The sequence below is a fragment of the Mytilus trossulus genome, chromosome 6 (genome assembly GCF_036588685.1).
Source record: "Mytilus trossulus isolate FHL-02 chromosome 6, PNRI_Mtr1.1.1.hap1, whole genome shotgun sequence".
Lineage (NCBI taxonomy): Eukaryota > Metazoa > Mollusca > Bivalvia > Mytilida > Mytilidae > Mytilus > Mytilus trossulus.
Genome location: NC_086378.1, coordinates 86,319,510 through 86,832,812, shown reverse-complemented (window position 1 = coordinate 86,832,812; position 513,303 = coordinate 86,319,510). Strand labels below are relative to the sequence as shown.

Here is a 513,303-nt window from a genome sequence, read left to right as displayed (position 1 = left end):
ATGTCTAAGCAGCCATTATATATGCCTTATGTTAGGAACCAAGATTTTCAGGCAACATAATCCAATAGAGAATTGAGTAAATGCTAAAATTATAGTTTTTTGAAGACCTACAAAACTTATAAACAGAATAAAATACCATCCTTGTCAAACTACAAAGAAGTTTATGAAAGTTGGAGGATATTTCATTATCCTCTTGAACAATGTTATCCAGCTGAATATTTAGTTTAGGATCTTTTATCAGGACACGCACCATTGAATCGTCACCACTCTCGTCTTTGGCATTGCTGGTTTTCCTGAACTTTTCGTTGGCAAAGAAACTGGTTGTGTGCATGTTCTCTGCCTCAAACTCTGATTTATGAGTTTTGAACAGCGGTATACTACTGTTCCTTTATTTGTTGAAGTCAGTTGTTTTATATGAGGCATTTCATTTCACCACCAATCTCTTTTTTCACTACAATGGCCAGTTGTTCTGTAATTAGTTTCTTTTCATTAGTCTTGTAATTTGTAGTTTATTTTTGTCGAATTGTCAGCGTGAATAATAAGACCAATGAAAAAACTTCTTCTGCTTTTATATCTTTCACAATATTTCCAAGGTTTTTTCTTTCTCTCGAAATGGCTGTTACCTTACACAAGGTATGGCATTGTTTATGAGTTCTTGAAGCCAGCAGATTAATGTAAGCTGCAAATGGTAAAAACAGCCACCTCTTAGATGTTATCTGGTTTGGTATCATTAAAAGGAAGATGCAAAAGTCTGTTCGGATCTGCCTTGATTTGTCCTGGTCCACAATGCTAAAATACAAGAATGCGTAACTATGCTTCAACCTTACGATGTTCTTCGGCATTTTCGTGGTGGGTTAGTGTATATGAAGGAAGTTTATCTGTGTACACGGTGAGCTTAAGGTAAAACAAGTAGTCATTAGACTTCTCTTTGACAGTCCATTTAAATGTCATAAATTCTTGTTTTTGAACTTGATAGTTTGGACCCTGACAAGCATGAGCTGGCATTAGTAATAACTCGCTTTTTCCATTACTGCATCTGACAAGGACAGCATTATGCATGTCTTTTAAACTGGCAGTAAAAACTGTTCACTGCTTGTGTTCCTCATCATCTCAACCCCATGATAATAGTTATCAAAGGTACCAGGATTATAATTTAGTAAGTTTCGTCTACATAAGACTCATCAGTGACGCTCGAATCAAAATATTTATAAAACCAAACAAGTTGAAGAGCATTGTGGATCCGAAATTCCAAAAAGTTGTGCCAAATACGGCTAAGGTAATCTATGCCTGGGATATGAAAATCCTTAGTTTTTTAAAAAAAAATCAAAGTTTTGTAAACAGGAAATTTATGAAAATGACCACATTATTGATATTCATGTCAACACCGAAGTGTTGACTACTGGGCTGGTGATACCCTCGGGGACGAAACGTCCACCAGCAGAGGCATCGACCCAGTGGTGTTAATAGTTATCAAAGATACCAGGATTATAATTTAGTACGCAAGACGCGCGTTTCGTCTACATAAGACTCATCAGTGACTTTATGATGAACATGAAGTTTCACTATAAGGAAATGTCTATACCAAGCCAGAAATTTGACAGCTGCTTTCCATTTGTTTGATGTGTTTCAGCTTTTGATATTACTATTTGATAAATAACTTTCCGTTTTGGATTTACATTGGAGGTCATTATTTTTGATATTTTACTTTTTATTGCTAAGAAAATCATTATTTTCAGGAACATATCCGATATCATCTGTGAAACGGTTATTCCATTACGGTCAACCAACTCGTGATGGCTACCGTAAAATTTTCGAATGGATGATTTCAACTTCGCCATTTGGAACTCTTAATTTAATAGCTTCATTGTGAGCAGCAACGCTCTATCAAGGAAATCATGCTATCGTATCAATTGGGAGATAAATACACCTTTTGCAGGCGCTGCTGTAATTTTGCGTCTTAGAAATGGGAAGTTCATAATTGTGAAGCTGAAATCATCTCTTTAGTCGCTAAGTTTTGTTTTCAATCGATCCTCATTGTCAATTTCTAGATGTTTGTAAAGATATGAGGCCGACATAAATGTTTCTGTTGTATTCTTTATCTCTAGTTCGATAGGATAGATGCGTTCAACATAGTCACCAAATTGTGAATTATTTGTTGAGAGAACATCATCTATATAGCAAAAAGTAAAGTTAAAGGATATATCTAACTTCTTATCTTTCTTCCGTCTTGTATGAAGTCAGCCTCATAATAATAAAGAAACAAGTCGACAAGAAGAGGTGCACAATCGGTTCCCATTGGAATGACGACAGTCTGTCGAAAAACACGCCCTCAGAGTAATCATTTACAAAGTAGGATTTGTCCCTCTCTAAGGCAAGATACTTGCATCTACGCTGGCCATTCTTTTTCGTGAAACATAGCAATATCAACTCTTTTAATTTGTCTTTTAGTTTGGTACGCGGAATACTTGTGAAAAGTGTAGAAAAGTCAAATGTTTTAATATTATTATAAGATGAAAGAGTCTTTGATTGTATGTACTCTTAAAGATCTTTGGATTTTTTAGTATCCATATCTGATTCATGCCACCTCTAGAATAGACAGTTACATAGTAAATTTGAAACCCGGCTTTGATTGCTGATAAAATAGATGTTTATTATTTAGAAAGAGGTTTCGTGGAACACTTGGAAGACCCAGCAATATACCGTTGTGTGTAAGGATACTTATGTAGTTTAGGTTTCTAATACAGTGATGGAAGATCCAGTTCTCCATCTTCAAATTCAAAAGAATATATAACTGTTACAGATCTATGCTTATCCAGGATTTTTTCTTTAGTAAGCGTCGTGAGGGTATATGTTGAGTTTCCAAGTGAATTGTCAATACCTTATTCATTTATCAACCAGTTCATGTAATGAGGTTTACACACAAAAACAATGTTGTTAGGGGCTTTATCTGCGTGGACAACAACATTTTTTGTCATGGAGGTAGGACAAGTGTTTTGCAACATTTTGTTCAACCCAATTTTTTCCTTTAAAATGGCCTGTACCAAGTCAGGAATATGGCCATTGTTATATTACAGTTCGTTTCTGTGTGTATTCCATTTTAATGTTGTGTCGTTTGTTTCTCTTATTTTTTAGTGTAAATTCACATTGCGATAAGAGGTGTCACGGTAATTGTCTATCTAATTCATGTATTTGGTTTTGATGTTATATTTGTTATTCTCTTGGGATTTTGTCTGATGCTCTGTCCGTTTCTGTGTGTGTAAAATTTTAGTGTTATGTCGTTGTTCTCCTCTGATATTTAAAGCGTTCCCCTCGGTTTTAGTTTGTTACCCCGATTTTGTTTTTTGTCCATGGATTTATGAGTTTTGAACATCGGTATACTACTGTTGCCTTTATTGGGTCTTTTAAGATTGACGTTGAATGTGTATTGATAGACACATCCAGATTCTTAATTATGATTTGTATTAACGACCTCACAGACCTAATCTACTAGGAAAGAGTATCTACGTCTACCTCCTCGCGCTTAGCTCGTTGCCTGGCACAATCCTTGACTGTATCCATCAGTATTTTGAAGTTGTTTTTCCAGTTGAAAGATTTGTGACTAAGTGAGCAAAGCATTTCTTCATTTTGTGTAAGTGCTTGCAAAGGAGTCATTGGCAGATGATAAGCTGTACCGACGATAATTAACGCAAATCAGATTTGATCGTATTTTCAAGACTAGTACGGTGTTTGACGACCGTAGCGAATGTGATGCCTGATTAGAATAAAATAAATGGTCTCTGATTACTTCTAAAATTGACAGGAAATGCGCCAATGTCGCTATTTGTATCGAATCTTTGTAAGATCTAAATGCTACTTCACAAACGACTTACAACAAATATCAATATTGCAAAGCGCAGAATATCTTTGTAAAGGTTTATTATAAAAGAAGAGTTCTTTCCGTTGAAATTCATCTCGTTTAATATTATAATATAAGCACCCAAATCATTCAATATATCTCCCAGTTGATACAATATTTTATAGCTTTTATTTTCGATCACAATGTGCTTGAAATGCGGTTGCTGCTTCCAATGAATCAATTTAACCAATATCATTTCCCAGTGGTGAAGTTTAGATTATCCCATCGAAAAATTGTATGGCCGTAATTACGGGACAGTTAAATTTTACAGAATATCTGTTTCAAAAATTGTCGTACATGATTTATTTACACGAGTAACATGACCGGTGCCACGTGTGGATCAGGATCAACTTATGAAAAAATAAGTCAATTCGTGAGTACAGACGTCTCATATAAGACAACGTTTTTCATAAATTCATGTGTACATTCATACTTTCATCCAGATTTGTAGCGGGGATCGTGCTGCTGTCTTTAGTTTTCTTTTCAGTGTTTTATGTACTTTTTTTTATTTGTTCGTCGTTTTGAAACGAAGTCAGTATTTGATTAAATAGTTTTATAATGTAATTACAAAGTCAATAATGTTTCTAAAATTCAAATGTTCGAATGTTCACCAAACTGTCTGTAAGGTTGAATTGCTCTAATACTAGTATTCAATAATTCGTCACACGGACACGTGATCGTATAGAAGTATAACTGTTCAGTCCTGATGGAGTACATTCTGATCTTAAGTGCATGAGTTCCAGCCTACCTACGAGGGGAGAAGATACCTTGGCGGAATTTTCTCCTATCGGAATCTATCTATCAGAATATATCTGCTGTTCGAGTCCAAATCTGAATCGTATATAGTTCAGAGGGGTCATCCATCAGCTTTCAACAATAGCCATAAATGCCAACAGTTGATAGAGTAGTCAAGCTATTAAATAATACATGTGCTAGTTTTGGCAGATTAACGTCAGCACAATACATGTACAATAAATGTCTTCAAGACACATGTTCTTGGTATCAATAATGTTAAATTAAAATACACCTTGTTTAATATTGTTCTGTAACAAATATGTTACAGTTTTCGTCTTTTCTGCTATGACATTGTCAGTTTGTTTTCGATATATATGAGTTCGGATATCGATTCGGGATAATTCGCCTCTAATTAACTGATTTAAAACGTTAAAGGCTGAAATTTAGAATAAAGAGGAACAAAGCAATTATATCTACTAGCAAATAAACTCATCATAGATACCAGGACCAACATTTTATAATTAACGCCAGACGCGCGTTTCGTCTACAAAAGACCCAATAGTGACGCTCGAATCAAAAAATATTTAAGGGTCAAATCAAGTACGAAGTTGAAACGGTCGTCCACGCCTTATAATTTGTCTTTGAATAACATTTACCATGCCACATCTGTTGGAGGTTTCCTCTCTAGAGTATCATCAGCTCAGTGGAAATCATTTCTGTGTTGACATGAGTGAATGACATGAATTAGCTATTGACAACACTTTTTTGACATTTTCAAAATATAATGAATTTGGCATAAATAATGGCAACAGTAGTTTAATGCTGCTCAAAAGTCATAAATTGACCGAGAGAAAACACAACCGGATTCAAAACTTAAACCGAGGGAAACATATTAACATTAACTATAAGAGGAAACCTACGAAATAACAAAACACTGAATTGCAACAACAACAAAAAACTAAAACATTGTAAAATGTCATGTAGCAAGTCAGAAAAATTGTAGTTGCTGTCAAATAGTTAATTTCTATGTATGTTGGTGTTTGTTTTTGTTGTTGCAGTTCCGTGGTCTTGGTTCTTTTGTTTTCCTTTCTATAGTTGATCATGTGTTTCCCTCGGTTTAAGTTTGTAATAAGGATTTGTTTTTACAAAAGTATCACATGCATCATGCAATTGTAATAAGTGCTTTGATATGATTCAATGAGATATTTCTCGAATTGAACCAAAAATAAATATCAATCTAAATAAGTAAAAATACCCCTTACATAATATCACAATGAATGGTCAAATACTGAAGAAAAATTAAGTCAAGTAGTGAGCCCGGATACCTCTTATAATTAGACAACGCATTTCATAAATAAATGGTTGGGTCATGTTTTTAAACAACTTCCGATAGATAGAGGAAATTGCATATAGTCGCACAGTCATAAATACTTGTTCTTTATATTTTTTAGATCTGAATGTCTATTTCAAACCTTAATAGAAATTACATAACCTAAGTTTCAAGTACCACTATTTATACTATTTATATGTTCCGCGCGTTCAATTGATATTTACTTGATTTTCTGGTTCAAATCCGTTTACAAATCGTCATGTGAATCTTATAATGATGTATTTCCCTTTTGGTAATAGTGTTAAAATTTTTAATTAAGTCTTAAAAGCGCAATATCATAGATATTTGACAGAGATACAAATTAAGTATGGGATAGAAATCATATTTTAGTATATGAGGAGTAATTCGTTGTTAATTTATTTTATTAGACAAGCACTCATACCAAATCTTCTTATATCTATGTAATATTAGATATGCCGTATTCATGTTTAAGATTATTTCAAAATATGTTCTAGCATTGTTTTATCTTGATTTTGCTTATTTTAAAAATAGATAACATCCATCCTGTTCATACCTATATTTTGACATTAAAAAAGTCATGCGTTGTCAACTTGAATTTAAACCAATTATTCTTTAAGAAAATGAATTGATCTTTTTCGTCAACGTGAAAAATGGAAATCACCCAGTGCATTTGTGTGTAATGTTATTTTCAAACATTTCAGAACTTCTGAAAATGGCAGGGTTTCCAATTGTGAACTTACCATTTCTAAGTAGCAACATTCCAGCAGCACCTGCATACGGGGTATATATCTCCCAATTGATACCATATTCCCGTGCTTGCTTTTCCTATCATGATTTTCTTAATAGAGGGTTGCTGCTCACAAGGAAGCTATTAAACCAAGAGTTTCAAATGGTGAAGTTGAAATCATCCCTTCGTAAATTTGACGGACACCATCACGAGTTGGTTAACCGTTATGGAATAACCGTTTCACAAATAATATCGGATATGTCGTAACTACAACTAGTGTCTGGGGTACAAAATTTTGATTTTAACATCTGTTATGAGATTTTATAGGACAAACACTGTTAAATTACAGATAAGACGACTGTACTTGTGTCGACAGCGAACTATGAACTCTTGTTTTAAAAACTTCCGTGAAAGCAGCAAAGCTTTTAAAATAAAATCATTAAAGAGAATAAAACCTGCAATATTCTATCATTTTTGTATGAAGGGCTGTTGTAATATAGAAATCCAAGCTGAAATCATATCTTTTGTTGTAAAATTTTGTTGTCAAACGCCCCTCATTAATTTCTAGATGTAAGTCAATCATATGTGGCAGATCACTCATCAGGCATAGATATGTAACCTTAGCCGTATTTGGCACATTTTTTTAGAATTTTGGGATCACAATGCTCTTGAACTTTATACTTGTTTGGCTTTCTAACTATTTTTCTGAGCGACACTGGTGAGTCTTATGAAGACGAAACGCGTTTCTAGCGAATAAGCCTTGTACCTTTGATAATTATTTAAACCACTGGGAAGATGTCACTACTGGTGGACGTTTCGTCCCCGAAGGTATCACCAGTCCAGTAGTCAATGCTCTTCAACTTTATACTTGTTTGGCTTCCTAACTATGTAGCTTTGATTTTGTGTAGACGAAACGCGCGTCTGATGTATCAAATTGCAAACCTGGTACCTTTGATAACTATTTATTGTATTAGCTGTATCCTTTCAAGCTTGTTACTCATTCACACCCGCCATGGTATATTGCACGTTTTATACTAGTATGCTGGAAAATATCAAGTTCAATGGTACATATGCGTTCAACTTATAGATTAATCACTAAATTTGATTTCTTTTTGATTTATGACTATTGAACAGCGGTAAACTACTGTTGCCTTTGTTTATACATTTCAAGATAGTCGGCAAGAGGAAGAGAACACACACACTCAGTTGGTTCGCATGGGAAAATCGATTGTTTATCGAAATCACGTTCTCTAAACGTAACAAACAGGTTGTCAGTCAAGAAATCAAGCATCTTGATAATGTCTGTTTCAGAGAACTGTTTGTTTAGATAAGAGGGTTTTTTTTAAGAGTAGGATTTGTCCCTCTCTAAGATATGTATACCTTCGTTGGCAAATCTTTTTTATGACATAAAGCAGGACTAACTCTCTCAATATGCTTTAACTTTGAATAGGAAATACTTGTTTAAAGTGTAGAAAAATAAAATGATTTAATACTATTGCAAGATAAAAGAATCTTGGAATATGTGTACGTATTTGAAATGATTATTATTCTCTCCGTCTGTCAGACTCACGATGGAAACAGTTGAGAAATATCATACTGTTTTTTCCAAGATGCAATATACGCTTATATCAAATATTGAAAATCAAATATATAAGATACATATATATGTATATATATAATGTACAAAATAAAAAAAAGAATGAAATAGTTTTCTCTTGAATCTTTAAAATCAAACATCTTTTTTAAAACAAGATCAACTAATATATATATCTGTGACTGTATCTTACATTAATTTGTAGGATCCTTTACTATAGATAATTTAGCTGATCTGTAACAATAACATCTTCATGCCTTATATATCATGTACTGTAGTACGCCGCTAGATTAAAACTGACGTGGAAAGGTAACATATGGCCACCGAAAGCTCTTTTTTTGAGAGCCCAGGTGGTCGTGTGGAATAGCGGGACGGCTGCAGTGCAGGCGATTTGGTGTCACGATATCACAGTAGCATGGGTTCGAATCCCGGCGAGGGAAGAACCAAAAATTTGCGAAAGCAAATTTACAGATCTAACATTGTTGGGTTGATGTTTAGACGAGTTGTATATATATATATATATATAGAAGGTTGAATATAGAATTGAGAGCCCTTTGGTAACCTACTGTAGTTGCAGGGTTTTAGTTGTTATATTAGATCACCAGAACGATATCTACATGAGGAAATAATTTCAGTAAATTGAATTATTGAATTTTCTAAAAAAAAAAACATAGGTGAAATTACACAATCTTTCGACCAATCGAAAAACTAGATACTTATGTAAGGTTTTATAAAATCTCGAAATCAAAGTATCCGCTTTAGTTGTTTACCTTACAATCTTCATTCATGTTGAGATTGGTCTTATTAGATAATAAGCATTGATAACTTTTCATCTTTAAGTAAGTACTTTTATAATTTATACTTAAATTTAACAGAAATTATATCTTAGACAATAACAGTAAATGCGCTAAGGGTTCTTTGTGATAATGGTCAGATTGAGATAAGTTCCAGTTTCATTTCATGATCTTACAAGCTTTATCCGGTGGAAAATATGTTTTAGACTGGATATTTCAAAAGAAACTTTTAAAACTCAAGTCTGAATTTTAACTCCTCTCTTTTAAAGGCTAGTGTTATTTTGTATTACTTCTTGTTAGTTGTTTTTTTATCTTCAGTCTTTCTATTCCGCAAGTTTTTCACACATAGCTCGTTTGTAACGTAAATATACAAATTATTTAAAAGAGGGGTGGAAGATACCAGAGGGACAGTCAACCTCATGGATCGAAATTAAACTGACGCCACCATGGCTAAAAATTAAAAAGACAAACAGGCAAAGATAGTAGTACAAGGAAATAAATATCAACATTTTCCTTCATCAATCAAAAGATTTTTGTATGAAATCGAATAAAATCGTAATAATGAAGACTGTTTTTATCATAAATATGATTGGGATGAAGAGTAACAATATTATCAGTATGAATTAACAAATACTTATTTTCCGCAGGAGTAGCTGTAGACGCTGTAAAAGACACAGAATGGAATCAGCAAAGATATTCAAAACAGGTATTATTATTATACTTTATTTAAAGCTACTATTAAACATTTTCATGCGCATGAAAATCAGGTATTGTCTTATTTAACACAGACAAGTATGGTGAAGGTAGAGGGTATAAGTGCTATAGCATAAAAAAAATATAAGATTTCTGCAAACCTATTTCTGATTTATAAACTGAAAGTCTAATTAATGTACAATAAGAACATGCACACTTTTTATATTGTCTTAGGTTGAAAACCGGGTTCTGAATATTTTATTGCATAAATATTAACTTAAAAAACAATACGGCTGATCATAATTTCATAATCTCAAAAGACAATTAATGCCATAAAAAATACATCTTTGTATCGTGTTGTGACTTCATATCGTTTGTGTAAAGGGAGATTTACAGAAAAACTAAATGTATATAATAGTCGAAAGCTTATATGACACAGAGAATTGAGAGATGCACAACATACCAATAGTTAGAATCTATTGAGAATAGCCTTGCATTTGCCAAAAACAAACTTTCTCACAATTGAAGTCAGAATTTTGTAATTAATGGAAATATACCTACCTGAAAACTCAACCCAAATGAATTATATTGAATTGACTCTATGGACTGTACTGAGCCAATCTATTTGCTGACTGCCATTATATGATGTGTGTATGAGTATGATTCAGAGTAAGAAATAATTAATAGCCAGCAACATTATTTCCAATCCTTTTTTTCAGTTGATACTAAAGTGGTTGTCGAAGAAGCCCTAAAAGTATTGAAAGATAACAACTTAATAGAAGATTTCCCAAAGTATGAGGCCAAGATAATGGATTTATTAGAGGAGGGAGCAAAAACAGAAGAAAGACTAACGAAAGAAATGCTGGATATGGTTGGTAAAAAATCAGCCGATGATGTCGAAAAAGAAATGTCAACCATTATTGGTCAGGATAGGGTAGACGTGATCAAGAAGGCGTTCAGCATTGAAACATACCGAATGAAACTGGTCAAAAAGTCAAATGGCCAGACGGTTGTAGAGGTACATCGAGGTGGAGCAAAATTCATACCAGAAATAAATCTTGCAACAATTCAAGATGTTGAAATTGCAGATGTTTTACAGTGGGCGAGCATAGCAGTTGAAATATTTATGTTGGTCTTAAGCTGTGTGGATATTGCTGTGGATTTAAGCGAAGCTGCGATTAGAGAAATCACTAAAGAAGTAGAAGATATTGTCCGACAACCGGCATTTCAACAGGCGCTCAATAAATTTAAAGATGAATGGAACCGAGGTGGTACTTGGAGAAGAGCTGAGGCTATTTTCGTTTTTCTCAAAGAAACATTCGAACTTACTTCTTTCTGGCGGATCATCAAACTTCTTTTGAACAAGAATATTTCTACATGGGAAAAGATAAAAGATGTTGCCGAGGTTGCACTTATGATTGTTTATGCACTTGCAACTGAAGGGATAGCATTGATATCAAAAATAGCCGTTGTTGTTGACCATGCATTAAAATTGGCAGAGAAACTAGCCAATATCGCCGAATTTGCCGAATTCAAGAAGACTCTCGAATGACATTGATCAGACAAGATTTTTTTAAATTCTAGCCTAACTTCATAATTACCATAAAAGATGTTCTATACTAATGTTAACGAGGCCGGAATAAGGTACTGGTATTTGATGTATATATTAACAAATGTAAATATGTTAATAAAACTTAGTTTTAATGAAAAAAAAGTATCATTTTGTTCTTTAAAAGAATAAAATTTTAAATTCATCTTCATTGAAGTCCAAGCTCCACAGAAAGTCATATAATAAAAAAATATTGCATAACCACATTACAACTTAAGGATTCTCAGTCTGAACATTTGAAGTTCCCTACTATGTATTGGTTAAACTACACAAAACCCAGTAATCTATCATTTCATCTCGGCCTCTAGTAAGTGTTCGGCAATTATTTTTGCACTGCTTTCAAAAGGTTCCTTAATGAATGTTTTAGACAAATCAAGAATTTGTATAGTTAGAACAAGGATTTGTAAAGTTGTCTAACTATACAAATCCTTGGGATATGCAAGTACTCGGCCACGTCCAATCTGTGTAGTATTTCTATTTGTATCCATCTGATAAGTAACGCCTTTTTCAACTCAATTGTAGCTCACCTGGCCTAAAAGGCCAAGTGAGCTTTTCCCATCACTTGGCGTCCGTCGTCCGTCGTCGTCGTCGTCGTCGTCCATCGTCGTTAACTTTTACAAAAATCTTCTCCTCTGAAACTACTAGGCCAAATTGAACCAAACTTGGTCACAATCATCATTGATGTATCTAGTTTAAAGTTTTTTTTTTGACCCGGCCAACCATCCAAGATGGCCGCCATGGCTAAAAATAGAACATAGGGGTAAAATGCAGTTTTTGGGTTATAACTCAAAAACCAAAGCATTTAGAGCAAATCTGACATGGGGTAAATTTGTGTATCAGGTCAAGATCTATCTGCCCTGAAATTTTCAGATGAATCAGACAACCCATTGTTGGGTTGCTGCCCCTAAATTGGTAATTTTAAGGAAATGATACTGTTTTTGGTTATTATCTTGAATATTATTATAGATGGAGATAAACTGTAAACAGCAATAATGTTCAGTAAAGTAAGATTTACAAATAAGTCAACATAATCAAAATGTTCAGTTGACCCCTATAGGAGTTATTGCCCTTTATAGTCAATTTTTAACCATTTTTCGTAAATATCCATGATCTTTTACAAAAATCTTCTCCTTTGAAACAACTTGGCCAAATTAATCCAAACTTGGCCACAATCATCATTAATGTATCTAGTTTAAAAATTGTGCTTTATGACCCGGCCAACCAACCAAGATGGCCACCATGGCTAAAAATAGAACATGGAGGTTAAATGCAGTTTTTGGTTATTACTAAAAAAACCAAAGCATTTAGAGCAAATCTGACAAGGGGTAAAATTGTTTATCTGGTCAAGATCTACCTGCCCTAAAATTTTAAGATGAATAAGACAACTCGTTGTTAGGGTGCTGCCCCTAAATTGGTAATTTTAAGGAAATTTTGCTGTTTTGGTTATTATCTTGAAAATTATTATAGATAGAGATAAACTGTAAACAGCAATAATGTACAGCAATTTAAGACTCAAAAATAAGTCAAAATGACCAAAATGGTCAATTGACCCCCTAAGAAGTTATTGTCCTTTATAATCAATTTTTAACAATTTTCATAAAATTTGTAAATTTTTACTAACATTTTCCACTGATAGAGATAATTGTAAGCAGCAAGAATGTTCAGTAAAGTAAGATGTACAAACACATCACAATCACCTAAACACAATTTTGTCATGAACTGTCTGCTTCCTTTGATTTAATTCACATATACCAAGGTGAGCGACACATGCTCTTTAGAGCCTCTAGTTTTTAAGTTCGTTCTTATGTTATACAGTTACACCATTGTCCCAGGTTAGAGGATAATTGGGATCCCGCTAACATGTTTAACCCACAACGTTCTGTATGTAAGTGTCTGTCCCAAGTTGCAACCGTTAGCAGAGACATATAAATACATTTAGTATACATGTCTCTGCCGTTAGTAAACTTGAGATCTGTTGTCAGACTATAACAAAATAAAGTTCAATTAATTCTCAATGTCATATTATAAATTTATATAAAAAAAACTGAGCTTACATCAATAGATATAAACAATTCATCAAAGTTTCATGAGAATTGCTGAGAGAAGTTTTGAGTTATTGTCCGAAAACTGGTAAATTCTCCCTTTTGAATGAATAAAACCCCCAGTAACTCATACATGTAAAATGTAAAATATATCAAATTATAAAGGATGCTTAAATCAATAGTTATAAACAATTCACCATAGTTTTACCAAGACTGCTGAAAGCATTTTTGAAGGTTTTTTTTCTTTCGAAAACTGGAAAATCACCCTTTTTATGAATAAAACCCTGTAACTTGGAAACGTACACTCAAACATTTATAACTTGAAAATCAAAAGGGATCTCATGTCAATAGATTTAAACAATTCACCACAATTTCTTGAAAGGTTGTGAAAGCGTTCTTGAGTTAATTTCCAAAAACTGGAAAATCATTCGGGTTTTTTTAAAGAATAAAACCCAACAACTCAAAAACGTAAAATCTAAAATTTATAAAAACGAAAGGGAGCTCACGTAAATAGATATAAATATGGTGACCTTCTGCTGTTGTTTTTTTATTTGGTCGGGTTGTTGTCTCTTTGACACATTCCCCATTTCCATTCTCAATTTTATAAACAATTCATGAAAGTTTTATGCAAATTTGTTTAAGTGTTTTTGAGTTTACCGGTAAATAAGAAATATCTGAGTTTAGGAGCTAGTTACATAAATAAAATATAAATATTTTATTGGCACAAACACAATTACAATAATTGGCAATGGCCCATACAACTGTTATACAAATAGTAATAATGCATAGAATATCAATAGGCATATTTCGAACAATATCATCGAACGATATCAATATCATCAACAGTAAATGATTAAAAAAAGATATATCAATATATGTTACATTAAATGGGAGATAACTCTCCTCTTTTTCGCGGGAATTTAAGATGAAAAGTGAAAGTAGATTTTTTTCATTTTCTGGAAACTATATTGAACTTTGCACTTTTTGAGAAATATGGAAAAGAAGAAGCAAAGGACAAAGATACAAGTATTTTAGTTCCTGTTGCAGTATATTTATCAAATGAAAATCTAACATTCCGTTGGTCTTTGAAATTGAGACAGGTAAGCCATGCCAAGTCAGTATATCTAAATTCTAGGGATATCATTTGTATCCTAAACATCCTTTGTATTTTCGGTTTACACTTTTCTTCAATCACCAATGTGATTCCAACCAGGGAGGTGAATCAAGTAAAATGTATTTAGCTACTTGTGTAATACAGACCTTGTAGCATTTATGACCCCATTTAGCAATACTGATCAATATAATTGTTTGAACAATAGATAAATTATGATAGACAAAATATATCTGTATGTCAAATATCTCAAATTACACTTTATACACAGGCACTTGTTTATGTCAATATGAAGGGAGGGTAGGAGGGTTCCTGATCCCTAAATCCCGAGCTTAAAAACACAAAATCCCGAAATCCCAGGCTTAAAGAACGAAATCCTGATGTCCTGAAATTCAAAAAAAGAAATCCTGCATACCAGACAGCTTTATTTATCCAAAAATGCTGCGCTGGAACAGACAGTTACGATCATCTTAAATAAAAGTTACCATCATATTGTTGATAAACATAAATAAAAGTTACGATCATCATCATGATGTTTTGTATCTCGATTTTCATTCTTCTTGTTGCTTTTTCATCATAAACGAAAAAAATATTTCAATGGTCATGCTTATAAAAATGTTTTCTGACATAAAAAAATCTGAAAATAAGCAATTAAAGTGGAGAAATCAGCCTTCTAAAATTTCTCTAAATTTGTGTCTGCCATATTGGGATGATGGTAATTGCAGTTACGATCATCACATTGACACCAGTGAAATATTGACTCATGATTTAAATATGTAATTCATTGTGGGTGCATTCTAAATTGAAAGCAGCACTTGATAGTTGTGAATATAAATTGTATGTATTTATAGCTTTTTTTATAAAATTTAAAGGAGTATATATATAGGATATTCGATTATCGCCCCTGATTAATGGCGGTTGGTGGAAAAATTCACTGGTAAAATATTCTGAGAATCCTGGGTTTTTTAACAGTTTCCATCATTTAAAATACACCAAACATTGATATCAGAGAGGAAGAAACACTAAGATAACTTCCGATCGATCAATTATATTTACAAACATTTATTTACGCTGATTTACGTGTGTGCACATATAACTATATAAACACGTGTTGACTACAAGCCGGTCATCATGGTAGATTTAGGCAAATTGAAAATTGACCTATCGATGGACAAAACCATTAATGACTATCCTCTTTCATCTCTCCCATCAAAGCAAAACAAGAGGACTGGTAAAGCAAAATTAAGCCTTTTCGAGCAAATTGACCCAAACTTGTATGATGAACATGCTAAAATCATCACATTCTACACAAACCTTGACAGAATCCAACCATGGATAAAAACACTAGATATTTACTATTATGACAATCTTGGAAAGGAACCTGATTATGATATTGAATGGTATGACGAACCCAAAACATGGGAAAACCGAAACAACAGTGGAAATTCTGTGATGATTGAAGTATTAAAAAAGGGGGAACTTCAATTTAATATTACATTTTTTGTCACAACAGGAACAATAAGAGTACAAGGCAGTCATTATTATGAGTTTGTGGATATTCATTTTCCAATTCTGAAAGATATTCTTGATAAAGTTCTTACAAACATATCACAAACCAGTCCTACTAATACATGTATTTCACACGAATGTCATGATGACAATAACAATACACACATTTATGAATTATGCCCTGTTGACAAGGACACTTGTGTATTACCTGACTCCCAGACTGGGTTAAAATCAGTACTAGTACAAGAAGATCAACCTCAAAAAGATGATTTTCAAAGGCTTGAATTAAATTTAGTTGACACGCTGGCTAAAATAGAACACAGTCACAATGAAAACTTCAGCAAAGTATTAACTGCTGTTAAACAATGCAATGATGATGTTCTAGTCTTGGGAAAAGGTAGAAAAGACGACAATGAGATATCAACATTACAATTAAAATATAAAACCGTACAAACAGAAAAACAGACTTTGGAAGTTAAATTAAAACACGAGCAAAGCAATATTATGTTAATTAAAGCTCAACATGAAGATCAAATGAAATATCACAATCAAATACTGGAGGAGACTAGAGCAGAAATGAAAAAGGTATTAACTACTTCAAACTCTGAGATCGACTTTCTATCGGTAAGCCTACAAACCAAAAATGAAGAAATTGACAAACTAACTGATACTCTAAAACGACATACTCAACACTTGGAGAAATTACAAGAAGAAAATATCTCTCTCCGCTCCCAAATGATTTCTCGATTTGAAGATTTTCATCTTGTTAATGCAGACACGAAATATACTGACAAATCTAAACTTGACATTGATAACAAACCAACAATTATTTTAATTGGTACATCCAATACGTTTGGTATCAATGCAGAGAAGCTATCGCCATCATTTACAACCAATAAGGTTACTGCTTTCAATTTAGAAGAAACTAAACAAGCTATTTTGGAGATATCGGTATCGGATATAATTCCAAATCTAGTAGTGTTTCATTCCCTGACGAATGATTTGAAAATAAAATCACCACAGCAATGTGTAGAAGAAATACAAGATATTGTCAAGCTTGCACTTCAAAAATGGCAAAATAGTGGTTGCATCATCTCTCTTACTACTCCTCGACTCGACAGTGTAATTTTCAACACAAATGGACAAATCATAAATGCCTTGTTGAAACAAATATATGATGACAATAAAGATGTTCTACTTGTTGATCATGGCAATATGTTGCGAAATGGAAACCCAATTGCAGAGCTACTAAGTGAAGATAAATTTCATCTCTCTGACTCTGGCGTGTCTCAGCTATCGGCAAACTTAAAGCGTGGAATACACACTGCCTTAAACATTCCCATGCCAAATTCAAGAGGTAGATCCAAATCGCGCAACACAAGAGGACGTGGACGTGGACGTGGACGTGGCAGAGGTCATCATGAATAACTTGCTTTTTAATATTATACATATTACCATATCATTATGTTGACTTCCTTTAACATGTTTAAAGTCATTTACATATAATTTATATATACATGTACAACTTTATATATTTCTTCTTTTTTTTTTTTTGGGCTGATAAATTCATATTCTCATTGAATAGATTTTTCAAATGAAACAGCCATTATGTGAAGAAGTCACACTATTACATGGTCATATATATGTAACCTCTGCTAGGTATAAAAGTTGGCCTTTTTTATTTTATTTCATTCATTTTTATTTTTAGTTTTCACATTTGAATCATACTTTTGATCTTGAATTAACCCAGGATATCAGGTTATTCAACCCAAATCAGTTTAATAGTTATTCAGTTAAAAGAGGATACATAGAAAAGAAATTATCTGTCATTATATCATAGACTATTTGTATTTAGAAAACCATTGTAAAAACTATCCTCTAAATAAATCTACTTATTTCAAATATTTACATTTCTGAATATTTTCCTTGTTGTCTCTTCCTTTTATTTAGAGACAAATTTTTATTATTTTTTTTTATAGATAGAAAATCTATTCTATTATTTATACCAGATTTAATTGTATCAACCAAAATGCCAAAATCAAACCAATCATCTGTAAAATTTGGTTATTGGAATATAGGTGGCTTATTTTCAAAGGGCATGAATAAAGCAGAGGATCCCCTTTTTCTGAAACATATAGAGAATTACGACATTGTTTTTTTAGTCGAAACTCATGTGGGATATAATTCCGAAATACACAATATTGGTAAATTTCATTATCATCCAATATGTAGAAAATTATCAAATAATAACCGTCATTTTGGGGGTATAGCAATTCTACAGAAAAGTCACGTTAAACCTCATGTCAAAATATTGATTAACAGTAATCCAGATTATCAATGGATTAAATTAGAAAAATCCTTTTTTGGATTTAAAAGTGACCTATTTATTTGTGTACTGTACAACCCCCCTGTTACGTCTAAATATACCCAAGAACTCTCTTCTGATGTTTTTGAATGCATAGAAAAAGATATCTTTCAGTATAAAAAAATGGGTGAAATTTTGTTATGTGGAGATTTTAATGCCAGAATAGGCTCTGAAAATGACTTTATAGTAAACGATGATTCAAAATTTACTCCAATTTTTGATACATACCCTACTGACAAAAACATTATGACAAGAAAAAGTCGAGACCAAAAAATTGATCAAAGAGGCAAAGAAGTTTTGGATTTTTGCATTAGTAAACAAATAAGAATTTTAAATGGCAGAGTTCTTGGTGATACATTTGGTAATTTTACTTGCTATACCCCCAACGGTGCAAGTGTGGTTGATTATGTTGCTGTGTCGGAAGAAATTCTTGAAAATGTACTGTATTTTAAAGTATCCAGATTTATTCCCACATTATCTGATTGTCATTGTAAACTTGAGTGGGAATTATCTGCAAAATATTGTGTTCCTGGAGAAAATGATATTCCAATCCAGTTGAAAAATATGACACCTAATTATATCTGGACTGACTGTTCAGCAATAAAATTTCAAGAAACACTTTCTTCAGATACACTACAAAACTACATACTAGAATTCAACAACAGCACAATTCAATTTACTCAGACATCAGTAGATGAAGCATCATCAAAACTTTCAAACATCTTTTTATCAGCAGCAAATCTATCACTTAAACGACCTTTAAAAAAACACACAAACAAACAAAAAAACAAAAAGTGGTTTGATGCAAGTTTACAACAAGCTCGAACTAACTTGCTTAATTATGGAAAAATTTATTCAAGATTTCCATATGATCCAATTATCAAAAATCACTTTTATAAACTGAATCGTGAATACTCCAAACTAAGGAAATATAAATACAAACAATACAAACAATCATTGATTAGTCAGCTGGACTCCTTGCACGAAGAGAATCCAAAACTGTATTGGAACTTAATTAATGAACTACAGGAAAAAAATGAAACTAAAAAAAAATGTGGAGTACAACCATCAACTTTGATATCACATTTCCAAAAGTTGTCACAACTGAAAGGTGAATTTCAAAGTAGATATACAGAGCTATGTGAAAAACTGAAACAGTTAGAAAACTCAAAATGTTTCAACGAGTTGGACTCCGTTATCACTGAGTCCGAAATATCCAAAGCCATTTCACACTTAAAATGCAATAAATCATCAGGCTTGGATAACATTAGTAATAATATGATAAAGAATGGACAGACTTTCCTTTTAAAAAGTTTTCAACAGATGTTTAATACTTGTCTGTCTTCAGGTATATACCCAACATCTTGGGCTGAAGGTTATATTACACCAATTTTTAAAAGCAACGATACAAGTGACCCTAACAATTATAGAGGAATAACAATAACAAGTGCAATTGGAAAGCTTTTTAATAGAATATTAAGTCTAAGACTGGACAAATTTCTTCAGGAACATAATATTATACATGATAGTCAAATTGGATTCACAAGGAAAGCCAGAACTGCAGATCATATGTTTATTTTAAACTGTCTTATTAACAAATACTGTAATTCAAAAGAAGGTAGACTGTTTGCCTGTTTTGTTGATTTTCAGAAGGCTTTTGATACTGTTATACATACAGGGATCAAGATTAAATTACTAGATATTGGGGCTGGGTCTTATTTTTATAACATTATTAAAAGTATGTATGAAATTAGCAAATCATGTGTCAAAATTCAAAATCAAGTAAGTGATTTTTTCCCATTAGATATTGGAGTCAAACAAGGTGACAACCTCAGTCCGAATTTATTCAAGATATTCATAAATGATTTGCCCAGATATTTGTCAGATACTAGAGACCCAGTTAATGTCAATGACAAAAATCTACATTGTTTAATGTATGCTGATGATATTGTTTTATTATCTACATCAGCTGAAGGACTACGAGAAAAGCTGGGAATGCTTGATAAATTTTGCAAAGATTGGTGTCTCAATGTGAATACTAATAAGACAAAGGTGCTGATTTTCAACAAGGCAGGCAGACATGTAAAACAGATATTCACATTTCAGAATATAAATCTGGAATGTGTTTCAAAATACAAATACCTAGGTTTATATTTAAGCTCATCTGGTTCATTCAGTTATGCTCAAAATGAACTATACAAAAAATCCCTGAAAGCTCATTTCAAATTAAGGAAAGATCTTTTATCACTAAATCCTGATGTAAAAACAAGTATTCATGTTTTTGACCACACTGTAAAACCTATTTTATTATATGGTAGCGAAATATGGGGGATGTTTAATTCTCTTTCCTCTAAATGTAAGAAGGAAGATATATCTTTTGAAAAATTATATTCAGGTTTACCCTGTGAGAAACTTCATATAAAATTTTGTAAATTTATACTTGGGGTACACAAGAAAACAACAAATGCTGCAGTGTTATCTGAACTTGGAAGATTTCCAATATATTTTAATATTATAAAAGGAATGTTATTGTACTGGTATAGATTAGAGAATTTAGGTGATAATTTTCCTCTATTAAAAGAGGCATATACACAATCAAAGACACTACATCACATGAATATAACATCATGGTATGGTTCAATAAATGTTGTTTTTAAAATACTTGGTATTGACTATACAAATGCCATAAATGCTCCATTTTGTGAATCCTTATACAAATTTAAGAAATATATACAAACCAAGCTATCAATATTGTTTATTAGCTGTTGGAAAAAACAAATAGATAAATTTTCAGACAGTAAACTGAAAACCTACCTTTTATTTAAAACAAATTTTGGTTTTGAAAAATATCTAACATTGATCAAGAATTTTGAACTTAGAAGAAGTTTTACTAAATTACGTGTATCTTCTCATAGATTACAAATAGAATTAGGTAGATATCAGGGTATTCCCCGAATTAACAGAATATGTAATAAATGTTCTTCCAATACTGTCGAAGATGAGGCTCATTTTCTATTTGATTGTAACAAATTTGAGGATGATAGAAATTGTATGTTAGCTAATATTGCACAATATAATTCTTATTTTAATCATATGAACAGTCAAAGCAAAATTATCTGGTTATTTAGTGTAGAAAATGTTGAGTTACTTAAAATAATATGTAATTTTATATACAAACATCTTCCTTAGTGAAGATTAGTTAAAGGAGATCTATGTGTGTATATACATTTGATTGGAGATAGAAAATTATATTCATCTGAATATCACAGACATACTAGCCGATTAAGAAAAAAAAAATTTGTTAAGATATATTATTTATTCAAATGTTCTCTTATATCCTTGAGGCATCGTCCCCTGGTATCAACTGCATTCAAGTTACCTATGATGCTTCCTTGTTTGCTTTTGATACAGGTAGGAAAGAGACATTTACACACATTTTACATGCCTATGGCCCATAAGGTATCGCCCCCTGGTGTCAGCTGCCTTTAGGAAACCACAATGCTTTCCTATTTGCTGCTGACACAGGATGAGTCATGGACATGTTCAATTTCTACTTTCTTTTTGGCTAATTATTATATATTTAATTGATCCAACTTTTTGTGTACTATACATATGTGGATATCTATTTTTCTTTTTTTCTTTTTGGGCTACTTGTTTGTTATCTATATCAACCACACTTGCAATAATATGCATTAGTATTAAAAAAAAAAAACATACTATAGATTCTTTATCTACGTATTCTTTAAGAACTTAAATAGTTCTTGTTTAACTTTTTTTTTTTTTTTTATCTCATTGTTTGTATTGTATTATGAAAAAAAATTATTGATGTTGTAATGTTTATGCCCTTTGGGGCCCATAATTGGAAAATAAAATATCTTATCTTATAGGTCTTGTAAGGACCAATTTTGGCCTCAAATTTCAGGTTAATCTGACTAAAGATTTTGACCTTTTTTTAAACACTTAAGTGCCTATTTCAATTGAATCAATTAGTTAATTTGAAAGATTTTAACTGATTTAGTGATTAAAAATGATCAGATTCAAGCTCAAATATGAAAAATCTACCAAATATGTCGATAAATGTCACTTTTAAGATGGTTTTCGTCAAAAATGAAAGTGGCCGCATTTGTGTTCATCCAAAACTTTTATATATGTTATGTATTATCATAAAATACAACACACATTTCAATATTAAGGATGAACACAAATGCGGCCACTTTGTTTTACACGAAAACGGTCTCAAATTTAACTTAAATGAAAGAATTGTGAAGATTTCAGTAATTTAGCATGACGTAATGGTGCTAGTACTAAATATGTGCATTTTATTGTCAAAAACAACCCATATTTATGTAGCAGAAGCATTCTACTGTCCAATAAATAACTAAAAGTTTACATTTAAACAATTTTGTGAAACTGCTATATTTTGGGGCCAAAAAGGGGTTTCACCGGACCTACTCCTTTGAGGTTTGGCTTTTTAGCTCACCTTGCCCGAAGGACCAAGTGAGCTTTTCTCATGGCTTGTCGTCCGTCGTCTGGTGTCTGTCATCTGTCGTCGTTAACTTTTACAAAAATCTTCTCCTCTGAAACTACTGGGCCAAATAAAATCAAACTTGGCCACAATCATCAGTAGGGTATCTAGTTTAAAAAATGTGTCTGGTGACCGTCCAACCAACCAAGATGGCCGCCATGGCTAAAAATAGAACATAGGGGTAAAATGCAGTTTTTGGCTTATAACTAAAAAACCAAAGCATTTAGAGCAAATCTGACATGCGTAAAATTGTCAATCAGGTCAAGATCTATCTGTCCTGAAATTTTCAGATGAATCGAACAACTGATTGTTGGGTTGCTGCCCCTGAATTGGTAATTTTAAGGAAAATTTGCTGTTTTTGGTTATTATCTTGAATATTATTATAGGTATGGATAAACTGAAAACTGCAAAAATGTTAAGCAAAGTCAGATTTACAAATAAGTCAACAGAACCAAAATGGTCAGTTGACCCCTTTAGGAGTTATTGCCCTTTATAGTCCATTTTTAACCATTTTTCGTAAATCTTAGTTATCTTTTACAAAAATCTTCTCCTCTGAAACTACTGGGCCAAATGCAATCAAACTTGGCCACAATCATCATTGGGGTATCTAGTTTGAAAATTGAGTCTGGTGACTCGGCCAACCAACAAAGATGGCTGCCATGGTTTAAAATAGAACAAAAGGGTAAAATGCAGTTTTTGACTTATAACTCAAAACCAAAGCATTTAGAGCAAATCTGATTGGGGTTGATATTGTTCATCAGGTCCAAATCTATCTGCTCTTAAATATTCAGATGAATTGGACAACTGGTTGTTAGGTTGCTGCCCCTAAATTGGTAATTTTAAGGAAATTTTGCTGTTTTTTTTATTATCATGAATATTATTATAGATAGAGATAAACTGTAAACAGCAATAATTTACAGCAAAGTAAGACCTAAAAATAAGTCAACATGACCAAAATAGTCAATTGACCTCCTAAGGAGTTATTGCCCTTTACAGTCAATTGTTAACAATTTTCATAAAATTTGTAAATTTTTACTAACATTTTCCACTGAAACTACTGGGCCAATCATTATAGATAGTGATAATTGTACGCAGCATGAATGTTCAGTAAAGTAAGATCTACAAACACATCACCATCACCAAACACAATTTTGTCATGAATCCATCTGTGTCCTTTGTTGAATATTCACATAGACCAAGGTGAGCGACACAGGCTCTTAAGAGCCTCTAGTTTATTTTTTCTGGGAAGTGTACATCATTATATAAATCTTTAAGCAAAGAGCAGCACAAGGCCACAATGCTCATCTCAGAATCATGAATCGTCATTATAATTGTTGACATTTTATGCCAAACTAATACTTGAAGTAAAAATATTTTCAAATATAATGTCATAGGCTGTAAAACAGTAGCTAGCTAGAACATACCATGCAAGATATATTTCTAAACTGTAAATTCAGATCGTGATTTTGTCATTTTAAACTTTAACTCAAATTTTATTTTTACGATTTTGAGAAAAATCCTGTTTAATTCATAATTAATAAAATGTTTCACAAAATTGCAGTTTAAATTATTGGATTTCCAACTCTGTTGCATTTTTCGCAATAATAAAAACCTCGCAATGATTTCTGAATTAATAGTATATAAAATTTATTGTTTGAAAAAAATAAGATATAAATGCTAATTTTTTGCCTATATTGATTTTCCTATTATGCAATACATTTACTGACCACTGTTTTCATGTTTTGTCAGCCTTTATAGTTTAATTTTTTTTTTGAATTGTAGTTGAAAAAATCAAGCAGAAAAATTACGAAGACATATATTTGAATTTTGAAATCCCTTAATGTAGTGATGAAGAACACAAATAAATGTGAAAAAAAAGAATAAAGGAAGTTGCATTATCATTAATAAATATATTTCTGTTTTCTAGGATCCTTTAAAAAGGAAGTAGTTGACTCTTAACATTCTTTCAATAATGTTTACCTGTCCAAGTTCAAGTTGTGGAAGTGAAGTCAGTCAAGGACAGAAATACTGTGGAGAATGTGGTTCAAAAATAGATCTCAGTATTTATTTAAAGACTGCAGTTAGTATTTGTCAAGGACAAAAGAGTGATGGAACACAGTGTGGGACAGAGTTAACAACAGCATTGAAATTCTGTCCAAAATGTTCCCCACAAGTACAAAAAGGTACTAGACTTAAGTTTTCCTGCTTCATTTACCTTCATTTCTGAGTTTAACCTTGTCCTTTTGTGAGTTTTGTAGCCCTGTTCAAGAGGTTTATTTAGATAATGGCCTGATGTTTAATTTGAATTTGCATTATGCTTAGTGTAAAAGAAGGAGAAGATATCAAGCTTGCAATGAGAGAAAGAGTGAAGAAAAACATGACATCAAAACGTGATGAAATATAACAAAAAGACAAAAAACAGTCTGTAAAACACTACACAAAAAATAAATTGTCAGCAACACTCAGTTACCAAAGGGTGCTGGTGAACTCATATGCTCCCAAAGGGTCAGCAGGTCCTGCTGCAATAGTGGCACACCTGTTTATGTTATAAAATCTGTAAACTAAATAAATTCAGTTATAGGAGAAGGCTATTGTCTAACACTAAGACATCATCAATATATAAACCATTGGTATATGTAATCACTTTATCCCCAGAACAAGTACTGTGTGTTTAGAAAGAAATTAACAACTTGTTTTGACAGTGGAGAGTCTTAACTGATACATGATTTAGATGATATAAAAAATAAGATGTGGTATGATGGCCAATGAGACAAAGTTCTCTTCACAAGAGATTGTTCCTCTGAATGTGCCTTTTACCATTTTCTTTTAGTTATCATTGTTAGAATCATTTACCAAAAAATGTTCCATTAAGAAGTAATGTATCATTTCAGATATAAATGAACAAGCTGATAATGTTGATCCTGATGGATCAGGCCAAGGACAAGTTTACAATGCTTCTCTCCAGGGGAGTATTAATATTACTAAAGAGGCTGTCAGTAAATCAGATACTTATGATGCTCAGACAACACTGAACAGTTCACAATCAAATCCAAAAAATATGGCTGGAGGACTTGCATCAGGTGACATTTCACAACCAAATCCAGCAAGTATGCCACAAGGACAAGTAACAACTGACAGTTCACAGCCAAATTCAGCAAGTATGCCACAAGATCAAGTAACAACTGACAGTTCACAACCAAATCCAGCAAGTATGTTACAAGGACAAGCAACAACTGACAGTTCACAACCAAATTCAGCAAGTATGCCAGGAGGACAAGTAACATCTGACAGTTCACAACCAAATTCAGCAAGTATGCCAGGAGGACAAGTAACAACTGACAGTTCACAACCAAATCCAGCAAGTATGCCACAAGGACAAGTAACAACTAACAGTTCACAACCAAATTCAGCAAGTATGCCACAAGGACAAGTAACATCTGACAGTTCACAACCAAATTCAGCAAGTATGCCAGGAGGACAAGTAACAACTGACAGTTCACAACCAAACCCAGCAAGTATGCCACAAGGACAAGTAACAACTAACAGTTCACAACCAAATTCAGCAAGTATAACACAAGGACAAGTAATAACTGACAGTTCACAGCCAAATTCAGCAAGTATGCCACAAGGACAAGTAACAACTGACAGTTCACAGCCAAATTCGGCAAGTATGCCACAAGGACAAGTAACAACTCACAGTTCACAACCACATTCAGCAAGTATGCTAGGAGGACAAGTAACAACTGACAGTTCACAACCACATTCAGCAAGTATGCCAGGAGGACAAGTAACAACTGACAGTTCACAACCACATTCAGCAAGTATGCCAGGAGGACAAGTAACAACTGACAGTTCACAACCACATTCAGCAAGTATGCCAGGAGAACAAGTAACAACTGACAGTTCACAGCCAAATTCAGCAAGTATGGCACAAGGACAAGTAACAACTGACAGTTCACAACCACATTCAGCAAGTATGCCAGGAGGACAAGTAACAACTGACAGTTCACAACCACATTCAGCAAGTATGCCAGGAGGACAAGTAACAACTGACAGTTCACAACCACATTCAGCAAGTATGCCAGGAGGACAAGTAACAACTGACAGTTCACAGCCAAATTCAGCAAGTATGCCACAAGGACAAGTAACAACTAACAGTTTACAACCAAATTCAGCAAGTATGCCAGGAGGACAAGTAACATCTAACAGTTCACAACCACTTTCAGCAAAAATGGCTGGTGGACAAGAATCAGCAAACAGTTCACAACCAAAACCAAGAAATATGCCAGAAGGACAAGCATCAACTGACAATAACACAGCCACTCCTAATCAACAAAATGAAGCAAAGTTGATGGAGAAGACCATACCAGATCAAAGCTTGACAGGCAACCAGTCTATGTCTGGTAAATCATGTTAACTATAAGAATAAGGAAATGTGGTATGATTGCCAATGACACAATGTATGCAGCAAAGTTTAAATGAAGTGAATATCAGTAATTAAAGACAAATGAACAGCCTTCAACATTTGAAAAAATCAACTGTATAGTCAGCATTGAAAGGCCCTGTTAAAAATATGAAACTATATCATTGAGAAAACTAACAGCCTAATCCATTACAAAACAATTTACGAAAAAAACAAATATGACAGTCATAAACCAAAAACAAAAACTGAACAACAGGCTGCTGACTGGGACAGGCACATATAGAATGTGACGGACTGACGGACGGACGGACAGGTAAAAAACATTATACCCTCCACAACCGGTTGCATGGGGTATCCAAATATTTTGGGTTGAAAAAATCTATATGCAAAGTATGAAACTTTCAAAAATCAAGTTGATGTAAGAATTTTACCCTACAAAACAGACCATAATTGAACCTTCATCACATATTTGAATGTTCCAAAATCAATCAAAGTTTATAAATTTACATGTTTATGTATACTAACTTACGGTAGATTTCCTTCTGACGCAATTCACTTATTTTTAAATAACAACAAACATATACATCATGGCAATATGCACACAAATTAAGAATAAACAGCAGATAGAAATGAAGTTTATCTTGAAAGCTGATTCAAAGGATTTGGAAATGTATTAACCTAATGAGTTAAGCCCTTTATCACTAATTTTTATACTTTGCTCTTATGTTGTACTGTTACGCTACTGTCCTAGGTTAGGAGGGAAAGTTTGGTTCATAAGCAAACTAGTAAGTCCATCCGTCTGTCCGTCCGTCAGTCCAACTGTCAGTCCTGTTTCTTGTCATCCCAACTCCTCTCAAACCACACAACAGAATTTCATGAAACCTTTTCAGATAATAAGGACATACTATGTAGTTGTGCATTTCGACAGGAAATTGTGATTCAATTTTTTTTCTAGGAGTTACGCCCCTTTAAAATTATTTACTTTAATGTACTACTGCAACAGTTTGTCATTGCAACTCCTCTCAAACCACATAACAGAATTTCACGAAACCTTTTCGATAACAAGGACATACTATGTAGTTGTGCATAGTGACTGACGGGAAATTGCGATTCAATTTTTTTTCTAGGAGTTATGCCTCTTTGAACTTATTTACTTTAATGTACTACTTCAAGAGTTTGTCATCGCAACTCCTCTGAAACCAAAAAACAGAATTTCACGAAACCTTTTCAGATAATAGGGACATACTATGTAGTTGTGCATATCGACGGGAAATTGTGTTTATTTTACTTGCGAAGTGAGATTTTGTTTCTCCAGTGACAATATGAAGACGTGGGGTATGTGAGCCTGCTCACAAAGGTTCTTTAATAACAGATGTATTAATATTCAATGCATAAGGTAGATTTATAGCTAAAAGTATTGATAAGTAGTCCTGTGTATTTTTTTAAATAATGGTTCCCAAATATAAAACTTTTTTCTACAAATTATTTAATTGCTTTACAGAATCATCCGAAACATTTCAGCCCGCTAACATCAGTACACATGTTAATGTCAATGAACAACAACAGCCTGTATTCGGTGGAGCAATAAAGGAATGTACAAAAGAAGGCAATCAAGAGGAAGCAAAATCTGAGTTACCTTTAAAGAGGTTTCAGGATTCTTTTATTTTTAAGGGAAGTAAAACTGTTGAAATAGGAGAAATAAAAATAAATAAGTCAATGGTTGAAAAGCTAGCAACAGGAAATGATGGACACCAAGAAGATAACAAAGGAGGACAGTTACAACGTAGTGATGCACAACAGAATAGGCAACTCACAGAGACTAGTGACAATCCAAATAATGATACATCAGGACTAACAAATGATGATCAAAATAATGGTACAACAACGCAACAAAATAATGCAGGAAAACAACAGAGTGAAACGCCAAAAAAGGTAGAGACTGATGGACAAGGACATGGTGCAGATGGGCAGCAAACTTTAAAGGTAGATGAAAAACAAGACAATTTAGAGAATTTGAATAAAGGAAATGATGCAATTGGTAATGAAGGCAGTAATACAAAAACACCATCAGATAATGAAAGTTCAGATAGTTCAGAGAGTGGAAATTCAGAGGAAGAAAGTAAAAGTGTTCCTACAAGCAGAAAAAGAAAAAACAAACCAAAGAACAAAAAAATTAAAGAGAGCAAGAAGAAGGAAAGAAAAGAAGAAAGTAAAAAAAGAAAACAACAAACAAAAGAAGAATTCCAGCAGCAAAACTCTGATATGGCAAATGCTGCTTGTCCTAAAGAGACGACTGGTACTGCTGATACGATAGTTGACACTCATACAAATCAGACTGGAAATCAGGTAAATAAACTAGCTAATTGGCAAGAGATATAACATCTTTTAAGCTGTGAAACTTTACAATGTATAGAAAATAAGGTTGGTCAAGTGATAACAAAGCAATTTGGTAAAATAGTCATGAAAAGAAAATGTAATGAGCCAGTTATATCTGTAATGAATCCAACAGGAGCAATTTTGTTGCCAGTGAGGTTAGTTTTAAAACAATGAAAATGCCTTTATTTCTTTGATTTAAAGGATACAGAGTGGTTATTATCATAAAATTGAAAGGAGAAGGTATGGTAAGGGCCGATGTTGGTCTCAAATTTCAGGTTCATCTGACATTAGATTTTGGACACTTTTTGTCTCGCCTTGAGGGAGTCAAAAAGCGAGACATAGGTATGCTGTTTCCGGTGTCAGCAGCGTTGGCGTCAACGGCGGCGTCAACAATGTATTAGTTTGTGATTAGGTCTAGTTTATGGTGAACCACAAGTGGTGAGGTCAATCATATTTAGTATGCAGTTGTATAAGCATTGGCACATCTCATTTCCATGGAGATTATTTGGTGCTGCCCCCTCAGTCATGGTCTATTGACTTCTTAACTTTTGCTTATTTAACATGTTTTAGTTTGTGATTAGGTCAGTTTATGGGGAACCACAAGTAGTAGGTCAATGATATTTGGTATGTAGTTGTGTAAGCATCGTCATATCTCATTTCCATGGAGATAACTTGGCTCCGCCCCCTTAGTCATGGTCTATTTGCTTTGAAAATTTTTCTGAGTTATCATGTATTAGTTTGTGATTAAGTCAATTCAAGGGGAACCATTAGTGGTAGGCCAATGTTAACTGGTACTCAGTTGTATAAGCATTGGCACATCTCATTTCCTTGGAGAATATTTGGCCTCACCCCTCAGTCACAGTCTATAATGACTTTGAAACTTATCTTTGTTTTCATGTATTAGTTTGTGATTAGATCAGTTAAAGATAAACTGCTGTCAATGTTATTTGGTATGCAAATTTATTGGCATTTGCAAGTTTCGTTTCCATTGAGATTATATAGCCCCACCCCCTCTTATTTACTTTGAAACTTTTCTATAGTTTACTAGTTAATGTTATATTTAGATTTGAGAACGTCTTATAATAAGTCAATGGTCATGATGGTATTTGGTATGCAGTTATATATATATAAGCATTGGCACAACTCATTTACATGGAGATTGTTCAGCCATGTGTAACTCAGTCATGGTTCATTGACTTTGAATATTCTCATAACTTGTGCAAGATGTTAAAGTATTGCTATTTTGATTTCAACATTTGCATAATCAAAATTACAAAAAGGCGAGACATATCTCTGTGATAACAGTTTATCAAACACTTAAGTGTCTATTTCAGTTGATTCAATTAGTATATGTGAAAGATTTGAACTGATTAACTCATTAAAAATGCTCCGATTCAAGCTTAAATATGAAAAATCTATCAAATCTGACAAAAATGTCACTTTTCAGATGATTTTTGTCAAAAATAAAAGTGGCCTCATCCGTGTTCATCCTCAATCTTTATATATGTTATGTATTACCATCAAATGCAACTTTTATTTCAATATTACAAATGAACACAAATGCGGCCACTTTCTTTTAAGACGGAAACCGTCTAATTTTACTAAAATGCTAAATTTGTGAAGATTTCAGTACTTTAGCATTACTCTATGATATATGTGTATTCTATTGTCAAAAACAGCCCATATTTATGTAGCAGAAGCATTCTTCTTTCAAATAAATAACTAAAAGTTTAAATTTTAACAATTTTGTAAAATTGCAACATTTTGGGGCCAAAAAGGGGTCTTACTTGACCTACTCCTTTCATTGTCAAACAAATTAAGTGTTTTCTATAGATATGTATTATGCACATAAGAATAGAAAAATAGAGGCAAGTGACACCCAGAGACCACAACCCAACAACAGCAAAAAAAATAATTCAGAGTATAAATGATTCATTCTTATTTTCTTCAAACCATTCATGAACACTGAATCCAACTTGCTATCTTTTTTTAAGGGACAACCTACACCAAAAAAGATTTTTGCTGAAGTAACTGCACCAAGGTAACTACTTAATTTAATAATATACATCATGGTATCTATACTTCAGAATGTGAAAATAGGGATCTTGGTGGCTGAGTAATCATTTGCAACAGTTTTTTTACGCTGTTGAAGAAAAGTGTGACTGATTGAAAAATTCAGCGAATGGGATATCACATGGCTTTTGCAAAGTCTGAATATATATGTTGCATCATCAGAAGTTATTCATAACTCAGAACATTTAACTGTCAGTAATCTTGTGTAATCTCTTCATAAGAGTTGTTGCAATTTTTCATTATGTACAGCAGAGGCGTAGCAGGCGGTACGGCAGGTACGGCACCTGCCGTACCAATAATTTTCGTTGGTACGGCTTGGTGTACCTAAAATTTTTATAATTTATTTTTAAAAAACTAAGTTTTTTGCAGGGGAATAAATGAAACAAGGTTTTTACAGGAAAAAACAAGATAGAAAATCCCATTTATGAGTCAATATATACATTGTGTACGGTATACATTTATTAATACTGGTTCAATAGATATAAGGAGATATGGTAGACTAGTAGATAATTTGTGAGTCAAATTAAAATCTCAATCCAGGTCTTACAATGTGTAAAAAGTAAACAATTTTTATAGGTCAAACTGAGTATGGCCTTCATCAAGGAGCCTAGGCTCACACAAATCTGCAAGCTAAGAAAAAGGGAACCGACAATAAAAAAATAAATTATTTAAATGCCTAACTTGAAAAGGTGCAAGCTAATGGCAGACCGTGCAACAGCTGTATAGCCATTCAAGGTCTCCAAGTTAAAAACTTCCATCGGCTTGTGTAGAACAATTCAAAAGGGAATTATAATAAATATGTGCTTAAAATTTTCAACCTTTGTTTAATGACAAAAATTCGTTAATTCTCAATCAAAAGAGTGTTATATATTACAAGAGAAATTTTATTCACATTCTGTTTTAGTATGTTTAGTTCAAATTTGCAAAAGTTTTGTGAGGCACTTTGTTCAGTGTATATTATTTCCTGTAATATTAGAGTTTCACTCTCTACAAATTCACAATCTACTGTGCAATGTAGAATAAAAGGCTGAAAGTAAACATTCGATGGTGCTAAAATCTAAAAGCAAGCGTTATGAATATACGCCGTAGATGTCACGATAAGTCCAGTAATCACATAGTCAAATTTGCACCCTTACCCTGATCCTTAGAATGGTAAATAAAGCTAGACTAGCCCTAGTCTCTGTGGCTCATTTTAATTTAATTTTTAATTTTTTGTTTGTCTATTTCAAAAATAAAAAAAAAGGATTATCGAATCTTTTGTTTTTTTATCTTTTTTTTTTATGTAAACAAGTGTGGATTATTTATTATTATTATTTACAATATTTATATAGCGCATCATCTAATTAAATTACTCTAAGCGCTTAACATAAAACAATCAATACAATTAAAAGAGGTGTTCAACATTAAAACAATCAATGCATTAAGAATGAAATAAAATTTTGAAGCACATATAAAAAAAACATGATAAACAGTAAAGTTAAAAATAAAAATAAAATAAGAAAACAAATAATCATTATTAAAAGGCATGTTGTACTACAACGAAAAGAACACAGTTAAAAAGTCATTGTCAGTATAAAAAGTTAAATGTAATCACTGAAAGTGAGTCTAAAATAATGGGTTTTCAAATTTTTCTTAAAAAGTTCGATTGAGTGTTCATGTCTTAGATGGCTAGGAAGATTGTTCCAGAGGCTCGCAGTAGCTTTGTCGAAACGTCTTTCTCCATAGATTTTGGTGCGTACACAAGGTTGTATAAGCCGCATAGCATTTTCCGATCTAAGAGATCTTGACGGTTGATAGGCGCTAATGAGTTCTTCAAGATAGATGGGCGCTAGGTTTTTTGTATACATGTAGGAGATGGTATCTGAGAACATGCATGCATGTACTATCTATGTTGCTTTGTGGTTTTAAAATCTTTCCATCATTATTTAAAGCAAATTTGCAATATAAATACCTTGATGAATAACATATATAAATATCCTGATGGAGAGCAAAGTCGATTCTGAAATTGAGGGGTGCAACAGGTGACAGAAAACTCCCAAATGTTAACCTAGTTGGTCAAATAAAAATATCTTTTGTTACTATTGTTGATGAATTATAATGCAACCTTAGCCTGCTAATACAATATTTTGGTGTAGCTGAACTTTATGTGAATGTATTTTTTTTTATTCTTATCATGATATCTTTAGAAATAATGTCCCTGTCAGAATCGGCTGAAAATGTTCCATTTTACTTTTATTTATATACATTGTCACACAAATGTCAGTATTCACCTCAAAAGCTCACAAAACCTTTAAACAGAGTTATTAAGACATGATATAGTTACAATACTGTGTCGGGTCATTAATGATTGCATATTTTGGCTTTTTAATATTGATTCACTTATAGGGTCTTTGCATAGGAATTAAACACATAAATTTTATTCTAAAACCAGTTGTTGTCATGATACCGGTTATGTTCTTCTCATATATTTTATGATGGCATAATACTAAACCCCTAACAGGAGGGATTTTGCTTGATATTCATATGATGAATACGACTGAGGATGACAAGCATGACACCTTCAAAGCTACAAAAGATAGACAAGAACGTTTTGACTCCTATTCCACAATTCCACACAACAGAAGGTAATACTCTATTACACTCATATGATGAAAACGTTCCACAGCTAAAACATTTATAACCTACAAAAACATGTTTAACCTCACACAGCCCAGCCCATTAATAACATTGCTAAATAATGATCCTCCAGTCAGTAAACTCTAGATAGATGCGGACCATTTGATTTTCGGGGGCGGGGGGTCATAGATATTTACGAGATAAAAAAATTCTAGCCCTGATTTTTGCCGTCGTACCTAGTTAAAATAATAATCTTGACTATTTTTTTGTTATTAGAAAAAAAACTTCTCACAAAATTATTTAGCATCAAATGCATTAAAAACGCTTGAATACCATTTTACTTTGAACATTGAACTTGACTATGGCAGAATCATTGACGATTTTCTCGACGAAATTAGATTGGAAGATGCTTCTGGTGAAGTTGAACCCTATGGCGTTGATTAAATATTTGTACAGAAGTCATCACTAGAAAACTCTCAATAAATGTTAATAAGAAATTAGCAATGCATTCTTCAGTTACTAGTTATGACCTCTATTTTAGTGGGTGACTTTAAGCTTGGGCGAATTTTTCCATGTCTAGTTTTTACTGACAAATCCTACCGTGATAATATATTGGTACATAGCTTTAGATCCAACCAATCAATTTAGAATAGAAATTTACTATGATGGGCCCGGTGAGAATACGGCATCACAAATGTTTAACCCTTAGACTTTAACTAATAATGTATACACGCCCCACGTCAGGAACTGTTTTAAATTAGTGCATTTTAAAACTATTTTTTTGTTTTTGAGCACAAAAAAGGTCCCCAAAAAAATTTCCTCACTACTCTCTGTCTAAAAAATTGATTCGATGGCACAACTATGAAAAATCCTTAATCCGCTTATATATGCCAATACCCCTAGCATGGCATCCGACACAAATTGAATGTATTAAATTTAGCCAATAAATTCCACTCTTTTATTTTGAATTTGAAGTCAAATTGTTGCTAAAAAATGTTTTCATGAGCAACATTTTTAGCTCACCTGGCCAAAAGGGCCAAGTGAGCTTTTCTCATCACTTGGCATCTGTTGTCCGTCATCATCGTCGACCTCCCTCGTAGTCGTCCGTCGTCATTAGCTTTTACAAAAATCTTCTCCTCTGAAACTACTGGGCCAAATTAAACCAAACTTGGCCACAATCATCATTGGGGTATCTAGTTTAAAAAATGTGTGGCGTGACCCTGTCAACCAACCAAGATGGCCACCACGGCTAAAAATAGAACATAGGGGTAAAATGCAGTTTTTGGCTTAAAACTCAAAAACCAAAGCATTGAGAGCAAATCTCAATTGAGTAAAATTGTTTATCAGGTCAAGATCTATCTGCCCTGAAATTTTAAGATTGATCGGACAACCCGTTGTTAGGTTGCTACCCCTGAATTGGTAATTTTAAGGAAATTTTGCCGTTTTTTTGTTATTATTTTGAATATTATTATAGATAGAGATAAACCGTAAACAGCAATAATGTTCAGTAAAGTAAGACCTTAAAATAAGTCAACATGACCAAAATGGTCTATTGACCCCCTAAGGAGTTATTGTCCGTTATAGTCTATTTTAAACAATTTTCATAAAATTTGTAAATTTTTACTAACATTTTCCACTGAAACTGCTGGGCCAAGTTCATTATAGATAGAGATAATTGTAAGCAGCAAGAATGTTCAGTAAAGTAAGATGTACAAACACATCACCATCACCAAAGCACAATTTTGTCATGAATCCATATGCGCCTTTTGTTTAATATTCACATAGACCAAGGTGAGCGACACAGGCTCTTTAGAGCCTCTAGTTAAAAGTGTCATGAGAGAGTCAGAATGCAGGATTTTGCACCATTTGTCCCAAAAATTTTCAGGGCCTTCGGCAAACCCCTGTCGAATATCTGCCTTGTTGAGGCGGGATGAGTCGCTTCGCGACCCATAATATTTCCTGCTGTACCAATAAAAATTTGAGTGCTACGCCTTTGTACAGAAAACATGGAACTCTCTACACAAGGCATTGTATATGACATCCCAAATCTGACCAGCTGCAAATTAACACATCGGAGGCAGCAAAACTGACTGCTCATTTTGATAAGCATTTCACTGCCAATTAAAAAAAGAACAAGTATGATATTTTTTACTATTTTACAGACAATCACTTGTGTATAAGTGTATGGATCTATCTAAATTGTTCTACAAGGTTCCATTCCACATAGGGAATGATGGGATTGACTTAAGGGTTATTTACTGATATCTGAAGTAGAGTTGCATTCTATCAATTGTAGTGCCAGTAAAATTCCTAAGCCAGAAAATAAGAATCCTTTGTCAAGAAGCCATATAGATGTATGTTTCCATGTAATTGTTGCACCAACAATACTAGCAAATCCAGAAAAAGATGTTGTAGTTGTAGCATTTGAGAAACTAACAGATGGATGGGATAGTAAAAAGTATAAATTAAAATTGGAAAGGTAATGTATATTTAATATGCATAGAATTAAACAAATAATTTTATCTTACCTTCAGATTTTCTTCTGTTGATGATATATTGTTACCCATAATATGTATTAAATATTTGATTTTTAAGTTTGGTTGTACAATTTTTGGGGAAAGACGGCTTCCAAGGTTTATCCCTACCTTTTAGAATCACAAAATATAGCGCATTGATAATAACATTCTATACATATTTCCAGAAAATTATCAATGAAATAAACGCTTCTATATTCAAATCACAAAATGATGGTATACTTGTCAAGAAAATTACATAACTTTTTCAAGGTGTAGGAATCTCATATCAATGATGTCATTGTTAAACTCATCTGAAAAAAATGGAGTTATCTTCTTTTTACCAGAATTAGGGCCCAAATAAGCATTTTTGGAAAATGACGCAGTCATTGTTCCATAACTGCCAACCTGAACTTCATTACATTGCTCTGCCTACCGCGCTTGGTTTCGTATTTCCTATTTTCCAAACAAACTGGAATCTGCTTGTGTTATCATTATGCATCATTGTGTAGTATTAAACCAGCCAGGACCCAGTTTACACTGGTTTTTGCTTGTATTCCACTACACTCGAACAAAGTGTTGTAGTTTGACGGGAACCAGTTTTAGAATTTGTAAACTACAAAACGTAATCGGTTATTGTTCATTCCGTTTTGGTGTTTCATACCCACTTATATGGTTTGAATAAGCTTAAGACCATTCAAACATTAATGTGATAGGTATATTAAAGATTGTTTTACAAAAGGATTGAACTGTTTTACTTTCAAAGTCGTACTATAGGGATATCTGTCATATACGGATTTCCACTCTCACCGGTTAATTAGGAGATAACTGTATTGTATTTAAAGCTCCGACGGCATCAATTGGGGATTTGATGGTCGCAAATTAAGTTTACTGGCGACGCGTTAGCGGAGACAGTAAACGGGTATTTGCGACCATCAAATCCCAAATTGATGCCGTCGGAGCTTAAAATACAATATTGTTATCTCCATTCTAATGAAACTGACAGAAAACAACGTTAAAACATGTATTTAAAATCTGTCATATGCCGTCTGCGCTTGCGCGTACGTCCCATAGCATCAATTGTCAATTGATGCCATGTAAGAAAGTGACGTTATCCAATCAAAATGAACGTTACAAACGTTGTTGCATTAGAATTTCTGATTTTACACGTGCTTTGGAAACTTCCTGTTTAATCGCAAGTTTTAAAATTGTTTTTGAGTGAATAAAACTTATTTTAACAATCATGAAGCGTTCCAGAATCATTTTAAAGCAGTTTCTTCTTCTCTTTGATGATGGAAAATAGGTTTTCTCAAGAAAATACCGCAAACGATCGCAGAGGAATTGAAACGTACAAGTCAAGTCGGCACCTGGTTAAATTGGCATCTAGTCAAATTGGCACCTATTCAACGTCAATTCGGCATCCAATAATATTTGATATAATATTTTCTATTCAATTAATTAATTACTGTTACCAAGTACATAGTGAATATGTTGTTGTGTATTTTGGTAAACCACGAAACGAAAGTGAATATGTAGTGTATAAAGGTAAACAACGAAGCCCTTACCAAAGCTGTTGTTTTAACAATTAGACAATTTGTGTAATTGTAAAAACAAGTCAATTATTAAAATAAAATGGAAAACTATGAGTCCCTTTCAATAAATCAAACTTTCATGCCAAATAATTAGCAAATTTAAGGTGTTTGTTTTTCAGTAAAGTTTAAACAGCATTAAACCAACAATCCTGTAAAATGCTCAACTGGTTAAAATAATGCAGAAAAATACACAATATCTCATGTATTAGTCCAAATAATTATGACGTCTGGCAAGGCTATTTTATTATTTTTCTGGGACGCCTTCCTACGACGTTCAGGTGCCAATTTAACTAGGTGCCAGTTTGACTAGAATTATTTGACAAATGTTTGAAACTATCTGAGTTTCATTAGACCTTTGATAGCAGTAACAAAAAGATTATTTACTTAATATTTTGTGGGAGAAGGGGGTTCAGACTGTGTGGCATCAGTTCTGTTTGTGCCCAATACATTTTCGCACCCTACACGTTCGCACAATCATTCACACTCTACTCATTCACGCCCAATTTTAATTCAAATTCAAGTTGAATAATTGGAAAATTATGGTTGTTGTTTTAAATTGCTTTGGTGTAAATACTGAATGTATTTATAGCTTGGTATGAGTAAAACATTGAAGATTTTAAAGGAAAAAACACAAAAGATAATTGTTTTTAACAGCTTGGTCCCATTGATCTGAAACAACGAAACAATAAAACATAGAAACCAAAATATAGCAATCCACTAATATAACCAAAACATGATAAAATTTATTCAACACGCAGAAACAAACATAGTCAGAATCTCACTTCATTTTGAAACAAGTCAATGAAACAAGTTATAGCAATACACTAACCAAAACATGATTAAGAGTTATTCAACACAAAATAAAACGTTGACAAAATACCACTTTATTTAGAAAGGATTATTATCATTTTTAGCAATACCTTATCCAAAACATAATTAAGATTTATTCAACACAAAAAAAAAATTGCTGTCTCACTTTATTTTGAGACAATGACAACAATTATACTTATAAGAAAACACTTGCTTACATAGTTATTAAACACAAAACCAATTAAGATTGGGTGCGAACATGTAGGGTGTGAAAGTGAAAGGGGTGAAAATGAGTGGGCGCAAACGTGAATGGAAGCGAACGGACTCAGATTCAGACTATGTACCAGTGAGAAATATACCTTTCTACGGTATTTATTTGTACAATTCAGCTAGTCTTGACCTATTCATTTGTCTTAAAAAAACAGCCAGTTGTCACCTTCACTTCACACACACACACATATAGGAATATCAATTATATGCTTACGATACATGTTGCATTGTTAAACTAATTACGGTATGTGAAAATCAAGACTTGCATAAAAACTATCCCAATATTAGAGACAGTGGCGTCATTTTTCTTCAGAGCTTTCAGCTCTTTGATTCTAGTTTCCAGACAAGAACTTGTGGAACGTTGTATGGTTCTCTCTGAAATTATACCACAAGTTTCCATACCGCAATGGGATGGTTTGGATTGGCTTTTTTTTTTGTTGCTCAAACTGTTTTGGAATTGGGGGCAAAAAAGGGGGAAAAAACAAGGTTTCCTGGTGATTGGACAATTACTTTAGTACAATGTTTTGTTTGAATTACCTCCCTTACACTGCTTTTAAATTATGTGTAAAAAAATATTGTATTGTCTTGAGGTGATTAGTTAGCAATTTATATTTAGAACTTACATTTAAATTTTAAAATATTTTTCGTCGCATTTTCCTCAGGAACTACAATACAAGGATTTCTGAAATTTGGTTTTAGGGTTTATCTTAGTCAGCTATACCGTGTGATGCGTTTTCAGATTGATCACTTGACAACTTCCTGTTTACCGAACACTTGTATGATTTTACACATAATAGCAAGTTGAAAATTTTCGTCACACCTTTCTCAGGAACTACAATACAAGGATTTCTGAAATTTGGTTTCAGGATTTATATAAGTCAGCTATACCATGTGATGCGTTTTCAGATTCATCACTCGACAACTTCCTGTTTACCGAATACTTGCATATTTTTACACTATTTATTTTTTCGTCGCATTTTTCTTGGGAACTACAATACAAGGATTTCTGAAATTTGGTTTCAGGATTTATATAAGTCAGCTATACCGTGTGATGCGTTTTCATATTCATCACTCGACAACTTCCTGTTTAACCAAACACTTGCATATTTTTACACTATTTATTTTTTCGTCGCATTTTTCTCAGGAACTACAATACAAGGATTTCTGAAATTTGGTTTCAGGGTTTATCTAAGTAGCTCTATACTGTGTGATGTGTTTTCAGATTGATCACTTGACAACTTCCTGTTTAACAAACACTTGTATGATTTTACCCATGATAGCCTAGTTGAAAATTTTCAACACATTTTTCTCAGGAACTACAATACAAGGAATTCTGAAATTTGGTTTCAGGATTTATATAAGTCAGCTATACCGTGTGATGCGTTTTCAGATTCATAACTCGACAACTTCCTGTTGACTGAACACTTGCATATTTTTACACTATTTATATTATCCACTTGCGGCGGGGGTATCATCAGTGAGCAGTAGCTCGCAGTTTCACTTGTTTTGCTTGCAAACTCCATTGGAAATTTGAATTGAGATTATGACCATACCTTGAGGGAAACAATTTATTTTTGGAAAGGGGGGGGGGGGGGGGGGGGGGGGGTAAAAAAAGAAATTGTGGGGAGGACAAATTTTATAAGGATTCAGAAATTGAAAAGAAAATTTCTTCTATTGTTTTTATAAAAAAAATATAATTTTGGAGTGGGGGTTAAAAATTATTTTTTTATTCTATTTTATTTTGTTTCATTTTTTTCGGGGGGAGATTGTTTCAATAAGATTAGACAAATAATTTACACTTTACATTTATTTTGCAGGCCCAGATCTGATGGATATGTAAAAGGTACTGTGACAGTTCCTATACCAAAATATTTAGTTTTAGCACCCCTTGATTACCTTTATCGGGTGTATCATGGTGATTCCAAGAACAGTTCAACATGTGAATACTTCCATGTTTCAGGACATCTGACTGAGAATGGATATTACAGAGCTTTGAATGTGCCCACAGACTATGTCAATAAAGGTAAATTGGGGACTTTCATACAGGTCAATTAAGTAATGAAGTCAAAGTAGAAGAGGAATGTTTTCCATAACACATTTTTACAACTGTGAACCTATGCATCTTTTATTTTAAAAGTCAAAATTGCAAGCTTAGACATAATAATGCAGTGCCATTAAAACCAAAGGACCTCATTCTGCAATGTTAATGCAATAAACAATTAAACAATATATATAAGCACAAACTTGTTAATGGCTCAATACAAAGTACATGTATATTGTATTCAAATACTTGAATTATTTGACTGGCAACTATAAAATCAATAGGTTGTATACAAGTTATGTGAATATATTGCAGCATTAGAGCATTTCTGTTACTTTCTTTGTTGTTTCTTAAGCTCACCTAGCCCTATGAGCCATCTTTGTCTTTAAAACTGTGGTTTATTTCATCTTTGTTGTCTGAAACTTTAGAGAAAATATCTTTTGAAACTACTAGACAAAGGAGTATGTTCGATAAGGTCCTAAAATGGCCCCCTTTTTTAGCGTAAATTTCAAACACGGATTTATCGACCAACATCACGAGAAATTATAGCTAATACATTGACTAGCTAGGATATAAACCATTTTGTTGAAAATTTTACGTTTCTGCGTTTCATTATGACGTCACAAGTTGTTCTCATGTTGATTTTTAACGAAAAAATGAATGAAAATGGGAAAATTACCATAGATTATTGGACAGGAAACATAGAGCGCATACGTCGACAACAAAGATCTTTTAAAATAATGTTTGTGAAGACGTTTCACATGTCTTATTTGAATTTTAAGCTTGTCGACGCCTGCGCTCTATGTTTCCTGGTCCTTTATTTGGTTGAAATCTAGCTGATTTTGTCTAATTTCACCGAAATCCCTTAAATTGACCTTTTATGGATGTAAAAATCAACGTGTTAGAAATTAAACTTTGACAAAAATTGTTCTGTTTAACTTTCTAACATGTCTTTAAGGCAACTTAAAGCATGTATTGTCATGCATTTATAAACTTTATAATTGGGGCCAAATATGGCCCTTACCGAACTTACTCCTTTGATCCAAACTTTAAATGACCCTTTATGTGTCAGAGCACCAATTCCCTCTCTCCAATTTAGAATGAATGTAAAAGTAGCCTTTCCCTGACAAAAATAATGCTTTTGATGTAATTGTTTACTTTAACTAATCAACAAATTTTACAGAAATGAAGCTTTTGTTAAAAGAAAAATATATGTAGACCATTTTGAGCTAAAATTTACTTGTCCTGAGTTTGCATTAAAAATTTAGGATCAAGGCTCTCTATAGTATACTTATTTAAGATTTCCAGCAAGCCAGGGGATTTATTAAGCATTACTTGTCTTCCAAAAACTTAGTATTTCCTTACAAGACTTTAAACATAGGTTGAAAATTGACATGTAGAAAGGCAATACATGTAAAAATCAGGATATACCAGGTTTTTATGAAGGTAAACTTACGGGAAAATATTTAGAAAGCAAAATTTGAATGAATGAATAGATTTAGATTTTGAATTGGTGACACCTCTAGTTTGTGATTTTTTTCCTGCCAATCAACCAACATAGTAGCTAATGCTAAAAGTTGATCATAAGAGTGTCTTGATATTATGAAAACCACAATATTTCGAGAAAATTTGACTGGGCAAAAATATGTACAGCATGATGAGTTCTGTGTGTTTTCATCAAAATTTTTAGATGACTCCTAAAAGAAATTGTTGCTTGTAACCTTTCCCTTCATAATGAAGTTCTTGTTGACAACCAAGTTTCAGAAAACTGACAGTGTCATATTTACCGTATTTATTGCTAGTTATATATATTGATACCAACTGGTTATTCCATTCCTAATCTTCATTTTGTATGCAGATTAATCATTTTATACTAAAATGCGATTGTTATACAACTGCAAAAATTGAAAATTTTTTGGTTGTATATTGGTATCACGTCAGCAGGGGCAGCGGCAGCTGCGTCAGCGTAGTCAGCGTTGTCCGAGGACAGATGGTTTCCATATAATAACTTAAGTATAAGTCAATAGAAATCAATGAAATTTCAACACAAGGTTTATAACCACTAAAGAAAGGTTAAGATTGATTTTGGGGGTTATGGTCCTAACAGTTTAGAAATTAAGGGGCCCAAAAAGGCATATTTCTAGTTTTTAGACAATAACTTGTGTTTAAGTGTATGGATCTCTCTGAAATTATACCACAAGTTTCCTTACCACAAAGGGATGATTAGGAATGTTTGGGAATTAGGGGCAAAAAAAGAGGAAAAACAAGGTTTTCTTGGTTAATGGACAATTAAGACAATTTTAATGCAATGTACCGGTAAGTGAGGTAATCAAAAAGTAATCCAAACATAATATGTTGGAATACCTCCCTACCACTGCTTTAAAATTATGTATTAAGATATAGTGTATTTTCTTGAGGTGGTAAGCTGTCAATTTATTTCAAGAAGTTACCATTAAAGTTATGCTGATGCATTAATTTTCTATCAAAAGACTTAACCCTTTCCTCCATGGATTTATTATTCTACATACTTGATTTGCATAGGATTTTTTCACTAAAAAAAAATCATCAGGTTTAAAGTATTTGGATTGCAAAAACAAATATTTCATCAATGAAATTCCAGTCAGATCTTCTCGTGAATATCCTTTTTATATTAGATACAAATTTTATTAAGTCTGCTAAAGTTTTTTTTTAGGTAAGCCAATTTGAAACAGCATAGTGTATTAGACAAAAGCAAAAAATTGAGCATATTACCAATTCAAAGTTCTTTGACACCTATTATGGGTCAAATATTTATTGGGCCCTGTTATCAAATTGGTCCACATTAAGGTCAAAAGGGTCCATAATTAAACTGTTTGATTTCATCAAAAAATGAATTCTTGGGATTCTTTGATATGCAAATCAATCCATGGCCATGTATTTAGATTTTGGATATTGGACCATAATAGGTAAATTGATTTTTTTTAAGTTCATTAAACCACATTCATTCTGTGTCAGAAACCTATGCTGTGTCAACTATTTAATCACAATTCAAATTCAAAGCTGCATCAAGCTTGAATGTTGTGTCCATACTTGCCCCAACTGTTCAGGGTTGGACCTCTGCGGTCGTATAAGGCTGCACCCTGCAGAGTATCTGGTTATCTTTGCGATATTGAGAAAAATCCTGTTTAATTCATTTGAAAATTTCAAATTAGGAGTTTAAATTATTGTAATTATAACCCTGTTTACAATCTTAAATTAGTGTATACCGGTAATTATTTTAATTTCTTTTGATATATATACCAAACATTTTATAACTGTTTGTAGACAGTATTTTTCATTGTTATGATGGTGTTGTAAGAGAAGATCCAAGAACAGAGAGAAGCTTTTGGGATGCTGTAAAAAATTCTTTGAAAAAAAAGATTTTAGGAATTGATGAGTACATGAAACAATTAAAGGTTGATGTTGAGCTAGCAGTATTGGCATTTCAACCAGCATGGCAACTAAAATGTTTTAGCGGTGAAGGAGTCAATGGTGAGGAAATGATTTCAAAAGTTGCAGAAATTGATAGTGGGCTTAGAAAATTGTATGTTCAGACTACATATTTGATGGATGGACAGTTATTTAATTCTGTATTTTCAAAGGTAATTGTACATTAGTGTAAAGATTGTTCTCAATCTTGATTTTAAAAGATATCTTTAGTCTATAGATATTCAATAGTCTCAGGTTTTGTAAGTTAAAATAATAACTAAACTACTAATTAATAATCATGAATACAAAGAAATAAAGTACAATATTTTTAAATGGTATATAGTATTTAATTTTGTGTATGTATTATTTTCCTCTTAGATTCTATGAAGATCAGTTCAAATTCAATCATAATCATGTTTTTAATGGGAAAACCCCTTTTTATAAGCCAAATCACTCAATAACTATGTGTGCACTAAAATAGATCGTTACAGTTCAAGGTTAATCATATAAATCACTGTCAATACGTACATAAATATTGGATTAAAAAGAAAGCAAGCACAATGTCATAAGTTTTGACACCGATTCATCAATATAAAGCATGTAAATACAATTATCTAAAAAAATGTAAGATTCATAACATGCTAGAAAACAAAGATGTTGTAACGTCACATGTTGGCGGAATTTTGTAACACTAAATCGGCAACTGTCAATTTTGCCGGCAACGATGTTATGTTTTATTTTTAAAATTCCTTTATTTCCATCAGTTGCTTGTTACATTGTCTTCAACAAGTCCAAGCTCCTTGTGAAGAATACATATAAATTTCAATTCTATTATATATTAATAAATAAAACATCAATCTAACAAATGTTTCTTAACATTAACTAAAAAAATGTCTTCTTTTAACTTCTTTGAATAATACATTCGTTTTGTAAATTCTCTAAGGAATAGACAAAAAACATCAAGTCTTTTCATTTTCTGATCAGATCCATAGTAGGATTTATAAATTCAAAACCCAATAATAGTAATAAGAAAGTTAAAGCCAAAGTAATATTTATCAGATTATTTTATAGCCAAAAACAAAATCTTTCAATGTGAAATCTTTTTCTATATTTACTTTTTGCAATGAATTATGAATTTTTCTCCAAAAATCGTGCAAAAAAGAACATGACATAAAGTAATGTTGATAATCTTCTTCAGTAAAGCATTTATTACATAAATCATTGTCTGTTACCTTCCATCTAAATAATAACTTTTTGGTTGGTAAAATGCTTTGTAAAAGTTTCCATCGATACATCTTTAATTTATTTTCTTCTAAATAGTAAAAAATAAAGTTGTACAATGGTTTCAAATGAAATTCTATCTGTAATGGTAATACATTTAACCATACATTTATACCAATAGGTTTCACAATTTTTTTCTTTACTAATCTGTTATATAATAACTTATTTGTCAAAAAAGAAATGTCAATATATTTACCATTTATTGACAAACATTGTCTTTTTACATTGACTATACTTCTTGTTGAATTCTCTGATCTAAGACATTATAACCAATCTTTTGGAATTGCTTTTTTTAGGGATGTCAACTCAGCTATCCAGTTGGATTTATTTTCAATTTTTTGCAAAATTACATCTTGTGAAATTTCGCCATCTTCATTTAAAATATCATTTATATAAATTAAATTACCTTTTATCCAATTTTTGAAAAAAAGACATATTTAATGTATTTATTCCCCCAAATAATTTGTTTTCTGATTTCGTAAAAGGTTTTTGGTATATCTGTCTGTCCTCCTAATTTCATCCAGCTTTTTAACACATTTTTATAAAATATTGGAATATTAGGAAGATATTGATTAACTTTATTATAATCCATATTCAAATAAACTGCTAGACAATTATTTCCTGAGCATTGTAAATAATTTAAAGGTATTGGTTGCCATCTGGCCATATCTGTATGTAAAATTCTACCTATCCATGATGCTTTTAGTGATTCAAAGTGACTTTCAATGTCAATCATATTCAAACCCCTGATTTCATAACTACCTATCATCGTATTTCTTTTAACTTTATCTGGTTTGTCATTCCAGATAAATTTGAAACATTTTCTTTCTATTTCTTTTTTATATTTTTCTTGACATACGCATGAGCTAGCTAAAAAGGTAAAGAGTGGTATAATCAAAGATTTAATTATCAAGATTTTACCTAAAATAGTGAGATTTCTCTTTTTCCAAAGAATAAATAATTTATCCATTTTATCTATTTTAGTTTCAAAATTTAATTTCTCACATTCTTCATTATTATGTCCAAAATGAATCCCTAAAGCTTTTACAGGTTTATCTGTCCAGTTAATATTTGCTATTTTGTATTTACTATTTTTGAGTTTTCCTATCCATATCCCTTCTGTTTTATTTTTATTTATAATTAATCCGGAATAAGATCCGAAGACTTCAATTTCATTCAATGCTTGTTCGATATCATTTTTATCATTAAAAAATAAAGTTGTGTCATCAGCTAATTGGCTTATTTTAATACAATGTGTTTTTCTATCAAATTTTATCTGAAATCCTTTTATATCTTCGTTATTTCGAAGTCTTAGTGCCAATATTTCAAGGGATATGACAAAAAGTAAAGCAGATAAAGGACACCCTTGTCTAATCCCTCTTGAATTCTTAAACATTTCTGAAATCCACCCATTATTAATTATACATGTTTGAATATCAGTATACAAAGTTTTAACCCAATTTTTGAATGATTCATTGAATCCAAAGTGATCTAAAGTGTCTAACATAAATTTCCATTCAAGCGTGTCAAATGCTTTTTTAAAATCGACAAAAACAATAGCCCCTTCTATATTATATATATCTGCATAATCTATAATGTCCTGTATTTGCCTTAAATTAAACCCAATAAATCTATTTTTTATGTATCCAGACTGATCAGTGTTTATGACTTTTGGTAAATCTTTTTTTTTTTTAACGATGTTATGTTAACACAAAAAGGTTTTGCCGCGTTATTCAATGTTCACAACAATTAGATTCATTATTATTTGTTATTGAGGTAAAGATTGCATGAATTTCCATATATTATCTATTTTTCTTGATTTTATGGCAAAATTGATAGGTTATATTTTCACTGTGTACAATTTTTAACCGGATTTTTGTGACAAAAATGTCGGTTATTGATTTGGGGATGTACGGCGGGCAGGTGGTTGGGCGGGCGGCAACCAAATGTTGTCCGTGCATTAACTCATGACCCGTTCAACCAAAGGTTTTAAAATTTTTATATGTTGTTACTAGTGTTGTCAAATCGTACACGTTTGTCTAACCGGTTACTCGGATAATCGTTCGACCGATTAACCGGTTAACCGGTAGTTTAAGTTGGTGTTTGAAAGTCTTCTCAATAGAATCCTCCACATAGCTATAAGATGTGGTATGAGTGTCATTTGACAACCTTTAATCCGACACATAAATACGCTTTTAGAATTTAAGTTTTTCCTTTAACATTATAAGGCTTGTCCGTGAGGATTCCTGGCGTAGTTTGACTTTTAATAATCAAATATACCGTATCAAATATAGCGTTTGTAACAACTTCAGATTGAAAAATAAAATCTTAATATCGTAGAATTGAATATTTCATATGTCTGAAACCGATTATTCTTTACTTTTCTCTTGTTGTAACCGAAAATAATGCGGTGTGTTTCAATTTGAAATGATTAATTATAAAAAGAGAAGATGTGGTATGATTGCAAATAAGACAATTCTCCAAAAGAGACCAAAATGACTCAGAAAATAACAACTATAGGTCTTCGTACGACCTGTTTCTTTACTGTGCTTGCTTTTTTCTTAAACCGTGTTACTCGTACTAACACGTATACATTGAGTACATTCACATTGGTTTGCATTTCACAATTTTTTAAATTTAAAGTAAGACTAACCCTTGCACTACGGAGGTTGCACATCTGATGTAGGTTTACACAATATTAGATCAAAAACGAAATAATGAAGTAATTAGTAAAATTTAATCTCATTACTGATTCAAAGTTACTGTTAAGAAAACATGTATACTAATTATGTTTCTTTAAGATCCTGCCCTGAAGTCTTATCAATTTAATTTGTTTAGGATGAACAATAGCAATCAATTTACTTGACAATTGATCTGTCAAATTAATTAACACGACGAAATTTTTTATGATTTTTTATGAATACAGATTTATATCAAATTTATCAAAATTGAAAAAAGTCCGGTTAACCGGTTAGCGTTTTTGGTATTCGGTATTCGGTCTTTCGACCGATTAACCGGTTAACCGGTTAACCGTTGACAACACTAGTTGTTACTGATAACAAAATGGAGGTCAATTTAAATAATGACGATTTTGACTTTTACGGTCCTGGAGTTATGGTTCTTGAAAGATTGAAAAATTTTGTTACCAGTCATGTTGTTGCATTTACTCATGAACCATTCAACCAAAGCTTTTCAAATTTCAATATGTTGTTACTGATGACAAAATGGAGGTCAAGTTTGATATTGATGATTTTCACCTTAACCGTGCATCAGTTACGGTTCTTGTGATATTGAAAAATGCCAGGACATGAATAAGTATTTATAAATCTGGTAGTGTCGCTCTGACAGCCTCTTGTTGAGTTTTTTAGCTAACTTGATTAAAGCAAAATTTAACACACATGAAAAAATCATGATATACCCCATATACTCGATCAGTTATTAACAAGTCGAGTGTGACCATACAAGTATTTTTACCATATAAAGGTAATTTTCAAATAAATTCTAATTTCCTTTGCAAAAGCACACACCTTGTTCTCCAAACCCCAAATCACAAGTTACGAATTGAAATCCTTAAATTATGCCATATTTTTAAAATTTTGATGTATCAGTTATCTTGCCTTCATAGAGTCAAGTTAAATAGCCTTCATGTCAACTTTTTTTTGTCTATCAGTGAAACCACATGTATTTGAGGCATAGACCCTTCCCGGAGTGTTAAGATAAGGAGCAAGAACACATCAATTAGATAAAAAAGCAGAATGAGAAATAATATTTCTTATAATTTCTGCTTAAATTTATCGAATTGGTTTGTTCTTGCTTATATTCATGCAATCTTACATTAGCAGTAGAGAAAATGTGCAGTCCCTTTTTTTTTTTAATTTTCCACATAAGAATAAAGAGTTCAACACTTATAAACTACTGCAGTTGTAAGAAATATTATTAGGAGCAAAATAACTTAACAAAAATGAAATATTTTAGCAATTTTGATTTGTGACAAATATATTTAAACATCTAACGAAAAAAGGAAAAATACCTAAAGAAAAAAGGAGAAATGGATCAATGTTCTAAGTGCCTGTATATAAATAGAGAATAATACATGGCAAAATCCGTATCATATGCTGTATCATCCCGAGATACCAATATCAGCCAGAGGGCCTTTAGGCCCGAGGGATGATATTGGTCGAGGGTGATACAGCATGTGATACTGATTTTGCCATGTTTTATACCCTTTATCATATATTTCAAAAGGAGAGTATATATATCAAATATTCAGAACTACTGTATTTACTACTAAATATATGATAAATAGTTTACTTGTTTAACAATTCATTTAGATATTTATTTTTTCCTAAGTCAACATAATGTGTTTTGTAAGTAATAAAGGGAAGATTTGACTTGTGTTTCAGATTTTGGTACATCATTTAAAACAGCAGATGGTTGAAATAGAGAAGTTAGATACAAGACAACTTGATGCTGAAGCAAGGAGTCTTTGCTTATTAGCAGCTGTCACAATAACACACATTGTTGTTGAATATCAAATCAATTTGCAACCAATGGAAAAAAGATCGCTTTGTGAGCTTCTTTTGCCAAGACCAGATTTTGAAAGCAAAGTGTCACAAGATGTTGAAAATTTAGATAGCTTGCTTCCAAAGAAAAAAGGGTATGCCACAAAATATTAGTGTATTATTTTTAACATATGAATTTCAATTACACAATGTTAACTTAAGTGAAACTATTGGAGTTCCATTGACATTCTTTCTTTGTGATCTTTGTTTGCATATCAAGATCTCAGGAATTGATAACAATATAACATTTCACTAAATTTAAATTTTAAAATGGACATAATATTTAATTTATAAAATAAAAATTCTTGGCCACAATCATCATTGGGCTTTCTAGTTTAAAAAAATGTGTCTGTTGACCTGGCCAACAAACCAAAATGGCCACCTTGGCCAAAAATAGAACATAGGGGTAAAATGTAGATTTTGGCTTAAATCTCTGAAACCAAAGCATTTAGAGAAAATCTGACATGGGTTAAAATTGTTTATCAGGTCAAGATCTATTTGCCCTGAAATTTTCAGATGATTGGGACAACCTGTTGTTGGGTTGCTGCCCATAAATTGTTAATTTCAAGGACATTTTGTCATTTGGTTATTATCTTGAATATTATTATAGATAGAGATAAACTTTAAACAGCAGTAATGTTCGGCAAGGTAAGATCTACAAATAAGTCGACATTAGCAAAACTATCAGTCAACCCCTTAAGGAGTTATTGCCCTTTACAGTCAATTTTAAACAATCTTTTCGTAAATTTGGGTCATCTTTTACAAAAATCTTCTCCTCTGAAACTACTAAGACAAATTTAAACAAACTTGTCCACAATCATCATTGGTGTGCTATGACCCTGCCTCAGTGCCTGCGAACCAAGATGGCCGACTTGGCTAAAAATAGTACATAGGGTAAAATGCAGTTTTTGGCTCATATATATGAAACCAAAGCATTTAGAGCAAATCTGACACCAATGAAATAGATTATTAGGTCAAGATCTATCTGCCCCGAAATTTTCAGACCAATCAGGAAACGTGTTATTGGGTTGCTGCCCCTGAATTGGTAATTTTAAGAAAATTTTGCAGCTTTTGGTTATTATCTTGTATATTATTATAGAAAGAGATCAACTGTAAACAGCAATAATGTACAGCAAATTAAGACCTACAAATAAGTCAACATGATCAAAATGGTCAATTGACCCATCAAGGAGTTATTGCCCATTATAGTAAATTTTTTACAGTTTTCATAAATGTTGTAAAATTTTGTAAATTTTTACACAATATTTTCCACTGTAACTACTGGGCCAAGTTAATTATAGATAGAGATAATTGTAAGCAGCATGAATGTTCAGTAAAGTAAGATCTACAAACACATCACCATCACCAAAACACAATTTTGTCATGAATCCATCTGTGTCCTTTGTTTAATATGCACATAGACCAAGGTGAGCGACACAGGGTCTTTAGAGCCTCTAGTTTACTTTTACAAAATTATTCTTCTCTAAAACAACTGCACCAAATTTAACCAAACTTGGATTCAATCATCATTTGGGGGTAACTAGTTTAAAGAATTAAACAAATACCCCCATGCCTGCCAACCACGATGGCAGACATGGCTAAATATAGATCATAAGGGTAAAATGCAAGTTTTGTCTTTTATTTTTGAAAACCTTAATAAATAGAGAAAATCTGACAGGGCAGAAATGCTCAGAATGTTGAGCTCCACTTAATTTCCATCTAGTTCAAATCTGTCAGCAGATTTCTTACAGGAGTTATTGCCCTTAAATGACAAATTTATTGAATATGTGTAAAATTATTTTACAGAAAGATAACAGAATCTGTATTACGGTTCACAAGGGACATAGCAAGGTATACCTCTGATCCAAGCTGGATGTGTTGTGTTCCAATAATACATTTTATGGGCAAGTATAGCAAACCATTTGAGGATGGACCTACGAAGATAAACCATGATGATGACAATCCTGTTTGGTGGGGTATTAGTAAATATGCAGATGATGTTGATTATTTCAAAGGAAAAACACAATGGGACAGGTACAGTATAAAATATCTATGCATCTTATACAAAAACTGTTTTATAGTTTCTTGTTTTTTTTTCATAAAAAGTACCAGTTAAAAAACTTTTTGGCATATGGTTTTTATTCTTGTATATTATGTTTTGACAACAAGTATGGCGTCTTCAGGAATTTCAAGTAATGATTCATTACAGGGAAGTATGAATTATACATTTGTGTGGTTTGCAGAAATACATTTTGTAATAAATGTAGTCATAACAATGTTATTGTAAATTGAAAGTGAAATCAAAAATGTAAATAAAAAGTTATATATAGAAATGTTAGCATTTTCTTGTCTTATAACAGTGGATTGTGTGGTTGGTTTCTATGCTGTAGTCTTCAATTTAATGCTGGGATATACTCCTGGAAGGTGCCAATATGCTTCCAGTTCTTGATAGCTAGAATATATGTATCTGTGTATTCTGGTGATTTAGTTGTTTCTTGTGGTTTAATTTGGTCTTTCTCTCCATCACTACTGCTGATATATAATTTTTTTGATAAATGTACTACGTGTATGTTGTTATTGAGATCTGCTTTGGGTTTAAACCTAATTGACCTGGAGACGTAGCACTTGACCAGAATAACATTTTACCATGTGGTCATTGATGGGTGTTGTTGTTATCCTTTTGTCTAGTTTTAAAAGAAAATGGTCATTTGTCTCCTTTTTTAGCTCACCTGGCCCGAAGGGCCAAGTGAGCTTTTCTCATCACTTGGCGTCCGGCGTCCAGCGTCGTCCGGCGTCGTCTGTCGTCCTGCGTCCGTCGTCGTTAACTTTTACAAAAATCTTCTCCTCTGAAACTGCTGGGCCAAATTAATCCAAACTTGGCCATAATCATCATTGGGGTATCTAGTTTAAAAATTGTGTCCGGTGACCCCGCCAACCAACCAAGATGGCCGCCACGGCTAAAAATAGAACATAGGGGTAAAATGCAGTTTTTGGCTTATAACTAAAATAACAAAGCATTTAGAGCAAATCTGACGTGGGGTAAAAATGTTCATCAGGTCAAGATCTAACTGCCCTGAAATTTTCAGATGAATCGGACAACCTGTTGTTGGGTTGCTGCCCCTGAATTGGTAATTTTAGGGAAATTTTGCTGTTTTTTGTTATTATCTTGAATATTATTATAGATAGAGATAAACTGTAAACAGCAATAATGTTCAGCAAAGTAAAATCTACAAATAAGTCAACATAACCAAAATGGTCAGTTGACCACTTTAGGAGTTATTGTCCTTTATAGTCAATTTTTAACCATTTTTCGTAAATCTTGGTAATCTTTTACAAAAATCTTCTCCTCTGAAACTACCAGGCCAAATTTAAACAAACTTGGCCGCAATCATCATTGGGGTATCTAGTTTAAAAATTGTGTGGCGTGACCCGGCCAACCAACAAAGATGGCCGCCATGGCTAAAAATAGAACATAGGGGTAAAATGCAGTTTTTTGCTTATAACTCAAAAACCAAAGCATTTAGAGCAAATCTAACAGGTAGTAACATTGTTAATCAGGTCAAGATCTATTTGCCATGAAATTTTCAGATGGATTGGACAAACTGCTGTTAGGTTGCTGCCCCTGAATTAGTCATTTTAAAGGGAAACTTCGCAAAAAAATCAAAAATTGATATTATGTCAATTCTGTATAAAAATGCTCAAATTTATAGATATTAAAGTTTTATTCCGCTAAATAAGAGATCACCATCGATTTTAAATTTTGAGTATCAGTTATCAGCGCTCCGCCATCTTGTCACCTTCTCCGATGAAAAATCCCGATATGTCTATAAACCACAAAGGAACAAAACTACAGTAAACGATGTAGTCATAATTGCGTGTCGATATCTTGTCAATCGTACGGTTGTTTTATCTGACTGACTAACTTGATACGGAAAATGGTCTTATTTTTTTAAATAACCATATAGTCTGTTATTTTTAAACAGATAATATTGTAATTAGTCAAAAAGTCAAAGTTCAAATCATAAATAAGTGTTCCGTGGAAATTGTTTTCGAAAATCGAATTCGTTCATAATTCTTTAAAGTAATAAACTTTATTTAAATAAATTTGGATCTTCCCTCATCTGATCACCAGCATGGCTAAAGGTATTACTCCCAAAGGTATTGGAAGGGGTGTAAGGTGACACGTGCAGGTATTCAATCGATTTCCTGTCCGGCGGGCTTGCAAGTTCATGCATCGTTTCACTTCTGTAGGTATTGATGAGTGTACACGACCGTAACTTATAACTTTCCATTTTGAACTATCAGGTGCATGTATAATATACATTTTTGTCTTGCGTGTCCGAAAGTGATATAATATACTAGTCATTACTGAACTCATACACTTGTTTATAAATAACATTTCTGGTGGAAAGAATATTATTTATAAAAAAAAATAATACAAAAAAAAATATTTGAAGAAATACATTTCTATTTACATATTTTTCCAAGGATTAATTTGGGAAAATGTAATATATACTCGTTGTCAATAGTTTAGGACAGATTGGAACATACCAGAATTATTGATTTAAAAAAATGTGCGCACTTGTCGATAGATAGATAGATAGATAGATAGATATTTTATTCTCTAAAAACTATAGATACAAGTTTACAGAACTCGATTCGTGTATACATACGCCTGGGTAGAAAGTTACGGAACTATAGTCAGTAGCGCAATTTAAAATATGTATACATGTATACATTGAACATAAGAAAGAAACATACATTTTGTGTAAATTGTTGTAAAAGTTTTGTAAATAGACTAGTCCATGTATGCCAACAGTATGTAATCAACGAATTCGATAGACTATTGTATACCAAAAGAAGAAGAAGAAAAAAAAAGAAACAATTTGATTTAAATACAGGTCAATTTATAACTTGCTTTGGTTCATCGAAGTTAAGAACATAGTAAACTCACAGATGTATATATCAATTAGATTGTTCTCGAATAAAGGACTAAATTCGTCATCACAATTGTTCCAACATTCATGTAAAATATATGCAACTGGACGTACACTAATAATCCCCAAGGGATGTGAATATTTTCTAGGAAAACTATTGAGTATCAATTTCGGGATTTATTTTCTTTCTTGATATTCAATGACAGCAATTTAAAGAATAAACTGCTTGTCGGATATTTGTCCGCTTTAGGGGTATTCTTGCAAGTTGAACAGACTTATAATAACATTCAAAAATAGGGAAAGATAACATTAAATTCGTTGTCTTTTAATTTTAAACATCGTTGGTCAAATAGTTATTTAAGTATATATATACGTTGGGAGACGACGATTATTATAGTAGTCTCAGATTTTAATAAGGACGTTCCCGATTATGAATAAATTTGGTTGACGTTTTTTACACTTGAAAAGAATATCTATTCGTAATTTTTCGATTCCATTCCATGAAGATCCTTAAATTTCCTGTCAACTTTTTAAACCTCTTAAGTACAAAAGTATTTTTTCTTTATTCGTACATATTATATTCCGCTTCGGTAGAGTTATCTTCAGATAGTTTCAGATATTAATTAATTCATGGCTTTCAAAAGTCTAAATGTAAGTGTTCTCGTACATTTTTTCGCCTAATAAAGACAAATAAAAATGATTTGGTAATTTCTAAGTAAATTAACTTATTTGAATTCAAATAAATAATAGCACCAAATATAATTAAATAATTCCACGGCGACCAATTTTTATTTGTCACCAACTTGAATATGTATTTTTAATGTGTGTATTAAATGCTCCCACTTTTCCGAATAGACAGTCACACCTGGCAAGGTGTGCCCTAGAGGCGTGGTTAAATACCGAAGTGCAAATAACAATTTACCTTTCAACAAGCCATCTATGAGTATTGCCACAGAACCGTGAATACACACATCGTATAAACCTAGTCATAGCAGAGATAGTAAAAGGTCAATAAGAGTACACCAACATATTGTCTTTACAGATTATTGTACTTTAATTTGTTCACCTTATCAGTCCGAAAATGCATTTATTAAAAATAAATTTATAACTTTTTGTGTTGTCTACAAAAACAATTCGAATATATACGTTTAACATAGATAATTTATCTCACGAATGAGTACAATTGAACGTCTGTGCGTTTTATCTTCTTATTATCGGATGGTTATTAGATAAAGCATAAGTCATCGGCGCGCTTACGATTACGTTAAAATATGATTAAAAACCAAGACTTTTAATGATTGTATTTTAAATCCCGGCATGCAAAAATCAGGAGAAAACGTCACGACCTACAGGAAGTAGTTGATATTTTTTCATTAATTATTGAATTTCTCCTTTATTAATGCACATATAGCGATAAAACTTTGTGAATATATATATTATGTCATAATGAACATATTTAAACCATAAGTTAAAAATCGTGAATTTTCCCTTTAAGGAAATTTTGCCGTTTTTTGTTATTATCTTGAATATTATTATAGATAGAGATAAACTGTAAAGGGAAACAATGTACAGCAAAGTAACACCTAAAAATAAGTCAACATGACCTAAATGGTCAATTGACCCCATAAGGAGTTATTGCCCTTTATAGTCAATTTTTAACAATTTTCATAAAATTTGTAAATTTTAACTAACATTTTCCACTGAAGCTCTTAGGCCAAGTTCAATATAGATAGAATGATTGTAAGCAGCAATAATGTTCAGTAAAGTAAGATATACAAACACATCACCATCACCAAAACACAATTTTGTCATGAATTCAAATGCGTCCTTTGTTTAATATTCACATAGACCAAGGTGAGCGACACAGGCTCTTTGGAGCCTCTAGTTCTTTTAATGAAAGAAATCCTTGTATTGTAGTTCCTGAGAAAAATGTGACGAAAATTTTCAACTTGGCTATCATGTGTAAAATCATACAAGTGTTTGGTAAACAGGAAGTTGTCAAGTGATCAATCTGAAAACGCATCACACGGAAAAGCTGACTTAGATAAACCCTGAAACCAAATTTCAGAAATCCTTGTATTGTAGTTCCTGAGAAAAATGCGACGAAAAATATTCATGGGACGGAGGGACTGACGGACGGACTGACAGACAGAGGTAAAACAGTCTACCCCCCTTTTAAAAAAAATATTCATGGGACGGACGGACTGACAGACAGAGGTAAAACAGTATACCCCCCCCCTTTTTTAAAGCGGGGGTATAACTATATAGTTGTATTCTACAGGCAAGACACTTGTTGATCTCATGTAAAATTGATTTATTTATATAATCATATTCATACAGACATCCTGATGACATAGTGAAAAAGCTAACCCCATACTTTGAAGTAGATTACCTATTACCAAGGACTATGTTGGCCTCACTGAAGCTTGAGGTGTTACATGCTGTTGTAACAACCCACAATATTCCACCAGATATTTCATTGGCATCAACTATCTTTTACTTGAAGAAATATTTTGCAGATAAGGTAAACATTTCTTCTGTTTAAGTTCTACACTAAACAAGCACATTCTAGTTCATCATCTTTAACTTGTTATATGTCTGTTATAATATATATATGACAGGGTTTCTTTTTTAAACAATTGTCTTCAAAATCAATCAAGAGTTCAGTGTTGGTACATTTTTATTTTTTAATTATTTTCCCTTTTTTGTTTAAACGTTCAATTATAAATATTAAGCATTTTATTCACATGTCGTGAATAACTCATTTCCTTAAGGGCATACAATACAGTTTTGACCCCAAATTGAAATTTTGCTGACAATTTGCATAAAGGCTATTGTTTGCTTGATTTTAAAAATCAAATATGTAATAAAAATATACCTTCATGTGCTACTTTTTGAGTAAAATGAGGTTCAAATTATTTGCTCAAAATTCCGATTTGTGGACATATTTGTACTTTCGACAGAAATACATTATTTTTTTGTTTTAAAAGCTGTTTTTGTCGAGCCTTCGACTTTAGTCGAAAAAGCAAGACTAAGTGATCCTACATTCTGTCGTCGTTGGCGGCGTCAACAAATATTCACTCTTTGAAATTTTAATAACTTTCTTAAACTATACTGAATTTCTACCAAACTTGGATAGAAGCTTGTTTATGATCATATGATAGTATCCAGAAGTAAATTTTGTAAAAATGAAATTCCATTTTTGTCGAGCCTTCGACTTTAGTCGAAAAAGCGAGACTAAGTGATCCTACATTCCGTCGGCGTCAGCGTCGGCGGCGTCAACAAATATTCAAGCTTGTTTGTGATCATAAGATAGTATCCAGAAGTAAAATTTGTAAAAATAAAATTCCATTTTTTCCGTATTTTACTATAAATGGACTTAGTTTTTTCTGCGGGGAAACAAAACATTCACTCTGTGGTTAAAGTTTTTAGAATTTTAATAACTTTCTCCAACTATCCTGGGTTTGTACCAAACTTGGACAGAAGCTTGTTTATTATCATAAGATAATATCCAGAAGTAAATTTTGTAAAAGTAAAATTCCATTTTATCCGTATTTTACTATAAATGGACTTAGTTTTTTTCTGCGGGGAAACAAAACATTCACTCTGTGGTTAAAGTTTTTAGAATTTTAATAACTTTCTCCAACTATCCTGGGTTTGTACCAAACTTGGACAGAAGCTTGTTTATGATCAAAAGATAGTATCCAGAAGTAAATTTTGTAAAAATTAAATTCCATTTTTTCTGTTTTTTACTATAAATGGACTTAGTTTTTTCTGCAGGGAAACAAAACATTCACTCTGTGGGAAAAGTTTTTAGAATTCTAATAACTTTCTTAAACTATCCTGGGTTTGTACCAAACATGGACAGAAGCTTATTTATGATCATAAGATTGTATCCAGAAGTAAAGTTTGTAAAAAGATTACTCATTTTTTTCTGTAATTTACTTTTAAATGGACTTAGATTTTCTTACAATCATAAAACAGTAACAAAGAGAATATTTTTATTGATTTTTTCCTCATTGTTGTTGAGCCTGCGATTTACAGCAAAAATAGGCGAGACACTGGGTTCCGCGGAACCCTACACATTTTTTACGTATTTTACTTATAAATGGACTTAAATGTTTTTCTGCAGGGAAACATTACATTCACTCTGGTTAAAGTTTTTAAAATTTTAATAACTTTCTTAAACTATCCTGGGTTTGTACCAAACTTGGACAGAAGCTTAATTATGATCATAAGATAGTATCCAGAAGTAAATTTTGTAAAAAAATAAATCCATTTTTTCCGTATTTTACTTTTAAATGGACTGAGTTTTTCTGCAGGGAAACATTACATTCACTCTGTCGTTAAAGTTTTTGAAATTTTAATAACTTTCTTAAACTATCCTGGGTTTGTACCAAACTTGGACAAAGATTATTTATGATCATAAGATAGTTTCCAGAAGTAAATTTTGTAAAAAGATGACTCCATTTTTTCTGTATTTTACTTTTAAATGGACTTAGCTTTTCTTCCAGTTACATACAGTCTGCAGTTAAAGTTTTCAAAACATTTATTAGATTCATTAACTATCCTAGATTTTTACCAAACTTGGACAGAAGCTTCTTACAATCATAAGATAGTATCAAGAGGAATATTTTTATTGATTTTTACCTCATTTTTGTTGCGCCTGCGATTTACAGCAAAAGAAGGCGAGACACTGGGTTCCGCGGAACCCTTACAAATTTTTTATTAAATTATTTGTAATTTCTGTTATATATTAATGTCCTTAATATTGTGAAATTTATTTTTCTAATAACTCATATTTATCAAATGTTCACGAATGTAGTAAAACAACATTATTTTTGCTGCATATTCATCAAATTTAAAAAAAATGCACTATTTACGTTTTCATGAAAATTGACACACATAATCTTCTTACGTAATCAAACCAAATGGCATTTTGAAACAGAGGGGTCCATGAACTTGTTTTCAAGTTAGATAAGATTGAATGATAAAAATCAGTTGAAAACTGAATCTTTTCTCAATAAGTCATAGTTTGACGTTGCGAAAATAACAATTTATGTTAGCAACGTCATTACCTCCCCTGTAACTGTATTGTATACCCTTAAGTTGGTGATAAACTCAATTTAAGTAGGAAAATCTATGAAATATTCAAGTATGCAGTTTTGTTAGCATTGAGAGACATCTCATTTCCATGGAAAATTATTTAGCTTATCCCCTCAGTCATGGTCTATTGACTTTGTGACGTATGTATTGTTTAGCAAGTATATGATTTCATTTTAGAATGAACAACTCATCATAAGTCAATTATTGAAAAAAAAGATTTTGGGGGATTATATGAATTATAGAAAGTATTTCAAATTATTTTTCATATTTACATTTACTATTGGTATTATATTCTCTTAACTGGGGAAAATGTTTTAAGTCCCAAACATTTGACACTTAATCTGTTAATATGGCAGAGTTTTATGATGTGCAATGAATAATAAAAAAAAGTATAATTGGTCTATTGAAATAATAACCAAACCACAACAAAAATATTATCTTGTTAGCTGGTCTTGAAATTCAAGTGAAATAAATTAGCAGCAAAAACATGGTCAACTGATAAGTTTTTTGTTGATCGTTATTATGACATGCCCATATTTCCTTTTTATTAGCTCACCTGACCTGAAAGGTCAAGTGAGCTTTACTCATCACTTGGCATCCGGCTTCGACTTCGGTCGTCGTTAACTTTTACAAAAATCTTCTCCTCTGGAACTACTTAGACAAATTAAACCAAAGTTGTACACAATAATCATTAGGGTATCTAGTTTTAAAAATGTGTCTGATGACCCAGTCCGCAAACCAAGATGGCAGACATGGCTAAAAATATTACATAGGGTAAAATGCAGTCTTTGGTTTATATCTGTGAAACTAAAGCATTTAGAGCAAATCTGACAGGTGGCAAAAATGTTCATCAAATTTAGATATATCTGCCCTAAAAAATTTAGACAAATCTGACAAACAATTGTTGGGTACCTGCCCCTGAGTTAGTAATGTTACAGAAATTTTACAGTTTTTTGCTGTATCTTAGATTTCATCATAGTATCTAATAAATAATATCTAATACTATAAATTATGATTTCAACCTTATTTTACATGATTTCCAAAGCATCAGTAAATACAGGTAATTGGCACAGGCTCTTGAGAGCCTCTAGTTTAATTGAATGATGATCATTTAGAGTAAAATTCATTGACCTTAAAAAAGCCCATTAAAGATTTGAAATTGTATCTTCCTTTATGAACACATATATCAAACAGTTGTTTATTCAATTTTCTTTTGTAGGGACTGGTAAAAAAGTTAATTTTATATGTGTCCAATCAATGCTTTTCTGACAGATTAGATATGTAAGTCATTAATAATTTAATTTTGTACTGAGAAAGAAATTTTGATAGACTGTTACATTTGCTAATTATTATTATCAAAATCTTTTGCCATCACTTGGCGTCCGTCTTCGTCGTCCATCTGGTGTATACTATTTCAAACATCTTCTCCTCTGAAACTATAGAACCTTCCAACCAAACTTTTGCTGAATGATCCTTAGGGTATCTAGAATAAAGTTTGTGTTTTATTTTCGTTTCATCTAAAAACATGACCACCAGGCTAAAAATAGAACATAGGGGTCAAATGCAGTTTTTGGCTTCTATCTCAAAAAACCAAAGCATTTAGAACAAATTTGACATGGGGGTTAAAGTGTCCATTAGGTAAAGTTCTATCAGCCCTGAAATTTTCAGATGAATCTAACAACCCATTGTTTTGGTTGCTGCTACTAAATTGGTAATTTTAAGGAAATTTTGCAGTTTTTAGTTATTATTTTGAATATTGTTAATGATAAAGATAAACTGTAAACAACAAAAATGTTCAGCAAAGTAAGATCTACAAAAGATGTATGACCAGAGTTGTCAATTGACTCCTTAAAGAGTTACTGCATTTTAAGGACAATTTTACACAATTTGTTTATCATGTTATCTAACTTTAAAAAATCTTCTCTGAAACTACTAAACCAATTCGAACCAAACTTAAGATGAATGATCCTTAGGGTATCTATAATAAAGAGTGTTTTATTTTCTGTTTTGTAAAAAAACAATGGCTGCATTGCTAAAATAAGACATAGGGGTAAAATGAAGTTTTTGGCTTATATCTCAAACACTAAAAAGTGAAAACACAAAAATACTGAACTCAGAGGAAAATTCAAAAAGGAAAGTCCAAAATCAAAAGGCAAAATCAAAATTCCAAACACATCAAACGAATGGATAACTACTGTCATATTCCTGACTTGGTACAGGCATTTTCTAATGTAGAAAATGGTGGATTGAACCTGGTTTTATAGCTAGCTAAACCTCTCACTTATATGACAGTCGCATTAAATTCCATTACATTGTCAATGATGCGTGAACAAAACAAACATACTCAAAGAGTAAAAATGTCAAAAATAGGGGTACAGCAGTCAACATTGTGTTATCATCTTAATCACTATAAAAACAACAAATGTAACGAAGAAGCACAAAAAGGCATACATCAAATTTAACATCCTCATTTGCTTATTGTATACGATTTTATTAAACTATTTAAAGTCTACCCGTAAAGGATGGAAGGTTTTCAGTACTGGTGTAAAATTGCGTGTTTGAAATTCGCACAGGTAGACATAAAATAATTTTGTAGTTCAAAGTATGGTATGACGGCATACATAATGCAGAGTCATGTAAAGTAGATATAACAAAAAACAGACTTTAACAGTAAAAGTAATAATAATAAATGAAGTAATTGTGTGGTTGAAAGTATGACGGGATACATAATTACAGAGTCACGTCAAATGTATATCATAAAAAACAGACTTAACAGAAAAAGTAGTATTAATGAATAAAATAGTTTTGTCATTCAAAGTATGACAAGATCCATAAGTAAAAGTAATATTAATATATGAAATAATTTTGTTGTTTCAACTTCAAAGTATGATGTTTTACATAAGCACAGAGTCACGTCAAATGAATATCTCAAAAAACTGACTTAACAGTAAAAGTAATATTAATAAAGACAAATTAAAGAATACTATAACATTTTGAGCAAATGGGATATGAAGTAAACTTGTTCATAAGGTCAAAATCTATCAGCCATGAAATTTTCAGATGAATCTAACAACCCATTGTTGTGTTGCTGCCACTAAATTGGTAACTTTAAGGAAATTTTAAAGTTCCTAGTTATTATTTTGAATATTATTAACAATAAATCTAAACTGTAAACGTCAAAATTGTTCAGCAAAGTAAGATCTACAAAAAAGTTTATATGACCTAAATTGTCAATCGACCCCTTAAAGAGTTACTGCCCTTTAAAGACAGTTTTCTGAATTTGTTCATCTAGTTTGCTTGCTGCTGAATCAATTTCAGCAAAACGTATGCTGGAAAACTTTTAGAATATCTAGTACAAATTTATAAATTTTATATTTTATTTTTTTTGTATGTCAAGAAACATAGCCACTATGACTAAAATGTTACATTTGGGTCTCTTAAAGGACAACAAAAAAGTTTGATAAGATCACAAAGGACCTGAAAATTCCCTTTAAAGCATAAAAAATATTATAGTTCCAGAAGAAAAATGTAAAAATTTAAGAGTAGACTAGTCTGACAGATAACCAATCTACCAGTACTTCGAAACGAGGGAAGTATACCTTACCTAATAATAACTTCAGGGTTCAGCTAACAAGCAAGCTAACCAAAGATTCTACTTTTCCGTACATACTTAATGCAATCACCTGTAATCATAAAATGCATAGTGATTTTTTGCAAGTTAACTATTATCTGTAATATTCAAACACATTAAAAGTTAATAAAATAAAAAATTTGCTGATTACCTGTTTAATGAACAGAATAAATCTACTTTAGAACCATAGCAAAACTTTTGGTTTTAGTTCAGTCTTCAAAATTTGAAAGAAACGTTAGAAATGACTGAGAAATTTACCATTTGAGTCATTAATTCATTTCAATTTTACACAGATGCATTCCAATACCCTTTTTTGAAAGTCTTTAGATATAAACAATAAGAAAATTCATGAAGTGAATGTGATGAAACAGTCAATACAAGTGATTTGATGCAATGAATCTAGTGTGATTTCAACAATTTGAAGAAAAAAAGGTCTCAACTTTGAAGTCATCATATCTCTAAATAAATAAATTTGGTGTTTTTACTGTCTTCTGATTGGTTAAAATTATTAGTTTTATTTTCAATGTTGTCAATTTTGATGGCGACACGCCCACTCTGACGTTGTGTATTCATACGCCAACATGTGTGTACGTTGTCATTGATAATATAAATAATATAAAAAGCTATTTGAGCCTTATTTTTGATAGAAATTTATTTATATTGAATGGCAATGATTTATTTTGATTTTATTGAACCATAAAACTAATTTTCGACTATTCACATTTTACATAATCCGCTTCGCGGATTATTCAATGTGAAGAGTCAAAAATTAGTTTTATGGTTCAATAAAATCAAAATAGATAATAGCCATTCATTAAATGTCCTAAAATTCCAGATCCTTGATCCATGGTTTAGAATTTAATTGAAAATCAGATGATCATCTTATCCACCCCATAAACTGATAGTCCAGAAAATATGGTAATTATCATTTTACTCATACGCTTTACATTTTACTTTAAATTCTTTTATACAGATCCATAGCTGGACTAGTGAAAGCTTACAGAACATACAGAATTGCAGCTGACCTTCTCACACAAAGCTTAAGCCTAACAATTACAAATAAAGCATTTCATCTTCCTGCAACAGAGACGTTTCTGACAACATTGGATACCTTTGATAAAATACAGGAAAAGCTTGAACCAAAAAGAAATGAGTACACAACCCTTAATATGGTCAAAGATGGACATTTAACTACATTCGATAAGATGCGAAATATATTAGTTGACTGGCTTGTGAAAGAACCATTTAAAGGTCATGAACTGAAGTTTTTGGAGGTCAGTATGATAAGCAGAAAGATCGATAAATCTAGTACAGTACTGTATGTTATATTATTTTGTAACACTCATAACTTAAATTCAATTATGATGTATTTACACCAGTTTGTAATGGATGTGTTGTTTAACAATAGAAAAAGAAATTTGGCAAATATCTACAAATCCTAATTCATTCACACCTGCTAATTGTCCCTTACAGAAGAAAAGATCATCACTGAACAATCTTAAGTGTTAACTGAACTGAACCCTTTTGATTAAGGTTATATTATATTGGTATTGTTCTCCCATTATGTCATATTTTGAGGGGATGTCTGTTTCTCAGATAATTTAACCTTAAGCTCAGCTATATATTGTATATGAAATTATTACAAGGTGTACATGTCTGTGTGACAGGGTTCATCTGACATTGACCTCATTTTCATAGATATAGGAAGATGTGGTGTGAGTGCCAATGAGACAACTCTCCATCCAAATAACAATTTAAAAATTAAACCATTATAGGTTAAAGTACGGCCTTCAACACGGAGCCTTGGCTCACACCGAACAACAAGCTATAAAGGGCCCCAAAATTACTAGTGTAAAACCATTCAAACAGGAAAACCAACGGTCTAATCTATATAAACAAAACGAGAAACGAGAAACACGTATATATTACATAAACAAACGACAACTACTGTACATCAGATTCCTGACTTAGGACAGGTGCAAACATTTGCAGCGGGATTAAACGTTTTAATGGTTCATTGAACAATCCTAAGTTTTATGTGATTTGGTCTCAGTTTTGGATACTATACAAGTAATATGGCTGCAGTTGGTTAACTTTATTTGTTTTTTAGAATGGTTATAAGGTGATCATATCTGTCTTGCAGGTTTTATCTTACCTTTGACCTCGTTTTCAGTGTTCATTGGTCATTTTAAAATTTCATAGTTTAGTCTGTTTCTCAAATAATTTAACCAAACCTCAACTATGATTATTTGTAAAATGTTTATTTTTCATGGTGGATTCCAACTGTAATATATCTGGTGAATGAAAAGAATGGTAGAATTTGTCTGAACTTGACATCTTTTCATTATTCATTGGTCATGTTAACCCCTTCAAAGCTATACATGGCATTTGCCACGATGACATATACCACCCGCCACTGCTGTTCGCTGCAAATGTCTAGAGGATGATGATTTTTTATCCAGATTCGTGACCATTTGGTTTTCATTCAGATCCTCATTAAATTTTTCTTCGTATGATTCTAAGATATACAAGGTCATGTTTGCAGTTGAAATCACAGGAAATTTAATGGTAAAAGCAAGCAGTAGAAGAAAAATTAAAAAAAATATTTTGACAAATGCAAATGTAGGAAATTGAAAATGAAGCTGTACATATGGAAATACTTCAGCATTGCTATTGTAAAACTGACAACGAGGAATAGTTAAAAGGGTTCTCGTTATCTCAATGTGTAAATTACATTCAATTCGTGTGGGAAATATGATTTAGTCAATCTTTATGAGATGTATACGGATGCAAAAGATTGATAGCTATAATGCTTACATTTTAAGAAATCAAAGAATGTAGTAAAATATGAAAATCATGAAATGTGATTCTGCAATTGATTGAAATACCTTAAACAAAATATTATTTTTCAGCTTTGGAATGAGGCATTGAAAGTAAAAATTCCATCTGGAAGGATCAAAGATGTTTACATAAAACACCTAGCAGACAGTTTACGAACTATTTTGCAGAAAATGGTAATAAAATGATTGCAATCATTATGCTAATTAGTCATTTTATTCTTAATAAATAATTTCTTTATAGTGACCTTTACTGTAAATAAAATGTTTTTATGAAATTGGCTTATTACCCTAACTGGCTGCCAAACTAAATCCAAGAGTGTCAACTATTGATGAACCTACTAGTCATCCTACATGATGATTATCCCTTTATTAAAATTTAGAAATAGTAAAAAGCATGAAAGGGACCATATTACAAAACTTGAGGCAAATGATACATTTAAGATTATTTAGAAACTTTTGGTCAGTTGCCCAACCATTAACAGTAAGAAAGATTTTGACTTAAAAAACTCAAATTGATTCTATTCACAAAAGATTTTATATTACAGTGACTTGCCTATAGGTGTTACTGTAAAAGTTTACCTATAGCTCAACCTGTTTTTTAAATTGTCAACACAATGGGGACATTTAAATTGACCAGTTGGTATTGTTAGATTTAAATCTACCTTGATTCTACCTGTAAAAAAATTTACTCACCAAACCCAAAGTTTCAGCATGCTTTTTTCCTGAACTTTTTCTTACTTAGGATTATTCTATTGAGAGATTTTTATTTTACTGTTATTCAAAATATTAGGAGTGATCAAGCCAAACAAGAATGACTATATCATATATGATATTTTCTTGCAGTTGGTTTAAAATTGCATGGACTTAAATGCACTACATTTCATCTTAATGTTTGTATAGCCACTACTAGCAGTGTCTATACCCTAAATAATCCAGTCGTAATATTTCACTCATTTTATGAAACATCAAAATCATATTTGAATAAACAATTTTATTTACTTTTTAACACTAATATTTGACATCTCATCCAGAATTCCAAACATTTTAAATAATTCCCAATTTCATTCATTTTTCACTACTTCACTAGATTTTTTTCTAAATCCATAGTATAAATTCTGATTAACTTCCCATGATATACAACCTAATTTAACAGGTGCAGAATCTTGTTATTTTTTTATCAATTCCATTACTATATTCCAAATAGATGTCCTCACTTTACAAATATTTTGTAATATTGTATTTATATTTTTACTATATATCACTTGATTTTACTATATCCACAGTAAACATTTTATTTCTTTTCCTATGATAAATTTCCAAATCAACCAATATTTGATCCAGAATTTTATAATTACTGTTTCCAATTTCATATGAATCACTTAAAACATTTCCTCACGTTAGGAATATTATATTTTACTTTCATTTTTCACTTTATCACTAGATTAGACTATATCCACTGCATTAATTCAACATTTTATTTTATTTCAAAGATCCCATTTAAATGGTATATCATTTTAAGTTTGTAATAGATCCCAAAACTAATAATGAATGTTTTTAAAATCACGTTTAAAGTCACAGAAACATGTTGGATGAACTCGCACTATATTTCTTACTTGAATTCCAGTTTTGAATTTGTTTAATCTTTAACATAACTAAATCCCATCTATGAAAATTTGAATTTCCTTGATTGAACACAGCATTTTATGCACAAAAGTCCCACTGATATTATAATAGATTTCAAAGAAAATACACAGCAAGGTATACTCCAAAATTATTTTCGAATTTTACATGTACAACATCATATGTAAGCCCCACAGAACAGTTTGAATGAATTATTTCCTCCTTGATGTCCTTCATGACAATAACATCTTGAAAAAAAACACATCACATTTTAAGAAGCAAAATTGCCATAAAAAATCTAAGTAATGAATTCAAATGAAATAAATCCAATATTGTATGCACAATGACACCAAAAGATTTCAAACATTGCAAATAATAATCCAAAATGAGAATCTTGAAGGGTCATGTGAAGAAATGAACAACATATCCCTCTGAAAATTTAAACTGTAAACACCTGAACAGCTATTTCTTGTTTCACTGGCAGCTGGACAATACTATGTATAAGGGTTAGAATTTTAAAGAAGCATTTAGTGTGTAAATAAAGTTTAAATTTTCAAACATAGTAATACATATTTTATTTAATCTTTTACTGATTTAGAATTTTAGGTAAAAATTTGATAAATCATAAATGTCAGGGATTTAAAACAATAAAAACCAAAAACTATTTTCTTCCCTATCAATTTTTAATAGAATAATCCTAGGTAAGAAAGAGTTCTGGAAAAAAGCATGCTGAAACTTTGGGTTAGGTGAATAAAAATCTTTACAGGTAGCATCAAGGTAGATTTAAATCTAACAATACCAACTGGTCAATTTAAATGTCCCTAGTGTGTTGATAATTTTAAAAACTGGTTGAGCTATAGGTAAACTTTTACAGTAACACCTATAGGCAAGTCACTGTAATAAATATGTTTTGCATACTTTATAAAGCAGAGAGAGTCAATTTTTTTTAAAGCATCAAATGACAATAACTATAATCCAAGAGTTCAATATTCAAATTGTGTCTTAATTAATATAATTAATATAATTGGTATAAAGTACTATAAACACTGAGTTATGGTCATATGTAAATTAGTGTGTTGTGTTGTCATTTCTAGAATAATTTTCTTGAATTAGTATTTAATTTTTTTTTTCAGGGTTCAGAAGAAGAACTGATTGAAATTTACTGTGATCACTCAGATTCATTTGTGGGAGTAGTGCAAGAAATTCTCAGTAAAGTTGCTTTAAATGTAAGTAAGGCTGAGCATATACAAATATATTTCTAAATTATATTTGATAATTTGTTTACACTGGGTTTAAAAAAAAAAAAAGTGGACATATAATGGAGGGTCAGAAAGTATGAAAAATAAAGAATTAATTTTTAAATTAGAGTAAACAATATCAGCTTTGACTTGTTTCATTGGCCAACTTTGCACAGGTATCTATAATTAGCACCACAAACTGACCAGAGTAAAAAAGGAGAAAGACAACAGCTTGGTTAATAATCCAAATAATAAAAGAGAAACTAATAGGAAAACACTAGCAAACGAAAAAGCATTGCCTAACCAGCATTTCCAGTACACCGTCATAGTTTATTATGAACATTGCATTTTGGAGTACCATTACTCTTTAAAGTCCAACATATGTAAAAGGTTCCTACAAGTCAAAACCAAATGTCTAAATAAATGTACAAAATAATAAATGAAAAAGATCAAACTGTAAACAGCCACTGAATTGTAGGATCCTTACTTGAGGCAACGCAGGTACTGAAAGAATGTACCTGGGTTATACATTTTTGTAAGTGCTAAACTCTCCCCTTGAGTAACCTGGGTAAGTGCATGGTTTAACAGCACAAGTTAAGAGCAAATCAGTATGAAAGCTTTGACTCATTAGAAGGCAATCATACACAACACACATTTTTTTTTTCTGAATAGAAAAGTACTGACCTATGAGGACTTGCAGTTTAATAAACTGAAAGCTACTTTAAAAAGTCAATTACAGTAAATAACTCAACCATCTCATTTCAGGTTTAAGTATTTAAAAATTTGGTACAGGCATATTCATTATTTTATTTCATTTTGAAATTATACCAAATTGGGGTGTTGGCCCAGATCTCATGGTTTACTGATAATGGAAATGTGATAGAATGGGTGCAGCATATTCTTGTTCATATTTATTTGTGCATTTAGGCTGTTGGCAAGTGTAAAAACTTCAAGTTCAGAAAAATCAAGGATGAAAGATGTAACATGCGTTTAGGAGAGCTTTTGTCTTGTGTGTTTGAGATGAGCTGGGATGTAAAAAATCTGGAAAATTATCAACAAGCACTTAATCATGCTGTTACCTGGGGACCATTTCCTACATATATGGAGCTTTACTGTGAGTAATTGTAATGGAGACATGAAATGCACAACATTCCTATCAAGGTGTAAATAATGGACCAAAATAATGGTTAGAACTGTTATCTGAAAATGCAGTGGTTTTGAAATACATTCCTACCTTTCATGAAATTCATTTTTATACGCCTGTTTGCTCATTACAAAAAAAAAACAGATCAAGTTTGAATTTTGGTGGTGTCGCTTTTACCATTCTAGAGTTATGCCCCTTTATTAATGGAAGAATTGCTGGGTGTTTTTTTCGTTTTCGTTCCCTGACTTTAGTTTGCCTCAACTACATGTTATGAGACTTAAACACAATTGTTATTACCACAAATCTCAGATCAAGTAATAATTTTGATAATTTCACTTTTACAGTTCTTCAGTTATATCAATTTATAATTTTACATGATATGCAAGAGGGGGAATAATCTGTACCCCATGGACACATTCCCCATTTATTTTTAATGTTTTTAATTGATGGATAATGGTCTGCCAATTTGGCTATTAATTTAATTTATTTGAAGTTTCACCATTAACTCTTCAACATAAAAAAAAATAATTTGTTGAAAAGAGACAGTCATTCTTCTTTGTGAAAATGGTCTTGAAATTAAGACAATCTTGGAGAATTGGCACACACCTCTACTGATTAGTTGCAACAACAAAAGTTGGTTCAAACTAGTACTTTTTTGTTGTTTATTAAATTTGAGCTCTAATTTCCAGTTTCATTGTCTGTTTTCTTTGCAAAATGATTGATAAATAGAGATTGTTAATTGTTGTATTGAGATTTATTTTGACATTTTAGGTAAAACTCCAGATGCTTTGAGTGGTTACTGTCAAGAATTACTGAAAAAGTTTGTAGATATCATCCAAGATTACATTCAGCAGTTATTGACAGGAAACATTGTTATTCAAGACTTAATAAACTTGTCTAACAAACACGACAATTTTCAAAAGGTGTTAACTGCCATGAAAATAGAAAATGCAGAAAACATCATGATGACAATAAAAGTACGAATAAAGGAGTTTGATGCATTTAAAATAGCAGTTCAAATTATTCAACAATTTGTGTATTACAGTAAGCAGTGTAAAGGTTAGTTGCATTTAATGTACCCTAATCCATATAGGAGGGGGTTTTACTTGTTTACCTGTTTTATCATTTGTCAGTTAATTCAATGAAACTTTTGTTGTCTTTTTCAAAGGAACTACAAATCAAATCTTTGTTAAATTAGGTAGCTTCATATAAGCATGCTAAACTGTGGGATAAAATTTAGAATGGAAATGGGAAATGTGTCAAAAAGACAACAACTCGACCAAAGAGCAGAAAACAGTCGAAGGCCATCATGGGATTTTCAACACAGCAAGAAAAAACCTGCACCCGAAGACGTGCTTCATCTGGCCCCTAGATAATGTGTACTAGATCAGTAATAATGGACGTCATTAACTTAACTCCAAAATATATAAATGAACTAAAATTAAAAATCATACAAGACTAATAAAGGCCAGAGGCTTCTGACTTGAAACAGGTGCAAAAATATGACAGGGTTAAACTGTTTTGTGAGATCTAAACCCTATACCTAGCTCATTCAGAAAAAAAACCAAACATACAGCAATATGCACAGTAAAACTCAGTTTAAAAGAGGTCTGAGTCTGATGTATGAGTAGGTAAGTAAAGAAACTGAGCAAAATGACAATGATACATACATTAACAAAGGACTACTAGTAGTTACTGACATGCTAGCCCTTGACCTCAATTAAAAGGATTGAAAGATTATGTTTATTTCTGATGCAAAGAACCACAAGTAAATCAATATTCAAGCCATAATATGCAATCTTTAATGACCTGACAACAGTTTACTGTAAACCAACTTATTTTGGCAGATACTTTATTTCACGTTTTACCCTTTCTTGACCACTTCCCAGCTATTTAGTTACGCTATTTTCTGATTTACTTGATGAAGTTTAATAAGGAAAGGTCCAAAGTTTACATATTCACCATGATTTATATTCACATTATTTTTCTACTCTCGAAAGTCGCAAAAATAAATTGCTCACGAAAATAAGTTGGTTTACAGTAGTAGCTATATCTCTTCTTAAAAATTCTGTTTAAAGGTTTGTTTAGTTTTTGAGGATAATTCTGACATTTTTTAGACTTGGTCAAGAATATTACCATAAAAGATTGGATGCCTTTTTTTCACATTCATAATTTAACAACCATCAGTGTATGGAAAACTTGACTCTAACCCAGAATAGCCCTATACAAATTTGGTAGAATTATCTAAGGAACAAGAGTCAGAGCTCCCTGATATTGGTATCAGGCTTGATGGGAGCATGTTTCTGTGTTTCAGTACTCTATAGTTCATTCAAGATGAGAATGTAGAATAAGTAAAGTCATTTCTTTAAAGATTTTCCCAAATTTTTATAAAAGTCATTTTGATATTCTCATGTATGCTACACTCCATATTTTGCAGCCGATACTTCCATCATGGAAACAAAACTGAGAGTCTTTAGCAATCCAGCTATGGTCCCTCTGAGCCAACTTGTGAAGACTGTGATGTTAGAAGATTTAAAAAATGATATAGAACATTATCATCCAATTGTAACTGTATTTGAACTTAGTTCTGAAGACTTAGCAATACTACCAAAAATTCCAGCTTACTGTAAAGGGTTTCTTTTTTTGAAAATATGGGAAAAGAAAGGAATAGAGTTAGAAAGAAAGAATGGAAAATTGCTACCTTTGAATGAAGTTTTTTTTAAAGTTTGGCAACCATCACTTGAACTATGGCAGAATTTGTGTATCCAATTAAAATCAGGGGACATGTTGTTCTCAGAATTTGAAAAGTGGTTTAGAGAAATTGGAGGAAATAATGCTGATTTGAAAAAAGAATTTTTACATATTGAAAGCTTTGAAAATGTAGCAAATGCAAATTGGATCAAGGAGAGACTGTTTCAGATAGAAAAGCACAGGGATTTGAAAAGCTGTTTGTACGGAGCAGAAGCTATTATGGAGGTAGTGAATGTATATGAACTGAAAGGGAATTTTACTCAGATTCAGGATATTATTGGATTGGTAAGTTGAGTTTAAAAGATCAAAATCAAAACAGATAGTTTAAAAATACTTTGAATATTTCTGGGATATGTTGTGTGTTTGCTTGAACTAGTAAAATATACCTGCAAACTGCAAAAATAATTCACATTTGTAATTCTCAGGCTTTTTCATTACTTTCATTAGAAATAAACAAACAAATGGAGATCATTTGAAAACTTTGACCAGTAGTTTTTATGTTCTATATAGTAATCAAAACTCAATTCTGCTATGTCAACTCCAACAAGATAGAGGTCTTTGTCTGGACCAAACAGCAGTGTAACAAGAAGAAATAGACAACTGAATCAAAATGTCAAGCAGATTTGAAATTTTCAACCCAGTTCACTTGGCAATGAATCTTTTGGCATATCATGTTCAATCAACTTTTTGATTGCTTCTGGTTATCTGTTAGAAGTTTGAAAGCATGCTTAGTGTGAGACTCACAACAAAATCAAAATATGGAATGTTATGAGTTATAACTTACCGTATAGCGGGTTATTTTCGCGGGGTGTAAATTTTCGCTTATTTTCGCGGATAGAACAAAATCGCCAAAATAAATTCCGCCAATTTAAAAGTGTACATGCAAAGGTAATGTTAAAAATGTTGAATCCGCCAAAAATAATAACCGCCAAAATTTTTCGTATACCTTATTCAATGAAAATCGCGAAATTTTACACCCGCGAAAATAACCCGCTATACGGTATATGAGACTCAGAGGTATTGCAAAAGACTTAAAAACACATCTTGTATAGATTTATAATAACCATGCATTGAAGAAATAAAGTATATTTATTAACTCTTATTGGTGTTTTGTAGAAGAATGTGTGAACAGGTCATATATTTAATTTGAAAATGTCGTTCAAACAATTTTTTCCCTGAACAGTCATAGCTGAGGGGAAACACACTTTAAAGGTTTCAGAGGTAACTATGGTGGCCGGTTAAGGCCATTTCGCGTTTTCGCGTTTTCGCGTTTTCGCCCATCATATTATATAGGGCGAAAACGCGAAAACGCGAAATCGCGAAGTCGAAAACGCGAAAACGCGAAGTCGAAAACGCGAAAACGCGAAGTCGAAAACGCGAAAACGCGAAGTCGAAAACGCGAAAACGCGAAATATTTTTTCTTTCCGATTTCGCGTTTTCGCGTTTTCGACTTCGCGTTTTCGCGTTTTCGACTTCGCGATTTCGCCTTTTCGCCTTTTCGCGATTACGCCTTTTCGCGTTTTCGCGATTTCGCGATTTCGCCTTTTCGCGATTTCGCGTTTTCGCCTTTTCGCCTTAAATTATAGGTATATTGATCCAATATCCACCCGTTTATAGTATGGATCACATTTCCGACCTTACATTGATTACGTGCTACGTGTACAATGTTTCGAGTTCTTTCGGAATTATATTCCAGGTAACTCTCTTCAGAGGTCGTCCGTTTTATTTTTATTTTATATAGCTATATACCAACATATAAATAAAATTCTAAACATCTTTCCACACAAAAACAAAATATTATTTCATAAACGTATGAAGGATGATGGATATATTTTATTTCAAGGTACTACGGAAGAAGTTAAACTTCTTTTCGAAATAGCAAACACAAACCACAACCTACTGCAATTTACTTATGAAATTGACAGACAAAGTTTGAAATTTCTAGACTTAGAAACGTATAAAGGACAGAGATTTCAAAAAGAAAATATCTTAGATATTAGATGTTTCACAAAACCAACTGAAAAATTCCAATATCTACACCAAAATTCTAACCACGCTAAAAGTTGTTTTAAATCCTTTATTAAAGGTGAAGGAATACGAATTCTTAGAAATACCTCTGATCCTGACAATTTTAATGAAAGAATAAACTTATTTACAGAAAAATTAATACAAAGAGGTTACAAAATCGCTTTTGTAAATAAAATATTAAGAAATATTTCCCATACAGAAAGATTAAACAAATTAACAAACAAAGAAACAAGAATAAACAAAAACACAGATAACTATTATATATCTTTCATAACACAATACCACGCTAATGCGGAAAATTTACAAACCATTATAAGAAAACATTGGCATTTAATTCAAGACAACCCACAGTTCAAAAATCTCTTTGATAAAAAACCCACAATAGCATTCAAAAGAAACAGGAACATTGGGGAAATCGTTAAGAAACACTTGAAATAAATCAATGTCTCCCAATAGAAATTAATTAGACAGTTATACTAAAACCAAAGGAAGGTGCGTTGACAATGAAAAATGCATATTGAAACGTATCTTAAACAATAACCAAAACCAGTTATCCATACGTTGATAAAACGAACAATAATAAATAAAAGGTACAATAATAAATAAAATGTACAAAATAATAAACAAACAAACATTTAAAAATAAAAATAAAAATAAAAATAAAAAATAAAAAATAAAAATAATAATAATAATAAAAATAAAAAATAAAAATAAAACGGACGACCTCTGAAGAGAGTTACCTGGAATATAATTTCGAAAGAACTCGAAACATTGTACACGTAGCACGTAATCAATGTAAGGTCGGAAATGTGATCCATACTATAAACGGGTGGATATTGGATCAATATACCTATAATTTAAGGCGAAAAGGCGAAAACGCGAAATCGCGAAAACGCGAAAAGGCGAAATCGCGAAATCGCGAAAACGCGAAAAGGCGAAATCGCGAAAACGCGAAAACGCGAAAACGCGAAAACGCGAAAAGGCGAAAACGCGAAAAGGCGAAAACGCGAAATCGCGAAGTCGAAAACGCGAAAACGCGAAAACGCGAAGTCGAAAACGCGAAATCGGAAAGAAAAAATATTTCGCGTTTTCGCGTTTTCGACTTCGCGTTTTCGACTTCGCGTTTTCGCGTTTTCGCCCTATATAATATGATGGGCGAAAACGCGAAAACGCGAAATGGCCTTAACCGGCCACCATAGGTAACGGCAAGTATGTATATAGTAAAATGAGTCACCATATCGCAGTTACCATTTAGAGAAAAGACTGGTCAAAGTTATGATTATGTGTTTAGGTAAGATGACATATGTTCATTTAGACTGTTACTTTGTGGCAAAACATCCCATTAGTGAAACCAATACATATATATATCCATACAAAAAAGTTAAACTGACCTTTTGATAAGAAGAGAGTAATTATGCTTTCTAATTGAATTTTAAATTTATTGTAATTTTCAATTAATATAGACGGGAGGTGCTGATACTAGCATGAGGAAACTGGATAACAATCTACTAGCTACTTGCTCCATACTTGGAAAAGTTACTAAGGAAAGGGCTGAATGTCTTAAGGCATTTATCAAATGTAAACCACTTGTTGATTGGCTAACGGAATCTATGCCAGGTAATAGTAGTTTGATAGTGACATTCTCATGTACGTTGATAATAACAAGTTTAAAACATAAAAATTCAGTGCATCCCATCAATGTTGATTTCACATGGATAAAACTTAGAACACAGACCTTGAAATCTGTGTACTTTTTTTGGCAATCAACCAGACATGCCAACCTTCATGATTTATGGGAATTCCCCCATAAGAGGTTTTTAACTTAATTGGAAGTTATTTGCTGCCGTCTCAAAATATAACAATTCTTTGCACTTTTCTTTAGAAATTTTGTCATATAATTATCCAAAAAAAAGCAGCCGAAAAGATTATTATGATAGACAGCAACAAACAAGACCACTGAATAACAGGCTCCTGTTTTGGAACAGCCACATACAGAATGTTGCAGGGTTTAACAGTTTTCGAGGCATGCCAACCCTCCTCATACCTGGGACAGTAGTTGAACATTCACAACACAAGAACAAACTATAAAAACTAGGATTATATAATATATTTTGGTCAGATATGTTTAACTGAAAATCACTTAATCGTATAAATAACTAGCTGTAATATTTGTTTTTATTTCGTAGCTGGCTTGAAGGAGTTAAAAGTATTTGTAGACTTAGCCAGTATATCAGCTGGGGAATTACCCTATGAGATTGCCAAGGTCAACTGTTTACATTCTGCTACAACTGGATATGCTCCACTCATCTTCAATTTAGAAAAAAAATGTGACACAGAATTATTCCTAAAAAAATGTGAAGAAGTGTGGAAGGAACTGGAATCAAACTGTACACTTCCTGAAAAACTGGTATGTTATGAAAAGTAGAATAACAATAAATTTGAACTCCAAGGAAAGTTCAAATCCTAAAGTCCCTTATCAATTGGCAAAATTAAAAGCTCAAATGCTTTAAACAACTCGCATTTTCCTGACTGGTTTTTAATTCATCTCATCCAAAAATATGCAATTTCTCATATTTTATGCCCTCAGTGAAACATGTATGCAGGGAAGTCAGTCAGATTACTGCATTTGCATGCAAAAAGTTTAGTCAGATAAAAAAAGAGGCGAAAGATACCAGAGGGACTTTCAAACTCATATGTTAAAAATAAACTGATGAAAAAATAAAATACAAACAGACAAATAAAAGTACACAAAACACAACATAGAAACTAAAGAATGAGCACCAAAAAAACTGACAGTGATCTCATGTGCTCCAGAAGGACAAGGAAATCCTGCTCCACTTGAGGGACCTGTTTTGTAATAGGTTTTAATTTGGTAGGTCACATTCTGGAAAAGGGGACGTCATGCTTGTCATTAAGACATTAGGAACAAACTGCCAATGCATAAAATTTATTGAGGCAAATTTAAAATACAGCAAAAGTAGGCGAGACACTGAGTTCCGCGGAACCCTTACAAATTTTATTTTAATGCAATGATATATGCCTGTTGCCATTTTTCTAATTGTGGAATCAAACAGGGAAATTGTGCATCTTTTTAAAATCACAGCAAAGGTAATACATGTATTATATTAATGTTATCTGTTATAAACCGATACACCACAGTATCTTTATTTTAAAGGAAATAACTTTTCACTTTTCAGGTTCGCACCACACAACAACTTGAATGGTTACAATCAGTGAAAAAATCTCATGGATCAGTAGAGGTTACCTCCCTTGCTCAGACAGAAGCTATTAATGGAAAGGGCATCTTCCAAATAGGGAACTTGATGAAAACAGGCACTCTCAAAAGCCCAGTGAGTATTGTAAAACTAAGCTTCCCCAGCACAAATAAGAATAGAATCTGAATTTTCTAGTGTTGTAATAATATCTTAAGGGAAATAGTTTAGGAGCATATGGTTAAGGCTTTATCCTTCTATCATTCTAATTCATACATTGCCTAAAAGCATCATCTGTTTATCCTTTTCTCATAATTATTCCAAACAACAATGGTAAAACCTTACTGTTAAATTTTTTTTTTTAGGAATTATCAGATGTAATAGAGTTATTTGTTCCCAAAGAGGAAGGAAGTGAGGGTGAGAAGAAACACTACAGATATGATCAGTTACATGACCTTAAGTCACGACTTATGTTAGTCGCTGGCAAAGCTGAGAGAGGCAAAGATGATGTTGACAGATTCATGTGGGTAGGTTTGATATATATACATAAGAAACTCATCATAGATACCAGGATTGAAATTTTGTATTTGTACCAAACGCAGTCTTTGTTTAAAAAAAGACTCATCAGTGTTAAAAGATGAAATTGGTGGTCGTTTGAATCATTAGAAAGTATTGTATATGCCGACAAATTCATTTAAAACTGAAATTATGGGAAAACGAGAATGCTTTTTTCAACAACAACTAATCCTGTATAATTACCTGATGTTTTATACATATTTATATATTTAAAATGTTCTTCATAACTGCAAGGGTAGGGTTGATATCTATACTAAAAGTAATCATCTTTTTAGATTCTGGATTCAGTGGAGAGACTTGGTAGATTTTATTCCAAGCTTGTCACAGAGGGATGTGTACTGTTTTCACATTGGAATGTGAAGTTCTTATGTGATCAAGAATGTATAGCATGTGCTTTTATAAACTTTGGTGCCGAAGGAGACAGACAGACATTGAAAGGGAGAGTAGATGATGCAAATAAAGATGTCAGTGATATTATTCCTCAACTGGCTAGATTTCTGGAGCAGTGTCATAACAAATGGCTGGAGTATATTGACCAAACAAGGGACAAATATTACTGCTTGAACAACTTCACAATTGACCAAATGGTGATTTTACAACAAGAACTTGTGAAAGTAGGTTCTGACAAAGAGCCATCAGCTCTGATTTATCCATTGTTGTCTGCTGTAAAGCAAGGGTGTAAGAAAGAAGACTTGGTGAAAGCCATGACTGCAGCCAAGGCTGATATTGATAATGCCAAGGAAGAGAGAAAAGCAGAAATGGAGACCACAGATAGTGATGAGATTTTGGTTGAAGAACAACCAGAAGATTTGAAAGTACAGAAATTTATAGAAGAAATGGCAAGTGCTGGATATTCTCCTCTAATTGCAAGGGAAGCCTTGAAACATGTTGAGTCTGACAATGTTGATGAGGGTAAGTTAAGGTTATATATTATTTGTTTTTAGATACACATGATTTATATTGTAAAGCATAAAATTTGTTACAGTTTCATTTTTATAGCATCTTACACAAAGCACATAAGATATTATGGACAAAAGAAAATTGAAAAATGCATGATAAAGATCTACAGTCTGATAAAACAAAACATTGAATCGACAGGAAAAAGAGACCCGATAAGAACCTTTTTTCCAAAGAATCTAACAGACATATTTGAGCTGGGGTATCATCATTGAGCAGTAGCTTGCAGCTTCACTTGTTTTCCTAGTTTTTAAAATCTTTCATGTCATTATATTATATCATGATTGTAAATATCTATATAGGATTAGTTTGGTGTATGACCAATGAAGATGATTTCAAGCCAGAAGAACAAAATGAAGATCATGCTGAGAGAGAGGAAGTGTTTACAGGATGGATAAAGACAGACCAATCCTTAGCTTCTGTTACAAAAGGTCTTGTTCATGACCTGGGAAGTGCCACTAGGTATTAAACTATATATGTTTGCCATACCTGCATACCTCTGAAACCTTCAAGGAGGTAGATTTCCCCCCTCAGCTATGACCTGGGTGGTGCCACTAGGTATTTAATTATATCTGTTCCAACGGAACCATTTGCAGAATAAAAAATCTCTGAAAATATATTAATATTTTCCCTGTAAGCAAATTTTGGGCGTTCACAGGAATCATTTTAATAGATCTAAGACCTACTTTTTAATCCTCGTATTTGCTCTAAACTTGAAAAATATATTTATTTTGATATGCACAAACATCTACATGAGAGGATTAAGTTTATTCAGAATTATGTCCTTTTTATCTAAGTCTTTTTTATCCTGTCCAACACTGACGTTGTCATCGCAATTCTTTTATTTATGTTTCAATCATTTCTGTGTAAAGCTCTATACACTATTATATCAGTTATGTGCAAATGTAAATAAGGTTTCCATTGACCTTTTCCAACACACAACTCTTTCAGCACACAATAATATAAAGTATTAAAAATATGTTCCTATTAGCTGTTGGCTCATTTATGACAGAAAACCAGTAATACATAGTCAATACATATATATTAATAAAGTTGATGATTTCTTTACAGAGAAAATGCTGTAGAGAAATTAATCAAAACTCTGGAGGAACTATGGAAGAATTTTCTGATGTCCGTGTCATCTAGTGTTTCTGACTATCTTAGTGTGGAACATCTAGGCATGATTTTAAATAGACTTGCTGAGCAAGGTATACTTTACATATTTTAAAAGGGAGTTGATAATCAATTCAAAAATGATTACTGTTAAATTGGTAATGATGATGATGTGAATGTACCACAAATACAATAATGAGTAATATCACGTAACAATTTGTTTTAAATAATCAGACTCTTTATAATTTCATGCTAAAACATTTATACATTATGTTTAAAGAAACTAAGGTTAAATGTCCCTTGTGCAAAGTTAACAGTACATTGTTTTCATGGGGTATCATTTTGTGAGCTTCACCGGCACTTATAATTCTAGTTTGATGATTACATGTTTTATTCTTTAAGATAACCAACAGTGTTTTAAAACCTGTTATTGTTTATTTTCCAGAAACATTCACTGTAGAAAGAACATTGTTGCCATGTTTTGCTTCTTCAGAACCTAACCTTATAATTTGTCCACAAAGTAAGTGTTTCAATTTTTCAGATTGCAGAATATGAACACTCTTAGATATATTTTAGGTGCAATTTGTCGACTTAATATATTGTTTTGGCATTTAATCCAAAGTATTATCAAGTTTTGAAATGAGATGATAGGTTGTTCATGTAATTTTAGTTTCCTAATATTTTTCGTGTATCAGAGTTTTGTAAAACAAAACACATTAGATTTTAAATCAATGCCAATTATTTAAAATTGTCAAATGCATTTACAATTTTTACGCACCATTTATGGGCATTATGTTCTGTTGTCTTTGCTTCGTTTTGTCTCTTCGTCTGTCCGCTTGTCTGTTCATTTTGGCTGAGGCAGTTTTTTTGATGAAGTTGAAGTTCAATCAACTTGAAACTAAGTAAACATGTTCCCTGTGATTTGATGTTTCTTATTTTAATGCCAAATTAGAGTTTTTACCCCATTTTAATGGTCCACTGAACATAGAAGATGATAGTTGGGATGGGGCATCCATGTACTATGGACACATTCTTGTTTTAGATATAGGAAGTGCAGATCCTATCAAATACATGACATTGTATTTTAGGTGAAATCTACAACACAGTATTGTCAATATACAGCCAAGAAGTGGACAGACCTTTACCACAATCAGATGAGGTTCTCTTGTGTACACCGCACACTACATTGGATATGGTATGTAGACATCTATTTCAATTGAGTTTATGTCCTTGTGTTATTGAAAAAACTACTGGGCCAAGTTCATTACAGATAGAGATAATTGTAAGCAGCAAGAATGTTCAGTAAAGTAAGATGTACAAACGCATCACCATCATCAAAACACAATTTTGTTATGAATCAGTCTGTGTCCTTTGTTTATGATATTCACATAGACCAAGGTGAGCAACACAGGCTCATTAGAGCCTTTAGTTTGTTTGAATTAGTAATGATGGAAAACAATAGACATGTAGTGACATTTATTTTTACTTCAAATACAAAACATAAAATTTGCATCTTTTTCAGCTTGAAACATTCTGGAGAAGAGCATTATATGCTGACAATAGTAAAATCTACTGCCTTGTCAATGCTGATCTGCTGGATTATGATGTCAGTGATAAGGGAGAGAAATCTTTGGAAAGACACATGCAAAATGCTAAAAAAAGAGGTAATTTCTTCATTTACCTTATATTATTATTTGTACATTTTGGTAAGTGAATGTAAGTGATTATAATTAAAAAATACTGTAAAAAAAATAATTTTATTGTTGGCAGGGTATTATATTTTCTTGTCTGTACATCTATCTGTCAGTCATTCTGTTCTGTTTCAAGTTAAAATGTTTTCTTAGTTGTCAGGTTAAGGTTGATTGACTAGAAGTCAAAAGCAAATATTTACATATATATTAACTTGGGTTCCTTTCATATATCTTGGATTGATTTCATAGTAAAGGAAAGCATATTACAGAAATTCAGTTTAAACACAAAAACATATTATTGCGTACGTTGATAAAAAAGTTGATAAAAAAGTCCCCAGTATGAGGACAAAACTCCAGCTGAAAATTTCCAAATCTCCAGTTGTGGCTTGACAACTGTGTCACATGTCTGCAGAATCAAATCAAAAGAGAGGAAACTGTCATTCAATGAAAGATCAATATATGAATGAATTTAAAACATACTGTAATATTATGTGTTAAAGATGAACTTGATTTCTTACAAAATATATAGGGTATATTCTTTATTATTTTTTCAAGACATACAGTACCGACTTGTAGTTATTTGTAGTAGTGAAAATGAATACAAATCTAGAATAGTAGCAGCTCTTGACAAATACCACAAGAGCCCTTTAAACACAGAGGTGTCCACTATAAGGAAGTACCTGCTGGCAAAATTAAAGTTTGATGAGGAGAACATCACAAGATCAGCATCTGTCGTAGATTATGAACGGTAATGTCAAATCTTAAATGAAGAGATGTGAAATTGGTTTTTAATCCAGCAGTACCAGAATATTGAGTATAAACTTCTTGTGTTTTCTATCAAGATTTCCTTGTTTGGAAGTGTTTCATTTTTGATAAAATTATTTAACCAAGTGCTATTTAGGTAGAGTTGAAATCACTTTTTAGCTCACCTGGTCCGAAGGGCCTTGGGCTTTTCTCATGACTTTGTGTCCGTTGTCGTCATTAATTTTTTCAAAAATCTACTCCTCTGCAACAACTGGGCCATATTAATCCAAACTTGGCCACAATCATCCTTGGGGTATCTAGTTTGATAAAGATGGCTGCCATCGCTTAAAATAGAACAATGGGGTAAAATGTAGACTTTGGCTTATATCTCTGAAACCAAAGCATTTTGAGCAAATCTGACATGGGGGTAAATTTGTTTGTCAGGTCAAGATCTATCTGCTTTTGGAATTATCAAATGAATCGGACAAACCCTTGTTGGTGTGGGGACGATATCTTATAATATAACTCTGATAAAATACACAACAGCTTTGTAGTTTGACGTTTACTAGTTACTAACCAAATATAAGGAGACGTCGCCCTTAGATACAATGTGACTTCCGATACGTTGCCGGTCCCGCGGTCTTCTCGACATTCTCGGGGCCTAAAAAAAAATACTTTACGTAGAAAAGAAAATTGAAATACAATATATAAATTACATTAAATTAAGATTAAAGTCTTTCAAAATAAAAAAATCACTGTTCTTTGAATTTCACAGATGAACTAATGTAGTTCATAAAAAAAATCGCATAACTTTAATAGTTCATTATCATGGCGCAACGCATATCTAAACAAATATGCTCGATCACTTTACTTCGAAAGTCCATAAAATGTTTTAATGTTCTCTTTCGCACGTTTAGATGCTTCTCTGGTGGATAACTGTCGTTCTGTGACATCGTCTTTCTTCGTCGGGTGTGTTGATTTTTGTTCCGTGTCCGTGTTTTCACTCTATATGGATTTCGAGCGGATATAACTTTACAATTGGTCTATTTGTAATTCCGTTCTTAGTTCTTACAACTGCTGAACGAACATGTCCATCATTTCCTTTAACTAAATCCTCAACAATTGCGGTTTTCCATCCAATTCTAGGTTTCTCATCGTGAATTTGTACTAAGTCTCCAATTTCAATCCTTCTTTTATTATTCCCGGTTTTTTTGGTGAAATTCTCTGAGAGAAGTCAGGTACTCTGATTTCCATCGATTCCAAAATTGTTGAATTATTAACAATTGTCTCTTTGCACGTTTGTCTAAATTCGTAATGTTCATGAACTCATAATTTTCAATATCAATATCTTCTCCACGAGGATATGGCAGTTTATTAATGCGTCGTCCGTATAAAAGATGAGCTGGAGTAAGAGGTTCCGAATCCACTACATCTGAAGAAATGTAAGTTAAGGGTCGATCATTGAGAATAGATTCAACCTCCGTTGTTACTGTTTGAAGTGTTTCTAAATCAATTAGCAATTTTCCAAGTACCTTTCGTATGCTAGTTTTTGTTAAACCAATGAGACGTTCCCACCAGCCTCCAAACCATGGTGCGCGTTTCGGTATAAATCGCCATTCAATTCCTTGTAAAGAAAATGCTTCCTGTAATTTCTCAGATTTACATAGTCGTGTTATTTCATCTGAAGCAGAAACAAAAGTAGATGCATTGTCTGATAGAATCAATCGCGGTAAAGATTTTCTGCTAACAAAACGCCTAAACGCTTGTAAAAACGTAATCCACTGTTAAGTTTGTTACCACTTCCAAATGTATTGCTCTAGTTGAAGCGCACGTAAATAAGCAAATGTATGCTTTAACTAACGTCTAACGACTTGTCTGTTTGTCTTATATGTAGTGCTCCTGTAAAATCTATTCCTGTAGCCGTAAACGGTGGCGCTTCTTGTAGTCTTATCTTCTGTAATGGAGGAGGGTCGGGTGCTGAATATGGCTTTCCTATTATTTTTCGGCATGTAACACATCTTCTCAGCATTTTTCTAACAACTTGTCGAATTGCAGGTATCCAAAATGTCTGTCTTATGTGAGTTATTGTCATATTACAGCCTGAATGTAAAACTTGTCTATGCGCGTCCATTATGATGAGTTCAGCCAATGCGTGATTTGATGGTAGTATATACGGGAATTTTGCGAATTCCGATATTGGTGCGTTGTGTATTCGTCCTTGACATCTCATAAGATTGTTGTCGTCTAAGAATAAACGTAGTTGTCTTATTCTAGGTAAATTTGTTGTCGTTTTCGATTTCAGCGCCTTATATTCTTGTGGAAAACTTGTCTCCTGACAGTGCTTTATCCATAATTCCGCGGATTTCTGTATTTCTGGTGGTTTCAATTGTCCTGTTTGTATTGAATTGCATTGCTTACGACACTTACTAACGAAACGTTGTACATAAGCAGTTATACGTAACAGTCTCCTATACGATCCATATCGGTTTATCTCCATAATAACGTGAAGTCCTGGTTGATTTTCTTTTTTATCAATTGAAATGTCTCTTGTCGCTTGACTGTTTTCTTGGTCATTGATTAAAACAGATAATGAGGCGTCGCTTACAATTGTGGTATTTGGAAATTTAGAAGTGTCTGTAAGCCAACTGGGTCCTTTTTTCCATAATGTACTTTCCTTATACCTCTCGCTTGTTATACCACAGGTTAACAAATCGGCTGGATTACAGTCAGTTGGGCAATATTTCCACATATGAGAATACGTCAAATCATTTATCTCGTTCACTCGATTTGTAATAAAACGTTTTAACGTTTTTGTTGATTTTAACCAATGTAGGACTATCTGGCTGTCGGACCATAGAGTTATGCTTGAACATTCTAATGTTGATTTAAGGTGATTTACTAAACGTGCCCCAATAACGGCGGCCATTAATTCAAGTTGCGGTAACGTAAGTTCTTTAAGCGGGGCTACTCTTGACTTTGGCATCACGAGTGTACTACCACTTCCGTTACACAAGTATGCTACTGCACCATACGCCTTTGTACTAGCATCAACAAATACATGTAAATTATTTTCTGTTGAGTTACAACTAGTTTTAGAAAATAAGTATCTATCAAATACCTCATGTGTAACTTGTTCCACGTCTTTGGCAAGATCCATCAATGAAATACGTATGTCTTCATCAACTTTTTGGTCCCAGTCAAATCCTCTTTTCCATATGTCTTGTAAAAGTATTTTATTTCTAATTGTAACTGGACTTAAGAGTCCGAGAGGGTCATAAATTCGTGACGAATGTTTCAAAATTTCACGCTTAGTTACTATTTGTGAAGAATTAAGAATTTTTCGCTTTGGGTAAAACAGTTCATCGGTTACGCTGTTCCATCGCATTCCTAAAATCTTTGTTTCTTCATCTGTATCGAGTACATTTTCTGTTGCTGCTAATGTACGAACCTTTTCGCTGTTTGAAGTCCAAGATCTCAGATTAAAACCGGCTTTGTTCATTAATGTACGAGCTTCTTTGAAATAAACAATGGCGTCATCTTCTGTATTTAAGCTAGACAATATGTTGTCAACATACAGGTCCCTTTCTAATAAATTCGTTGTTGTATTGTTGATTTGTTGTAAATGTTTTAATAACGTGGCATTCAGAATGAAAGGTGAGCAAGTTGCTCCAAATAGTACAGCTTTAAATCTGTATTCAATCAAATGGCTATCAGGATCTGATGGATTGCTTAGCCATAGAAACCGTGTGACATCCCTGTCGTCTTCGTGTAGTCCAACATGTAGAAAGGCTTTTTCAATGTCCGTTGATATGGCATTACGGTTGAGTCGAAATCGAATTAAAATTTTCGTTAAATCATTAAGTATCGGCGGAGTGTTCATGAGACAGTCATTTAAATTGGGATGGTTTGATGAAATCCGGCAACTACAATCGTACACTATTCTTATTGGCGTCGTGCTTGAGTCCTTTTTTACTGGATGATGTGGAATGTAGTGAATTTTGTTCGGAATCGGTTCAGTTCCATATACTCTTTCAATGAATCCGCGGTTTTCTTGATCCGTTATGATATCGCTGTACTTCTTTAACATATTTGGTTCTTGGCGCAGTCTTCTTATTACGCTTTCTGTTCTTTTCTTTGTTACAGCATAGTTTAATGGTAACTCATCGTGGTCAGTTTTCCAGGGTAACTTTGCGAAATATATTTGTGGTCTCGAAACTCAATTGAAGATTCTTGGTAATTTCGTATGTAATCATTCTCTTTTTCGTGAACTTCCGGAGATTCAATTCCTATAGCTTCGAGCTTCCAAAACGCTTCTAAGTCGTGTTCCTCAGTTTTACATGAAATAAGCACATTGAAAAAACTAGATGCTGTTGAGTACTGAGATTTTCCTGAGTGTAACGGTCCTGAAAGTAAGTATCCTAGTTTCGATTTGACTGCGATAGGTCCGTTTCCGCGTACAACTTTATCTTCAATTATTTCCCAATAAAAATCGGCTCCAATTAATAACGAAATTTCAAAAGTATCTTGTTGCGTAACAGGATGTGCGAGCTTTAGTCCTTTCAAATAGTTATTGTTCCTGTCAATGTAACGAATGTGGTTCTGTAACGGCGTAGCTATCATGGGAACGATTAAAACCTGTATTGGGATTTTATGTCCAGTTTCAGTTTCAACATAAACTGTGGCTTTATCAAGTCGCCTAGCATTTGCGTTGGTTTCTCAGAATGATGAGAGTTGAATATTGTCGGCTCCTTCTCTCTGTAGATTCAATTTACGCGCAAGACTCTCCCTTACAAAAGATCTTTGAGCGCCTTCATCAAACAAAATATTAGTATCAGTGCAATGACGATCTGACCAAACGGGGGCCACGGCAGTTTTCAACAATACATTTGAGTGAAATTGTGCTGACGAGTGTAAAATCGTGGAATCTTCTTGTATCCCGGTGTCCTTCACAAGATTTACTATAGTTGATGTAGATGACGTAGTTTCGTTCTTATTACAACTGTTTAAAGAATTTCTAGTGTCAGCGTTACTTCTTTTTTCAGGGTCTACAGTGTGTTTAACTTCGCTACATAAACTAGTGTGGTGTCTTTTACTGCAGTTACGACATGAGCCTTTTGATTTGCATTCCTTTATGTGATGTTTACCGAGGAAGTTGAAACATAAATGGTTTTGTTTAACGATAGCGAGGCGTTTATCTAAATCGCGTATTTTCCGGCAATTGGCAGGCGAATGAATATCTTTGCAGAAAATGCACGGCTTAGCTGTTAAATGGTGATTTACATTTCTAGTACTTGCGTTGTGTTTTCTTTGTGATTTAGCACCGGCGAAAAAGGTTGAAGTCGAAATATCAGTTTCCGTCTGTGAAACTTGTCCGGCTTCCATAATTTGTATTCCTTAAGTATACTTTTTCTAAGATCTCGTAGTAACCAATTTGTCGTACCATGCTCCCGCGCGAGATGCTTTCTGATTTTCCGGGCAGTTTGCTGATTATAATCGGGACTAATAAATTACTGTATGAGTCCTGTGTCTGTCCAAGCGATTCAAGTCCTCTAACTAAACTCTCCATTTTGTCATAAAACATTCTCAGGCTTATGAGGTCATCTCGGGGTGGCGTTATATCAAGCAGTGCTTGTAGGTGTGCTTGTGTGATTTTATGAGTCTGTCCAAATCTCTCTATCAGAACATTAACGGCTTCGGCATAATTAGCGTTAGTTAGAGAAAATCCGGCAATTGTCTGAGCGGCTTCGTTTTCTAATTGGGCCTTCAAATAATTAAACTTTTGAACATCTGTCAATGTTGGGTTGTAATGAACTGCTGATTCGTACGAATCCCAAAAGCTTGGCCATTCTAATATATTGCCATTAAATGTAGGTAAAGTTAATTTTGGCAAACGGTGATTGCTGGATATAGCGGACGGGATAGCATAGCTTGACGTGGGAATTGATGTGGCAATTTGGCTTGTCTCTGTTAAAATTCGCACGGCATCATTTGACTGTGGCAATGACGGGGCGACATAACTTGTCTGTACTATTTCAGGTGAACTAGTAGGGATGAACGGTGGACTGTCTACATTTAAAACTTGATAAGACGAATGTGATGGTTGATTGGAAATGGGTTGTAATGTCTTATCTATGAATATCTTAAAATGTCTCAGTTTAGTAACAAAATTTGTAGTATACTCATCTGTGTCTACGATTTCCGTCTCTATATCCTCTGTTTCCAATGCGTTCTCAATTTGTTCATTCAGTGTGTCGAGTAACTTCTTCTTCTGTTGTAGATTTTCGTATGTGGCTAACAGCTCCTCTCGGTCGAATTCAGAACTTTCTTTTGCGTCGGCAAATTTTCGTAAAAGTCTGGTAACGGCACTACGATTGCCCGTTCTTCTTGATTTCAGCTTTGCTAGCTCCATTAGTCACAGCACCATAAATGTGGGGACGATATCTTATAATATAACTCTGATAAAATACACAACAGCTTTGTAGTTTGACGTTTACTAGTTACTAACCAAATATAAGGAGACGTCGCCCTTAGATACAATGTGACTTCCGATACGTTGCCGGTCCCGCGGTCTTCTCGACAGTTGGGTTGCTGCCCCTAAATTGGTAATTTTAAGAAAATTTTGCGGCTTTTGGTTATTATCTTGAATATTATTAAAGATAGAGATAAACTGTAACAAGCAATAATGTACAACAACGTAAGAGCTAAAAATAAGTCAACCTGACCAAACTTGTCAATTGACCCCTTAAGGAGTTATTGTCCTTTCTAGTAAATTTTTAACAATTTTTGTAAATTTAAAAAAAATATTTTCCACTGTCACTTCTGGGCCAATTTCATTATTGATAGAGATAATTGTAAGCAGCAAGATTGTTCAATGAAGTTAGATCTACAAAGACATCACCATCACCAAAACACAATTTTGTCATGAATCCATCTGTGTCCCATGTTTAATATGCACATAGGCAAAGGTGAGCGGAGTTTCTAGGTTTTTTTTTTTTAATTTTGTACAGTTACTATCATAACTTGAATTATAATCATTGAATATCTGTGTCATAGGTACAGTAGATTTTTTTTGGGATAAAGTCATATAGATTTTAATGTGTAACTCTGCAATGTTGAATAATTTTTAAATGCTATAATGTTAAGGCACATATATACTGCATTTTCTTTATAGGCTGTTTAAATATTTTTCTTCAATTGAACAGACACCAAACTACATAAATAACCAAATAAAATAGATCTTCAATACATATTTCTTATGTTTCATTTAGATGTAGTGTCCGTGTTGTAAAGTCATGGAGAGCTGGTATTGGGAAGACATTATACAAGACAAGAATGGTAGAGAATTTACAGCAACAAGTTCCAAACATGGAAAACAGTATCACTATTCCACTTCATGAAAAGACATTGAATAATGATGAAATTATGGACATCTTCAAAGACGAAATTTCACCCCCACAAAATTATAGACCAAGGATATTTCATATAGATATTTCACATGAGGTAATATCTCTATTTTGCTCAGGCGTAAAAATAAGAAGATGTGGAATGATAACTATTGAGACAACTTGCAAATGACATAGAAGTTAAGAACTATAGGTGACTGTCACCTTACAGCCTTAAACTATAATAGGCCCTTAGAAATATTAAATTTGTGGAAAATGGCCCCGTAAGTGCTCTCACAGGTACAATTCTTTCAAAATTTTATTAAACTTATACTATAGGTTAATATCAGTAATATTCCAAACAAATTCTAAAATAATCGAAGATATATATTGTTTTTAAAGAGTTATGTCCCTTGGAAATATTAAATTTATGGAAAAAGGCCTTGTTAGCCCTCTCAAAGGAACAGTTCTTGCCAAATTTTTATAAAACTAATACTATAACTTGCTATCAGTTATATTTCAGACATGTTTTATAATCGTGGACAATCAACTTTTTTAAAATGGAAATATAAAATAAATGCAAAGCAGGGTACATGGGAACTCTGTTCTATTACTTAATTTGTAAACGGCCTATTTATACTTGTTACATACATTTTCCTTGATTTATTTGCAGGTCCAGGAGGGAGTAGATGCTTTTCTGTTTCAATTGTTGATACTCGGCTGTTTAGGCCATAGTTCTGGATATGTGTGGAGAAGATCTGAGTTGGACTACTACATCATCGAGTCTATGCCACTGTTGGCTAGGGACACAGATGCAAAAGTCAAAGAGGTGCTAATTTATTAAGATTTGAAAATATGTTACAATAAATAATCATTCTTATGCAACATTGTTTGTAATGTTCATTTTGATTGGATAATGTTCTTAATTTCCATGGCATCAATTCCCAAATGATGCTTTGAAAAGGTAGGTGCAAGCGCAGAAAATGTATGGCATATTTTAAATGTATGATTTGACATAGTTTCTGTCAGTTTCATTAGAACAGAGATTACAATATTGTCTGTAAAGCTCTGATGGCATCAATTGCTGATTTAACGGTTGCAAATACATTTTGTTCCCGTTTACTGGCTTCGCTTACGTGTGACAAGTAAACTTAAATTGTTACCATCAAGTCACCAATTCAAGATGTCAGAGCTTAAAATACAGTACAGTTATCTCCTAATTTTTGTACATGATTTTTTTTATTTTTACGATTTCACAAATTTTAAACTGACTGCAGTTCAGATTCTACTATAAAAACGATGTATGATAACGATTCATTTAAATTTCATACAGATAGGAAAGCTGAAATGTTTACATCATTGCTTGGACATTCTACCATATGTAACCTGTAGATCTCCTCAGGATAGTCTGGATATACTCAATAATACTAGAATACCAAAAGACCATACCACTCATGATAGACTTTTTGATCACATTGAATTTCAAAGTGCCACATTCCAAAGACCATACCAGTATCTAAAGAGACTAGATAACAACCAGAAACTTGATGGTGTGGACCCTGACAAGGTTGAAGGAGATGAGAGAAACTGCTTGACAATATTAATCAGGTACAATATAGTACTTGAGTTCATATAGAGCATGCACAAATTTATTGTACACTTTTTGTTTTGGTCTGATGATTTTGTGCCTTGGACTATGAAAATTCACTTAAATAATCAGAGATTTTAAATTTTTTGTGTCGCTTTTAAAAGATATTGACTTGATGTTTGTTACAAAGATTACACCATTACAAATTATAGATCAAGTTAGCATTTTGTTCCAGTACAATTAATGTTTAACAGTTAGTGGAATTATGTATTGCCATATATATAAGAATAGCTGATTCACCATAGATAAAGTGGCTGTGTTCATTTGACTTTATGTTTTATTTTGCTGTCATTGCTCTAAAATAGTAATTGGAGTGTAGCAAAATTTTATTAATATCATTGTTTTACATTATTTTCAAGAAAGCAGATATTGTTATGAACAACAGATAATGAAGGGTTTGGGTCAATTTGATCTCAACCCAACTACACAAAAAGTAAATAGACAGACTTTATTATACATTTTAAGTCAAATCAATTTATGATAAGCGTTTTACATAATTTTGTAATGAAATAGATATATTACTTTCTTTCAGTCACTGTGGTATACAAGATCCATCTTGGTCTGAGTTGTATCATTTTGTCAGCTTCCTAAACAAACAGTTACAAGACTTTGAGGTGTCAGCTTTCTGCGGTCTAGCAGCAATGGAGGATTTACCAGGATTTTCCAAGTTTGTTCTCAGATTTTTGATACAGATGTCTAGGGTGAGCCAGCTGTTGGACAGCAGATCTAGAAATAAAAAAAAAATGAGCACAATCCAAAATCAAATAGTATCAAACTTGAATATTGCATTTGTGTCCAAACTGTTCACAGTTTGAACTCTGCGGCCATATCAGGCTGAGCTTGGGGAAGCATTTTATTTAAAGAATTGAATTCCTTTATTTGTTTATTTATTGTGAATTGACAGATATGATTGATATACAAATGAATTTAATGGCTTCAATATATTTTCAATTTATTTATTTATTACCAATTTAAAATGCAGGTCATGTTTTTGTTAGTTTAGAATGTTTCATTTTAATTGTCTTAATTTTGAAGGATTTTTCCACAAGATCATTAGAAGTAAGTGAGGAGTCACCAATACAGATGTTAAAGAGAGAAATAAGTCCTGAGGAGGGGGATGATGATGTCGTTCAACAATACAAGATGAGGCGAACTTGGGAAACTAGGTATTTAAAAAGCTGTGAAATATCATTGTAAAAATGATCATCAGTCTGGTTTTCTGTTCCTCTTAAAGCAAGAGTGCTTTAGCCAATTTTGTAAGACCAAAAAATCAACCAATCAGTATTGAGAACATATTTGAAAATAGCCTAACTCTGACAAACATAGTTGTTTGGTGATGTTTACTTAAAGAAGCAATTATTCATTTTTTTCCATACAAAAAAGAAGACATTCTATGTTTTGTTAATAAAAAATTCCTTCATTGAGTCTTATTTTCTTATTTTTATCTAGTCCACATCCATACTTGTTCTTCAACCCAGACCATCACAGTATGACATTCCTTGGATTTAACATAGAAAAAAGAACAGGAAACTTAGTTGATTTACAGACAGGGACAGTCTTAGAAAAAGCAATTATGCAAAAAAACTTATTTGATGCACTTCAAAGAAACAAGGTCAACCTGGCAGAAAACTTTGATGCTCTTAAAAGGTGGAGTAAAATATTTTTGGTGTTGTTTTTTTTTAAATGTGATGTTTTATTGGGAATTAGAATTAAGAAATAAGTAGTTTTGATTTGTTTAAATGAGCACTTTAAATATAGCTTAATTGACATGATTTGATGAATGGTTGAAATCTTACTTGTAGGTTCTTTCCTCTTTTTTCAGAAATTTACAAGAAATAAATATTTCATGTAGAGGAAAACAAGTAAATATGTTCGTAAAAATTAGTTGGGTTACTGTCTTAATGAGAGATTTCCCACATCTCTTTAAAATTTAATTAAAGATAAGTTTGAACTCAATATTTTTCTGTTTTTGTAGATCTGAACAAATTACTAAGCTATGTAATGTTATGGGATTAGATACACCACATGACCCTGATGAGACGTATGAACTGACCACAGATAATGTGAAAAAAATACTGGCTATTTATATGAGATTCAAGTAAATATTAAGTTAAAATCATAAGTTCATAATGTTGTTATCATTTAAATAGATTCCTAGATTTCATATATCCTAGAAGTATATATATAAAAAAGGAGATGTGGTATGATTGCCAATGAGACAGCTCTCCCTAAAGAAACCAAAATGACACACAAATTAACAACTACAGGTCACTGTTTGGCCTTCAACAATGAGCAAAACCCATACCGCATAGTTAGCTATAAAAGGTCCTGAAATGACATTGTATAACAATTCAAATGAGAAAACTAACGGTCATATTTATATAAGAAAATAAAAAAAACAAACAAATATGTCACACTTAACCAAACAACAACCACTGAATTACAGGCTCCTGACTTAGGACAGAAACATACATAAATAATGTGACGGGGTTAAACATGTTAGCAGGATCCCAACCATCCCATTACAGACATAGTACACATTTTGTCCGGGTTTAAGATTTTTGTGCAGAGTTATAGAGCTTCCACACTATTTTTATGGCCCTGCAAAGAAGTTGTCGGTGCCATATAGTTTTACCCTTGTCTGAAATTCTGTCATTCAGCAACAAACTTTTCCTAAACTCTGTCAGATATTGGGCTGATTTTTGGTATGTGAGTTAATTAACCATGATGAGTTACAGATCAAGAATAAGTTTTGTTCTGCTCGGCTAATTTTTGCTGAAATTACAGACTATCGACTTTGTTAAAACTTAGCCATGATGAGTTACAGATCAAGTTTAAGTTTTGTTCCGCTCCACTAATTTTGGCCAAAATGAAGGGTTTACAACTTTGAAAGTTATACAGACTTTTTTTCTAAATGCCTCAAGATTTTGAGCTGATGTTTGATATGTGAGACTACCATCATGTTTGTGTCCACATGTGTAATTGAAATTGCAGATTTTTCAACCTTTTGAGATGGGGCCATTTGTTTCGCTTTGACACATCTAGTTCTTCACGCTTGAAGATATTGATTTGTCATTTGTTATATAATTTACACTATGACAATTAAGTTAAAGATCAAGTTAGTGTTTTGTATCAGAAAAATTAATTTTCAACCCGTAAGGGACTATGTAATGCCATGCAATACTCAGAATGCTTGTTCTGTTTTACGGTTTATTGTTACTGTCACTGAATTATTTAATATATTATAGATGCCATATACCAGTTATCATTATGGGAGAAACAGGATGTGGTAAAACTCGTCTTATCAAGTTTATGTGTGCACTACAGCAACCTCCTGGGATTAAAGTGGAAAATATGATTCTTATGAAGGTACGAGTTATCTCCCTTGACCAGTTGAAGCAAAATCTCTAAGTTCATGTGCTTAGTTAGCATTTAAGTGGTCACTACAAAAAAAACTTGAGTTGTTATGGAAATTATAATTGTTGTGAAGGTAAGGGTAAGTTTTCCTTGAAAGTCATGGTGAAAAGAGTACACCTATTTTCTACATACATATTCATCAATAAACTTCGCAATGTCTTTATGTTAATGGGATATGTGTAATACTGATTTTAATTTTTTTTTGACTTTATAATTTCCTCATTCATTTAAATTTATTGATAATTAAAGGTACATGGTGGTACAAAACCTTCTGACATTGTTAAAAAGGTCCAGTTAGCTGAAGTAGTTGCCATGGATAATGCACAGAAGTATAAAAACATGGACACTGTAATCTTCTTTGATGAAGCTAATACAACTGAAGCCATTGGTGTTATCAAGGAAATCATGTGTGACAAATCACTTGGAGGGAAACCAATTAATCTTCACGAGAGATTGAAAATAGTGGCGGCTTGTAATCCATATAGAAAGTAAGTTTTATACTGAAGATATCATGTGTGATAAATCTGTCGGAGGGAAACCAATTAATCTTCACAAGAGACTCAAAATAGTGGCAGCTTTTAATTCATACAGAAAGTAAGCTTTATATCAAAATATTTCATTATTTTAACCACTTTTTTCCTTGTTAATTAGGCTTATTACTTTCAACTACCAAATGAGACAAGAAAATTGAATATGTTTTATTTTTTTGCTTCATGCCAATGGAGATGTATGATAAGAAGATATGATCTGACCTCTGCATGTTTAATTGTTATTTTTAGTATGCCCAACCTAGAATAGTAGAGGAGCATTATTTTTTCTGGTCTGTGTGTCAGGTCAGTCCTTCGTCCCTTTATCAGTTCATTTGTCCGTTTGTCTGGTTGTCCTGCTTCAGGTTGAAATCCAATCAACTTGAACTTTCCTACACATGTTCCCTTTGATACGATCCTTCTAATTTAAATACCAAATTAGATTTTTGACCCCAGTTTCAGGTAGACTAAACATAGAAAATGACAGTGTGAGTGGTGCATTTGTGTAATATGGACACATTCTTGTTTTTGTTATTTTTGTTGTTGGCTTGCTGTCTCCTTTCTCTTTGTCAAACATATCTTTTTGAAGTTCATGTTCATATAAACCCTTAAACTTATATATATGTATATGTTAATTTACTTATATTTTTGTAGACATTCTGATGAGTTGATAAAGAGATTAGAACAGGCTGGACTTGGTTATCATGTTGATGCTGACAAAACAACAGATAAACTTGGTAAAATGTGAAAAATAATTATTGTTATTTATTACATTGGTTGCAATGAATTACATTGATTTCCCAGTTAGATAAATCCGATAATTTCACATGTGAAATAAAAGTGGTTATTTCACTCTCTGACGTCATACAACAATAGGCGTTGTCAAGACATCGATAACGTCGAAACAAAACATGCGTAGGAAAACCATATATATAGTTCCTTACATTTTCTACATTAATTTCATAAAAAAAAAAGCAATTAGACAATGTAATAAAAAGTATAACTAATCGCCGTATTTGAATATCAAAAATAAGACAACTTGTGACCGAACGCCGCTATGGATTAAACTCGTGCTGTCGTTCGGTCACACGTTGTCTTATTTTTTATATTCAAATACGGCGATTAGTTATACTATAAATATCAGCTTGTCTAACAACATCAGTTGCAGCATTTTAACCAGTTAATAAGACACAAGATTAGATGAGATTTTTTAATTTTGAAAATGAATTGCATTGCTATTAAAGAGGCAGTATGTGATGCTGTAAAACTTACAACTTTGTTTGTCTGATACACTTTTGAAAATTAACCCTCACAAATACCTGAATGGCTGTGTAGCTAAAGTGACAAAAAGAATGCTGTAAGAATGTATTGGTTAAAACATGTCTGAGTCCTTCAGTTTTTCAGTCTTTTTCATTTCTATAATTGCTAACTCATTTAGTATTGTATTGGATTGCAACCTTACTTGAATATTTTATCACATATAACCCAAGGAAGAAGCAGAATGATTTTGAGGTTAAAATTATAATGCTCAAGGTCAAAGTTACTAAAAAGCATAAGAGTGATTTATGGATGCTAAATCAAATACCATACAAATTCACCCATATATAGAAAAAAAACTATGGCATCTTGTCCCATAAAAGGTTTTCCCTTTATATGGGGACATTGGCTATGTGAGCTTGTTTACTAAAGGTTCTTATAATTTCAGGGCGTGTACCAATGAGAAGATTGGTTTACAGAGTTCAGCCACTCCCGCAAAGCATGCTGCCGCTTGTTTGGGACTTTGGACAACTGAAAACAGAAGTAGAGGAGATGTACATAAAACAGATGGTCCGTAGATATGTAAGTATCAACCCTGTTTGTTGTGTGGAATTTAGATATAGGAAAATGTGGTATGAGTTCCAATGAGACAACTCTCCATCCAAGTCACAATTTATAAAAGTAAACCATTATAGGTTAAGGTACGGTCTTCAACATGGAGCCTAGGCTCACATCAAACAGCAAGCTATAAAGGTCCCCAAAAATTACTAGTGTAAAACTATTCAAATGGGAAAACCAACGTTCTAATCTATATAATAAAAAGAAATGAGAAACACTTCTGAACCACATAGACAAACAACAACCACTGAATATTAGATTCCTGACTTAGGACAGGTGCAAATAATTGCAGCAGGATTAAACGTTTTAATGGTACCAAACATTCTCCCTTTTCTGAAACAGTAGATGAACATAACAACATAAAAAGACACACTATAAAATATCAATTGGAAGGCTTAACTCAATCAAAAAACAAAGTGACACAAATTAGCACACAATGAATGAATAAATTTGATCTGTGATACAATGTAAATACAGCGTTTATTTATTAAGCAAAGATTGCTAAAATGTATAATTCACCAGTTTTATGAATGAAAAGAAAGTGAACTTCATGATATTCTTAACATAGCTTTAAACAGTTGACATGAAGTAAAAGTACAAGGTGTTAGAATTAGAATTTATTTGTATTTTGACATATGATCTATGCATATTGGGTTGTAGGTAAAGAATGGAGAACTCCCTGACATTCAAGGATTGGAGACAGTCTTAAGTAAGATACTGACTGTATCTCAAGACTTTATGAGACAACAAAAGGTAATTGTACTGATATGCTCAATGTATTTGACTTTGAATCATAACAGGAATGATGGAAGATTTGTAAAGTGATTTCAAAAATATAGTGCCCATTATTTAAACTTTTAGCAGCTCCTTTCCCAAGAAAGCAAGAGGAAAATTGTGAGCAACCTGCATCTTAATCATATAATTATATACTAAGAACATATTCCTTTGATTGTGTTTCCATCTGTTCAAATGATGATATGGTTAAAATACACAGGAGTAAAAACTGACAACAGGTTAAGTTTTCATGGCTTACCTTGTTGATATATCGCTTGTAAAATTTTTGAAAAAAGGTATGAATATTACACCTTCTAAAACCAATTCATCACAATCGTACAAGTCAACCACAAGACAAAGGGATCAACCCAACCAAACTACTAGACGTTATGACCACCAATATAACCAATATTCAACACATGAGGATCGTCTGACAAACGAAAGATACAGAAATTATAATAACAACCAAGTTAACAATATTCAACTCCGACCAGAGTTTCCACAACCACCAAGGTTTCCGCAATCACAACCATTCAACATGAACAATACTCAAGAACGACCACCGTTTCCACAACCACAACAATTCAACATGAATACTAGTCAACGACCACCGTTTCCACAAACAACAACATTCAACATGAACAATAATCTACACAGGATGCCATTCCTGCAAGCACCACCAGTCAACTTACCGCCTTTGCCGTTTTATCCGTGGCCATGGGGCCCATTTAACCAACCAAGTAACCAAAATGGCTTTTCAAATTATCCGTAAACATTTGTTACAATCAGTATTAATTGCATACCACAAGATAAACATGTGAAACCTACAATGTATCTGTTAAAGTTGAAAAACAATTGTAATTTGGTGTACTTATTTGCCTGACAAGTCAAGATATGACTAAAAATCAATGTTTTGGTTTTTTTTTTATTTCTTTTTCGCTGTTGTTTTATTTGTTCTTTTCAAATATATATATATATATATAAAGTATGAATATTCATAGTAATGAGAAAGAGAAATGAAAACACCAATTTTTTTCATTCTATACTGTTTATAAAAGGAAAACATTTTTCTTCCTATCTTTATGTTATATATGATAAATCATAAAAATAATGAAACTTCTATTAACCATTTATAGTAAAACATGTTTCATCCTATCTTTATGTTATATATATGATAAATCATAAAAATAATGAAACTTCTATTAACCATTTATAGTAAAAATACAAAAAATGGATCATTTAATTCATTGTAATTTTAAAATTATCAATTCCTTGACAAAGGATCATCCAAAATCAACTCCAATTTTGTCCTTTTAACTTATACTTTAAATCATTTTACTAAAATAATGCCAAAACTTAGTTCTACTGAATATAACCTTAACATTGGCATGTGGAATATTCAAGGTTTAAATTCAGAAAAAATTACTGATCATGCATTTGTAAATTTTGTATCAAAAATGCATATTATTAGTCTTGTTGAAACTTGGAGTGACAGTGGTAAACCTGTAGATAATATACCTGGATTTGATTTTATATGTAATAGTACCAGGAAAAAACATAAAAGAGCCAGACGTGGTTCTGGTGGTATTTCTCTGTATGTCAGAAGTTCTATATATAAAGGTATATCCAAATTAACTAGTACTCATAATAATGCCAAATGGGTTAAACTAGATAAACATTTTTTTAATCTTAAGAATGATATTTTTATGGCTACAGTATATTTTTCACCAGAATATTCTTCTGGTTGTACAGAAGACATAAATGAAGTTTATTCAAAGTTGCTAAGAAATATTGAGCACTATAGTCAACTTGGAGATATTGTAATTCAAGGTGATTTTAATGCATATACTAATACTATTCCTGATTTTGTTATCTCTGATGAAGCAAAATTCCCAAAATCAAAAGACAATGATTATTCAATTGACTCACATAATTTAAGAAATAATCTTGATTCAAAATCTGCAAATAAGAGTGGAAAGTTATTAATTGATTTATGTAAAGAATCCGGACTCAGAATACTGAACGGAAGAACTATTGGAGACCCTTTGGGCAAATGTACATGTATAACATATAATGGTTCCAGTCTTGTAGACTATACACTGGTGTCTTCTAATATATTACAATGCATTGGAAACTTTAAAGTTAGTGATTTTACTCCAATATCAGATCACTGTCCTATCAGTTGCTCTTTACTTACTTGCTTTCAAAAATGTAAAACTATAGAGACAAAATTAGATCCTCTCCCTGGTAAATTTTTTTGGGATAACAAAGCAATGGATTGTTATACTACAAACATTCAAAACTCACATGTAAAACAAAGACTAGATGAATTTGTAAATAATAAACAGATTGATTCTAATTCAGCTGTTGAAAAATTCAATGCTATTTTGTGTGATACAGCACTTTTATCAACTAAATTTGTTCAAAAGAAAATCATGAATAGGCCTATTAAGAAAAGTAAAAAACCATGGTTCTCAGACTCTTGTCATGACCTCCATACTACAGTTAAAAAGTACTGTTTACTTGTAAATAAATTTCCAGACAACGGATCCTATAGAAAATCATTTTACTCATTCAAATCTAAATTTCGAAGAAGGTGTAAACAAGAAGAAAGAAATTACAAGAGTCAAATCTGTGACCAAATTTCACTAAATATGAAAAAAGACCCAAAGACATTTTGGAATTTACTTAACAAATTAAGTTCTCTTTCAGAAATAAAAGAGGAAAACCATTTTGATCAAGAATTATTTATAAACTACTTTAAAAAAATGAACAGTACTTCTAACATCCAAAACAATAAATTCCATGACATAATTATGGAAAAATTAACAGCCTTAAAAAAGACACTAAATACATGCAACTCTGACAACGAATTTAATAAACAAATCCAGCCAGCTGAAATTTTAAATGCAGTTAAAACACTTAAAAATGGTAAATCATCAGCTGAAGACTTAATTTCTAATGAAATGATTAAATGCGGTATGCCAGTATTATTAGAACCCCTATTAAAACTTTTTAACCTAGTATTTATGAAAGGCAGCTTCCCAAAATTATGGAACAAAAGTTTGATTACTTTAATTCATAAAAAGGGGAACAAATCTGACCCCTCTAATTATAGAGGTATCTCATTGACTTCTAATTTGGGAAAATTATTCAATAAAATTATACACACTAGACTAATGAAGTTTATTAACACTAATAATTTGATAAGTGAAAATCAGATTGGCTTCAAAGAAAAAGCTAGAACAGCAGATCATATCTTCTCATTAAAGTCTATTGTAGACAAATATAAAACTAAAAAAAAGAAAATTTTTGCAGCATTTATAGATCTGCGAAAAGCCTTTGATACTGTCTGGAGGGAGGGTTTATTCTACATTCTACTCCAAAACAGACTTCCAGGCAAGCTTTTTAATGTCATCCAATCAATGTATAATGACAACAAATGCAGAATTAAATTTCAAAATGGTATGAGCCATGAATTTATATCAAATTATGGAGTAAAACAAGGGGATGTACTTAGCCCCACTTTGTTTAATATTTATATAAATGGCCTTGTAAATGACCTTGATCATGCAAACACTCAACCAATTATTATAGGAGATGTTAAATTAACATCATTATTATATGCAGATGACATTATTTTATTATCTGAAACCCAAGAAGGGCTACAAAATGCACTAAATGAGTTAACTAAATTTTGTTCCCTATGGAAACTTGATGTTAACAAACAAAAATCAAAAATTATAATATTCAATTCTAATGGAAAATCTCACTGTAATTATTTTAAAGTAGAAAAAGAACATCTTGAGACTGTTAAATCTATTTGTTACCTTGGAATAACTATAAATTGTTCAGGAAGTTTAAGCCATTCAAAAAAAAATCTTATGGAAAAAGGGAGAAAGGCTTGGTTTAAAATTAAAAAAACAGTCTCTTTAGATAATTCCTGCAGTATGCTTGAAAAACTATTTGATACTTTAGTTGTTCCAATATCTCTTTATGGGAGTGAAGTTTGGGGTGTAAGCCAAGTGTTCAAAGATTCAGATCCATTTGAACATTTACATATTAAATTTATTAAAGAAATTTTAGGTGTACAGTGCAAAACAACAAATGTTGCCTGTTTAACTGAGACAAACAGAATCCCTTTGTACTTTAAAATTCAGCTTTCAGCTATAAAATTTCTAAACCATATTGTAAACTCGCCTAACACTTTAGTCCATAAAATATATAATAATGTAGAGAAAACAAGTAAATGGGTTAACATTGTAAAAGACTGGTTAAATAAATTAGGTTTTGGTCATCTCACTTTTGATACTTTTAATTTAAAATATCACATAAATAGTATCCAACAAAGAATCTATGACCAGGCTTATCAAATTATAAATTGTTCTATCAATAAATGTGAAAAATTAAATTTCTTTTGTCATACTAAAAGAATTAGGAAAAGGCCCCCATATATTGATATATGTAAATTCAAAACTGACCGATCAGTTTTCAGTAAATTTAAACTAAGTGCACATTCCCTAGCAATTGAAAGAGGGCGTTATACCAACATTGAAAGAAGTAAACGCATTTGCTTATCCTGTAACAGACAAGAAATTGAGGATGAATACCATTTCTTCTCAATCTGTCCATGTTATTCATCATTAAGGGATACCTATATACAAAATATTAATAAAAATCTTAATTTCAATTTTATTAAATTACAGTCCACTATAACACTTAAGCATTTGACTGTACTTTTAAATAGCAGTCTACCAGTCATTATAAAAATCACCATAAAGTATATTAATGATTGTCTTTTATTAAGAACATCTGTATAACTTGTATTTCTTTTAATATGCAATGCCAACCTAATTTTTGTTTGTGTTCTTTTTTCAATTGTTCATGAACATTAATAATGTGTTAACTGTTGATATTTATAGCCTTTTTTCTTCTTTGTTGTGAATACCACTGTCACTCTAATATAATTGTAATCAATTTAACTATTGTACGTTTATTGTCTTAATTTTGTATGCCATAACCATTTAATGTAAATGTGTTTGTGCGAATAAAATATTGTCTATTGTCTATTGTCTATTGTCTATTGTCTATATTCAAGAAATAATTTTATCGTGTCAGGCTCTATGCTTATTTTAACAGGGGTAGTATTATATTTGTCAATATCATCATACCAAGCATTAGAGATAGAATTAGACATAGCAAGCTAGATGTGAAAGATGGTTCTCTCAGATATTTGGTCATAAAAATTGAGACAATTATGCATTGCTACCGTATGTTGGTTTATATCTCAAAGATTACAATTGTAAAATAAAATTTCAATTTGTATTTCAGGATGAGTGTAGTTTTGTTAGTTTGAGGGATGTAGAGAGAGTCCTACAAGTGATGAGTTGGTTCTTTAGACAGAGTAATGAGGACCAGTTGCTGTTTAGGAGAATGAGAGGTGAATTAGAGGATTCTGATTCTGATTCAGAAACAGACTCAGATGATGAATCAAAAGAAGAAATATTCCAGCCTCAGGTATTCTTTATGACATACTTTTTATAACAAGAAAGTTGCTATATTGCACATATGCACTGTTTGAATTTAACTTTGAGACCTACATAATTCTCTTGACCTTTTCATTATTTCTTCCCTGTTGTATTATTTTTTACCGTAACATATGAAAAGTATATTCCAGCATACATCTAATCACTAATTGTCTGCCATAGACATATTTACTCTTGTATCCAAATTTGTCCGCCATTATGTAAAATCACACAGGTTCCCGTAAACTTTTACATCACAATTTCTGAATGTCACAATTAACACAAATACCTGAATAAACTTACATGTAATTTGATAACTTAAAGTTTACTAACAATTTTAATTTCTGTATATTAGATAAATGAGATCACTAGATCATTGGTTCTTGCTCTTGGAGTTTGTTATCATGCTTGTTTAAAAAATCGAGAAGAGTACAGAGATACAGTAGCCAAGTATTTTATACAACCATTACTACTGGTAGGAGGAGCTGACTTAGTAGAAGAGGAAATTTCAAAGTAATTCAGTTTGACATTTTATTATGTTACCTTAATATCTACATATATATCGACATACTTTTTTAATTATTAATTACTTCAAGTCAATTTATTTCCAGACGGGATTTATTTTATAATGTGCAATTTAAAGACATTGAGATTCTTTTCGTTTACATTTGAAAATGTTTGTATGACAGAAATATTTATTACTAGTCAATATACAAAAAAATCCAAATACCCGGTAATAGATACTTATATTACATGAATATGTATTTTTCAGTTGTCAGTCTGTGTTCTTGGATAGTGTTAGCTTAGCACCAAACATAGCGAAGAACCAGGCTTTAAAGGAGAATGTATTTATGATGATAGTGTGTATAGAGCTGAGAATTCCTATGTTCTTGGTTGGTAAACCTGGAAGTTCTAAATCTCTAGCTAAGACCATAGTAGCTGATGCCATGCAGGGAAATGCTGCTCAAGATGAACTATTCAAAAACTACAAACAGGTATATCTAAATTCTACAACTCATGGAGTGGGTGGTATTTAAAAATGAAATTGTATACTTAACTTTGTCATTTTCTGACATTATGTTGTTTTCTGCAAGAAATATTTAGATCTGGCAGGACATCACTTCCTATTTGAAGATACTTTCACTTCAATTACACCCACTTAGAATGGGATTTTTCATTCATGTACAATGAAAAGTAGGTAAACATCACATGTAACTTCTTGATTTAAGATTATAAAATTAAATATAATTACTGTAGAAACATTTCAAGGGGATTTAAGTTTTCGTGGTTTTAGGTAGGGTGGGGTTTTCTTTGTAAAATAAAATTATTTTAGGGTTTTGAAAAGCAAAATTAATACCCAAATAAACGTTTCCGTTTTTTGGGGCATGTTATATGTTTTCTGATTTCTTTAAAGGTTCAGATGGTATCATATCAGTGCAGTCCCTTATCGGTACCAGAAGGCATAGTGGGTATGTTTAGACAATGTGCTAACTTCCAGAAAGATAAACCACTTGATAGATTTGTGTCAATAGTTGTATTGGATGAAATTGGTTTGGCTGAAGATTCTCCAAGAATGCCTTTGAAGGTAGGTAATTGAAAGGTTTTGCAATCAATGGCTTCATTCATCTGTTCTTCATAGTCTGTTTTCTTTAACAAAACATCATAATGTGAAACACCTGAGGAAAATGGAACTAATGTAAACCAAAATCAGTCTTGGGGAATGTAGATTTAAAATATGTGTCCCTTGATTCTGCCTACAAACTAACTTGACTGCCAAAGCTAAGATAAAACATATATTTTCTATATTGGTGGTTTTTGATGTCCCAGCAAGTGTTCATTAAGGAAAACAGACAACACAGCAATCTCATACAAGAATGATTTAAAATTGTTATTTATAGCAATCTTGATTTTTTTCTAGACTTTACATCCTCTGTTGGAAGATGGATGCCCTGATGACGAAAAACCAGAAAAATATAAAAAGGTATGTTATGCATAAAGGCTTAGGAAGAGAATGATCAAATATTATCTTCCAAAATTTTCTTCTTTATTCGATAGATTTATACATAGAAAACACACACAGAGGAATCTAGTATGATGAGTGGAAATTTTAGAAGTAATACTTACATAAACGTGTCTTTCCATAATTTTCACCATATATTACTCAGTTACTATATTTAGAAGGGATTTGATATGTGGTCTGTATATTTTAGGAATTCAGATCTTTCAGGCAGTAACTTCCTTATTGACAATACATTATTTTTTTTTTTAAAGTATAGCCATGAGAATGGAATTTTTCGTGTGCATGTGTTATGTTGGCAAATGTGGGTTATCCTTCAAATGTTTTGTAAATAGTATGATGGTGATTAGAAAATGTAACATAATATTATGTTTTATAATGACGAACTTCAGCTTTAAAAATTAACATAATGAAATGCTGTATGAATAGGTTGCCTTCATTGGTATATCAAACTGGGCCCTGGATCCAGCCAAAATGAATCGTGGTATCCTGGTACAGAGAGAAGTGCCTGATATAACAGAACTCATCGAAAGTGCTGAGTATGAATTTTATTTTTGTTTGAAACTTTATATAGCATATTAATCTCTTAAAATTAACATTTAATTAGTTCAATTAGTTAAAACTTCTGTGTCAACTCCAATGGAAGGAGAACATACAATGAGGTTTACTTCTATGCATCTGTTTATCAAAATCACATTTCTGTCATAATTTCTGAGCAACTATAAGTAATGATTACTTGATATACTAGTATGGCCCTAAGATTCATTTGGTTGTGTCATGCAATGTGACATGTCATCAGTTCCATAGATGTTCTCAATTTGCTTTTTGAGGAAATAGATTGACATGCACATGTATAACACTTTGCAAGAATCACCATGGTTTACTGAAAATAGAAACAAGATGATGGTGAAATATTTTCCACTAATAGAAACAGCTGAAACCTCACAGAAGGACGGATTAAAAAAGATAAAACTAACAGAAAAGTAAATGTTTATTTTGAAGGATTGATAAATGATGAGGTAGTCAAATGCTTAGTTCATATAAGAACAAATTTGTCCACCATTACATAACACACACAAGTTCCTGTAAACTTTGACCTCACAATTAAAAATAGATTGTTGCTTCATATCAGAAGGTTATTCATAGCAGATCTAAGGTCATTTGGAGACAAAATTCAGCTAAATACCAAAAGTGTAAATACGTTTACTGTTGATTATTAAGGAATTTCACTAGATGAGTTTATCTTGTCAGCTAATGAATAAAAATTATGGAGTATTATTTTTCTTTCTTTTCAGGGGAATCTGTACTACAAAAAGACAAAAGATATTGAAGTATATAAAACCACTGATTCCAGATCTAGCGGAGTCTTACTTAGCCCTGTTTACAGAAGCATCCACAGAAATGAGAGAATTCTTTGGCCTCAGAGACTTTTACAGGTATTTATTTACATGTATTGTTTTTATTTTTGTTTTAAAACCTGCATCCCAGAAGCGTAAGTGGGTTTATTTACCTGGTGCACTGGATCCTGTCCTTCCATCCATTTAAAAGAAATATTTTGTCAAAGTTTTCTTAGCTTCTAAGAATGAGTATGATGTGATATTTGGTTTGAAGCTCCATAATTTATGAGTTGTAACAGGTAAGCAATTTTATTATCTGCCATGTAGCCACCTCCAGTTTGCCTATAGTTTGAAATACAACAACACTCATTGTACAAGTAAATTTTTTGTCATAGTTTTCTTGGCTACTACAAAAGGGAATGGTTTAATATTTGGTCTGCACCTTCATAATAATGAGTTGTAGCTAGTAAGCAATTTTATGTCCCTTTTATGGGCCATTATGTTTTCTGGTCTGTGTGTCCGTCTATTTGTCTGTTCATTCCTCGTCTGTCTCACTTCAAGTTTTTGGAAAGATTAGAACTTGTTCTAAATCTTTACTTAGGCACCACCCTCCCTAACAACAGGACAGGTTACCTACTGTTACTTAATGTATTCACACTAAAATATAGTTCCCTATGGTTCTAATGTATGTGCACATAATACACAAATCAACTGAAAAAACTGGGTATATTATTGGAGCAGTTGATTCAAGAATGTATGTCATTAAGGTGTGTTGATGTGCAGGCTTTTTTAAAAACATTTTGATTAGGTAAGTGGGTATTGATTCAACTAATATGATTGACAACTGTCATTATCACTAAACAATCAGAGATAAGGTGGACCTTTAATTACAATGCCCCACCTCCTAAACTGCCAATATATCTTTATTCTCATAAAGCCAATGCATTACATCGGTACAGAGATAATAAATACAACAATAAATATTTACAATATGTACAAAACAAGCGAGAGAGGTTACAAAAGTTACAAGCCAGGAGTGCAAACACTAGTATTTATATTTTTTATAAAAGAACAAAGCTTCTTCAGAACTGGTTTTCTTGTACTTGACATAAATTCAGAGAATTTAACTGTATTTTGCCGTTTTGTAAAATATGCAGTTAAAAACTCTTTTCGTTTTTGATGGAAAAAATGGCATTCAAATATAAAATGATATTCGTCACCTATTTGTCGATTGTTACATAGACTTCAAAAGCAGTTTTCTCTGATCACGTTTTGCCATCTTCCTGTTTCAATCGGCAGCTTAGTATTAGTCATTCTAAATCGACAAAAAACAATAGCGTCTTTGAAGTCCAAAATATTAAAATATTCTTCGAATTCCAAGTTATTCTTAAAAATTTTGTAGTTTATACCTTTTGGTGAATTTTGAATGAGGGAATTCCAGTTCTGAATATATTGATCTAGCAATCTCTGCTTTATAACAGTTTTTAACCATTCTTTATTAACAAAATTTTGTGACTCCCATATGTATGAGAAACCACAATCTTGAAATATTTTTTGTATAAACAGGATCCATTTTATCTGGTTATTATGGTGCTCGTTCATATGACGAAAAAGTTGATATAATATGAAGGAAAACTTTGCTTGTTTACCGGATATCAAATTTGCCCAGAATAGTACTGTTCGAACTTTAATATCTATTTCGATCGGATGACGACCTAGTTCCCCGTAAACCATATAATTTGGCGTTGAGGATTTCAAGTTTAAAAGAACTTTACAAAATTTTAAATGAATCTTTTCCAGGATATCATTATTACTAAAGCCCCATACTTCGCACCCATACAATAGAATGGGCTTGATCATTTTGTCAAAAAGGTCAAGCTGACATTTAACAGAAAGCTGATACATCCTTCCTATTTTCAGGACTTCGTACATGGCTTTTAAGGCCTTTTCGGATAAATATCAAATCAAATTGACCACATTACCTATCAACCTCAGTCTTACATAATTATACACTCCAATATGCATCTAATTCTTAATAAACAAGTATTTGACTTCATAATTGAGTAGACAAATGTGTATATTATTTGTTTGATATTTATAAGGATGGTAGATTTATTTATTTTGATCTACATTACATAAAGTGGTTCTGTAAATTATATCTGGAAGATAAATGATTAATGGATTAACAAGATCTTAAAAAAATGAAATGTGAATACAAATATGAATATACAAAAAGTATTAAAGTATGGCCTATAATTTACTTGATAAATATCCAACAATCATCTGTAATTGATTAACAATTTAGATTAGTTCACTTTTTTATCAGGAATTGGCTTGAAACAGATTTGAAATTTATAAACTTTTACATGTAATTATAACAAACCATTGTTTATTAGTTTATTTTCCATCAATCATTATGTCTATTTTAGTCATTTGTATTTTTATTAGAAGTAAATATATATTTTTGCAATCAAGAAAGAATCCACATTTCAATAAAATAAGTTTTTTAATTGGTTTACGTTGAAAAATAAAATTGAAAATGCCATGTGTTGAAAAATAGTTTAAAATTTGATCAAAAGGCACTCTTAAACTTTTAATTTTCAATGCCATATAACCTCTATTTAAACTTACAAAATGCCCCAAAACAACATATTTACATTATTTTTGTTGGCACTTTAAAGCTTTTAGCTGTTGGTCTAAATTTATGTCTTACAAGGATAGTTGGTAACATTTACTAGAAGAATTTTTGCATTTTTTTGTTTTTTTGAAACATGTTCACATTCGGCAACATAATTTTGATTAGATATAAACAGCAGTTTAAATAAAATTGTGCAAATTTAGAGACCCATATTATTAAATTTGAGCTCATTTATCCTCATACTGGAAAAGCGAGTTTCTTTCTAAAGACCAGCTGCTGCTGTAAATGCAATTTTCAGCAATAGTGCTTTATAAATGTTCATTTTCCCCCACCATACTTTAGTATGAAATAATTCAAACTACTGTTCTAATCTTTCCATGAGTGATATCCATCACTTTGATTGGTTACAGTTTTTGGTTTAGATAGTTTTTGATGAAGTTGAAGTCCAATCAACTTGAAACTTAGTTCATATGTTCCTAATGATATGATCTTTCTAATTTTAATGCCAAATAAGAATTTTGACCCCAATTTCATAGTCTACTGAACATAGAAAGTTCAAATATGAGTGGTGTCATCCATGTACTGTAGACACATTCTTGCTTTCATCTTATTCTTTGCCAGCTGCAAAATTTTGATTTATTTATTTCAGTTTGTTGAAAATGTTGTATGGTTTCCTGTCCAGATCTAAGAAGAAACCCTCATGGCTTCAACTAAAGCATTCAATCCTTAGAAACTTTGGAGGATTAGAAAATGTCAAACCAGTTGACATTTTCTACGATAAATTGGCACATCTTGTTGACAAAGATGAGGAGGTAAAACAAACAATTTTATTTCGTTATTGAAAATATACTGACATTTCTCTGACTTATTCAAACCCCATGTAATGCAAAATTTAAGTCTAGCAAAAGCAGAAAATATGCTTATTTTCTAGATTTGTCTTCAAAATCTGGCAGAAAGTTTCAAAGAATTACTATTTCCAATTTTTTATGAACATATACTTAATAGAAAATGTTTCTTTTACACTTTTTGGAACACGTACCTTGCTTCTAACTTTTTTTACGCCCGTCTTTTAGACGGGACGTATTATGGTATACCGTTGTCCGTCCGTCTGTCTGTCGTCCACAATTTGGACAATAACTCAAAAACACTTTCACCAATTTCCATTGAACTTAAGTGAATTGTTTATATCTATTGACGTAAGCTCCCTTTCATTTTTTTTTTATTTCAGATTTTAAGTTTTGGATTTATGGGGCTTTATTCATAAAAAAGGGAGGATTTTCAACACTTCGGACAATAACTCAAAAAGGCTTTTACCAATGTCCATGAAACTTTGGTGAATTGTTTATATCTATTGATGTAAGCTCCCTTTCAATTTTTGTAAATTTCAGATTTTAAGTTTTGGATTTATGGGGCTTTATTCATAAAAAAAGGGGGATTTTTAATACTTCGAACAATAACTCAAAAAGGCTTGCACCAATGTCCATGAAACTTTGGTGAATTGTTTATATCTATTGATGTAAGCTCCCTTTCAATTTTTTTTGGAATTTTTGGGGCTTTATTCATAAAAAAGGGAAATTTTTAACACTTCGGACAATAACTCAAAAAGGCTTTCACCAATGTCCATGAAACTTTGGTGAATTGTTTATATCTATTGATGTAAGCTCCCTTTCTATTTTTATAAATTTCAGATTTTAAGTTTTGGATTCCTGGGGCTTTATTCATAAAAAAAGGGGGATTTTTAACACTTCGGACAATAACTCAAAAAGGCTTTCACCAATGTCCATGAAACTTTGGTGAATTGTTTATATCTATTGATGTAAGCTCCCTTTCAATTTTTATAAATTTCAGATTTTACATTTTCGTGTTATGAATTTTTATGCTTTAAAAAGGGGGGATTTTCCAATAAAAGACAAGTTAAAAGAGCAACGGGCGTATCATGCGCTAAAGCGCAGCCCTTTATTAATGTTTGACATCATTTATCGTATCTTATTTCAGCCAAGAGATGATGATCCAGACTGTTCATCAGCAGGAATGATTCAGGCATGTCTGACAGGGGACAAGATGTCAAATAGGTAAAATTATAACTTTACTGTTAGAAAGTCATGGAACATCCATGTTATGCCAACTTGATTCCTTAAATTAAAGATTTGTTGTTTACATCAATGAGACAGCAGCCAAACAACTTTTAAAACACACAAAGACATCTAGAGATCAACAATAGATAAGTGACAAAAATAATATTAACACAAACCTGATCAATTGTATGTGTTTTATGATGATTTCAGATGTAAAAATTTCATCGCAATTTAAAAATGAACTGTTATAACATAACATTGTATGGTCTTCATTAAAAGAAAAACTTTAAAATTCATAATATATGTTTTATACCTGTAGTGAGACAAGATACATGTTGTTACTGACAGAGAATTATGGAGCCCTGACAATATTACAACAGAAAATCTTTACCATGGAGAATGCTGTTGTTATATTTGGTAGTAGCTTTCGAAGTGATCAAGAATATACACAGGTAAAACATAAAATGGGTGGGCATAGTTTTTAAAAGGGTCTTTTTTGGAACATGTATAATATATATTAGATAAATGATCACATTGCTCTAAATGTTTTAAGATGTTAATTGTCATTTTATTGTTTTGCAACTCAAGATTTTTAACAGAACATGATTTCCATTTCAAAATATAACTAAAATTGATTGAACTTTTTTCTGTATAAAAAATGACTGACCCAGTTTATCCAATTATGAGACACCAGCACAAAAATGTAAAAGGCAAAAGAACATATAGTCACTAGTATGTGGTCTAAGACTGGTGTCTGATTAATAAAACACCAAGTACTCTATGAGTGTAAAATGAGGACAAAAGTTGTGAAAAAGACCAGCTTAAGGTGGTATCTAACTCTACAGGGAGATAACTCTGTAAAATCAGCTGAACGTTTTAATTATTTTGCGTTGTTAAGAGAATATTAAAATTTTCAATGATCAAAATTAGTGTTTGTCCAACTGCTATATAACCAGTGTATTTTTTCTGATAAAATGGTTGGTTCAAATTTTTTGAAATTTTTATTTTTTTGTCGAAGGGTCACAGTAAATACTTTTTCGAAATTTTATGAAAATTAAACGAGCCAAATTGATTTTAGTGAAAGTGTTAGGTACCACCTTAATCAGTTGAAAGATTTATAAGTCTCTTCCATATAGTTATTTTGACATAGAGAATTAGAATAAATGAAATATTTTGACTATTATTTTGAAGGTGTGTAGAAATATAAACCGCATCAAAGTTTGTATGGAGACTGGGAGTACAGTTATCTTGTTAAACTTGGAGAATCTATACGAAAGTCTGTATGATGCACTCAACCAGGTAGGAATTGAAACATCAAAGTTGTTTTCTACATAATTTTGTAAAGACAGTTACTTAAAATAAAGTTTTCTTTTAGTTATTGTTTTTTATGATAATATTTTAATGTTGAGCAGCTCCATTTTCTTGAGAAAAAAAAAGATTATCAATTCATGTTTGTTGTTTTAAAAAAAGATTGAAAAATAAAAAAAATGTTTTCTAGATTTTCATGACTATAAATTGTATACAACAATTTCAGTATTATGTTGAGTTTGGTGATGAGAGATATGTAGACTTAGGACTTGGAACACACAGAGTAAAATGTAGAGTACATAGAGCATTCAGGTAAAATTTTAATTCTTCAAATTATTGCACTTCTTACCTGATGACTTTCTTTTTTTTTTTTTGGTAAAATGAGAAATAAAAGGCAATTATTGGTGTAGTCTAATTTTACGTTAAAAAAATGCCATTATCTTATGAAAATTTGCTTTATAGAATATCAAGTAGTTGCCTAGGGACAAGTAACTTTGATACAGTAATGTTTTACTTGTAACATTGATGACATTTATTTCTAGTCACAATTTGGTTCTGGAAATATTTCTCCCTTAATATGTTTTCAGGTTTATATGATATAGTTTATAATTTGAATACTGTTTATATTCAACCCAATGTCAGTTTTAAATTTTTATTAAAATAAGCCTTTTTTTGTGTGTGTACAGAAAGAATATTTTTGAAGTTTTTATTCAATTATTTTTTAGACTGATTGTAGTAGCAGAGAAACAGATTGTATATGACAAGTTTCCTATACCACTGATCAACCGACTGGAGAAACATTTCTTGTCGTTGAAGACCATGCTGACACCTTATCAGTTAGAGCTAACAGTCAGGTTACAGACATGGGCACAACAGTTCTGTGAGGTCAAAGTTCCCTTAGACTTGAGATACTTGATAAAAAAGTAATTATACATAGCATAAAAGTATTTAACAGTTATCCCTTTACTTATATAACACTTTATTTAAAGTTGATAAAGTGATGTTTTTTTCATGTGTAGAAGGTTGTCTGTTTTGATCGTCAATTTGGTTAAATCATAGACATAAGCCTTTTATGGGTGTGTGCAAAGTAAGGTTGGTTTAGAGTTAAATTATGCTGCATTCACACGTAATTCTGAATTCAATTTGCATTTACTAATTCGAATTAGTTTAATTCCCATTCGAATTAGTTTAATTCGCATTCCAAAAGGATTACCTTCTTAAGTCAATTCTATTTCAAATTGCAATGGGCATCAAATATTGCTTAACTATCCAAATGACTTTCAGAAAAATGTATTTCTAATGCAAATTGGATAATTTCGAATTAGCCAATTTGAATCAATTAGAATTCAAAAAAGAATAGCGTGAGAAAGTGATTAAGGAATTCCATTCACATTAAATGTATGTGTGAACAAGGCATTAATGTGACTAGATGTGGTAGTTATAATAGAACAAAGGATATGGACATGACACAAAATCAGGTCATATGCAGCAAACAAGCACACACAAAAATCTAAGAAACATCGCTTTTTTTGCAGTTTTTCATCTCAAATAGACAGTTAGGCCTTCAACAACGAGCAAAAAAATTCTCACCTCACTGAAAGTTTAAGATGGCCCTAGCCTTGCTTAAGCAGAATTCTTTCAAAAATAATTTGGATAGACTTAGTAAAATGTAATACACCTAATAGAGCCTGGTTAAAAAAAGAACATACAGGAAAGTAGTACATATTTAAAACCAAATAGTTCCTACGTGTATGTTCTTTTTTTGGACTGTTACCTTTGTGTGCAAAAATTTCATATTATGTCTCAGCATGTTTGTTAAATTCAAAGCGGTATATATATTTATATTTTTTTTTGCTGAATATTCAATATTTTGATATTATTTGCAGGAAAGAGAGTAAAAAAAAAGGGGATGTTTTTATGGGTTACCATGATGATACCTGTGCTGCAATAATTCTACATGTTTGTCAAGAACTAAAATGTACAGAATTAACTATAGCACAAATGGAGAAACAGGTATTTTGTAAGATGTAATAAAATTGAGAATGGAAATGGTGAATGTGTCAAAGAGATAACAACATGACCAAAGGACATAAAACAGCTGAAGGTCACCAATGGGTTTTCAATACAGTGACTAAATACTGCACTGGCAGGCTTTAGCTGGCCCCTTTCAAATATGTGTACCGTACTTGTATGCATTAGAATGTTTTTAATTTAAAAAAAAGTAGTAATGTTATATTTTATTATAGAGATTTATCTTTACAACATTGTCTTTTTTGATAACATAAAAATATTCCCCTTCTTAGATAACATATTTTCCATTTTAGTGTATAGGGGAAATATGAAAAGACTGAAACTATGTTTGAAAATCACTACATCATTTTTGCAAAAAGACATTTAAAACAATTTATTATTCAGCAACAGGGGTTGAAACTTTATCTATGTTCTTTATATTTGATAAAATTTTGAAAGGAAATTAGTTGTCAATAAATTGTTCAAAAATGTTGTGCTTAATCCTAATTTTAAGAATTTATACACAACACAATTTAAGATTTATGTTTATTAATAAAATATCAAAAACATACTAAAACTACAACTAAATATTAAAATAAACTGTATCATAACAGTACATATCTTTCTACATTGTATGCAAACTATATAATACATTATTGGCTTTCTGGGGGCTACTCATTCACTTAAGAGAATTGAAATAAACATTTCAAACTATTCAAAATATGAGAAAATAAATTCAAAACTTATCAAAATATGAGAAAAATAAAAATAAGCGATTAGTAAAAAATGTTCCTGTGGCGATCCCCAGGAATGAACCTATTTGTTCCTCGGCAGGAATGAACCTATTTCCTGGGGTGATCCCTAGGAATGAACCTAGTTCCTGGGGCGATCCCCAGGAATGAACCTATTTTCCTCGACAGGAATGGACCTAATTCCTGAGGCGACCCCCAGGAATGAACCTAGTTCCTGGGGCGATCCCCAGGAATGAACCTATTTGTTCCTCGACAGGAATGAACCTAATTCCTGGGGCGATCCCCAGGAATGAACCTAATTGCTCCTGGGCGATCCCAGCGTAGTAAAAATACTACTTAAAATACAATTTGTTCCTCAACATGAATTAACCTATCTGATGTATTATTGAATTGGGGGAGTAGGATTCCCCTGGAATTAAAAGAAAAGGCACATATCATTTCCATAAGAGTAGCCCCTAAACAAGAGATGAACAAATATATATATATTTAAACTAACAAACAAGATATATAAAAGAAAATATAACATGTCATATAGCAATTACTTCGCAGGAATGCATTGCATGAAAACACTTTAGCTTGAATGAAAATATAACAAACTAAACAACTATATGAATATTCTAAACAGAAATAACAGAAATACCAAGAACTTGCAGTCAGAGTTACACAATATTGGTCTGACTGTAACTAGAGTAACACCTTTAAATTTTAACATATTTTAATACATCCATATCATACCTATCATGTAAGCTAAATACCCAGTTAATGCACAGGTGTAGTTGGGGCTGGTGGGTGGGATAACTGATTGTAATTGCATCAAATACAACGATGCTTCCTCTCAATTCATCAACAATACTCTAACCCCCCTCTAGGGCACTATTCCTACTAAGCTAAAAATAGATGTTATGTAATTTCCTAAGAATAGACTAGATACCTGCCTGCTGAAATCATTGATAACAGATACATTGTATTGTGTATAAACTATAATTTAATAAATCAAATTTCCTGGTGTTCTTTAAATCATAGATAATGACAGATGCAGAGACGATACTTTTATGGTGTGCAACACCTTCAGCTGTGGTTGATCTTGAAGATGAACAGTTTTTGTACACATATTTCTTGGATCAGCACCATGAAAGCCTAGAGGATTATATGCATTATAAGATAGTAGAACAGAAACTATGCAGCATTCGTTCTCAGGTAATATAGATGTATTATACAATTGTAAATGGAAATGGGAATGTGTCAAAGCGACAACACGTCCAAAGAGTAGAAAACAGCTAAAGGCCACCAATGGATCTTTAACACAGCGAGAAAATACTACTTTAGCATATATCAAAATTTTCCAGTAAAATTCACTATTTTATCGGAAATTGCATCAGTTTTGCATTTTGTATGAATCTATCTGTACTAAGAATAGGTTCATCTTTAATGATGGACAAAGATAGATAAATCAAATTCATTATATTTTCTGAATGTGCTTTATGTCTTTTATATACCAATTTCATATGTCAGGAGATAGAATATACCAAGTAGCAATCTTAAATCCAAAATTAAAAGACAAGAAATAATAAACAAAAAACTACACAGAAAGCTTAAGCTTGAGCATCTTTAAACTCCAGATGCTCCTTTAAAAAAGCAGTAGCACCTATCATGTATCTAATTGCAAGGGAATTTGCTGATGTAAGAAACATTGAGTAATGTCACAGTCATGTTAAAGAGAACATGATTTAGGCGATGAGAAGTTGAACATATCCTAGTCATCTGTGACACAAATATTCTACTATGTTTAAACAAATGATGGTTGCAACTTTAAAAGTCTGCAGGGATAGATTTTTAAAAATATACTATTTCGTTCTTTCAACCCTTTGGATATGTAAGAACTCTCTCCTTTTAAGTAATAACGAAAAAGTTAAGAAAGTGAAATATTAATTCTAGCTAAAATATAACATCAAAATACATTTTTCAGATCACAACTAATTCCAAGTTGCTCTCAGTAGCAGATATTGAAATCCTGTGTAAAGTTATACCAATTCAGAGAAAGAATGTAGAATTACTGAATCTTCAATCATTTGATACAGAACAACAGTTTAGCAGACAGATCAAGTAATTATTGTTATATTATAATTGGCATATACCTTAACTGAAATTTTCTCTGATTCTGATCTTCTTTATATTTCTGGAATCAGCAGAGAATCATTATCATTATCTGTCATACATCACATTGAAAAACACAATTTTATTTTTGAAGCTCGGGTTTTACATATTTATTTCATGGGTACCAATTGTGGATTGATGAAAACCTGCATATTCGTGAATATTTGATTTCGTCGTTTTGGCAAAGTCTGCATACAACCCAACAAAAATTTTGACATTTGTTGAACATTAAAATTTGTTGTTCACATGTACCCATGAAATCCACGACAGTTGGTATCCAACGAATAAAAAATGAATCAACAGTTAAAGAGAATACATTAGTGTTCAGTTGTTTCTTTCTTTTATCACATCAAAGTTTTGAGTATCAATATCCTACATAATCTATTTTCATTCTGTACAGGGCATTCTTTGACAAAGAAGATACTACTGGAGACCTTCTATTGATTATACAATGTGACAGTGGTGATCAGAACAATGACTTGATAGCATGTGCAAGAAACGCTTTACAGGATGAATTACAACAGATACATGACCAGACATTGAACATCCATGTGGTGTTTCTAATACAGCTGCCAGGGATAGCTGGAAGTAGCTTTACTGGTTTCCAGGTATATTTTTTAATTATATCACATGCAACAAAGTTGTGTAATGTATAATAATATTTTAGTCTGTCTATCAGTCTGTCTGTTTGCAGTCGGTCATCAGGCCTGTTCTTGTCATCGTAATTCCTCTGAAACACACAATAAAATCTTATGAAACTTTGTAGATACTAAGGAGATGCTATGAAGATTTGCAGATTGATAGGAAATTATGATTGAATTTTTTACCTAGTAGCTTTTGAACTTAAACTTTTGACATAAATATACTAATTCAAGTTTGTCATTACAACCCCTCTGAAACCACACAACAGAATCTCATGAAACTTTGAAGATACTAAGGACATGCTATGAAGATGTGCAAAGCGACAAGAAATTATAATTCAATATTTGTTTCTACAAGTTATTTGACATTCTCATTTTAGTGTGGGTTATGGCATTCTGTTCACATAGATGACATCCACCCTCCCCCATTGGAGCTACCCTCTATTTCTGATATGTATGGAATGTCTGTTAGTGCTCTATTAGACTCTAATGGAGATAACCTCAGCTTAAGGGAAAGACAACCTGAAGAACAAGATCGTGAACGACTGGAAACAGCAGAGGATATAGATTTGACAGACATACACTTAGAAGAAAAGATTAGTAAAAGAAGTTTTGCACCAACGAGACAGTTTAACATTGAATATTTAATAGAGAAATGTATTCAGCCTGCTGTAGGAAATGTGAAAGACTCGGAATCTGAATCTTCAAGAGCTATCGAAAGACTAACGTTAATTCTAAATTGTATACACAATGAAACAGGTTTGTCTTTTATATTAGAAACTTTTATGTTTTGAAATGGAGGCATATGTCTGGTTTAAATCAAATCCTTGATTACTGTAGTGTTAAATATAATTGATTTGTAATATAATGTATATATATAAACTTTGCATATGTCTTCATCTTTTTAAAAATGTGAAAAAAATATCTTTATCTCTACTTGAACTGAATTATCCTTAGTAAACATACTATCATGTTTATATTTTTGTGGTAGCCTATAGTGTTTTTCGTTTGTTCATGTGTTTGTGTTTTCGTTCATTTTTTTACATAAATAAGGCCATTAGTTTTTTCGTTTGAATTGTTGTACATTGTCATATCGGGGCCTTTTACAGCTGACTATGCGGTATGGGCTTTGCTCATTGTTGAAGGCTGTACAGTAACCTATAGTTGTTAATGTTTGTGTCATTTTGGTCTTTTTTGGATAGTTGTCTCATTGGCAATAATACCACATCTTCTGTTTTTATATATCTCTGAATAAGCTTTCCTGATATTTTACTTTGAAAGTTAAAGATGCTTATCTCCTACCAGAACTATGTTCAGAGTACAGAAGAGAGCTATTCAAAGTATAATAGAAGGTTGGCTGAAGAAAACCCTGTAGATACATGAAATAATTCATACAAAGCTTCAATGCTTATTGTTTACAGGTGAACTGACCATCTTGTCTGGACTTGCAAAACATTTAACCTGTATCCTGAAGGAAAAAGAGAAGATTGCCCAAAGAGTAAATAACTGGCTGGCCAGAGAAGCTGCTAAACCAGAAAATGTAAACAGAGCTGGCACTTTTAGGTTTGTACTTATCTACTCTTATGAACTGGTTAAGATCATACTGATATCACAGTTTTACTCCTGAAAATAACCTTACCTTTTACAAAAATAAAACTTTTCATTTTAATAATATATTAAAAACATTCATGGAAATTTACTTCTGATATGACAAAACATTTTTGACACAGCTCACAGTCGGCTGAATATCAGGAGAAATTAAAAAATATTCATATTTATATATTTATATAATTGTGGACTGAAAAAGGCTTAAAAATCTAAATCATTAACTTTTTGTATGCAATCATTCTAAAGTATACATATTCTTTTTCAGGAACTTTGCCCTTCAATGTCTAGAATCTAAAGTTATTCCTGTTTTAGCTGGTATTATAGCCTTCATCGACACAAACAAAAATCTAGATATACTAGCTAATACAAACCGCAATGATTGGCAGTTCAATCTTTGGTCTCAAATTCTAAATGATCCAGAATTGACCAATCTGAAATATTCATTAATGGTATCACCAACAAGACAAAAAGAACTGCATGAAGTTTCTGTGAAAACAACATCCATGGATGGAAAACTGTTCTCAGCCTGTATGCCATTTTCCTGGATTATTTTTAGTCAGATTGAAGAAGTTTTGAGAAAAACAATTGATGCAAAAGATATCAAAGGTAGATAAATCAACCGTTTAATATGGAAATTAATTTTTTTTTTTTTTATAATTTTATACGAATTTGTGTAATGCTGTGATCAAGGTTTTACGTTTTTGGAAAGATTAGAACTTGTTCTAAATCTTAACTTTGGCATCACCCTCCCTTACAACAGGACAGGTTAGCTAATGTTACTAAATGTATTCACACTGAAATATAGTTCCCTATGGTTATCATATATGTGCACATAATACACATATAAACTGAAAAAATTAGTATATTATTGGAGCAGTTTCTTTCAAGAATGTATGTCATAAAGGTGTGTTGAAGTGCAGGTTTTTTTTTTTTTTAATTTTGATTAGTTACACATTTCTTATTTTAATTGGGGTTTTTAGTTGCTTTTTCATTGACATAACCTGCACTGGGTACTTATATTGATACTTAATTGCTCATGATTACTTCTACTTTACAGACACTGATTTTGATGTGGTGGTGAAGGCTTCAGAAATCTTCCAGTCTATACCATTGGGTAGACTTCTAGATAGTATAGAGAGCACATATATCCATGATGTTCTAAAGGCATATCTTAAAGATTTCATTCATATGGTTTATCCTGTGCAGTCAGAGGAGGAATGCAGTGTGAGTTATTATTTATTTGAAAAATTAAGTACAAAGACAACTAAATTTAAAGTCACACATAATGATTGATAAGCTACATGAGTATAATACATGAATGCTAGTATTCAAATTAAAAATAGTAAAAACAAGAAAAACTTTAATAAAAAACATTTAGCAGACTGGTGATTGGCAGTGGTTTTTTTTTGATAAATCAGAAAATTTCTATGGAGGAAAAAAGACAAAAACAGCATGGCCACCACCACATTGAATGAAAAGATAACATTCCCCAAACACTAAACATAAACAGTGGCAGATCCAGAAATTTTCATAAGTTGGGGCCCACTGACTGACATAAGAGGGGGCCCACTCAAGTCACGCTTCAGTGATTCCCTATATAAGAAACCAAATTTTTTCCCAAAAAGGGGGGCCCCCTGGGCCCCCCGCTAAATCTGCCTCTGATAAAATTAATGATTAATCAACAATAACCCAATTAAAGCACACTGATAGACTGAAAGTGCTCTTATGGTCATTGCCTGGTTCCAGTAAAGGTTTAGAATAACAATATGTTATTGATGGAAAATTAATATTCCTGAAAACTGAATATTTATGAAATATTTTGTTAACTCGTGAATCAAAGTTTGAGCAACATTAAAAATTATTGGACAAGTAAGACCTTATAAAATTTAATTATTAATTTTATTCTTTAGTTAGCAGAAATGTATAGATGTTTTTGTTACAGCTTAGAATATTTTGTAACTGATTCATTACTTTTCTTTTATTAGCTGATGTGTGAAAGTGTAGTGATTGGATGTCGACAACTGATTCATGGAGAGTTTGGAAGAATGCTACCCTCAATTGTAGGATGTCACATGACTTTTATTCAACATGACACAAGGTTTAAAAACTTTTCAAACATTGTACATGTATGGCCAGAATGCAGCCAGAAAACACTGGATTATCAACAGAAACAGTCTACAGCTTATTTAGTCACTCAGGACGAAATTGTAAGCATTTTGAAAAATAGAAATCATATTTCCTTTTTGTATCAAAATGGATGGGGTTAAAGGTAGAACATTTAATGTCGGGCAATCTGAGAGTATGGAAACTAGTAAAGTATCGAGGGTATCAAATGAGTCTTTTATAAATGTCATTGAAAGATGTACTTCTGCAGAAGACATAACAATGTTGTAAAATTTGTGTCTATATAATTTGTTTAGTTTCTGAAAAATAAGATATGTTTAAACTAACAGTAGTGTTGTTCTTTGCCCTATAAGACTACTGCATGACAAAATCATTGGTAACATATGGGTGAAATATGAATTAACAAGCCAATCATTTTACAGACTATAGATATACTAGCACTTCACATGTTAATGGGTAAACTTGAGCCACACAGAGAAGAGCTGAATATGACAGAAGGTCGGACAAAATGGATGAGACTAATGTGTGATTACAGACCAGTTGTAGAAAGGATTTTTGGACATTTTAATCAGGAATTTGAGGACAAAGACTGTCAATATGGAGAGAGGTGTGCAAAAGGAATAGAAGAAGCAAGGTATTAATTAATGCTAAAAGATTATTCATCTTTACTTGTTTAAGCAATAGGAAAGTTTTTCAATATGTTAAGTGAAAAATAGACTTATTACAGTTTAATTTTTGAAATTCAATCCTTGAATCCTTGAAATAATTTTTCAATATATAATTATAAGGTGTCAGTGGACCAGAGCAGTGGTGGTGAAGTTATTGATAGAACATGTATGCAGTACTGGAAAGGAAAATCTTGATATCAAACGATGTATGACACTCTGGGGTGTAAGTAACTATTCTATTTAGTAAATGATGCAAAACAGATATAAATAGCACATTTGAAAAAATTGAGGATTGCAAAAATCAAAAAAGTAATGTTTTCTGGACCATAGTATATCCTCTATTTTATGCCCTACTTACCTTAAGGGCATTATGTTGAGGTTTTCCATCTGTTTGTTCATCTGTCTGTCCATTTTTTCATCCGGTTATTTGTCCCACTTAAGGTTAATGTTTGTCAAGGTAGTTTTTATACACCCGTCAAGATTTTGACGGGGAATATTATGGTATACAAATGTCCGGTGCTGTCTGTCTGTCCAGCGTAAACATGTTGCACTGTAACTTGAGAACGACTTTTCCAAATTTCATGAAACTTAAAATTTTTGTTCCTTATGATGGTCAAATGATCTGTACACTTTTTGGTGAAAATAAGATTTAAACTTTTTGATCTATGGCACTTCTTAACTAAAACAGGGGGGGGGGGTATTTTTCACATGTCACACCGCATCTCTAAAACGATTTTTGATTATTGTTTAAAACTTTACACACTTCTTAGTTATATTAATCTTAAGATCTGTATACCTTTTGGTTTTGATTAAAAAAAACTATTTTAGTGATATTTAGTTTTTTGTAAAATAAAAAAGGAGGGGGGTGAGGTTACACATGTATCTCAAAAACAATATATGGTTTTTGCTTAAAACTTCCTCAGAAATTATTTATGATTAATGCATAAACTTCCACACAAGATGACGGGCGTATATAATTTTGATAAATTTGAAATCCAATCAATTTAAAACTTAGTACACATATTCCCTATTATATAATCTTTCTAATATTAATGCCAAATTAGACTTTTGAACCCAATTTTAAGATCAACTGAACATAGAAAATGGTAGTGCAAGTGGTGAATCCATGTACTACGGACTCATTCTTGTTTGGGATAAATTTTGCAATAGTTTTTGTTCCTTCTGGGACTTTCCTGGATGTTTTTATGACCCATTAATAGGCATTATGTTTTCTGGTCTGTGCAACCATTCTACCGTCCATTAGTCTGTCTGTCTGTCCCGCTTCAGGTTAAAGTTTTTGGTCCAGGTAGTTTTTGATGAAATTGAAGTCCTATCAACTTGAAACATAGTTAGTACTCATGTTGCTTATAATATGATTTTTCTATTTTTTTGCCAAATTAGACTTTTGACACCACTTTAACTGTCCACTTAACATAGAAATTGATAGTGTTAGTGGGGCATCTGTGTACTATGGACACATTTTTGTTTGGGACAAATTTTGCAATAGTGTTTGTACCTTCGGGGACTTTCACGGATATATTTTATACTTTATTTTCCAGTTGCTCAGAGAGAAGGCTGATATGAAAACCATCCAGTCACTCCAGAAAGTTGAAAGTTTCTTGAAACTCTGCAACAAGGACATAGCAACACAGTGCTTTGGGTAAAAAAAAAATCATTTAACACATTTAACACGACAAAATTTACCTTGGAATCTTAATAATGCATCTTATCACATTTCCATGTCAAACAAAAAAAAGTCACCCAATAAGATTTATAGAATTATATTTTTTATTTCCCTCCCAGACTGTTGTGTTTCTGTCTGTTAGATCTGAAGTATTTTTCTTAGTAAATCACACAAATGTGCATTCTGTTGTTGTCTGTTATATGGTCGGATTGTTGTCTCTTTGACACACTCCCCTTTTCCATTCTCAATTTTATTAAAACCTTTGTTTACCAGGATATGTGTCAGCAAGAAAAAAACTAAGGAATCAAAAAGGGTCTCATGTGCAAGCCACTGTGGATGTTATAAACTTGATTAATGAGTGCACATTTTTCATCAAAATTTGTTGTTTCTATTTGCAGCCAGCAAGACAAATGTACTCAGTGTGAGATGATGATAGAGGGAGCTCCAGTCAGACTTCCTTGTGAGCATGTGGTATGTAGAAAATGTTTCCATGGACTTGTAACTACAGAAGACTTTACATGTCCAAAACAAGAGTGTCAGGAGATATTCCCAAAAGATTTGGACCCTAGTACTTCTGATACAAAGTAAGATTTTGATTTTCTTTTCTATAGATTTACATGATACATTCTTTAGTGTGTTCTTTATATGTTCCCATTGTAGGTGATAGGGGTATTAAGGTGGTACCTAACACTACAGGGAGATAACTGTGTAAAGTCAACTAAACATTTTAATTACATTGTGTTGTTAAAGGAATATTAAGCTTCTCAATCATCAAAATTGGTGTTTGTCAAATTGCTATATAACCAGTGTAATTTTTCTGACAAAACGGTTGGTTCAAAATATAATTTTGTTAAAGAGTCAAAGTAAATAAGTTGACAAAATTTCATGAAAATTAAACGAGCCAAATTAATTTTAGTGAAAGTGGTCGATACCACCTTAACCTTCACCCTCTGTCTTTCTGTATGTCCGTCTGTCCCATTTTCATTTGTTTGAAGCTTGCATTGGTGTCCTTAGACACCTTCTACTTTTACTAAGCCCTGACTTAAAAAAACATGGGGTATTTAAGACCACAATTGTCGTCCCTTGATTTTCGTTGTCCACAAATATAGTCCCTAGTGTTGACAGTGGGTTACTTGCAATTAATTTTTATACACTTCCAAATTTATTTCTCCATGTTTAATGCTTCAAATTGCATTACGCTTTGTAAACAAAGCCGTGTTCTAATCAGCACAAAAAATATGTTTGACACATGTGCACGGACTTACTGTTTATATTAACGTAATTTCCATCGCTATCCTTTTCATATTTACATTTAAGCAGCAAACATCAACTTTTATTACATATTTTTATCAAACAACATATATTTGCACTGCTTGTAGTTTGTAAATGTAATATACAGACTCCTCGGGGAGGACACGGGAACAGCCAATCATGCTTACGGTAATTTTGTACGCTTCGACCTATAAATATATTGTATTTGTCATATTAGAATCGAAATAATTCCTTCATGTCATGCTCTATGCTCATTTTTACATGGGTAGGCATTATATTTGACCACATTTTACACCTCGCTAACGCTCAGTGTAAAATATCGACAAATATAATGCCTACCCATGTTAAAATGAGCATAGAGCATGACATGAAGGAATTATTTCTTAAGTATGGCGGTGAAAATTTTGGTCCAGAATTTTAAAGGAAAGTAGTCATTTGGTTCAGCTGAAAAAGGTTAAAAACTAGCACTTCGGAAGCTGTCAAAAGATTGCAAGACGCCCTTAACATAAAATTGTCCATATTTGAATTAGAGCAGATGAAGTTTTCTATAATTTTAATATAATTTGTCCCAATAGTAGTACAAGACACTGTATAAATTTCATTGAAAAAGCGCAGGTGGGATTTTAAAAATTTTCATTTATGTTCTAAAAGAAATGCACTACAAAAAAATTGTGGTCTCGGACTGTTTACTGTTTTACCTCTGTCTGTCTGTTCATCCATCTGTCTGTCCCATGAATATTTTTCATCGAATCTTTCTCAGGAACTTCAAAACTAGATTTCTGAAATTGGTTTCAGGATGCATATAAGTCAGCTATACTGTCTGATGCATTTTCAGATTCATCACTCAACAAATTCCTGGGAAAAGGTAGGGGGGATATCATTACAGTTTCACTTGTTATTTGAATGATTTATTTAGACAGGTTGAACATGTTTAGTTTGTACTTTCCATGCTATGTTTTAGTGTTTGGTTTTGTTCAACAGATTCTTCTTTCAAGACAAAACAGATGGCCTTTTTTTAAATTCTTACAGCCTTTTGTGATTCCTTTATTGTATGTATTCTGTTACCATTACACAAGTCAAATTTAGTTTCATTGAAATGATATTTTTTCATGATTGCATTAAAGTAAGCAAAATAATAATTTGTGTTACAAATCTTTTTTTCAGGTTGGAAATGAAAAAGTACTATGACTTCAGGAGAAGATGTAATAGTTTCTTTATGGAGGTTGTATCACAGCTGTGTTTTTCTGGTGGAACACCACCGTCCAAGGAAGTCATAGATAAACTCTTGTCATATATCACTGGTCATAGTAGGACCAAGAGGGCAGAGAGAATTGTGTCAAAAGAACTGACCATATTTGAAGATTCTATTGACCCCACACCAGTCGTGAGGTCATTCCTCTTACAGCAGTTGATGCAGACAAGGTGCGTTAGAAATCATACTGTTATCATAAACAACTTGTCATCAGATACAATGAAATAGAGAATATTACTGGGAATGTGTCAACAACCTGACAAAATAGTAAAACAGCCACCAATAGGCCACCATTATAGGTCTTCAACACAGCAAGAAACCCAGAGGTTGGCTTTAGCTGGCCACCTAACAAAATAAGTATACTGGTTTAGTGAACTGGAGATTAAACTAAACTCTGAAACATACATATGAACCAAAATTAAGAATACAAGCAAAATTTAGCATGTAATTTAGAATGCCTATCATTCAAGACAGGAAGAATTAGATCAGAAGCCAAGTTGTGATAAATATAATGCAAAGGGAAGTTACCACGTCTTTTAGAAATTGACATATGTGTAATTCATTTGACTACAATGAGTAGAAACAGATTTTAAATATTTTGACATTTCTGTTTCCTCTTTTCAGCAGTGACAATGAAATACATCAGTACTTATCAGCCTATTTTACCAGTGCTAGTGACTTAGTCAAGACCTCTGGGGATCCTCATCAGTTGGTGGAGTTATGTCTCCTTGTTCTGCAGTGTATGGAGGTAAGTCACTTTTGTCTTCTGATCTCAAAGGTTTTAATACCATGGTTATGTATACATGATTGAAACCTAAACCTGCATTCTCCTCATTCCAGTGGCCATCTGTCTCTAATGGTAACTTTGGACTCTTCCAATGTTTTTCTCTATATGATTTAGCTCTTTTCAGTGGACACATGGTCTTACACGATCATTATCATTTAAATTTATCATTCAAACCTTTAAAAACATTAATGTTTTTAAATACCAATATAGACATAACAAACATTATGTAAGTTTAGTATCAAAGTCATATGATTTTGTGTTGCCAAAATATTAAAAGTCATTTTTAACCAGATTTTTGTGACAAAAATGTCGATTATTAAATTGGGGATGCTCGGCGGGCAGGCGGCAATCAAATGTTGTCTGTGCATTAACTCAAGAACCGTTCAACCAAAGCTTTTAAAAATTTTAATATGTTGTTACTGACAACTAAATGAAGGTCAAGTTCAATAATGGCCATTTTGACTTTTACCGTTCAGGAGTTATGGTTCTTGAAAGATTGAAAAATGGCGTTTCCAGTCTTGTCCGTGCATTTACGCATTAACAGTTCTACCAAAGCTTCCCAAATTTTAATATGTTGTTACTGGTGACAAAATGGAGGTCAAGTTCAATAATGATGATTTTGACTTTTACCGTTCAGGAGTTATGGTTCTTGAAAGATTGAAAAATGGTGTTTCCAGTCGTGTCCGTGCATTTACGCATGAACTGTTCTACCAAAGCTTCCCAAATTTTAATATGTTGTTACTGGTGACAAAATGGAGGTCAAGTTCAATAATGATGATTTTGACTTTTACCGTTCAGGAGTTATGGTTCTTGAAAGATTGAAAAATGGTGTTTCCAGTCGTGTCCGTGCATTTTCTCATGAACCATTCAACCAAAGCTTTTCAAATTTTAATATGTTGTTACTGATGACAAAATAGAGGTCAAGTTCAATAATGACGATTTTGACTTTTATCGTTCAGGAGTTATGGTTCTTGAAAGATCGTAAAATGGTGTTTCCATTCACATTGTTGCATTTACTCACAAACCATTCAATCTAAGCTTTTCAAATTTTAATATGTTGATACTGATGACAAAATAGAGGTCAAATTTGATATTGACAATTTTCACTTTCACCAATCATCAGTAATGGTTCTTGTGATATTGCCAGGACACAAATAAATGCTAATAAATCCGGTTTGCTGTCGTTGTGACAGCCTCTTGTTGTTGAATCATTTGAAATGTGTGAGAATTGTAGCAATTGGCTTAACCTAATTAAATAATTGTTGTACAGAACTATTAAATTTGATTTTATATGCTTAAAAATTATAAGAAGTGCCAATGAGACAACTATGGTATGATCAAAAGATTTAAATGATGGAAATATTTTACCATTGAAGTACTTCAATAGTGTGATTTGATGTTATGATTTTTTTGTATTTGAATTTTCTTCAGGATTCATTGCACCAGCAGTTTGACCAAGATGAACAGATTGCTGCAGCAACTCAGATGTTAAGGGAGGCTGTTTCAAACATTTCAAGTGATATTGACATTTTGGACAAAATAGGACATATTTCTAGAGTCAGATTTTCACTGACTGTTGTTGCCAAATATATTCATAAATTGTATGGAACATCAAAGAAATCCATGCCTGATGCCTCCATGAGAAGTCTTTTTGAGGAAGCAGCAAGACTTTGTGATGAATGTAATTCACCATGGCCAAGGTATGGATAGATTATAGTTTTGAATTGTAGTATACTTATAAATGTTAGCAGCCTACTACAAAGGTTTTAATATATAATGGATCAAGTAAAAAAATAAATATAAATGATACACTAGATTTTGATATGTACCGATTATCAGGTTATCTGCATGTTGATATCGTAAAATATCAGCTGCGAGACATAATATGAAGCTTTTTGTCGAGTGAGCGTAGCGAACGAGATCAAAAAGCCTTCATATTATGTCAAGGCTATATTTGCGTGTTTCAGAAGTGTTTTCTTTGTTTCACAAGCACACAAAAGATGACTTGATAAATTTGGGTCAAAGTTATTAACGTCGGTTCAAACATTATGACGTCGCTGATATGTCCGGGTCAAAGTTATTAAGGCTGGGTCAACGTATTTGACGTCACAAAGACATGATACAGAATAATATTAAGAGCTGAACAGAGTGATATAGACAGTGGGACGACTGATAACACTAAATACATAGTCAGTAAACAATATATTAGTGTTCAATAGTTATATTCAGTACTCCACAGCGGTATACAATACAAATAATTTTTTCATGCTATTATAACTTTGCTATGTTTTATTTTGCTTACGTTAGTTGCTGTGCATTTTCAACAATTATTGAATTTAAAAGAATAGAAAAACAGTAGTAATGAAGGTTAATGTCAACAATAGATAAATAAAATTGTCATTCTTTTTCATTTTCTTACATTGCAGAAGATACTTTGTAAAGCAATTGTGTAGACAGTATGGGATAGACAATTACCAGACAATAGTGGCAAAAAGTGAATCAGGACTGTTACGATGGGTCAATCTACCAGAACTTAAAGGACGACAGGTAATTCTGACAATAACAATAAATTGTATTCATGAACTCTACCTGTGTATCCCTTAGGTGGTCTAGTGTAGAGTTTCTGTTTATTCCTTATGTTAGGATAAGAATTGAAATGTATTTTTTTCCATAAATCATGTCCAAATTTTTTTTTTCCATAAATCATGTCCAAATTTTTTTTTCCATAAATCATTTCCAATTTTTTTTTTCCATAAATCATGTCCAGGGTCAATCATTCATCAAAACATGCCAGCTAAATTGGTTATTGTGAGACCAGAACAGAAGTCCTGATTTAAGGGCTATAATGATTTCAGTGCTCATTATTTGATGGATCTTAAAACAGCCACTGCAATATTTGAGCTTAGCATAATCTCATTTCTCTACCAACAAACACAAGACAAACAATTACAGTTTAAATAATATTTGTGCATTTACATCATAAAGCTGAACCAAATAACAATGGAACAGTAATTTGGTCATTTTGCATGAACACAAAAAGTCTGTGAAAAGTCAGTGGTTCATTAAACTATAATATCAAACTGTACATAGATAAACAATAACTGATAATTGGCAATAAAGAATTTATTTTGATACAACAGGTTGAAGAATGCCATGATAGATATATAGTTCTGGGAGATGACTACAAACTACTAAGGGAGACTATAGTTACAACATTGTTAAGTGGACAGATTGAAACACTGGAGAAGATTTTACTGGTATATATATTATGAGGATCTATGTAGCTCTATGTTCTTTTTGATATAGTTAACAATCAAAGTAAAATAACCTCTTTTATGAATAAGAATAAATTTGGTCTGTGGATTTGCTAACTACAAACCATTATCATACCCGTAGCCAAGGGGGTTCGGGGGGTTCGAATGACCCCCCCCCCCCTTGAAAACAAGTTAAAGTCAATGTTCTGTTCGAATTGTGACTGTTAAAGTCGAGTTTGTGAGTCCAACGAACCCCCCTTTGGAAATTCCTGGCTACGGGCCTGATTATTTCAAGCTAAGAAAGACAAAATAACACTCTGAAATGCCTTTGTTGGTCCTGTGGATCACACACATTCTTGTTGCTGTGCTAGCTATAAAATAATCTTTGAGTTCAGTGATGAAACTTTATGATGAACTGCAAACTGTGGTCTTATGATATCTTTTTACCTTTATTCTTTCAGAGGTTCAGTCTGTAATCACATTTATGTACACATATTCTATATTTACAGAATCCTAGTAAAAAATGGCAGACTAGAATAAAGTTATCACTGGCTATACACAGAGAGATCTGCATGAAGAATGTATACAATGAAGATCGACAGGAATTAACTCTCAAGGTGTGTTTTAACTTTATATATTATTTTACTTATTTTAAAACTTGAAATACTTCAGTACCATTATGATTCTGTCATTTCAGATTAGATGTTCCCATGTGAATGTCTAACTTTAATTGAATTGTACTGTTTTGAATTTTTTGAATTTTTTTTTACAATTTTTACATTGTTACTTTAGCGGTTGGAATGAACAAGGGTCGTTCACAAATCATCAAATATAAATCTTCCTTAAGTTATATAATAAAATGGAATGATATCAAAATTTTTAGTGAACATTTTTTTCCTTTTTAGGGAAAGACCGTTCTAAGTGAACACTTAATGAACCATGCCTTGGTGAAAAATAAGGTAAGAGTATATCACACATATAACCTTTATTCACAAGGATAGTGCAGTTGTTGTCAAATTATAAAAAATTGAATCATATTAACACCCCACCAAACTAAAAATTATAGAATTTTATGAAAAGAATTCAAAGACTAATTGACACTATTGTAGTTCCTTTTACCATAAAAGTAAAAGAAAATTGTCTATTAAAAAACTGAACTTCAAAGACCAAAAATTATTAGGAAAACTCTTAACATGTCAAAAGATAATACAAATAAAAAAAAATAATGTCATGTTTCTTCTTTCATATGTTTAACAGGAGTTTACAGAGAGATTACTGAATAATTCTGTGTGGAAGTATGTAGGAAATATAACCAAAGGAATGGATCTAGCAGAACAAAATATTTTCTGTCTGTTGACACATTATTTTACTCTGATGTCAGAGATTCCAGGGGAGAGAACCCTACTGACACCACTAAAGAAAATAGCACTAGAGTCTACCAGTATGGTGGTGAGTGTTGTACGGAACGTGCAAGGACTGTATAGCCAGTAAAGGGCGTTAAAAACTTTATTTGTCGAAGGGGTTGTGTCATGGCATCTTTATCAAAACATGGATTTCTCATATCAAATTAAGTTGCTTGAAAGAATCTGAAATCCTTATGGTTAGTTCAATTCTCAGTGATTCAGTGTATTCTTCAACATTGTTAGAAGTATGGTACAATGTGTTATATTTTTAATTTAGCCCTAATAACCCTGTAAACTTATCTTTTTGACAAAGGATATTTTGTGTTATGTATATAGATACGCTTTTGAGTCTGAAATAAAGATCATCTTATCTAACATCTGTACAAATGGAAGGACCGGATAGTATGAATTTAAGTTTTGTTTAATCTTTTACTTTATAGGGTTCATATTACCCAACTATGCCACAGGACGACTTTATAGATTTACAGAAAGCTCTTGCTGCAGAAAAAACAAAAAACCCAGATGATTACGACCTTGCATTTTATAGTAAGTAGATGCCCCATCATATCTTTCATGCAAATTCCAAGATGTTCCAAACAAAAATCCATACCCATTGAAAAATGCTGTTCAAGGAAACCTCATACTCCCTAAATCAAAAATAGAACTGTTTAAAAAATCTTTTATGTATTCTGGACCATTCTTGTGGAATAATTTGCTTATTTCTTTAAGAAACATTACAAATGTTAACTCTTTCAAATACAAAACAGCAGATTATATATTTAAAATTAACCTGTTTAAAAAAAAAATGAATACTGATAATTTCATCATGTTTGTTTTTTTCATAACATTTTTTGAATTAAGCTGTATTGAACATTTTTACTTGACTAATGTATGCTTTGTACATGTATATGTTTGCATTTTTGTTTATGCTTTTCTATGATGATCAAAGGCATCAGGGAAGATAAGTTATAATGCTAACTGAGTATTTCTTTTAAAATAAAGTATTGTTGTACAATGTCAGACACTCAAGTCAATCCATGTGTTCGTAGATAGATGTTTTTGTGTTCTGTTAAATTGTCCCTTTTAAAATTGTTATGCGATGATGACTGATGTACCCATATTTTGACTATTTTATTAATTGTGACTGTTTCTTTAACGCATCATGTAAATATAACTGAATTTGATGAGACTGTTATTAAAGAGAGAGGGTTAGCGCTATAGAACCAGGTTTAATCCACCATTTTCTACATTTGAAAATGCCTGTATCAAGTCAGGAATATGACAGTTCTTGTCTATTCGTTTTTGGTGTGTTTTGTTATTTGATTTTGCCATGTGATTATGGACTTTCCGTATTGATTTTCCTCTGAGTTCAGTATTTTTGTGATTTTACTTTTTACAAACAAGTATTAAGCAATCTAATGTAATGATCTTCTCATTAAATCAGCTCTTTAAAGCCGGCAACTGTTGTACAAAGTATTGCTTAGGTTGGAAGTAGGTTCCATTGTACTAATGTATGTGGATAAAATGAGAAGGAAGCATAAGTCAACCCTATGAAAACTTTGAGGTATTTCCTCACATAAATGAATTTGGAATTGCTTTGAAATGTTATAAAGATAAAGTAAAATTAAAAAATGTTGATATTTCTTAAAGCTATATTATACTAATTTTATTTTATAGGATGTCCAAATGGCCATGGATATGTTATTGGTAATGTGAGTACAAATTAATTGTTAAGTGGAGAAATAAACTGTAAATATTTGATTGTTGAAAATTTTACAATTGGTTGACTTATTCTTTAGGTGGAGATTACATTAAATGAAATCAAAACCCTTTTATATATTAAATCCTAAACAACCCATATCATGCAACTAGTATCATATACTCAAATATACAAGTAAAAAAAATCATCATTTCTGTTCATTACATGTTAAATAGTGATCAAAGTAGTGGCATCAGATATTTTGTATTATGATATCAAATTTTACAAACCTGTGTTATGTCCAGTAATGGCTGACAAATATGGATAAGGTTTATTGTATAGTATTTGGAAGGATTTTATTTTTATTTTAGTGTGGAAATCCTCAAGAGATTAAAACCTGCAGAGGTTGTGGAGAGAAAATAGGGGGAGAAGGTCATAAATTGCTGGCCGGTAATGTCAAGGATACTGGGTATGTTGATAATAAAAAGAACGTGAAGTAAACATCAATGAGACATCAGCAAAACAATGAAAAAAAACCAAAGCATCTAGTTAGTGGTTGGCAAAGATTGCTGTCTATCATATGTGTTTTTGGAAAATGACGCGTCAGCGGCATTCTTCCATTACTATTGACCGGAACAACAGGAAGTCGATTATTGCCTCCGCCTACCGCACTTGGTTTCATATTTACTATTTTACAAACTAACTGGTATCTGCTTGTATTCCGCTACACTAGAACAAAGTGTGTTAGTCGGACGGAAACCAGTTTACATACTTTATTTTTTTTAGTACAGCAAAAATGTTGACATGTCCATAGGAAGTCTTGTATAGTCCGTGCTTTTATTCTCAACAATTGGACCTTCCAGTGGGGATGCGCACTAAATAGTACAATTAGCAAGAAATAAGAGAACAAGTTCAATATTCGCGGCGAGGTTGTTTGTTTACATTCCGCCTTCTTTGTTATTGATATTGTAGAGGGCGCTCTTATGATTTTTCAAACTAATTATTTTAACTCGTTCATATTAATAAGTTATTACATTTAATACCAAATTAAAAGTGATAAATATAAAAACTAAACCTTTCATTACAAATTTCTCCTTTCTGTTCAATGCATTTAGAATTTGTAAACTACAAAACGTAATCGGTTATTGTTCATTCCGTTTTGATGTTTCATACCGACTTAAAATTGGTTTGTATAAGCTTAGACCCTTCAAACATTAATGTGATAGGTATATTAAAGACTGTTTTACAAAAGGATGGAACTTTTTTATTTTCAAAATCGTATTATAGTGATATCTGTCATGTACGGATTTCGACTTTCACCGGTTAATTTCTTCTTTTACACGTGCGTTTTAAACTTCCTTTCAAAACACCGCAAAGTTTCAAAATTGTTTTTTAAGTGAATTAAACTTATTTCACCAATCATGAAGCGTTCTAGAATCATTTTAAAACAGTTTCTACTTCTGTTTGATGATCGAAAACAGGGTTTCTCAAGAAAATACCGTAAACGATCGCAGAGGATTTGAAATGTTCAACTCAAATCGGCACCTATTTGAAGTCAATTTGGCATCCAATAATATTTGTTATAATATTTTCTATTCAATCAACTTATAACTTTTACAAAGTACATAGTTAATTAGTTGTTGTGTATAAAGGTAAACAACGAAGCCCTTACCCAAGCTGTTACTTAACAATAAAACAATTACTGAGAAAAATAAAATGGAAAACTATAGTAAGTAAGTAAGTAAGTAAGTAAATTATTTATTATAGTGACATGTGTAAATTATGTACAGATTATAAACATATGATATATGATAAATAGTAATACACCCGGCCCAATGGACCTATAAGTCACCTCAAATAAAGTAAAAAAATTATTAAACAATTATATCACGTTCTAATCTTTCTTTGACGTAAAAAATTTCAAAAATATATAGACATAAAAATATTTGTAAACAAAAATTTAAGCTTTAAATATGTAAAAAAAAAAAATTAAGTGTTATATAACAACTGACGTCTGATATGAAATGCACCAACTATATATTTTGCTAATTTTCTTATGTGGAAAGACATTAAAATGTTCAATTTGTCAGCATGATTCAAATCTGTGAAATTTTCCTCAATTAAAAGTTTACCAAAAAAGTTAACTCGACATTCAATATACAATGGACAATCAAACATGAAATGGAACTCAGTTTCAGTTTCTTGGTTTTTACAAAATATACATAGTCTTTCTTCCACACTTTCGTTTGAGTATCTACCAGTTTCCACTCTTAATGGTAAAATTCCACTTCTAAATTGCGCTAACTGTGACCGCTCAATTTTATTCAAGTTCAAATTCACGTAATTTTCAGTTTCAAAGACTGTTTTAAAGTTCCTATATGTTCGTAATTTTGAAACGTCTTGGACGGAATTCCTCCAGATATCTGAATACAGATAAAAAATGTTAGTTTCAACCAAAGATAAATCGACCTCTGATTTCAGTTCGTAAAAATGTCCTAGTTCAAGCTGGTCTAGTATATCCTTTACTTCACTACACCAGTTACTTTTACAACGATCATAGGCAATATTGAATGCTAATTTGGTGATGCCGTTGTTGTCAAATCGAATGAGTCTATTCCAGTATCTCACCATATTGATCCAACGACGATACTGACCCGGGATCCAGCCGATATCTCCGTGTATAGCAAGGAGAAGTGCAAATCTGTGTACTCCTAAATAGTAACGAATAGCCCTGTTCTGAATATTGTCTATTGACTGATATTTTCGGTATCCTCATACACCAGATGAGTAATCAAGTATAGGAACAATACATGAGTTGAATAATTTTTCATATGATTTATATCCAAAGTCCTTCATATTATGGATTTTAGCAATTATATTCCCAAGCGCTCGTCCGCCACTTTTCGCAAGAAGATTCATATTTGACAAAAAACTGCCGTTGTAGCTAAATGTTATACCTAAGTATTTGTACTCGTTAACTAATTCCAACTGGTTCCTGCCCATGGTGAAATTAAACTCAGTTTGTTTCGATTTCCCTTTCCTAAAATGAATACATTTCGACTTTTCAGTGTTAATCAATACTCGCCATCGCTTACACCATTGGTGAAGTTTATCTAACATACATTGAAGGTCCAATTCCGATTTCGCTGATATGGCTATGTCGTCCGCATACAATAAGACTGACAATTTTCTATTATCTAAATCTATTCCTACGTTTAGATCGTTCAATTCCTTTACAAGATCATTGATAAATATTGAGAAAAGTGTCGAGGATAGATTGTCCCCCTGTTTCACTCCGGATTTACAGTCAAATCAGTTTGTAAGTTTGCCATTTAATCGGACACAAGACTCAGAATTCTGATAGATGCTTTTCACAGAGTTGTACAGTTTGCCATCAATGTTGTGTATGAGTAGTTTATACAGCATCATATCTCTGTCTATGAAGTCAAAACATTTTCTCAGATCAATAAACGTAACAAAGAGAGACTTATTGTTATGGACAATACTGTTCAGCGTGTAAATGTGGTCCTCACAAGATCCATTTTTTCTGAAGCCCTTCTGTTCGTCTGCGAGTATATCCTGATTTTCTAAATAATGCGTAATTCGCTTGTTAATGAAAGCACTATACAGTTTGCTTATACATGATAGCAGACTTATACCTCTGTAGTTCATAGGCAGTTGTTTATCTGAAGAATCACTACAGGGAATTTCAGAACACTGTATGGGATTTCATCAAAACCACTCGCAGACTTTGACTTGGCGTGCATAACGATACTGTTAACTTCATCTAGAGTAATGTTGCGGTTCAAATATTCATTCGGAGCAAATAAAGGGTCCTCCATATAAGATTCTAATTGGTACTTATGAGACTTTACACGATCGTAATGTTCATCATCAAACTCGTCACTGTTGCTTCCGTTGTATAAATTTTCAAAGTCTATTCGCCATTTATCAAACACCAACTGTTCATCTTTTACAATATTTCCCAATTCATCGACAATTTCAACTGGTATAGTTTTAGAATTTCTCAGACCAAGGTTTCAAATTTTCTCCCAAAAGTCATTAGGATTCTTCGTAGTCATTGATTCAATATCTACAGCTTTCATTCTCCTATAAGCTCGCTCAGTTCCCAGCAATGTTTTATCAAACATATCTCGTGCTTGTATATAGTTGTTCCGTAATCCCGCTCTAATTTTATGATTTGTACCTTTCCATCGAGTGAATTCTTTCTCCTTAATTGTCATTTTGTTCCAGAGGTCCATTAATTGTCCATTCCAATACGTTTTTTTCTGCTTAAAGCGTTTCTTTGAGCCGTTAAATTCAGATTTCGGGATTTTGTCTGTCATTTCCGAAAAAATAATTGAGCACAATTCGGTGTAAATTTTATCAACATTGTCCTGGGTTTCTCTGCAACGTTCAATCTGTTCTATCAAATTCAATAAGGCAGTACGTTTAATATCACTGGTCATAAAATCTAACGGGATCTGATTGAGTTTAAAACAAGAACAAGAGCTACATGTATCTTTTGTCTGTGTTGCGAGGAAGTGACGCGTGATATTGAATTTCGACACAATAGCTGAATGATCAGGTAATTTTGATTTACTTCCTATAAGATCATGTAATTTAAAGTCATCGACAATTGATTGGACCGTTAACACTCGAAAGTATTTAACATCTGTAAACATGTCCTGGGGGACACATATAAAGTCAACTACCGCTTTACCTTTCTTCGATATTGAAGTATAATTATCCCCGTCTGCAAATCTACCGACCAATACACAAAATTTTGATTCGTTTAGAAATTCTATAAATTCGTGACCATGCTGGTTTACACAATTGTCTATTTGGTTCCTTGTTGTAATTTCTTCGGCTTCAAACAGCATTTCAGACATGGATCCGATCCGCGAATTAAAATCACCAAGTAGGAAAATGCCATCACTGTCGCAGTTCATGTAAATTTGAGTAAGCAAATGTACAAAAAGCTCTGGGCGTCACGTCCTCTATTAGAATTTTCTGGAGGTAAATAGCATGAGAACACTAAGAAATTATAATTTGAAGAACGACTTTCTAGTTTAAGTCTGAGAACTCCGTCAAACAACTTGTCGATCACTGAAACTTTAAAAATTTCAAATATCCAGTCTTTAATAAGAATGCCGACTCCCCCTGAAGATTTAGGTGCATTTATGTGTATTTCTGATCTGTTGAAACCATACCATGAATAACCCTCCATTGAAATATTGATTTTCGCTCGTAAATGAGTTTCGCACACTGAAATAATATCACATTCAAGTGCGTTTATAATGCCTATTCTTAAATCAGAGTTTTCTCTAGTCCATCCACCAATATTAATGTGTCCGAGTTTAATAGATGATATGGGCCGGTTGAGGTGCTACATGTGCTCATTTTCGGTGTTTTCATTTTGCGGGTTTTCGTTTTGCTGAACATTGTTGTTCTTCGGTTTAATTCGACCATTTGCGTCCACTCGAAACGACTTTCCTTGTGGTAGATTTCTAAGAACAGTATGTGCGTTCATCTCAACTATCCGTTCTATGCGCGACTTGCTGCTTTTAATATAGACATTATTGTAATGTTCATTATCTTTTAACTTCATCTTGTTTCTTAAAACTCTGACTTTTTCTGCTGTGTTTCTGAAGCTTATTTTTACAATTCCAGGTCGGTCATTGAATCTGTTAGTAAGTCCAGTTGCAGCTATAACGTTGACATTTGAAAATACATCTTCTCCGAGAGCGCTACTAAGATTCTCTGCTTTGGACATCAAGTCCTCACCTTCCGTTACTGGAATACCGCTTGCGGTTATAGTTATCTCGTGATTATTTAACGGATTGATATGTAAATTATCTACTGAGTTCAATACACTGTTCCCGTTATCTGCGGAGTGAGTATATGAGTCCCTTTCAATAAATCTAACTGTCATGCCAAATAATAGCTAATTTTAGGTGTTTTTTTTCAGGACAGTTTAAACAACATCAAACCAACAATCCTGTAAAATGCTCAACTGGTTAAAAAATGCATAAAAAATGAATATTCAATACCTTTAATTCCTAAATATACCTCATATATATAATTAAAAATACATGTTCCAGACCATGAGTATTTGGACGGTATACGTATACTCGTACAGTCTGACAATACTCGTATGGTCGGACCGTATGAGTAAACATGTATGGTCCAGTACGAGCTAACCATTTATTCCAATCTTTATTTTTTATTTTTTATAAATTTTTATCATTACAATTAGTTTTAGATGGATCAAATGAATAATTGAACAATTGAATTTAAATATTTGTTTAATTGAATATCTGAATCCTATTTTGGTACTCTCTCCCATGGTGACTCTTACTACCACAATTAATGATAAATTATTTACATTTACATGTTTGCAGTTCATTCATGTTCCTTTGCATTTGCATTATTTTATAAAGTTACTAATATTCTAAAATTGTAGTTCCACATCATGTTAACTTCCGATAATGTAAATTTCTATGATCATAATTCAATTAATGTATTACTGATCAACAAGCTAAATAAAAGATATTAACATGATGAACAGATTTAATAAGCGTGAATTTTTGTATTAGTTAAAAAATTTCATTTTTATTCCAATTACTATTGGAACTTTTACATATTAATTTGAGAGTTTAGTTATGTTGAGCTGTAAATGAACTTTACATGCATTTGTAACTTATAAACTTAAGCAACTTCTTAATGATATTAATCAGATTATTTTGAAAAAGTACGCATACGGTCCAGACCGCACGCGTACGGTCCAAATACTCATACGGTCTGGAACATACACATTTAGTGGAGAAAAACAAAATGTACATGAACCCCCAAAAATGTGAAAGTAAATATTTTCAGACAATCCTTTCCTTAGGTACTTAACTCTTTTTGCTTAAGGTAGCTCCCGACACTAAGGGAGATAACAACGTTTTACTGATGTAAAACTGGTTCTCGTTAAAAAAAATTAGGATATATCGCCTATATATCTAGGTCACGGTAACAGTTCCAATGTCGTCTGTTGACAACGTGTGTAAACAACTTCTAAGTTACAGCCCATCGCTCAGAAGAAAGGAAGGTTTATCAGAAAGGATAAATGCATGCGTTCTTTTAAAATAAAGAATATGAATAGCTTCAACTTGAAAGTTCACACAGTCTTAAATGATTCTCAACTTATAAGATCATATGATATAGGCCTAAGTTTTTGGAAGTTGGAGAAATTCGGCGTCCGATCACAGACAGTGACTCTCCGTTTGACGAAACCTGGAAAGAAGGTCGAAGGATAGCTCTAGTTGATCACCTAGTGCAGAATAAGTTCGTTAAGATATAAAACTGTACCCTGCGGATACTGTCTGTGAACGGAAATACGACCGTCAAGGCTTGGACCAGGAGCCGAGGCGGAGGCCGTGGAGCATTTTGTCCATACCATATCGTTGTAGCTGCAGTGAATGTAACCTGCTTATCATACATATGTAACAGTGTTGAAACGAGGAAAGAAATGGAACTGGTGAATTGTTATCAATTCAAAAGCTGTACATGGTAAGAGTTCAATTTTCTCTTTAAACATTTTAATTTTACTGGGTGGAGAAGGTGTATGGTTTCATGTCTTGAATAAATGAACCTGCCCCACACCTCTCTTTTTCTTTCTTCAATTCCCCTCTATTATGGTCTGGGGTTTATGTGGTTTGAGGGTAAAAAGCTTTATTTTGAGGGGAAGTGCTGCTCAAATTTTTTATGAAGCTGGACTTAGTAATTTTCTGGAATTTTGCCCCTGGAAGTTATTTATCATTTTTGCAATGAACACAAAGACATCTATACATAAGGGACTTTTTAGTTTTGCATCCAAAAGGGGAGGATTCTTTTGTAAATACTTTTTTGGTAGCAATTATATAACCATAAATAAAATTAGAATTGAAAAAGTAAACAAATGCAGTCACAATGATTCATTCACAAAAATAATGTTTTACAAACTTAAAATATTAGTTTTCTTTATTTTATCATCAGAACTTTTATATTTAATAAGTCTTCTTTTGCATGTGATCAGAGACCAAGTGGTCTGATACCTTACATATTTAGTCATTTAAAACACCTAGAATAATGTGTAGAATGCAGAATAATGCATGAAGGCAAAAAAGAAAATCAAGAAGGAGGGGGGGCACCCACCCTCATTCCACATTATTAGAAATAAATATGAGTCTGTGATCTATAAGAAAATAGATAAACATGAATTCACAATCATATTATATAAATATAAATTGAAAAAATCAATTGTAATAAAATTATGAACTAAGTCTAAATAGTTTATAGTTTATCTAATTAACCAGTACATGTGCCATGATGTGCAGAATGACATTTCATATTATATTTTTCAGGAATGATACATGCAGGAATTTGTGCCACACATTTCAACAATTTCCTTAATGGATTGAATGTACTTTATGTGAATTCATCAGCCATACTTAAAAAGAAAAAGGAGAATGAAACTGGAAAGAAAATATTTGCAGTTGCAAAAGAATGCTGTAAATAAATTCAAAAGAAGAAACAGTTTTAAACATGGTTAATTTAATGAATAATTGGAAGGTAATTAAATCTTTAGTCATATAATTTCAAAGTTGTTTTTTTATAATTTTCCTAAGTGGATATAAAGTATAATGAGGACCATAATTATATTCATATTTGCACTTAAGCAGTCATAAAAATGATTTAAAAGATCTTGGAAATAATTTCAAGTTTAGGGTAAATTTTTTAAATCAATTTTGTGGTAAAGCATTGTTATATATATACTTAAAGACTTTTATGTATAAAACATGTCAGAATTTGTTTCAACAAAAAATATTGAACTAGAATTAGTAACATTTGTATTTATTAAATGAAATCTATATTAATGTATAATTTCAACAAATTTAATGAAACCTATTTGGTTTTGAAAGCCTTTTTACATATTATTATTACAAATTTCATTGTTAACCGTCTGAGTTTCCAGTTAATTTTAAATGTAATATGTTTCAGCTATAGTATTTGAACACTGCATGCACTTTCATTTATATATATTTGTAAATTTTGTTACTACTTTTTTTCATTAGGTTGAAGCTAGTTTTGTTGCAGAATGGCAAATGTTTGGTACTGGTTGAAAGTATGAAAGTGATACAGGTAAATTTAAAGAATTTAGGCTTAAACTTTATTAATAGTAAAGATATTCCCAAATGTCAAGGTGAAAGTGGACATTGTAGATTCTAAACAACCATGTGAAAGCAACAGTCTTCTATGGTGAGAGGATGCCATACTTAGCAATGATCTTGTTATTATATGGAATATGATTTTTTTTCTTTTTCTAAGTTTCAATGTGAGTGGATTTATAGTTTTTTCATTAAAAGAAATGGCTTTTTTTATCATTATTTTCATTATTTTGATATTGAACAACCAACATTGATAACAAGTAATTTAAATCTCTCACTTATCATAAATCTATATAACATAAATTTACTTATTTAAGTTTTTTTTATATTTGTTATCAATTGTAGGTCCCATGGTAATCATTTAACAGCAGGTTTTTAACAGCAGTTATGCAGAAAAATGAAGGATGGCTGTCAATGGTAAATACATACATTTTAGGATGATTACATGTAGTTACCTTTGAGAAAAAACTTGAGGTTTCATTTGATACTTTTTAATCTAATAATGGTGTTTTGCAGGCATTTATAACATTTCTTTTTGGACAATATATTTAGTAGACTCAACTATAAAATGAAGGATCATGTAAACTTGTACACATATGTCACTGACCTACATTTTCCACTTCATTGACTTTGGTAACATTAAACATCCAATTTCATATACAACAAAGGTATATCTCAGCAACTAAAAGGTGTCAGATCATGCAAACTTATATATACACTCTCAGAGTCTCAGTTAGTAACTCAGCTTCCAGGCAAAAGAAGGTCACAGTGATTCACATTTTACACTATTGATTTGTACTGTATTTTATAATTCAAATACAAAGTATATTATCAAGACTGCAATTGGTTCTTATGTGCCAAAATTATGAAAATGAAGATAACTATGTGATGTAGATTACTTCTGTTTATCACAAACTTGGTCACATGCTGTATATGTAAATTTATACCAAAAAGAACAGTTCAACTGTATTGATTTAAGGTAGACAGTAAAGGTCACACCTATTAAATATACATGTAGACCTTGAATTTGCATTGGAAACTATGATGCTGCCTATAGCATATATATTGTCAAGTGTCCAAAGTGTCATTGTACACATAACAAAAACCACTCAAAAGGATGTCCATCATATGCAGAAGCAATATAAAATGCATACCCATTAGCTGACCTAATTATTGCAATCACTTCAAAAACCTGGCCATATATCATATTACAAAATGTATAAAACACTTAAGGAGTACCTTTGTTAGTCAGGTATAATATAATCTTTTTAAATTGATTATGTAATGCATGATTGGATTAATTTTGCACTCACTGAAATAATATATAGATTAAGTAGTTTATTTGTATATATTACACCTTTTCATTACAAATAAATAAATTAACCTTTCAGGTAAATGCAGCATCAGAATATTCCCCAGGAAAGTTTACCCAGAGAGTTTGGGAAAGTATGAATAAAAAATTAGAGAGGGAAACAGATAACCAGAAAACAAAGATTTTAAAAGAAAAGAATTGCCACTAATAGTAATATGATATATCTGACTGGGAGCAACATGTACTATTCAATATAGAAGGATTGACAATTTTGACTGAGAACAAAGTGAACTTTAATAATGCTATGACTATCAATCAATACTTGACTGAATCAGAGGAGTAAACTATTTACATATTTGTAAATATAACAATTATATGTTTGCTTGATTATTGAGGCATTCAAAATAAAGAAAGTTGAAAAACCTTTGAAAAAGTTATAATTTCATAATTTTTTGGTTATGTTACTATGACAACTGAAATATATAATGTATTATCATTATGCTTCATCAACTTAAATCATTTATGGTGGAAAAGGTGACAGTCTTTTTATCCATTTACTTGTATGACTTATCTCAATAAATTAAAAAAAAAAATATTTGGTGATTTTTGCTAACTTCTGACTAATTTATTTTGCTCATTTAATACCACAGTAATGCTAATGTAAGCTGCATTATAATGTATCATAGTATTTGTTCACATTTACATAGAAGCCATGTGTTGTTGCTCTAAAATCATGGGATTTGATCTTCTATTGTCTGTTTGGTTGTAACTCCTGCACATCAGAACAATGCACAAACTTGAATTTTCCAACTTCGTGTCCTGTTGCCATGGTAACCGTTGTTCATAGAAACAAAATAATTGTTCTCATTTCATTGCCTTGTGAAACTATTATTCTGTGAAAGTTTAACAAAGGATATGACAAGTTTGGTCACCGATGATGAATGATATACAAAAAACTGCTGTTGATCACTGTTATGGTGCAAAAAATAGTCTGGTGACCCATATTTTTTTTGATTTCTTTTCAAAGCTCATTGTAATGACCATCTTATGTCAAATTTAAAAAAATATTCATTGGACCATTTTTTTGGAAATTTAAGAAAAATAGAAATTTTTAACAAAATCTGTGGTTTTTTTTGGTAGTGCAATGTTGATGAAATTGGAGCTGAAATCAATTAAAATGAATAAAACTGCCATTATTTGTGTTTTATTTTCATTTTAAATAATAATTTTGTAATAAATGTAAAACAAACCTTTCAAAATACTTTCAAAGGCTTAAAAAAAAATCCAGAGTTTCTACATCAGGTATGTTTTTATGCATACACGTGATATACCAACTTTGGCGACCGTTACCATGGAAACGAGTCTGGTGACATACTATTTTTAACTCAAATTTTTATAGAGGCCATTGCATAGTATATGTATGCAAATTTTAAAAAAAATTCAATGGGGGGGAAAAAATTGCTATATCTGAAGGGTGCCACCTTAAATACTAAAAACAAATCTGGCAACCCCTTTCTCATTTTTACTCTTTTTGCTTAAAATACTGTTAAAAATATATATTTAACATGGGTGACAAATTGACTATATAGGGTGTCGATTTGACCAGGTGCCAATTTAACCAGGTGCCGGTTTGACTATAATTTTTTTAAATTACCTGAGTTTCATTAGACCTTTGATAACAGTACCAAAAAGATTATTTAAAATTAATTAAAAATTTTTGAGAGAAGGGACTATGTACCAGTGAGAAATATACAAGCCTTTCTACGGTATTTATTTGTACAATTCAGGTAGTCTTGACCTATTCATTTGTCTTAAAAAAAACAGTCACTTCACACACACACATATATACGAATATCAATTATATGCTTACAAGACATGTTGCATTGTTAAATTAATTACGGTATGTGAAAATCAAGACTTGCATAAAAAATATCCCAATATTAGAGACAGTGGCGTCATTTTTCCTCAGAGCTTTCAGCTCTTTGATTCATTTATTGTTTTAGCATAAAGCTGACAATTGTTTCACAATCTAACTAAAAGGTATGGTTTTTGTCATTGTTGAAGGCCTTACAGTCCCCATAGTTGCTAAAATTAAGGTTCTTTTGGTAGACCATTGACTTATTGACAGTCATACCACATCTCCATATTTTAATATTTATATATAGATCAACATATAGTTCATAGTAGACTGGTTTCCCCTAAATGTGACCCACCAAAGTAGACTTATTCCTAGGTTGGTACTTACACCTGAAATCACCCAAGTTTTTGGGGTTAGCACTGCTCAGTTTAGTTTACTTAGTTTACTATGTTGTGTGTTGTGTCCTGTTAATTGTATTTTGGTCTTTTTGCTTTTAAGTCATGGAATTGTCAGTTCATTTTCAACTCATGAGTTTCAATGTCTCTTTGGTATCTTTCATCTCTCTGTAGGCAGATGCCTCTACAATATGTCCGTTTAATGGTTCATTGTGTATCAGTAGTTTTGATTTATTCATTTTATGAAATTGAAAATTTAATACAATCACTTAAAAAAATTAGACTTCAAATTCAACAGTAAGATTAAATATTCTAATGCAGCAATGTTTGTAACGTTCATTTTGATTGGATAATGTCACTTTTTTACATGGCATCAATTGACAATTGATGCTATGGGATGTACACGCAAGCACAGACGGCATATGACAGATTTTAATTACATGTTTTAACGTTGTTTTCTGTCAGTTTCATTAGAATGGAGATAACAATATTGTATTTTTAGCTCCGACGGCATCAATTGGGGATTTGATGGTCGCAAATACCTGTTTACTGTCTCCACTAACACGTCGCCAGTAAACTTAATTTGCGACCATCAAATCCCCAATTGATGCCGTAAGAGCTAAAAATACAATATTGTTATCTCCATTATAATGAAACTGACATTCTCCTAAGTAATGAAAAAAATATACCTGTTTAAGTAATATTTTATATGATTCTTATGTTATCAGAGTTGATAGAACAGAGACAGGACATACATTAGGAAGAGCATCCAAATTAGACCCTGTAACTGGACCAGAAAGGAAGTTAAACAGAACATCAGTGGCAGTTCTTAGACTGTTGACACATATCTCTATGTATTTGGGAGCAAATATAAACCTGCAGGTAAATATTGTTGAACTGCCTAATAATAAGATGTAGAATGGATAACAGGAATTAACCATAAAAAAGTATTGTTGCTCTATTGCAGTATCAACCATATCTAGTAGGCATCATTGTACATGTCAATGACACATTATGATTCACAATTCCTTCAGCCTTTGATACACAGTGGTTAAACATAAACCTTGCTGACATCTTTTTCATTTAATCTTTGTATAGATATACATTTTTATCTTCATGTGATATACTTTTACATTTTTCTAGGCAGTTTGTCAGTCCATCAAACCTAATATAGAGGAAACTGAAGTTTGCGGTTATATACTGGAACACATTGACCTTGATTTGACCTCTCTACAAAATATTCTGGGTAAAAATAGAGATGATGTCATGTTGCTGATGCACTATCTAATGGTACAGATCATGGTTAGTCATACAGCAGCTGTTATAGGTAAGATCTAAAGTAATCATGGTTCAACAAAAACTTTGAGAGAAAAATTTTCTACCAATAAGCACTACACGAAAAGGCAGATTTACAACAATTTGGACAGTCATGTAAATGTTTGACAAATGTAACTACTTTTCTGCAAGAAATATTTGCGGACCTGCTAATGTATATGTAAATGTATTATTCCTTTGACATTATTTAAGAGGTAGTCAAAGATATGCTAAAGATAATTATTTTATTTCCATAGCTTTAGTCATTCTCCAAAGATATGTAAAGATAGGCCATAGATTTACATGCACTTTTCAAGATAGGAGATATATGCAAAGTTTAAAATATGCATAACTGATTTACAGTGGTGTGGGCAGTTTTGAGAGACCGCGGTTTATAAAACATTTACAACCAATGTAAATGCTGACAAATGTTTGTGTTATATTTGCAAACGTTTGTCGATATCGTTCATGTATGTAAAGATATGTATTTTATTTACTTACACTTTCCAGTATTATAGTTATTTTGATAAATATTGATATTTGCAACACATCTTTACAGACGTATGCAAAGCTTTGAGAGACCGCGGTTTATAAAACATTTACAACCAATGTAAATGCTGTCAAATGTTTGTGTAATATTTGCAAACGTTTGTCGATATCGTTCATGAATGTGAAGAAATGTATTTTATTTACTTATACTTTCCAGTATTATAGTTATTTTGATAAATATTGATATTTGCAACACATCTTTACAGACGTATGCAAAGTTTTGAGAGACCGCGGTTTATAAAACATTTACAACCAATGAAAATTCTGACAAATGTTTGTGTTATATTTGCAAACGTTTGTCGATATCGTGCATGTATGTAAAGAAATGAATTGTATTTACTAATACTTTCCATTATTATAGTTATTTTGATAAATATTGATATTTGCAACACATCTTTACAGACGTATGCAAAGTTTTGAGAGACCGCGGTTTATAAAACATTTACGACCAATGAAAATGCTGACAAATGTTTGTGTTATATTTGCAGACGTTTGTCGATATGGTTCATGAATGTAAAGAAATGAATTTTATTTGCTAATACTTTCCAGTATTATAGTTATTTTGATAAATATTGATATTTGCAACACATCTTTACAGACGTATGCAAAGTTTTGAGAGACTGCGGTTTATAAAACATTTACAACCAATGTAAACGCTGTCAAATGTTTGTGTAATATTTGCAAACGTTTGTCGATATCGTTCATGTATGTAAAGAAATGTATTTTATCAACTCCCAAAAAAATAGAAAGGGTCTTATATATTATAAGACTTTTTGGAGCAAATTTTAAGTATTGATGGTTTCAGAGACCGTGAAAATATTGAATTGATTAAGCAGATATTGTTCTTCCCGAATTCAATCCAGAACTTTTTGAAGTTATGATATTACAAGTGGCAGGGTGCTTTTTCAATGTCGGACCGATAATATTTTTTTCTATTTGAATGGTTAAGAAAATCTTCAAAGCTATTCTCCAGAACCAAGGAAATTATTTCTAACTTTAATGAGATTTTTTTAAGATCCTGCTGGTATAAAAAAACACAAATGCTTAAAAAAAAAAAAGTATTTATCTTTTCTTACAGCAGTAAGAATTCGATATGCTTGTTTGTATCAGAACGGAAACTTTAACTTATACGACGTTTGTGACAGTAAATTGATACTTTTTTTTTTATTTGTGTAAACGTCCAGCTGCAAATGCTACACCAATCTCAGTTGTAGGGAAAAATGCACTAATATAATAACACTGTACTAAATTGTAAGCAGCATTACTTTTTGTACTTCAAAATACGAAAAAAAATTAATTCAATGACATCATAATTATTTGAATGAACTCTAAACCAGAATAAATAATCTAATGATCATATCGATCAAATCGGTACGTTTTCTCAACTCAAGCTAAAGTACTTATATTGGTGTGGACTTGGAAAAAGTTAGTTTAGTTTCTGCTTATTTGTGATCTTTTTTCATTTAAATCAAGAGAATAATTGAATAATTATTTTATTTAATATAACTTAAGCCAAGGCGTGTGTTTTCAATGTAAAAAATAAATGCATGATCGTATGATTTGAAAATACACGAGTATGCACGTACATGTACATGTATTTTATCAGAATGGTTATGATAACAATTGAAAATGCCTAATAAAACAATAAAGAAATAGAATCAAGTATCCCTCAATAGGTGGTAAATATGTCACTTGTGTGTAAATTAATGGGTTTTCTCGACTGTGAAATGGTCCATCTTTTAGCACTACAGGGTTCCTTAAAAGGAAAACCGTATATGTTAATTACCAAAATTGATCTTATAACGCTAATTGGGTATAATAAAATCCAGACGTTCTAAAGAGATTAATAATATAAACATGTGCAAATCATGCCAATTATACGCAAGCCAAGCATATGGCAGATATAAAGACATCGGGGTTATTTCCATAATTTAACATGCAGTTTGTATTCATGAAAATGAGTTAAATACTTCGAAAAAGGCAAATAATTTAAAAGTTTACATGCTAGAAAATTAAAGAAGAAATTAGAACAGTAGCATTCAATTTGTATATTCTGTTGAGGATAAACACCATTTCATATTTAAAAGTAGAATGTACACGTTTACAAGCTTATTAACTAGAAATATGTTGAAATTATATACAGTAAAAGTATGTTAAATCAATTATCTTTTGTATATAAAAACATGCATTATCGTTTCCCCGCTTCTGCATGTTCTGATATATAGCAGGTTTCATAAATTTGATGCAAAGCAAACGATTTAACCTTTAAATTTGATATAATCTTTGTTTTTCGTGTTTCAACAAGAATAAAAATGACCAACATGAATGGAAAAAAAATACATCAATTTCCATAATCTTCCTTCTACTATACTGATTATACATGTATATATGAAAATATTTATTCAATTCAGAATAGTAATAGAAAATCGTTGTCCTTTTTGTTTTCCAATCTTGACTTTATCCCATTTAAAGATATAATGATCTCAAGAAATAATCCCGTGCAGTACATGTATTTGTTCCAATCGAAGGCTTCAAATTTTTAAAACATTTTCTTATCAAGATTAAAAACATTTAATTATTTCTAATTTAAAAAATGTTGTTGCAGAATGGTGTAAATGTTAATCGCCGATATCGAAATCTAACTCCATTTTGTCATAAGTAACAACATATTAAAATTTGAAATCCTTTGGATGAAAAATTCGAAGATTATCGAACGGAAACGATTGGAACAGCCCGCCCGCTCGTCTGCAGTACAACATTAAACCAATAACGGGACTGGAAATCCGTTAAAAAAACAGCAAGTCATAAATAAATGTAAAATACACCCGGTTTACTGTCATCCTCATATATATGTCGTATACTTGTTTTAAAACTGGTGTTTGTCTTTGAGTCTCTTTTTGTTTTTACTCAATGTCATCAGAAGTGTGTCGGCACTGATATAAGAAGACCGGACGGAAGGACGGACACCCTGTATTTCTATGTTCCCATCGACATACAACGACATCTTAAAATCATTTTCAATTTAGATTCATATTAATTTGCACTTTGGTCTACGGGGATGTGTGTGTTTTTTGGTGTTTTTAGATAGACATGATGAACAGGCCTGGAACAGCTGGTTGAAAACGCACCTTTTCACAAAGTGGGGAGACAAAACGACCCACAAACGATTAGCAAAGTTGCCGTTTTGTGGGTGGCATCTATGTCACAAAGGCGTCAGAAAAAGTCCGAGAGTATTCACAATCTCTTATAAGGAGTTTTCTTAGTATACAAGTGATGTAAATCAAAAGGGTTACTATTGCTTTATTTACATAAATAGAAATGTGGAATATACACAGCAACTGGCAAATTAACAACAATCAAAACCAAAGACATATAGATAACACGTGACTAATGCAGGATGGACAACAACATAGAGAATGGAAGTATATTTTACTGCTAATCTGTTACAGTATAGTTTTAGTAAAGATTCGTTGGTCTCTTGAATATGAAAGATAAAAAGTACAGTTGTATTTAGTATTGCAAGTATGAAATCTGTCAAATTATAAAATCACATGTTCACAACAATAGTCAGATTCAAGCTATAACAGCAACAAAGTGCAATCTCCTAGAACGTATTTGTTTGTCCTGATTAAAATCAAACCATTATGACATAAGGAGATGTGATATGATTGCTAATTACACAACTTTCCATCAAAGACTAAATGACGTACATATATATCTAAGATCTCCCAATTAACATCCCACTAATACTATGAACTGCTTATACAAAAAGATATTTTGTCACCAAATGATTTATTATAATTTATAAAATAGAACATCATTATGTATGTTAAATAAACTGTGTACTCTTGGCTAAAACTGGGATCATATTGCTTTACCAGTGTCCTTTCGACAGTTCGTCCCGCACTTGGTATACTAGTATACTATTAGGTTTATTTGGATGATTTCGTAGGATTATGTACAGTTTTTAAGCTTTAACTTTTAACAATGTACTTCAGATTCGCATCTTGTCATTTTTTTCTATTTTCGACAGATTGCTAAAGTTTGGCCTTTTGAAATGTATTGCGCCGGTTTATTTTTTAACCTATATTGAGGGTGCACATACATATAATAGTATATTCTCAGGTTCATTTTTCTTTAATGACTTTTCACAGACGACAGAATGTTGAACTTGGTGTTTTTGAGTAAACTTTTGCATTCAGTTTGCAAGGTTTGTCCGACTAACTACGCACACAACCCACACGTTTACATCATACAGAGTATCCTGTATCTTGTATTATATAAGGATGTTGATTTTCTTTTTAATTTTCACAACTAACAGAGTGTTTAACCTTTCTTGACTGCTGCACTAAATGTGTGTGTCAGACACAACAATTCAAATTGCACTGTATCGTCCAGTAAATGCATGAAATGTTTGCCACCGGACTTTGAGCAATCATCTATCAATCAATTCAAATTGTACCTCAATATCAATGTTTACCAAATTACGTTATTCCAAAACGTCACAAGTTTTCTGCAAAATTCTAAGCGTATCGGTCAACTTTGAAGTTATGTATATAAAAAACAAGGACGATGACATATGTGTTACTATATATATATATATATATATATAAGTACGTCTGAGTCAGTGACAACTCTACAACAGATGTATCCATCGGATCGCCATCAATGATGGTGATACATGGCTGTGTACATAATGTATATACAACTCGTCTAAACATCAACCCGACAATGTTAGATCTAACATTGTTGGGTTGATGTTTAGACGAGTTGTATATATATATATATATATACGAGTCTAAATTGAAAACTACGTTCAAACCTATATATATATATATATATAAGTGCCTATAAATAGCAGCACATGACATACAAATCTATGGGAGTGTGGATTAATCAGTACAGAGATTAATTCAATTACACAAATAAAATTATAGATTGCCTTACAATGTAATTTTAACACACTATTTAATATGTAAATATAAGAATGTTTAAAATATTTACAAAATGATGAAAATAAACGCAATATTTCGCTAGACCAACTAGCTTTATCAAGCATGCATCTATCCAGGTGAAATCGGATGTAGATGATAAGAAACTTTTGCAGCTCAATGTATATGTTGAACTTAGCTGCCTTGAAAATAAGAAAAATTTTTAAGAAAATTTTGCAGCTCAATGTCTATGTTGAATTTGGATTGAGCTGCCTTAAAAATAAAAAAATAAATAAATTTTTGCAGCTTCATGTATATGTTGCTCTTGGATTTAGCTGCCTTAAAAATACATAATTGGAAGTTGAAATTAGCAACGTCCATTGGCCGATATTACGGGATAAAAAGGACGATGCTTTGTTTTTAAATTATTCTTTATCTTTCCTGTATCTTTTCTCGTCTTTTTCGTTAAGACCATCAGGTTCTAAAGTGTGGAGTTGGTGGATCCAAAAGTTTTCTCTTCTCCTTCTCGCCGTGGTGTCCCACTCGGTGTTGACTTCTATAATTTGGAAAGTGACATTTTCAAAAGGATGTTTCGTAGAACGAAGATGTCTTGTGAGAGGACAGTTTTTGTTGGTTTTGTAAGATGAACGATGGTTATTAAGCCGAATATTAAATTTGTCCATTGTTTCTCCCACATACTGAATGCCACAAGTGTCACATGTTAATATATAAATTGACCTGTATGAAACAATCTGTATGGAATGTACACGGAATATAGTAGGAAAATTGCTTTGAATTCCTACCAGAAAAGAGTGATATTCCAGTCAGACAGTAGTAGGAATCCACACGGAAAATAGGCGAAAAATTTAAATTAGCAGGAATTTCTTAGTAGGAATATTGTATATTCCTACCAGGAATATGCAAATTAGCAGGAATAATTTGGTAGGAAAATAAAATTCCTACTAGAAAACCTGGTAGGAATTTTTCAAAATTCCACCCAGAAAAAAATATATTTTCTGGTAGGAATCTAAAAATATACAAAATGTAAGTGTATATTCAAAAATACACAACTGGGTCAAAGATAAGTTTGAATCTCAACAACAAAGAACAAAGGAAATTCATGGAATCAATTCCTTTTTAAAAAATAGACTTTTGAAATGTTTAAGGAAACTGCATGCAATATATGCAAGCTATAGAAAGTGTTATACATAAAGTACATGTAAATCTAAATTAGTTTAAAGAACAAATAATGAGTAAGATGATGCACTATTAATGAATTATTAATTGATTACTAAATACTTTTGGCAGGCAGATAAAAAAAATCATCTTGAATGTATAAGAATTACCTTTAGTCTTGATTATCCATATTTTCTTACATTTCTACATTGTTACGTTGTGTGACCCTATAGCTTGCATTATTGTATTCCAACACAACTTTTCAATCTTTCCCCTCCATTTTTTGAATTTGTGAACTGGAACTTGCTTGCATTTAACATTGCAAAATGTGTGTCATTTGCAAACAGGAATCCAGTTCAAGATAACTTTCCAGGTAGAAAGATTTTCTGGTAGGGAATTTATAAATAAATTCTGGTAGGAATCTTAAACATGTAGTAGGAAAATAAATAATCAACTCAGATTTTCAAATCAGAAAAAAATCTATACAGACTTTAACAATTCCACCTAGGTAGTAGGATTTTTGAAGTAGGAATTTAAAAAATCCAGTCAGACTTTTGTTCATTTTCCATGTCCGTCTACTTTCTATATAGAATCTTTGAATCTAGGTGGATTCCTACTTCATTCCTACTAGTGTCTGGGTGGAATCCTACTACTTATTTCGTACGGGTAGTTCTCCGTTTTGCAGTTGGAATTTGAGTAGATGGTATAATTTTGTTTAGTAACGGAGCTGATGAAAGAACTGCTTGTATTGGCAGCTTTACAACACAAACAATTCCTTCGACCACATTGTTTGTAGCAACCGGGCGATGGAGTAGGCTGCTTTACTAATACAGAAGTCACTAATTTGTCACGGATGTTTTTAGGTCTTCTGAAGGCCATGACTGGTGGTGATGAAAATACTTTTTTTAGATTTAAATCATTTTCTATAATTTTCCAATGCTTCTGAACAATGGATGACACATTTTTAAAATCAGGATGGTAAGTGAGTACAAGGGGTGTTCTGTTAGCTGCTTTATTCTTATCTTTGTACTCAAGAAGTTCTTGGCGACTAGTTTTGTTTGCTCTTTCGAAAGCGCTATCAATGATGTTGTTATTGTATCCTCGAACAACTAGATGTTTACGAAGTTGTCCAAGTCTAGCATCTTTCGTATTTTCATTTGAGCATATTCTCTTGATTCGTAATGCCTGGCTGAATGGGATACCACGGGAGCAATGTTTAGGATGGCAACTTTTTGGAGAAAGGAATTGATGTTTGTCCGTTTGTTTGGTATGAAGGTCCGTTATAATGGTTCCGTTCTTGATGTAACTCGTAGTATCGAGGAAGTTAATTTTCTCCATAGAGAATTCAGATGTAAATTTTATTGAATGGTGGAAAGAGTTACAGTGTTCTAGAAATTCATTAAGATGTTCTTGTGAATCTGTCCATTTGAAATCAATATCGTCAATGAATCGGAACCATGATAAGGGCTGATATGGAGCACTAGCCAAGAGGCGTTTTTCAAGTTGGCCCATAAATATGTTGGCATATGACGGTGCCATTTTTGTGCCCATACTAGTACCGTCTATCTGGAGATAGTGTTTTTCATTGAAAGAGAAGTTGTTATTCTCCAGTACTAGTTTGAGAAGTGTAACAAGGCACTCGGTAGGAGGATTTTTTTCACTACGAGTGTTCCATGCCTCTTCACACGCTGCTATTCCTTCGTCTTGTGGAATGTTGGTATATAAAGAAGACACGTCCATGGATGCAAGTATAGTATTGCTTGGTAAAGGATTGAGGCTTTCCATTTTCTTTAGATAATCAGTTGTGTCTTGAATGAATGATGGTAGTTCTTTCACATGAGGTCTTAGATGATGGTCTACAAATTCTGATATCTTTTCAGTTGGATGACTATTCGCTGATACAATTGGTCGACCTGGATTGCCCGTTTTATGTATTTTAGGCAACATATAGAATCGTCCGGCCTTTGCTTCGTTCTCAAGAGGTCGGAGATAATCAAAGGTATCATTGTCTATATGCTTGTTGTCGAACATCTCTTGTAGGATGGTGTTGATCCTTCGAATAGTATTAAGCGTTGGATCTGTGGTTAATTGTTTGTAAAAATTAGAGTTTGAAAGTTGGCGATTCCCCTCTGCTATATAATCTGTTTTATTCATGACAACCACAGCACCCCCTTTGTCGGCAGGTTTTATTACAATATCCTCTTGATCTTTTAATGCTTTCAAAGCTATACTTTCTGACTTGGGTAAATTATAATTTCTTGTATTTGTTATACAGGACTTTATATCAGACCTCACGTAGTTAATGAATGACTCCAAGTTATCATTTTTACTCTTTGGTGGTTTCCATGAACTTTTTTTCCTAAATTTTGGGATGGACGTGACTTCTTCATTGGTGTCAGTATCTGAATCTGTTAATCCGGCTTCTTCAAGGTTTTTCTTGCCCCTATTGTAGAAAAAATCTTTCAAGCGTAAACGTCTAGCGAATTGGTCTAGGTCTTCGTCTAGCTGAAAGTTATTTACAGTTGATGGGATGGGACAGAAATTTAAACCTTTACTTAAAAGAGATTCCTCAGCACGTGTAAGTTCTTTAGATGACAAATTTACAACAATGCTTTCAGGTTTTTGTTTCCGTCTTTTAAATTTTCTTTTTCTAGGGGTCTTATGGTTTGTTGTATTAATATCATTCATAGGCTGATTTAAATTGACAGTTTGAATTTTATCTCTTTGAAATTTATTTTTTTGTTTTTCTTTATGTTTCGATAGTTCAATTTTTTCAATATCTGCGAGCCGACGTTTAATTATTGCTAAATCGTCACGAGAAATGTTACTATTGTTGATGATATATGATATTTCATTTACAATTTGATTGTAATTTGTGGTTGTAAAAGAAAGTAACAGTTGAAGAAGCTGGATTGAGCAGTTAAACAGAATTTCATTCCAACGGCTCATGAATCTTTTGGATTTGTGTCCCGGTGCCTGGGGACTCACTTTGATGTTTAAACCTTTTGGTACAGTTTTACTTTGAATATAACTTTGTAAGTTTGATAAATGATGTTCAGTTTGTAGTTTCTTTTTAGTTAAAGATCTTAATTTCTTGAAATGCTGTGCGCTATCCATGTTGTAAAGATAGCGATAGATTTGAATGGATTACACAAACATGTGTGTAATGCGTGCTACTGGAGATAATAATATAAGTGCCTATAAATAGCAGCACATGACATACAAATCTATGGGAGTGTGGATTAATCAGTACAGAGATTAATTCAATTACACAAATAAAATTATAGATTGCCTAACAATGTAATTTTAACACACTATTTAATATGTAAATATAAGAATGTTTAAAATATTTACAAAATGATGAAAATAAACGCAATATTTCGCTAGACCAACTAGCTTTATCAAGCATGCATCTATCCAGGTGAAATCGGATGTAGATGATAAGAAACTTTTGCAGCTCAATGTATATGTTGAACTTAGCTGCCTTGAAAATAAGAAAAATTTTTAAGAAAATTTTGCAGCTCAATGTCTATGTTGAATTTGGATTGAGCTGCCTTAAAAATAAAAAAATAAAAAAATTTTTGCAGCTTCATGTATATGTTGCTCTTGGATTTAGCTGCCTTAAAAATACATAATTGGAAGTTGAAATTAGCAACGTCCATTGGCCGATATTACGGGATAAAAAGGACGATGCTTTGTTTTTAAATTATTCTTTATCTTTCCTGTATCTTTTCTCGTCTTTTTCGTTAAGACCATCAGGTTCTAAAGTGTGGAGTTGGTGGATCCAAAAGTTTTCTCTTCTCCTTCTCGCCGTGGTGTCCCACTCGGTGTTGACTTCTATAATTTGGAAAGTGACATTTTCAAAAGGATGTTTCGTAGAACGAAGATGTCTTGTGAGAGGACAGTTTTTGTTGGTTTTGTAAGATGAACGATGGTTATTAAGCCGAATATTAAATTTGTCCATTGTTTCTCCCACATACTGAATGCCACAAGTGTCACATGTTAATATATAAATTGAGTTCTCCGTTTTGCAGTTGGAATTTGAGTAGATGGTATAATTTTGTTTAGTAACGGAGCTGATGAAAGAACTGCTTGTATTGGCAGCTTTACAACACAAACAATTCCTTCGACCACATTGTTTGTAGCAACTGGGCGATGGAGTAGGCTGCTTTACTAATACAGAAGTCACTAATTTGTCACGGATGTTTTTAGGTCTTCTGAAGGCCATGACTGGTGGTGATGAAAATACTTTTTTTAGATTTAAATCATTTTCTATAATTTTCCAATGCTTCTGAACAATGGATGACACATTTTTAAAATCAGGATGGTAAGTGAGTACAAGGGGTGTTCTGTTAGCTGCTTTATTCTTATCTTTGTACTCAAGAAGTTCTTGGCGACTAGTTTTGTTTGCTCTTTCGAAAGCGCTATCAATGATGTTGTTATTGTATCCTCGAACAACTAGATGTTTACGAAGTTGTCCAAGTCTAGCATCTTTCGTATTTTCATTTGAGCATATTCTCTTGATTCGTAATGCCTGGCTGAATGGGATACCACGGGAGCAATGTTTAGGATGGCAACTTTTTGGAGAAAGGAATTGATGTTTGTCCGTTTGTTTGGTATGAAGGTCCGTTATAATGGTTCCGTTCTTGATGTAACTCGTAGTATCGAGGAAGTTAATTTTCTCCATAGAGAATTCAGATGTAAATTTTATTGAATGGTGGAAAGAGTTACAGTGTTCTAGAAATTCATTAAGATGTTCTTGTGAATCTGTCCATTTGAAATCAATATCGTCAATGAATCGGAACCATGATAAGGGCTGATATGGAGCACTAGCCAAGAGGCGTTTTTCAAGTTGGCCCATAAATATGTTGGCATATGACGGTGCCATTTTTGTGCCCATACTAGTACCGTCTATCTGGAGATAGTGTTTTTCATTGAAAGAGAAGTTGTTATTCTCCAGTACTAGTTTGAGAAGTGTAACAAGGCACTCGGTAGGAGGATTTTTTTCACTACGAGTGTTCCATGCCTCTTCACACGCTGCTATTCCTTCGTCTTGTGGAATGTTGGTATATAAAGAAGACACGTCCATGGATGCAAGTATAGTATTGCTTGGTAAAGGATTGAGGCTTTCCATTTTCTTTAGATAATCAGTTGTGTCTTGAATGAATGATGGTAGTTCTTTCACATGAGGTCTTAGATGATGGTCTACAAATTCTGATATCTTTTCAGTTGGATGACTATTCGCTGATACAATTGGTCGACCTGGATTGCCCGTTTTATGTATTTTAGGCAACATATAGAATCGTCCGGCCTTTGCTTCGTTCTCAAGAGGTCGGAGATAATCAAAGGTATCATTGTCTATATGCTTGTTGTCGAACATCTCTTGTAGGATGGTGTTGATCCTTCGAATAGTATTAAGCGTTGGATCTGTGGTTAATTGTTTGTAAAAATTAGAGTTTGAAAGTTGGCGATTCCCCTCTGCTATATAATCTGTTTTATTCATGACAACCACAGCACCCCCTTTGTCGGCAGGTTTTATTACAATATCCTCTTGATCTTTTAATGCTTTCAAAGCTATACTTTCTGACTTGGATAAATTATAATTTCTTGTATTTGTTATACAGGACTTTATATCAGACCTCACGTAGTTAATGAATGACTCCAAGTTATCATTTTTACTCTTTGGTGGTTTCCATGAACTTTTTTTCCTAAATTTTGGGATGGACGTGACTTCTTCATTGGTGTCAGTATCTGAATCTGTTAATCCGGCTTCTTCAAGGTTTTTCTTGCCCCTATTGTAGAAAAAATCTTTCAAGCGTAAACGTCTAGCGAATTGGTCTAGGTCTTCGTCTAGCTGAAAGTTATTTACAGTTGATGGGATGGGACAGAAATTTAAACCTTTACTTAAAAGAGATTCCTCAGCACGTGTAAGTTCTTTAGATGACAAATTTACAACAATGCTTTCAGGTTTTTGTTTCCGTCTTTTAAATTTTCTTTTTCTAGGGGTCTTATGGTTTGTTGTATTAATATCATTCATAGGCTGATTTAAATTGACAGTTTGAATTTTATCTCTTTGAAATTTATTTTTTTGTTTTTCTTTATGTTTCGATAGTTCAATTTTTTCAATATCTGCGAGCCGACGTTTAATTATTGCTAAATCGTCACGAGAAATGTTACTATTGTTGATGATATATGATATTTCATTTACAATTTGATTGTAATTTGTGGTTGTAAAAGAAAGTAACAGTTGAAGAAGCTGGATTGAGCAGTTAAACAGAATTTCATTCCAACGGCTCATGAATCTTATATAGGCGTAACTGTTAACTGTTAACTTTTTACTTATTTTATTATTTTATTTAATGAATATATATATATATATATAAATAAGGGAATGTGGTTTGATCGACTCCGTACAAGAGACCAAGTGACAATGAAAGGCCTGAGTTGGTCCGGTAAGGGCCGATTTTGGCCTCAAATTTCAGATTCATCGAACGAAAGATCAGTTTGACCACGTTTTAAACACTTAAGTGTCTATTTTATTTAAATCAATTAGTTTAAGTGAAAGATTTTAACTGACTAAGTCATAAAAAAACGCACCGATTCAAGCTGAAATACGAAAAATCTACCAAATATGCTGAAAAATTTCATTTTCAGATGTTTTTTTTTTTATCTCAAAAATGAAAGTGGCCGCATCCGTGTTCATCCTCAACCTTTATATATGTTGTGTATTATCATAAAATACAACTTCCATTTCAATATTATTATTAAGGATGAACACGAATGCGGCCACTTTCGTTTTACACGAAAACCGTCTAAAATTTAACTAAAATGCTAGAATTGTGAAGTTCTCAGTAAATTATTATGACTTAATGGTGCTAGTACCCGATATATGTGCATTGTATTGTCAAAAACAGCCCATTTTTATGTAACAGAAGCATTTTACTGACCAATAAATAACTAAAAGTTTACATTTTAACAATTTTGTAAAACTGTAATATTTATGGGCCAAAAAAGGGTCTTACTGGACCTACTCCTTTACATCAATAGGTCAATGAACTGCCTTCATCAATGAGCAAAGAATATACCGCATAAAGTCAGCTATAAAAAGCCCCGAAATGACATAAAATTTATGTAAAACAATTCAAACGAGAAAACTTACGAACTAATTTATGTCCAAAATAATGAACGAAAATCAAATATATTACATAACAACCAACTGAATTTTAGGCTACTTGACTCGGGACATGAACATACAGAATGTGTCGAGGTTAAACACAATTATAGGAGGCAATCCTTCCCTAACCTGGGGCATAAACTGGATCCCTGTTGTGTTCACTTATCGCTTAACTAACGCTGCGAAGCTTAAGATGGAATGGCGGACCAGTTTAACATGGGACAGCGGTGTAATTTAACAACATCAGAATAAACAAGAAATCAGTTAAAAAGGCTTAACTCATCAGATGGATACAACTAGAATACATCTAACAAAAACAGAGTGGACATGCAAAGGAACTTATACATGTACATCCGAACAACCAACATACTTTAAGTACAGATCTTAGACTACTCGCAGTTACTGACAATTGGTTAAAAGCTAATAACAACTAATACAAAAAGCATGCATCTTAGATGCATGGATTCAGTATACAATCCTGGATATTACGTTAGTTTTTAGTCTTTCTCCTCCGTATATAAGAACAAAGCCATCTATTGAAAAATTAAAAAAAAAATCTTGGTATGGATCAATAGTATTTTAAGGGAAAACATGTCAGGCATGGAAAAGCATATTCCTGAAAATATTCAACATTTAAACTACACTGTGGTCTGATTATTAAGGGATACTATACTGCATTGTGGAAACAACAGCTAGATATACATAAAGATGGTAAACTACAAACTTATGTAACATTCTAGTGCAACTTCGGTTTTGAAAATTATTTGTCAATAATGCGACATTTTGAGAAAAGGAACTTGTATTACTAGATTGAGAATATCTGCTCACAAATTGCAAATTGAATCTGGTAGATACCAGGGTACTCTTCGACAAAACCGAATTTGTCTCAGGTGCACCTCAGGTGAGGTTGAGGATGAAGTTCATTTTTTATTTAAATGTGACACGCATTTATTAAAAAGAGAGAAATTGATGCAAAATATATTTAAATCATGTCCAAACTTTCAAAATTTAAATATTAATAACAAATTAATTTGGATAATGAATAATGAGGATCCCAATGTACTATTTGCATTTCATAAATATATAGAAGATACTATGAATTGAAGGACAATATAATCTGCAATATCTAATCTCAATATAACTCTTTAATATGAATTTGGATACCCTGTTAAGCCTGCACAGATCATAAGAAGAATTTCAAATTCTCTGGCACCGTCCCTTGATGATCCTTGCTGACTGGACCCAGAATCTATAACACTAAAAATATGCATTTAAAATATATTTTAGAAAATTTAGGACTTTGACTCATCTGCATTAAGTACAAGTAGGGACTTCCCTTTAAGCACCGACGCTTTGTGCTTTCCGCAGATAAGTCATATTAAATATCCTTTGTGAGATAATACTTGTTATTTGCAGTATACCTCATAGTTAAATTCGCAAGTGCTTAAATTGTGTTTTTTTTTTGCATTTTCTTTATATTTTCTCCCCACAAACTACTCATGCCTCTTGTTTGTCTTTTCAAAGTGAAAATACACTTACCGGGTGCACTTGAGTCACTGATGTCAACAATAATAATAATAATACATTGCTGCTTTTATTCTATTAATTTTATAACACTTGTTACATCTCTTTTATTGTCAGTGTTCTGCATATGTTATTGTTTATAATATTATTGTCGGTATGCTATATGCCCTCCTGGGGCCCTAATTTGGTAAATAAAAATATTCTATTCTATTCTATTCTATATTATAAGTATATACAACAAATGAAAATTGACCAATGTGGACCTTATTTTCGCAATTCCATATATTGCTTTATATACATGTAGTTTACAACAATAGACTTTGTTAGTCGTGTATTATTTTAATTAAAGTTTCTTTTGTACAATTTGGAAATTAGTATGGCGTTTTCTATCACTGAACTAGTATATACATGTATTTTTTGGGGCCAACTGAAGGACGCCTCCGGGTGCGGAAATTTCTCGCAACATTGCAGACCTGTTGGTGACCTTCTGCTGTTGGTTTTTCTGTGGTCAGGTTGTTGTCTCTTTGACACATTTCCCATTTCCATTCTCAATTTTGAATATCTTTTTCATTCCGATGTAACTCGATTAAAAGTAAAAGTGTGTTAAAAAATTTAGAAATCGGGAGAAATGCCATTCGGTATCGTTTTTCTTGATATTAGTACACAGTTGTGCAAAGCTCTGATTCCTTTCAAGGATTTTGCTATACTTTTTAGACCTTTTGGATTAAAGCTCTTCATCTTTAACATAATCTTTGGATTTCAAATATTTTGGCCACAACCATCACTGAAAAGACATGTATTGTCTAAATGTGCATCTGGTGCAAGAAAATTGGTACCGTTAATTTTATTCGGAATACGAAGAAAAATTGCCCACTTGCAGGGGAACACAAAACTGCATTAAAAATGAAAAAAATAAAGAATAGAAAGAGAAAAAGATAGGCTAACAGTTTAAGTATAAAGAATAGTGGGCCTCTAGAATATATAGAATAGAGAATAACATGCAAAATTTGTATAGAATACAGAAAACTATGGCGTAAATAATATTAAGAATTAAAGAACACCCACCTCCCTCCTTTTCTAAGCCCTCTTTTATCATATATATATTACTTTTGATCCTTCTCGGAACGCTCGGTTATTTTTTTAATTTGATCTATTTGAATCGTCTTTGAATTCTCATAGCATATGATGTGTGTCAACATTTTTTTTTACTGAAAAATTGTAATAGTGGTCAGGGGCATCCCAATATTTATCTTAGTTGTTGAAAATAGCAACTGCAGTTTTTCGAGCGCACAACTTGTCATAACAAACTAGACCCTAATAAGTTGATGCATCACAGGAAAGCAGTATTTTACAGCCCCCCCCCTCCCCCAAAAAAAAAGAACAAAGAAAAACATCCCCCACACACACAAAATTACAATAAAAAAAAACCGCTATTGCTAGTACAAATGTATCTGGACAATGACATGCGATCCCCAATGCTAGTTAATACGGGTCCAGTACTAGTCCATAACTTGTGTGCATTGTTAAATAAGGCCGTTAGTTTTCTCTTTTGAATTGTTTTACATTGTCTTATCGGGGCCTTTTATAACTGAGGCTATGCGGTATGGGCTTTGCTCATTGTTGAAGGTCGTACGGTGACCTACAGTTGTTAGTGTTTGTGTCATTTTGGTCTTTTGTGGATAGTTGTCTCATTGGCAATCATACCACATCTTCTTTTTTATATTTAAATTGAAGTCCAACCTAAATAGGTATTACAACATCGTTAACGGAGAAGTTGTATGTAAAAAAAAGATGTTGTATGATAGCCAATGGGACGAATGCTTTTTATCCACCAGGTACCAAAGCATGATGCGCGTTAAAGATTGTAATATCAGAAATTTGCACCTGTCCTAAGTCGGGAATCTGATGTACAGTAGTTGTCGTTTGTTTATGTAATATATACGGAGTGTCTATTCGTCCGGCTAGCCGGACGAATAGCCACTGCCTAATATATACGGGTTTCTCGTTTCTCGTTTTTTTATATAGATTAGACCGTTGGTTTTCCCGTTTTAATGGTTTTACACTAGTAATTTTGGGGTCCTTTATAGCTTGTTGTTCGGTGTGAGCCAAGGCTCCGTGTTGAAGGCCGTACTTTAACCTATAATTGTTTACTTTTTAAATTGTTATTTGGATGGAGAGTTGTCTCATTGGCACTCACACCACATCTTCCCATATCTACTTGATATATTCATAGACACAGAGGCTTGTCACTTTTTTGTTTATCTTTTTATTGGAAAATATTCTTTAATATTTCGACTTATTTAGAGTTTTAAACATTTATCAATGTGATTTGAATATAACGATAGTTCGTGTACTTTGCCCCTCTTTCCTTTTTCCCGCCTGTATGGAAAGCAAGTACAATGATACATGTTTCCGACTCCACTGATAAAGTACAAATGATACATGTAGTTATTTTACGACTTTGCGTAAAATATTTTTAAGAAAGAAGTGCAAGATATTCCATTGTTCAAACACGAATCATATAACTGTCATTTCCTCTAAAACTATAAGTCTAGAATTCGTCTTGTTGTACAGGGTATACAATTGCCTTTTATCCTTTAAAGAAATGTTTTCCATGGTTTTATTATTAGATAGGTCTGTGTACCTTCTGTTTGAGTAAGTTACATGTACTTGTATTGTGACTGTCATTTGCTTTTTTGTGTTGTGTGTATAGTATATGTTGTGTAGACCCGTAAGTTTTTGAGATGATGATCCAAGTCTAAAAAATGTTTTTATAACTTTTCTTTTTGTTTGAAATTTGCCAGAGAGAGTCAAAAGATTGAAGAGCAATTGTATAATATGTATTTGTCGTTTAAAAATCTTCTTGAATTATGTTAAAACAAAATGACTTTGTCACATCAATTCTTGTTATTTCAATTAAAAAAGTGTGCAAAGTATATGTTAAATGTAATTATTGCCAAAAAAAAAAAAAAAAAAAAAAAACTTATTTGATCATGAGAGAAAAAATACAATTCCTGTCAAAGTACATATGAAAGCTGTAAAATTTTAGGATAGAATAGGAGATAAATGAAATATCGAATGACGGATAGTTCGATAACTTATTTTAGTTTTGCGTATTTAAAAACAAACAATCAAATTACAACTGGAGCATTGTTTTCGGACAATGTATAATGTTATAAATCATACAGACATGATAATTGTTTGTGCCTTATATGGATGGATATTGATACTAGCGGTAATCTTTTATTGATCTTTTCGGGCCAGATCTTTCTGTAAAAGGTGATAATTGTCACATTTCACTGCTGATAAACCCCGTTGATCGGAGGAAGGGCAACATCTCGTCGATGGAATGATATTATCTATCGACTTTGTTTGATTTCATTGGTAAATTGTGTGTCAATTATGACACGTGACTCGCTGGTTCTTTGTTTGTAATGTTTAACGTTCATCCTCACACACAATACTGATTTTGCAGAGAGAGCTTCATGTAGCACACGGAGTTCAACATCTCGTGACTGGACTTAACGGATAAGGAAAACAAATATTACAAAAGTGAAAAATTTGTAAATAGATTTAACGTTTGAGTAGTTGTGCAAACTAGCCGATTCTTAAAAAACATTCTCTCAATGTGTTTTGTGTCAAATATTATGAAGGAATATTTCTATTTCAGAAACTTGGACTTTTTATAAAAACTTGATAAATCGATCGGTAACCTTCCGAATGGTACCGATTTAAATTTGATACTGAGGCCGTATATCTAGTATTGTTAAGGCTTAATATGTATATAGTATATATACTCTGCAGTAACATATATAGTACATATTGTTGTATCATATGTCTCTTTAAAAAAAATATATAAGTTTTATAAACAGAGTGAATTATGACTCGTGCAATTCCAGAAGTTTCAAAGCGATACTCGAAGGAAACGATCGTTTTATGCGAATGAACCATCCAAATTAACTTACCGAATTACAAGATTTTGATGGTTAAGAAATTTACGCAGTACATCAAACAGAGCTCGAGAAGAGATCAAGAACCGATCATGTAGATCCGACTTTTTTATTATTATTAAAACGAAATTGTTAAAATACATGTATAATAAATGATATTACCAATATGCCAAAACCAATCCCAAATCAACTTTATTTGTCATATCATAGCTTGACCAGTAAAGCTATGGCAAGATTTGTCAATGAAATCTGCATCTTTCAAATATATCAGCAAATTAAAAGCAAATATATCTATTTACCATACATTTCTAGCTGTCTGAAATATCTTTCTTTATCATTTCTTTGCATATGTATTCAAAGTAACATGTGCCCAATATATTTACACATACATTTCTAGCTGTCTGAAATATCTTTCTTCATCATTTATTTGCATATGTATTCAAAGTTTCATATGCCCAATATATTTACACATGTCATTGATTTTATCATTTGACCACCTTTCTCAGTTCAACAAATTGTCTGCAAATCTATGTATTTACCATACATTTCGGAATATGTTCAAAGGCTTTTGATATGTTATGATTTGACATACATTTCAGTTGACAATAAAGACTAACAAAATTATTTCTTTACAATACATTTGACAGGTCTCTGCAGATTAAAGGAATTGATGCTTTACACCCCTCTGTAAAGTTCTCGTTTTGAATTGGTTTACATACCAGGAAAATGTAAATGCACCTTACACTTTATAACCCCATTAAAATCATTTGAATGATGATACTTTGCTACCTGGACAAAGAAACACATTCGCGGATAAATTTACATCATAGAAAAATACATGACAAAGATTTCCATTTGCAGAGGTATACAAATACATAGGTTTGAAAAAGTTTTGCGACGGTCATAAATATATATAAATTCTAAACTTCAAAATGGTTTGATTAGGTGTTTATATATTTTATAAACCGCGGTCTCTCATAACCGCCCATAGGAGGGTATAGTACAAGAAATACTGATATTTACTGCATGTAAAGACAAGATAAACTAAATGCAGCGGTTTGTAAATATATGTAAATGTCGGTCTCTGAAAACATTTACATAACATTTGCGTACCTCTTCAAATCCGGGATTTCGTCTAGTGAAGAGATCAGCATTTGTATTAGTTGGATCATGTTCAAAATTAAGTGGGTGTTTCACTGTTTTCAAAGTATGTATATTCAAACTGTAATAATCTATTTAAGGAATGACTGTAATATTTTTTCTGTCTATGAAGAAATAACATAAAAAATTTGGTGCACCATGTTATTTAGAATAGACAGAAAAAAATATTATAGTCATTTCTTATAATTTAATTCTAAATTCCATTTTAAACTGTAGAAAACCATGAAAAACACAGATGACCTCACAGTCACATGACTAAATTGTGTCTAATGGGCTGATAACAAAATAATGTCAGCCAATCAGAAGATGTTACATCCAAAATTAAATTATTGCTAGATATCATAAATTAACCTTTTGTTTTAGCTGACAATCATTCCCCAGAGATTTGTGGATTGGTTAGTAAAGAATCCAGATCTGAATGGGAGGAGCTATTTGCTGGAAAGTTTATATTACCAGTTTTACAGGTAAAATAGCAAAAGAATATATCCAATAAAACTAAAATTAATTAATTTTCTAAACAAAATTCACCAATGAGTAGCTTGATATGAAATTTTTTCCTAATAATGATTCAATTTTTAACCACTATTTGATAATACTAAAGAACATGTTAACCAAGATATTGTTTAGTAGAGATAAGTAACTGATGTGATTATACAATATTTAAAACTCATTTTGTAGGATATGGAGAACATCTTAAGAGAAAGCAATCAAAGAATACTGAATGATGAAAGACTTGGTAAGGAATTGATGCTTTTATTTATGTTATTAGACTGGATGAGAGTAATGTGAGTTTAACCTTATTTTAAATTTTCTACTTATTCTGAGAAATTCATGGATAGAACAGTAAAAATCAGAATCTAAACAAGTTAATTGAATGTAAAAAAGTTGAGAACATTACAATAGGAAATGTTTGTATTATGAACTATGTTGTAATTAATATTGTGTATATAAATATGCTCCTGTAAATATGCTCCTATAAATATGCTCCTGTATATATATGCTCCTGTTACGCAGTCTTCTGCGGCTGAGTTTTCTCTAATAAACTATCAAACTATCAACAATGTAACTTTGAAAAACTAAAATTCTGGAAAAAAAAATAATGTTAGCAATTTTATATAAAAAAACAGACTTAGCAATATATTCCATTATCGCTATTTTGGGCATTTTTCCTTTGATTTGTTTTTGTGATAATTTTTCATATCATGCTACTCGCTTGAGATGTAAATTATCGCTAGAAACTAAGGACCCATGTGGCGTTACTAATGAAATTGACAACGTGGTCATAGGTAAAAAAGTGATAAACAGATTATCATTGGTCATCCCAAATCGATTGCTTTTCTCGCTTTCGCCGTACTGGCCCAAGTGAGAAAATAAATCTTGTTGAGATGATCATATATAATCTATAAATATCTACTTTGAAATGTTTCAGGAGCTGATCCATTGCTACAGATATTGTATGAAACAGACATAGCCCCAGAGGGTCAGGATATGGTGAACTTTCATGACATACCTGCAGTGTGGAGATATAGAGAACTGATTTCTGTTAACCATCTTAGACAGAACCTGGATACAGTCAAAATAAACCTACCTGTTCTTCAACTATTCCTTAAAGAGGTAAAGTTGAATTATGTTAAAACTTTAATAGCTTAATCTAACTAAATCTAACTAATTAAGTCCTGCAACATTCCAAATGTGTCAGTCCAAAGTTAGGGGACTGTTATTTAGTGGTAGTTTGTTGCTGTATATCATATTTATTTTTTCATTTATTATTTTGTACATAAATCAGGCTGTTTGTTTTCTGGTTTGATTTGTTTTACATTTGTCATTTTGGGCCTTTTATAGCTGACTGTGGTATGGATTTTTCTCAATGTTGAAGGCTGTACTGTGATCTATGGTTGTTATATTCTATATCATTTGATCTTTTGTGGAGAGTTGTTGTTTATAGATACATGAATTGGATGATAAAAATAAGCAAAACATATACTGTATAGTAAACAAAGGCTATATAAGTTACAATTCACATCTTCATTTGCAGGAACATCACCTTAGAGCAATAAGGTTTATACCAAGTATAATAAAACTACAGAGAATGTTGATACAGAAATATGGTAGAAAGTTGGACAGAGCAGAAGCTACAACCTTGACCATTGCCGATGTTAAACAGAAAATGGATGAAGGTTTGTTGTTATGATACTAAAAATCATTGAAACATTATCTTCTGATATATAAACCTTTGTTTTCCTTTAACTGATAATCTAGTTCTACTTGATTTAATTTTAAATGTAAATTCGTCTCTCATGAATTGAACATTTGTAGTTCAAAACATTGTTAATTGGGTTATAGGCATGGACAAAAGAAAAGTAAAATGACCATTTGATAATTAAAAAAAATAATAGCTTACTTGTTGCTCTCTTTCGGATATGCACAATATACACTGCAACCAAAATTGCTAACATGTAACCTGCAAAAAATAACCTGAAACCTCATGCATTTAATATATAGATATAGGAAGATGTGGTGTATAGTTGTAAGTTAGATCTTTTCTTGAAATATATGCTATTCGTATTCAGTGCCTTACTTTTCAATTCATTTTGTTTTTTGCCTTGTAGATAGAAAACTGAAAGAATTTGAATTCTTGTTGAAAGATTTCACAGAAGCTTGGAATTGTGTCAAAGAATCTTTGGAGACCTATTGTAAGTACTGATCTGTCTTTTTACAATACTATTGTGAGTTCTTTTTAACCAAAAGACTACATTTGTGCCATGTTAACTATTTGAAGAAAAAAAAGTGGTAAAGCTGATTCTGTGGTATTGTTCTAACAGAAACATTTGCAAATTTTATAACTATAATAGCCTCTGAATTATTGAGATATCTGCTTTACATTAAAACTTGGTATGGTCAGAACTGTTTCATCAAAAGACAGTCCCATTGTTTTGAAAGAAAATAAATCCATATAAGTATATAAATTCTATTATACAACTTCAAACACACATTTAAGTTAAAAAAAACTTAATATCAAAGTTGACTTTGTTGGGTTTTTTTATAATTGCAAAAGCTGCCACCAGTTTGTAATGTAAATATTGTATTGATAGATATAAACCTTATGTTGCAGCATGTCCAGCTGATGGAAATTTAGTGATGATTGACAAGGCCTACTGTAGGTCAAAGTTCACAGATGATACACCTGTGTCTTATTTGATTCCAACATATCAGGACGCAGGGCTTTGTTCTTATGTTTTGTTGTTTTTCCTGTTAGAAAAGCAGGATTTGTTTTTGCAAAGTTATTGTTCTCAGAGAAAATTGAAGTAAGTATATTGTATCTTTCTTATTGATAAGTGAAAATAAAGTCACTTTAATATTTTACTAATTTAATGAAATGTTAGCTTTTTCTTGTCAGATATTAAGAGTCTTAAATCACATGATTAAAGATTGGGATATACATTAATACGAATGAAAAAAATATGCTTTGAGTTATCTTCAGTTGTATTCTGCACCCATGTAAATGTTTTTTTGAGGTAGCAAGTTAAATCAAAGTTGATTTTATAATCATTATACTCCTAACCTAGTAGTGTGGGCTATATTAGATTTAATTTGTATACCGGAATTTTTTTGTCCAACAAAATTATTTCCATCACACTTTGAACTACTGAACTTTATAGTTGGTGATGTGGTCATTTTTAGGATCTATCTGACACCTACTCCAGGGTTTGCCTAGCACAATGAAATAGTATTTTTCTTTATCTTTCTAAAAATTGTAAGATGAGAGGACAAGAGGATAAGAGAGAAAAACATTATTTCCTATAGATCATACCGCATTTTCTCTATAAATGTATTCCTTTATATATGTAAATTGTATCAATATATATATATATTAGTATTTAAAATTGTAGGGCAGAAAGTCTTCCAAAAGTTCACGTAAAAGACATATCTTCAGCCCATTTAATCAGTTACCATCCAGACAAGGACCTGTTACCCATGGTGTTGGCTAACTGTAACTATTCCTTTAAGGTTGGCCAGGGTACTGAGATAGAATATAACTATGCCAACTTGGAGAGACAATTAATGGATAGATTTCTCTTCTCAAAATCTTTTATAAAAGGATATGGAGAGGTAATTTTTAACAATCCACAATTTGTGACAGCTAGCTGATTTACTATTTTCCACCACTTCATTCACTTAATTCAGGAATAGACCTTACTTGAAATATTTGCCTAATTTATTGTATGGAAGAAATTATTTTTTTTAGCTCCCGTCGTAGCAGAAGGGGGCATTGAGTAAAACTTATACACAATGCTTAATACCACAAAACAAATATCAAGTTCCAAAAATAGGGTGTCATCATTTTTACTGTTCATGAGTTATTCCCCTTTATAAACATAACAATTGCTGAAATTTTCCATTCTCTTACTTAAGTTTGCCTCAACCAAGTGTTGTGAAACTTATACACAATTCTTTTAATCACAAAACCGTCTTTACTACATGAAATCTGGATCTGTATGTGGAAGTTGACTCATGCATATTTACCAGCAGTGGCATCGGTGACCCATAGACACATTCTCCATTTATTTTTTGCTATAAAAGAACTAGATCATCATATTTAAAGATGCATAAAGCACATACCAATCAATCATGGTAAATTTGTTACACAGATTATATCTTAATTCAATGATAGACACAAAAATACTACACTAAACGACAATACATACTTGTGTTATACAACCTCTTCCGTGGTATAGAAAGGGTTGTTTTATAAAAGGCTGACTGATGTATAATTACTATATGATAATAATTTCCACTTTCAGATAGAAACCATCATATACAGATCTGAATCTACCAATGCTATTGTTTTCAAAACCTTATGTGACAAGATTCCACAGGTTGGTACATTGTGTTTTTATTCTAAACATTTTTTTTTGCTGATAAAGATTTAAACACTTTTGAAAGCTACATTATGCTTCATGGGTTTCATGTTGTTTATTCTTTAGTGTTATATGTTGTGTCATGTGTACTATTGTTTGTCTGTTTGTCTTTGTCAATTTTAGCCTGTAGTTGTTAGTTTATTTTAGATTTATGAGTTTGACTGTCCCTTTGGTATCTTTCGTCCCTCTTTTATACATAACAAGACAGACCACCACCAATCATTGGCTTCTCAAACAAAAGAAAATCAAACTAACAGAGTCTTTTAACACAATGATTAGCTAAAAGCAATTTAATTTTATTCATCTTCTTATGTACAAGTTGCTAAGATCAAACATTAATGTGATCATTGAGCATTAAAACATATTAAAAAAATTCAACACATGTGTTAAAAAAATTGTTACATTATATTCTAACATAGAAGAACTTCATTATCTTTATAAAAACAGGAAAGATTACACCATGCAGTACAAAGTCAGATTTGTGGAGAGTTACGTACCAAATCATTCCCTGAATTATGTGAGAGTCTGGATAAATTAGACATTGCCATTAGTTTCCTCAAGTCTGTAGGATCAGACCCTGAGAGCTCTCTGGCAGACTTCATGTCTAACATCAAGATAGATAACCCATTTCCAAGTCCAAAGGTAATTAAATTGCTAGTTTTAAATTGGTTACAAAAAACAATTTTATAATACGTTTTTATTTCCAAAAATATTTATTGTCCTTTTTTAGCTCAGCTGGCCCGTTCATCCTTAACTTTTACAAAAATCTTCTCCTCTGAAACTACTTGAACAAATTAAACCAAACTTGGCCACAATCATCATTGGGGTATCTAGTTTGAAAAATGTGTCAGCTGACCCGGCCAAACAACCAAGATGGCAGCCATGGCTTAAAAAAGAACATGGGGGTAAAATGTAGATTTTGACTTATATCTCTGAAAACAAAGCATTTAGAGCAAATCTGACATGGGGGTAAATTTGTTTATCAGGTCAAGATCTATCTGCCCTGAAATTTTAATATGAATCCAAGAATCCGTTGTTGGGTTTCTGCCCTAAATTGATAATTTGAAGGAAATTTTGCCGCTTTTGATTATTATCTTGAATATTATTATAGATAGAGATAAACTGTAAACAGCAATAATGTTTAGCAAAGTAAGATCTACAAATAAATCAATATGATCAAAATGGTCAATTGACCCCTTAAAGAGTAATTGCCCTTTATAGTCAACTTTTAACAATTTTCATTAATTTTGTGTAATCTTTTACAAAAATCTTCTCCTCTGAAGCTACTAAAACAAATTTAACCAAACTTGTCAACAACCATAATTATGGTATCTAGTTTTAAAAACGTGTCCCAAGACCCTGCCTGTGAACCAAAATAGACGCCATGGCTAAAAATAGTACATAAGGTAAAATGGAGTTTTTGGCTTATATCTCTGAAACCAAAGCATTTAGAGAAAATCTGCTGTGGATGAAATTGTTCATTAGGTCAACATCTATTTGCCCTGAAATTTTAAGACCAATTGGGCAACTTGTTGTTGGGCTGCTGCCCCTGGATTGGTAATTTTATGAAAATTTTGCAGCTTTTGGTTATTATCTTTAATATTATTATAGATAGAAATAAACTGTTAATAGCAATAACTAACAGCAAATAAAAAGAAACAAATTAGTGAACTTGACCTAAGTGGTCAATTGACCCATTAAGGCGTTATTGTTCTTTATAGTCAATTTTAAACAATTTTCATAAATTTGTAAATTTTAAACAATTTTCATAAATTTGTAAATTTTTAACAATTTTTACAAAATATTTTCCACTGTCACTTCTGGGCAAATTTCATTATAGATAAAGATAATTGTAAGCAGCAAGATTGTTCAGTAAAGTAAGATCTACAAACACATCACTGTCACCAAAACACAATTTTGTCATGAATCAATCTGTGTCCTTTGTTTAATATTCACATAGACCAAGGTGAGCGACACATGCTCTTTAGAGACTATAGTTTTCTGCTGTGATAAATTATGATTGCTAAGTTGGTTTGCTTTAATTTAGAGTGTGATGTTTTTGTCACCTGCGTAACCCGTTGTTGGGGACATAGAAATACAGAGTATCTTTCCATCCGCTCTTGTTAGCCTTCACAGGATATTATTATAGAGTTATGCTCCTTGGAAAATATGAAATATGTGCAACACGGGGACATTGGAACTCAGTTCTTTTACTTATTTTGTTTTTAAATTTTGTATTGAATTATTACATGTACGTTATTCTTAATTACTGCTATATATTTTAATTGTTATTATTTCCAGGCTAAGCAGTCTAGCAAGTGTAAACATACCATGTCTCTATGGATTTTATTTGCTCTAGAGAGAGCGAGGACTCTATCTAAATACGAAAAGGTAACTGGTTTATTGTATCAATGCTTATTTTAACTGTAAGACCAAGTTATAGAATGATAACCAGATATGGAAGTCAGGGTTAAATTTAAAATGAGTATGGCCAGATATCTTTAAAATTCTAAAATGTTATTGAACCATATTGCTATTATAAACATAGTACTATTTCAAATTTCTGCTATTCAAAGAATTTTTCTTGCCTTCAATTAATAACAATTATTTTATTCAGTTGAGTTCTGTATTATTTCAGAAAGCTTTTGAAAGTATAGGAGAGACTTTCAGAACAACCCTGACAGAAGACCAGACAAAGATAATAGAAGAAATTTTGAAGAGCCTTACTGTAGAACAAATTAGTGAAGTGGTGGAATTATTGTTTGAATGTATTGTTCTAAAGATAGATGTTCCACAGAACCCAGAGGATGAAGATTACTTTGACATGTCTAAAATGAAGTGAGTGAATTAATACATGTGATGTAAAATAATTAAAGGGGTTATATCTACTATCAATTCCTGCAGGAAACATAGCAATGGTTCTTGTCCATCTCTCTGTTATTCCAAAACTTTTATACTTGTACTTGGTAGGATTGTACATCTTTTTTCTAGACAATACTAAACAGTCATAACTATTATTTACAAGGTTAAACTAATTAAAATTTCTAGTTATACATTTTTTGGTTTAAAAATGTGCTAGCTGTTTCAGTGCAATAATTTGAATACAATTCCTCTAATGCTTTTATTTCAAATTTTCAAATGTTGTTATTCATGATAAATGGGTTAAGGTTGATATTGACCATTTTTACATTTTATACGCCCGAGACGGGACGTATTATGGTATACCATTGTCCGTCTGTCCGTCCATCCATCTGTCCGTCCGTCATCCACACTTCCGACAATAACTCAATAACACTTTCACCAATATCCATGAAACTTAGGTGAATTGTTTATATCTATTGACATAAGCTCCCTTTCGTTTTTTTTTTATTTCAGATTTTAAGTTTTGGATTTATGGGGCTTTATTCATAAAAAAGGGGGGATTTTCAACACTTCGGACAATAACTCAAAAAGGCTTTCGCCAATGTCCATGAAACTTTGGTGAATTGTTTATACCTATTGATGTAAGCTCCCTTTCGTTTTTTTTTAATTTCAGATTTTAAGTTTTGGATTTATGGGGCTTTATTCATAAAAAAAGGGGGATTTTTAACACTTCGGACAATAACTCTAAAAGGCTTTCACCCATGTCCATGAAACTTTGGTGAATTGTTTATATCTATTGATGTAAGCTCCCTTTCAATTTTTATAAATTTCAGATTTTACATTTCGGTGTTATGAATTTTTATGCTTAAAAAAGGGGGGATTTTCCAATTTTGGGACAATAACTAACACTTTCACCAAATTTTATGCAACTTTGATAAATTGTTTATATCTATTGACCTTAATAGTACCAATTTTTATGTGCAATTTTATTTATTATTTTGGGGGGGGGGGGGGTATTTGACAGGGCTCACACTATTTCTAGTTGATCATATAAATTCATTTAAAGCATAAAAGACAAGTTAAAGAGCAACGGGCGTATCATGCGCTAAAGTGCAGCCCTTTATTTCTGGAGTTATGGTCCTTTTATTATTTTGAAATGGAATTAAAAGAGTACACTTCTTTTTATTTTGATTGAAAATATATTATTTCTAATTTTCTTGTATTTCAAGTTTGCGAGATGCTTTAATTGGATACCAAGACTCCTGTCCCTTTGAAGGCAAACAGCAGATTGAAGATACAACTATGAATGTCTTAGGTCAAATACCGTCAGACTTAGAAGATCCAAACAGGGTGCTGACTGCCCACTCTGTCGAGTTCTGGATCCTTGCCAATAAAATATGCGCAAGCAAACATCAAAGGAGACATTGATGATACCATATATAGAAACTTGATTGGATTTATAAACTTTTAAAACTTGTTTTGTAGATATAGAATATATTTATATGTATATATGATTACAGAAATAGGATTTAACGATCAGTGATAAGAATAAGCATATCTCTATGCATTCATACCATTAAAATTTCAGTAGTGTCAATGAGGGTTAAATTAATGTTTTCATTTTTTTTGTGAAATAGTGATATTGGTTGTATTTGCCAATTTCGAAGACCACTGAAAATTTTGTTTTATTTTTATGTAATTCTAAATATACATAATGAATCTCTTGATTCTCCATTAAACCTAGATCTTTAAAACTACACTGGTATATTACACACATTTTGTGCACCTGTTATGGAATAGTTTGAGATTTGTTTTTCCAGTCTTGGGAGTACTGTAATTGTTCTGTAAATTTTCCAAGAGATTATACCGCCTTTTTTTTCCTCACCCAATTCTTTCAAACTTCATAGAAAAGAGGTTGTGCAAATTCAGTTATTGATAGATAAAGGAAGATGTGGTGTGAGTGCCAATGAGACAACTCTCCATCCAAGTAACTATTTAAAAAGTAAATTATAAAAGGTTAAAGAACGGCCTTCAACACAGAGCCTTGGCTCACACCGAACAACAAGCTATAAAGGGCCCCAAAATTACTAGTGTTACTGTAAAACCATTCAAACATTGAGTTGTTTTAGTTTAAAGCTTTTTTTTCATATTGTCCAATTTGTTGTTTGTTAATATTTTTCATTGTTAAAGAAACATTCTACACAAGCAAAGACATTTGAGTGATTTATTTTTTCATTTTTGATTTTACCTTTCTGTGTTTGATTTTATTTTAATCTGAAAATTGTGATTTTTTTTATTATTTAAAACCAGATAGCTTAAAACACTGATCATTAAATTAAGGGCAAACAGAAGTACCCTTAATTTTGATCCAATTTGTGATATTTTTTTCAGCATTATGTTTTAAAACTTTTATATTTACCGGTGAGATGTTGGTTAATTTTAGATAAACCTTTTTTTGATGATTTATTGAATGGTATAGGTATTGTTGAATAACGATATATGTATGAAGTTTTAATAACTGTTTTATTGTTATATGAGATTTATGAATCAAATTTGTGGACCAGTCAAAGTTTGTGATGATATGATTACTTTGTTGTTATTTTTCTGTTGTGACTCATCTTTTCCTTTAAAACAGACCTGCAAACTTTCCTGCTTATGGAGGGATTCCCCAATGAGAGGTTTTGACCTAATTAACCGTTATAAAACTCAATTATTTAGACTTTTACAATACTTTAGACAAAAGGCATTCAGAGGAGTAATAAAATACATATTAAACACATGTATACTCATTCTTAACCATGGATGTTCTAATTATGTACACTAATGGCATGAATAAGTATGCTTAATATCCCCCATGGTGATTTTGAAAAGTTGGCAGGTATGTTACTAATGAACATTTTATAAGTAAATGAACAAAATCTACTTGTTCTTATTTCATAAATACAATTTTCAGTGAATTCTTTTGTTGGCAGTGTAATTGAAAAAAAATATAGCTACTGATATATGAAAATTAGTTAAATTTGAATCAGTTGGTACATTATTTTTCTTCAGATGACCTGAATAATGAATATAAAAATGTATTTTTGAAATTGTAATGAAACTTACATTTTGTTTTTGGGGAAGTGAAAAAGATACTTTTATATAAGCTTTATTGTTTGAAATAAAAAAAAATGAGATCATGCATTTCTTATTAAATTCTTAAGAACTAAAATCAGGTGTCAGTAGGTGGTCTACAAAGTCTACCCGACATAGCCACTGCTACTGAAAAGAGAAGACAGGGATAACAGTTTGTGCCTATACTGTGGATTCATTTATTTTTTGTGGGTACGAAAATTTTTGAAGATTGAGAAAAACTTGCATTTTCGATGAAAGAAAATTTTTAACCTTTGAGGTTGGCCTGTACCCATTAAATTCACGAAATTCATATTCAATGAAAAATAATGAATTCTCAGTATCTCTAGAACTAAAAACTGCAGCAAAATTCACAAAATTAGATTTTTAGTGTTTTATGTGTTCTGCTGTAATTTACACCCCTTTGCCGAGTTAAGGGGAGGGTTTAGTGCTCATAAACACGATTCCCTCAAAAGCATATATATATATATGTGCCTGTCCGAATTCAGGTACCTGTAATTCAGTGGTTATTGGTTGGTGTCTTTCATAATATACCAACAGGGAAACATTAAATTGCAAAATTGATCAGTTAGGCCAGATTCTTAAATAAGTCTACATTCATTTATGTTCATGGGTATTTATTTTTGTGAATTAAGGAAAACTTGCATGTTCAAGGATATTAAATTTTGTGGTTTTGCCAAAGTCTGCTTTCAAGCCTTTATGTGAACTTCTATGTTGATGATGTTACACTATTGTTTCAGGTAAGGGTGAAAGTTGATACCTAGTAAAACATTTAAACCTGCTGCATTTTTTTGCACCTGTTCAAAGTTAGCAACCTGATGTTCAATTGTTTGTTGATGAGGTTCATAAGTGTTTCTCCTTTTTTAGCTCAACTGACCTGAAAGGTCAAGTGAGCTTTTCTCATCACTTGGCGTCCGTCGTCCGTAAACTTTAACAAAAATCTTCTCCTCTGAAACTACTGGGCCAAATTTAACCAAACTTGGCCACAATCATCCTTGGGGTATCTAGTTTTAAAAATGTGTCCGATGACCTCCCAATGGCTAAAAATAGAACACAGGGGTAAAATGTATATTTTGGCTTATATCTTTAAAACCAAAGCATTTAGAGCAAATCTGACATGGGTAAAAATGTTGATCAGGTCAAGATCTATCTGCCCTGAAATTTTCAGAAGAATCGGACAACCTGTTGTTGGGTTGCTGCCCCTGAATTGGTAATTTTAAGGAAATTTTGCAGTTTTTGGTTATTATCTTGAATACTATTATAGATAGAGATAAACTGTAAACGGCAATAATGTTCAGCAAAGTAAGACCTACAAGTAAGTCAACATGACCAAAATTGTCAGTCAACCCCTTAAGGAGTTATTGCCCTTTTTAGTCAATTTTAACAACTTTTAGTCATTTTTTGTAACTTGTACAAAAATCTTCTTCTCTGAAACTACTGGGCCAAATTTAAACTAACTTGGCCACAATCATAATTGTGGTATATAGTTTAAAAAATGTGTCTGATGACCCCACTTACCAAACAAAATGGCCGACATGGCTAAAATTAGAACATAGTGGTAAAATGCAGTTTTTGCTTTTTATCTTTGAAAATAAGACATTTAGGGCAAATCTTTCAAGATTTAAATGTCCATCAGAATAAGATCTTTCCCCTCACAAATTTTCAGATGAATCCTACAACCCGTTGTTGGGTTGCTGCCCTAAAATTGGTTATTTTAAGGAAATTTTGCAGTTTTTATACGACTGCAAAAATTTAAAAAAATTTCGTCGTATATTGCTATCACGTTGGCGTCGTCATCTGTGTCGTCCGAATACTTTTAGTTTTCGCACCCTAACTGTAGTAAAAGTGAATAGAAATCTATAAAATTTTAACACAAGGTTTATGACCACAAAAGTAAGGTTGGGATTGATTTTGGGAGTTTTGATCCCAACATTTTAGGAATTAGGGGCCAAAAAGGGCCCAAATAAGCATTTTCTTGGTTTTCGCACAATAACTTTAGTTGAAGTAAATAGAAATCAATGAAATTTAAACACAAGGTTTATGACCACAAAAGGAAGGTTGGTATTGATTTTCGGAGTTAAGGTCCCAACAGTTTAGGAATTAGGGGCCAAACAGGGGCCCAAATAAGCATTTTTCTTGGTTTTCGCACCATAACTTTAGTATAAGTAAATGTAAATCTATGAAATTTAAACACAAGGTTTATGACCATAAAAGGAAGGTTGGTATTGATTTTGGGAGTTTTGGTCCCAACAGTTTAGGAATAAGGGGCCCAAAGGGTCCAAAATTTAACTTTGTTTGATTTCATCAAAAATTGAATAATTGGGGTTCTTTGATATGCCGAATCTAACTGTGTATGTAGATTCTTAATTTTTGGTCCCGTTTTCAAATTGGTCTACATTAAGGTCCAAAGGGTCCAAAATTAAACTTAGTTTGATTTTGACAAAAATTGAATCCTTGGGGTTCTTTGATATGCTGAATCTAAAAGTATACTTAGATTTTTTATTATTGGTCCAGTTTTCAAGTTGGTCCAAATCTGGGTCCAAAATTAAACTTTTGTTTGATTTCATCAAAAATTGAATAAATGGGGTTCTTTGATATGCCAAATCTAACTGTGTATGTAGATTCTTAATTTTTGGCCCTGTTTTCAAATTGGTATATGCATTAAAGTCCAAAGGGTCCAAAATTAAACTTAGTTTGATTTTAACAAAAATTGAATTTTTGGGGTTCTTTGATATGCTGAATCCAAACATGTACCTAGATTTTTGATTATGGGCCCAGTTTTCAAGTTGGTCCAAATCAGGATCCAAAATTATTATATTAAGTATCGTGCAATAGCAAGAAATTTTCAATTGCACAGTACTCAGCAGTTACAAGAAATCTTCAATTGCACAGTATTGTGCAATAGCAAGATATTTTCAATTGCACAGTATTGTGCAATAGCAAGAAATCTTCAATTGCACAGTATTGTGCAATAGCAAGTATTTTCAATTGCACAGTATTGCGCAATAGCAAGAAATATCTAATTGCACAATTTCAATTGGAGTTATCTTTCTTTGTCCAGAATAGTAGTTGAATCCACTTAAATCATTGTTTTATACAATATACAATGTATAGTCACTTTTACTACCAACTGATAAATTAAAACAATCTTTACCATTCAGTGATAACAAGCACTTTTTTTACATTTTGATATTTTATGATGTATTTAAATGAGTAATTATTTTTGCAAAACTCCATTAGAAATTTGAATTGAGATTGGTTTTGGAAAAGGGGATATGAAAAAAAAATTGAGGGGGGGGGGGGGGGGTTCAATTTTTCTCATTTGAAATTTCATAAATAAAAAGAAAATTTCTTCAAACATTTTTTTGAGAGGATTAATATTCAACAGCATAGTGAACTTTTACTTTTTATACGCCCGAGACGGGACGTATTATGGTATACCATTGTCCGTCTGTCCGGCCACAATCATTACTAGGGTATCTATTTTTAAAAAAAGTGTCTAATGACCCTGCCTACCAACCAAGATGGCAGACATCAGTAAATACAGTAACAGGTGAGTGACACCGGCTTTTGAGAGCATCTAGTTGTTTTTTATACAGATTAGACCATTGGTTTTCCTTTTTGAATGGTTTTACACTGTTTTTTGTTTGGGGCCCTTCATAGCCTGTTGTTCCATGTGAGCCAAGGCTCTGTGTTGAAGACCATACTTTGATCTTTCACCATCTGGAAAACATGCTAAATGAGTACAAAGTGAGGTGTCTTCAATGTATATACAAACATTTAGAAACTATGTTAACTTCTAGATGATTTGGTCTCTGCTGAGAGTTGTCTCATTGGTAATCATACCAAATCAAATTAATATATCTAGAAAATTTGAAGGCTTTAATAGGTTGAGCACTATAGAATTGATTCATCAAAAATTTACACTCTATACAGAATACAGAATGCTGCTTAAATTTACCAAGTTTCATCCTTTGAAAATCTGTAGAAATTCTCTGAAAATGTTCACAAAGTGAATTGTACATATCAATGAACAAATAAACAGAAAGATTGAAATCTGTGAACCAAAATCAGTAGAAGTAGCCAATTACCTAAAAAAAGATACCCTTTGGCATATGTTATTGAATGAAAGTTGTGTTAGGAATTGAATACACCAAACAAGTAAACTTTCTACTATCAAACATTTACCATTTCAGCTTCTGCAGAAATAATAAAGTGGGACTAACAGCACTGTCTCCTTGTTGGCCAAGGGGGTCAGAACTCCATATTGGCTAAGAAAATAACAAAGAAATCTTCAGTATATAATATTTTGTTCAGGTTGTGCCATTCTCCCTCTCAAGGTGATAACATACATCATTGTAACATCATACTTAACAAATATGTCAGCAATGTTTACTTTAAAAAATAAAATTTACAAATTAAAAAAATGTACAAAATATTGTATATTATTATCTACTGACAACCTTACATACATAGGTGTTTTACATTTCTTCTTCAATAAATAAGCAATCCTTACAACAGTCTAATATTTCTGCATGAAAATCAAGAAAAGACTTCAATTTGAACTCCCCTTTTCTGTGCATTTTGCTTTTTCTGTTGACAAGGGAGTTCAAATGGAAGTCTTCACAAATCGATGAACTGGTTATATTGAAGATGGAAAATATGATTTAATTAATTATAATAACTATCATTTATTGTAAAAAACATTGTGTATATCCTAATGATAATGGGAATGAAGAGTCATAAGGCTATTGGATGATCCAAGTTAAAGTGGAAAATGCTTGTCGAGTTAATTAGAATGTCTCAAATTCATGATCAGGTAAAATTCTAAAATTATATGTAGTTTTCCTTTAAAACAAAATATTTTATTTGTAATATGGTTTTACCTTCTGGCAATCTTGACATAAATTTTTGAAAATTCATCACTTTTAAAATAAGTATAAATGTAGATTTTTTTTTAATTCATTTTTTAAATTCATATTTTCACCTTAATTGGCAATTCATAACCAATTATACTCCCAACTCTGTATTACTCCTTAGATATAATAAACAAGCTGTATTTTACAATCCTCGTTGGAAATTCTGTTTGTCCTGAAAGTTCCTTAATTTCATGTTTCATATTATGTCAACAAAATGCACAGACTACCTGAGGACAGATGGAGACTAATTGATTTGACCTTATACAATTTTTTTAATTCATTTATAACATGTCAGATTTATCCTACTCATTTCTATTAAATAAATTACTTCCCAGTTAGTTAGTGAATGCACATTATTCTTGTAGTTCATGAAAACAGGCGAATGTTTGAACATGTGAGCAAAACCAATATTGGAATGATTACTTTGTATAACACTTTCAAGAGAAGTAATAGTGTAATAAATCTTTGATAGAATTGTTCCATGCTTTAATCATTATGTTTTCTATTGAATTCAGCTTGACTTTAAATGCTTTTGGGGATACAGTTTTTAAAATAGATAAGTTATAAATGGATTATTAAATCTTTATGTTTACTTTTAATTTCTCAAATTGATAAAAAAAAAAAAAAAAAAAAACAACATTGAATTTCCAAATTCTGAAATTATAATGGAATGATAAACAGTGCTATTGCCTATAACTAGCTTACAAAAAAAAAAAACATTATTTCCAAATGCTGAAATTATAATGGAATGATAAACAGTGCTATTGCCTATAACTAGCTTACAAGTAGGAAGCTTTCCAATAGGGATTTTGTATCTGTGACAAAGCATTCCAAATCAAACAAAATGTCATTTAAGTGTAAAAATTAAATTGTTTTTGAATTTCTCATTCACCAATGCTTTTTGAAGTTTTGAACACTGACTGTCAATAAAAAGGAATTCAAAATGATAATTGAACAGTTTTATTTGAACAAAAGTTTGTAAAACTGTCTTATCTATACTATTAAACGAGAAGACCTCATTTTTGGTGTCGCTTCTCTTCTTTCCACAATAAATTAATCAACACGCCTCTGTGTCCTAAAGGTACAGTGCATAGTCGCATTTGTCATCCATTCATATGATTATTCAGATTGAGTTATTTTGGGAGAAAACGAGAAAAAAGGCATCCGGATATTGTCCCGTAATTGGACGAAATTTTAAGTCAGATTAGACTTCCGGTTTGCGTTTTTCTGTATACTGTATTTTAAGAATTCTATCTGTTATCAATATCAAGTTTACTATCCACGGCGGTCACATAGTTTATTAAATAGAGAGGGCCTGTATACTGTATCAATGACCACTATGGATCGATTAGTAAACTTAAAATTGAAAGTAAATACACTCTATTTATATAGTAATGAATGTTCATAATATACAGATAAGCGCTAAAATTATTCAAGTGAACTTTTGATACCTTTTCTGAAATTCTCCAGTTATTTAAACTTTTACAAAATTCATTGATTACAAAAAAGAAGATGTGGTATGATAGCCATGTTGCGACAACTCTCCACAAGAGACCAAAATGACACAGAAATTAACAACTATAGGTCACCGTACGACCTTCAACAACGAGCAAAGCCCATACCGCATACTCAGCTTTAAAAGGCCCCGAACTGACAAGGTAACACAATCCAAACCAGAAAACTAGCGACCTTATGCATGTACAAAAAATGAACAAAAAACTAATATGTAACACATAAACAAACGACAACCACTGAACTACAGGATCCTTACTTAAATGTTCATAACATACTCAATGTATTATATAGATATAGGAAGATGTGGTGTGAGTGCCAATGAGACAACTCTCCATCCAAATAACAATTTAAAAAGTAAACAATTATAGATTAAAGTACGGCCTTCAATAGTTCATATTGAAATTGATAGAAAACCAAAATTGGGAATTTTGGAAATGAAGGAGGAGGGATAAGAAAAAACCACATTTTCCTGTCCCCATTAACCTATAACTTACGATACTTTTGCTGAAATTCCCCACTAAATGTATTAAGTTCATATTGAAATTGATAGAAAACCAAAATTGGGAATTTTGGAAATAAAGGAGGAGGGATAAGAAAAAAACACATTCTCCTGTCCCCAATAACCTTTGACTTATGATACTTTTGCTGAAATTTTCCAGTCATTCAATATTTTACATAATTCTTCAAACAACACTTTACATACTTTCAACTACACTCTGAACGCCCGCGATTTCGCGGGTGTGTTCTAGTTAAGTTAAAAGCAATATACTTTTAAAGGGAGATAATTCAACTATTTTGTTGCAAGTTTATATTTAGTCAAAATAAAACAAAATCTACCTTTAAACAAATGAAACCGGATGACTTATTTTAAGACATACATTGACCATTGCACTATATATAGCAAAATTAATCAGTGTATGAGGTATAAAAATAAGACCTAAATGAAAATCATGTAAAATACAGACTGAACACACACTTACATACACATATACACTGAAACCTATTTGAAACATATTTTAATTCTGCTTTCAGTAAGCATGGAATGTTTGTTTTTAATTTGACTGATTTATACACATATTGCAGTTCAAAAGGACTTTCTTTTATTCTTGATTTTTATCATAGATTTCACTGTAACTTATTCATTAGCAGCAAGATAAAATTAAAATAATCTGAATACTTCTTTTTTTTTAATCTGAACTATTTTATATGGCAAGCCGTTTTGCTATTTATTCTTACTTCAACATATCTCATAAACTTTATAAGATATCTTATATAGTTTATAAGATATCTTATATAAAATTGAGAATGGAAATGGGGAATGTGTCAAAGAGACAACAACCCGACCAAATAAAAAAACAACAGCAGAAGGTCACCAACAGGTCTTCAATGTAGCGAGAAATTCCCTCACCCGGAGGCGTCCTTCAGCTGGCCCCTACACAAATATATACTAGTTCAGTGATAATGAACGCCATACTAATTTCCAAATTGTACACAAGAAACTAAAATTAAAATAATACAAGACTAACAAAGGCCAGAAGCTCCTGACTTGGGACAGGCGCAAAAATGCGGCGGGGTTAAACATGTTTGTGAGATCTCAACCCTCCCCTATACCTCTAACCAATGTAGAAAAGTAAACGCATGACAATACGCACATTAAAATTCAGTTCAAGAGAAGTCCGAGTCTGATGTCAGAAGATGTAACCAAAGAAAATAAACAAAATGACAATAATACATAAATAACAACAGACTACTAGCAGTTAACTGACATGCCAGCTCCAGATTCCAATTAAACTGACTGAAAGATTATGATTTCATCATATGAACATCAGGCACAATCCTTCCCGTTAGGGGTTTAGTATCATACCATCATAACATATATGAGAAGAACATAACCCATAACATATATAGTTTATAAGATATCTTATATCGTTTATAAGATATCTTATAAAGTTTGTAAGATATCTTATATAGTTTATAAGATATCTTATATAGTTTATGAGATATCTTATAAAGACAATTATATAAGATATCTGATAAATTATATTATACTTACTGTTCAGTGGTTCATAAAACACTTACAACTTGTACAGAAATTCTGTACAAATTATAATTTGTACAACATGCAATTTATACACAACATATATATTCCATGCACCTGTGTATGTACAAAATGAAGAGGGTTATTGGGTATAAGTCAGCGAGGTGGTAAACTACATTGTAGATCAACACATGTTAACTTCTTTATCTTGAATCTCGGTGATATCTGTATTAATAATTTGTACCTGGGACTATTATACTATATCATATAATTGTCCCAGATTGTACAGATTAAATATCCTTGATAAAAATAAATCATTCATAAGTCAATCTAGCACATCTCTCAATGACTTTTAAGATCTAATACCATTGGCTTAAATTTCATGGTTTTATAGTGTGTATCTTTTAAATACTTTGACTTGCAATTGTCTCCCTTTACATTACAGATGGGGGGGGGGGGGGAAATAAACAATATAAAAAAAAAGATGATAATCATGGTGAAAACTAAAATAATCTTTCTATTTTACCCATTGTACTAGCTACTTATCAAACATGTACAGCAGCTGCATATATGTGTCTGTGTATACTTCTCTTGAATTGGATGAGTTACATTCTCTATCAGCATAATCAGGGTTTTAGTAGTAATTTTACTTATACAATAAAGGTATCATATACCTTTAATACATAGACATAGAATACATATAAAGATAAGAAGTTGTGAAATGATTGCTATTGAGACAACTCCACCAACATTATTAGAGACCAAATGATTTAGAAGTTACTCACAAATATAGGCCACCTTTGACAATGAGCAAAACTCATATCACATGTATATTTTCTTTTAGCAAGTCAACTGATTTACTTATTTTGGAGAAGTTCGTAGGCAGAGATCTAGTCATTCTCAAAAGACCTTTTTTTGATGAATCTCAAAAAATATTCAGTCAGTACTTGTCTGTGAGACTTCGTTGCACCTTCCCAAAAGGAACATATGGATGAGTGATCAAGGATGAAGTTGTGTTATCAAATTGGTCTCACAGATAAAATAAGCAGTAGGTCAACTTTATGTGGTGTATGTCAGTCTGCCATGTTACATCTGACCTCATTTTCATTGGTAATATTGGTCAATATTATGTTTTTGTCTGTTTGACTCACTTTTGTTTAATTTTCATGCACTTTTTCAACTGAGCTTTTAAGTTTAGTTTAAACATATTTGTTTATAGTGGATTGGGAAACAAGTTTTTACAACTTATATTAATCCCTTTCCACTTTGCGGGTGCGAGTACTGCCTTGTAGCGGCATTAGCCTACTCTTTTTCGAAATCTACAAGGGTGTCTTTAACGTGCAAGAGATATGGCTCTCTCTTAACACGGGTCAGCCATTTATCGTCCCCGTCCGACGGACTATCATCGTTTCCTCAAGACCATACTCGCAAATGGTGTCAAGGGAGAGCCGAAAATTGAGTTCCTGAAATTTTCATCCCAAACGGGAATCGAACCAGGAACCTTTGTGTTAGTAGTCCGATGCACTAACCACTACACCACGGCTCTAGCTTTTAAGTACTATAAGTATAAGCAATAGGTCAGCTATACATGCTATATATGGTGTAGGAATGAGTTTTAGGTGAAAATGTCTGTCAGGCTGACCTCATCTTCATGGTTCATCTGTCAATGTTAAGTTTTTCACTTACCATAAGCAATAGATGAACTATATTTGGTGTATGTATTAATTCATTTATATACCATTATATTTGAAAATTTCAATATATTGTTAGTCATTCCAGGCTTTTTTTAAACTTTTTTTATTCAAGCATCACTGATGGGACTTTTGTAGATGAAATGTCCATTTGGCATATAAAGTTTTAATCTTGTTATCTATGATAAGTTTATCTGTCAAGTAGGCAATTTTCATAAACACAAGGAGACAGTAAACCAACTAAATTTTGCTCATGAAAATGAATTGGTTTTACAACTTTATATTGTACTGTCAAATCTTCAAGAAACTAAAATTTAGCTAAAATAAAGTTATAGTTATGATTTCAATGCAGAGACAGAGGAAAACTCATAACAGTTTGTTTGATTTCAAAAAATCATTTAATAAGAAAACTTTACAAAACAATGTTCCCTTTTAGTATCACAAAACATCAACAGTCATAATATAAGAAAACAATAATTTTCATAAAATAATAAAGTTATCAATACATGTACTATTTGGATCACAATTGGGAATATTCTAATAAATAACACTTTAAACTAGCTCTACTTAAAAAAAAACAGTAACAAATACAGGAACGAAAACGTACCGTTTACAATTTTATCACAATTATTTTGAAACAATTATTAACAGTAAAAAATATATTATTTGAACTTGAAATTATTTTTAATTATGGAATTTGCATAAACGTATTAGCCAGTACAACTGATAACATTGAAAGGACATTAAATTTCAGAAAATGTTCGCAAAATTTATACCTTTAGTTTCTAATACAATGTATTCCCCTCTCCCCATCTTATTTTGATATGAAAATCTAATCAAAAAACACATTGCAAATATCTTTTATTTGGATACAAGTTATGTCATTTGCTATGGTTATGTATAATGCTCCTTAAATTCTGAATTTTATTGGAGAGGGGTAAAAATTACAAAGCTGCCACCTCTTCTCATGTTTAAACTAAATGTATTATGCCATATACATCAACAAATGCATAAATCTCTGAGAAAAACTGATAAAAATGTACTAGGTATGAAAAAGTGAACAAATACAAGAGAGAAAATGAAACTTAATTTCAATTTTTAATTATCAAAATCAGCAACAGCTACTAAAAGGTTATAAATTAAGGTCACAAATTTAACAGAATATTTTATGAGAAAAACATGTTTTGGTGAAATATGTGATAAATACCAATACAACAGATGATTTCAAATTGTATACCCTACATGATCACAGAATTACCCTTACCCTCATACAATACTACACATAAAAATCAACACATTTCATTATTGAACACAATATTGTACTGAACGACATGTTGTGAACATACAAATATAAATATCAACACGCACAATAATAAATTCATTAAAAAAAATCACTTAAAAAAGCATCTTTTTTTTCAATATGTTTTAGTCAATTGTGATCTCAACTCATTGTTTTACAATAGAGTCAGACACAATATAATGATATGTTTTCAATAAATGTAAATTCAGAAATTATTGTGTGCATTTATTATTGCGATTTTGTCATTTTGGACTAAAATGAGATTTTAAAATTTGCGATATTGAATAAAATCCTGTTTAATTCATTTAAAAAATTTCAAAATGCGATTTCAATTTAATGCGATTATAACCTTGTCGCATTTTTCGCAATAATAAAAACATCTCAATAATTTCTGATGTTGCATTGTGGTTTAGTGTCAACTACTGACAACTACTGACATGTGGCTGAATATTTTCATCTTGCCACAGAATTGCTGAAAATAACTTTTAAAAATTACAAAATTACAATAATAAGTCAAAAAGACAAAATATTTTGACATAACAACTTAACCAAAACAAATTGTTCCCATCATATAAAATACAGTTACACTTTTTTGTAAGACATATAATTTAAATATCTTTGATATAAATTGCAAAATAAGAAATAGAATCCTTTAAGGTTCATGCATATCTTTGGTTTGAAAATACAAAACTATATATATGGCACATCTTAGTAAGTGTTATTTTGTGTATGGAAATTCTCTAATGTGTCCTTTTCTGTTTATCCATGTGAATTTTCTGGACTAAATGCCAGAATTCCACCGACTGACATGTAACAATACTAAATTTGTCATCTGATGGTATTTGATCAATGACTTCCTTCAGTGTTACATCCAACTGTGTGTCGTCTTCATAGGGACAGGTATCCATATACCCAATCAAGGTATCATGAAAACTGTAAGTATATAAAATTCATATATATAATGCGTTTGTAAAATTATTTTTTTCAAGCCATTTAATAAAATTGGTCACTACAAATAAATTGTCCCTTATGTAAAACAAGACATGCAGTGGTGAACTATCTTTAATATTTCGTTCCTACCATTGTAGGTTTACAGGAACAGACTGCAATACATGACTTAACTAAAGTTGTATATAAAGCTTAAAATGTAAGTCACAGTGATATTATTTTTCAAAGAAATTGCAAAACTGTATAAAAGACACATACTATTAGAAATTTTATTAATATACTACAATGATTTAAAGGAGAAGGAAACCCATTTTTTTTTTTAGCTCAGTTGAAAGAATTATTGTTAATAATAAGGTTTACTGTTTAACGTTATTCAAAATTATGCTCAGAAATGTCAAACCCTTATGTTTAAATATAAAAAATTTAAATTTCCCGCCAATTACTGGATATCGACATTTTGAGGAGCTCTGTATTGGAGAGTACAGAAGTTGAAATTTGCCACGTCACTCCTACTGTTCCGGTCTAACCAGAAGCAACCATATTCATCAAATTTTTCTTTCAAAAATACGATATTATGCCGTCTTGTAAAGCTATCAATTGTGTGAATGAAAGAGGAAAGTGTGGGAAGAGCTTTTTTGAAATACCAGATCCGTTAAAATCAAGTGAGAAACGTAAACTCTGCAAACTTTGGATAGATCATTTGCGCAATGATAAACTGAAAATCGAAACACACTGAAATGTCTCACCTTCTTCACTAATCATTGATATTATGTTGATAGTCCTAATAATAAAGCTTTATTACAACTGTCACATAAACTTAACATAAACCAAGAAAACTAAACATTGACCTTTGAACCATGAAAATGAGGTCACAGTCAGATAAACCATGCCAGGTAGGCATGTACAGCTAACAATTCTTCCATACAACAAATAAAATTGACTTATTGCTTATAGTTTAAGAAAAACAGACCAAAACACAAAAGCTTAACACTGAGCAATGTACCGTAAAAAATGAGGTCATGGTCAAATAAAACCTGTGCGACTGACATGTAGATCATGAAATATTTCTATATACCAAATATAATTGACCTATTGCATATAGTACCGGGTATTAGAAAAAAAGGCCAAAATTCAAAAACTTAACTTTGACCACTGAACCATGAAAATGAGGTCAAGGTCATATGACACCTGCCAGGTAGACCTGTACACCTTACAACCATTCCATACACAAAATATAGAAGACCTATTGCATACAGTATAAGAAAAACAGACCAAAACACAAAAACTTAACTAACCACTGAACCATGAACATGAGGTCAAGGTCAGATGATACCTGCCAGTTGGACATGTACACCTTACAGTGCTTCCATACACCAAATATACTAGACCTATTACTTATAGTATCTCAGATATGGACTTGACCACCAAAACTTAACCTCGTTCACTGATCCATGAAATGAGGTCGAGGTCAGGTGAAAACTGTCTGACGGGCAAAAGGACCTTGCGAGGTACGCGCATACCAAATATAGTTATCCTATTACTTATAATAACAGAGAATTTAACATTACAAAAAATTTTAACTTTTTTTTCAAGTAGTCACTGAACCATGAAAATGAGGTCAAGGACATTGGAAATGTGACTGACGGAAACTTCGTAACATGAGGCATCCATATACAAAGTATGAAGCATCAAGGTCTCCCACCTTCTAAAATATAAAGCTTTTAAGAAGTGAGCTAACACCGCCGCCGCCGGATCACTATCCCTATGTCGAGCTTTCTGCGACAAAAGTCGCAGGCTCGACAAAAAACCAAGAATGTGTCCATAGTACACAGATGCCCAAATAGAACTATCATTTTATGTGTTCAGTAGACCATGAAATTGGGGTCAAAACTCTATTTTGGCATTAAGAGTAGAAAGATTCTATTATTAGGAACATTTGTTCAAATTTTCAAGTTGATAAGACTTATTCAAAAACTAACTTGACCAAAAAACTTATCTTAAGCAGGATAGACGAACAGATGAACAGATGAAGAGATGGACAAAGAGACAAACAGATGCACAGACCAGAAAACAAAATGCCCCATTTTTAAAAATATACCTAAGTATGGAAAAAGTTTTCTAGTAATGTGTAATACCTTTTCTATCTCTTTAAATGTGCAATGCTCATTCTATACAGAATGGCAGAGGAAAGATGATACATATGTGCTTCAACAATAATGTGATTATTAATATCTATTTATAATAAATGAATCAACCACATACACTCTAACATATACAGCCTTATTTGATACTTTAATTCATACCTGACTTTAGAGAACAATTCTTCTTCCTCGTCATCCAGTGGAACATCTACTTTGAATACAATACATTCAAATATCACTTCCACTAATGTATCTATTTGTTCTATGGGTAAACTGCTAATTATATCAATAAGAACTTTTCTTTGTTCCTCTGATAAATTTTTCTTGAAGTTTTCCGAGATTCCTTCAAAGGCTTTCTGGAAAGGAAAGGCAAAAATGTTAAAGATAAAATGCTTCATTCTGAAATTTTAACATCACAGTGGGTCTCCACATACAATAAAACAAGCTTATTTTTTAGTCTTAAATTTACTGAATAAAAATTCATGAAAAATCCCATTTAATAATAATTAAAAAAAAGATTGGAAAGTAATTTCCAGGGTTATCAACACTAGAACTAAGGATTTCAGCTCTCCTTGACACCATTTGTGAGTATGGTCTTGAGGAAGCAATGATAGTCTGTCAGAAGGGGATGATATATGGCTGACCTGTGTAAAGAGAGAGCCATATCTCTTGCATATTAAAGACACCCTTGTAAATTTTGAAAAAGGGCAGGCTAAGGCTGCTACAAGACAGCACTTATGTAACTGTTTATTTGTTCCTCTGTGATATTTTATCCTTAGGGTAATTTGTCCAGGTAATTTTTTTCCGTGCATGGTATTTCACAGGTTGATTTTTTCCAGAGGAGTCTGTGTTATGCGGATAGTATGTACTGGTATATGTTTGCCGTACTATATTTCACAGAACCGTGAGAAATAGAGTCCCTTTAACTACTATGTAAGTTACTCACACTCAATATATACCTGATTATAATTATAAAATGTTTCACAAAGGTAGACCAAATTTGCATAATTTATCAAAGGGAGGTAATTATGAGCAATTTATTTTTTAAAGAAATTAATATAATATATTTCTGAATCTTTTTTATAGTGAAATGTTTCCTTGAATCTTATTTTTTATATATTCATTTAAATAAAAAGATGACGTACAACTTGATTTAGTAAGACAGATAACATTTCACAGGTAAAAACTATCCAGCTGTTTAACATGCTTTTGTTCTAATATTTTGTTATGCTATGATTTATCTGATTTCCATATAATCAACAACTACAGTACTTGCAACCTTAGGCGTTACTGTTTGAAGTGAACTTGACTGATCGGTGAATGATCGGAGACGGATGTTTGACTGATCGATGACTGATCGGTGATCGGTGACCCATAGGATCTGTCAGATAAGTCAAATAACCTATGTGAGAGTTACTGTGACAACTGTCATCGATCGATCAGTAAATCAAATTTATGCACGGATCGGACGGATACGTGTATATTTCAAATTCTTATGTAAACCGAACTCAACAGTGTTTACGATCCATGAACGCAGACTTTGACGAAGACACCATAATTTACACGTTAATTTGGTTGCAATAAAAAAGTAAAAATAGTGCAACAGTTATATGAGTTTCTTAATTAAAGCGTTAAATTGTTTGTGTTAATTAATAGTTTTGTATAAAAAATTGTAAACATTAGAAACATATATAATACATAATAGTATTATGTCTCAATTAACCTGAACTTCTACTTACGAAAATGTCGATAATCCGCCATTGGAGTTTTGAACTTTTTATAGTTTAGAAAAGGTCGTTTTTCATAAAATTAAAAGTACGTCAGATAAATCATATTTAAATTTTATGCGTATTGTTCAAAGCTACCAACTCTTTTTTTCTTTAAAAAATGACACTGTTTTATTTGAAATCAGTTAATTCCAACAACTTGAGATAAATATTTTCATTAGAATTGAGATATAATAAGAATTAAAATACTTAAACTTTTATTTTGTGGAAAGAATGCAGTTATTGAATATTTTGATAAAAATTATCAACCGCCATATGATTTCAGTACTTTTTGTTCATAAGGATTGGTTGTTCTTCATGAATTATGTTTACTTTAGGGAAAAAGATATAAAATTTTTGCACGCGTTGCGTAAATGCTAATTTTTCTTCTCATATTTGAAAATATTGTAACTTCAACATGTTGAATTGCAATCAGTTGCTATGAATTCCTTTTATTGACAAATATTGTATAAAATTTGAATATTTGAAGAATAAGTATTTACTTTTAATTATGTTGAACCAGAATGCAATCATTTCTTTATTTTAATGGAAATTATTGACCAAAATTTTATTTTTTTACTGTATATAGGTTAAAAATTAATGGTTTGTTAAAAAAATTGAAAGAATGTCAGAGAAATCATACAAAATTTATTCGCATTACTTAGAGTATCCAAAATCTTTTAATAAGAATTTAGATACAATAAGATTTAGAATCTTTAACTTTTATTTTTGTGAATAGGAATGCAGATATTACTTTATTTTGATACAAATTATTAATCGCCATATTTTTTCAGTACTTTTTGTACATCAAGATTGGCTGTTCTTTATATTATATGCTTACTTTAAGGAAAAAGATATCAAATTTTTGTACGCTTAACCTAAAATGCAAATATTTCTTCATTTTACTGAAAATTGTTGACCACCATTGGATTTTTGTACTTTTTAGAGTTAATAATAGTGTTTTTTTCATGATATTAAAATAGTTAAATCATACTAAAATTGTATTCGCATTGTTTAAAATAACCAAATTTAGTCTTCTTTTTATTAAAAATGATGTTATTTTATTTGAAATCAGTCATGTTTACCATCTCGAGACAAGTCATTCTATCAGAATTGAGATATACTGAGAATTTAATTACTTAAACTTTTATTTTTGTTGAATAAGAATGCAGTTGTTGATTTATTTTGATACAAATTATTAACAGTTATATGCTTTCAGTACTTTTTGTACATCAGGATTGGCTGTTCTTCATAAAATATGCTTACTTTAAGGAAAAAGATATTCAATTTTTGTATGCCTACTTTAAGGAAAAAGATATTAAATTTTTGTATGCGTTGCCTAAAATGCAAATATTTCTTCATTTTACTAAAAATTATTGACCGCCATTGGATTTTTGTATTTTTGAGAGTTTAGAATAGTGTTTTTTTCATGAAATTAAAAGGGTGTCAGAGAATTCATACTAAAATGTTATTTGCGTTGTTTAAAATAACCAAAATTAGTCTTCTTTTTATTAAAAAAATGCTATTTTATTTAAAATCAGTTATTTTTACCAATTTGAGACAAGTCTTCTGATCAGAATTGAGATATAATGAGAATTATAATACTTAAACTTTTATTTTTGTTGAATAAGAATGCAGTTGTTGATTTATTTTGATACAAATTATTCATCGTCATATGATTTCAGTACTTTTTGTAGTTGGTCTGTATAATGGCATAGTTTTGAATTCCTAGTTCATTTAAGATCGGCGCCTGTGGTACGTTTCTTCTGCAATATAATAGCAGATATAAATGATTGCAGAAGAAACGTACGCCGATCTTAAATGAACTAGGAATTCAAAACTATGCCATTATACAGACCAACTACTGCAGACAATCCAAAAATTATATAGTTACCAAATAATTAACAAAGGAACAGTTTTTGACAATTTTATTATCCACAGCGGAGATCATAATCTTCCTATTGTTGCCGACGCGCCGGGAAGTAGTAACCTCCAACTATGGCCAGGTTGGAAGAGAAGCCTTGCGAAGTGGTAGGAACCATGGGAAGTTCGTCCTATTAGATGCCAAGCCTTTAGAACAATTTCATGTATCATATAATAGTAAAACGAACTCAAGTTACATTGTATACAAACTTTAATTTTCTATATTTATCTTATCTATTTATAACTCTGTATTGCTACTTTCACTTTTCATTGTTTCTCTCACCATGACGACGTCAAATTCAATGCACCACTTTGATTACTTCAGGGGCTCAATTTCTGTATAAAAATTGTCCTGATGAAGCCTGCCTTGCAGGCGAAACATGTAGACATAGATAATAAAATTGCAGATCTTTGAAGTGTTGTTGTCAATTTTAATTATTAAATTTTATATAGATTAGAATAGGTTTTTTTCATGACATTAAGAGTGTCAGATAAATCTTACTTAAATCTTATTCGCGTTGTTTAAAATATCCAAAATTAGTCTTCTTTTTATTAAAATTTGATAGGCTTCTATTGTGACAGGAATATAAAAAGTCCTTGTTTATGATAAGTTCTTTTTTAAGAATTTTATTGTGATAAGGATACAAAAAAATTGAATAAAGACTACATCTTTCATTGACTGATCCTTTCATTTTGCTTTTACCGAGTATGTTTGGAAAATAATAAAATCAAAATCGCGATGTAGACACCATTTTAGAACCCGCCGGGTTTGAAAATATATAACCTAAATAAAACAAAAAGACTATTCTTTGATAATTATATTTATGTAAGGTTTTATCTGTACATTTCTTTTCGATAAAACTTTGCTAAATTATTATTAATAAAGCAAAATGTATCATCATGATCATTGAACGTTCAATTTTCACTAGTCGCCATTTTAACGAAACTAAGATTCCGTAATTTGTATTAGTTTATCATGTGATGTATTACAGGTCAATCCGTCATCAAGGTCGATCGGTTCTATCCGTCCGATCAGTCAATTACTTTTACTATAACCCTGACGGATTGCTGACGTGAGTTTGACGCGAACTTGACTGATCGGTGACTGATCGATGACCGCTGACTGATCGCTGAAATAGTAACGCCTAAGGTTGCAAGTACTGTATGTCTATGTCCCCAGACAAACCTATTTAGTTAAAAAAATATCATCATAATCAAATTCTTCGGTTACTGTTAACAGTAGTAATGCAACGATATTTCTATCTTACTTTTAAATTTATATTTGTACTGAGATCTGAAATCAACTCACTTTTATATGTATTACACTAACCTTATTTAATCATGATATTATTTTCACAATAACGATCTTTGAAATTACTTCTGGTTTTCTTCCCTATGTTTCATGATAATTTTCATTTTGAAAGGATGATATTGACTTGAATATTTCAAAAAAAATTTCAAAGATAATTTTTGAAATTATTTCCCATTATAATACATTTTTTTTAACAATTTCGCTTAGTTTCAAATTTTTTAAAGGATAAGTTTTTTCTTATAACTATTCAATAAGTTAACTACCCAGATAGAATTTCACGGCAAAGGAAACAACATCCCAGGGAAATATTGTACTCCAGATAAAAAAAAAACAACAACTACTGTGACATTTTTCCTCCGGATCAAATTTCACCCGGATATAATTTTGCTTTACACTTACACCTGCAAAGTGGAAAGGGATTAATATAAGTTGCAAAACTTGTTTCCCAATCCAGTATAAATAGATTTGTTGAAAGTTACAATTAAATTAAGATTTTTTTTATCTCAGGAGTAGATTACCTTAGTCGTATTTGGCACAACTTTTTGGATTTTTGTGTCCTCAACGCTATATTTGTTTGGCTTTTTAACTGTTTTGATATGAGCGTCACTGATGAGAACGTGCGTCTGACGTATTAAATTATAATCCTGGTACCTTTAATACCTATTTTACACCACTTGGTTGATGCCACTGCTGGTGGACATTACGTCCCTGAGGGTATAAACAGTCCAGTAGTCAGCACTTCTGTGTTGACATGAATATCAATCATATGGTAATTTTTATAAATTTCCTGTACAGAACTTTGAATTTTTTGAAAAACTAAGGATTTTCTCATCCCAGGAGAAGATTACCTGCGCCATATTTGGCACAACATTTTGGAATTTTGGGTCCTCAGTGCTCTTAAAGGTTGTATTTGTTTGGCTTTTTAACTGTTTTGATATGAGCGTCACTGATGAGTCTCATGTAGACAAAACGCAAGTCTGATGTATTAAATTATAATCCTGGTACTTTTGATAACTATAATACAGCTGAACAAGCTTCCAAGGCTCTATTGTGATAATGTCAACACTAGTTCCATGTATTCATATCAAGTTTACTTTAGTTAATTGATATTTTTCTTTCAAGGTATAATGTAATATTTTTCATATACTAGTATGCTGAAATATTTTATTACAGGGAGATAACTCTTTTTCGTTAAAAAAAATCCAACCTGGATTTAATGATTTCATTTAATCAATACTGCAAAAGCTTGCTTAAATGTTTTGAGTATAGTGGCATATCTTGAATCAACTAATGGGAACTAAAAAAGGTTATATATAAGTCCCATAAGAATTCTTGACCAAAATAAAAAACTGTTGATTAATAAGTAGAATATTTCAAGAGGTCCTGGACTTATAAGTCTCACCCATCATTCCCGAGTTCCTTATCCCTTGTCCGAACTCTTTTTTTAAAATTACATTATTCACCCAATGGGAAAAAACCAAGGTTTGTAAGCTTTTAAGAAAAGCTGCATTTCAACTGGGTTTGTTCATGAATTGATGGAAGGAACCAACATCCTGCACATTCTATTACCTCCCATTTTTCTGATAAACATGTTCTTATATTCTGGTAGTGTTCTACAACTGTGTAAAATTTCAACAATATTTGTCCAGTTGTAAAGGAGGATTTGGGTTTACCAGAGACTATAACAACATACTGTTAATTTTAGGTTAATAAGTGATTATCTCCCCTTAAGCATATTTGTATTCCTATATTTCTTGATGCATTTACATTTTTTTGTGTACTACTGTTGTGTTCTACAACAGTATAACTATGTAAAGTTTAATAAATGTTTGTTAAGTTGTGTATGAGGATTTGTGTTTAAGAGAGATTTCCACATAGCATTACATTAAGTCAATAAATATAAATAAAATGTTGGATGAGTGCGAATGAGACAACTTTCCATTCAAGTCACAATTTGTAAAAAGTAAACAATTATAAGTAAAAGTAATGCATTAGTTTCTTGCGTATAATATGGAAATTAATATGGCTTTCATTATCACTGAACTAGTATATATTTGTTTAGGGGCCAGCTGAAGGACACCTCCGGGTGCAGGAATTTCTCACTACATTGAAGACCTGTTGGTGACCTTCTGCTGTTGTTTTTTCTATGGTCGGGTTGTTGTCTCTTTGACACATTCCCCATTTACATTCTCAATTTTATTCAACACAAAGACTTGGCTCACACCAAACAGAAAGCTATTAAGAGCTAAGATTACTCTCCTTTAACATGTTAAACCAAATCATATTCCTTTATGCTTATACTAATGTAGTGTTACAAATATGTGTAAAAGTTCATCAATTTTATACTTACTCTATTATTTTTAGCTATTTCCTTAGCTCTTTCTAATGCTAATGTCATCCATAATGACATGGTATGCTTACACCTGCTGGACTGTTGTGCCTATAATAATTTAAACATTAAATGTTGAACAAATTATTATATGGAATTCAATGGAAACAAGAGTACAAGAGTCCAAAGTACACCGATGCCCCACTCACACTATCATTTTACATGTTCAATGGAACCTGAAAATTGGTAAAAAAAATAAAAAGGCAATAAAATTAGAAAGATAGTATCATAGGGAACATTTGTACTTAGTTTCAAGTTGATTGGACTTCAGCTTCATCAAAAACTACCTTGACCAAAAACTTTAACCTGAAACTTGCACTTCCATTTTCTATGTTCAGTGGACGGTGAAATTGGGGTCAAAAGTTTAATTTGGCTTCAAAATTAGAAAGATCATATCATAAGTAACATGTGTACTAAGTTTCAAGTTGATTGGACTTCAGCTTCATCAAAAACTACCTTGACCAAAAACTTTAACCTGAAGCGGGACAGACAGACGAACGCACAGACAGACGGACAGACAAACAAACAGACGAATGGACGCACAGAGCAGAAAACATAATGCCCCTCTACTATCGTAGGTGGGGCATAATAATAAAATAACACATACTTTTTTGTTTGTTTAAATACCAAGTGATATGTCTAAAGCTAACTTACAAAGTACAGTCTGACCTGTATATATAGGCTACCTTTGTGTCCAGTGAAAACTGACCTTTGATTTGAGGGAATGTCACTCTGGTCAACCCCATAGGGTATTGACAGCTTGAAGCCATCTTTCCCTAATAACCATCGTGTAAACAATCATTTTTGGTATGTTATATAACTCAATATTTCGATCCTCACCTTTGGACTTAAAAGTGGATTATCTATCTTGAGAGTATTTGTGATGAAGTCACTGAGAGAACTGTCAGGATCAGAACCAACAGACTTTAGGAAACTGATTGCAATGTCTAACTTATCCAGGCTTTCCCACAAGTCTGCTGCAGGCTTCATACGTATCTCAGCACAAATCTGACTTCTTACAGCTGGACTTAATCTTTCCTGTCAAAAACAGAAATGTTAATACAGAGTGATTTACAAAATTTTAATAAAGTAAATACAGAAATATTAGTATAGTGATCAAATTAACATAGTTATGGTAAATTAAACTTTATTTTTTATTTTTTAAACATTTACAGTGGATTCTGACTAATTCCATTCCTTTCTTGTCTAGACATTTTGATTGGATTAGCCAGGTGTTCCTTCTGCACAGGTTAATTTACTGAAGACTTTTCAGTTTAGTTTAGAAAGATGTGCAGTTTACAGATTTATCAAGTTGACACAGGTGTCAAATTTACACAGCGTTCTGTTAACACAGGAGTCTAGTTTACACATGTGTCCAGTTAACATAGGAGTCCAGTTTACACATGTGTCCAGTTAACATATGTGTTCCCTTAAAACATGTTCAGTTAACACATGTGTACAGTCCAGTTAACACAGGAGTCCAGTTTACACATGTGTCCAGTTAACACAGGAGTCCAGTTTACACATGTGTCCCCTTAACACATGTGTCCAGTTAACATATGTGTTCCCTTAACACATGTGTCCAGTTTACACATCATGACATGTGTCCAGTTAACACAGGTGTCCAGTTTACACATGTGACCAGTTTAAAGACTATTTTTTAATTGTATGGCTTAAATAAAACAAGCTGTTCTTACAAAATATATGATATTACTTACTTGTTGGACCTTGTCACATAAAGTTTTAAAAACAACAGCATTTGTAGATTCAGATCTGTATGTGATTGTTTCTATCTGAAATACAAATCATTTCATTTAAGGTCAAGTTACAGTAAATGGGCTATGTCTTAGATTTCAGTAAAATTTGGTATACAACTCTGGGTCGATGAACTTTAACTGAAAATCGAAATAATAATGCATTTATCTCAATTATCATTTGAAATATTACTGATTGAATTCTTACAAAATGGGTGAACATTTGTATAGAAAGCACATAAAATCGGCGAAAACCCTTCTAAAATTTGTCTTAAAATCGCCAAATCTCTAAATCTACTCCATAGATTTTTCTTAAAAAACTATATGTTGTTGATACATAAATTTCCGTTATAATGATGCAAAATAAAGATAGGGTCACCAACTTTGTTTTTACAGTATACATCATTCAAGTTGCGTTCTTTGTGAAAAAATGCAACAAAACGTCGAAATAATCGTAACGTTATCGCATTGCAGGCCGTAAAATGTTGATTTTTGACGTTTTTCACTACCAGCAAGGTAACAAATTGATTATTAGACAAAAAACGAAGTCGGTGACCCTATGATTATTTTATATCATTAAAACAGAAATTTATATGTCAACCATATATAGTTTTTTAAGAAAAATCTATGGAGTACAATTAGAGATTTGGCGATTTTAAGACAAATTTTAGAAGGTTTTTCGCCTATTTTATGTGCTTTCTATACAAATATTTACCCATAGTAAAAGAAATCAATCTGCAATTTTTCAGATAATAAAAGAGATAAATGTATTATTTTTTCGATTTTCAGTTGTAGTTCAACAAGCCGAGGTTGTATGCAATTTTTTTAGCAAAATCTGCGACATAGCCCATTTACTGTTCCTTGACCTTAAACTGTATTATTTTAGCCATATTAAAAACTTATCTATTAAAAGACTGCATGAAACTCCCTTTTGTATATAAGTGAAGATAATAAAGAACATGAATAATGCATAACAAAATTCACTAAGGTTGAAACATTCCTGATCTATTCTTTTTTTTTCAAATTTCGTTTTTAATTTTGCTCAAATATATACTACCTTTTTATATGGCATTCTTATGTTTTTATATGGCATTCTTATGTTAGGAATATTGCAGCTACTGCTCAGTTTAATTTCAGTGTCGTTAAAAGTTGACAAGGACATCAATTCATTGATAAGTAAATGGAATTGGAAGTTAAGGGGATTGCTCTGATAGGGGAAGTATGAACTATAACCAATTAAAGTTCAGACCTCTGCTATTCCAGTTATAATTGACTTTGAGAAGAGGAATCTATCCATTAGTTGTCTCTCAAGGTTGGTGAAGTTATATTCTATTCTGGTTCCCTGTCCAACTTCAAACGTATAGTTACAGTTAGCCAACACCATGGGTAACAGGTCTTTGTCTGGATGGTAACTGATTAAATGGGCTGAAGATATGTCTTTCGCATGAACTTTTGGAAGACTTTCTGCCCTAAAATGAAGAAATACTATTACATATACAAAACAATATTCCAAACTTCAAAACAAAGTTCAAAGAAGCAATTAATCTACACAAATTGGTGCAAAAATTTCTTTTTCCTATTTTTATACCAAAAAGGACTTATAGGAGACTGTTTTCTTACATGCAAAAACTTGAAAATTGTAATATAATTGAAATTAGGGAACAACTATTATAATAGCTATTTTTCATTTTTATGATGATTGTATGATTAAGTTGTAAACTAAAAAATTAAATATCTTTAAAAAAAACAGTTTTCCTCTAAATCCATGAAAATTGGTGTCAACAAAAATAAATTGATGAACAATACTTGATAAATACATGACTCAGGATTACATGATTGTTGTCAAAATGACATTTACAATAAATATCCAAGACTTTCATAACTCTTTGTTCATTCACAATTATATAAGCAGATGGACCAGAAGATACTTGGTACTGCCTTGAACTTGAAGTGAGTTTTTTTTTGTGCAAATTCTTGGTGTTGAAGGCCTGATCATAATGAAGAACAGCAATAAAACACATGTCCCTTTGCTTGTTATTTTGTCAAATGTATGAATTAGGAGATAACTGTATTGTATTTTAAGCTCCGACGGCATCAATTGGGGATTTGATGGTCGTAAATTAAGTTTACTGGTGACACGTTAGTGGAGAGTAATTATGAGTAATTTTACATTAACACGTGAATTAACGTAGTACAATCAGAAATCTGAAAAAAATAAATAAAATATTGATATTTACAATATGCCCAGTGTAGATCAGACTAGTTTTAGAGAGGGTCAAAGGAAAAGATTTTTAACTTTTTTAAATGTATCTTTTAACTTAAATTTTGGGGGAAAAAATTGTTAAACAAATCTTATATTTCTGAACTTTTATAAATAACTTTCAGATCCAGTTACACACAATTTCAAATACAATGATACATTTACTCAAAGTCAAGTCGACGGTTTTTCCTGCCGATAAAATCAGTAATACTCGCATCAATATCAACATTGAGGTGTCGGTGAATATGAAGAAGAGATAAATTTGAAAGTCGTTCGTCTCCCATTGTCGATCTCAGGTAGGATTTCACGCGTCTCATCGCGCTGAATGATCTTTCACTAGTTGCCGATGAAACAGGCATTGTCAATAAAATCCAAATAATCCTATACACTGAAGGGTACAGATCGGCGTTTGTTACGTTAAGGACACCAAGAAGTCTATCTGGTCTGTTGTCTTCAATACGCCAACGGGCTTTCCATCGTGCTATCTCATCATCAAATTCTTTTTTATCACCTAAATCCGAACGGTAAGAGTTGTAAATTTTGTCTGCTATTTCTGGAGTCAAGTTCCCTAATTTGGCCGGAATGAAATAAGAGGCAAGGAAGCGTTCCTCGTTGCTAATCAACCGCTTTGTAATCTCAGCAACCAAGTGGTCGAGAAACACGTAGTATAACGAAACTCTCCAATAGTCTGACGGCTCAAGAATTGGATGGTTAGCTCTGTGTCGTTGACGTCCAGCCACACGCGGAACTGATGGCTGGATGTCGTGTTCTGCTGCAATATCTGTTGCTCTTGCAAACAAGGACTCCCAAACTGTATCATCACCTCTTTCATCGGAAAGCCTTTGAATTACAATTTTAGCCTCTGTCAAAGATTCAATCAAATCAATATCGGTTTTCTGTAAGTAATTTGTCAAGGCGACTGTTGCGCTCAATATGTGTTCAGCAACAACAAGACTAATAATAAATTCAAATCGAAGTATCGCATTCATACTCTGTGCTGCTTTGTCATCCTTGTCGTCTTTAAGTGAATTCAGGGAAGAGACAACAACTTCAAATGCTGTTCGAAATGTATACAGCGAATCTGCCCGGCTTGACCAACGAGTTTCACACAGTGTTCTCAACTTTGTTCGGCGTTCTAGTTGGTCTTGAACGTTTTCATTTTCTGACAGTTCTTCAGTGAAAGCAGTCAAGCTTTTAGCCAAATAATTAAATTTGAATGCAATTTCTTGTACAGTCGACATCATGTTTCTAACACAAAGTTCCTTACTACTATGAACGAGTGCAAGATTTAGTTGGTGTGCCTTGCAGTGGATGTAGGAAGCTTCTGGTGATTGCTCTAATATTTTTGCCTGCACACCATTATACTTGCCGGACATATTCGCGGCGCCGTCATAACACTGGGCACGGAGATTCCTTATATCAAGGTTTACATGTTCAAGAAACTCAACGATCGTATTAGAAATGGCAACACCTTTTACACTTTTGGCATGTTTAAAACCAATAAATTCTTCTCGTATGCTGATGATATCGTTTTTCTTATCTAAGAACCTAACACACAAAGACAATTGCTCTTTCGTAGAAACATCCGTGCATTCGTCAGCAATAATAGCGAAGTATTTAGCCTCACGACAGGCGTCGATAATGCTATCCTGCACCTGTTGCCCCACAATGTTAATTATCTCATTCTGGATTTCAGGCGACAAGTATGTCGTCCGACTTCCTGTGCGAAACGCCAGCCAGTCCGAGAGCTTGTCATCATTTCTAGCTATTTCGTGTAGAATAGCAATAAAGTTGCTTCTTTCCTCTACATGACCTCTTATTGGTATGTTTTGTCGTCCACATAGAAGTATGACTTCGAAAATTTTCATTAAACCATATCTGTTATCGGCAGCGACCTTCTTATGACTTGACGATATCATGCTCGCGACGGAATCGCCCTTGTCTTTCTTCACGCGAAGGAAATCTTCTCCAGCTATTAAAGAACCTCTGTGTTGGGACAGATTTTCATGAAACCTGGCCAGGGATAGCAGATTTTTCCAATCTGTTATCGCCGAAGCTGAGAACGATTTTTCCTTAGCATCTACACTTGTAAAAAGGACACAATATGCACAGAAAACGGAGTCTGTTGATGTAGAGTACTGCATCCAGTGGAAATCTTTGAGCCAAGTTGCTTGGAATCTTCTGTTCTTCTTTCCAAATAAACTGAAACGTACAAGTAACGAAAATAACATATGTGTTTGCATCCAAAGACAGTGCGAAGTATATATTTTTGTTGGCAAACATCACATAATTAGAAAACTCACAGCGTAATGCATTGCCGAAGTCCCCATACCAAAGAAAACAAATAAAAATCGAAAGGGAGCGCTTGAAAGTGTAAGATTTATTTTGATAACTATTTAATTGGTCAAATCAAACTACCTTATGATATTAAGTGTGGACGGACTGACGGACAGTCAGATATCTACCGGTCGGAGAGACGGACATATTGATTACTTGATGGCATCCGCTGAATGTAAGTAAGGTCTTAATCAATAATATTATACTGCTTCCCTATATAATACAGGTATCCTCAAGTAGTTACGCAACAAGTTTACGATGTGACTTGTCACAGACGCAGGACGGACCTTAAATGCTCATAGCTTTCTGATCAAATACAAAACTCTGCGAAAAAAATCTTTTCTTTATTCAGACATTCAACATACTCTGCTAACAATATTGCCATTTGGTGAATATACAGTACTTACCGTGCGGGAAATTTAAAGCTGTGACTCTCCGTCCATGTTTGTGTTAAGATAGCAATCTTCTTGTTGTCAGGTATTATTTGTTGGTGTTGTAAAGACCCGATATCTGGGTAAGGGGGGTGGTGCTGTGTACATAACGATGCATTACTTGACGTTGTCGTAGAAGCTTCAGTCTTGGATGATTCTCCACTATCGTCAATTGCAGTCCTAGTCTGACAATTTGGACTCTCTTCTTCATCTTTCTTTCGTTTCGAACGAACAACAAATTTATCCATGTTGAAATTTTGTTTACCTATACACGAGTTATCGTACTTAACCAGGATACTAGTATCGGGATTCGGATACGGGTTGGTCATGTATAATAATAGGCATTAGAATATTAAAATGTTTTATTTTTTTTATTTTTTTTTTCCAGAGGGGGTATAATCGGCAAATTTATGTATAGGCACGTGCCTAGTCGAGCCTTAGGTAGCTACGCCCCTGAGTCAAGACCCCAACAAAAACTAGGGGTGATCTCAAAATTATGGAAGATCATACTTACGAAAGTTTTCTTTGATAGCAGTACTGTTCTATAAACATGTTTTGTTTCTTTAACAAGAAATATAACAAGATATAGGAACAGAGTCCAGCATCACAATATGTTGGTATCAGGTATGATATTGGTGTGTCATCTGATAGCCCTGCTCTGAAGTACGATTTGTCAATAGACAATACATTGTTCTCTAACAAACACACTGAAAAGATACAGGGAAAAATATTTATCTTAATCTTCAAATTGTACAAATGTCCATCAATATCATATTTTTTGTATTAACTTTTCACTCTTAAGTTTGCAATATAGACAACAGGAAAAGAGGGTTACATATTAAAACAGACCCTTTCTATTAAAAAGAAAAAGAGGTTATGGTCTAGAAATAAAGGAACCTCATTAGTAGTTGTCTTAATCAAAATCTTTGTGTATTTTGTTTATTTTTAGCATTTGGTACTACTGGCAGAAATTATTTGAAAGACTGTTCAATTTATATTTTTTCATTTATGTACACCCCACATCTTTAATTCATAGTTGACATAATACTAAAATCTCAACCAATCCCTAATAATTTAATTTTGCATATAACATGTCTTCTGATTGGCTGAAAGTTTTTTTGTATATCAGCTCATAGACATATCATGTGAGTGTGACATCATTAATGGTTTTTTTTACTGATTTTCTCCTTAAATTGAATTTAGAATTAAATTAAAAGGAATGAGCGTCTTTTTTTCTGTCTGTTGGAAATAACCTAAAAAATGTGGTGCACAATTTATAGACAGAAAATTCAGCACTAAAAAGTTGAAATAGCTTCTAAAAATTTTAACTTCTATTTATTCTTACCAGTTGTTTTAAGTGATTCTTTCACACAACTCCAGGCCTCTGTAAAATCTTTCAACAATTGTTCAAATTCATCAATTTTTCTATCTGTTATGAGAGAAAAAAAATCATATAATGCCATTTGTACACCTGTTTTATAGAAAAATCCCATATCCTAAATATGTTGACAAATACACATTATCCTATATTAAACTTCCAAACAATCTAATACAAATCATTGCCTAACATATTTTAAGTTTAACATTCTGTCCAAAGACACGAGTTTCCCTTCAGCATCAAACTGATTTTTATTACCTGTATTATGATAGTCTAATGACTGTGACTGTAGTCTAAGAACTGAATGTTGTAATCTTTTGTCTTTTCTCTAAACTTGACAATACATACCTTTTTCCATGTCTTGTTTAACATCCAGTATTTTAAGAGTTGTCGCTTCTGCTCTGTCTAACTTTCTACCATACTTCTGTATTAACATTCTCTGTAGTCTCATTATACTTGGTATAAATCTTATAGCTCTGAGATGATGTTCCTGTAAAAAAAGAGTCAAAAGATGTCAATAATGTTTTGGGTGGTATGAAACAAATTTGGAGGGTAAAAAACAAGCAAAACATGGAAGAAAAATTATGCAAGTATATCCTTTTATAGAATGTCCATACAAGAATATATCCACTGAAGACTAAGTCAGGTGTTGATATACTTCTTTGTGTGATATATATATATATATATATCTTTTCTATGTTTGGTTTTAAGTCTCTTTTGAAACTACAGTTGAACATGGTATCAAATAATAATGAATATATAATTTTAATTTAAGCAATGATCACAATGTTAATTTCAATTAGATTTTGATATGGTTGGAACTTCTTTAAAATAAATGTTTTGCTGCATAATAGATATTTCTGATTCTCTAATTGAATGAAATCTGAATGCACATCAAGCTATTTACATATTCCTAAATCATCTTAATTTGAACTGAAGTTATCACTTCATGAAGAGAGGATATACAATGATAAGAATTCTGTTACATTTGAAATAATTACCTCTTTCAGGAAATAAATCTGAATGCACATCAAGATTTCAGATATCTATAAATCATCTAAATTTCATGTACAAAGGGTATACAAAGATAAGAATTTTGTATCCATATCAACCTATTACCTCTTTCAAAAAAAGTCTAAGTACAGGTAGTTTCTCCTGAGATCTCTCCAGATTTTGTCTGAGATGGTTGATGGATATAAGATCTCTGTATCTCCATACTCCTGGAATATCTTGTAGTTTTAGGATATCTTGATTCTCTGGTACTTTGTCTGTTTCATACAGTATTTGTAATAGTGCATCCGCACCTAGAGAAAATAAATTAAAAAAGAGCAGTCAATTATGCATCAATTCATCTAAACCCAATGAACCATGAAAATGAAGTCAATGTCAAATGAGGCATCGAGATAGACATGCACTGTTGAATCATTTATTTTTGTTGGTGCCAATTTTTTTGGATTGAGGAAAACTTACATGTTCATTGATACTAATTTCATGGTTTTGCTGAATTCTGCATACATCCTCCTTCAGACCATGTGTATAATTATGTTGAACTGATTATTTTAGTATTTAGAAATGACATAGATTTGTTTCTTTTTCACTTCTACTGACATCAAATATACTTGTTTCTTATATTTAAAACCTTACCAAGTCTCTGATCTTTCTGTATTTTCTCATTGCTTTGTTTCAAGACTTGATCCATATTCTGTAAGCAACAAAACATCAGTTTAAAACAAATGCAAAATTGTCTTGTATATATTGAAAAATCTATATTTGATTTTTTTTTAAATATTTCACAGGTTGTCAATATATGTATTTTTTATATCAAATTTAAATGCTATAAATTCTTTTACAAATGGTACCTGCAATACTGGAGATATATATTTCTTAGCAAATTCATCTTCCCATTTTGATCTGGACTTCTTGTTTAACAATCCACACATATCTGCTGGATATTCTTCTCCTGAAATTCCATAGAGTTATAATTTTTAAAATTACTTTCATTTCAACATATCAATTAATTTGATTAACTTGATTATTGAATTTATTTAAAGGCACCCTCATTCCTGCAAACTTAATTATCTCCCCTTGTGCAAGTGGGAATAGAAATTAATTTCTTGATCTACATCCCAAGTTTATGTCATTCTAAAACTGAGTAAAATTTCATCAGCATTTCTACCATCACTTAGATTGAGATGTGCTTACAAAAGAGTATTACCATATATCACAATATTCAAGTAAGTAAGTTGGGTTATCTTTCCCTTTGAAAATGAATGTTCAGAATAAAATTTTCTTACATTCTCTTAGTGGAATTGTTTTACAATTGTATAGTTTCATCAATATCTGTCACTCATATGAGTGGCGCTTACAAGACACATAGACTGATGAACGAATAAACAGAAAGGTAAACGGACAGAGTGATTCCTATATATACCCAAAAGAGTGTCCTAAAGATGCTGATAAATTCACAATTCCTATATTAACCCATACTGTGATAAATAATCCTACCTCTAACTGCCATTGTGTGTTCTTCCATTATCCTTGCCAGTAGATGATGAACTAACAATAATATATCATCCTTATTTTTACCCAGGATATTCTGTATAGAGGTCATATCAAGGTCAATGTGTTCCAGTATATATCTACCAACCTCAGCCTCCTCTATATTAGGTTTGATGGACTGACCAACTACCTGAGAAAAAAAACATCTTGGGTGGTTAGTTATTTGATTAAAATGGAAAAATATATTAGACTTCAAGGATACACTCAAACCCAATAAATTTGTGGTCAGTGTTTACTTGTGTGTAGTTTCATGATATTTTTTAACTTCTTTGGAATCTACTAGAGGTTAAAGGCTTAGAAAGAGAACAATGTTTGTTATCAATGTCAATTGAATTCTGATATAGTTTTGTGAGAATGAAAGTGTTTAAACTTTAGAAATAAATTTTACTACAATGTATTTTGCCGGATTTAGAAAGATAAAGTCTAAATTACCTGTATATTTGTATTTGCTCCAATGTACATGGAGATATGAGTCAGTAATCTGAGTATAGCAAAAGATGCTCTGTTTAACTGCCTCTCTGGTGCTGTAATAGGACCAAGATTTGTGGCTCTACCTAAAATATGTCCTGTCTCTGTCCTGTCACCTCTGAAACATAATGTAAAACTGTTAATCAATCTCATTTTGCCATTTACTGTTAAAAAGGGAATAGAAGATTGAAAATTGTGTGATTGAAAGAAAGTTATGGCTTTTTTTTTTAATCAATTATGACTAGAATGACATTAGTCTTATCAGAAACATAGCATAATTCAAAAAATAAACTACATATAGTTTCAATTCATAGTACCATGACCTCTTACCCTATAAATTGTTTAGTGTGTATAATTGGTACTATTAAAACATTTAATCAGGCTGCAATTGTTAGTACCTGTTATAAGTGAAGAGTCTGATGTACATTAGTTGTGGTCTGTTACTGTAGTTCATACGTGTTTCTCGTTTCTTGTTTTTTATACAGATTAGACTGTTAATTTTCCAGTTGGAATGATTTTACATTACTAATTTTAGGGGCCCTTTATAGCTTGCTGTTCGGTGTGAGCCAAGGCTCTGTGTTGAAGGCCATACTTTGGCCTATAATGGTTTACTTTTATAAATTGTTACTTGGATAAAGAGTTGTCTCATTGACACTCATACCACATCTTCCTATATCTATATAATAATACATAACCCAAAATCTTTAACATTTTCTGGTCTAAATATCGATTTTCACTGTTTATATGGCATTTTGACTGCAATCTTTTAAAATAATATCATTCTTTTACCAAGAAGACTAAATAGCATTTTTTTCATCACCCACAATAACGTATCCTCAATCTTGAACACCATCTTAACTTTAAGTACATGACACAAACTAACAACTTACCCAGAATCCACAATATTATCTGGCCTTAGAACATGACGTTCACCTCCAATCTGTAGTCCACATTCTTTACAATAACCAAGATAATAAGGTCTTCCACACTATAATACAACAAGAATGTGTTCATAGTACACTATCATTTTCTATTGCTCAATGAATTGTGAAAATAAGTGGAAAATCTCTAATTTGGCATTAAGATTAGAAGGATCACATCATAAGGAACATATGTGTACGAAGTTTCAAGTTGATTGAACTTCAACTTCATTAAAAACTACCTCAACAGATCTATTTATATTTACATCAGTTTGAGTTGATGTAAAAGGTCATTTTAAACAAATGCAAAGCCTAAATATTATAAGCAAGGTATGATTCAAAAGTTAAAAAACTCAGTAAAAAGTGTTTTGTTTTTACATCTAAATACTTTGATGGGCTAGGAAAATAGATTTCAAAGTATTGATAACACTTTATGTGACCCTAGGAGTCATAACATTTTAAGCAATAAATATAAATATAAAAAAGAATATGTGGTAAGATTGTCAATGAGACAACTCATCACCAGAGATCAGATGTCATAGAATTGAACAACTATAGGTCACCATTCAGCCTTCAACAATGAGCAAAGCCCATACAGTGTTCTTTATCTATTGAAAAAAACTATTTAAGCCAGCAAACAATGCCAGGTATCATGTAATATAAAGGTTTATATCTAATACTTACATCACCTATAACATATGGGTGGCCATTTGGACATCCTGAAAAATAACACAAATATTTATGTTACTGCATCATGTATAACATCATTTATATTTAGACTTTTGACTTTCAAATAGAACCTTTGTGTGACAATTGACCAAAAACATCCCGGTTTACTGACTTTAAAATAAAGGATTTTCATAAGTTGTTTTGTCCCTGGGGAAAGGTTACTTACTATAAAAACAGGATTTTAATTAGGAGTTTTGTCCCTTGGGAAGGTTAACTTACTATAAAATATAGGATTTTAATTAGGAGTTTTGTCCCTTGGGAAGGTTTACTTACTATAAAATATAGGATTTTCATTAGGAGTTTTGTCCATAGGGTTACTTACTATAAAATATAGGAATTTTATCAGGGGTTTTTGGTCTGTTTGTAAAAGCTACTTACTATAAAATATGGGATTTGCATTAAAAGTTATTTCCATTTTCGAACGGTTAATTACTGTAAAATACAGTACCGGGTATTTTCATTAGTTTTGTCCCTTGGGAGAGTAACTTTAAATACTATAAAATACAGGATTTTTTATCAGGGTTACTATAAAATACAGGATTTTTTATTAGGGTTACTATAAAATACAGGATTTTTTATCAGGGTTACTATAAAATACTGAATTTGCATTAGAAGTTTTTTCCATTGTTAGAGGGTTACTTACTATAAAATATAGGATTTTCATTAGGAGGTTTTGTCTTACTTGAAGGGTTACTTACTATAAAATAAAGGAGTTACATTAAGAGTTTTGTCCCTTGGAAAGGGTTACTTACTATAAAATACAGGATTTTCATTAGGAGTTTTGTCCCGTGCAGCTAGCAGTGCCTCCTTTATTTCCTGTAATTCATCCTGGGGCATTGTGGGGAAGAAGGCATTCTACAATTTGAAATAAATGATAGTATTTGAACCATGTTTGCTATAAATTATAATATTATTACATCAATTTCTTTTAGAAAATATTATCTCAGTAAACATGCTACTGATTTGTATTCATGAACAAATGTTAAAGTCTTCAGATTTCTATGTTGTGTTTTGTGTATTGTTGTTTGTCTGTCTGTCTGTCTGTCTTTTTCTTTTTTAGCCATGGCATCGATTGTTCTTATCATTTGTCAGTTTATTTTCTATGAATTTAAAAGTCCTTTTTGTATCTTTCACCTCTCTTATAAAATAAATCCTCTTTCATCTGAATTTCTATCCAGTTGTTATCACTGAAAACTGTAGAAACTCTTCTACTCACAAATATTTTGAACAGTAATAGACCGAGAGTCTTATTAAAACTGGTGTTATAAAATTCTTGAAAGAACTACTTTTACTTCCAAAGTAATTTTTTTCTTAGTTAATCTTTTTTTTTTAACTGTGAAAGACATAAATCTGTTCAATTTGTATAAATGTGCATATGAGACAAATATTTTATCACACTTTTCACAATTAACATATTTATTTGTGCTTATGTTGAGAAATTTTTACATACTGTAATAACACATCTATCTTACCATCATACTAGTAGGGTCTAGTGCTATTTTCTGTAACGGAGTCAACAGAGTTGTCTTCCCTGGAATTTCAGACATCAGAATCTTAAAGTGTGTAAGAAGACAGAACACATTCTGCTGAGCTAGTTCCATTCCTTTTGTGATGTTTCCCTTTAGTTTCCAAACTTCATTATTCAGTAATCTTCGTGCAAAACTCTAACAAAGAATAAGTGATATATAATAGAATACAAACATTTATATCTGGTAAGAATTATATTTCTAATCAGTGTTTAAACTGTACACAACATAAGCACATATCTACCTGACAAAATCCATGTTTGAAAATTGGAGACCAGTACATAAAGTGGTTAAAAAAAATAATTTAAGGGGGTGCAATTTTATGTGGTATGACTAACAGTAAAGTTTTCTCTCATTTGTATTACAGCTTTTACATTAATGCTAGCAAGACAAATCTTTGTTTTGCTTGCTTGCTTTGCTTGTATCAATGTTTGCTCAAGCATGACAATTAAGATAGGCGGGGCTTTAGATTGTATACACCATACTTAAATTTTATTGGCCGTTATGTTTGAGGTTAAGGACATTAAGCTTTAAAACATCACAAGATGAAATTATATGGGTCAAATGAAATACTTATGTAATGAATCACTAAATGAGAGTAGGTGTGTTCGAATAGCTATTTTGTTTTACTAAAAGTACTTGACGACAGTCTTTTTAGTTGGATGATGAAAATGCATATCTTCGAAAAAAAATCAATTTTTTGGCTTCCATTTCTACGATTGCGCTTTATATTTGTCGTCCTGTGATATTTCAAAATTTAGTGTCCTTAACCTCAAACATAACGGCCAATAAAATTTAAGTATGATGAATACAATCTAAAGCCCTGCCTATCTTAATTGTCATGCTTGAGCGAACATTGATACAAGCAAAGCAAGCAAGCAAAACAAAGATTTGTCTTGCTAGCATTAATGTAAAAGCTGTAAAACTGTAGTAGAACTTGCCATATTAGAAATGGTTAGGTCTGCCCATCGCTAAACGAATCTCCCAAAATTTATTAGCACTAGAAGACATTGTATGAATGAAATAACTCAATTTTGTGTAGTTTTGAAATGGTAGCAGTAACAAAATGTTTATATGTAAAGAGCTAGCAAAATAAAAATTGTAAAATTATTTATCCATTTCTCTGAAAAAATGGGGGGGAGGGGATTTCCACTATACTAGTAGCTGTTACCTTATCTGTAACAAGCTGACAATTCTCACTCATGATGTATTGGTTAATGAAGTCTATACCCTGCAATGGAAAGAAAGTTAACTCAATCTATCTAAAATACGAAATTTAACCCCTACATCTTAAACCTAGAACTAGAAAGAGTGATCCCCTCCCCTTATTTTCTCTAAAGTAACTGTATTATAACAAAGTCAATTTGAAATTTTCTGAGATATAATTGTGTCTGGGATACACAAATGATGCTCCAGAAGTGGTAAACGAGGACAAGAAGTGAGAGAGTACACAATTTGAATATAGGAGCACATAGGTTTATGGTTCAATGTAGGACTACCTCTTATACAAAATAATACTCCAAAACTGATAAAGTTCAACTTTCTCAAAACCAGATGCTCCGCAGGGCGTAGCTTTATACGACCGCAGAGGTTGAACCCTGAACAGTTGGGGCAAGTATGGACACAACATTCAAGCTGGATTTTGCTCTAAATTTGGATTGTGATTAAATAGTTGACACAGCATTGGTTTCTGACACAGAATGAATGTATTCAAATGAACTTAAAATTTTTGTTTTCTCTTAGAGCAATTCACTGTGCTGTTGAATATTAATCCTCTCAAAAAAATGTTTAAAGAAATTTTCTTTTTATTTATGAAATTTCAAATGAGAAAAATTGAACCCAATTTTTTAATCACATCCCCCTTTCCCTTATTCCAAAACTAATTTCAATTAAAATATTCTAATGGAGTTTGCAACAATTACTACTCATTTAAATACATCATAAAATATTAAGATGTAAAAAAACTGCTTGTTATCACTGAATGGTAAAGATTATTTAAATTTATCAGTTGGTAGTAAAAAGTGAATATACATTGTATATTGTATATAACAAAGATTTAAGTTGATTCTGGACAAAGAAAGATAACTCCAATTCAAAAAAATTCTTGCAGATATTTCTTGCTTACTTTACTGGACAAAGAAAGATAACTCTTAATTAAAAAAAAAAATTGCTATTTCACAATATTGTGAAATTAGATATTTCTTGCCATTGCACAATACTATGCAATTGAAAAGACTTGCTATTGCACAATACTTAATATAATAATTTTAGATCCTGATTTGGACCAACTTGAAAACTGGGCCCATAATCAAAAATCTAAGTACATGTTTAGATTCAGCATTTCAAAGAGGCCCAAGAATTTGATTTTTGTTAAAATCAAACTTAGTTTAATTTTGGACCCTTTGCACTTTAATTTAGACCAAATTTTAAAACTGGACCAAAAATTAAGAATCTACATACACAGTTAGATTTGGCATATCAAAGAACCCCAATTATTCAATTTTTGATGAAATCAAACAATGTTTAATTTTGGACCTCGATTTGGGCCAACTTGAAAACTGGGCCAATAATAAAAAATCTAAGAACATTTTTAGATTCAGCATATCAAAGAACCCCAAGGTTTCAATTTTTGTTAAAATCAAACTAAGTTTAATTTTGGACCCTTTGGACCTTAATGTAGACCAATTTGAAAACAGGACCAAAAATTAAGAATCTACATACACAGTTAGATTCGGCATATTAAAGAACCCCAATTATTCAATTTTGATGAAATCAAACAAAGTTTAATTTTGGACCCTTTGGGCCCCTTTTTCCTTAACTGTTGGGACCAAAACTCCCAAAATCAATACCAACCTTCCTTTTATAATCATAAACCTTGTGTTTAAATTTCATAGATTTCTATTTACTTATACTAACGCTATGGTGCGAAAAACCAAGAAAAATGCTTATTTGGGTCCCTTTTTGGCCCCTAATTCCTAAACTGTTGGGACCAAAACTCCCAAAATCAATACCAAGCTTCCTTTTGTGGTCATAAACAATGTGTTTAAATTTCATTGATTTCTATTTACTTTAACTAAAGTTATTGTGCGAAAACCAAGAATAATGCTTATTTGGGCTCTTTTTTGGCCCCTAATTCCTAAACTGTTGAAACCAAAACTCCCAAAATCAATCCCAACCTTTCTTTTGTGGTCATAAACCTTGTGTCAAAATTTCATAGATTTCTATTAACTTAAACTAAAGTTATAGTGCGAAAACCAAGAAAATGCTTATTTGGGCCCTTTTTGGCCCCTAATTCCTAAAATATTGGGACCAAAACTCCCAAAATCAATACCAGCCTTCCTTTTATGGTCATAAACCTTGTGTGAAAATTTCATAGATTTCTTTTCACTTTTACTAAAGTTAGAGTGCGAAAACTAAAAGTATTCGGACGACGACGACGACGACGACGACGACGACGACGACGCCAACGTGATAGCAATATACGACGAAAATTTTTTCAAAATTTGCGGTCGTATAAAAAATCAATCCCAACCTTTCTTTTGTGGTCATAAACCTTGTGTCAAAATTTCATAGATTTCTATTAACTTAAACTAAAGTTATAGTGCGAAAACCAAGAAAATGCTTATTTGGGCCCTTTTTGGCCCCTAATTCCTAAAATATTGGGACCAAAACTCCCAAAATCAATACCAGCCTTCCTTTTATGGTCATAAACCTTGTGTGAAAATTTCATAGATTTCTTTTCACTTTTACTAAAGTTAGAGTGCGAAAACTAAAAGTATTCGGACGACGACGACGGGATATTTTTTCCTTTGCCGTGAAATTCTATCTGGGTAGTTAACTTATTGAATAGTTATTAGAAAAAAAACTTATCCCTTAGAAATACTATGAAATAATAATAGTTTATTTGAAATAAAACGAAATTGTTAAAAAAAAAATGTAATGTAATGGGAAATAATTTCACAAATTATCCTTGAAAAAATTTCCTGAAATATTCAAGTCAATATCATCCTTTTAAATGAAAATTATCATGAAACATAGGGAAGAAAACCAGAAGTAATTTCAAAGATCGTAATTGTGAAAATAATATCATGATTAAATAAGGTTAGTGAAATACTTGTAAAAGTGAGTTGTTGTCAGATCTCAGTACAAATATAAATTTAAAAGTAAGGTAGAAATATAGTTACATTACTACTGTTAACAGTAATAGAAGAATTTGATAATGATGATATTTTTAACTATATAAATAGTTTTGTCTTGGGACAGAGATGTAGTTGATGATCTATATGGAAATCAGATAAATCATAGCATAACAATATATATAATATAGGAACAAAAGCATGTTTAACAGCTGGATAGTTTTTACCTGTGAAATGTTATCTGTCTTATTAAATCAAGATTGTAAGTCATCTTTTTATATAAATGAATATTATTTAAAAAAATAAGATTCAAGGAAAAAGTTCATTATAAAATAGATTAAAAAATATATTATATTAATATCTTTAAAATATAAATTTCTCATAATTACCTCCCTTTGATAAATTATGCAAATTTGGTCTACCTTTGTGAAACATTTTATGATTATAGTCAGGTATATATTGATTGTGAGTAACTTACATAGTAGTTAATGGGACTCTATTTCACATGGTTCTGTGAAATATAGTACGGCAAATATATACCGATACATACTATCCGCATAACAAAGATAGATTTTCACTGCTCTGGAAAAAATCAACCTGTGAAATACCATGCCTGGAAATAAATTACCGGGACAAATTATCCTCAGGATAAAATATCACAGAGGAAGAAATAAACCGTTACATATACTCCAAAAAAGTTCAACTATCTCCAAAAAGAGCAAATATTAATAAAAATCAAAACCCTGACCACATGCACACCTTCAATATATTTGCAAATAAACAGCAAAGTGAAAACTTTCTAGCATTCAAACTGTCGGAGGAGTTATCTGGAAATGCTATGTACTGAGGATTCAAACTGTAGGAGGAGTTATCTGGAAATGCTATGCACTGAGGATTCAAACTGTAGGAGGAGTTATCCGGAAATGCTATGCACTGAGGATTCAAACTGTAGGAGGAGTTATCTGGAAATGTTATGCACTGAGGATTCAAACTGTCGGAGGAGTTATCTGGAAATGTTATGCACTGAGGATTCAAACTGTAGGAGGAGTTATCCCGAAATGTTATGCACTGAGGATTCAAACTGTAGGAGGAGTTATCTGGAAATGCTATGCACTGAGGATTCAAACTGTAGGAGGAGTTATCTGGAAATGCTATGCACTGAGGATTCAAACTGTAGGAGGAGTTATCTGGAAATGCTATGCACTGAGGATTCAAACTGTCGGAGGAGTTATCTGGAAATGTTATGCACTGAGGATTCAAACTGTAGGAGGAGTTATCTGGAAATGCTATGCACTGAGGATTCAAACTGTAGGAGGAGTTATCTGGAAATGCTATGCACTGAGGATTCAAACTGTAGGAGGAGTTATCTGGAAATGCTATGCACTGAGGATTCAAACTGTAGGAGGAGTTATCTGGAAATGCTATGCACTGAGGATTCAAACTGTAGGAGGAGTTATCTGGAAATGTTATGCACTGAGGATTCAAACTGTAGGAGGAGTTATCCGGAAATGTTATGCACTGAGGATTCAAACTGTAGGAGGAGTTATCTGGAAATGCTATGCACTGAGGATTCAAACTGTAGGAGGAGTTATCTGGAAATGTCATGCACGAAAAATCAAACTGTAAAATGTTGACACAGAGACATGTCTGACCTTTATATCATTTTGATAGTTAAAAGTAAATGTTTAAATTAAAATTGCAATACTTTAGTATGTAAACTGTGCACAAAATAATTATGATTTCAAATGAAATTAACAGAGAGATTAACAAGATATTACAAAGCTAATACCTACCTCTTCTGAAAACTTTTGTGGAATTTTATCTGTCACTTTGTTCATACATATTTCCCTGTGTAAAGCTAAATACAACATTACTCTGCACTGCCAGTCATTTTGAGGGCTCTGTACATTCTGTTAAAACATGTTTGATTTAAGATTTAAACTTAAGAATACTCAATGTAGCTTAATCTTTTCGAGACTCAGATTTTTTTTTTCTTTCTGATGTCTGTTCTATATAGATATCATTTTTTTTTAAACTGCAAGCTGTATCACATAGAAAAGCTTTGAGTGCTTACCAAAGTTGAACTCTGTGTATATAGTATGGAATTTGTAAAAGCTCTGCACTATAACAATACAAATCAACGTTATATTATACTTGGAACATGTAAGGTAAGGACATTTATTAAGTTCACCCGATTCAGATTGTGTCCTATGATTCTTTAAAAAAAAAAATTAACAGCTTGTTTATTGCTTAATGTCAAGTAACAAATATTTCATGCATACAATCATTCATTAGGTGATGGTACTAAATCAAACAGACCTTTCATGAAAAGTTGGCTTAACAATCAACTTGCCTAACTTATTACATTATACCTTCAAAATTGTGTCTAGTTTTTCACTGTTTTCACTGAGTATTGTAGTAACGACGATTTCTCTCAGCTGTCTGTACTCGTCTCCAATCACAATATATCTGTCATGACATTCCTTTATCTATTAAAAAAAGTATCTGTCATTAAAGTAACCCAAAAGTCTTGCACTTGAAAATTGTAATACAATATTGTAAACTCCTATTCCATCTTTTCCTTTCAAATATGGTCATAGCTTCTAAATTTTCATAGCATCTTTTTTCATCACTCCTATTTAAATTTGGTCACAGCAACTTATATCATTTTTTTTTTGGTCATAGTATCTCCATTGAACTTGAAAAGGGATACAACGGACACAGTTAAGTTGGCCCAATAACTTGACTTTCATCTAGAAATTGACAATGAGGGTCAGTTCAAAACAAAACTTTACTACAAAAGAGATGATTTCAGCTTGACCATTGTAAACTTTCCATTTCTATGTAGCAACATTCTAGCATTACTTGCATAAGTAGTATATATCTCCCAGTTGATATGATATTCCAGGGTTTGTTTTTTCCTATCATGATTTCCTTAATTGAGAATTGTTGCTCCCAAAGAAGCTATAAAACACAATGTTCCATGTGTTTAAGTTGATATCATCCATTCCTAAGTTTTAGGGATGCAATCACAAGTTGGCTGATCATTATGGAATGCCCCTTTAACAGATGAAAGCAAATATATTCCTACTGTTGTAACTATAATCCTACCCCCTTTTTACAAATGTGATCTACCAAATCAGACTTTTTATGATTTTGTATTCACATGAGCAACATGATGGGTTCCACATGTGGAGTAGGATCTGCTTACCCTACTGGAGCACTTAATACTACCCCTAGCTTTGTTGGGGTTTGTGTAGCTCAGTCTGTAGTTTCTATGTTGTGTTTTGTGTCATATTCTTTACCTTTTGGTACTTTTTTTTATTTTTGCCATGTCATGGTCAGTTTATTTTTCAACTTATGAGTTTGAATGTTCCTCAAAGATAATTCGTCTCTCTTTTTTATTTCATCCCAATCATTTAAATTTGGTCAAATCAACTCACTTGATCAATCCCTTTCAAATTTGGTCTATTTGTTTGCAACTTAAGAAAAGTTTTACCTCATTTGCCTGTAGTTCTGGTAGACAGACCCATTGTAGAAGACTTGCTTCACTGTTCGCTATGACTGTGTGGTAACTGTCTATACCATGACATCTACAAAGCTGCTTTACAAAATATCTCCTATAAATTATAAAAATCTTCACTGAATTCATATTACAAGGCAGAAATGTCAATAAAGTGAGGGAAAAGTATAAATTTAGATTTGAACTAAAGACAATTTACGTTATATATCAATGAAATAGCAAATCCAACTACACCAATTATAAAACGAAATCTGTCTATTTTCATATACATCATCCTATTACACTGCTTGCAGATAAAAATATAAAAATGATCAAACAAATGTATACAGACTTAGATAAAATGCATCGCTGATCACAGCCTGATACTACCACAGATGTCAAACCCAGAACAGTTGGGGCAAATTGAACACAATATTCAAGCTTGATACTGTCTGGATTGGATTGTGATCAAATATTTGAAATAAATCTCAATCAGGTCTTCCAAAACGGTCATATATTCCAGACATTTGTATAATGTCCGGTAAAAGTCCAGCTGGGCAAAGCATGAAACGGTCATATTCTTTTAAGTTTAAAAAGGCTTCTTCAGTCATTTTAACATAATTCACGATTTTAATCAAGGCTAATTAGTTGTTGGACAGGAGAAATCTACTTGTTCAGGTGACAGGTAAACTATTTTCAGTACCGGCCATTGATCTGTCTATTCAGAATTATCTTCTTACATTTCAGAGGTTTGTATCAAAATGATTCAGTCCAAAAGATTAAAATTATAAGAAATTGGTTATCAACATGATTTGATGAAAAATTAAAAAAAGGTTTAAATGAAAAATCGTCAGAACTCCGTTGTATGAACTAGAACATGTGTGTGCATGTGCACAGATGGGAAAGGAGTATGTTCGATAAGGTTCTAAAATGGCCCCCTTTTTTAGCGTAAGTTTCAAATACAGATTTATCGACCAATATCACAATAAGTTATAGCTAATACACTGACTAGCTAGGATATAAACCATTTTGTTGAAAATTTTACGTTTCTGCGTTTCATTATGACGTCACAAGTTGTACTCAAAAATGATTTTTCACGAAAAAATCAATGAAAGTGGGTAAATTGCCATAGATTATTTCCTGGTCCTTTATTTAGTTGAAATCTAGCTGATTTTGTCAAATTTCACCAAAATCCTTAATCTTGATCTGTTTTGGATGTAAAAATCAACGTGTTAAAATTAAACTTTGACAAAAACAGTTCTGTTTAACTTTCTAGCATGCCTTTAAGGCAACTTAAAACATTTATTGTCTTGTAACTATGAACTTTATAATTGGGGCCAAATATGGCCCTTACCGAACTTACTCCTTTAATTATGCATCCTATATTTCTTCAAAAATGCTAAAATTATCATTGATGCCTGTATCTAAACGTTCATTTCAAGTATTATGTTGAAGAAATGATGTGGAAAGAGCTTCGTCACTAAGTCATGCTTTGTAAACGTACACAGATTTTATGTATCCGTTTATGGTCCATGTTTTACCATTGTCAAGTCAACATCTGGTTTTAGGAAAATGTAATTTTAAAAACAAAAGTAATGTTTTGACAATGTTATTTAGCACAAATAAAGTCTAAGGCAGATATGAGCATGCTGATGTGCGCACTTTGAATGACGCACTGCCAATTTAACAGTTTACATCCGAACATTTATATCAAAGTAAAGTTTTAAAAATATTTTTTTAATCTAATGTCATTATTATTGGAATGGCCATCAGATTACCAAAAAATCAGGTATTGAACCTTGTGATACAATTTTAGAAAATCACATACACTTAAACACAAATTATTGTATTGAAACTAGAAATATGCTTGTTTTTGGCTCTATATGTCTCTTACTCCTGGATGTTTGGGGCAATTACCAAAAAACTCAATCCAAGTCTTTCCTTTGTGATATTGAACCTTGTAGAAGAATGTCAGAGAGATCCATACACTTACACCCAAGTTGAAACTACAAAACTAAAAAATTGCTTGTTTTTGGCCCCTAATTCCTGTTGGTAATATAATACCAAAAATCAATCCCAACTTTCCTTTCCTGGTATTGAACCTTCATGTAAAATTTCTTAAAGATCCATTTTCTTAAACTAAGGTCACTACCAGGAAACCAAATGTGTCTTCGGACAATGATGACACAGACGCAAAACACAACAACATCATAGCATTATACGAACCCCCAAAAAATGTTTGCAGTAGAATAAAAAGGAAAAAAAATCTAATTGGAAAAGTAAATTATTAAAAAAATGATACAGCATATCATAGTTTATTACCTAGGCCATGGAGATTGACATTCATCACAAAGTTTAGCAGCAGCCTCCAACATTCTCCTAATTTTCTCATCAGGAATAGATTTCTTTGATGTTCCATATAGTCTATGGATATGCCTTGCCACTACTGTCAAAGAAAACCGAACCCTGGCAATGTGATCTATTTTTTCAAGGACATCACCATCACACACAATGTATGGAACTGCCTCTCTCAACATATGAGTTGCTATGGTAACTTCTTTTTCTCCCCTGTATTGTTGATGTAGTGAATCCTAAAAAAATAATTCTCATTACAAAATAATTATGATAAATGTCAAATAATTTTTCAACAGAGTATATAAGTGTATATATTTACCCAACTAGAGGCTCAGCTCTAAAGAGCCTGTGTCGCTCACCTTGGTCTATGTGCATATTAAACAAAGGACACAGATGGATTCATGACAAAATTTTGTTTTGGTGATGTGTTTGTAGATCTTACTTTACTGAACATTCTTGCTGCTTACAATTATCTCTATCTATAATGAACTTGGCCTAGTAGTTACAGTGGAAAATATTTTGTAAAAATTAACAAAAATTTAGAAAATTTAAAAAAATTGTTAAAAATTGACTATAAAGGGCAATAACTCCTTAAGAGGTCAATTGACCATTTTGATCATGTTGACTTATTTGTAGGTCTTACTTTGCTCAACATCATTGCTGTTTTCAGTTTATCTTTATCTATAATTATATTCAAGATAATAACCAATAACGGCAAAATTCCCTTAAAATTACCAATTCATTCAAATCTACATTTTACCCTATGTTTTATTTTTTGCCATGGCGACCATCTTAGTTGGTTGGCCGGGTCATGGGACACATTTTTTAAACGAGATACCCCAATGATGATTGTGGCCAACAGACAACAGATGATGGACGATGACGGACTCCAAGTGATGAGAAAATCTCACTTGGCCCTTGATGCCAGGTGACATAGAAAGCAATAACATTCTAGGGCAGTGGTGGATCCAAGGGACCAGGGCATAGAGGGCATACCCATTCTCATATCACTAGCTTCAATTATCAGGTTTCACAAACAACCCTTTCAAAAATCAGGGATACATGCATTATAAGTTCTATGGTTTGCTTCTGACCCCTTATGGATCCATAGAGTTTTTTTTTAAACTATGAGGGTGAGGTTGAAGGCATAACCCCCTATTGATTTTATTCACCCTCTTTAGTCTGTAAGGGGTCAGTAGTTAACTGTATAATGAATTTATCGCAAGCTGGACTTTTTCTGCTGCGCTTTGTTGAAAAATAATCAATGAAACACAACAACATTAATATTTGACGTAACCACTAACAGTAAATGTGACGTCATGAACCCCTATGAAATTTACTTATCCCCTACAGATTCATAGGGGGCCCCATGTGATGGCTTTAAACCAATCAAAACCTGATAATTTACCCGTGGTGCGATTAATGCTGGTGAGGGTAGTACTATAAGTACATATTTGTCGTCATACTTTTTTGTCAATTACCTAATAATAAAAATTGAATACTTTTAGACTACCCTATACACTTAAAATAGAAAATTACAATCTATATTTCAACTCAGATTCTTTTCTTACCTCCATACACTGAAGAACAAGAAGACATAGCTCCACTGTATTATGAGGATCTGTAGAAGTTTTAACCAAATCATTGGCAAGGGTAAAGTAGGCAGACAAGTGGTTCTGTATTTCATGGTCACTACTGAAAATAGAAACATCATATTAATGTCAACATTCTGACCTTAAACATTCCATTACAGTCAAATTGCAATCAACAGGAACATCAATCAAAAGGAGAAGGGGCTATAAGGGGCAAAATTGGCCTCAATTTCGAGAATTTTTAAATTCTACTTATTCGTATGTGTATGGCTTTCTTTTTCCGTTGGACATATTCATTTTATGAAAAAAAATGTTTTTTTGAAGTTATGACGTCACAATGCTGTGGTTTGACAACACTTCACGTGCATATTTGTTGGCTTTTCGCAATTTTATACTCATTTTCACTTAGTTTTTTTTCGAAAAAAGTACCAGCGCATTCTTGCCCCAACAAAATATTTTTGCAGAGCAATAACATCATCATAAAGCATCTTATGTTGAAATATTTCCATGGGGCAAAGCTGCGCTCATACTGAATTTTAATTTAAAACTTGCTCAAAACCGCCATCAAAGTTCTAAAATTATCGTCCGTTTTTCATTTATACCGGTATCGGACTACGGTTGACCAGGAACAATTGTAATTTTTTTACACATTTTTTTGTCAATGGTTTATTATTATAAAGTTTGGGTATAAAAAGTAAATTATAAAGTTTTTACTTCATATTAAATTATAGTACAGCCTAGCCCTTGTCTATATTTATTGTAAGTGAATATGGAACTGACACATGGAATTTTACTGGTGCTGTTGTTACGAAGCTTTTCATAGCGGGATAGAAATCAGCGTATCATTTGTTAAATACTTGATATTAACAGACAGAATTAAAAGAACTTAATATTACTAAACACGTAAAAAATTCCACGACATGGCAGGGGCGTGTTTTTTTGTTCTTCCGTGTAGTGAGCCAGAAGAGGTCCATTTCTGTTGTGTTTTTTTTTTGCATTGGGAAGATCTTCTGACTCTCTTCCGTTTAAATAAGTGGCTTAGGCGGCAGAGGCACGAAACAAACATGGCGGTGTTTAGTCGTAAATGACAGTAATAAATTTATTAATATAGATATATAAAAATGTGAGCTGTGCTATACATGTTTTTATGGTACGACAGCCTTAGTAGGACATCTCTGTAGGACAATAAGCTAGATGGATATAAGAACTACACAGACAATAACAGTTAAGGGCCAACCATTTGAAATTCTAGGAAAGGGATTTTGATTTATTGGTGTTAAACCCTACTTTCAACACTCATGATTTGGCAGTGGTCAGTTTTAATCATTTGATGAGGAATGAAGAAGGAAAGAGGGCATTGTCGATCATTTTAATATGTTGCTAAACATGCCTTTTTTTCAACTCTTACCAGACAACCATATTCATATACGAAATACTCCTGTCCCCCACCCCAACCAAAGTTTTTTTAGATTATATCAGATGGTTTTCTCTTATTTAACACAACTTAAAGTTGATGCTAATTTTCAACGCACAGTGACACATATTTCATGCATATTCAGGAAACACGAGGTTAAACGTCAGAAGATATAATATAAAAACGAAGAGATGTGTTAATATTGATTATATGGCAACTTTCTACCAGAGTTCAAATATGAAGTGGATGTAAGCAATTACGGGCAACCATAAAGCCTTCAATAATGACAAAATCCAATACTTTTAAGCCGTTTATAAAAGTCCATGAAAAATGTGAAACAATTTAAACAAAAAAACTAACGGTCAAATCATACATAACAAATCAATTTAAAAAATATCAAAAATGAGTTGAGACATGAACCAACGACAACCACTAAACTGCAAGCTCCTGACTTGGGACAGGTTCATAAAGTATATGACAGGGGGTAATATCAAAACGAAGATGTGGTATGATTGCCAATGAGACAATTTCTCACAAGAGACCAAATGATGCAGAAATTAACAGCTATAGATCACCATATGGTCTTCAACAATAAAAAAGCCCATTTCACATACTCAGCTATAAAATGCCTCGAAATCACAAATGTAAAACAATTCAAAGAAGAAAACTAACAGTCTAATTAATGTACAAAATAATGACACGAAAAAACAAGTAAGTAACACAGCAACACACAACAACCACTGACTTACAGGCTCCTGACTTTGGACAAGCATATAGTTTTTACATACATAATGTGGCGGGGATAAACATGTAAGCCGCGGATCTTAACCATCCCCTAACCTAGTACAGTGGTGTAATAGCACAACATCATGTTTGTGAGCGCCCAATCTTATCGAAGCTGAAACAGCGTAGCCGTACAATATAAAAACAACCTGCACAAATCAGTTGCAATTAGATTAACTCAAATTATCGGTACGAGACACACACAAAATAAACCCAGGAAATAAGAATTTAGACAATAGACTAAAAGCATCGAACTCAGAGTATTTGCAATTACTGGAAGTGTGTTTAAAACTAGTTGCAACTAGAACTGAGATAAATCTTGTTCTCCCAGACTAAAGTATCAATCAGTACACAACCAACTGATTTATTTATTAAGAAACGTCTGGTATACGTTGTATACTTACATATAGATCCATGTACAATGAAAGTTTTAGAAAAATGGTAGTCCGAAGGTTTTGACCATTAAAATTTTGCATTAGAAATAAAAGTTAGGACCAGAAGATGTTCTTCAAGGAGCACCATAGAAAAACGATTTTTAGAACTTTCAGATATCTCAGCTTTATACAAAAAAAATGCAGTTTCGTTACTTTAATAAACAATTGGATAGACTGAGATGTACTTTTTGATCAGTCATATTCCAGACAAACATTGACGATTTTTTGTGCAGTTGAAGGTTACTCTTAAAAAAAAATAGCGGGAGATTAAGCCTGGTTTGTTAAGAAAAAAATGAATTAAAGGAAAGCACAAAGAAAATTACAACGAACAGAGCACACTTTTATAGTCACGCATGTCAACCGGAAGTGTCTTTTTAAAAGAAAAGTCATCGTAAACTTAAGTTACTAGTATGTCATCCAACAAAACAAAAATCTGCTATATAATATTCGACGTCAAAATGAATTTTTATGTTATTGATCTTCCGTAGAATATCTCTAGAGGAGTTCCATATTCATTTTTTTAACTCTTCACCAAAGACATTCTGGAGATGTGCAGAAAAGACGAATAAAACACGCCCCAGACGAAAACTTCAGTTTCCATTTCGCACTATTAACGTCTGTCTGGTAAAGCAAAAATAATTTACACCTTGACATAATCAACAATAATGAAATGACCATATCATTGATTAAAAATAAAATAGTTGAATAAGAAGTAACAAAATAAAAACAAAACAAAATTGTTCCTACCGTTTGTGAAGCAAAGTGATAAATATGAGTTATTAACTACAAATAGAATCTGTGTCAATGTAGTTCAAATCACTCACAAGCTCCACGACGGGCATACTATAATTGTGTACGTTCGAGTCTCATCAGAACCGTATTTGTTTTTACATTTTTCGTTTAAAATCACATTATCATTTATCAATATTATTGTAAAGACACATTAACAACAAAAAAGTAAAAAAAAGATATAAATAATGTGCCAACAATATTTCAGTTTTATTAAGGTTGAGCCGGTAATTGTTGAAATGTATAATAGTTTATGAAATTGCGAACTTTATTCATATAATATATGAATACTAGTACATAATATGTCTTACCTTCTTGTGTTTTTATCAGCAGAGTACATACAAGTACACACAAACTAATTTTTGGTTGTTCAAGTTAAAAGAAAACATAAAAAAGCGTTAGTTTTCTCGTTTGAATTGTTTTATATTGTCATATCGGAGCCTATTATAGTTGACTATGCGATATGGGCTTTGCTCATTGTTGAAGCCGCACGTTGACCTATATTTGTTCATGTCTGTGTTATTTTGGTCTTTTGTAGACAGTTGTCTCATTGACAATCACATCACATCTAAAAAAAAATTATACAAACAATAACTGTAGATTTCCTCTTGTGAAAAATTTCTATAATTTAGTCATACATAGAACGAATGTCAACTTTGTTGTTACCATAGCAACTGTATTACTGATATGATCAAGTTTGTTCTTCATTATATTAATACAATGGTTCACTAATAATAATGTATTCGCATTGATTATTTAAGGTGTAATCTTTTTTTAAATGTACACAATACATAAAAAAAGGATAAAATACGTAAAAATGTGATATTTTAGCTTAGTCGGCCTACCATTTTTATTACGTCATAACAAGAAAACGGCAAGAGATAACTAGAAAATTATTGGTGTTTTATAAGCTCCATATCATAGATATCAATTGAAAGAAATATCAATAGATTCTGAAGTGGGGCCAATTTTGCCCCTTATAGCCCCTTCTCCTTTAAAAAAAAGCTATCCTATGAAACTAACAGTGAAAAAAGACCTCAAAAGATAATTCTGTCGTAGATTACTTTTAAAAAAACTTGCAGTATCAAGAATTGTAATTTAAAATTGAAAAAATCAAAAAATCTATATATTACTTGATAACATACAAAATTAAGAAATAGTGCATTTATATAACACTCACAGTGAAAATTAAGATTTTTTTATCTAGTAAATATGGTAGACCATTCACAGCAACAATAAAAATAAATTTTTTTAAGGTAAGCAGAGCAACAATCTTAGGATCAACTACTAAAATAATCTAACCTTGTCTGCATTAACTGTTGTAATAGAAAGGATCTGACCACAGGTGTAGGGTCTATTGTATCGTCAAATATGGTCAGTTCTTTAGACAAAACTCTCCCAGTCTTCTCTATTTTACTTTGACCAGTGATATATGAGAGGAGTTTATCTATGACCTCCTTAGACGGTGGTGTTCCATCAGCAAAACACAGCTGTGATACAACCTCCATAAAGAAACTGTTACAACGTCTTCTGTAGTCATTGTATTTCTTCATTTCTAATCTGAGTAAATAATGTACCCATTTTATGAATAGAATTAGTCATTTTCTGGGCCTTATATAGCTTGCTGTTTGGTGTGAGCTATCAGGCTCTGTGTTGAAGACCATTCTCTGATCTACAATTGTTTACATTTACAAATTGTCAGACTTGGACGGAGAGTTGTCTCATTGGCACTCATACCACATCTTCTTATATCTATATAAGCTTCAAGATAATGTGACTCAACTTCATTATAAACTATTCGTTTTTAATAAATATATTTTAAAACACATTTTATACAAATATGTAGCTTGAAGATAAATTTATTCACAGAAACAGAACTTAAGTAATAAACCTTACTCTTTATCCGTTTTGTTGGGGTCAAGGTCTTCTGGGAATTTCTTGTGACATTCTGGACAATCATATTCCTTGAGATGAATATTGCCATGGAAACATTTTCTGCACATCACATGATTACATGGCAGTCTGACTGGTGCCCCATCTATTGTGATTTCACATGAAACACAGTCTGTTTGTTTGCTGGAAAAAATGATATAGTTTATAGAGCTATAGTAGAAATGGAACAATGATCATGAGCTAAACAAATTTAAAACTTTGATTTTTACTAATACATATTTCTGTAATGTTATTTCTGTTGTCTTTTGCTTTTTGCCTTGTTCTTGACAGTTTACCTTGATTTAGAGTTTTAAAGATTCTTCTAGAATCTTTAACAGCTTTTTTTCTTTTTTAATTATTCCACTTTAATATTCCAACTATTAGAATATATAGATTTTGACTTAATGAACATATTTACCATATGTCAGATTGCTATAAATGCTTTATTTTTTTTGGTAAAAGCCAAAAATGGCATTTGATCCCTATGTTCTATTTTTAGCCATGATGGCCATGTTTGTTGATGGATCAAAAATGTTGTATACATTTTTTCCTCTAAGTAACATTCAGTGAAAGTTTAAAAGTACTTTGCCAAGTAGTTTCAGAGGAGAAGATTATTAAAAAAAGTTTATAAGAACGACAGACAGGGACGATGAAGACACAATGGACGACTTTGCCAATAAACTCATCATAGATACCAGGATTGAAATTTTATATTTGTGCCAGATGCACGCTTGGTCTACAAAAGACTCATCAGTGATGCTTGAATCAACAAGAATGTGTCCAAAGTACACGGATGCCCCACTCGCACTTTCATTTTCCATGTTGGTTGGACCATGAAAATGGGTAAAAAATATAATTAGGCATTAAAATTAGAAAGATCATATCATAGGGAACATTTGTACTAAGTTTCAAGTTGATTGGACTTCAACTTCATCAAAAACTACCTTGACCAAAAACTTTAACCTGAAACTGGCACTTTCATTTTCTATGTTCAGTGGACTGTGCAATTGGGGTCAAAAGTTTAATTTGTCTTTAAAATAAGAAAGATCCTATCATAAGGAACATATGTACTAAGTTTAAAGTTGATTGTACTTCAGCTTCATCAAAAACTACCTTGACCAAAAACTTTAACATAAAGTGGGACAGACGGACGAAAGAATGAACGGACGGACAGACGGATGGACTGACAGACAAACGAACGGACAGACGAACAGACGCACAGACCAGAAAACATAATGCCCCTCTACTTTCGTAGGTGGGGCATAAAAATTGTTAAAAATGCCATATAAAGAACAAAGTTGAAAAGCATTAAGGACCAAAAAGTCATAAAAGTTTTGCCAAATATGGTAATGAGCTGAGGGTATAAGCTCACATAAATAAAATAAAATAAATAAATAAATCATCTTTATTTCAATAGGATAATCCCATTAGTTAAAACTAATATTCCTGTGAGTCCTCAAAATAGTATCAACATATTAATAAAGTAAAATATTATTATTTGGGCCCAGCTGTGAGGTAAAAATGAAGCACTGTGGTTGGTGATATTTGCTGCAATATCTAATATCTATGGAAATTCCTGAATTAATTAAAACATCTTTGATATTCAAAGTTTGAAAAAATACATTGATAAATTCTTACCCAAAACATTGTGTCACAACATCTTTGTTGCAGTGTTTTATAAACTTTTCCACTTTTTCAAGACTTTTCAAATATTTCATGTCTGCCCCTTCTCTAAGTGTCTGTTTTAAATAAAAATATACTAATAACATCAGTTTGAACATTTCTAACATTTCATATACACCTACTGTATTTTAATGGACAATTGATTTCAACGTTTTTATCAATTCTTTACATATGCCTATTGCAAAATTATATTTTATAGAACACTTTAATTTTTGGTTCACCTTTATCCTTGAAGTCTATGAAAGCCAATTATTCAACCATAAAAAAAATAATGTATATGCAAACATATCCATTGTTCAACCTGTGAGTCAAATGCATTTGGTTAAAATATACTTTTCCCCTTTTTTGTTCTTTTGGAAAATGGTTGTTTGTGTTGTATTTAGTAGACCCCTCTACCAATAAATTTGTTTTACATGATACATATAAAAATTGTGGTTTTTTATCAAACACAATCATAGGTTTGAAGGTTGTTTTCATTTTAGACTTGTTTAAAATAATATACATATATACTCACAGCCCAGAATGGCATACATCTTTTGATACTAATCTCCTCTTTATCTGTGGTACAAACATGTTCTATAAATAACTTCACTACAACCACCCTGGTCCACTGGTATCTACACAAAATATATAAGAATTGGAAAACATCTAAATATGGTTAAAGAAATATAAACTTTTACACACAGAGATTAAAATTTTGTTAGCAATGAATACAAAATTTAGATTTTAGTTAGTTCATTAACCATAGTTTTTAGAAAGTTATTGTATGAAGATCAAGATGGTACATTTGTACTGGTATCAAGATCAAGAGAGTAATTTTGTACTGGTGTGGAGATCAGAACTGTACTTTTGTATTTGTATGCAGATCTAGAGTGTACATATGTACTGACATGGAGATCAAGATCATACTTTAGTACTAGTAACAAGGTCTGGTCTACTATAGTACCAATTCTTAGCAAACTAATTTACCTAACACTTTCTATTCCTTTCTGACAACGATCTCCATAATGATATTCTCTATTCTGAGTATCCTGCATAAAATGTCCTATAATTCTTTCTACAACTGGGCGATAGTCATAGACTTGTCGTAGCCATTTTGTCCTGGTTTCTATTTGGTTTAAGGCATCACTGTTGGGTTCTAGGTTATCAACTAACATTTGTAATGCAAGGACATCTAAAGTCTGTATAAAAGATAATACAAGATAATGATAGAAGAAATGGAAAAAAACTATTGGACAATACAACAGACAAAATCAACTATATATATAAATCAATACTAATACTGTAAATTTAGAAATTATTGCGTGCACTTATTATTGCGATTTTGTCATTTTGAACTTGAATGCGATTTTAATTTTTACGATTTTGAGAAAAGTCATGCTTAATTCAGTTAAAATATTACAAAATGCAATTTTAATTATTGCGTTTTCAACTCTGTCGCATTATTCGCAATAATAAAAACTTCGCAATAATTTCTGAATTTACAGTAGTGCAATTATCAAAACATTAAAATTGATACAACACATTTTTAAATACTACTGTAGATTCATTAATATATAAATAAATTTGGTGTATTTACTGGTAGGTTAAATTAAAGTATTACTTTTATTTTCAATGTTGTCAATTTTTATGGCGACACGCCCCCATGATGACGTTGTGTATTCATACGCCAACATGTGTGTACTTTGTTATACAGTAAAAATAAATAATATAAAAAGTTCTTTGAGCCTTATTTTTGATAAAAATTTATCTATAATGAATGGCAATAATTTATTTTGAAATTTATTGAACCATAAAATCAATTTTTGACTCTTCACATTTAACATAATCTGCTTCGTGGATTATTCAATGTGAAGAGTCAAAAATTATTTTATAGTTCAATAAATTCAAAATAAATAAGAGCCATTCATTAATTGTTGGATACAAATTTTTGTTTATTTCATGGGAACAGGGGCTCATAATTTTGTATGCAGACTTTGTCAAAACTATGAAATTTAATATCCATAAAAAAGTTCTCTTCAGTCCACAAAAATTAGTACCCACGAGTATAAAATTTATATGAATCCACAGTGTAACAATAAACTGCTGCATATAACCTATTTATATAGACTGCTTGGTTGGAAATCAAATTCATATCTGAACAGTCTAATTTCATTGCTGCTTTCTGTTTCATAAAACTTCTGTTACATACACTGTATTTGTTGCGTTTCCTTTCAGATTTCTCCTCCTGAATATTTTTTAACTGACAATGCATTCACATAGGTAACCAAATCTTATGTTACAGTCAAAAATTGTAATTCGAAAATTTAACAGGAACCTTGAGAAAATATGATTAATTCAATATCAAATATCCCTACACAATCCTCCATCTTATTTACTCTATTTAAACTTACAAGTTCGTCTTCAGTTACTAAGTAGAAGGAGGATTGGCTCTGCTGGAACTCCAACATATGCTGACTACATCCTGGCCACACATGAACAATATGTGAAAAGTTTTTAAACCTTGTATTATGTAGTATAAAAGTCATGTGACAGCCTAATATGGAGGGTAATAATCTCCCAAACTCTCCTCTTAGAAGGTATTTACAGCCCACTATCAAACTCTCACAAATCAGCTGAAAACAATAATTAAAAATACACACAACCAGAAGCATAAAAGTGATTTGACTTCAAAACAATATCATTTATAAGAAATTTATAACTCATATCATTTTGAATCAAATCAATTGAAAAAAGGATAAAAGTATATGGTTTTCATCAATGTTAAATTCTCTGTTTGTAAATCTTAAACAATAAGGTGCAAATATAAAGAAAAATATTACTAAATCACCACTGCATATACAACAAAATATGATACAGAAAAAACTTTCCAATCTCCAATTATTTATGGTTCATTATCCATATTTTTAAACTCTGTGACTATTGGCAGATATCAATTTTCATGGATTTCATGATATATAAGAACCACGAATTAAAATGCTCAAAATAAAATCAGACTTTGGTTAAACCATGAAATCCACTAAACAACAGGTTTCAATACAGAAAATTGGTACCCAGGAAAATGATGATTCCCAAGTATTCATTTATCTATACATTACATTGCATTCTGCTTCAGACTGTACAGGGTGAACCATGTGAACAAAATCCTGTATGTAAGCTTTGAGAACTTGGTGGATGTAAGTTCCCTCAATACCTGACAGGAGTCTACCTATTGGTAAGGACTGGAGAATATCTGAGGCTTTCAGTACCACATTAAAATCACTATCTGTAAAACAAAAGAATGTCCTTCCAGCTAAAGCATACAATTAAATTTTTTGACTACTTATTTAATAAATAGAATTTATCATTTTATGTCTTGCAGACTTTTAACTTTATCAGTTTTTGAGAAACCCATACAATTTGAAATTTTATTTCTTGAATGCTACTTTAAAATAAGATTACTTTGGAATTTACATGTTAGATATTTAAAAAAAAACTTTATCTCTAAAAGTTGAATTTACAAAAGTAGCTATAAAATTAAAATATTTTGTCCATGCTTATAATATTACCTGATGCTTCTTTTGTTTCCATAGAATTTCTTAAAACATCTTCAATCTGTCCAAAAATGATCCATGAGAATGGCATCTTAGCAGAGAATACCTTTCCATCTACAGATGTTGTTTTCACAATTATTTCCTGCAGTTCTTGATGACGTGTGGGCGATACCATTGAAGAATACTTCAATTGGGTCAGTTTTGGATCATTCAAAGTTTGTAACCAAATGTAAACTTGCCAATCTTGGGCATTAGAGTTTGCTAAAATGTCTAAATTTCTATTTGTATCCATAAAAGCAATGATACCAGCTAACACAGGAATTACCTTTGCCTCTAAACATTGAACAGCAAAGTTTCTACAAAATAAAAGATAATTTTTAACAAACATTAACTTACCCTTATAAATCAAATGTTCTGATTCTTACTTGAATCATTCTGATAGGAAAGTAAACAGCTATGTGTAGTTATTAACAATGCAATGTAAAGATATGTTCATATATTTGAAATTTTTACTCTCTTTTTTTATACCCCCATTTTTTTTTTGAGTGAAAGGCAATATCTATATCAAACAAGAATATGTCCATAGTACAAGGATGCCCCACTCATTTCCTATGTTCAGTGGGCCGTGAAATTGGGGTCAAAACTCTAATTTGGCATTAAAATTAGAAAGATCATGTCATAGGAGACATGTGTACTAAGTTTCAAACTAATTGGACTTCAACTTTATCAAAAACTTGACCCAAAAAACTTTAACCTGAAGTAGGACAGATAGTCAGACGGACAGATGAACGGACGATCCAACGGACTCATAGACTGAAAAACATAATGCCCATAAATAGGGCATTAAAAGTTATAGCAGACAACAGAAAGTAGATAAGTACCAATAATTAGCTAAATAAAAAATGTCAAGAAACTTTAATCTGCTGCTACTGACAAAAATTCAATAATTTCTTATATGGATGTGAATTTTGGTACTAAATGCCACTTATAGCAACTTTGGCTATTTTATTGATTCAGGAAGCTAGAGAACCATGGGAGGATTTGTCAATTAAAATCAGAGTCAAGCAAACCTCACCATGTCACACATAATAGCTTTATAACAAATACTTTTTCGGAAAAAAATATCATGAAGACTTGGGCTGGTCATCATAAAATAATCACAGTAATAAGAGTACAAAATGTTATGCTTTTTAGCACAAATACAGTAATTTGATTGGTTGATTTTTAAGTCTTAGTACAATGATAATTTCAGACCACAAGGCCTGATATGTAGTCCTGAGAAAAATATTAAATACACCAACCTGAATGTACCAGCTCTATTCAAGTTTTCTGGTTTAGTAGCCTCTTTAGTCAACCAGTTTCTGATTTGTCTCCCAATACCAGTATTCTGTTCTTTTTCTTTAAGGATACCTGTCATATGTTTTGCTATTCCTGACAGCACGGTCATTTGACCTGAAATTAAAACTTAGGAATGAAATCCTTACACTTGCTTGACAAGGAATATGCTTTTATTACTTTCTTTATCTCACAGTTATAATGAGGCCTTCAACGCAAATGTGAAACAAAAGATACCCCAAGACAGTCCCCATCAGGTTTAAACAGATTCTTTGCTAGATGGGGATAACTCTACACCTGTGCATAACTCCACAAATGTGCAATGTGGATTACTCTACACCTGTGCATAACTCCACAAATATGCTATGTGGATAACTCTACACCAGTGCGATATGGATAACTCCACAAATGTGCGATGTTGATAACTGAGACTACACCAGTGCGATATGGATAACTCCACAAATGTGCAATGTGGATAACTCTCAGCAGTGGAATGTGGATAACTCCACAAATCTGCATTGTGAATAACTCTACACCAGTGAATTGGAGACTGAAACATGCAAGCTATATCTTTCACTCTATTGTTTGGTTATATTTCTTTAACTGTTTTCATTTCAAATGTTATTGACACCTTTGTTTATATTAAAGAAATTTAAGCAATAATTTGTCCATAGTACACAGATGACACACTCACACTATCATTTTCTTTGATCAGTGGACCATGAAATTTGGTAAAAACTCTAATTTGACATTAAAATTAGAATTATCATATCATAGGGAACATGTGTACATGTGAACTAAGTTTCAATTTGATTGGACTTCAATTTCATCAAAAACTACCTCAACCAAAGACTGTTAACCTAAATCTGGACAGACAGATGACCAAAAAGCATTAAAATCAAAAGCCAAGATGAGGTACAAAAAAACTACCTTGACCAAAAACTTTAACCTGAAGCGAACGGACGCACAGACGGACGAGCAGACGGACGAGCAGACGGACGCACAGACGGACGAACAAACAAACGAACGGAGGCACAGACCAGAAAACATAATGCCCCTCTACTATCGTAGGTGGGGCATAAAAAACACAACACAAGTTATACAGAACAGCAAACTTGCATCAATTACAAGAACAGACGATTAAGACCAGGCCAGGATAACATTTGGAAATAGCCTACTATTTCAAATTTATATTTTTAAATGAATTCCAAATGCTATTTTAAATTAAGATTATATATACCTTCTTCAACCTGCATCCAGTTAAGTATTATCTTAAGTCTGTCTACAGCTCTTGTTTCATCAGACTTTGGATCTTTTACATTTCCCAAGGCAGGTTGTATACATTTCTTAATCAAATAACCAATTTTAAATTGCTTCTTTGTTGCTGTTTTTTCTTCTATATGTATGTCCATTAAATCTATTTCTTCATTTGTTTCCATTGTTTCTATGTCTCTGTCCTCATGATCACTCTCTATTTCCATATCAACCTCAGGTCTGTCCTTGGTTACATCTAACAAGGCACTGACAGATTTACCAGACATTTCTGCAACTGATGGAATATCTTTAGGAGCAGTATGAATATCATCAATGTGAACAGAGTGCCATAAACCACACTGAAATAAATAAACAACACTGTAATAAGTTATCCACACTGAAGTAAATAAATCACAATGTAGTAAATAAACAACACTGTAATTAATAAACCACAATGTAATAAATAAACAACACTGCAATTAATAAACCACACCCTATTGATTAAAGCAATGAAATAGAAGAAATAAAATTAAATGAATTAAATAAACCCTGATTGGAACATTGAAACAAACAAACCACACTGAAATAAAAACAAATCTGGGACAAAAAGTGAAACTGTGAGCTATTATTCACTGATAATATCCCCGCCCCAACTGAATTTTAATGGTGTAAAAATATGAAAGTGTTCAGTAAATATGAAGTTGTTGAGTGATGAATCTGAAAATGCATCACAAGGTATAGCTGACCTATATAAACCATGAAACCAAATTTCAGAAATCTGTATGATTGTAAGTTCCTGAGAAAAATGCTATGAAAAATATTCATGGGAGGGATTGACAGACTGACAGACAGACAAAGGTAAAACAGTACACTCCCAATTTTTTTTATGAGGTGGTATAAAGTGGGGTATAAAAACTCCACTGAAATAAACAAAACTGGGGATTTATATAAATAAAAATTCAAAAAGAAAGCAAATTATATCAAGTGTTTAAGTCTCCTTGATTTCACGAGTGTATGAATATGAACACCAGTGAGGCAGTCTTAGCTATACTTTGAGATTTATACATTCCTTAATTAATATGTTGTAATTCTTCATTTGTCGTGTAACTTACCTGAAATCCAGTAAAGCATCCTCCAGCTATACCTGGGAGTTGTATAAGGAGGACAACATGGATATGAGCCACTCTGTCGTGGATCTGTTGTAATTCATCCTGTAAAGTGTTCCTAGCACAGGCTATCAAGTCTCCATTCTGGTCACCACTGTCACATTGTATAATCAATAACATATCATCTGAAGTAGTCTGGTCCAAGAATGACCTATTAAAATATCATGAAGTTTCCATAGTATTAAAATCAACAGATAATTCTAATACAGACAACCTCATCAGAACAGAATTTCTTGTTAAAAGCCTGTAATATCAATGTTTTACTACATTAAACTTAACATTATCCTCAATCCATTTAATAAAAATGAGGTCAAGGTCAGTTCAACCAACCCTGATATACAGTTGTGTACACCTTACAATTAATGTCTTTACCAAATAAATTCTACTGAGAAATTGACCTTACCACAAAACCAATATTGACCAATGAACCATGAAATGATGTATAGGTCAGACAGACAGACATGTTCACCTTACAACCATCTCAAACAAAATATATAGTTTATCTACTGCTTAAAGAATCCTGGAAATTAGGTCAGGTTAACTTAACTGTATATAGAAACTACAATATGATATTCCTATTAATAGATATAAGAAGATGTGGTATGAGTGCCAATGAGACAACTCTGCATCCAAGTCAAAATTTATAAAAGTAATCCATTATAGGTCAAAGTATGGTCTTCTACACGGAGTCATGGCTCACACATAACAGCTAGCTATATAAGTTTGGTTCAAATTGACCTACTGGGTAAATTTTAGACCAGTAAAAATAACAGTACTAGTATATATAGAACTCATACTTGATTTGTCTGCTGAATTGTTGTTCTGTGTCAAAGGATTGAAGATTCAGTAAAACTATATTCTTCCTCAGAATAGGTAGAAATCTACACAATATATCTAGATCTGCTATGGACAGCAACTTAGAATTGGTTGTAATCTGAAAATATAAAACTTATACATTAAGGTAACAGGTAACTAGAGAGTAAATGGGTGATCTCACAGATTTTTCCCGAAAAGTACACAATACACGTGGAACTGAATATGAATATAAAATACTAAGCAGGATAAAGAAATTAAATTACTTGTAAGTAGAATTACAAGTGTTCAGAATGGACAAAATATTGTAAAATAATCTTTAATTTTTTTACTATTAATTGCCCTTGCTCAAAATTCAAATCCTGTCATATGGTTTCAAAAAAATAGTATGTTATTGCCACTGAAATTATAGCTTGATAAAAAGTTTGATATAAATGGGAGTGGGGAACAAATTATTTTTTGTTGTATAAATCATTCAAGTGAAAGTAAATCCAGAAAAGCAAATTTATAAAAGTGTTGATTTCATTTTTATATAATCTATGAACTAGCTGTCGTTAACTGCCAGTACTCTCAGATCTGTACTTAAGTGCCTTTTTGTTTTGGGGACATATTAATACCCTCCCACATCTAGTCTGTTTTTATTTGAGTTGTTTTTCTGCTTTGTACCAATCTAATGAGTTAAGTATTTATCAACTTATGTTGTACTATTAAACCATTGTCCAAGACTAGGGGAGGGTTTGTCGCTAGCAATCTAGTTCAATTCGGAAAGATTCCCTGAGTGCCTGTCCCAAGTAAGGAGCTGTAATTCAGTGGTTTTCATTTGTTGCTGTATATCATATATGTTTTTGTTCATTATTTTGTTCATAAATTAGGCATCTGAATTACTTCAAATTTGTCATTTCAGAGGTTTTTTTTATATAGCTAACTATGCAGGACAGGTTATGCTTATTGTTGAAGGCTGTACAGTGTTCTATAGATGTCTAAAACTTGAATGCCATTTGGTCTCTGATGGAATGTTGTTTCACCTAATTTCTATAATTAGTTTTGGTTTGCCATTTCAAAGAAGTTTACAACACACCAATTTCTAATCCCAATTTGTTAAACACTTTCAGTTTTTTCTTGCAAATCAAACCAAACACAATCAGTTAAAACTAACCTGAGCATGTATGTTTTTCAGTTGTTGGTTTGCTACTTTATAACGTAGATAATCTGCCAGACTTTCATGGTGCTGTTCTAAGAAGTATGTGTTAAATATCTGGTCATCTTCAAGTTCTAGCACTGCTGCAGGGGTAGCACACCATAATAGGATACCTTTAGCATCTTTTAGAATCTAAAGAAAAAACATTTCTATATATATAGCTGAAACGTAACTTAAGGTGGCTCGTGGGTACCAAAATTTTAGCAAAAAATTAAACCTTTATTTTTTCATAACAAATTTTTATTTTTACACTATTAGTTGTTACTTTATGATATGGTACAAAAAACAACCCAAAAAAATTATTTGGTTTGACCCCAGATTACTTTAAAAATTGAAAAAAACATTGTGTATTTACAATAAGTAGTTTTTGAGAAATATATTTTTCAAATTTTATTGCCAATCAAGTCAGTCATTTTAGCGAATATTTTAAGAAAATGGGAGAGGAGTACAAGAAAAGATTTTACCAGAAATTTGTACATCCCATATCACTTTTGTCTTTTCAAATTTCTTAAATATGTTTTATTTTCAATCATTTATAACAAAAAAATTGAAATATAATATGCAATTTGTTCCTAAAAAGGAGAAAAATCACAAATTTACAAAAATGTCAGCATGGTAAATTTGACCCAATAAAGCATCACCATATGATAAAACTTTCTTATATTAACACCTACCTATAGTTTTTTAAGTTAAATTTATTCAGATTGGTTGACTGCATCATTATTGAAAGTATGAACAAAAGTTTAATTGTGGAACTGTGATTTTTTTCCATGATAATGGCCCAAAAATGGCTAAAAATTGATGAAAAAATGGGAAAAACATCAAAATTGGGTACCTTCTAAGGGACAAAGCAAAAAAAAGAAGTGCACCACCATATGATTTTTTCTTCACAAATTTGTTTTCAACAGTCTTATAAACCCAAACCAGATGCTCCGCAGGTCGTAGCTTTATACGACCGCAGAGGTTGAACCCTGAACGGTTGGGGCAAGTATGGACACAACATTCAAGCTGGATTCAGCTCTTAATTTGGATTGTGATTAAATAGTTGACACAGCATAGGTTTCTGACACAGAATGAATGTGTTCTAATGAACTTAAAATTTTTAGTTTCTCTTAGAGCAATTCACTATGCTGTTGAATATTAATCCTCTCAAAAAAATGTTTGAAGACATTTTCTTTTTATTTATGAAATTTCAAATGAGAAAAATTGAACCCAATTTTTTTAATCACATCCCCCTTTTCCTTATTTTAAAACTAATCTCAATTAAAATTTCTAATGGAGTTTGCAACAATAACTACTCATTTAAATACATCATAAAATATTAAGATGTAAAAACTGCTTGTTATCACTGAATGGTAAAGATTATTTTAATTTATCAGTTGGTAGTAAAAAGTGAATATACATTGTATATTGTATATAACAAAGATTTAAGTTGATTTTTGACAAAGAAAGATAACTCCAATTAAAAAAAATTCTTGCTATTGCACAATATTGTGCAATTAGATATTTCTTGCTTACTATTCTGGACAAAGAAAGATAACTCTAATTAAAAAAAAATGCTATTTCACAATATTGTGCAATTAGATATTTCTTGACATTGCGCAATACTGTGCAATTGAAAAGACTTGCTATTGCACAATACTTAATATAATAATTTTAGATCCTGATTTGGACCAACTTGAAAACTGGGCCCATAATCAAAAATCTAAGTACATGTTTGGATTCAGCATATCAAAGAACCCTAAGATTTCAATTTTTGTTAAAATCAAACTAAGTTTAATTTTGGACCCTTTGGACTTTAATGTAGACCAATTTGAAAACAGGACCAAAAATGACTAATCTACATACACAGTTAGATTTGGCATATCAAAGAACCCCATTTATTCAATTTTTGATGAAATCAAACAAAGTTTAATTTTGGACCCCGATTTGGACCAACTTGAAAACTGGGCCAATAATCAAGAATCTAAGTACATTTTTAGATTCAGCATATCAAAGAACCCAACCCATTCATTTTTTGTCAAAATCAAACAAAGTTTAATTTGGGTCCCTTTGGGCCCCTTATTCTGTTGGGACCAAAACTCCCAAAATCAATACCAACCTTCCTTTTATGGTCATAAACCTTGTGTTTAAATTTCATTGATTTCTATTTACTTAAACTAAAGTTATTGGGCAAAAACCAAGAATAATGCTTATTTGGGCCCTTTTTTGGCCCCTAATTCCTAAACTGATGAAACCAAAACTCCCAAAATCAATCCCAACCTTTCTTTTGTGGTCATAAACCTTGTGCCAAATTTCATAGATTTCTATTAACTTAAACTAAAGTTATTTATTTGGGCCCTTTTTGGCCCCTAATTCCTAAAATGTTGGGACCAAAACTCCCAAAATCATTGCCAACCTTCATTTTGTGGTCATAAACCTTGTGTTAAAATTTCAAAGATTTCTATTCACTTTTACTAAAGTTAGAGTGCGAAAACTAAAAGTATTCGGACGACGACGACAACGACGCAGCCAATGTGATAGCAATATATGACGAAAATTTTTTCAAATTTTGCGGTCGTATAAAAAAAGGTTAAGAAAAAAAGTTTAATTCTAAAAATTTTGGCTTCTCAGAGGAGTACATCCTTTATCAGTACAATAGAAAATCTTTATAAAATTGCAAATGTCCATTCAATAGTAATAAAGAGAAATATATTGAGCAGCTGGGCTCTGATGCAAATCAGCCAGGAAAAAATATAGAAACCTTAAAAATTTATTACTAAATATATTTAAATAAATTGAATAAAATTTAGTTAGACTGATAGTTCTATCAATTGAACCTTGAATCTAAAAACTATTTTTCTGAATAGATGTGAATTGATACCTCGTTTTCCATTTCTGGTATAGCTTGGTCATTACACTTTCTTTCCAGACAGGCATACAGTATAATAGCAGCACATGTGTCATCATGGTAACCCATAAAAGCATCCCCAATTTGTCTGCTTTCTTTCCTATTATGAAGAAAATATCTTTACACATTATATATTTCTATTCCTACCAGTTTAAAAAGAACAAAGACATTCATTTTTCAAACTTTATCCTTAAATTGTGGCAGAAATGCAACCATGATGACAAACAAGCATGTTTCATGTTTTACTGGTTTTTTTTTTATCTCATTGATGTGTATCCTACATATCATTTTAGTATGCAAGAATTTGGAATTAATTGTCTCCCCTTATTTGCGAACTTTGAATTGAAATAATCAAATATCTGTGAAATCCCAATACACTTTTGAATGTTTTAATTGTTGGATTGCTTTTTCCTCAGTGCATATCAAAAGAGAAGGTTCATGAAGGGTTAATATTGATATTTTTTTAAATAAAGCCAAACAATTACAAATTTTACATAGAAATACTTGTGATAATACTATTAATACAAAAATGTATTTGGATGACACCATCTTTTAAAGTTTATGAAGCTATGGCCCCTTAAATAAACATTATTTTTGTATTATAAAGTAAATTTTGGTATAAAAAAAATCATAATTTTAATTGTTATTGGCAAAACTAACCTTACCATCCAAAAAGTTTTTATATAGATATTGATGACTTCTATATCAGAATTGGAATCTTAGTAAAAACACAATTTGGATTGTAGGTGGCGACCAAGGTGTTTCTAAAACACTTACTTCTGAAAATTGCACAAAATCATCATATTTTGACAAAATGTCAAAAATTGGGTAACTTTGGATACGATAATATTATTTCCTCTTACGAAAAAAAACCCTGATTTATTTTGCATGAAGACTTTTGAAATAAACCCATTTACGAACCAAATTGTGACTGTTTTGGTGTTTTGTGATATTGATATTTTAAGCCATTTTTTGCCATAAATGAACCTTGTTAATTCTAATTTTTAACATTCATTTAAACATTTAGCATTCAGATAATACTGATTAGACCTTGTTATATAGTGCAACAGAGTAAAACAGTAATGAACTTACTTTTGCCTAAAATCTCTCATATGCATAGGAACTTTGACTTCACAGAACTGTTGTGCCCATTCCTGTAACTTGACCGTAAGTTGTAGATGAAAAGGTGTCAGCATGGTCTTCAACGACAAGAAATGTTTCTCTAAACGATTGATCAGTGGTATTGGAAACTTGTCATATACAATCTGTTTCTCGGCTACTACAATCAGTCTGAAAAAGAGAAAATTGCAATTGATATTTTCAACCCATTAAGTTGACTCTACACTTGGGCAACTACTGCTTATCTGTCTCAAGTCAGGTGCAGGGACAACAGTGGTTGATTCAGAACAAGTGGGGTCATGCATTTGAATGGGGACAGATGGTTGGAACACCTCCCTTTATCCTGGGTTGGGAATCTCCCCTTTTTAAACTGGCTAGATCAGCCCTAACAATTGCTTGAGACATTGAAATATGGTCATAAGTGGTAACTTGTGTTTCTCCATTTAATATGATTATTAAGTCTATCAATTTTTTATTTTTTTTTATAATAAATAAAAAAATATAAATTTCCACTACAAATTTTTACATCTTCTCGTATTTCAGCATTATCCATATTTTCAAAAACAGTCATAATGTAAAAAGTTAAATAATTACCAGTTACTTATTCATAAACAACTCCTATATTTTTTTATTTTTTTTATCTACGACAACATTATCAAATTCATGCCATTTTCAGTAGAAACATCTTGTACCCTTTTAATTTCTAGCATTAATTTTTCATATCACTGGACTCAATTGAGAAAGGAAATTATCAGTCAGCAAGATTAAAGGAAATTTTTTTTAAATAGCGATAAAATTAGATATTTACCTGAACTTCCTGTGTACTCTACATTTCACACGATGTGATCCAAGACCTAAGTCTACATATCTCTCTCCTCCAAACTCTACATAATACTGTAATGTACAACAATTGTTATTATTGCATAGCAATATAATATTTCCAACAGAAAGCAACCAAAAGTTAGCGTGCAATAATTTCTAATATTGCACTACTGCAATCAATCTTCAAAATTCATGACATCATCAACAACAAAATCTTAGTTTAAACCATTTTTTACTTTCAAATATTATATTGCTAAACAATAAAAGAGTTATTGCATGAATATTTTGGAATAATGTCCCTTGTAGAACATATATTGCACTCGCAAATTCATGCAATATAAAATTTTACTCAGTACAATATTCCCCAATATTCATGCAATAATTCTTTAAAATATACACTTGAACCTTCAATAAATATCTTTTAATTACTTACATAAGTAACATGACCCATGCCAAATGTGGAGCAGGATCTGCTTTCCCTCCAGGAACACATGAGATCTCTTTGGTAGGATACGTGTTGCTCAGTTGTAATGTTTCTATGTTGTGTTTTGTATACTGTTGTTTGTCTTCTGATCAGTTTTCATTTTTTGCCATGACATTGTCGGTTCATTCTCAACTTATGAGTTTGAATGTACCTTTGGTATCTTTTGCTTCTCTTTTTTAAAAGATGTCTTCTTTTAAAGTTTAAATGTCATTTACTATATATTTTGTCAAATAAGTACACCGACATCCAGAATTAAACTTGCCACTCCATTGATCTTTTTGTTACAACCTTGTAATATGCTCGAAATACTTTTAGCAGAACCTTTGGGACAAGGAAAAATAAAATCTATATTTGGGCTTCTATCAACAAAATAATCAAATCAGTTCTTACTGTTGAGAATATAATGCAAACGTTAACGTTATGTTTCCCGTATTTACGTCTTATGTTTATGACGTGACTTTGTACCTTTATGGGCTTCGCCATTGTAATTATTATACGCAAAGTAAACACAACGCAAAGTACACATACGACTTTCTTAGTTTATTCCACACATTTATGGTGCCGTGACCATTGGAAAAGATGGACAGCAAGCTGAAAGCAGTAAGAGCCGGTCACAAAAGTGCAGTAAAGAGACTTTTACCGAAAACGGAAGATGATTCAAACTTAGACAATGAAGAAAGTGCTGAACTTTTAGAAACATTAATTCAAAAACAGAAAACTATTAGTGCATTGGACGAAGATATTATGAATTCTTTAAAGGAGGAGGACATCGAGGAAGAAATTCTTAATTTAGATGAGTACAAATTCTTTTTGAACACCAAAATACGACATTTACGGAAAACATTCGCAAACAAAGTATGTACTGATAATGATATCCCACAGCATGATCACGCAATATCTTCTCACACTTTTGAAAACATTAATCAACACAGTTCTGTTCCGTACACAACACAAATGTATCCCGTTCAGCAACCTACCAACCAAAATCACCATTTGCCGAAACTTACACTACCCATGTTTAACAGAGAAATTCTGACTTGGCAAACATTTTGGGACTCTTTTGAATCTTCCGTCCATTACAATGTAACACTCACAGACGTACAGAAATTTAGTTATTTAAAATCCCAGCTTTTTAATCATGCTGCAAGAACTATTGACGGGTTACCCCTCACAAACTCAAATTACATGGAAGCTATTTAACTTTTAAAGGAGTGCTTCGGACAATCGCATAAGATAACAAATGCTTATATGCAAGCTATGCTAGAACTTAGAGCACCACAAAATAACCTACTCAGTCTACGTGTTTAGTACGACAAGTTAGAGGCTTATATAAGAGGTCTTGAATCGTTAGGCCGTTCCGGAGAATCATATGGTGCATTACTTATTCCGATAATACTGAACAAGATTCCGCCAGAAATACGACAACACTTAGCTCGTGAAAACGGTTCTGATAATTGGAAATTGATTGATTTGAGACGTGGAATTTTGAAAGAAATCACTATAATTGAAGCTGGACAACGCTCTTCGTCATTTATGGATTCAATGCAGCCTACTGCAATGACCGCATCGTTTTTGACAAGCGCTAATAGAAAAGGTACACCGAGTAAAGTAGTTACATTCGATAACCGAGAGAGACAAACACAAAATATTCGACAAAAGCCTTGCATATTCTGCCAGAATTTACATGACCCTGCAAAATGCCCAAATGTTACAGATCACGATACACGCCTATCAATCGTCAAAGAAAAGAAGTTATGTTTTAACTGCTTAGGATCACACCGTTCCATAGATTGTAAATCGAAATTTCGCTGCCGACAGTGCCATAAAAAGCACCACACAAGTCTCTGCCAAGAAAATACATGTACTAATGATAGGCAAACGTCAGTTCATGCCGTAGTTGATGATAGCGAAGATACATTGATCGCCACAAGTTTTCATTCGTCTGAAGAAAAATCCCGTTCAAACGTGCTTCTAAAAACTGCCGTTGCACCAGTTGGGGGAAATCGATATGTTGATACTCACATTTTGTTTGATGAAGGAGCACAGCGCTCTTTTGTTACCGAGGAGTTAGCGTCGAAAATAGATTTAGAAATACTAGAAACAGAAACCATACATTTATCGGCATTTGGAAGACAGCAAAGTCCGTCATTTGTCAAGAGCACGCGTATACGTAGAGTCGATGAATAGAACGAAAATTCCAGTTGAGGTTCTAGTAGTACCGAACATCGCCAGCCCGTTAACCACTTACATCGGTAATGGTATACGAGAATTCAAGTACCTGAGAGGATTACGTTTAGCTCATCCGTTTACAGAAGACAACTCTTCTTTTGAAATTTCCTTGCTCATCGGAGCTGATTTCTATTGGGATTTCATAGAGGATACAATATTAAGAGGAAATGGTCCAACCGCCGTAAATTCCAAACTTGGCTATTTGTTGTCTGGTCCAATTCCAACGTCTAATCGACAACAGAGTAATGTAGGTATGTACAACATATTGACATCACACAAACCAGAGGAGTTCAATTAAGAAAGATTTTGGGAATTAGAGTCGTTAGGAATAGATAGCAACACGACAGATGTTGAAACGGAAGATTAAATGGAAACATATCAAAAGTGAGCAATCGAATTTCGAGAAAACAAGTACATAGCAAAGTTGCCATGGAAACCAGATCATTAACCCTTGCCTACCAACTTCTTCGTTACAAAACGAAGAACTGAAAACGTCATTCGAAAAATTAAGTCAATATCCCAAAATGCTTAAGGTAGGATTTATTGAGAAGGTTAAGGATCCCAATATTAGTAAAGGTATTGTACATTATATCCCACACCATCCCGTTAAAAAGGATTCAACAACTACACCAATCAGGATCGTTTACGATTGTAGCTGCCGACAGTCATCACAGTTACAGAGTCTTAATGATTGCTTAATGAACACACCTCAGATTTTAAACGACCTTACAAAGATTTTAATCTGATTTCGATTGAACCCGGTTGCCATAGTAACTGACATTGAGAAGGCATTTTTACATGTCGGACTGCATGAACAGGACCGTGATGTCACAAGATTTTTAAGGTGAGATAACCCTGTTCACCCACAAAGCGATTTAGCGACATATAGGTTCAAGTCTGTACTATTTGGAGCGACGTGTTGCCGTTTATCTTAAACGCTGTCCTGCTGAAACACTTACAGCAAACAGAAAATGAAACTACTAAAATACTGACAAGGTATTTATATGTTGACAACATTTTATCTAGCATTTGCAATGAAACTCAAGCCGTAACTTATTTCAAGGAAGCGCGACAACTGATGTTAAATGCAGGATTTAATCTTCGCTCATGGACCTCAAACAACAAAAATGTGAGAAATTTAGCTATCAAGGAGGACGTGTTAGATACCGACAAAGAAGCAAAAATATTGGGAATGCGTTGGAATGTCGAAACGGAGGAATTATCTTACGCAAAATGAGTTTTACCGTGTGTTTCGTCAAATATTACAAAACGGGAAATTCTGAAAGAATCTTCAAAGATATTTGACCCGCTAGGATTTTTAAGCCCAGTAAGTATCTGAGCAAAGATTTTGATGCAAGATTTGTGGAAAGAACGCTATGATTGGGACGAACCCCTACCCAAAAATCTACAGTTACAATGGAAGGATCTGGCAAAAGACATAGGAATCGTTACAAGTATGAAATTGCCTAGACAATACTTTACCGGAAATACAAACTCAAGATCACTACATGTATTTGTCGACACAAGCATGAAAGCGTATGGAGCGGTAGCATACATGTATCTATCGAAAGGACATAGTGCCGCATTAGTGATGGCAAAAACATGCATTGCACCCGTTAAAAAGCTGACATTGCCACAATTGGAATTAATGGCTGCCGTAATAGGAGCTCGCCTGACACAATATCTTAAATGTACTTTGGAATGTACAGATGTGACACTTTGGTCTGACAGCCAAATTGTACTTCAATGGTTAAATACGTCAAAACCGTTGAAACGCTTCGTATCGAATCGAATGAAAGAGATTGATGAATTAACGGAAGAATGCAAATGGAAATACTGCCCGACAAATTGTAACCCTGCTGATTTGCTCACTCGTGGTATAACTGCAAAACAGTTTATGGAGAGCGTATTATGGAAAACAGGACCGACTTGCCTAATTCAAAATTCAGCCAACTTGGACACACATTTACCTATTAACACAGCTTTATCCTTATTAAAGATAAATCTATAGAGAAATTAGAAGAACAAGTAAGTGATAACAACAATAGAGCTATTGATGCAATTAAGCTTGGAAATTATAATGAACAGTATAGTAGAAAGCATAACATCAGAATGCTCAACTACCCAGAAAGGCCTCATGAGGTATTGAGAGATGAGTTTGTTAATATGGTAAACAAAGAGTTAAAGGTAGACATTAAACCTGATGATGTACAGGCAATACACAGAATTCCTGGGAAAGAGGGACACATAAAACCTATCATTGTTAAAGTACGCAATACTGAACTGAAAATTAAAATTATGAGACAGAAGAGAGGGCTAAAAAATTACATCAAGTTCCATGATGATATTACACAGCGTAACCTAGGACTGATGACAAGATTAAAAAACGGTGAACATTTTGAAAACGTCTGGTTTTATAATTGCAATGTCTATGCCAAGCAGCAGGATGGGAGTAGAATAAGATTTGACTTATTTGACAATATTGAACAAAAACTGAAAAACAAAAACAAAAAAGGTCATTGAAATTCATTTCCTTATTTGATACATTGCTTAATGTTTCATCACTGTAAAAAATGAAAGATAGTACATGTAATAAGATTAAAACAATCTGGGCTGTGCATATTATCAATTTATTTACTTATAATGCATCTCTCTGAATTTGATTTAAATAATTTGAATTCATATTTGATTCAAAGTACTTTTTTTTATATATATAATTCTATTTATTTTTGTTTGTGTGAACCCTTCTTAAGTTGAAGATAACTGTATATTTATTGAAGGGAGATAACTCAAAAAAAAAATTACAAATCAAAGGGAGATAACGAAAATCTTTTATTATTTTTACTTATCATGAATCTCTCAACTAAATATATATACTAATTAATACATTGTCTTTAGAAAACAACTATCTTTATATTGTAAATAATTAAATGCCATACTGTAAATGAAATTTTGTTGTACAAAAATGACTTTACAGGTATCTATGCCAAAGTGTCATCTTATTGTTGAATGTGTGTATGATTGTATAAACTATGATTGTGTATTGGTTTTTAAGTTAGAATTTATCTGCTCAAGTTTGAAATATTGTTTTGTTTTATATGATAATGGATAATATTGTAACAGTGTTGTCTATGAATGTAAGGGGTCTTATTTCTAATTCAAAAAAGAGAACAGATGATTTTGATTGGGCGAAGGGCAAAAATGCTTCAGTAATTTGCTTTCAAGAAACCCATAGTAATAAAGATATTGAAAAAAAATGGGAAGAGGAATGGGGAAATACATGTTTTTTCAGTCATCATAGTAACAAAAGTGCAGGTGTCAGTATTATGTTCAAATTAGGTCTTGATTTTGAAGTGCATAATTCTATTATTGATATAGATGGTCGTTATATTATCTTAGATTTATCCTTGTCAAGTCAACGCATTACTTTTGTTTGTTTGTATGGATTTAATACTGATGAACCTTCATTTTTTAATGACATTTATAAGAAAATGGCATCATTTTCAAATACTAGCTTTTTATTATGTGGGGACTGGAATGTTGTACAAGATACAAACATAGACACTTACAATATTATTCATAATAGAAACCCAAACTCACGAAAAAAGATTGAAGAAATAGTAGAAAGTCTTGAGTTATTAGATCCTTGGCGGACCTGTTATCCAAACGATAGAAAATATACATGGCGTCAATGCTCACCCATAAAACAAAGTCGGCTTGATTTTTTTCTAGTCACAGAGGATCTGTTTTCACTCATGAAAAATACTAACATTATTCCTGGGTATAAGACAGATCATTCTGCTATAACTTTCACCTTTTCTGCCAGTTTAGCAAAGCGGGGAAAGGGATATTGGAAATTTAACTCCCAACTGTTGCGAGATTTAGACTATATCAAAAAAGTTAAAACATGTATAAATGAGAGTATTTTAGAATATTATGAATCAGGCAACATAGATGATCTGTTAAATGTTAAACTCTCATGCAATGATCAAGTATTTTTTGAGTTGATAAAAATGAAAATTAGATCTTTGTCTATTGGTTACAGTATTCAAAAAGCTAGAGAGGAAAAAGCTGCAACACTTTTACTGGAAAATGACATTCAAAGTTTGGAAAATCATATGAACATATCTCCTGATGGTCAAATTCATGCAGCTTTAAACCAGAAAAAGTTAGAATTAGAAAATATAAGAGAAAGAAAAATTGAAGGAGTTTTTTTAAGATCCCACGCTAACTGGCAAGAGAATGGGGAAAAGTGTTCAGAGTTTTTTTGTAAATTGGAAAAGAAAATTTTTATTAAAAAAACAATAACTGAGCTCATAGATGAAAATGGAAAACATATATCAGATCAATCTAGAGTTTTACAAGAAGAAATGAATTTTTATAAAACATTATACTCAAGTAAAAATCTGGAATGTGATGATGATTCCTTTTTCAAGCACAATGTTAAACTCACAGAAGAAGAGAAGGATTTGTGTGAGGGTAATATTTCTTTTAAAGAATATGCAGAATCTCTAGAATCTATGTCAAATGGAAAGAGTCCAGGCTCAGATGGGTATACTGTAGAATTTTACAAAGTCTTTTGGCGAGATATTGGACCTTTTCTTTTTAGGATCATTATATTTTGGCTATGAAAATGGGGAATTTTCTAAATTTCAGTATCAAAGTGTCATTACGTGTATTCCAAAAGAAGATAAAGATAGACGTTATCTAGCTAATTGGCGCCCAATTAGCCTTATAAATACTGACACCAAGATTGCTTCTGCCGTTATTGCTAATAGAATAAAACCTGTTTTACCATCTATTATCAGTGACTGTCAGAAAGGCTTTATTAAAGATAGATTTATGGGTGAGAATACACGTCTATTGTATGATTTGATGCACTATTTGGAAAAGCATAACAAAACTGGTCTTTTACTACTAGTAGATTTTGAAAAGGCTTTTGACTCTATTGAATGGTCTTTTTTGAAAAAAGCATTGAAGAGTTTCAATTTTGGGCCATCTATATGCAGATGGTTTGAAGTATTTTATTTGAAAGCATCAAGTTGTGTTATAAATAATGGCCATCTTTCAAGCTTCTTTAATTTGGAGAGAAGCTGTAGACAAGGTGACCCCCTCTCCCCTTATCTTTTTATTATAGGTGTTGAGTTACTTTCTATGAAAATAAGGTCAAACCCCAAAATAAAGAAAACTTTTGTTCATGAAAATGAATCCCTTTTGAGTCAATATGCTGATGACACTTTCCTTGTTTTGGATGGAACTGAAACATCTTTGAGGGAGACTTTAAATTGTTTCGACTCATTCCAAAAAGTATCTGGGTTAAAAATTAATTCTTCTAAAACTAAAGCTGTGTGGGTTGGGAATAAAAAGTATTCAGATCTGATTCTCTGTCCTGATTTAAAACTTCAGTGGTGCTATTCAAATTTTAAACTTTTGGGAATTGAATTCTCTTTAGATCTTGATAGTATGCCAGAAATTAATTTCTCCAAAAAGATAAAGGAAGTGTCAGGCATCCTTAAGAGTTGGCAACATAGAAAATTAACCCTAATGGGAAAGATTACTGTTATCAAGACTTTGGCACTTCCAAAATTAATTCACCTGTTGACTGCACTACCCAACTTGCCAGAATCAAAATTAAATGAGTTGAATACTTTATTCTTTCAATTCATATGGAATGGAAAACCTGATCGAATTAGACGAAGTACTTTCATCGGAGATATTCCACAAGGAGGTTTAAATATGATTAATATACATTATTTTAATATATACCTTAAGATTGGCTGGATAAAGAGGTTTTCATCCAATTTATATGGTAGTTGGCAATCATTGTTATTAAAAAACCTTGAACAGTATGGTGGAGAAAGGGTATTGCATTTTCAAAAGGAGAAACTCAGAGAAATCTCTGATAGTCTTAGCAATCCTTTTTGGAAGGATGCATTTTTTAGCTTTCATGTAGCAAGGCCTGCTACCAATATTTCTGTTCAAGATATTTTGTCATTAGATATTTTAAATTTTGCACCTCTAGTAGATTTTCCGTATTTTATTCAGTGGCATAGAAGGGGAGTGCAGTCTTTGTTTGACCTTATTAACTTAGAGACTAAGGACTTTTGTAATTTTGATCAGATAGGACCAAGACTTCAAACAAATAATTTTTTAAAGTATTATGGTCTCATTGCTAACATTCCAAAGTATATGAGAGAATATATTAAAGAAAAGATTGCTCATGTAAATTTTGAAACTTTTAACTGTATTGATATTTTTTTGGAAAGATTATTGTGTAACAAAAAGGCAAAGTTTGTATACAAAGATCTTGTTGACAGAAATGTGCAACTGCCAACAGAAAAGTTCTTACAATGGGAGGAATCACTAGGTATTGAAATTGCAGATTGGTCAGAATATTATGTTATTTTAAGAAAATCATGTAAAGACACTTATTTAAGAACTTTTCAATATAAATTTTTACATAGAATAATTGCAACTAACACTTTCTTATATAAAGTTAAACTTAAAGATTCAAAGCTTTGTACTTTTTGTAAGGTTTCTGATGAAACCATGGAGCATTTATTCTATGAATGTCCAATAACACATTTTATATGGCAAACTTTTTCACAAAAACTGAAAAGATATTTTGTGAACTTTACATTATCTAAGAAGCACATTTTTCTTGGTCTTCAAAATGAGAGTTTACTGTTGAATTTGATTATTATTATTGCAAAGAACTATATATACAAATGTAAATTGTATGAAAAGAAACCAAGTATTATAGGGTTATTAGCAAAAATAAGAAAATATCAGGAAAATGAACATTATATAGCAAAGAAAAATGGTACCACACCTTATTTTCAAAAATTCTGGGCCCCATTAGATTACATTTTTACTGATTAGTCACCATTACTTTTGATTCAAATCATATAAAATAAAAAATGAAACTTACAGTTCATAAAGAGCAGATCTTTACAAAGATAACATTTTTCTTTGCAATACACAAGTTGATTTATGTTATGTTAATGCAAGTGCGAGAGTGTGTGTATGTGTGTGTGTATGTGTGTGTGATTGTTTCTTTTCCACTTTTTATTATAATGTTAATATTTAAATAATATATATTCACATTAGAAGAAAAAAATGTAGTCAATTTTTTGTTGTATATATATATATCAAACCTCTTAACACCATAGTCAGGTGGTGATGTAAATGGATTGTAAAAGCCTGACTACTGAAAAAAAAAAAAACAAAAAAAAAAGCTTTATCCTTATTAGCAGACGACAATGAGGAGACATTAGATGAAGAAAGCAACACTGACAAAATTGATAATCTTCATTTTGGAATTGACAAAATTATAAATGCTTACAGGTATGGATCTTACAAGAAGCTTTTGCGAGTGACAACTTATGTCCAACGTTTTATTCAAAATTGTAAGACAAATAAGTCTATGAGAAACACTGGGGAAATACAACAAGATGAATTACAGCAATCAACTATATTATGGATACGATGTTGCCAAGCGACGGCATACCCTGGTGAAGTATGCGCACTCACATTTAAAATTGCGCAGAAAACTAAACTTCCACGACTTTGACAACTTCAATTATATTTAGATGAAAACAATTTAATAAGATGTAAAGGTAGAATTCATAATGCGCCATTATCAGAATCAGCTAAACATCCTTATCTTTTACCAGCAAATCACCGATTATCAGAGCTTATAGTGTTGAACTCACACGAACTAGTAATGCATTCTGGAGTTAATGCCACCGTTACACAAATCCGTCAAACATTCTTGAACTGACTTTTAATGTGCGTATTGTTATGCTTTTACTTTTCTACACTGGTTAGAGGTATAGGGGGAGGGTTGAGATCTCACAAACATGTTTAACCCCGCCGCATTTTTGCGCCTGTCCCAAGTCAGGAGCCTCTGGCCTTTGTTAGTCTTGTATTATTTAAATTTTAGTTTCTTGTGTACAATTTGGAAATTAGTATGGCGTTCATTATCACTGAACTAGTATATATTTGTTTAGGGGCCAGCTGAAGGACGCCTCCAGGTGCGGGAATTTCTCGCTACATTGAAGACCTGTTGGTGACCTTCTGCTGTTGTGTTTTTTTATTTTGGTCGGGTTGTTGTCTCTTTGACACATTCCCCATTTCCATTCTCAATTTTATTGATACCGTCTTTGCGCCAATTCACCCGAAAATTACTTCACAGATGTACAACTTGCAAAAAGGTCAACAGAAAACCGTACAGGGCACCAGACCCTCCACCATTACAGAAAATAAGACTTCAAGAAGCACCGCCTTTCACAGTTACAGGTATAGACTATACAGCAGCGCTTCAAGTCAAGGAAAATGATGGTACATTGAAAAAAGTTTACATATGTTTATTAACGTGTGGGTTGACAAGAGCCGTGCATTTGGAGATAATACCAACTATGAACGAAGAATTTTTTTTACTTGAATTTAGACGATTCACAAGTAGGAAATCATTACCGCAGATCGTTATGTCGGACAATGCGCTTTCTTTTATTTCAGCGTCACAGGAGATAAAACAGCTATGTAAGCCAAAGAAAATTGAAGAAGCTTTATCTTCTTTTGCAGTCGAATGGAGATTCATTCCGAAACGTGCACCCTGGTTCGGAGGGTGGTGGGAGAGATTAATTGCACTTACAAAAACAAATTTGAAAAAGACACTAGGACTACGTGAATCAATTTGGATATGTTACATACATTTGTCACAGAAATAGAGAAAATTCTGAACGATCGACCACTAACATATGTTTCTACAGACATTATCGATAGTGAACCGTTAACACCCGCGCACCTGTTGTATGGACGCCGAGTTACAACATTACCGTATCCACGTACCGAAATGGACAACATTAACGATACATATGCATTGACTGCTTCAGATATTTCAAAACGTGCTCAAAGATTATCTACTCTTATTGAACATTTTTGGAACCGTTGGAAATTTGAGTACTTAACCTCACTTCGAGAATTTCATAAAAAAACTGGAGACAATAAGATTAACATTAAAGTAGGAGATGTAGTTCAAGTGCATGACGATAAACTGCGAATTAAATGGAAAACAGCAGTAGTGGAGGAAGTACTGGTAACGATGGTTTAGTGCGTTCGGCCATAATCAGAACGAACAGTGGCCAAACTTCACGTCGGATCGTCAAACTTTATCCGCTAGAGATCAACGAAGATGAACTACCAAATACAGCAAATGAGACGAAAGAAGTCGATACCAGAAAAACACTGCCTATGCGAAAGGCAGCAATGCGTGCAAAGGAGAACATTAAATTTTGGACAAATTCTTAGAGGACATTAATTTTTGTGTCCGATTTTCAAATCGTTATAGAGACTGTAATTGCCCATCATATTTTAAATCACATTTGTTCGTTTCAATTATGGACATTTAAAGAAATATTTGAATTTTATACAAAGATATACTTTTGCGGCCCCCAGTATGTTGAGAATATAATGCAAACGTTAACGTTATGTTTCCCGTATTTACGTCTTATGTTTATGACGTGACTTTGTACCTTTATGGGCTTCGCCATTGTAATTATTAAACGCAAAGTAAACACAACGCAAAGTACACATACAACTTTCTTAGTTTATTCCACACACTTACTACAGTCAACCTTGCCTATTATGGACCCTCCAAATGTTTTTCTCCATATTAAATAACTCTTTTCAGCATTCACATAATTTTTAAGCAAAATTGATATTTTCCTCAACTTTGAAAAATGGTCAAGGTCATATTTTTAACAAACAAAATAATATTATGACAAAACATACAATGTGTGTTCAGTATCCAGGTCAAAATGAAAAGAAAAACCTTATCTAAATAGAAAGAGACTTAATGTTTTAACGAAAACCATGTCTTCTCGAAATTACATAGAAAAAAATACTCTGATGTAACAATTCCCTACCTGGTTTAGTGCATCGTAAAGACTTTCATACAAATTCTCCAAGTTCAACAGAATAACAGTGCTGCCAGTCTCCATACAAACTTTGATACGGTTTATATTTCTACACACCTAAAACATTTTTTTCTGTATTATAAACATATCAAGTTTCTTACACAAAACTAGGCAAAATAAGAATAATCAAGCAGATTTACCTGAATCTATGATATTCTTCATTTCATTGTAAAGTTAGTTCTTTGCAAATATTATATAACTCAATAAAAAAAAATAATAGTTGTCTAAACCACAACTAATGGTAAAGCAAAATTTATTCTTTAAAATAAAAAAATATACTTGTGGTGAGGTTGTTTTTTTCATTTTCATAATCATGTTCCCCACTATATTGTCTACAAATTGAGCAAAAAGAGTGACAGTACCCCATTACATTCCTAGCAGACTTATGATACAGACATACCTGGGTATATTCTTGGTCACTAGGGAAACTACTTCCAAATATAACAACAGCATTCTCCATGGTAAAGATTTTCTGTTGTAATATTGTCAAGGCTCCATAGTTCTCGGTCAGCAGTAACAGGTATCTGGTCTCGCTGGAAAAATAAAGGACAAATATGAAGGCTGCCAATAACTACATATAATAGCTGTTTCCAGACACTGATTTTAACATATACTGTGGATTCATTATTATTCATTGGATACCAATATTCATGGGTTTCAAGGGTACAGGTGAACCACGAATTTAAATATTCAAAAACAAAATTCCTTTAAAATTATACCCGGAATTCGGCAGAACCACAAAATCACATATCCACAAAAATGTAAGGTTTCAGCAAATTATATAGCCATGAAACCTTGCATAAATATTGTGAAAGAAATGTCCTTTCCTTTGCAAGTAAATACTGATGATTAATATAATTTAGGTGGCCTCTGAAATTCTTTTAGGTTTTCTGTTAGGTTGCTGTCACATACACCTTATCACTATTTGTCTGCTATTACTGGAAATTACAAAGGTTCCCATTAATTTTTAACGTCATATTACAAAATATCTGACGCCATAATGGAAAAGGGATTGTTGTATGACATCAATAGTTCAAGCAGGACAGATTTCCAAATAGCAGTAAGGTGTATTGCTTCATACCCCACATTTCATTTGATTAAATCTGACATACCTGATAGATGTGTCTTTACCTGTCAGACAGGCCTGGATCATTCCTGCTGGGGTACAATCTGGATCATTTTCTCTTCGCTGGAAATATTCCATCAAAGTTATATCATATAATGGTATCACAGATATTGACATTATTTTATTGTTTACCGTAATTCAGCTCCTACATACTAATTTATCCTGCAATTAGGTGTTCTACTATACAGATACTGCCCTACAGATATCGCTATGCTGTATCTGTATACTATACAGATATCGCTTTAAAGCTCTGCCCACTGCCGGACTGAGTATTGTATAAACCTACGTGACCTCAGAATTCCAATGACGTATCAATTGCGAATTAACGATTACTTTTATCGTTCTGTTTGTTTTCAAACATTTCTTTTGAGCAATAAGAATCACACAAATTTTCTGATAACATACACATATGAACAGCGGTCTTTTATATCGATTTCAAAACTTGAATGTGTACGATTGTGGAACAAAAAGAACCATGTCAATTTCAGCATGAATGTCGAATCTGAAGCGTAGGACAACTCGTACAATTCTGTTTCAAATTGGACAGTGTTTTGTTATTTGTTTTTACTGTTGAAATTAGTTGTTATGTTAAAATAAATGAGTATTCACCTTGAGCGATATATTATTGTTGACCATTCGAGATTCTTTCTTTGCGAAACCCGTCTTCAGCTGAATGTGTGATTACTGTATCGTATTACTACACGGGCCTCAAGGGCTTTCAAATTGAAAATAAATGCAAACATGTGTTTTTTGTGTCTTTCAAAACACAAATAATATACGAATTAATTGTAGGATAAAGACAAGAACAGTTTAGTGTCTTTAAATATCAGCTGTATTTGTACTCGGCTCGAAACAGGTGTAGTAGCTCACTAAAAGCTCACATACACCTTGTTTCCTAGCCTCGTACAAATACAGCTGATATTTAAAGACACTAAACTATTGTCTATATATCCACAAAAACAAATTTTGTGAGTTAAGCCTTTTTCAACCGATTTTTATTGTTCCTTCTTATGTTGTACTGTTATACCACTGTGTCAGGTTAGGGGAGGTTGAGATCCTGCTAACACGTTTAACCCCGCTACATTATTTATGTATGTGCCTGTCCCAAGTCAAGAGTCTGTAATTTAGTGGTTGTTGTTTGTTTATGTGTTGCATATATGTTTTTGTTCATTTCTTGTACATAAATTAGGCCATTAGTTATCTCGTTTGAATTATTTTACATTATCAATTCAGGGCCTTTTATAGGTGACTAGATGCGTTATGGGCTTTGCTCACTGTTGAAGACCGTACAGTGACCTAAAGTTGTTAATTTCTGTGTTATATATGTTAAAATTACATTTTGTTGTTAAAATACCTTATCATATTTGTCCACTAGATGTGCCAACTTTTTATAGAAAATATCAACTGGTTGAACATTCTCTAGTCCTCCAAAATTTCTCAGTATAGAATGTTTTAGTTGGAACCATGTTGGTTTCTTCTTTGATTCTGACACAAAGCCATATAACATCTTCAGTAAACTAAAATAACAAGAAGGCATTAGACGTTGTGATAAGCATACCCAAGATTTTAAAAACCAATGTATAATAGACAAGACTATAGATTTTTTCCCTATAATTTTTATACATATAGTGTGTTTTTGTTTCCTTATGAGGGACATACATTTTTATTGACCATGGAGAGCTAGGGGAAAAGGAAATTTACCTGTGGGTAATGTGAGCAACCTTTAAGTTTTTCAAATCTTTAAATTACATTAGTTTGTTGTTTATAGTTGAATATTATTAGAAGTTATTTTTCATGAAAATTTATATAAACTGTTGATACATCACTTTTAACTTATCATGATGGGGGGGGGGGGGGGGGGGGGGGTTAGGACCTTTATAGGGACTCCGGGATAGGGATAGGGTGTTTTTCAGGATTGATCCTTTTAGGATCGGGGGATTCTTTTCTTGAATTTCAGGATGTGGGGATGTATATTTCTTTAAATTCAGGATCTCAGGATTTCATGTTTTTAAGCCCAGGATTTTGGGATCAGGATCCCTCCTACCATGCGTTGGATTGGTAGAAACCAATTTTGACCAGTATACAATCAGTCTTCCATTGACAAAGGGAAGTAATTTGTTTAAAGGTGTGTGATAATAAAATCAAATTGGCAAATGGACTATTGAATTGTACATCTTCTGTGCTAAAAGACAAAATAACTTGTCATATTTACCTGTAAAAGTACTACTAAAAGACAAGATAACTTGTCATATTTACCTGTAAAAGTACTACTAAAAGACAAAATAACTTGTCATATTTACCTGTAAAAGTACTACTAAAAGACAAGATAACTTGTCATATTTACCTGTAAAAGTACTACTAAAAGACAAAATAACTTGTCATATTTACCTGTAAAAGTACCACTAAAAGACAAGATAACTTGTCATATTTATCTGTAAAAGAACTACTAAAAGACAAGATAACTTGTCATATTTACCTGTAAAAGTACTACTAATAGACAAGATAACTTGTCATATTTACCTGTAAAAGTACTACTAAAAGACAAAATAACTTGTCATATTTACCTGTAAAAGTACTACTAAAAGACAAGATAACTTGTCATATTTACCTGTAAAAGTACTACTAAAAGACAAAATAACTTGTCATATTTACCTGTAAAAGTACTACTAAAAGACAAGATAACTTGTCATATTTACCTGTAAAAGTACTACTAAAAGACAAAATAACTTGTCATATTTACCTGTAAAAGTACTACTAAAAGACAAAATAACTTGTCATATTTACCTGTAAAAGTACTACTAAAAGACAAAATAACTTGTCATATTTACCTGTAAAAGTACTACTAAAAGACAAGATAACTTGTCATATTTACCTGTAAAAGTACTACTAAAAGACAAAATAACTTGTCATATTTACCTGTAAAAGTACTACTAAAAGACAAAATAACTTGTCATATTTACCTGTAAAAGTACTACTAAAAGACAAGATAACTTGTCATATTTACCTGTAAAAGTACTACTAAAAGACAAGATAACTTGTCATATTTACCTGTAAAAGTACTACTAAAAGACAAAATAACTTGTCATATTTACCTGTAAAAGTCTCGAAGACCAAAGAATTCCCTCATTTCTGTAGAAGCTTCTTTAAATAATTCCAAATAAGAGTCTGCCATTGGGTGTATCATTTGTTCTATGTGTTTCAATACTTTCTGTTTCTTTGTTGTACATATCCCTCTAATAATACAAACAATTTCACATAAATCATTTACATTTATCCTTAAAAGAGGAATACATGATCATGACACAATTCAACTTTTATTTGTAAATCTATAAGTTGTTTTGTACACAGTCATGTATTGCATTTACATATACTCAAGAGCTCTATTTGACTGTATTGCCCCATTTATGAGCATTATGTTTTCTGGTCTGTGTGTCATCAGTCCGTTCCTCCCTCTGTCCTGCTTCAGGTTAAAGTTTTTGGTTCAGGCAGTTTTTGATGAAGTCCAATCAACTTGAAACTTAGTTAACATGTTCCTTATAATGCAAAATAAAAGATTTTACCCCATTTTTACAGTCCACTGAACATAGAAAATGAAAGTGTGGATGGGGCATCTGTGTACTCAGGACACATTCTTGTTTTTTTTTTATAGAATAAGTAATAAAATGTATTCCCAATCAATTTTACTAAAAATTCCTATGCTTGATGACCTTGAACTTTGTATACATGAAGAAGTTACATTCAGAAACTTGTTATACACAAAACAAATACTGTGTCTTTAGCTATAATAAATGGAGATAAAGATGATATCTCCAATTGCATATAACATTTTAAAGGGACATAACTCAAGAACAGAAAAAGTGATGAACCCATATTCGAACTTGATCAGAATTTTGTGGTATGAAAACACTTGGTTGAGGCAAAACAAACAAAAATATTTTAAGACATATAGATGAAAGAGGGTAACACTTAATGCCCCCTCTGCTGCAATGGGGGCATAAAAAGGAAAGAAACAGTCATATAGTAATCAGGTGTTTACATTACGAAATGATCTATATACACACCTAGCACTTTCAATAAGTTCCGTGATATCAGGAACTTCTCTCTGTACAAGTATTCCTCGATTCATTTTAGCTGGATCCAGGGCCCAGTTTGATATACCAATGAAAGCAACCTGCAAGTATTAAAGAAAACATATAATGTGCTAGGAAAGTATCAACACTTAATAGATATGCACCAAAACTAACTCAGCATGGTATTAGCAATTTAACCTGCGAGGCTTCCATTCTTTGACTGTCAAAATAATATTCATATAAGATTTAGAATATTTTATTTTATTTCTTTTTATAGTTTACTTACATACTTACAATGAACTTTCTCTTTCACTTTCAGTTGCTATTTATAACGTTACTTACCATTTTAAAATTGAGTCGTTAAAATTTATCAATAAATTTCAGCAGCAGTCCCTAAAGTGTTGTTGTTATAAGACTCTCTACATTTTATGTTTTTTATCATAACGACCCTGCATACCGGTCTCAGGTATCCACTTCATGAACTCTACCATACTACAAATTCACTAGGCGTTGGTTCGCTTTTTGAAATTTATTTTATTTAAAGTAGTGAACATAGCTTTTAGATTATGAAGCAATTATGTAAGTTAAGTACACAGTTTTAATTTTGTCTATTCATATCTAAGCAGTAAACAAAAATTTTTACCTTTTTATAGGGTGCTGGTTCTTCATCGTCAGGGCAACCGTCTTCAAGGAGAGGATGTAAGGTCTAAAAAAAATACCAAAAAAAACCTGAATTGTACATTAATAAGATCATGGTAATAATGTTTTTTTTTAGCTTTTTATGATCAGATAATAACTGCTCAGTATGAACAAGAGGCTCTCAAGAGCCTGAATCACTCACCTTAATTTTTTTTGGTTAAATCTCTCATCAATGATTATTTTGGCTTTTCAATTTATTTAAATGTTCTTTGAATCGTCCTATTTTCTTCAAAAGCCAAAAAAAAAACATTTTCTCCTATGTTCTACTTTATTCATAGGAGCTATGTTTCTTGACATACAAGGAAATAAAATATAAAATTTATTTTAGATACTCTGAAACTCATTTAGCCTAAGTTTGACTGAAATTGATACAGCAGTTTCAAAGGAGAAGATTTTTTAAAGTAAGTCAACATGATGAACAAATTGTGAAAAAAGTCTTTAAAGGGCAATAACTCCTTAAGGGGTCAATTGACAATTTTGGTCAAATTGACTTATTTGTAGATCTTACTTTGCTTAACATTTTTGCTATTAACAGTTTTTCTGTATCTATAATAATATTCAAGATAATAACCAAAAAAAACAAAATTTCTTTAAAATAATCAATTCAGGGGCATTATACCTGAAAAAACAGTTACCCAATTCGGCTGAAAATTTCAGGACAGGTAGACCTTGACCTAATAAATACTTTAACTTCTTGTCTTATTTGCTCTAAATGCTGGAGTTTTTGAGATATAAGCCAAAAACTGCATTTTACCCTGTGTTCTAGTTTTAGCCATGACAGCCATGTATTTAGACAAAATAGAAAATAAAACACAAACTTTATTTTATACACCCTACTGATCATTCAAATGAAGTTTGGTTAAATTTGGTTGAGTAGTTTTAGAGGAGAAGATTTTTTAAAGTTAGCAAATATGGTGAACAAATTGTGAAAAATTGTCATTAAAGGACAATAACACCTTAAGGGGTCAATTGACATGTTTGGTAATATTAACTTATTTGTAGATCTTACTTTGCTGATCATTTTTGCTGTTTACAGTTTATCTTTATCTATAATAATATTCAAGATAATGACCAAAAACTGCCAAATTTCCTTAAAATTACCAATTAAGTGGCAGCAACCCAACAATGGGTTGTTTGATTCATCTGAAAATTTCAGGGCTGATAGAATTTGACCTAATAAACATTTTTTTATCCCATGTCAGATTTGCTCTAAATGCTTTAGTTTTTGAGATATAAGCCAAAAACTGCATTTGACCCTATGTTCTATTTTAAGTAATGGCGGCCATGTTTTTTTAAGGATCAAAAATCGAAGCACAAACTTAGTGCAGGATAATCTAGGGAACAATCATGCTAAGTTTCATCCAAATCCATTCAGTAGTTTCAGAGGAGAAGATGTTTGAAAAATTGTTAACGACGACAGACAATGACGACGGACGCCAAGTGATGAGAAAAGCTCACATTTCCTTTTAGGAAAGGTGAGCTAAAAAGTAGACTGAATTCTGCTTGTATCTAAAGGTTAAGGTAACTGCCCTGGTTTAATTTAAAACAAAAAAACGGAAAAAAATTAAAAAGTACTATAATTACCTTCAAAGGCATTCTGGGAGAATCTTCAGCCAGACCAATCTCATCCAATACAACAATAGATACAAATCTATCTAATGGTTTACCTTTCTGGAAGTTAGCACATTGTCTGAATGTACCCACAATACCTTCTGGTACTGACAGATGACTGCATTGAAAAGATACCATTTGTACCTGCAAAAGTAGTCAGAGCATAGATTTAGACTTTATACATATACTGTGGTAACAGTAGTTTTCAGGGACTGTTCCAGAATTAAAACCAACTGGAGCATAGACACACTATTTTTTGGAACCCAACCATTCATAATAAAAGATTTTGAGTATTTTTTAAACAAGATTGTCAAGAAGCTACAACCACCAACAATTAATAAGTTTGAGAACATCCCATTCTTCCACTCCCATCAATTTTGAAACATTATAAACAAAAGTGCACACTTCTTTACTCAACATTGATATTATGTTGTTAGTCCTTAATATAAAGAGTTACTACTACTATCACATAAACGTAACATGATCCATGAAAATAATGTCAACTTCATATAAACCAGACACAAACATAAATGTACACCTTACAAATATGCAATACACGAAATATAGTTGACCTATTGCTTATAGTTTCAAAGAAATAGACTAAACCAAGAAAACTAAACATTAACAAATGAACCATGAAAAAGAGGTCAAGGTCAGATGAACCATGTCAGGCAGACATGTATAGCTTACAATCCTTCCATACAACAAATATAGTCGACCTATTCCTTATTAAGGCCCAAGTAAAACAGACTAAAACACAAAAACAATGAACCGTGAAAATGAGGTCAAGGTTAAATTAAATCTGTGAGACTGATATGAACATTATAAAAAAATTCCAAACACCAAATATAGATGACCTATTACATATAGTATAAGAAAAAAGACCAAAACACAAAAACTTAACTACTGTGAAAGTACTTTAATTCGTGGATATCAATTTTCGTGGTTTGAGTAATATTTACATGTCGCAAAAGTCGCAGGCTGGACAAAAATGTACCCAAACTTTTAAAGAGAAATGATAGTTCGCAGACAGTTGTAATAATATAACTATTAATCAGCAACATAGGTCCTCATAATCAGCTATTTGTTAACTTATTCTCAATAAGACCTCTAGCATTAAATTAAGATAATGGATATACAGAAAATGCTTTCCCAACAAGTCAGTCTAAGACCTATTAAAGATCTCTAAAGACATATATGATATATCACCTGTTTGTAGTTCTTGAAGAGTTCATTCTGAGCAGCATTTCCTTGCATGGCATCAGCTACTATGGTCTTAGCTAGAGATTTAGAACTTCCAGGTTTACCAACCAAGAACATAGGAATTCTCAACTCTATACACACTATCATCATAAATACATTCTCCATTAAAGCCTGGTTCTTCGCTATGTTTGGTGCTAAGCTAACACTATCCAAGAACACAGACTGACATCTGTAATTATATATAGAGGAATGCTTGATCAAATGCTTATTTTTTCACTTTTTCTATTCTATTACTCTTAAAATTTATGTATTTTTTTTCGTTACTTTTGCTGAAAATGGGTGAATATCTGAGATTCTTTTCTGTTTCTCTTTCATTGAATCAAGCAATAGTTTCTCATAATAATTATTATAACAATTTTTGTTCATTTCTATCTTGCTTCTTTATGCTATACTTTTTAATCATTTGGACTATACAAATCTCTGCCATTATGTAAAAGTCTGTTTATTTTAAATGATTACTTTGTAATTTCGTCATCGATCTGATCAGCACCTCCTGGTAACACCAATGGTTGTGTGAAATACATAGCAACTGTATCCCTGTATTCTTTTCTGTTCTTTAAACAGGCATGGTAACAGACTCCAAGGGCAAGCACCAGTGATCTGGTCACATCATCTATTTGCTATAATAAAAGTTTTATAAATAATTATGAAATGCAAGATTTCTAAGAAGATTATAATCGTATCTAAAATAACTATGCTTATTTCATTACTCACATATTACAGATGCAACATTTTTATATCTAGGAGTATATATGGTTCTAGGATATATTTAACTTGAAGTAAAAATTCCTTCACAACATTGCTGTTATTATTGTTTTTGGTAGGCAGCTTACTTATATATATGTAGTAATTTAAATTCATATAAGCATAAATATTATTTATATATACTTTCAGTCTTTAATTTATTTTTAGTATAACTTTTTGCTGAGTAATCATATGAAACTTTGACAAACATGGTTGACTGAGTTACTAAGAAGTATTTATATTTAGACAGGGAAAAAACCCACAGATAACAGAAGGTACATGAAAATGAAAAAAACAAAACAAATGATAGTTCCTAATGAAATGTACATAATGAATTGATAGATATCATAAAATTGTTTAGAAATTTTGTCTGGTTGTTCACCTTTGTGTCGTCTGTGATATACTTATAACAAGAATGTGTCCTCAGTACACGAATGCCCCACTCGCATTATCATTTTCTATGTTCAGTGGACCGTGAAATTGGGGTAAAATCTCTAGTTTGGCATTAAAATTAGAAAGATCATATCATAGGCAACATGGGTACTAAGTTTGAAGTAGATTGGACTTCAACTTCATCAAAAACTACCTTGACCAAAAACTTTAACCTGAGGCCGGACAGACGGACGAACGGACGCACAGACCAGAAAACATAATGCCCCTCTACTATCGTAGGTGGGGTATAAAAACAAGAATGTGTCCCCAGTACATGGATGCCACTTCCTCACTAGCATTTTTATGTTCAGTGGACCATGAAAATGAGATCAAATCTCTAATTTGGCATTAAAATTAGAAAGATCGTATTATAGGGAAAGTGTTTACTAAGTTTCAATTTGATTGGACTTCAACTTCATCAAAAACAAACTTGACCAAAAATTTTAACCTGAAGTGGGACACACGATGGATAAACAGACAAATGAACAACAAATAGACGCATAGACCAGAAAACATAATGCCCATAAATGGGGCATAGAAAAACATATAACAAGACATGTGCTTGTTAAATGCTACCAATGTAAGGACGTCTCCCACTACTGATGTAGCAAATAAAGAATCCTTAAGGGCATATCCAACAGTTTCAGGGGAGGTAATAACAAACGTAAACGTCGTTTATTGTTTCCCGTAATTTCACGGTGTTTCAACGACGTCATAATGGCCGTTTGGAAAGAGCGGTTTCTTTCCTCATTGGAAATGGCACGGCGGGAATCGGCAAAAAAATCATACAGAATATTAGCAGAACTAGAATTCAAAACTAAAAGATATCTTTGTCCATTTGGTCTATCATAAAAGAACTGCAATTATCTTAATCATTACTAGACCATACTCACTTAAGTTTCCGTTTTATTAAATTATCTTCAATACAGTAAAAAACAACGAGAGCAAATGCATAATGATTTATTATTGCATAAGAAAGTAGCACAAATTGTAATTAGTTCTTTATCAACTTTTTCCGAGATTTTGTCATCCAGGATAGAAAACTTAAAGTTTGGTTTTACGTGAGAAAGATGAAAAAAAAGGTTTCTTGAGAAAAAATAAATACGGCGTAATATAGCATTTATCATGCATCTAGCTTTGCGTTGAAGTGCTAATAGATATACAGTAGCTCTTTAAATGAATATGAACTTTAACCGGTAAACAAAGTAAAACAAAAGATGACACAGTAATAAAAAAATATTGAAATAGGAAAACATTGTAATATATACACTAACATACAAGTAGAAAATATACGACGATGTTGGTGTTTACTTATGTATGAGGAAACAAATATAATTTAAAAATAAAACACAAAAAAAACCAGTGTAGGTGTCTTTACTAATTAGACACGCCCTTTTCAGTCAGTAGGTCCATAACATGATGGGAAAAAAAACAGCCTTTGACAAAATACCATAATTCAAAATGGGGAGGGGGGGGGGGGCTAATAGCTTTACTCACGATTTTGATCATCATTCAACTTTATCTAGTACGGCATACGTTTTACCGCTAGTACACTCTTTATATCTTGATAATGTATCAATCGATCCACTCTCGCCTCGTCGTAGATATGCGTGATATATTTGCCACTGGAGCACGGCAACAATCAATTCATCAGTTTCATATAGTGATGCATAATCATTAGTTCTCAACTGATAATTGTCTCAAACAGTGTTCCAGTTTTGGTTTTTTATTTTTATTTTATATCTTATTTCAAAACGATAATTTTAGAATTTCTTTCCGCATCTTTCTCTTAGAATTCACTTTTTTGAATAATCAATAATAATATAGAGTGGGGTGGTCAATTTCGCCATATCTTTCCATGTTTTCTTCAATTTATGTTCAGGTCTTTATGTTTTTGAAGTATACTGATATTTCTATATGAAGATAACTTCAAATGCAAATTATTCCTAGCTTGAAAACGTGTTAGTTTTGAGAAAAATCATCTGAAAAGTGTGATTAAAGGGTGTTTGAAATTTCCTGATTTTTTGTCAACGGGGGACACATATTCGCCGTTTTTGCATATCTATTTTAAACCAAATAACTGCAGCTTTACACAATATTTATCAAATAAATTTCATTATAGATGAATAGCAGACATTTGAAAGGTGTAAAAAACTGATCTTTTGGGCAATCAGTCAAGAAAATAACTAAGAAATATTTTTTTGATTTTTTTTTTCATTCAGGAAATTGGCTGTAAACCGATGTCCGTTTTTCGGTCCTTTGCGGTTGGTTCCGAAATTATGTCTCATTTTCAAAAATAACCATATTTGTTTTAAAAATATAATTTATCGGCATATTTCTTCCATTTCAACCATCCTTTGAAGTTTTTACACCTTAAAATTATAAAACGGCGAAATTGTGGTCCACGGCGAATATGAGCGCCCCACTCTAGTAGTCTACATCAGTGGTTACATTGTATACAGCCAAACTATGTAGAAAGCAGTAGAACAGAAAACAATTTCCATTGTGTATAAATGCAATAACTCATATATTGAAGCGTAAAACCACGGCAGTCAGGCTCGTTTAGGTGAAAAAATACTGTCACAGTTTCAATTTCATATACTTATATAAATTATAGTAAATATGTCATAAAAGCAAAAACACACGAAAAAATGTCCACAATTTATTTTAACATTCAACATTTTTCGGTCGTTTTGTTTATGCTCAAGTTAATGTCAAACTGATCTGTTTTGTTCAACAAAGTATGTTTTCATCTACAACTGCAAAAGGCGCAACTTCAATTTTCATGTGATCTTTGTTGTTGTTTATAGATTTTATTCGAAGTTCCTTTATCCCTTCAATCATTTATTTAGATGGCATTTTAGCGTATAGATAGCGCGAAACTCTCCTTACTCTATGCATCTGATATTACGACATTTTTATTTCGACTAAATGAGGCTGCAAATTTATACATCCGAGCAGCTAAACGGCCGCACCCAATTTTAGCAAATATATACAAGTAACTGTTGGACAGGAGCAGTACTGAGACGGAATAGTTCTATACCCAATCAATCCATTTTTAATGATAAAGATTTTAAAGGTATACATTAATACGTCAGCAAACCAACGACACACGTAATTCAAAACACTAAGAGTTAACATACAGATTTGTGTTATAGCTAGAAGCCTGTAAAGAGAAAAAGCCAAAACTGCAACAGGAATATATAATACGGAGTGGGTGAGATTTTAGACAAGTGTTTGGTTGCAAAATTTCACGTGCTCTTTATTGATTTCGATATGTGAAATTATATAGACAGTGTAATGTAAATCAGTGTAAGACAAACACTTCTTTGTAAAGTAACGGTAAAATAAATAATGACGACGGACGTCAAGTGGCATATTAAATGAAAAACATCAAATGTAAATATAATATGAAAATTAACCCTGCTTTGTACTATAGACCGACACACAGAAACGGACTTCTAACGTGTAGTTCGTTTGTTGTAAAAAGTAAAATCACAAAAATACTGAACTCAGAGGAAGAGGGATGAAATACCGTATACGATAGCCGGGGACTATTTTAATAGTTTGTTATTCCATGGTTTGCTAAACCGAATAATTCAGTACCTCCCCGTAATCGATCTCTCCTACTTGCTAGGTAGTAATCGTAGATCAGCGGAATATAACGACTGAATTATTCGGGTTAATGGTTTGCATGTTTCACACCCGGGTTTCACAATTTTGACGAACACTATAGAAGAACTAACTGAATTATTATCTCGTTCATATACTGGTCCATTATAAAGAAGAAGAGGCGACATGACTGCTGTCGAGACAACTATCCAACAAAGTCACAGTGTAAAAATACATTTGTCTGCAACACCGTCGCACTGCCTATGAAAAATTAGCGGGAACTATAACGTTACGTTCCGAAACGTCTTATTTTTGGCGCTATTTGTGAGGCTTACGGAAGGGATTGAGTAAACAGTATGATATTACTCGATTTTTCTCAAAAACGAGTACGGTGACAAATATTTTTCAAAACGTTATGACGTTCCATTTTTTTCAAAGAATAACATATCTTACTTTAGTCAAATCGACACCGTTAGAAATATTTAAAAAAATCTAAAATGTGCATTTCAAATGTTCATTTCTTACCGTTTTTGGGGGTAATCCTGACGTTTTTGGCTTTATTTGAGTAAGAATTAATTCTTTAAATGGTCAAGTTAGATTTTTCTAACCATCTTGAATTATTTTCCTTAAATTTGAGCCCAATTATATAAGTATATTTTGATTAAAAAATCATATTTAAATTTTTTAAATAAAAAACGTTTTTTACTCCAAAATTCCAAAAATGTTCAATTTTCAGCAGCATTTTTTGCAAAAACGAAATCGACAACATATATTTTTTGGGGCAAAATTCGATTCTCTGTCAATTGAAGAATAAAATATCTTAAAGGGAAAAAATTCTCACCGTCAGAAATAAACTGTTGGATATGCCCTTAAGTAAGGATTGGTTGTAGTTTTTCCTTTTCCACAACGGCAAGTTGGGTCAATTTTTCTAAATAAATTTCAAAAGACATACTCACATTTACAATATGAGGTGTTTCACATTTCCCTGATGGGATGTTTCACATTTACCTGGTTGGATGTTTCACATTTACCTGATGAGCTGTTTCTAATTTACAATATGGGTTGTTTCACATTTACCTAATGAGCCGTTTCACATTTACCTAATGAGCCATTTCACATTTACCTAATGAGCCGTTTCACATTTACCTGATGGGGTGTTTCACATTTTCCTGAGGGGAAGTTGCACATTTACCTGTTGAGGTGTTTCACATTTACCTAATGAGCCGTTTCACATTTACCTGATGGGGTGTTTCACATTTTCCTGATGGGAAGTTTAACATTTACCTAAAGAACCATTTCACATTTACAATATGGGTTGTTTCACATTTACCTAATGAGCTGTTTCACATTTACAATATGGGTTGTTTCACATTTACCTGATGAGCTGTTTCACATTTACCTGATTGGGTATTATACATTTACCTGACAAGGTGCTTCTACATCCATTGCTTCATCCTCCGAATCTTCATCTGAGTCTTCTGCATCATTCATATTGTGAAGTCTCTTGAACAATAACTGGTCTTCCCTACTTTGTCTATAGAACCAACTCATCATTTGTAAAACTCTCTCTACATCCCTCAAGCTGACAAAACTGCACTCATCCTGAAATACAAGTATATTCTATTTAAATCAACTTTTATTTTACCAATACATTGTTTCCAGTTAGTGTTACACCTATATAAGCATATGACCAGATAGGACACCATATACCACCATCACTATCATATTTCCATGTTCATTGAACTGGTGATCAAAGAAAACCATTATTCAGCAAAAACATTCAACACTTGATAATGAATATGTTGTGCTGTTTCTCCAATGCCCTGCTAACATGTTCAACCAAGTAACAATAAGTCAGTGCCTGTCCAAAATCAGGAGCCTGAAATTCTATGGTTGTGTTTGTTGCTGTTTTCATTCTAATCAAAACTGTACCTTTTGATCTCTCATAAAATCTTGAGATACAGTGAGTATCTTGCTCAAAGTTGTCTCTATTCCAGAAGGTAGTTCTCCATTTTTTATCTGAAAAATTAATAATGAATGAAATTATATCATTTGTATGAAATTAAGTAATCATTAAAAAGATAATTCCTGTTAACAGGCACTAATTCATTAAATGATTTTTAAGTATTTCTTGCATTTTTGTTCAATAAAATTATGAAAACTCCAGAACAAGTTCTTAATATGAAATGGATAATATAGGCTTTTACTAAGTTTAGTTCAATGGCAGAAGCAGATGTTTCAATTTCATTTGTGGATTTCTATGTTCAGAAAGTGTTTGTCTTCTTTGTAAGTGAAGTGTTAAATTCACATGACTTTGTGTACACCACAAACATTAAGATAATGATTTTGTGTACAGAGCAACACAATACAGGCCTGATTTTTAGCCTTAAAACAGAAATTATTATAACATTGTGAAGTACATACATATCTGAGAACCATCTGTTTGATATACATTTCCTCTACATCTGTGTTTAATTGTCCAAAGTCCCAGACTAGGGGCAGCATACTTTGAGGGAGTGGTTGGACACGGTATACTAAGTGTCTCATTGGAATTCTCCCTGTAAAATATGTCATGGAAAATACATTGCTGATTGATTGATATATTTGTAAAACAAATCAATAATCAACCATTTTCCTATATAAAACATAAAATGGAAATCGGAATTTGAAAGCCAATTGAAAGCTACATCTTATAGCTATTAATTTTCCTTAGAATTATACATGTATATAAAGCTGAACATATAAAATTGAACCTGAATAGTAAACAGTTGATAAAATAATTAGTTTCTTATATTTCCTAAAATATTGACCATAAAAGTTTTCTGATAATCATGCTTTGGTGTATAAAGGAGACATTGTAATATAGTTAGCCAGTCAGTTGATAAAGGAAGACAATTAAATTTTGTGTAATCTTTCAAAATATAAGATAGCTAAAAATTAAGTGCTTACATACCAAGTTTGTCTGTAGTTTTGTCAGAACTAACATAATATCCAAGTCCGGCCTGTTCCAATCTCTTTATCAACTTCTCAGAATGTCTAAATTTTGGATATAAAAAACAAAACAGCTGTAGTTATTTCAAATGCCATACACCTTTGATTTTATTCATCTTTTATATTTCTTTCCATGTATGTTTAAATATACTATTGTTACTTCGATGGAGAATTGTCTCATTGTCCCTCATACCACATCTTCCTATATCTATATATATTTGTTTATAACAAGAATGTGCCCATAGTACACCAATGTCCAATCCACACTATCATTTTCTATGTTCAGTGGACCATGAAAATGGGATTTAATCTCTAATTTGACATTAAAATTAGAAAGATCATATAATAGGTATAATGTTGATTAGACTTCAACTTTATCAAGAACTACCTTTACCAATAACTTTTACCTGAAATGAGACGGACAAATGGACAGACGCACAGACCAGAAAACATAATGCCCATAAATTGGGCATAAAAATGTTTAATTCCATAAATTCATCTATGATAGGTACATAACTTGCAAATATTAATTTATAAAACCTAAATGAAATTGTCTTTGAAAAAAGATAAATAATAAAAGCAATTTTCTGCTACTTTTGTTTTTTCATGTACATGAATAAAGATTGATTGGTTTCCCTCCAAGAGATTTATCACACATGATATCTTCAGTATAAAACTTACTTTCTGTATGGATTACAAGCTGCCACTATTTTCAGCCTCTCATGAAGATTAATTTGTTTCCCTCCAAGAGATTTGTCACACATGATTTCCTTGATAACACCAATGGCTTCGGTTGTATTCGCTTCATCAAAGAATAATACAGTGTCCATATTTTTATAATTGGCAGAATTTATACTGGCAATTTCTTCTGCTTTTTTCACTTTTCTTATTATATCAGACGGCTTTGTTCCGCCATGAACCTGTGCAAAGAAAAAACATAGAAGGTTATCAACGTAATACACACATAAAATGTTGTTTTTTCCTACATTTAAATCGCACACTTTTAACAAGTGAATCTGTGAGCTACTACTCAATGATGAAGAGCTATACTGCTCACTGATGATACCCCCGCCGCAAGTGGATAATTTTAATAGTAAAAAATATGCAAGTGTTCAGTAAACAGGAAGTTGTTGAGTAATGAATGTGAAAACGCATCACACGGTATAGTTGACTTATTTAAACCCTGAAACAAAATTTTAGAAATCCTTGTATTGTAGTTCTGAGAAAAATGTGAAAAAAAATATTCCTGGGGCAAATGGATTGATGGACTGAAGGACGGACAGATGGACGGACGAACTGACAAACAGACAGAGGTAAAACAGTATACCCCTCTTTTTCAAACCGGGGCGGGGGTATAATAAAAACAGCCGTGGTGTAGTGGTTAGTGCATCGGACTACTAACACAAAGGTTCCTGGTTGGATTCCCGTTTGGGATGAAAATTTCAGGAACTCAATTTTCGGCTCTCCCTTGACACCATTTGCGAGTATGGTCTTGAGGAAACGATGATAGTCCGTCGGACGGGGACGATAAATGGCTGACCCGTGTTAAGAGAGAGCCATATCTCTTGCACGTTAAAGACACCCTTGTAGATTTCAAAAAGGAGTAGGCTAATGCCGCTACAAGGCAGCACTCGCACCCGCAAAGTGGAGAGGGATTAATATAAGTTGCAAAACTTGTTTCCCAATCCACTATAAATAAATATGTTTAAACTAATAAAAACAGACCTTACTCTTACCTTCAAAAGAATCATATTTTCTACTTTAACCCCTGGAGGTTGCTGAAGCGCACACATAAATTTGATAAGGCGAGTTTTACCACATCCAGTCTCTCCCATAATGATAACTGGTATGTCACATCTGAAAAAATATTATATATTGCTTAATAACAAGAATGTGATAACTTTCCTGAGGGGCTGAAAAATGAAACATTTGATATTGATTAATAGCTCGGAGAAAATTTACTACTAAATGGAATAAATGGAATAATACAAGAGATGATGTGATAGTTGAAATGTTATTATTTAGAGAGCTTGTTTTGACTGAATTATTTCAAATTATCAGCATCCTTATAGATTGTTTCATAGTGTGGATCTGATGATATATATATCAAACAAAATTAAAATATTCAATGTTTGTTACAAGATCTTTTACCTGGAGAAAATGTTTTATTACCTGAATCTCATATATATAGCCAGAATTTTCTTCACATTGTCTGTTGTCAATTCATATGACTCGTCAGGGTCATGCGTATACTCTAGTCCCATCACGTTACACAGTTTATTTATTTTCTCATGTCTGAAAAAGTCAAATTTCCTTTATTAATGCTGCTCTTTTCTTCCATAATAGGTTAAATCAACTAATTGTTTAGATTACTTTGCATTAAGGCAACAAAGGCAAAATGTTGACATGATGGATATACATTGATACCATGTAGAACAAAATCTGAAAGTAAAGAGAGTTTTGAATTTTTCAATGGTTAAGGTATCTTTTTGACGACTAGAGGCAATTCCAAATTTTTACATTTAGTCCTATCCATACCATCAAGTAAAACAAAGTAGACAACAAAAACTTCTACTAGAAAAAATTAAATGGCACCTCTAAATAAAGTTTCCAGTTAATATTTTTAAGACAGATAGAAATCTATATTGTAGAAAATGCAGTATATCTCTAACTGACATTAAAAAAACATATTCAAGGTAATCCCCTTCAAATTCCATAAATAAAGCATAATGTAAAGTCACATACCTAGGCAAAGCATCAAAGTTTTCTGACAGATTGACCCCATTTCTAACTAAAGCATCGAACAAGTTTGGTTGAATGATAGCCGTCTCTAGGACTTTCCCGGTTTGCAAATCTACTAAGTTACCACTTCCTCTTTCAATGTTGAACCCAAGGAATGTCATGCTGTGTTGGTCTGGGTTGAAGAATAAATAAGGATGAGGGCTGAAAAAATATAATATATACTTGTTGTGCCGGCAAGAAATTGGTTCCTTAATTACATGTACATCATTTGTACAAATATTTCCTTTTTATGATCCATATAAAATGAGTTAAAATGGTGTCGAATGTTATATTGTTATTACTTATTGTTGTTAAAATATTTCGTTATTCACATCCCTGTTAAATCCCATCTGGTTCCATTGTAAGTTATCTGTTTGTTTACATCTGATGTTAAAGTACATTTCTGGAATGTCACCGGAAATTGATGTGTTTACATGTCGTTTATATATGTTGAAGGGACCCCAAAATTAGTAGTTTACGCTTGTTATGTAATAATTATCACTTGATGTTGTAGGAATCGTAGAATTGTGTCCTTCTATATTGTTTGCATACTTATTTATACATGTATTAGGTCTTATTCTGTAATTTTTAGTCTACTTTCACTTTTAACTTGTCATTCAGAATGTCCATTTTTGTCTGGACACAACCACTTCAGTATGGAATTTCACTTACATTATATTATGTCACAGCTTTTATCCTGCATTTCTAACTTTGTAATACATTTAAGTATCCATCTAGTTAGGTGTGAATCCTTTGTGAAGTCTGAATTATTTGTAATATTGTGCATAAGTGCCCGGAGGATACTTAGAACCACCATCTTTGCGCAAATGAGCAAGTTTGCCCGGAGATCGCAAACCGAATTATTTGATTGGTCAATATTATTCTATATATAAAGCGACGTCAGCGTACTCGTGACGTCATTCTACTCAGTTCACTTTCTTGAGACACGTTAATTTTAGTCGCTTAAAGTTTAACTTTTAAAGTATTTCTTATAATGTCGCAGCAGAATATTTCTTCTGATGTAGCGATGGTATGTTTGCGTGATAGTTTAATATAATCATGCCTTTTTAGGTATCTTTATTTGAGTGTTTCTATTGAAAGAAACCAGTCTTTTATTTTATTGGCACCGAGAGTCAATCGAAGTTGCACTGGGTGCATCAATATTTATTTAAAAGCTTCCATGGATTATTGATCCTTCATAGAAAAGTTATGAATTGAATTACATTTTATATTTAGATGATTTTACCAATCAACTGATTCTGTTACTGCATTTAATCCGTTTATAACGGTATTCAAATTTAGTGGTGCTTCCAAGTTTGGATTTGGCGCACCACATCTATTTTCGGTGTCTCTGCACCGTACTATAAGGCAAAATTTATATACATTGCTATGGCAATGCACCTTGATTAGAGATGACCCTTTATTACTAAATTGTAAACCTTGGTGCAACAGCACCTCGTTTTTATACTGTCACTTGAACCTCGGGTGCACATGAACTTTGGGTGTATCTGCACCTTGGTGCAATCGCACCTCATTTATATACCTTAATTGAACCTTGGTGCAACCGCACCTCATTTAAATACCGTAACCTAAACCTTAGGTGCAAGTGAACCTCAGATGTTTATGCACCTCAGCGGAAATATAGCAAGTTAGCTAGGAGTATGAGAGTGATAAATCTCATACCATTTTAAGTTTTATGTATCCTCCTGGGACTCCTTCTGTTTGTATATAGATATCATATAAGTCTATAGTATAATTATTTACTATTGTCAAACTGCATAAATTCATGTTGTGCCTTCCTTCTGAAATAAACAGGGTGTGGACTTTTATCAGTTTTATGTCTCTGTGAAGCCTAAACAGTTAGATTTATATCAGCAGATTGAACCCCTTTTTAGAAGTATATATTTAATATATATACACCTTGATATGACTTGGTTCTATAAGCGGTCAATGTGCTGACTGGAGATACACGCCTGTGGTGGTGATGCAACATACTGTACAAAAATTGCAATTAAAGTAAGGGAAAGTTGCTATAATATATCTTAAGTCCATTACCTTTGATCTTTCTCTCTATTCTTATCCTTATTCTATATCCATAATTTATTATGATTTCATATTGCACAATTTGGTTCATTTATTATGATAAAACATTACCTAGTTTCCCAGGTTCTCCTCATTTTGTACTGTTGTACCACATCATCCTCCTCCTCTTCCTCCCCCTGACTTATCTGTCTTGTTAACAGCTGTATTGGAGATTCTTCACTCACTTCCAAAGACCTCGTAGAAAAATCCTGCAAGTAAATATTCCCATCAAATCACTTTTTCTTAGCATGCACATGTTCTAATTGATGAAAATTTTCCCTGTTAAAATTTCTGAATAGATTTTCACTTAAATCTATTGTTTTTATCTATTTTTATGTTAAAATTACTTAATCTACACTTTTTAGAATAATAGTGAATACAATATTTTATTACACACTAATAAATTATAATTGGAATGAGTCTTTTCAAAATCACAATACTTCTATTGCCAATAACACCCAATAACAATACTAGAAATACATTCTATATTTTTTTTTGTGTCATTATTCTTTATAATTTTTTATTATAACTAATAGGAATACATTTTTTAGCATGGCCTTTAAAAATATTCAAAAGCTTATGTTTATAATCACACTCACTCTGGACATCTGTATAAGAAATCTCAGTACAAACTTAGAGAATCCTGGTAAATCCTCAGAGGCAGCTAAACCAACAAAAGATGACACCTCAAACTCTCGTAACTGTTTGTTCAAGAAACTAACAAAATGATACAACTCTGACCAAGATGGATCTCTAATACCGCAGTGTCTAAAAATAGAAAATGTCCTCAAAATAATATAATACTTACTAAGATGAATCCAATAAACCACAGTGTTAGAAAATATAATGCTCCTCATATCTAAAATTCTATCTCATTTTTTCTGTCAATTATAATTAAATTTACATATCTTAAATTCCATCAATAAACAATAAATGGGCAAAACAGGCTGTCTATAGTATTTTATCTATCAATAAAAAAAAATTTCCAAAGAAATGTTCTGTGTTTATATGCATTCCCCACAATCAAAAGAACACACATTTTTAACAAGGGTTTTATTGCTGGATAGGAGAAGTCAGGTTGCTCAAGAATATGACTTTTTTAATTTTTGAAATAGATCAATACAACATAAACCTTATCAGCATATTTGATTTAGTAATCTATCAGATTCCTATTGCCTTTATCAATAATAAAATTCAAACAAACCTGAGTAAGACAACTAAACAATCCTTTTTATCTCCTTCTGCCTGGCTAGGATTAACACTGTCAAGTTTACTGTTAGTGTCAAGCCTCTTAAGGTATTGGTATGGTCTCTGGAATGTTTTACTCCTGAACTCTGTATTATCAAACAACCTATCATGAATTGTATTATCATCAGGCTGTCTTAGGATGTCTAGACTTTCTTGGGGAGATCTGCAGATTATGTGGGGTAAAATGTCTAGGCAGTGGTGTAAACATTTCAGCTTCCTTCCCTGCAATCATAAAAAGGATCATTTATTTAAAGAAAGCAATCTTTCATATTCAAGTTTGAGGTTCATTAAACTAGAAGTTCTCAAGACCCTGTGTTGCTCACCTGTACTTACTGATGCTTTGGAAGTGTTGTAAAATAAGGTTAACATTATAATTAATAGTATTATTGACCCTTTGGGCCAGGTGAGCTAAAAATAAGAGGTGCATTATTGCATGACATGGTTAAGATTGTAAGAAACTTTCACTGATTGATTGATTATTTCTTGCTTAATGTCCAGTGGCAAATATGTCATGCATATTCAGTACAAGAAAGTTTCATTAAACTATGATCAGTTTTTTAGAAGTTATTAGAACAACTTACCTCTTTAACATGTATATCAGTATCTCTGGCTAGTAGAGGCATGGACTCGATAATGTAGTAGTCCAACTCAGATCTCCTCCATACATATCCAGAACTATGGTCTATACATCCTAGTATCAACAACTGGAAAAGGAACACATCTACTCCTTCTTGGACCTAATTCATATAAATAATATACAAATAGAAAAATTATGATTTTTAAAATACTAAAATCAAAAATTTTCCGTCATCATTCCCTCCCAGTAAGATGCCTGAGCAATTCTAATTGTGCTAAACACATGAAATGTATCGGTGTGTAATGTGTTCAAACCTCATGAGATATGTCAATGTGGAATGGTGTGTAAGTACTAACCTCATGAGATATGTCAATGTGGAATGGTGTGTAAGTACTAACCTCATGAGATCTGTCAATGTGGAATGGTGTGTAAGTACTAACCTCATGAGATATGTCAATATGGAATGGTGTGTAAGTACTAACCTCATGAGATATATCAATGTGGAATGGGTGTGTAAGTACTAACCTCATGAGATATGTCAATGTGGAATGGTGTGTAAGTACTCACCTCATGAGATATATCAATGAGGAATGGTGTGTAAGTACTCACCTCATGAGATATGTCAATGTGGAATGGTGTGTAAGTACTCACCTCATGAGATATATCAATGTGGAATGGTGTGTAAGTACTAACCTCATGAGATATATCAATGTGGAATGTTGTTTAAGTACCAGGGATGGGGTAATCGTAATCTGTAATCGTAATCGATTGTAATTGATTACATTTTTTCAAGTAATCGACAGTAATCTGTAATCGAAGACATTTTCGATTACATGTAATCGTAATTTAATCGATTACAGCAAGAATTTGGATGTAATCATCGATTACTTTTCGATTACATTTTGATTACTTTAGTAAAATAGTTTGATGATAAACAATCTATTTCAGAGGTAAATATGTATGTTATCACTTTGAAGTACAGATAAAATGGTATGCATCAACAATACTTGAGAGTTAAGCAACTGCCTTATTTCTATCTTATGATTGTCTCAAGCTGCATTATGAGTAACCAGATCCCCTGCCTAAATTTAGTTTGTATCTAGCTCTTTAAAACAAATGGTGTATGTGCTTGTCAATAATTCAAGAGCTTTAATATTAAAATAATAAATTAGATTTAAAATAACAAAATAGATCTTAGATACGAAATGTGTCTGTCTTTCGTTAAGTTCTGTACTACATTTTTAAAAGTAGTACAATGTAGTATGCTTATTTGTATTAAATTTCCTGAAAACATAATTTTTAATCATAGTTGAAATTTGAGCTTAGAATATATATTCAGTTGATTTCTTAAATGCTATGATATACATATATATAAATTGAATTAAAAAAAGAATAAAAAATCCTTTTAACATTAATGAACCAATGGCAATGCATTGCAATTCTTTTTAGAAATAGATAGATGTATCCCTTTGACACTATAAATATATCCTAATTAGATGATCAAAGTCTTCTAATCAATAACAAACATAGCTTGTTTTTATTTCAATTAACTTGCGTCTAATTAAGAAGGAAATTTACAGTATTTAGCCCCAGGTTATAAATTGTAATCCAGTGGCAGGTAATTCTGTAATTAGGGTTGTTATCCAAACAAAAGGTTTAAATTATGCATGTCATTATGAAAATAAATTTTGATCTTAAAAATTAGCTGAACTAATTAATTATTTTACTTTTTTTTTTATATTTCCTTAAACATTATAATTAACTATGCTAAAATAAATTTTTTTAAAGAGTAAAAAAAAAGCTAACTGAAGTCTGTAAGAAAGCAAAATTTTTGAAAAACAATTAGTTATGAACAAGTAATTGTTGCAATGCGATGACATCTTTCATTTATGTTGAAAGTAAAAATTTCAAGATTTTTTAAAATATTTCTAATCTTCATTAAGAGATTTGATTTAAAAAAAACAGCTATTAACTTATAATTTAGAATCAATGCTTTAAATGATGCATTTGGTAAAGTTCTTAATTTCCACTATACAATTGTTGAGCAATATACATGTGTAATTGTGTTTATTCATGTTATTTTTTTGGTGAAATGTTGAGCGTGTAATCGACAGTAATCGAAAAGTAATGTAATTACTTTTGATAAAGTAATCGATTGTAATCGATTACATACTAAAATTTGAGTAATCGATTATTAATCGATTGCACAAAAATCCTTCATGTAATCGATTATTAATCGATTACATTTGTCAGTAATCGTGCCCATCCCTGTTAAGTACTCACCTCATGAGATATATGAGATATATCAATGTGGAATGGTGTGTAGGTACTAACCTCATGAGATATGTCAATGTGGAATATTCTTGGTCTGTATTTTTGTGGAGATAAAATTTCTTCCTTGAAAACATCCATTATTTCATCATTGTTTAATGTCTTCTCATGAAGTGGAATAGTAATACTGTTCTGTGTAGAGGAGACTTGTTTCACTAAACTCTCTACCATTCTTTTCTTGTAAAGGGACTTCCCCACGCCAGCTCTCCATGACTTTACAACACGAACACTGCATCTGAAAGAAGGTACAATAACATAAATGCCAATGAAAAGTTTTAAAGAACCTAATATAAATAAGTTTGAGTAATTGAATACATACCAAATATTTACTTTCACAAAAATTTTATTTTTCCTAACATTCATAAATGGCCCTATTAGTTTGTGACCATCAGCAGTATATACTACTGTTACTTATCAAATCTTACTATTTAATTTGTAATGTCATACCTTTCATAATCTACAGTTGATGCAGGTATCAATTCTTTGTCTGATTTGTCCACTTTAAACTTTGTCAATAGATATTTCCTGACCATGTTGACATCTGTATGTAAGGGAGGTTTGTGGTATTTGTCTAGAGCAGCTACTATTCTGGATCTGTACTCATTCTCACTACTACATATTACTACCAATCTATACTTTAGACCTGCAATATACATATGGAAGGACTTCTAATAGTTATCTCATAATGGTTTTTATACTTATTGTGAGCAACATTATGAGCTAAGCTAAATGAGCAAAATGTGCTTATTATTTTGAGTTCAGTTTCTGATGTCCAATCTTTGGTTTCTGTGTGGCACTTTGTGGAATTATGCATTGCGGCAATTTGCCATTCCTTATTTTCCTCTTGCAATAGTTTTGGCTTTTTCTTATTTTCATTTACAAGATAAGCCTTTATTAACAGTTGATATGACATTTTCACTCATAATGTAATTTATGTTTCTTAAAGTCACAAAATTGTATGTAAATATTAACTTTACTGTCAGCTTTCCTGAGATGTCTCTCTAGGGAGTTCTCTCCCTTGTCACTGACATCATAATTCAACAGATCTTACCTTTACTGTCAGCTTTCCTGAGATGTCTCTCTAGTGAGTTCCCTCCCTTGTCACTCACATCGTAATTCAACAGATCTTACCTTTACTGTCAGCTTTCCTGAGATGTCTCTCTAGTGAGTTCTCTCCCTTGTCACTCACATCATAATTCAACAGATCTTACCTTTACTGTCAGCTTTCCTGTGATGTCTCTCTAGTGAGTTCTCTCCCTTGTCACTCACATCATAATTCAACAGATCTTACCTTCACTGTCAGCTTTCCTGAGGTGTCTCTCTAATGAGTTCTCTCCCTTGTCACTCACATCATAATTCAACAGATCTTACCTTTACTGTCAGCTTTCCTGATATGTCTCTCCAGTGAGTTCTCTCCCTTGTCACTCACATCATAATTCAACAGATCTTACCTTTACTGTCAGCTTTCCTGAGATGTCTCTCTAGTGAGTTCTCTCCCTTGTCACTCACATCATAATTCAACAGATCTTACCTTTACTGCCAGCTTTCCTGAGATGTCTCTCTAGTGAGTTCTCTCCCTTGTCACTCACATCGTAATTCAACAGATCTTACCTTTACTGTCAGCTTTCCTGAGATGTCTCTCTAGTGAGTTCTTTCCCTTGTCACTCACATCATAATTCAACAGATCTTACCTTTACTGTCAGCTTTCCTGAGATGTCTCTCTAGTGAGTTCTCTCCCTTGTCACTGACATCATAATTCAACAGATCTTACCTGTACTGTCAGCTTTCCTGAGATGTCTCTCTAGTGAGTTCCCTCCCTTGTCACTCACATCATAATTCAGCAGATCTTACCTTTACTGTCAGCTTTCCTGAGATGTCTCTCTAGTGAGTTCTCTCCCTTGTCACTCACATCATAATTCAACAGATCTTACCTTTACTGTCAGCTTTCCTGAGATGTCTCTCTAGTGAGTTATCTCCCTTGTCACTCACATCATAATTCAACAGATCTTACCTTTACTGTCAGCTTTCCTGAGATGTCTCTCTAGTGAGTTCTCTCCCTTGTCACTGACATCATAATTCACCAGATCTTACCTGTACTCTCAACTTTCCTGAGATGTCTCTCTAGTGAGTTCCCTCCCTTGTCACTGACATCATAATTCAACAGATCTTACCTTTACTGTCAGCTTTCCTGAGATGTCTCTCTAGTGAGTTCTCTCCCTTGTCACTCACATCATAATTCAACAGATCTTACCTTTACTGTCAGCTTTCCTGAGATGTCTCTCTAGTGAGTTCTCTCCCTTGTCACTCACATCATAATTCAACAGATCTTACCTTTACTGTCAGCTTTCCTGAGATGTCTCTCTAGTGAGTTCCCTCCCTTGTCACTGACATCATAATTCAACAGATCTTACATTTACTGTCAGCTTTCCTGAGATGTCTCTCTAGTGAGTTCTCTCCCTTGTCACTGACATCGTAATTCAACATATATTACCTTTACTGTCAGCCTTCCTGAAATGTCTCTCTAGTGAGTTCTCTCCCTTGTCACTCACATCATAATTCAACAGATCTTACCTTTACTGTCAGCTTTCCTGAGATGTCTCTCTAGTGAGTTCTCTCCCTTGTCACTGACATCGTAATTCAACATATATTACCTTTACTGTCAGCCTTCCTGAAATGTCTCTCTAGTGAGTTCTCTCCCTTGTCACTGACATCGTAATTCAACAGATCTTACATTTACTGTCAGCTTTCCTGAGATGTCTCTCTAGTGAGTTCTCTCCCTTGTCACTGACATCGTAATTCAACATATATTACCTTTACTGTCAGCCTTCCTGAAATGTCTCTCTAGTGAGTTCTCTCCCTTGTCACTCACATCATAATTCAACAGATCTTACCTTTACTGTCAGCTTTCCTGAGACGTCTCTCTAGTGAGTTCTCTCCCTTGTCACTCACATCATAATTCACCAGATCTTACCTGTACTGTCAGCTTTCCTGAGACGTCTCTCTAGTGAGTTCTCTCCCTTGTCACTGACATCATAATTCAACAGATCTTACCTTTACTGTCAGCTTTCCTGAGATGTCTCTCTAGTGAGTTCTCTCCCTTGTCACTCTCATCGTAATTCAACAGATCTTACCTTTACTGTCAGCTTTCCTGAGATGTCTCTCTAGTGAGTTCTCTCCCTTGTCACTCACATCATAATTCAGCAGATCTTACCTTTACTGTCAGCTTTCCTGAGATGTCTCTCCAGTTAGTTCTCTCCCTTGTCACTCACATCATAATTCAACAGATCTTACCTTTACTGTCAGCTTTCCTGAGATGTCTCTCTAGTGAGTTCTCTCCCTTGTCACTCACATCATAATTCAACAGATCTTACCTTTACTGTCAGCTTTCCTGAGATGTCTCTCTAGTGAGTTCTCTCCCTTGTCACTCACATTGTAATTCAACAGATCTTACCCTTACTGTCAGCTTTCCTGAGATGTCTCTCTAGTGAGTTCTCTCCCTTGTCACTCACATCATAATTCAGCAGATCTTACCTTCACTGTCAGCTTTCCTGAGATGTCTCTCCAGTTAGTTCTCTCCCTTGTCACTCACATCATAATTCAACAGATCTTACCTTTACTGCCAGCTTTCCTGAGATGTCTCTCTAGTGAGTTCTCTCCCTTGTCACTCACATCATAATTCAACAGATCTTACCTTTACTGTCAGCTTTCCTGAAATGTCTCTCTAGTGAGTTCTCTCCCTTGTCACTCACATCATAATTCAACAGATCTTACCTTTACTGTCAGCTTTGCTGAGATGTCTCTCTAGTGAGTTCTCTCCCTTGTCACTTACATCATAATTCAGCAGATCTTACCTTTACTGTCAGCTTTCCTGAGATGTCTCTCTAGTGAGTTCTCTCCCTTGTCACTCACATCGTAATTCAAAAGATCTTACCTTTACTGTCAGCTTTCCTGAGATGTCTCTCTAGTGAGTTATCTCCCTTGTCACTCACATCATAATTCAACAGATCTTACCTTTACTGTCAGCTTTCCTGAGATGTCTCTCTAGTGAGTTCTCTCCCTTGTCACTCACATCATAATTCAACAGATCTTACCTTTACTGTCGGCTTTCCTGAGATGTCTCTCTAGTGAGTTCTCTCCCTTGTCACTCACATCATAATTCAACAGATCTTACCTTTACTGTCAGCTTTCCTGAAATGTCTCTCTAGTGAGTTCTCTCCCTTGTCACTCACATCATAATTCAACAGATCTTACCTTTACTGTCAGCTTTCCTGAGATGTCTCTCTAGTGAGTTATCTCCCTTGTCACTCACATCATAATTCAACAGATCTTACCTTTACTGTCAGCTTTCCTGAGATGTCTCTCTAGTGAGTTCTCTCCCTTGTCACTCACATCATAATTCAACAGATCTTACCTTTACTGTCAGCTTTCCTGAAATGTCTCTCTAGTGAGTTCTCTCCCTTGTCACTCACATCATAATTCAACAGATCTTACCTTTACTGTCAGCTTTGCTGAGATGTCTCTCTAGTGAGTTCTCTCCCTTGTCACTCACATCATAATTCAACAGATCTTACCTTTACTGTCAGCTCTCCTGAGATGTCTCTCTAAGTGAGTTCTCTCCCTTGTCACTGACATCATAATTCAGCAGATCTTACCTTTACTGTCAGCTTGCCTGAGATGTCTCTCTAGTGAGTTCTCTCCCTTGTCACTCACATCATAATTCAACAGATCTTACCTTTACTGTCAGCTTTCCTGAGATGTCTCTCTAGTGAGTTCTCTCCCTTGTCACTCACATCATAATTCAACAGATCTTACCTTTACTGTCAGCTTTCCTGAGGTGTCTCTCTAGTGAGTTCTCTCCCTTGTCACTCACATCATAATTCAACAGATCTTACCTTTACTGTCAGCTTTCCTGAAATGTCTCTCTAGTGAGTTCTCTCCCTTGTCACTCACATCATAATTCAACAGATCTTACCTTTACTGTCAGCTTTGCTGAGATGTCTCTCTAGTGAGTTCTCTCCCTTGTCACTCACATCATAATTCAACAGATCTTACCTTTACTGTCAGCTCTCCTGAGATGTCTCTCTAGTGAGTTCTCTCCCTTGTCACTGACATCATAATTCAGCAGATCTTACCTTTACTGTCAGCTTGCCTGAGATGTCTCTCTAGTGAGTTCTCTCCCTTGTCACTCACATCATAATTCAACAGATCTTACCTTTGGTAGCACTCCACAGTTAGAAAATAAAATTAAAAATGAGCCCCAAAATGTTTTATCATCTCTTATTCCTGGATTTTTAATACATTAACCTAACTGTTTGTGTTGTACATGTGCATATGTATGTAATCAGTATCTTCCATAGATTCAATTTTCCAAAGTTAAAAGGGTGAAAATTAATTCCTTGTATGTGTATCCATGGCAACATTCAGCATTTATTTACCATAAAATATTGCAAAAAGGGGGGTGAACATGTCATATATCCCCCCAAAATTAGGATCAAACTAGAATTTCAATGCCTTTGAGTGATACCTTTTTAGAAACTGTTTTCTTAAATCTTCCTAATGATCAAATAAAAAATGGGTGTCTTTCGCCTCATTTTTTCGTAAAATCCAATCACAAAGTTCGGGCGATAAAAAGTTGGAAAAAAACATTACAATAATTGCCGGACCAATGTATGGTATGGACATGCAAATACGGACTGTCATACAGAAAACAGCCTATATTACATACATTACATAACCTTGATGTTCATATAAACCCAATACAAAGGCTATTTAAATACTCAGCTATCCAAAAATGAATTTTATTGCACACTAGCTCTCATATTTAAAAAATCCACAGGGGCCAAAATGCGAAACTACACACCTAACTGTGGAGTGCTACCTTTACTGTCAGCTTTCCTGAGATGTCTCTCTAGTGAGTTCTCTCCCTTGTCACTCACATCATAATTCAGCAGATCTAACCTTTACTGTCAGCTTTCCTGAGGTGTCTCTCTAGTGAGTTCTCTCCCTTGTCACTCACATCATAATTCAACAGATCTTACCTTTACTGTCAGCTTTCCTGAGATGTCTCTCTAGTGAGTTCTCTCCCTTGTCACTCACATCATAATTCAACAGATCTTACCTTTACTGTCAGCTTTGCTGAGATGTCTCTCTAGTGAGTTCTCTCCCTTGTCACTCACATCGTAATTCAACAGATCTTACCTTTACTGTCAGCTTTCCTGAGATGTCTCTCTAGGGAGTTCTCTCCCTTGTCACTCACATCATAATTCAACAGATCTTACCTTTACTGTCAGCCTTCCTGAGATGTCTCTCTAGTGAGTTCTTTCCCTTGTCACTCACATCATAATTCAACAGATCTTACCTTTACTGTCAGCTTTCCTGAGGTGTCTCTCTAGTGAGTTCTCTCCCTTGTCACTCACATCATAATTCAACAGATCTTACCTTTACTGTCAGCTTTCCTGAGATGTCTCTCCAGTTAGTTCTCTCCCTTGTCACTCACATCATAATTCAACAGATCTTACCTTTACTGCCAGCTTTCCTGAGATGTCTCTCTAGTGAGTTCTCTCCATTGTCACTCACATCATAATTCAACAGATCTTACCTTTACTGTCAGCTTTCCTGAGATGTCTCTCTAGTGAGTTCTCTCCCTTGTCACTCACATCATAATTCAACAGATCTTACCTTTACTGTCAGCTTTCCTGAGATGTCTCTCTAGTGAGTTCTCTCCCTTGTCACTGACATCGTAATTCAACATATATTACCTTTACTGTCAGCCTTCCTGAAATGTCTCTCTAGTGAGTTCTCTCCCTTGTCACTGACATCGTAATTCAACATATATTACCTTTACTGTCAGCCTTCCTGAAATGTCTCTCTAGTGAGTTCTCTCCCTTGTCACTGACATCGTAATTCAACATATATTACCTTTACTGTCAGCCTTCCTGAAATGTCTCTCTAGTGAGTTATCTCCCTTGTCACTCACATCGTAATTCAACAGATCTTACCTTTACTGTCAGCTTTCCTGAGACGTCTCTCTAGTGAGTTCTCTCCCTTGTCACTCACATCATAATTCACCAGATCTTACCTGTACTGTCAGCTTTCCTGAGACGTCTCTCTAGTGAGTTCTCTCCCTTGTCACTGACATCATAATTCAACAGATCTTACCTTTACTGTCAGCTTTCCTGATATGTCTCTCTAGTGAGTTCTCTCCCTTGTCACTCACATCATAATTCAACAGGTCAGCTTTCCTGAGATGTCTCTCTAGTGAGTTCTCTCCCTTGTCACTCTCATCGTAATTCAACAGATCTTACCTTTACTGTCAGCTTTCCTGAGATGTCTCTCTAGTGAGTTCTCTCCCTTGTCACTCACATCATAATTCAACAGATCTTACCTTTACTGTCAGCTTTCCTGAGATGTCTCTCTAGTGAGTTCTCTCCCTTGTCACTGACATCACAATTCAACAGATCTTACCTTTACTATCAGCTTTCCTGAGATGTCTCTCTAGTGAGTTCTCTCCCTTGTCACTCACATCATAATTCAACAGATCTTACCTTTACTGTCAGCTTTCCTGAGATGTCTCTCTAGTGAGTTCTCTCCCTTGTCACTCACATCATAATTCAACAGATCTTACCTTTACTGTCAGCTTTCCTGAGATGTCTCTCTAGTGAGTTATCTCCCTTGTCACTCTCATCGTAATTCAACAGATCTTACCTTTACTGTCAGCTTTCCTGAGATGTCTCTCTAGTGAGTTCTCTCCCTTGTCACTCACATCATAATTCAACAGATCTTACCTTTACTGTCAGCTTTCCTGAGATGTCTCTCTAGTGAGTTCTTTCCCTTGTCACTCACATCATAATTCAACATATATTACCTGTACTGTCAGCTTTCCTGAGATGTCTCTCTAGTGAGTTCTCTCCCTTGTCACTCACATCATAATTCAGCAGATCTTACCTGTACTGTCAGCTTTCCTGAGATGTCTCTCTAGTGAGTTATCTCCCTTGTCACTCTCATCGTAATTCAACAGATCTTACCTTTACTGTCAGCTTTCCTGAGATGTCTCTCTAGTGAGTTCTCTCCCTTGTCACTCACATCATAATTCAACAGATCTTACCTTTACTGTCAGCTTTCCTGAGGTGTCTCTCTAGTGAGTTCTCTCCCTTGTCACTCACATCATAATTCAACAGATCTTACCTTTACTGTCAGCTTTCCTGAGATGTCTCTCTAGTGAGTTCTCTCCCTTGTCACTCACATCGTAATTCAACAGATCAGCATTCACAAGACAATACACTCTGTCATTGTTGGCAAACAAGGCTCGTCTCCAGAAAATTTCAATCTGAAGGAAACATTCATAAGAAAAAAAATTATTATTTTTGGTGAAGTTTTAAAATGAGAAAAAAATAACCCTAGGTAAGATATTGTATTAACAATAGAGGTTCAAATTATAGAGTTTTGTTCATCTTGTCTATTTATGACAAAATAAAACAAATAGTCAATAGTAAATAACATATTTTTTTCAGGAATGAATTATTAAACAAGCTGTGTTGAATAACTGATCTTGGTAAGAAGAGCTATTTCAATTTAATTCTACAAAACTTCAGTTTTTAGAATCATGAAATAAATTTTAGGAACACAAGATTGATAAAAAAAATTTAAACTGTGGAGTCACAATGACATTTAAATATTCAATTTTATATTAATGGAGTGATAATTCAGTAAGTTTTCAGATAATAACAGTAAATTTTTGTTCAAGGTTAATTAAAGTGTCAATCCAAAGAATTATGAATTTATTTGGAATGGCACAAGTTTGTTCAATTGAGTATTATTTTTTTTTAGTGTACATTCTAAAATATTCTATGTTTTCAAGGTTTAATTACCATATCCAGAGTTGTAGTAGGTGTACAAAGTAAAACTTCATCAGACTGTGGTAAAGGTCTGTCCACTTCATGACTGTATACTGATAATACTGTGTTGTAGATATCACCTGGAATACACAGATAAGGATACACATTGAAAGGAGTAGGTCCGATAAGGACTCATTTTGGCCTCAAATTTCAGTTTCATCTGACGAAAGATTTTGACCACTTTTTAAACACTTAAGTGTCTATTTCACTTGATTCAATTAGTTTATGTGAAAGATTTTAACTGATTTAGTCATTAAAAACGATCCGATTCAAGCTCAAATATGAAAAATCTCTCAAATATGCCAAAAAAAACATCACTTTTCAGATGGTTTTGTGACCATCCATGTTCATCCATAATCTTTATATATGTTATGTTTTATCATAAAATACAAGTTACATTTCAATATTAAGGATGAACACGAATGAGGCCACTTTCGTTTTACACGGAAACTGTCTAAAATGTAGCTAAAATGATAGAATTTTGAAGATTTCAGTAATTTAGCATGACTTAATGGTACTACATTACTACAACCCGATATATGTGCATTGTATTGTCAACAACAGCCCATATTTATGAAGCAGAAGCATTCAACTGTCTAATAAATAACTAAAAATTTACATTTTAACAATTTTGTAAAACTGCTATACTTTGGGGCCAAAAAGGGGTCTTACCGTCCTTTATGATTAATCTCAATTGAAATAAATTTGATATTTGTGTCTTTTAAATTTGAAGTAAATTCCAAGCATTGTAAATAATGGCAGAATATCAAGAAGTACTGTGATTTATTGCTCAATTATTATATTCATGCTCATTAAAAAACATGAGGCTCTAAAGAGCCCGAATCGGTCACCTGTATTTCAGAGGAGAAGATTTTTAAATGTTATCAAACTTGATGAACAAATTGTGTAAAATTGTCTTTCAAGGGCCATTACTCCTTAAGTGGTCAATTGACAATTTTAGTCATATTAACTTTTTTTGTGGAGAGCTTACTTTGCTGAACATTATTGCTGTTTACAGTTTGTATCTACCTATCATGATATTCCAAATAATAACAAAAAACTGCAAAATTTCATAAAAAAAACTAAATTCAGTGGCAGCAACCCAACAATGGGTTGTTTGATACGTCTGAAAATTTCAGGGCTCATAGATCTTTGCCTATTGAACAATTAAACCCCCATGTCAGATTTGTTCTTGCAGGTTTAGTTTTTGAGATATAAGCCAAAAACTGCATTTGACCCCTATGTTCTATTTTTAGCCATGGCGGCCATGTTTGTCAATGGATCAAATTATAAACTAGATACCCAAAGGTACATTTAGATAAAAATTGAAGGTATTTGGTCCAGTAGTTTTAGAGAAGAAAATTTTTGAAAAAGTTTACGATGACAGACGAGGACAGATGCAGAAAAATGACAACAACAGATGACAGACGCCTAGTGATGGCATAAGCTCACATGGGGGCTAATGACTAAAATTTTATGTTTTCAACAAACAGAAAGAAGACTATTGAAGTAACTAAAACTCTGTCACAACATATGGCTAAGCATAAGATCACAGCTCCACATTTTAAATAGCAATCACTTGTAGTTTGTGTGAGAAAATGTAAACACAAGTGTTTAATTCACAGATCAATTCAAAGAAAAGAGTTAAAACAGTATGCCCTCTCCTCATTAGAAAAAGGCTATAAAAGAGTGTTTGTATCTCTGGCTGGTTTTGAAGTTAGATGCTTAAACATATTTAAATTATAATAAAAATATGACAGTTGGTATTCATTGGTTTGATGTGTTTGGACTTTTGATTTTGCCTTTTGATTTTTGACTTTCCTTTTTGAATTTTCCTGGGAGTTCAGTATTTTTGTGTTTTTATTTTGTTTCTTTTAAATACATAAGAGACTTACTTTGAGGACAAATTAACAAGTTTGGTTCTCCTGCAGTAAAGCATGGTAGCAATGTCCTGTTAATGATAAAGTCATCTGAAACAAATATCAAATAACTTTAGTCTTTATTTGAGATTATTATTATCCATATGCATCTATGGAGCTATTATAGAAAAGCTGACTTATAACAAATATACCAGAATGTATCTGCATACAAGGTATGAAGCATCCAGGTTTTCTAGCTTCTGAAATATGAAGCTTTAAGGCTTTTTTGTGCATTTTTCCTCTAATCAATTTTTGTCAATGAAATTGACTACGTCGTACTAGGTAAAATAGCCATAAACAGATTATCATTAGTCATCTCAACTTGATTACTTTTCTTGCTTTCACCATACTGGCTTAAGTGAGAAAATCAATCTCGTTTAATTAATTTGTAAACTATGTAAAAATTTCAAAGCCAATGAAGCATGAAGAGGGGATTGGGCTATATAATCTCCATGGAAACAATATCATTGATTTAACATTAGCAGTTCATCTTAAACTGATCTAATGACAAACTAATACCTGTAAACTAAGATAAGTTTCATAGTCAATAGACCATGACTGAGGGCAAATGTTCTTCATGGAAATGAGATGTGCCAATGCTTATACGACTGAATACCAATTAACATTGGCCTACCATTAATTATTCCTCTTGAACTGACCTAATCACAAACTAATACATGATAACTTACAGAAATTTTCAAAGTCAATAGACCATGACTAAGGGGGCAGAGCCAAATTATCTCTGTGGAAATGAGATATGCCAATGTTTATACAACTGCATACCAAATATTATTGACCTACCACTTGTGGTTCCCCATAATCACAAACTAGTAGATGTAAAATAAGCAAAAGTTTCAAAGTCAAAATACCATGACTGAAGGGGCAGGGCCAAATAATCTCCATGTAAATGAGATGTGCCAATGCTCATACAACTGTATACCAAATATAATTGACCTACCACTTGTGGTTCACTATAAACTAGACCTAATCACAAACTAATACATTGTTGACGCTGTCACCGCTGTTGACTCCGGAAACAGCATACCTATGTCTCGCTTTTTGACTCTGTCAAGGCGTGACAATAAATATACACCTTGCTCATTAAGCCTATTAAGAATTGTGCCTAGATTTTCTACACTAAGATAATAAGACACACTAGATGAAATGGACACTAGGAATCAGGCCCTTACCTAACTTACTCCTTTAAATATATACCTTGCTCATTAAGCCTATTAAGAATGATGCCCAGATATTCTATACTAAGATAATCAGACACACTAGATGAAATGGACAATAGGAATCAGGCCCTTACCTAACTTACTCCTTTATATATATACCTTGCTCATTAAGCCTATTAAGAATGATGCCAAGATGTTCAACACTAAGATAATCAGACACACTGGATGAAATGGACACTAGGAATCAGGCCCTTACCTAACTTACTCCTTTATATATATACCATGCTCATTAAGCTTATTAAGAATGATGCCAAGATGTTCTACACTAAGATAATCAGACACACTAGATGAAATGGACACTAGGAATCAGGCCCTTACCTAACTTACTCCTTTATATATATACCATGCTCATTAAGCTTATTAAGAATGATGCCAAGATGTTCTACACTAAGATAATCAGACACACTAGATGAAATGGACACTAGGAATCAGGCCCTTACCTAACTTACTCCTTTATATATATACCTTGCTCATTAAATAGATATAGGAAGATGTGGTGTGAGTCATTAAGCCTATTAAGAATGATGCCAAGATATTCTACACTAAGATAATCAGACACACTAGATGAAATGGACACTAGGAATCAGGCCCTTACCTAACTTACTCCTTTATATATATACCTTGCTCATTAAGCCTATTAAGAATGATGCCAAGATGTTCTACACTGAGATAATCAGACACACTAGATGAAATGGACACTAGGAATCAGGCCCTTACATAACTTACTCCTTTATATATATACCATGCTCATTAAGCTTATTAAGAATGATGCCAAGATTTTCTACACTAAGATAATAAGACTGTACACTGGATGAAATGGACACTAGGAATCAGGCCCTTAACTAACTTACTCCTCTATATATATATACCATGCTCATTAAGCTTATTAATAATTGTGCCTAGATGTTCTACACTAAGATAATCAGACACTCTAGATGAAATGGACACTAGGAATAAGGCCCTTACCTAACTTACTCCTTTATATATATACCTTGCTCATTAAGCTTATTAAGAATGATGCCAAGATGTTCTACACTAAGATAATCAGACACTCTAGATGAAATGGACACTAGGAATCAGGCCCTTACCTAACTTACTCCTTTATATATATACCTTGCTCATTAAGCCTATTAAGAATGATGCCAAGATGTTCTACACTAAGGTAATCAGACACTCTAGATGAAATGGACACTAGGAATAAGGCCCTTACCTAACTTACTCCTTTATATATATACCTTGCTCATTAAGCCTATTAAGAATGATGCCAAGATGTTCTACACTAAGATAATCAGACACTCTAGATGAAATGGACACTAGGAATCAGGCCCTTACCTAACTTACTCCTTTATATATATACCTTGCTCATTAAGCCTATTAAGAATGATGCCAAGATGTTCTACACTAAGATAATCAGACACTCTAGATGAAATGGACACTAGGAATCAGGCCCTTACCTAACTTACTCCTCTATATATATACCTTGCTCATTAAGCCTTTTAAGAATGATGCCTAGATGTTCTACACTAAGGTAATCAGACACACTGGATGAAATGGACACTAGGAATGTCTTCCACAAATCTTCTAAGGTCTTTATCAATTTGTCAACAGAATTCTCTCTACAAAAATGTTAAAATAATGATTAATCTTCAGTATAATGACTTTAACCTGTGAAATAATAATGATTAAAGAGTTCTTTACTTTCAATCAATACACCATCAAGTCATGTAAGGGAATTTTACATTTTTTTCTCTTTGAAAATGAAACCTGATTCAAAATAATATTTAGTTTTAGGTTTTCCATTTTTTTCTATTCTTTTGAAATTGAAAAACATAAAGAGTGACAGAATTTGTTGTCAAGAAAAAATTTCAAAGAGTGGAATAAAGGTTAATTATTATTTTAAAAGTGATTTTATTTTATTATAAAGACTTATCAAAAAATAAATATAAACAAGAATGTGTTCATAGTACACAGATGCCACATTCATCATACTATCATTTCCTATTTTCAAGATATATACAAGAAAACATAATGACCCTCTATTATCGTAGGTGGGGCATAAAGACAATTTTTTACCTGGATCCGATTCCAACGAGTTGATTAACAAGGCCCTCAGTAATAGAGGCTAGAGACTGGTCTGTTTGTGTCCATCCATGGAAATCTGGAATCTCGTCAGGTGCCATCTCACTCATGCTCTGTTCTTCTGTTCCATATTCATCTTCATTATCCATACACCAAACAATCCCTGTTTATAAATATTCAGTTACAAAAAAAATTAAAAAAAATATACCAGTTATTTGCACTTGTTTCAAAAATTATGAAGAAAGAAAATTTAGACATCTGTTTTAAGAAAAAATGAATTGATTCATAAAAAATAAGTTTTAAAGGGAGTCTCATTGGGGTTCTGATCCCGCATCCTGCTTACTGTCTTGTAAGATTCCCGTTTCCCGCTAACACTATGTGCGTAAGCATTCTCATTTTTTTTGTAAATTCCTGTGTCCAGCTGGACTTCATTTCCTGTTTTCATGGCACAATACTTGGACTTTCACGTGTCACATGAGATTCACTTTAAAGGGTGGTAAAATTGTTTTAAACTTCTGAAAATAAAGGAGTAGGTTCAGTAAGACCCCTTTTTGGCCCCAATATATGTCACTTTTACAAAATTGAGAAAAGTCATCTTTTAGCTATTTATTGGAAAGTAGAATGCTTCTGCTAAAAGTAACATAAATATGGTCTGTTTTTGACAATACAATGCACATATATCGTGTACAAGCATCATTAAGTCCTGCTAAATTACTGAAATCTTTACAATTTAAGCATTTTAGTAAACTTTCAGATGGTTTCCATCTTAAATAAAAGTGGCCGCATTCATGTTCATTCATAATATTGAAATGTAAGTTGTATTTGATGATAATACATAACATATATAAAGGTTAAGAATGAACACGGAGGCGGCCATTTTCATTTTTGAGAAAAACCATCTAAACAGTGACGTTTTTTGGCATATTTGATAGATTTTTAATATTTAAGCTTGAATCTGTGCGTTTTTAATGAATAATCTTTCACATAAACTAATTAAATCAATTGAAATAGACCCTTGAGTGTTTAAAAAGATTCCAAAATCTTTTGTTAGATGAACCTGAAATTTGAGGCCAAAATCGGCCCTTACCGGACCTACTCCTTTATTACCTTAAACTTATTGTCACCTGCTTTTAATAAAAGGTTATGTTTACCTTGTAATATTTTTTTTTATTTTTTTTAATAAGCTGCTTCTCTTTGTATATCACTGTTTTATTTTTCAGGCATGTTGTCAAACCTTACCTCCATCTATATCATCAGCCTCTACATGTTTCAATGCTTCCCTTGCTAACCCTAAGGGATATCCAGATTTTGTCATTTCATTGAAAAAAGTCTGTGTTTTCAAATCATCTGATATTTCTACTTTCTCTTCTTTGCTATCTTTCTCCTCCATTTCTTTCTCTGTTTCCCTCTCAGTGTCAGCTCTATCAACATCAAGTTTGGCAGCAGACATAGCTTTAACAAGATCGTCCTTTGTACATCCATGTTTTACTGCAGACAGCAATGGATAAATCAAAGCAGCTGGTTCTTGGGCAGACCCTAACTTGACAAGTTCCTGTTGCAAAATCACCATCTGATCTATTGTGAAGAAATTCAGACAGTAATACTTTTCCCGTTTTTGGTCAATATAGTCCAGCCATTTCTCATGGCATTGCTCCAGGAATCTGGCTAGTTTTGGAATGATGAAACTGACATCATGGTTTTCCTCGTCAATTCTACCTTTTAACGTATGCCTGTCCTCTCCAAATCCAAAGTTTATAAAAGCACATGCCTTTGTCTTTTTGTCACACAGAAATTTCACATGCCAATGTGAAAATAACACACATCCCTCAGTAACCAACTTTTTGTAAATATTTCCAAGTCTAACAACTGAATCTAAGATCTGAAATAAAAATACATATACATGTCACTTGATACAGATACAGTACAGAAGATTCAACAGTCATATTCCAACAAGATTAACTTTAAATACACATTAATGATTGTGATGCTTGATAAGCAAATCAAATTAATGTAGATTTTCATATCACTTGTTTTGGTATTACACTCTGTGCAGTGTGATATGAGAAATAATTATTCATGCAAGAAATAGATGGCAGGTCAAATTTGTCCGCCATTACCAAAAAATCACACAGGTTCCCGTAAACTTTGACATCATAATTTAAAAGTGATTGTTGCTTGACGTCAAAAGGTGATTTGGAGTGGATCAAAGGTCATTCGGAGGCAAGATACAGCTAAATACCAAAAGTGTAAATACGTTTATTGTTTTTACTTCACAAGATATTTTTCACTTTAGCCAAGTTTAACTAAGGTCATGTCAATTTCTATTAGTCCTTCATAACCTTACCAACATAAACCTATCGACATCATCTTTGCCTTTCTCAGCTTTCCCTGCCACTAACATCAGACGTGACTGGAGGTCATGAAGTTGATCATATCTGTAATGGTTTCTCTGAGCCATATTCCCCTCCTCTTCAGGTACACGTAACTCTAACACATCTGTTAACTCCTGTATCAAAAAAATAGGTAATTTCTTATTGCATTTAATTTAATATTTAAACTTAGATAAGACAATGAAATATAAAACATAGGTCAGTGACCTAATATACATTGACTGCTAAAACTTTGTCCATAAATCAGTAAAATGCGACACAATATAATAAAAACAAAACTGCTCAAAACACTTTTTCAATGAATAAAGCCCCATAACTTGGAAACGTAAAATATAAAATTGATAAAAATCGAAATGATGCTTAAGTCAACAGACATAAACTATTCACCAAAGTTTCATGAGAACTGCTGAAAGCATTTTTAAAAAATTGTCTGAAAACTGGAAAATCCCCCTTTTTAAAAAAATAAAGTTCAATAACTCAGAAACTTACAATCTAAAACTTATAAAGATTAAAAAGGGAGCATAAGTCAATAAGTCATAGAAACTCCTCTAAGAACTTTTGATTTATTGTCATAAAACTGAAAAAAAACTATTTTTTCAAAGAATAGAAAAAAAACAACTCAAAAAAGTCAAATCTAAAATTTATAAAAATGTAAAGAAGCTTATGTCAATAGATATATACAATTCACCAAAGTTTCATAAAAACTGTTCTAAGCAATTTGGAGTTATTCTCTGAAAACTAGAAAATCCTCCTCCTTATAAGAATAAAACCCCATAACTTGAAACCCTACAATCTATAAATTTATAAAAAAATTAAGGGAAATTTACTCGACTTAATCTAGAACTAGAATCAACCATTTGTCAAAAAAGTGAATTTTACAGAGCGAGATATTACTTTTCTGTAAAATGAAAAATTTCACCTTAAATCAAAATTTGAAACTGAAAAAAAATTAAAAGGCTAATAAATCTACTCTTACATGCATTTAAAAAATATTCATGACAACTGTGCAAAATTTCATATGTAGTTTTTGCTTTTATTAAAATTGTTGAGAGACATAAACTAATAAAGTAAAAAATCTAAAACTTCAAAATTCTTAATGCATGTCCATGATAATTCTTAAAAACTTAGCAACCATTCCATTTCATTAGAACTTACTGGAATCTTCAGAAATGTTTTCTTCTGTATGTTTCCAACTTGATATATGCCTTTTCCGTTGATAGCTTCAGCTTGGGCAAGGGAGGTAACTTCTACAGAACCATGAGATTTCTTCACTGATTGCAGCCAATCAAGCTGTCTAGTTGTATCAAGCTGAAAGTTTAAAGAATATGATAAAGATATTTTTTATAATAATTACACCTTATATAAGAAAGCCAGATTTTGATTGGTTTATAGCCAGTGTATTTTTCGTATATTCCAATATTTTTTCCTCCTTTCAAACGAATTTACTTGTTTTTTACCACTGCCAGTGAATTTGCCTCAAATACCATGGTATTTACCATTTTAGATATTCCCTTATTACCTTTCGAGCATATTCCCACCAAAAATTTTCGGTATGACTTTACATAAAAAAACCAACCCTAAAGCATATTAGTACATGTATTATTCCTGGGGTTCTATGATAATATACTCTTATCCTCAAAATTATGCATTAATATGTTAAGTAAAATAAAATATCTTCACTTGTACAGAGAGTTTCAAATAAAATCTTTTCAGTGTAATTAAACAGATATACATGTATCATGTTATGGAGGAGTATTTCGAAAAAATACCAGTCTTGGGACTGAATTTTACAGTCCCTTGACTGGTAATTTTAGCAAATACCCCTACATAACATAATATATCTGTTCATTAATCCATCAAACAATAACAATGAAATAAGTCATGCAATTTGACAACCACACATAATATGTATATAAATATTAAACTCAATATAAAAGCATGCTTAAAATTTTCTTTCATTCATTACTTACATCTGTCGATTCTTCTAGATAAGCAATAAATAATATGTTAACACAAATTGAAAAAAACATAATAATTTGTGACTGATGTGTTATTCTCAATACTTTGATTGCAAAATGTTCATTTTTGATTGTGATCAAAATTAAACAATTAATTAAGGTATACATGAAAATACCAAATAGAAGCTCTAAGATGTCCATCACCTTGATCTATGTGTATCTTAAACAAGTATAAGTACAAGTGAAGACTAGTATATAATTCAAAATGCCAAAACGCAACAGGAAGTACGTAAATCTTCAATTTGAGTTTTCAAGATAATTAGAAACAAAAGCCAAAAATTGGTAAAACTTTTCACTTAAGTGTAATAACTCCAATAAGGAGTTGAGTAAGACTTTTTCCCAAAAAAAACATTTTACCAGTACATAAATCACCTACCAACTTCTGTGGCAGTTGATTATTTGAATCTAGTTCTTTCCAAACTTCCTGGCATCTTTCAAGGAAAATCTTTGTATTACAGTGTTTTTCTAAATTAAAGATGAGTGGAGCGTATCCAGTGGTAGCAGAATGTAAACAGTTGACCTTGGCAATCTCCATGTCACCTTCACCGGCTGATATACTGGCCAAGTCTACAAATACTTTTAACTCCTTTAATCCACCTGTTCAATAATAAGATGGAAGACAAATAACTTGCAATATTTTGAACAGAGAACTGTTGCATTTTATGTAATTTGATTAAGACAGAAGACACTTTATTACAGTGAGCAAATATCTTTGAGTATTATATTACTTAACCAAATCTAAACATGATGGGTGCACAAGTGGAGCTGAATGTCACCCCTTCCAGAGAATATATGATCCCCACTGCTTTTGATAGTTTTTCTCTTGCTCAAATTTCGATATTTTATTTTCCCTTTGTTATCTTGGTTTTCTACTGGTTCCTTCTACTGAATTGTACATTTCAAAGATAATTCAATGAAACATAAAAAAAAAATGATGAATGAATTTAGGTCAAATCAAAAACTAATGTAGCATCTGTATTTAAAGCTACATATCAGTATTAGGCCTTGTGTACATTCACCCAGCTGTTGAGATTGTGATAGCTGACCTTTGAGGTCAAGGACAATAGAAATATGACTTTTAGACATTTCATATACATAAGGAATTTAGTTGCAAAGAACATTTTAACCAACTCTTTGGCATTCTGAAATATAATGCCTTGAACAGATTATATTAATCTGTTTTAAGGCATTTAATTAGCCTACAAAGGTCTTTCCTAAGCAACTTTTCACAAGTGAGAGAAGAACTGTTACATAATCTTCCGTTGAGTCTTGAGATACTTAATGACAATATTAATGATTTCTTTATTTGACTTACATTCTAGAATAATGTAAAGAAAAATGTAAATACATATACCTGGCATTGATTCTTTTAACCAATCAACAAGTGGTTTACATTTTATGAAATCTTTCAAACATTTAGATCTTTCTGGAGTTACTTCTCCAAGTATAGAGCAAGTATTCAGCAGATTTTGGTCCAATTTTTTCATCACTGTGTCCTGACCTCTAGTCTGTACAAAAAATGAACACAAACTGAATATGTATGATATGGTTTTTTTTTTTCTCTAATTCTTACATGATTTGTCCTTTTCCTGACCTGCTGATTATTTTTATCTGATCAATGTATGATTCAATTTGATCTAAGTTCTTCATTGGTATAAATTCAATTATGATGTAAATTTTTTGGCTTTCCTCTTAATTTTCTATTGTGATGTCATAAAACTAGAGGCTCTAAAGAGCCTGTGTTGCTCACCTTGGTCTATGTGATTATTAAATGAGGGACGCAGATGGATTCATGACAAATTTGTGTTTAAGTGATGGTGATGAGTTTGTACATCTTACTTTACTGAACATTCTTGCTGCTTACAATTATCTTTATCTATAATGAACTTGGCCCAGTATTTTCAGAGGAGAAGATTTTTGTAAAAGATAACTAAGATTTAAAATTCCCAATTCAGGGGCAGCAACCCAACAAAGGGTTGTCCGATTCATCTGAAAATTTCAGGGCAGATAGGTCTTAACCTGATAAATAATTTTACTTCATGTCAGATTTGCTTTAAATGCTTTGGTTTTTGAGTTATAAGCCAAAAACTGAATTTTACCTCTATGTTCTATATTTAGCTGTTGCAGCCATCTTGGTTAGTTGGCCGGGTCACACCACACATTTTTTAAACTAGATACCCCAATGATGATTGTGGCCAAGTTTGGTTTAATTTTGCCTAGTAGTTTCAGAGGAGGAGATTTTGTAAAAAAATTACTAAGATTTACAAAAAAAAGGTTAAAAATTGACTATAAAGGGCAATGACTCATTAAAGGGTCATTTGACCACTTCGGTCATGTTGACTTATTTGCAGATCTTACTTTGCTGAACATTATTGCTGTTTACACTTTATCTCTATAATAATAATATTCAAGATAATAACCAAAAACAGCAAAATTTCCTTAAAATTACAAATTCAGGGGCAGCAACCTAACAACGGGTTGTCTGATTCATCTGAAAATTTCAGGGCACATAGATCTTGACCTGATAATCAATTTTACCCCGTCAGATTTGCTGTAAATGCTATGATTTTTTAGTTAAAAGCCAAAAACTGCCATGGCGGCCATCTTGGTTGGTTGGCCAGGTCATCTGACACATTTTTTAAACTAGATACCCCAATGATGATTATGGCCAAGTTTGGTTTATTTGGCCCAGTAGTTTCAGAGGAGAAGATTTTTGTAAAAGTTAAGGACGATGGACGACAACAGACGCCTGACGACGCTGGATGCCGGACGCAAAGTAACGGGAAAAGCTCCCTTCGGGCCAGGTGAGCTAAAAAAGGTGACCATGCGTAATGACATCACAAAGAACACATGTTTTCACAGATTATTCGAAAAGAAGGATCGAGTTTGTTTGCATATTGTTTTAAAATCATTATAGAAACAGATTCTACAATCAAATATTGCATATTACTATATTTATCTACTCATTACATTTAAATTTAAAATATTTATGGAGTTTGCAACCATAATTACCCATTTAAATACATCATAAAAGGCTTAAAAAATAAAAAGGACATACATTATCATGGCTTAAATTTATAAACCTTAATCAGCATTTTTAAAACAGTAAGTTCTAAAATAAATTGGCAACTAATTACCCCAAGACAATACAACATTTCTTTATCCATAATCTAAAAGCAGTGTAAGGGAGGTAATTCAAACACAACAGTTTGTGTTGCAGACCGTAGCTTGACCTATAATGGTTTACTTTTATTAATTGTGACTTGGATGGAGAGTTGTCTCATTTGCACTCATACTTCATCTTCCTATATTTACTAACAACAGTGTACAATTTAAAGTAATTGTCCATATACCAGGAAACCCTTGTTTTACCCTTTTATGGCTCCTAATTTCCAAACAGTTTGAGCTAAAACCATCAAAAGACAATCCTATCCATCCCTTTGAGGTAAGGAAATGTGTGGTATACTTTCAGAGAGATTCATACAACATTTTACAAGTTATTTTCTGGAAACTAGAAAAATGCTAATTTGGTCCCCTTTTGTCCCCTAATTCCTAAACATTTTTCCTTTCTATAAATTTCATCCTAAAACTTTTTAAGTTAATACATACCAATTTGATTATGTCTTTAATTTGATTGAAATCCCCCTTCAAATCAAAAGCATTGACGACTTCCATTATAGCTCTTGCACCATACAAATAATTCCTGATATTTCCATGCCGTTCTATCTGGTCTAATCTTTCGTCTATCCAACTATTATCCCTATCATTACCAAATAACAAGAACTCTTTCTTCAGAGTACTTCTGTCTTTTGTTTCGAACCATTTATCAAATTCAGAGAAATGCATGTCTCCTGATCTTAACTTTTTACTTAAAGTCCTCCATTGTTCTAAAGCTGGTTGCCAAACTTTGTCAAATACTTCATTTATCTTCACATCTCTTTCCAGTTTTTTTTGTAATTCAGTTCCTTTTTTTTCCCAAATCTTTATAAAAAGTAGACCTTTACAATGTTCAATTATCTTTGGTAGGATATCCAATTCATCTTGACGCAGACCAAACACAGTCACCATCGGTTCGTAATTTTCTGGATCTTTTAAATTTTCTAGTAGTCTTGTTGTTACAAGTTTGTTCAGTGAAATCATATCTGGTTCCTGAAAAACTTGCAACTTGGTTAGTAGACTGGCAGTATCAGCTATAAAGGAAAAGGAAAATACTTATGACAAGTCTTAACTATATGCATACAAAAATCTTAAATCAATGAACTAAGAAATATATCAAGGTCAGGTCTGACAGCATATACAACCTAAATTAATTCTATGGACAACATGACAGAGGACTGAGTTATCAGAAGGTCAGATTTTCAAAGGTCCCTATTGTGATTTTATTGTCAACATGAAAAACAAAAAGAATGAAAGAAGCAAATATGTATATGAATATCAAAAAAATTAATACCAAAATATTTGAACACATTGTCTGTGATATTCCCGATTTCCACTGCCAGATGAAATTATTCTGATAGCCAATTGCAAGAAGGAAATTGAGCTTACCTTTGCAGTGAATACTGACATGAGTAAATTCTTTTACAACTTGGTAAGTTTGATCAAAAGCCTGTAATTCTTTGGATCTGATGGTTAGTGTATTCATGATGACTTCAACATTGCTGAATTTCATTGCCATTATCAGTTTTTGAAAGTTTTCATGCTTTTCTTTTAGTTTTCTCAATGTTTTGACTAAAACAGTCCCCTCTAATAATCTCTGAACAAAATCTTTTATGATTGCTACAAACTTCTTCAATATCTTCTGACATTCTTCACCTAATGCCTTGGGTTTATTACCTGAAATAAAAATATTTTAAAATAAACTTTTTGATTAGTGTTTAAGCGATCTTGAATTGTGTATTTGATGCAAATTCAAGTCAGAAACCTCTGACTTGGTCAGTCTTGTCTGTTTTTAAAATTTTGGTTTATTTGTATGTTTCAGAGTTCGACATTTTCTGCTCTTTGGTTAGGAAGTTGTCTTACAGGTTTCCATTTCAAATTCTATTAACTGTGTCAATTCATTTTATAAGACTAAAACTAATGAATATCCTTATTTTTAGAAATCACTCTAACATAAATCAAGTTTTGAAAATTTACAAATATAATTGATACACCACCATGATTAAAAATATATATGGTTAGAGGATGGCGATTTAAACAACTGTATTCAAGCTACTTTTAACAAAAAGGATATGTAGGGGGTAGATGATAGATATGAGTAGATTTGGTATGAGTGTCCATGAGACAACTCTCCATTCAAGTCACGATTTGTAAAAGTAAACCATTATAGATCAAAGTACATACTTCAATGAATGTATTATAAGGATAATATCTTACAATACCCTTTTGGCCTAGTGACGTGAAAATTATAAATCTTATTCATAATTATGTGGCATCAAATAACATTGTATATATGGAATTACTCTGAATGTACAAGAGCCATTTTCATGTAATCATGATTTTATGTTGACATTTAGTAAAAAATTGTAATAGGATATGTTAAGGAAAAAATTGAGAATGGAAATGGGGAATGTGTCAAAGAGACAACAAGCGACCAAATAAAAAAACAACAGTAGAAGGTCACCAACAGGTCTTCAATGTAGCAAGAAATTCCTGCACCCGGAGGCGTCCTTCAGCTGACCCCTAAACAAATATATACAAGTTCAGTGATAATGAACGCCATACTAATTTCCAAATTGTACACAAGAAACTAAAATTAAAATAATACAAGACTAACAAAGGCCAGAGGCGCAAAAATGTGGCGGGGTTAAACATGTTTGTGAGATCTCAACCCTCCCCCTATACCTCTAGCCAATGTAGAAAAGTAAAACGCATAACAATACGCACATTAAAATTCAGTTCAAGAGAAGTCCGAGTCTGATGTCAAAAGATGTAACCAAAGAAAATAAACAAAAAGACAATAATACATAAATAACAACAGACTACTAGCAGTTAACTGACATGCCAGCTTCAGACTTCAATTAAACTGATTGAAAGATTATGATTTCATCATATGTACATCAGGCACAATCCTTCCCGTTAGGGGTTTAGTATCATACCATCATAACATATTTGAGAAGAACATGCCAACAACTGTTTTTTTAATAAATGTGTTTAGTTCTGATGCAAAGACCCTATTAGTGAATCAATATTAATGCCAAAATATGCAATCTTTAATGACCTGACAACAGTATCGTAACTATATCCCTTCTTTATAAGTCTATTCAAAGGTTTTGTTAGTTTCTGAGGTGAATACTGACACCTTTGTGCTTTATAAAGAATAATTCCATAAAAAATTGGATGTGAAATACCTGAACGTATAAGAAATCTGCATGTTGAGCTATATTTACGAATGATGTCCTTATACCGATGATAAAATTTAATAAATGTTTAGACTAGTTTGTGATATCGAAAACCCTGTTGTAATAATTTTTCAGTAATACATAAATTTCTCTCGTTAAAATCTAAAACATTGTTACATACACAAGCGAATCGTACAAGTTGAGATATATAAACACCGTAAGATGGTGACGTTCCCTTGTCACCATCTTACGGTGTTTATATATCTAAAAATGGATAATTAACGATAGGAAATGAAAAATCATCTCTTTTATCATAAATTTTAGTATTCAGCTTTCCGTTAGTGATATAGATATCGAGATCGAGGAAAGGGCAGTGGTCATTGTTAGTATTAGCTTTATTTAAAGTAAGTTCAACAGGATAAATTTCTGTAATATACATACTGAAGTCGTCATTATTGAGAGCCAAAATATCATCCAAATATCTAAAAGTATTATTAAATTTGTTTATCAGATGTTGTTTCAATGGGTCTTTGCTTATTTTTGTCATAAATTGTAACTCATAGCAATACAAAAACAGGTCCGCAATAAGTGGTGCACAATAAGTCCCCATTGGAATTCTGATAATCTGACGATATACGGAATCCCCAAAGCGAACAAAAATGTTATCTAGTAATAATTCAAGGGCATATATAGCATCAAAGCATGTCCAATTAATATAGTTTTTTTGTTTATAGCTCCTAAACTAGAGGCTCTCAAGAGCCTGTATCGCTCACCTGATTCTACCTGGGTTTTTAAAATCATATAAAAAAAAGATTCTTAAATTTGGCTACAAAGTAACAACACTTGGCCAGCACCTCATTAAGAAAGGAACATTTATGCTATGTTTGGTTTCATTCCATTCAGTGGTTCTCTAAAAGAAGTCATTTGTATGCATTTCCCGTAGAGTCCTATGTTAAACTAAGTCCCCCGCTGGCGGCCATCTTGAATGATGGATCAGCTACAAAGTAACAACACTTGGTCAGAACCTCATAGGGAACATTCATGCCATGTTTGGTTTGATTTCATTTAGTGGTTCTCTAAAAGAAGTCATTTGTATGCATTTCCCAAAGGGTCCTATGTTAAACTAAGTCCCCCGCTGGTGGCCATTTTGAATGATGGATCGGCTACAAAGTAATAACACTTGGTCAGCACCTTATAAGGAACATTCATACCATGTTTGGTTTCATTCCATTCAGTTGTTCTCTAAAAGAAGTCATTTGTATGCATTTCCCATAGGGTCCTATGTTAAACTAAGTCCCCCACTGGCGGCCATCTTGAATGATGGATCGGCTACAAAGTAACAACACTTTGTCAGCACCTCATAAGGAACATTCATGCTATGTTTGGTTTCATTCCATTCAGTGGTTTTCTAAAAGAAGTCATTTGTATGCATTTCCCATAGGGTCCTATGTTAAACTAAGTCCCCCGCTGGCGGCCATCTTGAATGATGGATTGACTACAAAGTAACAACACTTAGTCAGCAACTCATAAGGAACATGCATGCCATGTTTGAATTCATTCCATTTAGTGGTTCTCTAAAAGAAGTCATTTGTATGCATTTCCCATAGGGTCCTATGTTAAACTAAGTCCCCCGCTGGCGGCCATTTTGAATGATGGATCGGCTACAAAGTAACAACACTTGGTCTGCACCTCATAAGAAACATTCATGCGATGTTTGGTTTCATTCCATTCAGTGGTTTTCTAAAAGAAGTTCAAAATTTAAAATGTTAACGACGACGACGACGACGGACGACGGACGACAAGTGATGAGAAAAGCTCAATTGGCCCTTCGGGCCAGGTGAGCTAAAAATGACCTAAAAGAGTTTAATCATATATATTCACATTCTGACTTTTTAAATGCCAATTTAATTAGGTGTGTGAATTTTTTCTTTATGAGAATGTGAGGCAATGTGGTATACAGGGTAGAAAAATCAAAACTTTCAACAGATTCAAAATCACCAATATAAGCATGCAATTTATCAAGTACTTCCAAAGAGTTCTTGACACTTCAAAAATAATTAATTCCACTATTTTCAAAGGTCTTATTTGAACAATTTATTATCAGATTTTTAATTGTACCAAATGTGCTGGTAAGAAGAATAGACAATTAAGTAGTGGAGCAATGGCTTGAAGACGAAATAAATCTATATTTGTAAGGTGTTTTGTGTAGCTTCGGGAGCCAATACATAGTTGGAACTTTCATTGTATTTGGCTCTGCTTGTAAAGCGGTAGCTAAGAGTTTATGTTTGTTACAGATGTCGTTTTCTGAAAATGGAGTCAGTTGGAATGTTGGTGAATTGGTGATTTCTTTTTTCAGAACCTCAATGTAAAATTTACGTCAAACAATAATAATATTATTAGCAGCTTTATCGGCCGGGACAAAAACAAATTCCTTGGCTAGTTCTTTTAGTTTATGTTTGATACAAGAAATAGGTCTATTGTGGTTATTGTTAATAGTAAAATGTTCTTTAAAATGTTGAATACCTATATCAACTATCTTCATTACTGAATTTAAAAAAGAGTCCAAAGATTTTTTGTCAGCTTTTTCCCGTTTTATCCATTTCATACAGTCAGTAAGGAGTGACTCGTGGATGATATTACGACACTCATTCCAATTAATAATTGACGGGGGACGATATTTAGGTCCTTTACTGAGGAATGATTTTAACTCTCGGTCTTGAACGATGTTAAGATCTCCAGTTATAACATGGGAAATGGGTCCATAAATATATTTCGAGGTACTACAAATACATAAAGTAGGTGTATTTTCACTGATATTAACATCTTTACACAATTGACTATAATTAAACACAAATTTCTGGGTAGATTTCTTGTAAATATAACAAATAAGAGGTAGCTCAGTATTGTCAAAATATATATACAGAATATGAACCAGCATACAATAATTTAAGTTATGTAAAATTGATAAATATGTTCGGCCAAAAATGTAAAATGCTATCAGTATTAATTACCCGACTAAATAGTAGAATGAGGCTGAATATTGAAATACTACTTTTTGATAAATATTCCTAAAGTAATGAGCTAGAGCAGTTCTCGCTCGAACACACACTCCATAATCTAGTATATTATAAGAGCATAAACCTGAAGCACGGGGAGGCAATCTTCTGCCACCACATGGCACTAAAGACAAACTCTGTAAAAAATAAAATTAAGAATGGAAATGGGGAATGTGTCAAAGAGACAACAACCCGACCATAGAAAAAATCAAAGCGCGAAAGCGCTGTAAAGGCAGTTAATTACAGGTTGTGTGTATTTCTAGTCCAGTTATATCATTATCTTCCATAGAACAGAGGTGGTTTGTAGAATTTAAGATTTAGAGTTCTTTTGTACCTAGTTCACCTATATCTAGTCTACTGTTTACAGTATATTTTATGTGCCTCCGATGAAATGCATTTTTAGCCATGGCCTTGTCAGTTTGCTTTAAATTTATGAGTTTGACTGTCCCTTTGGTGTCTTTCGTCCCTCTTCTTTAGACATATAAGAACTTTTCCTTTTCAATATAAATAGACTATTTTTAATTATTGATTGTATACACATATTCTATGACTCCTATAAAAAATAGTTCACAAAGATTGACTAGTCTCTGTACTGTGTGTATAGCAAGGACATCAAGTAACATAATGGTAAATGTACAAAGTAACATGTCAACTTTTTTGATGACCATACCTGTCAACTGTCAGTATTTGCAGAGTATTTCCCCCATCGAGCTCGAGGCTCCCAAATGGAAATTTTGTAAGAGCAATTTTGTCGACTATTTTAAAGAAAACAATTAATTCAACAATGGCTATGAGCTTGTTAATGCACGAAGAAGCCAAAAACCACATTAGAATATATTTGAAGGGAATCCATGACAAATCGCCCCACTTTTTCACTAACTCGCCCCACTCTAAAAACAAGAGTGCACACACTGAAATGTCTCGCCTTCTTTTCTTATCATTGATATCATGTTGATAGTCCTAATAATAAAGCGTTATTACAACTGTCACATAATCTTAACATAAACCAAGAAAACTAAACATTGACCTTTGAACCATGAAAATGAGGTCAAGGTCAGATAAACCATGCCAGGTAGGCATGTACAGCTTACAATTCTTCCATACAACAAATAAAATTGACTTATTGCTGATAGTTTAAGAAAAACAGACCAAAACACAAAGCTTAACACTGAACAATGAACCGTAAAAAATGAGATCAATGTCAAATAAAACCTGTGCGACTGACATGTAGATCATGAAATATTTCCATACACCAAATAAAGTTGACCTATTGCATATAGTATTCGAAAAAAAGGCCAAAACTCAAAAACTTAACTTCGACCACTGAACCATGAAAATGAGGTCAAGGTCATATGACACCTGCCAGGTAGACCTGTACACCTTACAACCATTCCATACACAAAATATAGAAGACCTATTGCAAACAGTATAAGAAAAACAGACCAAAACACAAAACTTAACTATAACCACTAAACCATGAAAATGAGGTCAAGGTCAGATGACACCTGCCAGTTGGACACTTTACAGTGCTTCCATACACCGAATATACTAGACCTATTGCTTATAGTACCGTATAACGGGTTATTTTCGCGGGGTGCAAATTTTTCACTTATTTTCGCGGACAGAACTAAATCGCCAAAATAAATTCCGTCAAATTAAAGGTGTACATACAAAGATATTAATAAAAGTTTTTAATCCCCAAAAATAATAACCGCCAAAATATTTCGTATAACTTGTTCAATGAAAATCGCGAAATTTTACACCCGTGAAAATAACCCGCTATACGGTATCTCAGATATGGACTTGACCACCAAAACTTAACCTTGTTCGCTGATCCATGAAATGAGGTCGAGGTCAAGTGAAAACTGTCTGACGGGCAAGAGGACCTTGCAAGGTACGCACATACCAAATATAGTTATCCTATTACTTATAATAAGAGAGAATTTAACATTACAAAAAAATTTAACTTTTTTTACAAGTAGTAACTGAACCATGAAAATGAGGTCAAGGACATTGGACATGTGACTGACGGAATCTTTGTAACATGAGACAACCATATACAAAGTATGAAGCATCCAGGTCTCCCACCTTCTAAAATATAAAGCTTTTAAGAACTGAGCTAACATCGCCGCCGCCGTAGCTACCGATGCCGGATCACTATCCATATGTCGAGCTTTCTGTGACAAAAGTCACAGGCTCGACAAAAAAACTGCCCCAACCTGGATTACCAAATCGCCCCACTTGTGAACAGTGTTAAATCCCGTTAATATTACTCCTGCCAACTGGTCCCACCTAATGGAAATGGGTGAAATCTAGATAAATATATTATTAACCAGGATGAATTTAGTAATGCCAACTCGCCCCACTTATGGAAAAAGATGTTATTCCATTGAATATAAGTTAAATTCCTTATATTGCATTTTGATACATTTAACTGGTTTCTTTTCAATTGTTATGCAAATAACTAAGCTTCAAAACTTACAGTTATTCTTCAACAATCAGTTTTTTTTTTAGAATTATAATTTCAGTATATATCAATAATAGTACATGTAATTAAATTAATTTTCTGTTTGTTTGTATTCTGTGTAGATTAGTTTTCATTAAAGTGGTGCAAGTTTTTATTTTTAATTATATATATATATTAATCTAAGTATTTAATACCGGTTTTTTTATAAGTAGGGCGAGTTGGCAGGAGTAATATTAAACATGATTTAACCAATTTCACATGTGGAGCGATTTGATAAATCAGTTTGTGGCGTTTTTTTAAAAAGTGGGGCGATTAGTCAGTGGGGCAACTTGTCCTGCTTCCATTTGAAGGCCCCCTTGAAGGTTTTGTAGGACTATATGGACCATCTTTCACGTAAAACCGCCCCATGTTAACCCCCATGTGCATTTTGAAAAGTTGGCAGATATGTTTCTAACTCAAGGCAAAATCTACAGGTATGAATGAAAAAGAAGTTTTCAATTAAGGCTCTGTGGCAATAACAGCTGTCTCATTAGCATTTTAACCACTTCCCATATTTGCAATTAAAACAAATTATTCAACGCAAAAACAAAACTTACTTGTAAATATGAAATTCTCTTTACGGTATGAGTTTTTCTCATTGTTTGAGATTGTACAGTAGTACCTGTAACTGCTTATACCTATTTCTTATTCACTTTTGCTTGATAAACTCACTAAATATCATATACATTGTACCACATCTCCTTATTTTTATAAGCATTCCAATAACATGAACAATTGTAATTCAATTCTATATACCAAAGCAAAATGAACTGCACCACTTTCATTCACTAGTATGCATCTTTTGGCAAAATACAAGTTCTTAAATGACACAATATATATTTATTGATAAAAAAATAAAATGTAGTATACAACTCTTTAACAGGTATAAAAAAAAGCACAGCTGTGTCATAACTTGTGAAATCTGTGCTGAAAACATAGACATTGATGGTATTTGAGTAATTCCATATGTGAAGCTCAACATTAGCTCGTCAGTTGGTGGTGGACAGTTATAGTTCCTTTCTGCAGGCTAGGATGAATGACTTTTCAGGAAAACCAATTTCACAAATCAAAACTTTCCTCTAGATTTCTCCAGAGACTACTATAACATTGTGTTATAGTAGTCTCAGATTTCTCCTACAATATTCATCCAGTTTAGTTCTTTTGTTTTAATTGGACACCGTCCTGATTTTTAATTTTGCAAACCATTCAGTCTCTTGTTTGCAAATGGTGCATGAAAATAGGATGGGTATGGCAGTAGACAAGTCTCTTTAAAGTGGGTTTGTGCCCTGAAAAAAAGTTTTATAACTTAAGTTTTTTTTAAACTTGTGCAACACACATACCTAAATAACTATAACATAGAAGAGAGCATCATTCGGGTAAATGTTTTGTTCCTGTTTACATTGTCGTTGATATTTTTTTCAGAAAGCCTGAGGCATAACTCATATATTCCTGTCATTACATCCTAAATTAACATAATTACTGCTAGAATAATTATCAGTATGATATACGTACACTATCATTGTACAGCCCAAGTCTTCAGTATATATAATTGTTGCATTCATTCACTCCTGTGTTCAGTGTTCAAAAATATTTAAACATCAACAGATGAACTTTAATAAGGACAAGAAAACACTAGAAAAGATACATACATACAACCCGTGTTTAAGTGTATTTGAAAGAGAAATATATCTGGTTAAACGATGTATAAAGGAGAAATATAACTGGTTAAACGATGTATAAATGAGGAAAAATTGTAGATATTGCATTACGATGCTTTCTACCTAATAGCACGTGGATATGTTTACATATTTAGACTTGACCCAGTATGACCCGTACCTTGTAGGTCACCGCCGTCGTTTAAACACTAGACTACAGTGGTGTAAGACAATAAAAAGCTTAAGTCTGTACTATTTGTGTGAAGTAAATGTGTTTGTTCTGTACATTTAAATTGTTTTACCTGATAGCAAGGACGTATATCTATCCGTTTCCTTCTCAATTCACTTTGTCAAATTCTTCGAGCTTCTTCAAAACATACGTATTACTGCGCCCAGAAGTGAGAAAAATATGAGAAATCCTCGTAATATAATGCTATTTTCAATTTTGTGGAATCCATTTTGTTATATTTATTATACAAAGATAAAAAAAAGTTACGATTAATTATGAATTTGCATATCATTATACGGAACGTTTATGGACTATTTTCCATAGCTGTAAATCGGTCATTTTGGCGGGAAATCATGTACACATACACACGTAGATTGGCTGGTACCCGATCGTAATGTTACACATCACATATATCAATTAGCTAATACCCGGAACGTAGTACCAGGAACCAGGATAATTCGTAGACAACATACATAACTAATACCGAAATTGAAAACGCTTTACGGTTTCTCGTTCATAAACCGAATTCCGCTTTGAATTTTAGAAGATGCAATATTAATCATGTTCAGTCAACTTTTCATTGTTATATCAACGTCTGAACTAATTAAAGAATCTTTAGATGTCAGATAACACTCGAAATTGACCCGACCTCTTTCCACACGGAATACACATAATGATAGTTTGTAGTCAGGTTGACTGCTTATAATGCAAAATACACACTAATAACAAGTTCTATAAAACGAACAATACACACTGATCGTTTCTTTAGTACCCAATGTAAATGAAAGAAACAAAAACCATATTATACCATAAAAAGAAGAGGAGAATTTCGAACATTTCCGGATCTATTTCTGGCCAAAAGACCCCCTGCATAGATTGCGTATGAAAAGATGAACCTCATGACTTAAAAGTCAGGCCTTAAAGCACTGCCTTTAAAAACCTGCTCTTTGGTTAGGAAGTTGTCTTACAGGTTTCCATTTCAAATTCTATTAACTGTGTCAATTCATTTTATAAGACTAAAACTAATGAATATCCTTATTTTTAGAAATCACTCTAACATAAATCAAGCTTTGAAAATTTACAAATATAATTGATACACCACCATGATTAAAAATATATATGGTTAGAGGATGGCGATTTAAACAACTGTATTCAAGCTACTTTTAACAAAAAGGATATGTAGGGGGTAGATGATAGATATGAGTAGATTTGGTATGAGTGTCCATGAGACAACTCTCCATTCAAGTCACGATTTGTAAAAGTAAACCATTATAGATCAAAGTACATACTTCAATGAATGTATTATAAGGATAATATCTTACAATACCCTTTTGGCCTAGTGACGTGAAAATTATAAATCTTATTCATAATTATGTGGCATCAAATAACATTGTATATATGGAATTACTCTGAATGTACAAGAGCCATTTTCATGTAATCATGATTTTATGTTGACATTTAGTAAAAAATTGTAATAGGATATGTTAAGGAAAAAATTGAGAATGGAAATGGGGAATGTGTCAAAGAGACAACAAGCGACCAAATAAAAAAACAACAGTAGAAGGTCACCAACAGGTCTTCAATGTAGCAAGAAATTCCTGCACCCGGAGGCGTCCTTCAGCTGGCCCCTAAACAAATATATACAAGTTCAGTGATAATGAACGCCATACTAATTTCCAAATTGTACACAAGAAACTAAAATTTAAATAATACAAGACTAACAAAGGCCAGAGGCTTCTGACTTGGGACAGGCGCAAAAATGCGGCGGGGTTAAACATGTTTGTGAGATCTCAACCCTCCCCCTATACCTCTAGCCAATGTAGAAAAGTAAACGCATAACAATATGCACATTAAAATTCAGTTCAAGAGAAGTCCGAGTCTGATGTCAGAAGATGTAACCAAAGAAAATAAACAAAATGACAATAATACATAAATAACAACAGACTACTAGCAGTTAACTGACATGTGAAAAGCTTTTTAAAGAATTGAAAGGTTCCAACGTTGTCTTTTGAAAACTAGAGGCTCTAAAGAGCCAGTGTTGCTCACCTTGGTATATTCAAATTAAACAAAGGAAGCAGACAGTTCATGACAAAATTGTGTTTAGGTGATTGTGATGTTTTTGAAAATCTTACTCTACTGAACATTCTTGCTGCTTACAATTATCTCTATCTATAATGAACTTGTCCCTGAGTTTCAGTGGAAAATGTTAGTAAAGATTTACAAATTTTATGAAAATTGTTAAAAATTGATTATAAAGGACAATAACTTCTTAGGGGGTCAATTGACCATTTTGGTCATTTTGACTTATTTTTTAGTCTTAAAATTGCTGTTCATTAATTCTGTTTACAGTTTATCTCTATCTTTAATAATATTCAAGATAATAACCCAAAACAGCAAAATTTCCTTAAAATTACCAGTTTAGGGGCAGCAACCTAATAACAAGTTGTCCCATTCATCTAAAAATTTCAGGGCAGATAGATCTTGATCCAATAAACAGTTTTACTCTTGTTAGATTTGCTCTAAATGCTTTGGTTTTTGAGTTATAAGCCAAAAACTGCATTTTACCCCTACGGTCTATTTTTAGCCGTAGGGGCCATCTTGGTTGGTTTGCCCGGTCACAAAACACAATTTTTAAACTAGATAGCCTAATAATGATTCTGGCTATGTTTGGTAAAATTTGGCCCAGTAGTTTCAGAGGAGAAGATTTTTGTAAAAGTTAACTAAGATTTACGAAAAATGGATAAAAATTGACTATAAAGGGCAATAACTCCTAAAGAGGTCAACCGACCATTTTGATCATGTTGACTTATTTGTAAATCTTACTTTGCTGAACATTTTTGCTGTTTACAGTTTATCTCTATCCATAAGAATATTCAAGATAATATCCAAAAACAGCAAAATTTCCTTAAAATTACCAATTCAGAGGCAACAACCCAACAACAGGTTGTCCCATTCATCTTAAAATTTCAGGGCAGATAGATCTTGACCAGATAAACAATTTTACCCATTGTCAGATTTTCTCTAAATGCTTTGGTTTTTGAGTAATAAGCAAAAACTGCATTTTACCTCCATGTTCTATTTTTAGCCGTGGCGGCCATCTTGGTTGGTTGGCCTGGTAAAAAAACACAATTTTTAAACTAGATACATCAATGATGATTGTGGCCAAGTTTGGATTAATTTGGCCTGGTAGTTTCAGAGAAGAAGATTATTGTAAAAGATCTTGGAGATTTACGAAAAATGGTTAAAAATTGACTATAATGGGCAATAACTCCTAAAGAGGTCAACTGACCATTTTGGTCATGTTGACTTATTTGTAAATCTTACTTTGCTGAACATCATTGCTGTCTACAGTTTATCTCCATCTATAATAATATTCAAGATAATAACCAAAAACAGTAAAATTTCCTTAAAATTACCAATTTAGGGGCAGAAAACCCAACAATGGGTTGTCTGATTCATCTGAAAATTTCAGGGCAGATAGATCTTGACCTGATAAACAATTGTACCCCATGTCAGATTTGCTCTAAATGCTTTGGTTTTTGAGTTATAAGCCAAAAACTGCATTTTACCTCTATGTTCTATTTTAAGCCATGGCGGCCATCTTGGATGGTTGGCTGGGTCAAAAAACACAAATTTTAAACTAGATACATCAATGATGATTGTGGTCAAGTTTGGTTAAATTTGGCCCAGTAGTTTCAGAGAAGAAGATTTTTGTAAAAGTTAAGGACGGACGACAGATGCCAAGTGATGAGAAAAGCTCACTTAGCCCTTCGGGCCCGGTGAGCTAAAAAGGTACAATAAAACACCAAACAAAAACAAACATTGAAAATGTATCTGTCACGGTACCAAATTCTGGAATAATTAATTTTAAACTTATCAAACCAAATTCCTGCATAGCTCAAGAAAAGGCATGAAAAAGAGTAATATTATAACACCCAATTTAGAATACGATGTTTCATGCAAAATACATATATACATTAATTGTGGGAAATTATTTGACTGTCATCCTTTAGAAAAACCTGGTATAAATAAATATACTAGTAATTATCTCCCCTGGTAGATATGGCTTTAGATTAAATGTCATTTTAACACACATTAATGCAATATCACTTACGGTACATCTCCATATAAGTAGGAAATGGCATCCATGAGAGAGCGTGTTCAAAAACTGCATGAGGGTCATCCAGCTTTCTTACATCCCAACTCCTTTCAAAAACATTGGATAAAAGTGCTCGTAGACGAATGATACAGCGTTCATCTTTATCAGTTCTCCATTCAAATTTGTCACATTCGTTCACTGTCTTTAAAAACAAATAATAAAAATAACTATATTATGGTCCATTTAATTAAAATCCTAAATAATTTGGAGAGTTACCTGAACAGTGATATAACTCTAATTTGGAACTGTGGGTAAAGTTCATAAATTTTGACCTGCTCCAATTGCATAGTCCTAAAGTTGGTCATCAGGTGTCAAAAGCATCAATTTTAAAGATTTTTCGTCCTTAATCTGAACCCCAAAGAACAAGAAATGCTGATATAGGTATCCAGCTGTAGTCTGCATGCAGAGTGGACCCCAGTTAACAAATTAATCACAACAGTTTTTTAGTGGGAGAGAATCTGATCTTGGTTCAGCAGTCTAAAGAAGGTCATCTGGACCAAAAATTCAGAATTTCCTGAATTTTTCTGATTTTTTACATCAACTGGACCTGAAACCGGAAATAGCTGTTTCCTATGTATAATTCAATAATAATCAGGATCAGTAGTTACACGTCTGCAGGTTTGCACTATACCCCTCTGAACTTCCTGTGTGAGGTACCGTAGGAAAGCCCAACCCTCCAGAAAACCCAGTGTTATCTGATTTCAATTTTTTTTAAATTCGTAATTGAGCTCAAAACGCAATTTAAACACGAGAAACGTGATAATAGATAGCCTTAAGTTGAGGGAACATGCATAAATGTCAAAATAACTATTCTGATGGATTTATTTCCATGATTCTTTTTGTATTTCAAATTGACAGGAAATCATGTTTTTTTTAATAAATTATTACTTTTAAACGAGTTTAATATAACAGATAATAATTGCACTTGTTTAATTTAGCATGAAATCATTGCATTTTACAATAGCGTCTAATTTGGTGAAGACAATTTCATGCATGTGTATATTTCATAGTAAATAAAGCACACATTTGATATGTTAAAAAAACAGGTAAAAAGTGATCAGCAATTATTCCCAGAGGCATTAATGTGATTATAAGAAGGGCCCTCAGGATTATCATACTATACTGGAGTGGTTTTTTCTTCTATTATGGTTTTGTGATCAATAAACTAGAGGCTCTAAAGAGCCTGTGTTGCTCACCTTGGTCTATGTGAATATTAAACAATGGACACAGATGGATTCATGACAAAAATGTGTTTTGTCGATGGTGATGTGTTTGTAGATCTTACTTTATTCTTGCTGCTTACAATTATCTCTATCTAAAACAGTAGTTTCTGTGGAAAATATTAGTGAAAATCTACAAATTTTATGAAAATTGTTAAAAATTTACTACGAAGGGCAATAACTCCTTAGGGGTCAATTGACCATTTTGGTCATGTTGACTTATTTGTAGGTCTTACTATGCTGAACAGTATTGCTGTTAACAGTTTATCTCTATCTATAATAATATTCAAGATAATAACCAAAAATTTCCTTAAAATTACCAATTCAGGGACAGCAACCCAACAATGGGTTGTCAGATTTATCTGAAAATTCTAGGGCAGATAGATCTTGACCTTATCACCAATTTTACCTTCTGGCAGATTTGCTCTTAATGCTTTGGTTTTTGAGTTATAAGCCAAAAACTGCATTTTACCCCATGTTCTATTTTTAGCCATGGCTGCCATCTTTGGTTGTTGGCCGAGTTACCAGACACATTTTTTAAACTAGATACCCCAATGATGATTATGGCCAAGTTTGGTTTAATTTGGCCCAGTAATTTCAAAGGAGAAATTTTTTCTAAAAGATTACTAAGATTAACGAAAAATGGTTAAAAATTTACTATAAAGGGCAATAACTTCTAAAGGGGTCATCTGACCATTTTGGTCATGTTAACTTATATGTAGATCTTACTTTGCAGAACATTATTCCTGTTTACAGTTTATCTCTATCTATAATAATATTCAAGATTATAACCAAAAACAGCAAAATTTCCTTAAAATTACCAATTCAGGGGCAGCAACCTAACAACGAAATGTCTGATTCATCTGAAAATTTCAGAGCAGAGAGATCTTGACCTGATAAACAATTTTACCCCCATGTCAGATTTGCTCTAAATGCTTTGGTTTTTGAGTTATAAGCCAAAAACTGCATTTTACCCCTATGTTCTATTTTTAGTCGTGGTGAGATGAGTTTGGTTAAATTTGGCTGGTTAAATTTGGCCCAGTAGTTTCAGAGGAGAAGATTTTTGTAAAAGTTATTGCAGGACGACGACGGACGACGATAGACGACGACGGAAGCAGGATGCCAAGTGATGTGAAAAGCTCACTTGGCTCTTTGGGCCAGGTGAGCTAAAAACAAATTAAACTTATATTTGGGTTTTAGCCACAGTGGTCATATTGTTTAGTTCATGAATTTTACACTGAATGTAAATTCAAATTATTCCGATAGTTTAAAGACTTCATGAACTAACAACGCCAGGTACCAACTGTTATCAATAGCTTACATAGAACAAATGTTGGGGTGGCTATTCTTCATAGACTATTTGTGTCATTTAAAACTTTTACTTACTTTTAAAGCAACTTTGGTAAGTATCTCTTGCACTATTCCATCAAATGACTCAGTGTGTTCACAGTAAATCTCAATCAACTTCTCAAATGAACCCTACAAATAAATGTTCATGGATGACATATTTGATAAAAACTGTTTAAAATGTTCTTAAGATTGTCCTAAATCATCTCTTCTGAACCTATCCAACTGTTTATTTCTACACCTTGAAGGATAGTTGACTGCTTCATCAACTTGTAAATCATGTTTACAATTTTTTCATGTTTTGTTTTACTTTTATGAGGTATGGTCTAGATTTTATAATGAATGTATTGTAGTTATGCATATAAACAGGTTTAACCTTCCATAAATAAGTCTATTACTGAGTTCACTACAATATGTAATTAACTGTATTTTTAATCTGACATATGACAGCTATTAGAAGGTACAGTGACAAACATCAAAGCAAGAAATACACCATTTTATTCTTGTTGAATTGGGCAGTCAAAATTTGTTTCAAAGAGTAGAGCATGTGACCTTTAAATGTCTAGTTTAGAACTTTTAATGTTTTACCTAGTGATGATCTTAAATCACACAACTGAAGTTATTCTTTGTACAATTATCAAACCACATAACATTATTCTAACTTTACATTATAATGCAACACATTTATATTGCATCAAAATTTAATAAATTATTCGCTTGAAATTCTCACATATACACTATAGTAGGTTTTTCTCAGGAGGTGATTATTTTTGCTTATTATTGTGGATAAATGTAAATCCCAAAAATAAATTAGGTGAACACCCTTATCAATTAGTGTCTAATAACAGGGAATGTGTGAAAAAATAACAATCCGACCAAAGATCAGGACACAGCACAAGACCACCAATGGGTCTTCAACATAGGGGGAAAATCCCAAACCAAAAGGCAGGCATCAGCTGGCCCCTACATAAAAATGTGTACCAGTTCAGAGAAAAAAGGAAGTTACACTTAACTCTGAAATATATAGATGAACCAAAATGAAGAACAAATCATGCAAACAAACGGTTTTAGATGCAAAGACCCTATGAGAGAATCAATATCAATTTAAAAAAAAATCACCTTTAATGACAAGTATCGTAAAGATATCCCTTCTGAATAAGTCTGTTATAAGGTTTGGTTAGCTTTTTTGGTGATTTACAATATTTTTGTGCTTTGTATAGAATATTACCAAAAAGATTGGATGTGAAGTACCTGATCATATAAAATGTCTACACATTGACTTATTTTTACGAATAATGTCCTTGTACCAATGATAAAATTTGGAGATGTTTTGACAAGTTTGCGATATTGAAAACCCTGGTTTAATATTTTTTTTAAATACAGTACACAAGCAAATCAAACAAGTTGAGAAATATAAACATCATAAGATGGTGACATGGGAACATCAAAATCTAATAAACAGCTGTGTCATGAGCCCATCACGTTTTTGAAGAATAAAGTTCAATAACTTCTCAATGTCATATAAAATATCCAGGAAAATCTAAAGGGAGTTTACATCAATAAATATAAACAATTCACCAAAGTTTCATGAGAACTGCTGAAAGAATTTTTGAGCTATTTTAAAAAAAACTGTAAAATCCCCCCTTTTTCAATGAATAAAACCCCATAACTCAGAAGCATAAAATCTAAAATTTATAAAACTAGAGGCTCTAAAGAGCCTGTGTCGCTCACCTTGGTCTATGTGAATATTAAACAAAGGAAGCTGATGGATTCATGACAAAATTGTGTTTTAGTGATGGTGATGTGTTTGTAAATCTTACTTTACTAAACAGTCTTGCTGCTTACAATTATCTCTATCTATAATGAACTTGGCCCAGTAGTTTCAGTGGAAAATGTAAATAAAAATTTACAAATTTTATGAAAATTGTTAAAAATTGACTATAAAGGACAATAACTCCTTAGTGGGTCAATTGACCATTTCGGTCATGTTGACTTATTTGTAAATCTTACTTTGCTGAACATTATTGCTGTTAACAGTTTATCTCTAATTATAATAATATTCAAGATAATAACCAAAAACAGCAAAATTTCCTTAAAATTACCAATTCAGGGACAGCAACCCAACAATGGGTTGTCAGATTTATCTGAAAATTACAGGGCAGATAGATCTTGATCTGATAAAAAAATTACCCCATATCAGATTTGCTCTAAATGCTTTGGTATTTGAGTTATAAGCCAAAAACTGCATTTTACCCCTATGTTCTATTTTAAGCTGTTGCGGCCATCTTGATTTGATGGCCGGGTCACCGAACACATTTTTAAAACAAGATACCCCAAAGATGATTGTTGCCTAGTTTGGATTAATTTGGCCCAGTTGTGTCAGAGGAGAAGATTTTTGTAAAAGAAAACTAAGATTTACGAAAAATGGTTAAAAATTGACTATAAAGGGCAATAACTCCTAAAGGGGTCAACTGACCATTTCGGTCATGTTGACTTATTTGTAAATCTTACTTTGCTGAACATAATTGCTGTTTACAGTTTATCTCTATCTATAATAATATTCAAGATAATAAGCCAAAACAGCAAAATTTCCTCAAAATTACCAATTCAGGGGCAGCAACCCAACAACGGGTTGTCCGATTCGTCTGAAAATTTCAGGGCAGATAGATTTTGACCTGATAAATAATTATACCTGATGTCAGATTTGCTCTAATTGCTTTGGTTTTTGAGTTATAAGCCAAAAATTAAGTTTGGATAAATTTGGCCCAGTAGTTTTAGAGGAGAAGATTTTTGTAAAAGATAACTAAGATTTACGAAAAATGGTTAAAAATTGACTATAAAGGGCAATAACTCCTAAAGGGGTCAACTGACCATTTCGGTCATGTTGACTTATTTGTAAATCTTACTTTGCTGAACATATTTGCTGTTTACAATTTATCTCTATCTATAATAATATTCAAGATAATAACCAAAAACAGCAAAATTTCCTCAAAATTACAAATTCAGGGACAGCAACCCAACAACGGGTTGTCCTATTCGTCTGAAAATTTCAGGGCAGATAGATCTTGACCTGATAAACATTTTTACCCCATGTCAGATTTACTCTAAATGCTTTGGTTTCTGAGTTATAAGCCAAAAACTGCATTTTACCCCTATGTTCTATTTTTAGCTGTGGCGGCCATCTTGGTTGGTTGACCGGGTCACGCCACATATTTTTTAAACTAGATACCCCAATGATGATTGTGGCCAAGTTTGGTTCAATTTGGCCCAGTAGTTTCAGAGGAGAAGATTTTTGTAAAAGTTAACAACGACGACGGACGCAAAGTGATGGGAAAAGCTCACTTGGCCCTTCGGGCCAGGTGAGCTAAAAAAAAACGAAAGGGAGCTCATGTCAATATATATAAATAATTCACCAAGTTTTACCCAAATTGGTTGAAGCGTTTTTGAGTTAATGTCTGACATTTTGCGGACTGATGAATGGACGGAGGATGGATGGACAGACTAAGGTATACCATACTATGACATAATATTAAATGTTTGTATAAGTTGTTGTTTCTGTACAGTCAACTTCTTAATAAAACAACCACAACATTTAAAAGAAGTTTGTACATCTGAAACAAATATCTAAGTTACCAGAATTCCATTGATTAACCTAATCAGAATGTTGTCAATAAACAAGACTTCACTCATATATTGCCTGTAGTAGATTTTATGAAATTGGATTAAGTGGCATCTTGGATGATTATCTTGTTCTCTTTCTTTCTGTCAACTTGTACACTTTTTAACTACAAAAATTTCAATACCAATCAAAATATTTAATTGGAAATTTAGAATTTGACAACAAAAAAAAGTTTTTTATACACTTTTTTGCCCCTCAATAGCGAAATTTTATACCATGAAAAAACCTGATACTGTAAAAGTACTTTTATTCCTGGGGTTCCAATTTTCCTGGTTTTCACGGATGACTTTATCCACGAATTTAGGTGTCCAACGAAATAAAACAACCATTGTCCAAATCAAGACATGGAAAGATCCCCATCGGTAGGTTTGACCACTGATATGAACTAGAGAATATATTGAATAACGCCAAATCTTAGAATACTTTAATAGCAGTCATAGAACTACAACTGCATGTAGGATTATACTCATTTAATCTTTTATAACCTAAACTGTACAACTTTTGATCCTTTAATTCACATAAAATATATTTTTGATCGATGAAAGTCAGATTTCCGGTATTGATATGCTAGTATGATAAAGTATTCATTTTATATCCTCATAGTTCTTGTACATATAGCTGGAAAATAATAATTTCATGCTGGGCTTGAATTTTATAAGAATTATTTGACAATTCAAGATATGTTTATAGCATTTGTTTATGATACTATTTTCAATAGGTGACATGTTTATGGCCTAATTAATACCTTTGATGGTCTTTAATCTGTTGATCACTTTATCATCGGTTAATTAGTGTTATCACTACGATTTACACAGGTCAATGTTTACTTTGCAATTTCCTTTAATCCAGATTATTTGTAACCTTCGTTTCTAAAGGCTTTAATTTTTCAAATTTGTTTTAAGAAAACTAAAATCCACGAATTTAAAAACCCACAAACATGTAAATATTGCTCAATCCACGAAAACTGATACCCACGAATTAAAGTACTTTCACAGTATACAGTAATATTAAACTGCTGAATTTCATCAACTATGATATTGTTAGAAATATAAAAAACCTTGATTTGAAGTATCTCTAGTAATGAATTCTCCATGGCTGTTGTGTAAGAACTTTTAATTTTGCCATTTGGAACTTTCAATTTAAATGCTGAATTCCAACGCTGAAATAAATAAAAAATCTATAATTACAAACAGACATCTTAAGACTGTCTCATGAATGTAAAAATATATGTGTATATTCTTTCTTATGCCTATTTAAATAGAGTAATTAAATGGAGATGTGCAGTTAAATGGTGTTGTGATAGGCTTTTTTTTATAGATGAATCATTTAGTTGTTTTGAGTTTGGAATTAGAAAAATTGGAAGATGTGGTATGATTGCCAATCAAACATCTCTCCACTAGAGAACAAATTACACACATGACATAAGTTGATATGAATAAGTAAAAATAAATAAATTCATAAAATTGACGCAATTAGATTTTTTTTATTTTGACGCAAATGATACCTATAATTTATAAAATGAAGTGGCGCAGAAGAAGCATTGGCTCAAACTAGTTCATTTTTTTACGCAAAAAGATATCGCCCAAAAATTTTATAGCTTATGAATATTTATAATTATTCCGTCTTTGTATCAATTTTACCTGCAAGAATTCTAATTCTTTGTAACGGAAGTCTTCTTTTTCTAGCCAATCAATTATTGTTCCTTTAAAGTCCTCAAACTTTTTCAAATGGCCATCTTTTGTAATATTAAACTGTGAATAGACTTTTTTGTTGGGGTCTAGATTGCTCTGTATTTTATCATATGCATCCAAGCTTATAAGGAACACTTCTAAAGCAGGCATATGAATATCTTTCCTAGTATAACGACGTTTTAAACTTTCTGCAAGCAGGTCAGCTGCAATTCTGTATGTTCTGTATGCACTAACAAATCCATGGACAGTTCTGAGGTGGTTACATTCAAATAGAAATTTGATCTTTATTAACTACAAAATCTAACTCCCAGAATCAAATAGTGTGCTGAATTTTAAACTACAGGGTATGATAAGCCTAAATCACCAAACTTGATCTATGTCTTGAGTAAAGAATGGTCACTCTACCAACTAACATTAAATCTTAAGTTTGAAAAACATATATATTTTTTTAATTGAAGTTTTTTACATAAAACTCTTATTACAGAAAAAGTTATGAAATGTTTTGGACTCAGTCAAGCCTGAAAATTCAAGACAAATCTAATTAAATTACCAGAAAGTTGTGATATATAAATAATAATCTACTGGTATATAGCAGTGCATTATATGAACTTACAGATCAAGCTCCATATTCAAAGTTTTCTCAGACACATGGTGAATAATTTTCTTAATCAGTTCCTAAAAAAGGAATGTTTCCTTTTATTCATACATTGTAGAGTTTCACAGCATTTTCAGTAACAATAAGAAAATCAAAAGAAAGCAAAATAGGTGCAATTTGGATACCCTCATGTTATACTCCACAAACAGTGTTGTGCACTCTATTTTTTTCTGTCGGAAGTTGAACTTTTTTTCTTTTCTTAACAGTATGCTTCTTGTATTTTTCAAATGTTTTGTTCTATGTTGTTTAACTGCTTATTATTGTTCAATACTTTTTTGGGTTTGAGGAATGCTTAATCAAAGTCATTTGGTCTTTTGTGGAGAGATGTCTCATTGCAATCATACCCCATCTTCTTTTTTATATTAATCAAATTAACTTAATTTTCAAAACAAAGTCAAGCAAACACATACTTTGACACAATTTTGAAAGAACTGAACCTGAAAAATGAGTGCTCTCTATTTCACATTAACAAAATGTTATTTAACCAATGACCATATCATGCATACACCTAATGCTTTAAAAAAACACAGAATTTGCAGTTTTATCATTAAGAAAAATAAAACTTACATAGTTACTATCATATTTCAAATAATAATACATTGATGCTAGGATTATATCAGGAGAGATATTATTAGAAGCTTCAACAACAGAGAAGAGCATGTCAAGATTGAGTGATCCTATCAAAGTCCTTGGTAAAAGATAATCCACTTCAAAGTAAGGTGTCAGCTTTGCCACTATTTCTTCATGGGATCTGTAATATAAAAGGTTGTTCAATAAAAAAAAATATTAGACTTCTCATACATTGTCAACACACAACAAAAAACCAAGATTGTGTCCCCAGTACACGGACGCTTCCATCCACACTATCATTTTCTATGTTCAGTGGACCATGAAAATGGAGGGAAATCTCTAATTGAAATTAGAAAGATCATATCATAGGGAACATGTATACTAGTAACGTTTCAAGTAAATTGGACTTCAACTTCATCAAAAACTACCTTGACCAAAAACTTTAACCTGCAGCAGGACGAACAGACCAACAAGCAGATGGATCAGAAAACATAATGCACATAAATGACGTTCAGTTGCTGTATTTCCTGGCATAGGAAAAAAATGAGTCCCATATGATCACTTCAACTAAAATTGATATCTGGGAACTACTTCTTCCGCATCCTACAGTTGAGCCATAGATTAAACACAAATGCAAATTTTTATGATTTTAATTTGTTGAGAATAGATAGCTAATTTATCAAGAAATATTTGTCTTGCTGTTCATCTCTATTAAAATATGTGATAAACAGAATACACGTCAAAATCCGTATTGCATGCTGTATCTCCATTCGACCAATACAAGCCCTCAGGACCTTCTGCTCTCAGGACTGATCTTGGTTTCCCTAGGCTAGGTGATACAGCATGCAATTAGGATTTTGCCATGTATTATTCTATATATATATAACTGTTATACAACAAACCAGAGTTTACTGATAAACAGGAATATGTCCCCAGTACACAGATGCCCCACTCCCACTATCATTTTCTATGTTCAGTGGATCGTGAAATTGGGGTCAGAGCTCTAATTTGGCACGAAAATTAGAAAGATTATATTAGAAGGAACATATATACTAAGTTTCAGGTTGATTGGACTTCAACTTAATCAAAAACTACCTTGACCAAAAACTTTAAACTGAAGCGGGACAGACAAACGAATGAATGGACGGACAGACCAGAAAACATAATGCCCATCTACTATCGTAGGTGGGGCATAAAAAATTATTATATCACTACAATATTATAGTTATTAAAGGGAGGTTGCATTCCCTGTCATTTATTCATCATCATCCTACGAACTTGTCTCAGAACAAAATATATCTATGTACCTTAACCTTACTTTCAGGTATAGACTCACTATAGAGATGTGATTTTTTTTCTGAGACAAGTGCTTATGACCATCCAACAGAACTTACAGTCATCCTATGTTCAGTACTTAAGTACTTTGATTAATGTTGATTATCATTAATTGGAATCAGCTCTTCTGAAATTGTAATAATAATTCTAGCATGTGTTTCCATTTTTCAACAATGACATTAACAAATGCACACAATAACTAGATAAAGTAATTCATTACCTCTCCCATTTAACCTTGCGTTTAAAAATGTCAATGTCCCTTCTGTATTCCACTATTCCCCACCATTCTGGCTTAGTCTCATCATGGTCAACTTCAGCTGGTGCTTCTTCAAAAGGTTTACATTTTTTCAATAGAAAATGAATCATGGGAACACAAAACATCCAGCTGGGGTCAGATGTGTTTTCAGCTATGTTTCTTGAAAACTTCAAAACTGATAGTGAAACGTTTCTGAAAAAATAAAATTTCATAAATGGACATGACAATTTGATTGGCAAAACCAAAATGGCAATGATCGATATTTTTACATATTATGGTATAAAAGTAGTACAGAAAAATATGAGTGGTGTTTTGATCTGAGAATTTATGACACTAAAGCTATTGATGTCATATTTTTTTCCTCCATGATCTCAGACTCTTTCCTTGTGACATCTTTAAATATTATAGGATCTTACATAATACCCAGTGGTGATGGACAAATAATGATAAGATGTATTGAAATGATCAGGATATAAAACCAAAACTGCTGATTTTAAGGTTAAAAATTAAGTTATTTTGCACAAGTCAAGACTTCTTTAACTCAGTCCATGACGTCAAAATACTCAATCCCTAGGATGTGTTTTAGTTGAATTTAGTCTCTGGTGCATGATTTTTTTATCATAAATTGTTTTTGGATTTTAACTAGCTTTCAGTAACTTGATTACTCTCAAATAATACTTTTGTGTTAATTTGACTGGTTAATAGATTTAGTAATACTTATGCTTTTTTTGTTATTTAATGTTAACATATTTAGCTTACATATACCAGCTTTGATATGTGTTTGGTATGACTATACATTTTCACTTCTGTTCCCCTACTTTGATTTTGTAAAAATTATTTTCGTATTCCATTACTGTATACATTACATCAAAATTATTTTCATTTACCTGTGTACATTATTTTATTTGGCATCATGTTGTCCAATGTTATTGTTGTCTTTATGATACATGTATCGTTTAACATCTTACCCCTTACTTTATTGATTTTGTATTTATATTGTGTCATAAATCATATTTATTTATTTAGTGTATATTCACTTGTTTGTGTTCATATGTCTTTTGATTAAGTTAAACATTTCAATTGATATTTCATTGTGTGTCTTTCTATGTTGTGATGTTACACTATAGTTTCAGCCTTTCAAACAGGGTGAAGGTTGGTACCTATTAAAACATTTAAATCCGCTGCATTTGTTTTCACCAGTCCTAAATCAGGAACCTGATGTTCAGTAGTTGTCGTTTGTTGATGTGGGTCACAAGTGTTTCTCGTTTTTTTTTTATATAGATTAGACTGTGGTTTTCCTGTTTGAATTGATTCATACTAGTCATTTTTTAGGCCCTTCACCACTTGCAGTTTGGTGCCAAAACTTGTGCTGAAGACCGTACTTTAACCTATAATGGTTTACTTTTACAAATTGTGACTGTCTGCCCACCACCTGCCAACTGTTCTCCATTTTTCTCAATTTTAATCACCAGAATCTTTAACTATGTCTTAATTAAGCCTGTGTCACTCTGACTCACCTTGGTTTATGTGTATATTAAACAAAGGTCACAGATGGATTCATAACAAAATTGTGTTTTGGTGATGTGATGTGTTTGTAAATATTACATTACTGAACACTCTTGCTGTTAACAATATATCTATCTATAAAGCACTTTGCACAGTAGTTAGAGAAACTAGAGGCTCTAAAGAGCCCGTGTCGCTCACCTTGGTCTATGTGAATACTAAACAAAGTATGCAGACAAAATTGTGTTTGTACATCTTACTTTACTGAAAATTCTTGCTGCTTACAATTATCTCTATCTATAATGAACTTGGCCCAGTAGTTTCAGAGGAGAAGATTTTTGTAAAAGATTACTAAGATTTACGAAAAATGGTTAAAAATTGACTAAAAAAGCCATAACTCCTAAAGGGGTCAACTGACCATTTTGTTCATTTGACTTATTTGTAAATCTTATTTTGCTGTACATTATTGTCTTTTACAGTTTATCTCTATCTATAATATTATTCAAGATAATCACCAAAAACAGCAAAATTTCCTTAAAATTACCAATTCAGGGGCAGCAACCCAACAACGGATTGTTCAATTCATCTGAAATTTTAGATTTAGTTAGATCTTGACCTGTTTAACAATTTTTCCCCATGTCAGATTTGCTCTAAATGCTTTGGTTTTTGAGTTATAAGCCAAAAACTGCATTTTACCCCTATGTTCTATTTTTAGCCATGGGGGCCATCTTGGATGGTTGACCGGGTCACCAGACACAATTTTTAAACTAGATACCCTAATGATGATTTTGAGTAAGTTTGGTTTAATTTGGCTCAGTAGTTACAGAGGAGAAGATTTTTGTAAAACTTAACGACGCCAGATGACGACGATGACGACGGACGACGACGGACGCAAAGTGATGGGAAAAGCTCACTTGGCCCTTAAAGGGATCAACTGACCATTTCGCTCATGTTGACTTATTTGTAGATCTTACTTTGCGGAACCTTATTGCTGTTTTAAGATTATCTCTATCTATAATAATATTCAAGATAATAACCAAAAACGGAAATTTTCCATTAAACTACCACTTCAGGGGCAGCAACCCCTCCACTGGTTGTCTTATTCATCTGAAAATTTCAGGGCATATAGATCTTGACTTGATTAACAATTTTAACTCTGTCAGATTAGCTCTAAATGCTTTGGTTTCAGAGTTATAAGCCATAATCTATATTTTACCCCCATGGTCTATTTTTAGCCATGGTGGCCATCTTGATTGTCTGGACGGGTCATCGGACACATTTTTCAAATTAGATACCCCAATGATGATTATGGCTAAGTTTAGTTAAATTTGGCTCAGTAGTTTTTGAGGAGAAGATTTTTGTAAAAGTTAACAGATGACGCTTGATGACAGACGACGGACAACAGACGACAGACGCCAACTGTTGAGAAAAAGGATTATCTAATATCTATTTTGGAAAATTATCAAAATAATCTGTAGATTTTAATTTAGACTCCAAATATACCTAAATTATGGTGTAAAAGTAAAAACACAAAAATACTAAACTCCAAGGAAAATTCAAAAAGGAAAATTCAAAAAGGAAAATCAAAAATCAAAAGGCAAAAGGCAAAATCAAGTCCAAACACATAAAACGAATGGATAATAACTGTCATATTCCTGACTTGGTACAGGCATTTTCTAATGTAGAAAATGGTGGATTGAACCTGGTTTTATAGCTAGCTAAACCTCTCACTTTTATGAAAGTTGCATCATATTCCATTACATTGTCAACGATGAATGAACAAAACAAACATACTCAAAGAGTAAAAATGTCAAAAATAGGTGTAAATGTTATTGAATCATACTTAATATCTTTAGGAAGAAATTTCACTGCTTCCTCAACATCAGGTGACGTTTTACTGTCAAAATCAGGACTAGGCAGTAAAGCCTCACACAACATTCTTCTTTCATCCCTAGCCAAATGAACCTCAAACTCAACAGCTATATGTGTCACTGTGACAGCTGTTACTAAGCAAAGTGTCTTTGCCTCCAAATCAAGTTTTTCTGTCTTCCTTCTTTCCAATTTATGAATGATCTCTTTTATGGGAGACATGAGGCCCTAAAACACAATAAAATCATTGTGTGAAATGCTGCTAAGACATTGATCTCAATGCAAGTATTTTAAATAGTTATTTTATCTACCATTGCAATATAAATTGTGCTAATTCTTATACTTTTTTACAATTATTGTTTTACAATCTATGTGGTCCTACAACAAGTAAAAAATGTCTGTACAAATGTCCCTACATATTTCAATGTTTCAGTTTACATGACTCATCACTAGTAAAAAATGGTTGGCTGTGATGTTGTGTGACAACTATATACCATAATATGTCCCCTAAATGAGCTATAAAAATAACATAAGCGCTAAACAATAAATGATATTTATAAGCCCAAAATGCATAGCATAAAAGGAATCTTTACACAAAATATTGTAAAACAATTGATAATTGATTTAAACATATTTATTTATAGTGGATTGGGAAACAACTTATATTAATTACTTTCCACTTTGCAGGTGAGAGTGCTGCCTTGTAGTCTGCTTTTTTTGGAAATCTACAAGGGTGTCTTTTACGTGCAATATATATGGCTCTCTCTTAACACAGGTCAGCCATTTATCTTCCCCTTCCAAGGGACTATCATCATTTCCTCAAGACCATACTCGCAAATGGTGTCGAGGGAGAGCCAAAAATTCAGTCCTGGAAATTTTCATCCTGGCCTAAGAATCGAACCAGGAACCTTTGTGTTAGTAGTTTAATGCACTAACCACTACATCACAGATCTTGGTTAAACAATTACCATAAGTAACAAATTACATGATCATAACCCTTTCCTCCATTGAACTTTTTTTTTTTTTTTTTTTTTGCATACTTGATTCGCATAGGATTTTTCAATAAAATCATGAAAATATGCTTTCAAGTATTAATGCATTGTGAAAAACAACTATTTCATCAAATAAAGTTAAGTCGGGTATTCCTATAATAGTCCTTTTCATATTGGATACAAATTTTATTAAGTCTACTGCAGACACATTGTAGTCAAAGGGTTTTAACTGAGGTACTACACAGGCGTCAAAAGGCGTCTTTATGGAGTAAAGGGGATGGCGTCAAAAGGGGTCATTATGGGGGAAAGGGTTAAGCAAGCATGGAAACCTATGGTGGATCATTGTAGGAAGAAGGACAATCATTTACCCTTTTAGAGTAGAAACAGATGGGTAGAGATTAAAAAATAATAAGCCTCACCTCCTTTAAGTAGGGACATACAAAAAATGTTCACAATGCAGATGCAAAACAAACATTACTATCATCACATTTAAACTGTTTAATTAAGTGAAATTTTCGTCTCTGGAAATAAATCTTACTTTTGCAAACACCCTTTCAAACATATTTCCCTGTAACATGTCCATCTGCTTGACATACACACTCCTTAGCCCTTCATTGATATTCACAATCAAAGATATCATTTCTTTTCCATTCACTCCATCTGATGACATTGATATCAGTTGCCACTTTGGCAGAAATGCCAACACTGCTTGCTGTGCATCTTCCTTCAGTAAAGTCAAGTAGTCATCTTTCCCAATTAGTTTTTTCACAGAATCTTTTAAGTTGTCTAATTTTTTATACCAAAATCCTTTACTTTTATCTATTCTTGGGTCTTCTCTAATAATTCCATCATAAGAATTATAAAATCCTGTGAATATTATTTTAAAGAAGGTAAAATGTAAACAAGAATGTGTCCAAAGTACACGGATGCCAAACTCACACTATTATTTCTATGTTCAGTGGACCTTAAAATTGGGGTAAAACTCTAATTTGGATTTAAAATCAGAAAGATCATATCATACGGAACATGTGTACTAAGTTTAAAGTTGATTGGACTTCTACTTTATCAAAAACTTTAACCTGAAATGGGACGAACAGTACACCAGACGAACAGACCCACAGACCAGAAAACATAATGCCCTTCTACTATCGTAAATGGGGACTAACAATTATCATTAAAGGGCAATAACTCTCATAATGAGTCGGCTGAAAATTTCGGTCATTTGTCGTATTTGTAAATCTCCCTACTGTCTATCTTTTAAAATTTTGATATTATAGGGGAAAATTTTTAATTGATCAAATTTGTCATTTAAGGTCAGAAACTCCTATAAAAGTTGTCTGTTGTAAAAAGGTAAAATGCTCAACATTCTGAAATTTTTTGCTAGGTTAAAATTTCTCTATTTAAGGAATGACTGTTATATTTTTTCTGTCTATGAAAAAATAACATAAAAGATTTGGTGCACACTGAATAACGGGCGAAGCAGGTTATTTAACAGTGTACACCTCATTTTTTATGTTATTTCTAACAGACAGAAAAAATATTACAGTTATTTCTTATAATTAAATTCTAAATTCCATTTTAAACCGTAGAAAACCATGAAAAAACGTTGATGACGTCAAGGTCACATAACTAAATTATATCTATGGGCTGATAACAAAATAACGTCACCCAATAAGAAGACGCCTTACATCCAAAATTAAATTATTAATAGTTGTTTTCAAAATAACAGGTAAAATTATGGATGACAGACATGCCAGAAGTCGGATGAAGGAGCGATTTGATAGGCCAAGCAACTGAGCTAAAAAAAACTTAGAAAGAAATTAACTCATCATAACTACCAGGACTAAATTTTGTATATAGGCCAGACGCGCGTTTCGACTCATCAGTGACGCTCGAATCCAAAAAAGTTAAAAAGACCAAAAAAAGTACAAAGTTGAAGAGCATTGAGGACCAAAAACTAGAGGCTCCAAAGAGCCTGTGTCGCTCACCTTGGTCTATGTGAATATTAAACAAAGGACACAGATGGATTTATGACAAAATTGTGTTTTGGTGATGGGGATGTGTTTGTAGATCTTATTTTTCTAAACATTCTTGCTGCTTACAATTATCTCTATCTATAATGAACTTGGCCCAATAGATTAAGTGGAAAATGTTAGTGAAAATTTAAAAAATTTATGAAAATTGTTAAAAATTGACTAAAAAAGGCAATAACTCCAAAGGGGGTCAATTGACAATTTTGGTCATGTTTACTTATTTTTTATGTCTTACTTTGCTGTACATTATTGCTGTTAACAGTTTATTTCTATCTATAATAATATTTCAGATAATAACCCAAAACAGCAAAATTTCCTTAAAATTTCCAATTCAAGGGCAGTAACTTAATAAAGGGTTGTCTGATTCATCTGAAAATTGTAGGGCAGATAGATGTTGACCTGATAAATCATTTATACACCTGTCAGATTTGCTCTAAATGCTTTGGTTTTTGATTTATAAGCCAAAAACTGCATTTTACCCCTATGTTCTATTTTTTGCCGTGGCGGCCATCTTGATTGGTATGCCAAGTCACCAGACACAATTTTTAAACAAAATACCCAATTGATGATTGTGGCCAAGTTTGGTTTAATTTGTCCCAGTAGTTTCAGAGACGAAGATTTTTCTAAAAGATTACTAAGATTTTATGAAAAATGGTTAAAAATTTACTATAAAGTGCAATAACTCCTTAGGGGTTCAATCGACCATTTTGGTCATGTGACTTATTTGTAGATATTACTTTGTTTAACATTTTTGCTGTTTACAGTTTATCTCTATCTATAATAATATTTAAGATAATAACCCTTAACAGCAAAATTTCCTTAAAATTTCCAATTCAGGGGCAGCAACCTAACAACAGGTTGTCCGCTTCATTTAGAGCAGATAGATCTTGACCTGATAAACACTTTTATCCCATTTCAGATTTGCTCTAAATGCTTTGGTTTTTGAGTTATAAGCCAAAAACTGAATTTTACCCCTATGTTCTATATTTAGCCGTGGCAGCCATCTTGGTTGGTATGCTGGGTCACCGGACACAATTTATAAACTAGATACCCAAATGATGATTGTGGCTAAGTTTGGTTAAATTTGGCTCAGTAGTTTCAGAGGAGAAGATTTTTGTAAAAGTTTACAGACGACGGACGCCGGAGGATGGACGACAGAAGACGGACGCCAAGTGATGAGAAAAGCTCACTTGGCCCTTTGGGCCAGGTGAGCTAAAAAGCCTTAGTACTTAAAAAAATTCAAAATTTTGTAAACAGTTAATTTATATATATTTGAGAAATGAGTTAAAACAGTTCAATAATATCTGAATTCAAACAGCACTTGTTTGGCTAATATGGGCTGTGATTCTGAAACTAAATTGAGCTACTTAACAAAATTATTAAAGAACTTGATTTTTTGTAATTGGTAAGTTTCTTCAGCTAGTGCTTTGAGAAATAAATCTCATATATAATTGTTCAATAGAATCTTTGTCATATGTTTGTTACCGGATTCATCTGACCTTGAACCTCCATTTTTGTTACCATGCGAGAGCAGTTTGCCTGTAGTTTGTTTATACACTGTTTCTGGCAATTAAAATTTACCTTGTGATAAATATTTAGATGGTATTAATACTTGTCTCATGTATCCGTCTTTTCCACCTGATTTATGAAAATATTCCACAGTTGCTTTGTTTCTTGCTTCTCCATGATAAACCTTATAGTTATAGTGTAATGGTCTATAATTTCCTGAAACTAAGTCCTTTGCTATAGGTACAGTCACAGAGCCAACTATATATCCATCTGTCATAAACCTACAACAACAAAACTGACAAATACAAATATATTGCAACTGTTAAGTCTTACTACACATTTCTTTAAAGTTATTGCTTGACTACAAATACAGATTTTTTTTCTTCACAACCACTTTGCTTACAATAGAATTTTGAAGGTTAAAACTGAATATAATTGTGAAATTTGTTTACTGTAATAGCCATGTATATATTTGAAAGTTTTCACAATCACAATCCATTATTCCTTCCCCATACCTGTCCAGTTTCAGCTTAAATTCTCTGTTGCCATTTTCTGGAAACACCACAACGACAGCGTCTGTTTCTGGATTAGAAAGTATTGTCGGTGAGATCACAGCATTGAAACACACTTCAATAGAAGTACTGGAAATTTGTCTTCTTCCTTGTGTTTTATCTGCATTACCAGAACTATAAAACAAACTTGAGTCTCTAAAGAGCCTGTGTAGCTCACCTTGGTCTATATGAATATTGCAAAAAGGAAACAGATGGATTCATGATGAAATTGTGTTTTGGTGATGGTGATGTGTTTGTAGATCTTATTTTACTTAATATTCTTGCTGCTTACAATTATCTCTTTCTATAATAAACTTGGCTAAGTAGTTACAGTGGAAACAGTTAGTCAAAATTTACAAATTTTATGAAAATTGTTAAAAATTAACTATAAAGGGCAATACATTTGTAACTCCTGTATAATAGGGGGTCAATTGACTATTTTGGTCATGTTGACTTATTTTTAGGTCTTACTTTGCTGTATATTATTGCTGCTTACAGTTTATTTCTATCTATAATAATAATCAAGATAATAACCAAAAACGGCAAAATTTCCTTAAAATTACCAATTCTGGGCCAGCAACCTTACAACAGGTTGTCCGATTTATCTGACAATTTCAGGGCAGATAGATCTGGACCTGATAAACAAATTTATCCCTGTCAGATTTGCTCTAAATGCTTCGGTTATTGAGATATAAGCCAAAACCTGCATTTTACCCCTATGTTCTATTTTTAGCCATGGCAGCCATCTTGGTTGATTGGCTGGGTCTTGGTACACATTTTTTAAACTAGATACCCCAATGATGATTGTAGCCAAGTTTGGTTTAATTTGACCCTGTAGTTTCAGAGGAGAAGATTTTTGTAAAAGTTAACAGACGACGACGAAGACAACGAATGAGGGATGCAAAGTGATGAGAAAAGCTCACTTGGCCATTTGGGCCAGGTGACCTAAAAAGTTCTTGTAATTTAAAATTAGAAGCTCTAAGATCCTGTGTCACTCACAAACAATTGTTTTTCTTGTTGCTTATTTCAACACTCATTTTCAACTTCTAATTGATGATTGACATTGGCCTTTTCCAAATTGTAAGGGCAATATAAGAAGTCATGACAGTTTTGATGTAAATAGACAATAGTTAGATTTCTACATTTTAAACATTTCTGACTTATCATACTTCTTCTATTGATAGACAAAACTCGCATTTCACCCCATAGTTCTTTTTTTAGCCATGTTTGGGAAGTTGGTGGGCAGGTGGGTCATTGCACACATATTGGAGACAGACAGACAGACAGACAGACAGACAGACAGACAGACAGACAGACAGACAGACAGACAGACAGACAGACAGATTTTTTTTTCTCTGTGTCAAAGACCCTTCAGCTATTTGGTCAAGTTGTTGTCTCTTCAATGCATTCCCCATTTCCATTCTCAATTTTATCAATTGTTATGACAACAGTATCTGTACGTACCCATTTCCTGCTGTAGTCAATCTTGTTCCATCCATTTTCTGAAGAAGAAAAAAAAATAGAACTATTTATAGACACTTATCATGATTAACTTGGTTTTGAAAGTTGGAAAATAAACCTTTTGTAATGATAGGATTGTAGAAAATAAGGTGTACTGTGAGTTTTTGCTGACTAATTATATCCCATCTTAATGCTATTTACCTTATTTTGTAATTAAAAAGTTTGACATATCAGGTAATTAATAGAAGAGACTGAATCTAAAGTATAGCAAACAATAACTTATGATTCAAGTATAAAGTTTTATTGTTTACATTTTTTATGGAAAAGTGGAAAGACCTACTAATCAGAAAGAATCAACAAGTCTTTCAAGGGAAAAATGGAAAGACCTTATCAATGAAAATATTGGTTATTACATAATGGAATTAATATAATAAGCAATATATTAGCTTGTTCACCATTCCTTTCAATATGAAGGTAATATTTTCAAGTGCACTATAAATGTATGGATTTGTCATCGTTTGTCATGGTGAAAGATCCTCCATAATCCAATTTTAATCCATGGAGAATGCTGATATTCAAGGATAAATTAAATATCATCAAATTTTTACACTTACATCAGGTTTGTCCGTTTTTGTTTCAGGTTTTGTTTTAGTGTCTGTATCACCTTTACTAGAGCCTTTCTTTTTTCTATTTTTTCTTTTCTTCTTCTTCCCTGCTGATTCTTCTTCCTTTTCTATGTTATCTTTCCAAGATTTTCTACTGTCAGAATCATTATTATCAGAACTGTCATCCTCTGAAGTGTCTTTATCCTGTTTCCCCTCTTTTTTAAATGTAACAGTCTTTTCTTTCTCAGCTTGACCCTTCTTTTTCTGCTTAGTCTCAGATTCCTTTGCTTCTTTTATTGGCACACTTGATTCACCTCCTGAACTGTTCTCATTTGTGTTTTTACCTATGTTCCTAAAAATAAAAGAATCTTCAAATCTGCTAGTACTAGGTCCAGCTTGTGGTTCTTCATATTTTTCCTGGATATTCACTTCATCCTTTGTTGTTCCAAATACAGTTTCCATGTGTCCTATCTGAGTACTGCTATCACCTGATGTTTGTGGATCTACAGATGATCCTCCTTCATCTTCAACTTTGACTTTTTCTAAAGGAGAAAACAAAACCTTGACATTAATCTAATATTAACAGCAATAATTGTCCTTTCCTGCTGTTTCTCTGGCCCCATCTTAAGTGTGTAATTCCCATTTATTTTACAGTAATGGTGTCTGTAGTGACATATCGAATTCAATGAATGTATTCCTGGATGAATATAATTAATTGAGAGATTTTGTGACTGTGAATTAATTAACTGTTTGAAAATAATGAATTATTTGAAATACTAAGGATTTTCTTATCCCTCGCACAGATTACCTTAGCTGTATTTGGCACAACTGTTTTGAATTTTGGATCCTTAATGCTCTTCAACTATTTACATGCTTGGCTTTTTAACTTTTTTATCTAAGCATCACTGATGAGTTCTGTGTAGACAAAATGCCTGTCTGGCATATCAAATTATTAGCATGGTACCTTTAATAATTATTTACTTTTAAAAAGTGGATACAAAAATTTGGTTTTAAAGTTTGCATATACAGAATGAAGGTCATTCATTTGTTGCAACCTTTAGTCAGTGATAGTAACTGTGCATTCATGTATTATTTGTGAAATACTATTTTGATGGATTTGGTGGGTAAGAGAAAAACAAATATTTAAATGATCAATGAAAAACATGTTTTCAATAAGCTTATATGCAGACTTTGGCAAAACCTTCAAATTACATGTCCACAAAAGTACAATTTTTTCTCAATCTTCAAAAATTGGAACTGTAAATTCAGAAAATTTTCCATGCATTCATTATTGCCATTTACAAAGAATGAACAAAAAGGCCAAGCTTACAGGTCTATGTTTCAGTTATCAGAATGTGAGTTCATATTATTGAGTTACTCACCCGGTTGGCATTTAAAAAAACCTTGCAAAAATTTCTGAATTTACAGTACCCATGAGAATAAATGAATTCACAGTATAATCAGTTCAATAAAAATGATAAGATAAAGGTTAGGTCTAATAGCAATAAACTTGTCAGGCTAGCCTCTTCTTGTTTTGATGTAGTAATTACCGGTAATACATTTGTATTTTAAACTTCAATTAAATGCTACCGTTCTTGTAAAATCACCCAAGTATGACCTTTACAAATTTATATAAACAGGTTTGACGTTATTTATACGAGATTTATACTTTATTCTCCCTAATATATATTTTTTTTATTATTTTCTAGCTCCCTCTTTTATATAGAATAAAAGCTATAAAAAGCATAAAGAAAACTATTGGCAGAATTTATGAACAAAACAATGTAGGAAAAAAAGTTAAGCAGTACAGCAACAAACAACAACTAAAGAGAGCCATATCTCTTGCTCGTTAAAGACACCCTTGTAGATTTCAAAATTTAAAAAGAGTAGGCTAATGCGGCTACAAGGCAGCACTCGCACCCGCAAAGTAGAAAGAAATTAATATAAGTTTCAAAACTTGTTTCCCAATCCAATATAAATAAATATGTTTAAAACTAAAACAACTAAAGAATAATAGACTTCTGACTTGGAAAAGGCATGTTACAGATGCAGTGGTGTAACAGCACAACAGATGACCAAACTCCTGTAATAGGAACCAAATTTTCAAAAGTTTGCTCTGGATACTGTTTTGTAGTCATAAACAAGGTTATGTCAAAATTTCAGAATAGTATTTTTGGTATGTATGTCTGTCTAGGATTTAAAACACACACTGGGTACCCCATTCATATTTTGAGATGACAAATAATTTATGGTAAAAGGATTCACTTTCACATGTTTATCGATCACATATACAATGTTTTACATCTTGCTTTAATCTAAAAGAATAAAACAGCATATCAACAAATATCTAATTGAAAGATGAAAATTACGGACCCTGACATTTTACAATATTGAACCCACTGATATATTTGACATTTCAAAAAAGGGATCCATTTCAACTGCACATCTATATACATTAATACAGGATGAAACACCCTATTCCTTCAGTGAAACATTATCTGTATGACCACTGATAAATTTCCAATAAACTATATAACTTACAAACAAGCATTCTAAGAGTATTGCATGGAAATACATAGTTCCCTACCCCTTTAAAATTAATTGTACTTGAACAAAATGCTAACTAGATCTTTAACTTGCCATGGTGTAAACTATTAAACAAATATCAAGTCAACATCTTCAGACAAGGACCATAACTCTGAACAAAATTATCAGAACAAAACAACATTTGAACTTGGTCTGTTACTTGTCATGAAAAAATAATGTACCAATTATTACAATGATCAATTTAAAAAGGGGCATACCTCAAAAATAGTTAAAGTGACACCATCAAAATTCTAACTCCATCAGTGTTTTGTAGTAATTAGCATTGTTTTTATGTTTCAACACATTTGGTTGGGGCAAACTCAAGATGGAGAACATAAACCAATAATTAGGACGTACGGACAGACGGACAGGGGAAAAAACTAATGCCCCCTCCCCTATGCCAGCAGAAGCATAAATATCAAAGCAATATCTTCAAGCATGAAGAAAAAAGTGTGGAAAACTGATTTGCCTCACTGTCGGATGGAGTCCAAATTAACCTCATTTTCTACCACTTTGTTGGTAGGGGACTTAAAATATACAGAATATATATTCTTCTATTTGTAATGAATCTGTATCTACTGAAAGATTAACAAGAAACAAATAGCTAGAGAAAGAGATGCACAACAAGCTTGTTAGAGACAATACACTGATTTTACATTAGAGAGAAAGAAGACAATAATCAACTGGCTTTTAAAATAACTAGCAGGAAAGAAACAAAGCACACCACCAAAATATTATTTCTGCATTTTGTTATCTTCTACAAATAATCATTATTGTTAGAAAAAGTGGAAAAAACCTGCTGAACATAGGTGTATGTGTGTTAAGCTGTGATAAGAATGGTAATGATGATACTTTTTCCTTTTCCAATCATGCTCTGTTTTCTCTTCCTGTCATCACTCGTTTCTTCTTTGATGACAGAAGATTCTCCTCTATCTGTTACTTTCATTTTCTCTGAATTACAAAAATTGCCAGTAATAAAGTTGAAATGATAAGTTGTACACCTTCTAAGTCATTAAAACTACTGGATTTTGCCTTCTTCATTGTTTAAATTTAAATCAAATGAACAAACTATTTTCAAGATTGCTTTTTTGGAGCATAAATATGAAAACTTGACAGTGGAAGCCATTTACATGTTCTTCCAACAAAGTTGCAGCCATCTTGAATAAATGGTTAGTATTTTAAAAGTATAAAATCAATAGCTTGAAAATATGAAAGGGAACAAGACTTGTGGCAGTTGATTACTGGTGAAAATCATGTATTAAAAAGCTCTAGATGGTTGCAAACAATTTCATACTTTTCTGATGTCCATCTTTATACTGCTTCCTTTTGTGTTGACCAATAGGAATGTTTTCAGTACCACTGCTAGACAACTCACTGTCAGAACAATCTGTTGCAGAGTTTGTCTCTCCCTCTTCTTTTACTTCTTTTTCATTTGAAAATTTTCTAGTTACATCATCTCTGTATTGTTTACGTGTTTCAAAATTTTCATTCTTTTTTATATCTCCATCAAGTTTATCTTCTTTAAAGCTATCTGAGTGTTGAATTGATTCCACTTTATTTTCACCTGTGTGTAAACATGCAACTAAATGTAAAGGATGGAAACCTGTTAGATCAGTAACTGCTATCTTAAAACATTTTCTAATCAATACTGGCAAAATATCATATCTATGAAAAAATTAAATGCTGTGCAACAGGTACTAGTTCTCATGGACCGACTATGCAAGGGCTGTATAGCCATTCAAGGTTGTTAAAAACTTTAATTTGTTGTTGTTCTCATGGAATTTAAAACTTATCTTTATACCAAGAACAAGAGTGCACACACTGAAATGTCTCGCCTTCTTTACTAATTATTGATATCATGTTGATAGTCCTAATAATAAAGCTTTATTACAACTGTCACATAAACTTAACATACCAAGAAAACTAAACATTGACCTCTAAACCATGAAAATGAGGTCAAGGTCAGATGAACCATGCCAGGTAGGCATGTACAGCTAACAATTCTTCCATACAACAAATAAAATTGACTTATAGCTTATAGTTTTAAAAAACACAGACCAAAACACAAAAGCTTAACACTGAGCAATGAACCATAAAAAATGAGGTCAAGGTCAAATAAACCTGCCCGACTGACACGTAGATCATGAAATAATTCCATACACCAAATATAGTTGACCTATTGCATATAGTATTAGAAAAAAAGGCCAAAACTCAAAAACTTAACTTTAACCACTGAACCATGAAAATGAGGTCAAGGTCATATGACACCTGCCAGGTAGACCTGTACACCTTACAACCATTCCATACACAAAATATAGAAGACCTATTGCATACAGTATGTGAAAAACAGACCAAAACACAAAAACTTAACTATAACCACTGAACTATGAAAATGAGGTCAAGGTCAGATGACACCTGCCAGTTGGACATGTACACCTTACAGTGCTTCTATACGCCGAATATACTAGACCTATTGCTTATAGAATCTCCGATATGGACTTGACCACCAAAACTTAACCTTGTTCACTGATCCATAAAATGAGGTCGAGGTCAAGTGAAAACTGTCTGACGGGCAAGAGGACCTTGCAAGGTACGCACATACCAAATATATTTATCCTATTACTTATAATAAGAGAGAATTTAACATTACAAAAATCTGAACTTTTTTTTCAAGTAGTCACTGAACCATGAAAATGAGGTCAAGGACATTGGACATGTGACTGACGGAAAGATCGTAACATGAGGCATCCATATACAAAGTATGAAGCATCCAGGTCTCCCACCTTCTAAAATATAAAGCTTCTAAGAAGTGACCTAACACCGCCGTAGCCGCCGCCGGATCACTATCCCTATGTCGAGCTTTCTGCGACAAAAGTCGCAGGCTCGACAATAAAACTGCAAAGAATAGACGTGTTATTCTTTAAGTTACCCTGTATCATATATCAATTCATAAGACTACAAGAATGTGTCAATTGTATACAGGGATGCCCCACGCACACTATCATTTTCTATGTTCAGTGAACCATGAAATTGGCGTCAAAATTATAATTTGGCATTACAATAGTCCATTTGCCAATTACCGATTTGATTCTATTATTACACACTTTTTAAGCAAATTACTTCCCTTTGTCAATCATTGACTGGTTCCATACGGGACAAAATTGGCTTTAACCAAAAACTTGAAGTGGGACAGATAGATGGACGAAAGAAACACAAAAAACGAACTGACAAATGAACAGACACACAGACCGAAAAACAGAATGCCCCTAGGTGGGGCATCAAAACTAAATCAAACTCCAACTAATAGTTTGAACATTAATTTATTCATATTTGTCCAAATGAATCTGCAAAAAGTTAAAGGTTTTGATCTCAGTTTGTGTTCTCCATCTGTATTATAACAATGGAATATGTGAAAATTATTGTAGCCTGAAAAGGCTACCTTCAGTAAGAACATTCAATAAAGCGTGTTCAATTCCATATGTTTAAAGCATTAGTAAAACTTTGAAGTTACACACAGGCATATAAGCTTAAAGTATTTGACTACAAAAAAACAGGTTTGTATATCAAATATTTGTGTCATTATTTATATGCCATTTTCAAATAAATCATGAACCATAACTTCCAAATGACAAAAGTGAAACTTCACGAATATCTAATCAGATCTCTATTTTGTCATTAGTTAAAACATTAATACCCTATTTGAAAAGCATGGGTTGAAAAATTTGTAAGATATTGAAAGACACAACTGGATCAGCCCATTCACATGTCCACATATCATACTTACTACCATCTCGCAGTTGTACAAAACAAACATTCAACAATGATCCCAGGTCACTTTTATTTCATACACAAATTAACTATTGTGCTTTAATTATGTACTAAAAATGTATTTTCTAATATGTTCTTCCTGAATGGCCTAGAACAGTGGTTCCTTGCCTTGTATAAAATCTTAATATCAATTTAAATGCAAGTTATAATTTATATTATATTCTGTAGTTGAAAGGCTTAGTTTTACAGTTAAACAAGTGTACATGAACTTTTTGTAAAAGAAAATCCTTTATAGTATCAAAAATTTTATAAATGAACTGCTAATGAATTTTTGTCTTCCTGTCCTCTAATAAGCCAAAATTTTCCTGCTTGCAGCAATCTTAATTAAGAAAACTGGCTAGAACATCAACAGCTTCAAAGCACAAGTGTGAGGTAAAACCCCTGATGAACAATGTAAACAAGCATCCACTGGTTCATAAAGAAAAAAATCAATACACCAATTCATTAAACAACTTTTCAGGAAAAGATTATATTTAACACAGGAGAATGCATGGTAGATAAAATAAATACCAAGTCCAAATCTATAAAATGATTGTTTGTGTTCAATGCCACTTTTAGTAGTATCAGCTGAATGGTAACTACCATTTTTAATGGTAGAGAAGCGTGCATGCCAAGAACGAGACCTAAGGCAAGAAAACTGGCAATCCTAGTCAATGAAAATTGGCAATAAACACACCTCCAATGTGAGGGATTTGAACTCACTACCTCAGTATTGGGCTAGTGACTACTTTACATGAACTAACTAAACTACTTGGCCACCCAGGCCCCTATAATACATAAGGTGGTATAAGGCTGAATACCACAAATACTTTACCTGTTTCCTCAACTCCTATAATAGCTGTAATTTCTTCTCCTTGAGTGATTGGTGTACCGTTCATTTTTGTTACAACATTTCCCAGAAAATCATGGACATTTTGTGAAAGTAGCTCATCAGTCATCATTGCTTCTTCCTTTACTTCAACATGTAAGACAAGATTGTTGGTGCTACTGCATGATTCATCAAAACTAGAGTTATCTCCTTCTGATGCTGTGTCATAATTCTCTGTACAAGAAAAAATTATTATATGTAAATTATTCAGACATGTATAAGTTTGACTTCATTATTAAGTAAAAACAAAATGGTTCTTCTTAATCCACCACCAATAAAATGTTATTTTTGTCATTGAAGATAGAAAAAAACTTTTCCTTTCTTTCCCCTCCTCCCCTTTCATACGTAATACTGTATTAGCATCCTGTTGTATCATATTTTCCAATATTTGCTGCATGCCATTCTTAACTCTTTTCATAATTGAAACTAACCTTCCAGTATAGAAAGGAAAGCATTGCATTCTCCAGTTGAGCATTGTAGACCAGAAACTTCAAACACAAGCTGCATAAACTGTTTTATCTGTCTGCACAGTAAATTCTGGTCTTGGAACAAACTGGTAGTAATGTCCAGATATATCAGAAGACTACCCTCATCTGCATAGTTGAATACAATTGATTCAGTTGCTAATTCACTTTTACGTAAATTTAATAACTCTGCTTTCTCTTGTGCATTTTCTATCCCAGTAACTGTTATGGTAGACTTCATCACTCCTGAAATAAAAAGACATTCTTTTCATAAGTAAGACACAGATAATATGGGGACGAAATGCGCAATTATGGTAAGAAAACCAATAAAATGTTGAAAAAAATAAATGGGGGAATGTGTCCATGGGACGTAGATGATGCCCCGCTTTCATATCATATAAAATTATAAAGGAACAAAACTGAAGAAATTTAATCAAAGTGCTTGTAAGCACCAAAATGTAAAGATTTTTTTAAATTTACAGTGATCATTGCACTTCATAAAGCATTTATTATCAACTTCCATTATGGACAAAGGAAGATAACTCCATTTTTTTTAATTTCTTTTAACCGTTACATCATTGATATTTTTAGAACAGATATTAGATTCTTGCACCTTGAACAAGTTATGTAATTTTCTTGACAAGTATAACATTATTTTGTGACGTGAATATCTGAGCATGTACGGTATTTCATTGAAAAATTTCAGGAATGTTAATGGATTGACAGTTAAGAATGTCTGATCAATGCACCATATATTGTTTATTATTTCATATCGGTTGAGAATAAGTTTCTCTTATTGGATAAAAAGGGGTCACATGACATTCATTAATCTTCAGTAATAAATTCAATCAGTCATTAACAGAACAATACGGACCAGAAAACTGGTCGTTAATGAACTTTTACATGATATGGACCGGTGGGGCGTGGTTTCTCTGTTTAGAAAGATGTACCTTTTATAAAACATGTTCCTGTTTTTAATATTATATTTAAGTTGTTGAATTGTTTATTACATTTTTTCGTTAACAGTAAAATTAAAGAAAACTTAATTAAGAATTTATATACTGAAAAGTTGCACTAAAATGAATGGCAGTATTACTACGACTGGGTGTCACTATTTGCTATAGAAATCGTACAACTACTCGAGTTCGCTTTAGGCATTTTTAATTTATGAGAATTTTCAAAACATGGTTTCTCAATGAAATAGTAGGACAGTGGTATTGACTGCGACAGCGATAATGACCTCGCCTTCGGCTCAGTCATTATCACTATCTTAGTCCATACCACTGTCCTGTGGGCAGTCCATATATCACGATAATGACCAGTTTTTCAAGAACTATTATATAATTCAAAGGTGGTGATAAACCTTGGAAGATTTTAATATCAAGTCAGTCCCATAGGGTCTTACCAAAAAAGTGAAGCTACACATATTGTACTTGAACCTTGGTTTTGTGGTAATAAGTATTGTGTATAGTTTCATAACTTTTGGTTGAGGCAAACCTAAAATACAGAAAAGAAAATGAAAATTCACCAATTTTTCCATTTGTAAAGGTACATAACTGTAGAACTGTTAAAGTGACACCACCAAAATTCAAACTAGACTTGTTTTTGTGAAAATAAGCATTGTTTATAATTTAATAAGGTTTGGTTGAGGCAACTTAAAATTTCACCAATTTTTCCATTTGTAAAAGGGCATAACTCTAGAACAGTTAAAGATACACCAACAAAATGCAAACTAGATCTATGTTTTGTGGTAATACGCATAGTGTATAAGTTTCATAACATTTGATTGAGGAAAACTAAAGTAAAAGAAAGGAAATGACAGATTTAACATTTTTTATGTTTATTAAGGGGCATTACTCATGAACAGTTAAGGTGATGTCACCGAATTTTGAACATCAACCTTGTTTTATTATTAATATGCATTGTGTATAAGTTTTATTATTTTTTGGGGGGCTTTAGTGTAGACGGACATACTGACCCATGGGACGGACGTTCATTGGTAACACTTTTTGCCCCCTCTGTTACAGCAGGGCCATAAAAACTTTTAGTCAACTACCAATAGTATGCATTTTTAGATTAATTTGGCATACATAAGCAAAATAAACCAGCAATGTAGTTGCAATTTCTCTGCCTAAGTATCCGTTGTTTTAATTACCTTCAGCTGTACCTTTATGGCGTATGTCTTCAACATTAGCCTGAGATAACTGGTCTATGTAAACTTTAAGACGCAAGTTGGTTTTCAGCACAGTGTCTAACAGTTCTGTAAAAAGAGATAAGCAGTTAAATTGACAGCAAACCAGATTTTCTATATTGTGAAGGCACTTAAGGTGGCTCGGCCCTTTAACAATGCGCATATTTTAACGCATGTTTCTTACGACGAGTGCCTTGGAAACGGTCGCTTTCAGGGGTCTTCTCAAAAATAGCGTTGACGACCTTGGAACGCGGGCGTGTATGAAAGCACCCTTGACGATGTAAACAAGTGATGCAAAACGTTCTTCAAAACAGGAAATACGAACGGTCAGAAATTCAAAGTGCTTTCTTCATTTTTTGCATAAAAGTCTAAAAGGAGAGAAATATACGTGATTTAAGCATATTAACATTAAAAAAAAAGAATATATAAATACTGAAAAAGTCACGTGTATGACTGCGTCGACGGTGCCGCTTCGTCCAAAAACGCATTCTCATCTTACACGGTCCGTTCGTATCATATTTTGAATTAAATATCGGTTGAATATTAAATGATGTCTTGGAGATTTATTTTTGAAAAAGTTTTGCCCATGATGCAATGATTAACTGTAAACAAAATTAATGATAGCGATGTAAACAATTGCATGTTGCATGTCATCGTACAGCTTTCAAAAACAAGTAAAACCCGTATAGTATGCTTTAAAGGCATCGGGATGGGTACTTATCAAGCTATCCGTTTGGCGTTTTATAACAGTGTGTTTCTGTCATAAATCTCTTTAATATCTTTATTTCCAGTTATTTTTATGGGTTTAATTATTCCCGATTATGCGATATATTTTTACACTGCAAAATTTTGTTAATTATAGTTAAATATTTTTTATTTCCCCCCAAAACAAATTTGAACATTTTCATTTAAAGATTTGTTTACCTTATCAATAAATGAGCACGAACATCATCTGATAAACTTTCTCGTATCACAATTCCATGATTTCCTGAACACTAGACTAAGTCCTATAATGTAAGACCTCGGGGCCAATGTTTTGTATTTTATGATTTTTGTCTATTACTTATTTTGCTTATTGTTATTTTGATGATTTGCAATTTTCTGTTGTATCTGTCAATATGTCAATCGAGTTCAAATTAAAAAAAAAAAGAAACATCATTAAGTGAATCAGAGCAAGTGTTATTATTATAATAGACTAATGGATCCAGCAACTTATTTCACAAAAATGATTATTGGTTTTCCTGCAGAAATAAAAGGACACTTCAATAATTGTCTTTTCATAAAGATGAAAATTGATTAATCGGGGCGGATCCAACCATTTTAAAAGGGGGTTCCCAATCCAGGACAAAAAGGGGGGTGTTCCATCTATATTTTCCCATTCAAAAGCATTGATCGTCCAAATATGGGGGGTCTACACCACGGAACCCTCCCCTGGATCCACCACTGTCAAAAGTAACCGGGACTGGCCTAGTATACCGACCTATGATATAGTTCCTCAATACTGCATGCTTTGCGGAGGACCGTAATTTTTTTAGTTACTATGTCGGGATTTTTCTAGGAACATCCAAAGCGTGTCGGGTAGTCACAAACACTACTAAAGACTTTATATATATAAAAATCTATACTACTACTAGGTTCAGGAAAAGTTTGGATGGTAATTTTTAAACTCCGCCCAGTACGCAGGAACGCTATATTAGCCGGGCAAATTTTAACTTCTATCTTAATTTTTGACATGCTTTTTTAAAAGGTAAGATAATAAGAAAAATTCTTGATGATGAAAATAATTATAGTGGGGTGATGGCATTGCGGCAAAAAAATGTGAATTACAATTTTGTTTGTGAACACGGATTTAATGGTCTTTGATCTTACCGTAGCAAAGAAATGTACAACTAATCTATGCGTGATGATAAAAGGAGATGATGTTTTTTTTATTTACAATATTGAATTTCAAATTTGAACTTTGGGGGATAGTTGTTTTATTGGCAATCATACTACATCTGCTTACGTTCAAATCTTATGTTTAACATAGAAATATGACTAGTCTGACAGATGATTCCTTGATTATACAGGGTGCTCGAACAGCTGGATGTATACATACGAAGCCTCGTAAGGTCGAAAGGGGGAATTTTGCCTATACATGCACCAAGCATAATTGTTCACTCATTCTTATCAGCACAACAACAACAATATTGCAGTCCATATATCTAGCTCATCTTACATAATTGATACTTTTCTATATGTTCTCATCCGTATTATGTTGAAATATTTGCCAGTGACCATTCAATATGAACAAATTAAATATTCATTATGTGCAATAAATACAAAAACAAAATTTCTGGGACTTTTATTTGTTTGACTATGTGGTATATGGTTTTATTGGTAATTGTATGTAAATTGGTCTCCCGTTTAGAGTTGCCTCATAAACAATGATACCCCATCTTCCTATTTTTGTACACAACAAAACAAAGTTGCAAAGGGTATAATGTTTTTGACTCGTCTGTCAGTCTTGTTTCTTGTCATCACAACTCTCAAACAGAATTTCATGAAACATTTTTAGATAATAAGGACGTACTATGTAGAAGTGCATGTCGACAGGAAATTACGATTCATTTATTTTTTCTAGGAGTTATGCCCCTTTGAACTTATTTACTGCAATATAGCACTGTAACAGTTTCTCATCATCTCTCAAAACGCACATTACAATTTTTGAAACCTTTTTAGATAATAAAGGCATACTATGTAGATGTGCATATTGACAGGTTATTATGATTCATTTTTTTTTCTTATACCATTTGTTTTCTCATTCTATTCCTCCAGTGACAAATGTGGGGACTGACTGCCAAAGTGGGACCGGCTACAGTTATTCGCAATATCATCAACCAATGAGCCTGCACCCTATGTCAGACTCTCTAACAATCATCCCATCAACCAAATATTTTGAAACATATTTAGAATTAAGAAATAGACAAATCCATGAAAATGAGGTTAAGTTCAGATAAACCCTGCAAGACAGACATTTTTGTTTTCTATTCATTATTTTGTACATAAATCACCCATTATTTTTCTCATTTGAATTGTCTTAAATTGTTCATTTGTCATTTCGAGGCCTTTAAAAACAACTATGCAGAATAGGTTTTACTCATTGTTGAAGTCTGTATGGTGACCAACATGTATAGTTAATTCTGTGTTGTTTGGTCTCTTGTGTCTCATTTACAATCATATCACATCCTCTTATTTGATATTTTAATTTGTTAAAATACATTTAATACACCAAATATACATGATTGATTGTTGGTTGCTTAACCTCCACCAAATTATGAAATATACATGAAGATGACCTATTGATTACACAATATAGCATATGAAAAAAGAGGACTTACTGTTGATCAATGAACCATACAAATGAATATGTGGTCAATGATACATTGTAATTGACAGAATTGTAAACTATTGCACACAAATAGTTTATCTACTACATGTACCTTTTAGTATTTATTAAATGAGTATATATGTCGACCATGTTGACGACTGACAGTCAATGGTATACCATATTACCTCCTGAAAACAGGCCTAAAAAAGGCTCAACAAATCAAATTTTTGAAACGTTATTGATTTTATTCCTCAAATGTCTCCGAGATCAAATTTATAAAACATGTATTAATATTGTTAATTTGAATGTTCTAGTATACATGTAAGTATTGTTGCCATTTATACATCATGTACATGTACAATCATTAGCTGATCAGCTCTATATTTTCATAATTTTTATTCTCCTTTTTTTTTATAAGACTCAATATATATATATGATCTTTATTCATCATTGGGACAGGTAGGTGAAGCAGGTCCTTTTGATTGCATTTTTAAAGGATTTTGACAGCACTAAGGCATATATGTAGTTCCAATTTATAGTTGATCTCTGCTCCTCAAGTGGATTGTGGCAACACATATTGCATATACATGTAGAATGTTGTTCTTAAGTTTCAGCACTTTACACATAGTTTCCGGTTGCAAGACTAGATGATACTGGCTTCTCATAAAATTCTGTCAGTACTGTGCAAATAGTTTCCAAGTAAAGTTGAACATTCCAAGATCACTCCTTCCATTTGCATGTACATATGCAAATGTACTGCAGCCTGAAATTAAATATCAGAGTAATTCTGTCAGAAAATCAACAATTATTGACATTCAAAAGCATATAGATGTAGACATGTTCATAATGGGGAATGTGTCCATAGGACACAGATGAGCAGCCGCTTGCATATAAAGAATGAAAAGAGTGACACCACCCAAATTTTTACTTAATCTGAGGCGTGTTGTAGTAAGCATTGCATTTAAGTATCACAATATTTGGATAAAGCAAACTTGTGTTAAAGAAAGGAACAAAAATTTAGCTATTTAAAAATTTGTAAAGGGGCATAACTCTAGAAAAGTAAAAGCAACCCCACCAAAAATTCAACTTTCATGTGTGTTTGTTGATAGCAAGAATAATATATAGGCATTAATTATGAATTTTATTTAGTTTAATAACATTGGTAAAGGAAAACTGCCTTCAATTTTGAAAATGCAGCTCAGTCCTCATGAATAAATTATGGCTTTTTGTACCCTATTTGGAATATAGTATACACAAGTTTTGTATTTATTAAAAATTACTATTCACAAAGCAACAATTATTTTCAACTCAAAATACAGAACCTGGCCAAAGTATTTGTCACCTGCTTTTTTTGGCTACATGTACAAAAATGTATATCATGTAAATATTTCATATAAAAACACATAACTTCAAAAAAATATTTTGAGGGCATTTAAAAATGTATGGTTGGATTTAATTTATATCTACGAGACCTTAAAAGAAGTAGAATGGTCTATATTAATATGTGTTTATTTGATAATAGGTTCGTTTTAAGTGTTTTTGTTTTTCCTTGAGAATGCATAAAATATTTTTTAACAATTTAATTTGATTGATTATATATAGCGAATATCTTAACAGAAAATAATGAAAATGAGACTAAAAAAGAATAAAACCACAATATACAAACCTGTGACAATACTGCTTCTATTGGTACCAGCAAAGATTTGTAAAGTTAACTATACAAATCCTTGGTACCAGGTTGCTTAAAATCAATCCAAAATGACCCCAAAATATTTTGTTTTTAATGTAGTTTTTAATACAATATATATATACAGCTAAAAATCTTAAGTGACAAATACTTATGGCGACACTCTGTATATGTTTAAAAGATGTATTGTCTCCTACTGTAAGGGTTATCATTTACAAATTAGGCCAATTATGTCATATTCTCAACAACAACAAAAAACAAGTCAATCAAACCCCTTGAGAACCTTAATTGATTATTTGAGGGGGTGGACAGGGTAAAGGAGACAGGGGAATGAGGGATCAGAGAAAAGGGTTATCTTGGAAATACATGTTATCATTTTTATTTTGTCTTGGAACAAGGAGATGGAAGTAATGAAGTAAGAGGAGAAAATTTTAGGGTAAAAAGGAAGGGAAATATAGTTGGGGCAAGGGAGTAAAAACTGCCCTAGGGAAGCTATGGGGTACCCTACATACATATGACCCTAACTCTATGTAACTTGGCTACGAAATTAGATTTAGGCCTACCAAATGATGATCAAAAAAGACTTATTCATTGACACTAACAGTAGCGTAAAAATGACAGTTGTGGCTTCATAGTAGCTAGATGTCATCCCCTCCTCTTCGTCTGTTTGCACACGGATATCTTTCAAAACGGGCCAGACATGTTAACAACTTGCCAGTAAAGGCTGAAAATACTAAGAGAAACACATAAAGAAGATACCAGCTATAACGATTAAACATGGAACAGAAATTGAGCTCGTACAAGGTCTCAGTCGCAGTGCATTTCAACAGTAGCGAGTATTTTGAGACAGCCCCCAAATTTGTATTTTTCGTGATACTGGTAATATTTGGCTGTCTAAAATATCAAAATATATGTTTTCTTATGTAATAACTCTACCTTCATCGTTACATATTCGCCACAATGTCTGTTATGCATGTAAATGGTCGTATTCATCAATGTAGTATGCTGCTCGGCAAGGCGACCTTGGAATTCCTCTGGTCCGATAATGGCGCCAACTTAGAGGGAAGCAACTCGCGCCAGACAAAATAACCGTATTTCACCTAAATAATCAAAATTTCGCTTCTTGATAACAAACAGTCATACGATAACCACATTTATATTCAGCCATCGTTTATTGATATAATTTCAAACATTATTTTATTAAAGCCACCAATAAAGAATTCACAATTGAGTAATTAATGGACTGCATTGAAATCAGACCTTATGGGGTAGAGGGGTTAAACAAAAGCTCGTAACTTTTTTAAAAGCCTGGTGACCCCCATTTTATTTTACCTTAAAATGCTCGAAAAGTTCATAGCTTTGACATATCTGTTTTAAAAAAAAATCTACCGGGAAAATTTTACGAAAAATCGATTCAATCAATATTTTTTGCCTTAAACTGAAATTAGAAAATGCAAAATTTAGACATAAATCTGAAAATAAAAAGATTTTTAAGTCAAAAACAACAACGGGAAAGGTTTACATTTCAAATTCTTATGTTTTTTCACATAAAAATTATACTGACTTGGTTTTAAAACTCTTTGAATTTGATGTAACCGTTATTGTTGTAAGGGTGGACATGTTTGGAAAAAGGGTCAAAATCGCACATTTCGCTTCAATTTGAGGGGAAAACGAGCCGGGTGACCCCCTTTTTTCTTTGCATTTTTGGATTCAGCATAAAAAAATCTACAGAATAAGTGAAAATAAAAAAAATCTACCGGGGGTCACTATTGGGGTGAGCCACCTTAAGGCTTCTGCCACATTTTGAGCCAATTTTCCAATCTTTCAAATATCATCTTCAACGGCAAAAGTCAAAATCATCATTATCAAAATTGAACATCATTTTTTCCTCACTACCAACATATTATTATAAAACCATTTATTGAATAATTTATTACAGGGAAAAGACAAAAAAGGCCTTTTAAATATATAGCATCCAGTTTTTATTGGTAAGGGAAGCTGGAGTGCTGTCAAACATGTCCACAATACAATCATTGCATACACAAAATATAGTTGACCCTATAAATATAGTACATGAGGAACTGACCTTCCCATGCAAACCTAATATTGACAAATGAGCCATGCAAATGAGTTCAAGGTCAGATGTACTCTGACAGACATACAACAAATACAATAAACCTTTTTCTTATAGCATTTGAGAAACACTTTACAATGAAAACATTACAGTGATCAAATTAACCCTGAAAATTAAGGCAAGGTCAGATCAATAAAATTGAGAATCGAATTTGGAGAATGTGTCAAAGAGATAACAACCTGACCATAGAGCAGAAAAGAAAAAAAAACAGTTGAAACGCCACCAATGGGTCTTCAACACACCAAGAAAATCTGGCACCCAAAGGCGGGCTTCAGCCGGCCCCTTAATAAAATGTGTACTAGTTCAGTGAAAATGGATGTCATACTAAACTCCAAAACATATAAATGAACTAAGCAAAGGTCCGAGTCTCCTGATTTAGGACAGGTGCAAAAATGCTGCAGGGTTAAAATGTTTTGTGAGATCTCATTCCTCTCGCTATACCTCTAGCCAATGTAGAAAAAACAAACACATAGCAATACGCACAGTAAAACTCAGTTTAAAAGAAGTCTGAGTCTGATGTCTCTTTTTCAGAAATTCTATTTGAAGAACATATTTTACGCAAGATAATTATATAATAATCTTTATTTGTCATATTAGTAACATTATACTTGTGACATAAACAAAAGTAACAACAACAATAAAATAACTGAGTTAACACACACATATCTATATATATACAAGTAAAACTAACTAAGAGTCCCCTGTCCTCAGCTCTAAAGACTGTTTTATAAAGGAACCTGTTTTTTTCACTTGGTTTATATTAGAAGGATTTAGTAGGATTACTAGTTTTTGTGTATCAGATAGATTTGGAAACATAGGATTATCTATTGCCATGTCATTAAAAAGTTTTATTCGTAAAACGTTATTAATTTGACAGTGGAGGAGAAAGTGTTATTATAATACAGAAGCCAACAATTTGAACAAATCCATTATCCAAATCTGATGTCAGAATAAGTAACAAAAGAAACTAAGCAAAATGCCAATGATACCTAAATCAACATAGGAACTACTAGCAGTTACCAAAATATGCCATCTGTAATGACATGACAACAGTATCCTAATGTTCTATATCTCTACTGAATAAGTCTGTTTAAAGGTTTGGTAAGCTTGTAAGGTAAATGTCAACATGTTTGTGCTTTGTAAAGAATATGACTATAAAAGATTGGATGTGAAATACCTTTGGGCCAGGTGAGCTAAAAATAAATGAAGAATGTGTTCATAGGACACAGATGATGCCCCAGCTTGCATGTAATGTTAAAAAGGGACATAACTCAAGAACAGTATAAGTGAGGCAACCCAAGTTTGACCTTGGTCTGAGTTTTGTGGTAATAATTAAGCATTGTGTATAAGTTTCATAATATATGGTTGGGGTAAACTTAGTTAGATAATGGAAACCAATTTTGTGGTGTATGTAAGTACGGACGAACTGACAGATGGACAAGGGTAAACCTAAATGCCACCTTAGCTACGACAGGGTATTAATATAAAAACGAAGATGTGGTATGATTGCCAATGAGACAACTATCCACAAAAGACCAAAATGACACAGAATTAAAACTGGATTACCAAGCAGCTCCTAAACCATGAAAATGAGGATTAAAAAAGACAATGGCCATATGACAAACAGAAACTTTATAACATCAGGCACCAGGGGTGTGGAAATGCTATGCCAGACCCGCCCGACTCGTACATTTGAACAACCGGACAAGTAATTATTTTTGTCTTGGTTGCCCGTGGACAAGTAAAAAAAATATTCAAGACAAAGTTCAAATCCAACAAAAACATCAAATTAATTTAAAAACGTATAAAGATGTTTAATTTATGTAAAAGAAACCAATTTTCAGCAAGTAAATCCATGTTCTAGACGATAAATATTACATGATACAGGAAATATATCGATTACCAAAATAAATAAAAAAATAAGTATGCGAACCCGAGTCACGTAACATTGCATTGGCTTTGTCCATTGACCTGGGATTGTCGATTAGGTTTTATCCATCATTTACCGGAAGTGTCATTTCTTTAAATTTTGTATCGAGATTCAGATTGACAAAATAACTAGAGGCTCTAAAGAGCCTGTGTCGCTCACCTTGGTCTATGTGAATATTAAACAAAGGAAGCAGATTGAAAATTGACTACAAAGGTCAATAACTCCTACAGGGGTCAATTGACCATTTCGTTCATGTTGACTTATTTGTAGATCTTACTTTGCTGAACATTATTGCTGTTTACAGTTTACCTATATCTATAATAATATTCAAGATAATAACCAAAAACTGCAAAATTTCCTTTAAATTACCAATTCAGGGGACGCAACCCAAAAACAAGTTGTCCAATTCATCTGAAAATTTCAGGGCAGATAGATCTTGACCTGATTAACAATTTTACTTCATGTCAGATTTTCTCTAAATTATTTGGTTTTTGAGTTATAAGCCAAAAACTGCATTTTACCCCTATGTTCTATTTTTAGACGTGGCGACCATCTAGGTTTGATGGCCAGGTCACCGGACACATTTTTTAAACAAGAAACCCCAAAGATGATTGTGGCCAAGTTTGGATCAATTTGGCACAGCAGTTTCAGAGAAGAAGATTTTAGTAAAAGATATATAAAATTTACGAAAAATGGTTAAAAATTGACTTTAAAGGGCAATAACTCCTAAAGAGGTCAACTGACCATTTTGGTCATGCTGACTTATTTGTAAATCTGACCTTGCTGAACATTATTGCTGTTTACAGTTTACCTATATCTATAATAATATTCAATATAATAACCAAAAACAGCAAAATTTCCTTAAAATTACCAATTCAGGGGCCGCAACCCAAAAACAGGTTGTCCAATTCATCTGAAAATTTCAGGGCAGATAGATCTTCCCCTGATTAACAATTTTACCCATGTCAGATTTGCTGTAAATGCTTTGGTTTTTGAGTTATAAGCCAAAAACTGCATTTTACCCCTATGTTCTATTTATAGCCATGGCGGTCATTTTGGTTAGTTGGCGGGGTCACCGGACACAATTTTTAAACTAGATACCCCAATGATGATTGTGGCCAAGTTTCAAATTATTTGGCCCAGCAGTTTCAGAGGAGAAGATTTTTCTAAAAGATTACTAAGATTTACGAAAAATGGTTAAAATTTGACTATAAAGGGCAATAACTCCTAAAGTGGTCAACTGATCATTTTGGTCACGTTGACCTATTTGTAGATCTTACTTTGCTGAACATTATTGCTTTTTACAGTTTATCTCTATCTGAAATAATATTCAAGATAATAACCAAAAACAACAAAATTTCCTTAAAATTACCAATTCAGGTGCAGCAACCTAACAACGGAATGTCAGATTCATCTGAAAATTTCAGGGCAGATAGATCTTAACTTGATAAACAATATTACCCCATGTCAGATTTGCCCTAAATGCTTTGGTTTTTGAGTTATAAGCCAAAAACTGCATTTTACCCCTATGTTCTATTTATAGCCATGGCCGCCATCTTGGTTAGTTGGCGGGGTCACCGGACACAATTTTTAAACTAGATACCCCAATGATGATTGTGGCCAAGTTTGGTTAAATTTGGCCTAGTAGTTTCAGAGGAGAAGATTTTTGTAAAAGTTAACGCCGGACGCAGGACGACGACGGACGACGACGACGGGCGACGCCGGACGCCGGACGCCAAGTGATGAGAAAAGCTCACTTGGCCCTTTGGGCCAGGTGAGCTAAAAAGGTGGGCAAACAAGACAAAATGAGTCATGAGTTGAGTAGAAAACCTTAAATGCAAATGGAGGACACAGACTATTTAATAAAAAAACAAAAGCGAGAATTTCAGACATCGTGGATATCAGATTGCCCCTAGCTATCTATGGAAATTCGGAAAATAAATCAAGTTTTTGTCTTATTTATTGATGAGTTTTATTTATAGATGAAAAGTCAACATTATTTGTTGTCAAAGTGAAAAATAAAAGGGACACTTTAATTGCCCATCAAGACAATAATAAATAATCAAGAAAAAAACAAGTGTGTCAGTTGAGAGAAACACCACAAAATCAATAGTTTATCTATTATTTAGTTTACATTTCTTCAATCACTGACTGTCCTCAAATTTAGTACCTACTGGCTACAATTTTTATTAAAAAAACTGCTGCAAAATTGTCCTCACATGTCATTTCATTGGTTGGTTTGCTGTTAGGTTTCTGTCCCATTGATGTTAACCCATTTTCAAATGATTTCCTACTTTCCTAATTATTTACACATATAAACAAACATATTTCATTTGTATGTGATGCACAACAGTGCTAAGTAAGAATTATATATTAGCTAACAAGAAATACTTCGAATATTTATTGGGATCATCAGGGCAAGTAAATTTTTTTCTGGACATGTAAAATTTTAGGTTTCACTTGCCCGGGGACAAGTGCTCACAACAAATATTTCCACACCCCTGGGCACCAGCATACAAGTTCATTTTGAAGTTTTGAAGCATCAAGGTATTGTACCTTCTGAATTATAATTAAGGCTTTAAATGATAGTTTACACCATCGCCTGATAGTAATCTGTACGTTTCACATTTTGCAACTTTCCTAATAGGGGAGACAAAAATTTGAACATTTTCTAATGTATTTCAATTACTACTTACTTTTTAAGCTTTTCATTTGCTGTATATACTTTTTTAACTTTTCTTCCATATCTTTATCTAGAGAGCAGGTTTTGTAATGTAAGATACTGTCTTCAAAGTTTTCAGTTTTCAGGTGTTCTTTGGCTCTTTTTGCAATGTCTATAAAGGTGGTAAACAAGTTATTCAACTCTTTTTCTTGTAATGATGGATAGGCCTTGTGTGAGGTTTTATTTCTACACATTCGTATACGTTCCATATTGTCTCCAATTGTTGATTCATTAGGTTGAGGGTCAGATCCCCAATCTCTTGTTGGTTTGTCAGGAATCAACATTGAAAAGTGTCTATTTCTTGCTATTTTGTACATTAAACTTATCTCAAAGTGTTTGAATCCATCTGTCTGCAAAGTCTGTATAATGGACATTTCTTCTTGAGAAAGGCGATTCTTGAAAGTTTTGTATTTCATAATGGTCTGTTCTATAATTGCGCGAGGTAATGCAGACTGTTCCATATACTCTCTCATTATTTTAGTCAACACATCATCTACTACAAATCTACATCTGGCATATTGAGTCTGTTCTAAAGTTACAACTGAACCTGACAAAAACAAGAGTAAACTAAATAGTTTTTGTGTCCTGTTAAATTGTTCCCTTTTAAAAGTTTTGGATTCTCATAAATTCTATGTATAACTTTTGGACTAGTTTGAATCTCGGTCTATTTCTGTAATTTATTCTTACATACTTTTGATTTTTTAACCCTGTATGCGTACATTGCCTATGTAAATTTTAAAATTGTTTATAATCCTGGTACTTTTGATAACTATTGTAGGCACATTGAACGACAAATTTATGTGACGTATATAATTTTTCTGACGTCAGACACTCAAATTAATCCATGTGTTCTTAGATAGTAGATGTTTTTGTGTCCTGTTAAATTGTTATACGATGATGACTGATGTACCCATATTTTGACTATTTTATTAATTGTGACTGTTTATTTAACGCATCATGTAAATGTAGCCAAATTTGACGAGACTGTTATTAAAGTGAGAGGGTTAGCGCTATAGAACCAGGTTTAATCCACCATTTTCTACATTTGAAAATGCCTGTACCAAGTCAGGAATATGACAGTTCTTGTCCATTCGTTTTTGATGCGTTTTGTTTTTTGATTTTGCCATGTGATTATGGACTTTTCAAATTGATTTTCCTCTGAGTTCAGTATTTTTGTGATTTTACTTTTTAATTACTTTCCTGTACTTATACAATAGATAATTACTGTGACTTGACTGTGACCCTTAATTTTTTTTCCGGGGCTCCACTGTGGCCAAGTGGTCTAAGTAGTTACTACTGTTATCACTAGCCAGTCAACACAGAGGTTGTAAGTTCCAACCCCTCTTGTGAGGGTGCACTCGACTCTAATCTTAACTGACTAGGATTGTCAGTTTTCCTATCAAAAGTTTTCTACGGGCACTCTGTCTTACTCTACCAATAAAAACTGACTGCCATGAAATAGCCTACATTGGATGATTAAAAGTGGTGTTAAAACACCAACAGTCAATCTTAAATTTTTTATTGCAGTCAATTCAAAATCTGCAACTGTCAAGTCATAGTGTAAATGGCACAAAATTCCTATTTTACAAAATTAATGCAAGAGATGATTGATTTTCTGTAAAAGGAATTCAGTGTGATTTTAGATTGTTTGATAGTTCGTGCTCATACATAACTTGTTGCAGGGATAATTTTGAATATATGCAGTAAGTGAACAAAAGCAAGTTACCACACAAAAATGTCCTATCATTTCAACTAAAATCATTACTATTCTGTGTCTTTAAGTCTCTTGAGGAATGTTGTCTCATTGCCTATCATACCATATCTTCTTAATTTTATATTTGAAAAAACTTGAAAATGATTTCAAACGCAAAATCTCAAAAATAAAGTGCTTGTGTACTTTAAATAGAATGCATAGATATTTGATGCCTGGAATATTTCCAGTTTACAAAGCAGCATAATTGTTTAATGGTATTAACTGTATTACCTGACCCTGTACTGTTATGGTCACCGGCACCCCCCTGACCATTGTCTTCATCGTCACTTGAATCATTTGCCTGCAAGTCTTCAGTAGACTGTTCTGGTAGCTGTGGACTCTCTCTAGATACACTCTGGTCACCTGCAACTGTGTAAAATAGGAACATTTGTAACATAAAATATTGTCCTCCATGAAATATTGTCTGTTGGACAACTTTTCATAAAAAATATTGTCCAATGACTGTATTATGAAATAGTGTCCTTGTCCATGAAATTTTGTCACCTCCTTGTGGACAATATTTCACTATGAAATTCTGTTCCTGACAATACTTCACTATGAAATACTGGCTTTGAAAAAAAAATTAATCGAATTATTTCACATTTTTAGATTTATAACTGAAATTGTTTTGTATAGTAGAGAATTTATATCATTACTAATAGTGAGTTTCAAATTTGCATAGAAACATTACAAATGGTTTATTATAGATTAAAGAATTGTCTAATGTGGGTTTCATTTTATTACATTGTACAAATATAAGTAATGTACTGACAATTGCTAATTTTGTAAATTTATACACAGGCACATGTCAAAGAAAAAAATTCCTATATGTTGATATTTACCTCCCTTTCCATGAGACTAAATTCCATGACAATCTGTCTATGAAATATTGTTACAATACTCACGAAATATAACCAAAATATAACCTCCCTTTAACAGGACACAATTTCGTAGTATTTATCTATGAAATATTGTCTTAATTCACACAAAATATAACCTCCCTTTCCTCATCAGGACAAAATTCCATGATAGTATTACGTACATGGGGGGACATATACTTGCCTCCCCATGCCGCTAAAGTTATATTTGCTTAAGAGCAATAAAAATACATCTATTTCCATAGCACGTTTATTTCAAAGAGACAGATAACATCACATGACAAATACGCATCATCATCATACAAAGGGACACAACTCTCACGACTTAACTACAAAACACATACGACCATACAATACAGATACATAACATCCCGCCCCCAAAAATAAAATTTCCCAAATTTTATCAAAATGGTGTATGTGTTTTATCCTTATACAATTGCAAGAAGAAGAAACATTCCACTATTTAAACTATAAACTAGTAATCCCTTCCGTATGTTAAGACTCAAATCAGTAACAATTTTCCAAATAATCTTTGTAAATACATTTATATTAACTGAAATATTCGTGGCTGAACAGTTATCACAACTAGCATCCATTGGCATACCAGTATCAACAATGCAGAAAAAAATCCGAACGTCTGGCATCTTGATCTCCCCCTTAGGACCTTATGCACGCATTACGTTCATTCAATATAAAAAAATATGCATTTAATACATTTACTCAATCTAAATGGAAAAAACTAGAATATTGTCATAAATGTAGCTGTATACAACAAATTGATAGATAATCATCAGAGACCTTTTACTCTTAAAAATAGTTAATATTACATCAATGAAACACTTCACAAGTAGCATATGTATGGCACGCCTGAACCACTTTTATTAATCAATCTTAGATTATCTCAGATAAATTAGGTTTATCTGAGATAATCCCGGTTTATCTCAGATAAACTAAGATTATCTCAGCTTAATTCAAATTCGAAAAAATCCTAGTTTATCTCAGATAATACAGAAAATTTATTATCTGGAGAAAATCCCGGTTTATTTGAAAATATTAAGAAAAGCTAGGTTTATCTGAAAGATTTTCAGATAATCCTAATTTATCTCCAGATAATTGATTATCTGAATTTCAGATAATTCATTATCTCATTTTCCAGATAATTTAGTTTTAAATATACCAAAGAACAATGTAACGAGTGTTCTGATTGGACGAGAATCGTTTGCCAGATAATATTTTAAAAATACCGTCAGATAACTCATTATCTCATTTTCCAGATAATTAAGGTTTATTACGGATTCTAAATATACCAAAGAACAATGTAAAGAGTGTTATAATTGGACGACAATCGTTTGCAAGATTTTATATGAAAAATAGTTTTTATAACGTCCTTTTTAAGAGGAGGGGTGACATTCTGAACACGGCACGCAATTAACAAACTACTCCTGGTGTGCATGGACATCACCGTTATTGACACCTGGACAAGCGAAATTTGTTGAATAAATTAAAAAAAAACCAGTGAAATACAGAAGGGCTGATAAGATACAATATACATCATATACTTTAAACATACTTAATAAACACATTTGTTAGCTGTGTTGACGCTAACTGACTGTGTATTCGGTTTTACTGACGGCTAATTTCGACATCGCCGATAATAATAAAACCCTCATATTCATTTAATCAGTCGATTTTAATCTTTTGATAATGACAACGGTTTTGTAAAATATTTAAATTTAACTATTTCGTCATGTGTCAGTAAACAAAATAGAGATGAAAATCAAGTAATCCAATACACAAAAAATGCACGATTCAATTATGGAAAAACAATTATTTCATCATGGTTATTGATAAGACATACTTTTAATTTTACTTTCAAAATAATTAAATACATAATAATTAAAAACATAAGTCAAAGTTTAAATACCTTAAACCTTAAAGAGCCAGATTTATATTGTAGGATATAAACAATACATGTACATTGTCGGAAATACTAAATGTTTGCTTACTTGCTAAGAAACAGGAGAAACCCTCTTCATTCTGTTTTTAAATCTGGATCCAAAAAGTGAAATATTTACATGTAAATGTAATTACGGGTGACATGCATGATTGTCAAACCTCTGCCTGTTATATGGGTAATAAATATACAACTTCCCCCAATAAATGTTGACATAACAGGAAAAAAGTAATAAAAGTTTCTTGTAAGACTGCTCAAAACAAAACAAAAAATAACTCATGCACGAAAAAGATATTTTGAAAGATTAACATTCCTAAGGTTTCTGTTTTATATTTTTCTCTTATCTTTTATTCTAAATTAAATTATCACTTCTGACTCGAAAACCAGCATAATTTAACACACAAGACACAAAATCACAATCCAGTGGTATGAATGTTTAATTTTTTCTTGAATTAGATCCTTCTCACAGAAAATATCCTTCCATAAAAATTAATTCAGAGCTCTTCAAAATTGACGAAGAACATATTAAAAAGAAAGAAAAGAAATCTAAAATGTGTTCGTCAATCCGTGTACAAAGAAAGAAGGGAACTTCATCCAGTTCAACAAACAAAAAAAGTCACAGGAAAAATGGTCACAGGAAAAAAAGTCACAATATATATTTTTTGTATGAAATAGTCATATGGTCTGCACATACATGTATTAACAGGAGAAACATTCCCAATTTTTATTTTATGGAAATGGTCATAAAGGCCGCACATGTATATGAATATATTTGGAAACATTCCCAATAGATATTTTGTTTGGAAATAGACATTTTTTAATTCATTTTATACGACTAGCTTTGGAAATTTAGATATAAATCGCAAAACATTTTAATGGAACATTTACATGCTGGTGTACTATTGATACATGTTTTCAAGGGTTTGTTGTAATTATTTTTGTTTTATATCTCTTATGAAAGAGATGTGAGTTTAACAGCAACAATTTCTTAGGAAGCCATATCAATGAAATACAACTTATGCTCAATATCAAATAAAAGGACACAATTAGTTTTCCCTGTTTGTTAAAAAGTCAATTTTGAAAAAAAGAACATTATTTATTCCAATACATTTTTATAAGTGTATATATATAATTGCTTTATAGTTTTTAAAAATTAACCACTAACATAACTTAAATAAGTAATCCAATACAAATATATTATGACTTTTTTCAATGCATTCAAAAATTCCTATTTAATTATTTATTGCATACATGTGTACATAGTGACTTCTTCACATGCATTCCAACATATTTCTGACAAATTAGTTTACTTAAACCAGAGACATATATGAGACATATATATATATGTCTCTGCTTAAACAATTTTTTTTTTCTTTTTTGAATTTTTTTCCTGTGACTTTTTTTCTTGTGACTTTTTTTCCTGTGACTTTTTTTCCTAGGGATATTGTGACTTTTTATCCTGTGACTTTTCTTCCTGTGACTTTTTTTCCGTTTACCGAATTTCACATACCTCTTGGTGATATTGGTATTGTCTCGGTGTTGTAACAAACACAGATGTTTCAGCATATTTTGTACAGAATTAAAATAACTCTACCAAGTTGTAGAATGCTTGTCCTAAGCATGAATAATGGAGGAGCGAATTCAATTATTTAGTCGATTTATAAGTAAAAATAAATAATTTCATTAAATTGGCAAGACAAGATAAATTCATCAAACTGGTAAGACAAGGCGAATGTATGACAGAAAGTCACAGGACAAAAAGTCACAGACAAAAAGTCACAGAACAAAAAGTCACAATTCAGTTTTGAGACTACTTTTGTTTGAACAAGAACACCTTTATTTTGAAATATTTTTTTCACATTTTTCTTGAAGTTTTATGTTTCAAGCAACTTTGTAATAAAAATCTTCTCAATAAACATCAATAACGATCAAGTAATTGAATGAATGAATGAATTTTATTTGCAAAAGCATATAGAACATGCTATGGCAATACATCATATATACATAATGTGACAAAAGACTGGTAATAATTGTTATGACAATAAAATGTCAAAGTGACTTGGAACCTAAATGGCTTCATTTTCCCAATATAAATATCCTTTGCATGATTAAAATTTAATACATCTTCAATTATCAAGGTTTATGAGCTTTTTTCTTAACTTAAAAAGGATTATATGTAATAAAAACTTAAAGAAAATATCTCAAAATATTTTTGAACAATTGTCAAAAAAATATTTGTGACTTTTTGTCCTATCAAATTTGTGACTTTATGTCCTGTGACTTTATGTCCTGTGACTTTATGTCCGTTTACCGACAATACAAGATAATTTATTACAACTTAGGCACTCGTTACAAGATTAAAAGTAAAGATTCTTATATGAAAAAATCTCACTTTCACTTTGTTTCTGTTTAAGGTAAATAAATAACATGTTTTTTTTTTAAATTTCATTCTTCAAGTTTGAATTGTTTATTTTTCCAGACAGTCAATTGACATGACAATAGTAAACTAAGGAAGTTGACAATCCTCTGAGTCTCTGTTTGAATGTATTTAAAACGAATGTAGAAAGTCACAGGACAAAAAGTCGCAGACAAAAAGGTCAAAATACATTTTTTTTGTTTGAAAAAAGTCTTTGAATAAGAAAAACACTAATTTTATAAACATTTCTTTTTAGTTTTACTTGAAGTATTTTATATAAACAACTTTGTTATTTAAATGTATTGAATAAATAAAATAATGATAAAATAATTGTTATGTACCAAGGAATATATATCATTTGCATGATCAAAATTTAATGCATTTTAATTTATCAAGGCTTATGGAGAGTTGTCTCATTGGCACTCACACCACATCAACCTATATCTATTATGAACAAATATTCAAAGCCTAGAAATGAAAATATGTAACGAAAGAAAATATTTTAAGATCTTACTCTTATATATTCAAATAATTGTCAACAAATTAATTGTGACTTTTTGTCCTATCAAATTTGTGACAATTAAGTTTATGTCCTGTGACTTTTTGTCACTATTATATACGATATTGAAATTGTCTGAATTACATATCTATAACTGGAAACTTCATTAAATCATTAACTTAAAACGAATTATTTATTTCTGTCTTCTGAAACAACGCATCTTCAAATATACCAATTGGATTACAGGATTGAGTTAACCCAAGGGAGCAGTCATTTGAAACAGTATTTATTGTCGAGTATTAGTTTGTCTGGCGGATTGTCTATATATCTATCACCCCTCTGAATATCTATCACACTCTGTATATATATCACAAATCTGTACATCTATCATCACTCTGTATATATATCACAATTCTGTACATCTATCATCACTCTGTATATCTATCACCTCTCTGTACACCTATCACCACTCTGTATTTCTATTGACCCTCTGAGTATCTATCACCCCTCTGAATATCTAACACCACTCTGAATATCTTTCACCACTCTGAATATATATCACCAATCTGTATATCCATCACCACTCTGTATATCCATCATCATTCTCTATATCTGTCACCACTTTGTATATATATCATTAATCTGTATATCTACAACCACTCTGTATATCTATCACCACTCTGTATCTTTATCACCACTATGTATATCTACTACCACTGTGTATATCTATCACCCCTCTGGATTTCTATCACCCCTCTGAATTACTATCACCCCTCTGAATATCTATGTATACTTATATATATCATCACTCTTGTATATATATCACCACTATGTATATCTATCACCAATCTGAATATCTATCACCAATCTGAATATCTATCAACTCTCTGTACATCTATCACCACTCTGTATATCTTATACCACTCTGTATGTCTATCACCACTCTGTTTATCTACCTCTGATCTGAATATATATCTAACTTTGTCTATTATCAACCGCCCTGTATATATATCACCACTCTGTTCACCTATCAACACTCTGTATATCTATCGACCCTCTGAATATCTATCACTCCTCTGAATATCTAACACCACTCTGTTTATCTATCACCAATCTGAATATCTATCACCACTGTGTATATCTACCACCCCTCTGAATATCTATCACCACTCTGTATACTTATCACCACTCTGTATTTCTAACACCCATGTGAATATCTATCACCACTCTGTATATCCGTCATCATTCTCTATATCTGTCACTACTTTGTATATATATCATCACTCTATATCTATAACCACTCTGTATATATATCACCACTCTGTATAATTATCACCACTCTGTATATCTACTACCACCCTGTGCATCTATCACCACTCTGTATATCTTTCACCACTCTGTAGGTCTAACACCACTCTGTATATCTACCAACACTCTGTTTATCTACCTCTGATTCTGAATATCTATCTAACTTTGTCTATTATCAACCACCCTGTATATCTATCACCACTCTGTTCACCTATCAACACTCTGTATATCTATCAAGCCTCTGAATATCTATCACCCCTCTGAATATCTAACATCACTCTGTATATCTATCACCACTCTTTATATCTATAACCAATCTGAATATCTATCACCACTCTGTACATCCATTACCACTCTGTATATCTATCAACACTCTGTATGTCTATCACCACTGTGTATATCTATCATCCCTCTGAATATTTATCGACCCTCTGAATATATATCACCCTTCTGAATAACTATCACCCTTCTGAATATCTATCACCACTATGTACACCTATCACCAATCTGTATATCTTTCGACCCTCTGAATATCTATCACCACAGTGAATATCTAACACCTTTCTGTATACTTATTACCACTCTGTATATTCATCAGCATTCTCTATATCTGTCACCACTTTGTATATATATCATCACTCTGTATATCTATAACCACTCTGTATATCTATCACAACTGTGTATATATATCATCCCTCTGAATATCTATCACCTCTCTGAATATCTATCACCCCTCTGAATATCTATCACCTCTCTGAATATCTATCACCACTCTGTATATCTATCAAACTCTGTATATTTATATCACCAATCTGTACATCTATAATCACTCTGAATATCTATCACCTCTCTGAATATATATCACCACTCTGTATATTTATATCACCAATCTGTACATCTATAATCACTCTGAATATCTATCACCTCTCTGTACACCTATTACCTCGCTGTATATATATATCACTCCTCTGAATATCTATCACCACTTTGTATATATATCACCACTCTGTACATCTATCATTACTCTGAATATCTATCACCACTCTATACACATATCACGACATCACGACTCTGTATATCTATCGACCCTCTGAATATCTATCACCCCTCGGAATATCTTACACCACTCTCTATATCTATGACCACTATATAGATATCACCACTCTGTATATCTACTACCACTCTGTACATCTTTCACAACTCTGAACATCTATCACCAATCTGAATATATATCACCACTCTGTACGTCTATCACCACTGTGTATATATATCATCCCTCTGAATATCGATCACCCCTCTGAATACCAACAGTCTGTATATCTACCTCTGATCTGAATATCAATCACAACGTTGTCTATTATCAACCACCCTGTATATCTAGCACCACTCTGTACACCTATCAACACTGTATGTCTATCACCACTGTGTATATATATATATATCACCCCTCTGAATACCAACACTCTGTATATCTACCTATCACAACTTTGTCTATTATCAACCACCCTGTAAATCTATCACCACTCTGTACATCTATCACCCCTTTGAATATCTAACACCACTCTGTATATATATCACCAATCTGAATATCTATTACCACTCTGTAAATCTATCACCACTCTATTTGTGTATCACTAATGTGTATATCTATCACCCCTCTGAATATCTATCACCACTCTGTATATATATATATCACCACTCTGTACATTTATCATCACTCTGTATATCTATCACCTCTCTTTACACCTATCACCTCTCTGTATATCTATTACCACTCTGTATGTCTATCACCACTGTGTATATCTATCACCCCCTCTGAATATCTATGACCCCTCTGAATATCCATCACCCCTCTGAATATCTATCACCACTCTGTATATATATCACCACTCTGTACACCTATCATCACTCTGTATAACTATCGACCCTCTGAATATCTATCACCCCTCTGAATATCTAACACCACACTGTATATCTATCACCACTCTATATATATATGACCAATCTGAATATCTATCACTACTCTGTATATATATAGACCCTCTGAATATCTATCACCACTCTGTGTATATATCACCAATCTGAATATCTATCACCACTCTGTACACCTATCACCACTCTGTATATCTATAACCACTCTGTAAATCTCTCACCACTCTATATGTGTATCAACAATGTGTATATATATCACCCATCTGAATATCTATCACCCCTCTGAATATCTATCACCACTCTGTTTATATATCACCACTCTGTACATTTATCACCACTCTGTATATCTATCACCTCTCTTTACACCTATCACCACTCTGTATGTCTATCACCACTGTGTATATCTATCACCCCCTCTGAATATCTATCACCCCTCTGAATATCCATCACCCCTCTGAATATCTATCACCACTCTGTTTATATATCACCACTGTGTACACCTATCATCACTCTGTATATCTATCGACCCTCTGAATATCTATCACCCCTCTGAATATCTAACACCACTCTGTATATATATCACCACTCTGTACATTTATCGTCACTCTGTATATCTATCACCTCTCTTTACACCTATCACCACTCTGTATATCGATCAACCCTCTGAATATCTATCACCCCTCTGAATATCTAACACAACTCTGAATATCTATCACCACTCTGTATATCTATCAACTCTCTTTACAACTATCACCACTCTGTATATCGATCAACCCTCTGAATATCTATCAACCCTCTGAATATCTAACACCACTCTGAATATCTATCACCACTCTGTATATCTATTACCACTCTGTATGTCTATCACCACTGTGTATATCTATCACCCTCTCTGAATATCTATCAACCGTCTGAATATCCATCACCCCTCTGAATATCTATCACCACTCTGTATATATATCACCACTCTGTACACCTATCATCGCTCCGTATATCTATCGACCCTCTGAATATCTATCATCCCTCTGAATATCTAACACCACTCTGTATATCTATCACCACTCTATATATATATGACCAATCTGAATATCTATCACTACTCTGTATATATATAGACCCTCTGAATATCTATCACCACTCTGTGTATATATCACCAATCTGAATATCTATCAACACTCTGTATAACTATCACCACTATGTATGTCTATCACCACTGCGAATATCTAACACCTCTCTGAATATCTATCACCACTCTGTATATCTATCACCACTCTGTATATATATCACCGCTCTGTATATCTATCACCACTATATACACCTATCACAACTCTTTATATCTTTCTAGATTTTTGCTATCCGCCGTTTTTCTCTATCTTTGAAAATATAGTAAAACATGTGACTATCCCTAAACGAATCAAATTTGATAAAATATCACCACTCTGTACACCTATCACCACTCTGTATATCTATAACCACTCTGTAAATCTCTCACCACTTTATATATGTATCACCAATGTGTATATCTATCACCCCTCTTAATATCTATCACCCCTCTGAATATCTATCACCACTCTGTATATATATCACCACTCTGTACATTTATCATCACTCTGTATATCTATCACCTCTCTTTACACCTATCACCACTCTGTATATCGATAAACCCTCTGAATATATATCACCCCTCTGAATATCTAACATCACTCTGAAAATTTATCACCACTCTTTATATCTATTACCACTCTGTATGTCTATCACCACTGTGTATATCTATCACCCCCTCTGAATATCTATCACCCCTCTGAATATCCATCACCCCTCTGAATATCTATCACCACTCTGTATATATATCACCACTCTGTATATATACCACCACTCTGTACATCTATCATCACTCTGTATATCTATCGACCCTCTGAATATCTATCACCCCTCTGAATATCTTACACCACTCTGTATATCTATCACCACTCTATTTATATATGACCAATCTGAATATATATCACCACTCTGTATATCTATAGACCCTCTAAATATTTATCACCAATCTGTGTATATATCACCAATCTGAATATCTATCACCACTCTGTATAACTATCACCACTATGTATGTCTATCACTACTGTGAATATCTATCACCTCTCTGAATATCTATCACCACTCTGTTTATCTATCACCACTCTGTATATATATCACCGCTCTGTATATCTATCACCACTATATACACCTATCACCACTCTTTATATCTCTTTAGATTTTTGCTATCCGCCGTTTTTCTCTATCTTTGAAAATATAGTTAAATTTGGACTATCCCTAAACGAATCAAATTTGATAAAATATCACCACTCTGTACACCTATCACCACTCTGTATATCTATCGACCCTCTGAAAATCTATCACCCCTCTAAATATCTAACACCACTCTGTATATCTATCACCACTCTATTAATATATATCACCAATCTGAATATCTATCACTTCTCTGTATATCTATCGACCCTCTGAATATCTATCCCCACTCTGTATATATATATCACCACTCTGTACATTTATCATCACTCTGTATATCTATCACCTCTCTTTATACCTATCACCCCTCTGGATTTCTATCACCCCTCTGAATTACTATCACCCCTCTGAATATCTATGTATACTTATATATATCATCACTCTTGTATATATATCACCACTATGTATATCTATCACCCCCTCTGAATATTTATCACCCCTCTGAATATCCATCACCCCTCTGAATATCTATCACCACTCTGTATATATATCACCACTCTGTATATATACCACCACTCTGTACATCTATCATCACTCTGTATATCTATCGACCCTCTGAATATCTATCACCCCTCTGAATATCTTACACCACTCTGTATATCTATCACCACTCCATTTATATATGACCAATCTGAATATATATCACCACTCTGTATATCTATAGACCCTCTAAATATCTATCACCAATCTGTGTATATATCACCAATCTGAATATCTATCACCACTCTGTATAACTATCACCACTATGTAGGTCTATCACTACTGTGAATATCTATCACCTCTCTGAATATCTATCACCACTCTGTTTATCTATCACCACTCTGTATATATATCACCGCTCTGTATATCTATCACCACTATATACACCTATCACCACTCTTTATATCTTTCTAGATTTTTGCTATCCGCCGTTTTTCTCTATCTTTGAAAATATAGTTAAACTTGGACTATCCCTAAACGAATCAAATTTGATAAAATATCACCACTCTGTACACCTATCACCACTCTGTATATCTATCGACCCTCTGAAAATCTATCACCCCTCTAAATATCTAACACCACTCTGTATATCTATCACCACTCTATTAATATATATCACCAATCTGAATATCTATCACTTCTCTGTATATCTATCGACCCTCTGAATATCTATCACCACTCTGTATATATATATATCACCACTCTGTACATTTATCATCACTCTGTATATCTATCACCTCTCTTTATACCTATCACCCCTCTGGATTTCTATCACCCCTCTGAATTACTATCACCCCTCTGAATATCTATGTATACTTATATATATCATCACTCTTGTATATATATCACCACTATGTATATCTATCACCCCCTCTGAATATCTATCACCCCTCTGAATATCCATCACCCCTCTGAATATCTATCACCACTCTGTATATATATCACCACTCTGTATATATACCACCACTCTGTACATCTATCATCACTCTGTATATCTATCGACCCTCTGAATATCTATCACCCCTCTGAATATCTTACACCACTCTGTATATCTATCACCACTCCATTTATATATGACCAATCTGAATATATATCACCACTCTGTATATCTATAGACCCTCTAAATATCTATCACCAATCTGTGTATATATCACCAATCTGAATATCTATCACCACTCTGTATAACTATCACCACTATGTAGGTCTATCACTACTGTGAATATCTATCACCTCTCTGAATATCTATCACCACTCTGTTTATCTATCACCACTCTGTATATATATCACCGCTCTGTATATCTATCACCACTATATACACCTATCACCACTCTTTATATCTTTCTAGATTTTTGCTATCCGCCGTTTTTCTCTATCTTTGAAAATATAGTTAAACTTGGACTATCCCTAAACGAATCAAATTTGATAATATATCACCACTCTGTACACCTATCACCACTCTGTATATCTATCGACCCTCTGAAAATCTATCACCCCTCTAAATATCTAACACCACTCTGTATATCTATCACCACTCTATTAATATATATCACCAATCTGAATATCTATCACTTCTCTGTATATCTATCGACCCTCTGAATATCTATCACCACTCTGTATATATATATCACCACTCTGTACATTTATCATCACTCTGTATATCTATCACCTCTCTTTATACCTATCACCACTCAGTATATCGATCAACCCTCTGAATATCTATCACCCCTCTGAATATGTAACACCACTCTGAATATCTATCACCACTCTGTATATCTATTACCACTATGTATGTCTATCACCACTGTGTATATCTATCACCCACTCTGAATATCTATGACCCCTCTGAATATCCATCACCCCTCTGAATATCTATCACCACTCTGTATATATATCACCACTCTGTACACCTATCATCACTCTGTATATCTATCAACCCTCTGAATATCTATCACCCCTCTGAATATCTAACACCACTCTGTATATCTATCACCACTATATATATATGACCAATCTGAATATCTATCACTACTCTGTATATATATAGACCCTCTGAATATCTATCACCACTCTGTGTATATATCACCAATCTGAATATCTATCACCACTCTGTATAACTATCACCACTATGTATGTATATCACCACTGTGAATATCTATCACCTCTCTGAATATCTATCACCGCTCTGTATATCTATCACCACTTTATACACCTATCACCACTCTTTATATCTTTCTAGATTTTTGCTATCCGCCGTTTTCCTCTATCTTTGAAAATATAGTTAAACATGTGACTATCCCTAAACGAATCAAATTTGATAAAATATCACCACTCTGTACACCTATCACCACTCTGTATATCTATAACCACTCTGTAAATCTCTCATCACTCTATATGTTTATCACCAATGTGTATATCTATCACCCATCTGAATATCTATCACCCCTCTGAATATCTATCACCACTCTGTATATATATCACCACTCTGTTCATTTATCACCACTCTGTATATCTATCACCTCTCTTTACACCTATCACCACTCTGTATGTCTATCACCGCTCTGTATATCTATCACCACTTTATACACCTATCACCACTCTTTATATCTTTCTAGATTTTTGCTATCCGCCGTTTTTCTCTATCTTTGAAAATATGGTTAAACATGTGACTATCCCTAAACGAATCAAATTTGATAAAATATCACCACTCTGTACACCTATCACCACTCTGTATATCTATAACCACTCTGTAAATCTCTCATCACTCTATATGTGTATCACCAATGTGTATATCTATCACCCATCTGAATATCTATCACCCCTCTGAATATCTATCACCACTCTGTTCATTTATCACCACTCTGTATATCTATCACCTCTCTTTACACCTATCACCACTCTGTATGTCTATCACCACTGTGTATATCTATCACCCCCTCTGAATATCTATCACCCCTCTGAATATCCATCACCCCTCTGAATATCTATCACCACTCTGTATATATATCACCACTGTGTACACTTATCATCACTCTGTATATCTATCGACCCTCTGAATATTTATCACCCCTCTGAATATCTAACACCACTCTGTATATATATCACCACTCTGTACATTTATCATCACTCTGTATATCTATCACCTCTCTTTACACCTATCACCACTCTGTATATCGATCAACCCTCTGAATATCTATCACCCCACTGAATATCTAACACCACTCTGAATATCTATCACCACTCTGTATATCTATTACCACTCTGTATGTCTATCACCACTGTGTATATCTATCACCCCCTCTGAATATCTATCAACCGTCTGAATATCCATCACCCCTCTGAATATCTATCACCACTCTGTATATATATCACCACTCTGTACACCTATCATCACTCTGTATATATATCACCCCCTCTGAATATCTATCGACCCTCTGAATATCTATCACCCCTCTGAATATCTAACACCACTCTGTATATCTATCACCACTCTATATATATATGACCAATCTGAATATCTATAACTACTCTGTATATATATAGACCCTCTGAATATCTATCACCACTCTGTGTATATATCACCAATCTGAATATCTATCACCACTCTGTATAACTATTACCACTATGTATGTCTATCACCACTGTGAATATCTATCACCTCTCTGAATATCTATCACCACTCTGTATATCTATCACCACTCTGTATATCTATCACCGCTCTGTATATCTATCACCACTATATACACCTATCACCACTCTTTATATCTTTCTAGATTTTTGCTATTCGCCGTTTTTCTCTATCTTTGAAAATATAGTAAAACATGTGACTATCCCTAAACGAATCAAATTTGATAAAATGTCACCACTCTGTACACCTATCACCACTCTGTATATCTATAACCACTCTGTAAATATCTCACCACTCTATATATGTATCACCAATGTGTATATTTATCACCCCTCTGAATATCTATCACCAGTCTGTATATATATATCACCACTCTGTACATTTATCATCACTCTGTATATCTATCACCTCTCTTTACACCTATCACCACTCTGTATATCGATCAACCCTCTGAATATAGATCACCCCTCTGAATATCTAACACCACTCTGAATATCTATCACCACTCTGTATATCTATTACCACTCTGTATGTCTATCACCACTGTGTATATCTATCACCCCCTCTGAATATCTATCACCCCTCTGAATATCCATCACCCCTCTGAATATCTATCACCACTCTGTATATATATCACCACTCTGTACATCTATCATCACTCTGTATATCTATCGACCCTCTGAATATCTATCACCCCTCTGAATATCTAACACCACTCTGAATATCTATCACCACTCTATATATATATGACCAATCTGAATATATATCACCACTCTGCATATCTATAGACCCTCTGAATATCTATCACCACTCTGTGTATATATCACCAATCTGAATATCTATCACCACTCTGTATAACTATCACCACTATGTATGTCTATCACTACTGTGAATATCTATCACCTCTATGAATATCTATCACCACTCTGTTTATCTATCACCGCTCTGTATATCTATCACCACTATATACACCTATCACCACTCTTTATATATTTCTAGATTTTTGCTATCCGCCGTTTTTCTCTATCTTTGAAAATATAGTTAAACTTGGACTATCCCTAAACGAATCAAATTTGATAAAATATCACCACTCTGTACACCTATCACCACTCTGTATATCTATCGACCCTCTGAAAATCTATCACCCCTCTAAATATTTAACACCACTCTGTATATCTATCACCACTCTATATATATATCACCAATCTGAATATCTATCACTTCTCTGTATATCTATCGACCCTCTGAATATATATCACCACTCTGTGTATCTATCACCAATCTGAATAGCTATCACCACTCTGTACATATATCACCACTCTGAATATATATCACCACTCTGTATGTCTATCACAACTGTGTATATATATCATCCCTCTGAATATCTATCACCTCTCTGGATATCTATCACCCCTTTGAATATCTATCACCTCACTGAATATCTATCACACTCTGTTTATTTATATCACCAATCTGTACATCTATAATCACTCTGAATATCTATCACCTCTCTGTACACCTATAACCACTCTGTATATATATCACTCCTCTGAACATCTATCACCACTCTGTATATATATATATCACCACTCTGTACATCTATCATCACTCTGTATATCTATCCCCACTCTGTACAGATATCACGACTCTGTATATCTATCGACCCTCTGAATATCTTACACCATTCTGTATATCTATCACCACTTTATAGATATCACCACTCTGTATATATATCACCGCTCTGTATATCTATCACAACTCTGAACATATATCACCAATCTGAATATATATCACCACTCTGTACGTCTATCACCACTGTGTATATATATCATCCCTCTGAATATCGATCACCCCTCTGAATACCAACACTCTGTTTATCTACCTCTGATCTGAATATCAATCACAACTTTGTCTATTATCAACCACCCTGTATATCTAGCACCACTCTGTACACCACTCTGTATATCTATCACCCCCTCTGAATATCTATCACCCCTCTGAATATTCATCACCCCTCTGAATATCTATCACCACTCTGTATAACATGTGACTATCCCTAAACGAGTCAAATTTGATAAAATATCACCACTCTGTACACCCATCACCACTCTTTATATCTATCGACCCTCTGAATATCTATCACCCCTCTGAATATCTAACACCACTCTGTATATCTATCACCACTCTATATATATTTCACCAATCTGAATATCTATCACCACTCTGTATATCTGTCACCACTCTGTATATCTATCACCGCTCTGTATATCTATCACCACTATAAACACCTATCACCACTCTTTATATCTTTCTAGTTTTTTGCTATCCGCCGTTTTTCTCTACCTTTGAAAATATAGTTTAACATGTGACTATCCCTAAACGAATCAAATTTGATAAAATATACGAATTAATAATAAATATATATATATTTATCATCAATCTGTATAGTTATCCCCATCTGTATATACATCACCAGCCTGAGTATCTATCATCACACTGTATATTTATCACCACTCTGTCTAACAATCACTCCTCTGTATATGTACCACCAATCTGTGTATCTACCACCACTTTGTATATCTTTCATCACTCTGTACACATATCGCCACTCTGTATATCTACCATCAGTCTTTTTTCGACGGTTGTCCGGCAAATCGATGTCCAAAGCTGATGTCACAATAAAATAATATTTCTTCAAATCGGCGGCCAATTCAATCACCCTCTAATTTAGGTCAAATTTTTTGGCTCCTTGGCTCCTCTAATCGACGTCCAATTTTTAGCTTCTCTAATCGTTGTCCGTTTTAATGGACCTATGGAAAGATCCAAACGCCGAGACATTTTTGCCATTATGCCGTATTGTGCATTAAATATACTTTAAAAAATTAACAAAACTGTGGAAATTGGGACAAAAAAGTTTATAACAGAACTGAAACTTGGATTGTCGGAGAAGAATAAAGATAAAAAAAAAGTAGTAAAGACAGTTCTCGATCAATATTTTTACAACCTAAACATAGTATATGTAACAAATAAAATATATCATTTTTTTCTCTTTTAATGTTTAACCGATGATACAGGTTGCAATATCCATTTTTATGTAATTTAAAAGCTTATTAAAACAATGAAATGTGTAGAGATTGCTAATCGGACAACTATACACCAGAGTTCAAACAAGGTGGATGTAACCAACTATATAGTCCTTTTACAGCTTGCTGTTCGGTGAGAGCCAAGGATCCGTATTAAAGACCATATTTTGACCTATGGTGGGTTTCTTTTATAAACTGTGACTTGGATCGAGAATTGTCTCATTGGCACTCAAACCACATTTTCTTATATCCATAGGGAACTTAACGTCATTCAACAAGGAATCATTGAGCAATTAAAGGTCATGACATGTAACATATAAAATAATTATTATACAACTAAAAACTAACTTCAAAACAAAAAAATCTGAACAACAACTATTCAAGACATAAATTAACGACAACCACTATACTACAGGCACATACAATATTTGGCTGGGTTCAACATGTTTGTGAGTGCTTAATCTTCCTGTAATCTGAGACAGTGGTGAAAAAGCAGAACATAAAAACATAATACATATTTATTTTGTACATTTTTCACTCCAGGTGTAAAACAAATGAATTGTTGACAAACTTCTTACAGAGCTAGTCCAAATTATAATATTCTAACAGTTGGCATTTATACTTCTTTATTTTGTCTACTGTTGAAGACTGAGTGTTGTCCTATATATATATTTCGTTTAGTTTTCTTTGTCGTTGGGTTCTTATTTAAGTATACTCGCATGCCATTTATCAAGATGCATTTACATGTATAAAAGTAAGTGCAGCAATTTGTTATTCTATTATTCATTGATATTGGACATCGGTAAGAGAAGACTACTATAGATACTATAAAGGTAATCGGACGTCGTTTTGGCAATACATGACGGCACATTGTCATTGGGCGTGGATTTGAGTATCAAACAATTGGACGTCGAATTAAGAATTTAATCACAACTCTGTATATCTACAATCACTCTGTATATCTATCAACACGCTCTACCCCGTGACACCCCTAATTATTTTTCTATAGAGGCTATGAAAAAAAATCCCCCTTTTTTCATTTTTTTTTTTAACATAGTGCCACTCGATACCTTGCGCAAAAGATGCACCTGTTTCTCCTCTACAAGACCTATATAGTTATACCCGGTGGCTCACCTAATTGCTTTTCCCTAGAAGCCAACAAATAGGCCAATCCCACTTTTTTCCGTTTTTTTCAAATTTTTAGCCTTACAGTTTCATTTTTTTTTAACATAGCGCCACTCGATTTCTTGCGCAAAAGGTGTTGTTCAATAGTCTAATATTGGAAGTATTCCGTTTAAAGGAATATGATTGTTACATCAGCTACATAAGTTGGTGATGAGAGTATAAGCCTAGACTCGGAGGTAGTTTTTTCTAGAATTTTTCGATTAATTCTAGTGAATTTGCTTTTGGTAGTGTTAGCTCTTATCCATAGATAAGTAACACGAATTATTGAATAACACATGAAATGACCCAATGACACATGCAATTTTAATCTTAGTTTAAACAGTATTTATAAATGATTTTTTTTACAAGATTAAGTATTACAATGTTATGTGAAGTTTTAATCTTAATTAGCATATATTGGTGACTTTTAAACACTGATTTATAAATAGTATTACATTAAAAGTGTAGTAAAAATGATCTATTAAAGAAAGAAAGTTCATAAAATGTTATTATAATGTTGTGGATACACCTGTTCCTTATTGCATATTATTATACGATTGCCCAATGTGTTCAATCTGGACTACCAAAATTGGGCTCTCATTTGTATAATAGATTAAAACTCACTGACACTCCATGAATTTACATGTATTTTATTTAACAGTCAAACAAATATTTTAAGTAATAATTTTCCAGAAAGTCTTAAAACCGTCCAGGACCTCCTGATTCTGCACTGAGTACGAAATATTTTCTTAGAACAAAAATAAAGATACAAGTTGCAAAAAAATTAGATCTAATTCAATGCAAAATGTGGCGATCAAACGGTGTCTTCTCATTTGTCCAACTTTTTGAAATAAGGTATTCTCATTTAGCCAACTTTTTATTTTTGTTAATTATTGGGTTGTTTGTTTAGTGATAGTAAGGTGTCTCTCTAAAATTTGACAGTAAATGTGTTCCTGTATGTTTTTATACTATTTAAAAACAATATATAAAATAGGCGATAGTAAACTATTTTTAAATAAAGTTTTATAGTATATTTTAGATAATAAATAAATATTTCATCATTTATACAGAAGAAACCCACAAATCAGTAATATTTGTTCATTGGAGGTTCTGCGTTAATTTACATTTATACTAGTAACATGAATATTTGGTAAAGCATTTTTACTTCCCAATTTTGATAGCCTTTAGTAGTATCATATTGTTTCAATATCCATTAGTTGATACCTTAGTGACATCATCCGACCTACATTTTGCCATCAAGTTCAAGCACCATATTTATTCATGTACCATATACCACCTATCGGAACTAGACAGTGACACGATTGCTTTAATTTAGCACTGTTGTACATTAAAGTCAATTTCCATATTCAATCATGTATTCCACATTAAAGCCAACAATATTTAAATCGAACGAACTTTATACTTCAGTGTTTGTTTGTCTTGTATCATGTATAATTGTTCAAAGAAACCAGAATATAATCTAAAATAGAGAAATATTTAATATTTATAAGTCTAGCTTCTTCATAATTTGATGCTAATTGTTGAAACCCAGGAGCTTTTGAGCTTTTGTACCAGGACAACCATAATTACGCCTTTCATTCATAAAATCCTGGCTAAGGACTATTGAAATGTTTAGTAACGCCTTATACCGTATGTTTGGAATTTCTCGATATTGGTCTTCTGATTTTAAGATCAATCCAGTCATTTTAACAAACCATAGACAATTAATGGAGGAAGTTCGGTAGAGAAAAAGAATTGCCGTTTTTTTTCATGGAAACGCCCCTAAACCTACATAGACAACAGACTGACCCAACTTAAGGATAGACTACAGCAAAGACAGATCAACGTTTATCACTACAATGATGCAGTATTCCACCTACTTAAAAGAGGATGAGAATTAAATGTCAGTTGCACATTTTAACATGCTATGCTAAATTCATAGATGCAAAATATCTTATTATCTGTTCTAATAACATAAAAACACTGGTCAATTTACAGTTAATTTAAAATATGTGTGTACAGTATAATCCTTTGTTTGCACAAGTTTTCCTCCTATTCCCACATGAAATTTTACCTTTTCTTACCAGATTTATAAAAAGTGGGAATAGAGGGAATGAACCAAAAAAAGTTGGATAGATGAGAATCAAAGGTAATCAAGAACAAAGGTTTTTTATTTAGAGTTTGGGTTGAAAAATAAGAGTGATAATTATACCCGGATTAAAAAAAATTGTAGTATTATTGCATGGTTCATTCCATCTATTCCCACTTTTTATAAATAAGATACCTGTTCTACATAAATTTTTAAAAAGTTGGATAAATGAGAATGAACCGATCAAACACCCGTATAAACAGCGTTTGTTTAATGGTTAACATTGCACTGGGCAATCGCACGTGTCGTTAAATAACAAACCAATAAACAATATAATAAAGTTGTAAGGTAATAAATATTTCAGGTATTGGTCATTTGCCATCATCTTGATTAGATTATTTTAAATGTATATTTAAGCAATAAAATGTATGATACCATATTTCTCTGTTTTAATAGAGAAAATTACAGAAAGAAAATGGAGCGTGGTATCTTTTTTAATTAAGATTATAACTTTCTAAAAGGAAACTCTTTAGGACTTCTAAATGGTGTATTTCAACTGTGCTTAACTTATTTCAACATTAAAGTTATTTGTCCTAGTTAATTGTGCGGATGTCAGATTTATGTAACACATTTCACTATCTTCATAAGGAAAAATAAAAAAAACGGATATTACATTCAAATTCTCCTAAAAGAAACTTTCAAGACAACTTCCCTCTGATCTTCATTAATATCGATATACTTGTACAATGTAATACATGTACATCCTGAATAAATCAATTGTTAAAATTTATAAAATTTATAAAAAAATAAACTTTCTAAAACTTTTCCCGTAAGAGCCTTATCTTTCATTATTCCGTCTGTATAGATGCTCCATGGTCTCTATACCTTATCCCTTATGACCATGAAATTTTCTTCCAATGTGTCGTGACTTTCTATTGGCTCCTTTTTTTTAGATAATCAATTTTCTCAGAATTTTCAGATAATCCCGGATTTTCTCAGATAATCCCGGTTTATCTCAGATAAACTAAGATTATCTGAGCTTAATTCAAATTCGAAAAAATCCTAGTTTATCTGAGAAAATATAGAAAATTCATTATCTGGAGAAAATCCCGGTTTATCTGAAAATTCTGAGATAAACCAGCATTATCTGGAAAAAATCGAGATAATCCCGGTTTATCTGAGCTTAATGTAAAAAATTGAGATAATCCTAGTTTATCTGAGAAAATCCTGGTTTATCTGAGATAATTTAGGATTATCTATAAAAGTGGTTCAGGCGTGCCATACATATGTCAATAAAAGAAAATACAACTAATTCTCCCTCTCTAACATGTCCAATCTCTCGTACATCACACTCACAAAATAAAAGTAAAGATGAAACAAATGAATAGCTCCAGAAATGTCAATATCAACCAGGTTTTATTTATGACTATTATCTCACCGCTACTGACAATCCGCTATCAAATCAGTCCAACTAATAACAGAAATATATGTATTAATAAAAAAAAATAAAAAAAATCCTTCAGACAAAAATGAATTGATTTCATAATTAATGTTCGAAATAAGTCCGTTTTTTCCCTTGTAACTGGGTGTCGTACGATGAGATGAATCTCACACATATCGTCTGTAGTTCAAAACTGCAACACATTCTTCCTGCTAAATACACATTGTAAATTCAATATATAGGTCAAGCCGATTAGAATCTAAAGATAATGCTAATTACTAAGCAATTATTTTCGAAGTACTGTATTAAAGATGAAAGGTCGGGACGTCACATGACACATGCTACAGTTTTCTGCACACATAAACATACACAGCTGTCTTTCTTGATGTCCATCTCTAACGCGGTCAAAAGTTTGTGATTGTGTAGAAATTCCAATCGCGTTCAACAGTTAATATGAAAATTAAAGTTCAGATGACAATAAACAATTGCGAAATACTTTCGATATGTATGTACAATGTAATTTTAAAACAGTTCCTTGACTTTTACCGTTTTCTTTTGTCGACGAAAAACTCCAATGGTGACATCTGAATACTGGATGAATCTTAAAATTAAAAACATTTCAAATAAAATGATAAAAATCCAAAATCGGTTTCAGTGTCAATTGCATGGTAATGTTAGTCCACTAAACTTAAAGTCCAAAATTTTAACGTGGTCATAATTGAATAATGGCGCCGCCAGCCTCGTGGTCTAGAATTTCAGAAAGTCCATTCATCATCTTTGGAGACAGCTCACATATAATAAACACTTAAAGGGGTCGTTTTTAAGTCCTCCACCATATTACGTACATGGGGGGACATATACTTGCCTCCCCATGCCGCTAAAGTTATATTTGCTAAAGAGCAATAAAAACACATCTATTTCCATAGCACGTTTATTTCAAAGAGACAGATAACATCACATGACAAATATGCATCATCATCATACAAAGGGACACAACTCTCACGACTTAACTACAAAATACATACGACCATACAATACAGATACATAACAATAGTATTCATCTGTGAAATATTGTCTATATATACAGACACAATTTCACTATGCAAATTTGTCCTTCTCTGGACATTTTTCCATAGAAGAGGACAATATTTCATAATACATAGTTATAAAATATTTTCTTGTGGTACAATATTTCATAGGACAATATTTTCCTTTACATATTCTGTACTTCTATAGGTTAAAGTAGTATAATGCTGTAGTATGAACAATAAGTTGGTTTACAGTATTGAAAGGAAATTGAAGTTTGCATGGATCCTATTTAAGTTATATAAGTTATTATGGATAGTCTACCGACCGTGCAAGGGCTGTATAGCCAGTCAAGGTCGTTAAAAACTTCCATTTGTTGTTGGATAGTCTACACTCAACAGAAAAGAAGATAAAGATGACTAGAAATTATCAATGCAAACTAAAAAGTGTTAAACAATTTGTGGATCTGATCATTTGCAAGCCATCTCCCAAAAAATATGTTTGCATTTATTCAAATCAGTTTATTCTATTAGGTCAGTATAATAAATATGATTATCATGCCTTTCTTTTTTTTTCATACAGTTTTTACATAAATTTAAACAATATTGACCACTTACCTGGTTTTTTGACTAGTGTACCACATTCTGGACAAAACTTCATATCTTTTGCAAGCTGTCGTTTGCAGGGATTTCCTTCTTCATCCTTTCCTGCACAGATCAGTTCATCTAGTTTGAGCATGTTGTTTATGAACTCTCCATGCACATGTTTTACAAAATTAAATACACCATATCCACAACGTAAACAAACTACACTTGGTTATCTGGTCTTAGACTGAATGAAAAAATTATAAAACCAAATATATTATATGAATGTCATCATTAAATGTTATTTCATTTTTGTGTAGAGCAATAAGGAATGTGTTACCACTGTAAATCCATTTACTGTAAACCAACTTATTTTCGCGAATACTTTATTTCGCATTTTACCCTTTCTTGACCACTTCGCGGCTATTTAATTTAGCGATTTTCGGATTTACTTGATGAAGTTTAATAAGGAAAGATCTAAGGTTTACGTATTCGCGACGCTTTATATTCGCGTATTTCGCTTGCGAAAATAAGTTGGTTTACAGTATTTCCATAGGAACATGTGCAAATTTTCATGAATCTGTATTTTTGTGAACATTTGATTTCATGGATTTTTCTAAATTTGTGTATGAACCTTTAGAACATTTTACTACATACATTGCATAGAAATTTGAATTTGTAGTTCCCAGTTTAACCATGAAATCCATGAAAGTTGGTATTGGACAATAATAATTACTGTACAGCTATTGTATTGGACCAAGAATATATGATCAAACTCAAACATCTGAGTTTACCTTATCATCTTGGTTTGTTTTGTCTTATTTATTGAAAATTATAGTGAAACATAAGTTAACCTTAATATGAATTACGCACGTTATTCAGTGTGCACCACATTTTTTATGTTATTTCTTCATAGACAGAAAAATTATTACAGCCATTCCTTATATATAAAAAATAAGAATTCCGTTTTATCCATATTTTACTTATAAATGGATTTTTTTTTCTGCCAGGAAACAAAAAATTTACTCTGTAGTTAAAGTTTTTAAAATGTAATAATACCGAAACTGGATATAAGCTTGTTTATTATCATAAAATAGTATCCAGAAGTAAATTTTGTAAAAAAAAAAAAGAAAAAAGTTTTTAAAGTTTTTACAGGAAGGACATGATAATTTGATTACAGTTGTCTTTAAATAGAATCCCTATTAAATGAAACATACCCCTCCCCCTTATTTCTCCTAAAGTCAAAATTTACCATTTAGAGACTTGTAGGCTCGATTCAGATGATCTCAGATTGAAGTTTGACTTAGAGTTTGAGCATCATGGCTCCAACTAAAGCAGAGAAACATCTGTGGGCTTGCAAAGCTTTCTAACTTTTCTAACTTGAAAAACTTTTTTTTCTGATTGTGGTCTGTGATCTGCTGATCTGCATCCAATATAAGTAGATTTATTTCTCCAATCAAAGGGAGAAACAATAAGTTTAATATACATAATGTTGTCACATCCTATTGAAGAATAAATATGTATGTGTTTATACTGTACAGTGTATTTGTGTGGTGTTAACAACTACATTTGTAGTAACATTTGGGTATGCGATTTTTGTTGTAGTTGCAGATATCAAGCCATTCAATGATTTGTATACTGACTATATATGAGATAAAATAACACGTATTAGAAATAAGTTATGATTTGATAAACTGTTTTTACCTGCCATGACAATTATTGTTGGAAATTATATATGGCCTTAGATAAGATATCTAAAAGAACGATTTCCAAAAAATGCATTTCTACTTTCACTTTTATATAGGACAACTCGCCCCGCATATTTTATAAAGTTTATCGGACCGTCTACAATGTCACCTCGATTAGGAAATTCAAAAAAATCATTCGTCTCTCTATCAACATAATACTTCTTTGCTTCAATATCTTGAAGATTATACTAAGGCTATAATAAGGAAAAAAAATAAATCTGTACATATTTACAATATTCAAAAACTTTTTTTTTTTCATTTTTTATATAAACAAGTGTGGACACAGATCAGTGTGGATAGTATGTTTGGATGTTTAAAAAAAGAAGTTCCATGTTTTCCCCATATTAATAATTGTGTTGCACAATATCAATATTACTACCAACCTGAGCATTAGGAGAGTTGTGTATTTAATATTTAGTTTTTTTATGCTCAAAACCGGCATGGAAGAGACACTTATTGCATTAATGCCAAATGATTATGATAGAATATGTTCCACATCTTTGATTTTGGATACATTTCGAAGCTAGGAGAGGAACCATAATAGGTTAATTTTTTCATGATGTGATTTTTTTTATATGGGAGATGGTATCTGAGAACATCTATTTGCTTACTATTTGTATGGTTCTATTTATATTACTTTAACTTTGTGGAGGATCATCATGATCACAAGTAAAACATCTTGTTTTAATGTCGAAATTTTTTCTAAGACTAGAAGACATTAAAATTGTTTTAGGAATTAATTTACTCAGTTTAGAAGACATTAGTAATGACAATGCCTGACATGATGCTTGGAGCTAGATGAGCTAGAGAGTAAACTTCTGTGTTATTTCATATTAATTATTTGAAAATATTTCCTCCAAAGCAGGTCAAAGCCAAAAAAAATATGAAAATGATATCACCAAAAGAACCTTTGTGAGCATGCTTCAACATGTTCAAAGACTCATAAAAAATATACAACTGCTATAGAAGTCATCTGATAAAATTTCAAGTGGATACAGTCTAAAGATCTAAAAAGTTAGTAGTATTCAATATGAAAAAGGTATTGCAAAAATATTCTCTTTTCAATGCATTTTGTGATATGGATACAAATAAAGGTAATACCATTACAGTATTAGGCAGTTTTGTTGTGGTATGAAAGTGTATTGTAGTAATTAATATTTGCTGTTAATTCACAAAAATTAAGAAATAAACAAATGAATGATAAATGTTGGACATGTACAATGAAATATATAGTTTTAGAATTCAATTAGGTCAAATAGGCCTTATAAATTTCTTTTTTTTAACATACTGGCCGACCGTTTACACTCAGGACTAAGGTGTCATGTAGGCAGTATAGATGTATAAAATAAAGTGTAAAATAATAATCAGGCATCATATTGCTAGTAGCTAGAGTTGCGTTGTTTGGTAAATTTGTGGTTTTTTTTATAAATTTGTTTATATATACTAGTTGATAAAAAAATAATTATGATCTAGCAACATATTTGCTGTTTTGCAACAGAATTTGTTAATGTTTGTGTCATTTTGGTCTTATGTGGATAGTTGTTTCATTGGCAATCACGCGATATAGCCTTTTTGTGCTAATGCGACGTAAAGCAACCAACCATCAATCAATCATTGGCAATCATACCACATCTTCTTTTTTATATTAAATGCTCCTTAGTCTGTCCTTGTATCAATGACGGATCCAGCCATTTGACAATGGGGGGGGGGGGCAACCCAGGAAATAGGGGGTTCCAACTATATGTCCCCATTCAAATGCATTGATCGTCCCAAAAAAGGGGGGTTCCAACCCCCAGAACCCTCCCCTTTGATCCGCCACTATGGAAATGAAACATTCATGCCATTCTATTGACCTGAAGTCATATGCTCTTCTCATTGGTAGATAATGTTTGTAATAAATATTTTTTTGCAGATGGATCAAAACTAGAGTTGAAAAAAAATAAAAATAAATGCTGAATGTACTAAAAAAAATTCCTACAGGTATGAAAAGTAATGGGGGTCAGGATTCTAATTTAGTACGCCAGACGTATCAACATATTTCTAAAGCAAAATATTTATAAATACGGCTAAGGTAATCTATGCCTGGGATAAGAAAACCCTTAGATTTTCGAAAATTTCAGGAAATTTATAAAAATGAGAACATTATTGATATTCATGTCAACACCGAAGTGTTGACTACTGGGCTGGTGATACCCTCGGGGACGAAACATCTTCCAGCAGTGGCATCGACCCAGTGGTGTAAATAGTTATCAAAGGTATCAGGATTATAATTTAGTACGCCAGACGCGCGTTTCGTCTACATAAGACTCATCAGTGAGGCTCATATCAACTTGAAAATATTTATAAAACCAAAAAAGTACAAAGCTGAAAAGCATTGCATGAGGATCCAATATTCCAAAAAGTTGTGCCAAATACGGCTGAGGTCATCTATGTCTGGGATAAGAAAATCCTTAGTTTTTCGAAAATTTCAAAGTTTGGTAAACAGGAAATTTATAAAAATGACCACATTATTGATATTCATGTCAACACCGAAATGACAAAAAACCGAAGTGTTGACTTCTGGGCTGCTGTATAGCTTATCCAACTACATGTTTTTTTTGTATTCAAAAGCGAAATTATAAGTTAAACGACATATTAGAGCAAATTTAATCCAACTGAAAGCAATTTTGGTTTTTTGACCAAACTCGTTTATTAAAATGTCTAAATCCCATAAAATTGCAATAAATTTAATTCATAAATTCAGCAACGTTACCATTATCGTGATATGTTTTCGTTAAATACTCATAATTCTCTAAACATGCTAAATAGACATAAGAAGATGTGGTATGAGTGCCAATGAGGCAACTCTTCATCCAAGTCACAATTTGTAAAACCATTAAAGGTTTTTAATATACTCAAAGAAGCAGCTGAACACATATCACCATATCTGACCATAATTTACCAGAAATCTTTGGACACTGGAATTATTCCTGACGACTGGCGAGCTGCCAACATTGTCCCAGTCTTCAAAAAAGGCGGAGAAAAGCACAAAGCTTCTTATTATCGGCCAGTCTCATTGACTTCAATCTGCTGCAAACTATTGGAACATATTGTTCACAGCACTATCATGGATCACTTTGACCGCCACCAGATCCTTTGTGACCATCAACACGGTTTCAGATCCAAAATATCTTGTGAAACACAACTCCTGATAACACTAGACGAAATTGGCAAGAATTTAGACCAAGGAGAACAGACAGACATCATCCTGCTTGATTTCTCCAAAGCCTTTGACAAAGTGCCCCACAAGAGACTCCTCCACTGAAAAATGGACTATTACGGTATACGTGGAGTAACACTCAAATGGATACAAGACTTCCTAAGCAAGAGAACACAATCCGTATTGCTTGAAGGGCATAAGTCTGGCCCCCTAGACGTCATCTCAGGGGTGCCTCAGGGAACAGTCATTGGACCCCTATTATTTCTGGCTTACATTAATGACCTGCCATAATCAACATCTTCTGAGGCAAGGTTATTTGCAGACGATTGCCTAGTTTATAGGAAAATAAAGAATGTGAAGGATAGTGAGACACTCCAAGACGACCTTAACAAACTCCAAGAGTGGGAATCACGATGGCAGATGAATTTCAATCCTGAGAAGTGCATCGTAATACGGATTACCAACAAAAGAAACCCGCTGATAAGGAACTACCAACTACATGGTCACACAATATATGCAGTCGAGCATGGGAAATACCTGGGAGTCACCATAAACCATGACCTAGAGTGGAAGACACATATCAACCAGACAGTAGGCAAAGCATCAAGGACACTAGGCTTTCTGAGAAGGAACCTAGAACGGTGTAAACCAGAAGTCAAAGCTAACGTCTACATCACTATGGTAAGACCAACCCTGGAATACGCCTCCACTGTATGGGACCCTTATCAACATAACCTTGAAAAAGTCCTAGAACAAGTACAGAGAAGGGCAGCTAGGTTCGTGTACAATGAATACCAAGACGTATCCCCAGGTTGTGTCAGCTCCTTAATGGAGAGACTAAAATGGGAGCCTCTTAAAGATCGCCGCTGCAAAGACCGAATCACCATGGCATACAAGATCCGCAATAGATTGGTGGATATGGACCCCTCTAATTATTACAAACCCGGAGATTCAAGGACCAGAGGAGGCCACCGCATACACCAACAGCGCACTCTAAAAGACTACTACAGGTACTCCTTCTTCCCAAGATCAACCAGGGAATGGAACACTCTACCGGAAAAAGCCACAACATCAGCTACACTAGAAGAGTTCAAGGCCAGTCTTACCATCCTGCCAGAGGCCTTGACAGGAGCTTCACACACCTAGAACTCCTTTGACCCCAGATGTTCATAGTTTTATGGAGTTTTATTTGTAATTAATTTTCCTGTAAGTAGTTTTTATTAAGTGAGAAGGGAAGGCCTCGTGATTTAACGAGCAAGAGTCATTTATACACTCAAGAAGAGTCCGACTCTGTACTGAAAGAAGAGAAGAAGAAGAAAGGTCAAAGTACGGTCTACAACACGGAGCCTTGGCACATACCGAACAGCAAACTATTAAGCGCATAAAAGTAAACCAACGGTCTAATCACTGTAAAAACGAAAAACGAGAAACATTTATGAACTACATCAACAAAAGACAACCACTGAACATCAGGTTCCTGACTGCATGTGGGCACGTAATCAGACTATATAGTGAACACGAAAACAGACTGGCGAACATGGCGGTTAACAGACATGACTCACGGGGGGGGGGGGGGGGGGGGGTCTCAACATGGGATTTTGGGTACAGGTGTGCAGCTGGGATTTTAAAAACACCCCCATTCATATATTGAATAATTGTGAAATCCGTACCTATACATATATTTCACAGCGAAATCATAACCCATTCATATATTTATCACCCATTGATATATCACAATCGGTCAAGTACTACCTATTGATATATTTCCTCGGTAAAATTGCACCCCATTGATATATTTGACGGATCAAAAAAGGGACCCATTCCAGCGGCACATATGTATATACCTTTTTATAGGAAGAGACCCCCCCCCCCCCGTGACATGACTAGGTGTTGTAAAACGTTTTAGGAATAAAGACATTTTGGACCAGTCTAATATTGTATGAACGAGTTTTATAATTTAATATACAAACAAAGATTTTCACAGTTTATGACTGGTTCTGAGTTTAGAATTCAAGACGACCAGTTGGTTACTACAGATACAGACTAAAGGGGAGATTAAATACAGTTCTGAATAAGAATTATACGCAGTATTCCTGACTCAGTACATATTTGATAAGCCGTGACTTTTTGTTCAATCTTGACGACCATCATCTAGGTATAGAGTACCGGAATATCCAGTTTACAAATTTAACCAATTGTTAAGATTTGGCGGTATGACTACTTTCGCACGAAACCCAGAGTAGAGCAGAACTGTGCGTACCCCCCGGTATGTGACATAGCGTTTGGTGGCAGCGATGGGACCCATCAAGGCGCTTGGTATATTTTAAATACAAATAAAACAAATAATGAAAAAAATGGACACGTTTAATGAATAAGGGCAACAAATAAGTTTGGTAGAAGAAGAATTTAGCGGTAGATTACATAATTTATTGAGACAGGGAGCAAGTGCAAATTTACATACTACCCCTAAATCCTAGTTAAAGATTTTATTGACTCTTGTATAATTCAGACGCGTCACGGCAATTTCATGCAAAATACGCAGCGTGCATGCATGCGTTTTTACAGATCGGAATATTTCAACACCCAAAGTGCCGCGTTATATGGGCCGTTCGTAACACCCACCAAATTAGACTATTTATCGAATTTGATATTTCATAAGCAACAAGACGGGTGCCACATGTGGAGCAGAATCTGCTTACTTTTCCGGAGCACATGATATCACCCCTAGTTTTTGGTGAGGTTCGTGTTGTTTATTCTTTAGTTTTGTATGTTGTTTCATGTGTACTATTTTTTGTCTGTTTGTCCTTTTCCTTTTCATTTTTGGTCATGGCGTTGTCAGTTTATTTTCGATTTATGAGTTTGACTGCCCCTCTGGTATCTTTCGTCCCTCTTTTACAACGCTAAAGACTGACGACAAAGGAGAACAACCGAAAGAACAGACAACGAAGAAAACACACGCCACTTCGGAAGAGACGAGAACCGAAGCAATGCCGATGTCTGATGTATCACCGATACTGAGGGAAGTCCGTAACACTAATTCCGTTGACATATCTACCAAAATTAAGCTGGTAAACTATGACGGAACGAGTGAATTGTTCGATTTAAAGTCAAATTTTCTAAACATGTGCGGTGATTTACAATTGTGATGACCAAGAGAAGGGTCTGTACCTTGCAACAGCCTAAATAGTGCAAACACACGGAGTGTTCAGTGATCTACATACAGAGAAAAGAAAGGATAACTAGTATACTACATTAATAAAAGCATTGCAGGCGAGATGTTCACCTCTAACCAACATTCTCTTGTGAATTCAGAGATGAGAGTAAGGATAAAACAATATCGGCCGGAAAATATTAACCAAACAATAAGTGACTTGTCTTGCCTTATAATTAGAAGCTTTTTACAAGGCGGAAGGAAAATACGACACTGCTAGAAGTCATATACGAGATACCTGCACTGAAAAAAATGAGTCTTATACGACAAAATTGCAAAAATGATGGAAGACTTTTCCAAATTAATTGACTCCCTCGAAAAAAAACTTTGATGATTTAAAAAGTGACATGACCGGCCCCGATACCCTTACACCTGGATGGAAAAACAATATACAGTGATACAATTGTGGAAGATTTTGACATTTTAGAAATGAATGAATAGTAATAAGAATCAGTACAATGGAAATAATGGTAGGGGGACGGGACAGTGCGCCCTTTACTCTACTACAGTCGGCACATGTGTGTTGAAATCTAAAAGGTGGGAGCAAATGTTTAAAATATGGAAGCTGGAGTGTACATTGACGTCGCAGTTCATAATCAACATACCAAGATTTTAATAGACACTGGTGCCACGGTAACATTAGTTTTGCCCGCTTTGTATTACAGAATACAGAAAAAGGAACGCCATGACCTTGATCCTATAACCCTGGTAATAATTTCAGCAAATGAGATAGAGCTGGGCATAGATATGGTATTGGAAAATTCTGTATAGAGATTTGAAAAGAGACGCTTATAGTTGAAGCTTTGGTTACCTATTTATCTATGGACGGGATGTTTGGTTTAGATCTTAGGAAAAAAATGAAATGATTGCAAAATAAATTTACAACAGGAAACCCTTCAATGCCAAAAATAACATCTATCCTATGGAGTTTTCTAGCAAGATAGGCTGTTACCGAATTTCAGCCGCTGAGGATACCAGTATTCGACAAGGAACAGATTTTTTTTCGCGTGGTAGGATTAACGACTATGATACTTCAACCAGTAAATTGCAGATAGGCATTATTTAACCATATGAGAAGTTTGTCAAAAAGGACAACTCTTTACTGACAAAGACCCTGGTTGAAGCACACGAACATGTGTCAATTAGACTGGTCAATGTTTCAAACAATGTTACAACCATACGAGCTGGAACCATTGTTTGAGAAATAAGTTCAGTAGCAAATGTCATCACTATGACTGGAAACACCAAAAAAGTGTATAAAAATCCAAAACTGGACAACGAACTGGTGAATCTAGTCAGTAACTTCTTGTGCGGTCCGACAACGATACCGGTCGTACCATTATCGTACGCCACCGCATAAATACCAGAACAAATTTTCCATGCGTCAAGAAATTGACAATCATATTAGACAACATATAGAACAAGGTGCAATCGAATTGTCTGAAGGTCCATGGTCATCAGGGATCATATTTGTTAAAAGGAAGGACGTATCGAATCGTTTCTGTGTGGACTATCGTCGTATAATATCTTACTATAAAAGACGCGTACCCGTTACCTCGACTAGACGATTCATTGGAGCTGCTAGCTGATAACCAGTGATTCTCAACTTTAGAACTTTGCTCAGGTTATTGGCAGGTAGAGGTAGAAGAGAGTGATCACCCTAAAACTGCGTTCACAACACAGCGTGGAACCTATCAATTTCATAAAATACAATTTGGGTTTGCTTGTGCTCCTGCTACGTCTGAGTGGTTGATGGAAAGAGCTAAGGATGAACTGCGATGGAAAACTTGCTTGGTGTATTTTGATCATATAATTATAATCGGGAAAAATACGGAAGAGATATTAACCAATAATTTGCGACAAGTTTTTGATAGGTTGATGAACGCTGGGTTAAAGTTAAATCCAAAACGGTTGTTCGCTAAATCAGTTTTTCTTTGGATAAGTGATAAATAAAGATAGTATCGCGACGGATCCACAAAAGGTGGAAATAATTAAACGATGGTCAGAACCGAAAGATGTAAGCGAGTTGGGCTCTTTTATCGGCCTGTGGTGCGGATAGTATAGAAGATAGATTATATCAATTTTGCAGGCATTGTAAAATGCACAAATTAACAGAAAAGGGTCACGAATACCTTTGGACAGAGAAGTGTCAAGATGTATTTCAAACATTGAAATCCAAGCTCATTGGGGCGCCAATACTTTCACATCCAGATTTTGCTAGACCTTTCATACTAAAAACGGATGCAAGTCAGTCTGTAATTGGAACAGTACTATCCTAGGAAGTAGACAGAGAATAAACGTTTATAGTTTACGGATACCGAAGACCGAAAGCAAATATTGCGTCACTCAAAAATGGTGCATTTTGTTAAGCATTTTATGCAATTTTTGTATGGAAGAACTTTTGGGGTTAGAACTGATCCCTCTGAAGTTTTTAATGAATTTTAAGAATGCAGAAGGACAGCTATCGAGGTGGGAAGATGTCTTTAGTTGGTATAACAAGTAAATAAAGCAACGATCAGGAAATCAACACATAAATGCTGATGCATGATTTTAGCAGAATTCCATGTAAACAATGTGGCTTTGAAATCAACTAGCAGTAGAAACTGCGGGATACTGATTGTGACACAAGCAACATCAGTAGAGGCGAACGAAGCAGATACATGTATAAATGAACGGATTAATAAAAATAAGACGATGTTGCTGCTATAGTAAGAAGAAGAAAACATATCCTTGATAAATACTTGGGTATTAAACGGCAACTATAGGAACTCTTGAAAGTTGTTAAAGGTTTGTCGTGCAATCATCAAAGCACAGGAGACATACTACGCGTCGTCGTACCAATGAAGAAAAGGCGTGCCGTTTTACAGCAATGTCATGACAATAAAACATCAGGATATCTTGGAATAAACACATTAGAAAAATTCACAAGCAGGTTTATTGGCCTAAAATGATATACGATGGGGTGTAGGGACCCATAAAAACGAAAGAGAGCCCCAATAAATATTTAAAAGTAAGGCTATCCTATTGAAAGAATAGCTATCGACATTTTGGGCGGTTTGCAAAAAAGCAGCCAGCGTCAATAAGTATGCATGCTGGTTATATGTGATTATTACAAAAAAGGACAGAAAGCTTTCCCATGGAGAACATGGAAGCATGGACGGTTGTTATTATCTTAATAACAGAAATCATTTGCAGATTCGCTGCACCAATAATGATTCTTTCTGATCAGAGAAGTCGAATTGCGATTGAGCTATCCTCTGAAATATGTAACCTTCTCAAAATCAGCAAAACCCGTACACCATACCATCGACAATCCGACACGCCTAACCGTTTGATGATGGAAAGAGAAGTGGCTACTCCTGTTAATATTATGTACGAACTCGCAATGGAAATGAAGTCCATTTTGGCTAATAGATTGGTATGGGAGTTACAGGAGAGAATGTAAAACCAGTTTGTACAGAATCATGGTAAGAGAGCAGAAGCAATATCATGACAATCATTTAAGTTGAAATAAATTTAATAAGAATGTCAAAGTTTTTGTTTTCTTTCCTATACGTAAATAAAGGCAACAGCAGTATACCGGTGTAAACTTCGACAATCCCCGTACTAGTAGGTAACAAGTTATTGTTCCCTTTAAAATGTTAAAGTCCGGCAGCTGAACATTCAGGTTGATCGCAAGGAGCAACGTTCACTAGGTAAACCATTACAAGGTGAGCGTGTAAAATGTTTCAGGCAATCAAATTAGGTATCCGAAATGGACGGCCATGCTCGTGATGTTGGCGAAAGTGCCTCAATTGAACCTGATTTTGAAAAAGAGATACGAGACCATTGAACAAGATAAACATATCAACTTGCCAAGATTAAGACTGGAAAGAAAGCCTCTAATTTCGATAATTTACCATGTTCAAGATTAAAGAAATAAATGAAACGATTATATAGAGTATAATCATGTTAATATGTAAATTTACATCTATATATTTACGAGGTTTTTCCTTTCATTGCAGATGGCAAACACTAAGAAAACACCACGTGCCAATGGAGATGCCCAGTATGTCAGGTACGTTTTAAAACGAAGAAAGAATTGGAGGACCACATTCCAGCAGGAATGAAGAAAAGGTCTGCTAAAGAAAAATTCACCTGTGTCATTTGTCCATATGTTACCAGCAGAAAAAGTGACTTTATGACGCACCAAACCCGAAATAGTTGTCAGTAAAAGTAGACAAAGACAGCGAGTGGGAAAAGCTAAACCCATGGACACTGTCAGATGTAATTGGAGAATCGTCGATAGCGACGACAAGTAAAAGAAGCACCTCATCCAAGACAGAGTGGTCATGAAAACCACTTATTTACTCCCTGTAACTAATTTACCAAGATAAAGGCTACTAGACACGTTGAACAAGTCTCTCGGACCTCACAAGATTAATCCCAAGAAATTCACGTTTCCAAGAATACCAGTGAACACGCCATGATGCATGCAACCACTGCAACTATTGTGAAACCTACTTTGGCCAGCTCGTTGGCGGTTCTTGGTTCCAAGGATGGTTGATACGAATCTTCCATGTCACAACCTACACCGTTAGTGTTCACGTCTTTCACCTATGGATTAAGAGTATATCACAAAATGCCTGTACCAAGTCAGGAATATGACAGTTGTTGTCCATTCATTTGATGTGTTTTTTCATTTGCTTAGGGACTTTTTTGAAGTTTCATCGGATGGTCATTATTTTTGTGATTTTGCTGTTCACAACTACCACAGGAATCATCCCAATACCAGGAAAGGAGCTGCCACTTCTGAATCTATGCTGGTACAGAGAAGAGTCGTGGACACAGAAATTTGGAAAAAGTGTATGAAACAGTTGATGTAATAAACATGCAAATATCAGTCAGGTAGACTTGACCTACCTCTAACGGTTCCTCTTAAACTGACCTAATCACACAAACTACTAGTAATACTAAACATAAAACTAAGCAAAAGTTTCAAAGTCAATAAACCATGTTTTAAAAGGGGTAGCCCCCTTTTATGGAGCTACATATATGATGCATGCATAGACTTTTAACTCCAAACATTGGCTTGTGAGGTATGTTTTCAAATACTATCCTTAATTCCTTCCAAAAGTGAGATTATTTTCCCATCTTTTACGGTCCAAAGAATTTGTATTAATTGTTCCTCGATATATAACTCCTCAATTAGAACCAAAGTAAAAATGCTAGATATTTTTTTTTATCAACTTGCTTAACAAATATTTAGAAGTGGAAAGTGGGTGTTTACATTTTTACGATGAAATAAATTGGGTATGTGTTATTATCTGTAGAACATCATCATTTAGTATTCAATTCTAATGAATCAAAGCTAGAAGCTGTCTTGAAACTTCCTTTGTGATTTTCAGACAAAGAACAGGAATAAGGAAGCTGTTCTTCTGTTTAAGGTTTAAAGGGTGTATAATTTGGTTTTATGAATGAATATAGTACCTTATCTTTTTTCATTTAACCTACTGAAATTTTACTCGACTCTCACCACCGGGAAAACCTGTAAAAACGTTCCTAATTAAAACATAGAGAGGTATTTCATTCAATGAATACACAAACATTATCAAAATTTTGAAGACTCTATGTTAAATACAGTAGGAGTTAATTCAACTGCTTAAATTGACCAGGTTTCCTTCTTTGACAAAATCTGCAGAAATTCTCCAAATGTGTAATCAAAGTGAATAATTTTAAGGTATAACATGAAGGTGGTGGCTAGAAACTGTTGCTGGAATATAATCAATACTGTGGATTCATTAATATTTGTTCAATACCAATTTTTTCATGCATTTCGTGGTCAGAGGGAAACCACACATTCAACTGTTCAACAAATTACTATTTTTCTATAGGAATGTGCGCAGACTTTCATTGTAAATAAACACATGTATTTCAAAACCGGATGTTGGCATGATATGGGTTATATAGATATAGGAAGATGTGGTGTGAGTGCCAATGAGACAACTCTTCATCCAAATAACAATTTAAAAAGTAAACCATTATAGGTTAAAGTACGGCCTTCAACACGGAGCCTTGGCTCACACTGAACAACAAGCTATAAAGGGCCCCAAAATTTCTAGTATAAAACCATTCAAACGGGAAAACCAACGGTATAATATGTTCTTTTCATATATTTTATGATGGTATGATTATAAAACACATGATTGGCAGGATTTCATATGATGAAGACGTATATTTTCAATCAGATTAATTGAGGTCTGGATCCGAGATGGCATGTCAGTAACTGCTAGTAGTCCTTTGTAAATTTATGTATTATTGTCATTTTATTTTGTTTCTTTTGTTACCTATTCTAGCATCGGACTTCGACATCTGTTAGACTGAGTTTGATCTGTGCATATTGCTGTGTCTGTTTAAATAGGTTTAGATATCACAAAATGTGTTTAACCTGCCTCATTTTTGCGCCTGTCTCAAGTCAAGAGCCTCTGATCTTTGTTTGTCATGTATGTATTTTTTAAATTTTACTTCATTTATATGTCAAAGTTTCTATTATGATGTCCATTTTCACTTAACTAGTACACATTTTTGTTTAAGGGCCAGCTGAAGCCACAAAAAATGGTACCCCCGAAAATAATTTAATCCACAGTACACTATACAGGTGCTCTCTTTCTTTTACCAAACATTCACCTTTTTAACTTCTGTAGAAACTATACAAGGGATTCAGAACTCCATATTGGCCAAGAAAATAAGAAAAGAAATTTTCAGTATATAATATTTTGTTCAGGTTGTGCCATTCTCCCTTTCAAGGTGATAACATACATCATTGTAACATCATACTTAACAAATATGTGAGCAATGTTTACTTTAAAAAATAAAATTTACAAATTAAAAAAATGTACAAAATATTGTATATTATTATGTACTTGACAACCTTACAAACAAAGAAAGGTGTTTTACATTTCTTCTTCAATAAATAAGCAATCCTTAAAACAATCTATTTCTGCATGAAAATCAAGACCAGACTTCAAATTGAACCCCCCTATTCTGTGCATTCTTCTTATTCTAATAACCAGGGAGGTTCAAATGGAAGCCTTCACTAAATCAATGAACTGATTATATTGAAAATGGAAAATATGATTTAATTAATTATAATAACTATCATTTTAATGGTAAAAAAACATTGTATATCATAATGATAATGGAAATGAAGAGTTATCAATATATGGGATGATTACAGATACATTAGAAAATGCTTGTCAAGTTATTTTGGTTGTCTTTCATCACATGATTTTTTTTTATTTGAGGTAAAAATAAAAAATCTTCATGTTTTAACATTCTGGTCATCATGACATCAATCTTGAAAAAATTCATCACTTTAATAAATATAAACAGTGTAGAATATATTTAAATTTATATTTTCAGCTTAATTAGAAATTCAAAACCAAGTATACTACAAAGTCTGTCTTACACCCTGGATATGATAAACAACCCTTATTTATACAATCTGTGTTATAAATTCTGTTTGTTCTGAAAGTTCATTAATTTGATGGTGTGTCAACTAAATGCATCAACTACCTGAGGACAGATGGAATAATTGATTTGACCTTACCTATTTTTATAATTCATTTATAACTGTCAATTTGTCCTACCTATTTATATTTAAGTAAATTACTTCCTGCTTAGGTAGTGAATGCACATTATTCTTGTAATTCATGAAAAACAAATGAATGTTTGAACATGTGAGCAAAACAAATATTGGAATGATTAATTTGTATAACACATTCAAGAGAAGTAATAGTGTAACAAATCTGTTTTCTACTGAATTCAGTTTGACTTAAATGCTTTTGGGGATACAGTTTTCAAAAATAGATAAGTTATAAATCGATTATCCTATCTTTATGTTTACTTTTAATTACTCAAATTGAAAAAAAACCATGTAATTTGCAAATGGTGAAATCTTCATGGAATAATAAACAGTGGAAACTATTGCCCATAACTAGTTTCCCGATAGGTAAATTTCCAATAGGGTTTTTGTATATGTGACAAAGACATTCATTCCAAATCAAACCAGGTAACAAACAAAATGTTATCGAAGTGTAAAAAAATAAGATTGTTTTAGAGTTTCTCATTCATCAATACTTTTTGAACCCTAGCTGTTTATAAAAATTAATTCAAAATTATAATTGAACAGTTTCACTTGAGCTGAATGTTCTTAAATTAAACAGTTTACTTTTAAAGGGAGATAATTAAGCTATTTTGCATCAGGTGTTTACAGGCTGTGTCAGAGCTTTGACTATCATCTACTTGTTACACAAATGAAACTGGATGACTTATTTAAAGATATACATGGACCATTGCACAATATATAGCAAAATTAATAAGTGTATGAGGTATACAAATCAGACAATGAAAATCATGTAAAATAAACTGAGCACACACACCTACATACACACATGTAAAAATTGTTTAAGCCCTATTTTTATGAGGTTTAAGTAAGCATGGAATGTTTGTTTTTAATTTGACTGATTTATGTACATATTACAGTTCAAAAGGACTTTCTTTAATTTTGAATTTTTATCGGAGATTTTACAGTAACTTATTCCTAAGCAGCAAGATACAATGAAATTATCTGAATACTTTTTTTTTAATCTGAACTGTTTTAGATCATATTTTTTTTTAAATGATTTGTTAAGTTTTATAGTTAAATATACAGTAGTAGTAATTTTGCTCTCAACTGTGACATTTTAAAGAAAAGGCATGTCCTATTCCATGCATGCCAAAAAAGGCATCAAAGAAACTCATGATCATTTTAGTTACTGAAAAACTTTGAAAATATAATGGAGGATCATACAGAACAGAACACATCATTCACATGCACAAAATATAACAAGGCTTGACAAACAAATAAATTCAATTTTTATAAAAATGATTGGGTATATAAAGAAGCACTGCAACTTATATATATATATGTTTATATGTGTTCATCTAACAAAAAACTAGTACAAAACAAAACAAAAAAATCTTGATGTAAATGTATTAATACTTATGCACTATAACCTAATCTTTAAGAAATAAATACATCTGTATTAATAAGAAAACATAGTCAGTGTTTCATTGTATTTATAAAACATAGTTTTCTTTTAATGTATACAATGGATCAATTATAGATTTCAAAATAGTTAAATATTGCACCTAGAATACATTTGCATTAGTATTTGAAAAAAGACCTTTATTAGAATAATGGGAGAATAGAAAGAAAGACAGAACACTTTTTTTTAATCGATAAAATATTAAAGATAAGGGAGATAATTTTCATACAATAAGGGGAGATAATTTTCTTTCACAGCTCTTGCTTCCTTTTAATAGTAGAGATTGATTTTATCTAGGAATCTTGATAGATATCTCACAGACTTAACAAAACTAGCCCACATAAAATGCAAATATATTTGTAATTCTATTTAATTCTTTTCATGATATTCAAAAGGTTCCAAAAAAGCACACCCTGTCTAGAGTATATAACATTAGTGTATAAAAAGCTTTATATTCCTTTATTAGTTACTGTTACGGAATGTCTCTAAATTATCAAACTAAACTATACTACTATGCTTACTTGAAAAATATAGAAGTATAGAAATCCAGAAATAAAACATATATTTACACCAATAGATATTTTTATTCTAAGACATTATTTCAATGTTCATGAAATACAACGACGTATTGGCATTTATCTTAAGTTAAACTGTAATTATATAATCTATATTCTCAGAAATTAATACTTATATAATCCTCCCTATAAATTTCTACATTGTATAAAATTTAATTCCAAGTAATTGTAACACTTCTTTGAATATCTACTTCAGTACAACTAATCTTACCAGAAATATTATGAGAAATCTAAGCTATTATATTAAGAACCATGTTAAATAAAATATACCTAGCACTTTTAATACATTATTTCAATGTTTTAATTGACACCTATAGAAACATACCATGCATCAACCTCTGAACAGAAGACTGCATAAAATTACATGCATGTTGTAAATTAAGTAACTTTAAAGTACAATGTATATTATTTCAACCTTTTATATGAAAAAAGTAAAAAAAAAATATAACTTGCCATGTACATTCATCCTTTAAATAAACTGAATACGGTTAACTTTCCTTTTTTGGTCTAATACTCCATACATTATAGCAATATTACATTATATAAAATGTTTAAAAATTAATACCCTAAAATATCTAATTATATCACAGGATACTACAACATCCATCTTTCTCTTCTCCTCCTACTACAGGAGCACCTCCAGGAGCTTTGAATTTCTTCATACTTTCATTAGGAAAGTATGGCGTATTATTATTATGTCCATTGTTTTTGGAATGTTGATGTTGATCTTTACTTTGTGAAGGTGATGAGCTGTATTTATTTCTGTTGTTAAGAGAACTTAAGAACATGTCTTGTACAGCACTGTCCACAGCGGTCACACTATTCTCTCGGCTTCGACTCTCAGACCTATGTTTTTTCAGTTCTGATAAATTCAATGATGGTGTCCCTGAAGGGTATCTGTTAGATGTAAGTGAGGAAGATGAACCAGAGTTTACATTTGGTAAGTTTGTTGATGAATTTTCATGATCGTAGTTCTGAGACCGATGAGAGTCATCATGATTGAGTTCGTAAGGTTTGTCTGGGATGGACTGGTCCCTGTTCTGTGGAATGTCAGGTTTTTGATTTCGTTTATTGAAGGAGGTTCGTCGAGAGACGTCATTTCCTCCACCACTCCGCGAGCTCCGTTCACTGTCTTCCCTCTTGATTTCCTGTCGTATGATGGTAGGTTTTTCTTGTTGTTGACGTTTTTCGTCATGATGTCTTTCTTGTTGACGTTTTTCTTCATGATGACTTTCTTCATGATGTTCACTCCTATGACGATTTTTGTCAACTTCGTCATCAATAATCAACTCAACATCATCGATATTTGTGCTATGTGAATTCTCTTTATCCTCCTCCTGAAGAAAGTGTATAAAAAATATATATCACATATAATAATCAACTTTTTTTCGGTAAGATGGTACTATATTTAATAATCCTATGTTGTAATGTTACACCAATCTCCTGTATAAGTTGAGCTCTGCAACATTGTGTAAGTGCCTGTCTTAAGTCAGAAGCTTGTAAATCAGTCAGTCAGTGGTTGTTGTTTATTGATTTACAACATATTTGTTACTTTCATTCATTATACATACATAGATATAGGAAGATGTGGTGTGAGTGCCAATACATACATTAGGTCATTATTTTTCCATTTTGAACTGTTTTACAATTGTTGAAGGCCATACAGTGATCTATAGTTGTTAATTTCTGTGTCATCTGGTCTCTGGTGAAGAGTAGTCTCATTGGCAATCATACCACATCTTCTTTTTTTCATATAGTTTTTTTTACAAATCTGTTCATCAGAATTTACTTTGTTAAAATATATAATATCTGCAATATATGCTTAAAAAGAAGATAATTTCATAAACTTTATAAAATTATCAAGTTTAAGAAATACATTAGTCCAGAAATCTTCCACATTAGGTTTAGATATGTTTTTCCAAAAATATATGCATAAAAACATCACAAGTGTTTGGTGCACTATAACATGCTTTGATTTTCAGAGTCAATATATGTCATAACGGGACATATATTGTTGATGGTTTGGTGTGTCCAAACTTTCTTTACACATACATTTTATTCTACATTTTGTAAAGATTGAATTTGTCTTTAACCATAGAAATGTTACTACATTCTGCTGTATAAGAATTGCCTCCTATACCAGGATATACAGTATGCAACATTGGCATTCATACCACATCTTCTTATTTATATTTGTTAAAATTCCATCCATCCATCGAATGTAAGAATTTTCCCAATTCAGTTCAGTTTGCCTAAGTAAGGTACATTTTCTTTTTTGGTTTAACACTTACATCCAAATCATTTTTTCCCCAACCAAAATGCATAGCTTCTTCTTTAGCTTCCTTCATAAACAGCTGACTCTTCTCTCCTCTCATACTACTCCTTCTGATCGAGGCACTGAAAAAACAAAATAAATATGTCAATTTTTTCTTCAATCAATATTGCTGTCAATTTTACATTAGAATATCTTGATAGATGTGCTGAAAATGAAACTACAAAATAAACTGGATTGTCTACCCTTATATAGATTTAGATCTGCTAGCTGTCTTGTCAATAAAAACATCATTGAACACTTTTAACTTAAATCAGTTTGAGCTTTCATTATCATTTTCAAAGGTCTTCTAAGTTTATCACTATGGATGGTCCGTATACATCTATTAAAAGTGCTAAATAATGGTCACAATTTATAACTCTTATACAGGTATATGCCTAAGTACAAATATGCCTTTATTAAGTAATTATGGGTGAGATATACTTCCTAACAAAACAATATGAAGGTTCATGCATATAGCTAATGTTATTAATGATCAGAGTGTGTATTTATGATGTCATAATGATTTCAAAAGTGATCAAATATGCCAAAACTTATTATTTTACAGCAGATTCCATTAAGTGCGTAGCCAAAGGTAATATCTTAGGTTAGTTTGATAGATTGGTTTTCTGTCGGACTAGTCTATTCTTGAAGTAGGGTAGTTTACCTATCCTAACAATGACTTCACGGTTCAGCTAACAAGCAAGCTAACCAAAGATACTACCTTTGGCTACACACTCAATCGAATCCGCTGCAGTTTACATGGCAATTCATATTTTCAATCAAATAATTTTAAAAATTCTTCACTTAAACTTTAAGATAATGCAGGATGAAGATTGTCTGTTTGTGAACTATTCATGTATTGTAAAAACAAAATGAAAAAGACTTCATTTTAGAATAATATAAAAATATATAGCCATCTTAAATAAATGTTGCTTAATGTAATCTTTAGCCATCAGCAGTTGGATGAAGGTCTGAAATCATATCAGTCCAAAATTTAAAACAAATAGATGCTGTATAAACACCCGTGATTAATGATCTGATAATTTAACAGAAGGTGATATATGCACTATTTTATGCACTATTTTATGTTTAAATTTTCTTATGCAAATACATTTTCTAGTTTTCTATATTGGTTTCTAGGACTAATTTCACATCATACCAAGTTTATTGTAGATCTCAACATGCTGTGAGTTGATACAAAGTTTTAATATGTGAAATGAATCTTAAACCAAAATCGGTTTGACTACAACTTATGTTAATGTGCATGTCAACAGTCAGTAACCTTGTAAATCATAGTCTTAGGCTAGGTCTGATTTCCTCCATAGAAATTTGACATCAGTCCTATGACCTAACACATTATGAACTTCATTATAGAGTTACCTTTCTTTGATACTCATACTGATAGATCCAAACACTATGTATTTGTGCAAATTATGTAAATTTTAATCAGATAGTTCTATTGGACAAGTATGGTTATAACTCTATAAAGAAAACTTTTACTGGTGTTTTAATGCCATGACTGATTCTTTCTATCACCTCATTGTGTATGCATTGTGCCATTGTGTTTCTATCACCATGTTGTATTCCTCTTAGGTCAGTGTTTCTATGTCCTGAAATTGTTGTGTTTTTTTTATGCCCCAGTGTTTCTATAGCAGTGTTAAATTTGTTAATCCAGTAATATTTATCTGATTTCTGACTTCATTTTGAAATAAGTAAGATTCTTGTCCAGTTGTACCTTGTGTTTGTGACATTAATGTTTTTTTTACAAGGAATGACTCATGTCAAGTTATGGATGGAGCTTTCAGTCATGTGAGTAAATAGAGTACTGTGAAAGAATATTTAGTATAAACAATAATATAAAATAACATAAATACTACTAACCAACAAAATAATAAGTCAAAAGTTAGATTAACATAAAGCTCATTCCAAACATAAAATAAAAGAATATAACAAAACACATTCCAACATAAAAATATAGGGATACCTATGGGAATGATCCGAAGAATGCCTGAAAAGAAGGAACATTTATTACTATATCTAAAAATAAAAATTATAAATGCTTTGTACATGAGTGACTTGTGATGGACTACTCTATGACATATAACCATGTACAAACTGTGTTGTCCTATCATTATTCATTAATCTATTGGTGACATTATGACTACAGACATGAAAAAGTGGGATTAGTCTACAATCTATGTTATACTACTTCTACATGTGCATGATAACATTTATTAAATGTACATATTCAGGATGATATTTACAAGATTTGCATATTCATGATGATATTTACAAGATTTGCATATTCATGATGATATTTACAAGATTTGCATATTCATGATGATGTCAATGGTATGACAATGCATGAATATATCTGCATCTAAGTGAAAGTGAGTTTTTCTTTCATTGATTTAGTATTTAAGATGATAATGAAGGACAATTTTGCAACTTTAGAATGACTTTGAAGCATTGAACACAATGTCATATGATGGGCATTTTAGAATGACTTGGAGCATTGAACACAATGTCATATGATTGGCATTTTAGAATGACTTAGACCATTTAACACAATGGCATATGATTGGCATTTTAGAATGACTTGGAGCATTGAACACAATGTCATATGATTGACACTTTAGAATGATTTGAAGCATTGAACACAATGTCATATGATTGGCACTTTAGAATGACTTGGAGCATTGAACACAATGTCATATGGTGGGCACTTTATAATGACTTGAAGCATTGAACACAATGCCATATGATTGGCACTTTAGAATGCCTTGGAGCATTGAACACAATGTCATATGATTGGCACTTTAGAATGATTTGGAGCATTGAACACAATGTCATATGATGGGCACTTTAGAATGACTTGGAGCATTGAACACAATGTCATATGATTGACACTTTAGAATGAGTTGGACCATTGAACACAATGTCATATGATGGGCACTTTAGAATGACTTGGACCATTGAACACAATGGCATATGATGGGCACTTTAGAATGACTTGGAGCATTAAACACAATGTCATATGATGGGCACTCTATAATGACTTGTAGCATTGAACATTATATCATATAATTGGCACATGAGAATGACTTGCAGCATTGTATAAATTGTCATAAGACTTGCATATTAGAATGACTTGCAGCATTGTAGCAATAATTCAAGGTTACAAAACTAATATATATAGAGAATGCCTTCGAGAATTTTAGAATGCATGTAATTGGGAAACAATTGACAAGTCTCTATGAAATGTTACTAAATAAATAAATAAACAAGCATAATATTAATCAAATAAATATACAGTGATCCTAAATCAGCAGTTCAAGTCCAACAAACATGTACAATAATTATAAATTAGTCCATACAACACATGAAGCAGATAGCAGGCATTATGTAGATAGACATTCTCTGTTCTCTATAATCATATCATTAGCAAACTAAAATGTAAATCCCTATTTAGAAGGGTTACCAAAAGGAACTGGTTTTGTAGTATTACTACATCTAGAAAATGATCAGTGATTCAAAAACTGTTCAAGCTTATCTTATTCTAATAAAATTTGAAAAGATTTTCCCATGTGATTTCGTAGGCAAAAGACATTTGAAACTAACCAATCAGTCTAAATTTACACCTTTCAGACCATACATTATCTTTCATCAATCAGAATTCATTATATGATTTTCATAAAACATGCTATTTCGACTGAAAAAGAGTCAAGTAAATCTATATAATTATATCTATACCAATATAAACAGAGAACATCCACCTTTAAGAAAGTTTACATTATTGTTACAGTTATTATATCATGCAGCTATTAGTTATACTGTCAACAAAAATAGAACAACTAAATCATACAGTTAGATAAACAGTCCATGCTAAAATCATGCTGAAGAGATATAACATTCTAATTTAGGTTGTCCAAATTTGCCCTTATTTCAAACTAGATGTGTCAATCATGCATACTGATACAGGTGTTCAAATCAGTATTACAGACGAGAAACAAATAAAGAGGTTCTTTACAGGATTATTATTTATAATTAAGAGTGAGGCGAAGGGAATTATAAAATTTGAAAGGAGAGGTTCATTTTGAAATCGTTCAAAAAAAAAAAGGCAAATAGAAAACTCAATTTTCTAATTGATTTTGATACTTAGAATCTTCATGTATGATTTTAAGCATGAGGATTACTATAAATTTATTGGATTTCCTTAAATTCATAGGTGGATTTCCTTAAATTCATAGGTGTATTTCCAAAAATCACTTAGGATACCCAGGATACATGTGATGTACAGCACTATAAATATATTAGATACACTCTCGGTGTGTACTTCTATAATTATTTCCCCTGTTACTTGGGTATTCCCTTGATTCAGTATATCACAATATACAACACAGAATTCCATTATCTTGTGTTTTACTTTGAATAGCATTATGATTCCATTGACTGGTGTATTACTATAAATATCATTAGGATTCCCTTGACTGGTGTATTACTATAAATAACATAAGGATTCCCTTGACTGGTGTATTACAATAAATAACATTAGGATTCCCTTGACTGGTGTATTACTAAAAATAACATTAGGATTCCCTTGACTTGTGTATCACTATAAATAACATTAGGATTCCCTTGACTGGTGTATTACTAAAAATAACATTAGGATTCCCTTGACTTGTGTATTACTATAAATATATTAGGATGCCCCTAACTTAGATGTGTATTACTATAAATATATTAGGATTCCCTTAACTCTGCATGCTCCTAGTGGTCAAAACATCATGTGCAGCTATTGGTATTTTACATCTGAAAGACATATCTCCTTAATATGCAGGATTTCTTTTCCATATTAAAGCCACACTTTGAAATTATTTAAATTGAAACACTGATTAAAAGTTGTGAAAATTAGTTAACAAACTTTAAAACAACCAACCACATGTACCACACAGAATAGTTTTAAAGTAGTTTTTTCCAATGATTTATCATATAAAATTATGCAATGGTAATCAAATGGTTGATACATTAGAAGATCAATTTCTAGAACAATCAAAAACTCATTTTGGTAACTGTATATTTCAAATGTTCGAAAAATCAGAATGAAATGATTTTTTCCCATTACTGTAAATCAACTTATTTTCGAGGATACTTTATTTCACATTTAGCCTTTACTAGCCATTTTCAAGGCAATTTAATTTCAGGATTTTCAAATTTGCTAAATGTAGTTAAATAAAGAAAGATCCATGTTTTACATACTCTCAATCAACAATTTATATTCTCATTATTTTTCTACTCACAAAAGTCGTGAAATTAAATTGCTCTTGAAAATGAGTTGGTTTACAGTACTTTTGACACAGCTGATGAGTATGTTTTATTCTGAGTGGTGTTAATAGCTGCACATGATAGAATGACGTAGATGTTACGTTAGCCACAGTTAAATGAAGGTTACAGTGAGATCACCTGTGATGGAGACCGTGAGACCGAGGCTCGTTCAATGAACTAGTGGAGCTATACATCGTGCTCGAACTACCTAGGCTGAAAAATTACAACACACATATATAGACATATTAGTCCCTTAATGCGCTAAACTTGTATGTAAGAAGCAAATTATCATAAGTGGTGAATACATATGTACCTGTATATGGATTGTAAATACATTGTATAAGGGTGATAACTCATACTGTCACTGGGGAAAATTCTATAGATATTGCATCCATAAAAAAACTATTACGTCCATGACATGGTAAATTCATGTTTCAATGTTGGAATATGTTTATCTTGTCAGAAAGATACCAAAATTATGGATCAAAACAGAAAATCAATTGTTCTTGGCCCCAATTGGAATTTCAACCAAATTTAAATGAGTCCTATAAGAATCACCTGAAACATCAAAGTTTATGAATTTTTATTTCTTTTTGTTTTTTTACAGTATCCAAACTTATAAAGGTGCATATTCATTTTCTTGCAACGGCTCAATTTTAGTAAATTTTAAGAAAATCTGTCTTGAAAATTACAGTCAAAACACTAATTGCTGAGGTAGAACTCAGATTAATCTAAAGGTCAAGTTAAAACACCTTAGAAAAATCTATTTCAATTTCTAGGTAAAATTCAAACTGAACTGATCAGTTGTAGGCATTTGAGTTAACATGTACACCATTCATAAGTTTGGGTGTATAATAAATAAATAATTATAAGTGTACTACCCTTTATATGTATTAATTGTTCAACAGTACACTGCTAAGTACTTTCATTGAAGAGAAGCCAAATTCAAGGATTTAATAGTACTAGTGACTTAATTCAAACCAATGATAGGAATATATTTTTTTCCTTTTCACTGATTTGATTTTTACACAGTATTAAAGCAAAATGAGTTTCTCCAGAATTAAGAATAAACGATGATGGCCAATGGTCCAATTTTCTTTGGAGTGCCGACTGACCACCTTAAATATGCATGATATATTTGCCACTGGACATTAAGAGAACAATCCATTATAGACACCGTCACGTAAAATTGGCACCATGATTTTTGTCAAAATTTTCTTAAATATCGACCGTGTTTACTCGAGATCATGTTTTTCAATTAGCGGGAAAAAATCCAATCCAAATATACTACTTTCCTACCTTTTATTGTGTTTGCACTGTATAATCCTGACCTTCACATTTTTCAAGATTGTTTTCATTGTAAAACCGCCATCTTGGTTTCTATGATGATCCCTTACTACATAACATTCGTTACTCTCCGGTAATATCATTGTCATTGATGATACGATTTCCCGCGCTTTTTACATAAAGATGACGAACAGCTCCGAGAGACACAAGAAAATTGAGAGCACGTGGACTCCACGGCAACACTTCCTGTAATAACAATGTCGGATTCCACCATACAAATAATCTTGGATTTTGTGAAGGTCAGGATTATACTGTGCAAACACAATAAAAGGTAGGACAGTAGTATATATTTGGATTGGATTTTTTTTCCGCCAATCAGAAAACATGATCGAGTAAATGCGGTTGATATTGAAGAAAATTTTGACAAAAATCATGGTGCCAATTTTACGTGACGGCGACTATAGTCTATTTGATCCTCAGTAACAATGATTTTTCAATGATTAATATTGTAATATCAATGCCCAGTGGCAAATATTTCAAACAAATTCATAACAGCCAATTATTTCGAGAGAGCCTTAACATTAATCCCACACATTATGGCCCTAAAATGAAAGTACTTTTAAAGTAAGAGAAGCATTAGTCAATGTTTATTCATGATCAGCTCAGTGGTTAAAGACATCAGTTAACGAGAAGCTACTGAAGATCTGAAAAGAATGTGACATGTGGAGAATTGTCCAATAACATCAAGACAATCATACTTACTTAGAAGACCCACTCCTAAAAAGACATATGAAAATGGAGGATGGTGCAATAAAATGAGCTAATAAAGGTATTACTTTGTGGGTAAAAAACTTTCACAGCCTTTTGTATTAAAAACAATATCATTTTTGTGTAAAAAATCTTCTTCTATTTTAAAATCTCTTGCGCTTGTACTGTAATATTTATGCTGTTTTTTGTTGCCATGATTCAAAACTTGATTCTATATATATATTTTTTACTTTTATGCTTAGGGCATGAGAAATTACTAAAGATACTATAAATATAATTCTCAGAGATAAAGAATTTTTTTGAAAATGATTGCAAAACATAGTTTTATCAATAATATTTGTGTGAGAGAAACTGTTTGCCATTGTTTTGCTGTGAAAATAGATAACCCACATACAAAGGTACCCCTGGTATTGTTCACCAGTTCTACAAATACATGGACATTGGTTAATTTCCAATCTAATGAGCCCAAAAACCATCATTAAAATAAAGACTAATATTAAAAAAACAAGGTTTTTAATAAGGATGTTAATAAATGATATGTAAATGCTATCAAATCGGGCAGTAAATGCTTGTTAATGATAACTACAATATTTAAAATTGTTTCCTTAGTTTGTTTACTCTAACATGGTAAAAAGATAGCTTGATAAATTTAATGGAAGCATATGTTTTTTCATGCGATAATAAATAATAATAAGTTCTGAATAATATAAAATTATTAATATTTCTTCTTGGCATATAAAAGCATCACTACAAACACGGCATGCTAACAAACTTAAATACATAAAAGATTTCAAATACATTTTATGCATCTTAGCAGCAGCCCGATATGAAGTGCAGGTTTATTATCGATTATCTCCCCTTTTTAATATTTTATAATCTATTGTTTTTGATTTTTATGTCATGGATAATAATTGTTGGTCATTGTCCACCCTTGACTGGTGGTCCTTAAATATATGATTTTATCTCTTTTAACTTCAATATAATTTCTTTTCTTCAAAATTAAATATTTTTATTTACTGTGGATTCATTTATTTTCATGGGTACTAATTTTCGTGGATTAAGAAAAACTTGCATATTTATGGATATTTAATTTGGTGGTTTTGCAGAAGTTTGCATACAAACCTATAGAAAAATTATCATTCCTTGAATATTTAATTTTGTGGTTTGACTGTGCCCATGAAATCCACGAAATATGGTATCCAAATGAATAATAATGAATCCACAGTAACATATTTCTTTAACTTATGATATGAAAAATGGATGATCATTAGGAAAATTATATGCCTTAACCAAAACCATCCTAAATGATCTAATAACTACTAACAAAACATGACGGACACAAGGAAACCTATACTTGACACAGAACACTGATAGGGTTATAAGCTGTGGGTATAAACTTACGATCGTGAGGTTTGATGTTTAGTACCACGTTTAGTACTACCAGACGACCGACTGGCCTTTTTATTTTCTAGGTCATCTTTTAAGTCTAAAATCTTCTGTTTCATTTCAGGATCCTCACACAAATCTGAGAAAAATTAAAAAAATACCAGTTTAACTTCAATCAATTCATAATTATATAATTTTTTTCTGACTATAGCTACATAAAATCTTTGAACAATGTTCATGAAAGCTTGTATGACTTATTTATAATTTTTTTTAAATTCCAAAAGAAACCTTTGCAAAAATTAGATGAAATATTTGACAAAATAACATATGGTGTAGCATTCTCCTTTTTCATTGGTTATTATGATCATGTGATTCAAACGATATTCCATGTATCTGTAGTCTAATTATGATTATATTGATTTTATTTTTCCATCTATTCATATATTGATTTCATACTTCTAAATTAAGATCCAGATAAAAGGATAGATCAAGTCTATACTCTCCAATTCAAGAATATTTACAGCAGATTCCAAGGAGTATGTAGTTAATATCTTTGGTTAGCTAGCTTGCTAGCTGAACCGTGAAGTCATTGTAAGGTAAGGTACACTACCCTCCTATCGAAGTAGCATAGTCCTACAGACAGATAGATTTGTGATCTGTCAGACTAGTTTACTCTTAAAGGAGGGTAGTTTACCTACGCTAACACCGACTTCACGGTTCAGCTAGCAAGCAAGCTAACCAAAGATATTACCTTAAGCTACATACTCCTTGGAATCTGCTGTGAGTCCATTTCAATAATACACTATTTCCATATGTACTTTATAAATTATGGACTTTCACTCAGTCAATACATTATATATGGACCTGTTAGATTAAAATTGACACTTGGGCTTCATCCTCAGTCAATATAATCTGATCAGGTCCATGTATTACACATTGACCTCTTCAAAAGTCCATAATTAATTAATATTAGTACTTCTTTTTCTTGGTAACAATACCACAAAGATTAAACATTTCATAATCAATAATAATATTGCATTTATCTTGGCTTTTTAGGGAAGTAGTCAATCATTGTTAAATTCGGTCATATTGCAGTTCATAACATTTGTTTCTTTGATTGGGATTAACTTATTTCTCGACAATGGTTTAATCAACTAATGGTAAGCATCATTGGTAAAGAAAACCAGAGTGGCAGGAGTAAACAATTGACCATTGGTAAGAAAAAAGATCAATACATCATATACCCTTTAGGGTAGGGGTTCCAGACTTGTCTCACCACTGACCACTTGCCAAATTTTCATGGTCCACTTAACCTAAAGTAACTGAAGAGGCACAGTTTACAACAGTTATGCTGGTTTCTTCAACCAAAAAACTTTCCTGAGATTTTACAATTCCCCAAAAAAGGATTATCAATGTAAAATAAATACCAAAAGGTGTTTCTCCATTTCGTGTTTTGGCATCAATGTCTGCACCATTTTTAACTAATAGTTCTAAAACATCTTGCTGAAAATAGAATAATAACCAAATAAGTAAGGTTAGATGGAATGATAAAAAAAAATCTTTTTAGTTCATATTATGTTTGTTAATGGTATGCTTAAATATTCTCTTCAATTGAGTGCTGCTGTCTTTAAAATGTATCTCTCGTGTAAGAAACCAGGTCTAAAACTTAAGTCTTTTTTTCAATACATTCAGTTACAGATATAAAACATTTAATCAAAAGATAAAAATACATCGTTTTAACACTGACAATGTAAAGCTGATTGTAATCTATCAGATCTACTAAGTTCAAATTGTCTTTCTCTTCTATAAATTGAGAAGCCATTACAAATTAACCAAAAATCAATTTGAAGTTGTCCGAGAGTAATCTCAACTTTCCATAAGTGGAAACAAGCATCTAAATCAATTATCATCTTAACCACAACAGAATAAATATAGAGGATTTATACAATGAGTGATGTTACTTCACGAACTGTTATAGAGGATTTATACAATGAGTGATGTCACGAACTGTTATAGAGGATTTCTACAATGAGTGATGTCACGAACTGTTATAGAGGATTTCTACAATGAGTGATGTTACAAACTGTTATAGAGGATTTATACAATGAGTGATGTCACGAACTGTTATAGAGGATTTCTACAATGAGTGATGTCACGAACTGTTATAGAGGATTTATACAATGAGTGATGTTACTTCACGAACTGTTATAGAGGATTTATACAATGAGTGATGTCACGAACTGTTATAGAGGATTTCTACAATGAGTGATGTCACGAACTGTTATAGAGGATTTCTACAATGAGTGATGTTACAAACTGTTATAGAGGATTTATACAATGAGTGATGTCACGAACTGTTATAGAGGATTTCTACAATGAGTGATGTCACGAACTGTTATAGAGGATTTATACAATGAGTGATGTTACTTCACGAACTGTTATAGAGGATTTCTACAATGAGTGATGTCACGAACTGTTATAGAGGATTTCTACAAAGAGTGATGTCACGAACTGTTATAGAGGATTTATACAATGAGTGATGTCACGAACTGTTAAGTGACATATTGTCCTCATTTAACATCGTTATATAAAATGTCACTTGTATCATGTACTGTTGTATTTCTTTTCAAGTGGCTGTCAAAACTTCTGTAGACAACAATTTTTCAGACAAAAGTTACACAATAAACACTGTCTAAAAAATATGCCAGTCATTATTTCTTTCCTTTTTTAAAAGTGTAATAGTAAGGTAGTTATGTCTGGGCAGGGGCAGGGTTCATAAATTTAGTTTTATTCTTTTCAGTAGGTGTAATGTAATATCTATTGTATGACAACAAACAATATCAACGGACTTCATTTGAAATAAATCTCCCTTTTTTTTTACATCCAATTTGGAATAAATCCCCCCCCCCCATTTTTACATGTCATTTGGAATAAATCCCACTTTTTTTATCATTTTATTTGCAATAAATCCCCTCTTTTTATATACTGAGTGCAAATGAAAACACAACACTTTTATTTTTCAAAAAAATCTTATAATTTTATTTTATTTTTATAAGAACTTTGTATAGTTGGTTTAAAATACTTTTAAGACAATTGACGACAACTTAACGGTAGAGTGATTTTTGGAACAAATGCAAAGTAAGGGTTATTTTGAACGGACATAAACCGAGTTCAATGTTTTTCAACATACCCACCATTTTCACGATGTGGTCATTTAAAGCTTGGCTAATGTCATGAATTTTCCCTCCCTTATTGTAAGGAAACTGCAAAAAACATCTGAGTAAATGCCAGGACTTTCTGACAACCAGCGACATGCAGTTTTGGGCATGATCCAATGAAGCCTTTCACTGCATACAATTACGAGAAGACTGAAGTTGTAGCCTCTACAATAACCCAAATCATCCACAAATTTAACCAAAATGGATCATTTAATGATAAGCTACATCCCAGGGTACAAAAAGCAAGAAACGCTCAGCCAGACCGATTCATATGGTCTTAAACATATTCGATATTGAGTCTGATGGGTGTACAAAGGTCACAAGAGTTCAATGGTGGTCACAGTAGATCCTTTCGAGCAATTTCAGTAAAGCACCATTTGCACAGAAATTGTTAAAGAGTACCAAAGTCTTTCCTAAGTGACATCTAAACGGCCGTAAGGCATGAATATCGAATTCTGTAGACCAAAAATCATTCATTGTGTACTAAAAAAGGTCAGTGGTGGTTACATAGACATTTGGCATACATCTTGGCCAAAAGTCATGTCTTTCGCCCGATTTTGGGCTGATCGAGCAAATTTTGCATCAGATTGTACATGGTGTATATGATGAAAACCACCACCAATATCATAAAGTCAGCTTGAGTTTGATATTCGGGACAAGTGAAACAACATTCGTCGAGATTACATTGAATGTCCGGGAAGAATAATTCCACGGCGCTATCGAGATTGCGCTGCACAACGGGGTTGTAACATGTTTTGTTAGAACTGTGAGTTGATGATTCGACATTGAATGTTTCGTTTACCTATTGCATCTGAAAGATGACAATGAAACATTTTTGTTTGATATCGATCTATTGTTAGAATTGTTAATTTTCAAGAACAATTTATTTTGAAAGATTATCATTTCTAATATAAATTTTATTTTTGAAAAACCAAGTGTTGTGTTTTCATTGGCACTCAGTATATATAACTTCAATAAATCTCCCTTTTCTCCTTTTATATATGGTCCAAAAAATAATTTACTTAACACTAACTTTCTCTATAAATGGTTTACTGCCCTCATTTTCCAGATAACACCAGACAAGTAAATGTTTTCAATATCATATATATCATGGGATGTTGATGTAAAATAGGCAAGTTGACAATTCTATTAAACAATAGTAACAATAATACAACATGCTTGACCAATCAGAACTTCTCTTACAATTAATGAGAATTGACATAAATTGTGTGACCAAGCGTTAAATAAACGGGGCTGGAGTTGTTAATAGGATTTGAGTATCGGTAATGATACGGACTCCCACCACATAACACTTTATTTCAATCATTGGACTCGCATGGATGGCACAAATTGATATTTTATATGGTTATTTTACTTTTTTATTAAAACATAACCATCATATTAATTTATCTCATCTGCCTTGGGAATATATCTATGACAAAATGAATTATAGAACATAGGTCTTTAACCATTGAAGAATTGTATAGAGATCTGCACGAATAACTGATGAAACAACACAGTATTAAAATTTTTTTTTATCATGATTGTATGCAGAATAAAAGAGGAAGAAAGTCATGTCCAAGGAAACAAATTCCTTCAATCAAAGAAATCAATTTATCTAAAGTAACCATTCCCCAAAAAACTACCACCAAAATGTTTTTGTAGGAATGAGTGGATATTTGTCAAATTTCACCGAACTTCTATGGAATAAAATTGAGAATGGAAATAGGGAATTTGTCAATGAAACAACCCAACCAAAGAGCAAATAACAGCTGAAGACCACAAATGGGTTTCAATGCAGCCTGAAATTCCTGCACCTGGAGGCCTGCTTCAGCTGACCCTTAAAAACATTCATTGGAATATATCATGCTCCAATCTTCTAGTTTAACTAACCTGGCACCAGAAAGCTGCTGCATGGATTGGCTGATAGGAATCACTGTCTCTTTTATCAACAGAAACATGATGGTCAAGTAAAAACTCAGCCACTTGCATGTAACCATTAGCAGCTGCTATATGAAGCTGAAAAAAAAGAAAAAAAAACATAATTTAATTAATTCACACCAAAAAAATCTCCTTATTTTTATATTGATCTCCAAGATTTACAAAGTCTCTGATGTCAACTTAGATGTTTTCTTTTATTCTTATATATCAAAAGGAAAACAATCAGCACCTCAATGATGGTTTGGACTAGTTCTAAGTCTTGATAATCACAGACAGTGCCATGTTTGTTATATTTTTTCTGTCTCTGAACAAGAATCAGAAGAACGCTCTTTCCATAATAGAAATTAGTTTGTACTTTTCTCTAAATACGAATAAAATTGAGAATGGAAATGGGGAATGTGTCAAAGAGACAACAACCCGACCAAATAAAAAAACAAATGCAGAAGGTCACCAACAGGTCTTCAATGTAGCGAGAAATTCCCGCACCCGGAACACTTCTTATGTCACATGACACTTAATATTACATCACGAAATGTTGTTTACAACTACTAAGACTTCTATTTTCCTTACTTAACTTAATTGTTATTTTTCTTCGTTCAAATGACCTTCTATCACGTAACTGACCAAAGCAATGGTCAACAAACTTTGAAGGGTAATCATTATACCACCTCTCGACATCTGAGACTGTTGAGAGTTTATAGGAGTCAGCTTATTTCAGGAAATAATTATATACATCAATTATTGTGAATGTATGAAATTCTTTTATGATTTTGCTGATCTAATCAATAAGATAGTTGATCTGTTATAATATTTGTTCAGTAATTGCTTGACACCTTAGTTTAGTCTCAGGTGTGTCTACTCATTGGATAAGTCAACTCCAGTTCAATTTATATTTACTAATAATTTTAGTCACATGCAATATCTGTCTTCGAACTACTTGAAATATCACATGACCAAAACTGTTACATCACGAAATATATTTAAACTATAAACAACACTTTTTTGAGAGTGAAACCTATAAAAAATATCAACTAATGCCATCTTTTAAAGAAGACATATATAATACTTCATTACTTTCATATTTTTTTAGTCCAGATCTCCATTCATTTTCCAACCTTGAAATCTTATCCCTGTTTTACTTACTAAAGTAGCACCATCAGTGCCCCTCTCATCCAGAAGCCCACCTGTCTTGGCTAACCGAGACACATCATTTACTTACTAAAGTAGCACCATCAGTGCCCCTCTCATCCAGGGCCCCACCTGTCTTGGCTAACCGAGACACATCATTTACTTACTAAAGTAGCACCATCAGTGCCCCTCTCATCCAGGGCCCCACCTGTCTTGGCTAACCGAGACACATCATTTACTTACTAAAGTAGCACCATCAGTGCCCCTCTCATCCAGGGGCCCATCTGTCTTGGCTAACCGAGACACATCATTTACTTACTAAAGTAGCACCATCAGTGCCCCTCTCATCCAGGGGCCCACCTGTCTTGGCTAACAGAGACACATCATTTACTTACTAAAGTAGCACCATCAGTGCCCCTCTCATCCAGGGCCCCACCTGTCTTGGCTAACCGAGACACATCATTTACTTACTAAAGTAGCACCATCAGTGCCCCTCTCATCCAGGGCCCCACCTGTCTTGGCTAACTGAGACACATCATTTACTTACTAAAGTAGCACCATCAGTGCCCCTCTCATCCAGGGGCCCACCTGTCTTGGCTAACTGAGACACATCATTTACTTACCAAAGTAGCACCATCAGTGCCCCTCTCATCCAGGGGCCCACCTGTCTTGGCTAACCGAGACACATCATTTACTTACTAAAGTAGCACCATCAGTGCCCCTCTCATCCAGGGGCCCACCTGTCTTGGCTAACCGAGACACATCATTTACTTACTAAAGTAGCAACATCAGTGCCCTTCTCATCCTGAGGCCAATCTGTCTTGGCTAACCGAGACACATCATTTACTTACTAAAGTAGCACCATCAGTGCCCCTCTCATCCAGGGGCCCACCTGTCTTGGCTAACCGAGACACATCATTTACTTACTAAAGTAGCACCATCAGTGCCCCTCTCATCCAGGGGCCCACCTGTCTTGGCTAAACGAGACACATCATTTAACATATTTCTCTCTGGTATCAACCTTCTCTCGTCTATTTCTTCCTGAGTTATTCCTAAAATAATATTACAATCATAACAATTAAAGTATGTTTAAATAGCTCATTATCTCGTTTGAATTTTTTTACATTGTTATTTTGGGGCCTTTAATAGCTGACTATGCGGTATGGGCTTTGCTCATTGTTAAAGGCTGTACAGTGACCTAAAATTGTTAATTTCTGTGTCATTTTGGTCTCCTGTGGAGTGTTGTCTCATTCATTGGCAATCATACTACATCTTCTTTTTTTTATTATTAAATGATAAAATGAGGAGTAAATCAAATGTCCAGGGAAAAACAATTTTTCAACAATCAACAAAAATTGGAATCCACAAAAATGAATGTATCCACAGTCATTCTTTGTCTTTTACAGCTAATTTCCTAATGCTTGTAGAGTAAACCTTTGGTTGGCTTGCTTGCTATGTTTGTGGCAATACTTCTTTAGCTCAGTCAGTTAATGCCCTGCCATGTAACACAGAGATCCCAGGTTCGGGTCCTGTAAAGTCATGCTCTCCAAATACATGAGGTTGATTTTTTTTTTTTAAATAATCAAATAGGGAAAAAGAATTATTCAGAGCAAAAAGTCAAAAGGTCAGTTAAAATGATCTAGAGATTCTCTATATTTAGTTTACAGGAAAATATCCAATACAAATTGTTAATTCTGAACTTTATTTTAAGTATAAAAGCAAACATGCCTCCTTGATACAAGACCTAAATGAACTTAGTTTGGAACCAAAACATTAATAAGCCTGCACCCTTAACATTTACGTAATACAAACTAATGTTCATACCCTGCAAAAGTACAAAGTAATTTTTTAAAGTTGTGATCAATTAGTTTGGTATAAAACAGATACGTGTACAAAGAGATTGCGGCTATTATGGTATTTACTGATGAAATATTAGACCTCCATTTCTGATGATTATTTCCTAATTGTGTAATACTAGCAAAACCCATCTATAAATTACATGACCATTCTGGAATCAATTACAGAAATTATACATCTCCAGTCCCTACGACGATCAGGATTTTACTGAATTAATTGTTATGAATAAGAATATTATATATTGAGGCTTGTTTTTGTCATATTAATAATATTCCCTGGATCTGAAATATTAATGTTTCCGCGGCAATAAATTATATATGACACAACAAAGTTGAATGTTTGTATCAATCTATACAATAAAACCATATTGAATTGTTTTTATCGACCACTATTTTTCTACTGACAATATATTACATCTTTCCTTTTCCTTGAATTTAATGGTTCCCCGACATTAAATGAACTCTCAACAGAATATGTTAAAGTTAATTAATATGTTCCATTCATGGTCATTTTCCTGCCAGTAAGACCACAATTAACTGAGACACTGATGTTCCATACAATTGTACAATACTATTTAAAAAAAATATCTATACAGGGGATTCATTTATACTTACTGGTACAGATTTACTACATCTTAGTACATTTTTTAAAACATTTTTACTTCTGAGAAATGGAAACTATTGATGAAATTGCCATGAGTACCAAACATATTGCTATTTTTTTTTAAATCAGTTATAACTCCAAGGATACTGTATCATCAGACAGCTAGCTATGTAGCAATTTTTTTTCTTTTCAAAAAGAAATTTTATATCAACATCAGATATCTCAGTCTGATCTACATTGGTTTAAAATTGTTAGTTGTTTAATGTTCAGTGGCAAATATTTCAGGCATATTACGAATGATCTGAGATATGGATTAACTATTCTAATAACAATAAACAATTTAAGTGTACAGTCCAGTGGCATATATTACATTAATTACATTAATAAACTCTGTTTTGTACTGGACCAGCATATCAATTCTGAACATGCTCATCCTATCTGACCATACAATCTTTGTTCTTACTCTTAAATGTTGGGTGCTTAGCAGATAGCAGAGTTAGACCAGAAAGACAAACACTTTTTTTTCTATTCTGTTTCATTATCAAAATCTGAAGTTAAAAATTGTTAAGAAAAAGTTGAAATTCACCTTTACGTTGTCAGTTTGTTTTAGATTTAAGAGTCCCTCTTTTACAACTTTCTCAATTAAATCAAGTGACCTTACACTTCACTATCTTACTGAAAATTCTTACCAACTTTGGCCATCTCTGTTTCAATATAGTCCAGAGTAACTTCATCTTCACAGATATCATATGGCATGTTACCATCAGCATTTACTGCTAATAGTTCTGCTCCCCTGAAAAATAGTCAATAATTAAAAATAGAGGAAAACCACTTCTTCAAGTCCTTTTTTATTCTCTGAGAAAAAAATAAAATGCCATAATGAACTCTAAGGCAAAGTCAAAACAGCAAAAACAAAAGCTCAAACACATCAAACAAATGAAAACAACGGTCTTGGTACAGGCATGTTCTTTATAAGTAAAAACAATGGATCAAACTTGGTTTTATAGCAAGCTAAGCCTCTTACTTGTATGATGGTTGGGTAAAATTTAAAAAATTTAAAGACTCTTTAGCTACATAAATTAACCTAATCCATAAAAAAATTTCAAAAAAAATATGTTGATTGTGTATTCTGTTAAATTATAAACTATTGACATTAACAGAATTTTAAAAAGAACATTTCAACATATTTTTCTTTTATATAGAGAATATTTTTTAAATAATATTCCAGGAAAATAAATGCTTTAAATGGATTATAATTTTTATTTTAGTAGTAAGTGCAGCTTGTACAAGTGGAAAGTAAAATCTGAAGTCTTACCCTCTTTCCGTTACTTGACCTTAACCATGTTAACAACTTGAAAGTTTAACACCATTTAATATACAGACTGACGTTTATTTACAACTATTTGGCCTTCAATGGATCTTTCTGTAATTCAATTTTCGTTCATTCATCTTAGTGCTTACCATTTATCTGTGTGACCTTTACATGATAATTACTTGTTATTCTGCGACCTCTACATGATTGTTTTTAACTTGTATTGTCTGGTTTTTGCCTTTTGACATTTACATATATCCCATAATGTTTATATTCTACAACCATTTGATATTTCCATCATTCCTAATGTCTTGCAGGTTAGTGGGGTAGTTAACTACATATTTTTGTACTTTTAAAGAGTCAGTCTTTGTAAAAATCAGACATTTTAGACAAATCTTAAAACAGGACAGAAGAAAACCTACTGACTTAACCATCCTATTTAATTTTGAAGCTACCTTCATCCAGAGTTTAAATGGTTAACCTTTCCTTTATGGCCCGAGAACACAGTTATTTCGTAGTGCATTTCTTTTAGACAATAAATTCAAATTAAAAAAATCGCACCTGCTCTTTCTCAAAAATATTTTTACAGTGTAGTGTACTACCAGTGAGACAAATATTATCAAAATTATAGAAACTTCTCCCAGCTCTAACTCAAAATATTGACAATTCTGTGTTAAGGGGGTGTAAAATTCAGTTTGACAGCTTCAGACGTGATAAAATTTGACCTTTTAGAACTGGACCAATTCACTACTTAACATAAAGTTTCAGCACCCAAATTGTTTTGACATGTAATTACATCCCCCTACTTAATATTTCATGCATTTAATATAAAGAAATAAATTGGGAAAGTGTATTAAATAAAACATGCAAGTTTTACACTGTTTACACTAGGGACTATATTCGTAGACAACGAAAACCAAAGGACGATAACTGTGTCCTTGGACCTTAAGTGTTTCTGGTAATTAAGGAAATATCAAGATATAATTTGGATAGATGTGTGGCAAATTACAGAGTTAGCTCCCCTTCATTGGAAATATCTTCTGAAGTTGAACGAGATGATGTATAATCAGGGTGATTTCCCCCTTTTTTCATTACACTTTTACATATAAAGCTTTGGGGTTGATCAAAATCTTACTGCATGACAAGATTCATATTGAAAACAGAATAAAAAGCTTATAAATTTATTTACCCTCTCTATGACATTATCAACTTAATGAAGCAGAAATCAATGTTCAATTTGGAGAAAATAATTGGATACATAATGTGTAATCCCTATTAATGTATTCGGAATATGATTTACCATACAGAAATCAAAGTTATTATTGTTCACCAATTTATAAGGAAATCAGCTGGATCATTATATGGACATGAGTTCAATGATTTATGTCCCTGGGTAATGATTTTACATCTTAAAGATGCTGAGTATACATATACATGTTTTTTTGTAATACATTTACCATTTAAAATAAGGTCTAACTTAAATGGCCATAGACATATGATAGTTTGATTTATGATTGGTATATTATGGTCCAGTGGCAAATATTTCATGAATGTTCATGGCAACATAAACATCTGAATAATAGGATGTATGACAGTATTTCTAAACAAGACAGCAATCCAACAAAAAAATAAAAACATTATCTACACATCAACACCCATGTCATTTAATATTGGCAAACTAAAACAAGAGTGTCACCCTGAAATGTCTTGTTTTTTTTACTTATTATTGAATTATTGTTGAATTTTTCTCTATAGTATGAAGGTTTTACTAACAAGTATCACATAAACCCAACATTATCAAATTTTTTTGAAAATGAGATCTGATCAATGTAAGATGAACCATGCCTGAGAGAAATGTATACCTACAATCCTTACAAACACCAAATCTAGGGATACTATAAATAATAGTACCTGAGAAACAGAATAAACCACAAAATGTTAAAATCGACCAAAAGAATCATAAAAATGAGGTCATGGTCATATAAACCCCAGCAGAAATATTTAAAGCATGTTGATAAGTGATTCATATACAAACACCCTCAATTGGGCTAGCTCACTTTTATCAATTCACTCAAACTCCTTTTTGTTTGTTTTTTCTTGTTGCTCACTTTTCCAGTTTATTTAACTTTACTTTTTCAATATTTTAATCACTTTGTACTATAATATATTCTTAAAGACAACATGTTTTACTAGTGGCTGTTTTCAAATCTTTAAATTATTGATGATAAAGTAAAAGAGAAAGTATTTAGTAAATAAATTATGCATGTGTTCAATATAATCATGCAGAAAATACATGTACAACTAACGGGTTTTTAATTTGTTTTTGCAATATACTGCATTTCATTATAAATTTAATCTCAATAATTGATGACTATTTTGTTCTGCGCCAAGCTTTAAGTCGATTTCTCTTTTGTAGGTGATTTCTAACAATAACGGATGTTAAAGAGTCGTATGTTATCTGAGATTCCGACAACAAGGACGTCCCTGAATGGCTTCTTCAACTAATGGTTAATCCACTCCATCAATCACACATACAAAATGTTATCTTTCTTTCTTCCTACTCTTTAGTCACTTCAGCAAATTAAAATGGGCGTGAATTGAGAAGATACGGAGCCAGGATCACCCACATCAATCAAATCTTCCTTGCAAACATGTAACGCTAAGCTTCAATTAAACAAAGTTTAATACATTTTATGTCAAATTGAAACATTGACAATTTAACAAGGGTAAACTGATCAATCACCCCATCCCTAATACATAATCTATAGTTGAACTGATGTAATATAGTAGACCTGATCAGTAAAAGTCATTTAAAAATCATAAAACCAAAATTACTATTTTTATTAAAAACTTGCTGTGCTATATGCTGAATCAAAAATGAAAGATAATTAAAATTAATTAACATCAAATTTTTTGGGGTAATGTATAAATTGACCAAGAAGTTGACAGTGTTCAATTATGTTTCACTCTAAGTGACTACAGACAGTTTTGGATTAACCAGACCAAATTTGATGCCCTTGATGGAAATAATTTTATAAAAATTCATGCCAAGTTTATTAAAATTTAATATCATAGTCTTCCCTGGCAACTTTACAGCAATTTTTTATTTAAAATTTAATAAATGTCTTTCAAAATATATTGCTATCATTTACCATAGTGAAACCTCTGCTATGACCTCCTTATTACTTTTGCTACAAGTTGATTGTGCTATTGGTCTATGGCATGAAATGTATTCTGGGAGAGACTGATCATCAATGAATTTGCTACAGACAGTATAATCTATCTCATAATATACATGTCTAATAGAAATCTGTAAGAATTGGTTACTGACCCAAACCTCGACAGTGCCCGATATGTCTTAATCTGATATATACCAAAGTATGTCTAATGTAAATGGTATGTCAATACCAGAAATTGATGATAAAGACAGATGAACTATTTACTTTTCCGAACTTTTAAATTAAATTTCTTAGAAAACCCTTCATTTTTTAAATTAGAAGCATTTAACCTATCCATGGTAACTGAATTAGATTTCTTAAACGGATCTTATGGTAAATTTATCTTGTTCAACATTGATATGAATGTTACAGGTCTGTAGACAGTCAAGTTGATTACCCCACAATACTATGACATCGTAATTAATGAAGTCATTCATAATTTCAATAAATTCATTCCACCAGCTTTCTACCTACTTTTTTATTCAATCTTTGTATAAATCCCTGATCAATCTCATCATACAATTTACATTTATGCAACTCATCAAGTTTATTGTCAGTAACATTCTGACAGTGTTAAACCTCAAATGAAAAATCAAGACCATTTTGTCACCAATACTTAGATAAATGGATAGCACAATTAGAAAAGTCAGCCGGTTTTCACGGCTTTATCGATTTTTTAGTTTTAATATGTAATAAAAGGAAAAGTTTATGGAACCTATTCACCAATATAATCACAATATTAAGCAGAAACACTAAAGTTAATTGTTCCTTATGACTCTTCTCGGAAACTTTGATTGTCCTGGACATTTATTTTGGCGGAAACTTTAATTGTCTTGGACATTTATTTTGGTGGGATGTGATGAGCTGTAGGGGAAATTAAACTTTTTGTTAAGCTTTTGTTCATTACATAAAAACTTCCAACCGATGAAGATAAATCACTTCTATCAATATCAACAATATTGGTAAAGAGTTTGTTCATCTGACCTGGGACAGCATTCGATACTTAAACCAGTTATTCTTTTTCAAATAATCTATTCCTCTAACATTGCTTTATCATTATTATTCAACTTTCAATTTCAGATAAATTGCTAAATACAGATTAGCTTTTTACTTCAACAACAAAATAATTGTAAAAGGTTTACACATCTGACGGCATTGGATACCTAAATCAGTTATACTTTTTCAAATAATATATTCCTCTCAGGTTACTGGATCTTTATTATTCAACTTTCGATTTCAGATTAAACGCTAACAAGACAAAGTTTAAATGGGAATTTCTTTTGGTAACATTGGTTTAACAATACTTTTTATTATAAAATAAAGAGTGTTTGCTGTCAGTGCTAATAGGAATCTGTCATATATTTAATACCAGTAGATCTCACACAGGTACATGTAGATAAGGCTTGTATTAATTTGAGCTAATCTAAAGTCCAAATATTGTTTGAAGAACAAATAGTGACACCAAAATTAACTATTAGCAATGATAAGACAATGTGTATCAATCAGACATGACAAAGACCTGGGTAAAAGTTTCTGACAATCACATTCTGACAAAAATATGTCAGTCAAATTTGTTCTCATTTTCTCTTTATTTCTGATAGGGTCATAGTCAATCTAATTAAAAACCGATCTCTCATCGCTCCCATTTTCTCATAAGTCGCATGGGAGATCTCACGAAACCCGCTTTGAGGTCACATGTGAGTGACCTCGTAGGTGTCTTTTTCAACCAATGAAAAGGAGTCTTCCACGAACTTGAAAGTCTATCGTAGGGTAAAGGGATGTAACTCATTTTATTTACGAAGAAATCGTCAGTCCAAATAATTCATACACTTTATTGATGATTGGCTTATTTTTAGGTCATCAACTCATTTGCATATCGTTATAAATTCATAACTTCACTCACATGTGACCTCAAAGCGGGTTTTGTTAGATCTCCCACGCGATATATCAGAAAACGTTAGCAATGAGAGATCGGTTTTTAATTAGATTGGGTCAAATTGGTTATGACATAGCAAATTGATACCAAGTTAGAGCAACAGATCTTATAGTAATACTTAAAGTACAGATTCTCCACAAAACCAAGCAGAACAAATGGCCAAGTTACAATAAATCAAATGCACAATAAATCCTGGATTATAAAATCATATTAGATCAATATCTTGTCATGTAATCGACAATTCTCTTGTGACCTTTTTTGGTCTTATATTTATGCATTAAATCGACAATATTTTGTTGATCACATAATACGCTGACAGTTACGATTTTCCCAACGGATATTTCAAGTCTAGTGATCATTTATGTTAAAAAACCACTTAACCAAGTACTGGAATTACAACAAAAATAACACATAGGAGCTGTCAATCTGATAAGTATGTCAAATATATTCCCCTTCTACGGACGATTCCGGCAAATTTATTCCCCTTACAGTAGGTATCTGTCAACTATATTCCCTTACCAGACGATTCTGTTGGTTTTTATTCTCCTAACAGTCTGATCTTCTAACAACTTCTCTTCTTTATTCGGCTATAATGTCTGATAATCAATTATACTCATATGATACTGTTTATGTACATATGTTAGGGCATAGCTTGCTTATCTACGTTTTATAAGAGCTGTTGGATAACATTGAAAAAACACTTTGTAATCATGAACCTCAGTTAAAATCCTTTAATACTACTGTAACGTTTAACAGACAGACTGAAATGGTGAAAAAAAATATTCTAATGGAAGCAGGACCATAAAGACAGTACTTACTTAGAAATGAGATGTTTACAAAGGTGGGAATGTCCACACGTAGCAGCAGCGTGGAGTGGAGTCCAAAGTTCACTGTCTCTCGCATTCACATTGGCACCATATTCCAGTAAAAGTTTTAACATTTCTTCATTGTCATCAATACAAGCCTATATAATAAAACATAAATGTAATTTCTTCATTTGCATTAATTCACACTGATATATTAATTTAAGGTGGTACCGAACACTACAGGGAGATAACTTTGTAAAGTCAGCTAAACGTTTTAATTACAATGTGTTATAAAAGGAATATTAGCTTCTCAATGATCAAAATTTGTATTTGTCAAACTGCTATATAACAAGTGTAATTTGTCTGACAAAATGGTTGGTTTAAAATTTTTGAATTTTTATATTTTTGTTAAAGGGACAAAATTAATTCTGACAAAATTTTATGAAAATTAAACAAGCCAAATTAATTTTAGTGAAAGTGTTGGGTACCACCTTAAAGATAGTTTGTACTGCATTGAGACAACACTAATTTCTAAACAAATAGTTTAAACAAAGCAGTTGTTGGAATAGAAAGGATATAGGGTATCTATCACTACAAACATAATAAAACAAGAATGTGTCCAAAGTACACGGATGCCCCACTCGCACTATCATTTTCCATGTTCCGTAAAATTGGATAAAAATCAAATTTGGCATTAAAATTAGAAAGATCATATCATAAGCAACAAGTGTACTAAGTTTCAAGTTGATTGGACTTCAGCTTCATCAAAAACTACCTTGACCGAAAACTTTAACCTGAAGCAGGACGAACGGACGCAAAGACGGACGAACGGAGGCACAGACCAGAAAACATAATGCCCCTCTACTATCGTAGGTGGGGCATAAAAACACAAAGGGAACAGTCATTCCAGCTTTCATTGCTGTTCTTCATCTCAAAGATTCAGTTAGGCCTTCAACATTGAGTAAACACTCTTTTGAAGTACTGCTTAGGATATACTACATGAGCGGGCAACTTTGTAAATATGTCTCTTACTTTTATAGATTTTATTCTACAAAATGCTGTTATCTAAATGAAGCATAGTCAACATTATTGTTGTTCTTTCTCGTGGGAAATATGGACAAAGCACAAAAGTTACCAAAAATATTTCAGAACATGAATCATCCAAATCTATAGAGCATACATGTAATTACATGTATTAAACATAAATCACAATTAACACAGCAAATATCTGCTGCACTACATCAGAAAGGTAAATATCATAAACAGAAATCTAGAAACCTGACCAAAACCATGTGACCATTGTATTTAATAAAAGCCTGGTACCTGCTGACATCATACATATCAGTCTAAATTGAAAATGTCAATAACAGCAGCAGTCAACATCTAATTCAATAAATCATTTTCATTTCTCATGACTTATTCTTGTGTTAATTGTCCTTCAATAGATTTCACATAACAATGTGTACATGTATGAATGATCTATTGTTTTAGATATCTATGATCTAGTTTTCAGCAGTTCAAGGATCGTGAAAATGGAAGACCATAAACTATGAAAAAAAGTCATTGTGTAGGGACATGTAAAAGCCTATGCCTAAACCATATAAGTGACAGGGCCCTGACCCCCAGTTTACATGCCCCTCAATCTGCCTCTATGCAGCGTAACCAGAGGATTTTTTTTTTAAAAAGACCATTATCACTTTATTACATACATTTTACCTGCTTAGTATGTTACAAACTTTTAAATGCTACCTTTCATTACTGAAATCTTAAAGTTTTAAGTTACAAATTTAGCTAGGTTTCTGCCACAAAGCAGTTTTTATTCTATTTATGTAACACACCTTCTTGTAATGGTGAATAATCATACCAAGTTTCATCATGGACCTCCGATGGTTTTTAATCTAGAGCGGAATGCAGTGACAGAAACACAGAAGGACAATCTAATTACTTTACGTCTCAGTCAATTGCTTTTAAAATTGATCTGATAATTTTTTTTTATTTAAAACATAATTAGATTTTGAATGAGTGACTTTTGAAAGCTGTGATCACTCACCTGATGAAGAGCCGTTAAACCATCTTCGTTAGTTACATCTGGATTAACACCCTGATTTAGTAATTTTCGTACTGAAAAATAAATACATACATTTATTCACATATTTTAAGTAGTAAGCTTTATAAAACAATACATTTTTTTTCTTGACATTAAATATTTCTCCACTCTAAAGTAACAGACAGAAATTCTAATATAGAAAATAAGGGGATGTGGTATGATTGCCAATGAGACAGCTATCAACTGGTTGTTTTAAGGGCAATGACCATACAGCCTATTTAGTCCCTTTAATAATGATCAGTAGCTAATAATGATATAAAAGATCTCAGGATAACAAATGCATACAATTCAAATAAGGGAACTCAACCATTAGGTTAAAGGGGCACTAGCTATGAGATATATAAAAAATTTAAAGTTTGATTTTTTTTCTGTTCCATCAAAAATGAAAGTGAAATAGTGAAATAACAATTCGCTTTTTGCAGCCAAAAAGGTTCAATTTTGTTAAATTCCAAGGTAAATTACACTAAAAAACATTGATAATTAGCTATTCACTTGCAAGTGAATGAGTCGACCATTTTAAATCCGTATTCATGTGAACTTCAATTTAACCCCTAGCTAGAGATTGACAATGCATGCATTGTACTTGTACTGGTTATTTAAAGAAAAAAAATGTCAACAATGAAAGTGAAACTACGGTAAATCATTTGATTACTATTTCGATGCACATAAAATCATTCTTTTACAGTTAAAAACAATGAGAAACATCTATTTCTAATCTATAAAATAACAAGAGTGCACACACTGAAATGTCTCGCCTTCTTTACCAGGGTTGGCAAAAACCCGGGTTTTATGAGTATTGCCCAGCCCAGTGGGAAATACTGGGAAAACCCGGGTTTTACAGGGTTTTAGTGGGTAATACTGGGCAATACTGGGTAATATAAAATACTTGTATGAATTTTAAAGAGGATTCAGTGATAAACACAAATTAAATACATTTAATAAGATGGTTATACCCTATTTTTTGTCTAGATTGGCAAACTGTAGATATAACATGTATAAAGCAAACATTTTTTTTTATTCAAATAAATATAACTCCCAATTTAAGAATTAACAATTACTTGTAAGAAAAATTACATTTAAATAATGTCACTAATTAGTTAGTAATTATTCAGATTAGACCACAGATTTGTTTATGTTACAATAATCAGCCCTTATAATTCTATAAGTTTAATTGGCATGACCCTTTAGGGTGTTTATTTAGCAATATGAATGTATAACAAATAAAATTAACAAGTCACTTAAACACTGCAATAAAATGCATGTTTGAAAGTTTGGATTATTAAAACAATGTTTGATAATTAAAAAGGTATCTTTAAATGTACAACTCTTCTTATCTGCCTACATATAGAATTAATAGAGAAGAGAATGAAATTGATATTTCAATCTTCTAGAAATGACTGTCAATGGTTATCTGTATAAAAAGTATATATTTAGCTGAGCTGTACTGTTATACTATGAAACTGTACAAAGACTTTACTATTTAGTGTTAAAATAAGCATAGAAAATCATATTGCCCAGTATTGCCCACTATGACCCATTTCTGGGAGTATTGCCCAGCCCGGGAAAACCCGGGTTTTCCCATCCGGGAATTCCCGGGCGGGTAATACTTTGCCAACCCTGTTCTTTACTAATCATTGATATTATGTTGATAGTCCTAATGATAAAGCTTTATTACAACTGACTCATAAACTTAACATAAACCAAGGAAACTAAACATTGACCTTTGACCTCATGAAAATGAGGTCAAGGTCAGATGAACCATGCCAGGTAGGCATGAACAGCTAACAATTCTTCCATACAAAAAATAAAATTGACTTATTGATTATAATTTAAGAAAAACAGACCAAAAAACAAAAGCTTAACACTGAGCAATGAACCGTAAAAAATGAGGTCAAGGTCAAATAAAACCTGCGCAACTGACATGTAGATCATGAAATATTTCCATACACCAAATATAGTTGACCTATTGCATATAGTATTAGAAAAAAAGGCCAAAACTCAAAAACTTAACTTTGACCACTGAACCATGAAAATGAGGTCAAAGTCATATGACACCTGCCAAGTAGAACTGTACACCTTACAACCATTCCATACACAAAATATAGAAGACCTATTGCATGCAGTATAAGAAAAACAGACCAAAACACAAAAACTTAACAATAACCACTGAACCATGACAATGAGGTCAAGGTCAGATGACACCTGCCAGTTGGACATGTACACCTTACAGTGCTTCCATACACCGAACACACTAGACCTATTGCTTATAGTATATCAGATATGGACTTGACCACCAAAACTTAACCTTGTTAACTGATCCATGAAATGAGGTCGAGGTCAAGTGAAAACTGTCTGACGGGCAAGAGGACCTTGCAAGGTACGCACATATCAAATATAGTTATCCTATTACTTATAATAAGAGAGAATTTAACATTACAAAAAATCTTAACTTTTTTATCAAGTAGTAACTGAACAATGAAAATGAGGTCAAGGATATTGGACATGTAACTGAAGGAAACTTCGTAACATGAGGCATCCATATACAAAGTATGAAGCATCCAGGTCTCCAATGTCAACAATGAAAGTGAAACTACGGTAAATCATTTGATTACTTATTCGATGCACATAAAATCATTCTTATACGGTTAAAAACAATGAGAAAAATCTATTTTTAATCTAAACAATAAAAATTAAACAGACCTATAAAAATCCAATTGCACTGTCTTGGTTTAATCTATTCATATCTTTATTTATGTTTACATCGCTTATATGGTCATCTGAGGTCAAATCAATAGTTAATGAGCTGTCAAATTTATGGTCACCGATTTCACTCAAATTCTCATATTTGATTTATAACAATTTAAAATATTTATTCAAACCATCAAATGTCTAAATTTCAAAGTTAATAACATTGGCTTTTGGAAAACAACTTATTAAAACTGGAAAGTCGAAAAATGAATAAACATATATCCAAATTAATAAAAATTTGGATATCTTTTCAACAATTTTGAGAGGTTGGAATAGCTGATTATTACAGATCTATTAAACTACTCAATCCAATGAGAGGATATTCAGTTCTTAAAACTTAGACTTAAATACCCCTGATAAAACCTATATACGATACAAGAGTTATAACAGATCATGTGACACAATCACTTATTAATAGTATTACCATCTTCAATGTCCCCTCTTGCTGCTGATTCTAAAAGCATAATATTTCCACGAAACTTCACTCGAGGACGACGTTTTTTTCCTGTTCCTTTTTTAACCTTTTTAGCAAATTCTTTATCCACCTGTTTTTCATAATTTGCAAATTTTTTCAGTTGTTGACTCCGTCTTTTCTTTGCATGTTTGAGTCGCTCCTGCGTACTCATTTTCTCCACCATTGCAATTTCCAACACTAAATCGTTGTGCTCTGACATTTTGAAATTCTATTTGTTTCAAATCCACAAAAGGTTATATTGAAAAATCGTTCCTTATATTCCAAGACTAAATTTGGGAATCATTATCCACATCTCTCCATATTGCATAAAGCTAATTATTTTTAAAGGGTACAATAACATCCAATGTGTGTCGAAACATTTTATCCAAAGCTTAAAACTTAAAACTGTTCATCTTGTCACACGTTACATTACTCAATATTGTTTCTGAATAATTCCTTTTTACATCTGAAAAATAAAAATGTAATCATGATTAAAAAAACATTTGAACTAATCATCCAATAAAGGGAAATGTGGGCTAAATATCAATTGAACAGCAACCTCACAATACAATTGAAATCAAAATCAATCATTGAGGTCAGCTTTACACAGTTCATTTGTATAAATAAAGTCCATGAAAAATTCTTGCTGTACAACTGTACTAAAAACATTCTTAGGTTAAACATAATAAACAAGCTCATCTTTGGGATTTCAACAGTTTCTTGTCCATTCGTTTTTGATACGTTTTGTTATTTGATTTTGCCATGTGATTATGGACTTTCAGAATTGATTTTCCTCTAAGTTCAGTACTTTTGTGATTTTACTTTTCATTAGAACAGAAAAATGAAACCTATTAAAATATCCTTTTTTGTGTTAATTTATAGTGATACAAATTTGACTAAGAGCCTTTTTTTTCTTCATTTCCTATGCAATAGTTATAGTTTATCTGCATGTTTATATGGACCTAACTACTACCAAAGATCTGCATGTTTATATGGTTCCAACTACTACCAAAGATCTGCATGTTTATCAAGTTCTAACTGCTACCAAGGACATAATGATGTCGTTAATGCCATTAACTGGAAACTCAATCACAGAACTTAATAAGAGATAATTTAATATGAAAGAGTGACACTTTACCCAGGATACAGCATGGATGTAAGATCAATCCAAAATTAAATGCACTGTAAAACACATTATACAATTTACAATAAATCAGTACATTCTGTTCAAACTCTGTTCAAACTCAGAATTTTCACCAAGTTGCTAGGATGCATAACATACTGTAATTATTGTAATTTCTGCTGTAAAAGCTTAGATTTTGTCAGCCAAGTCAGAAGTTGTGATAAGATTAGTACCGTTTCCTTTACAAGACTGAGAGCTTGAATGAAGCCATTAGATTTTAGTTGTCTTCTGCAGACTGACCATTACCTGACTTCAGAGACAATCAGTGTCTCCTGGTTAAGATAGCACTGACCATAACATGCTATTGTCAACAATAATAAAGATTCTGTGGAGTTGAAAAGGATTGACTGATTCCTTGTCAGTGTCACAGATTTCATGTTTCTGATGCTTCACTCTGTAATAGATCTAGCTATCAGAAAATTACTTACAATAGTTTGTCTGGTCACAGTGGTGGAATAACTGTAAATTCAGAAACTTTCGCGATTTTGTCCAGAGGCGGATTTACGGAAAAAATTGGTTGCTTATATAGGGAGTCACTGAAGCGTGACTGGATCGGGCCCCCTCTTAGGTGAGTCAGTGGGCCCCCACTTATGAAAATTCCTGGATTAATTTTAATTTTTACAATTTGGGATGAAATCCTGCTTAATTTATATAAAAATAATGTTTAAATTTTGATTTGAAATCACTGCAATTCACTCTACACAAGTTATAGAGTTTTATTTCACCTTGTTTATTTCCTGACCACAATGTCATTGTATCTATGTCATTGTAACACATTTGTCTATATCCAAGCTAGGACTTTAACAACAATGTAAATCACAGGACCACAATGTCATAACTTCTACAACATTGTTACACATTTGTTTACAATATCTCTGGAGAATAATTACATGTATTACATAACAATAGCTGACAAACAATCTGATTTAGTGATGTTTTGACTCTTTCTGCAACATACATTTACATGTAAAGGTCAATGTACATTATCTTATCTTTTTTCTGTAGATAAATTTCTGCAAACAGGCTTTATATGTATATCACAATATTTGTAACTTTTATTATACAGTTAACATGGGCATTTTTAAAACATAAAAACTAAATAATGAAGGTCAGGATAAAGAAATAAAATAAATGAGCAATCACCTTATGCAATATCTTATATATTTGAAACTTGAATCCCCCCCCCAAAAAAAAAATGTTTATTTCATCATAGCTAAAGCCATTAAATAAGGCCTAAAATAAAATATTATTTGTTTTCCCAATCCCGACTGACCCTGCAAAAACAGTGCTACTCATAAAATTAAATCATTGTCAAAACTAAGTCAAATATTATTTTATTCATCTCCAATTTTCTGGCTTGCCAGATTGTATGATATTGTTCAAGCTTTTTGGAAAATTAAAATTATTTCCCTACCTACCTACCCACACCTGCATGGCTTGGCAGGGTCGGGATTGGGGAAACAAACAATATCATAATTTAGGCCTAAGGCTAGCAATTCTGTTATTAAATTTTTCTGACCATCAATTAAATATTTGTAACTGGAAATTTAGCAAGAAGTGACAATCAATCAATCACTTCTTACTTTCATCTTACTTTTTATGAGTGGGGGCCTGGGGGGTATTAAATTTCACCTGGAAAGTCTTTAGTAAATAAGATATTTTCATCTGTTTGTTCAAATTATGCTCAAACACTTGCAATTATAGATTTTGATTTCACAAGTCAGAATATCAACAAATCTTTGAAGCTTGTCATGCTAAAATTGAGGTTTTTTTAAATTGTAAAGCAATTCTGTTTTTTGTATAAGTACAAACAACATGTCACAACGGTATCCCTAATGAAATGTTTTACATATAACCTGGAACAGTGAACAATCGTGTACACCGAACATCAATCACCAAATATGTGTACAATATAATGTTTACATCAATGTCATCACCTCCGACAGCAAATTCAGTTGTAGTTCACAAAAAATATATCTCAGTATCCTGTTACATAGGCTCCATTATATCTTGATGTATTCACTTCAATCAGACTTAATTAAATTTTAAGATGGATACACATTTTTCATGCACTCTTAAATTTGTTACCAAATGGAACTTCACAGATGGTTTAATATAAATGATAATTAACAATTATAATTCAAAATATACAAACAGATATTTTAAAGTTGAGATTTTAAGTGGGTGAAATTTTCATATAAGGACTATAAATAATAGTGCAACTAAAAATAAATACTGGGACAAAATTGATTTATTATTCCTTTTTCATCTTTCTTTTAAACTTTTGACTTATGATGTACAATGACAACAAAACAAAGAAATAACTGTACAACTCTTTAAGCATCACTGGTATCAATTGTGGTTGGAAATGAAGTTCCTTTGAGAATAGCTAAGAAAAGCCTGTAAACAAGATTATTGTGTCTATGAAATCCCAATTGACCCAAGCAATGCTTCAAACAGGGCTGTTATTTCTAAGTATTGTAAGAAAACATTTGAAATATTCAGTGAGAGCTGTAGTCAATGACTCCCAATGAAAATGGCAGTTGTCATCCAGTACAAAATAGCATTCAATGTCACATAGCATTAGAATAACTCATTTATTTATAAGTTTAACATTTTGACTTCCCTCGATCCAAGAGCAAATCAACAAGTTTTCATATAAAAAAAGGTGAAATTGGACCATTTTATTTGTATACATAATCTTAACAAAATAACAGGTTCCTTTTTCATTTAGCTGCAGAGCTATAAGAAGACACAGACCTATATTAGACATCCCCAAAAGCAATTTAAGCTACAAGTGAGTCGAGATATCTAGTACTTATTTTCAATAATTAAGCATGACCTTACCTCGTAAACAATCTAAAAAAAACTTACTGCAAGAAGATATGTCACCAACAACTACTCAATTAAATCTTAATTACATGTATCAATCATGATAGACTGTATCCCCTCTTAACCTACTATTCCTTACTCTTTCTGACCTTTAGGAACCAGGAGAAAATCTCCCTATATATCTACATCAGTTATACATCAACACAATAATTACAGATCAGTATTCTACTGGACATTAATCCATTAACTTAAGTATCCCACTAAATTGACCATTTGATAAGTGTAACAGAGACTTAATTAACTGGTCTTTAAGCCAGGAAACAGACAAAATTGCTCAAAACAATAATCAACTGTGTTGATTGCAGACAATACCCTCAGAAACAATAATTATATAGCGCTGATTGCAGACAATACACTGCTAAAAACCATTCTGTAGTAATTGATCATTTAAAACTATTTGTTTCACAAATGGAAAAGCAGTGTAAAAAGAACATCTTCAAACTGCACCTAAATCAATTTATTAAAGGTTACTTGTAAAATATCACTAAGGTGGGACATGGTGTTTTCATTTTTACTAGATTGTCTATGCTATAAGTCAATAATATTCTATATCTTCATGAGACAATATCCAAAATTCTGTACCATAACAGAAGAAAATTGACACAATATTGCAAGCTTTTAAAAAACTTTTTAATCCTGCATCCCCTAGGGAAACATTTAAATTTCTAATTTTTCAAACATTTGCAAACTTGCACAATTTATATGCAAATCTGAAGAAATATTGAAATAAAATGAATATTATTTTATTTTTTATTTTTGGTGTTTTAAACAACACTTTTAAGCTCTGCTTTTGTACTATTTCGTGGTGGCGATTTCCCCATTTTCATTCTCAATTCTATTGGTAAACATTTTAATTCATACCATTGGTTTAATATCCTAATGAACTCTCTCACTGGTAATAACTTGTATCTTAAAAATTAACTGATGACAGATGTCAATCAAAAACATTGAAATCAATTTCAAGGTCAATAACCATAGAAAACACAACAATTCAGGTCAATACTGTACGACTAAAGAACAATAAAAAGAGCAAGCTTGTATAATTCTGTAAAAGTAGGTCAACATTTGAGTCCAGAAAAAACTCTGCACTTACAAACTATTGTCCTGTACTTTGAAATTAATAAAATGCACTTTTAGAATACCGGTACTCATACTGTAAATAGATGGAATTTTTTTGAAATCCTTATCAATTCTGTCAATTTCAATAATTAAAAAAATAGTCTTTTTGTACCAATTTCCCCTCTTATCTGTTTATTGTTGTTATGCAACTAAGTCCCAGGAAACCTGATGATTTTATTTATATGGTTGTCCATCACAATCAACAGTAATCAATTACAGTAAATATATACTGACTTCTGAAGTCAGATACCAGACCAACAATTATTGTTGATAACATCACTTAATTTACTGTAAACTTCACAATTTATTTTGATGATAGAACACAGGCAAATTATCTCCCCTTGATCACTAAAAAATAATCACCAAATTGGGTATACTCAAGTTATTAGTGGATAATTGAGATACATGTAGGATGATGTAGCTGAACAAGTTCATTTCATTAAAAAGTCATGACCTTTCTAAACACAAATCATATGGCTTAACCTTTAAATGTATAGAGTATATAGTTTTTAAACCAAGTATAAAAGATCAATGTTATTATCATAACTTGCAATATATAACATCAAAAAGACTTTATTTACATTACTTAATACCAACGGTGCAAAACCCTCATGGGTAGTCAGGGAAGTAAAAAAGCACCTCATCAAAAGGTCTTATCAATTTTATTTTTAATAAGAGAAAATTATTGCTGGGGTACTGATAATTATTTGTACATGATGAAATTAAATTGAACTGTGCAGTAACAAGAACATTTGCTGTCTTAGGATAGAAAATGATTTTTTTTCTCATTGTTGAAGGTCATAGTGACCTATATTTGCTGATCTCAAGGTCATTTGAACTTTGCATTTTTGATGGATAGTATTGGCAATTATACCATATCTCTATTTTTACATGGTTTTTAATTTAAACCACTATGTCTAAACAATAAATTTAAAACGTTTTTATTTATTGACAGTTGATGTTACAGAGTAATGTCCCCTGGCACATTGTATTAATTGACTTTATGGTAAAATAATTGAAAATAGCAACAGCTCTACATTTCTACTGCTAAATCTAATATCTTTAAGTGAATATGGAAATTTTCTTAATCTCACTTTGTCTGCCGTCATGTTAACCACAGAACAAATATGTATGAAAATTGATTTTATTTTTCAATTATAACTGGACTAACTTAAAACAAGGTCACTGTATAACTTGCAAGGTTTCATCTTTCTTTAAAAACTTACAATCAATTAAAAAATGTATTTAAATAAGCTGCTGGAGAAAAAAATGCAAAAAAATTTTAAAAACTTGTTTCCACTTCAACTAAGACTTGAATTTTGGATAGTCAATCCATGAAGATTTCAACATTGATCATTATATTTTTCCATTCTTTTTCACAAAAGTTTTTTTTAAATCTTGAAATTAATTTGTGACCTTATAAACATGTCTTACTAAATTTAACTTTTTTCTATAACGAAATTTTTCTATACATTACCTAATTTGTGTTTTCTTACTCATAAGTATCTATAGATCTATATAAGATTTGACAAAATTGAAAAAATGTATTCACTTCTTACTAATCACTTACCTATGATATTGCTGAAGGGTCCAGACAATCACTAGTTAATATTTGATCTTAAAACACGCTTAACTTTAATCTATCTTTTGTAAAACAGATTTCAGAGTAATTTTTATAAATGATACAGTTTTGTACTTTCGGAGAAAAATTAATTGCTGATGACAATAAAATTTTGAGAATTGCTTGTTCATTTAGGTTAATCCTCTTCCCTCATTGGCACATCATGACCGGATAGATTAATGGGACATTAAACTCTGTATCACATGAACCTTTAGCCAGTTAAGGTATGTAGGTGGTCTGACAGAAGGTTATATTTTCTGACCACAAGATAAGCAATTTGTTAATGGATGTCTCTATGTAACATATAGTTCCTTTTAACCTTTTAATAAATCATTAATCATTGATTTAACTCTTGTGTGCTATGTTGGGTAGCTGTCTCATTGACCTAGTTTAAACCACATTTAATTTTTAACATGTTAAAGTTCATAAAACACTATCACACTTACCTTATTAATCAACGAATATAAAACATTTAAATAATTCCATTCAAAAATCACATTCAGTTCTTAATCCTTTTATTTATTTTATAATTGATACTTCTTCAAAAACTCTCTGTTTTACGAATAGCCTTTTTCCGTTATTACTCTGGTTAAAGGCCAATGTTAAATATAAGGTTTACAATCTGGTCAATGTTACATCCTAACCCTGAAAAACGGATGAAAGTCAACATTGCTTAACAAACAAAATCATTCATTGGAAATGCCCCAGACAGTAGCCGCACATTAATTTAACCTCCTAAGGTAGTTTTCTGTATTGTACAAACATCAATTCAGTCTCCATAGAACTAAGAATGCCCAAGATAGTGCGCTCACTGTACAAACATTAATTGAGTCTCGGGAAGAGCAGAACTACTACTATAGCTTCACGGAACAAACATTACTTCAGCCTCTTTACAATTTGACTTTAATTAACTTCCTCTTTCTTTTTAATAACAGAACCTATTGTTACACAATGGAATTATTTTGGGTAAGATATATTGTTATTAGATTGTGCGACTATTTAACGATACGTAATTATGACATGAGAGAGATAAACGATTCGATGAGACAAAACTGCATCATCAATATCATTACTTTTATAATACTATAGGTTTACTACCAAGAAATCGTCTCCCAAATCAGTAGAAAATTAAGTCAACTCTTTACCTCGGCAGACGTTATATTAAATCTGTATAAATAAGTTTGTCTCGATGGAAAGTGGCTGTCGTTTATTCATGTGACATATTCAGATAATACAAATTACTCATCACTTGTCTGGATGAAGATTATTAATTCTCAATAATCGGACAATCTTATCATATCTTTACTTACATGTACATGTACCTAATTGATTTACTCACGTTTGAGCTTTTCAAATATTAAAATTTAATCCTTGAAGATTTGGTTGGTTAAGACTTTGTGGAAAGATGTGTCTTTGTATTAGAATTACAGACAGTTAATCAAATATTAAGTGCATTTCTAATTAAAATTTCCTGTCTCATGTAATAAGAAGAGTAGATAGTCAATTAATAAATCTATATTCATGTACAAAATATATATATATAACTGTTTGTGGTAAATGAGTGTGTCAAGTTATTAAAATGACTAGGATTTTTTCCATTCTTTAACAATCCTGTTTCAACCACATGTACAAGTAAGGCAAAAAATATATCAATACTATTGTGTGTGTTCATCATTACATGATCTTCCCACTGAGCGTAAATTATCATTGTTAAAAATCTAAAACATCCATAAAATTAGTTCATACATGTACCTTTGTATAAATATCCTCTATTCTTTTTCACTGATTTTTCCCAAAAACTTTACTCGCTAGACATACGATTATAAATTAGGATGATACGGGTCGATCATCACCAGAGTCACTTTCTCACAGCTGTTACGACTGTCAATGTCCTTTCATTTTTAAAATGACAATCAGATATAAATCTTTTCTAATGGATCCTAATTGTTAAAGCTACATTAGGATGTTAATCTACACACAGGGAAATACCACATTTTTTACCTCTATGGAAAACTGTAACTTTAGAACTCTAACATGTTTAACTGTATAAAGCAAGCAGGCATCCTTTTTCTTTAGGGTTTAGGGTAACTTTCCTGTTAGAGAAGAATTTGAAATTCTCATCCCTTCCTGTGTAAAGGATAATGGTTTGGATCTTTATCAATGACACTTTTAGTAATTAGTCCTATACATATATGTCAACATTTGATTTTTAAAAAAGATTAGGATTTATACTAATAAAAGGAGATTTGGTTCAAATGGTATCAAACAAAAAATATTGTCAATATTAGAAAATAATATGCTTACAGTTCAGCTTTTAATTTTTTTCAAGCACTGTGAGAGCTGTGTGTTTCTTAAAAAACAATTTTAATTTGATTCCATATAGCAAGCAAAAATACAAACTTTATAGTGGGTCTGAGTGTGACGTGGGATTGCCGTTTTTTTGTAAGCGTGACACGTGATGACAAAAAAATGAGAATTGCTTACATACATAGTGTAAGCAGGATACAGGAATCTGACAAAACAGTAAGAGGGATCTGGGATCGGAACCACCCCCCCCCCCCCCAATGAGACCCCCTTTATACTGAATGAAAGAGAGTTTTCTATTGATCTGTTATGAACAAAGTATAACAAACTGACTTCTAAATCTGATTGAATAATCCACCAAAATGTACTCCAGTCTTTTGATTCAATCTCTAAAGCAAAATGAATCATGATTCAGCTATCGTAATCTTTAACCATAAGCGTTAATATTTTACGAATTTACCCACCAAAAAAAATACAGGTAAAAAAGTTCTGTTTTCTTATACTATAATTATTTATAATTTTGCTTTGTGTTTATTCATCACACTTCCTTTAGCAAGTGGGAAAACTTACTTTCTTATTAGCATAGCTAAACAGATATATAATGATGCATATACATGTATAGCAATGTATTATTGGATTTAACTATTTCTTAGACAGGTGGTTGAAGGTATCATACATGCATATATTGGTTAGATACAAACAACAACCACCAATGATAAAGATAACCTTCACAAGCATAGTCTTCAATAAAGGAGTAGGTCCAGTAAGACCCAATTTTGGCCCCAAAATAAAGCAGTTTTACAAAATTGTTAAAATATAAACTTTAAGTTATTTATTGGACAGAAGAATGCTTCTGCTTAATAAATATGAGCTGTTTTTTACAATAAAATGCACATATATCGGGTACTAGCACCATAAAGTCATGCTAAATTACTGAAATCTTCACATAATTCTAGCATTTTAGTTAAATTTTAGACGGTTTTCTTGTAAAAAAAAAGTGGCCGCATTCGTGTTCATCCTTAATATTGAAATGTAAGTTGTATTTTATGATAATACATAACATATATAAAGGTTGAGGATGAACACGGATGTGGCCACTTTCATTTTTAACAAAAACCATCCGAAAAGTGACATTTTTCGGCATATTTGGTAGATTTTTCATATTTGAGCTTGAATCTATTGTTTTTTAATAACTAAATCAGTTCAAATATTTCACATAAACTAATTAAATTCAAATGAAATATACACTTAAGTGTTTAAAAAGTGGTCAAAATCTTTCGTCAGATGAACCTGAAATTTGAGGCCAATATCAGTCCTTACCGAACCTACTCCTTCCTCATTGATTGGTTTTTAAAGCCACTATCAACACTATTGTGCTATTTCATGGCGCTCAGTTTTTATTGATCGAGGAAGCTAGAGTGACCTGAGGGAAACATCAACCTTCAGAAGGAAAATTGATAATCCTAGTCAATGAAGTTTGAAGTAGAGTGCACCTGCCCCATGCTGGATTCAAACTCAAAACCTCAGTGTAGACTGAATAGGGATACAATTATTCAACTACTTAGAACACTGGGCCAACAAGGCCCCCATAATTAGTAATGTTATACAGCAACCCAATGACAAAGATGACCTTCAGAAATCTAGGGAACAGCATACAGTCTTCAATAGAAACAGATGTCAAACAGAATTCATTGAAAAATAAGTGACCTTCAGAAATCTAGGGCGCTGCATACAGTATTCATTAATTAACAAGTGTAATAAAGTAATCTAATTCCCTTGGTCATGTTGTAATCATTGGATATGTATGCTTTGTTGTTGGTTATAATAAAATGTTATGAGACAACTTGTCATTAACAGCTGAGAGCTAGCACCAGGTGTATTGGTTACAAATGCAATCTAGAAACTTTTTCTTAATCCCCTTACATGTATATTTATAACAGTGGCAGATCCAGAACTTTTCATAGATGGGGGAGGGGGGCCTCCAGTCATGCTTCAGTTAAAGTTATTCCCTATATCATTAACCAAATTTTTCCTACGAAATGGGGCCAGGCCCCCAGGATCTGCCTGCACAGCCAAATACATATATTTTTAACATTGTTGATGAACACATAAATTGAATCAACTTTCATTAATAGTCAAAAAAATATACCTGCTTCATGAACATGTATATCCAACTAAAGTTATAGATATAAGGGTAATTTGTTGTATGGTTTAATGCAATGTTGACATCATACCACATCTTCCCATTCTTTTTTTCACATACATTTTTTAATATATGTGCATCATTCATTTTAATATTAACATTTTCAGTTTTAGTAAAATTACACTTTAAATATTATAAAACCACACTATGTTTTCTCTCTCACATAACAGAATGAACGTTATTTAGCTGTTAAAACGTTTACTATTCCCAATCCATATCCATCCATCATATCGGAGGTTAAATAGTCAATATTAAAAAGTTAAGTTTTTTCTACCTCATTAATTTCCAATACTGTATTATCTAATCCAATCAAAAATAAAATATTATATTTAACTTACCTTCACGTAATAAATTATTCACGACCATAAATCATCGTTAATATTATTGTACTTAATCCATGTTCATGACAAACTTTTCTATACTATCCCATTGACATGCTGCTACATAAAACTAGGTCAATATCAGTATGAATTAATCAACAAGAATGTAAATTATTTCTCCTTCATACTACTTTGCATTTACTTTCAATTGTCAATTTCCTTACAGTATTATGGTATGTACTTCAAGGCCAAGAAAGTGTATTATGTGAGTGATGGCTGTCCTGTAAGTTCAATAAAATCTTATTTCATGCAGTTTAATTAAACTTTGTACTAATTATACAGACATTTGTTTTATATTAGAGAGATCATTTATTTAATTAAACAACATATATAACTAGAGGCTGTTCTAAGCATGAATCACTTGCAGAAACTGATGATAAAAGTCTACTACTAATTTTGGTAGGGGTAGCGAGGGGGTCAGCCAATGTCATCAAGGACCAACTTATCTAACCAGGACAATCTATTGGACACCAAAACAATAACTTAGATAAATATATCTTTATATATATATATATATTTATAAAAGTATAATTTGATTGTTTGTGTTAACACCACTTTTGGACTATTTCTTGTTGGCTAGTTTCTATTGGTGGAGGAAGACAGAGTGCAAGTGGAATACCACCAACCTTCAGTAGGAAAACTAACAATCAATAAGTCAATTATGATAGGAGTTGAGTGCACCCACATATGTGGGTTTGATCAAACTCACAACCTGAATGTTGACTGGCTAGTGGTTACAGTAGTAGAACTACTTAGACCACTTGAAGACTCAGCACTTGGCCACAGAGGGATGGCCCCCAATAAAAATATGATTAATTTAAATAATACATAGTATGTATATATTTAATAATTTGTCATTGCTTTTGAAAATCAGTCAGAATTTAAAATACCTGCAGACTCCTTTCTCAAACTTTTTTTTTTAACATTCAAGAATAGTATGTTTCTCAATATAAGTTCATCTACATGTTTCAGAGTAAGTAAGTATGTCATCCACTGAACTAGTTCGGTACACATTTTTGTTTAGGGGCCAGCTGAAGCCTAGATTAAGGTGTCAGATTTTTGATGTGTTGAAGACCCATAGGTAACCTTGGGCTGTTTTTACTCTTTGGTCTGCCGGACCATACGGTTGTTGTCTCTGTGACTTATTTCTCATTTCCATTCTCAATTTATAGTTATTGGCCATTATGGGGTGTAAAGGCCAGGTAATATAAATAATCCTTCACAAATATTTAAATATATATGTAAGAAGATGTGCCAAATCAATTGTTATCTAAGTTTCTATAATTGTTTTTCTTTCTGTTGACACCTGTATAGATCAATATAATCATAAAATCATGTGCCAATACACTGGAGTAAGCAAGCACCTGCATGGTTTTTTATCCCACATTCTTGGTGTAAAAAATAATAAAACAAGATAAAAATCTGTTGCATTACGTAACTGTCAGAAATATCATATAACTATGAATACTCAAATAGAAAACAATCATTTTATTGCACACAAAAAGCAGAAAAAGCACATTTTTGACAATTATAGAGTTTTAAGTTTTATTTCAGTACATTTTCTCTCTGCATGTAGATGTTCCATTGAAGATAATTTACATTTCTTCATCATCTCAGTTTCAAGTATTTTGACCTGATGCAAAAAATCTATTGATTTCAATATAAACTCTTTTGAAAAAGCAGAAAAGGCACATTTTTTATTTAACTATAATATTTCAAGTTTTTTTCAGTGCATTTTCTCTCAGCATGTTTATCTTTAATTAAAGATAATTTTCTTCTTCATCAAAGTTTCAGGTGATATGACCTGATGCAGAAAATCTACTGATTTCAATATTAACTCTTTTGAAAAAGCAGAAAAAAGCACATTTTTGATAATTATAAAGTTTTATTTATTTTATTTCAGTGCATTTTCTCTCTTCATGTATTTTCAATTGAAGACAATTTTCTTCTTCATCAAATTTCAGGTGTTTTGACCTGATGCACCAAAACAACAACTTTCAATATAAACTCCTTCATCATTAATTAATTCCCTTGAGATATACATGATAAGGATGAGAGAGTTAATACTTACAACTGGCAAAGGTTTATCATTACTTATGATAAGTAATGTTACATTTAATGTGGTATTTAGCCAAAACATGATCAATAAACGATAATTAACATCAAAAACATTAATTACATCTGAATATAACTACACCCTACCGAAAGGATTGAAAATCACAACTTCTACAGAGAAACTGTTCCTGCCAGTCATAAGGTGCTTTTCACCTCAATTTTTGTTATACTTGATACAACAAGAAATAAATTGCTTGGACCAGTGCAACTGGATACGACTACAGATTACAAATCTAGTGTTTTCAAACCTTTTATGTACTTAAAATCCCTGTCATTTTGTTTCATCAAGAATGTACATTTTAGAATTTAAGTTTTGTGAGTATACAAGAGTTATTTCCCTTTATATGCCATGCATGTATATTACACTTGACCTAAAAAATGTATTAACAGCATGACTCAACTAGGTACAGCAGAAAAAAATTAAACTTTACTGCAAACAGCATTTCCTTTCTCAATTTTACATTGTACACAATCTAAGATAGGGTAGGTCACATGATTATTACTTTCATCATATATTGAATTCAAAAATTCAGTCCAAAAAGTTGTGATGATACAAAAAGTATCAGACAATAGTTTTACCATTACAAATACTGCCAGTCTACCACAACACAAAAAACAGCAACATTATGGAGATGTCCACAAACAGTATTCAATATTAGACAGGTGACTATACAATATGTTAATATCTTAAACTTAATGCCCCAAGTCTAAAAAGCTGTGAATAAATCCAATAGAGACCATGGATGGTCTGTCATCAAGTCAAGATTTCAATGTCTATGCCCATCCTCTATAGGTAAACACCATTTGGATAAATTCAATTACCCTTTACCATCATCTAAACCCTTATATGCATCTTAGTCTTGACAGTTGAAGAGAGAAGCGATTTCTCTTCGAGGGAAGCTATTCAATGATAGTCTAGTTTGGCATATTTATACACCTTTATTGGTAAGATTTCAAACTCCTATGATAAATCTTATAGAGACCATGGTCATGAACAGTCTGACATCAAGTCAAGACAACCATTTCAATGTCTATCTTATCCTCTGTAGGCAACTACTAAACACCATTACGATCAATTCAACTACCATTTACCTTTATCTAAAGTGACACAATCCTCACATGCATCATTGTATGAGGTCTAAAGTATGCTCACAAGTTACTATGGCTCAATTATATCTTATTTATTACCCAGAAGACCTCATTACTGACCAATAGTCAGAACAGTGATTTTATAAATCAAGATTATCATTTGGTAAAATCAAGATTGACAAGGATAATGACCCCACTGGTGATTCTAATACTTATTTATATGTGTAACTAATGTTGCATTTACATATGTCTATTGTAGGTAAAAGTGCTAATCAAACTATGTTAGTCTGACATAAGAAACGGAAGGTTAAAGTACAGGGCCATAACTACATTGAGGCAAATGAGGCAAATGCCTCATGCTGGAAATTAAAAAAAAAAAAAATTAAAAAAAAAAGATTGTCTTCATATCAAATTGTTTTCACGGAAAGTGTCGTGCAAGAAGCAAGTTCTCTTCACTCCCTGATGTCACTCCTGCATTTTTTTCGTGATCCATGTTTCTATTTAACTTAAGGTTTTTGGAGTTGATGGTCTATTGTTTGTACTTCTGTGTCTTGGGTTTCACGGTCTTTTGTTCTTTTATTTTCCTACTTTATGACTATAGTCTGAGTGTTGATTTTCATTTCTAAACGTGCGCAATGTTGCATGTCCACCAATGTCCAGATATTGTGCGTGAAAATATTTTAAGAATATGTTCTACGATGCTACTGGACACAAAAAAAAATTGTCTTTTCTGCATCGATAATTGAACTTGATATAAAAAAAAAACTGCCTTTTTTGTATATTAAACCATAGGCCTTGGGCATATGATACAGATACATTTTTTTTTCGTTGATTAAGATATTCAATTTTTCTATATTAATAATGCATATATATCACTTTTGTGCATGTCTCACCTAGTTTCGAGTGATCTAAATGACTCAGAGAAAATACCCATTTTTTGTTTGTATGGTTTGTAAAATTTGGTGTTTTCTCTGAGACATGCACAAAAGTGATACATATGTATTATAAATGTAGAAAATTTACTATTTTGATCAACAACAACAATAAAAATATATAAATGTATCATATACCCAAGCGCCTGTGGACAAAACTACATAGCTGACATGGTTTAAATTAAGTAAGACCACCGATTTCCCGGTACCAAATCATTTGAAAAAACAACAACAATGTATTGCCATATGACCTTTTACATTGAAGGGTCAAACTTGCATTAAGTCGTGTTCAGACAGAAAATAAAGGAATATGGGGTAAACATACACGTTAACTTATTGCACACAAAGTCAATGCATAGAAAAAATACAAATGATCAATGGTCAAATTTTTTATTCCTGTTCTTCATCTTGATAGTTGCTGGAGGGTACTTAATAATAAAAGAATCATTAATACTGTAAAAGAAGGTCAAGATGGTCCCTAGTGTCGAATTAAGCAGTAACTAGTACTTAAAGTATAATACTGCATGCACTGTCACTATATTTAAATCTAGTCATAAAAAAAAATCATCAAAGTCAGCACAATACAAGACAAGAGCAGACAGACAGACCCGGTATTAATGATTATGAGAATTTTACACTTTCTTACATATCGGTCTTTTAATATTGACCCTAAAACCTAAAAGTCTTAAATTATAATGAATCAATGTTTTTGCATTGAGACCAGAATATTGTCGAAAAAAATAGCTAGATTATTTGCGTTTCAATGTAAGAAAGAGTCCGTGGAACGCTCAGAATGCACGATTTTGCATTATTTTCCTCAAAGCTTCTGGGGGCCTTGAGCGGCCCCAAGAGACTTCGCCAAAAAAAAATTCTTTTGAAAAAGAATATATTTTGCCTCATTATTTAAAGAGGCTAGTTACGGCCCTGAAGTATGGATAGTAAAACAGAAATGTGGGATATACATCAGAAAAACAGCAATCCAACTACAAAAATAATCAAAATGTCTAAACTCTATAGAATCCAAAAGGTGACAAGCACAAATCTTCAAAAATAGACATAGACACAATGTTAAAAGCTCTAAATCTTCCAAAGTCTAAAAAAAAGACAAAGCACTTTAAAACAAAGTACAGCATTTACTTGTAAAGACTGTCAAGAGCTCCTGACTTTTTCTGCCTTCTCCATGAAGAATGTGATGGAATAATATTAATTCACTAGCTACCATATGCTGAGTAAAATTCATCATGCTATGATGATACATGTATTTGGTAATGGGCAACGTGTTTTCTAACCATAAATTAATGTTTACAAAATCTCCAAAGAAAACTGACAACTTTTTTTCATAAAATGATAAAGTTTCAATTCAAACTTCAAAAATCAGACAGTTTGTCTTTATTTCATTTTTTTTGCAAGACTCCTGTACAAACTTATTACATAATATTTCTTCAGAAGATTGTCAAATAGTAAAATGATTATTCAAATTCTAAAAATCTTACTATCTAGTATGTAAATAAGCTTTTTGCAACTAATATTTATGTCATGTGTAATGCCTATTGTATGATATATGTTAAACCTTGGTGATAAAACCTCTCTTACATGTACAATTTATAACATATTTCAGAATTTGCACTTCTTTGGCTCAATCCACAAAAAATCTGACAATAAAATTTGATAGTATACTAAAGTGTACATGATTTATAAGTAATTTTACCATAAGAATGCTTTGTATCACGCAGAAAAGCTAATTTTAATGATCTTATAAATCTCACAAACTCAGAACAGCTAATAATAATTGCATGTTTATGAGTAATGCAGTACATTAGTTTGAACATTTAATACTACATTTTTGTAGTATTCTCAATCCTCCTACACGAAACACAACTAGTTTAATTTTTAACTTCCGTAATTGTACTTTAATATTTTAATGACATGAAAATCATAAGTTAAATTTGTTACCTTACATTAAACTATATACAAATGTAGGTAGAACTGTCTCGGACAGGTAAATTTCATCAATTACATTTATACAACCATAAAAGATTCGCACCTAACAACTTAAAATTGATCTTGGGGATAGGACACACCCACTTTTGTGGCAAACTGTTACATAACCCACTGGAGGCAATGCAATTAAACACTTTGTAAATTGGCACAGATACGAAAAATCTTTTTAAAGTTTCAACTTAAGGATCTTATGGGTTCAAAAGTTTTATTTTTTATTTATTATTTTTTGTCTATTAGTCTGTTAAGAAATAAAGGTAATTCAATGTAAAATCACTTTTTATACTTGATAAATTTTCATAAATTTTATAACAGTAAATTGTTTTAGTACATGTATGTTATTTAAACTAGATCGTGTATGTTGTCTTACTGCACATACTTATAACTCAAGTTTCGGAAAACAGGAAGAAGGATTAGGACAGATTTGAAAGGGTACACACATTTGTACATTTACTATATACCTAAAAATCCTGATTTAGTTCATTCAACATATTTGTAAATTCCTATTATGAGGTGACTGACAGATTCAAAAAGTGCCCACACTTTCTAACTTATCATGATCCAGTAACCATGATGCAAGCAACCCACTTTTTAGAGAAGACCCCAGACAATCCTATAATTAATTATATACCCAATAAGATTGATTGATTTATTTTTGGTGTTTTAATGGCACTTTTTGGTGGCTTGTTTTTATTGGTGGAGAAAGCCAGAGGTCTTGAATAAAACCACGACCTTCAATAGGAAAACTAACAATCCTATTCAAATAAGATTGGAGTCAAGTGCACCTGCACGAGCGGGGTTCTAACTCACAACCTCAGTGTTGACTGGCTTGTGTATATATGGAAGTGTTTAACCACTTTGACTGGCTTTTTAGCCCTCACACGGTCAGTATTGTGTCTACAGTAGTCAAACTACTTAAGGGCATATGATACAGTTACAGGGGAGGTAATGATGTTGCTAACGTAAAATGTTATTTTCGCGAAGTCAAACTGTGACATATCAGGAAAAGATGCATTTTTCGACTGATTTTAATCATTCAAACTTATTTAATTTGAAAACGAGTTCATGGACCCCTATTTTTCAAAAAAGCAATTTGTTTCATTTTACAGGGAGATTATGTGACCTAAATTTGATAAAACTGTAAATAGAGGATTTTTTTTATTTTGATAAACATGCAGCAAAAAATGACGTTTTTTTCTCAATTCATGAACATTTGATAAATATGAGTTATTTCTGAATTAAAAATGCATAATTTTTTAGGATACTTATAAAATACAGAAATTACCGATTATTTAACAAAAAACAATTTGTGTTTATATTTTGTAACAAAAAAGTTATGTCTTTCTTTCCAAAAGAAATTGCGGCCACAAATCTGAATTTTGAGCAAAAATACAAAATTTCGATCTCATTTTACGCAAAAAGTAGCACATGAAGGTATATTTTTTATTACATATTTGATTTAATCAGGTAAAAAATAGCCTATATGCAAATTTTCGCGAACTTGTAAATACAGGATCAAAACTGTATTGTATGCCCTTAAACCACTTGGCCACAAGGTCCAATACTCATCAAGGAAAACAACAGCCAATGAAACAAATGCTACATGCAACTTTTTGGCTGAATTTAAAGCAGAAATCTGAAACGATGCTACTATACATGTACATGTAATTTTTAATTTAATAATTCATATTTTTCTTTTTACTGACCATTAGTTTTCAAGGTAAACATAATCTACACTTGTCCATGTATATTTTATCACCTTTCAATTTTGACAGGCTGTTATGTCTCAAGGTGTTTAAAAAATTGACCTGATAATTTTATAAACTGACTAGGTCAAATATCATTGGTTCTTAAGTAAATACATAAGGTTCATGTAGGTGTACCATTCATGTACAATGTAGGTGTCACCATATCGCAATCTTTTAAACTTCAGCTGGAAGTGATATAGATTTTTTTAAGAAAGCAGAAAAAGTTTTGCTTTGACAATGCATAATAGCATGATGAAAATAGGATATATCTATCGGGCTTACCAAGTTACATGCATATGTAATTTGGGAAATATTACTTTATAAGTCAATTAAAGAAATACCAGTTAGCAGAGAGTTGTGGTCTATAATAATTTGTCTTTACATAACATACAGGTAGATGATCAGTATTTCTCATTTATCTATAATTAACTCACCTGTCCATACTTAGACAGGTAAGAATGTCTGAAGTAGTTGACCTCATGAACAGACCAGGTCAAATTTGTCATTATAATATAAATACATGTTTGTGCCACCTGTCAGGTCCTAATCTCTAAATTACTTCTGAATACATGTAGGTAATTTTTACGAAATCTTTGACAAGAAAAGACCTTGGACCTATCCGCTGTTTTCCATTGCTCTGACTTTGATACACCTCAACCATTTATTTAATGAAAATTCACATAAAAACTTGATAAAATTGGCAATAACCTTTTATATTTACCTACCAAAAACATAAATTTAAATTTAATAAAAAAGTTGTAATATTAAAATTACATTTCAACAAAGTTTTGCTCAAGTTTAAAAGTAAATCATATTGATTTTGATTTAAGATACATGTAGGTAATGATGATATCAAATGTGAATTCTAATGCAACAACGTTTGTAACGTTCATTTTGATTGGATAACATCACTTATTTACATGGCATCAATTGACAATTGATGCTATGGGACGTACGCGCAAGCGCAGACGGCATATGACAGATTTTAAATACATGTTTAAACGTTGTTTTCTGTCAGTTTCATTAGAATGGAGATAACAATATTGTATTTTAAGCTCCGACGGCATCAATTGTGGATTTGTTGGTCGCAATTACCCTTATACTGTCTCCGCTAACGCGTCGCCAGTAAACTATATTTGCGACCATCAAATCCCCAATTGATGCCGTCGGAGCTTAAAATACAATACAGTTATCTCCTAAATCTATTGATACCAAGTCTCATCAAAATTTGTAATTATGGTGATAACTATGTGTGAGTTCTAGCTGTTGCTATTCATATTACATACACCACCATATATAATCAAATACAACTTAAAACTGTATATCTGATTATGATGGGTTTAATCTGCATTACATGTTGTACATTGTACATGTAAGTTGATTTATTAATGTTAGTTTATATCATCAGCAAATATTTCCTGTAAACACGTATGCCAATCTTGTACAAGAACAAATGAAACACTAAATTAAGGTTATGTTAAAGAAAAAATAGTAATAATATTAAGGTGGTACCCAACACTTTCACTAAAATTAATTTGGCTCGTTTAATTTTCATAAAATTTTGACAATGTATTTACTTTGAGGCTTTAACAAAAATATAAAAATTTCAAAAATTTTGAACCAACCGTTTTGTCAGAAAAATTACACTGGTTATATAGCAGTTTGACAAATGTCAATTTTTATCATTGAGAAGCTTAAAATTCCCTTTACAACACAACGTAATTAAAACGTTTAGATGACTTTACAGAGTTACCCCCCCTGTAGTGTTAGGTACCACCTTAAAAAAAAGTCACAAAATGTGTCCACTATTTTAAAAAAAAGTCATATTTTGGCAAATTTTAAATCAAATCACAAAAAGGTTTTATTGAGGAGAACTACATATTTTTAAAATATCAATTCACATAACACAATTAGGGAAATTGATAATGTTATTTCCATACACAAAACTTACCATACCAAATTAACCATGTGCTTAAGAAGTGTTTTTCTTCAGGTTTTTGAAAGTTTTTGTCTTGATGGTGGCCTTGTACATGTACATAAATAAATTCTCTTTTATTCTATTTAAACTTTATCCCATCCTTCAAAAGTGATGGCCACCATCTTTTCAATTCTTTGTTGTCAAAAATGTGAACTTTCCTGGGAATTGTGTTTAAAAATAGGACAACCAAGTTAAATACTACAATGTATATAAGCTCTCTTCAATGAAACCTTTTTTACTTTTCCCAAATATACAAAATTTGTTACATGCACAAGATCAATTCATGTTAATTTTTTACATTCCATGGGAGATAACTCTATTTTTCAACAAAAATTTATTCCTGAGAAAATCATTTGGCTTTCAAATTTAGTAATAATTCAATATTTTTCAACAATCTTCATGATTTCCTACACTTAAATGCTGAACTTTAATTTGTTTTATTGGACAATAAATTACACATACATGCAAATTAATCAATACCTATATTTTAGTGGTTATATGCATTATTTATTTTCCATTTTTATTACTTCTTTATTCTTAATTTATTTCAAGTAGTTTCAAAAGTCTGATTTTCAATTCAAACATCTTTTATGCTTTTCAGATAGTTGCAATATAATTCTGCATGTCAGCATTGAAACATAAAATATTACCGTATTAGTCAATATTCTCAATAGGTATTTTGAGTGTGTAAAATAAGTTATTTTTCAAAGTGAGTATTTATTGACTGAACTTTCATGTAAAATGTTCAGGATTTAGAATTTAATGGACATGCATGATGGTGGTCTACAACCTGACAGACTCTGTGCTTAAATGGTCTTTTTAATTCGACATTTAACACGATTTGATCAAGAAATATAGCATCATTTAAATGTTGCTGGGTATACTAAGTTCAAAGTTTAATCAATTATTATACGTGTATAAAATCAATGACTTGATTAATACAAAATTATAAAATATAAAATAATCTCATTTGTTACAACTCAAAAAATGTGGTTTAAAAGTATTAAACTGTGATTTTTTGCATAGTCCAATGTGACACAAGTGATATCATTTTGTTACAACAATGTACATAGTATCCTTATTTATCTGGTCATTTTCTAATCCAAACCTCACTTAAAGTCAATTAATCTTACAATGTCAATTTTTTAGGGTACATAATATTATGTATATTGTAAAACATGTGCACAAAGAACAATAAATGGCATTTTTACACGTTGCTCCATCATAAGTAAGTTTTTTTTAGTAGACTGACACTGTTTACTTTTTTCTTTGGCCAATGTATTGTCTGTTTTTCTTTGACTTCAAATTTTTATCGTTTATCAGATGATTTCAACTTTCTGATTGTCAACTTCCCATTTCTTAGTTCAAACCAATTTAATCAGTACCTGGAAAAGTTCATTTAAAGTTGCTACCCAAAGTTGTTGTCAATACAAAAGTGCTTACAGAGCTGTTTTAAAATACATACATGTACATCTTTTGACAAAATCACTACAAATGTGTAAAAGAGTTGATTCCATACTTGAGGGATTAGTTTTCCACTTTTGTAATTCTGTTTCAAATCCTTAAAATGAATCACAAGATTCCTTTATACTCTTGGTTTTTACATTTTCATGCCAAATGAAAAATTGTTTGTTTGAAATAATGTAAACATTTTTTATATTGTCCAGAAATTTACTAGATTGGCTGATACTCTCCTGTATCTGCTATTCGTTTCCCTGGACAGAAGCAGTCTTCTACAGAGTTAAGATATCGTTATCCACAGTAACAAGTCAGAAATGTGCAGCAAATTGTGTGACACTCTTTGCATAACAATTATGTGTCAATTGGAAAGTGAAACAGTATTCTATCAATCAAATCCAATTGAAATTCAAAGTGACTTATGTTTTGATTTATATATTGTTCATAAACCTTACTGATTAATTTGATCCATCAGCTTCTAAAGGTGTAACTTCTGACTCAAGCGAGTGGGCGATTTACTTCTAACAAATATTTTTGTATAATAGGACGCCATTTTTAGAGTTTTTGTTTACATGTATTTTTTTCAGGTTTAGTTTGTGCAAAATCATATGAACCTACCACTTGTTTGATTTTCTGGAATTTGGGGACCACTACAGAATCATTCTGTGAATGAAGCTTCTTTTCCGGTTTAATCCATTATGTCGGTACGACAGGTGTCGCAACTTTACCTGGTTCCGTTTTGGCAAGTTAAGACAGAACACGTGACTCAGGTGTCATTTCAGGTAAATATTTGTTTATCTGTAATAATGTTCCTCCTATATACGGAGAACCCATTACACTGGAAAAGCTATACAAGTATATATAATTCACTTTTGATGTCAATCAGCAGATGAAGTAAAACTGTTTATGTTTTCTAGATAGAAAAAAAACACCAATTTATTGCCAAACCTATTATTGATGGCTCAACTTATAATTTTATATATATAAGCATACTATTTGAATTGATAATTTTTAATAAAGAGGAGGCATGCTGTCAAAAAAAGTATTATAATTTTAATATTAACAATCTATGATCATCTATATTTTTGTTTTTCTTTCAATGCACTACAGAAGAAGAAGAAGAAGAAAATGCTTTATTTCCATAAAATGGGCTCACAAGGAGCATAATATAATATCATTGTAATATAATATTCTTTTACAAATATAATAAACAACACAAGTTACAAACACAAATAAGAAACATGTTTGAAGTGTTTAAAATGTGTATAGTTTTGTAATTAATACTGTCTGGTTTTTTTTTGGTTTTTTTTTTCGTATTTTAGTAATAATCCTATTGTTTGGATTTTAGACTAATAAAATTCTTATTCTTACTGATTCTTATGCCTATCATAAAGATTGGCACATATAATGTGAATTTAAAGTTTGTTGTTATACATGTATGTTTTATGTACCTGTATATATATATGCATATTTTATTGTGTAGATATATGTAATTGTATGTGGCGAGACTATAATAAAATATTGAATCTTGAATCTATGCAGCCACTGACAACTCACCAAGAGAAATTATATATATATGAGGTAACATCTGAAATTACTTTAATGATTTTTAATCGTTTAATCATTTTGTGTTATATAAGGGGTTACAAAGGGGTCTCAGGGAACTTTAATTTAAACATCTGAGCGTTTTATGAGATAAATCTGAATTTTCTTGATTTCAAGTTCCTGTCGTCAACTTTCCATTTCTGTGTACTGGTCAATATATTCCAGCAGCACTGATACGATATTTAAGTGAACTGAAGCTATTGAACAAAAGGGTTGACATGCCATTCAAAATGTTTTGCAGAGGCCACGGGGATTTGATTCTCAGTCTCGTCCTCTTTCTTTCGATTGTGACAAGTATAGATTAGTCAATTACAAAGCCTAGACGGTTCATCTCAGTTTAAAGTTGGATTCGTGTTGTTCACTCTTTCATTTTTTGTGTGTAATTTTTGCCTTTTTTCACGTTTTGGTGTTGTCTAATTTTTTTTTAATACATGTAAGCTGTTTTATTGTTGACTTGACTTCGCATCTTCTATCCCTTCTTTACTATTATTAAAATGATATAATGATCAAAGGGATAAATGTATAAATGTATAAGGTTCATTTATTTATTGGATCGAGGTCGACAAAATAGACAAATTCATCATTGTAGTTCCATGTTTGCCTCGCAAAACTACTCATCACACAACTTAGTTTTGTTGCACAATAGTTCTCCGTTAGAAACGCCCAACGTCGTCGGAGTAAAAAATGATATATATGTGACGCCTTTCATGCACGTCGAAACCTGATAGCGTGATTTTCTCCAACATCAAAAATGCTGAAACTTTATAATGCATCTCTTGAACGTTGTCTTGATATCTTTATTAATTCACATAAACTTTTACGTGCGTACATTTTCTCGTGAGTTGGAATTAAGGAATATCTAGCCTTGTCTGCATTATCTTGATATTAGGTTTTTCACTAATAATTTTAAGTAAAACAAATTTGTCTAATAAATTTTTCCTGTGGACTGATACCTTGTGAACTAGTAAGTCACTAAAAAATCGACTCAGCATCATCATGTCAGTTATGTACAAAGCAGGATTAATGTTAATATCGTATTAACATGCTTTCGACACAAATCTTCATATAACTCGATGTGTTACCATGAATTATCCGATTGAAATGATAATATTTTCAAATCAACTGTTTCAATTTCAAAATGCACAAGAATGGCGTATAATACGTCAACTGCAGAGTTGCTGTGAATAGTTGAATCTCAAAGAGTTTTCTCTTGTGAACGAAACACAAGTCTTGCATCATTGATGGGTTACTTCCTTTCATATTCAATATGATACTGTTCACCTTTTTTTCTTTGTATCGGAAATGTGAAATAGGAGAGTGACGACGGCCGTGTTTATATCTGATGAAACAATGAATCGAATCGTTTAACTATTATTTGAAAAATAGTACTGAAGTTTTATAGGAGATAAGATTGTTTGATTGCTGTTTTCTAAGCGTACAGAGGGAAATATTTCATGCAAATTTATGATCAAAAGAAAAAGGTTCAAACAAGAAATAAGAAGTATCATGCGTTGTCGTTGAAAAAAAACCCAACAATAATAAAAAAAAATTAAAAAAAAACAATAAAAATAAACCAAACCAGTGATAGAAGACAAAAGACAAAAATAAATATAAGCATTTTCTATATATTTTTATGCCCCACCTACGATAGTAGAGGGGCATTATGTTTTCTGGTCTGTGCGTCCATTCGTCCGTCTGTCTGTCCGTTCGTTCGTCCGTCTGTTCGTCCGCCTGTCCCGCTTCTGGTTAAAGTTTTTGGTCAAGGTAGTTTTTGATGAAGTTGAAGTCCAATCAACTTGAAACTTAGTACACATGTTCCTTACGATATGATCTTTCTAATTTTAAAGCCAATTTAAACTTTTGACCCCAATTTCACGGTTCACTGAACATAGAAAATGAAAGTGCATGTTTCAGGTTAAAGTTTTTGGTCACGGTAGTTTTTGATGAAGTTGAAGTCCAATCAACTTGAAACTAAGTACACATGTTCCCTATGATATTATCTTTCTAATTTTAATGCCTAGTTATATTTTTTATCCAATTTCACGGTCCATTGAACATGGAAAATGATATTGCGAGTGGGGCATTCGTGTACTTTGGACACATTCTTGTATATTCATATTAGGCAGGGACTTTCTATACTTGTAGTATAGAAAACTATTCTCATTGTTGGTCGGTTGTAGAATGTTATCTCACTGACTTTTAAAAGAGACCACAAAAAAGCGACAAATAATCAGCTTCTCCTTGTAGATACGCACCCCCTTTTCCCAATGAAAAAGAGACTATGATAAAGAAAAATTGTAAAAAAAAAGAATAGAGAATAATGGAGTGCTAAAATGTACAAAATATAATTTATAAACATTAGAGATTAGTGCTACTAGCAGATTAACATCACTAATATAATCCTTATAGGATATGAGCTAACATAACTTCTATTATATCATTTGGTCTATATAATTTCTAAATTGTCAAAAATATGCTACAACATCTTACTTGTTTGTACTAGTACTTTAATTTGTTACATCTCTACAACTTGGCCGCAAAACAGAGTCATGGTTCACGTGTGTAGACGTCCCCTAGGAACCTGAGGCGCCCACTCCCCTTTGTGGGTTTTTTGTTATTGATAATGTAACGGGTCTTTATTCTGTGCATGTTTGTTTTAATACCAATTCATTACTTTGAATCTATGTTTAACCGGATTCGTTATCCATGTTCATTGTATTCATTGGCAATAATACCACATCTTCTTTTTATAATGCCCGTTAGCATAGGGAACTAGCTATCGTAAAGTTTTACCATAAGCTCACTACCGGGTCGTTGTTCTAACGAGAGATCTCGTTGTTAAATGGGGCACTAGCTATGAGATATATATAACATATAAAATATTATATTTCTGGTTCAATCTGTAATGAAAGTGAAGTGGTGAATGAATGTATCGCTTTTAGCAGCCAGTATGGTTCAATTTGGTTAAAATAAGCTTAGAAACATTGATGACGAATTATTCATTTACAAGTTACATTTACATTCGACCTCACTGATTCAATCCACAAAATAGCATTCTTATACATTTAAAAAACGATGATTTACATTTTGTTTAATGTCTTTAATATATAATCTGAAATTAAACAGACCTAGATTGAAAATCCAAATGCACGAGTCTGATATCTATTTATATGGCAACCAGAGCCTCTCCGGAGTTCAACTCGACAGATCATTAGATGACGTCTAGACTGAAATACATACAAAAAAAAGCTACACATTATCGAGGCCATGCCCGGTCTATTGTTTATTTTATACTTTTTATAATTTGGATAAAACCTTGTTAATGATCAAATATGAAAATGTGAGTCAAATCGGTGAACATAAATTTAACAGCTAGTGCCCCTTTAAGCTCACAATAAACTCATCATATATACCAGGACTAGATCTGTATTAACGCCAGACGCACACAGGCACTTGTCTCAGATTTTCCCCCTACATACCTTATTCCGGTTAATATTAAGATATATCGGGGGGAATTATGAGACAAGTGCCAGTGCAGAAACCCTATGATTTAATTTTGTGTAAGGCTAACATAATTTTGATATAATTCTTCTTCGTATCAAGAATTTGTATACTATATCTCCAAAGAGGGGCTTAAACTATGTATAGGGACAATGAATCAAGCTTTTGAATCAACTTCCCCAAAAGAATGTGGAAGAAGTCGCCCACATATTGCTTTTCTTTTTAATAAGTAATTCCCTCCCTTGAAAGTACTCTTTTCACTGGTTTCATTTTCATTACACAAAATTTCACTGCAGGTAAAAAAGGTAGATTTATAACATAATTGTTAATTAAGTGACACAGTTGACAAAGGCAATCTTATATTAGAAAAAGATACAAAAAACTGTTCATATCAACGTAGCTTGTCACATGATGTGATCTATATATAGTTATGATGATTTAAGATACCTGTTGCTTGGGGGAGTTCATCTAACACCTAAAGTTAATTAGTTTCAATCTGGCTAAAACATGTTAATCCATATTGTGATTTGGACATTTCCTAAGTTTGCTGTCAATCAGTTCTGACCTCTGAAATTCAATAAGATGGCAGGCATAGGTGACAGTATTCAAGGTTGACCAGGGTCCCAGCCCCCTTTGGTTTAAGGAGGTACCTCTGAAATTCAATAAGATGGTAGGCATAGGTGACAGTATTCAAGGTTGACCAGGGTCCCAGCCCCCTTTGGTTTAAGGAGGTACCTCTGAAATTCAATAAGATGGTAGGCATAGGTGACAGTATTCAAGGTTGACCAGGGTCCTAGCCCCCTTTGGTTTAAGGAGGTACCTCTGAAATTCAATAAGATGGTAGGCATAGGTGACAGTATTCAAGGTTGACCAGGGTCCCAGCCCCCTTTGGTTTAAGGAGGTACCTCTGAAATTCAATAAGATGGTAGGCATAGGTGACAGTATTCAAGGTTGACCAGGGTCCCAGCCCCCTTTGGTTTAAGGAGGTACCTCTGAAATTCAATAAGATGGTAGGCATAGGTGACAGTATTCAAGGTTGACCAGGGTCCTAGCCCCCTTTGGTTTAAGGAGGTACCTCTGAAATTCAATAAGATGGTAGGCATAGGTGACAGTATTCAAGGTTGACCAGGGTCCTAGCCCCCTTTGGTTTAAGGAGGTACCTCTGAAATTCAATAAGATGGTAGGCATAGGTGACAGTATTCAAGGTTGACCAGGGTCCTAGCCCCCTTTGGTTTAAGGAGGTACCTCTGAAATTCAATAAGATGGTAGGCATAGGTGACAGTATTCAATAAGATGGTAGGCATAGGTGACAGTATTCAAGGTTGACCGATGGTAGGCATAGGTGACAGTATTCAAGGTTGACCAGGGTCCTAGCCCCCTTTGGTTTAAGGAGGTACCTCTGAAATTCAATAAGATGGTAGGCATAGGTGACAGTATTCAAGGTTGACCAGGGTCCCAGCCCCCTTTGGTTTAAGGAGGTACCTCTGAAATTCAATAAGATGGTAGGCATAGGTGACAGTATTCAAGGTTGACCAGGGTCCCAGCCCCCTTTGGTTTAAGGAGGTACCTCTGAAATTCAATAAGATGGTAGGCATAGGTGACAGTATTCAAGGTTGACCAGGGTCCTAGCCCCCTTTGGTTTAAGGAGGTACCTCTGAAATTCAATAAGATGGTAGGCATAGGTGACAGTATTCAAGGTTGACCAGGGTCCTAGCCCCCTTTGGTTTAAGGAGGTACCTCTGAAATTCAATAAGATGGTAGGCATAGGTGACAGTATTCAAGGTTGACCAGGGTCCTAGCCCCCTTTGGTTTAAGGAGGTACCTCTGAAATTCAATAAGATGGTAGGCATAGGTGACAGTATTCAATAAGATGGTAGGCATAGGTGACAGTATTCAAGGTTGACCGATGGTAGGCATAGGTGACAGTATTCAAGGTTGACCAGGGTCCTAGCCCCCTTTGGTTTAAGGAGGTACCTCTGAAATTCAATAAGATGGTAGGCATAGGTGACAGTATTCAAGGTTGACCAGGGTCCTAGCCCCCTTTGGTTTAAGGAGGTACATATATGTCTAATGCATAGTCAATGGAAGAAGTTTTACATTTCCAAATCCAAAGGTTGTCGAGTTTGCACCCTTTTCAAAATCCTGGATCCTAATCTAAGTGTTAAATTTCCAGTTGCAAATATTACATGCATAGTAGGATGAGAACCTACTCTAAAGGGAAGCAAGTTAACTCGTACCATCGGAAACTCGTACCATGTTAACTCGTACCAAAAAAGTTAACTCGTACCACTGGGAAGTCGTACCACTTCAAACTCGTACCATCAAAAATATATTAAAAACTAAGAATATTTTATGGTATTTTTTTGTAAACTTAATAAAACTAATGTTGAATTACTTGAATTTTATACTGGGTTTTAATAGACAAAAAATACGAAAGTTTGTCTAAAAGCTTTATTTTTTAAGCTGATCTTTCAAAGTATTTATAATCCAGAAGAAAGTAAAACATTGCTTTAACTGTACCTTAAGTTGAATATCTATATCCAAATTCAATTAATTTAATGCTGGTAATCCATGATCACAAATCGAATGCTATGTTTACAATTATTGAAAGCCATGTGCTTTTTGGCGGGAAAATTCGGGAACAGGAAACAGTTACATTTCATTGTAACTTGTTATTTATAAAAAGTAAGAATTTCATTTTGGAAATTATTTTGATTAACTGCTAGGATTTTTTCATGAAAAATTAATTTGAAATGATTAAAAATTAAATTCAATGATTATCAGTAAAAGTTTAAAAAAGAGTCTATTCAAAGGAGACATCAAAGCAAATCTGCCGCAGTATTTTCGATCCAATAGACAGGGAACATTATCTACAAATTGGGAATTGTACTATAAATTATATACATTTTACAGGCTTGAGAAATATTGAGGGAAAGTAAATTATTTAGATCATCATTAAACACCATTTAAATGCATTTAAATAAGTTGGTACGAGTTAGCAGTGGTACGAGTTTGCATTGGTACGAGTTGTTTTTTTGTGGTACGAGTTAACGTTGGTACGAGTTTACGGTGGTACGGGTTAACTGTAATTCCTCTAAAGCTGCATCTTGGTCATATTCTTAATTAAACAGGATTATGGTCCTCCAGACAAAAGATTCAAATGTATACCTCAAAATTAGCTATTGAGGTGTTTTGTTTGCAGGAGATTTAAGCCACACCATTCTGCACTTAAGGCAAACACACTACAACAACCCTTCTTACTCAGTTACTGAGGTCAGGGATAAACAGAAATGTCTGAATGTTTAAGATTTTGTTGCAATAGACTATGAAAAGACTATTGATATCTGCTTTGACACATTCCCCAATTCCATTCTCTATTTTATTGGTTTAATTCACCTTTTGAATTTAAATCCTGCAAATATTTGAATATTCTGAAACACACATGTGACTATTACAAATTTTTGTTCAGGGGCCAGCTCTAGCATGCATCAGGGTGTGTGATGTTCTCACTGTATTGAAGACCCTTTTGTGGCATTCAGCTGATTTCTGCTCTTTGGTCAGGTTGTTGTCTCTTTGATACATTCCACAATTCCATTCTCTATTTTATTGGTTTAATTCACCTTTTGAATTTAAATCCTGCAAATATTTGAATATTCTGAAACACAAATGTGACTATTACAAATTTTTGTTCAGGGGCCAGCTCTAGCATGCATCAGGGTGTGTGATGTTCTCACTGTATTGAAGACCCTTTTGTGGCATTCAGCTGATTTCTGCTCTTTGGTCAGGTTGTTGTCTCTTTGATACATTCCACAATTCCATTCTCAATATTTTCTATATTTAAAGCCTGCTAGGCTTTAAAACCTTTCCAGGTACAGTAACTGATATGCTCAGCTATACTATTTACAAAGTAATGTATATAACTAGACTTCTCAAGAAAAAAGCCTTTTACTGAAAATAACATAAGTTGCAGAGGGTATGGTACTTTGCAATAATCTGTTCTACCTACATTTATAGAAAAGGGGAGATAACTCTATTTTAAAATGCCTAAATGCGTAGAAAATTTTGATATATATAAATTCACAGTACTTTTTGAAACAATCTTTTAGTACTCCCATCCAAATGCTAGCATGGTCTTTGATTCACTTATTAATTTAGACTTTACTTTTACTTTTGATAACTCTGAAGACAAAAAAGTGTGAAATGTGACTTTTTTTTTAGCAGTCTATGTTTCCAAGTCTGAATTTTTATTTTTGTCTGTCATTAAATGTTGCAGAATACCATAAGTTGGAAACTGAGACTTGTTGAAGAAAAAAACAACTGAAAGACAGCTTTCCAATTTTTCTGAAACTGTGAAACACTAAAGGAGGTCATTAACCAAATGTTGCCAAAACCATCCAAATAATGTGGGTATAAGCAACAATAAGTACAGCCTTCAACAATTTGCAAAAACAAAACTATATAGTCTCTATTAAAGGACCCTGCATGACATGGTGTATGTAAAAAAAAATGAATTACTATGTTGATATCTTACCTTTTTGAATGTACATTTATTATGAAGCCAAGCAATGACATTCATAATAAGTAGAGAGGCAGTTCCTTATTACAGTTTACCCTTCAACTAAAAAAAATGAATATTTATTAAATTGACATCTAGATAACCCCTTAAGAAACTTCCACATTTTTAAACCAGTGACAAAAATGTCTAATCCATGGTAAGGCTAAATGAAACAAATACATGTTATTAGAATTTCCACCTTATTTTACTTCTCATAATGTCTTAAACTGTTATCTTTATTGCCACTTTTGATAGTGAATTATAACAAGGTTGCTGGTGTTTCCCATATTTTCCAGGTAAAAAAGATTTATAAAAATTATAATTAAAAATCTCTAGCTTCTTATCCTATTTTTCCAAAAGAGGAAACCCATAACCCACATTTTTGTTTGCCTTAAAGCAAATTTCTGTTCAAGTATTTCCCTTGATATTAATCATTTCATTTTGATTCCTTGTGCTTCAAACTTATTTGTACATCATAAAATTGGGAATGGAAATGGGGAATGTGTCAAAGAGACAACAACCCGACCATAGAACAGACAACAGCAGAAGGCCACCAACAGGTCTTCAATGTGGTGAAAAATTCCTGCTCCCAGAGGAGTCCTTCAGCTGACCCCTAAACAAATATAATATATATACTAGTTTAGTGATAATGAATGCCATACTAAACTTAAGAAATAATTCCTTCATGTCATGCTATATGAATGCTCAGTGTAAAATGTGGTCAAATATAATGCCTACCCATGTTAAAATGAGCATAGAGCATGACATGAAGGAATTATTTTGATTCTAATATATGACAAATACAATATATTTATAGATCGAAGCGTACGAAAATACCGTAAGAATGTTCAGCTGTTCTCGTGTCCTCCCCGAGGAGTCTGTATATTACATTTCATATTTGATAAGTTTAAAAACTACGAGCAGGGCAAATATATGTTGTTTGATAAAAATATATAATAAAAGTTTATGTTAGCTGCTTAAATGTAAATATTTAAAAGGATAACGATGGAAATAACGTTAATATAAACAGTAAGTCCGTGCGCATGTGTCAAACATATTTTTTTTCTTATTAGAACACAGCTTTGTTAACAAAGCGTAATAAGGACGTCATATTAGAATCCAAATTATACTCAAGAAACTAAAACTTTAATTAAGATAATCCAAGACTAACAAAGGCCAGAGGCTCCTGACTTTGGACAGGCGCAAAAATGCGGTGAGGTTAAACATGTTTATGAGATCTCAACCCTCCCCCTGTACCTCTAGTCAATGTAGAAAAGTAAACGCATAACAATACCCACATTAAAATTCAGTTCAAGAGAAGTATGAGTCTGATGTCAGAAGATGAAACCAAAGAAAATAAACAAAAGGACAATAACACATAAATAACAACAGACTACTAGCAGTTAATTAACATGCCAGATCCAGACTTCAATTAAACTGAATGAAAGATTATGTACACATTCTTTAATATAATTAAGGTTATGAAAGATTTGTTCCAGCAATGTTTAAAAGGAGTGTCCGTGTAAAAGTTGATCCTAACACTACAGGGAGATAACTCTGTAAACAACAGATAGATGTTTTAATGTTGTATTGGTGAGGAAACAACAGTACGATTAACAAGATATCGACACGCAATTACAACTACATCGATTACTGTAGTTTTGGTCCTTTGTGGTTTATAGACATATCGTGATTTTTAATCGTAGAAGATGACAAAATGGTGGAATGCAGAGAATCGATAATCAAATTTTAAAATCCATGGTGATATCTTATCTAGCGGAATAAAACTTTAATATCTATAAATTTGAGATTTTATTTACAGAATGGACCTAATATCAATTTTTGATTTTTTTTGTGAAGTTTCCCTTTAAGCTTCTCAATGATCAAAATTAGTGTTTGTCAAACTAGTACATGTATATATCCAATGAAGTCCCATTGGTAGCCTTTGGGTGTTTCTGCTTTTTGGTCAGGTTGTTATCTCTTGACGCATTCCCCATTTCCATTTTCATATCAATTAAAGCCAATGTTTATTGTCAGTAATAATTGTTGCCTTTCACAGATTATGATTGACTGATCAGAATGAGTGCATATGTACTACAACATGACATTGAGGACCAACAGACTGGGGAGGCACCGTCACTTCCAGAGACAACCGCAGAAAATAATGTACGGAACCGTGGGCCATGGAAAAAATCAGGTCACAGCGTAGAGCCTCCCCGTGATGATGCTGTGTATTATCCTAAAGATGATACGTATGGAGTCTTTGCTCAGGTATGATGGAAATAAAAATTATTCTGTTATTGTTTCTACATTATAATTTCTTGTTTTATTGTTCATCATTTTATTTTATTACCATTTAAAAGTGAAATTGCACCCCATTGGCATAATTGACATTAAAGAAAAAAAACACTTTTTTATCAGTCTCTCATAAATAAAAATTTGAACCAGGTACTGGACCAAAAAAATGGCTGTGTATACTCAATAAAGATGATGTGTTACTGTGGATTCATTTATTTTCATGGGCATCAATTTTCGTGGATTACTGAAAACTCACATTTGTGGATATTTGATTTTGTGGATAATCCAATCTCTGTATACAAAGCCTTTTGAAAATATGTTATTGGTTGAAAATTTCAATTTGTGGTTTATATGTACCTACGAAACCCACGAAAATTGGTATCCAACGAATAATAATGTATCCACAGTTTATCAAAAAAAATTATAGGAATTTTCATTCAAATATTTAAAAGAAAATAAATTGATAATATTCACTATAACATATTCTACCTACAAAGAAACTTTTATCCAGGTGGAAAACTGTAAACAATAGTTTTTGTAACTTTTGTAGACAGGAAGAAGATTATGTTCATGTTATAAAGTGTCCATATTTTTCTATTTTTTGGATTGAATTACATGTTTGTAAATGATTTTATTTTAAAAGAGAAGTAAAACAAACTTTTAAGATAAAATTAAGACATTTAGTATTTCAGTATAATATTTCTGACAAAGAATCTTTTGGCTTGAACTACTTTTTAACAATTGTTAGTTTTTCAATTTACAAAGCCTGTTAAAATAAATTTGATTAAAAGACAAATAATGTCAATGTTTTCTCATTTTTTTCAATAAATTCGATAGAATAGAAGGTTTGACAATTCAAAATAATATTTTAGAAACCATCAGAAAACATTTGGACAATCATTATGAGTGATATTATTGAATATAGAAGAGGAAGATGCTTTATTTCTATAAAATGGGCTCACAAGGAGCATAACATAATATCATTGTAAAATTATTGTTTTACAAATATAATAAATATTTGATATGTATTTTACAACTAATTACTTTCCTGAGTGATAAGTGGATTGTAACAGGGAACACCAGGAGAAGCTTGGACTCCTGAAAGATAATGTAGCATGCCAATAAGTGAAATACACATTTAATTATGTTGTTTAAAATACCAGCGACATTTCTGTGTATACCTTTATATAAAGGAAGACAACCCCTCCCCCTAGCTATTAGTGGTTGAACCCATTTGATAAGCTATTTAGCATCTACATTCCCCTATCATTGAAATGTTTAATATGTAAAAATCTTATTCAAAACCAGAATTTTTTTTAATTTGCTCTTTTAGGTTTTGATGCACTGATGTAATTGGTTAATAAATGGTGTAAGATTGACATTTGAATTCTTGGCTAAAAATGGGAAATCTAATCGTATGTTTGCTCTTGTTCATAAATCCTCAGGCTATTACCAAGTAGTTATATCAAACATGTTAACCACAGAGATAGTTGTAATGTCTTAAAACATGTAAAATAGTAACAGATCTTGGGTTTTTGGATAAAACCAACAGGGTGCGTTATATCACAACAGAGGTAATCTCACTCCCTTTTCTGTATCTTCATTTTAACCTTTAATATTTAAATAATATGAATTATGTAAATAAGTAAAGGAAATATAACTTGACCAGGATGTACAGTGAAATTCTTGCTAAAAAATGGAATTTCCACATAATTATGCAAATTTGAATTTAAATTACTATGGTTGCACATTCTGCTAAAATCAGTTTTATAGTGTAGCATTCAATATTGGATCAAAAGTTATTTTATTTCACCATGTTAAATCATTCTACTTTATTGGAAGAAAGAAGGTTTGTCAGGGATTTTTTTGTAAGTCAGAAAACTTCTTATTATGGTGTGCTGCAGTGTAAATTTTCCATTGTTGGTGGGAAAAAAAGTTCGATATAATTGCATGTAAACTTAATTTTGTTTTCAAGAAAAGAATAAATTTTGAGAGGAACTTGGTATAATACATTGTGATGCAAAATTACAGGGAAAAATACAGTAGGTAATTTTGCACCCTTGAATTTTGCTTATTTTGCTTGTATTTATATACTGAAATTATGGATTATAAAAGTTAAAGTTTTGAAGATAATTTAATGAAGGGGAGGGCAGGCCTTTTTTCGGGATGTCGGTATCGGCATACCTGTCAACCTGTGACGATGAAAATGCAGGTCATGACCTGCATTGAAGAATAAAATCTCAGGTCATAACGCGTACAAACTTTTTCGAGCTAAATTTCAGTATTTATGGTACATTTTCTTATAATGTATATCAAAGATACCAAAACATCAATGCATGTTCACTTGGTTCATTCATTTCAAATCCTATTAATTATTATTTCATTGCACTTTTAAGAATTTTATAAATTTGTGTAACACAGTCTTACATTCTTTACTTTTTGTTATACTTGGCATGGATTTAGAATTTACTTTTAAAATGTGATATTTTTAAAAATGTTTGAGACACTATGACTTTTGATAAACTAGGAAATAAGACTATAATAAAATATAGTAATACAGTAAAAGGAAGTGTAAATTTAAAATATAATTTACAATTTTTTTTTTAAATTGTATAAAGGTCTTAAAATAATGAAAAGTTCTTTTTCAATATGTATTTGAATTTTATATTTTCTTGATTTAATCTTTTTCACCCATAAAACGTAAATTTAAGGAATGATTTTGAATGGTGACAAATAAGGGGAAGTAACTGTCTAGTTGAAATATGTTTGTTTACACAGAATAATGCAATTTATTTACAACCTAAAGCTAAGGTAATTGGTGTTAATTAACAGTGTGTTTGATCCACCAAAGCTGTCAAGTGAAGCCATGCACTTAATGGGTCACTTAATTTGACAGTTTAAATAGCTAGATGATCTTCCTGTTCATGGAAGAATTACGAATTTGCCGGTATTTAAAAGAAAAATTACTTATATGAAATCAATCTCAAGGCTAAGAAATACGGGTGAAATCAGGTCATTTTCGGAGTTCCCGGGTTGTATCAATATCCCGGCGGGTGTTCAGGGTGATACCCCAGAATTGTGAAAATCTCGGGTCACACCCGCAGAAAACGGGTCACTTGACAGGTATGTATCGGGTGTTTTTAAGCTCTGGATTTTGGGATCCAGGATTTCTTTTTTTAATTCCGGGATGTTGGGATTTAAATTTCATTAAATTCAAGACCTCAGGATTTCAGGATCAGGACCCCTCTGACCCCCCTTTCCTTTCCCCCTTTTACCTCACTCCCTCTTTAATATATTTTTGCAGATTGATAGTTTTCTCATTCAGTTATCACTTGCTTGTGTAAAATATTTGAGTTAAATAATACAGTTTCAATGCACTTAAAGAATATTAATACAAACATTAAAATATTTTGTATAACACAGGAAATTAATTGATAGAATTTTAAACTACTAGAACATTTGAATTGATTGTTATTTACAACTTGACTTGATTGGAGATGATTTAAAACATGGACGGATTTTTATTTAAATTTTAAATTGCATCTATAATTTGACACATAAAGAACATGTACCTTTGTGGTACTCAACGTACAGTTTCATATTATTTTGCCTCTATTTAGAAGTAAGAATATGTGGTATGATTGCCTATTAGACAACTATTCACTAAAGACCAAATGATGTGAATGTAAGCAAGTATATTTTTTACTCTGACTTAATTTTAGCAAGGATATTTAGTGAGAATCTATAAATCTAGTGAGAATATTCATTAAAATACACTATAACATGTATATCATATAAACATGTATTTGTAATTTTTTTATACTTATTCTTTTTCTCTTTTTTTTTTCTCATGGTTTTACCATTATCATCATTGAAGATAATTGAGACAATATTTCCTGTTAGGGTATAACTTGATCAAAGTTCAAAGTTCATACATTAACGTCTGATCTTTTTTACATTAATTTATATTAATCAAACTCAGCATTTATCTCCAAGTGTCCTCTAGGTATCTGTACTGATTGTATTGTATTGTTGGGTGTCTGTCTTGTTGATGTTTACCTTAAACATTTTATTCTTTATTTGATTTCAAATTTCTTTATAAAAACGAAAAACAGACGAACCCGTGTTCCCCCGCCTACACCCCCCCCCTCCCTTAAATACCTTAAACAACAGACCATATCAACCACCAACACCCAACTCCTTAGTAAAAACACAAACAAACAAAGACAACAACAACACACAACATAAATATCATTCCCATAAATTTTAACATCGGTACTACCATTTATTCGCATAAACATTTTTGTTCATTTGTTAATATTCTGTTAATTTATTACATAAGTAGTTGATGATAAATATGATTTTTACAGCATCTACACTGTAAACGTGTTTTGATGTTAGACAAAAGTTTTATGATAAGACATTTCATTCTAGGGCAGAGACTATGAGCCAGTTTATATCACCCACAAATACACAGAGGAGGAAAAGAAAACACTGAGTTCATTTGAGAGTGAGGATTATCTCCCTTCTCACAGTGAGATCTATAAATCATGGTTAAGGAGACAAGGACCACTGGGGTAAGTCAGTCTGTTTAATTCTCCCAGCAAAATACTGGACAAAGATACAAAAGTATAGGAAAAAAAGAAAAAAATCAAAGTTTTGACAAATTTAATATTAAAAAACATTTGATTCTTTAAAACTTCATTTATTATTTGTGAGGTTGATATAATTAGATTTTGTGATTAGATGACTGTACTTGGCTTACAACAATTGGATCACTTGAGTTATATTCATCACTGTGGACAGAATTGTGTGCATCAATCTTTTTGTTCTTCTTTCCAACCCAGTACATTTTCATAATTATCTCTGATAAAACCAAACCAGGTTGATTCAAATTTGACAGTGATAATTTATAAAAGGTTCCTTATTAAATTCCCTGTCCATTATTTGTGAATTATATATGAATACAATTTTGGGCTTAATTTTTTCTAACATTTTGATTTAGTGAATACACACAGATAAAAAAAAAACTAAATTATGCTTGTCACTTAAAATCTCTTTAAATACCAGGTATTTTTTTAATGAAGATTCACAGGATTTATTCAGAAAGTTATAATAGTTATATATTAGTGTTTTTAAAGTTATATTTTTCATTGTGTTAAATAATACAGAAACAACAAAACAAAATGGTAAGTTAAATAATTATATATCCTATAGTTCTTGCTTTATTATATTAAGGACAATGATGATAATAAAAAATTGAAAAAAAGCAGTAATGTATCACTTGCTTTATAATTTGTCAATATTTTTTGCAGGTTTTCCCATTTCCCAAAGTAAACACATTTGCTTTGTTTTATTGCCCATGCACATAAAATGTATACTATATTCAATTGCATTTAGAAACATGAAATCGAGTTGAAACGTAAAGTAAAAATCAGTTCCAAGGTGCTGATTAGTTGAAAATCTACAATTTCTCCACTGATTATTTCCCAATTCTTTAAGCATATAAGTCAACACAGGAGGCTGGTCCAAATATTATCTTATTCCTTGTTTTCCAACTGAACCCCCTTATTACAGTTCTTATTCAACTGTTTAAAAATATATCCACTAATTCCCTGTTCCTTTGTGTTTCCAATTTAGAATTGATTAACCCCCTTATTCCCTTTTTCTATTGTGTTTAAATTTAAAAAAAAAGATGTGTTCCAATTTAACCCTGTTATTCCCTGTTTTACTGTGTTCCAATTTAACACTGTTATTCCCTGTTCATATGTGTTCCAATTCAACCCTGTTACTCCCTGTTCATCTGTGTTCCAATTCAACCCTGTTACTCACTGTTCATCTGTTTTCCAATTTAACCCTGTTATTCTCTGTTCTTCTGTGTTCCATTCAACCCTGTTATTCCCTGTTCATCTGTGTTCCAATTTAACCCTGTTATTTCCTGTTCATATGTGTTCCAATTCAACACTATTATTCCCTGTTCATCTGTGTTCCAATTCAACCCGGTTATTCCCTGTTCATATGAGTTCCAATTCAACCCTGTTATTCCCTGTTCATATGTGTTCCAATTCAACCCTGTTATTCCCTGTTCTTCTATTTGTGTGACTTATCAAATATCTCTGTTCCATCTTAGTTCCAATTTTTAGCCCCCCTTTTCCTGTTTTATTGTTTTTAAATATAGAACCGTCTTATTTTCTGTTTCTTTGTTCTCTGATTTTACTGTCTTAATTTAACTTGTTATTTTGAACAGTTAATATTTAATATCCCTTAATATCACAATTATAACTTATAATGTTTTAAAAGATAATCATTACTGAGACTGGGGTTTAAATTGAGTACATTAATATAAATATGTTTTCATGTTTTTAAAGGTACATAATTACTTTAATATGACCATGTTTTATGTATTTTAAAGGTACATGTTAGGGAAATGGATAATCATGGGACTGATTGGATTTTGTGTTGGTATCATAGGTTTCCTGCTCCATAATCTGAGTGAAGAAATCGCTAAACTGAAGTGGCACATGGTAGAACAATATCTCAAGGTAAGAATACTCTTCTAGAAATCAAATGGAAACAAAAAACGTAAGTGGCACATGGTAGAACAATATCTCAAGGTAAGGAATTATACTCTACTCCACATCACAAGAGAGTGTGTAGTTTGTAAATTGTGAACTGCAAGAACCAAGATTTATTGAGACATAAATCAGAATATGGCAAAACAAGCATTATGATGGTTGAATTGGAAAAACAGTAGTGAATTTGCAAAATTGGAATGCATGAGAACAGAGAATAAGATGTTGAATTTCAAAACTGTAGTACAGAAAATAAGATGACTAAATTAAAACACAGCAAAACAAGTATAAAGGTGGTTAAACTAAAACACAGTTTCACTGGGAATCAGGGACAAAAGCTGAACACTTGAGAAAGGTGTTGAATTTAAATAAAGTTGCAAAAGGGATTTAGACAGTTAGTATGGAACAAGTTAGGACAGATAGTTAGATGGTTAGATTTGAACAAAGAAGAATAGGGAATGAAATGGGAAATTTTTAAATATTTAATGCTAAAATTGGAAAATATTAGAACTTTGAATGAGGTGGTCAATTTGAACACATTTGAAACACAATAGAGGATGTTGAAAATAGTAGAAATAATCACACATTTAATATTTTTATATTTCACAGAATCAAGATTTTGCTGTGGCCAGTTTGTTTGCTACAGGTTACAGTGTAATATTTGTCCTGTTTAGTGCCTTTATTGTTGTTGTAAGTATTTGTATTAATTTGATAAGGTTATAGTTTTCATCCAGTTCTGAAATAATCAACATTTGCAAAAATATTAATATTTGTAAGTTATATTCTTATAAATTGGTTCTTTTAAATGAAAATCACATTAAATATCTGCATTCCTGAATCACAGTTTGCTAACTTGATAGAAAATATGGACCTTTGGTTCTCTGTTTTTTACAATCCAAGATGGAGGAAGACTTTAACTAAAATTTTGGGAATACAAGGTTAATAATCTGTACTGTATAGTTTCCATTAGATGTAAGTGTTTACCTTATCTATTCTAGTTTCTAAGACCAAGTGCCAGTGGATCAGGTATTCCAGAAGTATCAGGCTTTCTCAATGGCACACATCTTCGACATATTTTCAACATCAAGACATTAGCAGTCAAGTTTTTCTCTTGTGTGGCAGCTGTGGGTTGTGGTCTTCCTGTTGGACCAGAGGGACCAATGATTCATATGGGGTAAGTCCTTTTATGTGGCAACTGTGAGTTGTGGTCTTCCTGTTGGACCAGAGGGACCAATGCTTCATATGGGGTAAGTCACTGTGTGTCAAACCTGTTAGCCACATATGGGGCAGCTATAACTTGTGGTTAACCTGTTGGACCAGAGTGATCAATAAATCATAGGGGGTAAGTCCTCTTGTGTGACAGCTGTTAACTGTGGTCTTCATTTTTGGACCAGAGGTACCAATGATTCATATGTGGCAAGTTCTCTTATACGTGGCAGCTGTTTTATTATGGTGTAGTGACAACCCAGGCTCAAATCCTGGTCATGGCACCATAATATATAATTTATTTCTTGTTTGCATGAATTAATAGGTAGTCATATGAGAAATGCAGTTTTTGTCGAGCCTGCAACTTTTGTTTTGCCCGTCAGACCGTTTTTACTTGACCTTGACCTCATTTCATGGCTCAGTGACCAAGGTTAAGTTTTGGTGGTCAAGTCCATATCTCAGATACTATAAGCAATAGGGCTAGTATATTCAGTGTATGGAAGGACTGGAAGGAGAACATGTCCAACTGGCAGGTGTCATCTGACCTTAACCTCATTTTCATGGTTCAGTGGTTATAGTTAAGTTTTTGTGTTTTGGTCTGTTTTTCTCATACTTTAAGCAATAGGTCTACTATATTTATTGTATGGAATGATTGTAAGGTGAATATGTCTAGCGGACAGATTTCATCTGACCTTGACCTCATTTTCATGGTTCAGTGGTCAAAGTCATTTTTTTCATTTTTGGTCTTTTTATCAAATACTATACGCCATAGGTCATATTAAGTGTATGGAAATATTTTATGATGTATATATTAGTCGCGCAGGTTTTATTTGACCTTGACCTCATTTTCACAGTTCATTGCTCAGTGTTAAGCTTTTGTGTTTTGGTCTATTTTTATTAAACTATAAGTATTAGGTCAACTATATTTGTTTTATGGAAGCATTGTTAGCTGTACATGTCAGCCTGGCATGGTTCATCTGACCTTGACCCTATTTTCATGGTTCATTGGTCTTTGTTTAGTTATCTTGGTTAATGTAATGTTTATGTGACGGTTGTAATAAAGCTTTATACTAATTAGGACTATCAACATAATATCAATGATTAGTAAAGAAGGCGAGACATTTCAGTGTGTGCACTCTTGTGTTAATACAGTAATGAAAAAAAAAATTATGACTATGAATCTATCCATTATGTGATCAGAGCCTTTGTCATTGAGTAATATGAAATTTTGAATTTATTACTTAAAATATTAAGTCTTTGGTATTAATATGGTTGAATGCACTTCTTTTTTCTTTATGCATGCATTTGTATATTTCAGTGCCTTAGTTGGTGCTGGACTGAGTCAGTTCAAGTCAGAAACACTGAGGTTGACTATACCTGTGTTTGAGAGGTTTAGGACATCAGAAGACAAGTGAGTCTCAATGTTAATATATCCCAACACATCATTATAAGAAAATGTGGTATTAGTGCCAATGAGACAACTCTCCATCCAAGTCACAATTTGTAAAAAATGAACCATTAAAGGTCAAAGTACAGTCTTCAACACGGAACATTAACTCACACCAAACAGCAAGCAATAGATGGCCTCCAAAAATGGCAAGTGTAAAACCATTCAAACTGGAAAAGCAATGGTCTTATCTATATAAAAAATGAGAAACACTTATAAACCACATCAACAAACCACAACTACTGAACATCAAGGTCCTGACTTATGACAAGTGCCAAAAAATGCAGCAGGTTTTAATAGGTACCAACATTCACTATTATCTGAAACAATAGTGTAACATCACAAAAAAGAAATACACACTATAAAATATTAATCAAAATGGCTTAAATCAATCAAAACATGCTCATTTAAAGTTTATCTAACATTTTCCATACTTATGTTAGGACATCAGTAGTCAGTTAATACACTGCAACATATGCTCATTTAAGGTACATATATATCTAAAGTTAACCATACTTATTTTCACTATAATCACAAGATACTTTCAGATCAAATTTGAATTTAGTTAACAAGCTGTTAATAGTATGTGCATGAAGTTATAATAAAATAATATGCTGCAACACACAAGAGTACATAACTAATTGTGATAACCTGAAGTACATTGCAACTATAGTTGCTCTGCAATTTTATACTAAAAATAAGAGTGTTGTTGTCAATGTAGCGGTAAGAAATAAGAAGAACCCGCTACTGTATATAAAAAAATTAAATATTACTGTTTTATAAAATGTAGGTTTTCTTTATGCCTCTTAAATTTTTAAATCTGCATATGATAAAAAGCAATTTAAGATTAGGTTAGCTGACAGTTTTTATAGGTAAAATCATATATTTTTTTTTTTCAGGAGAAATTTTATATCTGCAGGTGCTGCAGCAGGAGTGTCGTCTGCCTTTGGGGCACCAGTGGGGGGATTGTTGTTTTCCATGGAAGAAGTGTCTTCATTTTGGACAACAACTTTGTCATGGCAGATATTTTTCTGTTGTATGATAGCCACTTTTACGACAGATTTATTTAATTCAGCATTTGATGGGTTTTCTTACACAGGAAACTTTGGCCAGTTTAAAACTCAGAGATATATTTTATTTCAGGTAAGGCTTATCAATATTCTACTTACTTGATAGTTGTATTTAAAGGCTTAATGATTGGAAAATTAATTTTGTGCTTAGTTTACTTTCAAATCTTGATGTGAAAAGAAGGATTTTTGAAACAATGAAAATGCCTTCTATACTGTAAATGAAAAAAAAATGTCATGTCAAATAACAAAAATCAATGCTCTCAATAACTTCTGAATTTACAGTATGGTTGTTTGCAAGACTGCATTGAAGTTTTTGATTTTCTGTAACACCCTCTAAATTTCTATTTTCATATTCATGATTTTTCAACCACTATAAGTCATCAAGTATTAGCCAAATCATATGAAAAAAAACCTTGTTATCTCAATAAACCCTGTTTGAAAATTTAAATTTGACTATTTTGTAGATAGAGAAAGGTATTGATGTAAATATTTTAATGTTTATTCCCACCATGATAATTGGTGTGATTGGAGGGATCCTAGGTGCTGTGTTTACAATCATGACCTTGAAGATGGCTAGAGGTCGAAAACGTGTGCTTAATGCAATTAGTAATGAATGGGTCCAGAAAATGGTCAGAATATTTGAACCTGCATTGATTATGGTAAGACTTACTTCTTGTTTTGTTATGATTGCACCCAACTTATATTGACACACAATAAAATACTCGTAACGGTCAACATACAATCTATAAAAATTGACAAATCTTTGTCTAAACTGTTTATGAAGTTTCGAATTGTCCAGAGTCTAAAATGAAAAAAATTGCAAGACAATATCTAAAAGGTTTATATCAAGACCAAATTCATTATGATATAACTAGATAAACACTGACGAGACTTCTGACATGGGAGAGGCATGCAATGATGCATCACCTAATTTCATATTTTAATATGAGAAGGTTCATTGGTAAATAAAAAACATGGTACAGATAATATTGATTGGAGTTCCATACAATTTTAATTTCAATCAGTGAATACATGATATGTACACAAATATTTCAGATAATTGTGACTGTACACAAGTTTTTGCTGATTATATTTCAGATAATAGTGACAGTGTTTTCTCTGTATTTGCCTGGTGCTTTCTCTTGTACTAAGAAATCCTGTATTGAAACTAAATTAGGCTCACCTATGTAAGTAGATACATGTTTTCATTGACACAATATATTTTTGGAGTCTGGAATAAATGCAAAACCTCTATCCATATGACTTGGTAATAAAATTGAAACTCAAGAAATAAATTTAAAAAAAAGCAGTTGTAAATAGGAAAAAAACACAAAGCAACACACTGTCCAGATATCCTGTCTTGATAAAGCCACAAAATGTGGGATGGTTAAACCACACCTTTGTCTTTACATGCTTTATTAAATTATTAAAATTAAAACATCCAATAACAAATCTGTACTATACAGCTACCGAACAGGAAGATTCCAGATGTATGATGACCCTCAAACACAAAAACAAATTATAAAAAAAAATACAGAAAAAAGGGATTCTGTACATTATACCACTTTAAAAATTTCCAAATTGAAAAAGATGTGAACACTGTAGTATAACTTGTTTACAGCAGAAAGAGATTATAACCAAGAAAGAACTTACTACATTTATGTTGCGTTGAATTTTTTTTTAAAGTTAAATTATTGATATACATGTATTACAGATATTTATTAAATATTTTAGTGAAAATTGTCTGAATGATACCAGAAATCCACTTCATGTAGAACATAATGTCAGAAAATATACTTGTCCTGATTGTAAGGACTGGCAAGAAAGTGAAACAACATGGAAAACCAACTGTACTTATAATGAAAGTAAGTAAGGGAGATAAGTCAGGGAAAAAAATTATTACCTAAAGCGAAAGTAAATAGGGGGGATAATCACTGTCAGAATATAAAGATGATCTGATTACAAGACTGACATATTGGTGAAATCACAAACAAAAAATTGACTGCTTAATATGAAAGTAAGCAAGGAAAATAATTCAGATGTCTAGAGATGAATGTGATCTAATTATAGCGACTTATAGTCAGTGAAGCTGCATGGAAAACATACTGTTTCTATAACTAGGAAGGGGAGATAATTTTGAAATAATAATTTTATTGTAAATTGCAATTATTTTGTTTATAAGTAAAATAAAAGAACATCATCTGAAATGTTAACACAATTTTGACTTGTACTGGAAACTAAACCTTGCTAATTTTTACACAATGTTAAGTTACATGAAAACTTAGAACTCTTCCATTTAAGTGGTATTCATGTTATTGTTTCAGAGAAATGGGATTTAAACAAGCACTTTTTCAGATATTTTTGGCAAAGATTTTAAAAAGTCAGATTTCAAAGTAAAATTACATTTGGTAATTTATCTTGCATATATGTCACTTAAATTGAATTTATGAAAGAGATGTTTGTAAGATTTGCTTCTATTTTCTGTTTCTAGTGGCAACCTTAATGTTTGGAACTTTAGAGCAAGCAGTAGAACATCTGTTTTCAAGAGATACACATTTAGAGTTTGGTTATGGTTCCCTGTTGACGGCTCTTGTTTTCTACTTCATAATGATCTGTTGGGCAACAGGAACCAGTGTATCGTGTGGAGCTCTGGTTCCTATGCTGTAAGTATAAAAAATAAACAATTTTGTTCTTATGATTGGCAAAATGTTTTATGATTTCCTTGTTAGGTGTAAAAAAAACAAGTTAATGAAAATGTTGGCCTTTATTCAAGCACATTACAAATTGTTCTGGTCAGCCAAACAGGTTTTCACATGGTCAATTATTTTTTGTCTGTATTCAAATACCACAATCAATGTACAATTGCTCTTCTAAGAAAGGACTGTGACATACATGATGTTTAGACTACAATATTATCACTTTTTATTATGCCACCACAAAGTTCAGTTTAAGTTTCTTTCCTTGCTGATAATTTTTTTTTTAAAAGAATTAAACTTCAATCAGACAGTAACCCAAATGACTTAATATAACTCATTAAAAGACAGATGCAACTCAATCTTTAAGGGAAGATTGATGAAAATAAAATATTTTCTTTATATCTAGTTTGGTAGGTGCCTTATATGGAAGATTAATTGGTGTACTGATGACAAGTATGTTTGGTGTACATAGTGAGGACACAGGATATTGGGCGTGGATAGATCCAGGCTCGTTTGCTTTGATTGGTGCAGCATCTTTCTTTGGAGGTGTAACCAGACTGACGTTAGCAGTAACAGTAATAATGGCAAGTACAAATTAAGGGGAGCCAATTTTATGTCAAATTTGGTACTTATATAGCTCACCAGGATCTACTGTTATGGTGACATGGATTTCATTTTTTTTTTCAGTTGTTTTATCCACAGGATATTTTCATTCAGTAGTTAAAATATGGAAGTCAGCCGAAAAGTGAACACTGGAAGTTTCATGAGTGTTTGGTTTAAATAAAAAATTGAAACAACACCTTTTAAATTTCATGATCTGTAGCTCTTTTCCTTGATTTAACTTCATCAAGGATACTCAAAGCTAAATTTATGAAAGCCAAGTTTGTATAAGAATATAAGAACCAAAACAGTTGAAGAGCTTTATGACCTAACAGATCCTGATAAAGTAAACAAGCCCTTTTGATAATTAAGGAATTTGTGATTGAACTATAGTGTCCCAACCTTAACCATTCATCTAATTGTCTGCTTCTCCAAACAAATATTTCTGTCACACTTTGTTCTGCTCTGCAGATAGTTCTGGTTTAAATTTATGTTTATTTGGCCTATCAGATGGAGCTGACAAATGATGTCCAGATTCTACTTCCTGTTATGGTAGCAGTGATGGTGGCTAAGTGGGTTGGAGATTTCTTCACTCATCCAGTATACCATGCTTTGATGGAGATGAAGTGTATACCGTTCCTTGATCCAGAACCCAGAGTCACCATAGAAAAGAAACGGTACCTTGTTTATAGTCGTTATGAAAACAAAATATTTTTTTATTCTGCAAATATCAATTTTTTTTTCTGCAAATATCAATTTTTTTTTCTGCATATATATAGTGTATTAAATATATTGTTTAAAAAGTAAGACAATAATAAAATGTGCACCAGGAAATAACACTGATAGATGTGGGACATTTGCCAATTTGACAACCATCCATTAATGCGTCACTGATGAGTCTTTTGTAGACGAAACATGCATCTGGCGTATATACTAAATTTAGTCCTAGTATCTTTGATGAGTTTATTTAAAGGACGTAGGTTTACATAACAGAATTCCTTTGAAATACTGTAACTTTGTGTTATATTATATGTAACTTGTTCTTGTGAGTTTCATGAATGTAGAAGAGGTTTCAACAGTATAGGATACAAATGCATGTTATAAGAAACCCAAATATAAAAAAGAAGATGTGGTATGATTGCCAATGAGACAACTATACACAAAAGACCAAAATGACACAAACATTAACAATTATAGGTCACCGTATGGCCTTCAACGATGAACAAAGCCCATACCGCATATAGTCAGCTATAAAAGGCCCCAATAAGACAAAACCAAAAGCATGAATTTGAAAATGTGGAAGGAACAGCAGTACAAAAACAATGATGCATAAAAATATGTTCTCATTGTTTGATTTTAAATAATTATAATTTCAGAATCGAGTTAGAGTTATATTGTGCTAGAGATATCATGGCGTCACCTGTTATAACCATTCAACGAAGAGAACTTGTTACTGTCTTGTCTAATTTACTGCTGAACACAACTCACAGTGGATTTCCAATCGTCAAGACAACCAAATATGGAGACCATTGCTTCCTGGGTATAATAGGCAGGTATGTAACATGGTTACCAAAACGTCATTTATGTAGTAAGAAAAAAGATTGGTGATTAGAAGACCAGAACAGAAAATTCCAAGTCTACATATAGTCTTTTAATAGTTAGCTAGATTTTAATACAGTTGTAAAGTTTAACCACTGGACTTTACTTTACTTTACTGTTTAAATCCTATCAGGACAGATGTACAAATCCTTTTTCATGCCTTAATAAAAGTTTTGACCCAAATGAAACTTAAGTTTGTCATTTATTTGTTCAAAGATTTTTAGTTGTCAATTCAGTTGAAATGAACACTCAGTTAAAAATTAAATGATAGAAAATTATCTTCATTTTCAAATATATATTTATTTAGGACCTCTTTGTTTGTAGCTCTCATTCATTATTCTCTGTTTATGGCTCTCAAACTTACTTTAGATAATTATTACAGACAAATGTGTCAGGTTTGGTAAGTATTGAATAGAATAGTATAGAATCTACATTTATTTTTACAAACAAAACCAAAATCTGAAAATTCAGATCTTTAACACTCAGACAAAAAAGAATTTTAATTTTGAAGATTGGAGTTAACAGTCCTGTTGATGAATGAAAGAATATTTCAAACAGGCAGCCTAGCAGCCGACAACATAGAACCACAAGCCTCATGGATAGATTACGAACAGGTCAGTTTATACAAATTCTCAAGTAATTCTCAAGTTATGCTGTAAACCAACTTTATTTTTGCTAATACTTTATTTTGTATTTTCTCTTTTCTATCAAACCTTGCAGTGATTTAATTTAGTGATTTTGAAATTTACTTCTTGAAGTTTAATTATGCAAGAACTAAGATTTATACATATTTGTGACTATTTATTCCTGCCCTATTTTTTAACTCACGAAGGTCATGAAAATAAGTTGGTTTTCAGTATTTTGCTGCACTGCAATGGCTGCTGATTGTCTCTCACATAAAAAGGGTTATCAGTTAAGGATTTGTGACTGTTCTTATTATTGAAAGAGTAGAAGAGATAGATTAGTGGGAGGGTTTAAATATTTCAGGTAAATGTTCCAATAATAAATTCTCTACAGCCAAAACATTTATAAGAATCAGAATGACAATAGTATTGTTATACATCATTTTTATGGTCACCGTTCTATGACATACAAAGATATATATTGTAATTCTATTTTCCCTTGGTACAGTGTTTTAGTAAATTTTTGACCTTGGTACAGTTATTTGAAAATCTAGTTGACCTTGGTACATATATATTTTATATCTAGTTGACCTTGGTACAGTAGTAAGTGAATCTGGTTGACCTTGGTATAAAGATATTGTCGATCGAGTTGACTTGGCACAGAGATAATGTAAATCCTGTTAACCGTGGTGCATTAGGTTGTTAATCAAGTAGTCTTTAATACAGAGATATTGTAAATCTAGTTGACCTTAGTAAAGAGATATTGTAAATCTAGTTGACCTTCAAACAGAGATATTGTAAGTCTAGTTGACTTTGGTACAGAGATATTGTAAATCTAGTTGACCTTCGAACAGAGATATTGTAAGTCTAGTTGACTTTGGTACAGAGATATTGTTAATCTAGTTGACCTTGGAACCGAGATATTGTAAATCTAGTTGACCTTGGAACAGAGATATTGTAAGTCTAGTTGACTTTGGTACAGAGATATTGTAAATCTAGTTGACCTTGGAACAGAGATATTGCAAGTCTAGTTGACCTTGATACAGAGATATTGTAAGTCTAGTTGACCTTGGAACAGAGATATTGTAAATCTAGTTGACCTTGGAACAGAGATATTGTAAGTCTGGTTGACCTTGATACAGAGATATCCTCTCCTTCCATATAAGAGTTGAATTCCTTGAATGAAACGTTTAAACTCTGCAGGACTTACCATGGTGACATTACAAATCTAGTCCTTTAAGGCTATATACTGAGTGAGGGTAGGAGGAGGCCTGATCCCGAAATCCCGGGCTTAAAAACATGAAATCCCGTGCTTAAAAACAACACAATCCCGAGGTCCAGAAATTGGAATTAAGAATTCCTGGATCCCAAAAGGGTCAGTCCTGAAATCTCAAGCTTAAAAACACCTGATCCCGGAGTCCCGTTAAAGGTCCTATCCCCCCTCTATACTGTCTTTACAATAAAATCAAATTGATACTGTTAAAATTATGTACAATCTTTGAGTCCTGTATATGGTAAATTAAGTTGACCTTGGTACTATAGTTTTATTGTTTTAAATTACATTGTAGATGAATATTACCAAGTTAGATAATCCACTGGTAGTAAGTGAAGCTTTACACAGATACTCAGAGGAAGAGTCATATAAAGAGAAGTATATTGATTTAGTAAGTACTTTATAATTACTGACAATATCAGAAATTATTCTGAATAAAAAAAAAACACTTTTATTATCATTATTTTTTTATCTCAGATGTTGGGCTTTTCAAAAGTTTTTTTTTTTTCAAAAGTCAGTATGTAACATCAAACCAGTGATATAAATTATTTCTAAAGAATTATTACATTCTCATTGCAAAAAATATACAACATATTTTTACAAAAATCTGCAAGTGTTTAACTGTTAAAACTAAGTTAGGTATATTTGTTTAAAGGTAAAAATGTCAAAGAAACTGAAATTTGGAGTCAATGTAAAAATGTTCAACCCCCATCCATCTATAAAAGTAGCACATGAAGGTATTTTTTTGTTATATGTTTATATTTGTATAGTCTAGGTGAAAAATAGCATCCATGCAAAATCTTCGCCAAAATCGATTGATCAAAAGTCTGCTTTTAACAGAAAATTATTCTTTATTTCAGTCCAAGTACATGAATGACTCTGGCTTAGCTGTTCCAGAAAAGTTTTCTGTACAAAGAACATACATCATTTTCCGAACTTTAGGCCTGCGACATCTTACCGTAATTGATACATCAAATCAAGTTACAGGTATTATAACCAGGAAGGACCTAATGGGACATAACATTGTCGAGAAGTTATCAAAAATTATATCTCAGCCGAGTCGGTTGGAAATGATGGAAATTAATGACAATGGAGAGGTTTAATTAGCCGAGGCGGCTGGAAGGAAGTTAACTACAATGAAATAGTTGGAAAATTCATTGTACAAATAATGCTCAGTACCTTGCCAAATACTCGGTGATGTGTTTTCAACGTGTTTTTAACCTCTTTTTTTCTTGTGTTTGAACAAATTGACCACTTCCTGCATATCTTGCCTCAAGTTAATTTTCTCTATATATTGAGTATTATATTGACCCGACACTTTATTGTTTATCTCATCAGAACAGTGCCACTAGTGTAGATATATAAATTAATGCATACATTTATTTTTGTGAAGCCTTGATCACTGGCAAAAATACAAAATGTCTTTTTTTAAGAAAGCCACATCTGAAAAGATAATTAGTGTTTCGATCCTGATACTATCACATTTTTGCATTAATAAAACATTATTATCTGAATTCACAGTATTTTAACTGTTTAACTTTGAAATTTTCAAATTGATTGACAAAAACAGAAGAAAAAAAACAAATGATGTTTCTTAAATAATTAAATAATAATTAAAATTGACAACAACAAATAATATTTAAAGATTAAATAATATTATCCATGACAGATTATTTTTGACCAATCAGAGGGGTTTATCATTTTTTGTTTGGTTTTTCTTTGGAGGGGGATTGATGGATTTGCTGTTGTTGTGATATTTTTACTAAAATTTAACATTGTGTATGTTATTTATGCCAGTTTGTAATTTTTGCATTTAGGTTGTTTTGAAATTCATAATATTAATTATATTAATTATTTTAAATAATTCTTAGTATTGATTATATTAATTAGTTGAGATATTTCTTTGTCCATTTATTCATTTTTTAAACATTTTCATTATCATTTATAAAAAAAATCTTAGATTTAATTTATGTAGGGTAACAGAAAGCTATGCAAGTATTGACTTCTTGATATAGAAGTATAGTCCCAAATGAACTTTATACTTAACATATCTAATAGTATGGAGTAATTCCCATGTGCCAAATGTATTGAATGACTTGCCAAAGAGTAATATTAGAATAGATCATATTGTTTTATTGTGGTGCAGATTGTCAATTATGTGACAATTTTAAAATGATCTCACAGTTAGATGGGTTCTTATGTCTAAATTGGTGTACTTTCATGACAATTAACGGTCAAAATTCTTGCCAAATGACGTTAACGGTAATTTTTGGTGCATGAAATTAAATTTCCCAAAAATAACATTAGCAATAATTATTTGAAGCCACTGAAGAAGCAAAACAAGTATATTTTTAACCAATTTGACCCTAAGGGCAGTCGAAAATGACTGTGTGATGCCCAATGGTAAAGGGCATTATTACCCTCAGTTAGAGCAACGATGTGGAGTTAAGTTGATGTTACTGAAAAAGATAATCACTATACCATGTAGATTGTTTTATTTTTACAAAGGTTAAAATTTATAATTTCAAAGACCAACCTGTTTGTGAATGGTTACTTTTGAAATGTTCTCTTTCCTTAATAATAAAAATTCATTCTTAAATCAAATTTACAAGATATGTGTTTATGACTCAGATTTTTTTTTTCTGTAATGAAATGCAGGGTTTGTTTTCTACTGCTATAAAAAATCAAGTGCATATTTTTTCATCCCTTTTTCCTATGAAACCAGATGTGACGTACTATGATTTGGTGGTACAAACCTCTATACAAGTCATATGTATCATTTATTTCAAAACTCTTTCACATAAGAAAACCAGTTTTAGTATTGTTGGACTTAGAGGTTGGTTTTTTTTTGTTATGTTCCTGCAGAAGACAAAATAAAAGTACATTCCATCATACAAGATTACATTGGCTGATTATTTTTAAACTTTTCAATCAGAAATTCCAATACAAATGCATTTTTTAACTGGATAATATCCTGATTCATATCTTGGATAAACACTTTGGATTAAATGTTGCCATTTTGATAAAAAGAAGGTTATTATATCTAGAAGTAATCATAGTGTTTTGGTCAAAAGTTAACCCGAATAATTCAGTTGTTATATTCGGCTGATCTACGATGGCTGCTTTAACGTGGCTCCTGTGGGAGAAAATAGGACATGCAGAGGTTTTGAATTATTCTAGTTAGTCACACAAGTCATTAAAACAGCCCACATATTTCATTGTTATAAAGGTTTTCTGTTGTGTGATTTAGTTTTTTTTTATATTTTTATAGAGTTATGATTTTATAAATCAAAGAGAAACAAAATTGTTGAATTGTTATGTTTGAAAAATCATGTTGTTAAATTCTATTGTTTATATTATTTATTTTTGTATGATTTTCAATAAAAAAGAATGATTTTTTTCTTCTATTTGAATCTGAAAAACCTTAATTAGCTCTCCTGGCTAAAAAGGTGAATTGACCTTTGGATATCATGTGACCTCCACCATCAAAATGTTTTGCCAACATTTTCTGTGCTGAAACCACTGTACTGATAACAAATGGACTTGGACTAAATGATCAAAAGAGTACTGAGCATGTAATGTTTTATGCCTCCATCAAATCAACATGGCCATACATAGGAAAATAAGTAGTTATGGAACATATCTGTTTGAAGTAAGACAATGATGTGCTCCTGAACGTTATCATCATAAGGCAAAAATGGTCATATAAAATCAGCAGTTAGGCAGCAAAAAATCAACATGTCTAAAAGTTTGAACTGACACCTTATTTGTTGTTTTGTTTTTAATGCAGTACAGGTGTATAAATTTAAAAAATACACAAAAAAAATCATACTTTGCAAAATACTGTACATTAATATATAAAATCAAATAATCTAAGTTATCTCTCCTTATCTGACGAAGGTAAACATTTTTGTCAAGCCTGCAACTTTTGTTGCAGAAAGCTCGACATAGGGATAGTGATCCGGCGGTGGTGTTAGCTAACTTCTTAAAAGCTTTATATTTTAGAAGGTGGAATACCTAGATGCTTCATACTTAGTATATAGATGCCTCATGTTACGAAGTTTCCGTCAGTCACATGTCAAATGTCCTTGACCTCGTTTTCATTGTTCAGTGACCAATGTTAAATTCTCTCTGATTATAAGTTATAGAATAACTATATTTGGTATGTGCGTAACTTGCAAGGTCCTCATGCCCATCAGACAGTTTTCACTTGACCTCAACCTCATTTCATGGATCAGTGAACAAAGTTAAGTTTGGTAGTCAAGTCCATATCTCAGATACTATCAGCAAAAGGTCTAGTATATTCGGTGTATGGAAGGACTGTAAGGTGTACATGTCCAACTGGCAGGTGTCATTTGACCTTGACCTCATTTTCATGGTTGAGTGGTCAGAGTTAAGTTTTTGAGTTTTGGTCTATTTATCTAATATTACATGTTATAGGTCAACTTTATTTGGTGTATGGAAATTTTTTATGATCTATATGTCAGTTGACCTTGACCTCATTTTCACGGTTCATTGCTCAATGTTAAATTTTTGTGTTTTGGTCTGTTTTTCCTAAACTACAAGCAATAGGACAACCAATTTGTTGTATGGAAGAATTGTTAAAATGTCTGTCTGCCATGGTTCAATTCACCTTGACCTAATTTTCATGGTTCATTTGGTCAATATTTAGTTATCTTGGTTAATGTTAAGTTTATGAGACAGTTGAAATTAAGCTTTTTATTTAGGACCTATCAACATAAGATCTATGATTAATAAAGAAGGCGAGACATTTCAGCGTGTGCACTCTAGTTGGAATCTACCAAAAATACAATATTTACCTAAAAACAGTCAAAATGATAAAATTATAGTCACACAGTTTTCTTTATCTAATTGGAAAATTAAAAATGGGAAAAAAATACCAACTGTATTCTGCGTTTTTGGATACCAAGCTACCTTTGCCTATTAATTTCATAAAGGCTATTCTTTGATAACAAAACAAGAACTACAAAAATTCTTATTTCACTTTGTTTTTAATTTCAATTTACAAATTCTATATATTATCACCCCCAAAGACTTCCTTCATGTATCAGACAAATTTACTTTCCCTACAGTGGCGTGTTCGTCAGATCCTATATAAATGTGTTCTTGTCCTATATTGGCAAGTAATATTTGCCACTATACATGTTAAAGTGGTATTTGAGTGTTACCTTTCAAAAATACTGGTTAGAAGATTTAACAGGCGCTGGTTTTAAGACTCTTGTTAGTCCAATCAATCTAGCATAAATTTGACCCTAACCTTGAAGTAATTGCAACAGAAGATTTTTAAGTTTTAATCTTTAGCATTATACCCTAAATATACATAGAAAAAAAAGTCCCATAAAATCAAAACTGGAGTAAAACTTAAAAATAATGATTTTAAAATTCCAAGGGAGATTTGCATTGATATGGGAGATAACTCTGCAAAAAAGGCAGAAATAGCAATAAAAATTAATACAAAATTAAAATTTTACCAATTCTATTCAACTTATTGTATTTTGTATCTAATAAATTATTTAATATCTCTGGACTAAAGGTTTCCATAATTAAGGATTTTGTTTACCATGAATGAGGGTTTGTTTTGTACCAGATATGCTTTCATTTGAATACCTGTGAAACATGCAGTTTGGATGTGTTGGATGTATAAATATTCAAGATGTATAAATATTAAAGAACACTTGCAACAACCATGTGTCCAAAAGTGTCCAACATACACTCTTTTTCAGTTCAAGTTATTGAATGTATTGTTATAGTTTTTTGTCATGGAAATGCATGAAATAGTTGCCACTGGACTTTAAGCAAACTAAGATATGTTACCTTAAATCCAAATTGAATAAAACGCAAGTAATTCAAGTAACTTATTTTTTTTTGGCAGTGTGTATGTATTTGTATGGATTATATGGCTGAAACAATTCGGATATAAATGTGCATTTATTTCACAAATAAATAAACAAATATGACAACTTCGAAATATTACAGCTTGATGTTTGATTAGTTTGTGAAAATTCCACACCAGATCAAAGAAGAAATAATACCAAAATAAGTTGTTTTTTTAAATACTGAGAACGTTTGTATGCTTTTTGCCCGGTTAATAATGCTGAAATATCCATACGTAGAATGACTATTATATGTCTCTGATGAAACAAATTGCAGTTGGATATGAATTTATACGTACTGCAATCATATTAACAATCTTTTTATTTATATATATATATGCAATAATAGTTAATAGATTGCTGAGAGACAACAGTACACTAATGGCCATTGCAAGTTATTGAAAATACTTTGCATGCGGTTTTTTTCAAGTATATGATTATTGCAATGTTGCGCAATAGTTTTTGATGAATCTTGCAACAGTGGTCTGGTCCTCTGTAATTCGTAATACACCTCATTATTCCTCTGCAGGTTGGGCACGTGCATAGTCACCTGGTGTTATTATTTGTATATAACAATGTATAGTGGTTACATCTTCATTATCATAACATTATTAATATGCACAAATCTAACGGTATGATAGTAGGTATCATGGTACATGTTTCAATGGTAGATATAGATACGCCGTAGATAATCTGTTATCACAGACTTTGATGAGCAGTCCCGCAGGGAAGCCACTTGAGAACATTTATCATAAATACAGGCTAATTATCAGGATAGAGTAAATATTTAAATTTTCGGGAAAGAGAAAACAGAATTGAATTTCTGCATCAGTTTCAGCATAAAGAGATTAAATAGATCAAAGTGGAATTCTTATGGCCCATTGTTCTCCTGCAGTGATGATTGATAGCAACAAATTGAGGAACCCGTTAGAAAAAAAATCTTCTCTTTTTTTTTTACTTTAGAAAGAATATAGAAAAAAATTGCGTTAAATAATGTGTAAGAGAACTTTTTTTGCCTTTACCTTTGCCTTTTTTTATTTTGTTTCTTTTTTTCATCGCATCGGATAATTAATTATTGAGAATGCTTATTTCAGGTACAAGCAATTGCAGCAATTTGCCTATAGTTAATGGCATATTTTTTCCACATATGTTACGATATTGAACTAGAGCTAAGTTCATTTTCGTGCCGACAAAGACTAGCCCGTTGATTCAGCTGATTATAATTTCATATTTTAAATTTTCAAATATTTTCATTCAATTAAATGACAAAAATGTTCTTAAACTTTCTTAATAGTCCTCAGTTATTGTCTAAAACGAAATATTTTCAAATTCTTAAAAGTTTATTGATTTTGACCATTCAAATGCAATACCTTTAACTAAAACAAAGTTTTTAAAATCGAACAAAAGATCAAACACCTAGCGTTAATCTGATGGATTAGGATACAAGTGTCTAAATCTGAAATTAGGAAAACAATTACGGAAATCTTATTTCGTATTTTCAAGTTGTTTGGTTACACTTTAGTTAAAGTAATGTTACAGTTGAAAAGTAAATACTTAAGAAGTTCGTAAATACCTGTTTTTATAAATCGATGTATTTAAGGAAAACAAGTGTTTAACCAAGTTCATTATACCCCTTACCATGTAAACATAAAGTGTTACAACCAAGTGTTGGCATAAATAAATATTTTCCTTCACATAAATTTCTCTTATTCACTCGAATAAACCGTTATTTATCATTTCGCATCTTTCTTGAAATTCATTGCAGGTACTTCAGAATTCACATCATCCAGTCTGTGGTTAAAACTTCAAAATTATATTACTTCAAATGATTTTCGATTGCAACCAAATGGCAAGAACCTGCTTTTAAAATAAGAAGCAAATTAATTAAATGTTGTAATTTAATTTCTAAAAAACAAGTTTATAAGAGTCAAGAAAAAATAAAGAAACAAAGTATTAAACAGGAATGCGTTCAATAATACTTTAGAAGTTTATACGCGGAATTCAATTGCATTAATTTAAATTCTCTGATTAATTAATGCTTATTTATTTATCATGCAGTGGCAAATATTTCACGCATATATATATGACAAGATACTGTTTAAACACTTCACATGAATGTATTTGGACAAGCCAAATTATGTTTAGTATATAAAAGGAAACTAAAATGGGCGAGCGACTGTATTTTATATCTATTTTTATTCATTCTTATTTGTTTTGCTTTAATCTATTTATAACTGGAAGATTTTACCCCAAAAGTATGTGGGACTTATATATACATGATATATGCTGTTTTTAAAATAGTTGTAGATATTGGCTTTCTTCATTGCTCCTTTAACTTAACATTTGATGCGACTTTGAGTCTTTGTTTGCCATTGCATGGGGAGAGTGTATTTTATCATGAACATAGAAACAGATCGTATTTTCAAATTTTTGGACGGGGAGACCTGTTGAAATAAAACTTGTGCTTTTAGAATTAGCCACCTTGAATTTAAAGTTTTGGAGAAAAAAAAATCGAAAACGTATACATTTTTTCATCATTATTGCTGCAAATAAACAGAACACTCGAGATCAATTCAGATTTTTTTCTGGAAGCGTGAGAAATGTTTTTTCCGAACTTTAAAGCACAAGATTTTCTAAGATAATATCTCATATTGAAATATGTGATCATAAAACTTTAATTATTTTCATAAAGTGGCCACTTCCTTTTAAATAAAATGATTTCTTATCTGATGCAGTCAACTTATATATTTTGTGTATTTTAAATTAATATCAAAAGGTGGTTTGAATTTAAAAAATGTGTCAATACACTTGCAACATGGGGAGAAAAAAACACAAGTTGAACAACAAGCAAATTTGAATCAAGGACATGTCCTCAGTTTATGAGAAAGGTTTCATATGTGCCTACTAATATACGATTCCGTAAAACCTGGACGAGAAAAGACAAAATTGCATATTTATTTTTCTTTGTTTTAGTATTATTGTGGAGTTACACTGCGTATGGTAAATAGTTCAACATTGTCGTTAATTTTATTGCGAAAGGGACAATGTTGAATTGCAAGATGCATTATAATGAACCGTATCTAAGAGTAAATTCTATCAATATTTAGTCATAAGGGTTGTTTTTTTTGTAAAAAAAGGTGCCTTTATTACATTTATACAGGAACATATATACCGTTAAATTAATATAATATGAAAATAAAAATAAAAATAAAGAGAAGTGGCATGATTCCCAATACGATAACTATCCACCTATCCAAATGACTTGGATGTAACTATTGTAAGCATATAAGTTGTCAAGATTTGTGTCAGGAACTTTATTTAATTCGATTTCGGTGACGGTTGAAGAAAATTAATTTTATATGTTCGTGTTGGTACTTTTGAAAAAGATGAATTATCAAAAGAATAAGGTAAAGTGCTGTAATTAGGAGAAATAATGAACCACGAAAATACGTAAACTGATTCTGAAATCGAATTATTTCATATGAAAATTACGAGTATATTCTTCTTAACATTCAATTGTATTACAATTACATGCGAAGTACTTCGGGAAAATATCATTATTATTTGCAGAAAATAATAAAGTTACAAGAAAAGAGATTCAAAACAGGTGAATAACTCATTTTTCTTTTTAATTTGTGTCATAAATGGCACCGACACTTATCTATTTTGAGAAGAAATTAACTGAAATGGCAAGGATTCCATTGGGAAGAAAACTTTAGCTAGTTTGCCACACTTCGTTTTCTTTACATTACTTATGCTTGTCTTTAAACAGTAGGAGGTGCCATAGCGTGAAATTGATTAGATGTAAATAGCTTCGGTAAACCACGCATTCTGATTGGTTGATGAAAGGACAACGTAATGGTTCTCATCAGAAACACTTTCTCTCCAACAGAGTTATTACTTATATTATAAGAGAAAAAATTTGGGACTGTCACTTTTTATTTCATATTTCGTCAAATCTACATCGTATCGAGAAAAAAAAAAAACATTTAACAACATCAACAAAAAAACAATAGTTTTTAAAAGGAATAAGTCGACAGAACACAGAAAATAAATTCTGGTAAGTCAAATTTTGTATACTAAATTAAATAATTATACTTTTATTTTTATACCTTTATAATTATTTTTCTTAAACACTGAATTCAACTTTTAGGTAGTACAGAATATTTAGACAGTAATGTGGTTTCTTTCATTACGTTTAATTATCTTTTTATATGAATTATTATTTCCATAATTTATTTTCTTGATAAGAAAATAATTACGTTAATACGTTTACAAATTAAGAACCTCATATGGCAATAAAACATAAGAATAAAGCATTTTCTCTCCTCCATTTAAGTAACACAGAATAACGGTTAGTTTCACGGAATAATGATAATTATATTATTACAATTGCTTTGCTCATTATGCACTTTTGATAAATTTTAACGATTGCCGGGAGAAAATTTATCAAAAGTAAAAAATTCAAGAACCACATTTATCATCGTTTAAATAAGTAATAATATATACATTATCATTGTTATTGTTTCTTTTATTACTATTATTTATATTTCTATCATTTCAAGTTTATATTTTCTTCCGTAGATTTTTTATGGAATCAAATCAAACGTTCATTTTTGCGAAAATAGCAATTTTAAAATATTATTCAAATCATATCGAACTACACCAAACTTTAAGTTATGCGTTACAAGACAAATAATGATTGTACACATACTGTGAAAAAGAAGACTGAGTATAGCATATCAAGCTGCTTCTTCTTTTTGATGATTTTTCCTGTTATTGTGTTTTTCTTCGTTGTTTGTTTGTTTTTGAATATGAAAAATATTTGAATTATTTATATAATTTATAATTTTTTTTATAGAAAGTGTAGCAGTGAAAAACAAAAGGCGCGATGCCAGAAGAAGAAAATGAAAGTAGCAGAGCCGAAAGAAGAAAACGGGATCCTATTGGTCAAATTCTCGATTTGTTAAGCAACTCAAATCACAGAAACACACCAACAGAACATTCATCAGTGATTTCATCTGTTCAGTCATTGGATTCGTCCGCACATGGCTCAACAGCGTCTTCTGCATCATATTTGTCGTCTGAACAGTCAGTTGTGTCGTCTGCCAAGTCAGTAGTGTCGTCTGTTCACTCGGTCGTTTCGCATTCTCACCCAACAGTGCCATCTTCTCCCAAAGAGAAAAACAACAATGTTTCACCTGTTAAACACAACAAAAGTGAACAGGGTAACGAAATATCAATGCAAAAAAGCTTTGCAACCCCGTTTACAAAACAGTATAATGATGAACCAGCAGTCCTCGAGGATACAAGTAGTGCATTTCAGCCCTTTTCAAAGAACATTCAGAACGTATCAAATGGATTCACAAATGCTAACTATTCATATTGCGTACAAAAAGGTTTTGCAATGATGAACAACTATGCAGCTGCACAAATGCATACGCCTCAAAGTGCAATTATTCCATTTACTGCAGGAAATGTCCCAGTTCCGGTAACAGCAGGAAATTTGTATGGAATTTCCGGATATACTTTACAGTATCCAAATATTCCAAACACAATAACTCCGACAACTGTACCTCAAGTAGGATATACGTACCCACAAAGCTGTGGACTTTTCTCAAATTTTGACGTGACAAGAAATATAAACGTGTTTTCATGGCTGGACAAAAAAATTGGAAGCGATAGTTCTTTCAACCCGGCATGCATTCTTAATTCAGAAAACACAGGAAACCATGTGACGCATACACCACCAAGGTACCAATGCGATTCTTGTAAAAAGAGCTATTCGACGTATGGTGGACTATCGAAACATAAACAGTTTCATTGTGTTAATCAGGTGAAGAAGGAATTTAGTTGCAAATTTTGTGGAAAATCTTACGGCTCGTTGGGTGCTCTGAAGATGCACATCAGAACTCATACTTTACCTTGTAAGTGCAAAATTTGCGGAAAAGCATTTTCGCGACCATGGCTTTTACAAGGACACATTCGTACTCATACAGGCGAAAAACCATTCAGGTGTGACCACTGTAGTCGAGCATTTGCTGACCGTTCAAATCTCAGAGCGCATCTTCAAACACATTCTGAAATTAAAAAATACGGATGCAAAAGTTGTAATAAAACATTTTCTAGAATGTCCTTACTTGTTAAACACAAAGAAAATCATTGTTATAGATAAATATTTTAATTATCAAATGTTTGAATTTATTGATATATTGATAGATGAAATATTTTTTAGAAAAGTATTATGTAATTAAAATTGAGTGCTACAAATAATTTTGTTTAATTTCTGACGAATAAATGTATGTTATATAGTACGCGTATATATTAGTTTAAACAGTATTTATTAATGAAAAAAATACAAGAATATATATGTTTATAATACAATGTATGCTGTAGGGCTTCTTCTTGGACAAAAGATACCAAAGGGACAGTCAAACTCATAAATCTAAATATAAACTGATAACGTCATGGCTAAAAATGAAAAAGACAAACAGACAAACAATAGTACTAATGACACAACATAGAAAACTAAAGAATTAACAACACGAACCCCACCAAAAACTAGGCGGATGATCTCAGGTGCTCCAGAAGAGTCAGCAGATCCTGCTCCACATGTGGCACCCGTCGTGTTTCCAATGCATGGAAACACTGCCGTTCATATCATTTCAAAAGCAAACAAAAAATAAGCATTATATTGTGCATATATATATTAGAGGTTTTTATTGGTAAATCTAAAAAAGTGGTAAGTTTGATATAGCGACAGGGACAGAACATACCTGGGTAAACGCCTATTGCATTGTATATAGACAGCATCTAAATATAATAAGTCTTTTTTAATTATGTGAAGTTTTTTTTATCGAAATTTATGTATAAAATTGAAAATGCGACAGAATCAGGTTAATAAACATATAATAGTAATATGAATGGATAGCTTATATCCCCATTGAAATGTGGCTTTACTTTTAAAAGGTTGAGGGGTGGCGGTTTAGAGGTTCTACAACTGATTGAGTTATTTGTAGATTTTCTTTCGAGGACTTGGTTTGACGTTTATGAAGCAATGCATAATTTATAAAACTGAGACAATTTGTTTATGTAAGCGGCAATTGTGTTTTTCCAAATTTCAAAATATTTGACGAATATAATATGCACACTTACGAGTTGCATAAGCTAGAACAGTGAGTTAGTTTTTGTCGAGCCTTCGACTTTTGTCGAAAAAGTGAGACATAGCGATCCTACATTCCGTCGGCGTCGTCGTCGGCGGCGTCCACAAATATTCACTCTGTGGTTAAAGTTTTTGAAATTTCTCAAACTATACTGGATTTCTACCAAACTTGGACAGAAGCTTGTTTATGATCATTAGATAGTATCTAGAATTAAATTTTGTAAAAATAAAATTCCATTTTTTCCGTATTTTACTTATAAATGGACTTAGTTTTTCTGCCGGAAAAAATTACATTCACTCTAGAGTTAAAGTTTTTCAAATTTAAATAACTTTCTTAAACTATACTGGATTTCTACCAAACTTGAACAAAAGCTTGTTTATGATCATTAGATAGTATCTAGAATTAAATTTTGTAAAAATAAAATTCCATTTTTTCCGTATTTTACTTATAAATGGACTTAGTTTTTTCTGCCGGGAAAGATTACATTCACTTTATGGTTAAAGTTTTTCAAATTTTAATAACTTTCTTAAACTATACTGGATTTCTACCAAACTTGGACAGAAGCTTGTTTATGATCATAAGATAGTATCCAGATGTATCTTGAACCGTTAAGAATTTTTTCCATATTTTACTTATAAGTAGACTTAGTTTTTTCTGCAGGGAAACATAACATTCACTCTGTGGTTAAAGTTTTTAGAATTTTAATAACTTTCTTAAACTATCCTGGGTTTGTACCAAACTTGGACAGAAGCTTGTTTAAGATCATAAGAGGGTATCCAGAAGTAAATTTTGTAAAAATAAAATTCCATTTTTTTCTGTATTTTATTTTTAAATGAACTTAGATTTTCTTTAAAAGTTAACATTACATACAGTTTGCAGTTAAAGTTTTCAAAACATTCATTAGATTTATTGACTATCCTAGTTTTTTACCAAACTTAGACAGAAGTTTCTTACAATCATAAGATGGTATCAAGAGGAAAATTTTTATTGATTTTTTTCCTCATTTTTGTTGAGCCCGCAATTTACAGCAAAAGTAGGCGAGACACTGGGTTCCGCGGAACCCTTACACATTTTTAATAACCAATGTAAGATTTCGTAAAATGAATAAATTAAAAAAAAATGTGTTTTATCTATTTTGTCTGTTTGAACTCTGGTTTGTTAAATCCTGAAAATCAAAGCGGTTTTTAATTTGAAAGTGTAAGATTTATGAAAATATTGATAATGGTTATTACATTATTTATTATAAAAAAAAAAGATGTGGTATGATTGCCCGGCAATGAGACAACTGTCCACAAGAGACAATAATGACACAGACATTAACATATATATATAGGTCACCGTACGACCTTCAACAATAACCAAAGCCCATACCTCATAGTCAATATCAAAATAACGAAAAGTCGAGGAAAAAAAATACATCGAAAAAAACATTTTTTTGTTGCTACATCAATAACCTTGATAAAAAAAAGAATTCGTGATACGCATTGCGAGAAATTAAAGGGAATAAACCATTTTATAACATTTTCCAACAGATTTTAATGCATACATTGAGGAATCTCTGATCACAGTTTTTAATAGTCGTTCGTCAGCGAATTTGAAGATCTTCAGCACAAAAGATATAAGTTTGTCAATTATGATAAGTTAACAAAAAATACACTTTTAAATTAAATTTTCTTGATTGTCACCAAAGTTTTGATTTCCGCAATAGATAACAACCAGGAAAATCAAAGCAATCGTGAACCAGTATTCAGCTTTAAAAAAAAAAAGCTGACAAAAAGATGCCCGTGTCCTTTCAAAAAATAAATGATTTCACATACGTTAGAAAAAAATCTCGGTTTGGTTATTACATATAAAGTAATCGAAACGTTAGTGGCATAATTTGAGGAAGGGTAGATTTTCCTTCTATCATTCACATTCACAACTTTTCATAATGCTGTTGAAAACATTATCTGAAAATATTACTTTTGATAATATTACTTTTATATATACATATGGTAAATGGCGTTTTAAACTGACAATATCAAGTTGCCTGATTTCGTGTTTAACAATATATTTGTAACATTTAGTGATTGGGATTTTCAACAAACAATCGGCTTTCCAATGAGAACCAAATGTACTCCTCTTCTTGCCGACTTGTTCCTGTGTTCATATGAGTCGAACTTTACACAGGAGCTTCTTATAAATGGCAAGAACCTCTAGTATTATTTTAACTTCACGTTCTACTATAAAGATGATGTCCTTTCCTAACTGAACAATTCAAAGCTGAGTGTCTATCTTGAACGCATACCTAACCCATTAAACTTAAAATGAAGAATATAAACAAAAGAAAATGTACAATCTGCCTTATATCTTAAATTGCATCTATGAATTTTCAATGATAATACAATGGTTAATAACAAAACATTACTACAAAAGAGATGATTTCAGCTTCCCATTGTGAATTTTCCATTTCTGATTAGTAACATTTCAGAAGAGCCTGTATATACTGAGTATATATGTCCTAAAATGCTTTCCTTGATAGAGAGTTTCTATTTATCAGGAAGCTATTAAACCAAATGAGTTCCATATAAAGAAGTTGAAGTCATCCCTTCGAAAAAAAAAAATTGGCGCACCATCACAGGTTGGTTGACCGATATGAAATGTTTGTTGAACAGATGGCAACGGGTAATTTCCATTGGTGTAATAACAATCCCGTTCTCTTTTTCCTATAATGTGACCTATGCCAAATTAGACTTATCACCCTAGTTTGTACTTATGTGAACATCACAACGGGTGT

General features: G+C 32.3%; 7 protein-coding genes and 1 long non-coding RNA gene across 17 annotated transcripts; 5 read left to right on the top strand and 3 right to left on the bottom strand.

Annotated features, from left to right (window-relative positions):
- Positions 1-9,022: 9,022 nt before the first annotated feature.
- On the top strand, positions 9,023-29,752 carry LOC134723092 (putative uncharacterized protein DDB_G0277255). Its single transcript, XM_063586732.1, has 6 exons — positions 9,023-9,141; positions 9,744-9,802; positions 10,509-14,540; positions 24,878-25,133; positions 25,842-27,353; positions 28,875-29,752. The coding sequence occupies exons 4-6, from the start codon at positions 24,923-24,925 to the stop codon at positions 29,750-29,752; spliced, it is 2,601 nt and encodes an 866-aa protein (XP_063442802.1). The 5' UTR covers positions 9,023-9,141; positions 9,744-9,802; positions 10,509-14,540; positions 24,878-24,922.
- A 37,786-nt stretch (positions 29,753-67,538) lies between these two features.
- On the top strand, positions 67,539-180,784 carry LOC134723091 (E3 ubiquitin-protein ligase rnf213-alpha-like). Its single transcript, XM_063586731.1, has 79 exons — positions 67,539-67,642; positions 70,222-70,314; positions 71,254-71,440; positions 72,242-72,529; positions 73,908-74,506; positions 77,713-77,866; positions 78,436-78,656; positions 79,447-79,599; positions 79,827-79,988; positions 80,313-80,949; positions 81,297-81,456; positions 82,066-82,202; positions 82,553-82,627; positions 83,196-83,302; positions 83,630-83,771; positions 84,354-84,546; positions 91,811-92,042; positions 92,598-92,753; positions 93,258-93,532; positions 94,105-94,273; positions 94,608-94,738; positions 95,022-95,219; positions 95,548-95,670; positions 96,821-96,941; positions 97,239-97,477; positions 98,171-98,253; positions 99,222-99,355; positions 100,052-100,144; positions 105,497-105,682; positions 106,046-106,203; positions 106,463-106,685; positions 107,105-107,275; positions 107,609-107,671; positions 108,137-108,246; positions 109,003-109,143; positions 112,332-112,494; positions 113,678-113,754; positions 114,077-114,209; positions 114,949-115,056; positions 115,292-115,377; positions 115,791-115,988; positions 116,952-117,078; positions 118,851-119,024; positions 119,794-119,930; positions 120,382-120,589; positions 121,003-121,381; positions 122,044-122,185; positions 122,496-122,836; positions 123,288-123,454; positions 124,216-124,437; positions 124,777-124,988; positions 125,143-125,245; positions 126,582-126,682; positions 127,105-127,290; positions 129,143-129,400; positions 129,855-129,978; positions 131,449-131,717; positions 132,444-132,564; positions 133,158-133,274; positions 133,781-133,888; positions 134,177-134,230; positions 134,529-134,720; positions 135,115-135,220; positions 136,352-136,386; positions 136,745-136,842; positions 149,861-150,014; positions 150,276-150,459; positions 171,275-171,375; positions 171,590-171,647; positions 172,341-172,525; positions 172,947-173,088; positions 173,521-173,604; positions 174,024-174,216; positions 174,802-175,021; positions 175,714-175,788; positions 176,278-176,472; positions 178,132-178,221; positions 178,469-178,668; positions 179,922-180,784. The coding sequence occupies exons 1-79, from the start codon at positions 67,640-67,642 to the stop codon at positions 180,118-180,120; spliced, it is 13,143 nt and encodes a 4,380-aa protein (XP_063442801.1). The 5' UTR covers positions 67,539-67,639; the 3' UTR covers positions 180,121-180,784.
- LOC134722106 (uncharacterized) lies at positions 143,578-147,370 on the top strand. Its single transcript, XR_010107966.1, has 5 exons — positions 143,578-143,930; positions 144,764-144,971; positions 145,475-145,541; positions 145,913-145,984; positions 146,959-147,370. It is a non-coding gene; the product is annotated as an uncharacterized LOC134722106 (long non-coding RNA).
- A 12,258-nt stretch (positions 180,785-193,042) lies between the features above and the next one.
- Positions 193,043-341,596, bottom strand: LOC134722103 (E3 ubiquitin-protein ligase rnf213-alpha-like). Its single transcript, XM_063585590.1, has 85 exons — positions 341,275-341,596; positions 339,719-339,972; positions 336,337-336,564; positions 334,779-334,962; positions 334,170-334,231; positions 333,506-333,806; positions 332,923-333,024; positions 328,226-328,318; positions 325,575-325,761; positions 312,222-312,509; positions 311,286-311,866; positions 309,031-309,184; positions 308,053-308,273; positions 306,814-306,966; positions 305,613-305,774; positions 304,508-305,147; positions 303,281-303,431; positions 302,669-302,817; positions 299,928-300,002; positions 298,006-298,112; positions 297,323-297,464; positions 289,586-289,781; positions 289,142-289,373; positions 286,812-286,967; positions 286,187-286,452; positions 285,582-285,750; positions 285,055-285,191; positions 282,865-283,062; positions 282,292-282,414; positions 281,856-281,976; positions 280,801-281,039; positions 280,082-280,164; positions 279,553-279,686; positions 279,061-279,147; positions 278,551-278,730; positions 272,800-272,960; positions 272,287-272,509; positions 271,051-271,221; positions 269,411-269,473; positions 268,759-268,868; positions 267,790-267,930; positions 266,052-266,214; positions 264,684-264,760; positions 263,972-264,104; positions 263,521-263,628; positions 250,865-250,950; positions 250,030-250,227; positions 248,911-249,037; positions 246,006-246,179; positions 244,834-244,970; positions 243,983-244,187; positions 242,857-243,229; positions 241,583-241,733; positions 240,297-240,637; positions 239,847-240,013; positions 239,142-239,363; positions 237,718-237,929; positions 237,263-237,365; positions 236,704-236,804; positions 235,030-235,209; positions 234,436-234,693; positions 229,693-229,816; positions 228,089-228,357; positions 225,764-225,884; positions 224,637-224,753; positions 224,058-224,174; positions 219,300-219,359; positions 218,075-218,266; positions 217,355-217,457; positions 216,558-216,592; positions 215,844-215,941; positions 214,918-215,071; positions 214,432-214,615; positions 213,786-213,886; positions 213,571-213,628; positions 213,046-213,230; positions 212,275-212,416; positions 211,894-211,977; positions 211,063-211,255; positions 206,770-206,989; positions 205,485-205,559; positions 204,607-204,804; positions 203,728-203,817; positions 196,539-196,732; positions 193,043-194,220 (listed from the first exon to the last, which is right to left on the bottom strand). The coding sequence occupies exons 1-85, from the start codon at positions 341,404-341,406 to the stop codon at positions 194,028-194,030; spliced, it is 14,379 nt and encodes a 4,792-aa protein (XP_063441660.1). The 5' UTR covers positions 341,407-341,596; the 3' UTR covers positions 193,043-194,027.
- A 2,743-nt stretch (positions 341,597-344,339) lies between these two features.
- Positions 344,340-395,440, bottom strand: LOC134723090 (MATH and LRR domain-containing protein PFE0570w-like). The gene is made up of 12 exons (XM_063586730.1): positions 395,230-395,440; positions 370,660-370,797; positions 368,650-369,222; positions 356,797-356,901; positions 354,609-354,887; positions 354,124-354,351; positions 350,776-351,045; positions 350,334-350,432; positions 346,905-347,437; positions 346,294-346,331; positions 344,794-344,964; positions 344,340-344,559 (listed from the first exon to the last, which is right to left on the bottom strand). Exons 1-12 carry the CDS (start codon positions 395,348-395,350, stop codon positions 344,340-344,342), a joined length of 2,775 nt encoding a protein of 924 aa, XP_063442800.1. The 5' UTR covers positions 395,351-395,440.
- Positions 395,441-410,087: 14,647 nt separating this feature from the next.
- On the bottom strand, positions 410,088-469,202 carry LOC134722102 (protein phosphatase 1 regulatory subunit 16A-like). 8 transcript variants are annotated; one of them, XM_063585582.1, is made up of 14 exons: positions 469,044-469,202; positions 445,376-445,871; positions 442,147-442,217; positions 440,109-440,254; positions 433,514-433,617; positions 431,292-431,416; positions 429,189-429,314; positions 425,505-425,580; positions 424,093-424,216; positions 422,686-422,700; positions 420,775-420,849; positions 417,296-417,319; positions 415,289-415,394; positions 410,088-414,334 (listed from the first exon to the last, which is right to left on the bottom strand). In XM_063585582.1, the coding sequence occupies exons 2-14, from the start codon at positions 445,623-445,625 to the stop codon at positions 413,582-413,584; spliced, it is 1,995 nt and encodes a 664-aa protein (XP_063441652.1). In that variant the 5' UTR covers positions 445,626-445,871; positions 469,044-469,202; the 3' UTR covers positions 410,088-413,581. The 8 variants fall into 8 exon arrangements, with proteins under 8 accessions (XP_063441652.1, XP_063441653.1, XP_063441655.1 ...); XM_063585583.1 differs by lacking the exon at positions 469,044-469,202 and adding an exon at positions 457,066-457,190; XM_063585585.1 differs by lacking the exon at positions 417,296-417,319.
- A 4,580-nt stretch (positions 469,203-473,782) lies between these two features.
- On the top strand, positions 473,783-499,084 carry LOC134722101 (H(+)/Cl(-) exchange transporter 6-like). Of its 3 annotated transcripts, none has more exons than XM_063585578.1 (18): positions 473,783-473,827; positions 480,146-480,357; positions 484,819-484,961; positions 486,797-486,926; positions 487,566-487,646; positions 487,955-488,130; positions 489,481-489,573; positions 490,509-490,752; positions 491,144-491,338; positions 491,778-491,866; positions 492,414-492,544; positions 493,171-493,342; positions 493,782-493,959; positions 494,486-494,652; positions 495,352-495,528; positions 496,086-496,188; positions 497,766-497,861; positions 498,331-499,084. In XM_063585578.1, the coding sequence occupies exons 2-18, from the start codon at positions 480,166-480,168 to the stop codon at positions 498,571-498,573; spliced, it is 2,610 nt and encodes an 869-aa protein (XP_063441648.1). In that variant the 5' UTR covers positions 473,783-473,827; positions 480,146-480,165; the 3' UTR covers positions 498,574-499,084. The 3 variants fall into 3 exon arrangements, with proteins under 3 accessions (XP_063441648.1, XP_063441649.1, XP_063441650.1); XM_063585579.1 differs by having other exon boundaries at positions 473,803-473,836; XM_063585580.1 differs by lacking the exons at positions 473,783-473,827; positions 480,146-480,357 and adding an exon at positions 482,122-482,252.
- An 8,155-nt stretch (positions 499,085-507,239) lies between these two features.
- On the top strand, positions 507,240-509,775 carry LOC134723845 (zinc finger protein SNAI2-like). Its single transcript, XM_063587385.1, has 2 exons — positions 507,240-507,424; positions 508,226-509,775. The coding sequence occupies exon 2, from the start codon at positions 508,256-508,258 to the stop codon at positions 509,537-509,539; it is 1,284 nt and encodes a 427-aa protein (XP_063443455.1). The 5' UTR covers positions 507,240-507,424; positions 508,226-508,255; the 3' UTR covers positions 509,540-509,775.
- The last annotated feature ends 3,528 nt before the right edge of the window (positions 509,776-513,303 follow it).

What these genes read in the sequence shown, in the direction of transcription:
- LOC134723091 (XM_063586731.1), top strand. An exon ending in AGGCGAACTTGGGAAACTAG is followed by an intron (nt 94,739 to 95,021) that starts GTATTTAAAAAG and finishes ATTTTTATCTAG; the next exon opens with TCCACATCCATACTTGTTCT. An exon ending in GCTATTTATATGAGATTCAA is followed by an intron (nt 95,671 to 96,820) that starts GTAAATATTAAG and finishes AATATATTATAG; the next exon opens with ATGCCATATACCAGTTATCA.
- LOC134722101 (XM_063585578.1), top strand. Translation starts at nt 480,166, where the DNA reads ATGAGTGCATATGTACTACAACATGACATTGAGGACCAACAGACTGGG. An exon ending in TTAGTGCCTTTATTGTTGTT is followed by an intron (nt 487,647 to 487,954) that starts GTAAGTATTTGT and finishes TATCTATTCTAG; the next exon opens with TTTCTAAGACCAAGTGCCAG. An exon ending in GGACCAATGATTCATATGGG is followed by an intron (nt 488,131 to 489,480) that starts GTAAGTCCTTTT and finishes TGTATATTTCAG; the next exon opens with TGCCTTAGTTGGTGCTGGAC.
- LOC134723090 (XM_063586730.1), bottom strand. Translation starts at nt 395,350, where the DNA reads ATGCTCAAACTAGATGAACTGATCTGTGCAGGAAAGGATGAAGAAGGA. An exon ending in CCATAACAGTACAGGGTCAG is followed by an intron (nt 369,223 to 370,659) that starts GTAATACAGTTA and finishes TGTTTTTGTCAG; the next exon opens with GTTCAGTTGTAACTTTAGAA. An exon ending in TATAGGAGTTGAGGAAACAG is followed by an intron (nt 351,046 to 354,123) that starts GTAAAGTATTTG and finishes GTTTACACACAG; the next exon opens with GTGAAAATAAAGTGGAATCA.
- LOC134723845 (XM_063587385.1), top strand. Translation starts at nt 508,256, where the DNA reads ATGCCAGAAGAAGAAAATGAAAGTAGCAGAGCCGAAAGAAGAAAACGG.
- LOC134722102 (XM_063585582.1), bottom strand. Translation starts at nt 445,625, where the DNA reads ATGTCAGAGCACAACGATTTAGTGTTGGAAATTGCAATGGTGGAGAAA. An exon ending in TGTAAACATCTCATTTCTAA is followed by an intron (nt 433,618 to 440,108) that starts GTAAGTACTGTC and finishes ACTATTTTTCAG; the next exon opens with GGGAGCAGAACTATTAGCAG. An exon ending in AAATGGAGAAACACCTTTTG is followed by an intron (nt 424,217 to 425,504) that starts GTATTTATTTTA and finishes AATTTTTCTCAG; the next exon opens with ATTTGTGTGAGGATCCTGAA.
- LOC134722103 (XM_063585590.1), bottom strand. Translation starts at nt 341,406, where the DNA reads ATGTCATCAGATGGAGTGAATGGAAAAGAAATGATATCTTTGATTGTG. An exon ending in TAGTGGACAAATATGATAAG is followed by an intron (nt 264,761 to 266,051) that starts GTATTTTAACAA and finishes GAATATTTCCAG; the next exon opens with CGAAGAGAAAATGATCCAGA. An exon ending in TTATAACTGGAATAGCAGAG is followed by an intron (nt 205,560 to 206,769) that starts GTCTGAACTTTA and finishes TTTGTATTTCAG; the next exon opens with ATAGAAACAATCACATACAG.
- LOC134723092 (XM_063586732.1), top strand. Translation starts at nt 24,923, where the DNA reads ATGTTTACCTGTCCAAGTTCAAGTTGTGGAAGTGAAGTCAGTCAAGGA. An exon ending in TTCCCCACAAGTACAAAAAG is followed by an intron (nt 25,134 to 25,841) that starts GTACTAGACTTA and finishes GTATCATTTCAG; the next exon opens with ATATAAATGAACAAGCTGAT. An exon ending in AGGCAACCAGTCTATGTCTG is followed by an intron (nt 27,354 to 28,874) that starts GTAAATCATGTT and finishes ATTGCTTTACAG; the next exon opens with AATCATCCGAAACATTTCAG.